Source organism: Anabrus simplex, chromosome 9 (assembly GCF_040414725.1).
Source record: "Anabrus simplex isolate iqAnaSimp1 chromosome 9, ASM4041472v1, whole genome shotgun sequence".
Classification (NCBI taxonomy): domain Eukaryota; kingdom Metazoa; phylum Arthropoda; class Insecta; order Orthoptera; family Tettigoniidae; genus Anabrus; species Anabrus simplex.
In genome coordinates this window covers 125,609,663-126,083,811 of record NC_090273.1, presented here as the reverse complement: position 1 = coordinate 126,083,811, position 474,149 = coordinate 125,609,663, and the positions used below count along the sequence as shown (strand labels likewise).

Genomic DNA, 474,149 nt, shown 5'->3' with positions numbered 1-474,149 from the left:
TGAATGAGTTAATTAATTCTAATTAAGAAATAATTTTATAATAAGATAGTAAGGTGCTGATGAGTTAATACGACATATTTCAATTATTTTTGCCGGGCTAAGTTGCTCAGACGATTGAGGCCCTGGCCGTCTGATACCAATATGGCAGGTTCGAATCCTGGCTCCGTCCGGGGGTATTTGATGGTGCTCAAATCGTCAGCCTAGTGTCGGTATATTTACATGATCATACAAGAATTCGTGTGGGACCAAATTACGGCACCTCGTCGTCTTCGAAAATAAAAAAGTAGTAAGTGGGACGTATAAGCAATAACATTATTTATTATTATTCAGTGAGGCTATGTGGCTTATGTGGCAGCGCGCCGGCCTGTTACCGCTGGTTTTCCGGCGTTCAAATCCCGGCCATTCCACGTGAGATTTGTGCTGCACAAAGCGGGGACGGGACAGGTTTCCTCCGGGTACTTCGATTTTCATTCCAGCAACACACTCAAATTACGTACCTTTCATCTGTCAGCCATTAATCATTGCCCAAAGCAGCATGACAGCCGTCGGCAGTCGGCACAATGTCTATCCTCGCCGCTGGATGGGGGCTTCATTCATTACATTCCTGACTCAGTCGAATAACTGGAAACAGGCTGAGGATTTTCATTTCCAGTATTATTCAATAATTTTAGGTTAAATAAGAAGATTTAAGGATAATGCTGTGCCTTCACTATGTTCATCGAGTTGCGCCGCCATCTAGGAAATAATCGCGAGAGCAAGATGATTTAGAAGTAGGAAAGCAGCCGTAAAACCGTGTGCGATGGTGTGCCCTTAATCACAGAGTGATCTATAATTTGACATTGGAGCACCATCAATTCCATATTTCCTAAAGACAAAACAATTCATCAGTTCCATATTTAAAATATTTATATGTATCTTATGACCTGAGGTATGGTCTTGAAACTCGTGCGCTGAAGGGAAATTCAATTCAGTATTGCTGGATGTAGCCTTTGGCACTACAGTAGTACCAATATCGTGCTTTGTGTGCACCTACTAACTGATATAAATATTACGCATGTTTTCAAACGACTATTTGCACTTAACGAAATTCAATATTAACAGAAACACTAAAAGAAAATTTTGCTACTTTTAGTTCTTCCCTTTCAGTCAACTTGCTTCTTACCGGATAATTTTCCGCTCTTTTCCTTCAATTTCGCTTACTAACCCGCAATCGTCATTGCACCTATATTAATTCCCGTCTCTTTCAAAATATCAAAATATCAGCAGAATATGGTAATTATATTTTCATGCATATAAAGTAACAGCTTCGTTTAGATTTTCATATAAGACGCATGTGGAACAATCAAGAAGCGGAAATCGCATTCCGTGTATTACCATTACGCTGCTGGCGGACAAGTTTTGCGTGATACATCCCTACTGGGTATGCTTGCGACATAGATACTCATCGACTTTTGCTATTGAATCGCTGTTTAAACTCCCTGGAGAAGAGTTTGAAATTACGAAATAATTCCAAAGAGCAGGTTGTGTTTGTGGTTGTGGGGTTAGTGATGGTTGTAGTTGTTGTTGTTGCGAAAGGCCAGTCACTTTAAGAACAGTTGTTTGTAGCGTGTGTTGGGGGAATACTGTTGCTTCACGTCCGTAGGTTAAACCTTAAAAAGCCCTACACGAGACCCCTGGGTGGTGCTAAGGAAGCAACAACATTGGCTGATGGACCTATCTTCTAAAGATATCCCAGCAAATATGCAAACTGTACAAAGTAATCCACTCAACGGCTCTTTTAAGGGCCAATTGACTCGAAAGCTTGGACATGGTATTAAAATTTGCCAACTGAATATTGAAGGTATCAGTAGATCTGAGTGTGATATTTTGTCAAAATTGCTACGTAATAATGACATTGATCTGGTAATCATTCAAGAAACACATGCTGCTGCAGAAGATGAGCTGAGCAAGAGAGGGAAGATTTATGGTTATAGTATTATTGGTGCTACCTTTGACAATTTATATGGTATTGGTACATCTGCCCGTAACAACTTGGAGCAGGTTGAATTCATATCATCTAGTACAATCAATAATATTCATACTGTAACAATAAAACTGCAAGATGTAACCATCGTAAATATCTACAAACCTCCAGCCATCTGCTGGCCAACCCCAGCTCTTCCAGATGCAAGTCATCCAACTATCTATGCTGGCGAATTCAACAGCCATCATGAAACTTGGAAATATGCAAGAAACTAGTATTGCGGCATAGCTTTAGTAGAAAGGTCAGAAGACCAAAATGTACATCTTATATTTGATGCAAAAGACAAAGGCAAGTTTATATCTGCTGCTTGGAAGTGAGAGTCCAACTCAGACCTCTGTTTCGTCACATGTGACTCTGTTGGCAACCCACGATGAGAGAAGTTTTGGGGTACTTCCCAAATAGTCACACAGACCAATCTTCCTTGAGATGGACATCTTTGTACCATTAATTAGATCTTTCCCACGCCCACGCAGGAACTTTAAAAATGCAAACTGGACGAAATTCTCTGAAGAGCTGGACAAATGCATCAGATGGTTTCCGGCAACCAACGTTAATTGTCAGAGATTTGTAGGGCTTGTGAAATCTGTAACCAAAAAGCACATCCCAAGAGGCTACAGGAAAGAATACGTTCCTGGATGGAGTGAACAGAGCGATGCCCTATACAAAAAATTTCTTCAAACAGCTGCCCATAGAACTGGCGAGGAGCTATTGCGGAGTCTGGATGAAAATCGTAAACAGAAATGGACAGAAACAATTAGTAACTTGGATTTCTCTCATTCCAGTAGAGAAGCCTGGAGCCTACTGAGAAAACTTGGAGGAAGCTCAACAGGAGGTAGAGAGAAGTCAACTATCTCACCAAACAAAATAGCCTCCCATATTGTTTTAACTTCAAGGGTTACTAAAGATAAAAAATACAGAAACGGTGAAAAAGAACCTAAGGATACTTAAATGTACCTCTCCAACCTCTTCCGAGTACTCTGAAGCCTTTACGATTGATGAGGTTGATACAGCATTAAAAGACATGAAAGTTGGTAAGGCACCAGGTTTTGATGGAATACATCCTGAATTTATCGTAAATATGGGACGGAATGCGAGAAGGTGGTCGACGTGCTTCTTTACCCACATACTTCAGACAGGTGTTCTTCCTAAGGAGTTTAAGATGACTAAAACCCTTGCCATATTGAAACCTGGCAAACCAAAAGATATACCACAAAGCTACAGACTAATCGCTCACCTCAATTGTTGCTATAATCTCCTTGAAAGACTACTATACAACAGAATTAGCATTGTAATTAATCAACATATTCATATTGACCAAGCTGGCTTTAGGCAGAATCGTAGCTGTTGTGACCAAGTCCTTGCACTCACAACACGCATTGAAGCAGGATTTCAGCAACAGTTGAAAACCTCTGCTGTTTTTCTGGATCCTTCTACTGCTTATGACACGGTTTGGAGAGAAGGGCTGCTGTATATAAACTTCTTCAGGTATTACCATGCAAAACCACGGTACAATTAATTGGAAACATGCTGAATAATAGACTCTTTCAGGTTGTTCTAGGGAATAGGACTAGGAAGCTGAGAAGATTGAACATTGGTCTCCCTCAAGGATCAGTCTTGGCTCCTCTCCTGTTCAATCTGTATTTATCAGATTTTCCACCAACGAAATCTAGATAATTTTGCTATGATGATGATATAGCTTTAGCTACAAGTCATAGTAACCTGAAAGAAACTGAGAACATTTTAACCGATGACCTTTCCATTCTTAGTGACTATTTTCGGAAATGGAGACTCCAACCAAACACCAGCAAAACTGAGGTGCCCTGCTTTCATCTAAATAACAAAATGGCAAACTGTACTCTCTAAGTGTCTTTTAACGGTAAGGTCCTCAGACACAATAATTACTCGAAGTACTTAGGTATAACATTAGAACGGACACTCTCCTTCAGGCATCATCTAGTAAATACACCAGCAAAGATTAGGAGGCGTAACAACATTCTGCAGAAGTTGTGTGGTACAACCTGGGGTGCTTCTGCAACTACCTTGAGATGTTCTGCCCTTGGTTTAGTTTTCTCTGCGGTAGAATATTGTGCTCCTGTGTGGATCAACAGCTGCCATGTGAAACTTGTGGTCACTCAACTCAACAACACAATGAGGATTATTTCAGGTGTAATAAGATCAACTCCTACCCACTGGCTTCCTGTCTTGACCAACATCATGCCTCCTTCATTCCGTAGAGCACAGCACTGTTGAGAGAATACTCCAAGATAAATGAGAACCCTGACTTGCTCATGCACTCCAATATTCCTGACCTTCAGAGGAACCGGTTGTAATCTAGACATGGCGGCATCAGAAGCCTGTCGCACTCTTATGTGGCAATGATTAATGAATGATAGATGAAATGAAAATATATTGGAGAGTGTTGCTGGAATGAAATATGAGAGGGAAAACCGGAGTAGCCGGTGGAAAACCTGTCCCGCCTCAGCTTTGTCCAGCACAAATCCCACAACGTGTATATAATATTGAACAAGCACAAGGAACATCCTCCGCCCGAAAAACACGGCACAAATTGAGCAAATACAAGTACAAGAAACAAATACTACATACATTTTCAGCAGTGCATTAAATAAACAAAATATGAAAGCACCCATTAAAGTAGAGATGAAAATAACCACAACTGACAAGCAACTTATGATACTCAGTGAACCAAATGATAAGACAAGACCATTGTAAGGTCGATGCAAAATATTTAATAAGTAATAAAAATTTGACTTACAATTAATCAAACTGGTAGATGTTTCAGATATTCATTGTGTTTAGCAAAGATTAAAGAATATTGATGGGTAACAGAAAACACTGTGGTTTATTGGTTTATTGAACATTACAGGGGATTCGCCCCGTTACATGTTCACACTGTAATAATTCTAAAATAATAATAATAATAATAATAATAATAATAGTAATAATAATAATAATAATAATAATAATAATCTCTGCAAATAACCTCAGCCTTTGTGGGTGAGGTTAACTTCCAAAAGTAACCAGGGGAATCCGACCACTACAGAGCGCGTCCCCAGGTGGCGGATAGGGAGCCGCTACAGTTTGTAGTGCCGGTTGAAATGCCCAATACAACCCGCGGACTAACTGGTAGCCCAATTCCTGGGGGCTTTAAAATACTGGGACACCCTCTCTCCAGGAATCATAAATGTGGAGGACCCTTAGCCTTGGTTGTAGGTGAAGTTCTCAAAGGCACATGCGGCGGAGAAGATGACTTTCGGTACGGTGGAGATGGCGGAAGGGACAAACATTGCCTAGAGTTACTAGGTGAAAACTGGTCAACGGTCTCGATGGCGGATGAAGAGAAGAATCTCCCAACGGTAGAGAGGGCGGATGAGCTACCTCCAAGATTTGAATCTTGGTTGAAGAACATAAAATTCATGTTTATCGTTCATGGGAAAGTGTAATGTGAAACAAATTACCTCAGGTGCACCATTGTGCACAAGCAGACATTCGGATTCTGGGGAGTCTGCAGCGTTACACAGAGACGAGTCGGAGCGTCTTGGAACCACAAACAAAATCAAATGCAAATACCCGAATTTCATAGCCTCCTTCAATGCTAATTCTCTCCTTAAAACTGGAAAGTTAACACACCTTACGGACACTCTCAGAAATCACCCAATGATCATAACGGCACTCCAGGAGACCAGATATATATATGAAAACAACTTCGACTCTGAAGGGTTCAGGATATGCAAAGGGAAAAGTTGGTCAAAGAGTCATAAAAAACATGCCACACCTAGAAACTGGTTTCATAATAAACAAGAATGTCCTGGATTCCATAGTCCTGTTTGAGTCCCAATATGAAGACTATCAACTTTGGAGCCCATGTCCCCATAAATGAGGACAACAGAAAGAGCAAGGGGAACGTGGAACTCTTTTGGGGTCAGTTGGACGATGTCATCCAAAGGTACCTGAAACACACAAAATCATACTAATGGTAGACTTCAACGCCCAGATAGGAAAGGAGAGAAAGTATCGACATGTAGTCGTGAAATACCCAGCGCATAACAGGACCAATCAAAATGGTGTCAGACTTATAGAGTTGTGCCAAGCCCACGGTTTGATACTGAAATCCACAGCTTTTAAAAAGCTTCCTAGAAAACAAAAAACGTGGATCTCACCAAATCCTAACTTGGGTGAATTTCAACTGGACCATATGACTATTAGACGGAAGTTCAATAGGGAAATACAAAATGTCAAAGTCCTCAGGGGAGCTAATTTAGACTCGGACCATTACATGTCGAAGATAAAGATCAAATTCATCCCCAGAAGGAAAGACAATGTCCTTAAACACACAAGCAAACGATATGACCCGAAGAAAATTTTAAATTCAAAAGAATACCATCTTGCGACAAAGGATATACACAAACAAAATTGGAATCAAACAAAACAGAACATTATCAAAACCTGAAAAATTTGCCCCTATAACAAAAGTTAAAAAACATGCTTGGTGGTCGGAAGAATGTAACGATCTATTGAAACAAAGGAAGGAAGCATGGCACAAATGGCAGTCGCAACGAACGGAAAGCATTAGACAAATTTTCTTGAATTTCAGAAAGATGGTAAATAAAAGCCGGCCCCGTGGTGTAGGGGTAGAGTACCTGCCTCTTACCCGGAGGCCCCGGGTTCGATTCCCGGCCAGGTCAGGGATTTTTACCTGGATCTGAGGGCTGGTTCGAGGTCCACTCAGCCTACGTGATTAGAATTGAGGAGCTATCTGACGGTGAGATAACGGCCCCGGTCTAGATAGCCAAGAATAATGGCCGAGAGGATTCGTCGTGCTGACCACACGACACCTCGTAATCTGCAGGCCTTCGGGCTGAGCAGCGGTCGCTTGGCAGGCCAAGGCCCTTCAAGGGCTGTAGTGCCATGGGGTTTGGTTTGGGTTTTTTGGTAAATAAAAATTCAAAACAATTAAAAAGGCTTACGAAAACCAGATGCTTATTCAAATAGATGACGACTTTACCAAAAACAAGACAAGAAGTTTCTACAAAATCTTTAAACAGAGAATAACTAAGTACAAGCCACCGACTCTACAGTTACAGGACAAGAATGTAAATATAGCACTTAACAACACTGATAACTGCAGGATACTAACCGACTACATTGAAAATGTCCTCAACTATGAAACGCCAGTAGAAAAACTGACATTTAATGTCCCAACAAATACCAATCCTGACTCACAGCCGCCAACCTTCGAGGAACTAGAAAAAATCATTTCGAGCCTTAAAAAGAACAAAGCATCGAGAGAAAACCAGATCACAGCCGAAATTTGGAAGAATGCCAACAGGGAAGCAATAGAATCCCTACAAAAAGTTTTTGAAGAAATCTGGAACAAAGAAAGAATTCGAGAAGTACGGAAGATGGCCCTCATCCACCCAATCCACAAGAAGGGGGATAAAATGAACCCTAACAACTATAGAGTCATATCACTTTTGGATATTACATATAAGATATTCTCAAAGGCCTTACTTAATAGGACAGAACCACAGTTATATCATCAATTGGGTGAATATCAAGCGGGATTCAGAAACGGGAGATCCGGTCCGGAACAAATACTGAACCTTGAAAAGTTCATAGCATACCAGAAACCTAGGGCTAAAACGTATGTCATCACATTTATTGACTTCCAAAAGGCGTATGACTTACTAGACCGGGAAAGTCTCCTTTCTGGACTCAGAGAATTCGATCTAGACAACAAAACAACAAACCTCATCAGGGAAACTCTCACTAATACATTTTCCAATGTCAAATTCATGGGAGAATTGTCGGCTCCTTTTGAGATCAAAACTGGTGTCCGACAGAGTGACGGACTGTCCCCCATACTGTTTAATTGTGCCTTGGAGAAGGTAGTCAGAGAATGGGATAACTAGTGGTGGAATTCGATTGGGATCGGTAAACAGGGGTATTAAGATCAAATGTTTAGTTTTCGCAGACGACATGGCCTTACTATCTGAGACGTGGGAGGAAGCCAAGGAGCAGTCCTTCGAACTGCTGAAGAAAGCAGAGAAGATAGGTCTCAAAATCGCCTTTGGAAAGACCAAAATTATAACCAACATTAAGAATCCTCCAAAATATTCGAAAGTGGGGGACCAAAAAATAGAGATCCTCACAGATTTAAAATACCTTGGTGAATGGATTAGTTGGAATGGTCTTGAGAAGAAAGCAATTGAATCTCGACGAACCAAAATAGAAACAGCTTTCCAGCTTAGGAAATACACTTATAACAAAAAAATCCCTCTCGTGGAATTGCAAGATCAGACATTATAATACAGTAGACAAGCCTGAAGCCCTTTATGCTGCAGAAACTCTATCTGTAACTACACATGGTCCAATGGAAAAGTTGGAGATAAAGGAAAGGAAAATACTACGAAAAATTCTAGGCCCCAAATTCCATAATAACAAACTTTCACACATCAGCAATTAAACCCTGTATAGGAAATCAGAAAGGATTTCCGACACAATAAGGAAAAGGGGAATTGACTTCTATGGCCACATCCTAAGAACGGATCCGAAAAGGATAACTAAAGGAATCTTCGACTATTTCAGTAATAAGAAAACCAAGCCGAACTGGTTTAAGGAAACTGAGAAGGACCTACGAGAATTCCAAATTACAGAAGAGATGCTTGTAGATGAATCTGAAAAGAAAATAACCAAAGACAAAATAAAGAGGTTTCAGGACAGGGTGAAGCCCAAACGACTATACAGATTTTCTGAAGAAGAGAGGAAGGCAAGATCTGAAAGAATGAAAAAGTACTGGGAGGGCAGGAAAACACGACTCACTAACCACTGATAGATCTATCGTACCCCAAAGAGGGTGAAACGGAAAAGTATAATAATAATAATAATAATAATAATAATAATAATAATAATAATAATAATAATAATAATAATAATAATAATAATAATAATAATAAACTAAAATTTAAAAAACAAGATAGAAATAACGATAATGATACTGTTACAACACAATAATTCTAATAATAATAATAATAATAATAATTATTATTATTATTATTATTATTATTATTATTATTATTATTATTATTATTATCGAATGCCCTACAATTTCAGTCAACAAATAAATAATCTAGCCCTTCTCTATCATCACTCTCATCTAATTCTACCTAAACTTTCTCATCTAAATCTTCCATAAATTATACACACAATAATTACAACAGTTCATTGCTACGAGATCTGCTGACTTCACAATTCATCATCCTCAGCACATGTGCTTGCCTGGTCAACAACGAGTTAGCATTTATTATCCACTCACCTACTACTAGATGTATTCCATTGCACTATTAACAAATACAGTAAAGACAATACGCGACACTTCCGGATTTAGCCTTGTTAAAATGGGAGACAAGTCGCAAGTGGCGCACCTAGTGGCTTGAACTGAAAATTTGCGCTATATTCAAATATCAACGGAAATGTATATACGGAAATGGATAGATAATTTACGTCTAGAAAGAAAGTGTTACTAAGATATTAACTTCAAAGTTGCTAAAGCAATTACGGATAAATGAATGAAGAATTATTTAACAGGTTATTATTTAAACACTGAAATTAGACATATAATCATGATGTGGAATGGACTGTTGTGAAAGGGCTTGATCTTTCATTTATGCATTACTTTATTAGCTTTAGAATTCCTGCCTGAATGTCACGGCTAGATTTTTATTTTTTCTCATTTAAAAGCATTGTATCATCATATTAAACCACTCGTCAACAAAAATATCGACACATTCCTTACACACATGATTTAATGAATTTACATTTAATAGCTGGGGATAATTTTCCTTTCAACTTGAAGCCTACTGACAGAAAGAAAATCTATAAATTTAGGCTCGAAAACATGCAAACTTTCCCTATAAGCAATACTTGCCATAATGCCATTACATTAGGGTAAAGCAATTTGCATCATCATATTGTTTCAACAAAATATGTTCATTTCTTAAATCACCCGTATTTTCTTCAGTGCTTGACAACGCATTACGGCATTCCAAATGGGGTAACTTGGAACACAACCAGGCACACACATATGCATATGTATTTTCCTGAATTAAATCAAACCCACAGATCACACCTACAACAACACAACGGTATTGGAGGTTAACTGCTGCACTATATAATAAAATATGCGTATTCTATTTTAAGCCAGTTAAAATATGTGTCGAGCAATTCAGAAGATTATGAAGTACTATAAAAAACTCTTTGTCACTGGAAGAATATATGCAAACACAATATTACTTACATTTTCTTGTCACGGAGGAAACTGAACAAAGACCGCGCATTCTTCTCTACTTCATAGTTACTGCAGCCAAACACAGCACATGCCTTTCCCCTTATGTTGAGAGCACCGCCGTCTCAATCCTATATACTGCCTGCTCTATGCTATGCGGTTAACATGCTTCTCAGCGTGAGCTCTTAGTGTCACAAACCTCCGCTAGGAGCGCCAGCTACCGCACCCAACTTATCTCCGTACCCACGTTGTGTTCCAAGTGCGTTTGCATCGAGCATTTATGTGTGTGTCTCTGGTTGTAAAATGATGAATTGTTGTGTTCCTCTCTGTATATCATAGCAAGAAGTCCGAATTATTCAGGTGTGAGGATTCCTGAAATCCCTCCAAGTAAAGAACTTTGGGAAAATTGGTTTAACGCTATCAAGGCAAGGATCAACCAAGGGTGGTAAATGGATTCAATCCGATTATTCTCGTGTTTGTAGCATGAATTTTACAGATGGAGATAAAAGACAAAACTAAAATTATCCCCATTACTTTCACACCAGAAAAATAGCTCCACGAAAGACCAGACAGCGACAAGATATTTCTTCGGAAGAAATCTATGATGAAACAAGCTCTTCAACCGCAGGAAATACGTTGGAGGACGAGTACGAAATTCATGTGAACAACGGTGTATCAATCCAAGTCAAAACTCAAACGAGTAAGAATGGCAGCAGTGATCAGAAAATCAGACATTAGAGGCTCCGGTCGAGAATTCTGAGACTGCGATAACAGCTGATGACTAACCATAATGAAGTTAAATGTCTGCAGAGGAAATTCGAAGACAACCCATAAAATGATCGTCTGAATAAATTAAAGGAAGCAGCTAAATATAATGAAAAAAGACCATTTATCTTTAAAATCAAATCCATTACTTTCGCAAGACAAAATCCGCGCGGTCAGAACAAAGTCACACGGTACTATGCGGCGTGAGGAATATTATCCCAAACGGTTATGAATATGGCAGGACTCCTAGTCTAGTATCATCACAATGTATTCTGGACAGGTAGCCTAAATGGAAAACGTTGATAGTGTTTGTCGGGATATCCAAATTAGTGAAGGGAAGACTTAGAGCTGAATGTAAAACTCTCAGATCAACAGAGTATAACAATAATTGCCAATTAAATGGCTAATTAGGTACGGCTCCTCTACAACCGAACCAGTGATAAGTTCGTTTGCGTGGTCGGTGTTGAATGTGTATGCGGCACAGATATTGAAAATCTCCTGCTCTGAAGAATAAACTGTTGTGTTTTCTTGTAAACGGACTTTCCTCGTTAAAGGCTTAGAAGTCTCCGATCTATCCCATTTAGTTCAGAAATTGTGAAGTGGAACTGGGAAACGATATATGTGCCAAAATCAAAAATCGTGGGAAATTAAAGAAAACTATATTACGTTGAAACTAATATGTTTTACTACATTTTGACAATTTCCAGGTATCATTTAGATTAAAAGAAAGATAATGATATAGAACACTGAAGTACAGTTTTGCTCACTGAGACATAGAAGTGCAACAAATGTACAGTTTTTGGGAAAGATGTAAGTGCCATGCAAAATGTCTTTAGAAAGTGATACAAGTGTGAGGAGCAGGGAGCATGATATCGACAATGACAATATTATTACGTTGAACGGCATATATTAAAGAACATACTATACTATGCAACTGATGACAAAAATATGAGACAGCAAAGTAGGTCTAATATCGTTCATTCATAACATTTCTTACACAAAGGTTCCCAGCATTTCTCACTTACAAAGTTCTTTATAAAAGTCATGATACTTTGGATCCATATATTCCAGCATTGCCAAAAGATCATTTTTTCTCTGCTGAAATTTTGCTGCCAGAATTGGAAGGGCTAAACTTCAAAGTTAAAATGTCTTGCACTTTCTTCCCTTTTTTTAGCTTTACACACTTTCTTACGTTTCTCGATCACACCGAAATCCCAATCACATGGCATATAACTGTGGCCACTGACAAGAAATTTCATATCTATGTACTCAAACTGCTTTTGTGTTGCTAGGTACACTAGTACCATTAAAATCATTCGATTTGTGTTTTGTCCGGCGCAGTTATCACACCACAGTGTCAGTCTCATCTTAGTAGTGTTATGGGATGTGAGAACACGGAAGAGACATGAAGCAATTTCGTTGCCTCCGCGACCTGCTATACCCTCGTGCCACATGCATATGTAGCTATCACCAGTATCGCCAATATTAACACACAAATTGGAATTTGAGAGCTGCCTTGAATAGAACATTGCACTATGTGTTAAGGTTGGTGTGAAAATAACTTGCTGCAGGTTCATGGATACACATAACATGTCACTTAAAGGCATCTGTGATGCATGTTTATCTTCGCTTAGTAAAGAAAGTGCTTTCTCAGCCTTACATTGATGTAATTCAAGTTGCTTTTCTATTGCAGTCTTTGTAGCTGGAGATGCTTTAAGTTGAATATGCATATGATCACAGGTACGGCATGTGTCAGTTTTAGGCTTACCAAATGACACATTCAGAAAATCGTTCTTTAAAACTCCTTGATAATACTTGTACTGAACATGGGATTCAGGATATTTAAGCTGGAATGCATGATACATGCGATTGACATTTAAATCAGCACTCAGATACAGCTTGCTACTAGCATTCCTTCCATAATGGCTCTCTTCTTTCGGAAATGACTCTGTGCTCGCGAACGAGCTTATGGTCTTCCTCAGTATACTTTACCTTATTAATGTGAGACAAAGGGTTTCTTCCTCTTTGATCATTGTAGGCACTGTTGCCCAATTTCTTCTTCATATTCAATGTTTGTAGCCTTCTGTTGGACACACCACACATTTCTTTAAATGTTTTCGCACATACCTGGACAAGACTATTTCCACTCGGAACTGAATAACACATAGTCGCTTGTCGCTTGCTTTCGCTGGGATCCGAATAAGTTTCATGTCGCCTTCTAGCAATGTTCACAATGTCTATGCGATTCATGAGGTACGTTCCCTGTTGCTCATTAGAAAGCTCGTAAAATTCTAAAAAGAGACGTTCTTTCTGCTCCTGCGACAGGTCTCGGCACTTGTATTTACATTTGCAGCTCGCCTGTAACAAGCAAATGAGGATTATAATCATGAAATCTTAATTTAGTTAAGTTGATCACGATAATCGAATTTAAATGGGAAAGAGGTTTAATAAAATTTAATTTATTTAGCAGTCGTGAATGTACACATAACCTACATGCATGGCTGCAGACGGAAAAATATATCATACATACCGTAGAGGGAGGCGGAAGTTTCCCTGGTTTCATTTCACCTTTGCCATTAACATAAGGACGTCCATGAATGCGACGTTCTCTGTTAACAATCCATTGTTTTGCTTTTATCCCACCATTCGCAGCTTGCATTTTGCTAACTTTCTGCAAGTAAACAACTCGTTGGCGCGCAAACAGTTCCACAGAGCTCGCTGGCACTTGTATCACTCCCTACAAAAATGCCGTTGGACTTGTATCAGGCTCCACCTATCGTAGAGAGTTTGAACTACAAAGGGAGGTTGGTTCAACTTATATCCTTTTCCATATTATTGGCGACGGCACATAGATCACTTTTAGCGAAAAAAACGCATTTTGCATTTTGTGGCACTTGTATCGTTTCCCAGTTCCACTTCACAATTATTAATGCCGTTGACTGACAATCATAGAACCAATGTTTAAACATTTCGGAGAGGGGAAAGTGAGAACTCATCCTTTCTATCCTAGCCGTAAACTTCTTTTCAGTTTTCACTATTACCATTTGATAAATGTGAGGTCCCGGTTCCTAGACAGTGAAATGACAGCAACGACATCATCACCTCCAAATATGTGAAAGAAGTTTCCGCCTCCAGAGAGACTTGACATCCAAGCCTGTTCGGTATTAGAATACACAGAGGAATTTGGAAAAGATGAATGTTCTGCTGTACAAATTGTTCCCCAGCAGTCACTGCTGCTATTCGCTTCATGAAAGAAAACCATGCTCGTTTATAAATACATGTTTAGAGTTTTCATATGCGGAATCGACGGTGCGCTTCATGGAATTAATGTGCAAATTTTTCACATTCCACGTCAGAACTCGGCACATTCGGCAAAACAATCCGGATTGTGTGCATTTCTATTCACCACCAGATAAAATACTTACAATTATGTATTTATTTATTTATTTATTTATTTATTTATTTATTTATTTATTTATTTATTTATTTATTTATTTATTTATTTATTTATTTATTTATTTATTTATTTATTTATTTATTTATTTATTTATTTATTTATTTATTTATTTATTTATTTGGGAAAACAGCGGGAAGCCGAATTACAGAGTTCCGCAAAGGAAAAATATATTTACAGTGGAGTAGCACAAGGCAAACATAAAAAAATAAGTGGAAGAACAATGAGGAAAAACATCTAATGATAAAAATAGAGGAAAAAATAAAAACTAACAAAATAACAGTAGAGACACAACAATTAACAACAAAACATAAAGGCAAAAGAAACAATGAGGAAAACTGAAGATTGAACGTAAAACGAAGAGAAGAACTTATAGCTAGGCAGTAATAAATAAATAAATAAATACGTTAAAATAATTCATTTGGAATCAAAATGTAAAAAACTGAAGTGTCTGATTAATGAGACGGCAGATGCTGTCTCGCTAACTGCGAAATCTATAGGGGAATGTGTGCCTTATCTGTTACGAAATCGGTTCTTGTATGTTCTCACTAGATGATTTTCTGCAGACGCAACAGAAGCTCTGTTACGTGCTGTGAGACTGGCTGGTGGATGTAATGACATGACGGACGCACGCACTGCATTATGTGCTATAAAACGTATCCTGAAATGTGGTCATGAACAAAGGGTCAGGGGAATAGTGATATAATTCTTTTTGAGTCCACTGCTGGTAAATAACTGTAAGAAATGGACTGAAAAGGTGCTCCGTTACTCGTGTCGAGAAAACTCTGAAAATGTTATGTACCATGCAGCAGTGGGATTATCCTAATATATCTACTGTAACTGGTAAGATTTTACACATTTTACGTATCTGTATCTTAAGCCAAGCTCAAATGTGAAAAGTTAGTTTCTGTATGTACATTATCTTCTCAATTAGTAACATGTTAAGCATTATTTTTCCTTTTTATTGGTGTTGCGGATGAACTCTCATTTAACCAGCATGTGCTCTGGGTGCGGTAAGTGCTGCCATCTGCAATGTCGCCGTAAACGCAATTCTCGCGGCACAGAGCAGGCAGTATATAGAGATTGAGACGGCGGTGGTTGAGAGCAAGGCCCCACACTGCTGGCTGCGCAGAAGCCTGTGACTGGGGAAGACATGTCCATGCGCGTACCGCCATGTTGCGGGCGCTCCTCAACTTGATGCAGAGATCGTATGGAATTCATGCTTTAACTTACATTTCGCACACATGAAAACATCCGCCTTATAAAATTAATGACAGCCTACACCGATTTACACAAATCCTTTGGATACCCTATAGGTGGCGCACCTAAAAGATTAGCAGACTGAATAAGAAGACTGAAAAATACACTACTGCAAACATACACTAGCGGTACCTCGAAAATGATCATGTAGCTCACTTTAATATAAGGGTCATGTTTGTAACTGATGTGTTTGAACATTGTACGTATGGCAAGAAGGCCAGACTCAAAGGGAGAGAATCACGTGGCAATCTATCTCTTGAGAAACCTAGGATTAACAATTATTTAGCTTTATTGTAAATATGAAGACATGTTCAAAAAGCGGTCTATAACTTAAGTTTGATTACATATCGTGAGATAAAAATTACCTGTCTCTCAGCAGGCTGGAGAACACATAAATTAAATATCTACAAACTCCTGTACCGATAACAATAATCTTCAATATCAACAAAAAAGGAAACCTGTGAAATAAAATCTTTCTATGAAAGGTAAATAGCTTATGATTCCTCTCAGATAAGTCATTACAGCAATACTATTTTTGCTAGTGGCTTTACTTCGCACCGACACAGATAGGTCTTACGGCGACGATGGGAGAGGAAAGGCCTAGGAGTTGGAAGGAAGTGGCCGTGGCCTTAATTAAGGTACAGCTCCAGCATTTGCCTGGTGTGAAAATGGGAAACCACAGAAAACCATCATCAGGGCTGGTGACACTGGGATTCGAACCCACTATCTCCCGGATGCAAGCTCACAGCCGCACGCCCCTTACCGCTCGGTCAAACGTATTCCAGCAATGTTTAATACATTATCTATCAACAACAACCTAGATCTCTTCGTAACGTTTCCTTCCTTCTGTCATGATATTTATCATATAACTTAATTTTCCTTCTTGTTCTTTCCCGTTCTGCTCCTGTATTTACTGTAAATGTATTTTTCTTTTTTAATAACGTTGTTTATGTAAATATGTATTATATATGATTGTACAGTTTTTATTGTGTATATTCGTGTCCTTTGTAAGTATTTATATATCTTTCATTTTAGATTCATATCTGTTGTACATAGCTCAGATCGTTGTAATTCGGCGTTATGCTGTTGCTGATCCTGAATAAATAAATAAATAAATAAATAAATTATCTGAACAGATTGTTTAAAAAGTACATGACTGCAGAAATCTTTCTAAAACAATCAGATTCATGTTTTATCATTTTCTGAATACGAAATTCCGGCTCTGCGGTCTAGGGGTAGCATGTCTACTTCTTACCCGGAGGCTCCGGGTTCAATCCCCGCCAGCTAAGAGATTTATACCTGGATCTGAGTGCTGGTTCGACGTCCACTCAGCGTACGTGATTACAATTGCGGAGCTATCTGACGGTGACATAACGGCCGAAAGGATTCGCCTTGCTGACCACATGACACCTCGTAATCTGGAGACCTTCAAGCTGAGCTGCGATCGCTTGGTAGGCCATGGCCTTTCGGGCCTGTTGTGCCATGGGGTTTAGTTTGGTTTGGATACGAAATAACCTAATTGGATGAGTAGAAGTTAAATCATCATGTTTGTGTGATTTGGATTTAGGTAAATGCTGCCTGACATTCGTTACACTGGTGCTAGTCTTCTATTTTATTATTATTTTATTATTATTTTATTATTATTATTGATATATACAGTCGTATCAGCACATACTTTATTAAAACATAACCGGTTCGAATCCCAGTGTCATCAGCACTGTCAAAATGGCTTTGATATTTTATAATGATTATAACTAGTCTTCTATTGTGTATTTCTTAAAATGAAATTATTGTATAGGTTATTTTGAGTTTCTCTGCGAGGTTTAGGCTTAAGTTTTATTTTTTACAATTTGCTTTTTGTCGCTCCGTCACAGATAAGTCTTATGGCGACGATGGGATAGTAAAGGCCTAAGAATGGGAAGGAAGAGCCTGTGGCCTTAATTAAAAGTACAGCCCAAGCATTTGCTTGGTATTAAAATGGAAAACCATCTTCAGGGCTGCCGACAGTGGTGTTCGAACCCACTATATCCCGGATGTAAGCTCAAATCTGCGCGGTCCTTACCGCACGGCCAACTCGCCCGGTTAGGCTTAAGTAAGAATATTATCATTTAAAGATATAAAACCCTCCTCATAATAATATCTTCTTCAATATTATTGCTTTTACAAACTCTTTCTGAATTAACGTTATCTAAGTACATAAAAATTGAAAGTGCGTTATAATTTTTCTCTAATATGAGCACCATGATTTACATCAGAAAGAAAATAAAATGAAATTGAATGTAAAGCACTTGCAAACAAAAAATTAATATCATAGTGAAAAGTTAATTTGATCACCGTTTTCTAATGTAGACTAGGATTGACAAGATTGTAATGAGCTTTGTTTATACTTTATATTTTCAGATTTTTCTGGAATAGCGTAATAACAATTTTATTGTATCCTTTTATTATAAAGCAAGTGGGAAAAATTGGAGAAAATAATACACACGATACTAATAAATAATTTTTCAAATAATTGATAATTTGAAGCAATACCTAACCCTAATATTAGAAGGTTTTATCAAGTTGTATCAATCATATCTTACGGATTCTATGCCCAGGTTTATCAAATTTGTAATACCGCTGCACAGTTTGTATGAAAAATATGTGGTCTTTTTCAGATCAGTTTTTTAGTTCTAAACAATTATCTCCGATGAATTGGAAAAATGAAAACAAGAAAAACAAGCCTAAAGATTCTAAATTTCATGTCCATTCATTCTCTGAATCAACCACCCTATAACCTGTTTAGTTCTCGATTATGGTAAATGAAAGTTATTTTTTAACAGTTCAATTTCTACTCACATGTGAAAAGAAAAACCAGACCTCTTCATATAGCAGCCTGTACAAATGAAGGCTGCACACGAATTCTCCCTCGTGAATATATTTCCATTCCAGGGGTAATGCCTAACTTTAGGCCTAATATAGCCGGTCAATTTAACTAGCGTAATGTATCAGTTCTCACATTCATTGAAAATATTTGCAAATATATTATCACTCCGTCACATATAATACCAAACCAGATCTACTAACAGGCATGATTCAAATCGAAAACATGCAAGGGTTCTGTAAACATTATTACATGCTAGCCATGCATTCGAAGCTGAAGCGCCCGCAACATGGTGATGCGCGAAAGTGTTTAATATTCCGCTTAGCATCAGCGCGCTCTGTGAGTCTAGATAAGTAATATTAAAGTCTTTGGTTCAGAGAAGATATCAAGGAATGACACACACTACTATTTAATTATGTCAACTCACTGAAAACGCACGAGTAACACAAAAACTTCACACCCAAGTACACGTGCTCTTATATCAGAATCAGTAGTTCTTAGGTCAATCCGCTAGAGAAAGCGCTAATAGCTGTCCCTCGATATCTCGCTGAGTGTCAAATATTGTCTCTACTGTATTTGCTATTAGTCAGCAGTTACATACTATCCTGCTCCATCACAATCGATAAGGCCACTTTCAATTACAAAATCTAATCAGATCCCTAATGTAATTACGTGACACTCACCTTCAATTTCTCAACGACTTACACACTCCTCTCCCTTTGCAGCCCAAACTTTCAGTTTTTTTTGCTAGGGGCTTTACGTCGCACCGACACAGATAGGTCTTATGGCGACGATTTCAGTTATTCATCCTATGCATCTTCCTGTCTCAACTTTCTTTCAAAGAATTTCCTAGTCGCACATAAATACCTGTTAAACTCTCCTCCATCTTCCCATTGCCTAATAATCCACCTTACAATTTTCTGCTCATCCCCTTTTCCTATTAAATCACGATGTTTGACACTCAATAAAATGTTTCTTATCGTACTCGTTTCTTTACACTTACCAATTAAGTGAAAATCGTAGCTTATTATCCCACATGATACACATACTGTCATCTCTACCCTTTAATCTACCCTTATTCTTGTGTAGTCTCACCAACCACCATACTACCCCACCCCTATTTAACCTATCCACATTTATCTAATATTTATCTCAGTCACTTCTATTACTTTATTCAAAACACTAAGCGAACTTCTTTGCCTACTTTCTTTTAATATTTTCTGCCTTTGAATATGTCTAATCCTCCTCGAAAGCACTCTCAGTCTTCTGGTTTCTTTCTTCGTCCAAACCTCTGCATAGATGTACCCCAAGCCCACCTTCTCCAAGTATCCTTTAATTTTTTCTAGCCAGCATCCCTTATACATGCTCTTCAATTGTTGCTTGTACACGGCTTGCAACGCTCTCCCGCATTCTTCCCTTTTCAAGATCATCCAGTATTTAACTACTCTTTTCACACACTCCACTTCTGTATCTTTCCCACTTATTAATTCCACCCCTGCATTCGCTGTGCACTGAGGGAACAACTACACAGACTTACCAAATTTACTAATAATTTGTCTTAATTCCACTCTCTTTTCCTCCACCCCCTATACTTCCACCCCATACATTACCGAATATACCGTTCTTAAAACTAACCTCACGGCTTTATAGCTAATACCAGGAAACTTAGCCAACAAGTTTTGACTGAGGCTAGGGCGGCCATCCCCTTACTTCTCCCTTTTCTAATTTGATCCTCTCATACACTTTTCTGTTAAAGATCACTCCTAGATATTCCAACTTGCTTACTTGTTCCAACCTATCTCCCTGCACCGTCCAAATCCAATCTTTCTTTCTTCCTATATGTGCCCCCGTGTCCATCCAAAATATCATTAATAAATAAAATTTACAATAACGAAGGTGATAGTGGTGAAGTACAGTGGGGACTTCGAAGGCCCTGAGACCGATGCGGTAGCTGTGAAGGCCCTTCAGGAACTCTGAAAAGTGGTGGCAAAAGGGGCTCTAGTTTCGACGCAACAGGTCGTTATGCTACTTAGGTTCCAGAATGGGTAAAACAAAAGTAAATAATAAAATGTAAATTTTAATCTTATACCAGTTGTATAGTATCATTTGAAGTAATTCCACATACTGTATATCAGTTGACTATATTTGTAAGTAGTACAGGAGATATTATAAGTAGAATTTTGTAAACAATATAAATTTATTAAGGATGAGCTGTGTGTTTAATAGAAAAAATTGTTTGCGTAAATTGTATAATATTGTATTATAGGAAAATGTTCTTCTCTTGTTAATTTAATATTTAGTGCTTGGCAATAATGTATTTTAGTGTACCATTTGCTACCGAGGTAGACACCTCATTTGCAAATAAAGATATTTTGATTTTTTGAACTTGGATCCTTGTTTTAATCACACCTTAGTCTCTATGCGTTTACTCAACCTGTCTTCTCCAAATTTTACACAACATCTGACCACCTTATATATCGCATCCACTGCACGTATCATCTTTTACGAAAACTCCAACCGACCCGATTTTTCTAATAAATCATCTCTATTTACCTTATCAAATGCCTTTTCAAAGTCAATTTCCGCTACACGCACCTTACCTCTTGTCAAGCTCACATATTTCTGTAAAACCGTCTTCATTATCATTATATTGTCTACTGTTTTTTCTTTTTTCTAATTCCCCCTTGGTAATGTGACAAAACTTCGTTTCTTTCGGCCCATTCACTTAACCTATTCCCTAACACCCTTGTATAAATTTTACTTAAGGAATCTAACAGAGATATACCCCTATAATTATTCATACTGTTTTTGCTACCTTTCTTCTCGTATATTGGACATACAATTCCTGCTTCCCACTCCTTAGGGTATTTCCCCCATCAAAAATCTTATTAAATAATATCACTATGCCCTCTATCATCGTCTCATTTTTGCTCATTTCTTTCCAAAACTTATTATTGATACCATTACATCCCCCCGCCGACCTACCCCTGATTCCTCTTGTCACTCCCAATGTTTCTTCTCTTGTGATTTCTTTGTCCAGTTCGTATATTGCAACTCTCATCTCTCTTCAAATTACTTCTTCCCCCATCTCACTCAACCATTCCTCCCCCTTCCTCCCGAGTAATTCACTAAAGTAGCTCACCCACTGTTCGTCCACAATACTTGTTTTCTCTAGTCTCCGTCCACCCTTATTTATTCTATTTATCCTTTCCCAAACTTTTCCATACTATTCATCCTACATTCTTTATTTATCGCTTGAGTTTGTTCTTTCAGCCATGACTTATTTATCTCACAAATTGTCTTTTTGTAGTCTGCTTAAATTACAGAAAGCCTCTCTTTCTACGCTCCCACCTTTTTTTCTATACTCTCCTAACGCTCCAAAAACCCTCTTTCGCATTCCCTCACACTCTTTATTAAACCATTCTCCCCGTTTCTCTTTTTCTCCTTCTACCTTTTTCAATCTGAGCTATCCTCTTGATTGGATGGAGAAGCAATTCCAAGGCTTTATCAATATTACTTTCCTCTAACGCAACCTCCTATCCATACTTAAGGAAATATAACTCATCTTTTAATACCATATCCCATTCCCGTTCCACTTTCTCTGTCCATTTATGTTTAATATACCATTTCCCTAGTTCATCCTTCTTAACCTCTTTATTTATTGTACCAGTAAAAGAGCCCGACTCTCAGATTAAATTTTAAAGTAGCATGAAATAGAGTTCTCAGGGCGAAAAACTGGATTAATTGTAGCTAGGGCTCGGTACAGGAGGTAGGGTCCTCTCTACAGAAAAACTTTGACTCTGATTGTATAAGAGTTTATTCAAATAAGTCATGAATTTGCACATCACCTCTAAGTGGAAATGGACTGTCTTCCTCCTATTCCAATAGTATGGCTCGGGTTCTCCAGCTCACCAAGCCAAGCTGGTTGAAGCACGTTCCAGAAGACTCCAGGGACTCCAGATACTCCAGACAGAGGCAGCTGGACTCTCTGGATTGACGGCAAGTAGAGATGTCTCGAACTCTGAGGCCCGGGTTGAACCCCGATGATCCAGGCGATGTTGTAGATAGTCATGTACTGCCTCAGCCCAATGAGACTGAGAGGATTGATGTTCCCAAGGTCACTAGTAGCACTGAGTCCATGAACACCTTGGATGATCAACTTATAAGCAGAGATCTTGATAATTGTACATCAAGAGTTCCAACGCTCCTAAAATGATATGAGTGGTATTACTAATTTTAGAGTTCATCACTAGGAAAATCTACGTCTCTGAATAACGTTTGGCAACGAAAAATACAAGTCCCTTCTTGTGAAATTATAGTTAAACTCAAAGTTCATTACTGGCGAAGGTGCAAGTCTTTGCCTAAACTCGAACGAAAAAACACAAGTCCATTCACTTGGAAGTCTGAATATATTTAAAGTTAATCACTGGTGAAATTCATAAAGTCTTTGAGTGACCACTGACGAAAACACAAGTCCTTCCACATAAATAAATTCACTGACGAAATTTATAAGTCCTTTAAACCAACACTGGCAAATGTACAAGTCTTTGAGTAAATGCAAGTGAAATCCTGACTTTGTTTAGAGCCGTTGGAAAGTTAAAGTTCATCACTAGCAATGTTAATCAATCACTGTCTATTAGAAGGATGGGATCCTCAACAGTCGCAAATATTCCACGTAAATAACACAAGTCCATTTTACGAACACTTAGAAAATTTCCAATCTCGAATACTCGTAAATAATACAAGTCCATTCAATGATCACGTAGAAAAGTTCTGATCTCGAACACATGAAAATAATACAAGTCCATTTAGTGAATACTTAGAAAAATTCCAGCTTCGAAGACACGTAAATAATACAAGTCCATTTAGTGAACACTTAGAAAAATTCCAGCTTCGAAGACGCGTAAATAATACACGTCCATTTAGTGAACACTTAGAAAAATTCCAGCTTCGAAGACACGTAAATAATGCAAGTCCATTCAGTGAACACTTAGAAAAGTTTCAGTCTCGACGGCACGTAAATAATACAAGTCCATTCATTTAACACTTAGAAAAATTCCAACTTCGATGACACGTAAATAATACAAGTCCATTCAATGAATACTTGTAAATATTCTAAGTTCAATTACGAAGACTTAGAAAAATTTCTACAACACTCGAAGTCTTATGAGTCCTCTTTATAAAACTTGGAAGAATCGTCCTCCCACACTTGTATAATGACAGAGTTCCACGATGATAGTAGCAGCAAGAGTGTCCCCGCTGACTACTCAGCTGAGACTGTGTGAATAGGCTACAGTAGGTCCCCCTTTTATTCAATCCGGGATGTCTACGTCATAATACGGTTTGATTGAATATCTCCCGAATCCCTCGATGGATTTGCTTGAAACTCGAGCATTGGGACGTTTAGGTGATCCCAAACAAGATGAAATATCGCTCGATTCGCTAGCACAGTTATTATAGAAATTTCCAAATTTTCTCCATCGAACTCTCTAGAACAAGTGACGTGGAATCCAGAAAATACCAGTCAAGGCTGGTAACACGTGTTGAGACGAGCGGGCGGTCTAGCTAGCCCCTGTGGCTACGTCACAACTCACAGTCGTCACACACTCGCTAGCTGGTCCTCGCTGCTGGTAAACAAACCAGACGCGCTCGGAACATTACGCGTGGTAAATAAACGTAACTTATGCTCAAAAATACTTATGTACAGGTCGTTCCACTTTCTCTGTCCATTTATGTTTAATATACCATTTCCCTAGTTCATCCTTCTTCTTAACCTCTTTATTTATATGCTTCTCCTCCCTATTTTTATTAACATCCACACTGAAAAATGGTGTGATTGAATCCAATCTTCTACTTCCATCCTTACAATTTCCTCTAACACTCCTTCCGAGCTTAATACTATGTCGATCACGCTACCTCTCTGCTCTGAAACATATGTCAATTTCCCAGTACTGTCGCCCTCCCATCCATTCAGAATATATAAATTCCCCGCTGCGCACATATCTAAGAGCTTCCCATCGTAGCTGTTTATGGTTTTGTCTTCACTTCTTCTACTTTTCAACGTAAGCCCCTCTTCTTCTCTACTATAAACTGGACTCTGTTCCCCTATTCTCGCGTTCCAATTTCCAAATAACAACATGTCTTCCTGTTCGGCAAACTTCTCTCTCATCATACTAATATCCACCAATAGCTCTTCAAAAATGCTTATTTGTATATATAGAACTCCTTGTATGGCAATATGCGAAAGCTAAACTTATTTTCTTCATCCTTCCCTCTACCCACCCGGTATTAAATCTCACTCAGAAAACTTCTTGCATGTCTGTCTCAATATCCTCTACTAGTCTATTAATTTCTTCCTTGATTAGAACTACTATTCCTCCTGGGGTGCGTCCCTTATTCCTCCCCTTTCTTTTGTATTTATATTTAACCACAAACCCCTTCCATGATATATCTTTCCCTGTTTCAAGCCGCGTCTCCAAAAGTGCCACAATATCAAAACTTTCTACCACTTGCTTAACCTTTTTATTTCCTAATTTGCTTAATAGCCCTTCAATATTCACACATCCTATTTTCCAATAGAGTTATAACTTATCCTCTCTCCCTTCCAAATTAGCTCCCCTATTCTAATTCTTTGTTACACAAGCCCCTCACTTTCTGTTTCCATTTCACCTTTTTTACCATTTTTTGTCGTTCTCTTCCCTCAGTGTCCTCCAGTCCTTTCCAAACTTTATCCCAGAAGTCTTTTTGACTATTACTTCTTCCTCTTTTCGTGACAGCTTTACCTTTCTGTTGGTCTCTCTTCTCACCTCCTTTATTTTTCTCTAGACCACTGCACACTGCACTTAACGATTCTTGCGATTCTCCCTCACTCATCAATTCACGGCTCAATTCTTCTACATCTGCACTGCACTGTCCAATTCCACCTGGGTTGATATCCACACTTACCTCCACTCTACCCCTATTTGTTTCTGCTTCCTTCCTTCCTTCCATCCATCTTGTACTGGCATCACTTCCACCTCGGTACTGACGTGTTCGTCTATCTTTTTCAGTTTTGAAACTGAGTACCCTTTAACCCATCTTCCATTTATCACCACTAGTCTCTATCCTCTTATGCGGTCTTTTAGCCCTTGCTGTCTTGCTCTCCAAGGATTCCTATTCAAAATTTTTATTATTTCACGACCTTCTTTCCCCATGTCTCTTTTCACCCATACTTTCTGTCCCTGTAAGTTGTTGCCGTTTCTTACCACTGTTTCTCCCATGAGGGTAGAGAGTAAATTTACACTAATTGTTCTACGTCCTTTAGCATTAGCCACTCTTTCAACATCGTCTATATCAGCTTCACTGAAATTTATCTTCATCTTATTCTGTATGACCTCTACCACCTTATAGATTATGTCAACATTGCCTTCCTTCTCACTTTCGTCCACAGCATACATAAATATAGATTTCTTCATTCTCTCCTGTCTGCACACTTCTGCTTCCTTCTTCACCTGCCCCACCTCCTCTTCTAGATATTTTACTTTCCCTTTTAACAACTCTATTTCTTTCTCATTGTTACGCGTTCGGTTAGTCGATTCTTCTGTTTTTGTTTCTATGCATTTCTTCACATTCCCTATCTCCTTTATCTGCTCTTTGATCATGTCGTTTATTTTTTGCACCTGCTCCCAATTTTCATGTATTACATCCCTCACTGACACCTTAAGTGCTGCCAAATCTTCCAAGCTGAAATTGCCACTGGTATTTGGGCCGGGGTTTAATTCCACGCACCCCCCTCCAATGAACCGAAGCACAGCTAACACTACTGCTACCACCTCTTTTTTTACCATCCCTTTCTTGACCTTCTTCCTCTGCTTCCATTGCCACCTCACAATCGCGGCCCAATCCTGCTCAATTCCAACCATATTCAACGCGACTTCACCCACGCTTGCTCAAGCTAGACTGGATAACAGAAACAATTCTCATATTATTCTCAAATACTGGCCAGTCATTAACATATTTATCCCAGCTCCTTTTGATAGTTACAATTAAATTAATTGGGTCCAATTGACAATGAATATTATATAGTGAATTTAATGAAAGTGGAAATTTGTTTTAACTTGATTAAACTTCGCATTTACATGGTTAAATTATAATCATAGTAACAAGTTGTAATTAAATTTGCGAATCAAATGCGACCTCAGTGGAATTTGAAATTACTTTCAAACTAAATATGTCTTCAAATTAAATGTGTATTGTATGCTGGGTATTCAGCCCAAAAGCTGGTTTGATCCTCTACAGCTCCACCAAACAGCTGTCATAGATAGCCTAGGTGTCACGGAAGTGGCATAGTAGGGAAATGAGGTAGTGTCCCGTTGCTTTCCTCACTGAGCCAGAAATTGCTATTACATATGAGTCTACCCTGCCCACTGACATGCATGCACCAACAGACCCTATGAGCGATATTTTTCCATTATTCATAACAGGGACTGGCTGCATAAGGAACGGTATTACTAGAATCGTTCATACCTCAGTCACTTTCATATTGTCAAAACCAAGGAAGAGACTGAGAGAGGTCAATGAAAGTAACAAATTTATTCTAGCCCATACCAGAAGACACAGTGCACTGTAAACACTACATCCTACCAGCAAAGGCATCAAATTAAATGATATAATATAAAATCATAGTAAATCATTCCCCGATGTAACCACAAAACGTTAAAGAATATGTGGGTTTTCCACAAAAACTGCAGAATAAAATCTCACATGAAAGGGAATGAAGCTGACCAAGCCAAGCTACTATTAACAAAAGGTAAGGCCTGCTTAACCAAAGCGTACTCAAAGAAACGCTAGTAATAATCAGACTGGTGAGTGGCTAAGAAAAGAAAAATTCAGAATTAGGAGAATCAAATTTCAACTCTCTACATTCCTCGTTGATGAAGATAAGAAATGAAATTAAAAGGGCGTATCACTTTTAATGCCTGGATCGCGAGGGCAAGTTCGGCTCCCTAGATGCAGGTCTTTTGATCTGAGGCCCGTATGCGACCTGCATGTCGTGATGAGAATGAAATGAAGGTGAAGACGACACACACACCCAGCCCTAGTGCCAGCGCAATTAACCAAATATGGTTAAATTCCTGATCCTGCCGGGAATCGAACCCAGGACCCATGTGAACAAAGGCGAGCACGCTGGCCATTTAGCCATGGAATCGGGCACGGTGATGATAAAAATTACATTCGATTGTATGATTTAAATTTTTTGCACCTATACATAACTTTAACAGAGCAATAAATCGTGGATATTGAATTTAATGTAAGGTGGCCTTGGAAGCGACATGATGGACTTATGAGGTAGATTGTAAACACCCAACATAAGAAGGAGAAGAAACAGGAGGACGTTCCCATTGCGAGGAAATACCAAACACAGGCAAAACCCACAATACAAATAGATTTCACATTACTAACATAGGAATAAATTAGGTAGCATATAATACACCATAATGAGAATGAGAAGGTAGATAACCCAAAAGAAAATGTTAAATCGAAGCAAGAATCCCGATTAAATAAAAATACTTATAGGATAACCTATACACTAACAGGCCCACATACCGCGATTCCAAATCATCTCATTTACCCATTAATATATTAATGGTATTAAACAAATTTATAATTTAATTTTATTAAATTTCTGAAAAGGGGATACGAATATTTTATCCACATAATAATTCTCGGAATTAATTTGAGTGGTATGAAATCAACAACCTTTTCTTCTTCCTATGGCGTCAATAGTAGCTTGAGTAAACACCATAACCTTTTTTGTTGAGTCAAACTTGAGGTAAAATGCTCCTGAAACAATCCACCGGGATGTAGAATAGGTTAGTCTATGAAAAATTTTAGAAATTACTTACATCAGCCGAGATGAAAATAAAGAAGTCGGTATCACTCTCACCAGGATCGGCACAAGACAGTTTGTAAATTTTAACACATCACCCTTCTATACACACCGCCCCCAAAAATGGTCAGAACTAGATTTATATATATGTAAATTAAGTTTGGTAGCTTAAATCAGTCTATCCTAAAGTATCAAACTCCATTCCGACGACCACAGGACGTGTCCCAACGGACACGTATAAATGCACTCCATCTTTGATGCCAGACACAAGGAGTTCATAGTTATGAATCAACATATTGCCAACATCATTTGGTTTTACCGTACAGTGACTAAAATGATATACCATAGTTTTAAATCGAATTAAGGAAAATATAATAAAAAGTATGAAATAACCCTAGTTTTGGCTTTAAAATATAGGATAAATAACTCATGCCAAAGTGTATTCCGCAGTAATTTTTCAAATAATTATTTATTAACGTGTAGTCATGCAAGGATTAACACTACTTAGCTGGATGGTCCACGTTGAGGCCTTCAGTGCACTGGTCGCGGATTCGATTCCCGGCGGAGTCGGGGATTTCAGTCTCTTCTGAGTAGTTATTCTGGCTCGGGAACTGGGTGTTTGTGTTTGTCTCAACAATCTCCTCTTCATATCCATATTCAGTCAACATACCACCCTGCCAATCACCACAGAAGCACGCAATAGTGATTACATGGGGATCCGGCCGTAAAACAGGGCCAAATCGACATGTTGCGAAGCACTTCGCACGCGCGACCCCACAAGTGTGGGAAAAGCGGTACAAGGAGAAGAAAGAGAAGTTTAATCCTTTAAGGAGTGGCGATATATCGAATATATACGTCTCCTAATTTGTAATCGTTCTTGAAAGAAAATAGAAGAGTATGTGATATACTGTGCGCGAAGAAAGAAAAAATACAGTACGTAGTATGAGAAGCTATACATGGTTATATGTATATCTTTGCTGATAGTATTTTACATTATTTTCGTTAAATCAGTTATGTTTACTACGCTGCATTATTGAATGAAAGTATCTGTTGTTTCAGCCCGGAGAGTGGAGCGAGAATCTTTCTGTATCACCAGTCGAAACAGAATATTCTGATGACATTTGTTGAGTGAAATATAAACTACGTGAACATGAATGAAGGTTCGTCTCATGCTCATCTGAAAAAATTCCAGTAGACTGCCGCGACTGAACGGAACTAATGTCTATCTCGTGAACTATCTCGTGCTACCTCGTTCCTTCAAATAAACACGGGAGTCATGAGTAGTCTGTAAAATGTAAAATAACACTATTGTGGGCTTTTTCACATTTCAAGATGGCGACTACTGTGTGTGAGTCTGTGATATCCGTAGTAGATAATGGTGTAAGATGCAGTGAAAAATGTGGCAAATGCAGAAGAGTAGTTAAAAATGGGATTCTGTGTCGTAAGTGTGATGAGAGGTACCATTTTCGTTGTGCAAATATTGTAAATAGGACTGATATTGATGAAAGTGAGTGGCTGTGTCCCGAGTGTAAACAAACTGATAGTGAGGCAGAACAACAAGAAAGAGAGACTTACGAAACTATAATTAAGATTTTAGGAGTGCTACAAGATGACTTATGCGCTCTGAAACATGAAAATGAATGCTTAAAGGACAGAATAAAGAATCTGGAAGATAAAGAAGACATTGGAGAAGAAAGATCGCCGTGGACGGAAGTGACGCGTGGCCATTTTAGGCCTAATGTTAAACATATGGGAGAAACTACGTACAACTTAAAACCGGGAAAAAACTCTTTGCAGTGCCAAAATAGATTTCAGTTATTGCAGCAAGTTCCAGAAGAAGACACACCAAGTTTTCCAAATAATTTTAAATCCAGTGGAGGTAAGAAAACCAAGCGAAAGTCAAGATCGCCAAAGATTCATCTCTACGCAGACAGTCAAGGGCGGGGTATGGCAGAAGGCATCAAGGATGAGCTGCAGAATCCAGAGACTGAGGTTTTAGGACTAATAAAACCAGGTGCCAAAACTGAAGACGTCCTTTCAAGTTGTGATCCTGTGTTAGAGAAGGACAATTATGTGGTGATTGTGAGTGGTACAAATGACATTGCTGCAAATGAAGGTGAGGAACTAATTACGACTCTCAGAGGTAAGATTTCCAAACTACCTGACTCAAAAGTAATTGTAGTAAATGTGCCACCCAGGTATGACCTTTTAGAGGACTCATGTGTGAACAAAGCTGTACATGATGTAAATATAAAAATCAAGAAATTATGTAAGAATTTTAGAAATGTCTATGTAGTAGATACTTTAGGTCTTGGCAGGCAAATGTTCACTAGACATGGGTTACATCTAAATGGTAATGGAAAAGCAACTCTCTGTAGACAAATTGCTACAATTATCAACAGAGATTTGCAAACTAATCGGTACTTAAGAAAACCCATACCACTAAACTGGCACATACAGGGAAACTTGCCAGAAAACCCAGACCCTTAAATCAAGATCTATGTACAAGGATCTGGGTTCCAGGGAAGTTCTCAACTCATGAGTCAAACGTTACCCAATTGCAACAGTCAAGTTTTAGGGAGGAAGGAGGTCTGAGATTGCTCTTGGTAAACTGTCAGAGTGTAGTAAATAAACAATTAAAATTCGGTACATTGATGGAATCTTATGAGACGGATGTGGTGATAGGAGTGGAATCGTGGTTGAGAGAAGGGGTGGGTAATACAGAAGTATTTCCAGAAGGGTGTACACTCTATCGTAGAGACCGAGGAGATAAAAAAGGAGGAGGGGTATTTATTCTGGTGAAGGAAACTTATTGTTCGCATGAATGGTTTACTGATGAAAGGGACGAAATATTAGGGATAAAATTAGTTTGTGATAATATGAAGGAGGTGGGAATTATAGGAACATATAGGCCTGGAAGAGAGGAAAGAGATATGGAAATATTTGAGAAAATAATAGATTATACTCATAAAAACAATAATGATACGGTAATAATTGGGGGAGATCTAAACTTGCCTGAAGTTGAATGGAATGGAGCTGCAAGTGAAGCCCATGAACAGAAACTGGCAAATAAGTTAATTTGGGAGGGACGATTTACACAAGTAGTAAAGAAGCAACTCGTCTAAATAACTTGCTAGATGTATTCTTGGTTAAACCATGGGAAATTGTTGATAAAACTGAGGTAATTGAAGGTATAGGTGACCATAAGGCTGTAATAATGGATGTAGGACTGGTACCAAAAAGGCTTAATAAGAGGGTCACAAAAGACAAGAAATTATACAGAAAAACTAAAGTTGATGAATTTGGGACTTACCTTAAATCACAATTCAGCTGTTGGATAAGTGAAGGGAATAATGTGGATACACTTTGGGCTAAATTTAAAGGAACAATTTGGGAAGGAGAGAAGAGATTTGTACCTGTTAAGAAGGGTCAAATGACCTCAGACCCTGTTTATTACACAAGGGAAATAAGAAAATTAAAAAGAAAATGTAGAATAGTAAACAGGAAAATCAAAGAAGGTAGGGAGAATAGAGAAACTAGAAAACAACTAATCAAGGAACTGAATAGAGTGAAAAAGGAAGCAAAAGAGAATTATATGAATGGCATTCTTCAAGAGGGTAATGACCACAAAGGGAAATTGAAAAAGCTGTATTCATATATTAGGAATCAAAAAGGAAAAGGAATCGAAATTCCTACAATGGTGGGAGAAGGGGGTGAACACTATTTAACAGATACTGAGAAAGCAAACCTCTTTAGTAGTGCCCCCGTTTTGCCGGGCAGCTCAGCCGGTAAGCAAAAGTCCCCAGAGGCGGAACGTTCGCTTACAGGCGACGCTAAATTATAGGGGTCAGGGACAATCTAAGGACTGACGACAAATGAAAACACTAGAAAGAAATGGGTTTTAACATTTATTAAATATAATATTAGCACTTTCCAGGTTCTAGAAATATTTTCAAAATCTTGAAATAAAATTAAATAATTCTTCCCTGCCGGAATTCTTCCGCAATTCTCCATTAATTTGAATTCTGTAAACAGACGAAATTAAGCCTTAATAAATCGTCCTAAGAAATTAAACAAATTATTATTTGAGAAAAACCTATCTCAAAATCTCAAAATATGAATTTTTCTCCCTTTTCTTGAATTATAATTTAAATTGACAATACTCTGCGATTCATTTAAATTGTAAGTCAAATTTCTACGTCACATGAAAAATCCAATGACTCCCTTCTATTAATTGAATTTTATTTCAATTAATTATTTAAGCTTCAAATTATATAACAAATTTATTTTGAGATCAAATATCCAACTCATTTGATTCTTATTCTTACGTCAATTGTCCTAGTGTTGTGCACAACTCACAATAAAGGCTTAAAATTTTCGCATTATAGCGTTAAACATTTTTCATTTTGTGAGCTTATTTCATTGACGCGATCCTTGCTTAAGTATTTTTTCTCGAAGCAAAGATCCTAATCTATCTTATTTCGTCATAAAATCACTTAAAGATTCATAATTGAGCTAAATATGCTCGCCACAAAACAACAAAATAAACGAAACTTTACGCGCTCAGCGTACACACAACATGACGAAATATAACCATGGAAATCACAATTATAAATAAAATCAATCATTCATCCATCTCACATTCAAGCTTTGGTCCACGTTAATATTATTAAATAAATTTATCGAATCCTATCTTCTGATTTTTATTTTTAAATTTTATCTGAAACATGAGAACTTCTCTCGATGACCATATCAGACAAGGGTTACCATTACAAACGTCTGACGTGTGATTGTGACAGGATTACCACTTTTCCAATGAAATAAGTTCCACAACGATGTTCCAGAATAATTTTGTAGTAGAAATCGTCACTAAAAATTCCATAGAACTGCCTACAGTCACAGATAAATAAACATTCGCGCATACGGTCTATGAGTCACGACTACGTTATTTTTAATCTCTCATTATCACAAATCATTGACCAACATGTGCTGCACAAGAAGAAATTATGTTTAAAAACACACTCTCTTCCTTAATTGACTCATGTAATGGACACACAAATAAAATCCTATCTTAAGATCCATTTACAAGTCTCAAAAATTACCAATAACAGTAAATGCAAAATCTGTGGACATTCAAGCCACGACCAATATTCCAGGTCACATCTACTTCAAAATAGCACACATTAATCACTTATAAGCATAGCAATAATTACACTCATGACCTTTAAATATTCTATTAGACCGTAATAATGTCAATTATTATTATTATTATTATTATTATTGTACCGGGCGGTACACATCTACACCGTTTATTTAAAAGTTGCGCCAGTTGAAACTCCTCTTCTGGAGGAAGGTTGAACCTTATCTATTCTATTAATTCTCTACTTTCTCAGAAGATGTCACCACGTGGAAAATTTTGAGTTTTTGAACTGTGTCACTTTTGATGTGTTTTTGTTTCGCTTGAAGTAAGAAGTGTGAACTTTCTCTTCTAGAGGACACTACTGAAGATCAACAATAGTGCGACCTAGTGCGGAGTCAAAGAACTATTTTGTTGGAGAAATTTTTATTTCAAGAGTTTGTTCTTTGTTAAATTTCCTTCTGTCATTGTTTAAGTTGGCTGTATACCCCTCTTTTTCCCCTTAGTTTGGATCTAGCCAATCCCGAATTTCTTTAATTAATTTTCCACCAATAATGTGTTTCTTTTTCCTCTATGTAGGGGTTTCTTTTCCCGAACCAATAAAGATTTTGTGGGAGGGTGTTTTCTTTCCCCTAACGCCTAGAATCTTCCGCGAGAGGATATAAACTGCTGATTTTAGGGTCTCCAGGCCACTTCTGTTCCATCTTTCAGTGTATTAAGTACATAGCAGGAGGCGGGAAGCGCCTCTTTCTTCTTCTGCCGTTCAACACCAGGTAATGGCCTATTAATAACTTCTTTTCTTGCTAGGTCGGCAGTTTAACACTCACGGCGGGTTCGAAGCATTTCCATCATGTAACCTTTTCCTAAAATGTAATTACTCTTTTCATCTTTTTCTTGTAAAGCTACATATTGGGATAGAGAGTGCTAACCCTCTCGAGCTCCCACTCACATTTGTTTTGAGGTGAACTTATTTTCTCAAACTACTCTTCGTTTATGTAATGTAAAGTGTTCTTCTCTAAGTCACCTCTGTAGTATGGGATTAGCCCTTGCGTTAGTGGCCCAGAGCCAGATTAGGTTTTAAAAACAAAGTGTATTAGGAGTGCAAGTTCGCCTCCTCTCAAATTGTTATTTTAGAGGTCATGTAATCAACCTTCTTTTCATGTAATAGACCTCCGTAGTTTGGGTATTTCACCCCTGTAAATACGTCCTTAGAGGAAAGCTTGAAGGTAGAGTTTGGTGTGGCCTTGTGATAGGCTTACAATTTTGAGAGCGGATCGCTCTTTGAAATTTGTTTCTGTATGCCTCGTGCAGGCTTTATGTGTAATGTTTGGAGCCAGTGCTCCTGGGCAGGAATGGGGTTTTCTGCCCCTTGGCTAAAATTTTCTTTGGGAGTAAGGCGGGGCTGATTGCCCAAGAGTTATGAAGTAAGGGCACTGAGCCCGAACCCAGTAATATTGTACCTACATTTTTGCTACTCTGTACCTGTTATTATTGTTATCTCTTGTCTTTGAAAAGAAAATATAACCTAGTTAAATTTTAAATTAATTTTACATTGCACGTTAATTTCGTAGCTTGAAACCCATTCACACCCGCACCTTCTTTCACCTCTACCTACCACGGATATCTCCGTAACAAGTGGTAGCAGAGCGTGGTTGAATGGGTCTCAATTTAGCCCCTTTTGACGGCTAAACATTGCTTTGATTCGAACTCTAACAATTTTCTCAGTTGCTGGAATTTTTTGAGTTTTTCAAAATTGTTCTGTCATCATGCCCGGCCCTCGCGATGTTCTCCTCCTTAACTACTTGCGCAAAGAGGAGTTGATATATGAGTTAACTATCAGAAACGTTCAATCTGGAGGCACGGTTGCAATAGACACTAACAAGCTTAGAGAGTCCCTTGATTTGCCCATTTCCATCCCCAATTTGGGAGAGAAAGAAATTGATGACTCTCTTTCCACGATTGTCTAGAATATTACTGGGCTAGCATCGGTAGTCAGCTTTTTTGATGAAAACGATCCATCTCCTAATCAAATTAAGCGTGTGCAAGGCAGGCTGTATCACTTTGCAAATAGAGTTAATGATCTATTGTCTCTAAAGGTGAATGACGTTCAGAGGAAGCAAGCTAATACGCTCCTTGAAACTATCTCTGAATTGTCTAATAAGGTCACTCAATTGCTAACCGGCGAAGCTCCTCCCAAAACTGATCAACCCGCCGCGGTGAATGTAGGTAACGAGGAAGAGCCTCCTCAGGGAGAAGTCAATAGGATAACCGTTGCTGCTCAAACTATCTCTGCCCCATTGAACAACGAATCTGAACGCCGTGCGTCATTGAGTAACATCCGCTCTGAATTAACTTCTTTGCCATTGAAACCTTTAACGACTATGTCACCTGGGTTCAGCAGCTTGCCTCATCCATTGGCAATGTTGCTTAGAGGTATCTCTAAGTTTTCCGTCAACACCACCAGTGACGTAACTTCATTTTTAAGATTTCTAGTGGAATTTCAGGATCATGCCCTTGTGTTTTCTCTTTCCCCATGTCAAATTTTGCAAATTATCTATCCTTATGCTATTGGTGTTCTATCTGACAAAATAGTTAGAGCCATTGCCGAGCAATCTTCTATTGAGGATTTCCATGCCCATTTGCTAGCTAACTTCATCCCGGCTAGGGCCAGGTCCTCCCTTATTCAGAAATACTATTATCGGGTACAGCGCTTGGATGAAAACCTGGCAGACTTCATCCAAGATATTAAGTTTTATACTAGGGTGTTTGCTCTCCACTTCCCTGAGGATCAGATCGTGCAAGCTATTGTCGAAGGGATTTCACCACCCTACAGGTCATATTTGTGTTTCGCGGCGTGCCCGCAAACCTTCTCTGAACTGGAAGCATTAGCCGTCTCTGCGGAAGGAGTTAGGTATGCCGATTCCTTGCGTGTGGCGAAAGAACCCCCGCCTTCCTTTAGTAACACTCGGCCTCCACCTCGCCGACCAGTCAATCCCCGTAAATGTTATGCTTGTGGGTCGCCTGACCATCTGCGGAATAAGTGTCCTCTGATCAAGTCAAGTGGGACAAGGAATGGAGCAGGGTCATCACAAGGCTGTTTTAAGTGTGGGGCCTTCTCACATATCGCCAAGAATTGCCCAAACTCAAATAGCACCCCCTCCTGCTCAACTTCTGGTGCAAATTCCAGCTATGCCAATAATAAAAAGTGACTAGTGGCGTCGGCTGAGCCGACTAATCCATCTTCCCGAGACTCAGCCCCTAGTAAACAGGTTGTAAATGCAGAGAACGACCAGCCTTCAAATTCATCTTTTGAATGCCCTAAAGAGTGTCTTAGGATTGCGGCTTATACCCCCGCACCTGTTCCTTTTCTTAAGATTGAGTTAAATAACGAGCCTATAACAGCTCTCTTAGATTCAGGCAGTGTTTGTTCCATTATTTCGGCTGATTGGTATTCTAAATTGAAATCTGTTTGTAAACTCCCTGACTATGTCTCTTCTCCTGTTCTATACGTTTCGGCTAATTCATCTCCATTAGAAATTCTAGGTTCCTTACTGGTCAAAATTCGTGTTTTTAAGTTTACATGGAAAGTTAAATTGTTTGTGGCCAAGCAATTGTCTTGCCCCATTATATTGGGAGCTGACTTTATTTCTCACACTGGTCTTGTGCTCGATCTCCAGAGTAGGTCGTGCACATTCAAATTTGCGTCCAATTGTAGAATTCCCTTGTTAAAGTGTAATTCTGTATCCTGTTCCTCTATTTCGCCTACCCAGGATGAGATGTTGTTAGACCTTAGACATCTACCTGAGGAGCAGGCTGATAGTATTCGCAAACTGTGTCAGTCGTTTCCCGAGGTGTTCTCTGATACTCTTGGTGTTACTGACCTTATTGAATACAAAATTGAGGTTACGGATTCGATTCCTGTCCGTTTTCCACCGTATAGGCTATCTCCACCTAAAATGAAGGCTCTGAAAGAAATCATCGATCAGATGTTGAAGGATGGTATTATTAGGCCCTCTAAGTCAGCGTATTCTTCGCCTATTTTTCTAGTCCCGAAACCCCAAGGAGGCTTCAGGCCTGTCATTGATTACAGGGCTCTCAATCGGAAGGTGGTGTTGCAATCTGTGCCCCTTCCCGACCTTCATTCTTGCTTTTCATGGTTTCGTAAGGCCAAGTTCTTCACCATCTTGGACTTGAATCAGGCCTATAATCAAATTCCCCTTGCCGAGGAGTCTAAACATCTTACAGCGTTTGCCACGGACTGGAACTTATACGAATACAACCGCGTGCCTTTCGGGCTCCCCACGGTGGCAGCTGTGCTCACTAGGCTACTAGATAGGGTCTTCTCCGACATCAAATTTGAGTACTTATATCACTACTTGGATGATGTCGTCGTATTTTCAGAGACTTTTGAAGAACATCTAGATAATCTGCGAGAAGTTCTGAATCGCCTTCGTAAGGCTGGGTTAACTGTCAAGTTGTCCAAGGTTGCCTTTGCTAAGCCCTCTATGTCATTCCTAGGGCATATTGTGTCACCCGATGGGGTAGCTGTCGATCATTCTAGAACACAGGCCATCCGTGATTTTAAACCTCCTAAGGACATCAAAGGTATCGCTAGATTCATTGGTATGGTGAATTTCTTCAGGAAGTTTATTCCTAACTTCGCTAATAGAGCGGCGCCCTTAAACCTTCTTCGTAGGAAAGGCATCAAATTCGAGTGGGGACCTTCTCAACAAGCCGCTTTCGAAGATCTTAAATTAGCTCTCTGTAATGCCCCTGTACTTGCTATGCCTGATTTCTCGAAGAAATTCATCGTCCAAACGGACGCGTCGTCGTCAGCTGTAGCTGCAGTCCTTCTTCAAGAGACTGAACTAGGGAGGCGTCCCATCGCCTATGCATCTAGGACTCTATCGGCTCAAGAAGCCAAGTATTCCATCTATGAGCTCGAAGGTTTGGCAGTCTTATTCGCCTTAGAAAAGTTCCGTCTCTATCTGGAACATGTCAAATTCGACCTGGAGACAGATAATCAAGCCTTAAGCTGGGTCTTAGGTAGGCCGCGTCGTACTGGTCGTATAGCCCGTTGGGCCATCCGTATTTCTGCCTTCCAATTTGATGTACGACATATCAGAGGTACCGAAAATGTTGTTGCTGATGGACTCAGCCGTATGTTTCATAACGACGTCGAGACCCACGAACCGGTCGATAGTTCATCACCTTCCGAGTCCATACTATCTGGTGTTAATGCCATCTTAACAGATGCTCCCATGCTTTTTAGGGATATTGAGAAATACCAACGTGAAGATCCGACGCTGGCTTCTATAATGGAAACCCTTTCTTCTGGGGAACATGCTGTCCCTTATGTTCTGAGGAATGGTGTTCTATGTTGCCCTTCGAGGCATGATAAGTTGATGAAAGTTGTTGTTCCAGCGGTTCTTGTACCTATGATCTTCAAGTATTATCATGAGACCCCATTGGGGGGGGGGCATCTTGGAATCTTTAAAACTCGTGAAAAGATTCGTGAAATGTTCATATGGAAAGGTATGGACGGTGAAATTCGGGAACTCGTAAAAGCTTGTAAATCTTGTTTGATCAGTAAACCCACCATGTCCACTAAAGTAGGCCTTTTGTCTTCTCATCAAGCGTCGCGCCCCATGGAACGCCTGTATATTGATTATGTGGGACCCTTCCCCCAGTCAAAGGGCAATGCCAACAAGTTCATCTTTGTGTGTGTAGATGGTTTTACAAGATTTTCCTGGTTATTTCCGACTAAGCTGGCTACCGCTCAGTCTACCATTACCTGCTTAAATTCTATTTTTGCTTCTTTTGGTCCGTGTCAATATATTGTATCTGATAATGCTAAGGCGTTCACATCAAATTTATTTCGTAAATTCTGTTTTGACTTGTCCATCTCTCATGTAACTACTTCTGCTTATTACCCTCAACCTTCTCTGGCTGAACGGGTTAACCGTAATCTCAGGTCCGCACTTATTGCCTATCATCATGAAGATCCTTCCAGGTGGGACACGTCCCTGCATTGGATAGCTTTTGCCTTGAATTCGGCGGTTCATGAATCTCACAAGTTTACTCCAGCTTCCTTGATGTTCAAGTTTGTTCCCAACTCGCCGCTCTCTAACCTCTGGTCTTTGAATGACATTCTACCCGAGACAATAGATCCGGATAACATTAAAGATCTTTGGAAGAAGGCTAAAGCCAATCTTAAAGTGTCTCATGAAAAGGTTAGGGAAAGGTATGATCGTGGACGGAGACCCACCACTTTGAAGGTAGGTGACCAGGTTATGGTCAAAAATTTTGTTCCCGCGGGCAAGCTTGCCCCCAGATTTCATGGACCTTGTATCATTCTCGATTTTCTTACGCCGGTTACCTTATTGCTAAGTAATCCAGCCACCGAGAGGATATTTAGAGTTCACCTGTCCCAGGTGAAACCGGTGTAATTTCTGTGTTAACTTGCTCCATATTATTTTGAAAGGATATGAAGGTTATATATTTTTTGAGTTTCACTTTTAAGGCATTCTGCCCCTTCTGTAATATTTTGGTTTTAGATGTAAGCCTTGTGTAAAACCTGCCCCGACCCGTTAAACTGCCATCCTGTTCTTGCCACGGCCATTACCACGCTCCCGTCTCCTGCTCCACCTTACACTGTGGCTTCATAATAGTAAATGCCATGGATATCTACACGCCGCTGGCCCCTCAACCTCTCCACAAGCCTGTACCCTCAAAGAAGATGGTAGTCCAACACAATTCTGCCGCCTAGCTTTAATGTTTCAGCGCCCCCGCAGCCGCGCAGCGCCGTGCAGATCTGGGGAGGGGGATGGGCCCCCTCCTCTCCAGCAAAGACGACGTGTGCACGGCGAACCGGAGCTCTCCTCCCGGCCAAGGCTGATGTGCGGCGCACGACCTACTACATGCCCGCAGCCTGTATCTGTTCACCGCGGGCGCGGCGTACTTCAACACCTCTGCTCCCCTCATAGTGCGGGCGAGCGGTATCTCAGGGTACTTGAGGGGTCCGAGCGGCCTCCGTTGGACGCAAGCTGCAACGGCCGGTCTGGCCATCCGACTCAATCTGCATCAACTACATGGACAGTCACCATAAGCAATAATTACACTTGGGAATTCAACAACAATATTTGGTGGACATAGCAAAACTTTTCTTCACTTTTAAGCATTAAAGGTTTATCTTCAGAAATTCAACTACTACAACAGAAAAACTTTACTGCACCTGCAACAACAAAATTTTGAAATTGCAACCAACCAAATTACTAAAATCTTATAAATGCTTCCGCAATTAATCTTAATATCAACATCAAAACTTGGACCTTATTTTGGAAACAAAGCTTATGTTCTTCTGTGTTACCCCTTGGAGGAACTTTTGGGGGGGGAGGTCTGTACCGGGCGGTACACATCTACACCGTTTATTTAAAAGTTGCGCCAGTTGAAACTCCTCTTCTGGAGGAAGGTTGAACCTTATCTATTCTATTAATTCTCTACTTTCTCAGAAGATGTCACCACGTGGAAAATTTTGAGTTTTTGAACTGTGTCACTTTTGATGTGTTTTTGTTTCGCTTGAAGTAAGAAGTGTGAACTTTCTCTTCTAGAGGACACTACTGAAGATCAACAATAGTGCGACCTAGTGCGGAGTCAAAGAACTATTTTGTTGGAGAAATTTTTATTTCAAGAGTTTGTTCTTTGTTAAATTTCCTTCTGTCATTGTTTAAGTTGGCTGTATACCCCTCTTTTTCCCCTTAGTTTGGATCTAGCCAATCCCGAATTTCTTTAATTAATTTTCCACCAATAATGTGTTTCTTTTTCCTCTATGTAGGGGTTTCTTTTCCCGAACCAATAAAGATTTTGTGGGAGGGTGTTTCCTTTCCCCTAACGCCTAGAATCTTCCGCGAGAGGATATAAACTGCTGATTTTATAGTCTCCAGGCCACTTCTGTTCCATCTTTCAGTGTATTAAGTACATAGCAGGAGGCGGGAAGCGCCTCTTTCTTCTTCTGCCGTTCAACACCAGGTAATGGCCTATTAATAACTTCTTTTCTTGCTAGGTCGGCAGTTTAACACTCACGGCGGGTTCGAAGCATTTCCATCATGTAACCTTTTCCTAAAATGTAATTACTCTTTTCATCTTTTTCTTGTAAAGCTACATATTGGGATAGAGAGTGCTAACCCTCTCGAGCTCCCACTCACATTTGTTTTGAGGTGAACTTATTTTCTCAAACTACTCTTCGTTTATGTAATGTAAAGTGTTCTTCTCTAAGTCACCTCTGTAGTATGGGATTAGCCCTTGCGTTAGTGGCCCAGAGCCAGATTAGGTTTTAAAAACAAAGTGTATTAGGAGTGCAAGTTCGCCTCCTCTCAAATTGTTATTTTAGAGGTCATGTAATCAACCTTCTTTTCATGTAATAGACCTCCGTAGTTTGGGTATTTCACCCCTGTAAATACGTCCTTAGAGGACAGCTTGAAGGTAGAGTTTGGTGTGGCCTTGTGATAGGCTTACAATTTTGAGAGCGGATCGCTCTTTGAAATTTGTTTCTGTATGCCTCGTGCAGGCTTTATGTGTAATGTTTGGAGCCAGTGCTCCTGGGCAGGAATGGGGTTTTCTGCCCCTTGGCTAAAATTTTCTTTGGGAGTAAGGCGGGGCTGATTGCCCAAGAGTTATGAAGTAAGGGCACTGAGCCCGAACCCAGTAATATTGTACCTACATTTTTGCTACTCTGTACCTGTTATTATTGTTATCTCTTGTCTTTGAAAAGAAAATATAACCTAGTTAAATTTTAAATTAATTTTACATTGCACGTTAATTTCGTAGCTTGAAACCCATTCACACCCGCACCTTCTTTCACCTCTACCTACCACGGATATCTCCGTAACAGTTATTATTATACGCGCGCGGTCGCGTCATCGCAGGCTATGGTTTAAGGAAATCATAGATGACTCTATTCTATTTCGGATCTATGGTAAACCACAAAACATCAAGGAAAAATCCTAAATTCACAGAACACGTCGATATTCTGTCCCAGATAAATCAAAAATTATTCCATCATTAATTTATAAATTGAAAATTATTATCGCGTGGGTCAAATATTTTTAACACTTCCCTAGACTTAACATGGGACAGTGAGAATATGTCACGAAGCACTCACTCACATAGAACAAATTATAGGTCCCAAATACACTCTCACACACATCAAATCTACCAACACCAGTGAAAGAAGAGTGAAAATCCTAACTACAAAGACTATTAGAAATGACTTTAAATATTCAAGCAAGGACTACGTCTACATAATTGTTACAACAGAGAAAAGAGAAAAGTATAATTTAAAATCTTAGCTGTAGTAGACTTGACTTCTGGACTCGGCTGATGATCAATGAATATTTAACCAAACTCCATCTCTGATGTTATTCTCTCCCGGGCTGAATTATGCCTCACATTTTAAAGATACATGGCTGCAGCAGGCGAGGACTCACGACAAATACATACTTCGTCGTAACGCTGAAGTTCCATTCTTCCAAACTATTTAAGGTTGCTGGGGATCTTGCGTCTTCTGGTTGAAGCTGAAACTAAAAGATATGTCTTAGAAAAAATACTCCACACACACTCGATTCTTCAAGATGGCACAGTTTTACCTACTTTATAAATTCTCTTCAGGTTTATAAGACTAAAGAAATCTGAACTGCGGCGTTTCCGACATTTTTTTGTCCCAAAATTTCCTCGGAAGCAGAAAATTTCTCGTCTTTCCTTAAATGAATACTGGTAAGATTCCACGTCGAATACGTCGTTTCCAGTAACACATGTGCTCGAACAATTCTTCCCGTAGACAACTGAGCAAAGACCAAATGAGCACTGAGCGAATGCAAATGAGCAAAGAAAGCAAAAGAGAGCAAAAGAGAGTGATTTCCTCAAGTACATGGGTATTTATTCCTTCAAGACGTAGGTGTGTCTGTTAATTAATTTTTATTGGCTAAGACTTTGCGATCAGGCTAACCTTGCGGTCCAATTGGTTGAATATCATGACGTCAAAATCTCAAAGTATTGATCGCTTTTAATCTGGTCGAGTTCCTGTCCACGTGCCACCTTCTGCTGTCTTCAACAAGGCACACAAAAAAAACCCAGACTCGTATGCACGGCACGGGAAAAACCTGTTCCCCTCGCTGGCTAGCAAACAGTGCAGAGTTGAAATCACCTTCCTGGACGATAAATTTATGCATGGTTCCACACTAGAAATAAAATATTCTTCCCAAATAAACTAATGACCAATTTTCAAGGGTGCATATTTTCCCGTGGCTGAAAAAATGATTTGATGGGCAGATTAAATCATTATTATCTGGAAATATAATTAACATGTCCCTTGAAAATTTTGAAATACAGTTATGTGTCACACTATTCCATAATTATTCCAGATGACGTTCCAGCACGTAGCCTACTATTGTCCAGTTCCAGCGCAGCACAAAGCAAGCGTAATTGGCTCATGGCGGAATTTTGTAACTCCTGACATTCTTTGCATACTTCTTCCGTCATATCGACCTGCGTTGAAGCATGAAGGTAGATCGGATCCTCATCTTCGTTCCATGACGTTTCCTCTTCAAAGATGACGTTTATTTGATTTACAGCAGATTGTTTAGGACAGTTATAGCTCTTCAAATTTGAACCATTATGAACTCCTTCATATGATTGATCAAGACTTTGTATGCGATAAGCATTGTTCCCATAGACTTTAATAATTTTGTACGGCCCAATAAATAACGGTGCAAACTTGGCATAAAATTTACTTGTGGTTTCTGAGGAAGCTGGTTTCTTGAGTAACACAAGCTCATGTAATTTTAATGGACGACGAAACTTCTTGTTTCTGACACGTCGTTGCCTTCTCTCAGCTTGTTCCTTTAGAGATTTAGCTGCCTTCTCAATATTCTCCTCCAGGGTAGGTTTTACATTTCCTGGGCATTGAATGATACTATCCCAAGGTCGGTAAGGTCGTCTGTCAAAATGAAGAACAACTGGAATCTGAGATGTTGCCTCGTGCACAGTGTTATTTAAGCATTCCATCATAATTGGTAACACATCTACCCATAACCAATGTGTATTTCCGCAGAAAATACGGCAGAATTTTGACAGTTCCTGCATTACTCTTTCAGCTGGATTGCTCGATGGATGGCGGACCGAGTTCAATATATGCTTAATGCCTAATTGTTCCATAGCTTGACGAAATTCAGCGGAGGTAAATTGTGATCCGTGATCAGTCAATATGGCTTTTGGCTTGCCCATGTGAGGTATCAGATTGCGGATTATCCGACGGATTACAGATTTTGAATTCGCCTTTTGGATAGGATACAAGGCAATATATTTAGAAAACACGTCGATAGTGACTATTACATGTCGGTTTCCCCTCCTAGAGATCGGGACTGGTCCAAATAGGTCCATTGCAAATAACTGTTTAGGCCCTGTAGGTAATATGGGAATAGGACTATGCTGAAGCAGATGAGAGCTGGGTTTTACTCGCTGACAAGTATCACATGTGCGGACCACATTACGAACAATGGTTCGAAGTTTCTCCCAAGTGAATTTCTCTTGAATAGTGGCGACCGTCTTGTCAATACCACCATGACCTGTTATTCTGTGCGTATGCCAGATAAGGGATTCCTGTAATTTTGGAGGCACCACAACTCTAAGTTCAGATTTTGCAGAATCAATGAATTTAAATAATATTCCATCCAAATATTGGTAACGTGAAGCTTTCCTCTTATATCTTCTGTAATTAGGTTCTCCAGGTTTGATTCTCTTCTCCAAAAAGTCTATGATGTTTCTTAAATCTTTGTCTCTCTTCTGGGCTTGCCGAATGTAACGTAATTTTCTTAAAAATTCGTGGTCCTCTGGAATTAATTCAATCTGATGGATTTCCTCAATATCGGCATTCGGGTTACGACTTAAACAGTCAGCTAACAAATTGCTTTTTCCCGTACAGTGCTCCAGTTTGATGTCAAATTGCTGGACAAACATCGTCCACCTGAATATTCGTTCAGATGCCATGGTAGTTTTCAACATGAACGTCAAAGCTTTGTGATCAGTCCTGATAATAATTTGATAACCATATATTATCTTCTGCCAGTATTTGAGAGCATATACTATTGACAACATCTCCAATTCAGTAACCGTGTAGTGCTTTTCGTGATTTCTCAATTTTCTGCTGACGAAGGCAAGATAAATTCTCCTTTCAGGGTCTTCCTTATTTTCTTGGAATAGTACAGCTCCAATTCCAATACCTGACGCGTCTGTTTGTAATATGAATGGTTTTCCAAAGTCTGGATATCCCAATTTGACGTTTTGTATCAGCATTTCCTTGGTCTTATTAAATGCTGTCTCACATTCATCATTCCATTTCCATCTGTTTCCCTTTTTTAGCATATCCTGTAAAGGTGCGACAGTCTGCGTAAAATTAGGGCAATGGTTGGCGAAAAAGTTGGCCATCCCTAGAAATTGCCTTACATGTTTCACTCTTAAGGGCCTTGAAAATTTACTTATGGCTTCAATCTTGACCGGGTTAGGTCTGATTCCCTCACCATCTATTATATGTCCTAAAAATAGAATTTCAGTCTGACAGAATTTTGACTTGGCTAGATTTATGTGGAATCCTGTTCTAGAAAGATTCTCCAGTAATTTCTCCAGTTTAGATAAGTGATCTTCGAAGGTTTCACTGGTCAACAGTAAATCGTCAATGTACTTAGTCGTGAAGCTCTTTACTTCCTCCGTAAGACACCGATCCAATGCTCGGATAAGAGCGCTTCCTGCATTAGATATGCCAAAGGGCAATTTTCGGAAGACGTAGGTCTGTTGATTAAACATGAATCCAGTTAGGAGTCTAGATTTTTCCTCCAGGAGAATGTGATAGTATGAGGAAGTGAAGTCGACTGACGTAAAGAGATTCATCCCTCGAAATTTCCTTAGAACTTCCTTAATAGCAGGTGCCTGGTCTCTTTCAGGGATCAACTTCCGGTTTATCTCACGAGCGTCTAAACACAAACGAAGGGATCCATCTGGCTTGCTTACGATGACCAAAGAACTAAGAAAGGGTGTACTGGCTTTCATTATGATCCCATCCTTTTCCATGCCTTCGATTAATTTTTCCACTCTAGAATGGAATTTCTCCGGGATCGGGTATGGCTTCTTCTTGAAAGGAGTCCAGTCAGTTACCACCAATGAATATTTAAAATCTGGAATTTGTCCCGGTTTGTCATCAAACAAGTTCTTATATTTTAATAATAGATTTCGTAGTTGTTCCTTTTCCTTGTCATTTCCCTGAGCTGAATTCACCTTCTGATTTATAAGATCCAAGGGATGCGTTCTATTTTCGCCCTCTTCAATTATGTCATCCAGAACCTGATGAATTTCTTCTAAGGCCTCATGGTCTTCTTTCTCCCTCGATGGTAAGGCGCAATTGATGTGGAACACCTCTTGGTCGGTTACATCAACAGGATTCATGACTGTAATTTCTGAAAATTCCTCCAGACGAAATACTATCTGGTTGGAGTCCAAACTAATGTTTGCGTGGTATGATGTAAGAAAATCCATTCCAAGAATGATATTAAATTTAATATTTGTCATGGCCAAAAATATATTAGGGAACTTGGTGTTTCCGATTTCCACATCGAGAAATGTCTGCTGCTTGCAAATCACAATCTTGTCAGGGATAATTCCTTTAATTTTAACATGTGAGACGGGAATGATGGGTATTTCATGCCTTTCTCTTAAGTCATTCATAAATGATGTTGATATTACACTAATAGTGGAGCCGGTGTCAACTAAGCATTTAACTCTCACGCCACAAATTCTAGCTAATATTATCGGTAATGTCCTTGCATCATTTCTACTAGTCTCAAGATTCTCTTCTAACAGATCATCAGATTTAGTAACCCATGAATCAATCTGAACTACAATCCATTCCTTCCGGACCTCTGAATTACAAGAGTTAGGATTCGAACTATCATTTTCTAGTTGGATGGATGTTTTTTTTTAATAGCCCCTTGGCTATAATCTACCTCTTCATAGCGCTGGCGATTTTCTTCTTGCTTAGCCCTTTGGTATTCTAAGCTTTCCGCTCCTACTATATCTGGGTTCACGTCCTGGTCCTGAATTGCATGACGCCACTTGGATTTCTCCTGATTTTCCTTGCGTAATTCCTGGATGTATTTCTCTCTCTCTTCTTGTCTCCAGTTTCTTTTTCTTCCTCCCGTATAGTTAGTCTCGCTATTTCTTCTCCACCTTCCTCGAATATTTTCATAGGGTCTGCGTCGTACATTCCTTCGGTAATAATCTCTCTCCTCGTCACTTCTGTGTCCTGACCTAGGAGAACGGTCTCTCGATGACATTTCCTTTGTAGTTCGACCGCTAGGTTTCCCTTGGTTGAACGAAGCTCCACTGTCGGCTCGGACGACTGTAGTTTGTAACACCTGTTGATCTTGACCTAGATTACGCCTTGGTTGCTCTCTCGAAGTTAGGTCGAGCTGTCGGAGCGCGGCTTCTGCCTGAATTGCGGTCTGCGCGTTCGAAGCAATCATTATACGTTGAATGTCCGCTGGAAGTTGCCTTATTATTACACGGACTACTTCAACTTCTGAGGGTGGCATATCAAGCTCCTTTAGTTTACGTAGCTGGGCTGAAAAATAATCGGCGTAGCGTGTGGGCGTAGAAGAAGCGTACCTCTTAGCGTAAAGTTCTGTTTTTAAATTATGCTGTAGGTCACTGTTCCAATATCTCTCCAGAAATGCCTTCTTGAACCCTTCAAAATCTTCAAATGAATATTTGAATGCTTCATACCATGTTAATACTGAATTCTCTAAATAGCGTTCAGTTACCCTTAGTTGGCGTTCAGGAGGTATCTTATTATCTCTGAAGTATTCCTGAAGTTCACGAATGAAGCTTTTAGGAGTAACGCCTTTAACGTTATTGAACTTCTTTGGTTGTTCCTCATGAAGTTTAATAATATTAACAATTTGAGTCTGACCTGAAACATTTGCCGAATTTATCCCACTACTGTCCTGATTTATGTAAGGATTGGTGTTATTTAAGGGATTAGCCATGTCCACCACTTTTGGAGTCGAAGACGGGACTTCACCAGACGTCCGCTTCTCTAATTGACCTTGCCTTTCCAATAATGTAGAAGTGACAATATTATGCCTCTCGCCCTGAAGTTTAATTATCTTAAGCTCTTCAACAAGCTCCTTAATTCCGTCCTGAAGTTCACGCTACGATGCTTCGGACTCAGCTTTTACTTCGCTAATTTCCTTGTCTATTTCCGTTTTTATTTCTTTGAGACCTGTCTGCGTCTCTTCGATAGTCTCATAGAAATATTCTAGCCTTTCTGACGTGGTTACTTGGGAAACTTTTATTTCTGCTATGACTCCCTTTTCCACTTGTTTCAAAGTTTCGTAAAGGCCGGTAAACTTCTTACTCCATGCTGCCTTAGTCGCTGTAAGGTCGTCTGCATTATCCACAATTTTCTCCTCGATATTCTGAAAGTTTTTCTCCACCTCATTTTTGTATTTATCAAGCCCCTGTAGTACATCTGTCTGGACTTTAGCGAGTCTCTCACTAACTTCGTTCGACATCTCAGCTAACGAACTTGTAATACCCGCCTGTATTTCACCTTTAAAGTCTGAGAAATTCTGTTTGACTGCTACCAGTTCACTCTGAATGGATGCTATTTTACCATTAAATAATTTCACGTCCATGTGCAGCTTATTAATGTTTTCGTCCGTCCTATTCTGTATTTCTTCCAATGCATTTTTAAGATCGGATTTAAATTTATCCTGTCCCTCGTTCAGTTCTAATTTCAGTTTTTCATTATTTTCACTAAGATCCTGTTTTAATTTATCATTGTTTTCACTTAATTCAGCGCTAAGTTCCTGCTTTAGTTTAGCACTACTTTCACTTAAATCCTGCTTCAAACTATCCTTCAAATTCCCTAACGCATTCTCCAAAAATGCACGCCATTCATCCATAATAACAATAAACTTTTCAAGAAACGGCAGTTCAGACCTCGGGGAGAATAATATCAGAGTATAAACCAGAGTCCAGTTCCACGTCTACTAATGAATTAAGCTCACCTCCTTAGGGGAAGATTTGTATATCATTTCAATAATACTTAACTATTAAAATCCGAAATGTTGCGCAAATGCAGTCGCATAAAAAAAAATGAAATTTTCCTAATCTCCAAGATTTTGTTTCAATCATTCAACATGGCCCTTCCTAACTTTAACTAAAGTGCTCTCTGCCACAGAGATCTGGGCTAATAAATGTTATCAAATAACCCAAAAATCCTATTGTCGCCGCATCTTGCTTATGTCCAAATTTTGGACTACAAGATCGAGTCCTTAGATTGGCGTCGTCAATTAAATTCGGGCCAAACACGTTACGGGCGCCAAATTTGTACTACCTGCCCCCGTTTTGCCGGGCAGCTCAGCCGGTAAGCAAAAGTTCCCAGAGGCGGAACGTTCGCTTACAGGCGACGCTAAATTATAGGGGTCAGGGACAATCTAAGGACTGACGACAAATGAAAACACTAGAAAGAAATGGGTTTTAACATTTATTAAATATAATATTAGCACTTTCCAGGTTCTAGAAATATTTTCAAAATCTTGAAATAAAATTAAATAATTCTTCCCTGCCGGAATTCTTCCGCAATTCTCCATTAATTTGAATTCTGTAAACAGACGAAATTAAGCCTTAATAAATCGTCCTAAGAAATTAAACAAATTATTATTTGAGAAAAACCTATCTCAAAATCTCAAAATATGAATTTTTCTCCCTTTTCTTGAATTATAATTTAAATTGACAATACTCTGCGATTCATTTAAATTGTAAGTCAAATTTCTACGTCACATGAAAAATCCAATGACTCCCTTCTATTAATTGAATTTTATTTCAATTAATTATTTAAGCTTCAAATTATATAACAAATTTATTTTGAGATCAAATATCCAACTCATTTGATTCTTATTCTTACGTCAATTGTCCTAGTGTTGTGCACAACTCACAATAAAGGCTTAAAATTTTCGCATTATAGCGTTAAACATTTTTCATTTTGTGAGCTTATTTCATTGACGCGATCCTTGCTTAAGTATTTTTTCTCGAAGCAAAGATCCTAATCTATCTTATTTCGTCATAAAATCACTTAAAGATTCATAATTGAGCTAAATATGCTCGCCACAAAACAACAAAATAAACGAAACTTTACGCGCTCAGCGTACACACAACATGACGAAATATAACCATGGAAATCACAATTATAAATAAAATCAATCATTCATCCATCTCACATTCAAGCTTTGGTCCACGTTAATATTATTAAATAAATTTATCGAATCCTATCTTCTGATTTTTATTTTTAAATTTTATCTGAAACATGAGAACTTCTCTCGATGACCATATCAGACAAGGGTTACCATTACAAACGTCTGACGTGTGATTGTGACAGGATTACCACTTTTCCAATGAAATAAGTTCCACAACGATGTTCCAGAATAATTTTGTAGTAGAAATCGTCACTAAAAATTCCATAGAACTGCCTACAGTCACAGATAAATAAACATTCGCGCATACGGTCTATGAGTCACGACTACGTTATTTTTAATCTCTCATTATCACAAATCATTGACCAACATGTGCTGCACAAGAAGAAATTATGTTTAAAAACACACTCTCTTCCTTAATTGACTCATGTAATGGACACACAAATAAAATCCTATCTTAAGATCCATTTACAAGTCTCAAAAATTACCAATAACAGTAAATGCAAAATCTGTGGACATTCAAGCCACGACCAATATTCCAGGTCACATCTACTTCAAAATAGCACACATTAATCACTTATAAGCATAGCAATAATTACACTCATGACCTTTAAATATTCTATTAGACCGTAATAATGTCAATTATTATTATTATTATTATTATTATTATTATTATTATACGCGCGCGGTCGCGTCATCGCAGGCTATGGTTTAAGGAAATCATAGATGACTCTATTCTATTTCGGATCTATGGTAAACCACAAAACATCAAGGAAAAATCCTAAATTCACAGAACACGTCGATATTCTGTCCCAGATAAATCAAAAATTATTCCATCATTAATTTATAAATTGAAAATTATTATCGCGTGGGTCAAATATTTTTAACACTTCCCTAGACTTAACATGGGACAGTGAGAATATGTCACGAAGCACTCACTCACATAGAACAAATTATAGGTCCCAAATACACTCTCACACACATCAAATCTACCAACACCAGTGAAAGAAGAGTGAAAATCCTAACTACAAAGACTATTAGAAATGACTTTAAATATTCAAGCAAGGACTACGTCTACATAATTGTTACAACAGAGAAAAGAGAAAAGTATAATTTAAAATCTTAGCTGTAGTAGACTTGACTTCTGGACTCGGCTGATGATCAATGAATATTTAACCAAACTCCATCTCTGATGTTATTCTCTCCCGGGCTGAATTATGCCTCACATTTTAAAGATACATGGCTGCAGCAGGCGAGGACTCACGACAAATACATACTTCGTCGTAACGCTGAAGTTCCATTCTTCCAAACTATTTAAGGTTGCTGGGGATCTTGCGTCTTCTGGTTGAAGCTGAAACTAAAAGATATGTCTTAGAAAAAATACTCCACACACACTCGATTCTTCAAGATGGCACAGTTTTACCTACTTTATAAATTCTCTTCAGGTTTATAAGACTAAAGAAATCTGAACTGCGGCGTTTCCGACATTTTTTTGTCCCAAAATTTCCTCGGAAGCAGAAAATTTCTCGTCTTTCCTTAAATGAATACTGGTAAGATTCCACGTCGAATACGTCGTTTCCAGTAACACATGTGCTCGAACAATTCTTCCCGTAGACAACTGAGCAAAGACCAAATGAGCACTGAGCGAATGCAAATGAGCAAAGAAAGCAAAAGAGAGCAAAAGAGAGTGATTTCCTCAAGTACATGGGTATTTATTCCTTCAAGACGTAGGTGTGTCTGTTAATTAATTTTTATTGGCTAAGACTTTGCGATCAGGCTAACCTTGCGGTCCAATTGGTTGAATATCATGACGTCAAAATCTCAAAGTATTGATCGCTTTTAATCTGGTCGAGTTCCTGTCCACGTGCCACCTTCTGCTGTCTTCAACAAGGCACACAAAAAAAAACCCAGACTCGTATGCACGGCACGGGAAAAACCTGTTCCCCTCGCTGGCTAGCAAACAGTGCAGAGTTGAAATCACCTTCCTGGACGATAAATTTATGCATGGTTCCACACTAGAAATAAAATATTCTTCCCAAATAAACTAATGACCAATTTTCAAGGGTGCAGTAGGGAATTCAGAGATTCAGTAGAAGATTGTCAGGACTTGGAAACCGTAACAGAAGATAGAGAGGGAGAGACACAGAGGGAAACAAGAAGCTTCTCATTCACAAATGAAGATATTTTCAGAGAAATCCAACTGCTTCAGCAAGGAAAAGCAGCAGGAAGTGATCAAATTACTGGGGAGGTATTAAAGACAATGGGGTGGTATATAGTGCCTTATTTAAAATTTCTCTTTGACTATGTCATAAATAATAGTGTGATACCAAAGGAATGGAAGGAATCTATAATAATACCAATTTATAAAGGAAAGGGTGATAAAAGGAAACCAGAGAACTACAGACCAATCAGCCTGACCAGTATAGTTTGTAAAATACTGGAGAGTTTAATAGCAAAGTACATCAGAGGGATATGTGATGATAAAAATTGGTTAATGAGGAGCCAGTATGGATTTAGAAAGAAATTTTCTTGCGAGGCTCAACTGGTGGGATTTCAGCAGGACATATCAGATCAGTTAGATTCAGGAGGCCAGTTAGATTGCATAGCCATAGATCTTTCCAAAGCCTTTGATAGAGTGGAACATGGAATATTATTAAAGAAATTGGAGGGAATAGGATTGGACGTAAGGATTATACGTTGGATAAGAACATTTCTAAATTCAAGGGTTCAGAAAGTCAAAGTAGGAAATAATGTATCACAGGAAGAGAAAGATTGGAAGGGAATTGCACAGGGTAGTATAATCGGTCCGTTACTTTTCTTAATATACGGTACGCAAATGATTTAGGGAACAATATAACATCGAAAATAAGATTGTATGACGATGACATAATTGTTTATAGGGAAATAAATAACATTGAGAATTGTTCAGAATTACAAAGGGATCTTGAGAGTATCCAAGAATGGGTTGAAGAAAATAATATGAAGATTAATGGAATCAAATCAACTGTTACAACATTTACAAACAGGAGCTTTAAAACTGAATTTGAATATACTTTGGATGAGGTAGTTATCCCAAAAGATGGCAAGTGCAAATACTTAGGTGTGAGATTTGAAAGTAATTTGCACTGGAAGGGTCATGTTGATGACGTTGTTGGGAAAGCATACAGATCGTTACATGTCATAATGAGGCTACTTAAAGGATGCAACAAAGAATTAAAAGAAAAAAGTTACTTAAGTATGTTTCGTCCGTTATTGGAATATGCAAACAGTGTTTGGGATCCTCACCAAGAATACCTAATAAAAGAACTAGATGGTGTGCAGAGGAAAGCAGCAAGGTTTGTAACAGGGGATTTCAGGAGAAAGAGTAGTGTATCAGAAATGTTAAAGGAACTTGGGTGGGAAACTTTAAGTAAGAGAAGGGAGAAAAGTAGACTTATAGGATTATATAGAGCCTATACAGGAGAAGAAGCATGGGGAGATATCCGTGAGAGGCTTCGGTTGGAAAATAATTATATTGGTAGAACTGACCACAAGTACAAAATTAGAAGGAATTTTTAGCAGAAGCGATTGGGGTAAATTTTCTTTCATTGGGAAGGGCGTGAAGGAGTGGAACAGTTTACCAGGGGTAGTGTTTGATCCTTTTCCAAAATCTGTACGGATATTCAAGAAGAGAATAAACAACAACAGAGATAATAAATGAAAAGTTAGAGGGCATTCGACCAGTGCAGTATATTGTAAATAATAAATGTGTGTGATTAAATTAATTCCATCCCCTGGTCTAAGGTGTTTGGAGAGCCCATGTAGGGGACTGCCTGTAGGGGTGAAGTACAGTGGGGACTTCGAGGGCCCTGGGACCGCTACGGTAGCTGTAAAGGCCCTTCAGGAACTCTGAAAAGTGGTGGCAAAAGGGGCTCTGGTTAAGACGCAGCAGGTCGTTATGCTACTTAGGTTCCAAAATGGGTAAAATATAAATATGTAAATAAATTCAATGTTAATTTTAATCTTATACCAGTTGTATAGTATTATTAGAAGTAATTTCACATACCGTACTGTATATGAGTTGACTATGTTTGTAAGATATTATAAGTAGAATTTTGTAAACAATATAAATTTATTAAGGATGATTTGTGTGTTTAATAGAAAAAATTATTAGCGTAAATTGTATAATATTGTATTCTAGGAACATTTTCTTCGTCTCCTGTTAATTTAAAATTTAGTGCTTGACAATAATGTATTTTAGTGTACAATTTGCCACCGAGGTAGACACCTCATTTGCAAATAAAGAGATTTTGATTTGATATTCACACGTCCGTTTACACCATCACTGCAGTTGGCTGTGTCACAGTCTGTTGTATGCATTCCAACTTGTATTACTCTCCACGTCGACGACGTACATATCTTGAACATCCTTCAGAAATGCTGAAATACCACTCGTCACTAAAACATACTGGGCCGATTGCAGAAACGATGAAGATGACAACGTGTACCTGAACAACGTCTAAAACGAGCACGATCTTCCATTGCATAAATAATGTTCAGCCGGTACTTAACTAGACATCGTTTAAAGTTTCAATATTGGTTTGAAAATGGACATAGACATATCTTTCATGCAACACTTTGCCTGTCATAACCAATGAAATTCGTTGGTGCTCGAGCCGAACGCCAATCAGCTGTTTGTCTTCCTACACATTACTCAAATATGGTTAAGCATGATCACGACTTGCCCACAGATATTGCTATACATGGTTATATGTATATCTTTGCTGATAGTATTTTACATTATTTTCGTTAAATCAGTTATGTTTACTACGCTGCATTATTGAATGAAAGTATCTGTTGTTTCAGCCCGGAGAATATTGCTTTCGGTGGAAGTTAAATCTCATAATATTATCGACACTAAAGCGACACGCCAACGTACGGGAAAGTGTAGCTTTTATTATAGCGTGTTATGGCGAGTGTAATATAGCCGTGAATAGCTTCGACGAAGGGAAGATGAAACAATAGTAATGTGAAACCCAATGTGTTGTACATGCCATATAGATGGAGTTCGTAGGTTCGAAACGCATCATCGGCAACCCTTGAGATTGTTATCCGCAGTTCTCCTATTTTTACACCAGGCAAATACGAGGGCTGTTATTGTGGCCACGACTGTTATTTCGCAGTCCTCCTCTTTAAACAGTAATCACCACCATCACCACCATCACCACCACTTGCCTATTCCTATCTCATAGTTTCCAAAAACGTATCTGAATTAACGCGACGCGACCACATACAATCTACTTTTTAGTTTTCACTATTATGTGTGCTTACTTGAAAGGAAACATAAGTGAATCACTCCTGGTTAATGTATGTGACAGCCCTCTGACGATTGGGACAAGTAATTCTGACAAATATATAGTCGAAGTTTCCTATAATTCCATGGAAATTACGTCATGTATAATAAAATATATCGGTTGCCAAAAATTGTATTCCAGTTGGCAGTTCCCGGACTATCTCTTTGTCAATCTCAAGAAAGAAGTCTCTTGAAAAGCGAAATCTTATTTTAAGCTATACCTCCCGGTACATTTCAAATGAATTGCTGCGATTTCGCAGCGGGCGACCCACAGAGAGGCTGTCGGACTAACCTTACTTCCCGGAATCGTCTCAACATGATAATACAAATTAAACGTGTCATGGTACATAACCTCTAATTGCGATTCACTCCTCTCATTTGAGGTTAAACAATGTTCTCGTTACTGTTTAAACATGGCCGGTTGAACAGCGGTTTTAGACAGTGTCTAAGTGATAAATAACGTCTCTGAAGTACGGCAGCAATATTTAGGCATTGTTTAAAGGTGGACATCGTCTAAACAGCGTTTCTGCAATCGGCCCACTTTTTCCCATTCGACCAGTGCTGAAGTCCTTTTGCCCATTCCAAACGTGAATGTGCCATTGTTGGAGCGATCTTCGCTTTCTTCATTGGTCTGCACGATTTGATGCCCTCACTACACAAGATCCTCCGGTCTCTTCCATGGGGGAACAACTGCTCCATAACCGGCCATTTTAATGCTCAAGTTCTTAGAAGTTCAGTTTCTGTTAATAAGAACATTTGTTAGTGTTCTAATGCCTCGTGGAGAAAGATTTGATTTTCGCCTAAACTTTCCCACTCTATTTTGATGAAAAGTTGTATTCTTCCTCAATTCTACACTAATTATACTCACTGATTTTTGACTTAAACACACTTTACTTGCAATATTACTGTGAATATCTACCTTCACTCACCAGAGTATTTACAACTGCAACTTTACGTGGGGAAATGCCTTTGCCTTTCCCCATTATCAAAACAATCCGATTATACGGTACACAGCACTAGAAGTTGGAAAGAAACAACAGATTGAATAAAATATGAGATCACTTCAAAATTAATGGTTGGATATAGCTACACTTCCCTAGCAACTGTACAATCCACCAACAGTGGCCATAACTACACTTTTTCACTGTTGTCTGAAGCAAGAATCCAACTACTACTTGCTGTCACAAAGCAGGCAATGATTCTCCCTCCAAAACAAAACAGCCGAAGGTCAAATCAGAGTAGCCAACAGCTTGACGCAATCATGAACTGTGTGGGAACTAGTAAGATAGCGGATTTAGAAGAGGAAGTAGGGAGCTTGAGAGGGAAGGTGGGTACATTGGAAGTGGAACTGGCAGTAATGAAGAAAGGAGCAAGGTTGGCGATGCAGGAATCATCAAGGAAGAATGTGTTTGTTTACGGAGTACCTGAGGATACAGAAGAATCGAAAGTGGAGTTAGTGCTGAAAGTGGTGGATGTGAATTCAAATAAGATGAAAATGAACTTCTCGGAAGTGGATATTGATGACGTAAACACAGTGGGAAGGAACAATCGGTATAGGCCGGTGAAAATGAGGTTGATATCACCCCTGATGACCGATATAATTTTAAGAAATGCCGGGAAATTGAAAGGATCAAACATATATTTGAAGGCAGAGACAGAAAAAGAGGAGAGGAGGCAAATTTAAATCTTAAAGCGGCACATATGGAGGGCAAGAGCGCAGGGAGTACGAGCCAAGATCGTAGGGTAGTGTTTGCTTACATCAGACAGGAAAAGGACACGATCTTAGACCCCAGAGGAACTGCTGAAGATGGAAAAATGCGAGGAGGGTGCGAGTTGCAGGATACGAGCGCAAGACGTGACCAGCGGATAAAAGGAAGGTAGAAGTGATAGCAGTGTCAGCAGCCAGCTGGTGGGGAATGCAGCGACCTTGGTGAGTCAAAGCTCCGCAGCTGTAAATGAAACAAGGAACGAGACACTAGTGAACCAGAGTGAAGTGTGGTCAGGGGGTGAAGAAGAGAGTAGAGACAATAGGGGACAGGGAAGTGAAACAACCTCCCTTGAAAGGGGAATACAGAGAGGAATGTTGAGAGGAAACAGGCATTGAATAAAGGAATATCGATAAGTCTAGAAGATTTATGGGAAGGGAGAAAAGGTTCCGGCACGGAGAAAGGGAAGGAGGATGTTATACGAAAAATAAGTTTGTGGAGAGAGAAGGGTAGGGCTCACAAAGAAGAATGACGAGAAGTAAGGATGGGAGCGGAGAAACACACAAGCAGATAGGGGGAGGGTGTGGAAATAAATCACTAAATATGTCGATAAGGGTGTTGAATATTGAGGTGTTTAAGGGGTAGCTGATGAACAGAGAAATTATGGAATTAGTAAAAGATTTTGAGGTAATTGCCACAGTGGAGTCGTGGCTAGGGAAAGGGGTAGACATTGAATGGGACGGATATAGAGTAGTAAATGTTATAAGGAAAGAAATAGAGAAGATGGGGAGAAACCTAGAGGGAATATTAGTTTTAATAAGAAATGGCGTACCCGGGAGGGTGGAGAGGTAGACGGGGTAGTATGGTTTAGAATAAGAAAGCGAAGAGGGGTTCAGGAGGCAATTTGTCTAGCCCTACAATATAACGATCCAAAAGACTCAGTATATGCAAATAAATATTTCTTTGAGGAATTGATTGAAAAATAAACATGATTAAAGGGTTGTGTGAAGGAGACGGAGTGATTTTAATGGAAGATTGGAATGCAAGAGTGAGCAATAGAGTACCGGATTATGGAAGAGATGACACAGAATTAAGAGGGTACCGAAGAAGCAGTAAAGATAAAGGGGTACATCGTTATTGGGAAAGGCTGTTAGAATTATGTACAATAGAAAATTTATATATTTTAAATGGGTGGATAAGGGGAGATAGTAATGGAGAACTTACATACGTTACAACGAATGGAGGGAGTATAGTGGATATAGGAATAAGTTCGAAGATAGCTTTAAAGAGAATGATAAGTTTTGAGGTGTTAGGATGTGGGGTAACAGAACACATGCCTATTAAGATAAAATTGAGGAGTGAGAGAGAGGTAAAGAGGGGAATGTGGGAAAAAGTAGGAAGGGGTGTAAGTCTGAGGGGTGGACGTATGTTTGGAATGATACTACGACAGAGAAACTGAGATTGCAGCTTAAGGAGAGGGGAGAAAGATTAAGGGTGGGAATAGGACGGGCGTTTGAAAGAAATGGCATGGAGAGGGTGTTAGAATTTATAGAACTCCCAGCATGGATCGTGGGGAGGAATGTGAAGAGAAAACGAGGTTGAAATAAAAACAGAGTAACTGAGTGATTTTATGAAGACTGTAGGGGGTTAACAGTGGTTGTAATTAGAGACCTCGCTGAGTTTAGGAAGGGAGGGGAACAAGAGAAGCGGGAGGAATACTGTAAGAAAAAGAAAATACAAGGGGGTATTGAATGAGAAAAAAAGGGGGTGGAAGGAGGCGGAAGCAGAAAGAATGACTGGATATTGTTGAGAAAATAGATTAGAGAAGATTCGGGATTCTATAAATAAGATAAGGAGAGCAGAAAGATGGGGAAAGAGACACAAGTGAGGGAAAATGAGTGGGTGGGATACTTCTAAAGGCGTTTAGGAGGGGAAGGAAACTGTTATAGGGAAATGGGCAAGACATATATAGTGAGAGAGTTCGAAGTATGGAATCAGATACTAGATGAGAAAACAAGGCAGGAAGTAATTAGGGTATTAAGTAATGCAAGATCCAAAGCCGCGGGGGTGTGTGAACGGTATTACTAACAGTGTGTGGAGGGATGTAGGTGTCAATGAAAAATTGTTGAGGGGAATGTTTAAATTCTTTAACAAGTTGTAGGAAGCGGCGAAATTTCCGAGTGAATGGATGAAGGGGTATTATGCCAAGTTTATAAGAGTAAAGGGGCTAGAAGCGATCCAAATAATGTTATAGAATGATAATACTCCTAGAGGCTTTGTCGAAGGTGTACACAGGGATCTTGGCGAAAAGGATAAAGAATTGGACGCAGCAGTACGGGAGGATATCGGAATTTCAGAATGGATTTAGGATAGGAAGGAACACGGTTGATAATGTGTGGTCCTTGGACACTTTGAATACGAAATGTGTGAGGATAGCTGGGCTCAGATTATATGTAGCAGTGATTCATTTAGAAAATGCTTTTGTTACGGTGAGCAGAAAAGCGTTATTCACGAGATTAAGGGAAGTGAGGTTGTAGAATAAAATGAGGGATGCCATTTAAATAATATATGGAATGTATTTGTGATGATTAAATTACAGGGTGGAGCAATGAGTGAGTGTGTTGAGTCGAAGAATGGGGTTAAACAAGGATGTAAGTTATCCCCGATATCATTTATATTATTTATAAATAATATTTTAGAGAGACATGGAGGAGAGAGATCTCAATGTCCATGGACAGAGAAGGGTGAGGTACCGGGGCTGCTATTTGCAGACGATCTAGTGATTTTCGCATTGAGGGCAAGAGGGTTACAAACAGGATTAGATGATATAGTTGAGAATACTAGGAGATGTTCACTCAGTGTAAATGTAAGGAAGTCACAGATTATGGTATGTAGACAAAGGAGAGTAAGGAAGGAAAAGAAAGTCTGGAAGGTAGATCAGGAGGGATTTATACCAGTGGAAGAAATAGATTATTTAGTAGTAATAATCAGTAGTAAGGGCACGTGGAAAGAACGGTGTAGAAGGTATGAATTAAAGGGAGGAGGAGCGCTTGCAGCAGTAGGGGTATTAGAAAATAAATTCCCGAATATAAAATATAAAATTCAGAAACTGGTGTTTCAATCACTGGTTAAGGGCAAAATGTTATTTGGAGAGGAAGTATGGGTATTGGAAGAGGATAGTGTACAATTAAACCAGGTAGTGGCGAAATTTAGCAAGATGATGATGAGCCTACCAAACTGCACTGAAGATGTGGGGGCTAGATTAGTGTGCAAAGAGTCTATGGAGGCTGAAATAGCGAAGAGGGCGATAAAATATTGGATAAGACTAGAGGAAGGGAAGGGAGAGAAATTATTACAGGAAGCGTATAGATTACAGAAAAGTATGGAGAATGAAGGGTATTGGGTAAATACGTGTAAAAAAGGTTCCAAAATATAGGTCTGCGGGAGTATGGGGGGGGGAGATGAAAGATGGATATGGAGAAGGATAAAGGGGAGAATATTAGATGTAGAAAAGCTCAATTATATAAGGGAATGTAGGGATAGACATTCTCTATCACTGTTTTAAATAAATCGGTAGAAGTAACTAACCGGAAAACGGTATTTGAGGGTAGAAGAGCTAAAATGGGATTGTATTGGCGGGTGTTAGTATTTCCGAGAAATAGGGGGTGGAAAGGAAGAGAAAATAAGTGTAGATGTATTTTATGATGGGAGGGTTGTTCGAATGTGCATACATTCAACCACTGCAGAGCTTTCGATGAGATAAAAAGGAAATTGTTAAATAAGAAGGAGTTGGAAATATTAGATAAAGGTTACAAGGTGACATTGTGTCTATGTAGATAGTTGTCCTGTAAATTTATTAGGATGTATTAAAATGTGATCGTATAAGTGGGCTAATGCGACAATTGGACATGAAATTAAACAAGTACAACAGTGTGTATAATATCTTTCTTTGCCAGTATTGGGTACATAAGAAATAAGTTAAAATCAAAGAGGGACGAAGGCATTACCCTCAGCAGATTAAAGAATTTAAAACGTTGAGTCAGCAAGTCTTAGTACGTTGAGGTAGGTTTCGACAAAGAGCAAACAGCCTTGTCGAGTAACAATGGATCATGATACAAGGACAAGGATTGTTGTGCTCTAGCGCGTGGCATGCGAGTATGGAATGATTAAGACTTGCTAATTCAACCAGGAGTGGAGAGGCAGAATTTAGTCTTTGTTTTGTGTTGCAGTGTTGTCGTTATTCTGTAAATCTGTGTTGTGTTCAGTATTATTTGGCTCTAGATACATAGGAGAAAAGGAGTGTGGTTAAGCAGTTGGTTTAGGTATATGTAGAGGTGGCTTCTTTCATGTGGAGCTGGCTATCCACCCACATGCGAGATGATACATAGTATATTTAGTATAAAATTTGTTATAATGGCGATATATTACATTGTTAAGGTATATGTGTAAATGGAATTTTATGAATGTTAAGAGATAAGTTTGAAGAAGCGAGGTGGTGGAGTGTATGGCGTAGCTGGGAGAGGGTGGGGTAATCATGACCTATCTTAAGAAAGTATTGATTAAGAACGTCTGCACGGGTATAGCAGTTGTCAATGTGACAGTGAAAGGTGCGCCGAGTCTTGGATTCCGTCTCGGCAGGAGAATAAAGCTGCGGCAGGCCACGTGTAGAGCTGGCTATCCGCTCACATTCGGACTGTTGCATAATTGAGTGGTGAGGAATTAACATTGACAACTTAACACGTTGAGTGCCAAGCAACCACATTTGGGTACGTGAGAGTAGTCAATTTTTTGAACTTCACGTCGCCGTATGAGGTCGTACGTTCGTTCTAAATCGAGAAGTGTGTGAAACCATTTGGGTGCGCAGTGAGTATGTGTTTCCAAGCGGTATAAAGTCTCTTCCTGCCATCTGCTGATCGTCTATTGAAGTAAAGTACGTGCATAGCCCACCTTCCATTCCTCAATTCCTGTTGTGGCGTGACCCCATATGGGTACGTCAGGAGTACTTTGTAGTGTGACAAAAAATTATTGTCTACCTCGCGCACGGATTGTTTATGTAATTGCAGTGCTGTGAGTTTCCTTTCCTTTTTTAAGTCGTTACGAGTAAATCGAGCAATAAAAGATAGTTCAGATAGTCTGGACGATATATCGAACAAATCGGACAATGATGATGTAGACGAATTATATAGTTACAGTGATTTTGAACTCAGTATAGATCAAAAAGCGATCTTGCACGCTCATCCACATTGATGAATTACAGTCTTCAGCATACAGTTCCCCACCGTACTCCGGGTCTCCATGCCAGCTTGCAACAATTATGACCTCTTCAACGATATAGTCCCTGGTTTCCTATGTTGCACTATCATTGCTGCTAGGTTCTCTTACTCAAATTAAAAGTTATACAAACAAAATTATATACTTATTCAGTAATCCGTAACTACTAATTCTTCTTATGATATTATGCTCTCACATTCTAATTTACCAAATTCACATGATTTTCACTACTTTATATTACTACATTTTATACGAAAATTCCGTAACCTAAAACCGGAAGATCGTCATTTACAAACATTTCCTGACTTAAAATCGGGGATCGTACTTTTTTTACGGCTCCAGTATGAACAAGCTAACACATCTCTCATAATCAACAGCTTATAACGCGCCCCTGCAAAGGAAAATGGTAAGTATGACCGAGCGTCGGAACAGTAACTACTGTATAAGTGTTACCCCGTATGGGTACGTGTACAATCCGTAATCACCAATTCGACTCCATATGGGGTCGCAGTATTTTACGTAATATACGTAATAACTTAACCTAATATATCATAAATACATCCTCATTTCAGTGATCTTTTCTTGGTTTAGCCTTTGAACGTTTTGGCACCAGGGAGAAACTCGATGTTATTAGCTCACGGCACTAGACGGTAATCCTATGAAATTCGGTCTGGAACTCAACATGTTAGGGGATCTGTGAGGTTTCGGTTTCCGGCCTCGCGAGACACGGCTGGTCGTGGCATCCCAGGTAAGGTTGGCATCAATTCCTCACCAGGGTAGGATGCCACGACCAGTCAGATTTAGAATATAATTAGTATAAATTTAATGCATTTAAGTAGTGAGTTTAGTTAGATGATGGGGCGGTGTCTTGCATGTGGAATTGGCTCTCCCCCAATGTGTGAGATGCCACATAGCAGATTTAGTAGGACATTAGTTATAAAGTTAAGGGAATTAAGTAGTTAGTCCTGTTAATGTTCAAATCTAAATTGGGTAGTTCATTTTGTATTTTATTTGTTTGTATTCTGTATGTGTTTATTTCTGCGTTTATTTTTGAATTCTGTATATTTTGAGCATTGTAATTGGGCGAAAGCCTGTTATGTTCATCATTCAATAAATCAATATTACAAACATGTTAAACTGTATATTTTATTTTTAAAAATGTCAGCCCTCATTTAATCCCTTTTTCCTGATTTCTCACAAATGGCTTATCATGCACATAGGTGGATTTGCATACGGACTACTCAATTTAAAACACCGTTTTTTTGCTATGTGGATTACTGACAGGTACATTATAGTCAATACTGGACACTTCCGTATTCTCCCGTACTAATCTGAGAGACATGTTGACAGTGGCGCACCTCGCGGCCCGACCTTAAACATCAGAGGGCAAGATTGTAACTAGAAAAGTTGAATGTTAAAATTGATAGACATAATGAAAGTAAATAACATTTTTTCTCTTCGTTCTACTACGAACGTTGAATGTTTATTATTGGCGTATGGCAACTAGTTAGATACATATATACAAGTACATAATATTTACAAGTATTCACAGACAAGAGACATGTTTCTTGGGAGCAATATTTAGTTATAGCTGTATGTCCAGTTGGGTGATCAACTGTATGGCTTCCACTGTTGGTTCCAAAATGTCACTCGGGCTACCTGTGTGGGAACGTCGTATACATTCACTTACAATTTGGGATATCGTATGCCGAGAGGCACCACAGTCGCACTCTGGTGATGGAATATATTTCCACTCATAAAGGGCATCCCTGCATCGTCCATGATTGTTCTCACCCGATACATAGTGGTCCAAAGCTTACGCGGTAGATCATGTCCACCAGGATGTTCACAAGGAAATATGTTGTGTAAGGAACTGTCTGTGTCAACTTTTCAGCGACTTCTCCATTCTTCTAAAGGCTAAAATTTCCGTAAGCCAATGTGACAGCATCACGCAAAGATGGATGTCGCAACTTGTGCCTCGTTATCTTGAGAACAGGAGTATCATCCAAAACAGGCAGTTGTGGGTTCATTTCTATCTTCTTGTACTCTCGAATGAGAGCGTTTGATCTTCTTTAATCAGACGGCGTTATACCTGACAGAATTGGGAGCCAATAAGGGGGTGTGGACTGGATAGTACCAGATCTTAACCGCATGTTAGCATTCAGTTGAGTAGCAATGAGTCTTGTATATGGGCTATTCATCCAAACTGGTGCACAGCACTCAGCATACGAGAAAACCAGTACCAAAGCAGAAGATCTTAAAGGCTTTGCCGAGGATCCCCAACTTGAGCCACACAATTTCTGAAGGATATTAATATGTGTTTTGAGCTTTTTGGACAGATTCGTAAGATGTCGTTAGTAAGACAGTATGCGATCAAGTAATGCCCAAAGATTTTCGATACCAGCTGTGCCGAAATTCACGATTACAGAAACGTATGTGAAAGTTAATGCCAGATTGGCGATTATTCATATGAAAACATGACACTTCTGTTTTGTTAGGGTTAGAATCAGTCGCCTTTTCTTGGAGTACGTTTCAAGTGAAATCAGGTCTCTTTTGTAGCACTTCTTCTGTCACTCTAAGTTCTAAGTTGATTGGCTAGTGTTATATCATCAGCATAACAGAAATTTCGTGATGATGTTTCTGGGAGATCGGAGACATACAAATTGAACAGTAGGGGAGACAGTTCTGATCCTTGAGGTAAACCCATTTTGAGCTCCTTTCTGTCTTTCTGTACTCATACCGTTTCCATACACACTTGAAACCTTCTGTCATTGAGCATATTATTTATAACCTGCACGATGGTCCTATAGGACACAATTCCGTGAAGCTTGTAAATTAATCCCTCTCTTCAGACTGTGTCAAATGCTGCTGTAAGATCAATGGATGCGGTTGAGGTCTTGAGTTATTTCTGGAAACCTGCTTCAATGTGGGATGTCAGTGATAGCACTTGATCGCAGCAGCTGCGATTTGGCCTGAATCCGGCTTGATCAACTGGCCTATGCCGAAAAATAGTTGCGTTGATTCTGTTGTAGATTAGACTCTCAAAAATATTATAACAGCATCTAAGAAGGGCAATAGGTCTATAACTGCTCGGGCCATTGGCAGGATTACCTGGTTTCAAGATGGAAATCACTTTCGTTCGTAATGGTAATACTGATATATATTGTACAGGGTTAAGTACATAATTCAAATAATGCCCTTAAATGGATATGGGCGGGGCAGAAGGCCTCCCCATATACTTTATAACCTGATTAAATAATTTGGTTACTGAACTGCAACCGAAAGAAATATAACTTAATCTTTGCTGCCATAACTTTGTGGCCCATACTGCAAAAGAAAATATTATACCAGTTTGATTTGCGAAATGTTGACCCTAAATATCCTCTCAGTTGCTGGGTTGCTGACCAGAATAGTGGCAGGAGTTAAAAAGTCCAAAATAATACATGACCCATTAAATCCGGGGTGGAGGGGAGCAAGCTTGCCTGCATGTAAGACATTCGTAACCATAACTTAATCTCCATACTTTAAATTGGTGGTCCTCCGTCCACGATCATATCTCTCGCGAACCTTTTTATGAGAAGCCTTAAGACTACCTCTAGCCTTCTTCCACAGGTCTGTAATATTATCAGGATCTATTGCCTCAGGTAATATGTCATTGAGTGACCAAAGTTTAGACAGCGGCGTGTTGGGAACAAAGTTAAACATGAGAGAGGCAGGGATGAACTCGTGGGGCTCATGAAAGCCGAATTTAAAGCAAAATATAACATCTCCGAAAACCATAAAAGCAGTTAGTGGGACGTAAAGCAAATAATATTTTTATTATTATTGAAATATAACCAATGCAGACAGGTATCCCACCTGGAATGATCTCCATGATGAAAAGGGATCAACGCCGATCGAACATTACTATTGACCCGTGCAGCCAGAGATGGTTGAGGGTAATACGCGAAAGTTGTTACATGGGATATGGACAGATCGAAACAGAATTTTCGGGGTAAGTTAGATGTGAAAGCCTTTGCATTATCAGAAACTATATATTGACACGGACCAAAAGAAGCAAAGATAGTACTGAGAAAAGGAATTTTAGACTTAGCGGTGGCCAGCTTAGTGGGAAGCAACCATAAAAATCTTGTGAAGCCGTCTACGCATATTTATTTATTTATTTATTTATTTATTTATTTATTTATTTATTTATTTATTTATTTATTATCCATGAAAAATCCCTACTTTGTCTAGCATTATAGGGCTGTAGGTTATTAGTTACCTCAAATAGTACAAACATATACTACAAATTTTTTGAAGTGAGTGATTACACACACAAATTAATTAAACTGGGAGAAAATGAAAACTATTCTTAATTTTTTCTAAAGTAAACTGCATAAACTTAAAAACTTAATTCGAACAACAGATCTTGTGAAATATCCTAAAAATAGGTTTGACTAACATTACAGTACACTAATTTAAGTGTTGTTCCAAAATATATCTTGCTTTGCTGAAGAATGGACAAGAATGAATTTATGCCCGTTCCTCTTTGATTGGTGGAAGGGTCCGACGTAGTCTATGTATACCCGCTCCATGGGGCGAGATGCCTGATGCGATGCCAATAGCCCTAGCTTAGTAGACAAGTTGGGCTTACTAAGCAAACACCCTTGCTACGATTTTGCCGTCTATACTCTTCCAAATAAACATCTATCCCCTTGTTTTGAGATGCCTAAATGCCCCCCTAATGGGATCTCTTGATAGTATTTGGAGATCATTGGCACAAGAACGGTAGGAACCACAACTTACATATTTTGATCATGCTTCGAAGGACAAAACGAAACCCCGTTCCTCATTACATAAGGGAAGGGCGTGAAGGAGTGGAACAGTTTACCAGGGGTAGTGTTTGATCCTTTTCCAAAATCTGTACAGATATCCAAGAAGAGAATAAACAACAACAGAGATAATAAATGAAATGTTAGAGGGCATTCGACCAGTGCAGGATATTGTAAATAAAAATTTGTGTGATTATATTAATTCCATCCCTTGGTCTAAGAAGTTTGGACAGCCCAAGTAGAGGACTGCCTGTAGGGGTGAAGTACAGTGGGGACTTCGAGGGCCCTGGGACCGCTACGGTAGCTGTGAAGGCCCTTCAGGAACTCTGAAAAGTGGTGGCAAAAGGGGCTCTGGTTAAGACGCAGCAGGTCGTTATGCTACTTATGTTCCAAAATGGGTAAAATATAAATATGTAAATAAATTCAATGTTAATTTTAATCTTATACCAGTTGTATATTATTATTAGAAGTAATTTCACATACTGTATATGAGTTGACTATGTTTGTAAGATATTATAAGTAGAATTTTGTAAACAATATAAATTTATTAAGGATGATGTGTGTGTTTAATAGAAAAAATATTAGCGTATGTTGATAAATGGGGTTAAAAGTCAGGTTGTGAGTTTCACAAATAGGAAAAGTCCTCTCAGTTTTAATTACTGCGTTGACGGGGTGAAAGTTCCTTTTGGGGATCATTGTAAGTATCTAGGTGTTAATATAAGGAAAGATCTTCATTGGGGTAATCACATAAATGGGATTGTAAATAAAGGGTACAGATCTCTGCACATGGTTATAAGGGTGTTTAGCGGTTGTAGTAAGGGTGTAAAGGAGAGGGCATATAAGTCTCTGGTAAGACCCCAACTAGAGCATGGTTCCAGTGTATGGGACCCTCACCAGGATTACCTGATTCAGGAACTGGAAAAAAAATCCAAAGAAAAGCTGCTCGATTTGTTCTGGATGATGTCCGACAAAAGCGTAGCGTTACAAAAATGTTGCAAAGTTTGAGATGGGAAGAATTGAGAGAAAGAAGAAGAGCTGCTCGACTAAGTGGTATGTTCCGAGCTGTCAGCGGAGAGATTGCTTGGAATGACATTGGTATACGAATAAGTTTGAATGGCGTTTATAAAAGTAGGAAAGATCACAATATGAAGATAAATTTGGAATTCAAGGATACAAATTGGGGCAAATATTCATTTATAAGAAGGGGAGTTAGGGATTGGTATAACTTACCAAGGGAGATGTTCAATAAAATTCCAATTTCTTTGAAATCATTTAGGATAATGTTCGGAAAACAACAGATAGGGAATCTGCTACCTGGGCGACTGCCCTAAATGCAGATCAGTATTGATTGATTGATATAATTTTACCATCCGATGTGAAGTGATGTACATCCTTAACCACTTTTTAATTAAAGAAGACATGGAACCTGGCACTTTCGGCATAATTCATAGTATATTTTGCGTTGGCAATCAATGTCTTGTCATATCTTGCAAAGTGGCACGTGTTCCATACAGTGTATTTGGTGCTGGAGGCGAGAAGGATTTCTTCTCCTTCACTATTGAGTGGAAAGAAGAATTTGATTTGTAAAAGTTTTGTTTTCATACTTTGTAAATTATAAATCGCTCTCGCATCTCGAAAACCGAGAGTGTGTCCTTGGCACTGAGCTCTAATATATACTGGAGGTAGCACTGCATGATGGAAAATCGTGACGGCAGAGTTAGCGGTCCACCATGACAGTGAACGTATGTCTGTCTCTCTCTTACTCGTGTCCTGTATATAGTCATGCAAACATTACTGGAATCATAGAAAAATATTGGCCTTTTTAAACCACTATTATGAACTAGCACTCCTACCAAGATGCATGGCTAATGCATGTAGTGGAGGTTATCTATTCAAGCTTTAATTCCTCCCCTACAGGGTTAAACAGGCCACCTAGTACGGGGGGGTTTAAGGTGATGTGTTAGATGTGGGGGAGGGTAAATAGAGACGATAGGAGTGGGAGAATGCATTGTTTGCATCGTAGCTAGGGAGTCTTGTGGTATACACATTGTTCTGTACGATAGTCTTTCTATTTTTCTCTCTCTCTTCTGGTTTGTTTATTTTTATTTTTACTGAATTAGTTTTGTTGTCTTCTACCATCTACATGTGAACAGAAGATTTTGCTTGATTACACATATCAAGAAACAATAATAAGATAATACAGGCTTATTTCTTTAACAGCAAAACCATAGAAACTTCACTATTTTCTGCAGTATTATTAATGAGAGTATTTAAATAAATAGGCCTGGTAAGCTTTCTGCCACATAATTATATACAAATACAAAATTAGTGTTATTAGTTATGAAACAAATGAATAAAGTCCACAACTTGCTAAGAAAATATTGAATGTTACAACGTACTTAAACATAACATACAATACAATTTGGAACTTGTACAGCTTGCCACATTTTAGCAATAGGCTACATCAGTTCTATACCTGGAACACATTGTGGGTTATAATTTTGAGTTCTTGACAACATAACCAATAGCAGCTTAGCTATTTTCGCCGACTAAATTAATAGACTTAGCCAGCGTTCTGATACGTAATGTTCAATATATGTAAAGATTGTTGAAGTATACAATAACTGAAATTAAATCAACTATATGCTATGAACGTAATGTATGAGTAAATAAATTGGTGAGAAAACATTGTTCTATATTAACTATATATACCGGTACCACAATTTTAGGAATATATACATCCGTACAGAATGTCACGTTTAGCAAGAACCTGGATTTGTCTCTATGGCGGGAACACATTGTAGGTTCGAATGCTTGCTAAGTGTATTTCATGGTCAATGGTGAGGTGGTCGATGTAGTGTCTTAGGAACTGGAATATTGAAAAGATGGACTAGGCAGCTAATAACGTGTGGAGAGTGTGTGGGGTACACAGTCGTCTCTACAGGGGTGGCCGGTCTGTGGGTTGGATGCGGATGTGGTAAAAGTGGAGCGGTGATAAGCTATGTCGAGGGGCCTTAAAGGGTAGTGACCAGAGTGGGGATGTGACGGAGTTGTTGGGAATCAGGGCTTTATCGAGGAATCTTTGGAACAGGAGGGGGACGTGGGTGTTTAGTTTGGGAATATGATATAGTAGTCTTTGGTGCTATAGAGAGGTTGGAGACGGAGAACAATGCAAACCAGGCGACGTTTCATAGATGGAAGAGGCTCGTAGAGGGTGGGATGGGTAGTGAAGACCACTGCGTAAGCTACTTGGAGCCACAGGCAGTGCTAATGCACTATGAGAGACTTGGTGTCTTTTACTAAAATTGATGCCTGCTAGGCCATTAAATTATTATCTTGCTAGTGGCTTTACGTCACATCGACATAGGTAGGTCTTATGGCGATGATAGGATAGGAAAGGCCTAGGAGTTGGAAGGAAGCATCTGCCTGGTGTGAAAATGAGAAACCATGGAAAACCATCTTCAGGGCTGCTGACAGTAGGATTCGAACCCACTATCTCCCATATGCAAGCACAGAGCCACGCGCCCCTAACCGCACGGCCAACTCGCCCGGTGGCCATTAGATGATACAAACTTTGCTTCTCATACGGAACTTGAAATATTTGTCCCAGATGAGTAGTCTAAATTCACAATTTCTCTATAGATGGTCCGTTATTGGAAATAATGAATTTCCCAGTAAATTCATTCTTGGTTACCAGTGTTTCGCCCCAGTGTGTTAATTTGGGCTCATCTGTTGGTAAGTAGCACACCTAACAAGACGCATGGCTAGTGCATGTAATGAATGCCATTGCTTATTTACCTGGAGCTACAAGAAGTGCCAATGCACTATGAGAGTCTTGATCTCTTACAAAAATTGATGCCTGCTAGGCCATCATATAATACAGATTTTGATTACCATGTAAGTATATTGAGTATTCAGCCCAAAGGCTGGTCCGATCCCGAACAGCTCCCCCATTAGCTGTCGTAGATGTTGCAGGAATCACTAAACAGGTATTCTACGGAAATGAGGAGTGAGGTCGTTTCCCGTTCTTTTTCTCACCGGGCCAAAAGTTGCTATTACATATTAGCCTGCCAAGACAACTGAAAAGCACGAAGCAACCAACTATATGAGTAACATGTTCACACCATTCATAGCAGGGACTAGCTGCATAAGGAATGGAATTACCAGCATCACTCATACCTCAGTCACTTTCATATTGTCAAAGTCAAGGATGAGATTGAGACAGATCAATGAAAGTAAAATTTGTTCTAGCCCATACCAGATGACATAGTGCACTGTAAATACTAGGTCTCACCAGCAAGAACATCAGTTCCCATCGGGAATCTGAAAGAATTGTCCTGAATGAGTAAATTCATATTTCAAATATAAATGTTCCATTATAGAAAAATATAAATTTTTCAGCTAATTCATTCTTGGTTGACATCATCTAATGGCCTACCAGGCATCAATTTTTATAAGAGGCAAATTCTCTCATAATCCATTGGCTTTGCCAGTGTCTCAAAAAAGCCTACGCAGTGGCCTCCACTAATTGCACTAGCCATGCGTCTTGGTAGGTGTGCTAGTTACCAACTAATGAGCCCAAATTGGCACACTGGACAGAAACGTTGGCAACCAAGAATGCGTTAGCTGGAGAATTTATAATTTCTAACAATGGACCACTTATATTAAAAGCACAGGAGAAGTTAAATAAAAATGAAAACTGCATAATACAAGAGCAAACAGTGGTGATAACAAGAGGAGAAAGAGAAGGAAAGGTATCGTTCATATCAGAGGACAAAATCTTGAGTTTTTTGAATGCTTCAAATATTTGAGAGGTGAAAGAATGCAAGATGCAAGGTTGGATACAGCAGAAGGGTACAAGTGGGAAATATGTTCTACCAGAATGTAAGGAACTTGGTATGGAACATTCCTATGAAATGTAAAGAGATAATGTACAAGGTGTATTAAACCCCTATATTAATGTATACATCAGAGACTTGGGTACTGGCAGAAAGAGATGAGAGTAAAATTCAGGCCAGTGAGATGAAGTTCCTGAGGAGTATGCTAGGGAAGACAAGGAGAGACAGAGTAAGAAATGTTGAGGTCAGAAAAGAAATACGTAGAAAAACAGAGAATGGAGATGAATAAATTGAGACATGTTATGAGGATGGAGGAGGGAAGAAATAATAATAATGTTATTGGCTTTACGTCCCACTAACTAACTTTATGGTTTTCAGAGATGCCAGGATGCTGGAATTTCATCCCACAGGTGTTCTTTTATGTGCAAGTAAATCTACCGACATGAGGCTGACTTATCTGAGCACCTTCAAATACCACCGAACTGAGCCAAGATCGAACCTGCCAAGTTGGGGCCAGAAGGCTTCGCCTCAACCGTCTGAGCGACTCAGCCCGGCTGGAGGAGGAGGGAAGGATACCAAAACAAGCGTTGGCGGCTAAGATAGAAGGTAGAAGGCAGGAGGGAGGCCCAAAGAAAGATAGACATAGTCTGTCAAGAACAATATATCAAAATGTAGACTGGAATGGAATACAATTACTGAAGAGAAATAGTGGAAGGAGAAGAAACGGTGGAGAAGTACCATCAACATCCCGACCTGGCACGAGCTAGACAAGGGAAAATGAAAATGATGAAGAATACAAGTTCACATTTTATACCATACCTATTGTACATTACTATAGCAAAAGTGAAAAATTTGACAAATATTTAGAATTTCAGAAAGAAAAATTACGTATTACAGGAGCAGCATACATTATTCAGCTGTAAACTACACACTGGAAAACAAGATGAGCTTTGGCATCTTTCGTCGTACAGTAGCATTTGTAGCACTGTTTGTTACTGCTCTTGAATGTGCTCTTAATCTAACTGAAATATACTGTATGTAGAGACAATGTCTTTCAATACCTTGGTCTCATGTCAGTCTTGAACATCAATAGCAGAATTAATTGTGTGGTTAATTTGAACAATATTTGGGCAATGAAGATTAAAATAGTGAGACACAGAATAAACAAAGTGAGCATGCATATGTGGCTTGCTCCAATCTTAAAACCTCATAAGAGAGCGGAACCACTTCTCTGAGTACTGTACTATTTTGAATATTGCTTCTGAAGCAAATTTAAGACCACCTCTGGAAACTTGCTGTGTAAAAGCAGTTGGATCTGATGTAGGAGTTTTAAAATAAGTATGATCTATGGTCTGGTTAATAGACACTGTCGACATTGCAGCACATTCACAGCATTGTATGTTTCTTTTGCAACTGGCTTTACGTCGCACCGACACAGGTATTATGGCGACGATGGGATAGGAAAGACTTAAGATTAGGAAGGAAGCGGCTGTGGCGTTAAGATATAGCCCCAGCATTTGCCTGGTGTGAAAATGGGAAACCACGGAAAACCATCTTCAGCGTTGCCGACAATGGGATTCGAAACCACTATCACCCGGATGCAAGCTCACAGCAGCGCCCCCCTAACCGCACGGCCAACTCTCCCGGTACTGTATGGTCTTCAACAATTTTTTAACAACAAAGCCAGCTATATAATAAACAATGTTGTTCACATAATCACACAGTTCTGCTGCATCCAGTGCATTACAATAAACTAAACATTCTGAATCCAAATAGTTATCATTATTTGACTCTGATTGCACCTTACGAGGCATGAACTGCGCAACAGAGAATTCACAGTTTGATTCTAAATTAATCACATTGGTATTTGAACTAGCTCAACAGTGATTCGAGAGCTGACTGAAACTCAGTGGCGTATACTGAGGGTTACCAAGGCTATCGGTGAAGCCCAAACCTCAAATGAGAACGATGGAAATCTAAAGCACATTATAATGTTAGCATCTGACACATTGTTCCATTGACAAAATATCAAAGCAACTGAAAAAAAAAGTTGCACGTATTTCTGAGAGCAAGGCATCGTAGGCAGATATTGCAGCCCAGGCTCTGCGTCCCTTTCCCCTGGACCCAACTCGCGCGGCTTGCTTATGTTTGCCCGATAGGTGCAGGGACCGGTGGGGGGAATAGCTGTGCTAGGCTTCAGTCCATCAGATCGTCACTGCTTACTAACAACCATGCTTTCCTAAAAAGAAATGCAATTTTCAGGGTTAGTGTTCTCTTTTTTTGGTTGGAATCGAACCCGTGATCATTGGTTGGATACCACCACTGAACTCCCGAGGAAGCTAATAAACCAGTGAATGATGTGTAAAATCTCTGGTAATGCTGTAAGATTCAACATTTGTATTTAATAATAATAATAATAATAATAATAATAATAATAATAATAATAATAATAATAATAATAATAATAATAATAATAATAATAATAATAATAATAACAATAATAATAATAATAATAATAATAATAATAATAATAATAGTCCATGGCATTTGTATAGGATTGGAGGTGACCTAATGAGGATGAAGTGAATGGCAAAGACTTCATAAAAACCCAGTCCCCAAGCCAGGGGAATTAACGGTACAAGGGGTTTGAATCTGAGAACTGATCCGGGGCCATTGGACCAAAGGCAAGCATTCTATCCATTTAGCCACAAAGCCGGACTTTAATTTGGTAAACATTAGGCTACCATCTCCAATGATCAGGCGTTGAGTATTGACAGTAGCAGAGGCCAGGACAGTAACTTGTGAAGGAGCCTAGACAACATAGTAGGCTACAGCTCAAAACTCTTAAAAGGCATGAAATTCACTAAATCAACCATCGAAAAGGGGTAACGTAAGTAGGGAGTGGTAGCCCATGTCTTGGACTCGGCATATGCTACTGCTGAAACTGTAGTGTGTCTGGATTATTATTCCAACTACCTCTAGCTAGAATACAGGAAAAAAACCAATTCAGTATGATGACGACAAATGACTAGAAGGAAGCGAACTACGAGCTGAGGCACGTCGTGACAAGGTTCGCGATCCACGGCTTTCACTTCAAAGTCTGTTGCACGGATCGATTCCATGAGCCATGTGAAGACTCTAGTTGTTCATTGTGTGGCAAGCTATGCGATTGATACCACGTGCAATTTTGTGAGAACCGGCGAATGTCGCTTAAGAAATTCTGCTCGGAAGTGTGTTAATACTGTGCAGACTGAGAATTATTTGATGAAATTGTAATTTATAATAATCTACTTTGTACAGTATGTAAGTTTCTCTATGGCCATTGGCTGCAATAAACGTTTTATTATTATGATCTTGTAATACCTTGTATGTCAAACAATATTTGAATGGATCACTCTCTCTGAAAAGAAATTCTGGTACCAACATGCCTATACTTTGCACACAGAACTGGAAACTCAATGCGAATGTTTTACGGGAGTGTAACAAAATAGGGACATCATCAATAGTCACTGACTTCAAGAAACTTTCCATTTCATCAAAATAATTTTGATAGAAGTTCACATTTTCTAACCATCCTACTTTGTTTGAATCCTTGACTGAAGACATTTCGAGAATTAAGAATGTCAAACAACCTATCTATTTTCCTTATGAAAAAAACTGTTGAAGCTGAACCTTGAAAATCAGGACGCTTATGCGCCTCAAGGAATTCAAGTGCATTTGCAACACTTGAACTCAAGGTCTGAGCAGCAAAGGACATATTAATTTTTGTTATGAGATTGAAAATGCTGTTTGATAATGAATTGTCAAACTTTAAGCAGTCACTCTCCTGTAATGAATGACGTTTGACAATATAGTCCCATTTCATATCTCCGTCCACAGTTTTAATTATTTTCTTATCTGCTAGAGTATTTCTTGCTAATTTCAGCATATGACATGGATCCAGTACGGTATTGCATAAACATTACAATCAGTTGTTGGGTGTTTAAAATGAGATATACAACACACTCACCTTCATAACAGCATCCCAAGTTTCTCTGAGCTTGAACATTAACAAAAGGACTATCACACGTAACAATACGTATCACAACTTCATACAATTTAATATGACAAGTTTTTATTAACTGTGTCAGTAGGTCAGCAGGAAACTTATTTACAAAAAGATAGGCCACTGGTCACTTAAACTTCTTCCAGTGTGTCATAATTTGAAAAACTAGAGCATCCCTAGCCAAATCATCTACCTCTGTTGAAACCATCTGACCAAAATTAACATAAGCTCTTTTAAATTTATTACTATCATCAAATAGTAACTGATTTCTAATCAACATACTGTCAAACACTAAAGCACATTGTTTTAAATGTGATAACTTATCACAGTTTTCTTTCAAAACTTCAAACACATCAGAAACAAATCCTGGTTCACAATTCAATGATGAAATCCATGACCAAATGCGGTTAGTGTGTAGCAATGGAAACAGTGTTCTCGCATATTTGTATGCTCTTGGGGAATGAACGTGCAATGTTAAATCAAATTGTTTCATGATATCACTGTACATTCTTGCTGATTTACCTACTTCAGAATTCTGAAACTGGTTCATTATGAAGTGCAACGGAAAGCCATTGAAATGAAATTTCAAAATCTTTCTAAGTCAGTACTTAGATGCCCCTTCTTTTCCATAACTGAAATTAATTCCGCCATGTTACTTATCTTCTTATTCCTGCTATAAACAATCATCTGAAGCCTTTTGATCTTCTTTATCAGTTCTGTTTTCACAGGAGATTGTGGGAGACTATCTGTTTGAATCTGATTGTCTATCAATCAATCAATCAATACTGATCTGCATTTAGGGCAGTCGCCCAGGTGGCAAATTCCCTATCTGTTGCTTTCCTAGCCTTTTCCGAAATGATTTCAAAGAAATTGGAAATTTATTGAACATCTCCCTTGGTAAGTTATTCCAATCCCTAACTCCCCTTCCTATAAATGAATATTTGCCCCAGTTTGTCCTCTTGAATTCCAAATTTATCTTCATATCGTGATCTTTCCTACTTTTATAAACGCCATTCAAACCTATTCGTCTACTAATGTCATTCCACGCCATCTCTCCGCTGACAGCTCGGAACATACCACTTAGTCGAGCAGCTCTTCTTCTTTCTCTCAATTCTTCCCAACCCAAACATTGCAACATTTTTGTAACGCTACTCTTTTGTCGGAAATCACCCAGAACAAATCGAGCTGCTTTTCTTTGGATTTTTTCCAGTTCTTGAATCAGGTAATCCTGGTGAGGGTCCCATACACTGGAACCATACTCTAGTTGGGGTCTTACCAGAGACTTATATGCACTCTCCTTTACATATTTACTACAACCCCTAAACACCCTCATAACCATGTGTAGTGATCGGTACCCTTTATTTACAATCCCATTTATGTGATTACCCCAGTGAAGATCTTTCCTTATATTAACACCTAGATACTTACAATGATCCCCAAAAGGAACTTTCACCCCATCAACGCAGTAATTAAAACTGAGAGGACTTTTCCTATTTGTGAAACTCACAACCTGACTTTTAGCCCCGTTTATCAACATACCATTGCCTGCTGTCCATCTCACAACATTTTCGAGGTCACGTTGCAGTTGCTCACAATCTTGTAACTTATTTATCACTCTATAGAGAATAACATCATCCGCAAACAGCCTTACCTCCGATTCCACTCCTTTACTCATATCATTTATATATATAAGAAAACATAAAGGTCCGATAACACTGCCCTGAGGAACTCCCCTCTCAACTATTACAGGGTCAGACAAAGCTTCACCTACTCTAACTCTCTGAGATCTATTTTCTAGAAATATAGCAACCCATTCAGTCACTCTTTTGTCTAGTCCAATTGCATTCATTTTTGCCAGTAGTCTCCCATGATCCACCCTATCAAATGCTTTAGACATGTCAATCGCGATACAGTCCATTTGACCTCCAGAATCCAAGATATCTGCTATATCTTGCTGGAATCCTACAAGTTGAGCTTCAGTGGAATAACCTTTCCTAAAACCGAATTGCCTTCTATCGAACCAGTTATTAATTTCACAAACATGTCTAATATAATCAGAAAGAATGCCTTCCCAAAGCTTACATACAATGCATGTCAAACTTACTGGCCTGTAATTTTCAGCTTTATGTCTATCACCCTTTCCTTTATACACAGGGGCTACTATAGCAACTCTCCATTCATCTGGTATAGCTCCTTCGACCAAACAATAATCAAATAAGTACTTCAGATATGGTACTACATTCCAACCCATTGTCTTTAGTATATCCCCAGAAATCTGATCAATTCCAGCCGCTTTTCTAGTTTTCAACTTTTGTATCTTATTGTAAATGTCATTGTTATCATATGTAAATTTTATTACTTCTTTGGCCTTAGTCTCTTCCTCTATCTCGACATTATCCTTGTAACCAACAATCTTTATATACTGCTGACTGAATACTTCTGCCTTTTGAAGATCCTCACATACACACTCCCCTTGTTCATTAATTATTCCTGGAATGTCCTACTTGGAACCTGTTTCTGCCTTAAAATATCTATACATACCCTTCCATTTTTCACTAAAATTTGTATGACTGCCAATTATGCTTGCCATCATGTTATCCTTAGCTGCCTTCTTTGCTAGATTCAATTTTCTAGTAAGTTCCTTCAATTTCTCCTTACTTCCACAGCCATTTCTAACTCTATTTCTTTCCAGTCTGCAACTCATTCTTAGTCTCTTTATTTCTCTATTATAATAAGGTGGGTCTTTACCATTCCTTACCACCCTTAAAGGTACAAACCTGTTTTCGCATTCCTCAACAATTTCTTTAAACCCATCCCAGAGTCTGTTTACATTTTTATTTACCGTTTTCCACCGATCATAGTTACTTTTTAGAAACTGCCTCATACCTGCTTTATCAGCCATATGGTACTGACTAAAAGTCCTACTTTTAAGACCTTCCTTTCTATCGCATTTATTTTTAACTACCACAAAAACAGCTTCATGGTCACTAATACCATCTATTACTTCAGTTTCCCTATAGAGCTCATCTGGTTTTATCAGCACCACATCCAGGATATTTTTCCCTCTGGTTGGTTCCATCACTTTCTGAATCAGCTGTCCTTCCCATATTAACTTATTTGCCATTTGTTGGTCATGCTTCCTGTCGTTCGCATTTCCTTCCCAATTTACATCTGGCAAATTCAGATCTCCTGCTACAATCACATTTCTTTCCATGTCGTTTCCCACATAGCTGACTATCCTATCAAATAATTCCGAATCCGTATCAGTGCTACCCTTTCCCGATCTGTACACTCCAAATATATCAAGTTGCCTATTATCTTTAGAAATGAGCCTTACACCTAGAATTTCATGAGTCTCATCTTTAACTTTTTCGTAGCTTACAAATTCTTCTTTCACCAGAATGAAAACTCCCCCTCCCACCTTTCCTATCCTATCTCTACGATACACACTCCAGTGCCGTGAGAAAATTTCTGCATCCATTATATCATTTCTCAGCCATGATTCAACTCCTATTACAATATCTGGTAAATATATATCTATTAAATTACTTAATTCTATTCCTTTCTTTACAATACTTCTACAGTTCAGCACTAACAATTTTATGTAATCCCTACTTGATTTCCAGTTCCCTGTTCCCTTATCACCGCTCCCTAGGCCATCCCGTTTCCCTGAATGTACCTCCCTATTACCCTTCCAAACAAATTTCCTAACTTATACGTACCACTGCGGTTTAAATGAAGGCCATCCGAGCGCAGATCCCTATCTCCTACCCACCCATTAGGATCTAGAAATTTCACTCCCAGTTTCCCACATACCCACTCCATAGTCTCATTTAAATCCCCAGTCACCCTCCAGTCAGTATCTCTCCTACACAGTATTCCACTAATAACAATCTCCGCTTTCTTAAACTTCACCCGTGCTGCATTTACCAGATCCCACACATCTCCAACTATGTTGGTACTTATATCAGCTTGCCTTACGTTGTTGGTACCAACATGAAACACTACCACCTTCTCCTTCCCCTCCTCCCTCTCTTCTACTTTCCTCAACATCTGCCTCAACCTAATTCCTGGATAACATTCTACCCTGGTTCCCTTTCCTCCACACACTTTCCCCACGTGTCTAACGATGGAATCCCCCATGACCAGAGCCTCAACCCTACCCACCTCATTTGATCCCCTCCCCTCCTGGTCAGCCCTATCTTTCCTGATAGCTGCAGAAGCTACTTCCTCCTCCCTTTTCTCCTTCCCATGACCCTGTTCCACCTGTCTTTTCCTATCCTCTACTCTACATTTCCCTTTCCTACCTTTTCCCTTCCTCCTACTTCCATGCATCTCAGCAACAGTTCCCTGTCCCTCATCTTCGCTCTGTTGTTCTACCTGGAGTGACTCGTACCGATTTCGCACAGACACCTGTCCTGAATTCTGATCCTGAATAGAGCCCTTGGCCTGCAATCTCCTTCCCCTTAGAACATTAGACCACCTGTCTTCTACAACTCCTCCCTTTCCTTCCCCTCCCTCTTGTACACCTACTGTAACCTGTACATTGTTTGAGGGAGTCCTATCTTCCTTCCTGTCTTCTGTGAGAATCCTAATTATCTCCCTCAAACTTTCCAACTCCTCCCTCATACCCCTCAATGCCTCACAACACCCACAATAAGTACACTCGCGCTCCTTAGCCATGCTTTACGGGAGAAAAATTATAAATTAAAAAAATAAAGTAACTTATTTGCAAAAAAAACTAAATGAGCGGAGGGATATATTGTCTGGGATAGTACACAACAATAAGGTAATTAATATACGACTACACTACAATACTACTTAGTCGTGCTCTATTTTTTTTTAATCCTACAACCCCTAACAGGATAAAAACTGCTGTTAATTACTGAATATCGAAAGTAATACACAAGAACTACACAATTCCAAACTGCAATTAAGCCTATCCTAATTTCAACTATATTTTAGTAAGAGTTTCTACGGATACCTCTACTACACCAGTACTACACAAATATTTTACAATAATAAAATAAGCACACTAAATTCTAATAGGATATTACTCGTATACTACTGTACAGTACACTACAGTAATTTTTAAACTACTTTCAGACGTATCCTAATTACGATACCGGTACCGTACCGTATGTCACTACTAAGCACAACGGAAATGAAATTTGCAAGAACTACTGTACTCAAAGATTACCAATGAAGCTAAATGCTTAGACAAATTATTATTAGTATTAGGGTCTAATAGATACACACGAAAGATAACACACGAATATAGCAGGCAATATACGGCACTATCTAAATGTACCGTACTGTATTTATACTACAATGTATCTACACTGCACTATACTGCGTTTGGTTAAATGCTTAAGTATCAAAAGGATTGCCGTACACGAAGAAAAACACGAATATAACTGGCAAGATACTATCTAATATATTATACCTTATCTTCACTACAATTCTACTGAAATGTGGTTATGTGATTATTACAGCTGGTGGATTACTATTATTTTCCCTACTCCACGGGACGGAGAAAAAAAAGTGTCCTTAATTAGGCCTACTGAAAAATACGAGGTTGTCTACAATAATTTCTCAAATATTTCTGTCAAAACTACTACTTCTACTATTACTCCAGGGACTTGAACTGCAATTAGTGGGATATATGAACTTTATTATTATTAGCTAACCGCTCATAAATACTGAAAGATCGAGGGAGCGAAATATAAATTACGGATACTAACTACTTACTCAGTACAAATGAATGGAATACAAGGTCAGCTGATTTTTATTTATATTTACTTGACTACACTACACCCTTTGTTCACGACTGTAGCCAACAATGCAATATTTGAATATGAGGAGCGACAATAATCAATAACAATACGACTGTTAACTATTACCGTGTAATCTCTTTAACTTCTTTTTAAATGGAAGTTTACAGGCGTATCGTGTTTTTTTAATGTAGTAAATTATTACCTTCGCGATAGTTTGAACGTATATCTATACGAAATACCGGAGAAGTTGCTGCAGAAGTTACGGTACTATTCCTTATGATAATCTGCCTTTGTAAGTACAACCAACGAACCTACAGATACCGGTATTTACAAATATTTTTAAAGTTAATATTGTTACCTAAAGTATTACCTAAACCTAAATTCGAAACAAGGTGCACCTAGCTAGCCTACTTAACCTAGAAAACGTAATTTACTGAAGACCAACTGAATTACTTGCTACAAAATTTAAATAATTATTACTACTCCCAATTTCTACCAACAAGCACTAAACACCACTATATAAACAGCACTAAATGAATCAGATATACACAAAATTAAGCTATTTCAATAGGTTTTCACTACTTTATCACTACAATAATGCAAGAGCTCTCTCAACAGCCAACCGTTCTCAAGCGCATCCAACAATGCATATTCAACAATGCAATTCATATTATCAGGAAACTCTTGATCTTGTACAGAAACACCTGCCACTTCCTCTTATTTCTGCAATGAAAATCATCAAACATCTACATGCATAAGAATAATACCTTTGCAAAATATATTTTTTATTTAAAATGTATAGGTCTCACACTAACCAGATTAAGGACTTATCCTTTGAGAACCAGCTGTCGTCTTGTAACAATATTTCTTTGAAGATGGCCAGGAAAATTGAAGATTGATGGCACAACATCTTCTTCCAGTAATTTTACAGGTGCGCAGTTCTTGACTGATAACCATTAGGTGTAAAATGCTTGCTGCATAATGTATTATTTTAAAAATACTGTATGCTATGGGTAACCAGTATTCTCTGCATATTGCTTGAACCAACTTCTTCAGAATATCAGGCCGAGGATATGGAAACCTGTATAAACAAGCAAATCATAAAAATGAATAAATACGTAAATAGTCTTGGCCATGTACCGCTTGAGGTTATGTCCGACATCAACCAGTTTCCTCCTTTGTTATGTACTAAAATAACTTACCTGTGAAACTGAACTCCACATCCTTTTCTCTGGAGCTCTTTACAACCATACGTCACGCAATATTTCACCATTTTATCATTCAAAAATGACGAAAACTCATCTAGAAATATATTTTCCAATAAGTTTTGTCTTGTCTTGAGGATACAAGAACCGACTCGTCTCAATAACTTACTAGATGTATTCTTGGTTAAACCATGGGAAATTGTTGATAAAACTGAGGTAATTGAAGGAATAGGTGACCATAAGGCTGTAATAATGGATGTAGGACTGGTACCAAAAAGGCTTAATAAGAGGGTCACACAAGACAAGAAATTATACAGAAAAACTAAAGTTGATGAATTTCGGACTTACCTTAAATCACAATTCAGTTTTTGGATAAGTGAAGGGAGTAATGTGGATACACTTTGGGCTAAATTTAAAGGAATTATTTGGGAAGGAGGGAAGAGATTTGTACCTGTTAAGAAGGGTAAAATGACCTCAGACCCTGTTTATTATACAAGGGAAATAAGAAAATTAAAAAGAAAATGTAGAATAGTAAACAGGAAAATCAAAGAGGGTAGGGAGAATAGAGAAACTAGAAAACAGCTAATGAGGGAACTGAATAGAGGGAAAAAGGAAGCAAAAGAGAATTATATGAATGGCATTCTTCAAGAGGGTAATGACCACAAAGGGAAATGGAAAAAACTGTATTCATATATTAGGAATCAAAAAGGAAAAGGAATCCAAATTCCTACAATGGTGGGAGAAGGGGGTGAACACTATTTAACAGATACTGAGAAAGCAAACCTCTTCAGTAGGGAATTCAGAGATTCAGTAGAAGATTGTCAGGACTTGGAAACCATAACAGAAGATAGAGAGGGAGAGACACATAGGGAAACAAGAAGCTTCTCATTCACAAATGAAGATATTTTCAGAGAAATCCAACTGCTTCAGCAAGGAAAAGCAGCAGGAAGTGATCAAATTACTGGGGAGGTATTAAAGACGATGGGGTGGTATATAGTGCCTTATTTAAAATTTCTCTTTGACTATGTCATAAATAATAGTGTATTACCAAAGGAATGGAAGGAATCTATAATAATACCAATTTATAAAGGAGAGGGTGATAAAAGGAAACCAGAGAACTACAGACCAATCAGCCTGACCAGTATAGTTTGTAAAATACTGGAGAGTTTAATAGCAAAGTACATCAGAGGGATATGTGATGATAAAAATTGGTTAATGAGGAGCCAGTATGGATTTAGAAAGAAATTTTCTTGCGAGGCACAACTCTTGGGATTTCAGCAGGACATATCAGATCAGTTGGATTCAGGAGGCCAGTTAGATTGCATAGCCGTAGATCTTTCCAAAGCCTTTGATAGAGTGGAACATGGAATATTATTAAAGAAATTGGAGGGAATAAGACTGGACGTAAGGGTTATACGTTGGATAAGAACATTTCTAAATTCAAGGGTTCGGAAAGTCAAAGTAGGAAATTATATAACACAGGAAGAGAAAGTTTGGAAGGGAATTGCTCAGGGTAGTATAATCGGTCCGTTACTCTTCTTAATATACGCAAATGATTTAGGGAACAATATAACATCGAAAATAAGATTGTATGAAGATGACATAATTGTTTATAGGGAAATAAATAACATTGAGGATTGCTCATAATTACAAAGGGACCTTGAGAGTATCCAAGAATGGGTTGAAGAAAATAATATGAAGATTAATGGAGGCAAATCAACTGTTACAACATTTACAAACAGGAGCTTTAAAACTGAATTTGAATATACTTTGGATGAGGTAGTTATCCCTAAAGATGGCAAGTGCAAATACTTAGGTGTGAGATTTGAAAGTAATTTGCACTGGAAGGGTCATGTTGATGACATTGTTGGGAAAGCATACAGATCGTTACATGTCATAATGAGGCTACTTAAAGGATGCAACAAAGAAATAAAAGAAAAAAGTTACTTAAGTATGGTTCGTCCATTATTGGAATATGCAAACAGTGTTTGGGATCCTCACCAAGAATACCTAATAAAAGAACTTGGTGTGCAGAGGAAAGCAGCAAGGTTTGTAACAGGGGATTTCAGGAGAAAGAGTAGTGTATCAGAAATGCTAAAGGAACTTGGTTGGGAACCTTTAAGTAAGAGAAGGGAGAAAAGTAGACTTATAGGATTATATAGAGCCTATACAGGAGAAGAAGCATGGAGAGATGTCCGTGAGAGGCTTCAGTTGGAAAATAATTATATTGGTAGAACTGACCACAAGTACAAAATTAGAAGGAATTTTAGCAGAAGCGATTGGGGTAAATTTTCATTCATTGGGAAGGGCGTGAAGGAGTGGAACAGTTTACCAGGGGTAGTGTTTGATCCTTTTCCAAAATATGTACAGATATTCAAGAAGAGAATAAACAACAACAGAGAAAATAAATGAAATGTTAGAGGGCATTTGACCAGTGCAGGATATTGTAAATAAAAATATGTGTGATTAAATTAATTCCATCCCCTGGTCTATGGAGTTTGGACAGCCCAATTAGGGGACTGCCTGTAGGGGTGAAGTACAGTGGGGTCTTCGAGGGCCCTGGGACCGCTACGGTAGCTGTGAAGGCCCTTCAGGAACTCTGAAAAGTGGTGGCAAAAGGGGCTCTGGTTAAGACGCAGCAGGTCGTTATGCTACTTATGTTCCAAAATGGGTAAAATATAAATATGTAAATAAATTCAATGTTAATTTTAATCTTATACCAGTTGTATATTATTATTAGAAGTAATTTCACATACTGTATATGAGTTGACTATGTTTGTAAGATATTATAAGTAGAATTTTGTAAACAATATATATTTATTAAGGATGATGTATGTGTTTAATAGAACAAATTATTAGCGTAAATTGTATAATATTGTATTCTAGGAAAATTTTCTTCGTCTCTTGTTAATTTAAAATTTAGTGCTTGACAATAATGTATTTTAGTGTCCCATTTGCCACCGAGGTAGACACCCCATTTGCAAATAAAGAGATTTTGATTTTGATTTTGATTTATATTTATTTGTTATTCAATATATTATCTCCCAGTCACAAGTCCAACGTAATATTTCACTTGTATCACATCAACACACATTTACATAATTAATTATCGTTTTAGACACAAATACACTTAGATAGGCAAACTGAAAAAGGTACTATTGTGTCTTTTGTGTGTAGATCCATGAAAGTATGACACTATACGCTGTTCGAATACACAGATATCTTATGGTTCTTTAGCAGCATAACGTAATACACTGTACAAGATTAGGACTAAGGAAAACTCGTGGGGCGAGATACACTCACCAGGAACGTATAGAAATGCCACTTCGCAAACATGTCGGAAAAAAAACTGAAAATCTAGAGCATAATTACAATTTGATATGAGTGTTATCAAGGTACTCGTTTAAAATAGCAATGATGATAGGTGAAGGTTGAGACAGCAAGACTGATAGTCGTGTAGGTAAAGGTACGTGTACTTTAATTAATTTCTGCATTAAAATTGCCTGGTAGTATGCATATTGGGGGCATTGGAAAAATAAATGTTCGCTGTCGCCAGAAGGTTCTCCACAGGAACAAGTTGGGTCATTCGTAATGTGAAATCGAGATAAGTATACAGGGGTTAATGAATTATTAAAGCGTAATCTAATTATATTAGTGATGTGACGTCGTGTGTACTTACCGTTTGCAAACCACGGGGGTGTGGGAATATTCGGTTCAATTTGGTAATAATATTGGCCTTTCGTACCAGCTGATATATGCCATTGTGTGTACCGTGCGTGTTGAGCTTCGTGTTTAATACATGGAAGGATATCTGAGACCGGGATTTCGATTTGTAATAAGTTCGTGGTATCTGCACTAGCCTCTTTGGCTGCTATATCGGCCATGTCGTTGCCTACGTGCTGACTATGTCCTTTAATCCATAATAACGTTATAACAAAGCCAGATGTGTCGAGTTGATAAAGGAGATGTTTAACTTCGTAGACATATGTATTTTGACTGTGGGAGAAAGATTGTAGAGCTTGTAGCACACTTTGAGAATCGCTAAATATATTTATTTTTCTGGAATGCAATTGTTGGACATATAATATGGCTGCTGTAAAGATAGTTAAATTATTAGGCAACGGATATTTAAAGCTAGTTTGTGTTTGTGGATAAAAAATGCTGCTCCAACTCCAGTACACGACTTTGACCCATCGGTAAAAATGTGATAATCTGGTGAAGTAATTAAACTTTTAAATTTCTTATGAGCGTATGGTATGAGGTTAGGTGCATGCATTGTTTGATTCGAAGAATCAAAATGTACAATGATAATTGATGGATGGAATGTTTGAATATCGTATCTATATGAGTACATATTTAAGCGTGATGTTCGTAATATAATCTCAGCAATATGGTGCATTTCAGCATATGCCATATATATGGCGGGGTACTGATGATTAGGAGGAGGTCGCTGTTGATAGTATTTATATAATAATTTTAATTTGGGGACGATAAGAGAGTTTGATCTGCTAATATGTTTAAGTAGAAATGTTTTCGAAATTTTTATCCTTCGAATGTGCTGCGGTTCTTCTGTAGTTTCCACTAATAAAGCGTTAGTAGGTGTTTTTCGGAGGGCACCCACGCTGATACGTAATGCAGAAAATTGTAAACGATCTAAGGCTAATGAACTGTTTTTATAGGCCAAATCGATAATATGTGCACTATAACCAAGTGTGGAACGGATAGTTGCACGATATAATTGTAATGCTGACAAGGTGTCAGCTCCCCATGTACGTTTCGTTACCGTTCGTAATATGGTGATATTGCGATCAGATTTCCTAATTAAATACTGTATTTGGGGTTGCCATGTATGTCTTTGGTCTATATAGACGCCTAAATATAAGTGTTGTGGGACAAAGGGGATGCTATAAGTATCAAAAGTAATAGGACTTCTATCAAAGGTTCGTTTATTAGTAAAAATCATCGCTGCACACTTAGATAAAGAAAGAGAAAGTCCGTGGATCGTTAACCATAGAAAAACTAAACTCAAAACATGAGATATTGTGGCTCTACAATTGTCAATGTTTGTGTGGGAATAATAAATGACATAGTTATCCGCAAAGGCTAGAATTCGAGCATGCGGTGTCACAATAGATTCTAGATCTTTCATATAAAGAGCAAACAAAATTCTCTTAGTATCGATCCCTGTGGTAATCCCTTTGATGTATATCGGCTTTCAATTGTGTGTTGAGTTGATTTGATGGTTAACCGACGGTTGGTGAATAGTTGAAATCTGATGGGGAATCCATAAATAATTAATTTCTCCCAGAGGATATGCAATAACACAGCATCATAGGCGCCTTTAGTATCTAAAAAACTGCAATGGTAGATTGTTTCCGCCATTTTGCTAATAAAATATCGAGTAGGAAAATAATGATAGGTTCCTGTGTACTATGACCACGTCTAAAAGCGAATTGATACTTAGGTAATAACGTGTGATGTTCTAATAACCACGCCATTCGTTTCATGAGGATTTTACAGGAAACTTTTCGTATACATGATCCCAATACAATGCCACGAAAATTTTCAGGTTCTGTATGTCGTTTTGTGGGTTTCAAAATAGGGGTTATGAAAAAAATCGTTCCATGTTATTGATACTTGTAACGACTCAAGAATACCATTGTAATATTGTAGTAAATAAAGTTGGACGTGAGGAGGAAGGGCCTTTAGCATAAGATAAGTAATGGCGTCAGGTCCTGGTGTTGAACTATGAACGGTGCATAATACAGATTGAAGTTCATTATATGTAATTAGGTTTAATAATGAAATTGACGAGAGTTGTCCATTGAGTTATGTAGAAAGGGAGGATTTACTGATACTGGGGCGAGGGTATATAGAAAGTCTTCTAAAACTTGTCGCGGATATGAAAAATGAGTTTGGTATTGGAATGTTCTAGTTATCATGCGGATAACGTTCCAGAATTTCGCGGCTGGTAAGTGTGGAGTTAGAGTAGAAATAAAGGATTGCCAAGCTTTTCGTTTTTTGGCATTAAAGACAAGCTTTGTTTTTGCTATATGATTTCGTAACTGGAAATAATGATGCTGGTTCATGGATTGGCGATATTGTTTAAATAATTGTTTTCTCTTATGAATGAGATCGTGGCTTTCTTTATCCCACCATTTTATTTCGTATTCCGTTGGGGGGTTTGTTACCTTAAGCGGTCTACACGGATGAAACATATTTAAATATTGTGTTAAATAAGGGAGTAATATTGAAAAGGTAATAGGTGACTCGTGTTCCTACTGTAGAATGTGATAGAGATATGATTGATAATTTAAAATATTGAAATTTTTATAGGATCGGACATTTCTTGTGAAGGAAGGTGGCGTATACTGGGAAGTTATTGGCCGATTCCCATATGTTATAACAATTGGGAAGTGGTCACTGGTGTAGGTGTGGGATAATGTGTGCCAGGTGGTTATAGGAACCATATTTGTACGGCATAATGTAAGGTCCACGCCACTGAGTGGTGATCCAGGCGGAGTTAAACGGGTTGGGGATCCAACATTTAAAATAAACAGATTCTGGTGATTGGAGGTAACAAGTAAATTGGAGCCTTTTTTCGTGCCATTGTACACTCCCACTCGGTATGGTGGCAATCGAAATCACCGAGAATAAAAAGGTGTTGGAATGGTGCGAATTGCTGGGAAAAATGCGTCCATTGATTTTGAGTAACGTAAATGCGAGGGGGGCAATAAATATTTATAAAACAAGTATTATGGTAAATGATCCCTACTGCATACGTGTGTGGAATAATATATTGCAAAGATAGTTGTGTTTAGTGTAGTGAGTCTTTTACACATGTGGCTACTCCATCAAAACCATTACTATCGTATCGGAATACTTGATAACCTCGTAATCTGAAAGATAATTGTGGTTGAAGCCACGTTTCTTGTAAGAAAATAATATTAGCTTGCGTTTCATTTATGTGAATTTGTAATTCATGTCGTTTAGAGGTGGCACTTCGACAATTCCATTGTAATAATTGAATCATACGAGAATGTTCATTATATGGTCTCTTAGTTTATATAGAACATGGTGTATCTGTGGCTCATGGCTCATACTTTGGAGTAACATTACCAGCAATTGCTGGATATCCTGATGAAGTCTTTGCTTCGTATGAGGATAGTTTATGCCTTGTGGGGCTGCAGAAAGTGGCTGCCCATTAGATTGTGACGAACTTGATGGGTATGGTAATTGCGTAGGTTGCTGCATTGTACTTGTTGATGGGATAGAATTGACTGGAACCAAATGCTCATTTCGCAGTATGGCCAAATATCCTTGCTTATCAAATCCGGGCTCAGGTTAGGAGGGGGAGATTGCATGATGACCTGAGTAAACTTACGTTTACGAGGATTAGATGTCTGGGGGGGGGGGGGGAGGATTCGATGGCAACGGAGTGAATTGATTTTCCTGTTGCTCAGAATGATAAATTGGAAGGGTGGTTCGAGCTTTAGCTTCTGGAAAAGACAGATATTCGGTGCTCATTAACCGTTTAATTTGAACCTGATACTTGTGTTCAGGACAGATCGAGGAACCCGTAACATGATTTTTCTTACAATAAACACATTGCGTGAATTACTCAGTACAACCATGTGTTTCATGCTGCTGAGTACATTTTCCACAACGTGCATTTTTGGCCTGACATTGTCGGATTACATGTCCATAGCGCTGGCATTTGCGACAGCGGATTGGTGAAAAAATATAGGGTTCAACTTCCATATAAACCTTATATAAGGCAACATGGGATGGAAGCGTTTGTGCCCCGAAAACTATTTTAATAGAACCCGTTGGGAGGTATTGGGTTTCTCCATCTTGAATTGCGCGACGATTAAGTCGTTGAACGCTTTTAACTGGTACTTCAGATTCCAAGTATTGTAGAATTTCTTCATTAGTTAAACCTTTTTCGACTCCCCGAATTATTCCTACTCGCAACACTTGCGAAGATGGAATATAGGCTTTAATTTTTAGGGTTTCAGGAATAGGGCTGCTCAAAAAGTCGTTGGCTTGAGAAGCCGTATGGAAAGTGACTTGAAGTCTATTTCGTCCCTTACGTTGGATTGATTTGACGTTTAACTTAGTTTCATAGAATCGACGACCAAGTGCCATAGGGTGGAAACTACCGATGTTTTGTTCGTTACTGGATTCCACGAATACATATGGTCCATGGCGAAAGCGATTATAATATTCCGGGGGGGGGGAACTACTTTTGACACCTCGGGTTGTTTGTTAAGTTGTTCTGTAGTATGACATACTGACACTTTCGTATTACGACGCTGTGAATCAGTCTCAGTTGACTAAGAGCCTTGCATCTGTCTCGTATTACTAGGTGAATCAGTTATGGATTCCTCATCCATGGGTATGACAATCTCACGTTCCACTCGTAATTTAGACCCGGACAATAACAACGTTCCTCCACTGTCGGTCTCCATGGTTCACCACTGCTTCACTACACATAAGCGAACACAATTGATTACCACTGCCGCGCACAACTGACCCGCACAAACAAGGTAGTATACCGCACGACGATTCATGTAGAACTGATTCTCTAATAAGAATAACGAATGACAAATTCACATTCAGTACGTACACTGTTGCCAACGTAACAAAAACGAACGTCACGATTTTTGCCATTCCAAAGCATAGCTGTTGTGTATCCTGTTTATATATTGAGATCACTGGTCCTTGTCTGTCGATATTGTTCCAGTCTCTTTAAATACAGAGCCACCCACAAGATGTAGATTTTCACCTATACCAGTGATCTTTGTACTAAAGTACTTTCTGAATAGTCCTACGGTTCATGATCATAAACAAGTGGTTCCCAAATTCCTCAGTTTTAACACCTTTGAGATAAAGTATTTATTAGTCACCATAACTAAATGTTTCTGAGTGTTCGAAAGTGTTTCATTTATATCGTATTGGAACTGGGTGTTAGTTAAATACAGAGCCCAACCATATATCAAGAAGAAGAAGAAGAAGAAGAAGAAGAAGAATTACAGAGCCCAACCTAGACCAACTACAATCCCAACCATTTATCAAGAAGAAGAAATACAGAGCCCAACCAAATATCTAGAAGAAGAAGAAGAAGAAGAAGAAGAAGAAGAAGAAGAAGAAAAGATTAAGAAGAAGAAGCAGAAGCAGAAGAAGTTCCAGTCTTTTAGGTTCTAGTTCCTTGCATGGTTCCTTGTTGTGGGTATTGGAAAAATGACTTCCCTGCTTCGTACGTCGAAATTTGTTCGTTATTTTGCAGGTTTCACTAGGAGCTTGGTTTTTAATCCCTCTAGAGGAGAAACTGATGGCTCTTTTGTGCAGAAAAGTCATTGTCTAACTACAAGTTTTACGAAGTAAGTATAAAGCAAACCGGCATTTCGTTGTAGGAGTTAAATGGGGAAAAGCTTTGGGTGTTTTAAGGCAATATTCAAGCAAAATGTTTCTTTTATGTCTTAATGCTTGACTTATCTTCGTAAGGGTAATGCAATATGAGGATGAGAAAACATTGAGTATTCCGAGTTACTGTTGATTGCACATAACCTTAAAATTAGGTGTATCTCCTGCCCTTGTTCCGTTTCTCCGTGGAGTCTGGTATGAAGTAAGATTAATCATCGTAGCGAGTTTTTACGGCCGGATGCCCTTTCTGTCGTCAACTTCCTCGGAGGAGTTTATGAGATGAAATGAATGACGTGATAGGCCTGTATGATAGTAGGAATGGGCAAAATTAAAAGAGCCCTTGACCATCAAGAAGAAGAAGAAGATAGTGGGGAGGCAAAGGATGAAACTCTGTGCCAGTATGTAGCCTACTCCTGTCAAATAGCACTAAGGGGTCTGCTCATCGCTATCCTATGAAGGAACTGTATCAACAGCATCGTATGCCCTCACCTCATATAAATACTGCAGATAGGTTTGGGATTTTATCCAGACATTTAGAACACAAAACTAATGATTAGAAATTGTATCGCGTCATCTTCCCTGCTGGCGAATATTCTGATGGGTTTGTTTTTTCCATCAACAGTACTCGCACTGGCTAACTGTGGTGTCAGATCATATGGACTTGACGTAGTAGCGATCTTATTACCAGGCGGACTGCTAACTGGACTTAAACATTGTGAGAAATGTGTTAAGGTCTGTGTTATCATGGATATGTGATATGCTGTCATTTAGGGCTCAGTAGTTTAATTTTGTGCCTGGACCTCCATGTAACCTTTTTTTTTTTTTTTTGTGTGTAGTGAATTTGGAATTCCTCATTGAATGTAGCATCTTACTATTTCTATAATCCGATAATGAACTATCTAACTTATGCGGTCTTTGCGGGCTTCTGTGGACGTAATTTTAATCTTTTGGGGGTAATTTTCATCTTAATGACATTGAAGTCCCAAACTTCCCCTACTCCTCCATACAGGCCCTCTATTGTATGGAGAGTTGTCAGAGCTATGGATAGTTGGCAGTACACTGCATGAGCCATGTGTTTCCTGGGTGGAGGAGTGGGGGTAGGAACAACTCAATTCTTGCACTTGCCTCGCTTCTGAAATTTAGTAAGTGCAGCATGAGTTTTATAGCATTGTAATTGATTTGAAATAGTTACAAATCTTATGTAGAATACGTTGTAGAGGAGAGATGTATTCACTGAGACAGCCAGGAACCCAACCGCCAGCCACCAGAAGTACATTTACTTTTGTAACCAATTATCATTCGCCATTCCTGAAGCACACACAAGCATTTCCATCGGCTGTGATGTAATCATTCCCAGCAATCAAGACAAATACATTCAGTTACCAACCCGTGCAAAATGAAAACACTACTACTAAATGCAACCAGTAATTGCCCTACAGAATGGTGGAGGCCTTAAGCTTCTTTGCGGCCCTAACCTGGGGGCTTACGTCTCTAGACCCCCTTGCTTTATCACACACGAGTTGAAACAGATATGGATAATTTAGAAACGTCATCTTAATATATGAAATATATTGTATTGAACAGGAGGATTCAATAAACATTTACTTTGTGAAAGTGAGAACGTCAATACGGAATGAAATTTATATTATGTAATGGGAAACCATGGTAAACTATCTTCAGGGCTGCTGACAGTGGTGTTTGAACTTACTATCTCCCCCACCACTTTCAGTGATCTCCCCAGAAATTTTCATCAGCCGGGTGGCAGGAATGAGTAGCCGGGTGGGGAAACTACGTAAAAAATGGATATGATAAAATTTCAATTTATTTCCCTCAGAATATTAACAGTAATATCAGACAAGTAAACATTAACTATAAAATTGAACTATTTTAGTGTTATCATCATCAACAAGACATAATGGAGTATTTAGAACTTCTAGTATTTTACTGCTCATTCATAATCGCGTAACTCTGGGATTGATCACTCAGTTGCTGCGGAATGCCATCCGGGTTTGTAATGTTGTGCGGAATCAAATGCTTGTATGTAATTCCATGCAAATACAGACACCGCTCACGCACGACACTACGCGATATTCAAGCTAAACCTTTAAACTCTGATATAATTTGCAATTATGCTGACAATAATGATTTATCATTTAAATAAACAGTTTTACAGTATTTATATTTTAGTTTGGAGCACCCAAGGACTTGAATATGTATTAATATTATATGTAACCAGCACATATCTAGGTTATGTTAGTTGGGCGGTCTGTAAAAACGGCAGGGCGGTGCGCCCTTTAAAAAGGTCCTAGGGAGAACGTCGACTTTCCTAGTGTTAACCCCTTCATATATCCATATCCCGGAAAACTACTTATGTTAGTGCAACGTTGAGATTCATTAAAAAAAAAAAAAAAAGAAAATCACACAGTCACTTTCTCTTTACAGTAATTAAATAAGGAGAGATTGTTATGAAACAGCTATCTTGAAGGTAAATTTGACATATGTAAATTATGACAAATATATTATTACTTTGTCATGCTCTGAGACTCTGGGAGAGAGCCATTGAAAGGAGAATGAAGGAGGAGACTAACATCACTGAAAACCAGTTCGGGTTCATGCCTGGGAGGTTTACTATGGAGTACTCGTGGAAAAGTACTGTATGCATGGGGAAGACCTGCAGATGTTCTTTATATACCTGGGAAAGGCCTATGATTGGATGCCATTGAGCACTTAAGAAGTAGGCTGTGTGTTACATCTGGACATCACGATCAACCAAGATCTATATTTATAATGAATGCCAAACATCTGCATACAGTTTGCAGCGTATTGGTTAGCATGATTAGCTGTGTTCCTTAGAGGTCTGGGTTGGATTTCTGGTACTGCCATGATTTAAAAATGGTAGGAGGGCTGATATGTGGTTAACATGGTACTTGTAGCTCACCTCTTATTGCGGGTGTGCCTAAAAACATCTGCACCACATCAGGATGAAGACACGAATTTACTTACCATGGAGTTGCTGGAAAATTTTCAGTTAAAGTAGGCCTGGATCAGGGCTCTGTTCTTGACCTCTATGTGTTTATAAGAATAATTGATGAGCTAATGAAGCATATCCAGGAAGAAGCCCCAGGGAGTACACTGTTGGTAACATCGTGTTTATGGCCAACAGTGTGGATGCACTTCAGGATAAGGTTAACAGGTGGAAGGATGGAGAAATGGGCTAAATGTTTGCAGAGGTTTTCAATGGAAGACCAGATAAGTAAAGGGATGAGTATCAATAGTGAGGTCATTCAAACAAGTTTCGTGGTTCAGTAGTAGGTGATGACGGCATCCATAAGGCTATATATATGTATAAAAAATAACATGTCCTGACTGACTGGCTTACTGATTCATCATCGCCGAGCCAAAACTCTGGACATAAAGAAATGGCATTTTGAGGTTACATTTATATTACAGTATAAGTGCTGACTAAGGGAGGATGTTTGATATTCCATCGCGAGGGAGGAGGGGGATTTTTAAAAAGAGTATATCTCTAAAACTTAACAGTTTAAAGATGTGAAAATTGTTATTTGGAATCTTCTTTAAGAATAAAGAAACACACATCTTTTTCTGAAATTCCACTTGTGGGCGGTGTGAAAAGGACTGAAAAAGGGTTGAATTCTTTAATGAGGAAAATTATATATATCACAGACATGGATATTGGTATTTGGAATCTCCTTTAAAAAATAAATAATGTTTTGTTTTTGGAAAATCCATTTAAGGGGGTGAAAAAGACTGAAAAAGGGGTTGAATTATTTTTATGAGGATACTTATATCTTAAAAACTGAAGATGTTACAGACGTGAAAATTGGTAGTTGGAATTTCCATAAAAAATAATGAAACCCGTACGTTTGTTGTAGGAAAATCCACTTAGGTGGGAACAGCCTAAAATTTGATAGATAGCTCATATAATGAAGGATCTGGAATCACAGATTTTCAAAGATAATGTCCAAGACAGGAGATATTAGAAGGGAGCTACCAGAAAAGTTGACCCCAGCTGATTGAGAAGGGGAAAAAGGAAATTATGTTCAAGTAAATATAAATACGCCCAGTTTTGATCAACTATGTATGAAACTTGCCGTTTTTTACATATTGTCAGTGTATTACAAACTCAACAAATTCTTTCTTATTTCTTTGTCTATGAATATAGCATTGGTGTCATATTCTGCATACTTTGTTTCAGGAGCCTTGCTACTCAGACAGTATCCACACCATCTCAACAGGAATCAAATCTTGACCGTAGCTTAAGGCGTTTAGATCAAGATGTACGACGGCTAGGAAGAATATCACGTAGAGAACTGGAAGATGTCTTGGAGGAATTACGTCATACTAGTAATCTTTTACATTTTATTGATTTATTCATTCCTTCAGATCTCTTGAGAAAATGCTCATTAATAGACTAGCACATAATTTGTCAATAAAATAACTAGTAGTTAGCTTGAATTAATATAGTTAATTTAGTTAATTAATTTTCATTTATTAATTATTTTGGTAGGGTTAAGTCCTGACTTGAAATGAGGTAGAATGTTTTTCTTTTTTTTATTTCTTAGTATATATATCTGTGAACTTCTCATTCTAGGATCTGCCACCGGTACCCAGTCACTGCTTATTATTCGTTGCTGTGGGAATTTAGTTCCTGAAGAGCCACCAGAGGTCAGGACACAGTTAGTGCAGGAAATATGGAAAACTCTGGAAAATCTTGGTATAGTATTTACATGAATGTGTATTATTTGTTTCTTGTTTCTGAATCTTGTGAATTTTTTAAAGAAAAAATAACCTCAAGTCAGTTTTATACCTAAGGATTGTTTTGTTTTTGGTATTTGTTGTTGTAAGAAATATTCATCATCATCATCATCATCATCATTTCCCTTTATCCAGTTGTAGCCAGGTAGGGGCAAATGTGGTTCCTCTCCACTTTCTTCGGTCTTTCCACCACTCCCCTCCAACACTGTGTTGCAGTCTAGGTTCCTTTCTATAATACTGCATTGGATTGTGTCCTTCCATTACAATCATGGCTGTCCATGGCCTCTCGTTCCTTGCATTTGCATTTCCAACACCTTTTTTTTGGCATTCTTTCATCACTCATTCGCTTTGTGCCCAAACCATCTTAGTCGGCTCTTCTCTATTCTATCATTCATTTTTTCCACTCCAATTTCTTTCTGGATTTTCTCATTCCTTATTTTGTCTCTTGTACTCTTCTGTATCATACTCTTCAAGAACTTCATTTCAGCTGCCTGTATTCGACTCTCATCCTTCTTTGTCATTGTCCAAATTTCTGCTCTGTAAGTTGTTATACCGGTAGGTATATAATACATCTTGTACATAGTTTCCTTTGCTTCCATTGGCACATCTTTGTCCCGTAACATGTTTCTTACACTATGATAGAAACAACTTCAAGGTTGAATCCTCTTACTAATCTCAGCATCCAGTCGAGCATTCTCCATTACTTCACTTCCCAGGTATTTGAACGTCTCCACTACTTCCAGGGGCTTCTCTGCAAGTCTAATCTGACCTTTCCCTTCTTTTTCCCCTCTAGTCATAACAAGAGTTTTACTCTTTTCTACACCTATTTTCAATCCACATTCTTCGATCTTCCCATTCATCACATCCAACTGTTCTTGAATCTTCATATCCTCTTCTCCTCAAATCACAATATCATCTGCAAATAACATGATGTTCATTTCTCTCCATGTGTTGTTTTTGCAGTTCTCATGATGTAAAGAGGATTGGTGATAGAACACTTCCCTGTCTCAGCCCACTAGTGATTTTGAACCAACTTGTCCTGCCAACTTATGTTTGCACGCAACAACATTCCTTGTACATTGCCATGATCATTTTTATTAATCCCTGTCCAATTTGTTTTTGCACCAGACTGTCCCAAACTTTAGTCCAGGGGACACTTGTCATATGCCTTGTCAATGAATTTGAAAGGTATAAACTGTGGTTAACTGCATGCAGTAACGGGCCTTAGAATATTTTGTAACGCAGCGAGGGTTGGTACTTCTGAATTGCGAATTGGCGGTTAATTCGAAATCACGTAATTCGAAGTCCGATTTTTTAGTCCCAACGACTTCGAATTAAGGAGGTTTTACTGTATTTTAGGTTCCCTATGGGAATCAACATCTACATCATTTGATGGCCAGGCAGGCATCAATTTTTGAAAATGAGACATAGCACTCATAGTGCATTGGCACTGCTGGTGGCTTCAAGTAGCCTATGCAGTGGCCTCCACAGTATGCACTAGCCTTGCGTCTTGGGTGGTGTGCTAAGTCCCAACTGACGAACCTAACTTAGCACACGAGGGCGAAACGCAGGCAACCAAGAATGAGTTAGCTGGAAAATTTATAATGTCCAATAACGGACCATTATATTGGTATTACCCAGAAGAGGAGGTAGAGGAATGTTACGACCAAATAGATGAGATTAGTGGAAGAGAAATTAAGAATGCATGTGTGGTGATAATGGGAGATTGGAATGCCGTTGTTGGAGAAGGACGTGAAGACAAAATAGTTGGGAAATATGGGCTCGGAGTTAGAAATGACAGAGGTTAGATGTTAGTTGACTTCTGTAAAAGAAACAACATTATTATTGGCAATACATTGTTTGAAAACAATAAAAGGCGGAGGTATACTTGGACATCTAGTATTAATAATGAAAGGTACCAAATAGACTATATTATGATACTACAGAGATATAGGAATGGCTTAAAAAATGCAAAATGTTATCCAGGAGCAAATATGTTCTGATTACATAGTTGTTGCAGAACTGTGCATTAAATTAAAAATAGTTAGGATAAGCAAGAGCAATGAAGTTATATGTCTTGAAAATTTGAAAGAAAACAAAAATGTAGTAGAGTTGGAAGAAGGCTTGTTGAAAGATTACAAACTGAGTATGAGGCTGTGTTAATGAAAAATGGGAGAGATTTAGAAACAATCTTAAAGAGACAGCAAAAGAAGTTCTGGGAACAAAACGGAGCAGAAAAATAAGAAAGGAATGGGTGACTGAAGAAATGTTGGACAAAATGGAAGAAAAGGGAAAGAAGAAAAACATAAACACTCAAGAAGGAAGAAATATGTATAGAGAATTAAATAATGAATTAATGAGGTTGACTGAACTTGCTAAAGAAAAGTGGATCAGAGAAACCTGCAGCAAAATAGAATGGTTGGAAAGTGAAGGTAAATATGACATGATGTACAAAGAAGCTATGGTATTAACATTCAAGGATAAAAGGAATGGAAGTGGAATGACAGATTAAAACATTGGATGGACAGTTAGTGAGCCTGAAAAAGTTAAGGAATGATGGAAAGAGAACATAGAATGGATATATGATTGAAACAGCAGACCAGATGAGAGTAGTATAAATTTGGAGAAGGAAAATGAAATAAATGAAGATCAGATTGGTTTCAGTATATTAGAAGAGGAAATGGAGGCAACTGAAGAATGGTAAGGCAGTTGGTGTAGATGAAATACCAATTGAACTAGTCAGAGTACTGCAGGGGAAAGGAAAGCATATATTTGTCAAGAAATTTACTTAAAAGTGAAATGGCCAAAAGATTTTCTGGGAAATATAATAATACCAATAGAAAAAAGGAAAAATAGTAAGAAATGTGAAGAACACAGGACACTTAAGTTTAATTTCTCATGCAGCTAAAATACTATTAAGAGCAATAAACAGAAGGATTTACAGACGAATGGAGAATTATATTGGTGAAGAACAGTATGGATTTAGGCATGGAGTAGGCACAAGGGATGCCATTGGTTTACTGAAAGTCATAGGAGAAAGGTACATAGAGAAGAATAGAAAAGTATACACAGTCTTTGTAGACCTAGAGAAGGCACTTGACAAAGTGAGTTGGGATAAGCTCTTGGAGATACTTAAAAAACATGGAGTGGAATGGAGAGAGAGAAGACTGATCAAGCAATTATATTACAACAAAACAGCAAGAGTGAGAATAAGAGGAGAATTAACAGAAGAAATCAGATTGGGGAAAGGTGTTAGACAGGGTTGCTGCTTATCACCAACTTTGTTTAATATATACTTGGCAGAAATTATTTGTGAATGCTTGGATGGAAAAAGAGGTGTCAACGTTGGAGGTAACAGAATTGAATGTATAAGATTTGCTGATGATATGGCAGTAAAAGCTGAAAATGTGAAGGACCTCCACAAAATGCTGAGAGAATTAAACAAAAAGTGTGAAGAGTATGGAATGAGCATAAACAAAAAGAAAACCAAATTCATGACACTTGGAAGTAAAGGTGAAAAGGCGACAATCAAGGTAGGGGGAGAAATTATTGAACGGCTGATTAAGTATCTTGGAAGTTTCCGAGAAAGCGTTCGATCTTCTACGCATTACATAACACCCTCCCTTGCCATACGTCCCCACTGCATTGCCCTCCAGAACCGCCCCCAACACCGCCGTAGGCGGTTCCTCTCCAAGCCCCTCCCTTCCCTTCCTCCCCTCTCCCATCTACCTCTACTCCCACAAACCAGCTCCAGTTGTTAACTCCTCTCCATAGAGTAAGCTTCTTCGCATGCTGCGGCAAGGTGAGTCTCACACTATAACTCTCTATACCTTTGTTTCATATGACTTGCCCTTTATAGAACACCATATTAAAATCAGCTCCCCCTTTTTCCCTAGGTTTCACATTCCACTTGAACTGAGGAACCTCGGTCCTACATATCATCCTAGGACCTACATGTACACTGAAAACCACCTTTCGACGTGCATAGTACAATTTTAAGATAAGAAGACTATGCCACCAACAGCGCTCAGATTATTTCTCAGTGTTGCATTTCACTATGAATAAGACAATTATCAAGATTTTAACGTGTTCATTTGCTTTATCATACCAAAGCCCAACTTTACAGAAAGTGCCTCAACTTATGTACCAAGACAATATAAGACTATTACGCTGCCAACGCGAAGCAATCCTCATCTATTTTATATAAACTATTTTAAAGGTGTGTTGTTATACAAATTTTACTTAGTGTGTGTATATTGTTGCTATATGTGAATTTAGTCTCTTGTTTGGTTTTATGAAAGGCTGATGATGACATTGAAAACATGTTGAAACCAGTACCTTCATAATAATAAAAATGTTGTAGTATAGCTTATGTACAACAGTTTTGTATGAATTGAAAAGGTGGATTTCCTTACATTAAAATTACTTGCATGATTCTCAGTTCAATACAGAACAACCTTGAAGTTTCTAACTTTAGATTAGTTCTCATGTTCAGCAACTTCTGAAAATACTCTCTCCATCTATATCTTATTTCTTCTGGCTTTGTTAGTGTTATATCGCCTTCATCCTTCACAAATCCGGTGTTTACTTGATCTCTCTTTTTGTTTCTTAAAATACCATACCGTAATTTCTTGCTGCCCTGCATATCATCTCTCAGTTTCTGTGTAAATAAGGCCCAGCTTTTCCTCTTTTCTTCCTCCACTACTTTCTTGGTCAAATTCTTTGCCTCCACAAATTTTCTTCTACTTTCTTCAGTCTCAAATGTTTTCCATGCTTTCCATGACATTTCCTTTTCCTTCACTTTAATCTTTACCCTATCATTCCACCAGTGTGTCTCTTTGTCTTTCACATTTCCTGATGTTCTACCACATACCTTTTTTGCACATTCAACCAGTGCTTCCTTAAATCTTTTCCATTCATCTTCAACATTTCCCATCTCCGTCCTGGGTACCAAGGGTATTATTTCCCTTTGAAATTCTTCTTGTATGCTTTTCTCCTTCAACTTCCATAATGTAATTCTTTTCTCTCTTCTTAATGAGGGTTTTTCAATCTTTCCCACTTTCAATTTTCCTATCAGAACTCTGTGATCTCCACCAGAGACTTCTTCAGGCTTAGCTGTAACATCTAAAAGGTTCTTCTGGTGTTCTCTCTCTATGATTATATAATCAATCATGGTTTTTGTTCATCTGTCTCCCCAACCATACCTTGTAATCTTCTGACTGTTCTGCTTCCTAAACCGGGTGTTTCCAACAATAATTTGGTTCCTCATGCAAAAATCCACCAACAACTCGCCTTCTGGATTTACATTACCATATCCAAAGGGCCCTACAACATCTTCCTTTCCTTGTCTTTCCATTCCAACTTATGCATGTAGATCTCCCATCAATAGCACTTCCTCATCTTCTATCTGTCTCTCCACTTTCTATAGAAAGTCCTCTAGATGTTCATCTATGCAACTCGTTTCTGGGGCATGCAACTGAAATAGATCTTTCATGCCATTTTCAAACTGGAGTCTCATCACCATCATCCTATTGCTGATGCATTTTGTATATCCCACATATTCTTGGATTTCTTTTCTAAGTATGGTGGCCACTCCATTTTTTGCCTGTATTCTTCTTTCAGAGGAATCTCTCCCGTACCCCTCTTCTTGGTCTCACACAGTTCAAGTATGGCTATATCTTTTTCTTTCATGAAGTCAACCAGTTCTTCTGTCTTTCCCGTCAGTGTCAGGACCTTTACTGTCGCAATCTTGATGTAGTTTGGTGCTGGTTGCCTATTTCTCACAGTTCCCCTGGCACCTGAAGAGCTGCGCATCGCTTTTAGCAGGGGACGCCCTAACCTTTTTCGAGGCACCATATCTGCTTTATCCAAATAGGCCAAATGGGCTAGTCACACCCAAAGGCATTTTATACCTACTGCCAGGTTCAAAATTAGGCCACCCGTAACATGGAGACAGGCGCCTTTCTTAGCCGCTCCTCTATAGTACAGACGCTACGGGTTTGCCCCTTCTGCCATCTCCACCATACCGAAGACCACCTTCTCTGCCATAGGTGCCGTTGAGGTCTTCACTCGTAACCCTGAGCTGGGACCTGTACCAGATGTTACACACCGGGTCAGTGTGCTCTGGGACTCACATAGGCAGGAGCGCCACTCCCTGGGTAGGGCTGCCTCCAAAGAGGTCCCTACCTGCTATTAAATCTTATTCGTATGATGACTTTGATACCAGATATAAATTTTATCTAGATGAAAAATCTAGTTTACATTGATACTATCATCTATTTTTTCATAAACTCTGTCGTAGGAGAAAGAGGATTAATTATAGTAGTAATACAGAACCTCATTAGCTTGAACTCGCTTAAGATATATACTTGGTTAAGGTTAACATGAACATTTTTTTTGTTGCAGTAGGGATGTATTATTTCTCATGAGAAATCATATCAGTTAACATGAAGTTTCGTTAACTTGAATTACGAACAGGTTTTTTTTTTGTCTCTTGTGCTGTTTGGTGTTAAGGCAAACTCTGTTCGTAATTGTCTTATATATTCTAAGTCAAATTCACCACATCGCTCGGAAAGCAAGCATGCCAAGGAAAATCAGGCAACATTGAAACGCCCACCTTTGATGGTCATGTCTTCACTGTCTGGGAAGAAACCTCTGTGTATGCTCAGTAATGTTAATCCCACTGGCTCATATGTGCTGTGTGCGTGCAAAAGTTTAATGGGCCTCATGTCTATGCGGTGTGGTTCTAAACAAAAAGCCAATGTACTGTAATTAGGTGGACAGTTGCAAATGACACTGCTTAAATATAGTTCTTAATCCACGTGTATTTCGGTGTTCATTTTCAGGAAAGTACAGTATTGTGAACCGACAGTTATGTTGTTGATACTACATGGAAGGTAAAAAAAACCTGTTTCTATGAATTTGTGGTTGGTCATAGACAGAATGTAACACTTGTTATTTGAATATTATCCCCCCTCCCCAAACCCCATAGCACTATAGCCCTTGAAGGGCCTTGTCCTACTAAGCGACCGCTGCGCAGCCCGAAGGTCTGCAGGGTATGAGGTGTTGTGTGGTCAGCACGACGAATCCTCTCGGCCGTTATTCTTGGCTTTTGAGACCGGGGCCGCTATCTCAGCGTCAGATAGCTCCTCAATTCTAATCACGTAGGCTGAGTACACCTCGAACCAGCCCTCAGGTCTAGGTAAAAATCCCTGATCTGGCTGGGAATCGAACCCGGGGCCTCTGGGTAAGAGGCAGGCATGCTACCCCTACACCACGGGGCCGGTGAATATTATCCAGAACAGTAAAATATTTACTCCTTTTAACCCAAACTCACGATTTTCTGGTCTCTTTTCATTCATGTTAACACGGTTTCGAGAAGAAGCTCAAAAGTGTTTCTGGATCTCTCAGCAGCTTATGACAGTCTGGAGAAGAGGATTTCTCCTCGAACTTATAAAAGCAATTCCTTGCCTTAAAATAGTCATACTGAACCCTTTAGGTCCATATTTAGGGATACCTACCTTTCTTACCTATCAGCAAAGTTCATGAGATCTGTCTCTTGGGTCGTATCGGGTTCTTCGTCACTTGCTGAGGTAAAGGTAGGGTTCAGTAATTCTAATCTATCTACTTTGAATGAAGGGTCTGTTTAAAAGATTCCAATTTATTCAGGAAATTCTGAAGCATTCTGGTATCTCAACGGTATTACTGAAATTACACGTGTCCACTGGACACCACAATCATTTTATACATATAAGGTTAGAACACTGGTGAGCCTTTGACGTGTCTGCCTGATGGGCATTCTTACTGGAAACCATTGTCTCATTTTTTATTAAAGAAAAGAAAGTCTGGAAATCCTTAAATTCGGCTTCCATGTGAGACCACACGTACCATCATAGTGATTCGTTATGGTCCAGCCCTCGTAACATGAACTCTGGACTCTGGGTATAATGAAGGCAGTCCAATCGGTGTGTGCCACACAGTGGTTATACAACATGGACCCTTAATTGAATCGATGTGACCTGCGTCTATGTCATGAACCGACATCTAAACTTCTAAGTTACTTTAAAGTCATTGTGGATGATGACCGCAAGGAAAATGATGCTACAGTGGCATATGGCCCTAATCTAAGTCACTGAGGTTGATGACCCCCTGACCATCCAAGTTTCTAAGCTGAAGGCTAAACACAATTAAGTTACATCGGTTGATGACCAAAGTTTCCACTTTACTATCCCCAGCACATTCACTGTTCAATCAATCAAAGTAAAATAATACAACAATGGCAATGCTTACAAACTTTGTGACAGAAAAATCCATTTCCTTCGGATATGTCCCCTTAATCGTTACGTTACCATTTACATATTCCCCAGAACACAAACTAAGATTTCCAGAATGCATCTCCAAGTTATTTGCTTGATTGAAAGTTATTTCAAAATGCGGTTTCACTGAATTTAATAATTAAATAAATTTAAATGATTTATTGAAATCTTAAAGAACAACAATTTCTGTCTCCGCGGACTCTGGTTTCTTCACAAATTTCTACGCAGCTGTGATGTGAATTCAATCCTGTGATGTTTATCTGGCTGGGAAAGAATTGTTACATAATTCATGTCCAGTTATATATCTTGTCTCATGATCTCACACTTTAAATCTAATTTAATCCTAGCCATTATTAACACTTGGATATCCTAATAATCTACGTACAAACCAAAAGCAACTCGCCATATAATTACGATGGCATATCTCATCATAACATTTTATAACGTTTGCGCACCCCTCACAGACAATCAATCATCACTACCACCGCTCTATATTTTGGACAACCCCGAATTTGGTTACTAGTACTCTTTATACTCTAAGTTTGTGGTTTCAAATGTTCATTACGTCTCCAATTAAACAAATTCACAGTAGGGTTGGGCAGACCAGAACATTCACTTGTTCCGCAACATTAGGAGCTTTAGGCGGAGTGTTTCGGTACAGAGTGACGGGACACAGGACGCAGGACTGTAACTGCATCCGAGAGAGAACTTCGAGAGGCAACAGGACATGCTCCGCTTCAGCTGGAATGTGCCTGAACCGAACGTGCTGTGCCAAGGCCGCACTAGATAGATTAGTTGGCCTTGGCTGTGTCTGCCTGTCGATACCGGCTGTGTGCCGCCCTGTGTTAGAGTGTCAACATTTTTTCACCCAGTTATATCTTTAATTCCAAAGCGATGACCCGTATTTTTCTTGGGCTTAAAAGTTTCCTTAAAGTCCAAATTAATTTTTAACATCAATCCCCGAGAAAGTGTTGAGGGAAATTTTCGAGATACTGAAGAAAGTAAATGAAGTTGAGAGGGAAGGAATTCGAAGTGCAGAGAGCATAACGGCATGAAAGTACAACAATGTATTCATCCAGTTATATCTTTAATTCCAAAGCGATGACCCGTATTTTTCTTGGGCTTAAAAGTTTCCTTAAAGTCCAAATTAATTTTTAACGTCAATCCCCGAGAAAGTGTTGAGGGAAATTTTCGAGATATTGAAGAAAGTAAATGAAGTTGAGAGGGAAGGAATTCGAAGTGCAGAGAGCATAATGGCACGAAAGTACAACAGTGTATTCATCCAGTTATATTTTTAATTCCAAAGCGACGACCCATATTTTTCTTGGACTTAAAAGTGTCCTTAAAGTCCAAATTAATTTTTAACTTCAATCCCCGAGAAAGTGTTGAGGGAAATTTTCGAGATATTGAAGAAAGTAAATGGAAGTTGAGATGAAAGGAATTCGAAGTGTAGAGAGCATAAGGCACATTGGGACACAGGCGAAGCAGCTAAAGCAGTGCAGCGCAGAGCAGATTTTTGTAATCCACACAAATCATTGCACCATCGCAAGTTGACAGACAGGGCAGGACAGAGCAGAGCAGGGCGGTTCTGCACCTACTTCCGCCTACCACGGGCAATCTTCGAAACACAGTTTCCTGCGCACGCAGTTAGTTAAGAAATGGAGGAGAAAATTACCACAGCCATTCAGTCTCACCATGTTTTGTAGGTACTATGTGAATCATGTCGACTGCAATGCAGTATGAACGTATATATGTATGTATGTTCGTGAGAAAATGGCTGAACAGATTTTAATGAAAATCGGTATGTAAATTCGGGGAATAAGGCACTACAGTGTAGGCTATAAATCATTTTAATCACGCTGCGTAACAAGGTAGTTTAGAGAAAGGCCGAAAATGTAATCCACCGAGCAAGTGGCCGTGCGGTTAGGGTCGCGCATCTGTGAGCTTGCATTCGGGAGATAGTGGATTCGAACCCCACTGTCGGCAGCCCTGAAGATGGCTTTCCGTGGTTTCCCATTTTCACACTAGGCAAATGCTGGGGCTGTACCTTAATTAAGGCCACGCCCGCTACCTTCCCAATCTTCCACCCTTCCGTCGCCGAAAACCTTCGATATGTTAGTGAGACGTTAAACAAACAGTAAACAAAAGAATGTAATCCTCATATATCTACGAAACAATCCGTGACCCAAGTTCTCGCAACATACAGAATTTAAGACAAAGATCTAATGCTGATTATGGAGAGCATCATCGCCGACTCCGTTGCCGTCATCCATCATCACATTTATGTGAAGAGATAAATTCGGAAAATCATTTATCATGTCTTGTCAAATATAAATGCAAACGCGTTCACAACAGATTGTCAGTGTTGATTGATTTTAGTATCTTGTGTCTTGTGACAACTAGATGAAAATCTAGCAGTACATTTGTAAATACGTATTTTTCCCTCTCCCCCACTGTGATCTTATTAATGAATTTACCATGCAAGTTGGCCGTGCGGTTAGGATCGCCTTGCTATGAACTTGCATTCGGGAGATAAGGGGTTCGAACCCCACTGTCGGCAACCGTGAAGATAGTTTTCCTTGCTTACCCATTTTCACACCAGGCTAATGCTGGGGGGGAGGGGGGGGTACGGTCGCTTCCTTCCCATTCCTAGCCCTTTCCTATTCCATCGTTGCCATAAGACCTATCTGTGTCGGTGCGACGTAAAAAATATGAAAAATAATCATGAATTAAATTCGTTGCTTAGTCCATATGAACGCCGAACATCGGTAACATAGAAATATTGTTCAGTCTTGTAAACTGGCGAAGGTGGTTGTTTTTATTGCGATTGTCTTAAGCTGAATAACCGCATTGCCATCAGCACAAGGGAAATTGTGAAGATGACTAACAAAATGAGAAAAATCGTGAATGCTTGAAGAAAAAGAAAAAAGAGCTTCTTTATACTGGATGCCCCGGTATCACAGAGTCTAAAGAAAACATGTTATTTCTGAAAACCGACGAGACCCTGCGTGACAATGTGCTCTCACGTCCACTTCGCAGTTCGTAAGCTTCGCGCTGTTCTGCTCAGCTCTTCCCTGCTCTGCGGCCAACTGCTTCTCAATATGCGCCCGGCCTAACAGCACGAAAGTACAACAATGTATTCATCCAGTTATATTTTTAATTCCAAAGCGACGTCCCATATTTTTCTTGGGCTTAAAAGTTTCCTTAAAGTCCAAATTAATGTTTAACGTCAATCCCCGAGAAAGTGTTGAGGGAAATTTTCGAGATATTAATTACTCACTAATTACTCACAATACAGGCCAATACATTCAACTGGTGAAAATATTCTTGAATTGGTTACTTTTAAACACCTGCACTGCCATTGTAACCATGTTATGTGTATTTTATATTGACCGGAAAAATCTTAACCTAAAAGCAGCCTTTAAACGTGATTAGTGGGTGCGAATTTCAGTGTTCCGACTGTTCGTTCACATTCCCTGCAGCTTTATGCTGGACCATGGCCATAACTACACACAGGCACACACCACACAGCACGTTCCGTACAGGCACATTCCCAGTTCCCACTGGCGCGGAGCATGTAATGTTGCCTCTCGAAGTTCTCTCTACACTGCACAGTTACAGTCCCGCGTCCCGTGCGCCCGCTGCACAGTTCAGCTAGTAGGCATAGTGCATAGTGGCGCTTCTGATGGGACAGCGAGTCAGTGTCTCCGGCTCACTTGAGAATGTTTTGGAACAATTGACACTCGGTGTTCTGGAACAGCGGAACATAACTGTGCACCGGCACATTGTGCCGAAATAGGGATATAGTGCCCAACCCTAATTCACAGTATCCAACAACTCGCATGTTATTCCTGGATGGACATTTCAACTAGATTCCATAATTATTTATCTCCGTCGCCACAAATGAAATCTCAATCCTACACGTAAACCACTACATGTCCCGTTACAACCCGTTTCCCTTTCGATCCGCTGGCGGTCTCAGCTACAAACGACCCTTCCCTGTCTGTCAATCTCGATATGGAACATCTGTTCATCATGCCTGACTGACCTCAAAGAATGAAACGTTTAACTTCACAAAAGACTAATTACAAAATACGATATTCCTGACCAATAAAATGCACATAGATTATACTTCAAGATGCCCACAATAATTATGTACGTCGCAAATTAATACCGCTATGGAATTCTATATATTGCTTTCCATTCCCAACATTATAAATATTCCTCGGGCTTCCATGTCCCGGCTTCAATGACAGGTCTCTAACCTGATCCACAAATCTCATTTTGACTCACACGACAACTAACCTCTGTTTCCCCACTCGCAACTACCACCGACAAAGAACTGGAATAAAATCCTTACTAGAATTCATGACGACTAATATGCACAATGCATTAATAATGAACAACTTCGCATAAAAGGATATCGTATTTTTAATAACTTCATTTTCACGAAAAATGACTGAAACATTCTACTAGATCTTTTTATTGCCAGTCAGACACAGTTTAAAATGGGCCTAGAAAAACTTTTCTCTCCGTGGCCAAATTCATCACACTAGATTCTCACCCGACAGCTCTCTTCCACTTGATTGAAAATGAGTAACCATGGATTTCTATATTATTTACGTCCAAATTTCAGACAGAAAAAAATTTACGTCGAATGAACATCTTAATTTGACATCACAAAATATAGGCCGTAAACACACGGAAATGACGATCTACATTGGACGTGATATCACTTCGAAACCCTATTCAATAACTTTTTACAATATCATACAGCACTCGCAAGACTTCAAAATTTTATCCAAGTGGAACTTAAAACAAATGACTCTTTTAGTCGTATCCTAACATTCACAAAAACCATATGGGGTGACCAAACTGCGTCGTATATACCCCATTCAAATACACAATTTTAGAGATCATGAAACAAGATATATAGTCCTCTCCGTGTAAGGACGTACCCTAAGGGTGCAACCTTACCCTTTCTCCCCTGTAATATTAAGGTATCGATTTATAGTTACTTTTCTTGCTGTTGGGTCTTTTTCAGTGTCGGTAACCATACAGTTTAGGGACCCTACTTGCCGATACGACGTCTTACATTTACCGTTAATCTGGCACGTTGGCAACGTTCAATCACTGTTCTAGCGTGAATTGCGTGTTGCCACCGCATTGCCGTTAAAGTCACTAGTGATACATTTGCGAGAATATTTAAAGCATATTTTCTTTTTCTGTGTGATTGTAAATCTATTTGGCTAATACCAGGTAAGTAAAATTGTGGCATGTTCGGATAATGCATTTAATAACATAGTTTGTGTGAAATGATGAAAGTGTTCAAATACGCCAGTCTCATGTCTAGATCTACCGGTACATGAAATACGAGTAACTCTTGCGGGACGAAATTTTGCCAGTAGAACTTATAACATTATTATTTTCAAATCTGCAGTGAACTTGAAAGCTGACCTAATTTCCGTTTACGGAGCTTGGCACATTAGTATACCTATATGTTTCCTGATAAGCTTGAACACGGTTTATGTAGCAGCAATAGATTTTGAGAAAGCTTTTGACAAGGTGAATAGAGAGGCCCTACTAGAGAAATTAGGTAGGTTAGGGATTTCGGAGAAGATGTTGAGGGCAGTGGAAGGAATATATAGGGACGTCAGGTTTTGTGTAAAATTGGGAGAAGGGAGACTGAGTGGACCATTAGAGTCCAAGGTGGGTTTAAAACAAGGATGCAAGTTATCGCCAATATTGTTTATTTTATTTATTAACGATATTTTAGAGGGGTTTGGGGCAGAAAATTGGGCTGTACCAGTAATTAATGGTATGGAAGTACCAGGACTGATATTTGCGGATGATGGAAATGGAAATGATGACGCTTACTTCAGGGGCGATGAATAGGGCCTTAGAGTCAGTGACGCTATTTGCGAGGAAATGGGGATTGAAAATTAATGGAAATAAGTCTAAAATATTGGTAGTACAGGTGGACAAAAGAAGAAAGATAGAAGGGAATTGGGTAATTCAGGGAGAAAGATTGGAACAGGTAAGGTAGTTGGAATATCTAGGAGTTATTTTTAATGATAAAGGAACTTGGAGTGACCAGATCAAAAGAGTGAAATATAGAGGATTGGAGCCTTAGCCTCAGTCAGAAATTTGCTACTCAAGTACCCGGGGATCAGTTATAAAACACTGAGACTCGTGTTCAGGTCGGTAATCGTTGGGAGGGTATTATACGGAGCAGAAGTTTGGGGGCTGGATGAGAAAAGAGAGGAACTAAGAAGGATTGTTAGTAGTTTTGCTAAGTTAGTGATGGGCTTACCGAGGTGTACAGCAAATGTAGGGGCGGAATTAATGTGTGGGGAGGATTTGGAATCAGAGGGTGTGAAAAGAATAGTTAGATACTGGATGAATTTAAAAAGACAGGAAGGTGGGAGAGTTTTACAGGCAGCATATGTACAGCAATTTAAGAGCATGTATAAGGGTGGATGGTTAGAAAAAATAAAGGGATATTTGGAGAGGATAGGATTAGGACACCTGTGGGGGGAGGTTTGGTCAAGGACAGAAGTGAGAGGGATGAATATACTGGAAAGGAGAATTAGAGATATCCATAGGCAGAAATTATTGGGGGAAAGCAGACTAAGAAATTCGCTGACTGTTTTGACGAAAATAGAGGAGATAGCAGGGTTGAATATTAGATACGTCGATAGGTCAAAACGATATGGGATGATGTGGTGGCTTTTAGGTTTGCCAAGGAATACAGGCTGGTTACAGGGGAGGGATAAGACAAGGTGTGTACTTTGTGGAGATGTAAATGATGAGTTTCACTTGCTAAGAGACTGTGAGGTAACGAGGGGGTTAAGACATGGATTATTGAGTGCCGAGCATCGGGAAATATTGGGGAGAGGGGATGAGAACGCAATACTGAGATGGATTATTAAACAATGGGAAAAAGGGGGTGAATTGAACAGGTATTTTTGTGCGACAAAAAAGGCCTGCGAGAGTAAAATGAAGGAGAGTGAGTTAGAGGGTGGGCAGGAGAATAGGGGGGTGGAATAGTTATCTGTATAAGGGAAGGGGATAGTATGTTAAAATTCTAATGTATTAGGGAATATAGGGACTGAGTACTTAGTTAGGTGGAGTTGGGTAAGAGGACAGGATTGCATGGTCTGTTTGTTTTAAAGTTAGCTGGTATGCAAGTGCTGAAATGCTGAGTGTTGTTGTTTGATTATGGATCAGGTGTAGGTCAGTAACAAGAATGTGACGCAAGTACAGAGCATAATAAGGACACTGGATGAACACTGAGTGAGTGAACTGCTTCAGCTAATGACTGCTAATTATTCTTATTATTATTATCATTATTATTATTATTATTATTATTATTATTATTATCCATTTTATTATTATTATTATTTATTATTCATTTTATCATTATTATTATTATTATTATTATTATTATTATTATTATTATTATTATTATTATTATTATTATTATTATTGCATGTGAACATGTATAGGGGCGAAGTCGCCTGTTATGTTCAATAAATGTATAAATGTATGAATGAATGAATGATAAGCTTGAAGATATAACCAGCCTGCAGGCTGAAAATATGCCCAATAATCTCTCTCCTTACTGGTTACCGGTACCGTATTGAAGAGAGAAGGAAATGTTCGCGCAAAAAAAGGTAAGTCATTGGATGTCTGGAACTTTCGAAAATCACACTGCAAAGACTTATTAAATAAATTACATCGTTTAACACGCCCCTCTTTTCAAGAATATGGTTAAAGTTCGCCTACTGTATATCAAAATAAAGACAGATATATTATGTGACATTAATTTGAGTGTGCAAGTGTGTTTATTTCCTTAATTGAGCTCATTGAGCGTGGAAATCGACTTAATTATGAATATCTTGATTTATTTTATCTTAACTTTTATCATTTACTAGGGTAGGGAAACATTCATTATCGGTGTTTACATTGAGGTTAGTTTGTTATGGTTATGTCTGGTGATTTTAATATGTAACCAGGCAGGTTGGCAGCAGTGATCAGCCATTACAAAAAAGAGAAAAGAAGAGCATCGGGCGGCGATATTTACTTTCTGGGGTATTACCTTACGTGGCGATTACTATAATAGGTAGTAAGATGGAAAGTCGCATACCTTATGTGGTTACACCAGTATTCATCGTAAGGCTCACCTGCGTCCCTGGCATTTTTATTTAGCCGTTTTTATATTTCTGGCTTTACAGATCATTTTATTTCTTCAGGTTTCCTGGAAATAAGGCATAAAAAAAATATCCTTCACTTGTTTCGTTGAGCGCACACGATGGACTGTAATTTCTTTCTGCACACGAATTACTTTCTTTACAAATTTATTCGGTACCTTAACTGTCCTATCTGATACAATTATTTCACTCAAGAAGACTATCTCCTCATGGAGTCAAGACCCCAGCCACAATGACTAAAATCTGTGGTTGAACTTAGTCTACTTTTGTTGTTTGATTTCACAGAGCAGCTCAACACTTTATTGTCCGCTTCGTACCATAAAATGCAGGAGAAGGAGACTTCGTCATGGCGTCCCTTCATATTTATACCAGTTACCCCTTTTCTTCGGGCATCTCCCTTTACCGCTAAGAAAAATTCTATAACTTTTCTGATTTAACTAAACTGTAATTACAAGAGTTTTGAAAGTGTCTACATACTCGCTACATTTCTGGCGGTAGTGTTCATGGACATTAAAAATTTATACGTGTTCGATTTGTGGGATAAATGACCTCCTTTGATAGGCACTATATTTTTGACTTGGCTTGGGGCACGCCATATACACGCGCTTTGAAATCGTTCACAAAACTGACTTAAGATTCTTTCGCCGTTGACACGTGCGACTGACGTCACGTATCCTAGAGCGTGGGACCGAAGGTAATCGCCCACTTGTCACGTGTCAAATCCATGCTATCAAGAATCAAACTTCTAATTAAATTGTCAATTTATGCATAATGTTCTTAGGGCACAAATGTCATGGGTTCAATACTGATTGATAATGTGCTGAGTAACAGGCTATTCCAAGTTCTAACTGAAAATGTTAGGAGCAGGTTCCGTACAATCAGTAAGGTTTACCGCAGGGATCTGTCCTATCCCCTCTGCTGTTCAACTTGTATACTCATGATCTACCCGAAACTCTATCTCGCAAATTCATCTATTTAGGTGATATAACTCTTACGGTTCAAGCTACCACCTTCGATAAGCTGGGGATATATTAAATGCAGATCTTGGGAAGATAGATGAGTACTTCATAAACTGGCAGCTCCAGCCAAGTGCCTCAAAATCTGAGGTTGCCACATTTCACCTTAGTTATCTTCAAGCAAACTATCGTCCTAGAGTGAAGTTTAGGAATCAATACCTAAAGTGCAATAGCTGTCCTAATTACTTAGGTGTGACATTGGACAGGACACTGACCTACCGTAATCATATTGGAAAAACGGCTGCAAAACTGAAAAGTTGTAATAACATTCTTAGTAGGTTAGCTGAAACATCATGGGGTGCCAACGCCAGTACACTCGGGACTACTGCTTTGGCTGTTGTATATTCCCCAGCTGAATATTGTGCAGGCATTTGGTTAAATAGCTCTCACTGCCATCTAGTGGATATTCAACTTCACCAAACAATGCGTATCATCTCTAGTACTCTATGTTGTATTCCCTCCCAGTGGTTGCTTGTACTATGTAACATTGCTCCACCCCATCTTAGGAGACAGCAAGCTCTTGTTCGCCTGTGGTGTAGGATCTTGGAAAATGATGCTCTTCCAATTCATCATGATGTCGAATGTCTTTCTAAACCGAGATTGAAATCAAGAAAGCCAGCTTGCGAGATGGCTGTAGATCTTACGTCAGTTAGGTTAAATCTCCGAAATGCCTGGAGGGATGAATGGTTAAACTCGACATCTCATGGCCTACTTTCAATCAGTGATCCCACTACAAGGCTCTACTTCGGACAATCTGGTCAAGGTTAAACAGGATTCGATGTGGTACTGGTTGAACTGGTGTAATGGGGTTGGATAAATTCTCCCCAATGTGATTGCGGTTTTGAATTGCAAACCATCAAGCATATTGTGCAGGAGTGCCCTCTACGTGCATATCCCGGCTCCTTGGATGAACTCCACTCAGCATCTCCAGAAGGAATTAGATGGATTGCAGACCTTTCTCTCCGTATTTGAAAAGTCGTCCTAATGCTGTAAATTGTATATATGTAACAATATAATTTAATGTAATTCTTATTGTCTTGTAAGCATCATATGCTAAGTAAATAAATAATACTGTAATAATAAACATCCTAAGGCCTTGACAACTGAGTTGCAGGCCTTCTGACGTGCATCGTCTTGGTGACCTAGCACCTATTTCAACATTTCGATTGTGCTGCTTTCTAGCAACAAAAGTGGAATTCTGCTGGATGATTCCTATGGCTGAGTTAATTTAATTTTGTTGGATTACAGAGTGCACCACCAGAGATGGTTAACATGCCAACAGTAATGACATGGAGTGCGAAGAATTTTGTCTGCCCTTCAAAATAGTGATCTTGGTTGGAATAGAACATGAGAGTTTCAGATTATGAGGCAGTTTGCTTGACCAGTGATAGCCTTTTAAAGTGAATCTGGATACTGTATCTGTCAGTGACTCGGTCTTAGATTGCAGGATGGCGTAAACTGCCTGGGCTCAAACACAGACTTCTCAGGAAGCACACACAAGTAAAGACAGGAACGTCTGTCAGGCAATCTTGACACCATCTCTTCTTGGTTCTAAAAAGCCCGATCTACTGTAGTCTGACACTAAGCGGCTAATGTTCTGCTCTTGTGACTTCACACAACAAAATGCCATGAATTGCTCTTGTCTGACACTCAACGGCTGATGTTCTGCTCTCGCAGACTTCCCACAGCCAAAAGCAAAGTAGTATTGGAGTATTTATACGTCCTTCCAACCTTTGAGACGTTTTGCTTGATTGCCAAATGATCACTCAGCTCCCATGCATCACTGATGTGTCGACATCTTGCTGGTCCATGAAAGTCTCCCACTCCTGATTTCCTTGCACACGGCTTTGAACTAGTGTTCCTGATCGTTAAAAGAAATTTCTCATAACAGAGTCGTTTCTCCTATGTCTCCACTTAAAGAGTCTATGTGACTCGCATCTCATCCCTCTGAAATTCATTCCTTTTGGTACCCTAAGTTTTTCATTTCTAGTGTGAAAACATGCGTCCACACAGATTTTGTTGTTGTGATATCTGAAGCCATCTCTTTCCAGTTTCGTCTCAGTTAATTTATAATTGTTAGGTTCTTTAGTCTGTTGAAACTAACTTTGAATAAATACATTTATAAATAAACTGAAAAAAGAAACATATGGTAATAGAATTCACCATTATCATCTTCATTTTCATTTCCCCTTGTCCAGCTCCTGCCAGATTGAGGTTTTGATGGTACTTCTCCACCGTTGTCTCTCCTTTTCTGAAGCTGATATTTACCATCACATTTTTGGGCTATTATTACGATGCGGTCGCCACTCCTAGAAGCATTTTAGAGCTACTGCCAGCGAGCACTATACTGTACCTGAAAAAGAAACAACTTATTCAGAACGAATTTCGGCAGTCTGAAGAACCTAACAGTTATAAATCCACACAGATTGCACTCGATAAATAGGGGAGGACAAGGCTGCGTGTGATAAACTATGTGTTACTGTCATTGAATATCATGCTCTTGCTCGAACAGTTCAACAGCAGCAGTAGTGGTGGTTTGTCACCAAAACGAGCAAGTTTTTTTTAAAAGTAAGTGCAGTAGAACCTTGATAATTCAAAATCGGTTAATTCAAAATCTTGCCTAATTCGAAGAAGCTCTCGTTCCCAGAAACATGAGGTACGGTTTTGCATGTTATTTAAATTGCTTAATTCGAAGAACAGTGTCGGTCCCATTACTGAAATTCAGATTTTAAAATCAAAACTGCCTTTACATTGAAAAAAGTAAGTGTTGTAGGGAGAAATTTAAATTTGAAATTTCTCCGCATCATGAAAGAACGCGTCTTCCGAAATGTGCAGGGGTAGCTTCCCGCAATTTCACTCACTTCGGTGTGTCTACAGAGTGCTTCATATTTGCTAAGTTTGAGTGAAATCTTAATTCTTTTGCATTCAGCGTTTTAAGGAACACCGCAATATCATGTAGCAGGCAGTGTGCGGAGAAGCAGAATCCGCGAATACTAGCGATGCTGACAGTTGACGAAAAAGCGTGACTAATACGTCGTATGCACTGAACAATATTGTCAATGCCGAGCCCAAACGTATGATTTTTTTTTTTTTTTGCTAGTTGCTTTACGTCACACCAACACAGTTAGGTCTTATGGCGACGATGGGACAGGAAAGGGCTAGGAGTGGGAAGGAAGCAGCTGTGGTCTTAATTAAGGTTCAGCCTGGTGTGAAAATGTGGAACCACGGAAAACCATTTTCAGGGCTGGCGACAGTGGGGTTCGAACCCACTATCTCCCGAATACTGGATACTGGTCGCACTTAAGTGACTGCAGCTATCGAGCTTGGTTTTATGGTTTTAAAGGAGAGAAGTGCCAGCCGGGAAATTGTACAAGGGTGGGGGTCACTGTACTGTGTAGAAAATTGCACTACACACGGAAGCGAGAGACTTCCTTCCCTCGTCATATGGAAGTTCGATTAGCCACGATGTTGTAAGGGCATTGGGCACTTTTCGTGCAAGTACAAGGCATCTAAAAATGCAAGCAATACAGTAATCCAAGCAGTAAAGCATTTCCACAGGGGAGTGAGCATAATTTGTCCTCGTCTTTGAATCTTGTTTTTTTTTGCCTTTCATTACGTGAGGTTATGTTTACCAGTCTTATCCAAGTGCATTATTTGAATAATGTAAATGCATCCTGCTGTTAAATACATTTTGGAAATAGTGTTTCCCATGGCATTTGAGGGGTTTAAACTGAGAATCAAGGTGACTGCATACATTAATGGGTCTTAGACTATTTTGTGACGTGTCGTGGGTTGGGATTTCTGAATTATGAGAGAAGAGAGAGTGCCGTGATGGGAAATTGTACAACGATAGTCACTGTACTGTGTTGTAATGCAGATGGAAGTGAGACAGTCTCCTCTCGTCATACGAAAGTTCGATAAGCCACGATGTTTTAAGGCATTGTGTACTTTCCGTGCAAGTACAAGGCATGTAAAATGCATACAGTACAGTAATCCAGTACTTGTACAGTATAGATTTCTCCTCGTCTTTGAATCGTTTTTCTTTCTTTGTTTCTTTTTTTTTTTATTTCATTGTATGAGATTGTTTGCCAGTGAGTTATCAAAGTGCATTATTTGAATACTGTAAATGCACCTTGTTGGATGGATACATTTTGGAAATAGTATTTTTTTTTCCATGGCATTTGAAAGGTTTAAACTGTGAATCAAGGTTAATTGCATGCAGTAATGGGTCGTAGAATATTTTGTGACGCCACAAGGGTTGGCATTTCTGAATTACGAGTTGGCGGTTAATTCAAAATTACGTAATTCGAAGTCTGATTTTTGGGTCCCACTGACTTCGAATTAAAGAGGTTTTACTGTACTATTTTTAAATCTGGCCACTGCAGAGCTTGTTTCGTCGTTCAGAGCATGCGAGCTCAGTACGTACATTTGTAGGCTGGCCACAGATGCCATTACAGAAGCATTCACCCGTATTTACATTTATTTGTGCGTATTGAAAATACCAAAGACAATGTTATAATTATTCCTGCAACATTGTATTTGTCTGGTATACATACAGTATGTGTATTTATGTTTTAGTTATCACATAATCTGCTTAATTTTATTTGGCTGAAGATGGCCATTAAGTGACTGAAACTAGTCCCAAGACTGATGTAATATTATTTACTTTATATATTGTTTTGAAAATTCATTGTCAATTTATTTCTTGTAATTGTACTTCAATGTGTTTGAGTCATCAGTCCATAGACTGGTTTGATGCAGCCCTCCATGCCACCCTATCCTGTGCTAACCTTTTCATTTCTACGTAACTATTGCTTCCTACATCTGCTCTAATCTGCTTGTCATATTCATACCTTGGTCTACCCCTACCGTTCTTACCACCTACACTTCCTTCAAAAACCAACTGAACAAGTCCTGGGTGTCTTACGATGTGTCCTATCATTCTCTCTCTTCTTCTCATCAAATTTAGCCAAATCTCAAGGTTTTAATTTCCTCTCCTTGGACTGTGATTCCCTTTCCAAAGTTCTCTTTGATTTCCTTTACTGCCTGTTCTATGTAAACATTGAAAAGCAGAGGGGACAAACTGCAGCCTTGCCTCACTCCTTTCTGGATTGCTGCTTCTTTTTCAAAGCCCTCGATTCTTATCACTGCAGACTGATTTTTATACAGATTGTAGATAATTCTTCGTTCTCGGTATCTGATCCCTATCATCTTCAGAATCATAAATAGCTTGGTCCAATCAACATTATCGAATGCCTTTTCTAGATCTACGAATGCCATGTACGTGGGCTTGTCCTTCTTGATTTGATCCTCTAAGATCAGACGTAAAGTCAGGATTGCTTCACGTGTTCCTACATTTATTCTGAAGCCAAATTGATCTCCCAACTGAGCTTCAACTTGTTTTTCCATTCTTCTGTAAATAATACGTGTTAAAATTTTGCAGGCATGAGATACTAAACTAATGGTGCGGTAGTTTTCACACCTGTCAGCACCGGCTTTCTTGGGAATAGGTATAACAACATTCTTCCGAAAATCGGATGGAACTTCTCCTTGTACTTCAATACGGAAGAAAAATGAAATTTATAGCTTATAATTTAGGAGATTAGTGCCATGACAATGATGACGACCTAAAAATGACTGCGCTGCAGTGGCTGACACATCAGGCAGCAGATTTCTATGAGGATGGAATTCAGAATCTAGTTTTATGATATGACAAGTGCCTTATTATGCTTGGAACTTACGTTGAGAAGTAGTTTAAGGTACAAACTTACATGTGGAAAAGGAATTGTTAAAAAAATTTCATTACTTTTTTCTATATCAAAATGGTACTTGCTTTAAAATTATATATATATTTTTTTTTTGCTAGTTGCTTTACGTCACACCAACACAGATAGGTCTTATGGCAATAAAAAAAAAAGGGGGGGGGGGGTTTCAAAGGTTCTTGTGCCTGAGGAAAGTTCACCGTAAAGGAATTGGACAGGAAGCCTGGTGTCACTCATATGGCACACATGCCCTGTCCACCAAAGATAATGGCAATGATAGAGATTACTACACTGTTTATGCCTGTAGCATAACAACCGAACACTGCAACAAATAAACTAATCATTAATACTACTAGTGAATTTTTTGACAGTCCCGGTACACAAGGGTACAAGAGTAAGGGAAGTCACAACACACACAGCAATGAGGCTAGGAAGCCTTGAAATCTGGACAGATTCAAGGTCATACAGGACCGAAAGGAGGGTGGATCAGGTAACAGACAACAAGGGCAAAGACAATTTATCTGAAAGAACAGGAGCATCCATGGCATTGTTTAAAGCCCAAGATAAATTTTAATGAACAAATGGTGGTGTTGGTGGTGGTGGTGGTGGAAAAAGTAAAATCATTGCAATGTTAAGCTTTGCAAATTTATAAAATGAGGAATTTAAAAAAAACGTGTAAATTGAAGACCATGTTAAATAAGAAAATCTTAAAATATGAAGTGTTCATAAATTATTTTAAAGAGAATTAAAATAAATACGTACATAATTACTTAATAAAAATAAATTCATTACTGAATATTTACCCACCAATGGAATGAATTTCACTACTCCCATATACCTTAAGAACTGGTGCACTATTTCACTATTGACGTTACTTTTGAAAAGGGGGAGGGTACACTCAATTAACAATATACCATATACTTCAAAAGAATCCTGAAGTACAATTAAAAAAGTCGAAAACCTTGGTAATAAAAATTATGAACTCATACTGCAAATAGGAAAACGAAAATCCCCAAAAAGGTGAAATCATATTATCTCATTGTGGAAGGAAACCGAGCAAGCTTAAAATAAACAAATATCACGCCCAAGATTGGCATAAACTCAAATTAAAATACAGTAATTACATTCTGTGAAGTTAACAGAAAAATTCAAATAGGTAAAAGAAAAACATTACAGTGACCAATGTTCCTTTAAAACACTAAAAACACACTGCAAGTTCGACCAATATATGGCTTCCGATTGAGATAGCTAGAAATAAAATTCAGCAAACTCAATCGTCAAAAGTTACCAGTGTTTCGCCCAGAGTGCGGCATGGGCTCATCAGTTGGATACTGCACGTTTTCCAAGACACTGGCCGGCTAGCACCCCGGTAGCGACACCACTGCAAGCCATACATGTAGTACGTCGGCACTGCAATGTGCTTATCACATGTATGGCTTGCAGTGGTGTCGCTACCGGCGTGCTAGCCGGCCAGTGTCTTGGAAAAGGTGCGGTATCCAACTGATGAGCCCATGCTGCACTCTGGGCGAAACACTGGTTGGTAACTTTTGACGATTAAGTTTCCTGAATTTTATTTCTAGCTATCTCAGTCGGAAGCCATATTTTGATCATGCTAGCCTGGGAGGGCAATGTAGCAAGTGGAGATGCAATTCTCCCCTAGTACGTCGGCATTGCATTGTGCTTATCACATGTATGGCTTGCAGTAGTGTCGCTACCGGCGTGCTAGCCGGCCACTGATGAGCCCATGCCGCACTCTGGGCGAAACACTGGTAACTTTTGACGATTGAGTTTCCTGAATTTTTTTTCTAGCTATCTCAATTGGAAGTCATATTTTGGTCATGCTAGCCCGGGAGGGCAATATAGCAAGTGGAGATGCAATTCTCCCCTAGTACGGCGGCACTGCATTGTGCTTATCACATGTATGGCTTGCAGTGGTGTCTTGGAAAAGGTGCGGTAGCCAACTGATGAGCCCATGCCGCACTCTGGGCGAAACACTGGTTACTTTTGACGATTGAGTTTCTGAATTTTATTTCTACACTGCAAGTTCAACCACTGCTGTTTAACAATAAGAAGCTTTCAATCACAAAGCGTCCATCTAGGATGAAGACCCATTAACAATTATGATCATAACGTATTACATAATGTTATCTTGTCAGTCCATCACAGGGAAAACAATGCAATGGTCTCAAAATATGACATAATAACAAATTCAAAGCCTGAAGGAAAGCTACATTGGAAATAATCTACCAGAAATTAAGTTTAAAATTCACACCAAATACAGTGCCCAATTGAAACTTAAGATTTTAAATCTACCCAAGGAACTAACAGGGGGAGGTCACGATGTCCGCATCACAGATTTTGTTCATACTTTGTAAGTTGGTAATACTACATCACAAAAACTCACTGGCAAAGTAGTAGCGTGCAACTCTCAAAAATTTCTGAAAAAAGTGATTTTGAAAATGTCAAAAAAGGTTACGAGAGGTTTAGCATGACAAGTACCCATCAAGTAAGAGACTGTGACGTGGTGGTCCAGTGGTTAACGTTCTCCACTTCAGTTATGAAGATGGAGAGTTTGAGTCACGCTGCTACCAGCTTTTTAACTCCTCCACTTTTTTTCATCTATTACAAATTTATTTTCTTGTATTACTGTCAAAATAGATTTACACATTTTCTTTCCCACTAATTCGGCCTCTTTTGTAATATCTACAGAATCGCCGAGATCCAGTAAGTGATTTATACAAAGAAGGTGCTCGACGTAAGCCATGGCCCTTTTCAACTGCTTATTTGTTGTTTGCTCTCCCGGGAACTCGTTTGCATTTTGCGTAACTTCACATTCAAAAACACTTTAATTCGAACATAATTTAACATGCGAGATCTCCATGCCGATTGAACTTACGACGAGCACGTCTGGTTACATCGCACACAACTGTTACATGACACAACAGTCAGACAGTGACTAACTGCTGCTCTCATTCGCAATATGAGGAAAAAGTGGATCAGGAAATGTCAGAAAAAAAAAGTTAATACGAGCGTCACTTGAACTCGCAATCTTCATATCTGAAATGGAGAACCTTAACCACTCGACCACCACGCAACGGTCTATCTCTTAATGGTACCTGGCATGCTAAACCTCTTGTAACTTTCTCGATATTTTCAAAATCACTTTTTGCAGAAATTTTTGAGACTTGCTAGTGTGTTTTTGTGATGTAGTACTACCAACCTACAAAGTTTGAACAAAATCTGTGATGCGGACATCGTGACTTCCCCTTGCAAGTTAATTTGTTTTTTCGATAGAATAAATGTGGTGTGGCCTCAGCGACAAAACATTTCTCGCTGATGGCCATGAAACGTTCGTGTTTATGCTTGGCGTAATTAGTTCTTTCACACACCAAACCATTATATGATGTAGGACTTTTCTCTACATAAATAGCCCTTTAAAACTCTATGACATGCAATTAAATTCATACACTGTAAGACATAGACATATTTTCCCAGTTCCAAATTTTTTGAAGTTTTATTTTTAAAAATTTTCAAGTTTTTTTTTTTTTTGAGGGAGGTAGCCTTTGATATACTTATGGAATTAAAATTCACCGATAAACTTGCAGTGCGGAACAGTCATATCCAATATATGAGTGGTTGAGATGGCTCAGTTGAAACTGAATAATATCAGGCGTTGTGCTGGATTACTTGTTGAAAATATAAACATTGTTCAAAGCCTCATTGTCACAGAATAAGGTAGAATTCCGACTTCAAGTCTTGAATGTTGGTTGATCACTTATAAATTTTTAGGTGTAATCCAATATAATGCTCACCTTATATCGAGCACGTAATAATTATGCATGATGAAGTACAAATTATTACAAGAAGATGATTTAGTTGGCACATAAGTATACTACAGGCAAACCACACGAAAAGAAATTAAGCAGCACAACACCATTGGCCAAATCACAATAACTAAAGCTTCAAAACATGTGTTAAAGCCAGTTATGGTGGTTTACAATCGTCTTTTGGGGCCATAATGGCCACCAAATAAGAGAGTGAGTTTGCTTCTGTCTTGCCTTTCCAACAGTTCAAGTGAACACACACAGGGTTACACAGTTCAACGCTAGAGGGCATGACAGAAACAGCTGCGGTAGCCAATGGGCTACTAGTCATTACTAGTACACCTTTAATTGGTTGAATAACAGGATAGCGGTACGCCGTAAATAGTTAATGACAGCCGATCGCTGGTCAACAATCGCTGACACATCATTATACTGTACTTCTAAATGGTGAGAGAACTCCCATGATGATGTTAATAATAAAAATAATAATAATAATAAATTTGCTTAAATTTATACCGCCACAGCACGCTTTCTTAAGAACTGCAAGACTGGAGTCATGGTTCACCCATTTGATATGTAAGATTCTTCTGGTGATGAAAACATTCAAATTTCTTGATATCATAGCATTGCAGGGTTCAGGCTTCACATCCATACAGTAACCATATGGTGATGATTGCTTTATATGCAGTGAGTTTGGTATGAACTGTTAGGTCTTCCTAAAGACCTGTTTGGATAGACAACCAAATGCCAAATTACAAAAACAGCAATTTTTTCAAAATTTGCCATCCTAAAATAAAGGGGTGTGGATTATTTGATGGTGGGGATTATTCACGTATGTACCGTATATTTTTACTGCCTCGAAATAGAGACTGAGCGAGTTGGCTGCACGGTTAGGATCACGTAGCTGTGATCTTGCATTCGGGAGATGGTAAGTTTGAATTCCACTGTCAACAGCCCTGAAGGTGGTTTTCTTGGGTTTCCCAAGGCCTTATGACCACCACCGCTACCTTCCTAACCCTAGCCCTTTCCCATCGTTGCGCTACCGAAAACCTTTGATGTGTTAGTAATGTTAAATAAAAACAGAGAAATTTAAACTTTAATGATTTCTCCTGAACTGCTAAGTTTTCTGTTATTAACACCTCTGCTACACAGTGATATCCTCTGTTAACGATAACACACTTCTTATTTCAGCTTATGAACTCAGATCTATCAGAAACTGAATTGTTTTAAAACAGTCTGTTTATCATTGCTGTTCACTGCATGCAAAAATTTATGTAGGGTAGGAAGGTAATAGAAAATTAAACTGATCACACAGAGAACTTCAGAAATTCATAACACTCCACTAACATTGGACAGACATGCTTTCTATTCCTACCTGCTGAAGCATCTCTGCTTTGTGGGGAGATTTTGATACAGTGGTTAGGTTGACGTCAATGATTACATGTTGACATTGTTTTTCAGACATTGTTGGAGCTTATGGGTCAAGTATTTGTTCATTCTTGTTATATTAGTTGCAGCATCTGATTTGTGTGGTGAGAGGAGGTTTTTGAACATTTCAACACATGACAATCTGCAAATAGCGGTAAATAATATTATAATGTGTATTATTTCCAACTGCTGTCAACTGTTTTATTCTCTAATGTCTTTAGGAGATAGTTACCAACCTTTTATTCCCAAGTCTAATTTCAGTTAGTCATTTGGGCTTCTTAAAGCTTGGTCCCCATTTGGAACTCATGGCAGGTACTATCTAAAAACAACCTTTTTGCATTGTTTTTCAGAGCCTTATGAGTCGTTATAAATCAGTCAATTGTCAGTGATCCTAATTTCAATGTTACTGATAACAGTATAGTTTCAGATTACATTTCATTCATACTTGCACTAGAGTTTTACACCGAGAGAAAAGTATTTTGAGAAAAAACTTGATAAGCTGTTCATTACACAGGCCTTACTGTCATAACAGTAATGGTTACTACTTGTCTGTGTTTAAGTGTTGAAGTTCAGATTGTCTTGAATAAAAACGTGTTGTGTGACTGTCATGTGGCAAATATGACGCCGCCTAAAGGATTATTCAATAAAATAAAGTTTAGGGGTTATAAATTCCTGAAAATAGAAACAGACTTTCAAGAAAGTGCTAATTGAAGTTATAATACAAACTTAGGTGTTTCAATTATCCTTGTGCTTGTAATGTGATTTCTGCTTCAGGCATATCTTCACTTTGTGCTAGTTCGTCTACATTGAGACTGACATTTGAAAATGTAATAGAAGAATAATTGATTTAAGAATTTTTGGAGTCAAGTCAAGTAATGCAGAAATGTGCTGGTGTCCTGGTATATTTTAGTGTTTGTTTTCCAGATAAAGTACCTTTTTTTCTTGTTTGTTTCAGGGGTGCCCATGGATGTGAGCCATTACAATGCTTTGTTACGAGTATATTTAGAAAATGAGCATCGCTTTTCACCCACCGAATTTTTGGCCAACTTAGAGCGGAAGGGAGTTGAGCCAAATAGGGTAACATATCAACGCTTGATTTCTCGTTACTGTCAAGATGGCGACATAGAAGGAGCTACGAGGATACTAGAGTTCATGCGAGAGAAGCAACTGCCAGTAAATGAGAATGTGTTCAATGCTCTTATCATGGGTCACTCTCAAGCAGAGTAAGTGGTAGAAAATGATTGACAGCTACTGTTAATAGTTTTGTAACACTGGGTACTTATTGGAATCATCAACATCTTGCACAGTTTACAACCACTGGCCAGGTCTCTCAGGAATATAAGCCCCTCCATCGTTCCCCGTCATTCCTCTGGCCCTCTGTCGACATTCTCTTCCAGTCTCCTACCCTCTTCTCAACTTCTTCTTCACCCCCCGTTATCTATTGCAGCCAAAACTGGTTAGGACGTTTTTGAGGGGACCGAAAAAAGTAATGTCATAAAGAAGGAACGTGCTAACATAATAAAAAACAATTAGCCTACACTCTTAAATTTATGGTTTGGTTTGAACATAAAAACAATTTTGGTGAAAACAAAGAAACAAGTGTTTACAATTATAATTAATGAAATAAATAACAAAATAATACATTTTAAGGACATCAACATAGTAAAATATCAAGGTAAAACATTCTTAGATACGCAAACTATGCATGTTGCTTATCAATCACTCAATCAGTCAATAATGATCTGCGTTTAGGGCAGTCGCCCAGGTGGCAGATTCCCTATCTGTTGTTTTCCTAGCCTTTTCTTAAATGATTTCAATGAGATTGGAAATTTATTGAACAAAATGCAGTGCTTTGGTTTTGGGTACGGTTAAGTCCTCGGTTCACCTTAAAACTTGGTCATAACAAACAGCAAACTATGTTTAATTCAATATCTGAGACTCAAACTGTCTCTAATGCTACCGGTATGGATAAAGAGGACAGCAAATAAACAATTATGTTCAAAGTTACCGTAGGAATGTCCAACATCTGGGTGATTTGCAGAAGTTTCATGTGTGGATTAGCACCCGCTTTCTCAATAAATTTTGATTCTTCATAATTTGTAAATTGTCTAGCTTTCTTCTTCTCCATAACTGAATGTCCTGCAAACCACTCTGTGTAAGTACAGTAGGCCTAATTTATGTACGTTGTTACACAATCCACTTACGAACATAAAGTTAAGCACCAACATATCAGCTGTATAGTACATACAGTAGGCCTAATTTATGTACGTTGTTATACAATGCACTTATGAAGGTAAAATTAACACCAACATGTGTAACTACAAAGGTGCACACACAAAATGCTGTCAATTGTGTACACGGTTTTTATTTACAAATTATATACACATTATACACACATATTAATGAACCACCATTTTGAACAAAACACTGCTACGGAAAAGAAGAAGAAGACTGCCACGTTAGCACGTCAACGCAACTATCAACACAACAAAATCACAACATGAGTTCACACACTCGACTAAGTACAGTATCCTTATATACGCTGCCTGGCCAAGCTTCTAGAAAAGTATGACATAACATGTTTTCTCGAATTTTCTAGAGGCTCCAATAATGTATTTACAAATGAATGGAACATTCTATACAGTCTAGTGACAAGATGCATTGTTCTGGACTATTACCCTGTGTTGCACATTACATTGGATTTTTACATCATATTTACACGTACTAATAAACTGAATACTATTAATTACGTATCCTTACATTAAATAAAGTCATATTAATGTACATACAGCAGACTGTTGTGACATAACCTCACATGTTTTGTTATACAAGACAGATCATACAACAACAAATAATACAACCACAATTTATAACAAATAAAGTCTGTACATAACTACGTAAATAATAATAATAATAATAATAATAATAATAATAATAATAATAATACAGTATAGAGCGTTCCAACCTTAAATTGCAGTACAGCAGTAATGGGATAATTCCGTCTCTTTCCTTCTCCCATGTTTTGCGGGTAGTGCTGTCCTACTCTAATGCAGCACGTTTGCCAAATATCCGTGAATCAGAATGTTATCGGTCAAAATGGGTGAATATCGTGTTATGTACAGAATTTCAAGGCGCATTTGATGCCGTTAACAAAAAAAAAATGTAAAAAAAATAATTTAGTGTGAAAATGGTAATATAATGGAAAGTTTCGTCAAATGCAAAATCTTCATTGCATAGAACTTATCATGCCATAACTCCCATTTTATATTCATTATTTTCCTAATTTTTTCACTGCTGGTAAAGAAACATTTCAGCTCAATGTAGATAAGTTTATTTTTAAATTTGAATGATAACAAAATGCAGTATATGAGTTTATTTTCAGTCATGTTCAGGGAATTTTATGTGCAGGCACGAAAAAGTCAGTCGCTGGCCAGAGTCTTTCCTATTGAATTTGCATGGGGGGTCAAAGCGAGGCAAATGGTCTTCAGATATGGAAGTTATTTTTAAAACAATCCCGAAGTTCTTATCTTGCTTAGTTATTAATTTGTGACTGGAAGAATATCTCCTTGAATTTTGGTTTCGCGCGTGACTCGGCTGGCTGGCTGAAGTACCGGTAGTGATCTCACAAACATGCGCTTTTAACATTTCCAGACAGTCGCATGTAGTGCAGTGCTCATTTCGTCAGTAGTATGTATAATAGTGATTAAATACATATCAGTGACATATGTACAATTCTTGAGGGAAAGTGTATTACGTTTGTGTGGTTCGTGAGTTCGTGCTTGTGCGTGGGGATCTAATTTCGAAGAAAATGTGCAGAAGGATCATGGTGTGGTTAAAGCAAAGACACGCTCTTCGAATATGGAAGTTATTTTTAAATCATACCTCAAGTTCCTATCTCGTTATGACAGGGAGAACGTCTCGTTTGTTTACGTTTCACGAGCGACTCGGCTGGCTGAGCTTTTAAATACTGACAGCCGTGTGCAGTGGTGTTCATTTAATCAGTATTATAAGATTGATTAAATAAAGATCAGTGGCCCCCGAAGAGGCCGACTGCAGGTCTTTCCAGTTGACGCCGCATAGGCGACCTGCGCGTCTATAAGAATGGGGCCCTACCTGTCATGAATTCTAATGCTGAAGATGGCTCTCACGCACACACACACCCAGCCCCCGAGCCATTGGAATTAACCAATGAGGTGTAAAATCCCCGACCCGGCCGGGAATCGAACCCGGGGCCCTCTGGACCAATGGCCAGCACGCTAACCATTTAGCCATGGAGCCGGACAAGATCAGTGATAAATGTATAGTTCTTGAGGACAAGTGGATTGTGTTTGTGTAGTCTGTGTAGTTGTCAGCTCGTGCTCGTGCGGGGGGGGTTCTTAGTTCAAAGAAAAAGTGCAGATGGATGTACAATGGATCGTCAAATTAAAAAGAAACGTTCCGTAGGTAAACTCAGGGGAAAAGAACGCAATATTTTAATGAGTATCGTGGATTATTTTTGAAAGACTATGAATGTGAGCAGCGCAGTCAGTGAAACAGCTAAAGCTACAGGTTGTTCCGAAAGAACAATCTATGCTATAAGGAAGGAACACACACATGATCCTTTGCGAACTCTCGCAAAAAAAAAAAAAAAAAAAAAAAAAAAAACCGGAAAAAAGACAAGGACGGCAGAAAAATTAAATATGATGAAATTGTTAGAAATGGAGTTCGCCGGGTGGCTCACTCTCTTTTATTTGCTAACATACCACCGACAATGAACGTGATTTTGAGTCGGGTAAATGGAGAAGATTCTTTGCCACGATTTTCCAAAACTGCGTTGTATCGCTTCTTACATGATATAGGCTTCCGTTATTTAAGACGGGGTAATAAAGCAACTTTCGCTGAAACCGATGAAATTATTAATTGGAGGCACAGATATCTCAGGGAGATAAAACGTTTGAGGGCACAAAATAAAGCTATAATTTACACAGATGAATCGTGGGTAAATATTGGGCAGACAGTGACAAAAGAATGGAAGGATACGACAGTGAAAAGTGCACGGCAGGCCGCCATTGAAGGGGTGAGTTCGGGACTTAAGTCACAGAAAATCCGAGGACCGTAATTTGCCTTAGTCCACGCGGGTAATGAACATGGTTTTGTTCCAAATGTTGAACTAACATTTTTATGCCATAAAAACATAAGACAATTGGGCAAATTACGTGAACGAAGTAAAGAAAAATGAAAGAGGTTTGTGGAAAGCAGATGAATTACAGGACGATGTCGACGATGAAAAGTTTTTAATACGACTTTCTTCATCGTCCGGTTCATCCTCAAGTTCATCTCCCGAACCCAGTTCATCCAAAGCGGGAACATCAGGCCTTGCAGAAATGATAGAAGGTGTACGTCCAATGTCTGAGAGCAACGCCAATGATTAAGGTATGTTGTATTTATTTTACCATCCTACAAATATTAATTTATGAATGAATGAACTTAAAATTACAAAATTACAAACGAAAAATGTGGAACTGTGACGCCCTGTTTGAGTCACACTCGAGCGTGATCTTTACGAGTCGATTTTGCAACAGCGCGCTCTATCTACGCTGTACTGCAATTTAAGGTTGGAACGCTCTATAGAACCTCGATTATACGTTCCCGGAAACAACATTTTCCCGTATTATCCATTCAAATTACGTGGTCCCGCAAGCATCTTAATTAAATCATGTTGAAAAAATCCCGCATTTTCCGTTCCTCGAAGAAACTATTTCCCTTATCAACCGTCCGGAAATTTCAGTCCCATCAATGCTAAATCTTCGATCACGCGTTTTTCAAGTAACTGTATCTCACAAAAGGACGGCTACGGCATACTTACGGATCTTGGTGTTAACGTCCAGTCATTGCGGTAATTTGAGAAAGTACTATACCGGAAAAGCGATCGGAGCATTCAGGTGGTATTGTTTTAGGGAATCGAAATCATAGTGTCTACAACAATTGGAAGGAGACAGAGCGCATTTCGACAGCTCTACTTGAAGACGGAATGAGTTTCGTCAAATGTTCGTACTTGCAAAACGTCTACATTATTGTCCAGGGTTACATGTTTATTTTTTCATTTTTTTCGAGTGTATCGCCGAACAGGTTTTCGGCACTTCCCTCAGGGCACTATATAGTCACTGAGCTTTCAGGCAGGAATCGAAACTGCTCCTTCTTAACACAAATTTAGTATTTTAATATTATTGTACGGTATACGATTATGTTATCGAGGCCAGAACAGATGTTGCGCCTTACATACATAAAGCCATAGGAGGTTTTGGGATTGCCTATTACTGTTTTGGTCCTATGATAAGACGGAGAATTTCATGTTTGTGTGTTAAAATGTTATAAAAACCGCAGTCGTTTTATTTGCGCACGTTACATTTAAAAACTTCGTATCATTTCGCACTCGTACCAAATACAGTCTACTGTATTTGCTCGTACTGACTTGTACAGCGAGCGCGCTTTCCAGCTGAGCTCAAGGTCGCGAATAACCGTAATTTCGGAAGTTTTGATGTTATTTTTTCTTTTTCCAATTTGATTGTGATTAGTGACAGGCAGAATTGAATATAATGCATTCCAGAACTTGAGAATCGATACTTACATCATTCAAAACCATATTCTCGAGTTCAACATAACCTTTAAAAGTCGATATAGGCGTAAATTACGCGGTATAAGATTTCCATAAAATGACTACGAACAATATACCGGTGACCAAATTACAATGGAAGATTTTAAAAAAAATGGGATTTTGCCATCATATTGGGTGCTTTTTTATCCAACGTGCTTTATTTCATTAGATTAGAGAATTAAAAGCAATTTGTGGTCGATTGTTGTTTGGCTTGGCAGATTAAAGTTGTTGAACTGAAAGAAGTTTTCAGAGGAAACTGACGAAGTTTCCCTGGTAAAACTGAATGTAAAGTTTCGAGATTTTTAAGTCACGTACCGGTAATTAACGTTTGAAGCCGGCCCCGCGGTCGAACTTTCCTGCCGCTCACCTAGAGGGTCTGGGTTCGATTGCCGGCCAGGACATGCATTTTTACCTGGATATGAGGGCTTTTTCCAGGTTCATTCATTCTACGATTACCTTTAATTGAGGAGCTATTTAATGGTGAGATGGCGACCCCGGTCTAGAGAGCCAGGAATAACGGCCGAGAGGATTCGTCACACTGACCATGTGTCACCTCGTAATCTGCAGGCCTTCGGACCGAGCAGCGGTCTCTTGGTGGGCAGAAGGGCCATTGGGGCTGTGGTTTGGTTTGGTTTAGGGGTGTTTGTAAGATTAAGTATACATTTTTTTTTTTTTTTTTGTGATGTTTAGCCAAATTGTTGACGATTCATTCGTTCCCGGATTTTCCGTTTTCCCGTGTGGTACGTTTTTCTTCCGTGGTCCTTCCAAAAATGGAGAATCGAGGTTCCACTGTAATAATAATAATAATAATAATAGACTTAAACAACTTCATAGCCGCACCTCACAAGTCATAACAATAATAGCACCTACTAATCGGGCTCGATATTTCACTATTTACCCATGGGTTTAGAGAATTGTTTCCAAGTTATACTAGTCCATTACACTTGCATCACATGTCTCATGAGCTACTGTTAACGCAATCCAAACAAACGCATGCCCACGTCAAAGGCTGGCTTGAGACCTACGCTCCCTGCAGCTGTAGGCCGAGACACTAGGGCCATGAAATTAAGTTCTCACCCAGGCCAGTCGTCGCTGGCGCAATGTGACCAGGAACACTAATTTAAATATTTTATTGTGGAAGTGACGTAAATGTGCTATCCAGGTTTCTTTAACATGTATTTAAGAGGACGTGAACTGGGACTTTGGAATAATGACGTAATAACCAGGAAAACGCGCTAGAGAGGGACGTCTTAACCAGTTTTGACTGTATTAGGGATTGGGTGCCATGACCATTCTCTTCCATCTTGTCCTATCTGTATTCTTTGGTCAGTCTTTTAACCAGTATGTCATTTTGTCAATGTCTCGCCATCCGATCCTTTAGGTTCCTCCAGATCTGGTACCCTGGAATTCTTCAGACCATGTGCTCTCTTGATTGGTGCTTTCATCTCAGACCGCACATTACATGACCATATCACCTCAGTCTTTACTGTTTCAGAATCTCTGTTATTTTCTCCAAATTCCCATCTTTCTGATTTTGCTGTTTCTTCTCCTTTCCTTCATACAAATTCAGATTGCTCACTGTAACATTCTCATTTCTATCCTATCCAACAACTCCTCTTTCTTCTTCCTTAAAGCCCGTGTTGCTGTCCCATGTATTATTACTGGAGGGATTACTGTCTTGTAAATGTTTAACTTTATTTGGACTTTCATGTAACTTAAAACTTTTCAGTCTGTCGAACATACAAGTTCAATACAAATATTACACTATAACATACCTGTAAAAAAAAACCCCACACTATTAAACAAGGAATAAAAATACACACTTCTTCTTCTTCTTCGTCGTTTAGGCCTACTGAGGACTACGGGGCTCGTATCTACTCTTCGGTAAAGTTGTTGCTTTCTTCTTCTTCCAATACTGCTTCATTTGCTGACTATGAGCCATCTTTCTCTCCTCGGTCCACTTAGTTCCTGTAGTCTTCTTACTTGTAAGGGACGTTGGGAAAACTCCGTGTCGGATGGCTTGACGGAACAGTAGTCGGTCATGAGTTTGTCCTGGTGGGATATCTAGTTGTTCCATATCTGACTTAACTGACGTGATCCATTTGTTCTTAGAAGCCTTGCCTCTTCCTGTTACTGTGAATATCCTGTTGGTGAGTCTTTTGGAATCCAGACGGGCCAAGTGTCCATGAAAGGTCAGGTGCCTTTTCATTATAGATGTCACGATGTCCTCCTGGTGTTCATACAGTTCATCATTATGGCGGATTCTCTAAGTGCCTCCTTCCTCTCTGATTGGTCCTAATATCCTCCTCAGGATCTTCCTCTCTTTTAACTCCAGCTTTCTGAGTGGGCCCTTCCTAGCCATTAAAAGGCACTCAGAAGGATACAGAAGAGATGGTTTGACTACCGAGTTGTAGTGTCTGAGTTTGAGGTTCTTGGAGAGGCACTTAGATGAATAGATACTACGACACGAGTGATAAGCCCTTTCAAACTTGGTACATCTGGCATCTATGGCTGGGTTCTCGCTCTGATTCGCAGAGATCCATTCTCCCAAGTACTTACCTGCGGGTACTTTTCGTTTGGTAGCGTCTGTGAGAGGAATTGTAGAAGGGGCCTCCTTGATATTGGTCATAAATTCAGTCTTCTGGATGCTGATTTTCAGACACAATAAAGACTCTGTAAGTTGTAGGTAGCCTCCTCTATATTGTTTGCCAGTAGAATGAGGTCATCGGCAAAGGCTAGGCATGGGACAATGAGGTTGTCTCTCTTGTACCCAAGTGGGAGCATTGTTCTCCATTCTCTAATGATCTTTTCCAGGACACAGTTGAAGAGAATGCAGGAGAGACCATCACCCTGTCTAACTCCTGTTCTGATTGGAAAGCTTTCAGATAGTTCACCTCTGAACCTGACCTTGGACGTCGTGTTCTTCAGATTTGCTTGAACCAATCGTAGGGTCTTCCCATCCAGACCAAGTTCCCATAGTGTGGAGAAAAGGGTGTCTTTGTCCACAGAGTCATAAGCTTTCTGAAAATCTACTAGGACGACCACCCAGGGATTGCCACCTTGGCTTTTGTAATTGAGAACTGTCTTAAGATTGTGTATCTGTTCTGGACAAGATCTAGTCTTACAGAAACCAGCTTGGTATTCACCTAACTGTGAGTCTAGCTGTGTGGTTACTCTATTGAGGAGGGCTACATAGAGGATTTTGTAGGTAATTTGTAACAAGGAAATACCTCTATAATTGTTGAAGTCTGTCTTACTTCCCTTCTTGTGGAGGGGATGAATCACGGCAGACGTCCGTCCTTTGGGTAGGGACTCTGTTGTCCATATGTCCTTTATGATTTGATGGATGCTCTTCAAAGACTGGTCATCTGCATGTTTCTACATCTCGGCAACTATGCCGTCTTCACCTGAAGTCTTGTTGTTCTCATGGTTTTCGATTCGGACAGTTATTAGTAGGCTGTGTACCTGATCTTGTTATATTTTGTTATGTTTGTTATATTTTATTATGAAAGTTTACGTTTGTTAAATAGTCTGTTGACAGTGCAAGTGAAATTTGCTCAGTGTAGCTGTATCTTGTGCTTCGTGAATAAATAAATAAATAGTACCTTGACGTTCTGTATGTCCATATGTTGCCGTGTTACAGCAACAGGGTCTAACTGGAATTCACCAAGCATAGGATTTGGACTCCTCCAGGTTTTGGCCTTTCTAGGTAGACGTTTGAAGGCTGTTGATTTCAGGACTAAGTTGTACTTGTCACAGAGTTCAATGAGACGTTCTCCATTTCTGTTTGTTCTCTTATGGGCTGGATAATGGCTTACTATCTTCTGGTACTTCCACTCCTTACCGACTTGTGCATTGAAGTCTCCCATGAGCATGATGGAATGGTGGGAAGGGATCTTATCTAGAGTTTCTTTTAAGGTGGCCCAGCATTGTTCTACATTTTCCAGGTTTGAACGGTTTGTGTCATTCGTGGGTAAGTGGAAATTTACGATTGTGTATGCTCTATTACGAGACCTGAAGGATAACGAGGAGGTCCTTCCGTTAGGTGAAGTGAAATTTAAAATATGGTCAACCATCTTGTGGTGTACTGCGAACCCAGTACCAAATTGTGGAAGTGTCTTGACAACTCTTTCACCAGGTTTCCCCTTGTAGATTCTGTACACTCCGGACTCTATTGTAAACACACTATTAAACAAAGAATGACATTTTTCATTCCTGAAGTAATAGCATCAGATTCTATCAAGTCACACTGAGTATTTGGAAATATTTATGTTTATTTCTATCCAAACACCTAGGAATTTGAAATTTGGAACTATCTTAATGCAGTTCTGCTTTGTCTCCACTCCAGCATAAAATGCAAGGTGTTTGAAAAACTGTTGCTCTTTCATTGGCCCCCTATCTGCCACCTGGGGACGCACTCTGTAGGGGCCAGGTTCCCCTGGTTACTTATTGGAAGTTAACCCCACCCATAAGGGATGAGGTTATTTGCAGAGACTTTTATTATTATTACTTTTTTAAATTAAGGAGTTCTTTTAAGATATTATTTTTTAGTGATAAATGTTAGTCAAAAAAATTGTCTCAGGTGGAGAAGGTGGTGTGCGAATTCAGAGAATTTACTACAGATGAGAATATCCTAACGCATATTCCAGACCTTTATGTCAGAGATTATGTCCTGTGAGATTCATTAAGCACTAATGCAAAAAGTGTAAATGTTTTCCAGATGTTAATTAAGTAGAGCAATATGGGGGAAATTTTTAAAAATTGTATGGTTATTTTTAAAAACATTGCAAGGGTTCTTAATGTGCATTTAATGGTCTGCCTATTATACTGGTAATTTTATATTTTATTTTCTGAAGCAGAGTTCTTGTAAGATGTTATTTTTAGCGATAAATGATAATCGAAAAGATTGTCTCGAGTGACAAACGATGGTTGTTCAGATGTTAAGTAGAGCGATTAGGGTAAATTTTTTAGAATTGTATTTTCTTTCAGGTTGGTTTCATTATCTTTTTTTTTTCCAATTGCTGCTTTAATGTTCAAAGATTTATTTTTATTCTCGATGTGGAAGATTTTTAGATCTTTATTGATGTCGTGGAATTTCAGAGAGATTTTTAAATCTTGACTTGATGACAATTTCCTTTTTGACTGACTCCCATGACATCTTAACCTATTCACAAACTAGTCCAACTAATGGTCTCTTCGTTTGACCTGCTGGTGTAGATTGTGATGAGGTGCAGCCATCCACTTTGTCCAGTATTCATGCATAGATGGTCTAGAGAAAGCATATGACAGGGTACCAAGGGAAAAGATGTTTGGCATATTAGGGGACTATGGAATTAAGGGTAGATTATTAAGATCAAAGGCATTTTTGTTGACAATTGGGCTGTAGTGAGAATTGATGGTAGAATGAGTTCTTGGTTCATGGTACTTACAGGGGTTAGACAAGGCTGTAATCTTTCACCTTTGCTGATCGTAGTTTACATGGATCATCTGCTGAAAGGTATAAAGTGGTAGGGAGGGATTCAGTTAGGTGGAAATGTAGTAAGCAGTCTGGTCTATGCTGAAGATTTGGTCTTAATGGCAGATTGTGCGAAAGCCTGCAGTCTAATATCTTGGAACTTGAAAATACATGCAATGAGTCTGGTATGAAAATTAGCCTTTCGAAGACTAAATTGATGTCAATAGGTAAGAAATTCAACAGAATCGAATGTTAGATTGGTAGAACAGGTAGATAATATTAAGTATTTAGGTTCTGTGTTCTTCCAGGATGGTAATATAGTAAGTGAGATTGAATCAAGGTGCAGTAAAGCTAATGCAGTGAGCTCGGAGTTGCGATCAACAGTGTTCTGTAAGAAGGAAGTCAGCTCCCGGACGAAACTATCTTTACATCGGTCTGTTTTCAGACCAACATTTCTTTACGGAAGCAAAAGCTGGTTGGAATCAGGATATCTTACTCGTAAGTTAGAAGTAACAGAGCACGCGGCTGTGAGCTTACATCCGGGAGATAGTATGTTCGAATCCCACTATCGGCAGCCCTGAAGATGGTTTTCCGTGGTTTCCCATTTTCACACCAGGCAAATGCTGGGGCTGTACCTTAATTAAGGCCACGGCCGCTTCCTTCCAACTCCTAGGCCTTTCCTATCCCATCGTCGCCATAAGACCTATCTGTGTCGGTGCGACGTAAAGCCCCTAGAAAAAAAAAAAGTAACAGACATGAAAGTAGCGAGAATGATTGCTGGTACAAAGTGGGAACAGTGGCAGGAGGGTACTCGGAATGAGGAGATAAAGGCTAATTTTGGAATGAACTCGATGGATGAAGCTGTACGCATAAACCGGCTTTGGTGGGGGGTCATGTGAGGCGGATGGGTTACCTAAAGAGAATAATGGACTCTGTTTTGGCGGGTAAGAGAACTAGAGGGAGACCAAGACGACGATGGTTAGACTCAGTTTCTAATGATTTAAAGATAAGAGGTATAGAACTAAATGAGGCCACAGCACTAGTTGCAAATAGAGGATTGTGGTGACGTTTAGTAAATTCACAGAGGCTTGCAGACTGAATGCTGAAATGCATAATGGTCTATTATGATAATGTATGTATATATGCGTGTAATCTGCTTTACTTTGCACCAATACAGATAGGTCTTATGGCGACAGTGGGATAGGAAAAGGCTAGGAGCAGGAAGGAAGCGGCCGTGGCACTTAATTAAGGTATATTCCCTGCATTTGCCTGGTGTGAAAATGGGAAAACACCAGGGCTACCAACAGTGGGGTTCGAACCCACTGTCTCCAGAATGCAACTTCACAAGTGTGCACCCCTATCTGTATGGCCAACTTGCTCGGTGTGTGTAGTATTTGAACTGCTCGAATACAAGAAGGGATTTTTATTTCAGGAGACCACCTGGACATTTAGCCCACACTTTCTCTAAACACTTCTATTTTCGTCCATCTTGGACATGAAGGACCAAACCTTGTAGAATTTCATCTTTAGGTATAGTTTTTCTCTTAGTAATTAGTTGGAGCCAGTTTTGTACCATCTGTACAGCAGTACAACATGGAGGTGTAATGTGACTTTTCATGACTGGATGTTTTTATTATATTCTTAGCTCCTTTATTGCCAGCAGTTCATTTTGATGGGACATCAAATGTTAGAGGCACTTTGTCCATATTACCAGCTTGACCAAGTTTGTTTTCGTGCATCGATCACAAATTCGTGAAATTCCACAATTTTGGATTCATATTCTGCTGGTATCTTTTGCAGAATCCCAATGTGAGTGTGCATCGATAGTCTGTCTCTCTTCATAAACCGGTAACACCAAGTAGGCGTTTCTGCGAAATCTACAGTATTGTGTGCAGCCGCCCATCTTCTCGCTTCGCAGATGATCATTTTGGTGGACACAGAGGTGCCATTATTTCTGAGGTTCTCACCCTTTCTTTCATTTCTGACTCTGGATGAGGCAATTTTTCAGCATGGATTCTAAAAGAGTGTTTATTTTTTCACAGGTTCAACAAGTGATTTTCTTGTTTTTGCCATTCGCAGATAATTTTTTAAGTTGGTGGAGATCCAAATTGTTTTTCTGCTACCCTATCACCCTGTAATTTTGTGTATTCCACAACTTTTAATTTAAATGCTATGTTGTAAGAAATCCTCTTTTGTACAACTGATATTGTGTACGGTAAATCGTCACTACCGGAATGTGCCACTACTAAAAGTTGTTATTGATTACAAAGTGAAAGATTTTTTCCTACGCTTCCTTGAAGGTTTTCTATTATGGTAGTCAAGGTCACAGCTCTTTGTGTTTGCCTGGTATGAAGGAGGTAGTTGGAGGCGAAGGAGTTGCGGGACATCTCGTTAGGAATTTCCTGGCAACTCGCATTCCTGTCAGAAAAATGCAGATAAACCATAGCTGCTGTTTCTTACCTGCAGTAATAAAAGGGGGTCAACTGCTGAGAGTATTGTAAGGAATTTTTTGAGCATTGGTGTAACAAATCACTTATATTCAATGTCTAAATATGATAGAATTTTGGATCATAAGACGCAGACATATTTTAGGTAGTATTTTTTGTAACAAAATCTGTATTTGATGGTCCGAAAAATATGGTACTTGTGGGTTAGGAAGATATAATCACCTCATATCCTTTAGTTATATTTCCAGTTCTTACATTGATATCACTTGTTAACGCTGTCCTTATCTTGTTGTTGATCTTTACTATGACATCACTTAGTGCTTCGTGAAATTTTCTACTTTATCCTTATCTGCTCCCTCACATGGTGAATGTCACGGTAACTAAACTACTCGGTAGGCTACTCAGGCAGTTGAAGCTCCCATTGGCTGGAGCACTATGACGTCACGCGATATGAACGATAGTGAGTAAGGTACACAGGCGCAGTACAGCAAGCCTGTCAGTTCTTGCGCCTGTGAAACATCTTCCCAATCTTTCATCAAATAATAGTCTGGTTTAGTCCAGTTCAATAAGTAACGGTACTTCCAGTAAATTTAAAAACGTTAAAATGCGTTAAATTCCGTCACATGCTGAGCAGGTAGAACATCAACTGTCAAATACATGACATATAATATAAGAAATAAAATATTGCCATGCAACTCAAAATAATGTATTTCCTGATGAAGTAAATATTTAGATCAAATGGCATAGGAAAATATGCATCATATTGACAACTTTATGGAATTATATTAAAGTATTAAAATGTACGTGTCAGGAGACTTAATTAGTTGATGCACCAGCCCAAAGCTTAGCCTTCTTATTGACATATTTTCTCAGTGCTAGCTCCTTACTCTTTGCATTTAAATGCTGTATCCTAATAAATGTCCTGGTCCTTACGTGCAGACAAATTATTTTGTCATGGAATCCTGGAAATTTTGACTTAAAAGAAATAAGAGTTTTCATTACATTTTTGCACCTGGATCCAGGCTTACCGTGAAACACACCAAATGTAATTTCGAACTGGGCTATGTTTTTCAACCACTCATGACTGGGATGTGTGAGGCCCCCTTTTGAAATAATGGAGATCCAGTAACAGGTCTCTTCTCGCACAACATTTTTGCCCCTTTCTTCGTATTTACTGTATATCGGATCACGGATACTGTATTATTTCACAAGCTTCGAAATATATTCAGAAATGTAAGTTTTAGCACATAATAATGTTATTGGATTTTACGTTCCACTAAGTGTGTATTTGAGCACCTTCGCCACCGGACTGAGACAGGATCGAACCTGCCAAGTTGGGCTAAGAAGGCCAGTGTTCTACCATTTGAGATTGGTCCGCCTCAGGCCTGCCTGCGAGCGAGTCCAATCTTAGGCTCGTTCGCTGGACGATCCGCTTCTGCTGCAGCCCGCGTTGGAGCGCACTTTTAGTACATTGTCGGCTGCCATGATCTTTGGTAGCCTTGTGCTGGGGCTCTGCGTAAGGGCCTTTACCCATCATAATATGCCTCCGTGATATTCATTGGATACGGGCTAAGGCCCTGATCTGTTTTATTTTTAAATTTTAATAATTTTTTCATTACCTGGAGTGGACGCTTTTTTTTCATACTGTGCCAGAAATATGTAAGTAACGATATTTCTACTGATGCCATGGAGTAGCTTTCTTCGCATGGACAAAAGTAAGTTTCGCTACAAGATTTTTATATTCTACCCTTTACCTTCTGGAGTTGGATTTCATCGTCTCTAAAATTCTAACTAAAATTGTGGATCTTCAAGTGTTCTGTGATTACCTTTTCTGGTCGATCTCCATTTGAAATGAACTTGAAATTTAACAACATATATTTAAAGAAAAGAGAAACCTTTTGGCTTCTTGACTGTACCTCTTAACCCATCTATGTGTGCAAGATAATTTATTTATCGTCGGCTGGTGTTTTTGGGCCTTACCGATTAATTTGTTTTGGGTTAAGTTAAAGAAGTTTGTAAAGTATTTAACTCGATATGTAATGGCATCTCTTACGAAGGTTTGAGATTGCGAGATTATCTCCGTGGATCGAAATCTGCTTCTGCTTTAATTTGATCTTTTCTGTTCTTTCTACGTTTGGTGAAATTTCCTTTTAATCTTATGCTTGGGTAACGCTTTTCTTGTTTACATTACCATGGGAACGATTGTTCGGGTAATTATTAATGTTTTTTGGGGATCGTTTGCAAATGGATTGAATTTGTGACAAGCGTGCCTCTACCTTGGGAGCTACTGTCTCCTTATTCATCTCATTTACTGATTCTTGATTTAATTGGCGGTTGATTTCCTTTGTGGATTGTGCTGCCTGGTGCTGTATGCCGACCTGGTTTAACGTGTGGTCACTTCTGTGATTTGAGCGGCTTGCTCTTGTAATATATGGTTTAATTCCAACGCTATCTTTTCCTCCCTTTTCTATGTGTGGCGTATGTTTGGGATTGATCCCCGTTTCGTGTCATTTAATTTTGGGAGCGCCTTTCGGTTTTTATGTATGCTTTCTATGCATGCTATTAATTATTGTTGGGCTGGCGTGATCCAATTCAGGAGAGTATCTCGCAACCTCACTGCAGCATATATTCACTTGATGTAAAAGTAATTATTCCTACTGAAAGAGTTTTCTTAAGATCTTTAATATACAACTAAAATCTTGTAAGCATAAAGGGGTTTACTCGAGCTCCTCTAGCAGGCAGTCAAATTAGTCCATGGACATTAGTACAAATAATTAACCTGTAACTCATCGTTTTCATGTTTTCATTTAATTAATTGTTCGTCTAGAGGGCGTCCCTCGTTTTAAAGGTATATTTGTTACTTTAATTTAGTTAATCAACTTTTTACTGTTATTCATTTTCAAAGTCTATTTTACTAACCAGTTTAGCACTTAGGTAATTAATATTTGTGGATTCACGAAGGTGCACCTTTTCATTTAATAAGTCTTTCTTAAATGTCATCTGTAAACATTGGTCTGAGTAATTAAACATTTAATTCTTTCAAGTAAAATCTTTGGGTTTTTCTTTCACGTTCTGTTTTTTACCACCGTGAAAACCGCTAGGTTATGATCCGAGTTGCCCCTGTTAAATGGTCCGGTTGTTGTATTTTGGTAAGTATTGGGCTTTCACTTTAATGTTTTTCTTTGATTTTGTTTATCTCATTTCCTTGTTTACTTGTGCCAGTAAATGCCGGTACGACTGATACAATTTTAATCATTACAATGGTTCTACTTCAGATACTGACAACACGAACACTGTTCATGTAGTGAACCACTATAAAATTATTATGTGCTAATAGCCGGGCTGAGTAGCAACTCGGATGGTAGAGCGCTGGCCTTCTTAGCCCGCGTTGGTAGGTTCGATCCTGTCTCAGTCCGGTAGTGAAGGTGCTCAAATTCATAGTTAGTGGGACGTAAAACCAATAACATTAACATTGTTATGTGCTAATAACTTATATTTCTGAATATATTTCGAGACTCGTGAAATAATACAGTATCCGTGATCCGATATACAGTAAATACTTAGAAAGAGACAAAAATGTCGGTCGGTCACTTGCTTTCTTGGCTTACGCTACATGAACCATCAATGATAGACCCCAAGTGTAAGTGTACGAATTGTAGAGCATAGAAACCTCTACAAAAAGTCTGCGATGGTATATACCTATTTCCAACCGGTTGCCCTTTAGAAGCGATATTATGCTATAGTCCGCGGTAAAAAAATATAACTTCTTAAAATTAAATAAATATTTCGATATTATCCTCAAATTCCTTTGAGACTCGTGAAATAATACAGTATCCGTGATCCGATATACAGTAAATACGTAGAAAGAGACAAAAATGTCGGTCGGTCACTTGCTTTCTTGGCTTACGCTACGTGAACCATCAATGATAGACCCCAAGTGTAGGTGTACGAATTGTAGAACATAGAAACCTCTACAAAAAGTCTGCGATGGTATATACCTATTTCCAACCGGTTGCCCTTTAGAAGCGATTTTATGCTATAGTCCGCGGTAAAAAAATATAACTTCTTAAAATTAAATATTTCGATATTATCCTCAAATTCCTCATTGAAATAAATTGTTCGACCTCCTCCATTATATTATGAGGATTACAATAACCTTGTCAGGACATTTTTTGCATGAATGGTTAAGAAGTTACGAGCATTTTAGACTGTAGTGGTAATACGTGTCAGCAGGACGGGCGAGTGCTGTCTTCATTTCACATGACATCACGCAGAAGGCGGCCAGGGAGAGAAATAAGTGAGTGTGATGCGGGAAGACACCCCCCCGCCCTCCATGGGTGAATGTACTGAGATGTTTTTCACCTTAATTCCTATAACTGCTAAATCTGTCCACATGAATTGTTCATTTACATGCCTAATAGAAACTGTGTTGCACGGTATTGTTTTCCTGATTAACATTCTCAGTCCACATTCTGCCTTTCCTTCTTTAACACCTTTTAAGAAACAAGTAATACAACCATACTTTTATTTTCTCATATCATTAATTACTTCAGAACAGTGGTACTCAGATATTAATTTGGTCTCATTAAATTACTTATCTAAAATATAAATAATATTGCCTTACAATCTTCCATCCCCTCTTCATTATCTCCCCTTCCAAATATCATTAACATCCAGACATATCCTGTTTGCTTACTTAACCAGTTTTACTTAATTTTTTTCTTCCTTCCTTCCTTCCTTCCTTCTTCCATATGCCCGATTAATATTGATAGATCAGATGTAAGGCTTTTCAGGCGTTTGTTCTATTAACCAGCATTTTGTCTCGGGTCTGACACTAGACACATCAGAGTGGGATGTGTCAGACCCTACCCACTGACAGAGCACTCCATCAAATGCCAGTATGTTCCCATTTTGTGTTCCATTTCCTCCATAAATTAATGATTTGCAGATGATGTGTGGCTTGAGATCTAATCTTGATGAAGGTGTTCAGGAAATTGGGGCAAGGACATTGCCTTGGTTGTAGTGAAGTATCACTTTTACATTTTTGGCAGTTTGTATATTGCTTACGTACCCTTATAGTGTCTGATTGCATTCATAAATTAATTAGAAAAAGTGTCTTGATATTCAAAACTCCTTGTTTTTTTAAAAAAGTTCCTTATGATAAAAGAGTCCTGTTCGAGGGTTTAAACATGAAACATGTGTGATGATTACATGGGACCTTGCCTAGTTTGGAATTGCCTCCACTTCTATGGGTTACTCTTCTTTTCGATTTTTTATGTCTGACCTTATTTGACTATTCATCCAAATAGTGAAGCTTTTCAAATCATTTCTCGATATCAGAAACTGTGTAGTCTTGTTGAGGGTATAGAAGTGGAGAGGAGCAGTTTGTCCTAACGAAGATGTATTGAGAGCACCCAGCATGCATTCATATGATTCAGTAAAGGTACAAATATTCTTGAAGATAATTATTTCACGTGGGATATAAATTAATGAGAAAATTTTGCTCTGAATTGATTTAGGAGCCTTTGATTGTCACTCATTCATTCAGTCCTTCATTCATCAATGATCTGCATTTAGGACTGTCGCTCAGGTGTCAGATTTCCTATCAGTTGTTTACCTAGCCTTTTCTCAAATGTTTTCAAAGAACTTGGAAATTTATTGAACATTTCTCTTGATAAATTATTACAATTTTTTACTCCTCGTCCTATTTGTCCTCTTAAATTCCAACTTTATTGTTATATTGTGATCTTTCTTACTTTTAAAAGATCCACTCAAGCTTATTCGTCTACTAATGTCATTACACGCCAACTCATCACTGACAGCTTAGACCATACACTGACTTAGCAAATGTCATGGGAGTCACCTAATAGCATGTGGAGCCTCCTCTGGCCCTGCGAACTGCAGTGATACGCCATGGAAGTGAGTCGACAAGTCCCTGGTAGTCCTCTGGACGCAGCTGACACCAAATCGTTTGCACAGCGGCCGCCAATGCTGGTCTGTTCGTGGGTGCAGGGTCCATGGCAACGAGCCTGTGTTCCAGGACATCCCAGATATGCTCGATAAGGTTCATATCGGGGCTCATGGGTGGCCATGGCAGTCGTTGGACCTCCGCTGCATGTTCCTGGAACCATTCCTGGGTGACGTGGGAGCGATGTGGCGGCGCGTTATCTTGAAACACCGCAGAACCGTCTGGGCGCTGGAAGGCCAAAAATGGGTGGAGATGGTTTTCGAGCAGCTCAACACACCGCGTAACATTTAAGGTCTCTTCCAGAACAACTAAGGGTCCGTTTCATACCAGGAAAATGCACCCCAGACCATAACAGAGACACCAACGCCCTGGACCACACCTTCGAGGCAGGTGTGATCCATCGCTTCATGCGGTCTGCGCCGTACATCCATCAGCATGGTGCAGTTGAAATCGTGATTTGTCCGACCATATCACGTTACGCCGTTGTTCCAGTGTCCGTCCCTGGTGACTGGCAACAAATGTGCGTCGTCGTGCCCGATGATGTTGGGTAACAGTGGCACCCGTGTGTGGCGCCGGCTCTTATACCCCATAGAACCCATGTTCCTACGGATTGTCCACTGGGAGATGTGTCTAGCACGGCCTGTGTTGAATTGAGCCGTGATTTGTTGCACGGTTGCCCGTCTGTCACTATTGACAATACGTCTCAGATGTCGCTGGTCACGGTCATCGAGGGTTGATCGTGTGAAGCCGAATTCTCGCATCACTTCTGAAATCGCACTTCCCATCCGTCGGGCACCGACCACCATACCCCGTTCGAACAGTGTCAGCTCACGACGACGTTCCATGTTACACCTGTCACATGCACAGCCACTGCTCACAAGGTCTCCTATACAACTGCCGCTGACACAGGGGGCGTGTGGTGCTCAGACGACACACCTGCACATCAGTGCTCTGCTATCCCATGACATTTGCTCAGTCAGTGTACCACTTAGTCTAGCAGATCATCTTCTTACTCCCAAGTCTTCCCAGCCCAAGGTTTGCAATATTTTTGTAACACTACTCTTGTCGGAAATCACCAAGAACAAATAGTGCTGCTTTGCTTTGGATAATTACTTTACAAGTATTTATTAGTTTAGAGACTATAGTAAATGAACATATTTGAATGACAAGAGTGTAACAAATTTTAATTTTAAATTTAATGATATTTCAGTGACATGGAAAGTGCTACAGGCATTATTCAAGTGATGAATCAAGCAGGACTTGAACCCAGTGCTGATACGTATGCCACTTTGTTGAATGGCTATGCCAAACGAGGGAATATGGAAGCGATCAATAATTTGTTAAAGGAATGCGATTCCAAAGAAATTTTTCTCTTGGATAAAGACTTCATGGATATCATCTACACTCTGACTGTTCATGGTTTTGCTGAGCATGTTGACCAGGTAATAGATCGATTTTTTTGAAGCTTTTTTACAATGTATTACATTACATTTAAATTTATTCTTCACTAATTTTGTTTTTTCTGATTATTACATTTATTATTATGTTTTTTTAAACTATGATTATTCTCTGAAAATGTGTTCTGTGAAATTAAGAAATGTAATATGTACAGTAGACTCTTGATTGGATGGTCTAGGAATATGTAAACATTCAAGACAAATTCCAAGGACTTGAAACTTACTGCACTTGACTGTAAATCACAGCACTGACTCACAGCCTCGTACCTCTCAAGTATTTTACATACAGAGCAATGACCTTGACTGTGCTGGAGCTGAGTTCAGTGCAGTTTAATAAGCGAGTGACTACAGTGTATAGTATGTCCAAAAAATGTAAATGCATGGTGTTAATGATACAGTAGAATCTGGAAATGGTGCGTAAACTTGAATTAGGCAGTTCTATACTGCTTCTGTCTATGACGTATATCTCAGTCTTCTGGCACATGTTTCTGTTTCCATATGTACTTTGTCTGTACACCCATTGTAGTCCAACGTGTCCAGCAGCCTTTATCATTTTCACGCTAATTTTATCCATCCCTGATGCGTTCCCCATTTTCATGTTATGGACTGCTAATTCCACATCTTCCCTATTACCACTGTAGTGAAGAAGCATAGACTTCAAGTGGTATGAACACATGAGAATGAAGAGCGAGAGACCTACCAGATAATACTTCAATCTTACTGTCCAAGGAAAGTGACCAAGGGGAAGGCCAAGGAAACTCTGGATAGAAACTGTGAAATCAGATGAAGAGAGAGGTCTCAAATGGGAAGATGTCCTGGAATAGAAGATGTGTGCAGACAGGAAGAGATGGCGAACGCTTGTACACCATACCCAGGAAACTGGAGTTGGAAAATGATGATGATGATGATGATGAAAAAGATGATTCCTCCTCTAACATTGTTATATCTTCTACTGTTGAGTCATTACACTGTATTACTACAGTCTCCCCTGCACAATTTCACACATTTAGCAGCTTATCAAAATACTCCTTCCATCTCCTTATTTCTTCTGGATGTCTTATCATCTCTCTACCTTCCTCTTTCATCAACTTTGTATTAACTCTTTTTTTTCCTATTACTTTGTATAATTCCCTACAACATTCTTACCGGGCGAGCTGGCCGTGTGCGTAGAGGCGCGCGGCTGTGAGCTTGCATCCGGGAGATAGTAGGTTCGAATCCTACTATCGGCAGCCCTGAAAATGGTTTTCCGTGGTTTCCCATTTTCACACCAGGCAAATGCTGGGGCTGTACCTTAATTAAGGCCACGGCCGCTTCCTTCCAACTCCTAGGCCTTTCCTATCCCACCGTCGCCATAAGACCTATCTGTGTCGGTGCGACGTAAAGCTCGTAGCAAATACAACATTCTTGTACTGCCAGCTCCATTTGTTTCCGTCTTTTGTGCAAATTCTTCCCAACTTTTCTTCTCTTACTAATTTCTTACATTTCCTTTTATTATCAAGATACTGGTATTTCCTTTTGCTTTCTTCCTTTTTAACTCCCTTCCATTCTTGCCAGGCTTTCTCCTGTTTTCTATCACTGCTTCTTACACCTTCTCATTCATTTTTGTCATATTCTACCACAGGCACTCTCTGCCCTGCTTACAAATACCCTTTAAAAGTTATACAATTCAACGTCCATATTTACTACTTAAGTAACTGGAATTTTTTGTTTCATTCTCTCCAAAAATTCTTCCTGAACTTCCTTTTAATTTCCACACTTCTATTTTACTGTCTCTTATCTCCTTTAATTTTTCCAGTTTTCCCACTCTGTTTTACTATCACAACTCTATGATCTCCTAATATTCTTTAGATTACCATAACAGTGATTTATTGTTGAACTGTATCTTCCTTATTCAATACCTTATGGTTAATGTGTATTTCAAAAACTTAAAATTTCACATTCGTCACAACTATTCAGGTTTCAATCCTTCTTAATGAGAACATTTTTTTTTTTTTTTTTTGCTAGGGGCTTTACGTCGCTCCGACACAGATAGGTCTTATGGCGACGATGGGATGGGAAAGGCCTAGGAGTTGGAAGGAAGCGGCCGTGGCCTTAATTAAGGTACAGCCCCAGCATTTGCCTGGTGTGAAAATGGGAAACCACGGAAAACCATCTTCAGGGCTGCCGATAGTGGGATTCGAACCTACTATCTCCCGGATGCAATGAGAACATTTTAACATTCATAATATTATCATATTATTATTATTATTATTATTATTATTATTATTATTATTATTATTATTATTATTATTATTATTATTGTTGTTGTTGTTGTTGTTGTTGTTCACGAGTGTCTCATGTCAGATTTTCCTCAATCCCTCGCACAGATTGGGAGTGAAACAATGCAGATGGTAATAGCATTGTATCAAAATTGCAAAAGCTGTGTTAGAACCAAAGTGGGTCAAACTGAATGGTTCAGAGTTGAGACAGGCTTAAGACAGGGAAGTGTATTGTCTCCCTTACTCTTCGTTTTCTACATAATATCAACAAGAAGATGATGGGCGAGCAAGTAAAGTCTATGCTCTTTGCTGATGACATTGTAGTTTGGGGAGATAATGAAGAGGAAGTACAGATACAAGTTAATTTATGGAATGAGGAGATAAGAAATTTTGGAATGAAGATTAGTACTGCAAAAAGTAAGACAGAAAATCCAGGGGAGTGATAAAAATAGGAAATGAACCTCTTGAAGTAGTGAAAATTTTTTAATATTTGGGCAGCGTGATATCACAAGATGGAAATTTGGATGGAGAAATTGATTTAAGAATACAGCAGTCTGCAAGTTTCTACCAGTGTGTGAGAGACATTGTACGGAACAAAGATGTGCCAATGACGTGCAAGAAGGTTTTATACTCGTCCTATTATAAACCTATACTGATCTATGCTTCAGCAGCCTGGACGTTAACTAAGTGGAACCAAAGTAAGAGACAAGCAGCTGAAATGAGGTTCTTGAGGAGCATACAGGGAAAGGCAAGACGAGATAGAATACGAAATGAGGAAATAAGGAGAAGCGTGGGAGTATGAAAACTTCAAGAAGAGATTGATATAGTAAAGCTAAAATGGTTTGGACACATGATGAGAATGCCAGGAGAGAGAATACCAAAGAGAACCTTCATGGATACAGAGACTAGAAAGAGGCCGTGGGGACGTTCTAGAATGAGATGGAGGAGCTCTGTTGTGGACTGTATTGCAAATAGAGGAGTCGATAGCAATCAAGTACTAGAAGAGGAATGGTGGAAAGATCGATTAGGTGGAGGGCTTTGGTACACTATCCTACCCAGAGAGAATCTGGGAAAGGGAATTGAAGAAGAAGTAGTATATTATCCTCGCTTCAGTTTTAAATGTTTTTAACTACAATATATAATGTCTATTTTAACATTCTACTGAAGATGATCCAATTAGGATCGAAACGTGTATAGTTGTAACAAATGTGAAATTTAAGTATTTTAAATTGCGTGTCCCAATGATGCAGATAGCCGAGCCGCAGGTGCAACCATATCAGATGAGTATCTGTTGAGAGACCAGACTAACGAATGGTTCATCGAAAGGGGGGAAGCAGCCTTTCGGTAGTTGCACGGGCGGCAGTCTAGATGATTGACTGATACGGCCTTGTAATAATACTCAACATGGCTTAGCTGTGTTGATACTGCTACACGGCTGAAAGCAACGGGAAACTACAGCCGAAAATAACTCCCGAGGACATGCAGCTCTCTCTGTATGAATGGTGTACTGATGGTGGCTTCCTCCCGGGTAAAATATTCGGGAGGTAAACTAGTCCCCATTCGGATCTCCGGGTGGGGACTACACGAGAGGGGGCGATCATCAGGAAGATGGATACTGACATTCTGCGAGTCGGAGCGGGGAATGTTAGAAGTTTGAATCGTTGTGGTAGGTTAGAGAATCTGAAAAGGGAGATGAAAAGCCTAAAGTTAGATGTAGTTGGTATAAGTGAAGTACGTTGGCAGGAAGAACAAGATTTTTGGTCAGGCGACTACCGAATTATCAACACAAAATCAAACGGGAAATGCAGGAGTTGGTTTAATAATGAATAAGAAAATAGGGCAGCGGGAAAGCTACTACGACCAGCATAGTGAAAGAATTATTGTCGTCAAGATAGACACCAAACCAATGCCCACCACAATAGTGCAGGTCTATATGCCTACTAGTTCAGTGGATGATGAAGAAATTGAAAGAATATATGAGGAGATAGAAGATTTAATACAATATGTAAAAGGTGACGAGAATCTAATTGTGATGGGAGACTGAAATGCAGTGGTAGGCCAAGAAAGAGAAGGTAATACAGTAGGAAAATTCGGATTGGGACAAAGGAACGAAAGAGGAAGATGGCTGGTTGAATTCTGCACTGATCATAATTTAGTCCTTGCTAATACTTGGTTCAAACACCACAAACGACGACTGTATATGTGGACGAGACTGAAGACACTGGAAAGTATCAAATAGACTTCATTATGGTTAGGCAGAGATTCAGAAACCAGGTGTTGGATTGCAAAACTTTCCTAGGAGCAGACATGGACTCTGACCACAACTTGTTGGTCATGAAATGCCATCTGAAGTTGAAGAAATTGAAGAAAGGAAAGAAAGCAAAAAGATGGGATCTAGACAAGTTGAAAGAAAAGAGTGTGAGGGATTGTTTCAAGGAACATGTTGCACAAGGACTAAATGAAAAGGCTGAAGGAAACACTATAGAGGAAGAGTGGAGAGTCATGAAAAATAGTCAGTAGGGCTGCTGAAGAAATGTTAGGAAGGAAGAAAAGATCAACTAAGAATCAGTGGATAACTCAGGAGATACTACATCTGATTGATGAACGACGAAAATACAAGAATGCTAGAAATGAAGAGGGCAGAAAAGAATACAGGCGATTAAAGAATGAAGTGGATAGAAAGTGCAAGGTAGCTAAGGAAGAATGGCTGAAGGAGAAGTGCAAGGATGTCGAAGGCTGTATGGTCCTGGGAAAGGTAGATGCTGCATACAGGAAAATCAAGGAAACCTTTGGAGAAAGGAAATCTTGGTGTATGAATATTAAGAGCTCAGATGGAAAGCCACTTGACAAAGCAGAAAGGTGGCAGGAGCATATCCAACAGTTGTATGAAGGTAAAGATGTAGATAATTTGGTTCTGGAACATGAAGAGGCTGTTAATGCTGATGAAATGGGAGACCCAATTTTGAGGTCAGAGTTCGACAGAGCGGTGAGTGACCTCAATAGGAACAAGGCACCTGGAATTGATGACATTCCCTCTGAATTACTGACTGCCTTAGGAGAAACCAGCATGGCAAGGTTATTTCATTTAGGGCCTGTACTACGACTGTCAGATAAACAGCCAGATACGTAGGCTGCAGTTTTGCATACTAGAAGTTAAATATTTTCTTGCGTACTACCAACGGATTTTAACTACGGTATTGTAATGCGGAAGATGTAGTAACATTTTTATTGGGTTGGTAATAAGGTTACTGAAAATATAGTGAAATTTAGCGCGGTGGTGTTTTCGTTTGTTTAGCTCTATTCCTTTTGAAATTGTATTACTAGAATCGAATATCAGACTCTTATTAAGCTATAATGTGGAAGTCCAGGTCAAAAACAGAATTAGGACTGAAATATACTCATACGAAGAAATGTTAAAATTAATAAACTGTATAACGAAACTGAAACTGTTATAGAAAATAAAAAAGACTGAAAATGTAACCTGGACGCAAAAGTTAAGATTCAGGTTATGTATCTTTTTGTCTAGTACTATTTACGAGGTTGCGCGTTACGACGAAAGTAAAGTTTATATTCATAATTAATGCCACTGATGCAGTGTGGGATCATTAATTTTATTATTAATTCAAAAATTGTTTGCTCATTGAATAAATAGTTAGTTTCTTTCTTTTCAATACAACGTGAGAATAGTAACTGGCAAGCATTTATCTCACTTTAGCGTAAATTTTTTTGTAGCAATTTGTTATGAAGTAAAGGAAATATAACCTCCTTAACATCCTGATTCGACGGACGAATCCCCATGAACAACGTCGTATACCTTTACTCCATATGTGCGTCGCGGATAGATTTGGAATAGCACCCACACTTTTGACACGCATTTTAATGATTAGGAAATGTGTGCTATCACCTCTAGTACCCTACTGACTACCATTTACAAGGCAAAAAACTGTTAGACTATTGGGACTCGAACCCACGAAAAACTGCGTATTAGCAAACTTTGCTGCCTTAACGACCACGGCTACCCATGAAGCTTGCGGTTGACTGCTTGTGTACTACTGATATACTCAGTAGCAACAACTTGCTAGCTTGGGAAATCTTTAAGAATTCTGTGATAGCTGGACAGGAAGCATGACATATTTCATAAATATATACATAAATGACATTGTAACAACTTAATTTCGCACAGCATCATGCAGATGTAGATTCATCTCCATGAGTAGCCATCTTGATTCTTTACGGTAGCATCCCCGATAAGAGCTAAGTCCCAGATATGAGCGTTAACAGCCTCTCCAACTTCGGCATAGCTATACTTGAGAATATTTTCCCAGATTGCACATAAACGAAAGTCGTAGTACGGGGTTTCAACCGAACTTCCAGATAAATGTCCAAACTGCCAAATAAATTTATACCGCACTTTTATCTGGCTGTCGTAGTACAGGCCCTTAGTGTGCAAGATGTATGAGACAGAAGAAGTCCCATCCGATTTTTGGAAGAATGTTGTTATACCTATTCCCAAGAAAGCCGGTGTGAAAACTACCACACCATTAGTTTAGTATCTCATGCCTGCAAAATTTTAACACGTATTATTTACAGAAGAATGGAAAAACAAGTTGAAGCTCAGTTGGGAGAAGATCAATTCGGCTTCAGAATAAATGTAGGAACATGTGAAGCAATCCTGACTTTACGTCTGATCTTAGAGGATCGAATCAAGGACAAGCCCACGTACATGGCATTCGTAGATCTAGAAAAGGCATTCGATAATGTTGATTGGACCAAGCTATTTATGATTCTGAAGATGATACGGATCAGATACCGAGAACGAAGAATTATCTACAATCTGTATAAAAATCAGTCTGCAGTGATAAGAATCGAGGGCTTTGAAAAATCCATAAAGGAGTGAGGCAAGGCCGCAGTTTTTCCCCTCTCCTTTTCAGTGTTTACATAGAACAGGCAGTAAAGGAAATCAAAGAGAAATTTGGAAAGGAAATCACAGTCCAAGGAGAGGAAATCAAAACCTTGAGATTTGCCGATGATATTGTTATTTTATCTGAGACTGCAGAAGATCTCGAGAAGTTACTGAATGGTATGGATGAAGTCTTGGGTAAGGAGTACAAGATGAAAATAAATAAGTCCAAAACAAAAGTAATGGAGTGCAGTTGAACGAAGGCAGGTGATGCAGGAAATATTAGATCAGGAAATGAAGTCTTAAAGGAAGTAGATGAATATTGTTACTCGAGTAGTAAAATAACTAACGATGGCAGAAGGAGAACATAAAATGCAGACTAGCACAAGCAAGGAAGAGCTTTCTTAAGAAAAGAAATTTGCTCACTTCAGACATTGATATCGGAATTAGAAAGATGTTTTTGAAGACTTTCGTGTGGAGTGTGGCATTATATGGAAGTGAAACATGGACGATAACTAGCTCAGAAAGAAAGAGAATAGAAGCTTTTGAAATGTGGTGTTACAGAAGAATGCTGAAGGTGAGATGGATAGATCGAATCACGAATTAAGAGATACTGAATCGAATTGAGAGGAGATCGATTTGGCTAAATTTGACGAGAAGAAGAGATAGAATGATAGGACACATCTTAAGACACCCAGGACCTGTTCAGTTGGTTTTTGAAGGAAGTGTAGGTGGTAAGAACAATAGGGGTAGACCGAGGTATGAATATGACAAGCAGATTAGAGCAGATGTAGGATGTAATAGTTAGTAGAAATGAAAAGGGTAGCACAAGATAGGGTGGCATGGAGAGCTGCATCAAACCAGTCTATGGACTTATGACTCAAACAACAACAACACCGTATTAAATAAGGAGGATATCATTCAAGAATAAATCATTGTTATAGGACCGGTTTCATCAACGTGAGTTAAACCCGACCCCGAGTTATACAGTTTTAATTCTGAATTTCACTATTCATTCCGTTTCTTCAAAAAGGGTTATTTTTAACTCTAGGTTAAGACCGGTGTTAGGTTAACCCCTCCTTTCATCTGGGTTAAACTGCTTATTCGAGGTTAAAAGCAAAATGGCCACCGTAAATCATGCGTGTGATGGAGAGTTGCTTTATTTTGATTTATTAAACGGTGTTCCTAACAGAAATAGGTTTATAATAAGAAGGAAAGACTTTGAAAATCTGAGGAAGAATTTCTGAAGAGATGTAGACTGTCAAAAACTGTCATCGGTAAATTCGTCGAAGTTCGTGAGAGGTTAGAATACACAGCTGATCAAAACAAACTTGGGCTCGCGAAGTAAACTAGAAAATATGTTGACCATAATAGTAGCAACAGCGGTATTACACAATATTGCTGTGGAGACCCGAGATGAACTTCCCCCACAGGACTTGACTCTGCATCAGTATCTCACAGGAAGGAGAAAGAACAGGAATGTTGGAATTGAGAATGACATTCTTCACATTGATAACGACAGCACTCCAGTAGCATATAGAAATGCAGTTGCACAATACCACTTCATTAGTACAACACATTATACTGTGTATTACGTAATGGTTATACAGAAATGCACTTTGAAACTAAACTATGTATTTACTTTTGTGTGTGTTATTGCTTTGAAGGTGTGCCAACTTTCAGAAAGCAACTCTTGGCACAGAGCAGCTAAAATTTTTATAGAACTGTTTTCGTTGTTTCATAGATCGCACTGTAACATGGGCAATACTATTAAATTCCCCTGTTATTCTTTCCTTTGGGTCCTCCTCTTTTTTTAAATTTTACACCATCAATCTTCTTGCATTCTATAATGCTTCGGTACTCAGTGGCTAATTCAATAAGTAATGCTTTTACTAAAGCAGAAAAATTTGTGCCACTATTTCTCTTCTGCACTTCTTCCATTTTTCGATCACTATCACAAAAGAATAATATGTACCACGGACCTGAAGAAGAAAACTAAATACCACGCAAGAAATGAACAAAAGAACCATGCAAGAAGTGTGTTCATGATCTCTGATTTTTAGTCACTGCCTCCTTAATTAATACGGCAGCTGTTTCCAGCGAGGGTTAATGCGATGTTAGTTAATCCTCTGCCAAAACAGCTTGGTGAAACGCCTGACTCGTAAGAATGAGTTAAAATATTAACCCTAAGTAAACAAAACCATTGTTAGAGTATATTTAACCCACGTTGATTAAACCGGGCCATAGTGATTTAAAGAATATTATTTTAGTTGTCAATACGGAAACATGAAAATAATATTTAGTGGTGTCTATGATATCCATTGACTGCTTCTCCTGGTAAAGATGTTACATGCATCACCTGTCTGCAATTTGTCCTTTCCACCAGAAAATAATCAATTACTGATTTTATTATTCTATCAGCCCAACATATCTTGTAATTTTCCTGCTGTTTTTCTTCCAAAACCATGTGTTGCCCACAATCATTCCATTCCTCTCACGAAACTTAACTAGCTTCTCTCCTTCATTCATTTTCCCATATCCATATGGTCCAGTTACTTCTTCCTTTCCTTGTCTTTCATTTCCCACCAGTGCTTTTAAGTCTCCATTAAGTCTTAAGTCTCCATCTTTTTGTCTCCTGGCCACCACTCCAGTATAGTGTATATCATTTCCTCATTCTCTTCTTTCCTTCCCTGTTCCATTTAACTTTACTCAGCCACATCATTTCTATACCATCTTCCTCCAAATCCACCATTTCTTCTGCCTTTCCTGTCAGGATGATAAGGTTGATTATACCCGCCTTCATAATGTTGGCTACAGCTCGCTCATTTTTCACAGTATCCCCAGCACCCAATGAACTGTGCATCGCTTGCAAGGTACACCCTAATCTTTTTCGAGGCAAGTGTACAAGTACCATACTCGTATTTAGTCTATTATTATGGTGGGGTTGCCACTACCAGAGGCATTTTATACCTACTGCCAGGTGTAACTTTAGGCCGCTCCTCAGGAGTACAGATGCCTTTTGCATTGCTGTCAGGATAAAGTTATTATGTTTCATCTGCTATTGAGACTGGGGTCCTTTTCTGCCATATAAACCATTGACCATGTTCTCCTTTCTGGTGAATCTATGTGACATTTCCTACACAAAGACTTCACCAGGCCTGCAAAGGGAGGACTACTTTGCCTGTAGCTGTTGGTTCCCCATTTGGGAGCCAAGTTTGGCAGTAGCCACTGACCCTTGGCTATTCAGCCGCAGGTAGTAATGTCTGCTGTCACAGATGGTCGCAGGTTGATCCTGACCTGAGATCTGAAAGCTGTTTTAAATATGACAACAAAAATATGTTATTTGTGTTTATTTGTGGTTTTTTCACAATACACCACCAATTTCTGCTCTTAAAGCTTTTTCTTAATTTATTCCACCCTTTCATTCATCATTGCTGGAATATACTTCTTATAACCTTGGCATAAGGAATATCTCTGCTCCTGCAATGCATTGTTTTTTAAAAACACTTCCCAAAGTTTTTTAAAATGTTGCTTGGTAAATGTTTGATGACAGCTAACACTACACTGATTACCTGTATGTAGAAATGTAACCTTTACAAGTTGAAAATGAAAGCAAATTTTATGAAAATCTCATGTTCTTATTAAACAGTGAATTTATGTATATTAACTTACGGTAAACAAAATTAAATACTATCTTACTTCGTTTGAATTTGCACATGAACGATTTCACATATTCATTTTTCAGCTTTGAAACTTGCATGTTTGCTTTTAAAATTGTCTTCGCTACACATTTACCAAGATATTTCACTGGTTTTCTTTTTGTTCTGCACACTGTTAAAACACGTGGCAATTGATGTCTGAATGCAAGATGTTTCACCTTCTTTGCAAGAATTGAATGCCAAGTCATGTGTTATTGGATAGAATCTTTTCTTTACATGACACCTGACAGTTACAAAACTTGCATATTTCGCTACTCTTATCTGTACAATAAAATCCATGCATTTCATACTCTCTGTCCCCTGTAGATGTTTGATGGATTGTAGAATTTGCATTAGTTTGGAATGTTCGACACAAATCCTCGGGCATAATCACTGAAGTCAAATATAGCTTTCTTAAGGACTTTGGAACATGTAAGGTCTTGTTCTGTCTAATGACTCTTTGTTATAATTGCAGACTCCAGTCTAAAGACGTGTGTATACATATATATGCTTCAATGATTATGCCTGTGCATTTGATAGTGTCAAACATTTCCAAACTCCTGTGAATTCTGAACACAATAGGATAGATAGTGAAGATCCTACATTTGTCAAAAAGCTGTATGAACATCAAGAATCTTCTGTGAGAATTGTAAACCCCAAGACTCGCTCTACGAGAGTCAAACCGGGAGTATGGTAAGGATGCATATTATTTCCCTTCCTGTTTAATCTGAACTCCGAACAGTTGTTCCAAGCTGCTCTTCGAGAAGCAGAAGATGGAGTAAAATTTAACTGCAAGCTGATCAACAGTCTGAGGTACGCAGATGACACTTACCACGTCACAGATTTTTCACTATTACCGCTTGGTATGATCATATTTTTCTAGCCCTCAAAATGTTCTTTGTCATTCATTGTGAAAGGAACATGATTTCCTACACAGATTAGAGCCTTCGCCCCAGGAGGCACATCAGAGAAAGTTGTGCAAAAACTGGAAATGGCCTTGATTTCTTGAACATTACGGGGTAAAGTACACCTTCGTGAAGCAAGCTGTTAGCATTAGGAAAGTTCAGTTTTGCACGCTGGTCTTTATTGATATTGCTGAATAACTTAGTAAGCCTGTTTGTGCTTGTATTTCATATTGCATTCAGAAGTTATATTTGTTTTGTGATAGCCAACATACGGATTAGGAAGTTGACTACCGTGGTGCATATTTGTCTTGTGGTATATAATGGATACTGAAAAAATCATGAAATTGCTGAATAAATAATGAAGACAAAATTAAAATCCAGGAAGTGGACAGGCATGTGTATTTTTCAACGGTGGCATGTATGTTGAAACTCGCACCTTTGAGTTTCGACTAGAGTCGATTGAAGATGACGTTCAATCATTCTCTCGCACTTGGCCGAGTTTAATCTCCAAATAATTCATAGCCGAAATGTGTGACCAGAAAAAGATGTTTAATAACATACTGGTCCGAAATATAAGGCTTCAGCTGACATTTATTTCAGAAAGGATGTGTCATCTATAATAATGCACTGATACTTTTATGGACCCCAGTGCAAATGTCTTTATATTTGTTGTCTGGTGTTTTTCGCACCTTTTAATACACTTGTTATTAAACAATCCCCATTGGAAATTATTTTTATATTGGTTTTGTCGCCCCTTCCATTTTGTTCTGTCCATGAACCATTCTTCGTTCACAATCCGCTCCCAATCCTGACCTCTCTCCTCTACATCCTTCTTCACTAAGTCTGTCCATTTATCTCTATGTCTGCCCACTGATCTCTTTCCCCTGATTTCCCTTTCATACTCCTTTCTTGCAGACCTGTTGGCACTCATTCTTTTCACATGACCAAACCACTTCAGTCTTGCCGTTTGGATCTTCTGGAGTAAGGAATCTTCCAGTCCTACGTCTTCTCTGACTTTTTCATTCCTGATTTTATCCATCCTGGTCTTCTGGATCATTGTGCGTAGGAACTGCATTTCTGCTGCTTGGAGTTTCGAGTTGTCCTTTCTTGTTAATGTAACGGTTTCCAGGCTGTACGTGAGGATAGGGGTGAAGTATGATTTATACAGTGTCATCTTGGTTTCGAGTGGTACTTGTGTATCCCATAGTAGCTGTCTTACTTGGAGGTAAAAATGTATTGCTTTGCTGATTCAGCTGTTTACTTCATATTTAGCTAAGTTATCCTTGGACATTTTACTATCCAAGTACTTAAATTCTGCGACACTGTCCAGCTTAGTGCCATTTAGCATGATTTCTGGCTGATTGTCACCTTTCTGTACCTTCAACACCACCATTAGAGCCTTGTTGATGTTTAATCCATATCTCTCAAACTCCTGACTCCACCCCTGCAGTCTCTCTTCTACATCTTTCTCTGAGTTACCCCAAATTACTAAGTCATCTGCAAATGCAAATGCTTTTAAGTCTTGTTGCCCCTTTTCTTTTAGCACCTTTAATATAGTATCCATTACAATGATAATTAATAGAGGCAACAAAGCACTACCTTGTTGTACTCCCCTTTTTGTCTCAAACCAGTCTGACAGTCCTGAACCGACTTGTACACAGCTTCTGGTTTTCTCGTAAAGCACCTTAACTTTTGAAATTAGCCTGTCTCGAACTTTGAGCTTTCTCAGGCACTCCCAAATAAGCCCCCTTGGTTGCTGTCATAGGCCTTTTCGATATCAAGGAACAGTAGATATAAAGGCTTCTCTTTTTCCCAATGTTTTTCCGTCAGCATCCTGACAGCAAATATAAGATCTGTTGTTGATCTTCCAGGCCTAAAGCCATATTGTTCCTCTTCTAAAAGTGGTTCTACAATTTCTCGTAGTCTATTCTCTATAATTTTTTCCAGAATTTTTAGTCCATGAGAGAGTAGAGTGATGCGACGGTAGTTGGTACAATTCCGTCTGCTGCCTTTCTTGAATATAGGTACAATTATACCTTTCTTCCAGTCTTCTGGGATGGTATTTTTTTTGCCATACTACATTTGGGAGTGTATATAGCCATTGGATTGCTAGGGTTCCTCCTGCTCTTAACATGTCCACGCTTAACTCATCTATTCCTGCAGCTTTCCCTTTCTTCATACTTTTAAGGCTCTTCTCTATCTCCACCCATGTGATTGGTGGCTCCATATTTTTACTGGGCTCTTCACTTTTTCCAGATTCTTCTCTGTTTGGAATTACATTTGATGCCTCTACATTCAGGAGCTTGTCAAAGTAGGTCTTGAATTCTCTCCCGATTCCATCTTCCTCTCGTACTACTGATCCACTGTCCTGCTCTATTACCTTGATGTCTTCTAGGTTATTTTGCTTGTTTTTAATTACTCTGTAAAGAAGTTTCTTGTTTCCTCTGCTGTCCTCTTCCAACTTTTCCATGAACTCATTCAATTTTTTCTCTTTCTCTTCTCTTACTATCCTCTTAGCTGTAAGTTTTTTTTGCCCTCTAGAGTTCCTGTCGTTTAGTTATTTCTTGGCCACCTGGATCTTGTGCATCTCTTTGCTTTTCCTTGTCTAGCATCTTTTTTGCCCAATTTCTCTCTTTTATAGCCAATCTGACTCTGTCATTCCACCAAGGTGTCTCTTTTTCTTTCATGGTCGATCCTGTTATTCCACACAGTTCTTTCTTTAGCTTCACCCTCCAAAGTATCCTTAAAAATTTTCCATTCTTCTTCTACTGTATTCATTTCCCCTTTTGGTAAGTCTCTCTGTATCCTTATTTTACATTCTTCCTTCAGCTTGGCTTCTTATCTTATCGTTGGATGGTAGCTCATATCTTTCAGTGTACTCGAAAATACATGACGTAAAATGCATGCGTATCACGGGGGAAAAAAAGAAAACATATCAAGTGTTTACATATAACTAATGGACAGTTTTTATGTGTGTATTCAATAGTGCGTTTTCTTGCTTAACATATTCTCTTCCCTTGTCATCTACAGAAATATCTTTACGAGATTTTCATAAAATCTTGTTTTCTTATTAAACAGTGAATTTATGTATATTAACTTACAGTAAACGAAATTAAATACTATCTTACTTTGTTTGACTTTGCACATGAATGATTCACTTTTCAGCTTTGAAACTTGTATGTTTGCTTTTAAAACTGTCTTTGCTACAGATTTGCCAAAATATCACTGGTTTTCTTTTTGTTCTGCACACTGTTAAAACATGTGTCATGTGATAATTAAGTATTTAATAGGTATACTGTATACTTACTGGATATTGTAATAAGAGTTGAATCCTGGCTGAGAAATGATATAATGGATGCAGAAATATTCTCACGGAACTGGAGTGTGTGTCGTAGAGATAGGATAGGAATGGTAGGATGGGGAGTATTCATTCTGGTGAAAGAAGAATTTGTAAGCTACGAAAAAGTTAAAGATGACAAACATGAAATTGTAGGTGTAAGGCTTATATCTAAAGATAATGGGCAACTTGATGTCTTTGGAGTGTACAGAACAGGAAAGGGGTAGTGCTGACACTGATTCAGAATTATTTGATAAGATATTCAGCTATGTGGGAAACGATAAGGAAAGGAACGTGATAGTAGTGGGTGATTTCAATTTACCAAATGTCAATTGGGAAGGTAATGCGAACGACAGGAAGCACGACCAACAAATGGCAAATAAGTTAATATGGGAAGGGCAGCTGATTCAGAAAGTGATGGAACCAACTAGAGGGAAGAGTATTCTGGTTGTGGTGCTGGTAAAACCAGATGAGCTCTAAACCAAAGTAATAGATGGCATTAGTGATCACGAAGCTGTTTTTGTCGTAGTTAAAAATAAATGTGAAAGAAAGGAAGGTATTACAGTTAGGACTGTTAGGCAGTACCATAGGGTTGATTCAACAGACACGGGGGAGTTTTTAAAAATTAACTCTATTATCGGTGGAAAACTGTAAATAAAAATGTAAACAGACTCTGGGATGAGTTTAAAACAGTTGTTGAGGAATGTGAAAATAGGTTGGTACCTTTAAAGGTGGTAAGGAATGGTAAAGATACACTATATTATAACAGGGAAATAAAGATATTAAAAAGGAGATGCAAGTTGGAAAGAAATAGAGTTAGAAATAGCTGTGGAAGTAAGGAGAAATTGAAGGAACTTGCTAGGAAATTGAATCTACCAAAGAAGTCGGCTAAGGACATGATGGCAAGCATAATGGGCAGTCATACAAATTTTAGTGAAAATTGGATGAGTATGTATAGGTACTTTAAGGCAGAAACAGGTTTCAAGAAGGACATTCCAGGAATCATTAATGAACAAGGGGAGTGTGTATGCAAGGATCTTCAAAAAACAGAAGTATTTTGTCAGCAGTATGTAAAGATTGTTGGTTACAGGGTAATGTCCAGATAGAGGCCAGTCATTACCTATGATAATGACATTTACAGTAAGATACAAAAGTTGAATATTAGAAAAGCAGCTGAAATTGATAAGATTTGTGGGGATATACTAAAGACAACGGGTTGGGATATAGTATCATATCTGAAGTACTTATATGATTATTGTTTGCATGTAGGAGCTGTACCAAGTGAATGGAGAGTTGCTATAGTAGCCCCTGTGTATAAAGGAAAGGGTGATAGACATAAAGTTGAAAATTACAGGCCATATAGACATAAAGCTGAAAATTACGGGCCAGTCAGTTTGACATGCATTTCATGTAAGCTTTGGGAAAGCATTCTTTCTGAATATTGTCCCCTTCATTCCTGGCATGTTCAGCTGAAGAGCCAGAGTCCCAAGGGTGGACCGTTCGCTGTCTGGCTTCACTTATTTTTGAAGGCAGGGAAATAGACAAGGACTGGCGACAATAATACAAAAAGATTTAAACAACAGGTTTTTGACATTTATTAACACTAGCACACAATAGCAATTAACAAATTAACATTAAATAAATCTTGATGGTAATTAAAATTAAAATTCTTCTCAGCAAGTTCCCTTCGATTCAGTATTTAATTCCTCCGACCCCTTGGAAGTCAAAATGTGCTGCAAGTATACAGATTTATATTAGCCTACTTCTGGCTATAAAAAAAAAAAAAAATCATATAGGGAGGACCTCCTCTTAGTAATGCCGTAATTATTTACAAGTTGAAAACAAAACAAATCTCAATGAGCTATCTGACTCATAACTGGTCTTAAGCATTTAAATTATCAGATCCATTCATGTCAGGATTCATCACTTCACAAGGAAATTTAAATTCTTTGAGTAGCTGAAATAAGTTACGGCGTCAAGATTTTACAAGGAAGAAAAAATTAATCACGTTGCTCTACTTGTGGATAATCTTACATTACATCATCTCATTCATCAAATGTGAGATCCATTGAACTGGACAAAAAAAAAAAAAAAAAAAAAAAATATTCGGAAAACATTACTTAAATATGTCTCTGTCATACTTATTTGCATCAAATTGTTCCCGTACAATAATTATTTCCACGAAACTTCCTTTAATATTTGACTGAACAACACGTGAAGTTAATCTTTAACATCTGACACCTTGAGAAAAATTAACATTACAAGCTTTACAATAACAATGAACTTTGTCCAGACGAATGAAATAATCCCTTCTTATTCATTGGTGTCTAATACTTTGACCTTATCTCAACTTAATTTTAAAATAAAATTTACTAAAGATTTAACTTTCAATAAGTCAGATCAACTCGAACAACGGCGCTGATAACCTGGGTCCAACATGATGAACACGTAGCTGGGTCAAAACCACATTAAAAAAAAAAAAAATAACAAGTTACTGAAATTGCTACAGCACACACACATCATTCACACAGAGACACACGAGAATTATTTACATTATTTACAACGAATTCTATATTTTATTTTTACCCTAGGCACGTGAAATATCACGACGGTATCGGTTAAAAAAATCCATTTACGACTCTCAGAAATGTGATGAAATCTGAGTGATCTCTTAGTCAAAGATGATGAAAATTTCACAAACTTGGTCATAATAACATCAGTGGTTGATATCTGGAAGAATTGTCGTCTATAGATATGCACATAGTACAGGTCAAACATTAGCATTCGCATTCATGGTTCATGAATCACTACATTATTATTACCTAACTCTACGTTTATCAATCAATGTGTGCTCCACACTTGAAGAAATTACGTTTTACCACACACGTACTCTTCAAATAAAATTCAGTAACTGAATTCAATAATTCAATAAACAGTAAACGATCCGTCGGGATTCTGCCATATTCCGGGCTCATATTCATCCTAATTGGGGACACATTTATATCTTACAACAAGATCAAGCAATATTTAAACTCATGACCCTTACTCATTCATTTAACCCAAGGTGGAATTTTTATTATTATTATTATTATTATTATTATTATTAACCGAACAAAGTTTAGGTCAGTGATCGACAGATTTCAGGGATTCCATGACGAACCAAAACTTAACCGTGGGTGGACGGACGAAAGAAGACAGGCTGCCAGAGAGAGGATGCTGAAGTTCTGGGCTGTGAGGAAGGCTTCCAGAAACATGTAATTGTTATCTAACGTGGTCTCTAATGGCCGTAAACGAATATATATATATATATTATTATTATTATTATTAAATGTGCTAGATATTAAATTTACATAAACCAGAGTTCAACAATAAGCCAGATGACACTAACGCACGTTAAATCCATGAAGAAAATTTACATTGAAATTCGGCTTAACAAACATGCCGTAAATCTGTCCCACTTGGCTTCCACATTGAAAATAATTTCAAAATTAAATTATTATTTATCGATGAGGACAATGATTTTTAAATAACGCTGGACTACTAATTGGGACATTTGGAGTAATCATAGAGACGCGCGCACATCCTAGCTACTCTAATAGAATCTAATAATCACTCACACACAACGTGACACTACCATTTCCCATGTGAAAGAAGGCTGAAAATATTAACTACTACTGCATATCTAAAAGAAATACTACCAGTTATGAATAAGTAAGCATTATTTCTACAAAGATGAACAGATAAAACATTAGAAAAGGTTACTTAAATGTATGATGAAACTGGATCTCTGCTGATGATCTGGAATTACTGGATCACATGTTGTTGGTTATCTGCTTCCGTCGTTATCTCCCCATCTTAGATGTTGCCTACATTTTAGTACACCATCGCAGCAGTGAAGTCCAATGCAGAAATACTGTAAGTCTCCTCTTCAGATCGTTGAAACATCTCGACGAACTCCAATGACCACGTGGCGATCCTCTTCTGTTTTCTAGTACGGTGAAGGCTGAAACAAATATTTAGAAGATATTCCACACACAATTACGTCGAGTTTTAGAGATGAATAACACGTAACTTAGCCTGCAAAAATCTGCCAGACTCGTTGACTAATGTACTGTAAGAAGGTAGTTGATTTGTACTGCCGTCAAGTAGAAATATTGCCGAGTCCAGTGACAGAGTGTCTGCGTCTTAAAATCCCAGAAGAATGCAAGTACGACCCAGTAGAACACATACGTAGAGCGTGAATAATTAAGAGTAAGAGAGCGTTTCTTCCGAAAACTTGGGTATTTAAGCATTTCTCAAGGTGGGTGTGTCTCTACATTGGCTCTTAATTGGCCATGGTCTCACACCTGATAGGTCATTACAATTCTCGAAAGTACTCTCACTCGAAGATTCTGGCACGCATAATTTACATTGCGGTGACCTTGGACGTTTCCAGTGGGTCATGTGACACAGCTGACCGGTCGATTAAAAATCAATACTTTGCTCTCGGCTGGTGAGAACCAGTTCCGTACATGCGAGCATGTCTCTATAACCCAGGACTGGAAATATATCAGCGGTACTAAAGAAATAATAGCCTCTTACTTGAATACACAATAAAATGTTTATTGTAGGCCAAATTTGAAGGAGACATAATCTCCCTTGGTTGGAAATGATTTAGTTGGTAAATTAAATCATTAGCACACAGAAATATAATGTCAGAATGTACCCTGAAAATTTGTATTTTACAGTCCTGAAGTCACACGGTCTCCTATTGTATCTGGTAAGCCATCTCAGCACGTATCCTATTGTCAACTTCAAGAGCAGCACCTAACAAGCAAAGTTGTCCCAATACGGTGCTCTCCAGATCCTGACATTCCCTGCATATCTCCTCCAGCATATTCACCTGCGTTGATACATGTTGGTGCGCTGGATCCTCAATTTTATCCCACGATGAATCTTCTGCTGTGATAACGTTAATCTGACCAGTTGTTGCCTGCTTGGGAAAATAGTAACTCCTTAATTTAGCGGCGTTGTGGGTGCCTTCATAAGTCTTGTCTAAGATCTGAATTCTATATACGTTGTTCCCAAAGACTTTCATGATTTTATATGGTCCAGCTCTCTGAGTTTCCGTAATTGACTAGCGAAAAACTCAGAAAACCGTGTCAGAGTAGACGAGGCATATTTCTTGGCATAAAGTTCAGTCTTTAAATTATTCTGAACGTCTGAATTTTTTGAGGAAGGCTCGCTTAAATCCCTCAAAGTCGTAAAATGCACATCTGAATGCCGCAAACCACATAAGAACAGAGTTTTCCAGGTGTCGTTCCGTGACACGCAACTGGCACTCTCGCGGAATTTTTGTGTCCCTGAAAAAGTCTTGGAGCTCATTAATAAAACTTTTAGGAGTAACTCCCTTCACGTTATTAAATTTCTTCGGTTGGTCTTCGTGCAGTCTAATGATATTTACGACCTACAAAAGTACCCTTCACTTTATAACTAGACATTTGCATTTTAAAGTGTACTTTTACCTTGTGTTTTATTTGGTATACTATATGTAGTTTATGCTTAATAGGTCATTTAACATAAGTTTTAGGTTACCTGACATACCATTATTATGAGCGTAATACTATTCACTTGAAAAATGTCAATTCAGCTTCTGACACACTTTCTTTCATCTGACAAAGTATAAAGCCTAGATGCAATACATTACAAGAGCATAATAAAGCTGAACTCGAGCACATTATCTTTTTATATCATACGAATCATAATAACGAAAGATGACAAAGTTGTTTTAAGAAAATGTTTTACCCGTAAAACGTGGACGGTAATAGAATATATGTACATAGAAATATTTTTTATCCTGTATTGAGATCTTTTTAATGTGTTTAAATAGTTATCATTTTAATATGTGTATTAAGTCTTCAAACTAACTTAGTATGTAAACATTGGACTAACCACTCTGAACAAATACAATCTTTTTAATTGGCAAGGCGCAACACTTAAGAATATGTAATCTAATGTAAATGTACAAGACAGCTGAAGATGACTTTGTGAGGAGTCGAAACCGGTTCTGTTATTAAGAAATTTAATAAGTATTGATCAGGTGGATCTTTCTTTTCTTTCTATGATATAACGTATGACAAATCGGTGAAAATTTACAATCTTGTCCGTGTAATCAGCAGGCAACTTTTGGCTTAGTGTTGTTCTCCTTCGCACCAACAGATTATGTCGTCGCATGAACCCCTTAATCCACCCACGACTCGCCTTAAACTGAGTTATGTTGTGTTTGCGCGCTACCTTCCGTCCCTTAATTTGTAACATTTCATATGATACACTGCAGCCATTGCTACGTATTTCATTGACGTACATAGACACTTCTTCTTCAATTATAGGAAACTTCCCTGTTTTAGGACCTCTAAACGCGCGTCTAGAAGGGTTTGTGCTTTTTAGCTTGTGTTTTTCATTTCCGCCAGTCACGCACCAACTTTTCACTCACTGAAAGTTTTCTTTCTGCAGCTCTGTTCCCGTGCTGTTCAGCGAAGGCAATTACACTTAGCTTAAAGCCCGCAGAATAGTTTCTATATTTACCCATAATCGCTTATAAATGCTTCACACGTTAATCTTTTGCAATATACATGACTTTCCGTAATTGTTAAATATTAAAACAAATTATTTCTACAAACACCCCAAACACAAATTAAAAACTTAAATTCTCACGCACACATGTCTACAGTAATCACGTCAGTCGCAAACAAATAAATCCATCTGTGATCTGTCCATTCCAGAGCAGCCAATACTGTTAGGCAGCAAGGAAGCATGCAGCAATTTATCAGTTGAGCTCGTTGGTTGCAACACACTAGTGCGCTTGCGCAAAGCTCGCAAACCGGAGCACGGACGTCTTCATACATCGCTCTAGCTAGCACGGTGTAGATCTACTGTAGTTGACCGTGTTCTGAGACGTCAGTAACAAACATTCATTTTTTCAATTTCTTTTAAACATACAGTAATTAGGTTAATATTTCTTCCCAGTTATTGATGATTTTATATTACATTACTGACGAGTTTATAAAATAAAACTTTAATACCATTGGATAATAATTATCTTGACTGCTTGGGTAAAAGTTTTCATCCCATACCCGAACACTTATGACGTAGTAGTAATATAAGAGTCTAGCGATGCCAACTGAGACATCGTAAATAATTCGGCTGACCGTGAGGTGAATAATTCCGTGGAAATCTGCGTTATCGTCTTGGATTTCACTTTGTGTGCAAACGCAGGAGCCGGCCCCATGGTGTAGGGGTAGCGTGCCTGCCTCTTACACGGAGGCCCCGAGTTCAATTCACGGCCGGGTCAGGGAATTTTACCTGTATCTGAGGGCTGGTTCGAGGTCCACTCAACCTACGTGATTACAATTAAGGAGCTATCTGACGGTGAGATGGCGGCCCCGGTCTAGAGAGCTAAGAATAACGGCCGTGAGGATTCGTTGTGCTGACCACACGACACCTCATAATCTGCAGGCCTTCAGGCTGAGCAGCGGTCGCTTGCTAGGCCAAGGTCCTTCGCAACTTTTGCGCCGGGGGGCGGGTGTTTGTAATAACGCAGAATTATATCAGACCTCTTTTCTACTAGAAGACAAGTGTGTGTTGGTACCGGTATTTCCTGGCGACGTTGCTGATAAGCGATAACTTACAGCCTTACGTATTTCAAATGAGAACTCATAATATGTAGGTGGTGAATAAATTGTACACTGTCTCGCGACCACGTTGTCAGACTGTTGATAGCCTACCGGTAAGCCATGCGTCATACATGTACCGGTATTATTTATTTATACGTTGTGCAACATCTCGCAAATGTGACCGTGTTGCCAAATTGCCCATAAGCCATACACGTATTTAAATTGCGCATTCATGTGCAACTTACGTTGCAGTTCCATTTACCTTTTAACCAGATTGGTGAACAAAATTTGGACGTGCGATGATTCATCATCATCATCATCATCATCAGTTTTCCACTCCAGTTGCCCGGGTGTGGTTTACGAGCTCTCTCCACTTCTGTCTGTCCATGTACCACTCTTCTCTCAGGACGATATCCCAGCCGACTCCTCTTGTTCCTATGTCCTCTTTCACTTGGTCCAGCCATCTCTTCCTAGGTCTTCCTACCGGTCGTTTTCTGGCCACGACTGTGTGTAGCCATTGTTTTGCTGTCCTTCCATCGTCCATTCGTTTGACATGGCCAAACCATTTCAAACGGGCCCTTGTCGCTTTTTCATTCAGGGATGGGTACACACCAGCTTCCTCCCGTATTCTTTCATTCCTTACCCTGTCCCTTTTTGTCTTCTGTACCATAGTTCGTAGGAACATGTGATGATTATGCGATTAAATGTTTAAAGTCCGATTTTTAAATTGAAAATAAAGGATGCGACGATTATGCCTGGAAATACGGTATTTATCCAGCCCTTGCAAAATGCCTGCCTGCACATTTGCCCGTCTTTCACTAAACTCGTTCGACATGGTCGACATGGATTTGGTAATACCTTCTTGAATCTCGCCTTTAAGGTTTGAAAACTTTTGTTTGACGGATACTAGTTCACTCTGAACTGAGGCAAGTTTCCCGTTAAATAATTTCACATCCGTGTGAAGTTTTTCTATATTCTCATCAGTCCGAGTCTGAACTTCCTCTAAAGCACTTTTGAGGTCCTGTTTCAGCTTAGCCTGATTTTCACTAAGTGTCTCGGTCATGTCCAGTTTTAACTTGGCCTAAGTTTCATTATGTTCCTGTCTTAAACTGTCTTTTAATTCCTGCTTTAAACTATTTTGATTTTCATTAAGTTCCTGCTTTAAACTAGCTTTGGTTTCACTAAGTTTTCCTTCTAAGCTGGCCTGTAGATTCGCCATTGCCTCATGGCTTCGGCATTCCATGTCCGCCAAAAAATTCCGTAAATCCTCCATAATCACTATATCATACAAATGGCAGTTCTAACAATGGGGAAATAGCGAACAGAATGCAGATTTTCAGAGATCCAGTTCATCAAATAAGTGTGGAAAAAGTTCGCAACCTTAGGAGAAGATCTAAATTAAATTGCAATGGTACTCGACTGTCTAATTTTAACTTTAGCGCAATATCGCTGCAAATAAAATTTCCTTATTCTTCATCAATTCAAAATTAAATTCTTCTCAGCCAGTTCCCTTAGATTCAGCATTTAATTCCTCCGACCCCTTGGAAGTCAAAATATGCTGCAAGAATACAGATTTATATTAGCCTACTTCTGGCTCAACGAAACAAGCAAAAAAAAAAAAAAAAAAAAAAAAAAAAAAAAAACCTGCATATGGTTAGGACCTCCTCTTAGTAATGCGGTAATTATTTACAAGTTGAAAACAAAACAAATCTCAATGAGCTATCTGACTCATAACTGGCCTTAAGCATTTAAATGATCAGATCCATTCATGTCAACATCCATCACTTCAAAAGAAAACTGAAATAAGTTATGGCATCAAATTTTACAAGAAAAAAAAAAATTAATCATGTTGTTCTACTTGTGGATAATCTTACATTACAGTGTCTCATTAATCAAATGTGAGATCCATTGAACTGGACGAAAAAAAAAAAAAGGAAAAAAAATTATTTCGTAAACATTACTTAAAGATGTCTCTCAGACTTATTTGCATCAAATTGTACTCGTACAGTAATTATTTCCACGAAACTTCCTTTAATATTTGACTGAACAACACGTGAAGTTAATCTTTAACATATGAGGCCTTGAGAAAAATTAACATACCAATATAATGGTCCGTTATTGGACATTACAAATTTTCCAGCTAACTCATTCTTGGTTGCCTGCGTTTCGCCCTCGTGTGCTAAGTTAGGCTCGTCAGTTGGGACTTAGCACACTACCCAAGACGCAAGGCTAGTGCACACCGTGGAGGCCACTGCATAGGCTATTTGAAGCCACCAGCAGTGCCAATGCACTGTGAGAGCTATGTCTCATTTCCAAATATAGATGCCTGCCTGGCCATCAAATGATGTAGATGTTGATTCCCATAGGGAACCTAAAATATTTGTCCTGAATGAGTAAATTTATAATACCAATATAATGGTCCGTTATTGGACATTACAAATTTTCCAGCTAACTCATTCTTGGTGGCTTCAAATAACCTATGCAGTGGCCTCCACGGTGTGCACTAGCCTTGCGTCTTGGGTGGTGTGCTAAGTCCCAGCTGACGAGCCTAACTTAGCACACGAGGGCGAAACGCAGGCAACCAAGAATGAGTTAGCTGGAAAATTTGTAATGTCCAATAACGGACCATTATATTGGTATTATAAATTTACTCATTCAGGACAAATATTTTAGGTTCCCTATGGGAATCAACATCTACATCAGAAATTAACATTACAAGCTTTACAATAACAGTGAACTTTGTCCAGACGCATGAAATAATCCCTTCTTATTCATTGGTGTTTGATACTTTGACCTTATCTCAACTTAATTTTAAAATAAAATTTACTAAAGATTTAACTTTCAACAAGTCGGATCAACTCAAACAACGATGTTGATAACCTGGATCCAACATGATGAACACATGGCCGGGTAAAAAAACACATTAAATAAAATATCACAAGTCACTGAAATTGCTACAGCACACACATATCATTCACACAGACACACGAGAATTATTTACATTATTTACAACGAATTCTAGACTTTGAATTTTATATTTTATTTTTACCCTAGGCACATGAAATATCACAACGGTATCGGTTTAAAAAAATCCATTTACGACTCTCAGAAATGTGAGTGATCACTTAGTCAAAGATGATGAAAATTTCACACCGTTGGTCATGATAACATCAGCGGTTGATATCTGAAAGAATTGTCGTCTACAGATACGCACATAGTACAGGTCAAACATTAGCATTCGCATTCATGGTTCATGAGTCACAACATTATTATTAACCTAAGTCTACATTTATCAATCAACGCGTGCTCCACACTTGAAGAAATTATGTTTTATCACACATGTACTCTTCAAATAAAATTCAATAATTCAATAAACACAGTAAAAGGTCCGTCGGGATTCTGCCATATTCCAGGCTCATATTCATCCTAATTGAGCACAAATTTACTTCTTACAACAAGATCAGGCAATATTTAAACTCATGACCCTTACTCATTCATTTAACCCAAGGTGGAATTTTTATTATTATTATTATTATTATTATTATTATTATTATTATTATTATTATTATTATTATTAGATGTGCTAGATATTAAATTTACATAAACCAGAGTTCAACAATAAGCCAGATGACACTAATGTACGTTAAATCCATGAAGAAAATTTACATTGAAATTCGGCTTAACAAACATGCCGTAAATCTGTCCCACGTGGCTTCCACATTGAAAATAATTTCAAAATTAAATTATTATTTATCGATGAGGACAATGATTTTTAAATAACGCTGGACTACTAATTGGGACATTTGGAGTAATCATAGAAGACGCGCGCACATCCTAGCTACTCTAATAGAATCCAATAATCACTCACACACAACGTGACACTTCCATTTCCCATGTGAAAGAAGGCTGAAAATATTAACTACTACTGCATATCTAAAAGAAATACTACCAGTTATAAATAAGTAAGCATTATTTCTACAAAGATGAACAGATAAAACATTAGAAAAGGTTACTTAAATGTATGATGAAACTGGATCTCTGCCGATGATCTGGAATTACTGGATCACATGTTGTTGGTTATCTGCTTCCGTCGTTATCTCCCTATGTTAGAGGTCACCTACATTTTAGTACACCATCGCAGCAGTCGAAAGGAAAATATTACAAGAAGCTTCAACCACGTGTACCAGCTAATTATAAATATAGCTACGTTTTCTGATGAGAAACTGTCCTCGCTCCTAAGTGCTTCAAGAAATTTGTGGTCTCATCTTTTCATTTAAGATCAACAACTTCAACAGACAAACAACTTTGGATTTTACCTCATCTTTAACAAAATTGACATAACAACTGTCAAAGAGACATAACACCACAAGCTCTACTCAACCTTGCACATTCTCCTTTCTACTTTTAATACAAGAAGCTACAACCACGTCTACTAGGTAATTATAAAAATAGCTGCGTTTTCTGATGAATACCGTACTTGTCCTCACTCCTAAGTGCTTCAAGAAGTTTGTCGTATTATCTTTTCATATAAAATTAACAACTTCAACTTTGAATTTAAATTTTAACTACCACTAAGAGTGACTTTTATCCTAAATATTAAGCTATTATAAGCACCTTATGCCATCTGCAGAATAAGGCACTATATTTACCAATTTTTTTTTCAACCCAGCAATTTACGTATTCTTTTTGAACTTTTAACTTACATTTAAAAAACAAGACATTCATAAAGATCTACAATAAGGATTGATTATAAGACTTTGTCATAAGAGTACTTATAACTACACTATTCTACTTGCTAGTCATTTTATACACATTTGTGTCTAAAACAGTCTCTTATTTATGTATAAGAACAATCAGGATCCTGATCTATCTTTCTTTCAGGTATGAGATTTTTAGGCTGATGATGCCCTCATTATGGGTGAAACATCTCCCTATATTTAATATGTTAAGAACAATTTCCTAAATTTAAATAAAATAATTCTTATGTATTGAACAGGTGGAATTTATAATCTAATATTATTATTTGACTTTAAGTGGTATGTTCCGACCTATCAGTGAAGAGATGGCATGGAATGACATCAGTAGAACGAATAAGTTTGAGTGGTGTCTTTAAAAGTAGGAAAGATCACAGTATGAAGATAAAGTTGGAATTCAAGAGGACAGATTGGGGTAAATATCCGTTAATAGGAAGGGGTGGCGATGTATATCGGCTCTCATTGGAACGAGATATCATGTGACACCAAGGGAGGAAGTGGGAATATGAAGAGGATTTATATAGACTTACACGGCGTAATGAAGATCATTCTTTGCAATCATTTAAGAAAAGGCTAGGAAAACAACAGATACGGAATCTGCCACCTGGGCTACTGCCCTAAATGCAGATCAGTAGTGATTGATTGATTGATTGATTGATTGATTGATTGATTGATTGATTGATTGATTGATTGATTGATTGATTGATTGATTGATTGATTGATTGATGTTACTGAATGAACTAACCTCTGAAATCAGTCATCCACTCTGCTCCATATTTTGAGGTGTATCACATTCTTAATTAATTACAAACATAACATTAAAATTAAGGGATAGTTTACTTCAGCTTATATTTCTAACAAATTAACTACTGCTATTGGCCACGTTATTTATGCATTTATTATGGAAAAATGTTCTGTTTCATTTCGAATTGTGTTTACAGAACATCAGTTGACAAGTATTAGTAATCGACTCAGACATCACCTTCGAGTTTGATTGTCGACGAGAGAGCTCGCTAGTGCACATAACGAGAAAACTATACCGAAGTTGATCAATCGCCTTCAATATAATCTCTGGAGTATACAAATATCGATAACAGAAATATAACGCACGCTTAATCGCTCGTTGTTGGGTTTTCGCAATAACCGAAGAATGGCAAACAGTTTAATATAGGAATTTTCAAGGGATGGAAAAATACTGTTGTTACAACAGAGTTCTCGCTATATGCCGTACTCGCTATAGCGGACTTCTACTGTAGTTCACATAAAATAAATACTAGCTAGAATAAGAATCCTCCAGTGACTATACACATGGGTCCAAAATATTTGGCTGCAGCCTTCTTCACTCGAGGATAAAGAGAGTAACTGAAAATTTTGGACCCATGTGTTTCTTTTATCCGTACTCCATCCATATATGATGCTCCCCATGCGTTTCCTGTTATTTATATTGAGCCGTTGGGTGCCTTTCCTCCTGTTGTGTTTATCCTATGATTGAAGTCTTTTAATGCCTGTATTCATGTTTATCTCTTGTCTCTTCCCTTTTCCTGTGTTTATCCATCTCTTTTTTTACCCACACTTCCCACATCAAGACTGAAGATGTGTCAAGAAGGCTCCTCAATGAGTGTGGAAATCTGCCTTCCTGGTGAAGCTAGGAAGCAGAAACAAGCTCATCGGTGGGGGGGCTTAGAAGAATTGGGGTTAATGAGGAGAAAGTGTGTCTATTTGAAGATGGCAGTATATGAAGATTTGGAGATCGTCCTAGTCTCCTTTTCTATTGCTCAGTCTTCTAGTGCTGATCTGTTGTTGTGTTCCTATTTATGTTTCTTTCTTGATTTGTCACTTTGTTAGTTCCTATCCATTACATGAAACTGCAAATCATTTATAGAAATATAGGAACAAAAGAAACACACAGCAGGAAAAACACGACAAGTCAGTGTAGGAAGAGGGAGGAGAAATAGAAAAAAACACAACAAGACAAGGACAATGCTCTCTCCACATCAATCCCAGTTCTTCCTCATCTATTTCTTCTCAGCCCCTGACGAGCTTGTTTCTACTTTCCAGCTTCATTGGGGTTGGGGGGCTTCATCACTCGTGACGGAGACATCTTGACAGATTTTCATTCTTGATGTGGGAAGTGTAGGATGAGAAGAAACCCAGATAAACAAAGGAAAAAGGAAAGGGCAAAAAGATAAAAGATTAGCACAGGTGGTAAAACAATAGGAACAAATAGGAACACAAGACAAACACAAAAGGAGGAAAGAAATTGTCAATATAAATAAGTTTCTTGTTCCTTTACATTACCTACTTACATGAAACCACATCAATTTTATATCTTCCATGACATTTTCTTTCCCTTTTTTCAAAAGTGCTATGATTTTTGTTGTGTTTGTAGGTCATGGGCAGAATGAGACAGACAGCAGGTTACAATCAAGATGCTGTGAATCTAATTTTACGACTTGTGAATAGTGGTAATGAAGACGTAGCCATGAAAATCTTGTCAACTATGCCTCGAGCCATTAGAAGTGATGGGCAGTCCTTACCTTCTGGCTCTTTTCTTATACGTCAACTTGTTCGTGCAAACAGAGTAAGTATTTTGATTTCAAAATGAAGGCATGCTTGCAGAAATGGTCTAACCCTCATTTTGCTTGAAAGGAGAAGATTTAAGTTTTGAAAATGGAACAAACAGCAACAACAACAACAAAAATACTGTAATAATTTTACCTGGTGTATTGCAAATCAAATCAAGGTATATATTCAGGAGAATCTTTTTATAGCAATTTTAATTGTTTTATTTCAGACTAGCTATGCAATAGCTCAATGAACTTAAGGGAAGTTGTATACTCAGTATGCATGTGTTAATTTTATAACATAAATAAATGGAAAGGAAATACACATAATTCTGACAATATATAATATGTATAAAGAAAGTGTTGTTACAAACAAATAACACATACTTCATTAATGAATGCAATAATCAGGTTGGCCTACAGATACTTAATCCTGTACCATAACCTAATCATAATCAGGAATATCAAACAAAATCCTGTACCATAATCTAATCATAATCAGGAGTATCAAAAAGTGGATTATCTTTTTCTTACGTGGGACTACATGCATTGGAAGCAAGATTTCTGTAGTATGCATGTCCAGCTCCATGGCTAAATAGTTAGCTTGCTGGCCTTTGGTCACAGGAGTTCCGGGTTAGATTCCCAGCAGGGTCGGGTATTTTAACCATAAGTGGTTCATTTCGCTGGCATGGGGACTGGGTGTATGCGTCGTCTTCATCATAATTTCATCCTCATCATGACATGCAGGGCGTCAAATCGAAAGCTGCATCTGGTGAGCCGAACTTGTCCTTGGACACTCCCGGCACTAAAAGCCATACGCCATTTCATTTTTTGTATGCACGATACACAGGGGGTATGTAATCTAATAAGTCTAAGATATCCTTGACTTTGGCTGGAAGTACAGGCCTAGGTCTGTCGTACTTACATGGTAGGTGTTAAATACTGAATGATGGTCTGCCAGGTACTTTCTTTCTGAGATCTACAGAATCATACTCTTCAATATAAGAGTATGGGTACTTGAAAAGTAACCTAAAAGGGTCCTCTTGTCTGATTTTACAACATGTAATCTTGCTTAATAGCTTTTGCTTTGAATCAGAGACTGTTCTTTTAGTTATCTTATTCAGTAAAGGCGAAGAAGTGATAAACATGCCACATGTCATCTTTACCACTGCAAAAGGCATCTTAACCCTAGTCTTCCTAACAAGTTCCATCCATTGATCTGGAATGTAAATTGATGACACTTGTCTTATTTTCTTCTCTCTAAGGTCAAAGTCTCTGTCACATGGCAAATACACGTGACCTGGAACAAAATATTTATGTTCTATTATATTAAATCTTCCAGTCTGTACTAAAAACATCCAAAAACTAACTAGTGAAAAGTTCTTGTTTTGACAAAAACAGGAATCAGAATATACTATCAGGTGGTTAAGTTATCAGGAATGGAAGTCATTACATAATGCCGAAGGCATGAAATTATATCATCAGCCCCCCTTCCCTTCTACATCCTCAGACCACATAAACATTGTTGCAGCATTATTTTCAACATTGCGAATATCAAAATTCAAAGTCCAAAGCTGAGTTTATAGTCAATTGGGGAATGGGGAGACATTGCTGCATATCAAGAGCAATCACATGAACAGTGCTGTCTTCCTTAGCTAATTGGGTATCTGCTTTTAACTGTTCATAGGCAACTCTCCTTTTCGTTTATGGAGTTCTAACGTACATTCTAGATCTATTTTTTTTTCTTTTCAGAGGATCATTCTCTGCTGAAATGTTAATGTTTAAACTGTCACATATTTTACGTGTATCACTACGAGGTGCTTGGAAAGACAAACTGTTATATTTCTAGAAAATCTTTCTGTAAATGGCAAGGCTAACTTGTGTCCTATTTTCCTGGGTGCACTTGTCGTTATACAAATTGTACATAACACTGATATTGAGTTCTCCACTCAATTACTTCATGTTAGGATACTTTTTCCAAAAATAATGACTCGACTGAGTGGGGAAACTGTCATTGTGCTACCTTACATCTGCGCCTTCTCTTTTTTTGGGACTGTTGCCATGCTGACCCCTCTGATCCAACTAAAACAGAATAAAACTTTGTTCTCTTACAACCTTGTTTTATTATCTTGAAGCACAACTAACTTAAGTAGGGAACTGCAAGTGAAAAGTGATAAGAAGCACAGTGAATGCTTACCTTGAAGGTACCTGAAGTTTTCTTCCCTTGAATATTATTTGAGAAAGTCGTCCATTACTTATTTTAAATATAGACATTATGGCCTTTTTACAATTTTGAACCTCTTTTGCATCTGTCATAACCTTGAAAACACACGAGCATTGTCTTCTACTGCTACCAGAATAATATACATATCTTTGTTTCACTGTGCAAATCTGTACACAACCCGACATGTATGCATTTTGTTGATCACCCAAATTCCAGAAATTGAGAAAAAGTCTTCCGCGATAACCTTCTGTCATCTTTTCAAAACATGCGAACAACGGCAGTAATTAACATGCTCCTCAACACTGTTCCTTTCTTTTTCTGAATTTCCCGACACCACTTTACAGGATTACTTTTCCTTTTACAATAATTTTCGCACATTGCTTCAGCTCCCTCAGCAAAATCGCTCTGTTTCACCCAAGCAAAAGCCAGGGTCACCAACATTGATGCAATGAACATTCTGGAGTAGGTACATATTCACATATCATTCGAAACATAATATTTCCAGGAATGATTTTTTTAAATGATAAGTTACATTAAAGTTCGTATGTAATGTTCATAATGTTCGCTGCTCTCAGCAAATGCGTTATTTCGATCATCAGTTCACCACCACACCACACTATAATGTTGGTGCTAAGCCTGCAATGTTTTATACACTTATTTAATTTTTGCTCTATAGGGATTAGCCCAGTTTTGCATACTGACCAAGGTTCTCAGGTAAAAACATTAAAATTTCCACCCACTGTATATCCTCTAAATGGTCCCTGTTGATATTAGCGCACATAGGATTAGTCACTATTCATATTGCTCAGCAAATCTCAGCACCTCACTTTTTAAAATTTTGAGTGTGAGACCGTTTTTGCAAGCATGTCTTCATTGCACTTAAGTATACTAGTACCTGTTGTTCATGTGAGTCGCAGAAAATGGCCTTAAAGAGCCATTAGCTAACAATTAGTATTCTTGAAAGAATACTGTACTTCCCTTGAATTTAAGCAAATAAGGTATTCTATCAAAGACCAACACACACACAAGGTGAGATTCACTATAATCAGTTAAAGGTTTTGCTATATGGTGTGTTGTCTGTTCAGATGGAAACAGGCTACAAGGTGGGCGAGAAATCACCGTACCCCTATACCTTACCTTATACATCTAGTGTAGCTGTATGGGCCCCCTTGATGCTTTAAACACGAACTGATACTGTATGTCCTATGTGACGTGCACATTTGTGGGCCCTCTGTAACTGATCGTTGGTATTGTAGTAGCATGATGGCACGTTTCTTGATGATACCCCTCAATGAGTTGCCTGGGGTGGTAAGATCTGAACTGTGTGGTGGCCATGTTAAGAGTGCTGATGATGTCAGTGAACCACAGCCAAACCAGCGACCGGGAAAATGTTCATTCAAGGCGAAGTGTGATGGTACCCCAGCGTATTACTGAGATCATTATTCATTAGGCCTTTGTCACTCAACCATGTCGCCAACATTCTTGAACACCATATTTACTCATGTGTTAGACCCCCCCTGCTCCGGCTTTTCGAGAGAAAGAAAATTAAAAAATAAATCTCACATACAAGATCCCCCCCCCAACATAATTTGTCAGAGAAGAACAATGATTCCGTTTTGAAGCTGGTATAAGCCTTACTGCAGCTGCAGTGAAATTACACAAATTTGTGAATAGTTTCATCTGTATAACCCGTGCAATGAAAACACGCATCAAAGTCATGCGCTACATCTGTGTTTTGTAGTTAAGAAATGTTCGTCTCTGTAGCGTAGGCCTACTGCAGCTGTGATGACATTGCACAAATAGGTGAATAGTTTTGTGTCCGACCCATGCATTGCAAGCACGCGTGAGTCATGCTATATATCTATGTTTTGTAGTTAAGAATGTCTACCAACGTAATGGTTAGCACAATTAGCTGCCATTCTTGGGAGCATGAGTTTGATTCCCGGTACTGTACTGCCAGAGATTTAAGAATGGCAGGAAGGTTGATATGCAGTAGAAATAGTACATGCTGCTTCCCTCCATTAGGGGTGTGCCTAAAAGGAGTTGCACCACATAGAGATGAGGAGATGAGTTTACTTTAGTTAAGAAATATTCACGGTTGTTGCTATTAATATAGCAGGCGAGATCATTAACAAGGTGATTGTTTAATATCTTATAACTTGGGCCAATATAGGTAATTTTTGGAGAGAAGTAGGTTTAAAATGTGATAAAAACAATCCAATCATAACAATTGTTTTACTCACCAACGTACCTAACAAATAATAATAATAATAATGTTACTGATTTCACATCACCACTTCCTTTAACGATATTTGGAGACAGCTAATTATAGATACTGCCTTGAAAAATTAATTCATGACTACATTCTCTAAATCATCCACAACATATCTACTTTAGTGGTTTTACTTGTACTGTACTGTGTGTCCCTGCTATTTAATGTGGTATTGCAGTTAGACAAATGTATAAGGACTGACTGAAAATGATACAGAGGTGGATCAAATATAAACTGAAATTTTCACCTAGCAAATGAAGTGCAGAATGGACCGGTTTGTGGCCGTGAGTGGAGAATGGTGGGGATGGTTAAAGACAATTCCTCATCTGATACGCACGTTTTCCTCTCGTTGGTAACAAAATGAGTGTGTAAGAAGTACATCTGTCCTTTATGCAACGTGCTATCATGAAGTTTCTTCTCAAAGAAGGCATCAGATATGCCGAAATTCTGAGGAGACTGCAAACTGAATTCAGCGCGCAAACCCTTTCAAAGATGCATGTGTTTATTGTGACAAGAGGCTTGGGAAATGAACTACAGCAGCAGCGGTCCGACACAAGTATCGCAGAATAAAAAGTTTGAGAGGTTTGTGACCTTATCTAAATAGATGATGTCATAAAGGTTCCTGAAATTTCATCAGCTGTAAGAATAAGTTATGAGAGTGCTCAATCCTTCACCAGTGATGACCTTGATTACCGTACCTATCCGAGCAACAAATACGTGCTTGTCTGAGAATTTTACCAGAAGCTCCCGACTTGCTACAAGGTAGGAAGAGAGGATTTTTGTGCTGTATCTTCACCTTTATGAAGCTTCAGGCCATCAAAAGTATTCCTACTGCTGAATCCAAATAAGGAAGCATGGAGTGGCAGAAGAGAGGGGAAACAGCAGCAGTAAAGGCCAAAAGATGTTTGTCAGCTGAAAAAGTCTGAACAAAGTGTCTTTTAGGCACTCCATAGGCATTTCGTTAGTTGAGTTCCTCCATGAATGAAGATCAGTGAATTTTGGCTACTACTGCCAACTTCTGCACAATGCAATAACTGCTTCATAAGCTATAAATTTCATTTTTGTTCCGTATTGAAGTGCAACTTTTTCAATACAATATATGAAGTAAATGATATTACATCAGTTTTAGGACTAATTTCAGCCACTTAGTGATCATCTTTAGCCAAATAAAAATTAAACAGATTATGTGATAACTAGAACATATGTATACTAAAGACAATGTTACAGGAATAATTATAACATTAAACTACATACACTGCCGAGAGAGAGAGAGAAAAAAAGCGCAACACCTCAAGATATTTGAGAAACTTTGATAAGATATAAATTGAACATTCCTCGTACCCTCCTATGAAACTTTTTACTATGTACTGGATCTTAGAAAATGTTATCAAAGATTGTTGAATGGAATGAACTCAACAATAAGCAATAATAGCAAACAGTAGACCATCCCAAAGGTATAGTGCTGTGCAGGTGAAAGTTACTGCCTATCACAAGAATGCACATCTTTGTTACCATGCCTTCATTGTTACCTCCAAGTGTGATGGAGGGAATTCTCTGACCTTCTAATCAGTATTAGACAGCACTTACGCTACTTACAGCAGAGCGCTACTGGGTGAAGATGCCGCTGAGCTCAGAAGATGCTGCTAGGGCCGTACCGTTAGTAGAGGATGGGTGCAGCTTGCGTTATGTGGCTGCGTTGTTACACTGCGCTCCATCAACCATTTCACGTACTATTCAGAGGTATCGGGAAGTGGGTTCATACACTCGCAGGCCAGGATCTGGTAGGAGAAGGTCAACTTCTGCAAGGGATGACCAGTTCTTGCGCCTTCAATTTCTGCATGACTGACGTAGTACTGCGGTTCAAGCCACAAGTAGGCTTGAACAGGTACAAGGTGTGAATGTCAGTGAGTGGACAGTGAGGAGGAGGTTACGTGATGCTTAACTCTACTCCAGAAGGCCTGCTGGTGGCCCAGATCTTACTCGTCAGCATCGACAGAATCGCTTACGTTTCACGAGAGATAATCGGGATTGGGTTGATGAACAGTGGGGAACAGTTCTCTTCATGGACGAATTTCGGTTTAGCCTCAGATCCCCAGATGGACGAGAAAGGGTGTGGAGGAGACGTGGAGAAACTTATTCCCAATGCAACTTTTCTTCACGGATTCCTTTCAATGGTGGTTCTGAAATGGTGTGGAGAGGCATCTCTTTGGCTGCTCTAACAGAACTCATCTTCGTGGAAGTCGGGTCACTTACGGCCTGTCGTTACATTGAAGAAATCCTCAAAGAACATTTTGTTTCTTTTCCACCTTTAATTGGTGACGATTTCGTGCTAATGCAGGACAGTGCACGCCCTCATGTTGCAAGATGTGTCTTTCAGTACCTTGAGGAAGTAGGGATCCAACTGATGCAATGGCCTACACGCAGTCTGGATCTCAACCCGATTGAGCATCTATGGGATGTTTTGGGAAGAAAAGTACGTAGTCATTGTCCAGAGACTATTCAGGAGCTGCTGGAAGTCCTTCAAGAAGAATGGGAGCTCATTCCTCAAGAGGACATTGCGGCACTCATCAGGAGTATGCCTCATAGGATGATAGCTGTGATTCATACCAGAGGTGGCAACACACCTTTCTGAAAGTGTATGTTATAGTGCAGAAATGCAGTGCAATAATAACCGTAACTTTTGAGTGAAAGGAAATTAAAATTAACTGTCCTTACACAGTATTAAATTTTGATACATCAAGGGTGATTTTAGCAATTTCTGTGTCCTTGTGAATAATTTGCTGTAAAATCTCATTTCTCTCAATGAAAATTGCTCTGGATATCACATTTGTAGTGTGTTAAATGACAGTGATAAAGATAACAACCCACACAAGTTAGTAATTGATTTTAATAAAATAAATCACCATTTTTGAAAATTCTGATGTGTTGCTTTTTTCTTTTTTTTTGCTTGGCAGTGTATAATGACCATGGCTGATGTAATGTCATTTACTTGATATATTGTGTTGAAAAGATGGACCCTCTTGTCAGTTTATTTGTTAAAATAACTGCTTATCACAACAAACTATGTTGGCATTCAATCTGAAATAAGTGAATTTTGCCTGCTACTGCCAAATGTCGGCAGCCAATCTGAGATTTCATTATTCTGCTTCATGATAATGCAAACCCCAACTGCTGTTTTAACGTGTGATAAACTGGAAAAAATTTACTGGACACAACTGGAACCTTCTCCTTACTGCCCAGATTTATCGCCCTGTGATTATCATTCACTGGGACTGCTCAAGGAGGTGCTGAGGGGACAACAATTCAATTTATGCATGGGTAGAGGAGTTAGTGTGCAACTGGCTGCAGACATGTCCCCATTCTTTCTTTCAGGATGTAATAAAAGTGCCAATACGACGGGACAAATACGTTTCTACATTAGGAGATTATGTAGAAAAGTGAGTTGTTGCCTTTTCACCTCTCGAGTGAATCATTAAACTTTAAATTTAAATTTCGGTTTATATTTGATCTGCCTTCATATGGGAATTATATGAATTATTTTGAATTCAGCTTTTTATTCTTCATTATTTGTCATTCTTTTAGTATGTGTCTGGAAACTTGTGTTGAAATTTGTTATGGAGTAATTCTTCATGAACATGTTTATTGAAATAAAATAGTGGCACCGGGCAAGTTGGCCGTGCGGTTAGGGCCGCGCAGCTGTGAGCTTGCATCCGGGAGATAGTGGGTTCGAACCCCACTGTCGGCAGCCCTGAAGATGGTTTTCTGTGGTTTCCCATTTTCACACGAGAGACATGCTGGCTGGGGCTGTACCTTAATTAAGGCCACAGCCGCTTCCTTCCCACTCCTAGACCTTTCCTATACCATCGTCGCTACAAGACCTATCTGTGCCGGTGCGACGTAAAGTCAGTTGTAAAAAAGAAAAAGAATAGTGTCAGCAGTGTCAGGATGATGCTACAGCATTGCAGGTTTACTAGCAGCGGTGAAGATCATCAGTTGGAACTTGTGTCATTGGTGCAGATGGTGCTGCGAGTGGTGGGGTCTTCACAAGCAGTTGAAGTGGGCAGCGTGTTCTGTATCACCGTAACTCATGCGTACAAAGCTAAAACAGTGATTGTGGATGAAAATACAGGCTGCGTGGCAAAACTGCACGGGAATGTCATCAAGGTTTACATGAATCCTGTGGCGGTGATGCATTGCCTTTTCAGACTGTTGCACACTGGGTAAGTAAGTTTTGTGGGAGTCAAGATGGATCCATGGATTTATTCCGCGTAGGTCAGCTGTCAATTTCTGATGACCTGGTAGAGTTAGTGTGAGGCCTCACTTCCCTAGACAACTGATGGTCTGTCCGAGAATTATCTTCAGGTATTGGGATTAGCGATCATCCAGTGTGGTATATGCTGAAGAAAATTCTCAACGTGAGGAAAATAGCATCCTGTTTGGTTCCCACCACCTCAAAGATGTAGCTGGTGCCATTTTGACAGATACTGCAAGAAGGGGGATGCATTTCTAAGGTGTGTTCTGGCCATTGATAAAACATGAGCACGGGCAAGATGAGCCCAAACTAAAGTGACAGTTGGATGAAAGGCGTCACCCTGGTTCGCCACGTCCAAAGAAAATTCTACAGAAACCTAGTAGGGTGAGAGTCATGTGGATACGGGCTTACAATTCCAAAGATGTCATCATTCGTTACGCTGTGCCTTAAGGTGGAACTATCAGTTCAGCAGGCTATCGCCGTTTCCTTGACCATCATGGAAGTGGTCCGGCTATTTGACGGGAACGTCCACATTTCTTGTGGGACAAGCCACCTTGCATCTTGTATTGCCATATGACTGAAGCGGTCACTACCATGTTGCACAGGTGGTATTTGGAAGTCTTGGAATACCTTTCATAATAACCTGTGTCCTTGCGACTTTGATTTGTACCGGGCGAGTTGGCCGTGCGCGCAGAGGCGCGCGGCTGTGAGCTTGCATCCGGGAGATAGTAGGTTCGAATCCCACTATCGGCAGCCCTGAAGATGGTTTTCCGTGGTTTCCCATTTTCACACCAGGCAAATGCTGGGGCTGTACCTTAATTAAGGCCACGGCCGCTTCCTTCCAACTCATAGGCCTTTCCTATCCCATCGTCGCCATAAGACCTATCTGTGTCGGTGCGACGTAAAGCCCCTAGCAAAAACTTTGATTTGTACCTTTGATTGAAGCAATCCAAGCAGTAGGGCGCCACGAGACTGCCTTGCTGACAGCATCCTACCTGCCTCACATTAGGTAGGGGGTCCATAACTTCACCGTGATTGTATTGAATAGATGTAATGGAATTTTGTTGACTGTGTTGCCACTATTTTATTTACAACCCTCGTATGAAGAATAATCATAATCCTTTCAAAATACTTGTTTTCTCTCACTATGAATTTCAGTGTTGGGTTTATATTTGGTATTTTACAGTGAAAATAATTAAATTATTGTGTTGCTAGCCCATTGACAAGATTGTGGCAGTGTGTTTACAAATGGAGCGTGATGAAATACATCCACGTGCTTTGTGCCTGGCGACAGAGACCAGCTTACTACTAGGCAACATTGAGCAGTCTTGTGCACTTTTGGCTGCTATGAAGCAGGAAGGACATCCTATACGTCATCATTATTTCTGGCCTCTTTTGGTTGCAAGTGGCAAGAAAGAAGACAAGAAAGGTGAGTTTTATGCAGAAAAACCTCTCAGCCATGTAACCAATTGGAATATAATCAAATAAGAAGCAATTGCTTATGAAGTTAACTATTTCATTTTTTAAATTTTGTTGAGTGAGGAGTTTACAACTGCTTCTTTGGGGGTAGAGTTCAACCTGCTTTCCTCATCGATGAAATCTGTGACTTCCCAGCTTTTCGTTAAGGAACCATTCACCGGTAGCCAGGCCTGTGTTGTAAGTTGGGATTTTTCACTGGTTTCGCTCAAAACTCGTGCAGGAAATTCTTTGTTTTCATCACAGTTCTTGCCCGTATTTTTTAAACATTCTCAGGAGAATAATCATTTGAGAAGACTTTGATTGCTGAATGCACCCTTAATTCTTGGCTGTACTCTTTAATACAACTTAAGTCACTTATGATTTTGATATTTTGTACTTGGTGGCTTGTGGTGTGGGCGACTGTAGTCACGTCCTAGTTGGTGAACTATGGGCAACGGCTGAGTGGCCTAGTAAGTGGTCTTGAGAGTCGAGATACCAGTTGCATACCTGCCAACTTTTACGGTTTATCTGTAAAATTGATGGAAATTGCAGCATTTATGGTTTTATGGATGGACAGTGTCATTTTATGACTTCGCGGACAAAAATTTGAAACTTTAAAATTTGAAAATCACCCCACTTCTCTACAATCGATTGTTTGCATGGGTTGAAGGCAGGTCCACGATACTCGATGACTCATTCTTTGATATGATTGTTATTTTTAACTGTGTGATGTTTTTCTCCTAATTGAAGTTGAATTAAAGCCAAGATAACAGTTCTTCCATGTGAATCTTAGGTGTCGACAGGCTCTACTCCGCAAATTCATTGTTCCGCTCGGTTTAACCCATATTCTTTGACCACGTGAGTGTTGTTTGTTGTTCATGAAGTTGGCGTTCCTTGAATGTTTTGGCCTTTTAAGGTTATGACATATTCTAATGAAGTGTTCGAGATTCTGTGTTATAACTTTGTGCTTCACAGTTTCCTGTGTTCCTGGGGACTAATTACATTCATTCCACGTGTGTTGTGTTGTTTTTTACCATGTGCATATTATTTGTTCATGAGGTTGGTGTCCTGTTTATTTAATGTTTTAAGACTTTGTGTGCTTTGACATGTTTTAATGAAGTGTTTGACTGCCGTGAGTGTTTGTTATAATTTCATGTGGCGTTCAGCGATCCAGTTTCCTTTCGATGTTTCAGTAGATATTGACATGTTTTTGGACATTTTCATACGCTGTATTCCTATTGTAGGATTTATGAATAAATCCAACAAGAAACATTTAAAGAATCATATTCTGTTAATTTTCCGTACATACTAAAATCAAGAAAGGGAGAAAAATTTGCCTTTTGCACGGTATGTCGGTGTGATATTAATATTGCACTTGGTGGAAGAAACGATTTCTGTAATCGTGTGAAGTGCGGTAAACATGTAAGTTATGTTAAATCGAAGGAAGATAACAAGAAAATCAACACCTTCTTTTGCCAAGTCTGGAAACGTTGACAGTGACGTAATTAGAGCTGAGTGTCTGTTTATTTCTGGAGTGTGGCTGATCATGCTGGCGCTTTATTTAAGAGAATATTTCCCACATCAGAAGTTGCAAAGAAATATAGCTGTGGTCGCATGAAAACGACATGTATTGTAAATAAAATGGCAAAAAATGCATCATCTGAAGTTGATAAGTGCCTTCAGAACGAACCATTTTCTTTGGTAACGGATGGAAGCAATGATACGAATGCCAAGTTGTATCCTATTGTTGTTACATTCTATGATATTCCACGGGAAAAAGTAGTGAGCACTGTGCTATACGTACCAGCGTTAGACGGGGACTCAACAGGGCGAAACATAGGTAACCTGATGTTATCACAGCTGAATTCTCATAAAATACCAATTAAAAACTGTGTGGCTTTCTGCTCCAACAATGATCCTGTTATGATAGGACACAAAAATGGAGTTTCAGCAGTTCTGAAGGAAGTTCAACCAGGTATTGCCATCATAGGTTGCATGTGCCATCTGATTAATCTAGCAGCTGAAAAAGGTGCTGGAAGATTACCACTTAAAGTGGATGAGATCCTTGTTGATATATTGTATTCTTTAGAGAAGAGTGTCAAAAGGAAAGAACGTCTTCAGAAATTTCAGAACTTGAAAGAGGCAAAGAAAATTCTGAAACGTGTACGTACTAGGTTGTTATCTTTGGGCAGATGTTTGGATAGACTAGTGGACCAGTGGGATCCACTTCTTTCTTTCTTCAAGGAGGAAGTAATATTATGTACCTAAAACATTTCCATAGGCTTGACATGTTTCAGAATACCTAGAGTTGAACAAAGTGGATCCAAAGAGTATCAGAAGAAGAGAATTCTTGATTCTGCTACTACACATGCCCCCAAAAGAATAGCATATTCTCCCATATGTGACAAATCCATCCTAAAAAGTAAGACTTCTGCTACAACATGTAAGGAAAAATTGTTTATGTTCCTGTCCTCGAATAAGGCCTTTTTTACTTTCCTTCATGTGACTATTCCTGTATTTGGCAAATTCAATGTTGCCCTTCAGACTTCTTCCCCACAAGTTCACTTTTTATTAGAACTTCTAATGGAATTGCTAAAGCAGTTATTCACCAAGTTTGTTAAGCCCAAAATTGTCAAAAGCTCCTCATTGCTTGAAGTTGAGTAAGTGATTCAGTATCAAGGAAGTGATGATGAGTTAGTTATTGGCATTCAGACTCGAATATAGTGAATGATCTCCAGGATACACAAAAATCCCTTTTCTTTTCATCAGTGAGAAACTACTTTTGTACTGTTTGTGACTACATCATCAAGAAGTTTCCACTCAAGGATGATGTGTTAAAGCATGCTCAAGTTGCTAGGTTAGACAAAATTGAAGATAAACAGTTTTCTTCTATACATCTTTTTTTGGAAAAGTTTCCTATCGTGTTATGCAAGGAAGAGAATGAAACTACAGATGAGGTGATGATTGAGCTTCAGAGGCAGTCTACAGCTCTTCAAGTAGATGACACTTTGGCTGCAAATCAAGATGCTGCAAGTGATTCCAGTTGGACACAAATATCAAGAATTCATGGAGCCGATGGACTTCTTAAGTATAAACAAATTTCTAGAGTAATGCTATTATCACAGAGGTGCCAACTATTACGGATTATCAGTAATTATTATGGGGTTCTCCTCACATTTATGGTATTACAATCGAAGGGGAAATTATTACGGAAAAGCGACATTGTCACGAGAAAATAATTTCAATGGGGAAAAGGAAAAAAAAATTGTTTTGAGGATTACTGCTCAATCCTCCTCGTTTCAATGCTTGTGAGTTGGCAACAATACTTCAGTCATCACTTCAGTTTGCTACCTGTGAGCGTTGTGAAATTAATTATAAATGCTCTTCTCCACTATAAAATGTAATGTTGTATTATTGTAGTACTAAGTGTACCTGACAGTAACTCTCCCATGGAATGAGTTTTCAGTGTTAATAAGAAAAAAACTAAAGGAATAAAGGCATACATTAAGAACATCTACACTGAAATAGCTTATTGTTCAGAAGACTATAATGTCATCACAGGGGGAAGGATGCATCTAGAAAACCCACATTGAAGAGTAGCTGCTGTTTAAAAACAAAAAAACAAAAAAAAACCTACTATAAAGAATGTTTTCTGACAGAACTGACTGAAAATGTGCAACTTTTATTGTATAATATGATATAATTTAGAATAAATTTCTGTCGGGAAGGGAAGAAGGGGTGTAATTATCGAGGAATGATTTGGATTTGACTCGAAAACTTTCGGATGGGAGGTAGGGATTACTGAAAAGCCATCTCTGTTATCACCATATCCCACAGCAGTGCAGAATGTGAACGTGTTACCAGCCTAGTGAAGAAAAATAGAACAGAGTTCAGATCATCCATTTTCAGTGAATCTCTGGAGTCTATTTCTATTTTGAAGACCAGGAGTTTTGGTCCCTGTTATGACAAAACATATTCTCAAGACTTTTTGCAGGAAGCTAAAAAGGCCACAACCATGACTTTAACGTTGAACTAGCATGTGATTTTCTGTGTGTATTATATCTTGCCTGTCTTATGTTAAACAAGTTTTATTGTGTAAAGTCTTTTTCAGTTATCACATATCTGCTTAATTTATCAAGGAAGTCCTGTTATGTATGCTCTAAACCAGTATTCACCACGCCTGCTGTCCGGCTCCATGACTAAATGGTTAGCGTGCTGGCCTTTGGTCACAGGGGTCCCGGGTTCGATTCCCGGCAGGGTCGGGAATTTTAACATTAATTGGTTAAGTTCACTGGCACGAGGGCTGGGTGCATGTGTCGTCTTCATCATCATTTCATCCTCATAACGATGCGCAAGTCGCCTATGGGCGTCACATCAAAAGACCTGCATGTGGCGAGCCGAACTTGTCCTTGGACACTCCCAGCACTAAAAGCCATACGCCATTTCATTTTCACCACGCCTGCTGCTGTTTAACATGGATTTGTTCTTGATTGTTTTGTTCATATACAAATCATTGGCCTATGATGTAAGTACAGTATATATGATTTCATTGAAGTATCCTGTTTAAAGCATGAATTATTGTATTTTGTAGCCCAGAAGTATTATTTTCGTCAAGCCACGGTATAGTACCAATATAGTTGGTCGGTTATTGGACATTATAAATTTTCCAGCTAACTCATTCCTAGTTGCCAGCGTTTTATCCCAATGTGCTAAGTTGGGCTCATCAGTTGGTAAATAGCACGCCTACTAAGATGCATGGCTAGTGCATACCGTGGAGGCCACTGCGTAGGCTACTTGGAGCCACCGGCAGTACCAATGCACTATGAGAGACTTTGTCTCATTTTCAAAAATTGATGTCTGCCTGGCCATTCCCTACGGGAATCAACATCTTTATCAAGCCACATTAGGTCGAAAATCGTTAGAAATTTTGTCGCGCGTGAGTTTTACTGATAGCCCATTTCAAAAGTTGGCAGGTATGCAGTTGCTGTGGAATGGGAGTGGACATCTCGGACATAGTCTGAGTTCAGCCCTCCTTGTGCTCAGGCGGCTAGAACTGTACAATCCACCAGTGGTCCCTAACCCATTAAAGAGGAGAAATCCCCATTGGGACTACGTGTAAGTAAGGGTAGCATCCTGTTTCACAAAATTTTCACTAAATACGTTCAGAATGTTTTAAGCAAGCCTCAGATTGTTGGGAGTAACTGAATCCCGCTTCCATTTGACGGGCGTGGGACTGCTTGGAAACAACTTGGTGAACAAAATGGAATTTAATGGGGAGCTGTCAATATTAATGGGGCTTATGCAAGAAAGATACTGGAACTGGCTGAGTCAGCAAAGAGGATGCATCTGTATATGTTAGGAGGTAATGATATTTGGATAATGGGGGATAGATTATGAAGTGTACACGGGTGCTATAAAGGGAAGCACAGTGTGTGGGGAAGGTTTGTTAATCAGAAATTCTATGGCATGCAATATATTTTTCTGTTAGGCACGTCAATGAGCGAATAATATAGGTAGATTATGGCAGCTGGAGGAATTAGGACGAGAATTGTCGCTGTGTATTCAACATGTGAGGGTGCAGATAATGTAGACAAGTTTTATGAAGTATTGAGTGATATCATAGTCAGGGTTAACAACAGGGGTAGGATCGTGTTAATGGTCAGTTCAATGCGGAAGTTGGTAATAGAACTGAAGGATAAAAAGGAGTGATTGGTAAATATGGAGAATATATGCAAGCTAATAGGAATGGGAATTGTTTGCTGGACTTCTGTGCTAGTATGGGATTAGCAGTTACAAATACATTCTTCAAACATAGGCTATTCACCGCTACACATGGGAGGGTAGGGACACTTGATCCATAATAGATTAAATCTTAACCAACTTTGAATTCAGGAAATCTGTTAGGAATGTGAGGGTTTTCTGGGGATTTTTCGATGATTCAGTCCACTATATGATCCGTAGTGAACTAAGTATCTCTAGGCCTAGGATATTCACTCATTCATTCATTCATTTTTTTAGCTTCCATAAACTGTACAATTACATATTTTGAAAAATGCCAACAGTATAGGAGTTGTCGAGTGATTTCTTAATACTAACATTAATATATGCACAATAATGAACATTTCGAAAAAGAAAAAGAAAAAAACAGAAACACCAAATACCTCAACATTAGCACAGCACATCTTAATTTTTTTAAATAATAAGTAATATTAATAACCAATATTTACAAGAAAAAATAAAAATCTATGAGTGTGGTGTTAATAATACCTACATAATCAATCTGACATTAACATGTTTCTAAGGCTATGTACTAGATATAAGAACGTTTACAATGTTGTAAGTAATAGCATCATTACGAGCACTTTATCATGTATTCTTCTGTACTATAGAAGCAGTTACTCAGCAGGTGATTTTTTAAAGCTGTGGTAAATGAACTGATGCGACTAATATCTTTAATCTTATTTGGAAGCTTCTTATACAGCCTGATTCCAACAGAGTCTACATGTCTCAAGTCAATGGTTTTACTTTTGTGCTCGATAAAAATATTATTTCTTGTTCGCGTCTGGTAATTGTGATTGCCAAAGTTCTTTCTGAAGTGATCAATTTATTATTATTTTTTTTTCACGTGTAGAATGCATTGCATGATATATATGCTTGGTACTGGGAGTATCCTTAGTCTCTTAAATAATGGTTTGCAGTGATTTAACCTGTTACGTCTCGATATAATTCTGATAGCTCGTTTCTGTATTCGAAAAATAACATCAAAGATTTGATTTGTAGCAGCCCCAGAGACCAATAGCATAAGTGATGACTGAATGGAAGTATCCAAAATATGCTATTCTAACATATTCTTCACTAAAACTATTTGATAAAATCCTTAAGGCAAAACAAACAGAACTCAGAGGCTTCCCAATTTTTTTAATATGACAATCCCATCTTAATTTTTCATCTCTCGTAAAACGGGGTAACTTCGGCCACTTTTTCATATATTTTTAAAATTGAAATATGAAATATTCCCTCTAATTTTCTGAAAAATACAAGTCCTGCCATGTTTGTTCTTCATTTCTAAATATGAACATACGGTGCGATGTAAAGCAGCTAGCGGGGGGGAAAATATGAGCATAATTCTAATTATTATTCAGTAATGAATTATGATTATCGAAAGAGTGGCCGGAGTTACCCCATGTTTTGGGGTAACTTCGGCCACCATAAAAATAACTCAAGAAACAAAGTTTTCTTCGATGTAGTACTACTTCGGCTACTGTGAACGTTTTTTAAAAACCTGATAAATGCCCAGTATCAACAATCACAAACAAATTAAAACGATTTGTGGTGAAACAGAAGTATAGTGATCAAATTCACATTTTCCACAAAGAAGAGACTATTTTATTTAGCCTAAGTGTACAAGCATTGTATGATCTTACAAATTACATATTGCATTGCATAAATATTTGTAATAGTACAAAATATAATAAATAAAAGGTATGAAAATCATAAGGCCCAATTGTATGGAGAGAAAAGGAGATCGAAAAGAAGCAATCTTGTAGACTGTCCTCATAATACACTGTCTTCTAAATTAGAAAATATCTGGGACATTAATCAAGTTCTTAAATGTGCATCATCCATGTCAACTGATATCCATCTATTTATCATTGAAAATGGGAACTGTCTTTCCCTTCCCTGTCGGGATAAACTTCCTCATTTATTGTTATTGTGGCTTTATTAATCTCTTCTAAAGCATTCTTGAAGTAAACAGGATTGTATCTACAATACCCGCGGCTGCGTAATGTTTTCCTGTATGTTCTTGGCGTGGCCGAAGCTACCCCGGAAGAAGACAACTTTTTATCACAAAACTAATCCCTGAAAAACCTATTTGAATAAAATGCATCAAATTGGGTTGATCAGTTACCAGACGTACTTACATTTTGACCCCATAAACCACTGGAATTGAGAATCAAATGCTGGGGCTAGAGAACAGTTTGTTTTCTGCTGTTGCCAGACAAGACAATAGTCGGGGCTGCAAAAGAAATTTATTGACTAAAAACTGAGCCCGCCAATGTTCTTTGGACTACCAAGTGTTGATAGAGCATTCTTTTGTACGTGCATTTCAGTTGTTATCTTTTTCAGTATAGGAGGCAGGAGAAAATAAGTGTTGCTATTCGTCAGTGGCCAAAGTTACCCTGTATTGCCGAAGTTACCCCACTTTACGGTATATGGGCACCTAAAAATTTTGTGGTCAACATATTTTCAATTGCATTTGCATTTAATAAAAGTTTTTTTTTTTTTTTTTTGTCAGTTTTGTCATGGTAGTTAGATGCCTTGAATTCCATGTATTGGGTCTTTTTTTTTAGGTTCAATGTTAATTTGTTTTTCCTGAATCATGATTCTAACCTAGACAGGACTGTATTTGTTGCAGTTTGTATACACATAGGGTCAGGATAATTATTAATTATGTTTGTTTCATCAGCATACAGAACTGCAGTTTATATTTGATTATTGTGAGGATCATCATTTACATATTGTAGATCAAGAAAAAACAGGCCCCAAAATACTACCCTGCGGAATACCTAAATCCATGTTTTTTACCTGAGAGTGATATGTCTCTTTATGCCCTTTACTGTTACAATGTGTAATTTCAACAAACTGGGATCGTTTATCCAGGTATGATCTAAACCAGTCGTTAAAAATTCCTTTAACTCCAGTCTGATATAATTTGTGCAACAATATTTCATGATCAACAGTATCAAATGTGTTTAAAAGGTCAAGAAATAGTCCTATCACAGTTTCATCATTATCAAGAGCATTTATGACCAACTGTGTAAAATGTGATAAAGCAGACAAAGTACTTCTGCCAGCTCTGAACCCGTGTTGTGCATTTTTTAACAAGTTATATTTGATTTAAAATTTAGTAAGCCGATATTTCATAGCACATTCAAATATTTTTGAAATAACAGTAAGTATTGATATTAGTCCGTAATTATGTAAATCATGCAAGTTTCCACTTTTAAAGGCTGGGGTAACTTTAGCTATTTTTAGGAGATTAGGAAACTGACCACTAGAAAATGATTCATTGATAAGTTAAAGGCTGTACCAGATAAGGAGCACATTTTTTAATGAGTTTTGTGGAAATTTCATCTATACCTGTGGGAGTTTTATTCTTCAAAGACTGTATGATTTTATGAACTTCCAATTCTGTTACTGGAGGTAATTGCATAGAGTTTTGCACAAAGGTTGGGAGTTCTGGTAATACATCTGATTTATTTGCATTTTCAAGTTTGTATGTGCACCCTACGGGTCAGGGTAACCACAGTAATTCCCAACTAGTCAGTTAAATATATCTCAGGGTATCCATGCCTCCAGAAAAATGGTTAATTTTTCTATGTTTGGTTTTACGTGTGTCCGAAGAGAAATAACGGTACCATACGCAGTTCAGAGAAAGTAACGATGCCATACGCGGTTCCGAGAAAGTAACGATACCATACGCTCAGTAGTTGTTTCGTGAACGCAAACTTCAGTCATCCTTTAAAAAAAAAAATATATATGTGCACAATGAGAACCTTACACACTAAGTAAAACTATTAACTACCAATATAAATGAAAACTCACTTCATTATATAAGAAACTAATCAAGAAATACATTTATTAAATTGTCAAGTATCGCAAAAGAAATGGTTAATATCAGGTTTGACTCATAAGCTTCAATTATCAACTTAATAAATAAATATTATAATCAGTGAATCAAATATGTCAGGTCAGCGCTGCCTATATCCTAAACTAAGCTTTCATCTTAATACATTGAGTAACGTATTCCTGAAATGAATTATCTTTCCTTTAAAAATTACATTTGGTCATTTAAATATATTAAATCACAGTCTTTTGGCCACGGACGAAATTCGTTATATCAACAAATTATTCCATCGGTCACGGTATAATTATATACCTCATTGAAAATACAACCATCACGTTGTTCAAGTTTCTGCGAAAATGAATTGAATTTGAATAATATATCCTGAATACAAATATCAGTGACCTAAGTTATGATGAAAAGTATCTGAGTTCGTTGGTGCAGGTTAGCGTGAAGAAAATGAAATATTGAATGACGCACTAAGTTCCTCGGTCCTATTGCCATAAATTACGGCTCCTAACTAAGTATTCACTCTAATAATATTCCATATTAACAAAAACATCGATGATATCCTACGTAAATGTCAAATAAATTCCCTATTCTAGCTAAATAATTTCTTATGTATCGTATTCCAGCTCGATATACATACAGCCAGTAAGCATTTATCATATATAGGTGTGCTAATGCCAACACAAAGATATTTCAATACTACATTACGTTACTACTTGCATACAAGCTTATTCTTTCATGCAACAACATTCATTCAGAATATGACATAATTATGTATTCATTTACTCATCACCGGTTGTTATTACTGTCAAACCACTTTCACACATCTTTAAAATATACGTAATATTATTGTTCGTACCTTGCTGTAGTTCCTCGCTGGGGCATACTTTTATTCTGTAATCGCACTACGTGTGCTCCAACGTCACATATTAAACATATCAAATACGCTTTACTTCCTATTATTCTGCGCAATATATCATTTCAAATACTATACACACTTCCATTATCTCACTACAAACCTTCAATATTAACCCATATTTAATTCATTTAGCATTCACAATTAGCGCGTTTAACCTCCAATATTTAATTACACAACGATATGTATCTCATCAACAGCGCAGAATTCGTTCCTCAGAACGCATTTTTAATCTTGCAATTCCGTATATAACCCCAAACTCAGTATCTTTCCTTTCAATAAAATCATACAGCAAAGAGTATGGTAACTAGTCTTAACCAATTCAACGTGCGTCCCTCTGTGACGTAACCGGGTTTGACTATTACTACATCACACATGGACCTTCCTAACTAACCGGGATTCTTTGAAAACAGCTGTTGCACTATGTCGTACTTTTAAATGGTATTCCTTTATCCTTGGATAAAATAATGTAGTAACACGCTATCACTCCGTAACGAGATGTCAACTTAAATATTTCACACTGCACTTTCTTATATTCGTAAGCACACTTAATTATCTCATGCTTAGGCTATTCAGATCTACTGTATATACTGGTAATACTCCACATAAGAAATTATATTACTTAATACTATTACTTAGCTCGCCATTCAATATCTCGGGCCTTAGTTGCTCCTCGGTGTGATTGTAGTCCTTGGATCAGGAACTGGGCAGGATTTCCACCAGTGGTATGTCAAGTAGAATGACCTCCTCCACACGGGTCGGGTGGTTTTAACGGCCAGGACGACATCTCCCTCCAGGTTGGTCTATGCCGATTTAGCAAGCCATCATCTGCTCAGCAAGACAGTAGACAAAATGCGATGATTCTGAAAAATATAAGCTCATCATAGTTCTGCGTAGAATATATTTTTATGGTGATTGCTTCCTTATTTGGTTTTCCTAATGATAATTTTCACTAAGAGTGACTTAATCTCGAGCTCTCTCGTTTCAATCAAGTTCCTATTTTCAAACGGCTTTGCGTCTGAGTATCTGGACGTATTATTCAAAGCTTCAGGATTTTACTTGCTCTTTCCAGTATTTTAACGCTTATTTATTCAATTCGCTCAGTACTTCCTTCTTCTCAGCGTAATACTTCTCGCTAAATGTTGCCAATATTGCTTATTTTAGAGTGCGAAGTTCGGAACGTCTTGTTCTCACCACGTCAATTTTTCAAGTCAGTTTTTTTAATAATCTGTTTTATCCTTCTTATTTTTTTAAAAAACAATTCTATCGATTCTGCACCATTGTACACCGCCTTCATAGTGGTAGGTTTAAGTTAGTCATGGCCTCCTTGCATACATCAATATCGATATCTTGTTATACATTTCTTTGCCTTGGCTGGCCTCTACCTTCAGTAGGCGCCATTTTGAATACGTCCAGTAAATGCATCGGGTACATATGGTAGGGATAGAAAGAAATCATTTATATAATTAGCCAAATGATGGTCATTCATTTGTATTCCCTTATCATTTTGTATGCCAGCAACTTTATTTCCAACTGCGAGTCTGTTGGTTTCTCCCTTGATTGCATTCTATATGGTTTGTGATTTATTGGACGACTCTTTGACTTTCTTAGCCGCCCTAAGAACCCTTCGATAGACTGATTTGTAGCTTTTAACATACTTACAAAAAAACAGGTCACAACTCTGCTATGCTAATCTACTTAGTAATTTACATTTTTTACTTGAAATCCGTATACTCTTCCTGATCCATGGCTGTTTTGAAGTTTCATTAATTACTGCAAGTGTTTTTGGAAAATCTAATTCAAATTGCATTTTAAAAATGTTTAAAAAGGGTCTATACTTTTGGTCAATGCTATGACCAAATGTTATTGGAGCTCAGGTCTGAAGTTTAAGACTTTCAATGAAACTGCCACATGTAGCTACAGAGAAAGAACAAGTTAATTGTGTTTGCTTCATTTTAGTTGAATGCTTGTTAGCATTCTCAATTTCTAGTTGCAAAATTTGAGCATGATGATCTGATAATCCAGAATTTATATTGGACACTTGCATTTTAGATCAATGGAAAGTAATGCAAATATTGTCTATTGTTCTAGCTGAGGTGGCAGTTACCCAGGTGGGTGTAAAAATTTAAGTGTTTTAGATTACAGATTTGAAGAACATGCAGTAGTTGTGATGTTGACAGAAGATTTTCTTTAGCAAAATCTGTTAAAATCACCACAAAGTATTACTTCTGCGCTGCTATTTCTACCAAAAATGTCATGAAGGACTTGATCTTATTTTCCTAAGAAAATCTCCACATCAGCATCCGGTGAACGGTACACGGTTAACAGAATTACCCTTTTACCATAGGGAAGCTTAAATTCCACTGAAGTTAGTTCAAATTCTAATTCAGAATTATGCACTTTAAGATCCTTCCTTTTTTTTACATTCAATTCCTGACTTAGCAAAAATACAAACTCCCCAATGCTCTGTATTAACCCGGCTGTAATTACTTGCCAGATAATAACCTTCAGTATGAATCAGTTCATGTTTATCATTATTATACCTGTGTTCATCCAAACAGATAAACATAACATCCTCCGTTGAATTTAAAATTACTTGTACAGTAGAGTCTCGATTATCCGACGTAAACGGGACCTGGAGTACGTCGGATCACTGAAAATGTCGGATAATACAGAATAACTTTGAAAATGAACTGAAACAAACAGGAAGGCTAAAATAATGACATGTTTTTACGGTGCTCTATTTATTGAATTACCAATTCAATTGTACAGTGCATGCAGTATTAAACGAAAACATTCCAGATGTCTTACGAAAAGAAACTTTTCTCCACAGATATTAAGCTACCTAATACCGTACCGTTTTTGCCACCGATCGCGCCACCCAGCACTGGCAGGAAAATTAGGATCCCCTTCATTAAACTCCTTCTGGAAATACACAGCCTTTTCCTGCAGAATGGTGCCAGATATTGGCAGGCCCTTTTCCCGGTGTTGAGATACCAGAGAAATAGTGCTTCACTTACTTTGTCGTATTGACATTTCTTCATTGTTTTTCTCTGCTTTGGTAGAGCACAACTTTTCAATTTCTTCCCTCTGTTTTTTTCAGTCTCCCACTGTAACACGTCCAACACCATAATCTGAAGCCATGTTTTGAAGAATTTCCCCTTTGTCCAGTCTCTTTAATGCACTCAATTTGTGTTCCATAGAAACAGTCACTTTCTTCCATTTACTCGCCATACTCGCAGAGGATATGCAAACTATAACATCCGCACCCAACCAATACTACAATGACTAAAGACTCACTGCACCTGTTCTTGAGAAAACCCCAGTCCTACCGCCAGCGTTCAGGCCAGTGCTTGTCCCATGGTCGCACCCTCCACAGCGGGTGTGCCTGAATTTAGTCTCCACCAAAAGTTGAAATTAAGTCTAACAGTGTCGGATAAGCAAAGGTCGGATGAGCGAGACTCTTCTGTAATTCTAAAATTTTATTTTTAAGACATTGAATGTTCTTATTTAAAGATAAAAATTTCATTGTTCCGTATTGATAAGTATCACAGTTAAATTGAAATAATAAATATGGTAGTTCAACCTATTCAATACAAGTAAATAAGAGATGTAGAGATTACATTCTTATTTAATTAAAAGTGGAAGTGGTTATGCAAGTTATGCAAGTTATGCATTGTTTTTCGAGTTATAATCGGCTGATGATGACCCAGACTGGGATCGAAACCGGTACCATTTCCACTTGTATTGAATAGGTTGAACTACCATATTTATTATTTCAATTTAACTATTGAATGTTCTGACGAAATATTTTGAACTGCCTATTCTCACCCTCCAAGTCGTTACTGGTATTTAATTCTGGACACACATTCTGGATTGAAATGTTTAAGACATGTTTCCCGGACTAGGTAGTTCTAGGACAGTCTTTTCCTGATCTTTACTTGTTACTTATTAACTTGCTGACATATTGCTTCCCCAGTCTATTCAGTTGCATGCCATGCCTCGTATGAGAAGTTCAGTTTAATTTACTGATGTCTAATCTTGTAACATTTTTTAAATGACTACATATTTTGCCTGAATTTCTCATTTGTGTCCTTGACAGCTTTATTCACAATTGACCAGTCAGTTAAATCATGTCTAGGGAGCACGTATGTCACTATCACATTTGTATGAGTCAGCTTACCTAGAGTCCTTTTCAGAATACTTGCGGCCTGATGGCCTTCATTTCTCACTATGTCGTTGGTTCTGCCGACAATAACTATGACATCGTTTGACGAGAGTTTATCAGCATTCCTCAAGAGGGGTTTCACAACTTCTGAAGAAGAGGCACCTGGTTGAATAAAACCTGTCACTGCACTGTCAGGTCGCAGTTTGGCTAGATTTGCTGAAAGGCCTCGACTGTGACTATCACAAAACAGTTTCACTTTCTTCTCCTTCCTTACTTTCTTGATCACGTTATCAGTGTGAATTCGGCGTTTTCTTCGTCGGAGAACTTGCATCTTGGGAGAAAGAAGTGCTTCCTTGCTTGTAATATATTTAGTTAAGTGTTCATTTTATTAAATGTAACTTTGCGAGTACGTACAGCTATGATATTGTATTTCCAGCGCTGTATACGTCATAGTCATGTGGTTATAATAAAGCACCGCATTGGCTACTCCCCTCCAGCCCACCCCTGCCGCAGCCTTCCCTCTACCTCCCGTCAGTCCTGACAGTCAGTCTTGCATTAGCAGTCATGCATACACTGTCATGCACAGCAGCATAAGCAGTCTAGTATTGTCAGTCGTAAGTCGTGCACCTCAGTCCGTTCCTTAGCCAATGTGGCATTTTAAATTAAGTGTGTCTCTACTGATTGCCTACCCCAAGGTGTTCCAGATGTAAAAATTGGCGACGAGGTAAATGATAAAAGTCATCACGTTCCAGCGCTTCCTCATGGCGACAGAACATTCTGGTATGTTCCACACTACATGACTCAACATAGTGCACTCCGTTCTCTCGAACATTCTTCTCACGATGTAATATTGGGTATGTCTTTCACTCCATGCCTTTGAACGACAGTTTTTTCGCTGCCTTTTCGACTTTAGCTCACTTCTATCACGCCATGTCCTTAATTGGTAACATTGGACCATTTGACAGTTCGGAAGAAACTTGGTCAACCTACGTGGAACGCTTTGAACTTTACGTCCAGTGCAATGACATTACAGATGCTAAAAAGTTAGCACATTTCTGACGGTGGTCGGTGTTAAAACCTACAATTTGTTGAAAGATTTAATCACACCTGATAAACCTTCTCAAAAATCCTTTGAAACCATAGTTTAAATTATCCAGGACCATCTCCATCCTAAACCTTCCTTTATTGTGGAAAGATATAAATTCAGCAGACGAGATCAATTGGAACATGAGACTGTATCCGAATATATTGTTCAACTTAAGCAATTATCCAAGTATTGCGAGTTCGAGGACAAGCTTCCTGATTATCTCCGGGACAGATTAGTCAGTGGTGTCCGTAATGAATCTATCAAGAAACGACTACTGTCGGAGGAGAATCTCACATTCCAGAAGGCGGAACAGCTGGCGTTATCGTTGGAAGCGACCGACAAGGATGCAGTATCCTTGGCCTACCACCCCACACCCCGACTGCAGCAGTTTTCAACACGACATTCTCCGAGCTCCAATGTACCTCATGTGTCATCGCGTGTTGTGAAAGTGCCTCAGTGTTTTTGTTGTGGTTATAAAGGTGGTCATACTACTGCCAAGTGCCGTTATCGGGAATATGTTTGTAATTTTTGTCGGAAGAAGGGTCACTTAGAGAGGGTGTGCAAGTCAAAACATAAGAGCAAGTCTCAATTTCACGTAAAACCAAACATGTCTACAAACAATTCTTCATTTTCTAAGGGTAGTAAGAATCTGCAGGGAAACAAACTTAAACCTAACCAGCATTATATAGACTTACATGAACCTATTGTTAGTCACGAAAAATTGTGTGCTGAGGTGTATGATATTTCTAACATTTTTCAGTGTGATGAAAATGATCAAATCAATCAACCTCAGTTAGGTAACATAACAGAAGTTGAGCCTATTAGAGTAAATTTGATTGTTGAAGGAAAGCTAGTTAATTTTGAAGTAGACTCTGGTGCTTGTGTATCTGTTGTTTCTGAAAATTTTTACAAGGCTAACTTAAGTCATGTACAATTGATTCCCACAGCCTTAGTTTTAAATTCTTACACCCACGAGAAAATCAAGCCTGTAGGGAAGTTAGAAGTAAATGTTCAATATCAGTCCCTGGAAAAGAGTTTAGAATTGTATGTTATTAGTAATGGATCTAATCCTCTTATGGGGCGTGATTGTATTAAGGAGCTCCAAGTTGTTATAAGCATTCCCAGCAGTGTAAATAATGTAAACTTATCGAATGTAAAAACCAATGCAGAGTCTAAATTAGTACAAGACTTATTTAAGGAATTTCCAGAGGTATTTACTAGTAAATTAGGCTGTTTTAAAGGAGATCCAGTAAAATTAAACCTCAAGCCAGATGCATTACCTAAGTACCACAAACCTAGGTCAATACCTTATTCTTTCAGAGAAAAGGTTGAGCAAGAATTGCAAAGTTTAGTGGATGAGGAAATTCTTTCGCCAGTATCCTCAAGTGAATGGGCCACTCCGATTGTGCCGGTATTAAAAAAGAATGGTAAAATCCGTATTTGCGGAGATTTTAAGATCACTTTAAACCCCTTTCTAGAAGTAGATAGACACCCACTGCCTAGAATTGAAGACATCTTTGTTGTCTTACAAAAAGGGGATAAGTTTTCAAAAATGGATCTGTCATCAGCTTACATGCAGTTGTTGTTAGCAGAAGAAAGTAAAAAACTATGTACTATAAGTACACATAAAGGATTATTTGCTTACAACCGTCTTTGTTATGGAATCTCGTCAGCACCGGGTATTTTTCAAAGAGTTATTGAACAAATACTACACGGTATACCTGGTGTGGCCTCATTTCTTGATGATATTATTGTGACAGGAGCAAATACAGCAGAACATTTGTCAAGGTTACGGGAAGTGTGTATACGCCTAAGTAGTCATGGTTTGACTGTTGGTAAAGATAAGTACAAGTTTTTCTGTGACAGTCTAGAATATTCAGGCTATGTCATAAGTAAAGATGGTTTAGCTACGGTCAAAGCAGTTGTTGAAGCTCCAGTTCCTAAAGATGTTACACAGCTTAAAGGATTTCTCGGTCTTGTGAACTACTATGCTAAATTTATTCCTAATGTAGCTACTATTCTTACACCTTTATACCAGCTACTTAGAAAAGATACAGATTTTCACTGGAATTCAGCTTGTCAAAAATCTTTTGAATTAGTCAAAGAAAAATTAGTTTCAGCTCAGGTACTAGCACATTACAACCCTAACTTACCACTCAAGTTGTCATGCGACGCATCACCTTATGGCATTGCAAGTGTCTTAAGTATAATAGAAAAAGATGGTACTGAGAGACCACTTTCTTTTGCCAGTAGAGTCTTAAACTCAGCTGAAAGAAACTACTCCCAAATTGATAAAGAAGCCTTGAGCATTGTGTATGGTGTAAAGAAGTTTAGTCAGTATTTATGGGGAGGACATTTTACTCTGTGTACAGATCATAAACCACTTCTAACAATTTTTGGTCCTAAAAAAGGTTTACCAGCCTTTGCAGCAGGTAGATTACAACGCTATGCATTGTTTCTATCAGGTTATGACTATGACATTCAGTATGTCAAATCTCAATGCCATGGCAATGCAGATGGCTTATCTAGGCTACCTGTATCAGCCAATCAGATCGAGGACGATGATGTTAGTATGGAGTACATAGGTAGTTATTTACAATGCATAATGTAATCTGATGTTCCCATTAACTTTAATGATATACGTATTGAAACTCAAAAAGATCAGGAGTTAAACAAAATCCTTGGTTATGTGTTGTATGGATGGCCTAATACGCCAGATCCAACTTTAAGCCACTTTGTTAAAAGGCAAGCTGAACTAACTGTAGAACAAGGAATTTTGATGTGGGGCTACAGAGTTGTAATTCCAAGGTCCTTGAGAAAGTCCTTGTTAAATGAATTACACAGTGGACACCTTGGAGTAGTTAAAATTAAATCATTAGCTAGATCGTACTTATGGTGGCCTTCAATTGATCAGGACATCGAAGCCATAGCTAGCAGTTGCTCAGCGTGTCTTGCCCAGAGCGACAGTCCTACTAGAAGTTCACTCCATGTATGGGAATTTCCACCTAATGTATGGCAAAGACTTCATGTAGATTTCTTAGGTCCTTTTAAAGGCAAACTGTATTTGATTGTGATGGACGCTCATAGCAAATGGTTGGAAATTGAAACTGTTAACTCAACTTCAGCTAAGCAAGTTATTGAGAAATTACGTCCTATGTTTTGTAGATTTGGTCTTCCTGAACTCATTGTCAGTGATAATGGCCCTCCCTTTTCTTCTGATGAATTTTCTCGATTTTTGAAAGAAAACAGGATAAGGCAAACCTTGATAGCACCATATCATCCAGCTTCTAATGGACAGGCTGAGAATGCAGTTAAAATTGTGAAAAAAACTCTTAAAATGTGCAATCTTTGAACATGAAGATGTAAATTTAGCTTTAAGTAGATTTTTAATAGCTTATCGTAACACTGTACATAGCACTACTAATGAAACTCCTGCTAAACTTATGTTTAATTGTCCTTTGAGAACTAGATTGGATTTAATCAGACCTAATTTGCAGAAAACTGTAGTAAATAAACAGGACAAACAAATAACTAATGCAAGAGGTAGTCACACTAGGCAGTTAACTATAGGACAACCTGTGTTAGCTAAAGACTACAGAGGAAGAGATAAATGGGTAGAAGGTAGAATCATGCATAGACTAGGCCCAGTTACATATTTGATTCAACTCGAGTCTGGAATGACTTGGAAAAGACATATAGACCAGCTAGTAGGATTACAGTCCGGCCCTGTTGTTGTTAGCTCTGAGCGAGGAACGTCACAGTTAGTTGACCTTCCCTCACGATCCGCTCCTCTGCTTTCACCAGCCTCTGAGTGTCAACAAAGATCCCCTTCACAACCTGTCTCATCACCGCGTCAAAGCCCAGTAGCAGCTAGCAGACGATCTCTGCAACCCGCACAGCTAACTGTTACGTCACCTGCCGCAACGAGACGTTATCCACTTCGAGATAGGAAACCTGTTGTAAGATTCAATCCAGAGTAGAGTGACCTACTCATTCTTTTGTATTTTTGTATAGTACTGTAGAGCAAGGTATATGTTAATTTGAGTTTTCAATTGTAATTGTATGTTCCATTATATAATCACTTTTTGTATGTGGCTTATATGGGTGTGTTTTGTGTCCTCCAATCAAGTGTATGGCATTACCTATGTTTTGTTGTTATTGAAAAGCTTAAGGAGGAAGGAATGTAATATATTTAGTTAAGTGTTCATTTTATTTAATGTAACTTTGCGAGTACGCACAGCTATGATATTGTATTTCCAGCGCTGTATACGTCATAGTCATGTGGTTATAATAAAGCACCGCATTGGCTACTCCCCTCCAGCCCACCCCTGCCGCAGCCTTCCCTCTACCTCCCGTTGGATGTTAGTTTTGCTACATGGTAAAACCTCATTAATTCGAAGTTGGGACGCAAAAATTGGATTTTGAATTAACCGCCAACTCGTACTTCAGAAATGCCAACCCTTGCCACGTCAAAAATATTCTTAGATTCGTTACTGCATACAGTTAACATTGATTCACAGTTTAAACCTTTCAAATGCAATGGAAAAGAACTATTTCCAAAATGTATCCAACAATGAACTTGATAACTCCCTGACAAACATTACTTCACACAACGAAAAAATAAAGGAAAAAAAAAAAGGAAAAATCAAAGACGAGAAGTCTATGCTGGCTCCCCTGTGCAAGTATTTTATTCATTGGATTACCGTACTCTATGCAATTTTAGATGTGTTGTATTTGCATGGAAAGTACCCGATGCCCTTAAAACATCGTGGCTTATCAAACTTTCCTATGATGAGGGGAGGATTTCTTTCGCTTCTGTCTGCATTGCAACATAGTACAGTGACCCCATCTCCTTTTAAAAAATCCATTTGCTCTAGGCATTAAAGAAAAACAGTGCGGTTCATTGGCATTGACAATATTGTTCTTTTCATACAAATTGATTATGAGCTACGCTTTTTCACCAACTGTCGGCATCACCAAAGAGATTCGCCAGTGTTCGCGGATTCTGCTTCTTTGCACACTGCCTGTTACGTGATAATGTGGCGTTCCATGAAACGTTGAATACAAAAGAATTATGATTTCACTCGAACTTAGCAGCTATAAAACAAACTGTCAACACACTGAAAAGACTAAAAGTGCAGAAAGCTAGCCCTGCACGTTGCGGAAGACGCATTCTGTCCTGACACGGAGAAATTTAAAATTTATATTACTGTGTAAAATACTATTTTTTAAAATGTACAGACAGTTTTTAAATTAAAAGTTGTTTTTCATTTAAATATGACATGGGGGCAGTTTTCTTCCATCTGCAATCACACAAAGCTTTACTGTACACCCAATATCGAAAACTAGGTGAGCCAGGAACGTGTTGCCAACATTGACGCAAATAAAACCCGCTCCCCAATTTCGTGCCTCAATTAAAAAAATGTGGGGATTATTCGCGTAAATATGGTAATGGGAAGGTAAGGATGAAATGGCTTCATAGAGTAATAAGATTAGCATGGAGTGGTAGTAAGGTATCTTTTGATTGGACAAAAGCGGTAAGGGAACAAGCAAGGGAACAGGAAGGATTGCGACAACTATCAAGGTTGCAAGAGACTATCCTCATTTTTCCATATTGAAAGTCTGTTAAAGGAGAACAATAAAACTTTGATTTCAACCTATTCAATACATTAAAAACAATTATAAAATTAGGATCTCATCCTTATTTTATTGCTAAATTATTAAAAACATAGGACAAGTTTCGTTCAAATTTTGAACATCTTCAGCTATAAACATTCTTAACAAGGTTAAAAACGGTAACATTATTCTAGAAACTTACACTTATTGTTTACTGTTAACAAACTTCACTATAATAAACTATTAAAATTCTCTTAAATACAGAGGATTGGAAAGTGGCTCTAATACACCCATTACACAAGAAGGGTAACAAGCAGGATGTCAACAACTACAGAGGTATATCTCTCTTGCCAGTTGCTTACAAGATATTCTCAACAATACTACTAAATAGAGTAAAATCGACACTGGACAGTCAATTGGGTGAATATCAAGGTGGATTTAGAGAAGGAAGATCTTGCTCCGAACAGATTTTCAACCTGAAATCTATAATTCGACACAGATTAATAAACTCCAAAGACATAGTTCTAACATTTATTGACTTTAAAAAAGCTTTTGACTCTGTTGATAGGGAAACCCTAGATAAAGTAATCCGTGAATTTGGAGTTAAAACTAAATTGTCAAACCTAATTCGTGAAACACTTACAGCAAATACAGTAGAGACAATACACGACACTGAGCGAGATATCGAGGGACAGCTATTGGAGCTCACTCTAGCGGATAGACCTGAACGGTACTGATTCTGTCATAAGAGCACGTGTATTTTGTGTGAAGTTTTTGGTGTTATTTATGCGTTTTCAATGAGTTGACATAATTAAATAGTAGTGTGTGTCATTCCTTGATATCTCCTCTCAACGTGAGGGGAAAGGTATGTGCTGTGTTTGGCTGCAGTAATTACGAAGTAGAGAAAAATGCGCGGTCGTTCTTCAGGTTCCCTCGTGACAAGAACATGTAAGTAATATTGTGTTTGCATATATATTCTTCCAGTGACAGAGATTTATATAGTACTTCATAATCTTCTGACCTGCTCGACCCATGTTTTAACGGGCTTAAAATATAATATGCATATTTTATTGTATAGTGCAGCAGTTAACCTTCAATACCGATGTGTTGTTGTAGGTGTGATCTGTGGGTTTTGAAATGTCACAGAAGCGATTTGGATAAAGTGTACAAGAAAGAAGGGACGTTACGCTTGTATAAGAATGATAAGATCTGTTCAGATCATTTCCAGGCCAGCGACATTAAAAATCCTCGACTATACAGCCAAGGGTATGTTACATTTTTACTCTAATTGTACGTAAATATTCCTCAAAGCATCACTATCCACAACATTTTCAAACTTTTCTTTCTTTTATCCCTCTTCTCAGATTAAAGCCGGGATTTTATAGATTTTCTTTCTGTTAGTAGGCTTCATGTTAAGAGGAAAATTGTCCAGCTATTAAATGTTAATTCATTGCATCATATGTGTAAGGAATGTGCCGATATTTTTATTGACAAATGTCTTAATGTGATGATACAATGTTTTTAAATGAGGAAAAAAGACAAATCCAACCGTAAGATTTCAGGCAGGTATGCTAAAGCTAAAAAAGTAATGCATAAATGAAAGATCAAGCCATTTCACAGCAGTCAATTTCACACCTTGTTTATATGTCTAATTTCAGTCTTTGAATAATAACCTTTTAAATAATTCTTCATTCATTTATCCAGAATTGCTTTAGCAACTTCGAAGTTAACATCTCAATACCACTTTCTTTTCAGACGTAATTTATTTATCCATTTCCGTATATACATTTCCATTGATATTTGAATTTAGCGCGATTTGTTCAGGTCAAGTCACTAGGAGCGCCACCTTCGAATTGTCTCCCATTTTTAGCAAGGCGAAATCTGTAAGTGTCGTGTATTGTCTCTACTGTATTTGCTTACAGACACCATCTCGAAAGCAAAATTTATGGGTGAAGTATCTCGACCTTTCAAAATAAATACAGGTGTCAGGCAGGGCGATGGTCTATCTCTACTCCTTTTCAACCGTGTCATGGAGAAAATTGTAAAAATTTGGAATGAAAAACTGAAAGAATCTAAAATATTGCCACTCATGCTGGGGAAGAAGAACAAAGGTGTTGCAATAAATTGCCTAGCATTTGCAGATGACTTTGCCATACTTTCAGAAAGCCTTACAGATGCAGCAATGCAAGTCATTCTCCTTGAAAAGACAGCCAACACGACAGGCTTGAGAATCTCTGCCGAGAAAACAAAATTTTTGACGAATATAAAAAGTGCCCCAAAGTTTTTAGCAACGGATATTGGTCGAATAGCAAAGGTAAAGAAATTCAAATATTTGGGTGAGACAATTCAAGAAAATGGTTTAGAAAAATCTGCTATAGAGGAGAGGATACAAAAGATGGAAAGAGCGTACGGTATAACTAAGAATACTTACAACAAAAAGTGCTTATCAAGAAAACTTAAAATAAAGCACTACAACACAGTAGTGAAACCAGAATGCCTTTATGCCAGCGAATGTCTAGCTCTGAACTACAAGCTTGATAAATTAGAAATATTAGAAAGAAGAATTATAAGGAAAATATTAGGTCCTCCAAGAATTGCAGAGTTTTGGAAATTAAGAAGTAACAATGAAATTTACCAGAACGTAGAAAACATATCAGAAACAATAAGAAAAAGGGGATTGCTATTTCTTGGACACATTTACAGAATGGATGATAATAGACTAACTAAACGAATCTTCAAGTACCTTTGGGAAAAGAAATCAACTACCACCTGGATTCAAGAAGTCAAGAAAGACCTGGAAAGGAACAACATACGAGAAGAAGAATTATTGGAAAGAAAGATTTTTAGGAAGAAAGTCTTACAAATGGAAGGATTCCAAGGGAGGAAGGAAAAGAAAACAGGCACAAAGTGGACTGAAGACAGGAAAAAGAAACACAGTGAAATAATGAAAGAATACTGGAAGAAAAAGAAAGAACAACTAAGGAGGAACAATTGAAATTGTAACGTGGTCCTTAGAAGGCCGGAACGCAAGAAGAAAGCTTTATATATTAAGTCGTCTTATTAAAAACATAACTATTTGTTGTGTTTGAAACTTTAAAACCTTGTTCTAATATTTGAAATACAATGTCACTAGTTAGTCTCATGTATAAATACATTTACAATCTGTTAAAACTGTTGAATGTCTTAGTTATTTGTTGGAATACACATTAAAATCATTTTGTTGCTATTGGCGTGAGCTTTTCCACATGTTGTACCTTATGGAAATGAAATCTTAGTGCACTCTCAAAACAGCTGAGTTTAGGCGTGACTAATATTAATTTAGTCTGTAAAATGACAAACTGAAGCACACTGTTGATTATAGGTTATAAATTTGTTGTACTTTAGATAACGTCCAATTTTTCAAATTCACAAATTGATTGTAGACTTTACCAGTGTAGGGCAATTCTACAGACATTAGCAAGGACTCAGTCAAATGGTGACAGTGAAGTTTTGATGATAAGCAAGTGGTAACTTATCAAATTTTATGTAAGTAAGTCTGTTGACAACTCCCTTCTAATTCTGCCTGTATTTATGTTAGTGCACTCAGCACTCAACACAACAAATAGTTATATTGTTTGTAATAAGACGACGTAATATATAAAGCTTTATATTTAAGAGATTTTTAATAGTTTATTATGGTTAAGTTTGTTAACAGTAAACAATATGGGCCGATTGCAGAAACGATAACTAGTTTTAAGTCTTAGACATTGTCTACCTAAACAACGTCTAAATCATTCACGATCTTCCATTTCATAAACAATGTTCAGTCGATGTTAAACTAGACATCCCTTAAAGTTTCAATTTTGGTTTGAAAATGATGGAGACAGAAGTATCTTTCATGCAACTCTTTGCTTGTCGCAACCAATGAAATTCGTCGGTGCGCGCGCCGAACGCCAGTCAGCTGTTTGTCTTCCTACACATTACTCAAATATGGCTGAGCATGACTTGCCCGCAGATAAGAGTATCACTTTCGGTGCAAATTAAATCTCATAATATTATCGACACTAAAGCGACACGCCACCGTACGGAGAAGTGTAGCTTTCATTATAGCGTTGTTACAGTGAGTGTAATTTATTCACAAATACAGTAGCTTCGACGAAGAGAAGATGAAGCAATAGTAATGTGTAACTGAGTGTGTTGTACGGGCCATATAGATGTAGCTTGCATTCTGGAGATCGTAGATTCGAAACGCATCATCGGCAGCCGTGAAGATTGTTTTCCGTAGTTTCCCTATTTTTACACCAGGCAAATACTAGGGCTGTTATTATGGCCACAGCTCTTCTTCCCCAGTCCTCTTTAAACGATAATCACCACCACTTGCCTTTTCCTATCTGACAGTTGCTGAAAACCTATGCGATTATATATATAAAAATCCCATACAACCTACTTTTTAGTTTTCACTATTACCGGTATGTGTGTTTACTTGGCAGTAAATATAAGTGAATCTCTCCCGGTTGATGTAACTTATGTGACATCCCTCAGACGATCGGGACACGTAATTCTGATACGTATGTAGTCGAAGTGACCTATAATTCCATGGAAATTACCCCATGTATATAATAAAATATATCAATTGCCAAGAATTGTATTCAAGTTGACAGTTACCGGACTGTCACTTTGTCAGTCTCAAGAAACAAGTCTCTCGTAAAGCGAAACCTTATTTTATGATTATCTCCCCGTGCATGTTAAACGAGTTGCTGCGATTTATCAGCGGGCGACCCACAGAGAGGCCATCGGACTAACCTTTCTTCCCAAAATCGTCTCAACATGATAATACAAATTACATATTTCACGGTACATAACCTCTGACTGTGATTAACTCCTGTCATTTGAGGTTAAACAGTGCTCTCGGCAGTGTTTAAATACGACCGGTTGAACATCGGTTTTAGACAGTGTCTAAGTGATAAATAACGTCGCTGCAATGCGGCAGCCATACTTAAGCATTGTTTAACCGTAGACATCGTCTAAATGCCGTTTCTGCAATCGGCCCTAAGTGTAAGTTTCTAGAATAATGTTACCGGTTTTAACCTTGTTAAGAATGTTTATAGCTGAAGATGTTCAAAATTTGAATGAAACATGTCCTATTACAAGATATTAGAATCATTCCGTATTCACGGTTTTCACTTTACAATGGCGAAAAATGAAAGTATCCTCCTATTCAATACATCATATATTCCGTCATTAGACGGAGTAAACAAGTTCAGACATGTTTCGGCTCGTTTGAGCCATCTTCAGTGAAAAAATTAGGGGGGTTGGAATAATTTACATAATATGAGTTGAAAAAATGCTAAAAAACATAATGAAAGCACAAATGAAAAAACAAACAAAAGAGAGCCTAGACGGAAACAAAATAGCACAAATATACAATATTTACATCAATATGCAGAGCAAAAAACAACTTATTGCGACAAAATTCAGTGAAACAGGTGTTAATTTGAAATAATAATTGATACTAAAAACTGCGTTAACCTAAGAAACAAGGGAATGAGAAAACAAATGATGTAGATGGAAATGAATAATAGTAGCACATGGTGAGGTTGTGGACCTGATAGTTTACAAATTATTAGTTTATAAAAACGACAAACAGTTTGAAATCGCTGTCAAAATCCTAGTGGAAACCCATCACATAAAATTGGTCAGAAGGAGAGCGGGAGCAAACATTTTGAGAGAAACCAAGCCTGAATTAACCTGCAGGCGAAAAGCCTGTGATAAGGAGAAAAAACACCTTAAATTTAAGGCTTCAGAAATAGCAGCATTCTTAATATCTTCTCAATCTAGCGGTCCCTTTCTTCATTATTGTTTCATAATGTTGGCTGGTGTTTTGCCTTATTATAGAGGGGTCGGAAGGGCCGCATATAAAAATATGAGAAGCTGTGTTAGGTAGAAGACAGATGCATAGTAAATTGTAGTAATCTAGTGGAAACCGTCAATGAAGTTCTAATCTGTAATGGAAAAAATGAGGTTGTATGAGAAACATGGGTTGATAAGTAAAAAGTGTGGAATGGTTGTGAAGAAAGCTTAAACTTACGGTGTGCAGTAGGTGGTTGTCCTCTCTAGTGGCCTGGCTTTCTCAAAGTAACGGTCTCGTTCGCGTGATCGAGTCTATTGTTGGTTCAGCTGTGTCTGCTAGGATGGAAGGAGCGGAGGGGGAAGGGGAGGTACAAGGCTGGTTTGAGGAAGGGAGGGGTGTTGAGTTGGAGAGATGGAGGTGGGTTTGTTTGGCAAATATAAAGAATGAATGTTTCAAGAGGATGTTAGTTTACTCGCTGACTTCTAAAGCTCGAATGGTGTGGCCTTCTTAAAGTGACGGTCTCGGTCGCGTGATCGAGTTTATTGTTGGTTGGCTGTGTTTGTTAGGTTGGAAGGAGCGGAGGGGGAAGGGAGGTGCAGGGCTGGTTTGAGGAAGGGAGGGGATGTTGAGTTGGAGAGATGGAGGTGGGTTTGTTTGGCAAATATAAGGAATGAATGTTTCAAGAGGATGTTAGTTTACTCGCTGACTTCTAAAACTCGAATGGTGTGGCCTTCTTAAAGTGACGGTCTCGGTCGCGTGATCGAGTCTATTGTTGGTTGGCTGTGTTTGCTAGGTTGGAAGGAGCGGAGGGGGAGGGTTGGTGTGAGGAGGGGGGGGGGGGTGGGGAGAGAGAGGTGGTGAGTCGGGGAGATGGAGGTGGGGTTTGTTTGTGTTATGGAAATTCTGACAAATGTATGGAATGAATGTTTCAAGTAGAATGTTCTTTTTCTCACTGACTTCATTTAAATTGTGAGTGGGGTTCATAAACTGATCTAAATCGATGTGGATGCTCTCGAGAATGTTGAGCAAGGTGCCTTTTTGCTCATAATGCAAGATCTTCAGGTCTTTGTCTATTGAAGTGTATTCGTGGCTGGATGTTTTTTGGTGTTCGCTCATAGTTGAAAAACGATTATATTTGAGAGCGTTGCGATGTTCGGCGTATCTTATGACAAAATTGCGGCCTGTTTGACCTATGTAGCTGGAATTACAGGATTGGCTCTTTAATTTGTAAACTCCGGAGTTCAAATATTTGTTGTTGATGTTGCTATTGTTATTGTTGACAGTGTGTGGATTGAAAATGAGTTTGGAGTTGGTGTGGGAGGTTCTGTAAGCTATTTTGATGCTGTGTTTCTTGAAAATATTAGAAATTTGGTAAATGCTACTATTATTGAAAGTGAATGTGGAAAATTTTTCTTTTGGAGCAGAATCTTTTACTAGGGTAGTCTTGGGTCTGCTTTTGTATCTATTGATGATTCTGCTGATGAAGGTTCTATTGTAACCATTGTGTTCTGCAATGTTGTAGATGGTATTAATTTCTTTTTTGAAATTCTTGCGAGATAAAGGGATAGTTAATGCTCTGAGGACCATGCTATTGTAAGCTGCTTTTTTATGTATGTCTGGGTGCACAGAGGTCTGATGGATGGTATTGATGGTGTGGGTGGGTTTCCTGTATATATTGAAGGATAAAGCGTTGTTGCTGTTGCGCATAATGGTTAAGTCCAGGTAATTAAGGGCTTTATTGTTTTCTGACTCTATGGTGAATTTTATATGTGGGTCAATAGAGTTGAGAAATCCAAGTACTGTGTTGCTGTTGGTAACGTGGGAGTCTAAAATAACAAAGGTGTCATCTACAAAGCGTGTCCAGTGTTGAATGCCATTGATCTTGCCAATGATGTGAGAATGTTCTAAATGATCAATGTAGATGTCTGCAAGGATTCCTGAAGCTGGTGACCCCATGGGAAGACCTATCTGTTGGTAAATGACATTATTGAAAGTGAAGAAATTGTTGTTCAAAGTAAATTCCAGAATTTGAATAAATTCATCTATTACGCCTATACTTAAATTGCTGAATTTGGAGAGATTGTTTTTGATCAATTGTACGGTGCTGTTAACGGGAACATTAGCGTACATGTTAGTAATATCAAAAGAATGAAGAGTGTGGTGTTTGGATAAATTAAAGTGTTTGATCTTATTGCAGAATTCTAAGGAGTTCTTTACTGATGTGTTAGCTTGAAAACGATAGTGTGACTTGAGGAATTTGTGAATGAAACGAGATACTTCATAGGTCGGACTGTTTCTGAAATTGATAATGGGTCTTATGGGGATGTCTGTTTTATGGATCTTGGGTAGCGCCAAATACTTTAATACACCAATACCGGACAGGTCTATCTCAACAGCATTGAGTCGAGTGCGAACAGCGATGGTGGTGACATCTAGCGTGTTGGTGTGAACTGCATACTCGTCTATGCTACAGTTGAGAGGAATGCACTACACTCATTGGAAATATTTTTGTTAAAATAATAAATTGAATAATCATAATAATTAAGAATGACATTTTAAAATATGAAATGCCTCTTTCATAAACCTCTAAACGAGCATTATGTTAGCCGTGCCTTTCGTTATACCTTGAAAATTAAAAGCAGCATTTGTTTGAGGATCCAACCATCCTCTGGGGGAAATATTTAACAACTACCTACTCTCTCCAGTTTTTTCTAGCCTGGCGAAGGACGTTGTATGGACTTAGCCTTGTTTTGTGGCCGGATGCCTTTCCTACCACCAATCGTATGTGGAGGGATATATATTCACTACCTCGTGTTTCTGTGGTTGTTTCTCGTGTGATGTGTTGTATATATTTGAAGATGCGTATGAATACGAACACAAACCCGTAGTCCCCGATCTACAGGAATTAACAGACGCGAATAAAATCTCCGACTCAGTCGGGAATCGTACCAGGGTCCTCTGAACCGAAGGCCAGTACGCTGACCTTTTCGTGGTGGTGATTATTTTTAAGAGGAAGTACAACTGGCCAGCCATCCTCTATTAACACTTATCAGTAGGGAAATGGAAGAGATCCAACACTCAGAAGAATGAAGGCATCATAAAAACGGGGGGCACGTAGCGCTAACCATTCAGCCAAAGCGCCAGAGCGGGCAGATAACTTAACAACATCCATGATTTATTACAATTTTTGGAAAGAGAAGCTGTAATAAAGGAACAGGAGTTTTGATCCATTCTTTTGAAGTCTTCTTCTTCTTCTTCTTCTTCTTCTTCTTCTTCTTCTTCTTCGATACGGCCGATCTTCCCGAATGCTACAGGAGAACTCAGCTCACGCTGCTCTCTCGTTTTTGCTGTACTTTGAATTTTCTGTTTTACCTCTGAAGACAGAAATACATAATATGTATAATACATTGGGGTTACGGTGGTGAACTAGGATGTTCTTGACAAGGAAGAAGTGTTCAGAATTTCCTAAAGTCTCTTTCACGAATTTATGCATGAAGCATTACCATACACACGTATTAAATTAGTTGGACTAGTACTCAAGCCTATGCCTGTAATACACTGAAATAATTGTCTTGCCCGCTTCTGTGGTGTAGTGGTTCATGTCATTAGCTAATACCCCCGGAGGCCCGGGTTCGATTCCAGGCTCTGCCACGAAAATGAAAAGTGGTACGAGGGCTGGAACGGGGTCCTCTCAGCCTCGGGAGATCAACTGAATAGAGGTGGGTTCGATTCCCACCTCAGCCATCCTGGAAGTGGCCATCCTTCTCCAGGCAAATGCCGGGATGGTACCTAACTTAAGGCCACGGCCGCTTCCTTCCCTCTTCCTTGTCTATCCGTTCCAATCTTACTATGCCCCCGCAAGGCCCCTGTTCAGCATAGCAGGTGTGGCCGCCTGGGCGAGGTACTGGTCATCCTCCCCAGTTATATCCCCCGACCCAGATTCTGAAGCTCCAGGACACTGCCCTTGAGGCGGTAGAGGTGGGATCCATGGCTGAGTCCGAGGGAAAAACCGACCCTGGAGGGTAAACAGATAAAGAAGAAGAATTTTCTTACGCCGGGCTGAGTGGCTCAGACGGTTGATGCGATGGCCTTCTGATCCAATTTTGGCAGGTTCGATCCTGGCTCAGTCCGGTGGTATTTGAAGGTGCTCAGATACGTCAGCCTCGTGTAGGTAGATTTACTGGCATGTAAAAGAATCCCTGGGGGACTATATTCCGGCACCTCGGCGTCTCCGAAAACCGTAAAAGTACTTAGTGGGACGTAAAGAAAATTATTATTATTATTATTATTATTATTATTATTATTATTATTATTATTATTATTACTATTATTTTCTTATAGTAAAAAAATGACTGGATTCGAAACTCATGGCCTTCAATTTTCAATTTCAAGACTACCGCGATAACCATTACGCTACAGGCCCACAAGTTATCGTTTGTGAAATTTATGGTACTGTTTAACAATGTGGACCCTCAAGTTTGAATATACTAGAGTTCCGTATATGTTAATATTATTGTTTTTACGTCCCACTAACATTTCAGTAGATTATTTGATTGATTTTCTTAATATAAGGCTCATAGAATGTAACCTCAACACAGATGCGAGGTCATAACTTTTTTTAATACTTGCTGTCCTTATCAGTTCCCATGCCCATTAGCTTGTGGGTAATTTGTTCAGCGCATAACACTTTTCTTGGAATATAACTACAATATAAGATTATTTAGTGACAAACACAGATACATTATAAACAACACTGGAGTGCGTCAAGAATCATACAGATGACAATATGTTATTGAAGAGTTGGTCACACCAAGCCATGTAGGTAGCAGCACTATCGACTTTCTCACTGAAAACAGCAAGCTGTCCGGTATTATCATATTAAAGTATTTGGTAGCGCTTTGGCTGTGGGAAGTTTCGGATTCATGATAATCATTTTGGATTTTTCAAGGTCATTAAACAGAAATGAAATGTTCTTGATGATGGTTTTTAGGTCTCTTTGTATTTTATTAGTTGGATCTTTTTTAGAGGTTATGAAGTTGTTGTCTGCAAAAAACGTGTGTGCTTTATTAACATAGTCACTTTTGTCCATGATTACGGTAGCATTTCCTTTGTCGGCTTTTGTTATAATTAAGTCGTTTTGTTTCACTTTTTTCTTAAGTTTGTTTACTTTAGCTACGTGCACTCATTTAGAAGTTTCCACTCTCCTTTGCCCCCTCGAATGGACGTCCTTTCAATTCCACGTCTCCAACAAACTTAACCTCACTTTGTTAAAGAAACAAAACACACTTGACAAGAAATGGAATGCTCTTTCAAAAACAAAAACAATACTTAGCAAACATAACAACTCAAATAACACAAGGTCTAATGATTTTCACCAACCTGTAGTAAACTTAAGTAAAATCATTCTTGATGCCGATGATCTTGATGTGCTGAGCAAGGGACCTAAACATAATTGGGGTAATCCTTCTAACCGTGATAATTTAATTTCCACCATGGCTGAATCTGAATTGGCCATTAATAAATTACCAATTAATATACAAGAAGAGGTCCGATATGAAGTCAAACACAAGCTATCTTCCATCCTCAATCAACAACAAACCATTAAACCCAACACAGTGCACGTAGCTAAAGTAAACAAACTTAAGAAAAAAGTGAAACAAAACGACTTAATTATAACAAAAGCCGACAAAGGAAATGCTACCGTAATCATGGACAAAAGTGACTATGTTAATAAAGCACACACGTTTTTTGCAGACAACAACTTCATAACCTCTAAAAAAGATCCAACTAATAAAATACAAAGAGACCTAAAAACCATCATCAAGAACATTTCATTTCTGTTTAATGACCTTGAAAAATCCAAAATGATTATCATGAATCCGAAACTTCCCACAGCCAAAGCGCTACCCAAGATCCATAAAACAGACATCCCCATAAGACCCATTATCAATTTCAGAAACAGTCCGACCTATGAAGTATCTCGTTTCATTCACAAATTCCTCAAGTCACACTATCGTTTTCAAGCCAACACATCAGTAAAGAACTCCTTAGAATTCTGCAATAAGATCAAACACTTTAATTTATCCAAACACCACACTCTTCATTCTTTTGATATTACTAACATGTACGCTAATGTTCCCGTTAACAGCACCGTACAATTGATCAAAAACAATCTCTCCAAATTCAGCAATTTAAGTATAGGCGTAATAGATGAATTTATTCAAATTCTGGAATTTACTTTGAACAACAATTTCTTCACTTTCAATAATGTCATTTACCAACAGATAGGTCTTCCCATGGGGTCACCAGCTTCAGGAATCCTTGCAGACATCTACATTGATCATTTAGAACATTCTCACATCATTGGCAAGATCAATGGCATTCAACACTGGACACGCTTTGTAGATGACACCTTTGTTATTTTAGACTCCCACGTTACCAACAGCAACACAGTACTTGGATTTCTCAACTCTATTGACCCACATATAAAATTCACCATAGAGTCAGAAAACAATAAAGCCCTTAATTACCTGGACTTAACCATTATGCGCAACAGCAACAACACTTTATCCTTCAATATATACAGGAAACCCACCCACACCATCAATACCATCCATCAGACCTCTGTGCACCCAGACATACATAAAAAAGCAGCTTACAATAGCATGGTCCTCAGAGCATTAACTATCCCTTTATCTCGCAAGAATTTCAAAAAAGAAATTAATACCATCTACAACATTGCAGAACACAATGGTTACAATAGAACCTTCATCAGCAGAATCATCAATAAATACAAAAGCAGACCCAAGACTACCCTAGTAAAAGATTCTGCTCCAAAAGAAAAATTTTCCACATTCACTTTCAATAATAGTAGCATTTACCAAATTTCTAATATTTTCAAGAAACACAGCATCAAAATAGCTTACAGAACCTCCCACACCAACTCCAAACTCATTTTCAATCCACACACTGTCAACAATAACAATAGCAACATCAACAACAAATATTTGAACTCCGGAGTTTACAAATTAAAGTGCCAATCCTGTAATTCCAGCTACATAGGTCAAACAGGCCGCAATTTTGTCATAAGATACGCCGAACATCGCAACGCTCTCAAATATAATCGTTTTTCAACTATGAGCGAACACCAAAAAACATCCAGCCACGAATACACTTCAATAGACAAAGACCTGAAGATCTTGCATTATGAGCAAAAAGGCACCTTGCTCAACATTCTCGAGAGCATCCACATCGATTTAGATCAGTTTATGAACCCCACTCACAATTTAAATGAAGTCAGTGAGAAAAAGAACATTCTACTTGAAACATTCATTCCATACATTTGTCAGAATTTCCATAACACAAACAAACCCCACCTCCATCTCCCCGACTCACCACCTCTCTCTCCCCACCCCCCCCTCCTCACACCAACCCTCCCCCTCCGCTCCTTCCAACCTAGCAAACACAGCCAACCAACAATAGACTCGATCACGCGACCGAGACCGTCACTTTAAGAAGGCCACACCATTCGAGTTTTAGAAGTCAGCGACTAAACTAACATCCTCTTGAAACATTCATTCCTTATATTTGCCAAACAAACCCACCTCCATCTCTCCAACTCAACACCCCTCCCTTCCTCAAACCAGCCTTGTACCTCCCCTTCCCCCTCCGCTCCTTCCATCCTAGCAGACACAGCCGAACCAACAATAGACTCGATCACGCGAACGAGACCGTTACTTTGAGAAAGCCAGGCCACTAGAGAGGACAACCACCTACTGCACACCGTAAGTTTAAGCTTTCTTCACAACCATTCCACACTTTTTACTTATCAACCCATGTTTCTCATACAACCTCATTTTTTCCATTACAGATTAGAACTTCATTGACGGTTTCCACTAGATTACTACAATTTACTATGCATCTGTCTTTTACCTAACACAGCTTCTCATATTTTTATATGCGGCCCTTCCGACCCCTCTATAATAAGGCAAAACACCAGCCAACATTATGAAACAATAATGAAGAAAGGGACCGCTAGATTGAGAAGATATTAAGAATGCTGCTATTTCTGAAGCCTTAAATTTAAGGTGTTTTTTCTCCTTATCACAGGCTTTTCGCCTGCAGGTTAATTCAGGCTTGGTTTCTCTCAAAATGTTTGCTCCCGCTCTCCTCCTGACCAATTTTATGTGATGGGTTTCCACTAGGATTTTGACAGCGATTTCAAACTGTTTGTCGTTTTTATAAACTAATAATTTGTAAACTATGAGGTCCACAACCTCACCATGTGCTACTATTGTTCATTTCCATCTGCATCATTTGTTTTCTCATTCCCTTGTTTCTTAGGTTAACGCAGTTTTTAGTATCAATTATTATTTCAAATTAACACCTGTTTCACTGAATTTTGTCGCAATAAGTTGTTTTTTGCTCTGCATATTGATGTAAATATTGTATATTTGTGCTATTTTGTTTCCGTCTAGGCTCTCTTTTGTTTGTTTTTTCATTTGTGCTTTCATTATGTTTTTTAGCATTTTTTCAACTCATATTATGTAAATTATTCCAACCCCCCTAATTTTTTCACTGAAGATGGCTCAAACGAGCCGAAACATGTCTGAACTTGTTTACTCCGTCTAATGACGGAATATATGATGTATTGAATAGGAGGATACTTTCATTTTTCGCCATTGTAAAGTGTAAACATGTCCTATGTTTTTAATAATTTAGCAATAAAATAAGGATGAGATCCTAATTTTATAATTGCTTTTAATGTATTGAATAGGTTGAAATCAAAGTTTTATTGTTCTCCTTTAACTATCAAGGTATCTCATCGATCAGTATACCAGGCAAGGTGTTTACTGGAATTTTGTAAGAGCGATTGCGATCAGTGGTTGAGAATAAGTTGGATGAAAACCAATGTGATTTTAAACCACCGAGGGGCTGTCAGGTTCGGACTTTCACTATGCACCAGGTAATTGAAAGATGCTACGTGAGGAATAGAGTAGACCGAGAAGGCATATGACAGAGTACTGAGGGAAAAGCTGTTTGCCGTACTGGGCGTATACTTAATTAAGGTAGATTATTGAAATCAATCAAAGGCATTTATGTTGACAACAGGCTGCAGTGTGAATTGATGGTCGAATGAGTTCTTGGTTCAGTGTACTTCCAGGGGTTAGACAAGACTGTCGTCTTTCACCTTTGTTGTTCATAGTTTATGTGGATCATCTGTTGAAAGGTATTTGGTGACAGGGAGGGGTGGAGGGTACCCGTCGCGGCTTCGGCCCGGCGGGAAGGTTTTAAATGAACGCCACGCCCATGCTCGAAACACTTCTTAGCTCTGTGACGAGAAACCCATGAAAATGATTGCTTCTCCTCCACTCACTGTGGAGAGAACGATCGAAAAATGAAAAAAAGGGTTTCAGTTAGATTAAAATATTGTAAGCAGTTTAGAGTATGCTGATGACTTGGTCTTAATGGCAGATTACTGAAAGCCTGCAGTCTAATATTTTGGAACTTGAAAATAGGTGCATAGAGTATGGTATGAAAATTAGCCTATCCAAGACTAAATTGATATCAGTATGTAAGAAATCTAGGGAGTTAAATGTCGGATTGGGGATACAAAGCTGGAACAGGTAGATAATTTCAAGTATTTAGGATGTATACTCTTCCAGGGTGGTAGTATCACAGTCTAATATATACAGTCGCGAAGCTCTAATAAGAGGAAGGTTCATCCACTTGACAGCTGGAGCAACACTAGCACCTCTAGCGGTTAGGTAGAGGCAACTTGCTAGCAGACAACAGGGAACGAATTACCACTACAGTCTAAAATGGCAGAGCGCTGGCCTTCTTAGCCTAACTTGGCAGGTTCGATGTCGGTCGGTCACTTGCTTGCTTGGCTTACGCTGCCTGAACCGTCAACGATAGACCCCAAGTGTAAGCATTCGAATTGTAGAGCATAGAAACCTTTACAAAAAAGTCTGCGATGGTATATACCTATTTTGAACCGGTTGCCCTCTAGAGGTGATTTTATGTTATAGTCCGCGGTAAAGAAAAGTAACTCCTTAAGATTAAATAAATATTTCGAAATAAATATCCTCCAACTCCTCATTGAAATAAATTATTCGACCTCCTCCACTATTTCATAAGGATTACAATAACCTTGTCAGGACATTATTTGCATGAATGGTTCAGAAGTTATGACCATTTTAGACTGTAATGGTAATTTGTTCCCTTTCGTCTGCTAGCAACTAGCCTCTACCTCGCCGCTTGGAGTGCTGTAGTCGCCTTGGATGAAAAATATAATCAGAGCTTCACGACTGTGTGTGGTAGTATTATAAGTGAGGTTGAATCAAGATGCAGCTGAACTAATGCAGTGAGCTTGCAGTTGTCATCAACAGTATTCTGTAAGAAGGAAGTCAACTCCTGGACAAAACCATCTGTACATCGGTCTATTTTTAGACCAACTTTGCTTTATGGGAGTGAAAGCTGAGTGGACTCGGCATATCTTATTCATAAGTTAGAAGGAAGTTGAAGTTTGTATGGTCCTAGGAAAGATAGATGCTGCATACAGGAAAATCAAGGAAACCTTTGGAGAAAGGAAATCTAGGTGTATGAATATTAAAAGCTTGGATGGAAAAACACTTCTAGGGAAAGAAGACAAGGCAGAAAGATGATAGGAACATATCCAACAGTTGTATCAAGGAAAGGACGTAGATGATATGGTTCTGGAACAAGAACAGGCTGTTAATTCTGATGAAATTGGAGAGCCAATATTAAAGTCAGAATTCGGCAGAGCTTTGAGAGACCTAAATAGGAACAAAGCACCTGGAGTTGATGACATTCCTTCTGAATTACTGACTGCCTTAGGAGAAACCAGCATGGCAAGGTTATTCCATTTAGTGTGTAAGATGTATGAGACAGGACAAGTGCCATCCGATTTTTGGCAGAATGTTGTCATTCCTATTCCCAAGAAAGCTGGTGCTGACAAGTGTGAAAACTACCGCATCATTAGTTTAGTATCTCATGCATGCAAAATTTTAACACGTATTATTTACAGGAGAATGGAAAGACAAGTTGAGCCTGAGTTGGGAGAAGATCAGTTTGGCTTCAGAAGAAATATAGGAACACTTGAAGCAATCCTGACTTTACATCTGATCTTGGAGGATCGAATTAAGTAGGACAAGCCCACAAACATGGCATTCGTAGATCTAGAAAAGGCATTCGATAATGTTGATTGGACCAAGCTATTTGAGATTGTGATGGTGATTGGGATCAGATACCACAAAAGAAGAATTATCTACCATCTGTATAAAAATCAGTCTGCAGTGATAAGAATCGAAAGCTATGAAAAAGAAGCAGTAATCCAGAAAGGAGTGAGGTGAGGCTGCAGTTTGTTTCCCCTCCTTTTCATTGTTTATATAGAACAGGCAGTAAAGGAAATCAAAGAGGAATTTGGAAAAGGAATCATAATCCAAGGAGAGGAAATCAAAACCCTGAGATTTGTCAATGATATTTTATCTGAGACTGCAGAAGATCTGGAGAAATTGCTGAATGGTATGGACGGAGTCTTGGGTAAGGAGTACAAGATGAAAATAAATAAGTCCAAAACAAAAGTAATGGAGTGCAGTTGAATGAAGTCAGGTGATACAGGTACATTAGATTAGATTGTAAAATAACTAACGATGGCAGAAGTATCGAGGACATAAAATGCAGACTAGCACAAGCAAGGGAGAGCCTTCCTAAGAAAAGAAATTTGCTCCTTTTGAATATTGATATAGGAATTAGAAAGATGTTTCTGAAGACTTTCATCTGGAGTGTGGTATTGCATGGAAATGAAAATGGATGATAACTAGCTCGGAAAGAAAGAGAATAGAAGCTTTTGAAATGTAGTGTTACAGAAGAATGCTGAAGGCGAGATGGATAGATCGAAATAACAAATCATGATTGAAGAGATACTGAATTGAATTGGTGAGACTAGATCGATTTGGCTAAATTTAACTAGAAGAAGCGATAGAATGATTGGACACATACACCCAGGACTTATTCAGTTGGTTTGTGAGGGAAGTGTAGGTGGTAAGAATGGTAGAGGTAGACCAAGGTATGAATATGATTAGCAGGATGCAGTAGTTACATTGAAATGAAAAGTTTAGCTCAGGATAGACTGGCATGGAGAGCTGCATCAAACCAGTCTGTGGACTGATGACTTAAACAACAGAGCTGACAGACATGAAAGTAGCAAGAATGATTGCTGGTACAAACAGGTGCAAACAGTGGCAGGAGGGTACTCAGAATGAGGGGATATAGAATAAGCTAGGAATGAACTCGATGGATGAAGCTGTACGCATAAAGCGGCTTCGATGGTGAGGTCATGCAAGGTTAATGGAGGAGGATAGGTTACCTAGGGGACTAATGGACTCTGTTATGAAGGATAAGAGAAGTAGAAGGAGACTAAGAAGACGGTGGTTAAGAGTCCTTTACTAATGGTTTAAAGATGTCAGGTCTAGAGGTAATGAAGCCACATAAGTAGTTACAAGAAGAGAATTGTCCCAATGGTTCGTAAATTCACAGAGGCTTGCAGACTGAATGCTGAAATGCATAGCAGTCCATTATGAAGATGTATGTATGAGTGTGTTTGTAAAATGTAAATACATGTCCTTGTCTCAGAGTGTTGCAGCTGTTTTCAGGCACATCCCTGATGGAAGTGAGTTGCATGTACCTTTTTTAACCACATACCGGCCTTCCTACCAATCTTAAATTTTTGACAACTGCAGAGGTGGGCGTGACACTTGGTGAAGGGATAAATATTTTGTTTTTCCTCTTAAATCAATTACTACTAACCATCATCAAGTGTTCTCGTTCTTGAAACATTCCACTGTTTATGGGTGTCACTCTTCTGTCTGCTTCTGCTTTTTTTTTTTTTTTTTTTTACGAGTTATATTTGTAGGAACTCATTGAATTTATTTATTTATTTATTTCGTATGGCATGAGGATACATTGTTACAATTTGGTTATTAACTATATTTATATATTTGAGCTCATCAATATCTGCATTGCTACTAAAGCTGAATGTCCAGTTTTGTTAGCCAACTCACAGCTTCATCACTAGCCTCGTGGATATCCTTTATTGTCCCACTGAATCTTCGGAGTGGGCACTCTGTGACGATATGTTGAACGGTCTGAGGCACATCAGAGCAGTCGCAATAAGGATCGCTGGTAATCTTCCACTTGTGTTTCCAGAAGTTGCATCTGCCATGTTGAGTTCTGATCCGATTAAGTGATGACCAGATTTTTCTGGGTAAGTTGAAACCAGGAGGTTGCATAACTGGATCCGAAATTAGACCTAATCTGTCAGAGTTTGAAGCTGCCCACCCATAGCGCCAGGCAGTGTTAGTATGAAATTCATCTTGGACTAGCCTCTTTCCTAGTAACCAAGAAGGTTTCCTAGATTTCAGCCTGAGATCTTCACGTAGGCAGTCTTGATGTATTGGTAGAAGAGGATTGTCACAGCATTTAACCCATTCTTTCTTCAGTGCCATTTGTCTTCGGAGATGAGGAGGTGGAATATTTGAAAGAACTGGTAACCACTCCAAAGGTGTGGATTGGATGGTTCCTGATATAGCCCTCATTGTATCGTTTAACTGAGTGTCTATCATCTTTGTATGGGCACTGTTGAGCCATACTGGGCAGCAGTATTCGGCTACTGGGTATACTAACGCAAGTGCTGTAGTTCGGAGGGTGGATGCAGATGGGCCCCAGCTTGTTCCTGTGAGTTTGTGCAGGATGTTATTGCGGGTTTTGATCTTGGCAGATGTTTTGCGTACATGTTCGCTGTAAGTCAAAGATCGATCCAAGGTAACGCCTAGATATTTTGGATGAGGATTGAACTTCAGTATATGACCTCTGAATTGAACCTGAGGGGCATAATTAGCTTGTCTGTTGCTCAAATGAAAGCAGCTGACCTCTGTTTTTGTTATGTTTGGTTTCAGTCGCCAGGTTTTAAAATAATTATCAATTCTGCAGAGATCTTTAGTGAGTGTGGTTTCTGCTCCAGCAAAATCACTAGACTGGGCTGCCAAACAGATGTCGTCAGCGTATATAAACTTCCTAGCATTAGTTGAAGGTAGATCTGCTGTATATACGTTGAAGAGCAATGGGGCTAGTACCGATCCCTGTGGTAATCCGTCACTCAGTTTGTAAGTTTTACTTATGTTGCCATGTAGGTGTACTTCCATCATTCTATTAGCCAACATATTATTCAGCAGGGTGGCAAGCGTCTTACAAGGGATTAATTTCAGGAATTTGAGAATCATTCCTTTTCGCCAGACTGTGTCATATGCTGATGACAGATCTACGAACACTGCTACGGTCTTCTTTCGATCTTGAAATCCCCTCTCAATATGGGTGGTTAGGGCTAACACCTGGTCGGTACAGCTGCGGCTTGGTCTGAAGCCAGCTTGTTCAAGTGGTATGTGCTCTAGGATTTTGGCTGAGATTCTATTGTATATTACTCTCTCCAGTAGTTTGTAGCAGACACTTAAAAGGGCTATGGGTCTGTAATCTTCAAAGTTCTGTAACAAATAAATATTCCACATTTTCCAATAATCCATGTTAGTAATGGAACATGTTTGTGACACAAAATCTTGTATCTTTCTAAACATTACAGTCCGTAGTAGGTGTCTGCCTGTTGTTTATGCAGGTTAATCTCAAAAACAACCTGACAGATTTTGATAGATAGGTAGCTTTGTAAAGCTTGTGTTGAGAAAGGTTTAGGTGTTTGAAATGTTAATCTAATATGACAAATGGGAGCCCAACATTGGCACTCTAACACTTTGAAGACGAGCGACGTACGCCGTGCTTCATTTGTAATGTTCGGTGGAAGACGAGCGACATACAGGCGCTGAGTTCCAGTGCATATATATCCGTGTATTACAAATGTTAGTGGAGTGCTGGAATACATTCTGCAGTGCTTGTAGTTCATTAGAAAAATACCAGGTAGCAGCACATCATCGGAACCTAATTCTATTATAATACTAAGTTGGTAGTACTGAGGCAGCTTCATAGTGGCATGGTCTCCTGCGGCAGATGACTAGAGCCAGTTTCCACACTTGTACTTTTTCCATTTTTCAGTGATTAGTATGTATGTAGTGTTTCATAAATATATCACGGTGTGTGCGACACATAACTTTTCATGTTTTTAATATGCAGTCTTCTTCTTCTTCTTCTACCGCTTTTCCCACACCTGTGGGGTCGCGGGTGCGAACTGTGGCGCACATGTGGATTTGGACCTGTTTTACGGCTAGATGCCCTTCCTTACACCAACCTTATATGGAAGGATACAATCACTATTGCGTGTTTCTATGGTGGGTGGTAGTGTAGTGTGTTGTCTGAATATGATGAGGAAAGTGTTGGAACTAACACAAACACCCAGTCACCGAGCCTAAAGAATTAATCACACACAATTAAAATCCCCGACCCGGCCGGGAATCGAACCCAGGACCCTCTGATCCGAAAGCCTCAACGCTGACCATTCAGCCAATGAGTCAGACTTTTAATATGCATTGTGAAGATTTAAAAAATTGAAAGTAGAAAAAAGAGGTTTTTAATTTATTTATAAATGTTAGTGACTTTGCTCCAATTTTGAAAAACAAGGTATGCATGCGTAGCTCAAACGTTGCTGAATCTAAAATAGGTTTGTGTCTGTAAGTAAGGTTATCAGTTATTTTTGTATAAAAATGTGAAAATGCACTAAAATGCTCAGTCCACAGTGTAAGATATAACTTCAGCTGCTTAGTCTTCAATGGGTTGAGGGAAGGAAGTTAAATAAACAACCATGTGAGTGCTTTTATGGCTTATGCTGCCTAAACTGTCAATGCTAGGCACCAAGTTTGTGAATGGATAACTATAAAAAAGTCCAAGATGGTATATACTACCTGTCTGTAAAATATCACCTTCAGTAAGTATTTTTATGTTAAAATTTGCAGTGAAATATAATCTATAAAGTTAAAAATTATATTTTGAGATTAATCAAGTAATCCTTATCAAAATAATTTTCTTATTAATTAAAAATACCTGTTTCAGTATGTAATTTGCATGTATGGTTTAGGCTTAATGTAATTTTAGTGAAAGTACAGGAATAGTTTAAATATCACCTGGGGACAAAGAAGCAAGCTAACAGCCAGGCGGCCAGAAGGACTTGGGAAAAATATCATAAATGATCTACTAAGTTCGTATCAGGAGGCAAAACAAATGATGTCATCTACAAGAAAATCTTATAAGGCCAATCGCCATAAATTTGCCTGCCTTTTTTCTATGTTCATTAAGGCATCAAGTCTTTATGGTCTGATACCGTGGTCAGACAGTTCAAGACTCATTGGTGGAAAACATTTTCACCATCGGAATATTGACCAACTGTATAGAAAAGGTATGCAATTTCTAAACTCCAGTTAGTGTGCCAAAAGCCTGCGTTCAATTCCAAACCTCTCCGTGTTCTTATGGAGTGAGGGCATATGACGCTGCTGATGATTCGTCTGTTGGATTTAGATGTTAAGCCTTGTGCAGATCGCTTGGTGCTATTCGACAGGAATAGGCTATGTGCCAGCACCAGGTTTCACCCTTTCCCTGCCTCATAATTAACATGCGTGCGTACGTACACACATACGTTCAGATCACCCTTAGGTGTCAACTGAAAAGATTTTCATAGACCTCACTGGAAGTCACATGACATCACATCTCTATAAATTCAGAATTGTTCCTGTGCAGAGTTGGGTCAAGTCAAGAGTTTCTCCATATTAAAAGAACTGAAATTGGACACAGTGAAGTAATGAAGTGTGTTATAAAAATTGGTTTAAGAATTAGCTGTTACTCTCCTTAGAGGTTTGTTTGGTCATTCTGCTTGACTGTTCTTCATAAATATCAGAAAAAGAAAAGAAATGCAAGCTACAAAGCAGAAGAAACATTCATGGACTTGTTTGTATGCAATAAATATCACAATATTATAAAGCAGATTTTTCTTGTTCAGGTCACTGAGAGAGAAGTATTGACATTACATCTGAATTTGAAAAATGTTTCGTTTCTCTCTTAACTACTTTGATCAACTCTTGTTCTTCTTTTCTGACATACATACATACATACATACATACATACATACATACATACATACATACATACATACATACATACATACATACATTATCATTATAGGCTGTTACGCCTTTAAGCGTTCAGTCTGCAAGGCTCTGTGAATTTACTAAACATCGTCACAATCCTCGATTTGCACCTAGTGTTGTGGCCTCATTTAGTTTTATACCTCTTATCTTTAAATCGTTAGAAACTGAGCCTAACCATTGTCGTCTTGGTCTACCTCTACTTCTCTTACCCTCCATAAGAGAGTCCATTATTCTCCTAGGTAATCTATCCTCCTCCATTTGCCTCACATGACCCCACCACCAATGCCGGTTTATGCGTACAGCTTCATCCATCGAGTTCATTCCTAAATTAGCCTTTATCTCCTTATTACGAGTACCTTCCTGCCATTGTTCCCACCTGTTTGTACCAGCAGTCATTCTTGCTACTTTCATGTCTGTTACTTCTAACTTATGAATAAGATATCCTGAGTCCACCCAGCTTTCGGTCCCATAAAGCAAAGTTGGTCTGAAAACAGACCGATGTAAAGATAGTTTCGTCTGGGAGCTGACTTCCTTCTTACAGAATACTGTTGATCGCAGCTGCGAGCTCACTGCACCTATTTTCAAGTTCCAAGATATTAGACTGCAGGCTTTCGGCACAATCTGCCATTAAGACCAAGTCGTCAGCATAGGCCAGACTGCTTACTAGATTTCCACCTAAGTGAATCCCTCCCTGCCATTTTATACCTTTCAGCAGATGATCCATGTAAACTATGAACAGCAAAGGATTACAGCCTTGTCCAACCCCCGTAAGTACCCTGAACCATGAACTCATTCTACCATCAATTCTCACTGAAGCCCAATTGTCAACATAAATGCCTTTGATTTTAATGATCTACCTTTAATTCTATAGTCCCCCAGTATAGCGAACATCTTTTCCCTTGGTACCCTGTCATATGCTTTCTCTAGATCTACGAAACATAAACACAACTGCCTATTCCTCTCGTAGCATTTTTCAGTTACCTGGTGCATAGTGAAAATCTGATCCTGGTGGTCTGAAACCACACTGGTTTTCATCCAATTTCCTCTCAACGACTGATCGCACCCTCCCTTCCAAGATACCAGTGAATACTTCGCCTGGTATACTAATCAATGAGATACCTTGATAGTTGTTGCAATCCTTCCTGTCCCCTTGCTTATAGATAGGTGCAATTGCTGCTTTTGTCCAATCTGAAGGTACCTTTCTAACACTCCATGCTAATTTTACTACTCTATGACGCCATTTCATCCCTGCCTTCCCACTATACTTCACCATTTCAGGTCTAATTTCATCTATTCCTGCTGCTGTATGGTAATGGAGTTTATTTACCATCCTTTCCACTTCCTGAAGCGTAATTTCACCAACATCATTTTCCTCCTCCCCATGAGCTTGGCTGTTCGCAACACCACCAAGATGATTTCCTTTTACATTGAGAAGATGTTCAAACTATTTCCTCCACCTCTCCAGTGATTCCCTGGGATCTATTATGAGTTCACCTGAATTACTCAATACACTGTTCATTTCCTTTTTCCCTCCCTTCCTAAGATTCTTTATTACTGTCCAGAAAGGTTTCCCTGTTGCTTGACCTAGCCTTTCCAGGTTATTACCAAAATTTTCCCACGACTTCTTTATGGATTCACCAACTATTTGTTTCAGTCTGTTTCTTTCACTTACGTATAAATCTCTGTTTGCCTCAGCCCTTGTTTGGAGCCATTTCTGATAAGCCTTCTTTTTACGTTTACAAGCTGCTCTCACTTCATCATTCCACCAAGATGTTCGCCTTTTCCCATCTTTACACACAGTCGTTCCTAGGCATTCCTTTGCTGTGTCTACTACAGCATTTCTGTATGCCACCCATTCTCTTTGTATATCCTGGGCCTGCTTACTGTCCACTGTTCGAAACTTTTCACTAATCATATCCATGTACTTCTAATTTCCTCGTCCTGGAGATTTTCTACCCTTATCGTTTGCAGACAGATTTCACTTTCTCTACCCTAGGCCTAGAGATACTTAGTTCACTACAGATCAGATAGTGGTCTGTATCATCAAAATATCCCCGGAAAACTCGTACATTCCTAACAGATTTCCTGAATTCGAAGTCAGTTAAGATATAGTCTATTATGGATCTGGTACCCCTAGCCTCCCATGTGTAGTGGTGAATAGCCTTATGCTTGAAGAATGTATTCGTAACTGCTAAACCCATACTAGCACAGAAGTCCAGCAAACGCTTCCCATTCCCATTAGCTTCCATATCTTCCCCACATTTACCAATCACCCTTTCGTATCCTTCAGTTCTATTCCCAACTCTCGCATTGAAATCGCCCATTAGCACTATTCTATCCTTGCTGTTAACCCTGACCACAATGTTACTCAATGCTTCATAAAACTTGTCAACTACATCCTCATCTGCACCCTCACATGGTGAATACACGGAGACAATTGTAGTCCTAATTCCTCCAGCTGACAAATCTACTCACATCATTTGCTCATTTACATGCCTAACAGAAACTATGTTGCGTTCAATGGTATTCCTGATAAAGAGCCCTACTCCAGACTCTGCCCTTCGCTTTCTAACACCCGTCAAGTACACTTTATAATCTCCTATCTCTTCCTCGTTGTCCGCCTCCATGGCTAAATGGTTAGCGTGCTGGCCTTTGGCCCCAGGGGCCCGGGTTCGATTCCCGGCAGGGTCGGGAATTTTAACCGTCATTGGTTAATTTCTCTGCACGGGGGCTGGGTGTATGTGTTGTCTTCATCATCATTTCATCCTCATCATGACGCGCAGGTCGCCTACGGGAGTCAAATCGAAAGACCTGCACCTGGCGAGCCGAACATGTCCTCGGACACTCCCGGGACTAAAAGCCATACGCCATTTCATTTTTTCTTCCTCGTTATCTCCCCTTACCCGAATATCACTTACTCCTAGCACATCCAGATGCATCCTCTTTGCTGACTCAGCCAGTTCTATTTTCTTTCTTCCATAAGCCCCATTAATATTGATAGCTCCCCATCGAATTCCATTTCGTTCGCCAAGTTGTTTCCAAGGAGTCCCTCGCCTGTCAATTGGGAGTGGGACTCTGTTACTCCCATAGGTCCGAGGCTTGCTTAAAATGTTCTGAGCTTGGTAAATTCATGAAGCAGGATGCTACCCTACTTGCACATAGTCCAAGTGGGGATCTCTCCTCTTAATGGGTTATGGACCACCGGTGAATTGTATAGTCCTAGCCGCCTGAGGACAAGGAGGTCCATGACTCGGAATATGTCCGAGATGCCCACTCCCATTCCATAGCAACTGGTATCCCGACTCTCAGGACCACTTACTAGGCCACTCAGCCGTTGCCCATGGTTCACGAACTAGGACGTGACTACAATAACCCACACCATGAACCATTTTCTGATTCTGATAATATTAGTTTTCCAAATCTTAAAGAACCTGAATTTCTAAACCATTTCCCCCCCCCCCACACACACACACACACACCACGCACACTTTTTTTTTTTTTTTTAATTCAGGGGATCGCGTCTCTTTGTAATTTGATTAGTGATATGAATAAATTATCCTGTGGTTTGACCTCGCAAACCAGCAATTGTTTCCACATATATATTTCGGGAAACTACTTTATCACTTTCTGATTTTACAAATTGGTATCACTGTTCAGACTCCAGTCTTTCAATATGTCTTTTGAGTTCTTCAATAAATGCTTCGAGGGGTTACATGTAATATGTCATAATTAGCCCATATTGTCAACTCTGAACTGTTTTATGATATTTTGGAACCGAAAGAACTAGATGGTTTAAGTTAACAAATGGTGTAAAGCAAGGAAGTGCCCTCTCACCTCTGCTATTTATAGTGGTGATGGGTGATATAATACAGAAAGTAGTACAGACCATTTGAGAGAGAAGAATGAAAGCGATGTTCTTCGCAGATGATCTATTAATATGGGGAAAGTGTGAGAGTGAAGTGCAGGAACAGCTCAGTGTATGAGAGGAAGTTTTGTTATCTTATAGAATGAAGTTCTCAGCACAAAAGTGTGAAGTGCTGGTAGCGACACGAAACAAGAACCGAGTGTATAACGGCATGTCATTACGAGGGGAGCAATTGAAAAGAGCTGAATGCTTTAAATACCTCGGAAGCAGGGGTAGAAGAAAATAGAAATAATTCAGTAGTCAGCCCCTTTTCATCAGGAGCCAGCACATTTTTCGCAAATATACATTATGAACACCACAGGTTAGACTAGGATAAAGCTACGTATTATTTTTGAAGTGTGACCTTAAGTAGTATAGTCTCAGTTCATATAAGAATGGAAATTTATATTTTAAGAGATACTAACCCAAATAATCACCAGTCACCTTCAAGGCCAGCTTCTTTTAAAATTACACTACATGTGCCTGTTTGATTTCCCACCAGTAACATTCAACTTGCTTAACAATGCAAACAAACCTTCAAAATCAGTGAAGGTTCCCTTTTTTTTCTTTTTTTGCAGTATGATAAGATGCCATGAACAATGCATTCATATGCTGTAACATATTAGCATTCATTTTCTTGACGCACCTCGCTAAAAGTGCACATTCGGGATTTTTCATGAAACTTTCAGCCTCCTGCCGGCCCCGCTGTGTAGTGGTAGGGTGCCTGCCTCTTACCCGGAGGCCTCGGGTTCTATTCCCGGCCAGGTTACGGATTTTGTCCTGGATCTGACGGGTGATTTGAGGTCCACTCAGCCTACATGATTACAATTGAGTAGCTATCTGACGGTGAGATGGCGGCCCCGATCAAGAAAGCCAAGGATAACGGCCAAGATGATTCGTTGTGCTGACCGCACGACACCTCATAATCTGCAGGCCTCCGGGTTGAGCAGCAGTCGCTTGGTAGGCCAAGGCCCTTTGGGGCTGTTACGCCATTTTTTCAGCCTCCTGACACTTCGAGTGAGGATAGGATTTTTCAAATGTTTTAAACGTTTCCGGTTTAAGTGGTCCTGAAAATCCGGATACACCTTTAGAATGTTTGTCTGGAATACTACGAAAATTACTGCATAATTTACACTTCGCAATTCCTTCTTCATAGCACAGCCACGGTAGTCATTCAAGCTACAATTCTCATACTTTTCTGAATCAGTAATATTCAGCTTGCTTAACAATGAAGCCAAACCTTCAAAATCAGTGTAGGGTCTGTTATTTTTTTTCAATATGATAAGATGCCATAATAATAAGTTCGTGTGGCTATTTGTAGCCGATTGCAGCCCTTGTAAGGCAGACCCTCCGATGAGGGTGGGCGGCATCTGCCATGTGTAGGTAACTGCGTGTTATTGTGGTGGAGGATAGTGTTATGTGTGGTGTGTGAGTTGCAGGAATGTTGTGGACAGCACAAACACCCAGCCCCCGGGACGTTGGAATTAACCAATGAAGGTTAAAATCCCCGACCCGGCCGGGAATCAAACCCGGGACCCTCTGAACCGAAGGCCAGTACGCTGACCATTCAGCCAACGAGTCGGACATAAGATGCCATGAACAAAGCATTCATATGCTGTGACATACTAGCATTCATTTTCTTTACACACTTCGCTCAAAGTGCTGAAATTATTTCTGTTTGCCTGAAAATTGAAATTTCGACGTATTTTTATGTTTGACGTATTATTGTCTTGAACACTATAAATTTCACGCTGGTCATTGTCGTCCTGAACTCTACAGTCGGCACTTCCATCACGTGTTTTCTCACATTTTCTCCCTTCTGTATCACTTTGTGTTACATTTACGGGCCGTACTTACGAAGAAATCTGAAAGAGTACACTGTTTGTTACTCGCATCAGTCAATTTGTGCGGTTTTGTTCGTTTCAGTTTGCCGATTTTCTCAAGTATAGCATAGAAACATGAAATACACCAGCGTTAAATGGCTTCCGAGTTCGCGGGCTTCGATGTCTGATGCTACATTGCCAATTTTCCATAAACGCACAGGAATAAAAACAACCGTATTTATAAAGTGCAAACCGTTCAATACCAAGATGCTGTAATTAAATTAAAAGTATAAATATTGTTCGGTGAAAATACAAGAACTGATAAACACCTCATTCCGTATGTTATAAATTCAAAGAATGAATTCCACGGGAATTTACAGTATCAGTACCGATCAGCACTGCTTTGGCGGCAATAGTTGAGGAACGGCTAGTCACGGGAAGGATGGCGGTAATGTAGTGTTTGTGGAATTATTTAACGTAGTAGTTCTCTGCATTTCTCCACAACTCTGGTCTGATCTTTGTACTCGGCTACCGATGGCTGATCATCTGTAATAGAACTGGATGTGTCACGATATGTCCATATGAAAGGATACTTGTTTGACGGGTTACAACGATAGCTAGGCAGCTCCCGCGCAGAACTGAAACGTCCAGTTCCAAGGTACGAAGAGCAATTACAGAATTCAAAACGCCACCAAAAGCACAGAAAATGTTTATTGCACATATTTGAATATATGAGCTACAGAAAAAACGTGAAACACCACACGACTTGTTACTTTGTAAAGTGATGGGAGAGTACATATAAGGGAACTCCGGATTTCAAACAATAAATTTTCAAAACCGAATATGAAAATTCAGGCGCCAGGTAAAAATTTTCAGGCGTCATGGCGACTGGGCGCCCGGTATTTTTCGACCCCTGCTCGGAAGTGTAATTGAAGAAAATGGAGAAAACAGGATGGAAATCAATGAAAGAGTAAGGTGTGCGAATGGATTCTTTAAGGGTATGGGGGAATTGATATGGAACACGGATGTACCACCGAGATGTAAAGGTGTTATCTACAAGACTTATTTTGTGCCAATTCTGACTTATGGATCAGAAACGTGGGTGATGGAGAGGGATAAAAGTAGAATGCAAGCAGTGGAAATGAAGTTTCAAAGGTGTCGAGTAGGTTTAACAAGAGTGGACAGAATAAAAAATGAGAGAGTTCGGGAGATGGTAAATGAGGTACCCTTAAGGAAAAGATAGAAAAATCAAGGCTGCAGTGGTATGGACATGTTAAAGAGAATGAGAGAGGAAAGGATATCAAGAAAGATGTTAGAAATGGAGTTGAAGTGAAGGAGATATAAAGGAAGACCTAGATACAGATGGCTGAAAGGTGTAAAGAAGAGCATCGAGGCAAGAGGAGGGAACTGGACTAGAGAAGAGAAGTGGCGGATGGACAGAAAACGATGTAGAGGCTTATATTCCAAGCAGACCCAGCCTGTGGTTGGAAACTGCTCCAGATGATGATGATGATGATCAATAAAAGTTCCACCTTTACAGTACTCAAAAAGTTTATATTTAAAACAAAGTTAAAGGAACATGTTTTGTTCTTGGGGACATCTTCAGCCTTGCAAAGAACTCAAATTAAATGGTAAAGATAAAAGCATTTAAAAGAGGGGCCCAACATGTTCCTTTAACTTTGTTTTAAAGATTAAACTTTTTCAGTATTGTAAAGATGGAACATTTTATTGATAATATCATAAAACTGCTACTGGGGATTCGAGCATTGTGTTCTGCTGCTTCTTTCCCCACACTAGTGGAGTCATGCGTGCAAATTGTGTTTCGTATATGGAGGTGATCCAGTTTTAGAGCTGGATGCCTTCCTTTATGGAGGAATATGTTCACTGTTGCATGTTTCTCTGGTTGTGTGCATGAAAGAGGAGGTGTGTTCTGAGACAAACAAATACACAATCCCCAAGCTAGAGGAATTAACCAGATGGCTAAAATTGTCAGCATAACTGGGAAAAGAATCCAGGACATTCTGAATCAAAGGCTGCTTCACTAATCATTCAGCTAAGGAAACAGGCATTAGTTCAAGCAATCTGGTGAGAACAATTGCATCCAAGATACTATGATCTTTGTCATGCTAGTTGTGTCTGCAAATTGCTGATGGTGATTCATGCAAGGGTAGACATAAAATACAGATGGGGTATATTTAATGTACAATTGTTTAGAAACCATATCATACTATTTGATCAGTGTGGTCTGCAGCCACTTAAAAAGAGACTCCGATGAAAATAACAGGCCTGGCTTAGTCTGGTGCTATTTGAAGGTATCCAAATATATGTCTTGTGTTGGTAGATTTATAAGCATTTTAAAGAACTCTTGTGGGACAAAATTCCAGCACCACTGCATCTCTGAAAACTGTACAAGTAGTTAGTGGGAAGTCAAGACCAGTAACAGATAATGAAATTTGTCCAGTCTTTATTGTAGGGGGTCTTGCTCAATTTTTATGGTTATCAAAACATTTGAAGACTAAATAAAGCAGTTCAATGGAAAATGCTGTTTTGCACAAGGTGATCAATGGTAATAGAAAAATCAACTTATGTTATTTGTGAGTTTTATTTGTGATGGAGCGGAAGAAAAACTGAAATGGATTCTTCTCTGAATGACATCACTGCAGTCTTTGTTAGAAAGGCAAAAGAAGTGAAGAAGAGGACTTAACATAATGATCTTTGGCTATGAGGCATAACTCTGTGAGCAAAGATTGTGTGCATAAATAAAAATGAAAATTATTTTCTACCCGGCATCACAGCCAATGGGCTTTTTCTAAGTGCAGGCATTAAAACATACCCACAGTTGTTAGTTTCATATCACTTTTGAACTTGTAATATATTCATGTTGCATTGGTTTAAAGATCATAACGTTTTACCACTTCAAGTTTTCAAACTTTACCAGCCCAATATATTTTGTGACACACACACTATTACACCCTTATCTATATTAGAAATTCATTGCAAAACATAAATGGTGTAGAGGGAAAGGTAATGTGTACTCTATTTTATGATTAATTTATTTTCTTATGTGTTTAAGATTTGTTGGAGATCGTGAAAACCATGAACTTAGAGTTTGGTCTGTCTGTTGGGGGTGAGACTGTTCGTGATTATGTTGTGCCCCATTTGATTGATCCTGGACAACTGAATTCCACTTCCGCTGATGTTGTAATCAACCAGCTACGATCTGCTAATGTATCGCTAGCTTCAGCCAGTTCTGCTGTTGTATGTAACCTTCTGACACTCCACAAGCTGTCTGATGCTGCTCAAGTTGGTATGTATTAATAAACAAATCTAATAAATACTTTTTTGAGTGATAAACTTTGTGAACAATGGTAAATTCGTTTACTGTGCCACATTTGCATCTTTCATTTATATTGGACACAAGAACTGAACAGACTGTTGTATGGGAGAATTGGTATAAAATTTTGTTTATGACATCCTGTGCTATGGTCTTTTGGAATAAAATAAGTCTTGACTTAATCTTTAAAATACATTAGTCCAATACACACTTTGCCATTAAACTTGAGTAGGTATTATAAAAGCAGTAGTCAGAATTAGCCGGCAGTAGCTACTAAAGCACAGCAAGAATCTGCAAAGTTGGCTGTGCGGTTAGGGGCGTGCAGCTTTGAACTTGCATCCAGGAGGTAGTGGGTTTGAGCCCTACTGTCGGCAGCCCTGAAGATGGTTTTCTGTGGTTTCCCATTTTCACACCAAGCACATGCTTGGGGCTGTACCTTAATTAAGGCTACAGATGCTTCCTTCCCACTCCTAAGCCTTTCGTATCCCATCGTCGTCGTAAGACCTATCTGTTACATAAAATCAGCTTCATGGTCCGTATCGCACTTCAATAGATTCACAATGAAGTATTTATTTATTTTCCACCTAGTCGACACAATGATTGCCTAAGGCAATTTTTATTGGTCAAAAGTGGTACATGTTTCGTATATTATCAACATCTTCAGCCCTCTTGAATGGTTTCAACAATAACATGATTGATAAAATAATTAATAAATTTTCGGAGAAGCAACAATCTAAATTAGCAGTCGAACCTAGTAAAACTGAAAAATATATCAAGTTCACATATAATAATCCAAACATTCATGTAATAACAAATTTATTTAAAAGAAAAAATTTCAAAATTGCATTTTCCACCAATAACAACATGAAACATAGTATTTTCAACCATGATACAATAAATCTCTCGGAAAAAGATAAATTTTTTGATTCCGGTATATATAAACTCACATGCTTTGAATGTAAGAACACATACATAGGACAATCTGGCCGCAATTTTAAAGTTAGATATTTGGAACATGTGAATGCTGAAAAACATAGAAGATTCTCAGCAATGGGATCACACATGACTGCCACAGGTCATAAATTTACAAACATAGAACAAGACCTGACCATCATAAAAAAGTTAAAAAAGGGCAGCTTAATGAACACATATGAAGACCTGTACATTCATCTAGACCAACTTGTAAAGAAAAATGATAACCTTAATGAGGCTGTAGAATATAAGAATCCATTATATTATCAAATTCTAGTATATTTGAAAATGCTTGAGAAGGATCAAGAAAAAAGAATTGGAATTTCTCCACCTACAGATAGCCCTACAACTTGTTCCTCCTCAGTTGAAGCTATAGGTGACAGCAAGGAAGTTCTTGACACACCTATATCCCCCGCTCCTCCTCCTCCTCCTCAGGTGCAAGAACAAGGAAGAACGCATCATCAGTATTACACCCGGCGCAAAACTGTGAAAGAATGACAGGAGTTACTGTTCCAAAGGAAAGCAGGCTTAATAAGATTTGACAACTAGGAATTAGTTATATTTTCATCTACATTAATAATAAGAGCCGCACTGTGATATCAGGATTTCTTCATTTCGATAATTACTTATAAAATGTATAATTTTTAATTTATAAATTGATCTTTTTTCATGGATTATTAAGAAAAGAATATTTATTAGGACAATTTCTCTATGGAATATTGTACAAGTGTTTCCTTGACGACTGCTTTCTATTGTAGAAATAATTTATATATTTTCTCTTGAGTTATTTGTTTGTTTTAATCTTGTCAATCTTATGTTAATTTCAAGGACACTTCCTCTAAAGCATTACTTTGTCAATTTTATATTTTTCATCTAAACTGTGTTATGTGGCTGAAGATGTTGATAATATACGAAACATGTACCACTTTTGACCAATAAAAATTGCCTTAGGCAATCATTGTATCGACTAGGTGGAAAATAAATAAATACTTCATTGTAGACCTATCTGTGTCGGCGTGACGTAAAACAACATGTAAAAAAAAAAAAAAAAAAAAATCTGCAAGACCGTTGTCCAAGGTTAGTTAATATCACCAGGATTCTTTAGTGTCTTTGCTGATGCAATCCTAAATGAGGCCTTGAGAAGAACAACTGTAGGTCTAAAGATAGCTGATCGAGTTGTGCACACACTGAAATTGGCAGATCAAGCGGTTCTAACAGGTAGCCTTAGTACTCTCAATAAGATGAGGCTATGCAAAGTGTCTGAAAAAATACAGTATAAGGATCTACACAGCAAAGATAAAATGGATATAGTTTAGTATATCGAGGAAATATTTTAAAAATTTCCATTCAAGGAGGGATTTTGGAACAAGCATATGTTTTTAAATACCTGGATAGCTGGTTAGTCAACAAGATGTCCTGGTGCAACTGGGTATAATGTTCAATAGTAGTGGGCTCATTGGTCTCTTTGCAACACACTGTTTGCCCCATCTGCTACAGTACTGCAACTCTGTTGTCAAATTTTGTTAAATTGCATACCAGGTTGTTTTCTATCAGTTAGGCTAGTGGCCGCATTTTGTGAAATATTTTTAAAATTTTTATTTATTAGCATTTCCTTATTTATTATGTCGATTGCTTTCTTGTAGTCAAGACCGTAAAATTTTGCTCTGGGTTTCATTACTGTGTGTTCTATTTCTTTCAGTAGGCATTCTAAAGTCTGAATTTCTCTCTTTAGAGAATCTAAATTGACATTCTAGTATCATTTTATCAGCTTCTTTTTCATGTGTGTGTGATACCGTGTAATCTCGAATACCACCGATTAAGACCCGCCCCTTATTTTGAAAGGAAATTAAAAAAAAAAAAAGTGAAGTCAAATTATTTACAGTCTTTACTAACACACATCAAATGATTAGAAAATACAAATAAAAGTAAACAAACATTTCCAGAACGATATCCAACGAGTTCATTATTATTATTATTATTATTATTATTATTATTATTATTATTATTAAAGCGTCTTTATTGTGGCGAAGTTAGGGCTCCCGGCCCTTTCTTACACTTAACCACTTCATGTATATACAATGTATATTTTACATAAAATTTAAACATATGAAATCTTTACAACCTAAAGTATAACTAAAGCAACTAAAGTATCACTGACTAAACTAAGGTGAGTAAAGTATAACTAAATTATATACAGGAACACATTGCAATAAACAACCATATTCACTCTCATTCATGCATCCCATTCACACTCAAGAAAGACTGGAAGTGCTTAAAAGATGACGCTGGCAAAGGATTTTAAATTTTGTCTTAGATTTAGCTTCCCTGATGTCATTGGGGAGTTCATTCCACCAGCTCGTGGCGGTGATAGTGAAGGATCTGTTGTAGGTTGCGGTTCGATGCACAGGAATTTCTAGCGTACAGCCTGACCGGGTATTGAACAGGTGCAGGGAACTAAGGTAGCGAAATCTGGTGGATAGGTAAGGTGTTTTCAGAAAGCACTTGATACACCAAAGTAGTTGCGTGGAATCTACGTCTGTCATTCAGTCGTAACCAAGATAATTGTGTATAGAATGGGGATACATGGGCGTATGGTTGTATGTCGAATGCATACCTGATGCATGCATTTTGGGCACGTTGCAGTCTCATGCTTTGCTCATTATTGATATCAATAAAAACTGTATCACAGTATTCGAGAATTGGAAACAAGAGTGATTGAATGAGCTTTATTTTCAAGGACCGAGGAAATATATTTTTAAACCGCTTCAGAGGATGCAGGCTTTGATATACCTTTTGGCACACTTTCATCACATGTTGCGACCAGTTCAATGTTTCGCTTATAGCCACACCAAGATTCATAACTGTTTCACAAAATGGAATAATGGTATTGTTTAGTGCTACAGGAGGAATTTCGTATTGTTTTAAGACGTGTAACTTTTTTGAAGTACCAATGATTATTGCTTGCGTTTTAAGAGGATTAATTTTGAGATTGTTACTCAATGCAAAATTACTTATGAGACTTAAATCAGCATTAACTTTTTCTACAGTACTCTGAATTTTATCAGTTCTTTAGTGGTAGTAGATCTGCAGATCATCAGCATAAAGATGATACTTGCAATGTGTAATCGATTTGGCAACATCGTGTAAGTAAATTGCAAACAGCAATGGTCCAAGTACAGACCCTTGGGGGACACCGAGGGGTTTGTTAAGCCACTCAGATCTGCTGTTATTTACTTTGACACACTGACGGCGATTTTTGAGGTACGAACTGAAAAAGTTTATTGCCGTCTTGCTGAAATTTAATGAATCCAATTTTGAAAGTAGCAATTGAGGAACAACAGTATCAAAAGCACTAGAAAAATCAAGTAGAACCAGTACAGTCACTTGTCGAGTGTCCATTGCCTGTCGGATATCATCAGTTACTTTCAGTAGGGCAGTCGTTGTGCTGTGTCCTTTCTTGAAACCAGATTGGTAAGGGTCAAGCAGTGAGAAGTTAGTCAAGTAAGTGAGGACTTGTTCGTGTACCAAGCGTTCTAGTACTTTGGAAAGGGGTGGGAGAATTGATATAGGGCGATAATCTGATGGTAAACTAGGAGAATTCTTCTTAGGAATAGGAATGACGATACCGTGCTTCCACACAGTTGGGAATACTCCCTGTACAAGGCAATGATTAAATATATGCGTCAGAATAGGTAATATGGCACCAATAATATTTTTTATGAAAGATAATGGTATGTCGTCATTACCCGGAGCATCAGACTTGAGGGAGTAAATTACATGCTTCACATCGTTCGCCCCAACTTTTTTGAAAGTGAATTTTACTTGATTTACTCGGGAATGAGCATTTATGGCGTTAATATCATCATCAGTTAGGTCATCAACTGGTTGATGATGATTATTATTATTATTATTATCATTATTAGGATAGTTAGCATCATAGTCATTATTGTCAGTAATATCATTATTAGTGTATGCTGCTTTCATAAAATGAGAATTTAGATCATCAAGTGGTATACTGGGTGTCTGCATGGTCAGGCTGCGACCTATACCCATCTGATGCAAATGTCTCCATATTAGTGCTGAATTTCGTCTGTTTGTTATCTCTTGAATATATTTATACTTGCTGTTACGAATTAATTTCTTAACTTGATTTCGGAGAATACGGTAATTTTCAAAATCACTAGTGCTTTCAGTTCGCCTAAATCGCCTATACCAAGCATCACGATTTGCCATGACCGACTTAATTTCATTTGTTAGCCAAGGAGACGAAGGGTGAGAAACTCGAATTTGCTTCTTCGGAGCGTGTTTGTCATACAGTCCTAATATTAAAGAGTTCAGTCTGTCAACCTTATCATCAATGTCATTAGTCAGTAGAATGTCATTCCACGGCAATTGATATGCTTCATTTCGTATTATCTCAGTATTAAAATGCTTGAAGTCTCTTCGCATTATGTACCTGGTTTTGTACTTTGGTGCCTTGAGAGAGTAACATAGGTATATGAGATCGTGGGTCGAAATACCTGGTACAGCAACCTGTCCATGTTTTACCACTTTCTGCGGATTGTTTGTAATAATAAGGTCAATCAGTGTGTGAGACGTGTGGTTTATTCTGTGAACATGGTTAGTCGCGTCTAGTGTCAGTATATTGTAATCCATGCCATGGAATACGTTTTGTAAGTATATTGATTCGTTACTTGTAACTAGGAGATTAGTATTGAAGTCACCAAGAATGATTATGTTTTCGTACAGCGGAGTTAACTTCGATAATGCCACTTCTAGGTCAGATATATGTCGTATGTCCGGCGCCTTGTATACCACTCTGATCAGTAGTTTTTGATTATTAACCAAGAGTTCAACAAACATGAATTCAGGTCGAAATGGAGTCTTAGATCTGAGGTCATAATTATTTTACTTTTTAAGTCGCTACGGCATTATATAGCGCAACCGCCCCCTACACGATTTAAGCGATCTAGGCGATGTAACGTCATGTTATTCAGCTTTACGAGATCAGATTTGAGTGACTGCTGTAACCATGTCTCTGTTACACAAATACAATGCAAGTTACTGTTACTAAAAAGAGCCTGTATTTCGTCAAAGTGACAAAGAAGCGATTGTGCATTGATATGACAACACTGAAAATATTGTTGGTGGGGAGCTAACATTTCCTTAAGAATGTCTCCTGCCACAGCTGGTGAAGGGGAAGGTAAGGGTGAAGGCGGACGACAATGAAGAGGGATAGGGTCACATCATCATCATCGGTACCAACTTTGGAACTTTCATCACCATCACCATCCCACAAAATGTTATCATCGCTGCCATCCATAGCATTAGAAATGCTACATTTCCTGAAGCTCTTCCGTATGAGGTCTCCAGGGATACGATTCCATGCCGTCAAAACTGTACACTCAGTCCACGAAAAGCTCTACGATCACCACTACATGTTAATAGCACATTTTTCTTCTTTCTCCGATCGTGAATACACGACTCGTCAATATCGTATTTCCTACCAGCAGCACGATTTCCAATAATTTCAGCTTCCTGAACTACTTTCAGTTTCTCACTCACAGTAAAAGATGGCAAACGCTTTGTGGAATTCATGTTGATACTCCGAGAATGTGCGTGAGACTGACGCCAAGTGCGGAAGTAGCGTATACTGAGAGCGGAGAGAGCATTGTTGCCAAGCTGCGCCAGCGGTGATAAATTTCCCAAAATTTTAAATAAGACCCGCACCCAATTTTGGAAGCGATATTTTCAAAAAAACAGTGTGGTTGGTATTCAAGATTATACGGTATTTTAAATATGTTGTTTTTAAAGGCTACTCCGTACGTCTGTTAGACCATCCATATATGTATTGAGCTTTCTGTGTGTTCAGTGTGTATCTGATCTGGCCCGGGTCCGGGTGCTTTCTTATTCTTCATTCTTCTTATTGTGTCATTCATTTTCTTTTGTGTTGTAGGTCTTTACCTTTCACTTAGAAACAAATTTATCTCTCTCTTCCAAAACCTGGATCACCATTTATTGTGATTGACAATTTGGCTTATCTCTTTTGCAGTTGATATCCCTTGTACCTCTAATATTCTCTTCTTTTGATAAGTGTTGAAAATAAGATTTTCAGTAATATCTTCTGTGGAGTCTGCGTGTATAGGCAGAGTAATTCGATTTCTGATGTTTTTTTCAGTCACCATGTATTCTTTCGTGGTAAGTTCCTTTATCTTCCCTTGTGTAGCTCTGAAGAAGCATGATCTGCCTCTTCTGGTCTTCCTTTTGTACGCTTTCCTTAACCCAAGACCCGCAGACTGTCTGTCTGACAGACGGAGAGACTGTTTCTCAATTGCTATAGTCTGTCTGACAGTCAGCCGGGAAAATTGTTGTAGTTCGTATAAATCTCGAAAGATGGCAGGAGTAGTTTGTTTAGCTGTTAGTTAGAAGGTTTATCTTTCTTTTAAATGTATTTGTGAATCACCAATAGCATTTATTTGGAAGGCAGACACTATTTTATACAGTATGTACACTTCAAGGTATTGTCAGGAAAGCAACATGGCACTTGTTTAAGTTGACGATAATGAAATTGAAAGACTTATTTGATGATGCATATAGTGATGGTGATTATTGTGTGGAGGATAATGTGAAGAGTTCGTCGGATGATGAAATTCAAAATGAAAGTGTGAGTGAAGCGGGTACATTATCACAGGGTTTCCCAAAGTCCAGTCGCTCGTATGTTGGTGAGCTCCTAGGTTCTACAACAGGTATTCAGGCAACTGGTAATTTAAGTATTGGGGATGTTAGTGTGAATTGGTGTGATATTGTACCTCCAGAAATTAATTTTCCCAAAAAAAGTGTCCCATTTACCATTCGCCACCCGGGACCGAGAAATATACCACCCCGTAATGAAGCCCCAATCTTGTACGTAGGTGGTTTGAAAAGTTCTCGGAATGTACTAGAATTAAGTATCTTACCTCGGTGGAACTGCTTTTATTTTTCAACATAGTCTCCCTGTAGACTAATGCATTTGGTCCAGCAATGTTCCAATGCCTTGATCCCATTTCGAAAATGAGATTCCTCCAGGCCTGCAAAATACCTCTCCAATTCAGCTGTCATTTCATCCTTTGTAGAAAATCTCCGTCCACCGAGGAAAATTTTCAGCTTGGGGAATAGATGAAAGTCTGATGGTGGCAAATCAGGTGAATAAGGTGGATGTGGCAACAATTCGTACCCCAGTTCATGAAGTTTTGCCATGGCAATAACACTTGTGTGCGGCAGAGCATTGTCCTGATGAAAGATGACCTTTTTCCTTGCCAAACCAGGCCTTGTTTCATGTATCTTTTCCTGAAGCTGGTCTAGGAGGTTTGCATACTATTGCCCCATAATTGTTTGGCCAGTAGGAAGATAATCTATCAGCAGAATGCCTTTTGCATCCCAGAAAACTGAGGCCATAACCTTCCGGCCGAACGCACTGCCTTTGCTTTCTTTGGTGGTGGTGAATCAGCATGTTTCCACTGCTTTGACTGCTGTTTTGTCTCTGGGGTATAGTAATGGACCCAAGTTTCATCTGTAGTCACAAACCGGCGCAAAAAATCTTGTTGGTTGCACTGAAAACGGGCCAGACTTTGTTCAGACATTTCCAATCTGGTGCGTTTATTGTCCAATGTCAAGAGCCGCAGCACCCATGTTGCGGATAATTTTTTCATACCCAATTCTTCGGTTAAAATATAATATACCCGTTCAGAAGACATCCCTACAGCTTCAGCAATCTTCTGCACTTTCAGTCGACGATCCTCCATGACCATTTTATGCACTTTTGGCCTTCCACTACGCGGATCATCATCCAAGCTCTCCCGACCAAATTTAAACTCGCTGGTCCACTTGGCAACAGTTGAAAATGAAGGAGCAGAGTCCCCCAGTGTGTTCTGAAAGTCAGCATGAATTTCCCTTGCTTTCATACCTTTCTTTACAAAGAATTTAATCACTGCTCAAATCTCAGTTTTTTCCATTGTCACAAATCACAACGTGGGAACAACAACAAAGAGTCGTCACTACCCCACTCCTGCGGCTAGAGCACTGACGCGCCATGTGTTCACTCACAAAGGATGTGCGATTATTGCGGGGGAACTTCGTTGCTCTAGCACTGACATCTAGCGGTGATTCCGAGAACTTTTCAAACCGTCCTCGTACTTTTCTGTTTTCTTATACTTGGGTTCTGGAAAGGAACTAATGCCCTAAAGTAAATGTATGGATCTCAAACACAAGCTTATACTGCACAAATTACATAATTATAATGTTTTCAGTCACAGCACTAAATCATTTCAGCCACTTTTAGGCCAGGATTGTTTTTTTTTAAATTGTTTATATTTGTTTAAATATTTTTCACAATATTACCCTTTATTATTAATTTAATCGTTTTGTTTCTTGCGTCACTGTTGAGTTTTATTTTTGTACTTTAAAATTATATGCAATACACAAGAAACTCGTTTATCCAGATTAAGTGGGACCGGAACTGATCCGGATTATCGAAAATTTGGATAATCCGGAAAAAACTAAATAACAAATACAGTACACGTTATATAATCTATTAACATAAGTTGTACAGTAATACCTTTTTTCAGTTATACAAAAAAATATAACTCTTTTTGTACATTTACGACTGTTTTATGCATTAAAATAATTGTGTGAGTTTTTTCTGTTCTAGATTTGTATAGTGTTTGCACGCAGCACGATCACTAAGATGTTTTACTAACAGTTCTGCCGGTGTGATTTCAGTCAAGGATTCTAAATAGGCCATCAGTTTGTCTAGCTACATTGTTGCCTCTCCATGAGCCATTGTTTCTTCTGATGGAACACCGGTTTCATTTACGAATTCACCATCAGTGAATTAATAGTGCGTTGCATTCAGAAGAGCGTGGGTTCGAATCCCACCTCAGCTGTCCCGGACGGAACGGTACCTTTGATAGACCGTGGCCAAATTACTTCCAATTCCTGTCCTTAACTGTCCTTGGTGGAAAAGACATTCAAGAAGAGTCGACGTCTTAAAAGAAATACTGTAGTGTAGGCCTACGAGTAAAAATAAATTTTTGTTATTTTCGATCTGGATAAACCGGAGATCCGGATTAATGAGGGCCGGATAAACAAGGTACTTGTGTACATGTATATTATGATTTCTTTGTGGCTCTCAAAAAAATTTAATGTGTCTGTAAACCAGTAATTGTACCCTCAGTATTTGAAATAAAATCCTTCAGCAGAACTAGGGTTAAGGGTTGATTCTGTAGAAATCGGGCAGTTTTAAGGAGATTGCGTAGGAATGTTTCTGTACTATGACGGTCAGTTTTATCTGATGTCTTTGGTTCGATGTTGGGTAGAGCGTTTTGCTTTTTCGGTATTCCATAGCAAAATCATATATTTTTAGTCTAGGGATCCTGCTTGCTACTGTCTTTGGGTTTGAATCCCATTGTTGGCAACCCTGAAGATGGTTTTCCGTGGTTTCCTATTTTCACACCAGGCTTTAATTAAGGCCACGGCCGCTTCCTTACCAACCGAGCTCGATAGCTGCAGTCGCTTAAGTGCGGCCAGTATCCAGTAATCAGGAGACAGTGGGTTCGAGCCCCACTGTCGGCAGCCCTGAATATGGTTTTCCGTGGTTTCCCATTTTCACACCAGGCAAATGCCGGGGCTGTACCTTAATTAAGGCCACGACCGCTTCCTTCCACTTCCTAGGCCTTTCCTGTCCCATCGTCTCCATAAGACATATCTGTGTCGGCGCGACGTAAAGCAAGTAGCAAAAAAAAAAAAAGCTTCCTTACCACTCCCATTCCTTTCCTATCCCGTCGTCCGTAACTGTCTTTGGGGGTATCCTCAGGAGAAATGAATTCTTCTGAAAAGCACTCTACTTAGCCAAAAACTTCAGCTATCCATCATTTTGATATATTGAAAGAGTATCCCCATCTTGAAAACCTTCACCTTGTTGATGCCTCTGCTGTTGAGTTCTTTGTATGGTATATCTCCTTCTACTTTATTTCTGTGTAGGAATTTTATTATTGTATCTCCTGTCTGTAGATCTTGGTCCTCTTTTGTCTCAATGACTATTGTTGGTCTTGGTACCCATTGTATGGTCTGTCCAATACTGTCCTCCTAGGTACAGTGTTTACCTCATCCTCTTCTACTCTGCCACTTCTTTTGGATTGCTTTCCTCTCCTATTTCTTGAATTCCTTTTTGAACAGGTGGGAACTCCTAATTTTAAGCATGGGGTTTGTCTTTTTGAAGCAATGGACTTGTCCATCTCCTGTCATCGTTCTCCGCCTTGTTTTGTAGCCATTGGTCTTATCGGGTTCATCTCTTTTTAATTGTTTCTTTAGTCTTCTCTTGTATTAATTTTGATATGGATTCATTGATGAGGTCTGTTATAAAATTCATGATTACTTAAGGGAGTAAAAGTTTTTTGTATAGACAAAAGCATTATTGTGTTCTAAATTATTATTGGTGAGTGAGGCACATCTAACGCTGCAGGGGATTTGCGGGCTGGAGCCGATCCCGTTTAACCGATCGTCTATCTTCCTGTGTAAGTGAAAGGTACTATATCCAGTTACTAGGCCACATTTTTAGGAGAGAAGGGCAGAATTTGAAAAGATCTTTTTGCAAGGCAAATTTGAAGGCAATTAACCACGAGGAAGAGCAACAGGTAGATGACTAGATCAAGCAAAGAAGATCACTGGCCTGCCTTTTCGGATTATGTCTGAAGACCGCTCTGGGTAGATACATCTTGTTAGGAATGCAATACTAAAATGATCAAAAATGAGGTCATGATGCTCAGATGTGTGCAGAACGACTGGTGATGATCATAGAATACTGAAGATTTTGTGTTACATGTACTTCTTAGCAGCTGTTGAAAATGTTTGCCATTTGTATCCAAGCACAACTCTTACTGGCACAGAAAGTTCTGGAAATTTTCAGTGTTCCAATTTAGTGTAACTGAACATTCACATATGGGCTAAGATGAGACCAAGCTTCATAACTTATTAAAGGAAGTGTGGGTTCCTTAATTCAATCAATCAATACTGATCTGCATTTAGTGCAGTTGCCAAGGTGGCAGATTCCCTATCTGTTGTTTTCCTAGCCTCTTTTTAAATAATTTCAAAGAAATTGGAAATTTATTGAACATCTCCCTTGGTAAGTTATTCCAATCCTTAACCCCCCTTCCTATAAATGAATATTTGCCCCAATCTGTCCTCTTGAATTCCAACTTTATCTTCATATTGTGATCTTTCCTACTTTTAAAGACACCACTCAAACTTATTCATGTACTAATGTCATTCCACGCCATCTCTCTGCTGACAGCTTGGAACATACCACCTATTGCAGGTTATAAATTTCATTTTTTGACCGTATTGAAGATCTACTTGTGATACAAATTCTTATAATTTTGTTAAATACCACCTATTGAATACATTAATATATTATTAATTATTATGTTAAATACCACCTATTATTCAATACAATAATATGTCAGAAATTACCCAGAAGAAATCGAGCTACTTTTCTTTGGATTTTTTCCAGTTCTTGAATCAGGTAATCCTGGTGAGGGTCCCATACACTGGAACCATACTCTAGTTGGGGTCTTACCAGAAACTTATTAGCCTTCTCCTTTACATCCTTACTACAACCCCTAAACACTCTCATAACCATGTGCAGAGATCTGTACCCTTTATTTACAATCCCTTTTATGTGTTTGCCCCAATGAAAATCTTTCCTTATATTAACACCTAGATACTTACAATGATCCCCAAAAGGAACTTTCACCACATCAACACAGTAATTAAAACTGAGAGGACTTTTCTTATTTGGGAAACTCACAACCTGACTTTCAACCCCGTTTATCAACATACCATTGCCTTCTGTCCATCTCACAACATTATCGAGGTCACGTTACAGTTGTTCACAATCTTGTAACTTATTTATTACTCTATACAAAATAACATCATCCTCAAAAAGCCTTACCTCTGATTCCTCTTGTTTACTCATATCATTTATATATATGAGAAAACATAAAGTTCCAATAATACTGCCCTGAGGAATTCCCCTCTTAATTATTACAGGGTTCGCCTACTCTAATTCTCTGAGATCTATTTTCTAGAAATATAGCAACCCATTCAGTCACTATTTTGTCTAGTGCAATTGCACTCATTTTTGCTGCCAGTAATCTCCCATGATCTACCCTATCAAATGCTTTAGACAGGTCAGTCGCAGTACAGCCCATTTGACCTCCTGAATCCAAGATATCTGCTATATCTTGCTGGAATCCCACAAGGTGAGCTTCAGTGGAATAACCTTTCCTAAAACCAAACTGCCTTCTATCGAACCAGTTATTAATTTTGCAAACATGTCTAATATAATCAGAAAGAATGTCTTCCCAAAGCTTACATGCAATGTATGTCATACTTACTGGTCTCTAATTTTTAGCTTTATGTCTATCACCCTTTCCTTTATACACAGGGACTACTAAAGCAACTCGCCATTCATGTGGTATAGCTCCTTCAAGCAAACAACAATCAAATAAGAACTTAAGATATGGTACTATATTCCAACCCTTTGTCTTTAGTATATTCCCAAGATATGGTACTATATTCCAACCCTTTGTCTTTAGTATATTCCCAGAAATCTTATCAATTCCAGCCACTTTTCTAGTTTTCAACTTTTGTATCTTATTGTAAATGTCATTGTTATAATATGTAAATGTTAATATTTCTATAGCATTAGTCTCCTCCTCTATCTGGACATTATCCTTGTAACCAACAATCTTTACATACTGCTGACTTAATACTTCTGCCTTTTGAAGATCCTCACATACACACTCCCCTTGTTCATTAATTATTCCTTGAATGTCCTTCTTGGAACCTGTTTCTGCCTTAAAATACCTAAACATACCCTTCCATTTTCACTAAAATTTGTATGACTGCCAATTATGCTTGCCATCATGTTATCCTTAGCTGCCTTCTTTGCTAGATTCAATTTCCTATTAAGTTCCTTCAATTTCTCCTTACTTTCCAGCCATTTCTAACTCTATTTCTTTCCAATCTGCATCTCCTTCTTAGTCTCTTTATTTCTCTATTCTAATAAGGTGGGTCTTTTCCATTTCTTGGGCCAATGACCTCGATGTTAGGCCCCTTTAAACAGCAAGCATCATCATCATCATTTCCATTTCTTACCAACTTTAAAGGTACAAACCTGTTTTCACATTCCTCAAAAATTGCTTTAAACCCATCCCAGAGTCTGTTTACATTTAAATTTACCGTTTTCCACTGATCATAGTTACGTTTTAAAAACTGCCTCATGCCTGCTTTATCAGCCATATGATACTGCCTATATGTCCTACTTTTAAGACCTTCCTTTCTAACACATTTATTTTTAATTACGACAAAAACAGCTTCATGATCACTAATGCCATCTATTATTTCGGTTTCTCTATAGAGCTCATCTGGTTTTACCAGCACCACATCCAGGATATTTTTCCCTCTAGTTGGTTCCATCACTTTCTGAATCAGCTGTCCTTCCCATGTTAGCTTATTTGCCATTTGTTGGTCATGCTTCCTGTCGTTCGCATTTCCTTCCCAATTGACATTTGGTAAATTCAGATCCCCTGCTACAATCACATTCCTTTCCATGTCGTTTCCTCATAGCTGATTATCTTATCAAATAATTCTAAATCCGTGGCAGCGCTACTCTTTCCCGATCTGTACACTCCAAAGACATCAAGTTGCCTATTATCTTTAGAAATGAGCCTTACACCTAGAATTTCATGTTTCTGATCTTTAACTTGCATGCAATTCACGATTGTAAAATCCACCTACAAAAAAAAAAAAAAAAAAAAAAAAAAAAAAAAAAAAAAAAAATGAGTAGGGCTGGATTATTTTAGCTGCTGACAGTTTATTTGGATGAAACTTGTTTTAGACCTCACAACAGAATCTTGAAAGGTGTTCCATTCTTGTGCAAGCCACCAAGTGTGCTTTACTGGATTCAATTTCATTCTGACTCGAATGTCTTATAGCGTCTCGTGTATTCAGAGTTTGCTTCAAACATAACATTTCTTAAATGGAAATGAATCCTATTCTCACCACTTCATAAACAATCACACTGTTGTACTTTTTGATAGCTAAGTTGTCTCTGGATAGTGTCTGTGAAAATCATGTAAGCATTTTTGATGCAGCTTTTACTTTAAAAGATATGTCTTGATGAGAAATATTTGTTGTTACTTAGCCTCAACTAGGTGATGAGAAGGAAGTTCCTCTCACTATATCTCAGGGAAGTTCCTATACCTGTCCTGTAGAGCCCCAGCCCCTGGCCATTGTATGGAAGCTCCTTCAGTCTACGAATTCCCTGGTGCATTAGGGGTGCCTCACCCAGTACTATATAGTAATAGTATGTTAAGAAGAATACTTATACATCACTGATATGATTATTTTAGCTTCTCGCTATCGTGCACACTACTCCTTGGCTTTGTTTCGGAAGCCTCTTGTACAAGCATTTCAACAGACCCATGATGTCCAAGCGTATGTGAGCATGGTGCACCAGATCTATGATGGTGCAGACCGGTTAGCAGATGTGGTCTCTACAACAGGAGAAGAAGAGAGTCAAGCTCCAGTTCTGGACCGTACAGAGGTTATAGGACAGCTGGTACTCGATATAGTGAACAATTTCCGGAAGGATAAAGCTGAAGTTGTTCATAAAGTGCTAGAAGTAAGTATTGCAAATTTAGTGTAAGAAAAATATTATAACCATCATTGAAAGGGTGTTTATTTAAATGTATTTCAAATTTAAACGGCCCCAATAAATTTGGAAAAAGACCAAAAAGAATAATAGACGTCAGCAAGCACCGTCAATCAATCAATCAATCAATCAATCAGTCATCATTGACCTGCATTTAGGACTGTTACCCAGGTGGCAGATCTCCTCGCAATTGTTTACCTAGCCTTTCCTTCAATTATTTCAAAGAACTTGGAAATTTATTGTACATTTCTCTTGATAAATTATTCCATTCCCTAATTCCTCTTCTTACAAATGAATATTTGCCCCAAATTTTCCCCTCGAATTCCAAATGTTTCTTCCTTTAAAATCTCCACTCCACCTTTTCTCCTTTGATAGCTCGGGAACATCCCGCTTAGTCGAGCAGCTCGTCTTCTTACACCCAAGTCTTCCCAGGGACCATTTCCAGTTCTTGTATCAAGTAATCCTAATGTAGATCCTCTACCTGGCAACCATACTCTAATTGGGGTGTTGCCAGAGACTAATATGCCATCTGCTTTGCATATTTACGACAGTCCTTAAATACTCTCATAACCATATGAAGAGATCTGCAACCCTTATTTACAATCCTGTTAATTTGATTACCGCAATGAAGATCGATGATGATGCTTGTTGTTTAAAGGGACCTAACATCTAGGTCATCGGACCCACAATGAAGATCTTTCCTTACATTAAAACCTAAGCGGATAATTCTGAAGGAATGTCATCAATTCCAGGTGCCTTGTTCCTATTTAAGTCTCTCAAAGCGCTGTTGAATTCTGTTGTGAAAATTGGGTGTCTCTTTTCATCAGCATCAACAGCCTCTTCTTGTTCCACAACTTTATTATCTACTTCTTTCCCTGGGTACAATTGTTTTATATGTTCCTGCCATCTTACTGCCTTGTCTTCTTTCCCTAGAAGTGGTTTTCCATCTGAGTTCTTTTATTCATACACCAAGTTTTCTGTCTTCCAAAAGTTTCCTGGATTTTCCTGCAAGCAACGTCTACCTTTCCTACAACCATGCATCCTTCAATATTCATGCATTTCTTTTCCAGCCATTCTTCCTTAGCTGACCTGCACTTTCTATGTACTTCATTCTTTAATCGCCTGTATTCTTTTTGTCCTCATTTTTTCGCATTCGTGTATTTTTGCCGTTCGTCAGTCAGGTCTGATATCTCCCGAGTTATCCACTGATGGCTACTTGATCTTACGTTTCTTTCTAACTTTTCTTCAGCAAGCCCTACTGATCTCATTCTTCACGACTGTCCACTCTTCATCTATTGCGTTTCCTTTAACCTTTTCATTTAATCCTTGTGCAACATGTTCTTGGAAACAATCCCTCACACTCTTTTCTTTCTGCTTATATAGATACCATCTTCTTGCATTCCTTCTTTTCTTTCTTCAATTTCTTCAACATCAAATGACATTTTATGACTAACAAGTTGTGGTCAGAGTCCATGTCTGGTCCTGAGAACTTCTGAACCTCTGGGTAATCATAATGAAGTCTATTCGATACTTTCTTGTGTCTCGGGGTCTTGTCCACTTATACAGCCATCATTTGTGGTGTTTGAACTAAGTATTAGCAAGGACTAAATTATTATCAGTGCAGAATTCAACTATCCAACTTCCTCTTTCATTCTTTTGTCCCAATCTGAATTTTCCTCCGGCATTACCTTCTCTTTCTTGGCCTACCACTGCATTCTAGTCTTCCATCCAATTAGATACATGTCTCCTTTTACATATTGTATGAAATCTTCTCTCTCTTCATATATTCTTTCAATATCACCACCTGCTGAATTAGTAGGCGTATAGACCTGCGCTGTTGTGGTGGGCATTGATTTGATGTCTATCTGGCAGAATAATTTGTTCACTATGCTAGTCGTAGTAGCTTACCTGCTTCGGCTATTTTCTTATGCATTATTAAACCAACTCCTGCATTTCCCGTGTTTGATTTTGTGTTGATAATTCTGTAGTTGCCTGATCAAAAAACCTTCTCTTCCTCCCAGCATACTTCACTTATACCAACTACATCTAATTTTAGCCTATGCACCTTCAGATTCTGTAAAGTACCATAACTGTTCAGACTTCTAACATTCCATGCTCTGACTCGCATAATGTCAGTATTCACCTTCCTGATGATTGCCCCCTCCCGGTAAGTAAAATAAGCTTTACTGTTTATCAGTCACAGCCATCCTAACTACACGTGACAAAGAAAATTCATTAAATCAGAATTAACAGGACTCCATTCTAATAATGGCATAACATGGTCTGAGGGTTTCAAGAGTGTGTGTCAGTTATCAGACTGTGCTTTAATGTATAGTCAAGCAGGGCATGGTAATACGTGGTGAAACAAGTTATAGGCGGAGCAAGCCCTTTGCTTTGGAAGTAGCGTAGTTTTAATGAAATCACTGAATCTCATTGACTGTCATTGTGTCCGGCTGTAGAAAAATTCACACATTAATATAAATTTTGTTACTCAGGGTGATTTGGCATTTTTTTTTTTTACAAAACTTCTTTGGAATTGTTTCTGTGGCACTTCTTTCCTTTTCTCCGTGTCTCTACTTTAAAGGGTGATTGAACTATGTCCTGGCAGACTGCTAAATACAGTAGTAACAAATTCCTTACAGACGAATTAGCCTTTAATGACCAATGTTCCTCTCACATTACAAAAGGATACAGTAATTAAGCAGTGATTAACTGAACTACACAAACCGAAACTAAGCTTAACCGAAACGAGGGTAAGATAAATAAGTGGTTAATTTGCTGGATCGGTGTTCAAATTCGAGCTGGCAACGTTGCTTGCAGCTAGCGACATAATTCTCTTACCCCACCCACATTCCAGTACTCTGTATACCTTCAACTTTCCCCTACTGCTGCACATTCCATTCATTATTTGCTGTCACAAGTGTTCCAATAACTGCTTCACTGTGTGTTGACCAGGAGATCCTCTTACATACCATGTACAGTACAGTAGAACCTCGATAATTCAAAATCGGTTAATTCAAAATCCTGCCTAATTTGAAGAAACTCTCGTTCCCGGAAACATGAGATACAGTTTTGCATGTTATTTCAATTGTTTAATTCGAAATACGGATAATTTGTAATTCGAAGTACAATGTCGGCCCCATTACCGAAATTGAGACTTTTAATTCGAAACTGCCTTTACATTTTAAAACAGTAGTATGTTACAGAGTAATTTCAACTCGAAATTTATCCGCGTCATAATAGAATGCGTGTTGCGGAACGTGGAGGGGTAGCTTTCCGCACTTACACTCACTTCGTTGGGTCTACAGTGCGCTTCATGATTGCTAAGTTGAATGAAATCGGAATTCAACCTTTTAAGGAACGCCGTAATATCACGCAACAGGCAGTGTGCGGGAAAAAATAATCCGCGAACACTGGCGATACCGACAGTTGACGAACAAACGTGGCTCATATAATAAATTCGTAGGCACCGAACAATATTGTCATTGCCGGTGAAACTGCATTGCTTTATTTTAATGCGAGCCCAAACGGTCTTATGGTTTTAAAGAAGAAATTGCCAGCCGGGAAATCGTACAAGTGTGAGGTATGGGGGTCATAGTAGTGCGTTGCAATGCACATGGGCGCAAGATACTTTATCCCCTCGTCATAGGAAAGTTCGATAAGCCACAATGTTTTAAGAGCGTCAGGCACTTTCCACGCCAGTACAAAGCATCTATAATAAAAATGCAAACAGTACAGAAATCAAAAAATAATGCATTTGCACAGGGGAATCGGCATAATTTATCCTCGTCTTTGAATTGTGCAATTTTTTTCTTTCGTTGCTTGAGGTTATGTTTGTCAGTGATTTATCCAAGTGCGTTATTTGAACATTGTAAATGCACCTTGTTGGATACATTTCGGAAATAGTTTTTTTCCATGGCATTTGGAAGGTTTAAACTGTGAATCGAGGTGATTGCATGTATTAATGGATCTTACAATACTTTGTGACGCGGCAAGTGTTTACATTTCTGAAGTATGAGAAAAGTGCCATGGCGGGAAATCGTACAAGGATAGTGTCATAGAAAAGTTCGATTTTAAGGGCATCGGTTACTTTCTGTGTAAATACAAGGCACCTAAATGCATACAGTATAGAAATCCAATTAATAAAGCACTTGCACATGGGAGACAGCATAGATTTGTCCTCGTCGTTGAATCGTGCTTTTTTTTCCTTTCTTTCGTTACGTGAGGTTATGTTTAGCAGTCAGATATCCGAGTGCATTATTTGAATACTGTAAATGCACCTTCTTGGATACATTTTGGAAATAGTTCTTTTTTCATGGTATTTGAAAGGTATAAACTGTGAATCAAGGTTAACTGCATGCAGTAACGGGCCTTAGAATATTTTGTAACGCGGCAAGGGTTGGTACTTCTGAATTGCGAATTGGCGGTTAATTCGAAATCACGTAATTCGAAGTCCGATTTTTGAGTCCCAGCGACTTCGAATTAACGAGGTTTTACTGTATTTTACTTTTGATGCTGATCAATGTAAGTGCTTTTAAGTGTGCTGTTTTTAGATGTTAGCGAAAACAAAACGTGTTGTGATAATTTAAGCAACTAGACAGATAGAAAATGGGAGGCCGTTTTGAAACAGCAGATTATGTTGTCAGCATCTCTATTGTATCTGACTGGGTAAAACCAAAGCCAAAATTTCAGGAACTCTTGTCAAAAATTTCAAAATGCAAAACCATGAAATAAAAGCAGAATATAAGAAATTAAACGAAGCCCTATTTCAGTCGTTTACTCAGTAATTGTTAAGGAATGCCGTTATCTGAGCCTGTACTTAATGTTTTGTCGAACAAAGCTGCGAGTCCACACCGCCTGATACAATTCTCATCAGACAACAGCGCGATATAACTGCTCAAAAGTGTTGCGTGAAGAAAGTTCAAATAAATTTCAAATTTTATGGACGTTATGAAATAATGTGTCTTAAATAATGTAGGCCTGCTTTATATTTAATTTTACTTTGAATTAAACAATATTGCATGTGCACATAAGAGTAGAATATTTGTCCCTTTCCCTCTAACAATAGCTCCCATCGTTTATCTGAAAAGTTGTGTTGTCCGAAAAGGCTCTGACCTCTTTAGTTCAATTAAGCAGGTTTTATTCTGTTTCATAGAAGTAATAACATTTATTAATCTGAGGGTAGGACCTGTAATAATATTTACAGTTTGGCATTGGCTTTTTATGGTTGTACAGCTGTTTGGTGAATAAACTACACAGTAGTCCTGGCCTTAGGGACTGTAGCGAGAGAGATTAGTAAGGTGTTGCCTTGGGCGATTAAAATGTTCTGTGATCGAGGGCCCAATATATACTATATAATATTTTACATTTTATTTATTTACATGTGACTTACTTATTTACAAACTGATTTTTCTGACAATGTGAATTCTGACTTTTAGGGTTTGGTAAACCTGGGTTTGAGTATCAGCAATAGCGCAGCTGAGCGTCTGCAGGAGAAGTTAGGTGCTGAGCTTACAAGTGAAATATCCAGCTTGCTGTCCAAACTGACCAGCGGTGAACTAGTGCCACAAGTATTAACTAGAAGTGCAGTTCCACCTCTTAACATTTTGGTAAGTCCTCTCAGTATACAGGTATCTTAAAGATAAATATTTCCAACTAGCATTTCCCGCTACGTCATTGGTGTTGAAGTTGGACTTTATTAGATAAAAAAAGCAAAGCAAAGTCATCTCCGTACAGGCCATGAAGGCCCTTGGAGGGGTGGAAGGTAAAGGCTTATATTATCCATAAACCTCGGCACTTGATGGGGTGGAGAGGTTAGCTCTACACCCGGTCGCCTTTGGCCCCAGGAATTAACCTGGTACTCATTTTTGGTGTAGGCTGAGTGAACCTCAGGGCCATGTACACCTCTGGAAGTAGAAATCTTGTTTCGTAAATTTTTCGACTTCCTGACGGGGATTTGAACCCACGTCCTTCCGGGTGAACCGAGCACGCCTTTACCGCTTCGGCCAGGCAGCCTCTGGACTTTATTAGATACTAGACGTTAAACCTGTCTTCGACAGTCAAATTTAATATCTATGAAGTAATTGGGAATTCTAAATGGACTATTAAGAAACAAGACAGCCATAAAATAACCAGATACAGCTGGGATGGAAGAACTAAAACAGTCATTGATTATGTAATAACAGATAGAAAAAGTGGAGAAGGCGTTAGAGATGTAAAAGTTATTCCTATTGAATGTTTAGACAGTGATCACAGGCTACTAATACCTGACTTGAACTATAAGGTTGTGCGAACACCAAGTACACAAAATACCAAGAATAAAAGATTGGATATTGAAAGATGAGGCAAATATAAAAAGCTTTTCGAGAGTTAGTAATAAAAAGGTACCGAAGAATGAAACACAAAGTGCACAGGAGGAATGGAACCTGTTTAAAACTACGTTAGTGAGTTGTGCAGCAGATGTATGTGGCAAAACAAGAGGAGGAAGAAAGAAGAAAGAGACCAGTTGGTGGAGTGAAAAAATAAAGGGAGCTATTAAAGACAGAAATATGGCAAAGAAGCATAAAGATGTTGAGTAGCAAAAACAAATGCAAGGTGTTTTACCACAAGATAATAAAAAAGAACAGCCAACTTTGAACAAATATATAGAGATAAGAAATTATTAGTGAAGAGAATTGTGAAGGAAGCGAAGGATAAGAGTTGGGAGATGTTTACACAAAAACTAGAGGAGGATTCAAAAGGGAATCAAAAGATGTTGTATGAAATATTGAAGAGCGGGAGATTAGACAAAGAGGATATTAAAGCAATTGAAACAGAGGATGGAATCCTAATCCAGAATACAGAAAATATCAGAGAAGAAATGGAAAACTATTTCGACAAGTTGTTAAATGGTAATGAAGAAGAGAAGCACGAAAACAATGAACCTATCAGACATGGAGAAGAAGAAAGACCAATTATGTGGTCAGAAACAGAAAATGCCCTGAAACTTATGAAAGGAGGAAAATCACCAGGAGTAGATGGATTATCTGCAGATATAATCAAAGCAGCAGGCATACAAGGTCTTCAGTGGCTACTCCGAACACTAGGAGTAATCTGGAGAGAAAATAAGATACCAGATGAATGGAAAAAGAATTGATCATACCAGTATTCAAGAAAGGAGGCAGAAGAAAGTGTACAAACTACGGAGGAATTACCCTGCTACCACACTGCCTCAAGATATTGGAAAAGATCATAGCGAAGAGATTAAGAACAAGGATAGAACATCGGTTTGAAGAAGAACGACACGGCTTCAGAGGCAGCAGAGGAACAATAGACCTGATTTATGCCGTTAGACAACTAATGGAAAAGTACTGAGAAAAAGGGAAAGAATTGATAGTAGTGTTCCTAGATATGGAAAAAGCCTATGATAGTGTTCCAAGGAGCAGAATATGGGAATGTCAGTATAAACTAGGGGCTTCAAGTTCTCCAATTTGTAAGATCCAATTGCTATATGAAAACTGTGAAAGTAGTGTACAAACAGGGAATAGTAGATCTGAATGTTTCCAAGCAAAGGGAGGTGTACAACAAGCCAGTGCATTATCTCCACTACTTTTCCTTGCACTCATGGATGTAATCATTAAAGAAATTAAAGCTGCAGAACCTGGAGATTTGAATGCATTAGTGTTTGCAGATGATGATGCCATCTGGGGAGAAACAGAGCAAGAAATCCAAAGGAAATTAGATTGCTGGGTCAACAAATTTAAGAAATGTAAGTTAACTGTGAGTAAGAAAACAGTAGCAATGAAATTGAATAGAACACCCAACGAATGTGACCTCAAACTTCATGGAGAGAGAATTGAATGTGTAGAAAGCTTCAGCTATCTTGAAAGTATTGCATCGATCCAGAGGAGTGCTAAATTGGAAATCCAGAATAGAGTGACAAAAGGTTCCACGTTCTTCTGTCAGGTCCGAAATCTAGTGTGGGGAAAAAAGCAGTTCCCTTAAAAGCCAAACAAACAGTGTTCAAATCTTACCTCTTGCCAATCATGACATACAGGTTGGAGACCTGTGTTATTGAAAAGAGACATCAACAAACTGTAAGCATGTGAAATGAAATTTTTACGATCTGCTATGCAAAAAACAAGAAGAGACAGAATTAGAAATGAGTGCATTGGAATGACATGCAAGTGACCTGTACGATGGAAGAAAGACTACGCATTGCAGGGTTGAAATGGTTTGGGCATGTGCAAATGATGGAAGAGACTAGAACTCCTAGACAATACTTGGAAATGGCAGTGCCTGGAAGGAGACCTGTTGTACATCCCAGGAGAAGGTGGCTGGACCAAATAAATGCAGACATTATCGAGAAAGGAACAACATTGCAGGATATGAAAGGAGGGAAACTCTATCATGACAGGAACTGATGGAGGCATATTGTCCACAAAAGTCCTACCCAGCCCACTAGAAGGATACCCAGATGAATTTATGTTCAGGAATAATTTTAATATTTTTGGTTATGATCACCTAGTCATCTCCGTACAGGCCATGAAGGCCCTTGAAGGGGTGGAAGGTAAAGGCTTCCACCATTCGTAACCTCGGCACGTGATGGGGTAGAGTGGTTAGCTCTACGCCCGGCCGCCTTTGCCCCCAGGGATTAACCTGGTACTCATTTTCGGTGTAGGCTGAGTGAACCTCAGGGTCATATGCACCTATGGAAGTGGAAAATCTTGTTTCTTAAATTTTACGACTTCTTGACGGGGATTCGAACCCACGTCCTTCCGGGCGAACCAAGCATGCCTTTACCGCCTCGGCCAGGCAGCCCGTGGTTATTGTCAAAATTCAGGATCCAAGGAATCCATCACAGTGTAATGAAACATTTACTAGTAAATACACTGTTGTGTGAGAGTCTGGGGATAGCATTGTGTAAAGTGGCGCCACCATATCATTCCGTCTTGGAAGTGCCCAGATCTTTATAGGTTGTTACTGAACATCTCAAGAGTGAGTGTATACACTGTTTGTGTTGGTCACGGCAAGGTAATGTGAATTAACTTTCAACTGGGGCATGATATTGAAGGCTAGATGAATGGGACAGTCCATTGCTGAAGTTGTGCATACATTTAATATTCCTCACTCGATGTTGTGTTGTGTATATCGGGAATACCTTGTGGAAGTCATTACCACCCACAGTTTACAGCACAGTGACCTCCCGTAAATACTCAGTGATCGTCATCAGCGATGTCTGGCTGGGTGGTAACTGGTTCAAATCACATCCACATTCATTGCAGGAGTCCTAGACAAATTATGTATATCCAGCAGGTCAGTGCAGTGTTTCTTTGCCATCCATGTAATATGGGAGCAGCGACCCACCAGAGTGCCGTTGTTAACATCACAACACTGGGCACAACGTTTCACGTGAGTGTGTGACATTGCTAATTGGACCCTGAAGGACTAGTGACATGATAGGAGTGGAATCGTGGTTGAAAGAAGGGGTGGGTAATAGAGAAGTATTTCCAGAAGGGTACACAGTCTATCGTAGAGACCCGAGGAGATAAAAAGGGAGGGGGGTGTTTATTCTAGTGAAGGAAACTTACTGTTCACATGAATGGTTTACCGATGAAAGGGATGAAATAATAGGGATAAAATTAGTTTGTGATAATATGAAGGAGGTGGGAATTATAGGAACATACAGGCCTGGAAGAGAGGAAAGAGACATGGAAATCTTTGAGAAAATAATAGATTATACTCGTAAAAACAATAATAATGATATGGTAATAATTGGGGGAGATCTAAATTTGCCTGAAGTTGAATGGAAAGGAGCTGCAAGTGAAGCCCATGAACAGAAACTGGCAAATAAGTTAATTTGGGAGGGAGGATTTACACAAGTAGTACAAGAACCGACTCGTCTCAATAACTTACTAGATGTATTCTTGGTTAAACCATGGGAAATTGTTGATAAAACTGAGGTAATTGAAGGAATAGGAGACCATAAGGCTGTAATAATGGATGTAGGACTCGTACCAAAAAGGCTTAATAAGAGGATCACAAAAGACAAGAAATTATACAGAAAAACTGAAGTTGATGAATTTGGGACCTACCTTAAATCACAATTCAGTTGTTGGATAAGTGAAGGGAATAATGTGGATACACTTTGGGCTAAATTTAAAGGAATCATTTGGGAAGGAGAGAAGAGATTTGTACCTGTTAAGAAGGGTAAAATGACCTCAGACCCTGTTTATTATACAAGGGAAATAAGAAAATTAAAAAGAAAATGTAGAATAGTAAACAGGAAAATCAAAGAGAGTAGGGAGAGTAGAGAAACTAGAAAACAGCTAATGAGGGAACTGAATAGAGTGAAAAAGGAAGCAAAAGAGAATTATATGAATGGCATACTTCAAGAGGGTAATGACCACAAAGGGAAATGGAAAAAGCTGTATTCATTTATCAGGAATCAAAAAGGAAAAGGAATCCAAATTCCTGCAATGGTGGGAGAAGGGGGTGAACACTATTTAACAGATACTGAGAAAGCAAACCTATTTAGTAGGGAATTTAGAGATTCAGTAGATGATTGTCAAGAGTTGGAAACCGAAACAGAAGATAGAGAGGGAGAGAGACAGAGGGAAACAAGAAGCTTCTCATTCACAAACGAAGATATTTTCAGAGAAATCCAACTGCTTCAGCAAGGAAAAGCAGCAGGAAGTGATCAAATTACTGGCGAGGTATTAAAGACAATGGGGTGGTACATAGTGCCTTATTTAAAATTTCTCTTTGACTATGTCATAAATAATAGTGTAATACCAAAGGAATGGAAGGAATCTATAATAATACCAATATATAAAGGAAAGGGTGATAAAAGGAAACCAGAGAACTACAGACCAATCAACCTGACCAGTATAGTTTGTAAAATACTGGAGAGTTTAATATTGAAGTACATCAGAGGGATATGTGATGATAAAAATTGGTTCATGAAGAGCCAGTATGGATTTAGAAAGAAATTTTCTTGTGAGGCACAACTCGTGGGATTTCAGCAGGACATATCAGATCAGTTGGATTCAGGAGGTCAGTTAGATTGCATAGCCATAGATCTTTCCAAAGCCTTTGATAGAGTGGAACATGGAATATTATTAAAGAAATTGGAGGGAATAAGATTGGACGTAAGGGTTACACGTTGGATAAAAACATTTCTAAATTCAAGGGTTCAGAAAGTCAAAGTAGGAAATAATGTATCTCAGGAAGAGAAAGTTTGGAAGGGAATTGCACAGGGTAGTATAATCGGTCCGTTACTTTTCTTAATATACGCAAATGATTTAGGGAACAATATAACATCAAAAATAAGATTGTATGCAGATGACATAATTGTATATAGGGAAATAAACAACATTGAGGATTGTTCAGAATTACAAAGGGACCTTGAAAGTATCCAACAATGGGTTGAAGAAAATAATATGAAGGTTAATTGAGGCAAATCAACTGTTACAACTTTTACAAACAGGAGCTTTAAAACTAAATTTGAATATACTTTGGATGAGGTAGTTATCCCAAAAGATGGCAAGTGCGAATACTTAGGTGTGAGATTTGAAAGTAATTTGCACTGGAAGGGTCATATTGATGACATTGTTGGGAAAGCATACAGATCGTTACATGTCATAATGAGGCTACTTACAGGATGCAACAAAGAATTAAAAGAAAAAAGTTACTTGAGTATGGTTCGTCCATTATTGGAATATGCAAACAGTGTTTGGGATCCTCACCAAGAATACCTAATAAAAGAAATAGATAGTGTGCAGAGGAAAGCAGCAAGATTTGTAACAGGGGATTTCAGGAGAAAGAGTAGTGTATCAGAAATGTTAAAGGAACTTGGGTGGGAAACTTTATGTAAGAGAAGGGAGAAAACTAGACTTACAGGATTATATAGAGCCTATACAGGAGAAGAAGCATGGGGAGATACCCATGAGAGGCTTCAGTTGGAAAATAATTATATCGGCAGGACTGACCACAAATATAAAATTAGAAGGAATTTTAGCAGAAGCGATTGGGGTAAATTTTCATTCATTGGGAAGGGTGTGAAGGAGTGGAACAGTTTACCAGGGGTAGTGTTTGATCCTTTTCCAAAATCTGGATATTCAAGATGAGAATAAACAGCAACAGAGAAAATAAATGAAGTGTTAGAGGGCATTCGACCAGTGCAGGTTATTGTAAATAAAAAATTAAAAAAATGTGTGTGAATAAATTAATTCCATCCCCTAGTCTAAGGAGTTTGGACAGCCAAAGTAGGGGACTGCCTGTAGGGGTGAAGTACAGTGGCGACTTCGAGGGCCCTGGGACCGCTACGGTAGCTGTGAAGGCCCTTCAGGAACTCTGAAAAGTGGTGGCAAAAGAGGCTCTGGTTAAGACGCAGCAGGTCGTTATGCTACTTAGGATCCAGAACGGGTAAAAAAAAAAATAGTAAATAAATAAATGCAATGTAAATATTAATCTTATACCAGTTGTATAGTATCATTTGAAGTAATTCCACATACTGTATATCAGTTGACTATATTTGTAAGTAGTACAGGAGATATTATAAGTAGAATTTGGTAAACAATATAAATTTATTAAGAATGAGCTGTGTTTAATAGAAAACATTGTTAGCGTAAATTGTATAATATTGTATTATAGGAAAATTTTCTCCTCTTGTTAATTTAATATTAGTGCTTGACAATAATGTATTTTAGTGTACCATTTGCCACCGAGGTAGACACCTCATTTGCAAATAAAGAGATTTTTTATTTGATTTTTTGATGTGGCTTGGTCATACAAGTCACGGTTCCAGCTAATGGTAGGGTTCGGGTTGCCACTGGCCCCGTGAAGCCATGGACCCCAGTTGTTAACAAGGCACCATACAGGCTGGTGGTAGTTCCGTAATGTTGTGGGGTGTAGTTCACATGGCATGGGCTGGATCCGTTGGTCCACTTGAACAGCTTGGTGACTATTTGTAGCCTTTCAGAGACTTTACATACCTCACAACAATGAGGTATTGCAGCAAATAAGTGCACCATTTCTTCAGCTCCAGATTTTCCAGAATTTGTTTCAGGAGCCTTCTGGAGAGTTTCAATGACTGCTGGGGCCCCTCATTTGCCTGAAATGAATCTGATTGAGCATTTATAGGATTTGGTGGAGAGGTCCATTTGCACCCAAGATCCTGCACCTACGAATGGCAGGGAGCTGTGGGTAGCTATTCAGATGGCATGGACCAGTATTTCTCCACAGGTGTTTCGTTCACTTGTGGAATTGATGCCATGACAAGTTGCTGCACTTCTCTGGGCTAGAGGAGGGCCAACACGTTACTAGACCCTTATCCCGTGACTTATTGCATGTCTGTGTGAATTAGGAAATTTGGGTTGTTTTTCTTGATTTAATAAAACATTTCAACAGATGTTACTGTCATTTAGAATGCAGTGTCATTATACCAGGTGTATACATAAGTTTTTGCCAGTTTTTGTGGTAAAGAACTCACATAATTTTCAAGGGAAATTAATTTTTTGTTTATTAAAAAAATTGGCCATCGGCTTCTACACTCTTCGCCCATCTTTCAGGTAAGTTATGAATACCATGCCAGAAGAACTGCTTGTCTTTTGCGGCAAACCATTTGTCGAGCCATTTTCCAACTTCCTCGAAATTGCTGAAGTGCTGCTCTGCAAGCGCATGCCCCATTGATGTGAAGAGATGTTAGTCAGATGGCGACAGGCTGGGGGAGTGCGGCGGGTGTGGAAGGATGTCCCATCCAAGTGATTTCAAGGTGTCTTTCACTGGTTTTGCTGTGTGAGGCAGTGCATTGTTGTGTAACAAAATCACTTTGCCACGTCTTCTAGTCCATTCCGGTCATCTTTCGATCAATGCATGATTTAAATTAATCATTTGTTGGTGATAGCATTGTGCATTAACAGTTTTGCCAGGCTTCAAGAATCTTCACACTTTTGTAGTCTATCAGAGCGCGTATTGTCTTTCACATTGAAATCACCACGTTTAAATTGTCAAAACCATGTCTCACATGTTCTAATTGATGGAGAGTGTTCGCCATATGTTTCTACCAGCAAACGATGACTTTCCACAGCCTTTTTCTTTTGATAATATAAGAAAAGCATTGCATGATGCAAATGTTCTTTTTCAGGCACAAACGTTGACCATACTTTGTTTCACCACCTCTGGCTTTCACAAGGGCTTTAACTGCTCAAGCTGGATCGATGTGTACGTGTACGGACCTGCAAAACATAAGCCAGGAGCGGTTTGACGTATACCTGTACGGACTAGGCTAGCAATATTTTAGATGTACACCTGCATGCCGTCTGTTGGTTGTCAGCGTGAACTTTTAGCACGGCTCGCAGCACAGGGTATCATTTTATGCAGGGGAGTATCTTCTACTGTAATGCGGCATTGTGTTGGCATAAAAAGAATTTGTTTCATCAACGTTGATTTTTGTAAACAACATGGCGGTATCCTCGCATGGTCTGTATTTATCTAATGCAGCTCTCGAACGCATATTAGGTGAAAGTAGTGATGAAAATAATCCGAGTGATAATGAAACTGTTAGTGATGATGATTATGCACAGCAGGAAGTTACGTGTTAGTTATGATAGTTATATTAGTGAATGCTCACCCAAGTGGTCATGGACACCTGTTGATTCAAATTTTATTCCAACAAGAAGGAAATTAGGCATTTTTTTGTTTTTAATGCCACTTTTTTGTATGTAGATACATGATATGAACTACGTATCCACTGATTTTGAACAAAATCAGACAAGTCGTTTAGAAGTTTAATATCCTTATTCTGATATTTTTATTATACAGAATAATAACTTACTTCACAGAATACAATAATCACAAGTTACAAAACTGCAGCTATATTGTCAGTTAAAGTTCAAACATCAATAAGAACTAACATTTGTTGTTAAAATTGCTTAGTAACTAAAATGTGTATTTTGAATCATTAAAAACCCTGACATGTTCATGTAAGTCATCAGATAGTATTTATGAGTGATAAACTGTCCCACCAAGCAAACAGTGTGACAAACTGAAAAATTCATAATTTAATGACAGGTAGATAGATGGTGCCTGTAAATAAATGCTCATATATATATATAAAATAAAAAAAAGAATCTCTGTTGGAAGCCCTTGTTGCATGTTTTGAAGAATGATCTTGATTACTTTCGATAGTGATTTGTCGATGCGTGTGTTTTTTCCAAGAGTTTGGAATGATATCACAGGGCTGTCAGATGAAGTATGCATGCGACTGCATGCACTCACACATTCGCTCATTCTCATACAGTATGCATCGTTGACTGCAATGTCTCCTAAATCCTTAGTAAAACTTTCATTAAAACTAAATCAAACAGGTATTTATTGAAGTTCTAAGGCTAAAGTTTTTGACAAGATGATTATGTGCACAGTGTGTCATGGTCCATAGTTATTGTTGAAGTTGACAGTTGTATTTCTTTTCTCCTTCCAGGATGAAAATGTGCTGAAAGCCCAAATCAGTGCATTGGAAGCAAAAGGGGAGGCAGCACGTGGAGTCAAAAGGCAGTTGCTTATATTATACTGCCGCAATCGTGATATGGAGAAAGCAGAATCTCTCATGAAGGTAGATGGCAGTTAGACTTCTTCTAAAGTAGCCTGAAGTACAGGGAAACATTTCAGTCAGGTGGCACCTTAAGATGTATCTTGATTAATGCTCATCATTCCAAAATGTTTGGTGACGGTCATTGAGTAATTATTCCTCTTTTTTACTTTCTGTATCAAGGTTTCCATATCGTGGATGTCGAACCACTGTCGGAGGTTCCATGCTTATGATAATATTCTCCATCCACACCCTTAATTCCACTTATATTGAGCATGTACAATTAACAAAACATCCTACAACAAGAAAATATCAGAGCCAAGGAGCTATTCCAATAATTGTGTTGGTCACTTTTGAAACTTCTGTTAACCCTGCAACAATTTCCTCCATTCATTTCACTGTTTTTATGCAATAATAAAAAATTGTTTTCAGTCAAAACCTAGGCCAGATTCTACCACACTCACTCCATACACCAAATAACTTCAAACAGACTGGTGTATATAGAATCACCTGTAAAAACTGTGAATGTTTACATTAGACAAATTGGAAAAGGATTTGACTTCAGATTTCAAGAACACCTGGTGACACTTCGGCTACATAAGCATGAAAAATCAGCAGTTGCTGCACATTTACATGCTCAGGAATGAAGTATCAAATACAGTGAAACTCGGTTAAGAAGTTCCCGCATAAGAAGTTTTCCTTCCTAAGAAGTGTGATATTCTTGGTCCCTTGATCAGTTGCATTAAGATATATGTATATTTTTCCTGTTTAAAGTGTTCTGTTGTAATTATATTTCCCAGTTAAATAGTTAAGATTTTAGAGCCCCTTGAGATAGAGAACGTCCGCTCAAAGCAGCCCATGGTTAGAACCTTCCAGTTTCCGCGCGGTTGCACCCTGTGTTAGACCGTTCACGCGCTCGCGGTGTGTCTCTGGTGTTACGGAACCTATGCGGGCTTGCCAAGGCCATACGACGTCACGCTATGACATCTAGCGAAATAGAATCAAACGGGATTCTATGTGGGGAAACACAAAGCACGAAATTAATGCAGTAATTTGCGGGCCGCGACAGGGTGAAGTCATTAATCGAGGTGGCCTAAACATTAATTAAAAACCGTAAAGTGTATTTGTCCACAACATTACTGTTAATCTACCACAAAATTGAATATTCTAACCTGTTTGATTTTTCATTCCCTTGCTTATTTCCTTCCAGGTATTCTCTCTTACGTTGTTGTTGCAATAATACTTATGGTTCTTGTCATAGAGGAAATTACGTTTTTGAACTAAACTGATAAGATTTTCCGTGTCCATTATTAGTGAGGTGAACAAAAACAACTTCCCGACTCTATGCAGGAAACAGCCGACTTGCCAGCAGTCAGCTGATACACATGCCGCCAAACAGCCGGGCGAAAGATCCCGATCATTTACGAAGTTGAACGAATGTTGATAGCTAACTGGGTGTTGGTGTGAGGCACACAGGGGCATTGCAATACCACGTGTTGGCATAAAATTGAAAGTTATTTTTAATTTTACCTTTATACGAGCTAAACATTGTATTATCGTGTCACTCGTAATTATTAGATCGCATTATTAGAACGTAGCACAAGGATGAGAAGACATGAAATAAAATTCTTGCGGGGAAAGAAACTGTTTACGTTTAGTTGCTACTGCGCCTTTGTCACTCCCACGTAATACCCCAGATACTTTTCCATGCACTCATTTCTGCAACTTCGAACCTGTGTTTCTTTTCTTCATTACCTATAGCATGAAGAGCATTGAAGCAGGAAAATAAACTCAATACTGGCTTGGCCATGCGGTACTTATGAAACAGCCAGAAACTACGCCCGTTGCCGTGACAACCCATAGGAATGCAGGAGCAATTTAGGCCTGGGTTCTAAGAATCTCTAAGAATAAGTTGCCAGATTTCCCATTTGCTGCCGTTATCCTTGAAGCAGGTGTCGGGGGGTGTGAGGAAGATAGCACATGCTAACAAACTGTAGTACACGTCTTGTCTTTACGTCTTGTAAACCTAAGCTATGGATTGCCAAGCATAGTGTAGCGTCGTAATTAGTATGAATAGGAGTCGGTGAAGTTAGCTGTACTTGTAATATCAACGTATTACAAACGTTTTAAGTGAAAATGAGCGGAACTCAGAGGAAAGAGATCAAGCGAAAGGCACCAACAATAAAAGACAAAGTGGAGATTATAAAGAAAGTGGAGTCCTCTACACTTTCTCGTGTTGCTTTGGCAAAGGAGCTGGGGATGCCGCCGTCTACTTTGAACGGCATTATAGCGAAGAAAGAAGAGATCTTTGCTTCTGCAGGGAATACTTCAGCAAATTGTAAGGAAGTTAAATCTGAAAAGTATGATGAAATAGAACAAGCTCTGCTAATATCGTATAAACAGCAGCGAAGTTTAAACATACCTTTCAGTGGGACTATTGTGCAGGAGAAAGCCGCATGCAAATTAAGAGTACCTTTTACCGCGTCTAACAGGTGGCTGGACTGCTTTAAAAATTGAGCCGGCATCGTTTACAAAACAATTTGTGGCGAAGCAGAGAGTGTAAGTGCGGAGGAAAGGGAAGCATGGAAGGAAATGGTTCTGCCTGCTAAAATAAGCAAACCTTGCAACGTTTTTATATAATATGTTCCCATCTCTTATCAAATATATTTATAATACGGTATGTTCAATTATTTTACTTTATCTCTAAAAATATTGTCATGATAATCAAATTTTTATATTGTGGCTTTCTGTTAGCAGCTCTTATATATCATCCTATTTCGGTATTGTTCACAAACAAGGAAATCTGTTGGCTGTGTGTTTAACATTTATTTCGAAGTACAGAATATAAGTTTTTGGGCATTACCCCTTTTAAGAAGTGTCCTGCTTAAGAAGTTTTTTTTTGCAGTCCCTTGAAAAAATTCTTAACAGAGTTTCACTATAGAATTCCATCACAGTTTTACACACACACATCCAAAAGGGATAATACAGAACATTTCAGAAACTATAGAAATGTATTGAGATCAATTAATAGATCCTCAACAGATGCTCAAGGGTAAAATTGAAAATGAATATTTAAAAACAATATTAAGCTTTTTCAGCAACTGTGTATTTCTGAGAGAGAGACATGCACAACATAGATGTAATAAATTCAAAAGCCGGGCTGAGTGGCTCAGACGATTAAGGCGCTGGCCTTCTGACCCCAACTTGGCAGGTTCGATCCTGGCTCAGTCCGGTGGTATTTGAAGGTGCTCAAATATGTCAGCCTCGTGTCGGTAGATTTACTGGCACGTAAAAGAACTCCTGCGGGACTAAATTCCGGCACTTCGGCGTCTCCAAAAACCGTAAAAGAGTAGTTAGTGGGACGTAAAACAAGTAACATTATTATTATAAATTCAAAATGCATAATGAAATACAGGGTCTCCGATATGTGTACTCTACGCTGCGGCAGCTGCCTCAGCAGAACTTAGTCATGCACGGCCGCCTGCTTTAAGCGTGTATACAATCTTATATGAAATCTTACCTTATAAAAGATGCTGGAAGTGTCGTCCTTCCTGGGTTATACAGACATCGAAACTGGAAACCACATTCTGGCTGACGCAAGTGAGTTCTGCCACTGTAATGTTTCAGATTTCATTTGTAATTTTTTCTTTCAGTTTCTCCAACGTGTGAGGATTTGTTCATCACTTTTTTTTTTTTTTTTCCATAAGTAAAAATCACACCCTGTTAGATCTGGAGAGTGAGGGGGGAAATAAACCAGCACTGATCACTCTGTCTGCAAACACTTCCGAGACTCTACAAAGGAAATCTTTTTCTGAATGAGCAGGGGCTGAATCTTGTTGAAATCACCCACGCGATTTTTCTTCTTCCGCTAACTGATGGAAGAACGGCATCAAAATGTCATCTTTGTACCTCTCTGCACTTACTGTCGTCTCCAAAAAAAAAAAAAAAGGCCCAGTTATTCATCTTGCACTAACAGCACACCAACTTCTTAAACACCATTAGGATTTTCTGCACACCAATAGCAAGAGTTATGACTGTTCATATGACCATTAAAATGAAACCAGAACTTATACATACGAAAATACGGTGTTGCAATAATAACTGTCTCACCATGTAACCAAGTAACAGTATTCATCTACTTCCTGTAAGACTTAATTTTCTCATTGAATATTTCCTGCATCACCCGACTTCGTTCTACTGCACTCCATTACTTTTGATTTGGACTTATTTATTTTCATCTTGTACTCCTTACCCAAGACTTCATCCATACCATTCAGTAACTTCTCGAGATCTTCTGCAGTCTCAGATAAAATAACAATATCATCAGCAAATCACAGCATTTTCTATTTCTTCTCCTTGGATTGCGATTCCCTTTCCAAATTCCTCTTGGATTTCCTTTACCGCCTGTCCTGCAGTCTTGCCTCACTCCTTTCTGGATTGCTGCTTTCGTTTTTCAAAGATTCTTATCACTGCAGACTGATTTTTATACAGATTGTAGATAATTTCTTTTTCTCAGTATCTGATTCCGATCGCCTTCAGAATCTCAAATAGCTTGGTCCAATCAACATTATTGAATGCCTTTTATGGCCCATGTACGTGGGCTTTTCCTTCTTAATTCGGTCTTCTAAGATCAGATGTAAAGTCTGGATTGCTTCACATGTTCTTATATTTGTTCTGAAGCTAAATTGATCTTCTCCCAATTCAGTTTCAACTTGTCTTTCCATTCTTCTGTAAATAATAGGTGTTAAAATTTTGCAGGCATGAGATTCTAAACTAATGATATGGTAGTTTTCACACTTGTCAGTACTGACTTTCTTGGGAAAATTGGATGGCACTTCTCTTGTATCATACATCTTACGTACTAAATGGAATAACCTCACCGTGCTAGTTTCTCCTAAGGTATTCAGTAAGTCAGAGGGATTGTCATCAATTCCAGGTGCCTTGTTCCTATTCAGGTTGGCCGATGACCTTCGATGTTAGGCCCCTTAACACATTGCTGACCGGATGCTTGAGCTTGTCACATACCCTGTGGACCGGACATTTTTCTACTAAGCATACTAGGGTGCACTTGATTATAAAAATGTACATAAATATTAAACCAGTCAATATTTTATCTTTAAAGTTGGTATGGGCACTCTCCAATGCCTCTAGTAGTAGTGGATTTGCCTTTACAAAACCATCTTCAGCGTCAATTCCTAATATATCATTAATGTGTACATCGTTGTTGTCGTCAGAATCATTTGAATAAATAAGTTCACTAGGTAAATTATGGCCTGTAGAAGCTTGAATATCACTTCCACTATCACTCCCACATTCAGGTTCCTCTAATTCATTAGACTATTTTCATTTGAACGATCATCGGCATATAATTCTTCTAAAATATTGTCGTCAGCAAACACCGCATTCCGTGGGCGCTCCATCTTGTCATTGACTGAACCGGTAGAAAGAAAGTCGACATTTCGAAACTAAATCAAAGAATAAAAGAGACCGTGGGTAAAAGAAAAGTGGCAGATATACATCTACGATTTATTCTACTCAATGTGCACGTCCAAAATAGTTCAAGATATGGTCAAGAGATGTCACAGGAAGACCGAAAACAATGTCGTGAATAAAACCGAGATTTCTCGGGGCCCGTCACCTACCGCTGGCGAGCGTACTACGAGATTTCTCGGGGCCCGTCACCCATGTGTTAAAACAACAAGCAGCAACCTATTCAGGTCTTTCAAAGCTCTGCCGAATTGTGACGTCAGAATTGGTTCTCCCATTTCATCTGCATCAGCAGCCTCCTCTTGTTCCAGAACCATATCATGTATGTCTTTACCTTGATACAACTGTTGGATATGTTTCTGCCATCCTTCTGTCTTGTCTTCTTTCCCGAGAAGTGGTTTTCCGTTTGAGCTCTTGATATTAATACACCTAGTTTTCCTTCCAAATGGTAAAGCTCATGAATTGTGAGAAAATGAGAGAAACTTACACAAGTTAATGCAATGCATTAAACACACGCTCTCTTTGATTAGTAATTGTGCTGCACCTGCCTTGAAAATTATTTATACCTTCTAAATATAATACTATAATCATTATCATCCAGCTGTGGTGTACACATAGTATGCCTGTCTCATTTTTCAAGGCCCTGGGCTCATTTTCTGCCCATTTCAAGGATTGTAATTCTAGAATATGTGGATACACTGGACTGAGGAGTAGAACAGTGTTCACTTGATATGAGATTTTCTCAAGCTCTTAGTTACAGGAAGAAAACAATAATAGCAGATCCTGACAAAATCGTTCATTGATTGGAGTGTTTGGACAGGACCGTGATTATGTAGTCTAGGAACTCTTAGTGACATAGGCTGTTTTGCTCAAGGATAAGCTGCACAGTAACATGTGTGTTGCACATATGCTATATGCTCAGATCTAGTGATTAGTTCTTATTCATAGGTTGATAAATTCGGTGCTGCAACTTTCGAAAGTAGAAGTTATTTTATTGTTGTATTATTGATTGAAGGCTTATTACTGAGTAATATATTTGGTGGTGCATTAAAATTGTAATAGTGTCATTAACTACTGTATCTTCTTTTGTAAACACTAATACAGTATAACCTCAACAATTCAAAATCGGTTAATTCAAAATCTCGCCTAATTTGAAGCAGCTCTCGTTCCCCGAAACATGAGGTACAATTTTGCATGTTATTTAAATCCTTTAATTCGAAATACGGATAATTCGTAATTCGAAGAACAATGTTGGTCTCGTTACTGAAATTCAAACTTTTAATTCGAAACTGCCTTTACATTTTGAAAAAGATTGTATTTTGCAGAGTAATTTAAATTCAAAATTTCTCCGCATCATGAAAGAACGCGTCTTCCGGAACATGCAGGGGTAACTTTGTGCACTTTCACCTACTTTGGCGTGTCTACAGTGTGCTTCATATCGGCTATGTTCGAGCGGAATTGTCATTATTTTTTATTTGGTGTTTTAAGGAATGCCACAATATCACGTAGCAGGCAGTGTGCGGAGAGGTAGAATCCGCCAAAACTGGCGATGCCGACAGTTGGCGAAAAAACATGGCTTATAGACTATAATCAGTTCATATGCACCAAAAATTATTGTCAATGCCGATGAAACTGCATTGTTTGTTTTATTTTTTTAAATGCTGCGACCAAACAGACTTATGGTTTTAAAGGAGAGAATTGCCAGCCGGGAAATGTACTGTGTTGCTCTGTGGTTTAAATATACCACTATAACGTGACACACAAATGATCTCGGTAGCTTGAGGGATCTCCTGTCCAGCTAGGGTCAAGGAATGTGTGTTTTATGACCTCTTTCTGTGGTTCTATTATGGGGACATTTTTTTAAAATGGGTACATATTCTGTTGCTCTATTATAATTATAAATATTCTACAGGTATCTCTGTTTCTCCATAACAAAAATGTTTAAAATAATCTCCATATTGCACTGTCAAGATCTCCTCAAGTATTCAAAATATAGCAACTTTCTTTCCAATGATCATAAACAAAACATTCAGTTACTTCAAAACAAGGAGTGGTATTTTAATGACAATTTCAAGAAATGTTCCTCTAAATATGTACTAATTCCCTGTGGAAAATTGTACTCCTGAGACTAAAACTTTAAGGACAGGAATCATATTCATGAAATGCACAGGTGTCCTTAAAATTTTGGTAGGACCTGTATCTGAACCTCAAAACCAAAATTAGCAGAATCTTGAAAGACATCAAATTCTTAAAAGAATGTGTGAATCTTGGTTTAATTCCAAAATTCCTAAAACATGTACAAAGGAAAAAAACGTTTCAAACCAGAAGTCTAATGACATTCAAAATAAGATCAATAATATCTGGCTCAGAAATGAAATCAAGTTGTTATATAAGAAAACATTTTTAAACCTACAACTTTACAGAGTGCATTTGACCATCTTACAACATATATCATCTCTCGAATAGAATTCCTATCTTACATACACTGATTTTAGATTTAGACTATACTTGATAAAAAACAGAAAACTTTGGACCATAAGTTAACATGTCTCAAGGAAGCCAAACTTAAATCATTCAATCAGAACGGAAGTAAAAAGACACCCACCTTTTCTGCAATCAACACCCCAATGACAGTCTTTTCAACACTACATTTGCAGGTCTAAAACACAACTGGCCTAACCCACATAAGGCAGACTATATTATCACTACAGTAGCAGAAATTGAGTCGAATATAGACAAACAAGTTTCCTTTGAAAAACAAAACGATGTTGGATACGAAGTAAAAAAGAGATTACCCTTCCTTGTTAAAGAAATAGCTAAAAATAATAATTCCACCATTTTAAAACAGACACTAGATTTGAGAACCAAAATAAACAAGAACAATGTCATAGTAACAAAAGCTGGCAAAGGCAATACCATTATTCTAATAAATAAACAAGATTATATTCTAAAAACAGAAGAATTCTTTGCAGACAGTACCTATACCACGATTGCCAAAGACCCCATACTGAAAACCCAATGCAGTTTAAAAACACTTCTTAAAAATTCAACTTTTTTATTTAAAGAACTAGAATATCAGAAGCTCATCATTATGAATTCCGAATTATCTACTGTAGATCTCTGCCAAAGATACATAAAAAAAGATGTCCCTATTTGTCCTATTATCAACAGCAGAAATAGTCCGACTTATAAAACATCGCAATTTCTTCATAATTAAAAAAAAACCACTATAAATTCCACAATGACCCAATAAAAAACTCAATCGATCTCTGTGAAACCTTAAATAAATTCAATCTGCAACCTCATCACAAAATGATTTCCTTTGTCATTATCAGTTTCGAACATACCAGTCAAAAAAAACTATTGAAATTATAAAAAATAATCTGTCTAGCCATAGCACCTTCAGTAGAAATTGAGGAATTCATAAATTTACTAAGTTTTGTTTTGTGCAACAACTATTTTACATTCAATAACAAAATTTACAAACAAGAAGGTCTAGCTATGGGTGACCCTATATCAGGGATACTCGCGAACATATACATGGATAACCTTGAGCATAACAGAATAATTAAAAAATATTAATGGTGTGTGTCTTTAGCTTTGCTATGTCGATGACACATTGGCAATAATCAATAGTGATTGCAACAATAGTGATAACATCCTAACATATTTAAACAGTTTAGATAGTAGCATCAAATTTACTAAGGAAGACGAAAACAATTCAGTCAACTTAACAGATATCACAATCACCAGAGTAGCAGACAAATTTGATTTTCAAATCTTTAGAAAACCTTCCTTTACCCCTACAACCATAAAACATTGTTCGTTGCATCCGCAGTCACATAAGCAAGCATCATTTTACAGCTTGGTTTATAGAGCATTGAAAATTCCCCTTTCGGTGGCCAATCTAAAGAAGGAATTAAACATCATAAAGGAAATTGCAAGCTTCAGTGGATACAATCCATTGATCATTAACAAAATAATCAGTAAGGTGAAATTGAAGTTAGCCACTATCTTTCTCCAATAAAAACTAACAAATCACAATATGCAACCTTCACTTATACTGACCCAATCATACATCAAGTAACCAATCCCATAAAAAAACAAGTAATCAGAATATTTTCAAGACTCGGAACTCAAATCAAAATTTGGTTTTCAATCATAACACAATCAATTCCATAAACAATAAATATTCTGGCTCGGGCATTTATAAGCTTGATTGTACTGAGTGTGATTTTTCTTACATGGGACAAACTGGGAGAAGTTTTTTAACTAGATACGCTGAGCATTTCAACACTCGAAAACATAACAGATTCTCGGCTATGAGTAATCATTTGAGACTCAGGCCATAGCTTTACTACGATTGAACACGATCTCCAGATTTTAAAAAGAATAGGTAAAGGCAGACTCATGACCGAGTTCGAGAAACTTTATATTTTTTAAAATCGGAAATATAACTTAAATAAAAACTTTAACGATCCAGTAGACATAAAAAGTCCTCTTTATGAACAATTACCAATCCTGTTCCCTCAGTTAAATCTCCAACCACGGGAAGTGTTGCCTCCCGGTCACATCGAGGACTGGTTGACATGGAGGTAGAACCAGAGCGAATCGGCAAAAATGGAACTTTCCCATTGATACAGCCTTTTGTGACTGTGGTGAACTTCCGACAACCGAACACCTGCTATGCTGCCCCCCGTGTCCATCAAACTGCACAATGGAAGACTTGGTGCTGGCTAATCCAAATGCCCTTGAAGTGGCCAAATTTTGGGCCGAATTGGTGTGACATCTGTATGGCATATATTGTTTGTTTGTTTATTTATTTATTTATTTATTTATTTATTTATTTATTTATTTATTTATTTATTTATTTATTTATTTATTTATTTATTTATTTAATTCTTTCTTTCTTTCTTTCTTTCTTTCTTTCTTTCTTTCATGTGGCAAAGTTAGGGCACCCAGCTCTCTCTTACACTCAACCACAATACAACAAATAATATTAAGGCTGCCTATTACTACTTATACTAATTATACTACTTATACTATTTCCTAATTAAGCTTAAGTTACAACACACCCACACAATATGCAGCTTATTAGCTCGTTAATTCAGTCCTCTTTTCTCTCTCACATAGACACTTAAACATACACTTATCAACCACCCTTACATTTACATTATATAAAATGAACAGTACCATTTTTAATTTTTCAATTACCAATCACACGCACATATACACGCTTCAATCGGTTACTCTCAACAGGAAGTCTCGGCAAGTTATTTTAAATTTGAGGAAAGTGTCAATGCCCCTGACACTTACTTACAGTATCCAGTATTCGGGAGATAGTAGGTTCGAACCCCACTATCGGCAGCCCTGAAAATGGTTTTCCGTGGTTTCCCATTTTCACACCAGGCAAATGCTGGGGCTGTACCTTAATTAAGGCCACGGCCGATTCCTTCCCACTCCTAGCCCTATCCTGTCCCATCGTCGCCATAAGACCTATCTGAGTCGGTGCGACGTAAAGCAACTAGCAAAAAAAAAAAAAAACAGACACTTACTGGCAGGGAATTCCAAAGCCTGAAACCGGTTACAATAAAAGAATTATTATACACAAAAGAGTGGTGAAGAGGAATAGCTAGAGTGGTGCCTGAGCGAGTGTTACGGTTATGGAAGGAAGAGATGAAGCGAAGTTTAGATGAAGTATACTGGGGGGAGTTACTATGCAGAAGTTTGTGTATATGATATTCACGTCTCTTATCCGGTTTTAACCAGTTCAGTGCTTGATAGTAAGGAGTAATATGCACATCATACCTTAGATTAAAAATTAATCTAAGGCAACAATTCATAATACGCTGCAGATTCCTAGTTTGTTCTTTAGTAGCGTCTACGAAGATTACATCACAGTAGTCAAGGATAGGAAGAATTAGGGTCTGTGTAAGTCTTTGCCGCATATTTAATGGTATAATGTCTTAATTGAATTTCAGTGGGTGTAGAGTAGCAAACACCTTCTGACCTACATTTTTGATATGTTCTGTCCAATTTAGAGTTTCAGTCATAGTCACCCCAAGATTTCTCGCTGTTTTACTGTACAGGATTGTGCTATTATTTATTTGTAGAGGAGGAATGATCGAATCGTTGATCTTGTGTAGGAGCTTCTGGGAACCGATAATGCTAGCTTGCGATTTTGATGGATTTATGAGAAGTCTTGTTTGCGAGAGCATATTAACTGAGTTTCATGTCATCATTTATACATTTTACTGCGTTCGGTAATTCGCCTAAACTGCAATGGTAATATATTTGGAGATCATCGGCAAATAGGTAATAATTACACGTTTTTAGAGAAGATGAAATGCCATTGATATACAACGTAAAAAGCAACGGTCCTAAAATACTACCTTGTGGCGTGCCCACTTTCCTTGTACGCCATCCTGAATTTCTTTCACGAGTTATCACCCGCTGCCTCCGATCTTTCAAGTATGACGTAAAAAACTTCAGTACTAAAGGGTCAAACAAGTACGATTCCATTTTCTTAATTAATAGCTGTAAGTCTATTGTATCAAATGCACCACTGAAATCCAGTAGCATTAGTACTGTAACTTGTTGTTCCATAGCTAGTCTGATGTCTTCTGTCACTTTAACGAGAGCCGTGGCAGCTTTCTTAAAGCCCGATTGTAATGGGTCAAGGAGAGAATAGTTATTTAAATATTTCAGTACTTGATCATACACCAGTCTTTCCAAAGCCTTAGAAAGTGCTGGAAGAATAGAAACTGGGCCATAGTCAGAGGTCAGTTTAGGATCGTTTATACACCGGGCGAGTTGGCCGTGCATGTAGAGGCGCGCGGCTGTGAGCTTGCATCCGGGAGATAGTAGGTTTGAATCCCACTATCGGCAGCCCTGAAAATGGTTTTCCGTGGTTTCCTATTTTCACACCAGGCAAATGCTGGGGCTGTACCTTAATTAAGGCCACGGCCGCTTCCTTCCAACTCCTAGGCCTTTCCTATCCCATCGTCGCCATAAGACCTATCTGTGTCGGTGCGACGTAAAGCCCCTAGCAAAAAAAAGGATCGTTTATCTTACGCACTGGGATGACATTAGCTAGTTTCCAGAGTGCAGGGAAAGTTCCATTCCTGAGACAGTAATTGAATATATGTGTGATAATCGGGAGGATAGCGCCTATTATATTATGTATGAAATGCATGGGGATGTCATCTACCCCTACTGCTCTAGATTTAAGGGCACGTGTCTGTGAAGACCATAGTAAAATAGTGTAAAATCACTATATTTGCCATCATATTTTGAACAGATACAAGATTGCATAATCACTCCAAGCTGTCGGAAGGGTACACTCGGAAACTACTTGTGTTATATGAATGATATTTTTAGAGATGCTACCCACAGCATGTAGCTACAAAGTAGACTACAATCATGATATGCAGTAAAATGGTTCTTTTGTGGGAAAAGTTCGAAAATTGTTATTAAAATTTTCATAAATTTTGTTGAATATATTAGGGTCTATTTTTCATAAATGAAGAGCTACGTTCATGATTGTAGTCTACTTTTCAGACAATCATCATCAGTTTTCCACTCCAGTTGCCCGGGTGTGGTTTACGAGCACTCTCCACTTCTGTCTGTCCATGTACCACTCTTCTTTCAAGACGACTTCCCAGCTGATTCCTGTTGTTCCTATGTCCTCTTTCACTTGGTCCAGCCACCTCTTCCTAGGTCTTCCTACCGGTCGTTTTCCGGCCATGACTGTGTGCAGCCATTGTTTTGCTGTCGTTCCATCGTCCATTCGTTTGACATGGCCAAACCATTTCAAACGGGCCCTTGTCACTTTTTCATTCAGGGATGGGTACACACCAGCTTGCTCCCTTATTCTTTCATTCCTTACCCTGTCCCTTTTTGTCTTCTGTACCATAGTTCGTAGGAACTTCATTTCTGCGGCTTGTAGTTTGCTGTCCACTTGTTGGGTTGTTGTGCAGGTTTCTAGGCCATATGTTATTATGGGGGTGAAGTATGATTGGAATAGAATCTGCTTTGATCTTAAGGGAACTTGTTCGTTCCAGAGGAGGTTCCGAACTTGATGGTAAAACTGAGCTGATTTTTGAATGCGGTTATTAATCTCATGCTGTATTCTGTTATCACTTGAAATGATGCACCCAAGATATTTATATTGGTCTACTGTTTCCAGTTGTGTACCTTCCAACATTATTTTTCCTTTCTTCTTCTACCTGTTGACATAGTAACAGTTTTCGATTTATTTATTGTTAATCCGTGTGCTTTCAAATGTTCATTCCAGGTGTTCATACTCTCTTGGACTTCCTTCTCTGTATTTCCCCAAATTACTACATCATCTGCAAATGCATTGATGTCCATATTGTTCTTGTGCTTAATTTCTTTCATAACTTCATCCATGACAGTGATAAAAAGTAATGGTGAAAGTGTACTGCCTTGTTGCACTCCTTTAGTGGTTTGGAACCAATCAGAATTACCGTTTCCTATCTGTACGCAACTGCAGCAGTCTTCATAAAGCATTTTAACTTTCTGGATAAGCCCTTTGGGTACATTCTTCTTTCTTAAACATTCCCATATAGTCTTCCTTGGAACACTATCAAATGCTTTTTTGAGATCCAAAAACACTAGTGTTAAGTCTTTGCCCTTCTCCCAATGCTTTTCTAACAGTATTCTAAGTGCAAATATGAGATCGGTAGTTGATCGGTGTTCTCTGAATCCATATTGTTCTTCCTGTAGTTGTGGTTCTATTATTTTCCTTAGCCTTTTCCTTAGACAATAGCACACTAAAACTGTGTTCCAAATTTCAGTGTTCTATCATTAACGGTTACTGAGATAGTAAAATAAATATTCTTAAAAAATACAATTTTTCAGGAGAGCCAATGAAAGTAAAAATTTAAGTTTGTGACCAACCCTCACAGTTTCGATGCATTCCAGCTCCATATTCCTCATGATTTAGGACACTCTCATCATCTTGCTGTATTTTCCTATTTCTACTATTTGTTCTGGCTTCTTTAGAGCTTTCAAATACCGCCCTCTCAGCGTCAGTTACCTTACGACGATCAATTGCAGCTAATGCTGAGGCCATATTTTCCCCTGGAGATATTCCTAAAGACTCCATTACTTTACATATGGATGCAGCACCTGCATTGAAGTAGATAACTGCATCCAATACACCCATTTTTAGGGTAGGAAGACCTACAAATACATTTTTTGGCACACGTTCCCAAATGCAATGATGGACTCTTTAATTAGGGCTCTGTGTTCGTCCATTTAAACATTTTTCCAAGAGATTTTTGGCACTAAGATCTATATAAATAGGTTTTATGGCTTCAATAACAACATAAGGTAATGAATGTTTATGACAATAATCTTTTACCCTCTGTCTTTGCTATCTGGTACCCGCACCAGAAGTCTGCACCTGGAGGACATAACACGTGTTGTGGGTGGTCAACAGTTGATGCTTTGTGAATTAAACTAGCCCATACAGATTTTCTCATAGCTTCCATCCTCATAGCTAAGCCATAGTACAGTTTTAATAAGCCCTGAAGGAGGTTTTCTGTGGTTTCCCATATTCACTCTAGGCCAGGGCCATCCAAACAGCGCTCCCCGAGCGCTTTGGGGAAGGTAGTGGTGGGAGAAGCTTCTGGCTGAATGAGCGGTCTACCCACTGCGCCGAAGAGAGCAGTCGATCTATCAGTCGTAGTCTAGTCCAGTGCGCTGTGTTAACAACGTGTAACTAAATAACTAAATCAGTTTCGCAGTTGTCAAGGCTAAACACCATACAAAAAAAAGAAAAAAGGAGTGGTGAAGCAGCAGCCTTCAAAGCAGAATGGGAAATTTCATTTTTCTGTACAGCTTATAAAGGGCATGTCAAATTTTTAGTGTGCCACCGAAATTTAATGTGTTTTAAAAAAGCACAATTTGGAACGGCACTACAGTGCCAACCACAGGGATGATTACGGTGATCTGACAGACGTCAGTCGCCAATCGAAGTTGGAAGAATTGAAAGAAAATTTCAAGCAGCACTGTTCTGTAAATATTATTGTTTTAATTTTTAAATGCTTGTTTACAAACGGGAATGAAGAAATGATTGAATTATCTGAAGAACACTAAAGTTGTGACTTGCCGTATTTTTGTATGACGGATGATTGAGGAGAGCGAGGTTGGTGGACCCATTTTACGAACAAGCTACAAATGTTCGCCGCGAATTGCCAAAGCTGGGAAACCCTTCACGGAAGGGAATGTAACCAAGGAGTGCCTAATGGATGCGGCGGCATGTATTTGTCCGATGGAGCTAGTTGAGAAATTTGATAAAATCTCTCTTTCTCCACAAACTGTGGCTCGCAGAATAGACGACATGGCCGTTGATATGGAACAGCAATTAATGGAGAAGGCAGCAAATTTTGTATCATTTTCCATCGCCCTCGACGAATCAACCGACATTGCGGACAAAGCTCAGCTTGTTATTTTCATTTGAGGGGTGGATGGCGATCTTCGGATTACCGAGGATTTCCTAGACTTACTAGCTCTCAAAGACACCACTATCGGTTTCGATATTTTCCAAGCAATGGAGGGTGTTTTTGAGTCAATGGGATTAAAATGGGAGCGGTTGACGAGTGTAACAACGGATGGAGCTCCTGCTTTACATGGTCTACACACGGGGTTCCTCAGCTATGTAAAATTAAACATGGCTGAGAGCAGTAGTACCCTAATGGCGGCGATCCAGTGCTTTATACACCAGGAGGCAATCTGTGCAAAAGTCGCCAAACTTAAAGACATAATGGGAACAGTTGTGCGAATGGTAAATTTTCTTCGCTCCCATAAACTCACGTACCGTCAATTCAAAGAGTACTGGGCGAGTTGGCCGTGCGGTTAGGAGGACGCAGCTCTGAGCTCACAATCGCGAGACAATGGGGTTCGAACCCCACTGTCGGCAGCCCTGAAGATGTTTTTTTGTGGTTTCCCGTTTTCACACCAGGCAAATGCTGGGGTTGTACCTTAATTATACCTTAATTAAGGCCACGGCCGCTTCCATCCCATTCCTGGGCCTTTCTTGTCCCATCGTCGCCATAAGACCTATCCGTGTCGGTGCAACGTAAAGCAAGTAACAAAAGAAAAAAATCAGAGTTCTTGGGTGACATCGAAGCGGAGTATCCGGATATCCCGTACCATGCAGAAGTAAGATGGCTGAGCCACGCGAAGTGCTTAATCAAGCTTTGTGTTTGAGGAATGCAATAGATACCTTTTATGACATGAAAGGGTGGCCCGAAGTTTTTTTGCGTGATCCTAAGTGGGTGGCAGACTTGGCCCCTTTAAGTGACTTTACTGCCAATCTGAATACTTTGAACACTTCGCTTCAGGGCGACAAGCACATTATCTCCGATTTGGTGGAAAAAATTCAAGCGTTCGAAAGAAAATTGATTTTGTGGGAAAACCAGTTGCGTGCAAGGAACACAGGACATTTTCCATTGCTTGAAACAGTGAAATACGCTGTCGACTTTGATGAGTATTTGCAGGTAATTTGCCAATTACAAAAAGAGTTTGAAAAGAGATTTTCAGAATACAGAACTCCAAGCGGCGTTAGATGTATTTTTTCGACCATTTTCTCTTAGTGAGACAGTGCTCCACAGCTATTTCAATTAGAGTTGCTTAAACTGCAGTGCAATGTTCGTCTTAAAGACGGATTTGTAATGTCACGAAGTTTAAAAGAATTTTGCAGCGGCTTTCCGCAAGAAGAATACCCCCTTTTGTATATTTTTTTTCTAGTTGTTTTACGTTGCACCGACACAGATAGGTCTTACGGCGACGATGGGACAGGAAAGGGCTAGGAGTGGGATGGAAGCGGCCATGGCCTTAATAAAGGTATAGCCCCAGCATTTGCCTGGTGTGAAAATGGGAAACCACGGAAAACCATTTTCAGGGCTGCCGACAGTGGGGTTCGAACCTACTATCTCCCGAATAGTGGATACTGGCCGCACTTAAGCGACTGCAGCTATCGAGCTCGGTCCCTTTTGTATAAACATGCATGTAAAGTTCTGTCAATGTTCGGCTCAACGTGCATTTTTTAGTGTTCCTTTCGGTTTTTAAGTTTACCAAAAGTAAACATCGTGCAACGATAAGCGATAGAAACTTGCGCAATTGTTTAAGAATAGCTGTGTCCAGATAATATATTGTAGGCCTACTCAGTTTGGAGATGATTGTTTGCTCCAAAAGTAAAAGCTCGTGAAAACAACTGACCAAAAGTCACTCAATGTCTGTACTATCTGTTCATATCGGTATAACGTTGTTGAATTTTCCTCTCAGATGTGTTCAAATTTCAGTTTTGAATAAATCACATTACTGTATTCTTTACTTAGCACTTGATTTCGTTTCCTGCATATTCCATACGTCGGAGTACCTTTCGATTTGTAGATGCGGTATATTTTTACGGCAAAATAGCCCAATCAATATGTCAACAAACCCACAAAAGCCGTCGGACGCAAGACTGTACGTACGTATCTGGTCAGCGCGGTCCAAACATCGTCTGTCTCAGGTATCCTCGCTGCCACACTGTAGTGGTGGTAGGGGAAGGAGCGCTAGTCTGACTGCCCAGTGCTCTAGGCAAATGCTGGATGTTTACAAATAGAGAATTCCATGCATGCTACTATACAATACAATACTGGCTTCTGTTTACAACCTAGCACGTTGCGGCTGGCAGGTCTAAGAGCAATCAATTCTTACGCAGGGCAGCTTTCGATAAAATACTACTTACCTCTTTCCGATATCTTTACTGGTGGAAAAGTTATGCCACTTTCAAATGTTTGACATTTAAAGGGGCTTGGTTACTTAGCGCAGACATTCTTAAAAACAACATTTAGGACAAAATATGCTTGCTAACATATATAAACTATATATATTCTGAAAGAGAGAACTCCAAAGAATAATAATACATGAAAATAAAAAATTCAATTTTTTTGAAAATAATTCACGTACACGTGCCCTTAATAGAGTATAGTACATTTTTAATTTGGTTGCTAGTGACCTCTTGGAAAGAAAATTGAGGACGTTTAAGTGGAGGGATGGCTGATTGATTCGTATTTAATTCTGCCTGATTGATTGGTTTAAACACGATTCGTTCTTCAGAGAAATAAGTAATAAGCTCCTCTAGGGAAACAGTTGGTTCTCGTTGCTGTTGTTGGCCCTTTACAATACCAAGTGAACGTAGTTCTTTCCAGGAATTCCTTGCATTCAGTTTACCTGAAAGACAGTTTAAGTATATAAATTTCTGATTTCTTGCTTAATTCTGTTCCTGAGTACCCGATAGTTTTCAAAATCGGATTCATTACGGGTACGTTTATACCGTCAGAACCATGAATCACGGCGAGCCATTAAATTCTTAATTTCATCATTTAACCATCGGTGGGAGGGACTCACTTTCACTTGTCATTTGGGAGCATGTTTGTCATATAGGCTAATAGTGAGGGAATTTAGTTTATCTATTTTTGCGTCAATATCGTCTAGTAGTAGAATATCATCCCAGGGTAGGTTGTTGGTGTCATACTTCAGGTGATCTAGATTAATATCTCTTATATTCCTACAAGTGGTGAACTTAGGTTTGTATTTGGGTATGCGAAGAGAATAGGATAAATAGACTAGATCGTGTGTTGAGATCGATGGAACAGGAATTTGACCGTGATTTAAAACTTTCTGTGGACTGTTAGTTATGAAGACCTTGTTGAAGACCTTTTACTTATATATGTCTGTGTATATAGTTTGTTTCTTTTAAATGTAGTATTATTCTATTGTACTTCTGATTTGAAGAAAGAAAGTTAAATCTCCAAGATAGTATTTTCTGTAAGGTTTTAAAAACAAAAACAATAAACACTCCCATCAGGCCGATAAACACATCACCTCCCTCTTCCCCACCAGACACGAGCACTCCACCTCATGCGCAATCTGCAAGCCAATAGGTCCGCCTTCGCAAGGCCACTCCCCTCCACCAGGACGACACACATACAATGTGTGTAGCAGAACATCGGCGACCACCAGTACTCACACATCAAGGTAACATTCAAGTGGGCAAACAAGTAAGCATCAACACAGCAATACTTATAATTTTTCTGGTTACCCTCTCCCATTTTTTTCTTACATTTTTAATTTGGTTAATTCTAACTTCTACCCTTACAGAGCTTATATACACCCAACATCGTGACATCACAACTTTCCCACAGCCTGTTCTCTTTTTGATCAACAAGCTAACATTAGAATGCCACAACATCGAAGCAGCATGCCAAAACCACAATATTAGTGTATACGAAAGAAGATAGTTATGACACTATTACATTTTTAATGCACCAGCAAATACAGGGCCTCTTTTTTAGCACATTCGGTAGCACCACTCAGAGCACGGCACGGCTGGCACAATGACACTCGGTCGCTAGCCGTTATAATGCACGCTGTTCCTCCCCACTACTCACGGCAATTCACACTTATATAGAAATCCATTTCTAGTGAAACTATTGGTCTAAAACCTACCTGGCATTACATTTGATGTTCAAAATGTTGTCCCTCAGCTGTCAAACACGCCTGACACCTCGTAAATAGGTTTGCAGACACTCGACGTATCTCAGCTCCTGTGATGTTCGAAATAACTTGTGTAATGTTCTCTTGTAGTTCTTTTCCTGTGTGAGGATTGTTCACATACACTTTTCCCTACAGCATCCTCCACAGGTAATAATGACAGGGATTTAAATCAGGAGATCTAGGGGGATAATTAACCACACGATCTTGGAAAACTTCCCGGATTACAACTCCATAGACCGATTAGCAGTGTGTGCCGTCGCATTATCTTGCATAAAGTAACCATTACTCCTTTCTTCTTCCGTCAGCTCTTGAAAGAATGGTCTGAGAATGAGGTCTATATATCGATCAGCATTTATTGTTTCGCGGAAAAATATAGGCCCCATAATTCTGCGAGCACTTATTGCGCACCAAACTCGTATTTTTACATCATGAAGTGGACGGACATGCAGCTGGTGGGGATTTTCTGCACACCAGTAGCGATTGTTTCAACTATTTACATAGCCACTTATGTGTAGCCGTGGTTCTTCACTATAAAATACAAGTTCTGGGTCAACGTACCCATCGTGAACTGACTGAAGCAACCAGTTACAGTACCGAACCCTAGCAAAACTGTCAGGTCCTCTTAAATATTGGGCAGGGGTGGGTTTGTACGGTTTTGCTTTTAACAGTTTTGTTGCGTTGTGGGCAGAAGATAATGACACATTAGCTTGTACGGCGAGATGCGTCAGGGATTTTGTTGGAGTTCTTTCCAAGAGAGCTCCTATTTCGTCAAGCTTTTCCTCTGTTAAAACAGTTCCACTCCTGCGTGATTTCTTGTTAAGAATGGACCCGGTGGTGCGAAACTTCTTTACTAATCTACATACCGTACTCCTATGGGGAGGGAGGATTCCAGGAAATTTGCGAATGAATCGAAAGCAGCATTCTGTATAAGAAGAATGCTTCGCATAACACAACACAATGAATACACGCTGTTCTACTGTATACACCACTTGTTAAACACACAGTTAGTATTCCTACAGAAACTACGCTATTTTAAAGCAAACACATTGAACACACTACCAATGCCGCAGATGAACTGAACTATTGCTATGTGTGAAGCAATGGTTATCGCTACCGTACTGCATTAAATCATCTTAGCCGGTCATGAAGCAATATATCTCTTGGCAAATGAGTCACCCGGCCGTGCTATCGCCTTCTGTGTGAGTTCTCCTGACACACGGAGCAGGCCATAAAAAAGACCCTTTATATTACTCAATAATAAGCCTTCAATCAAGAATACAACAATAAAATAACTTCAACCTTCGAAAGTTGCAGCACCAAATTTATCAACCTTTGAATGAGAACTAATCACTAGATCTAAGCATATAGTTAAATAATATGTCAAAACTTTACATGTTGGAAAGTATTTCCTTTTTAAATCTTCTTTAAAATATGTTTTAATTCATTTCAACTTTACCAATGTCTATTGTACCATATATGTTAATCACTTTTTACTTTTGACCTTTAGCATATTAATTATTTTCATGTCTAATCAAGTTCCTTAAATAATGACTATCCATCATACTAATGTTTTAAATTATAAGAATTTTTGCATTATATCATAGCTAAACAGGTACCTGTTTTGGTATTGTGGCGATAAGGCTGATGATGCCCTTTAAAAGGGGCGAATTGGTAGGGCAACCGATGCGAAGTCGGGAGGTTGTGGGTTTGGATCCCACTGGTGTCTGGTTAGCCATTTTTGTTCTGTTCTTAACATCTCTTCAACAAGTATTAAATGTACGTAACACGACCTAATAGGTTGAAAGTCGGTTTCGATTACATTGCGGTCGTGAAAATTCAATGTTCATTGACTTGGCCCTCAACGGGCAACTTAAACGCACTCTACAGTGTGATGGTAGTAGTACCAGACCTGTAGCTCTGATCCTTTCCAACAGAACAAAGATGGCCTGGGCCACCATAGCTCAATTGGTAGAGCAACCGACGCAAAATTGGGAGGTTGTGGGTTCGGATCCCACTGGTGTCTGGTTGGCCATTTTTGTTCTGTACTTAACATCTCTTCAACACGTACTAAATGTACGTAACACGACCTAATAGGTTGAAAGTCGGTTTCGATCCCCATTATTGTTTATCACCATCATGGATGACATAATGAACATCAAGGAAACCTCTGGTGAACTAAATGCAATGGTCTTTGCTGATAATGTTATGATCTGGGGAGAAACTGAGGAACAAGTACAGTGGAGACTCAATGAATGGAAGGTTAAGTTCCAGGAGTTCAATCTCAAGATAAGCGAACTCAAAACAGTAGTGATGGCAATAAACAGAGAGGGACGACCAGCAAACATCATGCTAGGAAACCATTCACTAGAAAGTGTGGAAAGCTTTACATACCTTGGCAGTGTAATATCTCAAGATACACTAGCCACAAAGGATGTGGCAAATAGAGTGCAGAAGAGCTCTCACTTTTACCAGCAAGTACGAACACTCCTCTGGGATCCCAAAGTACCAACAAAATCAAAGCTGGTGATGTTTAATCAGTACCTCATACCAATCTTAATGTATGGTACTGAAACCTGCATCCTCACTAAGAAAGACTCATCAAGGTTGCAGGCATCAGAAATGAAGTTCCTTAGGTCCACAATTCAAAAAAAAAAAAAAAAAAAAACTGAACAAGTTGAGGAATGATGTGGTTAGGAAGGAAGCTGTTACTTCATTGTTAGATCGGATCAGCATATCCAGACTGAGGTGGTTTGGGCATGTAATGAGCATGGAGCCAACAAGGACAGCATATGTTAACTTGGAGCGACATGTGGCAGGGAAATGGATGGTGGGAAGACCAAGAACCCACTGGATGGACATCATAAAGATGGACATTGCAGATCAGGTAAGGACACTGGAGGACGTCATTAACAACAGAATGGAAGAGGTTCGCCAACAGTACCCGGGAACTGGAACTGTAAAATGATAATAATGATGATGATGATGATGAATGTAATAATTGAACTTCTGCTGAGGATGGCCTTTAGATTAGGCTGAAACGTGCGCCGTCCCGCGTCCAGGTAGGGTCGCATGAGATCCAGGCTAGCCCAAAGACAATGTCAGTTTCCAAAATGTAACGAAAATTTGTGGGCTATGAGTCCCGAAACTAGAGAAAACACTGTCATGGTAAACCATCGGATGGACAAACCTACGCAAACGGACGTCTCCAAATCGCGAAACCGCTTCGTATCCAAATGAAGTAGCACAATTCTTAATCTATGTTTACTTACAAACTAAGTCCATAATCTAGTAAGTCATTGAAAGAATTAGCAGTTTTAAACAATACTATTTATTAAAAAAGAATGAATAAAATCTTAAAAAAGAACTTCAAGTGCGTTGAAATACCATTAAAGAAATGAATAATAATTCATCAGTGTTGCATCTCATCAAATGCTTTCAAAGTATTTTTAAATTTGGAGGTCTCCAAGTAATTAACAGGAAAGAAAAATCAAACATTACACCTTTGATTGGGAGTAGTTTGAAAATGTCCGACGCAAGATTTTTTTTACATAAAATCAGGATCACGTTTACAACTTTCTTCCAACATTACATAATCTGTTGCTACAAACTTTCACTTGATTTAATTATTTCCCAACTTAATTCGCAGTATGATAAACTCATTTTGCTAATAATTATCACATTCAGTTATCAGGGATATCAATTATCAGAGAAAACATTCTTTCCAAGTGTTCCAAGCATTTCACCTGTCTAACTTTCCTGAGTTTTCGATACAGTATCTCGTAGGCATTGAGGAAAAGATAACTCTCTAAATCATTCTTCTATTTAAATACCGGTAACCAAAATATTATAATTATTAATTAGGTTGCTCATTAAAGAAATACTAATTTCAAAAGAATATCTCCTTAAGTGCCAGTTCAGAAGTTGTGTGTCCTAATATTCAAACTATCACTCACATCTAATAAGCATCTAAACTAATTCAATTAAATATTAGGCATTTGGGTTTGTGAGAAGACTAATTGTTATCATCAACCTTTAATTATGAATGTCACCAGTGATATCATATGATGTAAGTAAATAAACTTCTGAGCTTAGTTTACCAGAGTAAATCTATGGTTAGGAAATTCTACAGACATAAGTTGCATTCCTAATATCATCTATGTGTGGAATCATTTTCGATGATCATATAAGTAGTTGCTAAGTTAGATACGGTATTTGGATTGTAATTGACATTGTATAAAACTTCCTGAAAGATTAACATGTTTGAGAACCAATTATTATTATTATTTATCTCGAATAGCATCAATTGACTTCATTTCATTTCTAGAAACTATCTTATCTCTTCATTTGCAATGTAATAAGAATAATAATAATAATCATCATCATCATTACTCCTACCATATTACTATTCTTCCTATACAATTCATTTATTTCATATAACACGCCTCATGTCTCATTGTAATACTGTAACATCACAGTTCACTTTAACTTGACGCACATTACCTCCTCGCCATTATTCATCCATCAAATATTCTATTTTATTCTCAAACTTTCTTTGAATTCCATAAATTATCTCGTTATGTCTTCCAACGATGTTATAACAACCTTTCCATGATCATATCTTACCTCAGCTTGATTGTACATGCATTATCATAGACCTGATGTTAAACACAATATGGCTTAATATCGCATGTACATGAACTAACCTCCTTTCCTTCACCAAGGGCAACATTACGAACGCAAAAAGAAAAAAAAGTTGTCACTGGATAATCACTTCCTATATCAATGGATTTGCCTTGCATGTTAGAAGATTACCTACTAACCTCTGATACTGTGAATTCAGATAACCATTCACGTAACATCACTCTTATGGGACACTTAAAATTAGCACTTTTGAGTAAAGAATGCAAATATAAATGGCACTTTCCAAATAACAAATATCTAAACTACTTAACTAGAAGAATGTCAAGACTTATCTTTTCCTCCCGGTCTCGTTGCTGCTGTCACATATCCAATTGATCAGGACATGTGGTCTCTGGGTTCACGGCATCACATTAGCCTTACATACAATTTATAAAATATACATTTAATGTTAACCTAGTCAATACTTACAATACCACATATTGTGTTTAAATAAGTATAAAAAATAGAAAGGTTGTGAACATGTTTCGCCCTTCTTAATGGGCATCATCAGCACAATGGATAACCTTAAAACAAATAATTACAATTAAGAATGTTTACAATTATTAGTCATATAAAATTGGAATGAGATGTTGTGATGTTAAAAGTTATTCTTGATATCATGATTAGAAAGTTTGATGCGAATGTTACAAACACAAGTTAAAACTATTGTAGTACAATTTTACAATATTGTCTAAAAAATATCTATATCGGCATTCGTCTGGAATTGAAATGGATCCTCTTCTTTTAATTTTTTGTGAAAGTCAATGTTATTGTCATGTTCACCACCAAGTAGATTTGAAGAATAAGATATGTATAAAACATATGTTCCTATTGTATTAAATTAGGTCAGGAATGAACAATTGGTGTTATTTCTTGAGTTAAATTGGTTAAAACCCTTTCAGCTGAAAATACGTTGAAATGGAATATACGTTGAAAATTTATCCGATGTACAAGTTGGAATGGTTGACGCTATAACAGTAGTCTTCCAGATTGTTGTCTAAATCTCAATGGTTAGAATCGAATGCCGTGGAGTGTCTATCTTGTTCTGTTATTAGCGTGTTATTAACCATTGAGATTTACACAACAATCTGGAAGACTACTGTTATAGCGTTAACCATTCCAACTTGTACATCGGATAAATTTTCAACGTATATTCCATTTCAACGTATTTTCAGCTGAAAGGGTTTTAACCAAATTAACTCAAGAAATTACACCAATTGTTCATTCCTGACCTAATTTCTACAATACGAACATATGTTTTATATATATCTTATTCTTCAAATCCACTTGGTGGTGAACATGACAATAACATTGACTTTCACCAAAAATTAAAAGAAGAGGATCCATTTCAATTCCAGACGAATGCCGATACATATTTTTTAGACAATATTGTAAAATTGTACTACAATAGTTTTAACTTGTGTTTGTAACATTCGCGTCAAACTTTCTAATCATGATATCAAAAATAACTTTTAACATCACATCTCATTCCAATTTTATATGACCAATAATTGTAAACATTCTTAATTGTAATTATTTGTTTTAAGGTTATCCATTGTGCTGATGATGCTCATTAAGAAGGGCGAAACATGTTCACAACCTTTCTATTTTTTATACTTATTTAACCACAATATGTGGTATTGTAAGTATTGACTAGGTTAACATTAAATGTATATTTTATAAATTATATGTAATCACTATCGTCAATACGGACCAAAAATGAGATTAATGACTTGTAATCACATTAGCCTGTCGGGAACGTTTGGGATGGTCTTCGCTCGTCTCCGACTCTTGTGGGCTGGACTTGTCGATTGTGATACCATCATCTAGGTAGCCTCTGCCTCTGTACGTCTAGCACATGACATAGCCGGTTTCTTGTGTGGTGAACATGGAAAAACAGATCAACATGGTCAATTTCGTCATCTGCTGGGAAAAAGCCTATTATGAGCTACTTAGTAGTCTGATTGCTGCTTCTTATTATGTGGCTTGTGATATTTTCGAGTCTTTCTCTACGTCTGTTAAAGCTTCAATTAAACCGCAATATAATTCTTTCTATTTCTTGCGCAACAATTATTATGCTTCTGCGACTTCTTAATGTTGAATTCCTTTTGTTGTATACAAGTTCTTGCTGGTCTCCCGTGACGTAGTAATACGGTACCCTGGCAATTAAATCGTGTAGCTTTATATTAAGAAATGTTACAATTGTGAAGATGTTTGTTATTATATTGATCTACAACTCTTTATCTATTTTCCTCTTCTCAATCAGTCTTCCTCCAAAAGCTCTGTGTATTCCTCAGCTAGTATGTCCAGTAAAACCGAAGTTTTTTCTTTCAATAAGCATATATCAACAATATATCGATGTCATCTTTCTTTCACCGCCTTCTGTAATTTCTTCCCTTCTTTTACCTGACGGGAGTATCATTTTCTTATCATTCAAGCACTCGTTGACGTTCGCTGTCTGGCGTTCGTACGACATAGCCGCCATTTTTGCTCCGGATAAACCTTTGTACACAGCGAAATGGCACACATGCATAGATATCGTCCCATCTAATATAGATGGTTGTTTTGTATTGAAAAGGAGGATCATATAGTACTTTTTATTTGTAAAGTGATAACCGTCAATACGGAATGAGATTCATAATGTGCAACAATCCGTTATAGCGAGTAAATTTTTTGCCATTATGAATTCTCACTATAACGAACTTCTACTGTATTTGTTAGTGTTTCTTCGTGGCTAGTCAGCACTCCATCCTGATCAATGCCAATAGGTGAATATCAGTCTTAACAGAATTTTGATTTCAGGAAGAGTGACATCTTATGATCAAACAAGACTACTGTGACTTGGTGCCGCTTTATTGAGACGTTGTTTTCTTGTATTCCTCTACTTGTCTTCATATAAATAATTCTGTAGCCATTTCCACCCTACGTATGCTGCTAATGCACTCCTTTTATACTAGATGCATGTAACTTCTTGTCTACCCATTCCCTTTTTTTCTCTCCGGATTTTCTAATCTAACTCAACTGTTCCGATTTCTAGCTTGCAGAATGTTGGTATTGAATTTTTAATAAATACCTGAAGTTTGGGAAGGGCAGTTATCCCCATTCAGTGAACCGTTCATTGGTCTTGTCTCTTGACAAATACCCATTCAATAAGATTTTTTTTTTTTTTTTTTTTTTTTTTAATATGCTGCACTTAGGAATGCCGACTTTCTCACTATGGTAACGTCTCGTAGTTCACAGGGATGGGAATTTAGATTTACTAATATAGTTGTAAAGATGATTTAATATCACTTAATTATCTTATTTACCTGTGTACTTTCACTGCCTCATTCAGTATCATGTAAGCACTATATAATTTATAAGCCAGTGTTTGTTAATCCATGAAGTTTGTGTGAATGTTTTCAGGAGTTGGAAGCTGATGGTTTTGTGTTTTCAAGTGGTGTGTATGCTCAGTTGATAGAATTGTACACTCATCATGAGAAAGTTGAGGAAGCTCTCAATATTTTGAAAAAATTACGGGCCAGAGATCCTGATTTTGCTCTTGATGATACTAAAACCATCAAACTGGCCTCTCTTCTTGTCAACCAAGACAGGTTCCAAGGTAAATAATATGTTAAATGTGACCTCTTTTTTTTTTACTGACTTTGCATGCAAAATGGTTTATCGTTTCTTTAACAAATCTTTAGGGTCTCTCTTCCTTTAGCTGTTATATTAGTGAGTAGAGTGAAGTTGTAAACAATATTTCCTTAGTAGAAATAGAATTGGTGACAATGGGTTTTGCTTTCTGAATGAGGCACAATATCAGAAAAATAAGAAATATTAATTGTAGCGAAGGATTTAGGAAATGGTTCAGAATGAATCTTTTCCCTTAGTATTCAGTTTGACCAAAGATTATGTGAACAGTTCAGGTGAAGTATCGGTAACATGGCTTGATTGTCCAAGTATGGTAATTATATAATCACAATTCTAGTTTCTGTTTCCACATAACCCACATGTACAGTGAAACCTTAATTCTCCATTTTTGGAGGGACCACAGAAAGAAAAAAAAAAAACTTGCAATGTGGGAAAACAGAAAATCCGGGAACAAATTAAAACCATCAACAATCTGGCTAAACATCGTAAAAATGAAATGTATAATTGTAATCATACAAACATCCCTAAACCAAATCAAACCAAACTACAGCCGTAATGGGCCTTCACCTACCAAGCGCAACCACTGGTCAGCCTGAGGTCTGCAGATTATGAGGTGACGCATGGTCAGTGTGACGAATCCTCTCGGCCGTTATTCCTGACTCTCTAGACTGGGATAGTCATCTCACCATTAGATAGCTCCTCAATTAACAGTAATCATGTAGGCTGAGAGGCTGAGTGGACCTGGAACCAGCCCTCATATCCAGGTAAAAATGCCTGACCTGGGGCCTCCAGGTGAGTGGCAGGCAAGCTAGACTGCAGGCCTGGCTTCAGACATTAATGACATGAGTTAAAAATTCCGGTACTTTACATTCAGCATTACCCGGGAAACTTTGTCAGTTTCCCGTGAAAACTCATTTCAGGTCAGCAACTTTGATCAGCCAAACTCATCGAAAAAATAACAACACCAAGCTAAACAGCAGTTAACTACAGCTACTTTTTAATTTTCTAATCTAGTAAAATAAAGCACATTAGATACAAAAGCACCCAACATGATGGCAAAATCCCTTCTTTTCATGTTTGTGGGTTACTGTAGTCACGTCCTAGTTCGTGAACCATGGGCAACGGCTGAGTGGCCTAGTAAGTGGTCCTGAGAGTCGGGGTACCAGTTGCTATGGAATGGGAGTGGGCATCTCGGACATATTCTGAGCCGTGGCCCTCCTTGTGCTCAGGCGGCTAGGACTATACAATTCACCGGTGGTCCATAACCCGTTAGAGGAGAGATCCTCACTTGCACTATGTGCAAGTAGGGCAGCATCCTGCTTCATGAATTTACCGAGCTCAGAACACTTTAAGCAAGCCTCGGACCTATGGGAGTAATGGACTCCCACTCTCATTTGAAAGGCGAGGGACTCCTTGGAAACAACTTGGCGAACGAAATGGAATTCGATGGGGAGCTATCAATATTAATGGGGCTTATGGAAGAAAGAAGGTAGAACTGGCTGAGTCAGCAAAGAGGATGCATCTGGATGTGCTAGGAGTAAGTGATATTCGGGTAAGGGGAGATAACGAGGAAGATATAGGAGATTATAAAGTGTACTTGACGGGTGTTAGAAAGGGAAGGGCAGAGTCTGGGGTAGGGCTCCTTATCAGGAATACCATTGCACAGAATATAGTTTCTGTTAGGCACGTAAATGAGCGAATGATGTGGGTAGATTTGTCAGTTAGAGGAATTAGGACTAGAATTGTGCCCGTGTATTCACCATGTGAGGGTGCGAATGAGGATGAAGTGGACAAGTTTTATGAAGCATTGAGTGACATCGTGGTCAGGGTCAACAGCAAGGATAGAATAGTGCTAATGGGCGATTTCAATGCGAGAGTTGGGAATAGAACTGAAGGATACGAAAGGGTGATTGGTAAATGTGGGGAAGATATGGAAGCTAATGAGAATGGGAAGCGTTTGCTGGACTTCTGTGCTAGTATGGGTTTAGCTGTTACGAATACATTCTTCAAGCATAAGGCTATTCACCGCTACACATGGGAGGCTAAAGGTACCAGATCCATAATAGACTATATCTTAACAGACTTCGAATTTAGGAAATCTGTTAGGAATGTACGAGTTTTCCGCGGATTTTTCGATGATACAGACCACTATCTGATCTGTAGTGAACTAAGTATCTCTAGGCCTAGGGTAGAGAAAGTGAAATCTGTCTGCAAACGAATAAGGGAAGAAAATCTCCAGGACGAGCAAATTAGACGGAAGTACATGGATATGATTAGTGAGAAGTTTCGAACAGTAGACAGTAAGCAGGTTCAGGATATAGAAAGTGAATGGGTGGCATACAGGGATGCTGTAGTAGAAACAGCAAGGGAATGCCTAGGAACAACTGTGTGTAAAGATGGGAAAAGGCGAACATCTTGGTGGAATGATGAAGTGAGAGCAGCTTGTAAACGTAAAAAGAAGGCTTATCAAAAATGGCTCCAAACAAGGGCCAAGGCAGACAGGGATTTGTATGTAGATGAAAGAAACAGAGCGAATCAAATAGTTGTTGAATCCAAAAAGAAATCATGGGAAGATTTTGGTAATAACCTGGAAAGGCTAGGTCAAGCAGCAGGGAAACCTTTCTGGACAGTAATAAAGAATCTTAGGAAGGGAGGGAAAAAGGAAATGAACAGTGTTTTGAGTAATTCAGGTGAACTCATAATGGATCCCAGGGAATCACTGGAGAGGTGGAGGGAATATTTAAAACATCTTCTCAATGTAAAAGGAAATCATAATGGTGGTGTTGCAAACAGCCAAGCTCATGGGGAGGAGGAAAATGATGTTGGTGAAATTATGCTTGAGGAAGTGGAAAGGATAGTAAATAAACTCCATTGTCATAAGGCAGCAGGAATAGATGAAATTAGACCTGAAATGGTGAAGTATACTGGGAAGGCAGGGATGAAATGGCTTCATAGAGTAGTAAAATTAGCGTGGAGTGTTGGTAAGGTACCTTCAGATTGGACAAAAGCAGTAATTGCACCTATCTATAAGCAAGGGAACAGGAAGGATTGCAACAACTATCGAGGTATCTCATTGATTAGTATACCAGGCAAAGTATTCACTGGCATCTTGGAAGGGAGGGTGCGATCAGTCGTTGAGAGGAAGTTGGATGAAAACCAGTGTGGTTTCAGGCCACAGAGAGGCTGTCAGGATCAGATTTTCAGTATGCGCTAGGTAATTGAAAAATGCTACGAGAGGAATAGGCAGTTGTGTTTATGTTTCGTAGATCTAGAGAAAGCATATGACAGGGTACCGAGGGAAAAGATGTTCGCCATACTGGGCGACTATGGAATTAAAGGTAGATTATTAAAATCAATCAAAGGCATTTATGTTGACAATTGGGCTTCAGTGAGAATTGGTGGTAGAATGAGTTCTTGGTTCAGGGTACTTACAGGAGTTAGACAAGGCTGTAATCTTTCACCTTTGCTGTTCGTAGTTTGCATGGATCATCTGCTGAAAGGTATAAAATGGCAGGGAGGGATTCAGTTAGGTGGAAATGTAGTAAGCAGTTTGGCCTATGCGGACGACTTGGTCTTAATGGCAGACTGTGCTGAAAGCCTGCAGTCTAATATCTTGGAACTTGAAAATAGGTGCAATGAGTATGGTATGAAAATTAGCCTCTCGAAGACTAAATTGATGTCAGTAGGTAAGAAATTCAACAGAATTGAATGTCAGATTGGTGATACAAAGCTAGAACAGGTTGATAATTTCAAGTATTTAGGTTGTGTGTTCTCCCAGGATGGTAATATAGTAAGTGAGATTGAATCAAGGTGTAGTAAAGCTAATGCAGTGAGCTCACAGTTGCGATCAGCAGTATTCTGTAAGAAGAAAGTCAGCTCCCAGGCGAAACTATCTTTACATCGGTCTGTTTTCAGACCAACTTTGCTTTACGGGAGCGAAAGCTGGGTGGACTCAGGATATCTTATTCATAAGTTAGAAGTAACAGATATGAAAGTAGTGAGAATGATTGCTGGTACAAACGGTGGGAACAATGGCAGGAGGGTACTCGGAATGAGGAGATAAAGGCTAATTTAGGAATGAACTCGATGGATGAAGCTGTACGCATAAACCGGCTTCGGTGATGGGGTCATGTGAGGCGAATGGAGGAGGATAGGTTACCTAGGAGAATAATGGACTCTGTTATGGAGGGTAAGAGAAGCAGAGGGAGACCAAGACGACGATGGTTAGACTCTGTTTCTAACGATTTAAAGATAAGAGGTATAGAACTAAATGAGGCCACAACACTAGTTGCAAATCGAGGATTGTGGCGACGTTTAGTAAATTCTCAGAGGCTTGCAGACTGAACGCTGAAAGGCATAACAGTCTATAATGATAATGTATGTATGTATGTATGTATGTATGTATGTATATATGTATGTATGTATGTATATTTTTTATCTTCCATTGTAATTTGGTCACCAGTATTCTGTTCGTAGTAAGTTTCTGGAAATCTTTTGCATCATAAATTAGGCCTACATCGACTTTTAAAGGTTATGTTGAACTCGAGAATATGGTTTTCAGTGTAACTATCAATTCTGAAAAATTGAATGCATTATATTCAGTTTTGTCAGTCACTAATTATAAAGAGGAAAATATCATCATAACTCCATAAATTTTGGTTATTCGCAACCTTGAGCTCAGCTGGAAAGCACACACTCTGCAGAAGCCAGTACGAGTGGGAAATTATACGGTACAAAATTTTCAAATGTTACATAGTGCATATAAAATGACTGTGGTTTTTATAAGGACATTTTAACTGAAAAGCTTAAAAGTAAAATTCCCAGTCTTATATTAGGACCAAAAGAGTAATAGGCAATCCCAGGACCTCCCATGGCTTTATGTATGTAAGGTGCAACATCTGTCCTGGTCTCGAGAACACAATTGTGTCTGATCATATCAAAATACTAGATTCGTGCAAAGAGGAATCAATTTTGATTTCTCTCTGAAGGCCCAGTCACTATATATACTACCCTGGGAGAAGTGCTGTAAACCTGTTCGGCAATACAGTTGAAAATTCTCAAAAATAAACATCTAACCTGGATGTAACGTAGATGTTAAGTACAAACATTTGACAGAACTACTGTGTAGAGATGAGAAGAATGCAAGAATGAGGAATGTGGCCTGCAAGCACGAACTTCCTGTTCTGCCCAGACAGATCGGCTCTTATCTGCTCGTATCTGCTACACGAAAACATTGACTGACACTTTGCAGTTTGCTGGATTACAACTGACAAGAGCGAAGAGCTGCCAGTAGAAGACAGTATAAAGTCGCCTTGATAGTAGCGGAGTTGCTATGGTAACCATTGCGTCACTGGCTCTGCTGGTGAAAACCCCTTCGTCCCGTGCCTCACCGGGCACGTGCATTCTTCTGATCTCCCAACAGTAGTTCTGTATTCAAGTAGAGCTGTTGAAATGCGCTCTGTCTTCTGTCAATCGTCTTGGCCACTTTCTCCTTTATGATTTCCGAGGATTTTCTAATCAGTTCTAGCTGAATGCGAAGCTGAGATGGTCCCTTATGCAAATTTACTGCCAGTCGCTTTTCCATTACAGCACTTAGTCTAATTATCGCAATGATAGGACATTAACGCCGAAATCCATAGGTGTTCTGCACCCGTCCTTTTGTGAAATGCCGTTTCTTGATAAATGCTTGAGCAAGGATGGTACTGAATTTCTTGATCTGGGAAATCGTTTCTTTGAGGAACGGATAATGCTGGATTTTTACAACAAGATTTAATTAGGATGGTTGCAGGACTATGCAATTTCAATAAATAACCCAGGAAAAAAGTATTTTCCGGGAATAGATAATCGAGGTTCCATTGTTCACTGTCTGTACATTTCCTAAATGAAATATATAATAATAGCAGACACTTGAACACAAGTAGGTTTGTCTTCCAACTTCATCTGTGGGTGTTGGAGATGGTTGCATAGCCCTATGCAAGTAGCACACGATACAATACAACAGATTTATTTTGTCTGGCAAGATTAAGGCCATTAGGCCCCCTCTTCCATCTAACCAGAAAATACAGTTTTTACATGTGCAAAATTGAAATAAACAAGCTTACGATTGAAAGATCTTGCAACTACTAAACAATACAATATTATGATAAAAAACAAAAAATAAAAGTAGGAGAATGATGATGATGATGGAGAAGATGATTATTTACACAATTATGACATGAATAGCTAATTTCTATTATCCTTGGTAATAACAGTGGGATTATATAAAGTCTATAGTTTGAGGAAGGCTAAATCTACAATATTTCCATAACATTACTTAGTAGGTAATGGTGACAAAATTGGCTGAAACTAGCAGGTGAGGCTCGTCTGACAGGCGGGTAGTGCATTCCATTGTCGTGCCGAAGAAATAACAAGTGAGTTTGTGTATCGTGTGGTGCGGTGAGGTGGAATAGATAAGAGTGTATCAGATTTTGACTGTGTTCCAAAACTGTGATTGGATGAGAGGTGGTGAAATTGACTGTACAAGTAGGGAGGTGAGCAAGAGGAGAGTATTCGACGAAGAAGGCATAAACTTTAAGATTATGGCGCTGTTTGAGTTTTAGCCAACCGAGTTCATCGTAGGCAGGTGTAACATGGTCAAAGTAACGTAGGTCACATATGTAGCGAACACAGGCGTTTTGTGCACATTGTAGTTTGTCATTAAGAGTAGTAGTCAGGTCATTGTACACGGCATCACAGTAGTCGAAATGAGGTAATACCAGAGTGCAAATGAGGCGTTCTTTTCATTCTCAAGAAAATATGTTGCGGAATCTTCTAAGTGAGTTAAGTGTTGCAAATACTTTCCTGGAGATGCTGGTAACCTGCTGCTTCCAAGAAAGATGTTCGTCTATCATAACGCCGAGATCTTTGACAGATTCACTGAAATCAGTGGGTGAATTTTGTAGGTAGAGTTTTGGTAAAGTGAATTTGCATATAGTTTTTGAACAAAGCCGAGGATGTGAAATTATTATAGCTTGAGATTTTACGTTATTTAATCTAAGTCCATGCATGTCAGTCCAGTTACAGATTGCTTGTAAGTCTCTATTGAAATTTTTAATTTCATCGGTTAGTCTTTCCGGTTCACAGTGCAAGTATAATTGTATATCGTCAGCGCACATGTGGTGTCTGCAGCTGTTTACCGACGACATAATATCATTGATATACACAGAAAATAGAAGCGGTCTTAGGACAGACCCCTGTGGAACACCAACCTCTACGGATTGCCAGGATGAATATTCATTATTGTTATTTCTTACACACTGCAGACAACCACGGAGGTATGAATTCATCCACTGAAGACTGTTTGTCGAGAACTGGAATTTAAATAGCTTGGAAAGTAGTATGTCTATGTCAACAGAGTCAAAAGCTTTAGAGAAGTCAAGAAGAGCTAGTATGGTAACTTGTCTTTTGTCCATCGCATTGCGAATGTCGTCTGTAACCCTAAGTAGTGCAGTACTAGTGCTGTGGTTACGTTGAAAACCAGACTGGTGTTTGTCAAGAATATCGTGTATTTGCAAGTACCGGTAGTTGGAGACTTGTTGGTGTACAATGAATTCTAGGGCTTTTGAAAGGACCGATAATATGCTCACAGGTCTATAGTCAGTTACGTCTTCAGGCGGTGATTTTTTAGCGAGCAGGACGACAACAGCAGCTTTCCATAAGGAGGGATACGTGCCAGTCATTAGTGAATGGTTAAATATGTGAGTTATAGTAGGTAAAATTATGTCAATTATTGTCTTAATAAGTTCTATTTCCATGTTGTCTATCCCTTTGGACTTTGATTTTATTCTAAATATGGCTTGTTTAACTTGCGAGGGTGTCACATGTGAAAAGTCGAATTTTTCTCTGTCAGGTGCAGGAGAGTTGTAATTGCTGTATAGTGTTCTATGTTTCCTCTCTCTGTCAATGGTATGTCCGGGAGTGGTAAAATACGTATTGAGGGAGTCCAGGGATATGTCAATAGGATTATCGTCTCTTTGTTTACCTATTCCCACGTGTCTTAGTTCTTTCCAAGCCATAGCAGGTCTAGTATTTTGTTTTAGCAGGGTATGTGCATGTCTAATTCTAGCGTTGCATACTGCCTGCGATGTTTTATTTCGTAGCCGTTTAAATGTGTCAAAATTGTCTTGTGTCGGTTGTCGCTTAAACTTTCTATGTGCGGCATCTCATCTTGCCATTAACTCCTTTAGCTCTAAGTTTAGCCACGGCACTAGGGCTCGCGTTACCCGTACTGTTTTCGGTGGGGCGTGTCGATCATAGAGCGCTGTCAGATATTCGTTAAATATGTTTACTTTAATGTCAATGTCATCAACTGTCAGTATATGGTGCCATGGAACAGCTAGTGCGTCTTCAGTGAACATACTGTAGTCAATTTTAGAGAGTTCTCTGAATGTAATAGTCCTTGGTGTTGTCTTTCGGGTCTTTAAGGAGTAGGATATGTATATTAGGTCATGAGCTGAAATTCCTGGTACAGATGTCTGTCGGTGTTGTAGTACTTTGTCTGTATTCTTGACAATCATTAAGTCAATTGTCGTGTGTGACGTGGTGGTGTGGTGAGTAGGGAGTGTTTGCAAAATGCTCATATCGCAAGATGTAGTCATGCTTAAAAGCTGCCGACATTCGGCATTGTTGTTTCCGATTTCTGTGTTAAAGTCGCCCATGACAATTACATGTTCATATTGCAGGAGTACGCGTAACAATGCATTCTCTACGTCCTCCAAATGTCCAATTGCAGGTGGCTTGTACACCACACAGACAGCACATTTCTGATGGGCTACGATTATTTCTAAGAGCAGGAACTCCGGTCGTCTATTGTATTCGCTATCTGAACATGCAATTATCCTAGGCTTTAAACTGGTTTTGACTATCGCTGCTACACCTCCTCCCCTCTTTCCAGCTCTGTCATTCCGTAGTAAACAGTAGCCAGGTATGTTGAAAGTCTTCGAAGGGATCAGATCATGAAGCCAGGTTTCAGTGAGAAGGCAAACATCAAATACGTCTGGGACAAGTTCTTTAAGTTCGTGGAAATGGGCAGACAATGAATGTACATTCAGATGAGCTATATGGAGACCTTTAGGGAAAGAGGAAACTTAGCTAGGAGCAGGTCTCTAGTTGAGTGAGAAGGAAGGGGGGTAATTCCAGAAGGGGTCAGTGGACAGTTGTCACAAGGTCGTGTTCTGTTTGTGGAGAGTGGAGGGGTGAGTGAGGCCTTGAAAGGGATTGTGGCTGGGAAGGAATGTCCGGCACTGTCAGAGGAGAGTAACCCATTAGTTCTCGTTGCCACCTTATGAAAAATTAATAATTATGTTAATGAGATAATCTAACTAAAGTGAGCTAATCTAATTACCTTATGAAAAATTAATAATTATGTGAATGAAATAATCCAACGACAGTGAGCTAATCTAATTAAATTACACTAAGGTGGTATTTAAATAAAATGAAATATAATAAATAGAGATCAGAACAGTCAAGTGAATTGTCAGTTTAGTTGCTATCTCTATCCTCCGGTAAGTCACAATCTCCCGCAATGAGCACAGATGTAATTGGGATATTGTGTGGGAAACTTTCCGTTGCTTGTGAGAACTTCCTTTTCTTTCCTTCGTTGTCTCATGTCAGTCTCACTATGTCACCAACTTTCTGCAGAAGGGAGCGTACCATTACGTAACAATGCCCTTCAAGATGTGCGGTCCGCGACTGATGTCTTCCGGTTATTAATATCAATGTTGCACCTCATGATATTTTCTTTAATCAAATCTTTAAAGCCTTTCGTTGGAACTCCAGTACAGTGTTTAGCAGTGACAGCTCATTATAGCATTTCCGTGGTAAGGCAATTGTTAGGCATGCGGACTGCATGTCCCGTCTAGCGTAATTGCCATTGGACAATCGTAGCTTCAGTACTTCAGGACTTAGCCTCATCTAAGACACAGATATTTTTATGCCTGTCTTCATATGTTTTCCAACTATCCTCCTCAGACATTGCTTGTGATACTGTACTAGCCTTTTCAAATGTCTTCTGTAGGTTGTCCAACATTCCTACCTGTACAATTAGGCGGGAATTACAATTGAATTGTACACAAGAATTTTGGTTGCAGCATTGATATCATGGTTGTCGAAGCCTCTTGCTCTCAAGCTGCCAAAAGATGTACCTGCACAGTTATTCTGTTTTGAACTTCACAGCCCATAGTTCATAATTCTCAGAAGGTTTCCCTTTACACACCCCAATTATAGATGCACTCATTGTAGCAAATTGTGTGCTTCCCACATTGCGTACACAGCATTCTGCCTACATAAGAAAAGGTATTTACAACTTGAAGACCTTCTCCATTGATGTTGACATTGGGTCTTGCTTGTTTCTATTGCTCCCTCTTCCTGGTCTGGTCTTGTCACTGTGGTCATCCTGTTATGTATTCCTTTATATGTTCCAGTCTTTACAACTTTATTTGACACTTGTTTGTTCCTTTCTAGTGCTTCTTGAAAACCAAAAGTAACTAGCTTGAAACATGAGTTTTTTCTACAAGTTTAACACTTAAGACAGAATTTACAGCATTATTTAATTGTACATAACCTGTATCAAGGGACATTTTAGAGACTTTCTGGTATATTGACAGAGTTGTTGATATTACTGTTGTTTAGTTTAAGGATCAAGCTAACAAATTTTGCTGAAATAAAAATAGATATTTTTAACATGTTTTTTCCCTCATCCTGTATACTCATGCCGCATGGCTTGAGGTAGGCTTTCGTCGTGAACATCACAAATACTGTAGTTCGTTGGATATTTATTTGATTTTCATTTTGGAACAATGTAAAAAAAATCTACATCCACTACTCTACCTCTTCATCACTTCAGTCGATACAGCTCTCAGTTACCTGTGGATCATGCGTCACCATTCAACTCTATTCCGGGCAGTTTCATTCAGTTTGGTGATCATCATACCAGTATCTTCTTTGACATGATCTAATCAGTGCAGTCTTGTTCTTCTAGTTCCTCTTTTGCCAACCACTATTCTGAGCATGACAGCCGTCTCCAGGGAGGTACTTTTCATTGTGTGGCTGAAGTAAGATACAGGGTGATTAATTTAAAAGTTCAGAGCGGAGTACCGAGGATTAGGTGCGCTGGGAAGCAGAAACAGTGAGCGCAGTGCCTGCCATGACAAGTAGGCATAGTCGGCTCAAAGAAGCGGCATGATTACGCCTATAGAAACTAAGTCGCTGGTGTTGAGTTAACGTGTACTGATATGGATGCAGTTTTTCGTCGTGCAACACGTCAACAACCAGTGTTTGAGATACCTGGAACTGCCTTGCAATATCACGGGTACTTCGCCGATGTGATTGGTGAACGGCTTCAAGAATGTCGTCCTCTGTTTGTGGAGTACGTCTAGTCCTTGGACGACCTCTGTCCACTACTTGTGGACGAAGATTACCGGTTTCCCTCAGGCGTTGCTCAAGGCGACAAAAAACATTCTTATCGGGATGGCGCCTTTGAGGGTACCGTGCTGCATACTCACGAGCAACAGCAGAAGCTTGGTGATCAGATGTACCCAACACTAAAAGCATATCAACATATTCGCCATTTGTGTACTCCATCAGGAAGCCGCCCTACATGCACTTGACAAGACCAGTTATGGTTGTGCACTGCGTGGTTAGTAGACTCATGCATTCAGTTGAATGGATCACACTGTCATGTGTTTGACTATTGTCATGTGACAACAGGATGTCATGCTTATAAACGCTGTTACATGACAGGAACTAGGGACACACACACACAAGAGAGAAAAAACCCAACCTGGCGTAGATTTGAGCCGTAGCTCCATGGTGCATGTGGGTTTGATAACCCAGCCGTCTACTCAGTGAGCTGCGATGGTGGGTACGGTAGAGCGGAATGATGCACACTTCTCTATTACATTCTGATGCACAGCAGGATGTGATAGTGTTGCCAGCTTCTCGTTTTCGACTTGTTTTCCAACAGCACCAGATCCGATTTGGCTATAGAAACTTTTGTCTTGCAAATCTGGTCTATCGTGCAGAGTTGACAAAAAGTGTACAGGCTTTTTGTCAATCCATTTTACGGCTAGGATTTTGTTTGCTGAAGCGAAAGCAAGTTCACCCTTTTTCAGCTGTTTCTTTGAACTTAGGAGGCTCCAAGTGCAGCATTTTTTGTTCACCGGGAAGGATTATGAGGGAGGATCTCCCTACAATGATTTACTAGTTAGTGAGAGGATTGTTATTGACATGTGTAAGGATCTTTTGGGTGTCTGGAAAACTTCGTACATGGATAGCTGGTACAGTTCACCATCTTTGTACAAGATTCTCCTGGAACATAACACACATGCTATTGGCACGGTTAGGGCGAACTGGAAACATAAGCCTCAATAAGTTCAAAGAAACAGCTGAAGAAGGGTGAACTTGCTTTCGCTTCAGCAAACAAAATCCTAGCCGTAAAATGGATTGACAAAAAGCCTGTACACTTTTTGTCAACTCTGCACGATAGACCAGATTTTGTTACAGTCCAATCAAAACGAGTGAAGAAGAACCTAGCGGTCGATTATAGTGGTGGAATGGGTGGGGTCGACTCTCATGATCAGCGACTGGCGTCTTTCCCACTCATGAGAAAGTATGTGAAATTTAAAGATAAAAATTTCATAATGTTCCGTATTGAACTGTATCACAATTAAATTGAATTAAAGTGGTTCAACTATTCAATACAATTAAATAAGAAATGTAGTGTTACATTCTTATTTGATTAAAAGTAGTACCGTTTCGACCACCAATCTGGATCATCATCAACCAATTAAAAATACAAAGACAATGCATAGGAAAGCAAGAAATTAAAGGATAAGTCTTTCAAAAGCAATTGAAGAGGCAATATAAGATATTAAGGATTAGCACTGTGGGATTTTAAATCATAAAAACCAGAAAAGTTAAAGATCAGTCCCTTACATGAAGCACGACGCAAGCCCTTGAAGAGTAGCACAACACACGCATTGTCCAGCACTGTGCCTCAAAATTTTATGAGAAGAGGTGAGCAGTTCAGTCAGCCAGCCTGCATACACTGTCTGGCGCGAAGTCACAACACAATTTAATAAATATGAAGTCGCAAAAATGTGTAGAAGTCGAAGACAAGTCGTTTAATTGAAGTGAGATGCTAGCTCCTGAAGATCAGCGCAACATAGGCCTACTCAATGTCCGGCACTGTGCTTTTAAATGCCGATGAAACTCGGTGAATAGCTTAATGATCAAGGCTTTTAATGTTTCAGTCGCGAAAATATATATTATACAATTTAATATAATTTATGTATGTATCAATGTTAATAGGATCTTGTAGATTCTTAAAAGATGCGGAACAGTTGACGTAGAAAACAATTGTGAAGAGAAAAATGGTAAAAAGTGCAATATTGGAAACAAATGAAAAATGCATATGCATAGCATGTTATTTCTTGAAGATAGACATTCGGGTCGTACTTGAGGTAGCGTAAGGTATGAGTAAGGTAAAATTTGAATGTTGTAATGATCTGAACTGTAGGTGGTAATATAGTATACAGTTCAATTCAGGAAAATAGATTTTTTTTTTTTTTTTCCGAGAGGAGAGGTGAAGTATGTGAAAGGCTATAAAAAGATGTACTTCTACCTCCTTGATATGGCATTATTGAATTCCTTTCTCATTTGGCAAATTCTCAGCCCAGCAATGAAGAATAAACACTTCACAGCATTCCGCATCAGCTTTGCAGAACAGTACTTAGAAGGTGCTCAAATACCCCAGTACCCCAGCAGAGACCGTCCCCATACTTGTACCACCCCATTGACACTTCAGTGTCAACATTCTGGGCACTTTCCATCCGAATTGTCCCCATAGAGAAGAAATTAGTGCCATCCACGCGATGCAAGGTGTGTTACGCGCAGGTTCTACGGAAGGAAACCTCTTTTCAATGCGTCAAATGCATGTATGCCCTCCATGTTGATACCTGTTTCTTGGTGTACCATACAAAAACTGATTTCCCCAAACCATAAAAACATGATAAATATTGAAAAAAAAATTATAGTGTGTGTCTTCAAAAGTCCTTATGTGATTAGTCAAATTTATGTTAAAGTGACTGAAAAATAAATGGTATGTAAGCGAATATTTCCTTTCACAAGCAGGCCAAAGGGTTAAGTCCTATCGTCACCAATTTTTATGTGAAAAAAAAATAGAAATCTACATTTTAGGAGGTAATACAGTACATAAGCCCACCAAATAGTACTACTGTGTCATTGACACTTTTGTCCTGTGACCACGTGAGGATGATAAGCTACTTGAGTTTCTTCAACATCTCAACAGCATCCAAGCAAAAATGTAGTCCTCGATGGAGAGAGAAGTCGAAGAATTCCCATTTATGAACATGCGTGTGAAGAGAGAAGGCCACCATCTAGCCCACACAGTGAACAGGAAGCATACATATACTGAGCGCTATCTCAATAAGGACTCCAACCATCGTTTGAACAGAAACAGGCGATGATGTGGTCGTTGTTTGCACGAGCCAGGAGATTGTGTTAGCCAGATCTGTAGCAGAACGAAGTGAAGCTTCTCTTCTCAGCTTTACAAGTTAATGGATGCAGCAAGACCGAGAACAAGAGGGCTGTTGAGTCTCCTCCACAATCTGGGAGAAATGCAAAGAGTCATGTGAGAGAAAGGCATTTCTTCTTTATATCCCAGTGATTACGGATAGAATTCACAAGGTTTTAAAACATCACAACATCATGATTGTCTTTAGCACTATGGAGTAAAACATCCCATTAGTTATGCTCAGGTAAGGACCCCTGGGACCCTCTCTCCATTGCTGGTGTGTACCCTATTTCCTCTTTGCGCAGGAAGATTTATATCCGTACCACCAGACGTAGCATTTTAACACCAGGTTGAAGAAACATGAACATCATTGTAGACTCATCCAACCCAAAAAAATCTGCAATGGCAGTCATACGCTCTTTCATTGATCATGAGGTGAAATTTGACAAAACCAAGGTTCTGGTTGCCACCAGTTTGTATCATTCTTGTCTCTACTGAAAAACATGGAAATAATGAAGGATAACTGTTTCAACATGAAAGAAGAGGGGCCTACAGATTACCAAAGTTTGGAGACTATTATTCACTGTCAGGCAACAGAAGTTTGAACCCGCTGGGACACTGTGAGGGCTTTAGTAAGAACAATACAAGAGAGAGAGAGCTGCAACATCATTACACTTAAAAATGTCTACACAGCCTAAAATCTTGATAAACCAGATCCAAGCTTGTAGATTGGTATCGGTCCTGAAAGCCTGTACCAGTATAAATCACAATAGTGTCTATAAACTGGAAGAAAGTTATTGTTCATACATAACAAGGGACAGAAATTATTTTAAGCAAAACACAAAAGTAGGAAAAGTGCTTTTTTGCTAGGAAGACAGGACTTTTCACAAAAAAGTCTTCTGTCAGGAAATTACTTGTTCCCCAGCCTTTGAATATATCCAAGTGTGCCCTTCGCTTCATAGCTGATGTTTATATGCCTCCTACTGTAAAGTTCTTTTGATCTTGCACATTCTCTATCATTTCCAGACTCTCCTCTTAAATGGGTAATCGGGTGAGTTGGCCGTGCGGTTAGGGTTGCGCAGCTGTGAGCTTGCATCCGGGAGATAGTGGGTTCGAACCCCAGTGTCGGCAGCCCTGAAGATGGTTTTCCATGGTTTCCCATTTTCACTCCAGGCAAATGTACCTTAATTAAGGCCACGGCCGCTTCCTTCCCATTCCTAGGACTTTCCTACCCCATTGTCAACATAAGACCTATCTGTGTCAGTGCAATGTAAAGCAAAAAGCAAAAAAAAAAAATTAAATTGGTAATCACTACCATCACCACCACAATTCCAGTCAATTAGACCAGAGATAATGATGTTGCAGGAATATCTTGGATGCTTCTCGTTGTTTCAAATATTTTAATTTTTTTTAAAAATTAACCTTGACAGCCATATGTAAAAATTACAGAAAATGAGCAAAAAGAAAGGAGATATGGCATAGAAGGACGAAGCAAGAGATGTACGTTGACATTTACAGACTTTTTTCAAGTAGTGGAAATAATTTTTTTTTAATTTCTCCAGAACTCAAGAGGAGCATATATTATCTCTCTCTCTCTCTCTCTCTCTCTCTCTCTCTCTCTCATCATTCCCTCAGTTCTTAGGAGCATGATCTCCGAGGAGGCTATTATTCAGTCTTCTCCATCTCTTGCAGTCCTTGGCAAGATGTGCTGCATCAGAGAGGTTCAGCCTGGTTGTATTCTTAATAATGTTCGACCATCCAGTGGAAACTCATACATGACCTGTCTTGCCGGGAACATTTCCAAGAATGATACATTTTTCTATGCTGTCATTCCCACGTTGCATAGTGTGTCCAAATAATTGTAAAACTCTTTGTTTACATATAGATAATAATTTGATTCTGAGCTTTAGCTGGCTAAGAATGGAATCATAGGTGCAAAACGTTCCCCAAGGTATGCGCAACATTCTTCGTCAGCACCACGTTTCAAAAGAAATTTTCTTCAGGTCTGTAGCACAGAGTCCACATCTCAGCCCCATAGGGGGAAATTGAAAATACCAGAAAGAATAACGAAAAAGAAATAAATTTGAATATGCTGTCTCTTGACTGCCCCCTTAAGAAATGAAGAGACCCAGCAAGTGTCCATGCGGTTAGGGTCGCACAGCTGTGAATGTGCATTCAGGAGATAGTGGGTTCGAACCCCACTGTTGGCAGCCCTGAAGATGGTTTTCCGTTGTTTCCCATTTTCACTGTACCTTAATTAAGGCCATGGCCGCCTCCTTCCCACTCCTAGCCCTTTCCTATCCCATCGTCACCATAAGACTTATCTGTGTCGATGCTACGTAAAGCAAATTGTAAAAAAAGCAAATGAAATTTTTTTTTAACTAAGAAGGAAAACAACAGACTGCCTGCTGTCAAACTTGGATTGGTGCTGTTCTCACATTTGCAACTTGTATACTTTAAAATATAACTGTAAATTATCTGCATGAATGGGCCCAACTGATTCGTCAGTCAGCGTAGAAGAAGCCTTTTACCGTAAAGGAAATGAACTGGGAAGTTTTTCTGGATTTCACAGTGCTTCTGAGAAGTACTTTGCATCTCGGAAAGGGAACAGTAATAGTTGTGTTCTAAATTGGAGAATGGTTGCATTTTGACAGAAGTAACATGGACATCCTTTTCAGGAGGAGTAAGTGTGTCAGGCTGAACCCACCTGCAGCTTACAGTGTGCTAGTTCTCATCTCTGAAGAAAAAAAAAAAAAAAAAAAAAAGGATTTCATGGATCTTCTCCAGTTCATCTTACCAGTTTTCTATAACTTCATCTAGAAGCCTCCCTCAGCGAATACGGTGCAAGATGTGCACCCTGATACCCTCGATGATGGCAACAATGAAGAACACTTGTGAAAAAACACTGATGATGAATAAAATGTACTCTTTTTTATGAGTATTTGATCAAACAATGGGATTTGAATTATGTGTGGGTTACATAAATAAGTCTATATTAATATTGGAGGTGGGTAGGAAAATTAAAGAAAAGAGACTGGGGAGGTTTAGTCATGTGGAACAAAGACCTGAAAATTGCATGGGAAACGGAGTGCAGGCGCTGAAAGTGCCAGGCAGGTAGATAGGCACACCCAAGCTAAGATAGACAAATAGAATAGCTGAAGATCTGAGAGAAAGAGGCTAGACAAAAGAAGAAGCCATAAACAGAGGAGTGGCGGAAAAGATGAAAATGTTGGCCCCACATAGAAGTTGTAAAAGGATTGGTTTAAAGAAGACATTTTATTCACATCCATAATACTGTATATGTTTGCATTGTAATCAAGAGTGTGGGTGTGTTAAGTGTGTTACATAATAATTTATGCAATACCACCTGTTGCTTGACTCCATTCCTACCCGAATATACATGGAATTTATTAGGACAAGTTCTTGAAGATATATACTTTAAATTACTCATCTTCCTTGATTCAGTTTTGGTTTTCTAATTAAACTTTAAAAAGTGACTTTTTCAAAACTGTGATAACACATTTTACACACATCCACAAATCGTGTTTCATTGGAAATGACCCCTTGGTCCAATGCTTAATTATTTTCAGATTTTGTTGATTACTAGGAACTTTCCTTTCACACTTCAGTTCTGACTTTTTCACTGTTGATAACACACACTTGTGTACACCACAAAGTTCTACAACAGACTAGGTATAAGATGACTAGAACAGATGCAGCGTTATGTCACGTCGCTTATAGTGGAGGGCAGAGTTTATGGAGTTGAAACTCAGTTCACAAGTATACAAAACCTCACATGGAAAGGAAAAGTTCTTCAGTTAACGTGTAAACTGATTAATCTGCACCTGGATATTAGAGAGTTGACTGTGTTGGGTTTAGCAGAAGATCTTAACATTATTGACTTGTGAAAGCAGCCTCTATTTTAATGAGTGATTAACTAGTTATCTAATTAGTTTTTAAGATCCCTTTTGGATGTATATTCATAGTTGTTGCTTGTAATTTATTCAGATATTTTCTGCTTGTGTTCATTGTTACATTATATGTGTGTGTATTGTTACAGATGCTATACAACTTATAAAGACCCAGCCCCGGGAGAACAAACTTGAGGATCGTACTTTTGTGTACAATTCCCTCTGCTGGAGACTACTCAACTCCTTAGCAGAGCAAGGACGTGTTGATGAAGTGAAGGAGATGTTCCAAGCCCTTACAGAGAATCAATTTATTGATGTTAATAATGTTTTGCTAGGACCTCTCATCAAGGTACATCTGGTCAAGTGAGTAACTCCCTTGTTTCCTTTTGTGAAAGTATTGATATATTGCAAACTATACAGATATTGCATCTTTCAGAGTCATTCTACTATTAAGACCCTGTTACATGATGTTGTCATATATCAGAAAATATACATTATTTTGAGTACTATATTTACCAGGTATACCGTACAAGTCCTTACTGCTCTGATGAGGGTGCTAAAGGGCAGCAGTTCCCAGGTGAAGGTCCTGGGCTATTTGTTATATTCTGAACGCTCTACTAAATATACTTATCCAGTACTTAACATTATTTTATTAGGATATCCATTTGTTGCACAGCATGGCATAACTATTCATTACAATGAAAGTTCCAATGAGAAGAACAGCTGTTCTCTCCACAGAGTATACATCTCTGTTGTTACTAGCGCACTCACTGTATTATTTTTTTTAAATACAGTACAGTCTCCCCCACTTAGAAATGTGTTATACACAGAATTTTAAATAAACACTTTGAAGCTGTGAACTTATCAGATAATATAGATGAATTAAAAAAGAGGGAGAACAGATAATCTATGGAATTTTGAAAAAGGTACTTCACTTCTCGGAGAGAACAGTCGAGCTGAGTTGGTTCACAAAACAAAATCACGGAACGGCACAGGCAGTCGAGTATCTCTTGATGATCTACGGACACGTACATTTGTTGGAACATCGGGATTCTGTCATGGTGTCACTGCCGTATTGGGAGCTGATGGATTTTCTACTGGAACAGCTGGATCTTGGCATGGTGATACTGTTAAATCAGAATTAACCGAGACATGGCAATCTGGAGCTCTAGGTACGTCATATGACTGGGCTGGTTCAAATGTAACTGATTTAGGTTGAATCAGTGTCCCACGCATTTGGTCAATATGGCGTTTCAGTGTTCTTCCTGATTCGTCCCAAATAACTAGGTAGTGTCGCTGACCATACTTCTTTACAACCTTTCCAAATTTCCAAGTGTACTTATTATTGCAGAAGAAGCGCACCTGGACTCTCTCCCCCACTTGAAACAATCGTCCTGGTTTGGCTACAGGTAATGAAGGTTGAGGTCGGATAGGGAAGAAAGCATCTAGGCGAATCCTCATTTTTCGGTTCAGGTATAGCTCTGCTGGTGACTTTCCTCATGCAAGGGGTGTAGCACGGTATCGAAACAGAATCTTTTGTATTTTCTCGTATATTGGGACATTATCATCTAAGGCTGAATGGAGACGATTCTTCAATATTTGAACATGTCGTTCTGCTAAGCCATTAATGGCTGGGTGACCAGGTGCAATGAATTTTTGAAAAATTCCATTTGTTGAACAAAAGGTGCTAAATTCATTGCTTTGAAAAAAGTCTGCATTATCTGAGACAATGCTTGCTGGAAATCCATGAGAAGCAACTATACGGTTTAGCAACACGATTGTGGAGGTACTTGTTGGTGTATCTCGTAAAATTTGCACTTCTGCCCATTTTGATTTGGCATTGACACAAATCAGAAAGTTGCAGTTCTCAAAAGGTCCTACATAATCAGTATGCACTCTTTCCCAGTTCTCTTTTGGTTCGTCCCATGGATGCACTGGTGATTTTGGTGGATTTGCTCTTGTCAGTGCACATGTTTGACATCCTTGTACTAGGCGTTCAATGTCTCGATCAATTCCAGGCCAATAGACGTAGTGATGGGCCAGCTGTTTCATCTTCATGATGCCCAAATGAGTTTCGTGAAGTTCATTTAAAACCTCATCTGTTAGTCTGGAAGGGATAACAACTCTATCTTGTCTAAACAGCACACCCTCATTCCGAGTATATTCTGAAACATCTGTTCATTCTGTAAATCAAAAACAAGTTTACTCAGTTCATGATCTTTTCGTGTTTCATCCTGGATGGTAAGAAATGTGATTCGTTTGCTTGAAATTTGAAAAATTAGGTGGGTAAATAACTGGTTAACGTCATCTCCAATGGAGATATCTGTCGAAGAATGGACTTACTGTAGGGAAGCCCGCGATGAACAGTCAACATTTCGGTTCTCTGCACCCTTCTTAAATTGAACTGTGTAATCGAATCCCGACAAGAACGAAGCAAATCATAGTAGACGAGCAGATGTCATCTGTGATAGAGCTTTGTTTTGCTGAAAAATATGAGTTAGCGGTTCATTGTCAGTCACTAGTGTGAAGTGCCTGCCAAAACATAGTCGTAAAAGTGGTTGACAGCAGACATAATTGCCAAAGCCTCCCTGTCTAGTTGGCTATAGTTCTGTTCTGATAGTCAGTGATCGTGATGCATATGCACTCGGCCTTTCTTCTCCGTCAATTAGATGGCTAAGGACAGCTGCAACACCTGTTCGACTTGCATCTGACATCAGAACTATTGGTAATTTTGGATCATAGGGCATTAAGACCCTGTCGCTACACAACTCTGATTTAACTTGAGGAATGCAGCTTCACATTCCGAAGTCCAAATGTAACGTTGGCCTTTGCAGAGCAGGTGCCGTAATGGATATTACATGGTGGAGAAATCTGGTATAAACCTGGAGTAGTATGTGATTAGTAGGGAGCGGATTTTTATGTAATTACATTTTTTTTTTGGCGTAAGTTTTAACACAAGTTACGAAGTTCATTATTCCTATTGTGCATCCCCAAGTGTAAAAACTGAATCTTATTTCACATAAAAACACATATTTTCACATTGTTTAAATGTAAATACATATTTTAAGAAAATCTATAATAAGCACATAAATCGCCGATATTTGTTGATCAATAAAATTTAAAATGCTTCTGTGATATAAAACAATACTCATATTTTCATTTTTCGATTACGGTATTGTTTTTAACAGTGTATTTAACATAATGTATCTGAATGTTTCGGCTAGTTATGGACTTCCCTCCATAAGTTCTAAAACTTGCTGGTCACCGGCTATGTCGTTACATTTAGACAGCGATTTGATTTGCTGCACAAGACGTTTCCTTGCATGATGTCATTCCAACTCTTTATGAGTCAGCCCTCTCGGATTTTGTTTATAGAATATCAGTGAAAGGCAATCACGGAGAGATAAGGTGACGTAATTCCGTTACGACATGGGAGACTCGGAAGAATATTGCCCCACCATTAGGTAGTGGAATTTCATCACTCCTAAGAGTAAGGTTAGCTGTTCGGGTCCATATATCATTCCCGTGGTCGTGTGATCAGTGTCCGCTGCTATTTTTTTATTGATACAGTGATTCACCGTAAATGCGTGTGTCGTAATCTGCAAAATAATGCCAAAAGAGAAGTCGAGTACAAGGTCGCGTCTTCAACAATATGTAGTGGAATTTAAAAGCATTTTCACTACCGATGGAATAGTATTATTTTGCCAACCGTGTGGCAAAACAGTACGTGCAGATCAACGTTCTCAGGTAATCCAGCATTTGTCTGGAAATAAGCATACTGCGGCTGCTTCGCGTGTGCGTTCGCGACAATTACTAATAGCTGAACCAGCTACTTCAAATGCAGGCCCATCTAAATATTCCCAGTATTATTTAGATGTGTGCAGAGCATTTGTTTGCACCGACATTCCTCTTGGTAAAATAAATAATCTGGGACTGAGAAATTTCCTAACAAAGTACATTAATTTTGAGCCTCCAGATGAATCCACATCAAGGAAAAACTATCTCCCAAAATGTTACGAAGAAACTTTACAGAGAATTCGGGCAGTATGTGATAGCGAAAAACTGTGAGTGAGCATTGACGAAACCACTGATTCAAGTGGCAGAAAAGTAGGAAATGTTGTAGTTGGTGTGTTGAAGAATGACAAAACTGCTTGCGAACATTCTTATTTGCTAGCGTGTAGAGAAATGCTTGCTGCAAACCATGTCACTGTAGCTAGGTTATTCAATGAAGCCATGCACTTACTTTGGCCAAAAGGTATAAAATACGACCATGTATTGCTTTTCCTTACTGACAGTGCAGCTTACATGAAAAAGGCAGCCGAAGGCCTTTCTGTGAGCTTTCCGAAAATGATACACGTAACTTGCGTTGTTCATGCTCTACACAGGTTATGTGAAACTGTGCGGGCTCAGTATCCTCAAGTGGATAAATTAGTGTCTAATGGCAAAAAAATCTTCGTAAAAGGACCCCACAAGAATCGATCTCTTTAAAGAGAAAAACCCGGATCTTGCGCTTCCTCCTCTGCCTATTGTTACACGATGGGGTACCTGGCTTAGCACTGTGGTACACTACGCAGACAATTTTGAAAGTTTTGCATCTGTTGTGAACGTGCTAGATAAAAACGACGCGTCGTCAATTGAGATTCTTCAAGAGATACTAAAAGACAGCTCTTTGAAAAATGATTTGGCGTTTATATCTGCCAATCTAAGCTTCTTGTGTAAAACTATAGACATACTTGAAAAATCCACTAACCTGTTGTCCGAAACAGTGAAGGAAGTGCGCGCTGTTGAAAATAAATTATATTCACTCCCGGCTTCGCAGGTACAGGGGCTGTTAAAGATCAAATATCAAAATTTGTTCAGGAAAAACAGAGGATTTCAAACAATGTGCCAAATTTCTAATGTATTAGAGGGTGCTCATGTTGGCGAAATTGATGGCGTTATTGTTGGTGACATTCCTCTCTTTAACTATGTTCGTCTGACTTCCTGTGATGTGGAGTGATCGTTTTCGCAGTATAAGGCGTTCTTTAGAGATAATCGGCATACGTTTGTGATGGACAATTTGGAGATGACCTTTGTTGTTCACTGCAATTCTGAGACTACTTCTAGCAACTAATATTCCAGCGTGTGATGGGTGAGTACGAACTGGTACTATTTTTTCAAAGATGATAGGTTGCTTTTGCCATATTTAAACAAATCATTACCTTTAAAAAATAACCATTCATAATATCTACTCTGGAATATCAAAAATTAATATACCATACAGCACGTTTCCATACACAGACATCATTTTGCCTTAAGGAGCACGTTTGGTAGCACCATATTCTAATACAAAACATTATACTTATTTACTTCTTGAGCGCGAGTAGTTACGTGATATTTAAAGGAAAATAATTTCAATTTTTTATCACATATTTTAAAGTTTTTCAGCACATAAAAAATTATTATTTTTCACATTTTTAGCACATAAAAATCCGCTCCCTAGTGATTAGTCTCAAAAATCTGCGTAGTTCATCAACGTTTGTAGGATGAGGCATGTCAGTAACAGCTCTAACTTTTTCTGGGGACTTACTAATGGTATTATGCTGGATAACATGTCCCAAATATTCAATTCTCTCTTCAAAGAAAGAACACTTAGCTCGGTTGATATGCAGATCAAAATCAGATAATATCTTCAGACATAACCGCAAATTGTGTGTGCACTCCTCCAGAGTTGATCCGTGTACAATTAAGTAGTCAAAATAGGCTTCTGTTTTTGGAAGTCCTCTGAGAATTTGTGAAATGAGTCGGTTAAATTTGGATGGCGCTGTTTTAATTCCGAAACTTAAACGATTCATTCTATATGTTCCATGATGTATGGATATAGTCTGGATTGTAGCACTTTCATAATAAACTGCCAAGTGTAGAAATGCTTTGAACAAGTCCAATTTACAAAAATATTTGGAATCACGTAGGCTGTTCGACGCATTATCAATTCGCCTTATGGGGTAATTTGCAGCAACAAGTTTCTCATTTACACCACATTTGTAATCAACACATAATCAAACTCCTCCATCTGGCTTGGGAATGACGACCAACTGTGACCCCCAATCACTTGATGATACAGGAGATATGACCCCAGCTGCTTCTAGTGAGTCCAGCTCTCTTTCAACTTGTTCATGAAGTGCATATGGAACATCTCGTTCTCGTGTAAATACTGGCTTTGCTCCTTCACGTAACTGTAACTTTACTTCAAATTTTGGAACACGTCCTGTTACCGCTACTACAGTGGTTACACAAAACAAAGCACTAAACACAATAAAGGGGGAAAGTAAGAGCAACTACACAATATCAGAAACCACTACACAGTCAGTGAAACATCAGCTGGACTACACGGGTCTCCGCCGACAACATACGTAAAACAGTAGGGCCAACTAGTGGATAAAAAACCAGGAAGGTGGAAGGAGCTAGGACTTTACCGAGGGCATGGACATGGCTTAGTTTGCAGACTCCGAAATGATCAAATGTGATCCTTAAGTTTAAAAAGATTATTTACAAATACATTCCGAACAAAATCCGTCAACTTGCAACTTACGAACTATATTCTCTGTGATACACATACTTAGAGGTTCTTTGATAATACCAAATACAAGTTCAAAATTTCAAACCAACTATACATCTAGTTACCAAATCCAGTTGTACAATGCAATTTACAGTGAAGTAAACGTACTCTCCAAAAACTCTAGCATACATCAAGTGACACTGAACTACCAGAGGCAAACCCCAAGGTAAATATATTAAACTACAATCTACATATTTAGTGAAACAAGAAATGAGAATGCCTCGAAAACAAACAGGCAAGCCCAGCTGAAAAGCTAAGGTGTCATAAATAATTAATTTGGCGAATCTAGGTTAGGCTAGGGCAGACTCCTATACGAAATAGCAACCGAACATTACGGAAATTTTACCCGGAATGGAATGTAAGAGTGCTTACCCGAAGGTGGGGCATCCCGGAAGCGAGGCGTCGCACACAACGTAAAACTTCAGACAGACAAACGCAGACTAAGGCAGACCAGGCCAAGACAAGACATGACAAGACCGAATGATCACGAACGCTGCCTCGCTCTCGATATATAGGTAAACCCTGGCCTTGGAGTAGCCAATCAGAATGCATGAGACCGCCTAGCCCTCCTAGGTTCACCAATCACAATTCTTACCACAGTCGCGAACTTTAAATAACATTCTCGAATACACACGTTCACGAATCTTCCATTTCCAGAATAGTTAGAATATTCCTTCTAGAACACACAACCAACAAAATACAACACACCCTGCTCAAAAATTCATGTAACATTTCTGGATACTTCCATTAAGTACAGAAATGAAATCTACTATTTACAAATACCATATGTTACAAATATTACACGGTACAGGTTAGGTCGTTACAAATTAAACATATTACCACACTTTACAAATAAAGTCTTCAATAAACATTTACCTCTTCCACTACATTGTTCACCTGTGACATCTTCCTCCCCCCGAAAGTCGAGCCACGCTCGACCATTAACATAGTTTCACTGGGGAGAAAGCGATAAAATGTTCTCACACAGTACAGGTAGTAAAGAAACATTACTCTAACACACACAATTTCTTGAAGTAGACTTTCTGATAACAAACAAAACAAACTGTCAGCACACCACAGGTCCTTTTAGTAGCCAAGATTTTACGATTCACCAATAATTTTCAAAAATAATAAAGGTGTCCATAGATCCACCTATTCAATAAATATCACAAAATCTACATGGATAGTCACATTACACTTCAAAATGCCTTCTGACCCTTTCATAGTTGTTTAGACAATTTGTACTCTGTCCACCAAAGGATGTACATTCTTTCTTTCTGCCAAATCTTAGTCATCCAGAAACTTCTCACTTTGTTGCTAAACAGCGTTCAAAGCCTCCTATTAGGCGAGTTATGGACTAAGTATTTTGCACCACTTTTCCACACCAGTCACAGTACAGCTAGGCCACAGGTTCTCACTGATGATGCGGCTGCTGACACTGCCGTTTGCCGCCAGCCTCCATTCAACTTCAGTCCGACCTAGGTAGCTATGTAATTGTAGTTCAGTGGTATCTTGCACCAGATAAGCAGCAGGGTGAGACACCATCCAGTCAGACTGTTACCATTAGGACGTTCGTCACAGGAACGTGGTGCTGGATGGTAGCGCCCAAGGCGCAGAGTGTGCCTCCCAACTTGGTACTTCAGGTTGCCGTCAAGAGAAGCTGGTCACTGCAGCCACTGTAACATAAACAAACTGCAGCAGACAGGGGAATACTTGAGGTAAAGTATGATGCTGGGCTCAAAGACCTTGCGTAGAGTCACCCAATGGGTGGCTTAATGAGTACGCAGTAGGGACTCTCCCTCGCTCACCAGGGATATTAGGACACTAGTCCTGGGGTAAGCACTGCTATCTATAATTCATTTGACAGGATTGTGGTGGGGGTGAAAGGAACCTATAGGAGTTTGCCCTAAACCTGAAAGTAAGGGGAATAAATTCCAAGGAGTGACCCTAACTAAAACCTACCTAACTTATAATACTAAATCTATTACACTAGGGAATACCTAAAGTATTCACCTACACAATTACTTACAACTAACTTACAATAAAACTTATTATCTTATAACTGAAACGTTATAAACACCTTACAATAAACTTATCATTATCTTATAGCTAAACACCAATAGCTTACAACTAAATCTACGTGGTCACCAACAATGGTATTTACCCTTCCTTACCAGACTTAAGGTACCTTGATCTGGGAGAGGTGGACTCTGCTGATCCTTTTCCTTTCGGGATCGCTCACCAATAATGTCAGCGGGGTGAGGAACTTTAAGATGGTGCAGGGACCTTGAAATCTGGGGGCCAACTTACTGATAACATGGTCCGCAGCACTACTGACGGGGTGTGTTTTAATAAACACCTGGTCACCCACAGACAGATCGTGCGGTCTTCGCCCGTGGTTGTAATTACACTGGACCTTAGCGTAATAAACCTTCAAGTTCTTTCGTGCACGGTGCCAATTAGCTCGGATCTTTTCTGGGCTGGCATCGTCGGACAGAAGATCATTAATTGACCATAGGTTAGATAGAGGGGTTTGTTTGTGGCTTTCATGGACAGCAGTGTTAAATGCAAATGACAACCAATTTAATGAGGAATCCCACTTGGAGTTGTCTGAGGAGTGATAAGCGATGAGGGCAGTTCGCACGTTACGATTCACTCTCTCAGCATAATTTGGCTTCGGGTAATACAGGGTAGTGGTTACATGAGCAATGGATAGATCAAAACAGAAATTCCGGAACTGGGAAGAAGTAAAGGTTTTTGCGTTATCACTTACCAAAAATTGAGAGGGGTCCAAATGAGGCGAACATCTGTTTCAAGCACGAGATGGTGGTGTTGGCGTTAGCCATCCGAGTGGGGAATAGCCATGTAAAACGTGAAAAGGCGTCAACACACACAAGTATGAAACGATGACCCGTACAAGATCTCGGGAAGGGCCCGATATAGTCTATGAACAGTCTTTCCATTGGGCGAGAAGCTTGCTCAGAAGACAAGAGACCTAGACGAGTATTCGGGGCGGGTTTGCTGATGTTACAAATCTTACAGGGTACAGATCTCACTATCCATGGATTTCCAAATGAAGTGGTTACGAATCTTCTCTCTTGTTTTGAAAACGCCCAGATGACCGCCCACTGGGGATTCATGAAAATATTTGAAGAGAGTTGGGACCAGGTTAGTTGGGACTAATTTTGGGATCTCTCTGACCGCGAGCAGGACAACACAGGACACCATTCTTAAGAATGTAGGGCTTAACATGCTCACCAGATTTAATCCTGTCGATAATAGCTTTTAACTCAGGATCGTTCTCTTGATGTTTGGTTATATCCTTGAAAAGGAAGGGAGAGTCAGTGAGAACTACATTCACAAAAGCCGATACTTCTTTGGGAGATGTGTCTGCTGGCTCTGATTGAGGGTCAGAGCTGCCTGGATAGAACATCCTGCTGAGGCCATCAGCCACAACGTTTTCGGTGCCACAAATGTGGCGGGCTTCAAATTGGAAGGCTGAGATGCGCACTGCCCAACGTGCTAGACGACCGGTCTTTCGCGGCTTGGCCAGTACCCAACTCAATGCCTGATTGTCAGTTTCCAGATCGAAAGGAAGATGTTCCAGGTACATTCTGAAGCATTCTAACGAGAAGACAACAGCCAAAGCTTCCAACTCGTAAATTGAATAATTTCGCTCATCAGGATTCAGGGCACGTGAAGCATAAGAAATAGGATGACGCCCTTCTTGAAATTTCTGAAGAACAACACTGGATGTGCCTGAGGAAGAGGCGCCCGTCTGAAGGATGAAGCATTTAGGAAAGTCTGGCATAGCCAGTACAGGAGCGTTACATAAGGCAGATTTCAAGTCCATGAAGGCTTCACGTTGGACATCACCCCACACAAATTTGGCATCCTTTCTTCTCAAGTCATTTAATGGAGCTGCACGTTCAGCAAAATTGGGAATGAATTTGCAAAAAAAAATTAACCATTCCAATGAATCTGGCTACAGCATTGACGTCCTTTGGAGGGGGAAAATTCTGGATGGCGGCAGTACAAGACTGATCGATTGAGACACCCCTCCCCGACACAATATGTCCTAAGACGGACATCTGGGGTTGTGCGAAGGAAACCTTGGATGCCTTGAGGGTTAGACCTGCTTTACGTAGTCTTTGGAGCACTTCGTTGAGATGGAGTAGGTGTTCCTCGAAGGTTTCACTAAAAATGACGAGATCAACAAGGTAATTATGAACGAACTTGAACTTAATGTACGATAAGACATAATCTAGTAACCGTGTAAGGATGGCCGCTCCAGTCGCGAAGCCAAAAGGGACGCGCTCAAATTCATTTAGGTTCCAATCGGTTGCAAATGCAGTGAGATGCTTGGATTCTTCGGCAAGAGGTATCTGGTAATAAGCCTGATTTAAATCGAAGGTGGTGAAAATTTTTGCATTAGCGAACCAAGAAAAACAAGAGTGCAAATCAGAAAGGGGGACAGATTGGAGGACTACCTTACGGTTCAACATCCGATAGTCAACTACAGGCCGATAACCACCTTGCGGTTTAGGGACCAGAAACATGGGAGAAGAATAGGCTGATTTGGACCGGCGTATCACTCCGTCAATGAGCATTTGATCAATGATAGCCTTCAGGGCTTTCATTTTGGGAGGTGACAATCTATAGGGAGGAGAGCGAACAGGTATGTTATCCGTAACCTCAATTTTGTATTCTAAGACATAGGTGACATCTAACCTGTCGGTGAAGACATCAGGGAACTTATCGCAGAGTTTCCTAAGTTGATTGGCCTGCTCTGCTCTTCAGGAACAGCGTTAACGTGACAAGGCAGGATAGGGGAGCGATCACACAGCTCAAAGGTTTGTGCACAAAATTTAAAATGGAATCTGTTGAACTGGAGGTCCAAAATCATGCCTGTTTTAACAATAAAATTGGCACCCAATATGAATTGGCAGGATAAATCTTTTGCCACTAGTACTGGCATTTTCCAGGTGAAATCACGTACTCTAATCTTGACCTCTAGTAATCCTACAATGTTCAACGAATTAGAATTAGCAGTATGGCAGGTTAAGGACACGGGTTCTAATGTAGGTAACTTGAAAACAGTTTTCATAGAATCGTACCAGGTCTCACTCATCAAGTTGACACTACTCCCAGAGTCTAGTAACGCACAGACAGGTTCATTATTTACCTCTATGCATAAATATGGTAGTTTGCAAGAAGGTATGGCAGAAATCCTACAAGATTGCAAGAAATGAACACCAGAGTTAGACTGGGAGCAATCGTTAGCCTCAGAATTAAGTAAACTGTCCAAGATACAGTCATGATTGACAAGACAAGAAGCCTTGTTTTGGGGTTTACCATCAGAACTGGTGGTCAGTCATCTACCACTACTATGGCCTGGGGGTCCAGAGCCAGAAGTGTTACATGGGCACTGCCTAGAGAAGTGCCTAGTTGATCCACAGTTATGGCAAGAAGTATTGGTGGAAGAGCCTCTACCATGGCAGGTTTTACATTGCCTAAGGACAGTCGCTCTTGAAATGAGCAGAGGAGCCACAATTGAAACATGAATGAGGGTTACGTGAGTTGGAAGCAGGTGAAGGGGCGGTTTTAGAATGCTGAGGAAAGGGCATGCTCATACGAGGGGGGAATAATGCAAGGTGTAACTGGTCGGCATATCAAACACCTTGTGCAGAAACCGTGACAACTTCCAACTGTTAAAAATTAAATAATTGAAAAGGATGTTCAACCTATTCAATACTTAAAAGAAAGAAATGCAGTAATCACATTCCTATTTAAATGGGACCGGTTTCGACCTTAGTCCAGGTCATCATCAGCCGTAAAAACATGTACAATGTTTATGAATATTGGAGGTCAGTTTCACACTCTGATAGGCACAAAGACACGACACCACATTCTGTCATGCACAAAGTCACAACACTATCAACTAATATACGAAGATCAAAAATAACTTGAAGTCGCAGACGAATAGATTTGTAGTAGAAAGCCGCCAGCTCCTGGTGATCAGCGCGGCACATTCAAGGTCATGCGGTGCGGTCGAACGCCAAAGTAGAGTGGAGAATGTTTTGAAGGTCCAGAATTTGTCACGGTTGCGGGAAGTTAAGTACGTATATAAAAATATACGACGCAAATCAGTATAATTGAATGAGTACTTGTACTCCTGCTAAGTTCTTGGAAAACAGTTGACTTGAAAAAACAATTGTAGAGAGAAGAAAAAATGTAGTATAAAGCGCAATATCGGAAAACAAATGAAAACTTATATGCACAGTGCACTATTTTGAAATGAAAAATTTTTAGGTTATGATTGAAGTAGTCGAAGTTGGCGCAAGACAAGAGTTAAAATTTGAAAGAGGAGAACCGAAATGAAGGTCGTGGTTTTTTTTTTTTTTTTTTTTTTTTTTTTTTAATAGAGAAGGGAGAATAAATTAAACGAAGAGTGATAGTGAAATAAGAGAAAGAATAAAAGAAATTGAAGTTAGATGGTAATGAGGAAGGATAAGATAGGGAAATGAAGGAGGGGTAGTTTAGGGTGGGTTAGGAGGGTGGGTTATTGGAGGTAGAAAATGTGGGTGGGAACTATGTAAGGCATGGAAAATAGAATTGGGGTTTTGGAATTTGGAATTTTTGAGAAGAAGAATTAGGAAGTCAAAAAGGATATTGGGTTTTTCAGAAATGTCGTTTAAATTGAAATTAGGGTTGAAGTACTGGTCAAGGTGGATAAAGCAATTTTCAGTAATGTTTAAGAGGGGGGCCTTTGTTATTAATGATTTTAAGTATATTTATGTCATTGTCAATACTGGTGAAACTATGCTTGGAGTCTTGTATGTGCTGTCCTATGGCAAAGAATCTGTTGTATTTAATGGCGTTGACATGTTCAGAGTACCTGATACTGAAGTTGCGGCCAGTTTGTCCGACGTAGGAGGAATTGCAGTTGTTGCATTTAAATCTGTATACACCAGATTTAGAAAAAGCATTAGACTTATTTAGAGATTTAGAGTTGTGTAAGATATCAAGACTTCTATTGTTAGTTCTAAAAGAAATTTTCATATTATGTTTTCTAAATATATTAGTTATTTTATAAGCATCCTGAGTGAAAGTGAAGGTGGAAAAAGCAGTTGGTTTAATTGTGTCTTTAGATAAAGTGGTTTTTGGACGGTGTTTGAATTTGTTGATGATGCGGTTAATGAAGGAGTTGTTAAAGCCATTAAATTTAGCAATGTTGCGGATGGTGTTTAATTCATTATTTAAATCTTTTTTGGACATAGGGGTGTTGAAAGCACGAAAAATTAAGCTGTTATAAGTAGCACGTTTATGAGCTTGGGGGTGCGAAGAATCTTGTCTTATTGTAGTTGCTGTTTGGGTTGGTTTTCTGAAAATTTTGTAAGAAGAAGGATGTCTAGTAATAGTTAGGTCTAGAAAATTAAGAGTTTGGTTGTGTTCTGATTCAAGGGTGAATTTAATGTTAGAGTCTAAGTTGTTGAGATGAAGAAGTGTAGAGGCTGCATTGGTTGATTCCTCATTTAATATTACTAATGTGTCATCGACATATCTCGCCCAAAAGAGGATGTTGGAGAAATTATTATTATTATTAATTCTTGTGTTTTCTAAGAAGTCGAGGTAAATTTCAGCAAGAATGCCAGAAGCAGGTGAGCCCATAGCCAAGCCATCTTGTTGATAAATGGTGTTGTCAAAGGTAAAATAATTATTGTTGAGAACTAATTTTAAAATAGACATGAAGTCTTGAATTTCAAGTTTACTTAGGTTACTGAATTTGTTTAGGTTGTTGTTTATAATGGGGAATAATTTTGGAATTGGAATACTAGGGTACATGTTGACAATGTCAAAAGAATGGAGAGAAAAATTTGGTTGGATTTCAAAATTCTTTAATTTGTTGATTAGATCAGAAGTGTTTTTGATAGATTTGTTGGATAAAAATCGATAATTTTTTAGTAAAAATGTTTGGATGAATTTAGAAGTGTTGTATAGGGGACTGGGTCTGTAATTGATAATTGGACGGATAGGAATGTTAGTTTTGTGAATTTTAGGGAGGGCTTTGGCAGTGGGTAGTCCAGGGTTCATGTTTATTAGTTTAGTTTTTTCTTGATCTGTGAGGAGAAAGGAAGCGTTTTTTAAAGTATGTTTGAGTAGGCGTTGGATTTTTGTGGTTGGGTCTTTTTTTATTATAGAAAAAGAAGGGTCACTGAAAAAGTTTTTGGTTTTATCTAAGTAGTCAGTTTTATCCATTATGACAGTAGTGTTGCCTTTATCAGATTTGGTGATAATGAGATTATTGTCATTGATTTTCTTTTTAAGATCTGAAATGGTTTTATTATCTTTAATTAAATTATTATTATTATTATTATTATTATTATTATTATTATTATTATTATTATTATTATTATTATTAATAAGAGAAGTGTTTTTGTTATTGTTAATGAAGATTTTTTCAAGTTTCCTTTTTACTTCATATCTGATTTCATCTTGTTCATCTGTTGGCATTTTGTTAATGGCTATTTCAGATTCAATAATTAAATTGGTGGCTACATTGAAAGTGTTGAGATTGGGCCAATTGTGTTTGAAGCCCTTCGAAAGAATTGAGTTTTCATCATCACTCAGAGTTGTTTTAGATAGATTTACGATGGGAGGATGGAATTGTTCAATAGTTTTGGAGGGTGTGTTACGGTTCTTAAACTGGAATTTATGTGAAGAAGAGTTGTTCTTAAGAATTTTGAGTTTTTTCTCTAGGGTTTGTTGTTTGATTGACAGTACATGAAATAATTTATTGTTTACTTGAGTTAGGAAGAGGTTCCATTGTGCACTCGGGAGAAGATTAGCAATTTCTAGATGTGTTTCGTATAATCTGTTGTTTAAAAATGATTTTTTCTTGTATAAGAAACGAATTTCGTTTTTTAACCAAATTTTGTTGGTTATTTTTTGGGTTTTTAACATGTGAGGAGAAATGTTTTTTCTGGTACAACTTTGAAGAAATTTGGGGGTAAGATTGTAGGATATGCATTGTTTCAGGAAGTCGATGTCTTTTCCTAATTTAGCGATCTTGATCTTAAGGCCCATGTAAGAGAAGGCTTTTTTTTTTTTTAGCTTGGTTAGCTTGTGCATTTAAAGATAAAAATTTTTTTGTTCCGTATTGAAATTATTGATGTTAAAAATTAAATAATTGAAAAGGAGGTTCAACCTATTCAATACTTAAAAGAAAGAAATGCAGTAATCACATTCCTATTTAAATGGGACCGGTTTCGACCTTAGTCCAGGTCATCATCAGCCGTAAAAACATGTACAATGTTTATGAATATTGGAGGTCAGTTTCACACTCTGATAGGCACAAAGACACGACACCACATTCTGTCATGCACAAAGTCACAACACTATCAACTAATATACGAAGATCAAAAATAACTTGAAGTCGCAGACGAATAGATTTGTAGTAGAAAGCCGCCAGCTCCTGGTGATCAGCGCGGCACATTCAAGGTCATGCGGTGCGGTCGAACGCCAAAGTAGAGTGGAGAATGTTTTGAAGGTCCAGAATTTGTCACGGTTGTGGGAAGTTAGTATATAAAAATATACTACGCAAATCAGTATAATTGAATGAGTACTTGTACTCCTGCTAAGTTCTTGGAAAACAGTTGACTTGAAAAAACAATTGTAGAGAGAAGAAAAAATGTAGTAAAAAGCGCAATATCGGAAAACAAATGAAAACTTATATGCACAGTGCGCTATTTTTTAAATGAAAAATTTTTAGGTTATGATTGAAGTAGTCGAAGTTGGCGCAAGACAAGAGTTAAAATTTGAAAGAGGGAGTACAAGTACTCATTCAATTATACTGATTTGCGTCGTATATTTTTATATACGTACTTAACTTCCCGCAACCGTGACAAATTCTGGACCTTCAAAACATTCTCCACTCTACTTTGGCGTTCGACCGCAGCGCATGACCTTGAATGTTGATATAGATGTTGATTCCCATAGGGAATCTGAAATATTTGTCCTGAATGAGTAAATTTATAATACCAATATAAATGGTCCGTTATTGGACATTATAAATTTTCCAGCTAACTCATTCTTGGTTGCCAGCGTTTCGCCCTCGTGTGCTAGGGTGGGCTCATCAGTTGGTACCTAGCACACCTACCAATACGCTGGCTAGTGCATACCGTGGAGGCCACTGCGTAGGCTAACTGGAGCCACCGGCAGTGCCAATGCACTAAGAGACTTTGTCTCATCACTAAAAAATGATGCCTGCTTGGCCATCAGATGATATAGATGTTGATTCCCATAGGGAATCTGAAATATTTGTCCTGAATGAGTAAATTTATAATACCAATATAAATGGTCCGTTATTGGACATTATAAATTTTCCAGCTAACTCATTCTTGGTTGCCAGCGTTTCGCCCTCGTGTGCTAGGGTGGGCTCATCAGTTGGTACCTAGCACACCTACCAATACGCTGGCTAGTGCATACCGTGGAGGCCACTGCGTAGGCTAACTGGAGCCACCGGCAGTGCCAATGCACTAAGAGACTTTGTCTCATCACTAAAAAATGATGCCTGCTTGGCCATCAGATGATATAGATGTTGATTCCCATAGGGAATCTGAAATATTTGTCCTGAATGAGTAAATTTATAATACCAATATAAATGGTCCGTTATTGGACATTATAAATTTTCCAGCTAACTCATTCTTGGTTGCCAGCGTTTCGCCCTCGTGTGCTAGGGTGGGCTCATCAGTTGGTACCTAGCACACCTACCAATACGCTGGCTAGTGCATACCGTGGAGGCCACTGCGTAGGCTAACTGGAGCCACCGGCAGTGCCAATGCACTAAGAGACTTTGTCTCATCACTAAAAAATGATGCCTGCTTGGCCATCAGATGATATAGATGTTGATTCCCATAGGGAATCTGAAATATTTGTCCTGAATGAGTAAATTTATAATACCAATATAAATGGTCCGTTATTGGACATTATACATTTTCCAGCTAACTCATTCTTGGTTGCCAGCGTTTCGCCCTCGTGTGCTAGGGTGGGCTCATCAGTTGGTACCTAGCACACCTACCAATACGCTGGCTAGTGCATACCGTGGAGGCCACTGCGTAGGCTAACTGGAGCCACCGGCAGTGCCAATGCACTAAGAGACTTTGTCTCTTCACTAAAAAATGATGCCTGCTTGGCCATCAGATGATATAGATGTTGATTCCCATAGGGAATCTGAAATATTTGTCCTGAATGAGTAAATTTATAATACCAATATAAATGGTCCGTTATTGGACATTATAAATTTTCCAGCTAACTCATTCTTGGTTGCCAGCGTTTCGCCCTCGTGTGCTAGGGTGGGCTCATCAGTTGGTACCTAGCACACCTACCAATACGCTGGCTAGTGCATACCGTGGAGGCCACTGCGTAGGCTAACTGGAGCCACCGGCAGTGCCAATGCACTAAGAGACTTTGTCTCATCACTAAAAAATGATGCCTGCTTGGCCATCAGATGATATAGATGTTGATTCCCATAGGGAATCTGAAATATTTGTCCTGAATGAGTAAATTTATAATACCAATATAAATGGTCCGTTATTGGACATTATAAATTTTCCAGCTAACTCATTCTTGGTTGCCAGCGTTTCGCCCTCGTGTGCTAGGGTGGGCTCATCAGTTGGTACCTAGCACACCTACCAATACGCTGGCTAGTGCATACCGTGGAGGCCACTGCGTAGGCTAACTGGAGCCACCGGCAGTGCCAATGCACTAAGAGACTTTGTCTCATCACTAAAAAATGATGCCTGCTTGGCCATCAGATGATATAGATGTTGATTCCCATAGGGAATCTGAAATATTTGTCCTGAATGAGTAAATTTATAATACCAATATAAATGGTCCGTTATTGGACATTATAAATTTTCCAGCTAACTCATTCTTGGTTGCCAGCGTTTCGCCCTCGTGTGCTAGGGTGGGCTCATCAGTTGGTACCTAGCACACCTACCAATATTTCAGATTCCCTATGGGAATCAACATCTATATCATCTGATGGCCAAGCAGGCATCATTTTTTAGTGATGAGACAAAGTCTCTTAGTGCATTGGCACTGCCGGTGGCTCCAGTTAGCCTACGCAGTGGCCTCCACGGTATGCACTAGCCAGCGTATTGGTAGGTGTGCTAGGTACCAACTGATGAGCCCACCCTAGCACACGAGGGCGAAACGCTGGCAACCAAGAATGAGTTAGCTGGAAAATTTATAATGTCCAATAACGGACCATTTATATTGGTATTATAAATTTACTCATTCAGGACAAATATTTCAGATTCCCTATGGGAATCAACATCTATATCATCTGATGGCCAAGCAGGCATCATTTTTTAGTGATGAGACAAAGTCTCTTAGTGCATTGGCACTGCCGGTGGCTCCAGTTAGCCTACGCAGTGGCCTCCACGGTATGCACTAGCCAGCGTATTGGTAGGTGTGCTAGGTACCAACTGATGAGCCCACCCTAGCACACGAGGGCGAAACGCTGGCAACCAAGAATGAGTTAGCTGGAAAATTTATAATGTCCAATAACGGACCATTTATATTGGTATTATAAATTTACTCATTCAGGACAAATATTTCAGATTCCCTATGGGAATCAACATCTATATCATCTGATGGCCAAGCAGGCATCATTTTTTAGTGATGAGACAAAGTCTCTTAGTGCATTGGCACTGCCGGTGGCTCCAGTTAGCCTACGCAGTGGCCTCCACGGTATGCACTAGCCAGCGTATTGGTAGGTGTGCTAGGTACCAACTGATGAGCCCACCCTAGCACACGAGGGCGAAACGCTGGCAACCAAGAATGAGTTAGCTGGAAAATTTATAATGTCCAATAACGGACCATTTATATTGGTATTATAAATTTACTCATTCAGGACAAATATTTCAGATTCCCTATGGGAATCAACATCTATATCATCTGATGGCCAAGCAGGCATCATTTTTTAGTGATGAGACAAAGTCTCTTAGTGCATTGGCACTGCCGGTGGCTCCAGTTAGCCTACGCAGTGGCCTCCACGGTATGCACTAGCCAGCGTATTGGTAGGTGTGCTAGGTACCAACTGATGAGCCCACCCTAGCACACGAGGGCGAAACGCTGGCAACCAAGAATGAGTTAGCTGGAAAATTTATAATGTCCAATAACGGACCATTTATATTGGTATTATAAATTTACTCATTCAGGACAAATATTTCAGATTCCCTATGGGAATCAACATCTATATCATCTGATGGCCAAGCAGGCATCATTTTTTAGTGATGAGACAAAGTCTCTTAGTGCATTGGCACTGCCGGTGGCTCCAGTTAGCCTACGCAGTGGCCTCCACGGTATGCACTAGCCAGCGTATTGGTAGGTGTGCTAGGTACCAACTGATGAGCCCACCCTAGCACACGAGGGCGAAACGCTGGCAACCAAGAATGAGTTAGCTGGAAAATTTATAATGTCCAATAACGGACCATTTATATTGGTATTATAAATTTACTCATTCAGGACAAATATTTCAGATTCCCTATGGGAATCAACATCTATATCATCTGATGGCCAAGCAGGCATCATTTTTTAGTGATGAGACAAAGTCTCTTAGTGCATTGGCACTGCCGGTGGCTCCAGTTAGCCTACGCAGTGGCCTCCACGGTATGCACTAGCCAGCGTATTGGTAGGTGTGCTAGGTACCAACTGATGAGCCCACCCTAGCACACGAGGGCGAAACGCTGGCAACCAAGAATGAGTTAGCTGGAAAATTTATAATGTCCAATAACGGACCATTTATATTGGTATTATAAATTTACTCATTCAGGACAAATATTTCAGATTCCCTATGGGAATCAACATCTATATCATCTGATGGCCAAGCAGGCATCATTTTTTAGTGATGAGACAAAGTCTCTTAGTGCATTGGCACTGCCGGTGGCTCCAGTTAGCCTACGCAGTGGCCTCCACGGTATGCACTAGCCAGCGTATTGGTAGGTGTGCTAGGTACCAACTGATGAGCCCACCCTAGCACACGAGGGCGAAACGCTGGCAACCAAGAATGAGTTAGCTGGAAAATTTATAATGTCCAATAACGGACCATTTATATTGGTATTATAAATTTACTCATTCAGGACAAATATTTCAGATTCCCTATGGGAATCAACATCTATATCATCTGATGGCCAAGCAGGCATCATTTTTTAGTGATGAGACAAAGTCTCTTAGTGCATTGGCACTGCCGGTGGCTCCAGTTAGCCTACGCAGTGGCCTCCACGGTATGCACTAGCCAGCGTATTGGTAGGTGTGCTAGGTACCAACTGATGAGCCCACCCTAGCACACGAGGGCGAAACGCTGGCAACCAAGAATGAGTTAGCTGGAAAATTTATAATGTCCAATAACGGACCATTTATATTGGTATTATAAATTTACTCATTCAGGACAAATATTTCAGATTCCCTATGGGAATCAACATCTATATCATCTGATGGCCAAGCAGGCATCATTTTTTAGTGATGAGACAAAGTCTCTTAGTGCATTGGCACTGCCGGTGGCTCCAGTTAGCCTACGCAGTGGCCTCCACGGTATGCACTAGCCAGCGTATTGGTAGGTGTGCTAGGTACCAACTGATGAGCCCACCCTAGCACACGAGGGCGAAACGCTGGCAACCAAGAATGAGTTAGCTGGAAAATTTATAATGTCCAATAACGGACCATTTATATTGGTATTATAAATTTACTCATTCAGGACAAATATTTCAGATTCCCTATGGGAATCAACATCTATATCATCTGATGGCCAAGCAGGCATCATTTTTTAGTGATGAGACAAAGTCTCTTAGTGCATTGGCACTGCCGGTGGCTCCAGTTAGCCTACGCAGTGGCCTCCACGGTATGCACTAGCCAGCGTATTGGTAGGTGTGCTAGGTACCAACTGATGAGCCCACCCTAGCACACGAGGGCGAAACGCTGGCAACCAAGAATGAGTTAGCTGGAAAATTTATAATGTCCAATAACGGACCATTTATATTGGTATGACCTTGAATGTGCCGCGCTGATCCCCAGGAGCTGGCAGCTTTCTACTACAAATCTATTCGTCTGCGACTTCAAGTTATTTTTGATCTTCGTATATTAGTTGATAGTGTTGTGACTTTGTGCATGACAGAATGTGGTGTCGTGTCTTTGTGCCTATCAGAGTGTGAAACTGACCTCCAATATTCATAAACATTGTACATGTTTTTACGGCTGATGATGACCTGGACTAAGGTCGAAACCGGTCCCATTAAATAGGAATGTGATTACTGCATTTCTTTCTTTTAAGTATTGAATAGGTTGAACCTCCTTTTCAATTATTTAATTTTTAACATCAATAATTTCAATACGGAACAATGAAATTTTTATCTTTAAACTTCCAACTGAGCGAATGTTGCTGGTCGTGGTGAAAGAGCCAGGTATGATCTGTAGTTTGGGGCAAGACCTTCAATAATGTTGGCAACCATTTGGGCCTCGAAATAGTGGAGCCGGAAAATCCTAGCCTGGAGCTTAATATCTCGAACATATTCAGATAATGACTCGTTGAAATGCTGCACCCTGAAATAGTGCTTCTGCACTAATGAAGACAAGGCATGAGACGGAATGAAAAATTCGAGCATGTGTAAAATTGATCTACAGTCCGTCTTTTGGAAATGGCCCTGACGATATGCTCAGAAAGAGCTCCAGTTACATGCGGGTATAGGATTTGAAACACGTGGTCGTTACTGAGATTGTACACTATTGCCTGATCCTTGAACTCAGTTAAGAACCGAAGCCAAGAAATAATCTCATCAACGGAGTTAGCCGAAAATTTAGAGACTCCCTTAAACACAGTAGTCAACGGGTGTGGTAGGTTAGAGAAAATCTGGGGAAAGCGGGTGTAGGAGGTGCCTGGTGAGGGTTAGAGTGGTCCTGAGGGGTTACAGAGGCATTGTACCTGTGATTCGGGCGCTCTTGCAAAAACGATGGAGTACAGAAGGTTAGGTTAGAGCTACCGTTAGCTTGCAACGTAACGGGCTTAGATAATCTCATCTGTGAAAGGTTCTCGCTAATCTGAGAGACCATTGGGGCATTAACCACTTGTGTAGGGGTAATGCAACCTAAAAGGGCACTTGATAACAGTGGGGGATGGTTTTGCACCATTGCATAAGAACCAGGTTGTGTAATAATAGAGGGCAGACGCACAGCCACGGCAGAATTACCAGTTACCGCAAGAAAATTAGTAGAGGTACCGACATGCAAAGAAGATACATTATATGAATCACTTACAGGTGTCCTACTCTTGACAACGAAGCAGAAGATCCCAGGCGAGCATTACTCACTTCAGGCTCCTGAATAAAACTAGCATTAGTTGCTATAGTACACACTCGAGAAGCTGCAGAGTTAACACTTTCATACGATCCAGAGAGGGTAGACACTTGAACCTCAGACCTTGTGTTAGTCAACTCATTCCCTTCAAACAAGCCAATGATTTTGTCCGATATTCTTGAAAACTGTACTAGCGAGGATTCACACACCTGCCGCTGATTTGCCGGCAATTTGAGAGACAACAAATCCCTAATTCTGTCCAGGTAATGTAATAACTGTGCCTTAACCCGCATGAATTGGCCATGCGAGGGCTCAGAAGCACCAAAAGACACAAGAATGGCCTTAAATTCTACCAATTTTTCTTTAACCACAGCCAAAGACTCGCGCAACTCGTCCGTAGTTAAGTCAGGAAGGGTTACAGGTAAATCAAGGGACTGTTTCAATAGGCTAGTGTCATATCTGACATTGCCTGTAGAATTCAGTTTGCGGATACAAAGTTCGTAAATTAGTTCTGACTTTCTCAAATGAAAAGGATTAGGAACAGCACGAGGCTTTCGCTTTCTTAGGTTAAGTACGATCACCGTTCACTTTTCTTTCATCTGCAATTAATCATTTGCTCGGCTACCAATATGTAACTGGTCTTTCAGCGGTTACAAGTAACTTGCTTTCAGCGGTTGCATGATACACAGTTAAAAGGGAGGAATATAAATCAAATTACACGGTACCTTAAGCCTTAGACACGCAATAAACATCAAATGAACTGCGCCTAATACACACAAACAGATATCAGGTTGGGCAACTTGACAACTATAAACAAGGAACGTCGACGGGGCTGGGAATGCTACCAAAGGCCGTAGAGATGCGAAGGTTACGGGTTTCCAGAAAAATCAACGGTGATCTCTTGTTTTCAAAATATTATTTTCCGAAATCAACATTACAAGGTAACTTCCGAACATATTCATCTATCTCCACAATCCAGACACACAATTTACGAATACAAGATTTGATGTTGTTTGACAAGAGCTTTGCTATTAGACCAAGAAGTTAACCAAATATATCTTAACATAAAACAAGTTCTACAATATGATTTTGGGTGGATAAGAGGACATGCAAGATACAAGTACAAGCTTAAAAGAAAGTTACCGCACCTTCTAAAGCATCTGAGGAATAGAGTGGCGAGTAGGGCAAACTCCTATGTGATAACACCAGCGAAACATTAATTGTAAATTAAAGGGGAACAGAAATCAACCGTGCTTACCCCAAGGTAGCCCATCCTGGGAGCAAGGATACGCCGATGTGCGTCAAAATGGCAGGACTGACGAGAGAACCCAAGACGACGAAATCCTACCTCGCTCACTTGAAAAGGGAAGTCTGGCGCAGGTACGACACCGAGTGACCAATCAGAGCACAGGAGCTTGCCTATCACCACCCAGATTCACCAGTCACAACTCTTTATCTAGTTGCGACGTTTATACAATATTCCCGAACATATACAGACACCAATCGCTAACTTTCCATTTTCCAGAATTAGTAAGGGCATATTTCTAGAATCCACAACCGACAGGAGCCAACACACTTTGTTCTAAAAATCAGCGTCACAACCTTTTCTGGACTATTCTAGTAGTTACTTAAATAGATAAAGGGAATACAAATAAAACATACAACAAAATATTTTACACCATACAGGTTAGGTAGCTAAATGGAATGCGAATAAAATATTCTACCACAACACTCCACATCATACAGTAAGTATACCCAAAAAAAATGGTTTACAAATAAAATATTCTACAAACAGTTTCCACATCATAGAGATTCTATACAGGTCTCAATTTCAATCGCTGGGCTGAATGCCTCAGACGGTTGAGGCGCTGGCCTTCTGACCCCAACTTGGCAGGTTCGATCCTGGCTCAGTCCGATGGTATTTGAAGGTGCTCAAATACGTCAGCCTCGTGTCAGTAGATTTACTGGCACGTAAAAGAACTGTTGCGGGACTAAATTCCGGCACCTCGGCGTCTCTGAAAACCGTAAAAGTAGTTAGTGGGACGTAAAGCCAATAACATTTATTCATCATCATCAGTGTCCCACTCCAGTCGCCCGGGTGTGGTTAACAAGCCTCTTCCATTCCTTTCTTATTATTGATTATTTCAATCATGGTGGAAGTAGTGTGACAAGTTTGTTAGAAAAACTTGAGTGTGAGATGCTGGGGACTAGAAAGAAAAGAACACAGTTATGCACTATGTACAGTGCTTATGCAAATAAGCCAGCTTGGGGAGAGTTGAACAGTCAGCTAGAAAAATAAATCATTGAATTGATAATTAGAATGCATTAGAGCCTTTTCCCAAAAATGTAAGATGCTTCAAGAATAGGCTTCAGTATCCTTTAAATTCTGTGTACATTTCTGTGAGATGGCATCCTATTTAAATGTTAAACTTAATTTACTATAAACCGTATTGTCAAGGCATTGGAAATATTTCAATTGGGTATGAATTTAAATGTGATTGTATTGTAACTAATATTGTGGTACATTACTCATAATGCAATATTTCGTAAATTTTGTGTGAATTTTTAAGAGTCTATATTGTAATTAAGTTATGCTATATGCGAGGGAATATTTAAAGCTATCTGCTAATTTCATATTAATTTTTTGACGATTGCTTTTAATTATTATGTTACACTAATCTTGTATACCTTCTATGTTATACTAGCTGTGGTACCCGTTGTTGACGGGACAATCACTTAGCATGTGCAGGATGACGTTTTTTGTCCACTCCTAATATTATTTCGCAGTTTCTAAGGCACATAAGTGGGCAAGCCTCTCCCTGTCAGTCAGTCAGTCAGTCATTCGCTACTGATCTGCATTTAGGGCAGTCGCCCAGGTAGCAGCGGCTTGTCGTGGTGTAGTCTCTTCCTTGCTCTCTGCGGCCCTTAGCGGTTCCATATTTTTTGCATTATTGCTGACCTTGATTTGATCCCTTGCATCCGATATAAAAGAAAGATGTGTATCAGGTTAATATTTAAAAATACTGGCAGGTGTACGAATCCTTCAAAACGTTGCTAGAACAATTTCCATCGTAACTCTCTTTACAATCAAAGCTAGTTACTGGCTCGTGGACTTAGCCTTTCACACGACCGCCACTGATATTTCCCTTATTTTTCACTGTATCAGTAAAAGGTACAGATCATACATACAGATATGGAAAATTGAAATTGCATTTCCTTCTTACTTTGAACACAACCGATACAAAAGTACAATTCTTTTTTAAATTCTGAGCAATGTACAGACAAAACTCTTATTTTATATATGCTGTATTTACTCGTGTATTAGACCCCCTCGCATATTAGACCCCCCCCTGGCTTTTTGAGACAAAGAAAATGAAAAAAAATATCTTGCGTACAAGACCCCACAGCGTAATTTGTCAGAGAACAACAACAATTCCACTTCGACGCGGGTACAAGCCTTGCTGCAGCTCTGATGACATCACCCAAATTTGTGAATAGTATCGTCCGTACGACCCGCGCAATGAAAACACTTGTCGAAGTCATGCGGTATATCTGTGGTTCGTATTTAAGAATTGTCACCTCTGTAGCGTAGGCCTTCTGCAGCTCTGATGACGTCTCACAAATAGGTGAATAGTTTTGTGTTCAACCTGCGCATTGCAAGCACGCATCATTTATGTATATGTGTCTGTGTTTTGTAGTTAAGAATGTCCGCCAGCGCAATGGTTAGCACAATTAGCTGCCATTCTTGGGAGCCTGAGTTCGATTTCCGGTACCGTATTGCCAGAGATTTACAAATGGCAGGAAGGTTGATATGCGGTAAGAATGGTACATGCAAGCCCCTTCCATTGGGGGCTGCACCACCTCGGAATGAGGAAACTAGTTTACTTTAGTTTAGTTTAGAAATGTTCACAGTTGTTGCTATTAATGTAGCAGGCAAGTAATTGTTTAATATCTCGTAACTAGGGCCAATGTAGGTAGTTTTTTTTTTTTAATAAGTAGTTTTAAAATGTGATAAAAACATGATGTATCTACAAACCTACAAAGATGCACACAAAGTGCTGCCATTTAGTACACTTATTTATTTCACCTTAACTTCACATAAATATACACATAACCTAATCAACTGTTGTCACAAACAAAATGCACACATCAACAAACTGCCATCTTTGAAAAATGCCTACCACTGAGCACATGCCACACGGAGATCACAACCTTAAAACAATTGACTGCTGACTAGCAGGTCTGCCTAAACACAGCACAAGTTCACAAGTATACTCCTGTTAAACCATAACTCTCACTAAACAACAACTAGTCTCTACCATCAAGACCACCTCTTTATATATGTGCCTGGCCAGGCTTCTAGAAAGATACATTTCTCTTAAATTCTAGAGTGCTTAAGGCCCAGATATAACTTACAGAATATGCTACAGAGTTTTCGTCACAAAGTGCCATTCTGGATGTCACAGTGTGTTTCACAATTCTGTACTGGATTACAAATCATATATACAGGTAATAATAAATTACATACAGGTTCTTACATTAAATAAACTCATATAAATATCTATATACAACAAATGTTCATGACATAACCTCACAAATAATCCGATCGTAAACTAATAGATACTAATAAGTGGATGTACATCACAAGTCATAATAATAATCATCATAATCGTAAAATAATAATAATAATAATTCAAGCTCGATACTTGCATTATTTACCCATGGGTGAGGGTATATTGTTTTCACGTTATATCAGTTTATCACACTTGCGCAAAACAATCCAATCATAACTATTGTTTTACTCATCAACATACCTCACAGATAATAATAATTATTATTATTAATTTACGTTCCCACTTAACAATTTTTGGAGACGCTAAACAAAACATACTGTGCATTAATAAAAAAAAGAGACAACGATCGTACAAAATTAAATATCATGATAATGAAACGCATTACCGCCACACCTTTAATCTTCCCATCTTTAAACGTCTGGCACTACGTAGGCACTAGATAGCATACCTAAGATAAACAGTGCCATCTCTCTTATCTCATTTACAGCTGTTTAGGTAAATCCTGATATGATAAATGAGAACGAGCATGAAATATACTTCAATTAAGGGTTTGGCTTTCAATAGCCGCAGTTGTGCAGAAAAACTCTTCCAGTCACTACGTATTACATTCGGAAGTACAACTCGTAATGTACGCTAGTTATCAGCTGGTACTTTGGCACGCTTTCTACAGCATGTCTATATTCGAAAGGCGTGGCTTCTGCTACACATATACAAAATCTCCAGAAGCCATTTGGGAATAGATTCTCACTGTTTGGACTCTATAGTCAGGAATGAAACTATTTTTAAAAGTTTCAAAAAGATGGGACCTTGAATGCTCTTGATGCATGGCTGTTGAGATGGCAGTGAAGATGACGTCATGCTGATAGCAGGGAAGTTGGCAACACAAGATGATAATTCAAATGAAAGCAGTGATTAGATTTACTCAGGTTTAGTGTGTGGTAGGCCTATTGCTCAACTGACAGAGACATATGATTGGGCATTCAGTTCTTTTCTGTCAGTATTGCATAATATGGTAATATGATACTCTTATACCTTTTCTCTACAGGGTCGAGTATGAAATGAGACGAATTTTCGTAGCGAGTTTTTACGATCGTATGCCCTTCCTGACGTCAGCCTAATCAGAGGAATTAATGAGATGAAACGAATGACGTGATATGAGTAACTAAAACTGACTTTATTTACTTTATATGTAGGCCTAAAAGTCGTGTTCACAGAGCTTGATAGCTGCAGCCGCTTAGGTCCGGCCAGTATCCAGCATTTGGGAGATAGTGGGTCGAACCTCACTGTCGGCAGTCCTGAAGATGGTTTTCCGTGGTTTCCCATTTTCACACCAGGTAAATGCTGGGGCTGTACCTTAATTAAGGCCATGGCTGCTTCCTTCCTATTCCTGGCCGTGGCCCTTTCCTGTACCACCGTCACCATAAGATCTATCTGTGTCGGTGTGACGTAAAGCAACTTGCAAAAAAAAAAAAAAAAGTCATGTTCGCCATTTATTGTCTTCTTTAAATTTAGAAATACTGCCGTCCAACGAAAATAGCCAGTATAACTCGTATACATTCATAGGTTTTTTTAAGGAATGGTGTAGAATTTCAAAAATGGCTTTCACGGCCGCAGATCTCACAATCCTGTGATCGTAATAGTGTAGAGTGTTTACATGTTTAATTTATAGCTCCTTGTGGCCTAGAAGCCATGTGTTCACTGCACAAAATAATATTTGGTTTTTCATGAAATTGTTTGTAGTACTTTGTTGTTGTTGATGTTGTTGTTGTTGTTGTTGTTGTTGTTGTTGTTGTTGTTGTTGTTGTTGTTGTGTGATTCCTGTTTTAATTTTACCTTGCTCTCTTATTATGGTAAGCAAGCATTGCCATTGAGATATCGCCAAATTGAAATGTATTTGATGATGATGCCTTTGCATAATAGATGCACTTTTTTCAATTTTTATTTTAAAAAATCCAGGGCGAGTCTTGAACAAAAGGAGAAGTTTGTATCGAAAAAATTAGAGACATGCATCAGATTGAATGTGAAATAATCAATAGCATCAGTAGCGATACAGTAAACCTGTGCGACAGCAAATTCCGTGTTGGTAGTATCGTAACAAACAAGTTTATGAATAATCGATAATTAGCACCAACTGTTTAAGTAATGAAACACAGGTGGCATACAGTATACTGTAACTTAAAATTGGGATTAAAGTAGAGCACCAATTCATTTGTAAAAATAAAACATTGCCAATATTTTTCTCCTACTCTTTTGGTAAAACTTGTGCAGGCAACTGTTCGTCAACATAACCAACTACTGCAAACGTTCCAGCAATACCAAATCATTAGATGTTGCATTTATTTTGCGGGTGTTATTGTTTGTTTGTTTGTTTGTTTGTTTGTTTGTTTGTTTATTTATTTATTTATTTATTTATTTATTTATTTATTTATTTATTTATTTATTTATTTATTTATTTATTTATTTATTTATTTATTTATTTATTTATTTGTTTATTACAATTGATGGTAAAAAATTAGTATTCAAATTATAGTTAAAACAAAATAAGTTGATTATAACAAGTATTGGAGATAATTAACAATTATGTTTAAATGTGGCAGTAATAATTAATGCATTTCTGTATAGTTTTTTAATAAATATCTAAAAACAGACATCTTAAGTACGGAAAAATTTTTAATATTCCTTAGTTGGCAATTTGTTGTTACGCTGAGGCAGAATATGTTTTACTTTTTATTCCATAGCTTGAAGAAGATACATGACCAGTGTATTTCTGATCTACCGATCTACTGTAGTTTGATAGTTATGAATGCTTTTCTGTACCAAACTTAATTTTACTTCATTTCTGTGTTTAGGGAGATCATACCAATTTTAAATTTGTACATGAGTAGTGCTTCAGAGTATGTCTTATGTATTCTGACAGGTTCTAGGTAGATCACATCATTTTCAACTTTATAAATTGGTGAGAAAAAAAGGGGATAAACAATCATAAAACTTTCTCTTTGGAGTCAACTTTTAATGATTTATTGTGTATAATGATAGCCAATATTCCACAACATGTGTTAAGGGGATAACAATGTGCAGTATTTTTAGTGTGTGCAGTAGTATTTATTGAAGCTGCAGCTTTTGCTCACTAGGTGGTACTATGGGAAAAAAAAGTAGTAGTAGTAGAGCAGAGAATGGACGAGTGGAACAGATAGTTCTAAACATTTGACCTAAAAAATAAGTACATCAGAAACCGTAGTTATGTCAATTGTCAGGCAAAATCTCTCGCTTAATATTTTTCAGGATGAAAACAACCTGGTACAAATGGAAAGTTTCAAGTACCTTGCCAGTATGCCTTTCTTTGGTTGGTGCCTTCATATTTCGAAGTGTCGAACCTCTTCCATATTTCCCTCTGATTAGTGTTAATAGAGGATGGTTGCCTAGTTGTACTTCCTCTTAAAACATTGAAGACGGCCATATTTGAATATGCTACCCTCCAGAAATTGCAGGATTGTTAATGGTTTTTGAAATTTTTCAATGCTAGGGTACCGGTAAGCCATAATTATAACAACTTTTGCAATATTTAGAAAGATCACACTTTCTTCTACACAAAAAGGAGTTTTAATTATCATAATAGTGCAGCAATTTTCAAATATAAATTTCTGAAGATAATAACTTTTACAAATGAAAAATAATCTGATGCAGCTGTGGATGCCAGTTCGGTTAATATTTCGAAATGTCTAATTTTGTGGACACATCTACTCAAACACACTAATACAGATTCTAACCTAATTGGTCAATTGGCACCGGTATCCTTGTTTATAACTGATAATTTGCTTTCCCACTGCTCGTTTTTTGATGACGGGGTTGCATAGAGTTGCTGCAGGTTGTCATCTGTAGACGGGAAATAACTACATTTTTAGGAAGCGGTATAAAACAGTATTATAGAACCCACTTCAGGAGTAGTATAAAACTATGTTACACTTCAGACCAATTTGAAATTAGCTCATTATCTACATTTACTAGCCTGAAGCGCCAGATTATCATGTTTATTCAGTGTGTAATTGTTATCCTCATCCTCATTTTCTTCCATAAGAACATCCATTATTGAATTAGACATGCTAAATATTTACAAGAATTACACAAACAGCCTGCCCCTCGAACACACACTCTCCCTGTCCGCATGTACCGTACATACTTTCCCGCCCATTTCACAGCTGAGAGGCAACGATGAGGCAGCCCTAGGATATGTAGGAACGTGGCTATGTTATCATTGCCTTGAAAGAAGAGCTCCCGACTTACGTTCATAACCAGTACATTTTGTGCTTATAGAAGCATTCAACAGTATCCTAGTGAAGTCACAGCTCGCTTAAACGATAGCTACTATCTTAGCTACAGTGCAAACGTGCCCATAGATTCTCCATGCTCCATCAGCAGCAATGAAATAGCGCGCCCGTAGTTTTTACGAGCAGCGTCTCCAATGTGTTAAAACAATAATCACCACCACTACTCTCTGAGAACAACATTTTGGAGAGTAATAATTAATAGAATAAAAAAGGGGGGCAGAGTCTTATCACCAAGTAAGGAGCCTCCTCTGCGATAACAAAGTACAGCTAAACATATCATTCCTCTTTTTGAAAACATCACTCAAACTTATTTGTCTACTAATGTCATTCCATGCCATCTCTTTTCTGACAGCTCCGAACGTACCGTACTACTCAGTCGAGCAGTTTGTCTCCTTGCTCCCTTCCCAGTCCATAACGTGTGCATTTAATGGTTTCAGGACATTAGTAGTATTCAGTGGGGGGAACCCCATATTTATGTTATGAAGGAATGCAAGATCCTTTGGATGGGCAGCACACTTGATCATGAACAGGATTATCTTCCTCTCCTGCGTATCCAAGGAAGCATCCAGCCCACGAAGAAATCCTAAGAAAATGATGGGCGGTCGCCCAGTCTTTGGTGTTGGCAAATATTACACTGTTAACTTCAGAATGTTTTTGAAACACCTGGGTTTCTGAAACATTCCTGTAACAATTGCACAGGTTTATCAGATCCATCAATGTTACAGTACAAAAGAATAGTCATGCGATCTTTCGCTCTTTTCCCACCTTAACATGACTCTCCTTTGATGGTTAGTGTATGGTTAGAATGGCAATTTTAAGAGAAACCCGTTTCATCTGCATTGGAAATGTCTCTGGGTTCATATCCCTCGAGCAGCACTGACAAGTTTTCCAACCGCAGTTCTGTAACTGAGCTATCTACAGCAGTACTCTCACCTTATAGCTTCTTATACACTAGTCCATGGTGTTGTTTGAAGCTGTTTACAGGAATGCTTGATGCTTGGGCTTGTTGATTTCATGCAAAGAGTACAACCTCCAGCTTGATGTTTGTAGATACTTTCCCAATCTTTATTTTCTTCGCGGATGTTCCATGTTTTTCTGTTTAGTTACGAATTTTGCGTTTCATTCTTGCATTGGAATTTAATGTTGATGGTGCTAAACTTGGTTATTTAGTACTGTTGATCTTCTTTTCAGAAGTTTTTTTTGCTGGGCTGATTGGCTGACCACAACTTGGCAGGTTCGATCATGGCTCAGTCCAGTGTTATTTCAAGGTGCTCAAATACGTCAGCCTCATGTCAATAGATTTACTGGCACGTAAAAGAACTCGTGCTGGACAAAATTCTGGCACCTCGGCATCTCCGAAAACTTTTAGAAGTAGTTTGTGGGACATAAACACAATAACATTGTGAGGATTTTTCTCAACTTCCTCAATAATTTGAAGTCTTTCTTCCAATATTCTGACTTGCTGAAAAGGTTTCAGTTGTGGTTGGAAAACTTGTCAGTGCTGCACGAGGGATACGAACCCCAAGACATTTAAAATTTTGAATTTTGAATTATGCATAAAATATACAAAATACGACAATTTATTAATAACCATACATAACAAATTCACACTCAAAGTGAAGTACTGTACTGTACTGTAAGAATGTAGACTACATCCCTGGCCTCGTTTGCCTTAGGTACTGCAGCTCAAAACTCAAAATTTACACTCGACCTTAGGTTCTGACAGCAAAGTAAGCTGAAAGTTTCCGGAGAGCACATTGCGGCTTTAGACTGTGAATATGAACTGAACACTCGGCTTACTCCGTATACATTTGGAACTTGAAGCCATAGTATGCCATCGACTGAATTTTACAGTAGTTAATAGAACATCATGCCTGATTTCCCAGAAGGCAATACAATATGTAAATTAATTAGTAAATATTCAAGATAAACTTAGTTATAATATTTAAGTTTATCTTGAATATTTACTAATTGATTATAGTCAATACAGGATTAGTATTACTTGAAATAAAGCTGTTAAAGCTTATCACTTGTAAAATGCAATATGTATTGAGTAACTTTTCAATATCCATTAGAAATCCACTCTTGCTGGATGAGAGAACTCCGTGCCTGGATATTGGCCTACCAATACATCAGACAGCGCGAGAGGGAGACAGAACAAGCAAGTTTGTACATTGATATGATGATTGATTGCCGTTTAGAGTTTCTTGGGACTGAAATTAATGAACAATAGATCCAGGGGAAACGATACATTGAGTAACGAGAGAGCAAGTTGTTTTTTTTTTAAACCCAGATTGCACTGGATATGTTCTCGGGACTGAAAATTTTGAAGGATGGATGCGGGGAAACAATAGTCCCGGGAACTATCAGTTGAGGTTCCACTAAAAGATTATATTATTCACAATATATTACTCTTTTCAGGGAAGATCTTTCTGCTGCAGTGTCTCAGTTTGAAGAATGTGTCCGAAAATATCGAGCTACACCTTGGAAGAACGAGCTTGCTTCTAAGTTGATACAAGCAGAGGATGCTGCTGCATTACAACATCTCACTGACCTCAGCACACAAGTGCATGGTGAAATCAACAGTTTGTATGATCTCGTGTTTTCCTTTGTGGAATGTGGACGTATTCGGCAAGCACGCAAGATATTAGAGGTAAGACTGACATGGATTTATTTTCCTTTTTCTTTGTTACTGTAATTAATTATTTATTTAAATGGCCGCATAACATGAACATTTTTTTCATAATTATAGAACAGTTATTAAATGCAATGGAGGAGTGTTCTAGTTACGGAAAAAAATCTACGATTGATTACACAACCCAGCATGATTTTCGCAGCCTCCTGATATCAGAAATGTCATTACTTGTTCTCTAACACATCTAGTTTTTGTGTTAATTGTCATTTACTGTCTGAAAATGTGTCAGTGCAGCTCAGTGCTGCTTTGTGATAACAGTGTATCGGCTGTTCTTAGTGTGGCCATTGTTTGCTTTGTTATTGATGCGTTTGTTTGTCAATCCAAACCTCCTCCACCGACTTTGTCCTCTCCTTGAATTCATCTGATAACAGAGTCTATTTTTAGTTTGTGGTAGCGGCAGTGAAGTCCTGTGACAGTCAATTGCAATGTAAGTGTGGCAGAAATCTGACCTTTTTTTATCTTGTGTTGTGAAAACGACAAGTGTGTCAGGAATTAGATGATGATGTGTGAATAAGCCAGACTCATTCTGTTACATGTGTGGGTGTTATATTATGAAAAGACAGAGTAGGTCACTAATTGCATCGGTGTAATACAGTAGACCCTCGATTCTCCGTTTTTGGAGGGACCCCAAAAAAAAAAGCGTACAACACGGGAAAACTGAATATCCGGGAACGAATGGACATCAACAATTTGGCTAAACATCACAAAAAAAAAAATTTATGCTACTTATAATCTTACAAACACCCCTAAACCAAACCAAACCAAACTACAGCCCCAGTGGGCCTTCCGCCTACCAAGCGACCGCTACTCGGCCTGAAGGCCTGCAGATTACGTGATACATGGTCAGTGTGATGAATCCTCTCGGCCGTTATTCCTGGCTCTCTAGACGGGGGTCACCATCTCACAATTAAATAGTGCCTCAATTAAAGGTAATCGTAGAATGAGTGAACCTGGAACCAGCCCTCATATCCAGATAAAAATGCCTGACCTGGCCAGGAATCGAACCCGGGCCCTATGGGTGAGAGGCAGGCAAGTTCGACCGTGGGGCCGGCTTCAAACATTAATTACCGGTACACGACTTAAACATTTCAAAACTTTACATTCAGTTTTACCCGGAAAACTTCATCAGTTTTCTCTGAAAACTTCTTTGAGTTCAGCAACTTTGATCAGTCAAACTGTTTGAAAAAACCTAATAGCACCCAGCCAAACAACAATCGACCCCAAGTAGTTTTTAATTCTTTAATCTAATAAAATAAAACACATTGGATACAAAAGCGCCCAACATGGTGATAAAATCCCTTTTTTTTTTTTTTTTCCCCTTCCATTGTAATTTGGCCACCAGCATACTGTTCGTAGTCAGTTTATGGAAATCTTGTACTGCGTAAATTAGGCCTACATCGACTTTTAAAGGTTATGTTGAACTCGAGAATATTGTTTTGAATGCAAGTATCGATTCTCAAGTTCTCGAATGCATTATATTCAGTTTTGCCCGTCACTAATCACAACCAAATTGGAAAGGAAAAAAATATCAAAACTTCTGAAATTACGGTTATTCGTGACTTGAGCTCAGCTGGAAAGCGCGCTCGCTGTGCGAGTCGGTACGAGTATAAAATGATACAAAGTTTTTAAAATGTGACGTGTGCAGATAAAACAACTGCAGTTTTTATAACAGTTTACAACAAGAACGTAAAATTCCCAGTCTTATATTAGGACCAAAACAGTAATAGCCAATCCCAAAACTTCCCATGGCTTTAAGTATGTAAGGTGCAACATCTGTTCTGGTCTCAATAACATAATCGTACTTAATTTACAAAAGGTATACATTTATTATTCAATCTATTCAATACATACAGTACCATGTTATGTGGTTAATTAGACATAAGAGATCTGAATATTATGGACATGTTTCACCCTTCTTATTGGGCATCATCAGCATATTAACTAATCTTAAAACAAACATTTTTAAAGTTTATATATAGTTTATAAGAATTGAGCTAAGATTTGTTATGATATTAAAATTTATGGAACAGTGGTTAAAAAATACGATATTGATAAGTACAAGCACATGTTAAAATTATTGTAGACTAATTTAAAATCTCGTCTAAAAAAGTATTTTTATCGATATAAAGTTCTAAAAACGGTGTGTGTCTGGAACTGAAATGGATCCTCCTCGTTGTGAAAGTCAGCATATATTTGCTATGGTAGCTGCTAACATAGGTCAGAGGATGAATTTTGTTTATATTATACGTTCCAACATTAAAAGGTAGGTTAAGAAAAGGCGAATCTTATGATGTATCTTCAGTAAGTTGGTTGGTTTAAGATACTCTCTGATATAACCGTTGTGAAAGTATACTGGATGGAGCTGCTATGAGGAGAGATTATATCAGTATATAAAGGTTATATTTGATTTTCACATAAAAGTGTAGTCTTCTAGAAGATGTTGGAACCTCGATGAATAGTGTGTCATTAAACTGCAAAGGAACAAAAAGACGTATTTGACGTGTGTGCTTAAAACGTATGTAAATGTCCAGTATTGTGTGTTATGTAAAGTGGGTACTTACTCAAACGCCGTATGTGGATCTATCTTGTTGTGTTAGCAGCGTTGGTCTGTCTGGAGTTCCTACTTCGCGTGTTGTAAGGATGTGACGGAGGGACGGGGGCTTGCTGAGGGGGAGCGGAATTGGGCGGAGCATTACATGTCGGTGTCAATGTGGGAGGGGGACTGTTTGGAGGGGCAAGTGCAGGTTTAGTATTCGGGGGGGATAAGTGGAGTTGTTGATATGACGAATTTAAATATTCGTGGGATCTAGTTTTGCTTTGGATTGACTGTTTCTAATAACTTAGGCGTTAACATATATAAGGGACTGTTAACTTCTGTATTATCGTTAAGGTTGCGATCTTTATTAAATGTTTTGTCCAGAAAAATATATATATTCTGTAATTCATTTAGAAGTTTACCCTTATTAGTATTCCTGATTATTGAGAGATCCTTTTCTATTGAAGTAAAATGGTGACCTGTTTCCTTCATGTGCGTGCTCATTTTAAACACACACGTCAAATCCGTCTTTTTGTTCTTTTGCAGTTTAATGACACTATTCATCGAGGTTCCTACATCTTATAGAAGACTACACTTTTATGTGAAAATCAAGTATAACCTTCATATACTGATATAATCTCTCCTCATAGCAGCTCCAACCAGTACACTTTCGCAACGGTTATATCAGAGAGTATCTTAAACCAACCAACTTACTGAAGATACATCATAACATTCACCTTTTCTTAACCTACCTTGTAATGTTGGAACGTATAATATAAACAAAATTCACCCTCTGACCTACGTTAGCAGCTACCGCAGAAAATATATGCTGACTTTCACAACGAAGAGGATCCATTTCAGTTCCAGACACACGCCGTTTTTAGGATTTTATATCGATACAAATTTTTTTTAGACAAGATTTTAAATTAGTCTACAATAACTTTAACATGTGCTTGTACTTTCCAATATCATATTTTTTAACCACTGTTCCATAAATTTTAATATCATAACAAATCTTAGCTCAATTCTTATAAACTATAAATAAACTTTAAAAATGTTTGTTTTAAGATTAGTTAATATGCTGATGATGCCCGATAAGAAGGGCGAAACATGTCCATAATATTCAGATCTTTTATGTCTAATTAACCACATAACGTGGTACTGTATGTATTGAATAGATTGAATAATAAATGTATACCTTTTGTAAATTAAGTGAGATCGCTATTTTCAATACGGACTGAAAATGATGACTTGTAACATAACCGTATACGATAATATTAAAATACTAAATTTGTGTTACTTAAGAAGGAGCAGTTTCAATTCCCGCCTGAAATCTCAGGGACTATATAGTGCCCTGAGGGAAGTGCGGAAAACCTGTTCGGCAATACACTCGAAAAAAGTAAATCTAACCCTGGACATAATGTAGGCATTTTGCAAGTACGAACATTTGACTAAACTCGTTCCGTCTTCAAGCAGAGCTGTCAAAATGCACTCTGTCTCCTTCCAATTATTGTGGACGCACACTGCTTTATGATTTTGATTCTCTAAACATTACCACCCGAATGCAATGCTAAGATGGTCCCTTATCCAAGTTCACCGCCCATCACTTCTCCAGTATAGTACTTCCTCAAATTAGCGCAATGACGGGACGTTAAGACCAAGGCTTCTATTTGTCTACTATCATGAATTTTGTTTTCTTTATATTTATTTTTAGTTTTAAAATGTTTCTAAGGATTTGTTGAATGTTCTTAGCATCTTACTCATATCCTTTTCTGAAGTGGCTAAGAGAGCAATATCATCTGCAAAGCGGATACTGTGCACCTGAATACCATTAAAATTCACCCCTTTAGTGTGCTCTTTTATTTCTGTAACTGCATTTTCTATAAATAGGTTAAAGGGATATGGTGACAGCGGGCAGCCTTGTCGCACTCCTCTTCTAATTTTTGCTTCTCTTGTAGTACCGTGGTTTGAGCTTTATATAGATTCAGAATAAGGCACCTGTCTTTGCAGTCAAGACCCATATTCGTTATTACTTGAAAAAGCAATTTCCACTCAACATTATCAAAGGCTTTTTCCTAGTCAATGAATGCTACAAAATTTTTCCTGTTATATCCTTCTTTCCAGAATTTGGCGTAATGCTAATATAGCCTCCCTAGTTCCTTTCTGTGTTCTAAAGGCATATTGATCATTATTCAATTGTTGTTATATTTTCCTTCTAATTCTGTCTTTAATGGTGATGAGTAAAATCTTAGAAACGTGAGAAAGGATCGCTAATGTTCTGTAATTCGAACAATCACATGCATATCCTTTTTTGGGGACTGTAATTGTTCTACTTTTAATAAAATCAGTTGGTAAGGTTCCTTGTTCATAGCATTCAGTAATCACTTCAAACAGACCCTTTTTCATGGTATCATCGCAGTTTTTCAAGAGTTCTGCTGGAATGGCATCCACACCAGTGGCTTTGTTCTGTTTTAGTTTAGAGCGTGCTGCATCGAACTCTGGTGTAGTATGGGTGGTCCTCTGTCGACAGTTTGAACTGATTCCACATCCTCCAAATATTCTTCAATATTGACATCTTCTCCTTATTTGACCCACAGAAAAGTATTTTGCCACCGCTACACATCAAACTGAGGATCACGAAAGCATTTTGTTAAGGCTTTAGACAAAAGTAGCCCTTGTTTCAAGTACATTACAAGCTATTTTCCACTTTTGTCAGATGTAAAGGTCAAGGAAGGCATTTTTAATGGACCACAAATTAGAAAGCTTCTGAAAGACAGAAACTTTGAACTGATAGCGAATGCTGTGCACTTGCTGCATGTTTTTCATTGAGACACATCATGACAAAGTACTTAGGAAATGTAATGAATGAACCGTATGAAACAATAGTGAAAACGATGTTGGATCACATAAAAGAGTTGGGAGTGTACAATGAGTCTAATACTGCACTTTCGTCATTCTCATCTCGATCACCTTCTAGAAAATCGTGGGGCTGTTAGTGAAGAGATGGGAGAGAGGTTCCACCAGGACATCAAGGAGGCAGAAAGAAGATACCAGGGGAGGTGGGATGTACCAATGAGGGCTGACTATTATTGGTGTTTGAAACGAGAAGTCAGTCAGAAGCTGGGCAGCCAAGCATTCATTACAAGGGGGCATCTAGGATTGTTGTCCGACTCGTTGGCTGAACGGTCAGCATACTGGCCTTAAGTTAAGACGGTCCCTGGTTCGATTCCCGGCCGGGTCGGGGATTTTAACCTTAATTGGTTAATTCCTACGGCACGGGGGCTGGGTGTGTGTGTTGTCTTCATCATCATTTCATCCTCATCATGACGCGCAGGTCGCCTACGGGAGTCAAATAGAAAGACCTGCACCTGGGGAGCCGAACCCGTCCTGGGATATCCCGGCATTAAAAGCCATACGACATTTCACCTAGGATTGTTAATTTTTTTTGTTCTCATTTATGAATTCATAGAGATACTGAATGGAAGTCATATTTTTCACTTTAAATCACACTGAATTGTCAAAATAAATTGCAGAACTGTCATTGCTTCAGTGTGTGTGTGTGTGTGTGTGTGTGTGTGTGTGTGTGTGTGTGTGTGTGTGTGTGTGTGTGTGTGTGTGTGTGTGCGCGCGCGCACGCGTGTGTGCGTGCGTGTGTGTGTGTTTTTTTTTACAAAAAATTGTAAATACTGTATTTTATTGTAGTTTTGTACTCAATAATTATTCATTGTTTATAATAATTCAAGACAGTATACAACTGTTTAAAAATATAATTAATATTAGAAATATTTCCAAAATTATCAAGTTTTGTCAGTACTTTTATATGCAATATTCAGGTCTATCTCTTATTTTGATATAGCTATTGTGAGAAAATGTGACATGATATGTAGAAACGGATAACAGATTCGTGTTCAGCGACCCAAAATTAGTTGAGATCACCTATCACATCTCTTGCTTCAAAGAAAAAAAAAATTTTAAATGCTGGGTTGTGTTATATGATCTTTACCTTACTACTCCTTGGTGACTATTGTCAACCGAGCGAGTTGGCCGTGCGGTTAGGGGCACGCAGCTGTGAACTTGCATCGGGAGATAGTGGGTTCGAACCCCACTGTCGGCAGCCCTGAAGATGGTTTTCTGTGATTCCCTATTTTCACACCAGGCAAATGCTGGGGTTATACCTTAATTAAGGCCATGGATGCTTCCTTCCCACTTCTAGGCTTTTCCCATCCCATCGTCACCATAAGACCTATATGTGTCGGTGTGACGTAAAACAAATTGAAAAAAAATAGAAGAAAAGAAGAAAATTGTCAAACAGGTTTTTTCTAAACCCAGATTGTATTAGATATGTTTTTGGGACTTCCATCTACATTTATATATATTTTTGTGATGATGAAAAAATAAAATTTAAGGAAATGGCTGGTGAATTTCTGTTGTCTAAAGGCCATGACACTGACCACTCAGGCAGGAGCCAGACATTGCCTATAATATTATGGTATTATGAGGTTTCTTACACTTAATTTCTTTCTGTGAATTTATCTACAATTGTTCCTCCAAATACTTTTCTTCTCCTGAAAATCTAACACAGGTTAGTAGTGGTAGTAGGTTATGGAAATGCTCTGTGGATACTATAGCCATACAGTTTATCAAAACTTCTCATATTGGCTTGCCATTTGCACACCAGGCAAATGCTGGGGCTGTACCTTAATGAAGGTGATGGCCGCTACCTTCCCAATCCTAGCCCTTACCCATCCTTGCTTCAGTGAAAACATTTGATGTGTTAGTGTGCTGTTAAACCACTAGGCAAAAAAAAAATCTCATATGCTCTAAGTACATGGGTCTCTAGACCATTATGTTGCTGATTGTAACATGAAGCAGCGGCAGTAACAAGCACAGAAGTGAAATACATATGTATAGTTATGAATAAAAGGAAAGATCATACACTAAAGATAAAGTTGGAATTCGGAGGGAAGAATTGGAGGAAGAGGAATTAGGGATTGGAGCAGTTTTTCAAGGGAGATAAATTTTTAACTACTTTGAAATCATTTAAGAAAATACTGTGTAAACAACTGATAGGGAATGTACCACCTGGGCAACAGCCGATCGATGGTGATTGACTGAACAATCGAGATGGCTAAACAAGTGTTTCAGGCTACACATAAGGGAATGAGAAGAAAGCGACGTCTATGGATGGAATGGGATCTATATGGTCAATGAAATTGCAAATTACCAAAAAAGAAATCAGAATGAAGTGAGACAGCTGGCATGGGTTAGAAGCAATTGTTGTAGTTGATTGCAAGTTCCAACACCAAGTGGCAAAAGGCAACGATGAAGGAAAGAAAGAAAGATACAGGAGGGGAAGAAGGTAGTGGTTTGGAGGCATGCTTGTGACTTAGAAATGCTGAAAATAATAGAGAGGAGGGATTGAGAAGAAGTGTTGAATGTTTTTTTTTTTTTTTTTTTTGAAGGGATAGTGGGAGATATGTCAGGAGGAAAGAATTATTAGCATTTACTTGCACTATGGCTTACCTTCTAGTTTGGCTGGTTATGAAATTTTTCTGCTGCTGCTGCTACTACTACTACTACTACTACTACTACTACTACTACTACTACTACTACTACTACTACTAATACTTGCTCTGTACTTAACTCTTGACATGTACTATATGCACTCTACGTGACCTGCTAAGGTGAAAACCGAGCGAGTTGGCCGTGCGGTTAGGGATGTGCAGCTGTGAGCTTACATTAGGAAGATAGTGGGTCTGAACCCTGCTGTCAGTAGCCCTGAAGGTAGTTTACCATGGTTTCCTATGGTTTCCTTTTTTCACACCAAGGAAATGCTGGGGCTGTACCTCAATTAAAGCCACGGCCGCTTCCTCCCACTCCTCACCTTTTCCTATTCCATTGTCACCATAAGACCTATCTGTGTCGGTGCAGCGTAAAGCAAATTTTAAATAAACAGTTTTTTTAATTTATTTTTTTATTGCACTTATTAAAAATGTTGCTGTTAAGATCTTGAAGAAATATATATATGTACATTATGCTTTTCCATTTGCTTCCGACATGCTCTAATCGTGTCTTGAATTGTAAAGTCCAAATGCATGCTTATATTTGTCTGGTTTCTTTCAGACTCCAGGATTACGCAGCCGCCCTCAGAGGATTAATTCTGCTTGTGAGCGCTATAGGCAGGAAGGGAAGGTGACAACATTGGAGGGCTTGGTAGAAGCGACTCGAGATCTCTCACATATTGACCGAACGGATCTTTTTCATCACTTACTACTGTCGTATTGTAAGTTCGTTACTTCATCAAGTAATGCTGCTTCTAATAACTTATTTTTTCACTCTATCTCATTCCCCATCTTCCATTGTAGCAGCAGGTTGGCCACCTGCTGTTGGTAGGAGTACATGTGGGATAGTAGTTATTGGGGACTTTTTCTTGAAATAAGAGGCTATGCAAACAAATTCCTTCATACTAATAATGTTGGAGAAAATATGTTACTTTGGCCTCCTTATGTTTTCATTGGCCCAGATGAATATACTTTAGTTTATTTTCAGTTTTGCATGAAATATGGTGAATGAGAATTTCAATTATTGGATACAGAACTGTTTTGATACCTGTGTCCCAGTATCTCTCTCTCTCTTTTTTTTTTTTTTTTTTTTTTTTTTTTTTTTACAGTTAAGTTTTGCATCCTGTCCTTATTACTCATTACTTATCCTTTGTCTAGATTCTTTTTTAACAGGCTCAATTTTAAAATAACTGAAAATTGAGAAGGAGTTGTTCACTTTCTTTGGCCACATTGCACATAGAGGAGGAGAATCTCTGGAGAATATGGGGGTATTAAGACTAGATACCTAGTTGAAGACTACTTGGGAGAGCACCACTACATTGGTTGCATAAAATTATAAAGTAGTGTTGGTCCTACTGTTGTTACTGCATACAAGAAACCTGGAGAACTCTCACAAAAAATCCCAGAAGATCATGATCCTCGGCAAAGAGAGAACAGAGAGAAAGCGGGGAGCCTGGCCCACATTCCTTTGACAGATTGGGAATTATGGTGAAGTGGATAAAATCCATAATCAAATGCTTAAACATAGAAGAGACATGTCTCAATGATATCCTCACCTTGTCTGCTAGATTACCAGCCCAGAGGCAAGTTGGATCTTCAAATAGTACAACCAAAGGTTATGTGGTTATAGAGAAACTGGGAGGAAAAGAAAAAAAAAGAAGCAGCACCAAAATGAGGCATACTAGGCAAGGTGAGGAATGAGGTAGTTTGCCATTGCTTTCCCCACATGACCAGAAAGCGTTATTGAAGCACAATTGATCTTTCGTAACTTATAATGCTCTGAATTTCATCACAGCACCACCCATACCCTAGCAGCTTCCATATTTTTAAAACCATAGATGAGACTGGGACTTCAGTGGAAGCTATACTTTGCTCTGGCTTTTGCCAAGAGGCAGATGCTAAAGTAATGAGTCCATCACATTATTCACTAGAATATAGAATGAGGGAGAGTTCCCATTTCAATGATGTGAGGGAGTTTGTAATATCAGTTCTGACGCCAAGTAAGGATCCAGAGCTTCTGGATAGCTATAGGCCAATATGCGTAATGAAAGGGTTCTTCTTCTTCTTCTTCTTTTATGATCACATAGGATCACTTTAGTCAGTCCGTCGTTCAGGTCTCTTTGAAGGGATTGTTCGGGCTTTGCGGTCCTCCCAGTACTTCTTCAGACGCTCCGATCTTCATGCCCTTTCCTCAGTTGAAAATGTGCGTGTTGTTGGTTTGTTTTGTGTAAGGGTAAAGCGGAGGTTTGTATTCTTGAGTTTTGTATTCAATTTTATCTTATTTATGATGTCTTGTGTTGTAAGGCCTATTTCCTTCAGATCCTCTCTTACTTCTCTGATCCATTTACATCCTGTTGTGGTATTTTTTGAGACGAGATTGTGTTGTACTAGTTGTTTTAGAAGTCTCGAATCCTGCATCCTCATGATATGTCCAAAGAATCCCAGTCTCCTCTTACGCATAGTATCTGTAATGGGTTCTAGCTCTTTGTACACGACTTTGTTAGGTATTAACCGCCACTGTCCATCTTTCTGGTATTTTTTGTTGATGCAGGTTCTTAATCCTCCTTTCAATTTTCTGAAGTCTGTCAGTCTTTGATTGTTTATTCATGTGAAAGTGTGTTTCTGCTGCATATGTAGCTTCCGGTTTTATAACTGTGTTGTAGTGTTTTATTTTTGTATTGATAGACATTTCTTTTTGTAGATATCCCATGTTAATTTTTGTGCTTTAGCTAATCTATTCAGTCTTGTTTGGATTGAGATTTTTTCATTTAGGTTATGTGTTATTACTTCTCCAAGATAATTAAATTGAGTTACTATTTTGATTTTATTACCATTTATGGTGACTTCTTTTAGCTGTGTTGGTTTTTGCGGCATAATTTCTGTTTTTTCAAATGATATTTTGAGGCCAATTTTATTTGCAATGTTTTGAAGTTCTGTTATCTGGGTTTTTGCTTCTTTCATGTCCACTGCTAGTAATGCTAAATCGTCAACAAAACCTAGGCAATTTGTTTTGATTTATCGGCCAATCTTTATTTTGGGGGGACATTTCCTAAACCATTCCCTCATTACCATTTCTAGAGCACAGTTAAATAATAGTGCTGAGAGCCCATCTCCCTGCCGTAGCCCAGTTTTAATTTCAAATGTCTCTGATGTTTCACCCCTAAACTTCACTTTTGATTTGGTGTTTGTGAGAGTCAATTTTATCATGTTTATTAATTTGGGGTGTAGTCCAAGGTGTCTTAAAATTTTAAACAGAGATTCTCTGTGGATGCAATCATAAGCTTTCTTGAAATCTACAAATGTCATCGCCATATCTCTGTTTCTTCTCCTGTTATAGTCCATTATCAACTTAAGACTCCTGATCTGATCAGGGCAGCTCCTCCAGGGTCTGAAACCTCCTTGATATTCTCCTAGTTCTTTCTCAAGTTGTAAACTTATCCTATTAAGGATGATTATTGAAAATATTTTGTATGTTATGTCTAGGATCGAGATTCCCTTATAGTTATTAGGGTCGGTTTTATCTCCTTTTTTTGTGCAGTGGATGAATGAGGGCTGTTGTCCAGTGTTCTGGTAGTTCTTCTTTAATCCACATAGAGACAAGTTGTTGATGGAGGGCAACCTTTGCTGATGTTCCTGCATATTTTCAGATTTCCGCAAAGGTCTGATCTTCTCCTGGCGCTTTGTAGCTTTTTAATTTATTCAGAGCTTGGTAGACTTCCTTTATTGTGGGGGGATTGATGTTCTGTGGTGATGTTTTTATCGGAGTGTTGGTGTCCATATGAAGGAGTTCTGTAGGTTCCTCACAATTTAAAAGCTTGTTGAAATGTTTAGCCAGAATCTCTGCATTGTCTATATTGTTATGGGCCAGCTTACCATCTTCATCCTTCATTAGTAGGGTCGGGGGTTCATATTTTTGGAGCTGCTTTCTGAAGGTTTTGTAGTAGTCCCTTGATTGAGTTTTATTGAATTGTTCTTCAATTAACTGCAGGGTGTCCTTATCATGTTGTCTTTTTATTCTTCTTAAGACTTGGGTAGTTTCTTTTCTCTGTTTTACCAGCTTTTGATAGGATATTTCTGTTTTTTGGGACTGATGTAATAGCCATGCCTGATGTCTTTTCTCCACTGTTTCGTCACATTCACTGTTTCACCATTGGTGTTTTTTACGTGGTTTAATTGGAGCCAGGTCTTCTGCAATTTGTTTAAGGTCGTGTACTAAGTCTTCAAGTTTATCTGTGATTTTTATTTTTTCAGTAGCTTTCTGGTAATTTTTGTTGTTGATTAGCTGGGTAGGATCTAGTTTTCTTTTAGTTTTAAGGGCTTGTTTTTGTTGCCTCCTCTGGGGAGTGAGTTTAATTTTAATTTTAACTACGTAGTGATCTGAACCTCTGTCTATTCCTCGGAGGACTTTGACATTATAGATCTCTTTGTGGTGGTATTTGTCCATGCAGACGTGATCCAGTTGTCATTCTCCTTTAGTGTAGTCAGGGTGTTTCCATGTTTTAAGTTTTTGAGGTTTCCTCTTAAAACATGTAGATTTTGAGATTAAATTATGGTTTCTACACAGGTCAGCAAGTCTCTCTCCATTTTTATTTGTTTTCTTGTGTGCTGGCCATTTTCCGATGATGTCACGGTATTTTCTTTCTCTGCCTAGTTGAGCGTTGAAGTCGCCTATTAATAATTTTATATGGTGTTTGGGGATGTTATCTATGGTCTGGTCCAATAGGTCCCAAAATTCTCCTGTTCCTTCCTGGTCTTTTGAGGAGTTGTTTTTATCATTAGTGGGAGCATGGGCATTTATTATAGTATAGATTTTATTAGATGTCTTTAAGGTGAGCGTTGAGAGTCGTGGAGACTGTGATCTGAATTCTTGAACTGAGTTTGTTATTTTAAGGCTGACCAAAAATCCTGTTCCGAATTGTGGGACATTCTTCATCACTCTCTTCCCGTGTATACCTTTATAAAGTCTGTACACTTGAGATTCTATAAATAATACAAAAGGACAATGACTGACGACTTACATGCAACATCGAAGAGAGAGGTCTCATGGATAATTACCAGTGCAGTTTTCACTCTCATTGGTGATCTGGGAAGATCAGAGAGCACTGTTAGCTCTTTCTTTGGAAAGAGCCATGTTTTTTTACCTTCCTCAGAAGACAAGGTGATGTATTCAGTGGTATTCAATGTATTAAACAGTGATATTCAATAGTTTTTTTTTCACTTGTGAAGTGGTGTATTGATTAGGTGGACACTTTAAATAAAATGAAGTTCTTGATGAACTGTTTGTCGGATTTAGAGGAAAATACCAATTTAATATGTACATTCCCCCAAAAGCTAACAAATATGGGATCAGGATTGTAATCCTCTGTGACTGTAGAACCAAGTAGTTGCTGGATGCTAGAGTATACAAGGGAACATTGCCAGGAATGAGTGACTGCCGCTGATTATTTAGTTTTGGGATTAGTAGAAGTAAATAGATTGACGCAATCAAAATATAAGATTCGATAACTGGTTTACCAGCATCCTCCTAATTCAATGTCTTCTGAAGGACCTTAAATTGATAGTTGTGGCCACTAGGAAGACATATGTAAACTGCCACTAGAAGCTACTGAAATAAAATGTGAGTCAAGAGAGATTGGATCTTGTATATACAGAGAAACCGCGTTAGTGCGTTCCTGATTAACAAATCTTCCCGCTTAGCACATCGTATATTCGAAGTCCCGTTTCTCATCTTATTAATTGTATATAAAAATACCTCACTTATCGCATCACAAATTTTTGCTATTACCGCTTAGTACGATTGAATTCCTCCCCTGCGAACCATGTGACCCTGTCGCAGTGGGGAGGCTTGCACGTCCCAATGAAGCAGATGGCCGAGCCACAGGTGCAACCGTATTGGATGGGTATCTGTTGAGAGACCAGACTAATGAATGGCTCATTGAAAGTGGGGTAGCAGCCTTTCGGACGTTGCAAGGGCAGTAGTCTAGATGATTGACTGATATGGCCTTGTAATAATACTCAACATCGCTTAGCTGTGTTTATACTGCTACACAGCTGAAAGAAACTGGAAACTACAGCCATAACTAACTCCCAAGGTCATGCAGCTCTCTCTGCATGAATGATATTTATTTATTTACTGTGCACTACAGGATTTCTAATCGCAATTACAGTGGCAAATGTTTACATGTGTTTTTTAATGCTTCAGTCAGTCTAATATCATAATATCTAAACTATTCCAATATTATATTTTTGTTGAGAAATAAATAATATTACATATCTAATCCTTACAAGAAACAAGTATATAAAACATAATTTCGTATCTAAACTAGTCTAATAACCTAATACCTAAACTATTCTAATATTATATTTACAGTGAGAAAGGAACAGTATTTCATATCTAAACTATTATTTTTTCTAGTTCTAACACTTATAATTACATTTATGGGATAGGGCTTATTGTAGAATGTTTATAATACATTTTTTGGTTCAAATCAGCATTACAGAGTTTTCACAGAGATGGTGAATTGTTGTAAAAACAGGTCTAGAGGTACACAGAAGTCTAAAGAATTATTTTTCTGAACTGCACTGTTGTGGACATTGCATAGCCTGTAGAGTGGGGAATTTTTGTGAGCGGTTGTTCTGACCTTTTTATTATGAAAAGTTACATTTGTCCTCGCATTAAAGCGGGGCACATGGAAGCTCAAGAGGCATAAAAAGTCAGGATTGTCAATAATAGAGTACTGATCATGGCTTCCTCCTGGGTAAAATATTCTGGAGGTAAACAGATCCCCCATTTGGATCTCCGGGTGGGGACTACACGAGAGGAGACGATCATCAGGAAGATGGATACTGACATTCTGTGAGTTGGAGTATGGAATGTTAGAAGTTTGAATCGTTGTGGTAGGTTAGAGAATTTGAAATGGGAGATGGATAGACTAACGTTAGATGTACCGGGCGAGTTGGCCATGCGGTTAGGGTCACGCAGCTGTGAGCTTGCATCCGAGAGATAGTGGGTTCGAACCCCACTGTCAGCAGCCCTGAAGATGGTTTTCCATGGTTTCCCATTTCCAAACCAGGCAAATGCTGGGGCTGTACCTTAATTAAGGCCATGGCTGCTTTCTTCCCACTCCTAGGCCTTTCCTGTTCCGTTGTCACCATAAGACCTATCTGTGTCGGTGCAACGCGAAGCAAATAGCAAAAGCGACTACAGAATTATCAACACAAAATCAAACAGGGGAAATGCAGGAGTTGGTTTAATAATGAATAAGAAAATAGGGCAGCAGGTAAGCTTCAACGACCAGCATAGTGAAAGAATTATTGTCATCAAGATAGACACAAAACTAATACCCACCATAATAGTGCAGGTCTATATGCCTACTAGTTCAGTGGATGATGAGGAAATCAAAAAAATATATGAAGAGATAGAAGATTTAATACAATATGTAAAAGGTGACGACAATCTAATTGTGATGGGAGATTGAAATGCATTGGTAGGCCAAGAAAGAGAAGGTAATACAGTAGGAAAATTCGGATTGGGACAAAGGAACGAAAGAGGAAGACAGCTGGTTGAATTCTGCACTGATCATAATTTAGTCCTTGCTAATACTTGGTTCAAACACCACAAACGACGACTGTATATGTGGACGAGACTGAAGACACTGGAAGGTATCAAATAGACTTCATTATGATTAGGCAGAGATTCAGAAACCAGGTGTTGGATTGCAAAACTTTCCCAGGAACAGATGTGGACTCTGCCCACAACCTGTTGGTCATGAAATGCCATCTGAAGTTGAAGAAATTGAAGAATGGATGGAATGCAAGGAGATGGGATCTAGACAAGTTGAAAGAAAATAGTGTGAAGGATTGTTTCAAGGAAAATGTTGCCCAAGGACTAAACAAAAAGGCTGAAGGAAACACAATAGAGGAAGAGAGAATAGTCATGAAAAATGAAGTTGGTAGGGCTGCTGAAGAAATGTTAGGAAGGAAGAAAAGATCAACTAAGAATCAGTGGATAACTCAGGAGATATTAAACCTGATTGATGAGTGATGAAAATACAAGAATGCTAGAAATGAAGAGGGCAGAAAAGAATACAGGCGATTAAAGAATGAAGCGGATAGAAAGTGCAAGGTAGCTAAGGAAGACTGGCTGAAGGAGAAGTGCAAGGATGTCGAAGGTTGTATGGCTTAGGAAAGGTAGATGCTGCATACAGGAAAATCACGGAAACCTTTGGAGAAAGGAAATCTAGGTGTATGAATATAAAGAGCTCAGATAGAAAGCGACTTCTAGGGAAAGAAGACAAAGCAGAAAGATGGCAGAATCATATCCAACAGTTGTATCAAGGTAAAGATGTAGATGATTTGGTTCTGGAACAAGAAGGGGCTGTTGATGCTGGTGAAATGGGAGACCCAATTTTGAGGTCAGAGATTGATACAGCTGTGAGAGACGTAAATAGAAACAAGGCACCTGGAATTGATTACATTCCCTTCTGAATTACTGACTGCGTTAGGAAAAAACCAGCATGGCAAGGTTATTCCATTTAGTGTGTAAGATGTATGAGACAGGAGAAGTCCCATCCGATTTTCGGCAGAATGTTGTTATATCTATTCCCAAGAAAGCTGGTACTGACAAGTGTGAAAAGTACCGCATCATTAGTTTAGCATCTTATGCCTGCAAAATTTTTAACACGTGTTATTTACAGCAGAATGGAAAGACAAGTTGAACCTGAGTTGGGAGGAGATCAATTTGGTTTCAGAAGAAATGTTGGAACACGTGAAGCAATCCTGACTTTACGTCTGATCTTAGAAGATTGAATCAAGAAGGACAAGCCCACGTACATGGTGTTCGTAGATCTAGAAAAAGTATTCAATAATATTCATTGGGCCAAGCTATTTAAGATTCTGAAGGTGATTCGAATCAGATACTGAAATGAAAAATTATCTACAATCTGTATAAAAATCAGTCTGCAGTGATGAGAATCGAGGGCTTTTAAAAAGAAACAGCAATCCAGAAAGGAGTGCGTCAAGGCTGCAGTCTGTCCCCTCCTCCTTTTCAGTATTTACATAGAACAGGCAGTAAAGGAAATCAAAAGGGAATCGCAATCCAAGGAGAGGAAATCAAAACCTTGAGAATTGCCGATGATATTATTTTATCTGAGACTGCAGAAGATCTCGAAGTGGCTGAATGGTATGGACGAAGTCTTGGGTAAAGAGTACAAAATGAAAATAAATAAGTCCAAAACAAAAGTAATGGAGTGCAGTCGAACGAAGGCAGGTGATGCAGGAAATATTAAATTAAGAAATGAAGTCTTGAACGAAGTAAATGAATATTGTTACTTGGGTAGTAAAATAACTAATGATGGCATAAGTAAGTTGGACATAAAATGCAGACTAGCACAAGCAAGAAAGAGCTTTCTTAAGAAAAGAAATTTGCTTACTTCAAACATTGATGTAGGAATTTAAAAAATGTTTCTGAAGACTTTCATCTGGAGCGTGGCTTTGTATGGAAGTGAAACATGGACAATATCCAGCTTAGAAAGCTTTTGAAATCTGGTGTTACAGAAGAATGCTGAAGGTGAGATAATAGATCGAATCACAAATGAAGACATGATGAATCGAATTGGTGAGAGGTAATCGATTTGGCTAAATTTGACGAGAAGAAGAGGTAGAATGATAGGACACATCTTGATTCCATTGTTGGATGTGCTAGCGAGTGCTTGGCTGTTCCGAGAGAGAGAGAGAGAGAGAGAGAGAGAGAGAGAGTGAGAGAGAGAGATACATTTAGTTCCACAAATATTTGTGTTTAGTGTTTGTTTGTAGTAACTGCGATTAGTGGTATTTATTTACAATTTTCACATTATGTAGTTCCATAGGTGTTCACTAGATTACAAGGTGTAATTTAGGACTGCGTGAAAGAAGAAATATCTCCTTTTAATGTTATTATTAAAATATCAGTAGGTTTGTTGATAAGATACTTACAAGGACAGGATATTAAAAAGAGTCGTAACTTCGGCAGCGGTTATATTAGTGCAGGCAATTGGCAGGGTATTTTAAATAGCAGTTCAACTGTTCCACCTACCATGAAGGTAATAACTTCTTTAAATAGCGCGATACTGTTGTAAATTTTGTTTAAAGAAAGGATTTCAACAGAATATACAGTATTTCACTGGCGAAATAGTTAACAGTCGTCGTATTGTTAATGATTATTGTCGTTCTTCATATTCAAATATTGCATTGCTGGCTACAGTCGTGAACAAAGGGTGTAGTGTATCAAGAAAATATAAATAATAATCAGTTGATTCTTGTATTCTGATCATTTGTAGTTTTGAGTTGATAGTTAAAGTGTCCGTAATTTATATTTCACTCCCTCGATCTTTCAGTATTTATGAGCGGTTAGCTAATAATAATCAAGTTCCAATATCCCAATAATTGCAATTCAAGTCCCTGGCATAGTTTTGACTTTTTTTTTTTGAGAAATTATTGTAAACAACCTCATATTTTTCAGCATTTAAGGACACTTTTATTCTCCGTCCTACGGAGTAGGGAAAACAATAGTAATCCACCATCTGTAATAATCACATAATCACATTTCAGTGTCCTCCAAGGCGATCCACTCAGCCCTATCCTGTTTAATGTTCTCACGAACGATGTCACCAAAGGAATGACAGGAACAAGCACATACGTATACGCTGATGACATGGCCATCGCAGCGACAGATATAGATAAACCACAAGTATCGCTAAACACACTATGTGAATGGGCAGAGAAAAACGACATCCAGATAAACGAAGAGAAGACGGAATTGGTAGTATTTAGGAAAGGAGGAAGACTCACTGAAGCAGAGAACATCAAATGCAATGGCAAACTACTCAAGAGGGCTAACAATTTTAAATATCTAGGTATCACAATTCAAACAACAGGAAAGAGTTTCAGTTTACATATAAGATCTAGAGCAGTGGCGGCCACTAGGGCTATGAATGAAATCAGGAACATCACACAACTATCGATCAGCACAGCTATGGACTTGTTTAGGTGAAAGATACTACCTGTTCTGACGTATGGCCTAGAATTAGTGGCAGAATACCTCACGAACAAACAGCTGGAAGAATTGGAGCGCGTAAAGGCTAGATACCTGAAGACAATTTTAGGAGTCCCGCAGAATGCAAGATCGAGGCTAGTGTATGAGCTTACCAGGGAGACCTTCGTAATAGAGGATCTGAGATGCGAGCTCATACTTCAAGCTAGTACCAGCTTCAAACAGCTTATACAAGATCTGCATGAGAAGAAAAACAACATACCAGAGGACTTCTATGTAACATCTGCTATGCAAGACAGGACCTGGATGGAAGCTAATCATGATATGCGACACGTGACGACGAGATTGGCGATCCATGGTTTCCACCACAAGGTGTGCTGCAACAAATTATTTCACGAACCAAATGACGAATGTGTGTGTGAGTTGTGCTTGGAATTCTGTGATAGATACCATATTGTAAAATGCAGGAATAGACAGAAATCCATCGCAGCTTATAGCAAAGAAAAGTAATGTGTATGTAATGTAAATGTAATGTAATGGTATTCTGCACGGCATGTGCGCATTTTTCAATAATAAATAATAATCACATTTCAGTTGAGATTTGTAGTGTAGATACAGTATATTAGATAGTATCTTGCCTGTTATATTTGTGTGTATCTTTGTGTACCGTAACCCTTTGGATACTTTAGCATTTAGCCAAACGGCAGGTTTCATTTCTATTACAGCATAGTAGGATAATGTAGTACTAATATTAATCTGTCTCGGCGTTGAACTTTATTGGTAATCCTTGAGTAGTTCTTGCGAATTTTTAACTTTAGGCCTAATTGGAATTTTCATTTCTATTTGTGCTTAGTAACAACCAATTGTGATCAGTATATGTCTGAACGTAGTTTAAAAATTATTGTAGTGTATTGTAGTGACTTATTAGAAATTAGAGTGCTTACTCTATTATTTTTATTCATCTTGAATTTCAAACTTTAATTGTATTTTCCATTTCTGTCTGTGCTTAGTATTAACCTGCTGTAGTTAGGATATGTCTGATCGTAGTTTAAAATTACTGTAGTGTATTGTAGTATCTGAACATAGTCTGAACGCAGTTTAAAATTATTGTAGTCTATTATAGTATCTTATTAGAAATTAGTGTGTTTATTCTATTACTTTGAAATATTTGTGTAGTATCTGCAGTATCTCTGGTATCTGTAGCAACTCTCTTACTAGAATTCTTTGTAGTAATCAGGGTGGACTTAACTGCAGTTTAGAATTGTGTAATTCTTGTGTATTATGTTCTGTTTTTAGTAATTAACAGCAATTTTCATCCTGTTAGGGTGTTGTAGGAAAAAACGTACAACTAAGTAGTATTGTAGTGTAGTGAAAATGACAATCCACAGCCTGTTTCCAGTCATTCGACCGGGTCAGGAATGGAATGAAGCCCCCATCTAGCAGCAAGGATAGGGATTGTGCCGGCTGCTGAAGCCTGTCGCACTCCTCTTGGGCAGTGATTAATGCATGACAGAGGAAATGAAATGATATTGGAGAGTGTTGCTGGAATGAAATATGACAGGGAAAACCGGAGCCCCCGGAGAAAAACCTGTCCCACCTGCACTTTGTCCAGCACAAAGCTCACATGGAGTGACTGGGATATGAACCGTGGAACCCAGCGGTGAAAGGCCGGCGCGCTGCCACCTTAGCCGCGGAGGGTCTTATTGTAGTGTAATAGTAAGTAGCCTATATTAATTACCTGATTGTCGTATGATCTTTGTAAACTATCCTAGACAATATTTCATTTCATTTTTATTTTGCACAGAATAAGTTATCTTATTTTCCTTTTCTTTTCATTATTCCATAAAGAATGGCTAAGGAGTGCAAGTGTAGAAACTGTGGGTGTGGCCAGGCATAAAGGAGTATGAGGGAGGAGTTTGAGAGTTTGAGGGAGATAATTAGGATTCTCTCAGTGGACAGGAAGGAAAGTATGCCTCCCTCAAACAATGTACAGGATACAGTAGGTGTAAAAGACGGATAGGAAGGAAAGGGGGGTATTGTAGAAGAAAGGTGGTCTAATGTTTGAAGGGGATGGAGATTGCAGGCTAAAGGCTCCATTCAGGATCAGAATTCAGAACAGGTGTCTGTGAGAAATCAGTTCAAGTCACTGCAGGTAGAACAACAGAGGGAAGATGAAGAACAGGCAACTGTTGCTGAGAAGTGTGGAAGTAGGAGGAAGGGAGAAGGTAGGAAAGGGAAATGTGGAGTAGTGGATAGAAAAAGACATGTGGAACAGGGTCATGGGATGGAGAAAAGGGAGGAGGAAGTAGCTTCTGCAGCTGTCAGGTAAGATAAGACAGACCATCAGGGGAGGGGATCAAATGAGGGGGTAGGGTTGAGACTCTGGTCATGGGGGATTCCATTGTTAAACATATGGGGAAAGTGTGTGGAGGAAAGGGAACCAGGGTAGAGTGTTATCCAGGAATTAGGTTAAGGCAGATGTTGAGGGAAGTAGAAGAGAAGGAGGAGGGAAAGGAGAAGGTGGTAGTGTTTCACATTGGTACTAACAGCGCAAGACAAGCAGATATAAGTACCAACATATTTGGGGATGTGTGGGGTCTGGTAAATGCAGCACGGTGAAGTTTAAGGAAGCAGAAATTATCAGTGGAATACTGTGTAGAAGGGATAATGACTGGAAGGTGATTGGGGATTTAAATGAGACTATGGAGTGGGAATGTGGGGAAACTAGGAGTGAGATTTCTAGATCCTACTGGGTGCTCAGGAGATAGGGATCTGCACTCAGATGACTTTCACTTAAACTGGAGTGGTGCATATAAGCTAGGACATTTGTTTAGAATGGTTATAGGGAGGTACATTCAGGGAAACGAGGTGGCCTAGGGGCGGTGATAAGGTAACAGAGAACTGGAAGTCAAGTAGGGATGACATAGAAATGTTTGTCCTGAACTGTAGAAGTATTGTAAAGAAAGGAATTGAATTAAGTAATTTAATAGATATATACTTACCAGATATTGTAATAGGAGTTGAATCATGGCTGAGAAATGATATAATGGATGCAGAAATGTTCTTACGGAACTGGAGTGTGTATTGTAGTGATACGATAGGAATGGTAGGAGGTGGGTTATTAATTCTGGTGTAAGAAGAATTCGTAAGCTACAAAAAGTTAAAGATGAGAAACATGAAATTCTAGGTGTAAGGCTCATTTCTAAAGATAATAGGTAACTTGATGTCTTTGGAGTGTACAGACCAGGAAAGGGTAGCACTGACACGGATTCAGAATTATTTGATAAGATAATCAACTATGTGGGAAACGACATGGAAAGGAATGTGATTGTAGCGGGCAATTTCAATTTACCAAATGTCAATTGGGAAGGTAATGCGAACGACAGGAAGCATGACCAACAAATGGCAAATAAGTTAATAAAGGAAGAGCATCTAATTCAGGAAGTGATGGAACCAACTAGAGGGAAGAATATTCTGGATGTGGTGCTGGTAAAACCAGATGAGTTCGATAGAGAAACCGAAGTATTAGATGGTATTAGTGATTACGAAGTTGTTTTTGTGGTAGTTAAAAATAAATGGGAAAGAAAGGAAGGTACTATAATTAGGACTATTAGCGTGTACCATATGGCTGATAAAACAGGCATGAGGGAGTTTTTAAAAAGTAACTATGATCGATGGAAAACGGTAAATAAAAATGTAAACAGACTCTGGGATGGGTTTAAAGCAATTGTTGAGTAATGTGAAAATAGGTTTGTACCTTTAAAGGTGGTAAGGAATGGTAAAGACCCACTATGTTATAACAGAGAAGTAAAGAGACTAAGAAGGAGGTGCAGGTTGTAAAGAAATAGAGTTACAAGTGGCTGTGGAAGTGAGGAGAAATTGAAGGAACTTATAAGGAAATTGATCTAGCAAAGACGTCAGCTAAAGATAACATGATGGCAAGCATAATTGGCGGTCATACAAATTTTAGTGAAACATGGAAGAGTATGTATAGGTACTTTACGGCAGAAACAGGTTCCAAGATGGACATTCCAGGAATCATTAATGAACAAGGGGAGTGTGTATGCGAGGATCTTCAAAAGGCAGAAGTATTCAGTCAGCAGTTTGTAAAGATTGTTGGTTATAAGTATAATATCAAGATAAAGAAGGTAAATGAAATGGCATATGTCTTTTAGTGCCGGGATGTGTCCGAGGACTTCAGCTCGCCAGGTGCAGGCCTTTTGATTTGACTCCCGTAGGTGACCTGCGCGTCGTGATGAGGACGAAATGATATTGAAGACGACACATACACTCAGTCCCGTGCCAGGGGAATTAACCAATTATGGTTAAAATTCCCAACCTTGCCGGGAATCGAACCCAGGACCCCTGTGACCAAAAGCCAGCACGCTAACCATTTAGCCATGGAGCTGGACATACCGGAGGTTGACTAGTATAAAGAAGTACTAAAATTTTTCTATGACAACAATGACATTTACAGTAAGATATAAAATTTGAAAACTAGAAAAGCAGCTGGAATGATAAGGTTTTGGGGGATATACTAAAGACAGTGGGTTGGGATATAGTACCATATCTGAAGTACTTATTTGATTATTGTTTGCATGAAGGGGCTATACCAAATGAATGGAGACTTGCTATAGTAGCCCCTGTGTATAAAGAAAAGGGCAATAGACCTAAAGCTGAAAATTACAGGCCAGTTAGTTTGACATGCATTGCATGTAAGCTTTGGGAAAGCACTCTTTCTAATTATATTAGGCATGTTTGCAAAATTAATAACTGGTTTGATAGAAGGCAGTTTGGGTTTAGGAAAGGTTATTCCACTGAAGGATTCCAGCAAGATATAGCAGATATCCTGGATTCAGGAGGTCAAATGGACTGTATCGCGTTTGACATATCTAAGGCATTTTATAGGGTAGATCATGAGAGACTAATGGCAAAAATGTGCAGTTGGACTTGACATAAGAGTGACTAAATGGGTGGCTATGTTTCTAGGAAATAGAACTCAGAGAAATAGAGTAGGCAAAGCTTTATCTGTCCCTGTAATAATTAAGAGAGGAATTCCTCAAGGCATTATTATTATTATTATTATTATTATTATTATTATTATTATTATTATTATTATTATTATATTTTAATGATATGTGTAAAGAAATGGAATCAGAGATAAGGCATTTTGCAGACGATGTTATTCTGTACAGTAATAAATTATAAGATTGTGAACAACTACAAAATGACCTCGATAATGTTGTGAGATGGACAGTAGGCAATGGTATGATGATAAACAGGGTTCAGAGTCAGGTTGTGAGTTTCACAAATAGGAAAAGTCCTCTCAGCTTTAATTACTGCGTTGATGGGGTGAAAGTTCCTTTTGGTGATCATCGTAAGTACCTAGGTGTTAAAGTAAGGAAAGATCTTCATTGGGGTAATCACATAAATATGATTGTAAACAAAGGGTACAGATATAAAGAAATAAATGAACTGGATTAAAGCCACTATATATATGTATTTATTTAATAATAAAGCCAAGCTTCCAGCTTCCTTTGGAGAATTTCTTTGCTCACTGTCAGAGGCAAAACTTCACATGTCCTGATGAAGGCCAATGCAATTTGGCTGAAAGCTTGGCTTTATTATTAAATAAATATATATAGTGGCTTTAATCCAGTTCATTTATTTCTTCATGTTAATACAATGAGCCACAAAAACCTATGTTCATTAAAGGGTACAGATCTCTGCACATGGTTATGAAGATATTTAGGGGTTGGAGTAAGGATGTAAAGAAGTGGGCATATAAGTCTCTGGTAAGACCCCAAATAGAGTATGATTCCAGTAAAAAATGAAATGGCGTATGGCTTTTAGTGCCAGGAGTGTCGGAGGACATGTTCGGCTTGCCAGGTGCAGGTCTTTTGATTTGACGCCCGTAGGCGATCTGTGCGTCGTGATGAGGATGAAAGGACGATGAAGATGACACATACACCAGTCCGCATGCCAGCAAAATTAACCAATTATGGTTAAAATTACCGACCCTGCCAGGAATCGAACCCGGGACCCCTGTGACCAAAGACCAGCATGCTAAGTATTTAGCCATGGAAACGAACATGGTTCCAATGTATGGGACCCTCACCAGGATTACTTGATTCAAGAACTGGAAAAAATCCAAAGAAAAGCAACTTGATTTGTTCTGGGTGATTTCCGGCAAAAGAATAGCGTTACAAAAATGTTGCAAAGTTTGGGCTGGGAATATCTGGGAGAAAGGAGACGAACTGCTCGACTAAGTTGTATGTTTACAAGTAATTAATCTCATTATTGTGACCGTATTGAAACTTAGTATGTTAAAAAAGATTGATTGATTGATTGATTGATTGATTGATTGATTGATTGATTGATTGATTGATTGATTGATTGATTGATTGATTGATTGATTGATTGATTGATTGAAGACAACCAGGACTTGTTCAGTTGGTTTTTGAAGGAAGTGTAAGCGGTAAGAATGGTAGGGATAGACCAAGGTATTGTACCAGGAACTGTTCCAGCCCTGTACATTGTTTTATAATTGCCCAAATATATGGAAAAGGGACGGCGATAATGTGTTCGCATGCCCGACATCTTGTGTGGGCGCGATACAAAGATCCTCGTGGCAAGCTGGACACGTTACGAGCAATGAACCTGCAGTGACATCACTGCCACATGTTATACGCCTTTCTCTCGAATGTACTGGAAGGAAAATGTCTTAACTTTTTAGCCGATAAAGTTACGGAAATGAGACATACATCATCGTGTAGCTCATGTTCTGAACGTAAACATACGTCAGTTTCAATAAAATCCATCACTGCATTCAAGAGATACAGGCGAGAAAGGAATCACACTTCCCCCAGTGACGTGGCAAGCAACCTTGGGTCGTATGGAATATAAGCAGCGGACCAGACCATAGCAATTCAGTTCGCATTCTTCACAGCTGGCTCGCATGTCATGCTGCACGTGACGAGTCGAACTCGGTATTCATACTGCCGGACATCGTAATACTTACATAATTTCGACGGCAAGTTGAAACTTAGTTTCTGTGAATACCAGCGAATAACTTATAAATTGTGGGACTTGCAATTCGTCAGACATTCAAACTTAGGAAATTAACGTGTGTACAATTTTGGAGTCATCAGACTTGTAATATTTTGCCAACATTTGGACTTAACAAATACCTCCATTTTCGTGTGAATAACTATAACAAGCTTGAAGTTGGCACAGCTACTTTAAATTGTAATGATCTTGAACTATTTCTGCTTAGAATACCGTGAGTGTAGGTCGCAACACATTGGCTATTTTTGAGTATTATCAGAGCCTAGAACACTTCAATTTGTGCCGAAAGACTGTTCGCGTATCGTCATAACAGACTGTACCATTTTAAACAACCCGTGTGGATAGACTGTATAATGAACTTCGTAATTCAGTGATATTGTGAAGTGTAGGACTCATACATGAATACTTGTAGAACTGTGATAGTGAGAAAGAACATTACAAGATATTACGAGAGAGAGCCATTTATTTATTTTTTTGTTGTGAAATTGAGCCATAACAAACTGTTCTTCGAATGAAAGTTATTTTTGACAATACAAACAGTGTGCAGTAAGTGTCAAGATGAACTGTGCAGGGAAGTGTATTTTCTCATCATAGTGATATACGATAATAAACAGTGCTCCGACGTATTTCTCATCCAGTGAATGGTGATTATTTATGAGACAGTGATAATCAGTTCTAACAGTGCAAAATCAAATGGTGCACATTTCAACCTAGTCAGTTGGACTTTCTCATGTTAAAGCCACTCTTTTAGTAACATGAGAAATCCTGACTCGAGATGACAGAGATCACATAAAATCAGCTTCATGGTCCGTATCGCACTTCAATAGATTCACAATTAAGTATTTATTTATTTTCCACCTAGTCGATACAATGATTGCTTAAGGCAATTTTTAATGGTCAAAAGTGGTACATGTTTCGTTTTTTTTGTTTTGTTTTAATGTTGTCAATCTTATGTTAATTTTAAGGACACTTCCTCTAAAGCATTACTTTGTCAATTTATATATTTTTCATCTAAACAGTGTTATGTGGCTGTAATATACAAAACATGTACCACTTTTGACCATTAAAAATTTCCTTAAGCAATCGTATCGACTAGGTGGAAAATAAATAAATACTTATTGTGAACGACAGAGATCGACGGAGATTTGATGCAGATCAACGTGGACTTGGTACTACGAGGGACAGTTCCAGGGACGTGGTACTATGGAACATCGTGGTGTTTGCTGATAGTTGAGTTCCAGATTGCTGCTTGCAGAGCAGTATTCAACTGTTCGAGTTCAACAAGATGGCGGATGTCAGGTGATATCAGTGCTTTTTCCATTCAAAAACATAATTCTAACTTTGAACAGAACTTTTATAAACAGTGTCATTACTGACAAAGAACATTAAAGGCTCACTTACTTAATATTTTTACTTGGAAAATTAACGCTTTACAACTCTTAAAGTAAAGACAGACTTTCAAATAACTGTGTGCTCTCGTAATGTCGTATTTTCTCACTTGTTGGAACTTTAAAATATCAGTTGAGTGCTTCATTCATAGTGGAAGTGTATCATAAACTCTCAGTTTACAATATTTACTTAAAGTGTACAATAATTTACAAAAAAAATACAATAATCGGAACTTTATGCTAGAGATCAAATTTAATTTCAAGTGTTTCATATTTGAGTCTGATGTGTTTACAAGAAGGAATTACCAAATTTACTTTATTTAATTTATGTACAAAGCGTAATCTGAAATCGCAAGTGCCAGTAGAAAAGACTAGGATTTCTTATTTACTTACAACATGCTTTATTATTAATTTATGCCATGGAAGTTATAATGGACATAACTGATTGAGAAAGACATTATTCAGTCGACTTTTACTTGATTAACTTGATTTTACGATATTCTGACCAAATCTGATCCATCCACCTTCTCATTCTTCCAACTGGTCTCTGTCAACTTCTCTTTCTAATTCCCTCCTTGCTAGCCGTTCCTTTCCCATTCTTTTTACATGTCCGAATTGTCTCGGTCTTGCTTTCTGTATGTTCTGTACTAACGATTCTATATTTAGTTCTTCTCTGATTTTAATATTTTGAATTCTATCTCTTCTTGTCTTTTTAACCGATGATCTTAAAAATTTCATTTCTACTGCTTGGATCTTCCTATCTTGTCTCTTATTACTTACCAGCGTTTCTAGTCCATATGTTACAATTGGTATGAAATATTATATATATAATGTTAATTTCGTTCTCTTGGGTATTTTGTCACCCCATAAAAGCTCTCTGACTTGATGATAAAATGTTGGACCTTTACTTAGTCTGTTTTTAATTTCAGAGTTGATTTCATTACTTCCATTAATAATGCTACCCAGATATGTAAACTGTTCTGCATTCTCTAACCGTTCTCCGTCTATATTCACTTGGCTTTCTCTTTTTCTCTTTTCCACAGTGCATGACTACGGTTTTCTTTTTACTAATTACCAGGGGTAGAAAAAAATAGAAATAATTCAGTAGCCAGCCCCTTTTTATCAGGAGCCAGCACATTTTTTTTTTTTTTCAAATATACATCATAAAAACCACAGGTTAGTCTAGGATAAAGTTACGTATTGTTTTAGAAATGTGTCCGTAAGTAGTCTAGTCTTAATTCATAGCAGAATGGAATAGAAACAATTTATATTTTAAGAAATACTAACCCAAATACTCACCAATCACCTTCAAGGTCAGCGTCTTTTGAAATTACACTACATGTGCGTGTTTGATTCCCCACCAAAATACCAAAGATCATTACATTTTGTTGCATCAAAGTCCTTTAAAGATGGTCCATTCAAAAGATTTCATCAAGAGATCACTTAAGTTCTTCACGGCAAGTTTGCTTCGCAGTTTGTGTTTAATAATATTCATTGTGCTCAACCCTCTCTCACATGATGAGGTCGATACAGAAATTTTTGCCACTATACTGAGGAGCTTTCCTAAAATCTGAAATAGTCCTTTCACAGTCCGCGACTTTTCAAGTAGATCACTCGGTGGAAGACCTTTCCCGACTACTTTGAACTCATACCACTCGCTCAGTATGTCTTCTACGTTGTTCTCAATTTGAAAGTGTTTTGAAAAATGAGTGGTAAAAAACTGTATTTCACTGTTGTCATTGTTTTCCTAATGGCAAGGAATATGTGTGAAAAACACCAGCGGCACATTGAATATCTTCATTTTGAAGAAATGTCTTTCAGAAAGTTAATTCCACTTGCCAAAATATGTTCCTTGTCGCTCGTGAAATTCTTATCTGACACACCTGATAACTCTATTCCACTGAAAACTTGTGAAAGTGTTGTAGCAGAAACAAACATTTCTTCCATTGGGCACTTGGTGTTCTGAAGTTGCTGCAATGAATTAATTGCATTACTTACATGCACTCTTATCTGACTTAAAATCAGATAATGCCTCTGAAATACAAGTGAAAGTCTTTTGAATATACTCAGATAATCATACAAGAAATGAATTGTGATGACAAATTTGAAGTTCTTGATCTTTAGCAGACCTTTATCCGTGATTCCTTCTTCACCTTTCATAAATATTCTCGAAATGCACCACTAGGCATTCCCAGTCTTTGACAACTGCATGCATAGCATTTAGTTTGCCAGATATTTTTGTTACCAAACCATTACGAACACCAATCATACATGGTGCTCCATCAGTCCGTATACCTATTAGTTTTGTACTCATGAAGAGTTCTTCAAGCCCTAACTGAAGCAATTCTGTTTCTAGAGCTTCCATATAGCCATCACTTGTTGCATCCTCGAATGTCACAATAGAAAGAATGTCTCCTTCAACTTATTATCTTTTAAAAACGAATGTAAAGTATGAGCTCCTCATCATCAGATTTATCTTTTCATCCGTCGACTAAGATACTGACATATGAACTTTCCTTAATTTCACATATCGAATCTTCACGAAGATCTGAGGCAATGTATGAAATAAATTCTCTGCATTGTTTATCATGTTCACACACTTCTCTGAATCAGTAACATTCAACTTGCTTAACAATGCAACTAAAACCAAACCCATGGCACAACAGCACCAAAGGACCGTGGCCTACCAAGCAACCGCTGTCCAGCCCGAAGGCTTACAGATTACGAAGTGTCGTGTGGTCAGCACAACGGATCCTCTCGGCCGTTATTATTGGCTTTCTAGACCAGGGCCGCTATTTCACCGTCAGATAGCTCCTCAACTGTAATCACTTAGGCTGAGTGGACCTCGAACCAGCCCTCAGGTGCAGGTAAAAATCCCTGACCTGGCCGGGAATCGAACCCGGGGCCTCCGGGTAAGACGTAGGCACGCTACCCTACACCGCTGGGCCAGCTTAACAATGCAACCAAATCTTCAGAATCAGTGCAGGGTCTGTTATTTTTGCAATCTGATAAGATGCCATGAACAATGCATTCGTATGCTGTAACATGTTAGCATCCATTTTCTTTACGCACTTAGCTAAAGGTGCACATTCGGGATTTTTCATGAAACTTTCAGCTTCCTGACATTTCAAGTGAGAATAGGATTTTTTGCGTTTTTTTAAGTTTCCAGTTTAAATGGTCCTGAAAATCCAGATACAACTTTAGAATTTTAGTCGGAAATACTAGGAAATTTACTGCACAATTCACACTTCGCAATTCCTTCTTCATAGCACAGCCACAGCAATAATTCAAGCCACGATTGCTGAAATTTCCGTTTGCCTGACAACTGAAATTTCGACGTATTTTTAATGTTTGATTTATCATTGTCTTGAACACCATAAATTTCACACTGGTCATTGTAGTCCTGAACACTACAATCGGCACTTCCACCAAGTGTTTCCCCACATTCACTCGCTTCTGCATCACTTTGTGTTACATTTACGGCCTACTTACGAAGAAATCTGAAAGAGTACACTGTTTTTACTCTTATCAGTCAATTTGTGCGGCTTTGTTCATTTCATTTTACCAATTTTCTCAAGTATAACACAGAAACATAAAACACGTAATGGACTACAAAAAATCACCAGCTTTAAATGGCTTCCGAGTTTGCGGACCTCGTTGTCTGATGCAAGGTTGCCAGTTTCTAAAGTGCAAGCGGTTCAATACAAAGATGTATGTAGGTGCTGTAATTAAATTAAAAGTACCGAGCTCGATAGTTCCAGTACCGGGCGAGTTTGCCGTGCGCGTAGAGGCGCGCAGCTGTGAGCTTGCATCCGGGAGGTAGTAGGTTCGAATCCCACTATCGGCAGCCCTGAAAATGGTTTTCCGTGCTTTCCCATTTTCACACCAGGCAAATGCTGGGGCTGTACCTTAATTAAGGCCACGGCCGCTTCCTTCCAACTACTAGGCCTTTCGTATCCCATCGTCGCCATAAGACCTATCTGTGTCGGTGCGACTAAAGCCCCTAGCCAAAAAAAAGATAGTTCCAGTCGCTTAAGTGTGGCCAGTATTCGGGAGATAGTGGGTTCGAACCCCACTGTCGGCAGCCCTGAAGATGGTTTTCCATTTTCACCAGGCAAATGCTGGGGCTGTACCTTAATTAAAGCCACGGTCACTTCCCTCCCAATCCTAGGCCTTTCCTGTCCCATCGTCGCCATGAAACCTATCTGTATCGGTGCAACGAAAAGCAATTTGTAAAAAAAAAAATACAAATGATGTTCAGTGAAAATACAAGAATTGATAAACTGTCATTCCGTACGTTTTAAATGAAAAGAATTCATTCCACGGGAATTTATCAGCACTGCTTTGGCGGCAATAGTCACTTTTGTTCTGGCGCCTGACATCAGGAGCCGTCATCATCATGGCAGGATATTTAGACACACCCTCCCTCTGCTTGAGCCTTTCAAAACTAAAGATTTTCACTTTCCTTGAGCTCAGTGTATTGCGGAGTATTGTGAACAGGATTATAGGCTCAGTGATAAAATTGAACGCTCACAATGCTACTGCGTGCCCAGTTTATAATCTGTTCTAATACTACTTCGTACACATGCATTTTTTCTGACATCCTAAAGAGAAAATAAGTGGCTAATATTATTATAAAAGGCATATATCTACCTGCAAATATTCACATTATCATAGGAAGCCAATATAATATTTTGGATGCAGAAGTCACATGTACATATCACTGCTTCACTTGAATGTTTCATCTTAAAATGATTCAGTTTTCATGTAAAACACAATGAGCACACCAAGTTATTTATGACTACTTTAGAAGTAAATAGTACACTAGCTTCATTAATAATTTCACTCATCAATTCTAAAAAGTAAACAAATAAAGTCCTCTTTTTAAGAAACGTCATCTGACTACCACAAGTTACAGATTGAGAAGAAGCATATTTTTTGCGCGGGATCTTCGGGAAAGCATACACTACAAGAAAGAAAAGGACTTGTCTATAATATTAAAGGATGTACCAGTAGAACATACTGGGCACACGAAGTTATTCAAGACTCTTTTATAATTCAATTATACAGTAACTTAATTATCATTTCATTCCCAGATTCTCAAAGAATCAAAGGTGAGCGGAACTTCTGACGACACGATGAGTTCGGCTCTATGAGCCGAGTAACAACGAATATAGCCGATAACGGCTCATGAGTGTCAGTCGCTAGACATCCTCTTTGCGCTAGACGGAATTCCGCTAGTCACGGGAATGAAGGCGGTAGTGTGGAATTTCTGGAATTATTTAACGTTGTATTACTCTGCATTTCTCCACAACTTTGGTTTGATTCTTGTACTCGGCTATCGATAACTGATCATCTGTAATATAACTCGATTTGTTATATGTCCACATGAAAGGCTATTTGTTTGACGGGTAACAACGTCTCATAACCGCGAGGCAGCTCTCGCGCAGAACTGAAACGTCAAGTTCCAAGGTACGAAGCGCCATTTACAGAATTCCAAGACTGCCAAAAGCGGTGAAAATGTTTATTGCAGATATTAGAATATATGAGGTACAGTAAACATGCGGAACACCATAAGTTACGACTTGCGACTTTACCACATAAGGGAACACTGGATTTTGGAAAATAAATTTTCAAGACCGAATTTGAATTCGGTCACCAAATAAAATTTTTTAGGTGCCATGGCGACTGGGCGCCTGGTATTTTTCAACGCCTACTAATTACCATTCCAAACTCCTTCAGATTTTCATTCCAAATGTCCAGTCTCTTTTGTACTTCCTTTTCTCCTTTTCCCCAAATCACCATATCATCTGCAAATACCAAAGCATTCACTTCATTACTACTGATACTCTGTTTTACACATTGTATGATTTCATCCATCAATATAATAAACAATAATGGCGACAGTGTACTTCCTTGCTTGATACCTTTTTTGGTATAAAATATTTCAGTCACCACTCCGGTGCCAAACACGGTTTTTATATTGTGCTTGTGAAGGACCTTGTTTGACATCCGAGGTTGAAATTTCACATGATTATAGCGGGGCCACGAACCTACTACACTGGCGTAGCCGGGAGAGATATGATACTCCCACGTGGCGCATCCCAGGTGGCGGATAGGGGGGTCCTAACCGGCATGCCGGCGGACTTGAGGGAAATAAAATACCTCTTGCGGACCAAACACACTACCCCCTACAGGTGGGGGACGCACATGTAGAATACACCCACGGTATCCCCTGCCTGTCATAAGAGGCGACTAAAAGGGGCGACCAAGGGATGATTAAATTAGAACCATGAAACTACTTGTAATTAGTACCATCACGTAGGGAACAGCATGGGTCGCATTTACTTGCAAGTAGTACCACTATGTTAGGTACGCAATAGGTTTGTGATTATTAGCGACATTGTGTGAATCAGGATGAGGATCTTACAGTACCTGTGATTTGTACCCTATATGAGCAACACCATGGTTCTGCCTTGCCTATGCTTAGTTTCCACTGTGTGAGGAATACCACGGGATAGTTCGGGTCCCTGTGGTTAGTCCACTTAATGTGAGGAGCGCTATAGGTTTGTGTTGCCTGTAAATAGTGCCGCAATGTGCAAAACACCATAGGTCTGTATTACATGTGCACATTACACTAGCTGTGAATAGTACCATAATGTGTGGAATACCGCGAGTCTATGCTACTTTTGATTAGTACCGCCAAATGAAAAATAGCATGGTTCTACTTTCCTCGCGATGTCCCATTATGAGGGGCTGATGACCTGGATTTTGGACCCGTTTCGACTACAGGCATAATCGATTCAGCATCGTGCTATAGAAGCAGTCCCTTGGTCAGTAATACTATTGTTTTGTGCCAGCTTCTGTGCATGTGAGGCACTGTGGTTCGGTTCCACTGATCGTTAAATTCATATCCGTCGTCCATCGTCCTCATGCTTTGAATTCTGGTCAGTGGAGGATTTTGGACTTTTAATTTGTCATACCATTTCGTCTCATTTTGTACCATTAAGGGCCGATGACCTCAATGTTAGGCCCCTTTAAACAACAAGCATCATCATCATAATCATCATCACATGTTTTAGATATTCAATAAAAAGTTGTTTAAAACAGTATATCCCAAAGGGGTTTTGACTGGGATGGGGTGGGGGTAGGGGGTAAAGCCTCGTGACAAAAATATTCATTTCTCTGAAACCCTGTTCTCCAACTTGTATCAACAACAGCTAAATATTTAAAAGGTTAAGGCAAAGTTTATGGAGAGGCACACAGATAACAGCTTAGGGAATAGTATTAATTTCCTTAATACACACCCAGTATTTATTTCCTTTTCTTAATTTCATAATTGAATGTGTTCCACTTCATAAATAATATTTCTACACAATTTGGGTTTTGTTAAATGTTTGTATGAATGTATTAATGAAACTTATGATACTTTTGTATTCTTATTCTCTCATTGTTTATACAAATAGGCTTTTATTTTCTTCTCCTTTTCAGGTAAAGCAAAGGATGTAGATAAGGCACTGGGATTGTGGACAAGAATGCAGGAAGAAGATGTTCAACCTACAGATCAATTTCTAATAGAACTTGGTAACCTCCTGCAAAAGGAAGGTAGAGAAGTGCCCTTTGTAATACCTAGCATTTCAAAACCACCAAGTCCACCTTCAAAACCAATGGAATCTGTACCTACTGCTTCACCACCATCCTCAGAAACTCAGCAGTTGAAACAAGCCTTAAGAAAGGAGAATTATCAGAAAGCATTGGAGATAAAACAGAGGTGAATATATGGTTGAAATAGGATTTTACTTACATAAAATTATGAACACAACCTAATGTAACATAGTAATTCAGTGTGGCATCAATACAATATTTTAATTACTTTTCCAAGGAGGTATTTTGCTTAAAATGATCAAACTTATATAACTTCATTAAAAGATGAGAACGTTATTGAAAAATGCTTTAAGCTACCTATGTCTACCTAAGAGTCTTAGCTGAAAGGATCTTGGAAGTCATTTTTGGTGTTGACTCATTCCTGAGTATTGTGAATCCCGTGCTCATATTATGTTCTTAAAATCAATTAATTTCCTTTGACCTGTTCATTGAAAAGAAAGTAGTCAATGTGGGTCGCTCTGTCTCCACTGTAGTGTGTGATAAGTTGCCTCTGTGGTGGAGGAATATTCGACTCATGATCTCAAGTTTGACTGTTCGATTCTTGAAGTTGATTTTTAAAGGGCGGTCAAAATCTTGGCACCTCATGCATTGTATTGGTATGTTAAAGATCTCTGGTGGTGCAGTCAGTGTTACCTGTCTAGATAAAAGTAACTTCTCGATAGAATCTTCCTCCTCATCAAGTTTGTTGACATAAATCCCCTTTCTAATATTGTAACTGAACTAGCTCTTGCCATGCAGATATACTTGAACTCTGCGTTACAAGTTATTGGGCTAGATTTGATAATGGTCATAAGAATGGGCTTAATGCAGTACCAACCCCAAATAATTAGGAAAAGCCCACAAAGTAGGTATGGATAATGCATGCCTAAAATATAAGTTGTGCGCTATGTATTTTTGCTGTAATTGTATCATAACTTAATTTACAATGATGTATAGCAGCCAAGTCATGAAGTATATGAATATCAGTCATCAAAGACAGGAGGAGATTAACTGTTGAAATGAGACACGATGACAAACACAAAATGACAAGAATGAATCCTATATCACACTGCTACCATCACAGAAGGCCTCTCTCCTTGTTGGTCTTAGAGGATTCGATCCTGGGATCCCGACCGCCTTTCAATCCCGTCGATTTCGGGATTACGTTTTCGGGATCCTGGGATTTTTGGGATTGACATCATTTTTAAAAATTTGCAAAATAGACTGCGTGAAGGGAAACTCTCAGTGCGTTATTTATGCGTCTTTTCGGCGTGTAAATGCCTGTTCTCGTTCAGCGCATGAGTTCATCCCCTATGTGAGTGAAAGTCTCACTACAATTGCATGCGTTAGTACATTACCTCTCCCATGTGAGTGAGATGAGTGAGTGCCTTCTTGAAGTTTAGCGTCAAAAAGGCGCTTACAGCTTTGAATAATCCAGTGCAGTTGGAAGAGTCTGATTTCGAGCTCATCGATGAAATTATTAAAGTCTTGGCTCCAGTCAAATTAACTGTAGAAGCACTCTGTCGCACTGATGTGTATTTATGCACAACTGGTGCTGCCCTAGAGTTTCTTTTTAAGCAGTTAAATGACAATAGCTCCAAGTTGGCTTCTAAATTCAAGATACATTTACAAAAGCGCATGAAAGATCGCCGAAGAAATGAGTTGAGTGGCGTATTATGCTACCTACAAAATTCTCATAGTGACAATGTGGCGTTGGTGTTCGATGATGAAATAAAGCGTACATTTTCAAGTCTGAGCAAAGTCCTGATAAAATACACATTGACATTGTTTCTTTAATTGAGAGATTAAATGGTAAAAAAAGACGAAGAGGAAGAACAAAATATGCAAGTCGAGCCTTCAAATACAGAAAAAAGTGATTTGACGCTCAAAGAAAAAACTTCAGCTGGAAATAGAAAACAGCATGAAAATTATGTCTCGTGAAGCATTAAATGAAAATGAATTTTTCAGAATTGTTAAGAAAGAAATGAACCTATACGAGTCTTCAAATTCTACTCGGAGCTATAACCTAGAACAGGCTTACAGGTATTTACTAATGATTCCTCCAACTTCCATCGAACCTGAACGTGCTTTCTCAGCAGCTGCATATATGTGCAGCAAATTGAGAAGCAGGTTTGGTGATGAGACACTGGACGCATTGTTATTTCTCAGATCATATTTTTGCAGTTCAAACTAGAATGTTGCTATTAAATTAGTTTTCTTTATATTTACGAGAAATGTGAAATGTGACTGGTTAATGTTATTTTTAAATACTTTTTGCTAAGAAACTTACTACAGTACCTACTTATTATGTTGTTACATGAAAATCGTCTATTTAGTCTATGTTCAGAGAGATTGTTATTAATTTCGAAAGTTTATTTGCATAGTTTGTTACATAAGGGTTTTTTAACTTTATGCAAGTTTAAAGAGATCTCACTGATTCTTGAAAAGGAATAATTTTAACCTAGAGACTGAGTGATTTTAAATTTGGTTAGTCTGACTCTAAGTCTGATTAGTTAGAGTGATTAGATTAGCTAGGTGTATACCGTAAAATGTTTATTTTGTCTAAATTTTCATTTTCTGATTAAACAGCTGATTTCTGTGAGAATTTCTTATTTTTTTATTTGTAACTTTCAATCCCGGGATCTCGGGACTGACCAAGTGTAATCCCGAAATCCCGGGATTAGAAATAAGGGTCGGGATCGAATTCCCTAGTCTCAGATCTTTCAGAACAGTATTACCCTGCTTTTATGTTCCCATATTCAACGTTTTCCTGCTATTTACAGCATTTTTTGTTAGTACCCTCAAATTTCCTATGCTCGCAATGTATTAAAATCCTCAAGTTTAATTTTGCGACATATTATGCTTCCTGCTATTTACGCCATGTCAGACTGTTCAAGAGGTGAGATAATCAATGTAAAATGATGTTGCAACTAACCTAAAACGCTTTGAATAACCACGGCATGATGACCAAGTCAAACAACCCTGATCTATCTCATAGCACGGAACTACCACTTTCCCTCAGAGTTGGGCATGTGGTGACACTTGACCCACGCATGTTCATTCTTTGAGAAGCTACATTGGTGTACAGTCATGAAGTCGTCATGTGATTCAGTGTTCGTCTTGCCTGAGTTCATCACGTTTTATGCTTGCTTTTGTTGCTGTTGAAGTTGTTAAAGTTATTGTTGCTGATTAGTCTCTTTCACTTCTGTTATTTGTTACGTATTTTGTTCCTGTTATCTGAGGCAAAGTCGCTAGAGTCATTTGCCGGAGTTTTCTTGTTGTGTTGTTTGTTTATGTTCGCACATATACTTTTTTAATCCTCCTTTGTTATTGCTTTATTGTTAGTGTTTGCTTTTCTGGCTAATAATGGTGAAAATAGAAGGAAAGGGAAACTTTCACTATGGAAAAGAAGATTCGAATCTTGGAAAGAGTTGATTAGTTCTGCTGAACACGTATTGCATTGATACACTTTCTGTATATACGTTAAATACAATGGTGAGAGGAAATATGGAGAGAGAGAAAAAAAAAGGAAAAAGAAATATGCATCATATTCCTAATACGAGGAATTAGAAAAAATAGTAAAAAGTTGGTTTGAAACTTTTAGAGCCATGTGCTCTTAAGGGAAAAGGCGCGTAAAGTGGCAAATATTGTATATGCTATGGCATTATCACCACAGGACAGTGTAATTATTCTACCAGATCAGTTGATGTTACCGACTGTTGGTGAATGAAATGAAATTGCAAGTTCCATATATTGATTAGGGTTGAAACCGTCATCTCCTGAATGCGAGCTTACAGCTATATGACCCATACCCCAGTCAACTCACTTGACGTTGCATTCACCTCATCTCAGCGGCACAGTCAGTTAGTACTTGTTTTTCTTTTCTGAAGATACAGAGTTAGATCCTGATGGAAATCTGTGGTAAATGAGGGTCTTTAACACATTCTAGTTGGGGCGTTTGAAATCTGTGCCAATCTTTCAGGTCTGGGGTTTCTGGAGTCTTTTCTTCTTTCCTCTGCAATCATTATAATTATTTGTGAGCTTGTTTTTGCATGAGATTGGCATGATTTTCTACATTAGTTCGGCATATAAATATCAAATACTGCTTGCAGAGATTATTTTCCTTTCAAAAGGTAATGACTATATTTTCATTAAAGCAAAAAGTCAACCCATGGGTGTTATACATCTTTTCTTCCAGGAACAAATAAAAAATGTAAATGGGGCAGACATGGTATTTTAGTTCAGAACTATCATCACATAAAAGACCCAAAATTACAATTGTGTCTCGCAGATCTCCACGTATCTCCAGAGTATTAATGGAGATAGATTTCTAAGATGGAAACACTCTGAAAATATCACACATCATCGACTTTGGCAATAGTATTGCCATCTAGCATGATGTAACTAACAAAAGCTTCATGGAATCTTATACTTCACTGAACGGCATGCATAGTTTGTTTTTTAATATCGTGTCAAAGCCTACTGCTCGACCAGAACATAATTTCTGCTGCTGTTGCTAGCTGTGTTTGCAATTGGACCCAAATATGTTAAATGTGACATCTCAGTGTTATTGCCTTCTGGCATTCTAAGAACTCTTTCAGGTCAAAATAGCAGTAAAAAGATGTTCCCCTTATTTCGTCGTATGTCATAACCGATCCCTTTGTATTTCTTTTTCTATTCAACTGAATTTTTTTACAGGCTGGTGTCCGAGGGTAAGGATAATTTGTCAGTCACAGACAATTCAGCACTCATTGAGGGTTTGGTAAGGGAGAACCAATTAGGTGAAGCTTCAAACTTGGTTGTGGATATGCTGGGAGCTAACAGTCATCCATTACCTCGTGTTTTTCGCTTCTTGCTTAACCGGCTAGCATTTGCTGGTGAGGTTGATGCCCTCGTTGCTATTGGCAAGTTATTAGACCCGGTAAGTAAACATTCCATAGTTACATTTTCCTTCAAGACTGAGTAAAATTTCAGCCTCTTTTCTTGTACTGTATTTATTTTCAAAGTGGATATTGCCTACCTCAAAAAATTTATGTCATGTTAACACTCTGATTTTTAATATATACAGATTACAACAGAAGTCTGTTATAGCGAAAATTCATAACAGCTATACTTGCTATAATGGATTGTCATTATATCCAATTTTTGTAAAAGGGCAGAAAAGATACCAAAAAAGAAATTGGTTTGAAATGGCAATCAGTTCATTCAAAACATGTGTTTTCACGGATGATTTCCATACTGTACCTTACTCATCAGCTATTTTCTCATTCCAATATGATGCTGTGTGAACGTGCATGTTCAGTTTGATTCTTAAAAATTGTAATATCACTCCAGAAGCTTCTGTGACAAACGTTTCTTATTCATGCGAGTTAACAACTGCTAAAGAAAAATATATAATTAGTCCACCTTAGTCAATACAACAAAATGTGCTTAAAGGAAACTAAGAAAAATCACATAGCAAATACATAACTCAAAATTTTTTATAAACTTTATATTTTATATTTAAGGCTAAGAAGGCCCACTGGGGCTGAAACATGTACCTGCTATGTGATTTTCCTTAAAGGTTCTGTTAAGACTCATTTTGTTGTATTGAATAAGATGGACTAATTATGAATTTTTCTTTACTGTACAGTCAGTATGAAACAGTCCAAATATGAGATTTTTGTGTTAACAACTCCTGTCGGCTACGTTATTTACACACATATTACATAACCATGCTCTGCTCTTTTGTTTCAAATTTGAATATATGTTTACACACGTCAATGGGTATTACCGATTGCCTTCAACTGCACCTTCGAATGTTGGCGAGAGATCTCACTAGTGGATGTAGTGCGAAATCGATACGGAAGATGATTGATCGTACTGTAATGTAAAAGCTGGAGTGTATTAAAAAAATAACGCACACTAAATCACTCCCACTTGTAATACTGGATTAATCAGTGAAAGGGTTCTCGTAACCATAGGATATTGTTGTTGTAACGTATGGCTTTATTTGGAAGTAACTCCAATACAAAATTGATATCTCTAGACAACAGTAATATACAAATAACATTAATAAAGTACAGAAGTATTAGGGAACAGAGTTTTGTTTCATCTTGTTTCTGGCTGTCCAGGATAGAGCTGGTAAATTGTCTTGTTTTGGTTGGGTTGGGTTGGGTTAAGTCATATGCACTGAAGTAGGTGTTTGGAGTCCATCACTGATCCAGTAATTTTGCAGATGCTACACTTTTCCGTTTGGTATATTTTTATTCTAGCTAGATGTGCAAGCTAAGCAGTCATGTCCTGTTTCCAATCTGAAGATCGCCACTGCTTCTTTCCTCCCATAGGTCATTTATTTTTTTCCATTTCTTCATTGTAGTAAGTTGGGGAGTTTTTCATCCATTTTTCAAGGGTTTTATTTGTGATTATCTTCTTGATTGAGTTAGCTGCCAGAGGTTTAATTCTCACTTAGATATCAGTGCCTTTTTTTGCTGGTTTAGCTGCCAATTCATTGCCTTCTACTCCTACATGTGCAGGGATCAATGTGTAAAGTGATGTTTCTCTTTATTAAAGTTTTAAATTTTGTTAATAGATGTTTAACACATTGAACGGTGGCATATGTGCAGACAGACCGCCATCTTTTGAACGTTTTTAAGAAATTGTAGAAAATAGTAAGTAGGTTGCAATTGTAACACATTTGCATCATCAACAAATAAGAGTGTCTGTTATACAGATTAAAAAGTTGCATTAAGATCTGCTGAATTCTTTTCACATTTACAACAACAACAACAAAAATGTCTGACAACAAAGTCTTGCACATAATGAGCTTGAGTGTGGAATAGTTTGAAGCATTCAGGTATACAAAGTGCTACAGAACTCACTGGACACCACCAGCATGTCTCTTTTCTTGTTACTTTCCCATTTTCTGCTTTTCCTTTATCTGCACAGACCTTGCAAGTGCACCTTGGTTGTGCTTTCTTTTCTGTTGGAGGAATCCTCTAAAAAAAATGCCATCCTAGCAATCTGTTGGAGGCTGTACTTGATCCTGGTTGCTGATGGACATCTGTTCCAGATTTTACTACAAGAGCTCTTCACCTAACTCAACCGTGAACTGTTACAGATGGCATTTTTTCTGGTACCTGCATCCCACATAAGACAAATGCATTTGGGATTGTCATAACATGAAGTTGGAAATCAGGGTCTGGATCTGAATCATCTACCTCTTCTTCTGAATCACTATCATCAAAAATCTCTTCTAACATCTCTACAATTCCACTTTCATTCAATGATCCACTCATGATAGCAGCAGAAATCACAAATTACAGACTAAACACTTCGCACAATGCAAACAAAATGGTGAAAGCACGCTCCTTGAGCAGCTGGAAGCATGGGGTTTGGAAGCGAACATGTGCAAAAATAAGCTGCTATAAGTTCGAGAAAATGACAGAGGACCCGAGTGCACGGTATAGCTGTTATAAAAGTTCTACAAAGTGGTATATATAGTTTCCGCCCAATTCTCGTTTGGGCTGTGTTGACAATCTAATAAATACGTGGGCTCTAGTTAGCCTCGGGCGCGGTCAGTCTGCCTTGTTATCTCACCCTGATATACACTTGGGCTCGGACTCCAATGTGTTAATGTCATGAATTGTTGATGAATGGGGTTTGGTATTTGAGGATACTGCTTGTATGGCAACTAGTGAATCTGTGATTAGGACTGCTTTTTCAAATGAATTGACTCTATAAATCAGATTTTGTAGGGCAAGATAAATGGCTTCTATTTCTCCATCAAAGTTGTTATGATATCTACCTACTGGACCATATTGTGAGAATAATTGGCAGGAAACTCCAGCGCCTGCTCCTCTGTTATCTATTTGTGCGCCACCTGTGAAGACTCTTAACCACTGATCTTCAGGATATTCTTGGTTTAGCATACTAAGTGCTGAGCTTCTCAGCATTACTGGGTTACTTTTTTTGTATTGAGGTGTAGTCCAATGGACTTTTTATTTCAGGTGTGGTTTTCCTATTTTGAATGGTCTACTTAGTGTTTTAAAATATCTCTGTTAGCAGTTACAGTTGTTTCTTGGGTTTTTAGTTGTTCATTGTGTCTTATTCTGGATATCCAGTTTGCTCTTTGTGATTCTTCCATAGGATATTACATAGGAATTTTCGAGGGGCATAAAGAAACTGCTGTTACAACGGGGGTTCATATCAGGTTGGAAAAGGAGGAAGCACTGTCTTGTTGGAGATTGTAAGCATTATATACTGTCCAATTGTGGATATTATTGTATTTTCAGCATATCCTGATTGGTAGAAAATGTCATTGCTGCTTGCAAAGAAATAGACCCATACTTTTTCTGATGTAAGACAGCATAAAGGTTGTTTAATCCAATAGTACCTGTGTGGTAAGCATGCCCCTCAGTTTCTGTGTGTGCTCAAATGAAAAACCATTTACTGTAATCATTGATAATGTAAACCAAGAAACCATCCTCTTTTCATATTTCCATCCATGTAATGGGAAATATCCTTTCTACCTTATGTGTTTCTTTCAGGACATGCAGCAAATGTAGCTTGTATGGTTTTTTTGTTAATTAGCTTGAGTAGGAACTTCCACATCATTTTTGCCACTTCCAACTGTCTGCTTCCTGTGATGAATGACTCAGACTCTGATATGCCTCACTCGCCATATCAATGCAAGCATCATACATGCTTGGATGGCCCAAACTTATGCCTTTACCCAGATATATGATTCTTATAAACTGCCTGTATCAGCTGCACTCTACCAAGGGATTCCATAGAAACAATAATGTGGACCACATGAATGAGATATTTAGACATTTGAGTGTTAAATTATAGATGCTTTACATACTATTTCTGAGAGTTGGGTGGACTTACATGTCTGTAGAAGCCTTACATTATTTTGTGAATATCTTGTATGTAGTTAATGAAGTATAGTTTCTAAAACTTTCGATACTTGATATAGATACATTATTGTGAGGAATGTGAAAGAAAAAATAAAAGAAAGGAGGGCTCATCAGGGGTATCAATATCGAGGAGTGCATTTCAGAAAATTTCTGAAGTTAGCATACTATATCAATTATTACATAATAATAATAATAATAATAATAATAATAATAATTTGCCCCAAGTTAAGGACATTATATTCCAAGCTTTGTGACAATATGCTTCACACATTAGTCATAATCCCAGTTATTCTAAAATTAACTAAACTAAATTCTCAAACCCTTTGGTGCCTCTGTTATAGACTCTATATTCAAAATAGCTGATATAAAATAAACACATTTCAAGTATATTGAACTGAAGAATGCAGATTCCTAGTCTTTAATATAAGCAAGAACAACCTTCAAAGAATAAGTAAGAACTTTGATAAACTGCGAGCTTTGTTGCATGTGTAATGTAGCAGAAGAATTCGTAAGTCAGTCTTTCTTATATTTTGTAAAATGACTTTGAACTTTTTAGAGTTAGATAAATCAAGTGGATTCTAGGTGTGAAAGTTACCAAAACAATCCGAGCTGAAGTGTGGTTTTCTGTCACAATCCACAGTAAGTAAACACTCTACTGTATTTTTGTCATAGTGGCTTTTATTTTTTTCTGGTTACATAATTTACAATACTTCCTCACTTTATGCATTGTACCTTTACATATCGTGAAGAAGTAAAGTGTGTATTTAGAGATTTGCCTTTTCTGGAGGCAGATAGCTGAGAATATTCGAGGGGTTTCAGCAAGCTCTTCATGGGAAAGCATCAGTTTCTCGATTATTCTTTCCCTGAATTCATTAACAATGATCAAAGATTGATTTGCTCTTTTATAAATGAGGAGGTGCTTGCTATGAGTTCAGTTGCAATTTTCAAAGTTGCAGCTTGTCATGTGATCTGACAAATCAACAGAACATTACCCAATGTTATAGGCAGTAACAGCTACAAGCTTCTCAACTGATCCTGTCAGTCTGTTTCCAGTTATTGCTTGGTCTATATATTGAGAACAGCCATGGCAGTCTTCCATTTGAGAATGCGAATTCTATGCTCATTTTACTTGATATTTCACCCTGTTTAATTTATTATGAATAACTTCTTGTGGATTCCCTCTACTCTTATTGTCCTTAGTAGATAGATTCTATTGGCAAGTAAATTTCTAGCCAGTTCCAAGCTTGTGTAGTAATTGTCAGTTTCATTAGACCTTCCTCATTTAGTACTTTATCAGACAACTTTATTACAACATTTCTAGGCACGGGGCTACCAGCTTCTTTCTCTTTTCCTGCATATAACTTCAAATTCCAGATGTAACCAACATCACATCAAAGTCTGGGTAGTTTTACACCATACTTATAGGGCCTTCTGTGGAACATACTTCTTGAAGAGAATACTCCTGAAAAGCACTAATGATTCATCTACGCAACATGCATTGCCAGGAATGTAAACATCTTGAAATTTGTTTACCAACATGTCCACAAAAGGCTGGAACAGGTGAATGTTCAGGACTGGATTCATGTCAAAATTTCAGTAACAGTTCAAAATAGTTTTTGCTCATTACTTTGGATACAGTGTTCTCTGAAAAACTTTCTTGTAGATTAGGCGTATTCACCATCTCAATTTATATGCTACTATACCCAAGAACTTCTTCACGTCATTACTATCTGTATGTTACCAGGAATAGAGTTGTGAAAAACTACCTCGTATAGACTGTCACAAACCTTTGGCTTGGGCTGTAGAACCAGTTTTCCATGTAGTAAGCAGCCATTATGCTGGAAGTTAGTCCTGAGCCGTATGTGTTCAACAGTGAAAGAGAAAAAGAAGTAATGGAAAGGAACAAACAAGTGCAAATCAGTTCATGTAATTATAGAATGATAAGAATGTTGAAAAGATAACACAACAGGTAAAACACAATGACAGGTAAGTGTCGAAAGAGGGAGAAATAAAAAGAAACACAAAAAGATGAGGACAATCTCCACATCTTCATACACTGTCATCTACAATCACCATTGACCTGCATTTAGGGCTGTCGCCCAGGTGGAAGATTCCCTATCAGTTGTTTAACTAGTCTTTTCTTAAATGATTTCAATGTAGTTGGAAATTTATCAAGCATCTCCCTTGTTAAATTATTCCAGTCCATAATTCACTTTTCTTTCTTGCTGTGTTCCTTCGTTTTTTTTGTCTCTCACTTCTTCCTTTGTTCATCAGCCCGCCTGTTGGTGGCCATGATCTTTACAGTATTGAGGTCTAAATGGTCTGACGTCGTGGTTAGCCGGTTCGAGTCCGTCATTTGAAAAAAAATTTCACTATCAGAATGTTGGCTGGCAGGGGGAGGTGGTGGAATACAATTTCTAATCACCAGATCCATAACTCTTTGGAGTGAGAGCATATGATGCTGTGATTCATCCGTTGGACAGCGACGTTAAGCCTTGAGCAGACCCCTTAACGCTACTCGACAGGAGTAGGCTATGTACTGGCACCGGGTTTCACCCTCTCCCTTCCTACTATCATATATCACATCATTCGTTTCATCTCATTAACTCCTCTGATGAGGTTGACATCAGGAAGGGCACCCGGTCATGAAAACCTGCCACGACAGATTCATCTCACCTCATACCCTACCCTGTATAGAAAACAGCACAAGGGTTGGACAAATAAACAACAACTTTTTCCTTTGTTCATCTAGTTTTCTTCTTATCCTACAATTCTTACTTTAAGAAAGACTGAAGATCTGTCAAGATGGCCACCCGATAAGTGTTGAAACCAGAACTCTTGATGGAACTGGGAAACAGAAGAGAGCTTGTTGAGAGCTGAGAAGAAATAGCTGTAGAGTGTATGAAGCTGTGAAGATTGTTCTTGTCCTTTTATATTTTCTTTCTATTTCTCCTTCTTCCCTTACTGAATTCTCATTGTGTCTTTCCTGTAAACATTCCTGTCTATATATGAAGTGAAAGAGTGGATCTTCTTTCTTGGCTTAAGCATGGAGTGGGGCAAATATGAAAACAGGGTCGGGAAGTCATCTATCGAGACTTTCCAAACCCTGAAACACCTGAAAGTCGGTAAAAGGTTCATCTGTCGGACAGTCCAGCAATTTACAGAGACAGAGATCACACAAGGGTTGGTCAGGCTTGTAGCGTGAGAACATTGTTGGCCTGATCCGGCAAAATTCTGTCTGGAAGCACTAACTACTTTAAACGGTTTTTGGAGACGTCGAGGTATCAGAATTTAGTCCTACAGGAATTCTTTTACGTGTCAGTAAATCTACCGACACGAGGCTGACGTATTTAAGAGCCTTCAAATACCACTGACTGAGCTAGGATCGAACCTGCCAGGTTGGGGTCTGAAGGCCAGCGCCTCAACCGTCTGAGCCACTCAACCTGGTTATGACTAGACTAGGTAGACACATCACCCCCTGAAGTTAGAGTTTGTGAAGCATATACATTTTTCTGAAGGATAATTAGGTCCAGTATATTGTGATTAATAAATAATGAAAAAATAAATTGTATGATTCTTCTTCAATTAGTAAGAGTAGCTAATGCAGGAGCAATGCCAACAGGACCAGTATATTAAAAATCTAAGTTATTCTGTTTGCAATCCTTCTCCATCATATACTAGGAGTTTAGTCTGTTCTACTTGAATTTTCTGTATGAGGCATTTCTTCTCCCCTCCCCCAAGTACATTTTGTGTAGAATTATTTTCAGGTAAATCATGTTGTAAATAATTATCACCAATTGTCTCAAAAACATAAGCAAACACTAGAGTTTTTAATTATTCCTTGTCCATGTTCATCACTACTAATTTCATGTGTCACTTACATGAAAATAAGGGTCTTAAACGGAATATGTAGATAAGAAATCTTCTTCCTTGCCTGTTTCAGATAGATCTCGATCTAAAAAGAGAATGAATGACTGAATGAAATAACACACAAAAATAAGTTTTTTGTATTTGAATTTTGAATGTTTATTGTACTTAGTAGTGATCTGTTCACCTTCTAGCTTGACCAGTATCCTTTTCAAACATTCCCTAATTTTTAACTCGTACAGTAATGCTTCCAATCTCTAAGTAATGAAATGTGGTAAATGCAGGCCTGTTAGTATTAGAATAATACAGTTATCCACTATAGATAAAATTACCTTCAGCGGCCACAACAGTGGTGGCGATTTTCCAAACCATGTTGGAATGTGCTGATAACCAGATGGTGTAGGTGACAATCACCATCTTCACACATGTTTTTGAATTATCTGTGTTTATGATCAAAGAGAAAGAAAAAAACATAGTAATCCCCAAGCGCAGGTACAGAATCTACAGTATGGACTGCTGGTCCAGTGGTAAAATTTCTTAGCTGGGACTGCGGAGGTCCCTAGGTACCACCAGAAGTTTTTTATAAAATACTATTGATCAATGCTTTTAAATTGCAGACTGTTACAAAAAACATTGTTTTAGATATTTATTCACTGAAACTAAATAAATTTTGGGGTGTTCCATAATTTATTTTCAGAACATTTCGAGCACTCTGTGTTACCAATACTCCGAATGTGTGTTAAGAATGAAGCAGTGGTTTAAGATACTCGAAGTACTAGAATATCAGAAAAAAAGAAAATTGTATGAGATGCAAAGCCTCTGAATGCTATACTTACATTTTTACCACTGTTTTTTTTTTTTTTTTAGGAAACTAAGAAGATGGTGTCTTTCGACAACCGCTTGTGTCATGCTAATGTGGTGGCAGGACGTGGCTCTCAGTATCTGGACTCTCTCGAGGAAGAAATAAATGGAGCGACAAAGGAAAACCTTGAAGAAATTGCTGCGAAGTTCCCTCGGGGAGGAGCTATTGGTCTTCTGGAAAACCAACCTGAGTTATATGCTCACTGTAAGTTCTATGAGGATAGAAAGTCCCTTCTGTGTAGTGTATTTGGGCTTGCTAACATATTATTTTGCTGTAATAGTTTCTTCTGCTTCTGATGTCTTTTATCACAGTGTCTGTTAATTTTGTGTTAGCTCGAGTTTGTGGTTGACACTTTGAATGGTGAAAGGCAAGTTTTAAGGATGGATGCCTTTTCTGATGCCAACCTTACGCGGAGGGATTTATTTACTACCTACCTCTTTTCTCCGACCACTTTTATCTTTAATGGAATGAAATTCTTAATATTAATATTGTGCTTCTTAAAAATTGCTTATAAAACTAATGCCAATTTATTTTTCAATGCTTATACTGTCAATACTTCTAAAATGTTCTTAAACTCAGGAGTTTACAAACTCTAATGTACTAAATATGATGCGAGCTATATTGGCCAGAATGGAAGAAGCTTTCTAATCAGGTATCAAGAACATTTTAATGCCCGGAAGCATCACAGATTTTCAGGAATGAGCCAACATATGGCTGACTATGAACATTCCTTTCAGTCAACAAAGGAGGACACGATAATTTTGCATCGAGCTAATAAGAGTAAACTGTTAAATTAATGCAAGAATTTATATATCAACATAGGTCATAAAAATAACCCCGCACATAATTTGAATGAAATATCGCAAAGATTAAATATCTTATTAGAAGTTTATAAATATAATTTCAAACCACCCATATCCTAACACACTCACCTTTTCCTCCCTCCTCCCCCACCCTCACATTCCCTACAGCATAAAGCCCTCCCTCTTACCACCTCATTTCCCTCCCTCCCCCTGACACAGGAGTATGCTTTGCGCTCCAACTTCTACTCACTAGTGGGCCATTACTCATCAACATCTTACGCACCACTCCACCAGACCATGAGGTGAGAAAACTTCATTCTTTTCGATAATTCCCACGTCAATTACAGACTTTTTCAAAATTTAATACTACTTTCTTTTTATAGTTAGGTATCGCCTGACAAACAATGGCTCTCAATGCTTTTAGAAGATTAGCTATCACATAGCTATAGTCCGCATTTGACAGTACCATCAAAAGATAAAAATTTCATTGTTCCGTATTGAAATTATTGATGTTAAAAATTAAATAACTGGAAAGGAGGTTCAACCTATTCAATACTCAAAAGAAAGAAACGTAGCAATCACATTTCTATTTAAATGGGACCGGTTTCGACCTTAGTGTAGGTCATCATCAGCCATAAAAAACATGTAAAATGTTTATGAATGTTGGAGGTCAGTTTCACTCTCTGTTGGGCACAAAGACACAACACCACATTCTGTCCTGCACAAAGTCACAACACTACCAATCCACATGCGAAGATCAAAAAGGCTTGAATTCGCATGTGGATTGGTAGTGTTGTGACTTTGTGCAGGACAGAATGTGGTGTTGTGTCTTTGTGCCCAACAGAGAGTGAAACTGACCTCCAACATTCATAAACATTTTACATGTTTTTTATGGCTGATGATGACCTACACTAAGGTCGAAACCGGTCCCATTTAAATAAAAATGTGATTGCTACGTTTCTTTCTTTTGAGTATTGAATAGGTTGAACCTCCTTTCCAGTTATTTAATTTTGAACATTAGTACCATCAAGAACAGTAGCCACACAAAGAACATCAACTTCCACCATCAGATTCCAATAATATTCATCACCGAGCTCAATAGCTGCAGCCGCTTAAGTGCGGCCAGTATCCAGTATTCGGGAGATAGTGGGTTCGAACCCCACTATCGACAGCCCTATAGATGGTTTTCCATTTTCACACCAGGTAAATGCTGGGGTTGTACCTTAATTAAGGTCACAGTTACTTCCTTCCCACTCCTAGCCCTTTCCTATTCTATCTTCACCATAAGACCTATCTGCGTCGGTGTGACATAAAGCACCTTGTAAAAAAATATATATATCATACGAAAGAACACCACTCTCAAGTTTTATGACTTAATTAATGAATGATTTAAAATTCATCCAATGAATTTTAACAAGAGAAAAGCAAGAACTTTTACAACAGAAGATTATAGTGACAAACTATAATTCTCTAAGGAGATTTTTTTAACTAAGTTTAGCATTTTTTTTTTTTTTTTTTGCCTTATTAGTTAAGTATTACCGAGCTCGATAGCTGCAGTCGCTTAAGCGCGGCCAATATCCAGTAATCAGGAGATAGTGGGTTCGAGCCCCACTGTTGGCAGCCCTGAAGATGGTTTTCCATGGTTTCCCATTTTCACACCAGGCAAATGCCGAGGCTGAACCGTAATTAAGGCCACGGCCGCTTCCTTCCAATTCCTAGGCCTTTTTTATCCCATCGTCGCCGTAAGATATATCTGTGTCGTGCAACGTAAAGCAAATAGCAAAAAAAAAAAAAAAAATAGTTGGTATTGATGATGACCCAAACTAGTTGAAACATGTATACTATTAGATAATATTTTGTATCAATCCTAAAGATTGAATAGTAGTGTATTGAACTGAGTGGAATAAAATCTACTTTTTAATTGTCCTATACACTACCGTAATAAATATGTGAGGCAGAATGTTTGTCTGTTCTTCAGTGTCCACACATTTAGTTCCCACCTTGTACTTTCATCTGTATGTGTTGCATTTTCCAACTGGGCTGGTATCTGTATGAAAAGAAAATGGTTGCAATGGCTTTTGCCCCAACTCTTGTATAAAGATTTTCATCAGAATTTTAACTGATTCTCTTTTTTATTTATTGGTTTTGAAACTTGGATTCCTTTAATATATTTCCAAAGTCAGTATGTTAAGATTCAATTTCAATAATTCATACTATATTATTGTCCTCTTATTGTCTGTTTTTGCAGTTGAAAAGGTAGCTCGGAAATATGCTGAGCATGGTATACTAGCTCCCATCAATGTCTTATGGATTCATGCGATGGTGACTGGCCAGGAAGCTGCTGCAGAGAAGCTGTGGGAAGAGTTCCTAGACCAGACTCCACGGGTCATGTTCCAGCATATTGCACAAGCAGCCAGGGAGAAAAATAATGCTGACCTTGCTCGTAAGATGGTCGACAAATTAAGGAAATCAAAGGTGTCAGAAGGAGCACTAGGAGTTGCATATAGCTGTCTTATAGATGTGTTAGGTGAGTACATTTTTATCCCCTACTTCTTAAGCTGAAATTTATTTTAAAGAATTAATTGAATATTTAGGTTAAGCCCGTATGATGGCCATGATCTTTAAGGCATCAGGTCTATATGGTCTTACAGTGTGGTTAGCCAGTTTGAGTCCTGTTCGTCGAAACAAATTTCATCATCAGACTGTTGGCCGGCAGGGTATGAGGATGATATATGACTATCATATATCATGTCATTCATTTCATCTCATTAACTCTTGTGATGAGGTCAATATCAGGAAGGACACCCAGTTGTACAAACTCTGTGCGAAGATTCATCTTGCATCATATACAATTTCTAATCACTAGATTGCATGCCGAAAGCCTGAATTCAGTTCCAAACCTGTCTGCAGTGTTCGTATGGAGTGAAGGCATGTGATGCTGTTGATGAGACACACCCGTTGGTGCTATTTGACAAGAGTAAGCTATGTGCCGGCACCATATTTCACCCTCTCCCTTCCTACTATCATATATCATGTCATTAATTTCATCTCATTAACTCTTGTGATGATGAGGTCATTGTCAGGAAGGACACCCAGTTGTACAAACTCTGTACGAAGATTCATCTTGCATCATACCTGACTCCATAGAGAAATGGGACAAGGGCTGGACAGTAAACAAACATTTGAATGTTTAGGATGGTAAGGAAGAAAAATATGAACATGAATCATTCTCTAACTGTGTCTCCCAAGTACCTTTCCTATACACGTGCTCTCCAATACAGTGGAACCTCGATTATCCATTACTCGAAACTACATTTTCCCGGATTACTCATTCAAATCGTGTGTTCCCTCGAACATCCTAAATAAATCATGTTGTGAAAATCTTGCATTATCCATTCCTCAAAGAAATGATTCCCCGGATTAACCATCCAGAAATGTCAGTCCCGTCAACATTAAATCATCGATCAAGTGTTTTACAAGGAACAGTATCTCATGCAAGGACGGCTACGGCATACCTATGGATCTTGGCGTTAATGTCTTGTCACTATGATAATTAGACTAATTACTGTAAAAGCAATCGGTGGTGAACTTGTATAAGGAACCATCTTCGCACTGCATTCAGCTGGTATTGGATGGTCCCCATATGCAAGTTCACCGCCAATGGCTTTTCCTGTACAGTACTTGCTCTAATTATCTCAATTAAGGGGCGTAAGTATGTCGTAGCCATCCTTTTGTGAGTTACAGTTTCTTGAAAAACACTTGATCGAGGATTTAGCGTTGAAGGGTCCGAAATTTCTAGACGGTTGATCGGGAAATTGTTTCTTCGAGGAATGGATAATGCAGGATTTTTACATGATTTACCGTATTTACCCGAATAATCCCCGCCGTCGAATAATGCCCGCACCCTCATTTTAAGAAGGCTCATTTTGAAAAAAATGAAATGGACTAAAATTCCTTCCATCAAAAGAGTAACGTAGGCATAAACAAATATTTCGTATCACTCCGCGAGGTCCACGTGGTCTTTACGAAAATATCACTGCTATGAAATATATTTTCCATACTTGCGTGACAGGTATTTCTGAACTTGCAATAGGCTCGATTCCCTCGAGATGTGAAGATTCGTTGTCTCTTGCATCACTAGAATCCTCTCCTAAATTACTTACGAGTTCATGTAGTTGGCTTTTAGTTTAATGCTACGTAATCCAAGATAACAGTTAAGTTTGTATTCACCAACAACATTATCTCGGATAACGAGTATTATCTCGGTTTAAAATTTTACCGGAGATTGGTTGGCGATAAAATGGGAAATCTAAGATGGATACTCCTAGACGGCTGGAATGTCTAATTGCTAGAGAAAATAACAGCAACAAGTAATATGATCAAGATTATGCAATTAACAAACGTCTTAGATAGATGAAAGTACGAGTGGCATATTTTGAGGACTACGACGACCAGACACATTTTAGGTTATCCAAAGCTTCGACACTGTCAGTATGATGGTTATGAATTTCATGTTTTTGGTCCGTATTGAACTGAGAATAATATATAAGTAATAATAATAACAACGTAAACGTTTCCACCTTTTCAATACTACAATATATTAACAAAATTACAAATTACACGGTACTAGTTTCAACCCATCTAGGGGTCATCATCAGCCGTATTGGAGCAAAGATCATTTGTGGCGAAATCCTAAGAAAATGTTATTTTAAAGAATAACAAGTGAAATGAGATGTTATGGTAATAGTTAATAATACAAGGAATATACATACTAAGAGGTTTTTAACAAAGAATAAAGTATAAATGGGGTGTTGTAAAAATTATAATCATGGAAATCAGTAAGTTCTTGTATTGAAATGAAATATGGCTTAGGAAGAGGGCTTAAGGTGGGGCTGAAGGGTGCGGGAGAAAGTGTAACTGTCTTGGAAAAGTACCTTTGATTAAATTTAGGATTGAGTTTAGGTTGGCTGCATTATTGTTTCTGAGGAAAGTGATAAATAGATCGAAGAGTATGTTGGGTTTCTCTGAGATTTCATTGAGATTGTGACTGGCATTAAAGTATTGGTCTAGGTGTATGTAGTAATTTTCCATTATGTTGAGTAAAGGGCCCTTGTTTGCTAATACGAGGATGTCCATGTCTTGTTCAATATTGGTGAAATTATGGTTATAATCTTGCATGTGTTGGCCGATGGCTGAAAACCTGTTGTATTTTATTGCGTTAGTGTGCTCGTGGTATCTGATAATGAAGTTTCTCCCGGTTTGCCCGATGTAGGTTTTTTTACAGGTGGTACATTTGATCCTATAAACTCCTGATTTTAAAAAACTGCTGGTCTTGTTGATGTGTGAAGTATTGTATAAAACGTTCATGTTCTTATTGTTGGTTTTGAAGGCTATTTTAACGCCTTGTTTTTTAAAGATGTTGGTTAACTTGTAGATATCATTGTTGAACGTGAAGGTGGAAAATGTTAGAGGTTTGGTTATTTCTTTTTTGAGGGTAGTTTTTGGGCGATGTTTGTGTTTATTGATTATCCTTTCTATAAAATGATTGCTGAAGCCGTTGAATTTTGCGATTCCGCGGATTGTGTTGAGTTCGTTTTTTAGATCTTTATTGGACATAGGTATGCTGAAGGCTCGATGAACTAGGCTGTTGTATGTGGCTCGTTTGTGGGACTGGGGGTGCACTGAATCGTGGCGAATGGTGGAGGCTGTTTGAGTGGGTTTTCTGAAAATTTTATAACTGAAAGAATCTGAGTTTCTAGTGATGGTTAAATCTAGAAAGTTGATTTTTTGATTTGATTCGGATTCTAGTGTGAATTTGATATGAGGATCAATATTGTTGAGTCTTAAGAGGGTGGTGGGTGTGTTAATTGATTTCTCATTCATGATTACAAAGACATCGTCGACATATCTGGCCCAAAAGAGAATGTTTTCGAATTCGTTGTCAATTTTGGTGTATTCGAGGAAGTCCAGGTATATTTCTGCTAAGATACCTGAGGCCGGTGACCCCATTGCCAAACCATTTTGTTGATATATGACATTGTCAAAAGTGAAGAAGTTATTGTCGATGATAAGTTTTAATATTGTGATAAAGTCTTGTATCTCTAGTTTGCTTAAGTGGCTGTTTTTGTTTAAATTGTTTATAATTATCGGAATTAATTTTGATACTTGTATGCTTGGGTACATGTTTACAATATCGAAAGAGTGGATGGAGTGATCCGGTTGCAAATTGAACTTGTTTAGTTTTTCTACTAGCTCAGATGTGTTTTTAATAGACTTTTTGGATAAGAATTGATAATTTTTTCTTAAGAAACATTGGATGAATTGTGATATTTTGTATAAGGGGCTCGGTCTATAATTGATAATTGGCCGGATGGGAATTCCGGTTTTGTGAATTTTGGGAAGAGCTTTAGCAGTGGGGAGTCCTGGGTTCATATGTATGAGTTTGGATTTTTCCTGTTCGGTAAATAAAAATGAAGTGTTTTTAAGAGTTTGTTTAAGTAGTTTTTGAATTTTTTGGGTGGGGTCTTTTTTGATTATGGAAAATGAGCTGTCTGTGAAAAAGTTTTTTGTTTTTTCAATATATACTTTTTTATCCATGATAACTGTTGCATTGCCTTTGTCAGCTTTGGTTACGATGAGTTCGTTGTCTTTAATTTTCTTCTTGAGGGCGTATATGCGCTTTTGTTCAGCAATTTTTTCTTTATTATTGAGGTTATTTGCGGGGTTGGTTAAATTGGGGAGGATATCAGTCAGTTTCCTTTTAACATCGGTTCTAACCTCATTTTGCGTGTCTTCCGGCATTTTGCTGATGGCTAGCTCTGATTCTGTGATCATAGTAGCGGCTATGTTGAGGCTGTTCAAGTTTGGCCAGTTGTGTTTCGGTCCTTTGGATAAAGTTAAGTGTTCACTTTCACTTAAGGGCGTGTTAGATAGATTTACAACAGCTGGATGAAACTGCGTACGATCGAACGTGTTACTATTGGAGTTTCTAGTTTGTTGGTTATGTAGTTGGCAGTTTTTTAGCCTGTTGAGTTTATTCTCCAAATTTGACTGTTTTTTGGCTAGTTCGTAGAATAATTTGTTCTCTACTTCTTGATAGAATAGTGTCCATTGTGCGTTTGAAAGTAGTTTAGTCGCTGCGAGGTGAGTGTCGTATAATTTCTGATTCAAAAAATATTTCTTCCCGTACAAGAATTTAATTTCGTCTCTTAACCATATTTTGTTTGTTTTGTTTTGAGTTTTGATGGTTTGAGGTGAAGTCCGATGTTTCTTTTTATTGCTTCTTAGAAAATTAGGTGTCAAGTTAAGTGATATACATTGCTTTAGGAAATCGATGTCTTTGCGTAATTTGGCTATCTTTAATTTTAGGCCTAGATATTGAAAGGCTTTCTGTTTTGCCTGGTAAGCTACATCATTGATGGTTATGAATTTCATGTTTTTGGTCCGTATTGAACTGAGAATAATATATAAGTAATAATAATAACAACGTAAACGTTTCCACCTTTTCAATACTACAATATATTAACAAAATTACAAATTACACGGTACTAGTTTCAACCCATCTAGGGGTCATCATCAGCCGTATTGGAGCAAAGATCATTTGTGGCGAAATCCTAAGAAAATGTTATTTTAAAGAATAACAAGTGAAATGAGATGTTATGGTAATAGTTAATAATACAAGGAATATACATACTAAGAGGTTTTTAACAAAGAATAAAGTTCAATCTATTAAAAACACATCTGAGCTAGTAGAAAAACTAAACAAGTTCAATTTGCAACCGGATCACTCCATCCACTCTTTCGATATTGTAAACATGTACCCAAGCATACAAGTATCAAAATTAATTCCGATAATTATAAACAATTTAAACAAAAACAGCCACTTAAGCAAACTAGAGATACAAGACTTTATCACAATATTAAAACTTATCATCGACAATAACTTCTTCACTTTTGACAATGTCATATATCAACAAAATGGTTTGGCAATGGGGTCACCGGCCTCAGGTATCTTAGCAGAAATATACCTGGACTTCCTCGAATACACCAAAATTGACAACGAATTCGAAAACATTCTCTTTTGGGCCAGATATGTCGACGATGTCTTTGTAATCATGAATGAGAAATCAATTAACGCACCCACCACCCTCTTAAGACTCAACAATATTGATCCTCATATCAAATTCACACTAGAATCCGAATCAAATCAAAAAATCAACTTTCTAGATTTAACCATCACTAGAAACTCAGATTCTTTCAGTTATAAAATTTTCAGAAAACCCACTCAAACAGCCTCCACCATTCGCCAAGATTCAGTGCACCCCCAGTCCCACAAACGAGCCACATACAACAGCCTAGTTCATCGAGCCTTCAGCATACCTATGTCCAATAAAGATCTAAAAAACGAACTCAACACAATCCGCGGAATCGCAAAATTCAACGGCTTCAGCAATCATTTTATAGAAAGGATAATCAATAAACACAAACATCGCCCAAAAACTACCCTCAAAAAAGAAATAACCAAACCTCTAACATTTTCCACCTTCACGTTCAACAATGATATCTACAAGTTAACCAACATCTTTAAAAAACAAGGCGTTAAAATAGCCTTCAAAACCAACAATAAGAACATGAACGTTTTATACAATACTTCACACATCAACAAGACCAGCAGTTTTTTAAAATCAGGAGTTTATAGGATCAAATGTACCACCTGTAAAAAAACCTACATCGGGCAAACCGGGAGAAACTTCATTATCAGATACCACGAGCACACTAACGCAATAAAATACAACAGGTTTTCAGCCATCGGCCAACACATGCAAGATTATAACCATAATTTCACCAATATTGAACAAGACATGGACATCCTCGTATTAGCAAACAAGGGCCCTTTACTCAACATAATGGAAAATTACTACATACACCTAGACCAATACTTTAATGCCAGTCACAATCTCAATGAAATCTCAGAGAAACCCAACATACTCTTCGATCTATTTATCACTTTCCTCAGAAACAATAATGCAGCCAACCTAAACTCAATCCTAAATTTAATCAAAGGTACTTTTCCAAGACAGTTACACTTTCTCCTGCACCCTTCAGCCCCACCTTAAGCCCTCTTCCTAAGCCATATTTCATTTCAATACAAGAACTTACTGATTTCCATGATTATAATTTTTACAACACCCCATTTATACTTTATTCTTTGTTAAAAACCTCTTAGTATGTATATTCCTTGTATTATTAACTATTACCATAACATCTCATTTCATTTTCTTAGGATTTCGCCACAAATGATCTTTGCTCCAATACGGCTGATGATGACCCCTAGATGGGTTGAAACTAGTACCGTGTAATTTGTAATTTTGTTAATATAATGTAGTATTGAAAAGGTGGAAACGTTTACGTTGTTATTATTATTACTTATATATTACTGTCAGTATGATCGAACATAAGCTGGAATTCCCAACACAGATAAGCTTAAAATGAAGCCTCGATTATATCTTGTACGGTACGCGACTGGGTGACTTTTAAATAAAGAACGAAGAAATACTGCCTTATAATTTGAGTGAAATATACAATGGGTAGGCCATAATTTATTTCTTATTATCTTTGTTAATGCTTTCTGCCACCAGATTTAATAACAATCACGCTCTCGGAAAGTCATGTTAGGCTTCTTTCTTCGTTTCTGCACAATAGCCGATATAATTTATGCGAATCATTTGCAAACCCCGAATGGAATCATAAACTTGGTTTACACTTCGATAGCGGCGGCAGCACGTAGTCATTTGTTTTCCGTGCGGGCATGCATTAGTATGAAAAATTTGCGGTTCAAACTCAGATTGAAACGAAAACTTAGTTTTGGTAAACCGAGATAATAAATTCTGTGGTGAATACGGAAGTGAGTGTTATCCAAGATAATGACATTATCCAAGTTTTGAAAATCTAAGATAACACCAAAAGTAACTGACGTTGGTAAATATGGGCCTAAAACACTTCTCACACGTGGTCTCTTTTTATTGGACAGTAACACGACCGGTGGTGGATAATTCTTTTCGTGCAATGTAAACACTTGAAATAGACACACCGGCAAAATCTGGTGTTAGTTTTGCGATACAGTAAAACCTTGTTAATTCGAAGTCTTTGTAATCCAGAAATCGGACTTCCAATTACGTGATTTCGAATTAACAACCATCTTGTAATTCAGAAATGCCAGTTTTCGCGGATTCTGCTCTTCCGCGTTGTGTCTGCTACGTGATATTTTGGCGTTCCTTAAAACGCTGAATACAAAAGAATTAAGATTTCACTCTATTTTCAACTATGAAACATACTATAGAAACACCGAAGTGAGTGAAAGTGCGGAAAGCTACCCCTGCAAATTCCGGAAGATGCTTTCTATCGTGACGCGGAAAATTTTGAATTTAAATTACTCTGTAAAATACGGTACTATTTAAAAAAATGTAAACAGTTTAGAATTAAAAGTCTGAATTGTTTTCCATTTACATATGACATATGGAGACAGTTTTCTTCCATCTACGGTTGCACAAAGCATAACTGTACACTCAGCATCGAAAACTAGGTGAGCCAGGAGCATGTTGGCAACCTTGACGCAAATAAAACCTGCAGCCCAATTTCGTGCCTCAAATTTTTTAAAAAAATATGCGGGGATTACTCGCGTAAATATGGTAATTAGGATGCTCGCAAAACCACGTAATTTGAACTAATAACCTGGGAAAGTGTAGTTTCTGGGAACTGATAATCGAGGTTCCACTGTACACATTTCATTCTTTGGCATTTAGCCAAATTTTTTATGGTTTTAATTCGTTCTCAGAATTTTTGTTTTCCCGTGTTGTTCTTTTCTTTTTTTTTTTCTTTTTTCATGGACCCTCTGAAAATGGAGAATCAAGGTTCCACTGTAGTCCATTAGTCTCCTAGGTAAATATGTGTAAGGACCTTCTGAGTGGGTGGAGAACATTGTATATGGATAATTGTTACAGATCACCAGCTTTGTACAAAACAACACTCATGCTTTTGGCACAGCTAGAGTGAACAGAAAACATATTGCCCCTCATTTCCCGGGCAAGCTCAGCTTGTGCACGAGAGATCCTGAGGTGGATCGTTCGTTAATGGGCTGTCTTTATTTTAGAGACATTTAAAGGAACGAGGACTGACGACAAGGAAAAAAACAAATTTAAAACCACAGACTTGACATTTATTGGGCATTAAATTAATCACAAACAAAATATTCTTGCTGTTTTCAAAACACAAATCTCATGGAGTTAATGACTTGGATTGAATTACAAAATTTAAATTATTGAGATCTTCACTCACATTGACAAGGGTTTGTTCTGTAGAAATAAAATAAAAACCTAAATTAGCCCTCCATTGGCTTAAAAATTGAAAATAAAGGAGGATGAACTCAATCTTGACTTTACACAACATTTGAAAGCAGAACCTTACTTAATTCATCCTTAACAAAATTTAAATTTAAACTTTTCCACTAAATTACGTGGCTGATAAACATAGTTTCCCTTTTCTATTGTAACTTTACATTATTAACTCTTTGCATCGGCACTTACATTCTGTACGAAAAATGCCAGGATGCCGATTCGATTGGCACCCTCTTATAAGTCGTGTGGTTATGCAGTAAGGCGCTAGATTGCGACACAAATCAAGTAGAAAGAAGGTAGAATGTTTGTATTTCCTTCTTATTTCATTAGATGGCTCTGACGTAGCTTCATTTTTGCTAGTTTACTCTTCGATTGTGAGTGTATAATCTGTGAACGCTTGACGTCTATGATCCAATATGGCAGCTTCCTTGTTTGTTTATGTCCGCGGGTTGTGATTTGTTTTCAATGATTTTATGTTCTAATTAACGCATTAGAGTTATTTATCGTAATATATTAAGTTTATTATTATTTCTACTGTAGTTATATTTAGCAATTTATTTAGGTCGTAGTAAAGTTGTAAATACAGTTGAACCTGCTTTATACGTAACTCTGTTGTACGTAATTCGTATTTGTACATAATTTCCTTTAGGTCCCGGCAAAATATAATTTAAAAGCGTGCTATTTAAACCTTATTTATACGTAATCCATTTATACGTAATTCGCTGTTATACGTATTAAGTGCCAGTGAAATGTAACCGAGTTCTGCGTAACTGTAATGAGAATGTGCTTTTTTTAAAAAGAAACTACTGTATTTACGAAGTTTCCTGTTTGTCGGCGTAGGTGGAAGTAGAGCGATCGGGTTTCGGTGCTGGAACAGAACACAGAGTTTTGCCGAGTGACGTTGTTGACCCTTACTTACTGGCGGAATAACAAAGGCGATTCTCCTTCGCTCCTCCTCTACCTTCGTCGTTTTTGTTAAGATACATTATAAGCAAAGTGGGCGGTTTCGGTGCGAAAACAAAAGAAAATACAGTAATTTCTTTTTAAATATGAGAATTTTTTTCGTGGGAACTTCGGAGAGGTAACATGTCCACGATGCCGGTATCTGGTGTTTACTGTTGAACAGTAGTTTTGTCATTCAGTTGCTTTTGATTAGCCACGGAGAACAGAAAAATGAAAAGTTATACGAGAAGTGGACGCTAATCCACACAAAACAAAAACTGAAATCTCTTCAGACTTAGGGATTGCTTATAGCACGCTATCTACAGTCATCAGTAAAAGAAACTCTATTTTGGATGAGTTCTTAAAACTGGGTTCAAAATCAGCATATTGCAGCCGTCAGCAAAGAAGGATTTGGAGAAAGCACTTTTCACATGGTTCCAGCAAAACGGGGTGCAGCTCTACCAGTTAGTGGAGACATGCTGAAGGCAAAGGCTATAAATTTAGCTAAAATTATGAATATCACTGCTGCTTTCAAGGCTTCATCAAGATGGTTGCAAGGATTTAAAGATCTTAATGGAATCACATGAAGAACAATTTGCGGTGACTCAAAATCTGCAGACGACGTCACGGTTCATCACTAGAAAGAAGAGGTTCTGCCGGGTATAGTAAGCTATCATCAGCCTCCAAACATCTACAACTGTGATGAGACCGGCCTCTTCTACAATCTCCTTCCTAATAAAACATTAGCTGAAAAAGGTGACTAATGCCATGGAGGGAAGAAAAGCAAAATCCGTGTAACAGTACTTCTCGCCACCAATGCAGATGGATCTGACAAACTTCCTCCACTTGTGATAGAAAAATCGAAGAATCCGAGGTGTTTTAAGGGTGCGAAAACAAAACCTAAGGAATATGAATCCAATGGAACAGTGGTTGAAAAAGCTGGACATTAAAATGAAAAAGAAACAGAAGATCTTATGGATCATTGTGCAGCACATCCACCTTAAATCGTTCTGGAGAATGTCTGAATGGAATGTTTCCCTCCTAACTGTACCGGTGTTCTACAACCGCTTGATTTGGGCATCATTGCAAATTTCAAAGTGCATTATATAAAAAAGCTGGTTCAACATTTAATAACACTGAGTGATGCAAGAAATGAACCTCTCTCCATTAATTTGCTACAAGCCATGGACTTTATTTCGGCTGCCTGGAAGCAAGTGTCATCCTCCACAATCAGCAGCTCTTTTCGCAAAGCTGGTGTCTTACCAGAAGAGGGTGCCTTTAATGATGATTATGGGGACGAAGTTTTGTCTGGCAATGAGCTAACGCTTCCGTAGGGTGTAGAATTCGATACTTTTGTGCATTTCGATGACAATCTGGTTGTATGTGGAGAACTACCGGTTGAAGATATTATTGCTGATGTATGCTAACAACGCGGCGGTGATTGACAAGCTACAGGCGATAGTGACATTGGAGATGGAGATAACGACTTGAATCTTGACACCTGAACTGACCGAAGTGTTAAGTGCAATCGAAGTGTGTAGGCATTACATCAGTGCGAAAAGTTGTAGTGAAAATGCTTCGAACTCATTACTAAGTTTGTTAAAGGAGGTTTATACGTTTATACTCTTAATGCAAGAAAAGTGAAACAAACCAAACTATCTGATTTCTTTAAGGCTGGGCCAAGTTCAAAATAATACTTTCTGACTTAATGTATTTATTATTTGCAAGGATTTACACATGTAATTCTATTCCATTGGTGTTTCAGTAAATATGTGATGTATTGTGTAACTCTGATTTCTAAGTAATTCTGAGTTACAAGTAGTTTTTTCTCTTCCCCTTGATATACGTATAAGTCAGGTTCAACTGTAATACATTTATCACAAGGCATGTCGTCACATAGGTCGAATTCGGGAGAAGAAATTGAGGAACTTCTGGGTTCCTTTGGAAATGTAAGCGACTCTAATTTTAGCGAAAGTGATGATTATGATGTTTTTGGGGTCTTCAGATAGCGCACCAGAGAATGATGGAGCTGTGTCATTGGCTAATGGGCTTACAACATTTCATGCAATGTCAAAGAGTTATAGTGACAGTGCTGATGAAAACGACAGTGACAGTGCTAAAGAAAATGACAGTGAATTAGATTATTCTTGGACTGAATGCATATTCCCGGAAAGTAATGTTGTCCATCCCACCATTTTTATCAAATCCCAGGGCCAAAACCTGTAGGCCTACCTCAACCTGATGTTTCACCCATAGACCCATAAGACCTATCTGTGTCGGTGCGACGTAAAGCCCCTAACAAAAAAAAAAAAAAAAAAGAATATTTCAATCTGTTCTTTACACTTTCATTCCTGACACTATTAGTTGTATGTTGTTCTGATCTTCTGAACTATTCTGTAGTAACAAATACTGCTACTAGACACAGTTCTCTCAAATGATTACTATTACTCTCCCAAAATACATAAAATATCCAATCATTGACAGGTTACACTGTTGGTGTCTTTCTCTCCACATGTTCAATGTTTTTGGAAATTAGTTTATAAATTGGAAAGTAGGCCTACTTTAACAATATAAATTGGTATATATGATCCCAGATAAGAGTTAAGATTAAATATCATCACTTAGTCACTTTGGATTTAGTGTAAAATGTGCAAATTAATTTTAAATTGTTTTTCCCTTTTTTTAATAAAAAATAGTAATATTTTTGTGTACATTATTCCACAAAATTTTGTTTATTGAAATGCAAGTCACATGTTTATGTTCCTTGGAGTATATCAAACTCACATACCAAATTTTACCTCCATATCTTTTAAAATGGGACGTAAATAAAAAAAATGTATACAGTGATGCAAAATCCATTGAAACATGCTCAGCATTCTATGCATATGATGACCTATTATGGGTCGGCATCCAAAGGGTTAATGCACTTCACATTATCTTTACTTTCTTAATCGGTGAAAATCTGATACTACTCTGATAGTATTAAATTAATTAATTGAATGATTTAAGCTCTCAAAAATAATTATTTTGCTCAATTTGTGTTGGTTATGTTATCATATGGCTTTAGCATTAGTGTTAAATTTCAAAACAATATTTACTGGCTTGAGTGCCAGCCCCGCGGTGTAGGGGTAGCGTGACTGTCTCTTACGCAGAGGCCCCGGGTTCAATTCCCGGCCAGGTTAGGTATTTTTACCTGCACCTGAGGGCTGGTTAGAGGTCCACTCAGCCTACTTGATTACAATTAAGGAGTTATCTGACAGTGAGATGGCAGCCCCTGTCTAGGAAGCCAAGAATAACGGCCGAGAGGATCCGTCGTGCTAACCACACAACACCTCGTAATCTGCAGACCTTCGGGTTGAGCATCGCTCGCTTGGTAGGCCATGGTCCTTCAGAGCTGTTGTGCCATGGGGTTTGGTTTTTATTTACTGGCTTGGAAATTATTAAATGATTGAATTGTTTAAAAAAAATCATTCGTGGCATCATTCGCTTTTACGTTATAGTTATTTCAAAATTTACAATCCTTCCTCAAATTTAACAATCGTTGCTTTTGCCGTGAAACTATATGATCTTATTTGCTTTTAGATTTAAGTTATTGAAAAATTAAACCTATCATTACATTTATCAAAAATTCACTATGCACATCAAAGAAATTGACCAACAAAAGCAACGCCGAAATAATCTGGGTCACCGTGGTGAACACGTGGTCAGATTAAAACACATGAATCACAAAATATCACATCAAAAGATTACTAACTACTGCACTCATACCACCCACCCACACCCCTACCTAATTTATGTACACTATTTACACACGAATCCTAGGTTCATTATTATTATTATTATTATTATTATTATTATTATTATTATTATTATTATTATTATTTTAGGATATTTATCATAAGTAGAGTCGGTTGGATCGAATAGATGAGCCTATATTAATTAAGCGTACTTGCCACAGTATGAGGCCAGTAATTGAATTTGAGTAATCACTTTAAAGAATATTGTAATTCTTGCATCGCAACGACGATCTAGTAAAATTTAATATTTTGATCAGAAGATCTGGTAGAAAATAATCATCACGAACATCACAAGGGTTACAGTTGAAAGTCACCAGACACGTAGTCGATGGACACTGATAAATTTATTATTATTCTCAAATACTTGAAATGTGACTCAAAACTTGCTCCATAATTATCTCAGAGGGCTGTGTTCCCATGACACACGCTTCCCAAATTCCGTTAAATATCCCGCAGGACTACCATTGTTCTAGGCAAATACATCAAAATTAGAGCACTCCATAAATAATCCACAAGAACTATCTGCTCTTATTTATTGCTTATGACCTTTAAATTCACATATAACCCAATCTCATAATTTATTGTTATTATCAGTGATTATTAGATCTACCATCAAAATCTGGATTAATCTGAGATCAGATGACACAATCCCAAATAATCATCGAATAATGCATCAGATGAAACTCAACCACAATTTGATAAAGTGAGACATTACCCAAATCATCTCCCACAATGTTTCATGAAGTCAAAATCATTAATTAAATCCATTTTCATCTGAGAGGTCAAATATTATTTAATCACATTTTAGATAATGGCATAAGAAGGGAAAAATACTCGGATAACAAGCTACAATTAGCTACTCTAATAGAATCCCAACTCACAATCACACATGTAACAAGTCTACCATGATCCCAATGAAATGGAAGATGTAAAATATGGCTAAATAATGCAAATCTAATAGAAATACTTGCTAAAAGAAGAAGATCATTTAGTTTCTACATAGATAAACAGATAGATTACATAAAATTGTACTCAAATTTTATGATGGAACTCGATCCTTAGGAGACGCGTTCACTCTCCCATGCTGAAGCTCATCCTTCTCGCTCTCCCTCTTGATGCTAGAATTGCCTACATGATTAGCAATTAATGGTGACAGAAAAATCCAGGTCCCACACTGAATTCATTGCTCCTTTTGATGGTAGAAAACACATCTCTAAGTAGACGACGATATCCCGTGGGCTGTGGTCCTCTTCGCGTTCAAGTTGAAAATAGCTGCAACTGACACAAGAAGATTTTAGAATATGCTCGAGCCAGTCCAAACTTCACTAATTTGTCGAAGACAAAATGTAACGTTGAGCTCACGCTGACACGATGATAGCAGAAGTACGATAAGATCATTCAAGTAGATAAGTAAGTAAGTGAGTGATTTAATACCATATTTACCTGAATAATCCCCGCCGTCGAATAATGCCCGCACCCTCATTTTACGAAGGCTCATTTTGAAAAAAAATGAAATGAACTAAAATTCCTTCCATCGAAAGAGTAACTTAGGCATAAACAAATATCTCGTATCACTCCGCAACGTCCACGTGGTCTTTATGCAAATATCACTGCTATGAAATATATTTTCCATGAAAATGAGCAAGTAGGCCTACTTACATGACAGGTATTTCATTAATCTGAACTTGCAATAGGCTCGATTCCCTGTAGATGGGACGATTCGTTGTCTCTTGCATCACTAGAATCCTCTCCTAAATTACTTACACGTTCATCACATTCCACCTCTGAATGAAAGATAAAATCACAGCGATGAGTAATGTGATCAAGATTATGCAATCAATAAACATCCTAGATGGATAAAAGAACATGCAACATATTTCCAGGACTACAATGACTCTGATTTTCAGACACATTTTAGGTTATCTAAAGCTTCCGAACATAACCTGGAATTCCCAACACATAGGTAGGCCTAAAATGAATTCTCGATGATAATATCTTGTACGGTACACGACTGGGTGACTTTTAATGAAGAATTAAGGAATACTGCCTTATTTTTTGAGTGACGTACAATGTGTAGGCTATAATTGGTTTTCTTATTCCCTTTGTTAATGCTTTCTGCCACCAAGTTCAATAACAATTCACTCTCTTGGAAAGTCATATTAGGCTTCTTTCTTCGTTTCTGCTCAATAGCGGACATAATTTATGCAAATTATTTGCAAACCCCGATTGGAATCGAAAACTTGTTTACAATTCGATAGTGGCGGCAGCACATAGTCGTATGTTTTCCGTACGTCAGTGTAAAAAATTTGTGGTTCAAACTGAGATTGAAACGAAAACTTAGTTTTAGTAAACCGAGATAATAAATTCTGTGGTGAATGCGGAAGTGAGCGTTATCCGAGATAATGACATATCCGAGTTTTGGAAATCTAAGATAACAGCAAAAGTTACTGACGTTGGTGAATATGGGCCTAAAACACTTCTCACACGCGGTCTCTTTTTACTGGACAGAAACATGACCAGTGGTGGGTAATTCTTTTCGTGCAATGTAAACACTTGAAATAGACACGCCGGCGAAATCTGATGTTAGTTTTGCGATACAGTAAAACCTTGTTAATTTGAAGTCTTTGGAATACAGAATTCGGACTTCCAGTTGAGTGATTTCGAATTAACAGCCATCTTGTAATTCAGAAATGCCGACGCTTGCCACTTTTTGCGGATTCTGATTTTCCGCGTAGTGCCTGCTACACGATATTGTGGTGTTCCTTAAAACGCTGAATACGAAAGACGATTTCACTCTATTTTCAACTATGAAACACACTATAGACACACCGAAGTGAGTGAAATTGTGGAAAGCTACCCCAGCACGTTCCGGAAGATGCAATCTATCGTGACATGGAGAAATTTTGAATTTAAATTGCTCTGTAAAATATGGTACTATTTAAAAATGTAAAGTCAGTTTAGAATTAAAAGTCTGAGTTGTTTTCTGTTTAAATATGACATATGGGGACAGTTTTCTTCCATCTACGGTTGCACAAAACTGTACACTCAGCATCGAAAACTAGGTGAGCCAGGAGTGTGTTGGCAACCTTGACGCAAATAAAACCTGCACCCCAATTTCGTGCCTCAAAATTTTTTAAAAATATCCGGGGATTATTCGCGTAAATATGGTAATTGCTGAGGTTTTTATAGCCTTCAGTTCAGGGGTGTGTCCCTTGCATTAAATGACTATTCATACTGTACACATTCATAGGTCGAGAGAATTCTGGAATCACTTGGCGGCTAGCAGTCGGACACACGAGGTGGTCCTTAACCTTGAAGAGTCCAGTCCAGTCACGTGACTGCCACATGTTATCGATGTAAGGGACGGCAGAATAATCAATACTTTACCCCCGCTGAGAACTTGTCAAATCACTTGTTGAATGTTAACACAGCTTGCTAGCAATAAAACTTAGCCATTCTCACACAATGAAATAAATTATGCTGCTTGTTGCAGGCATGTAACTAAATGCTTATTATACGCCAAAATTAACGCGGACAATATGCCTCTTATCGTTTAAAAAAAAAAAACTGAAAAAAAGATAACTTACATTTGCTTCAGCAAATAAAGTCCTACTGTAAAGTAGGTTGTTAAAAAGCCTGTGCACATGTTGTCAACCCAATATGACAGACTGGATTGTGTTATTGTCAAAACAAAAAGAGGAAAAGAAAAACTGAAGCCAAATCTGGTGGTACATTACAATGAGGGAATGGGTGGTGTCGATTCTCATGATCACCATCTGGCATCCTTTCCACTTATGAGGAAATATGTCAAGGGCTAAAAAAAAAATTTAATTTTACATGCTAGATATGGCCTTGCTAAATTATTATCTTATTTGGCAAGTTCTCAACCCAGAAAAGAAGATGCATTTCACTTCACTCCACATCAGAGCTGCTGAGCAACTCCTAGAAAGCTTCCAGCTGCCTCAGTACCCCAGCAGAGACCCACCTCACAGTGGTAATATTCCTACTAGACTTTAGGGTCGATATATTGGCCACTACCCAACAAAAATGGATCCATTTGAGAAGAAATCCATGTCATTCAAGCGATGCAGAGTGTGTGCAGCACGGGGACTATGCAACGAAAATTCGTTTGAGTTTCTCAAATACAAGGTTGCTTTGCATGTGGATACCTTTTTTCTAGTGTTTCATACAGAAACACATGTATGGTTGAAATCATAAAAAGTTTTTTATGTGTGGAACATCCCTGTATATATCTATTCATTAGCATTTTCTTAAAAATAACTATAAAATAATTAGTATATAAGTGCACATTTTTTTAAAAAAAGTCGAAGGGTTAATTTTATGATATGTATTCATTTATTGATGTATTGCTGTTTTTAATTGTGTGGTTAATTGAACTTTCGTGTAGAGTCTAAATTCATTTGAAATTTCTCAGTGGTTTTAAGAGTTACTTTTTATTATGATGAAAAGGTATGAAAACAATTATGGTAAATGTTAATTCTAATGCTTTTTCTCTTCACAGTTAAGTGTTTAATTAGGTTATTAATAAAATTTCATGTTTTATCTATCATAAAAACAAATTGTTCAGTTCTATTTTAAACTTTACTTTTTTCCTACTTGGGTGGACTATTCTCCGGAATCAGTCATTAGCAACACCTTGTTTGATGTCTATTCAAATTCCCATTTGCATAACAGTTTTCTTGCTCCAATCTTATGAATGATGCTATAGTAGTTGTAAGAGATCAAACTGTACCTAAACTTGCTATTGAAGATTCTCTTTTATAATGAAAACAATCTGCACTCTGTTGTCAAGTTAGATTTGGAAAATATACAGAATAAAGGCTTGTTACCTTGGTAAGGATTCAAGAGACCAACATGTAGTAGATAGTAACAGCATAGGAATCTATGTTATTCGTATCTAGCTTGATTAACTGCCTGTATCCTGCATTTGTCTGAAGATAATTTTGGTTTAATTGATTTGTTTTGTAGTGAATTCGGGCCAGCCAGAGGAGGGACTGAAAATATTAGAGACTGCTGTCAAGGATGTATGTCTTGAGAACTTCAACAGGACAGCATTACAGAGGCTCCAAAGTGCTGTGACATTGCAAGGGAAAACATTTCCGTACAAGATTCCAGAAAAGGTAATAGATAAAATGTATTTGTTTATAGAGAACAGGCGCAATAGTGAATTACATCCCTTCATATAGGATTGGCAGCAGTAAAGTATTTATTTTATTAAAAAATTTAATGTCTTATCTATCATAAAAACAACAGTGAATAAGGCCAGGAAATTTTGAGAAAGTGTTATTTTTACAAGGGTAAATCTAAAAGTAAGTTTCTTTAATTCTTTGTAGATGGACAAAGATACGTTGGTTCATAAAGAGCAGTGTTTTATTTTAGTACTGCTCTTATTTTTACATAATCATCAAGGTTATTGAAATTCTTATCTTGATGTAAAATGAGTTTCTCTATTCCCCCATGATGGAAAGTGATGTTTTTCTCATTGAACAATTTTTTCCACTTCATCGTCCCTGGGAAGTTATCTGCCCCACTGATCTTCATCAATAGCAGGAACGAATGTGACTGTTCTTGGTGGAGAGTCAATCCTCTCATCCGTCACAGCCGTTCAACTTCCACAAATTCATGGTGCCATTCTCACAATTGTTGGACAAATATCACTTTCTCCTAGGATACTCACACAATCCTCTACCAAACGCTGACAGGTTCTGTATAATAATGAATAATAATGTTATTGGCTTTACGTCCCACTAACTACTTTTACGATTTTCGGAGACGCCGAGATGTCGGAATTTAATCCCGTAGGAGTTCTTTTATGTGCCAGTAAATCTACCAACATGAGGCTGACGTATTTGAGCACCTTCAAATACCACCAGGATCGAACCTGCCAAGTTGCAGTCAGAAGGTCAGCGCCTCAACCGTCTGAGCCCCTCAGCCTGGCCCGTATTTTCTGCCTACAGGAAATAGATCTCTGAGTACAGCTTCTACTGTGACCGTCCATTCAGTACCTTCACCGTTTTGCAACTGTTGAACTAAGGTTCTTTTTTTCACAGACTTATGCACTTGTGTGCCTTCATTCATTGGAACTACTGTATGCTGGAAAACAAACTACACTTAAATGTTATTTAATCACGTTGGTACAGTGTGTGTTCAATTTTTTTTCTGAATATTATTGAACATATTGATGAACAAAGGTTGCTGTAAGGACACAAAAAAAATGGCACCTTCTAGCTTAATTCAGGAATATTTGTATTTGGGTCGTCTGTCTTGAAAACTGATTCTTTCAACAAGCCCCATATGTAGATATCTGGGACCATGAGGTGTGGGCCGTAGGAAGGGTATGGAGTTCCATGAAAAATTAGGCGAAAGTGTCATTGCAGAAGGGTAAGTGACTCTGTCGCGGTGTGGGATGTAGCACCATCTTGGCTGCAGCTGTTGTCTATGGAGAGGAAAGTTTCCAGCGCAACAAAAATTGTGCCAACCCCACACAAATGGGATAATAATGAGGTCCTTGTAGATCACCTGATCCACTGTTTTTGGATTCTGTGCAGCAGCTTTGACAAAATAAGGGCCCGATATTCCATGACCAGACACAGTACACCAGTCGTAACCCACACACTGTGTAGTGGTTTCCGTATAACAGCATCAGACCATCCAAACCCTAAAAAGAAAGAGTTGTATGTCGGTTGATGTGGACATGAAGGTGAGTGTGTCTTTCATCTGATAACCAAATGTTGCAGAAGAAATCTTATACGTCATAGATAACACTTCACAGAAATCCTGTAATTAGACTCGCTCATCCCTCATCCCTCATCCCTTTTTGTTTGACGCTGAGCATCTTCAATGCGGTATGCAATTCAACCCAGCTCTTCAAACATCCGCCGAACAGTGATGTTCATCATAAACTATGCTTTGGAGACTGCAACACCTGTTGGACAAGTCACCCATAATTATTGATTGTGGTAATGGTTCTTGTTCGCTCGGATGTCCCTTTTGTTAACATAAGACATCCTATATGATGGAACTCGTCAGTGACAGCAACATTTTTCTGTTATTTAGTTCGTCCTAATTAGATCACTCCTCCTACTGTTCTTACTCATATTTTACAGAATTTTCTGTACTCTAGAAGTGAAAATATTCCCATGTTTTAATATTAGGAGGTACATCACAAGCACACATTTCACATTTCAAAATACATGCTAACAAACTATTACTATACATTTACTATATGGTAAATGAAACATATTCTAAAGTTCTATTTATCTTTTGAAATGGAAAGGTGTAGTTCTTGACAGAAGTGGTTAAAAGTGCATAACGAACACCATTCAGTAAAAGTTTCTACCACCACAGCACTTCTTTTCTATAAATGTAAGCAAACATCTTAACTACTGTTTCAGAAAAGTAAGCTGCAAACGGAGGAATGTTATTTGTTTGAAATTTAGCATCACATTGATATTACAGACTATGAATCTCATGTGCAAAGTTTCATCTTAATTGGATGTAAAATATTATGGTATTGACTAGGAGGATATCAAAATAATTTTGTACAATTTTGTAAGAAAAATCACATTGGTACGCAAACTTTTAATGCAAACACATTTAATGTACATTTGTTTTTGGGCTAGTGGCACACATGTATGTGTCTTACCCACCCAACACCTTTGACATTTTATTCTAGCCCAACGTTCTCTTTGTTTTCACCTTCTTTGCTCGGGATGTCTTTCTGCCACTAAACTAGCCCGTTGAATGCGCAGTTGTCCATGGTGTGTGGTTAGTGAAGTAATGTGAGGGATTGAGAGTGTATCAGAGAGCAGCATCGGTTAACTGTGTTAGCATACATACATACATACATACATTAGCATTATAGACTGTTATGCCTTTCAGCGTTCAGTCTGCAAGCCTCTGAGAATTTACTAAACGTCGCCACAATCCTCGATTTGCAACTAGTGTTGTGGCCTCATTTAGTTCTATACCTCTTAGCTTTAAATCGTTAGAAACTGAGTCTAACCATCGTCGTCTTGGTCTACGTCTACTTCTCTTACCCTCCATAACAGAGTATTATTCTCCTAGGTAACCTATCCTCCTCCATTCGCCTCACATGACCCCACCACCGAAGCCGGTTTATGCGTACAGCTTCATCCATCGAGTTCATTCCTAAATTAGCCTTTTATCTCCTCATTCCGAGTACCATCCTGCCATTGTTCCCACCTGTTTGTACCAGCAATCATTCTTGCTACTTTCATGTCTGTTACTTCTAACTTATGAATAAGATATCCTGAGTCCACCCAGCTTTCGCTTCCGTAAAGCAAAGTTGGTCTGAAAACAGACCGATGTAAAGATAGTTTCGTCAGGGAGCTGACTTCCTGCTTACAGAATACTGCTGATCGCAACTGCGAGCTCACTGCATTAGCTTTACTACACCTTGATTCAATCTCGCTTACTAATAATGTTATTTGTTTTTACGTCCCACTAACTACTCTTTTACGGTTTTCTGAGACGCCGAGGTGCAGGAATTTAATCCCACAGGAGTTCTTTTACGTGCCAGTAAATCTACCGACACGAGGCTGACATATTTGAGCACCTTCAAATACCACCGGACTGAGCCAGAATCGAACCTGCCATGTTGGGGTCAGAAGACCAGCGCCTCAACCGTCTGAGCCACTCAGCCCGGCAATCTCACTTACTATATTACCATCCTGGGAGAACACACAACCTAAATACATGAAATGATCGACTTGTTCTAGCTTTGTATCACCAATCTGACATTCAATTCTGTTGAATTTCTTACCTACTGACATCAATTTAGTCTTCGAGAGGCTAATTTTCATACCATACTCATTGCACCTATTTTCAAGTTCCAAGATACTAGACTGCAGGCTTTCGGCACAGTCTGCCATTAAGACCAAGTCGTCAGCATAGGCCAAACTGCTTACTACATTTCCACCTAACTTAATCCCTCCCTGCCATTTTATACCTTTCAGCAGATGATCTATGTAAACTACGAACAGCAAAGGTGAAAGATTGCAGCCTTGTCTAACCCCTGTAAGTACCCTGAACCAAGAACTCATTCTACCATCAATTCTCACTGAAGCCCAATTGTCAACATAAATGCCTTTGATTGATTTTAATAATTTACCTTTAATTCCATAGTCCCCCAGTATGGCGAACAGCTTTTCCCTCGGTACCCTGTCATATGCTTTCTCTAGATCTACAAAACATAAACACAACTGCCTATTCCTCTTGTAGCATTTTTCAATTACCTGGCGTATACTGAAAATCTGATCCTGACAGCCTCTCTGTGGCCTGAAACCACACTGGTTTTCATCCAACTTCCTCTCAACGACTGATCGCACCCTCCCTTCCAAGATGCCAGTGAATACTTTGCCTGGTATACTAATCAATGAGATACCTCGATAGTTGTTGCAATCCTTCCTGTTCCCTTGCTTATAGATAGGTGCAATTAATGCTTTTGTCCAATCTGAAGGTACCTTACCAACACTCCACGCTAATTTTACTACTCTATGAAGCCATTTCATCCCTGCCTTCCCACTATACTTCACCATTTCAGGTCTAATTTCATCTATTCCTGCTGCCTTATGACAATGGAGTTTATTTACTATCCTTTCCACTTCCTCAAGCATAATTTCACCATCATCATTTTCCTCCTCCCCATGAGCTTGGCTGTTTGCAACACCACCATGATGATTTCCTTTTACATTGAGAAGATGTTCAAAATATTCCCTCCTCCTCTCCAGTGATTCCCTGGGATCTATTATGAGTTCACCTGAATTACTCAAAACACTGTTCGTTTCCTTTTTCCCTCCCTTCCTAAGATTCTTTATTACTGTCCAGAAAGGTTTTCCTGCTGCTTGACCTAGCCATTCCAGGTTATTACCAAAATCTTCCCATGACTTCTTTTTGGATTCAACAACTATTTGATTCGCTCTGTTTCTTTCATCTACGTACAAATCCCTGTCTGCCTCGGCCCTTGTTTGGAGCCATTTCTGATAAGCCGTCTTTTTACGTTTACAGGCTGCTCTCACTTCATCATTCCACCAAGATGTTCGCCTTTTCCCATCTTTACACACAGTTGTTCGTAGGTATTCCCTTGCTGTTTCCACTACAGCATCACTGTATGCCACCCATTCACTTTCTATATATCCTGAACCTGCTTACTGTCTACTGTTCGAAACTTCTCACTAATCATATCCATGTACTTCTGTCTAATTTCCTCGTCCTGGAGATTTTCTACCCTTATTTGTTTGCAGACAGATTTCACTTTCTCTACCCTAGGCCTAGAGATACTTAGTTCACTACAGATCAGATAGTGGTCTGTATCATCGAAAAATCCGCGAAAAACTCGTACATTCCTAACAGATTTCCTGAGTTCGAATTCGGTTAAGATATAGTCTATTATGGATCGGGTACCCCTAGCCTCCCATGTGTAGCGGTGAATAGCCTTATGCTTGCAGAATGTATTCGTAACAGCTAAACCCATACTAGCACAGAAGTCCAGCAAACGCTTCCCATTCCCATTAGCTTCCATATCTTCCCCACATTTACCAATCACCCTTTCGTATCCTTCAGTTCTATTCCCAACTCTCACATTGAAATCGCCCATTAGCACTATTCTATCCTTGCTGTTGACCCTGACCACGATGTCACTCAGTGCTTCATAAAACTTGTCAACTTCATCCTCATCTGCACCCTCACATGGTGAATACACGGACACAATTCTTGCCCTAATTCCTCCCACTGACAAATCTACCCTCATCATTCGCTCATTTACGTGCCTAACAGAAACTATGTTGCGTGCAATGGTATTCCTGATAAAGAGCCCTACCCCAGACTCTGCCCTTCCCTTTCTAACACCCGTCAAGTACACTTTATAATCTCCTATCTCTTCCTCATTATCTCCCCTTACCCGAATATCACTTACTCCTAGCACATCCAGATGCATCCTCTTTGCTGACTCAGCTGGTTCTACCTTCTTTCTTCCATAAGCCCCATTAATATTGATAGCTCCCCATCGAATTCCATTTCGTTCGCCAAGTTGTTTCCAAGGAGTCCCTCGCCTGTCAAATGGGAGTGGGACTCCATTACTCCCATAGGTCCGAGGCTTGCTTAAAGTGTTCTGAGCTCGGTAAATTCATGTAGCAGGATGCTACCCTACTTGCACATAGTCCAAGTGAGGATCTCTCCTCTAACGGGTTATGGACCACCGGTGAATTGTATAGTCCTAGCCGCCTGAGCACAAGGAGGACCACGACTCAGAATATGTCCGAGATGCCCACTCCCATTCCATAGCAACTGGTATCCCGACTCTCAGGACCACTTACTAGGCCACTCAGCCGTTGCCCATGGTTCACGAACTAGGACGTGACTACAGTAACCCACAAACATGAACCATACACTGTTAGCAATTAAATTAAAAATTAAGAGTGAAATATTTCCACCTTTTCAATACAAAATCAAGTAATGGAAATAATTTACTCTTAATTTTTAATTTAATTGTAATCACAGTTCAATACGGACCATTCAAAATTAAATTCATATCTCTTAATAACTGTGTTTGTACACGCGTTGGCTAAAATGCCACACATCTACACTAATGAAGATTATGCAGATATGGTGTAGGTTTATGGCTTCTGCAGTGGTAGTACTCATGCTGCTGTCGAGGAACACCATCTGCGCTTTCCGACACATCGAATCGAATTCCTGACCATAGAATGTTTACCAAACTTTTCAGCACATTGCATGAAACAGGTATTCTTCCAAGTTCCCATTTTTCTTCTGAAAGTGTAGTTCAACAATCTGTGCAGAACCAGCACGCATAACAATGTCCCATGAACACTTCTATGGTGAACATTATATGTGGAAAACATGTGCCCCTTTCAAAATGTCAAAGAGGTTGTGTGGGTGGGACACACAATGCTTGCCACTAGCCCTAAAACACATGTACATTAAATGTGTTCCATTTTGGAAACCATTCTGAATAGGACATATGTTCATCTAATTTTGTTGTTAATTGAGCTTCTACAGGTGGTCTAAGTATATCTCTGCTAGAATGCCTGAAGCAGGAGCACCCAGAGGAAGTCCTTCTTGTAGATATATAGCATTATTCAATTTGAAATAGTTATTAATCAAAACAAACTTCAGTAAGTCTATGAATTCTTCTATTTCACATTGGCTAAGCTTATGTTTACTTAAATTGTTTTTAATTATATTAATGGTCTGACCTGGGCGGTCCTGTGTTGAACAAATTTTTAACTTGAAGACGATATTAAAATATAGAGCAACCCGAAGCTCTCCGATTATTTGTAGTTTCGTCGACTTCAAGAAAGCGTACGATTCGGTCGATCGACAGTCTCTCTTTAACATCTTAGAAGAATAAGGGCTTCACCCAAAGACATCAAGACTCATCAACACTCACGGACACGAAGTCAAAAGTGAAATTCATAGGTGAAGTATCGGAGCCCTTTGTCATTAAGACCGGCGTGCAACAGGGTGACGGGATTGTCACCATTGCTTTTCAACCTTGTTCTAGACAAAGTCATTCGAGAATGGGAGAAGGAATTGAAAGTTCAGAAGCACTGGAAACCCATGCAACTTGGCCGAAAGAACGATGACATAAAGGTCAGTTGTTTAGCTTTCGCAGACGACCTAGCGATACTAACAGACAGTGATATTTCAGCGATCAAACAGATTGAAGTCGTGGACTGGACTACAAATCTCATTCGAAAAGATCAAGTTTATTTGCACTAAATTCGACATTCAGGAATTACAAACAAAATCTAGGCAGATCAAACGAGTTCAGTACTTTAAATATCTCGGTGAGATCCTAGAACCAACAGGGTTGGAAAAGGAAGCACAGAAAGATTACATAAACTCAAAAGAGCATATTGGAGAATCCGTGACATCTACAACAAGAAATGCATGTCCATACATACAGAAATCAAACATGGTGATTAAACCTGAAGTGCTGTAAGCAAGTGAAATATTGGTACTTAATAATTGTACCGGGCGGTACACCTCCACGCGGATAATTTAAAAGTTGCGCCTGTTGAAACTCCTCTGCTGGAGGAAGTCTGAACTTTATTGATGGTATTAATTTTCAAGTTTCTCAGAAGATGTCACTACCTGGAAATTTTGGAGTTTTTGAACTGTGTCATTTTCGACGTATTTTTGTTTTGCTTGTAGTAAGAAGTGTGAACTTTCTCTTCTAGAGGACACTACTGAAGATCAACAATAGTGCACCCTAGTGCGGAGTGAAAGAACTGGTTTTTTTTTTTTGGAGAAATTTTATTTCAAAAGTTTGTTTGTTGTTAAATTTCCTTCTGTTATTGTTTAAGTTGGCTGTATACCCCTCTCTTTCTCCTTGTTTTGTATTCAACCAATCCCGAATTTCTTTTATTAATTTCTGACCAATCCGAGGTATCTTCCCCCAACTTGAATATGTTGCTGTATCCTACCCAATAAAGAGTTTGTGGGAGGGTGTTTTCATTCCCCTAACGCCTCGAACCTTCCGCGAGAGGATATAAACTGCTGATTTTAGGGTCTCCGGGCCACTTCTGTTCCATCTTTCAGTGTGTAAAGTACATAGCAGGGGGCGGGTAGCGCCTCTTTCTCCGGCAGCGGTCAACAACCAGGTAATGGCCGATTAATTACTTCTTTTCTTGCTTGCTCAGCAGTTTAACTCTCGGGGCGGGTCCGAAGTTTTTCCGTTATGTAACCTTCCTTAAAAATGTAAAGAAACTGGTATCTATTCTATCTTTTAAACTACGTATTGGGATAGAGAGTGTTTAACCCTCTCGAGTTCCCACTCATATTGTTTTGAGGTGAACTTATTTTCTCAACCTATTCTTCCTTAACATTATGTAAATTTGTTTCTTTTCTAAAGTCACCTCCGTAGTATGGGATTAGCCCTTGCATCAGTGGCCTAGAGCCAAATTAGGTTTTAAAAACAAAGTGTATTAGGAGTGCAGATCGCCTCCTCTCTAATTGTTATTTTTGGAGGTCATGTAATTACCCCTTTTCATTTAATAGACCTCAGTAGGTTGGGTATTTTACCCCTGTGTCTATGTCCAGTGAGGACAACTTGAAGGTGGAGTTTGGTGTGGCCTTTGAGAGGCTTAGAGTTGAGAGCGAGTGGCTCTCTTTTTTTTTGAAAATTGAGTGTTGTATGCCTCGTGGAGGCTTTTCAGTGTAATTTGGAGCAAATGTTCCTGAACATGAATGGGGTTTTCTGCCCCTCTGGTAAAACTTATTTTGAAGTAAGGTTGGGCTGATTGCCTACGAATGGTGAAGCAAGGGCGCTGAGCCCAAATCTAGTAAATATTGTACCTACATTTTGTTGACTTGCTACTCTGTACCTGCAATGCTTGTTATGTCGTCATTTTAAAAAGAAAATATAACCTTGTTAAATTTTACATTAACTTTGATTCCGTAGTTTGAGACCCGTTCACGCCCGCACCTTCTTTCACCTCTACCTACCACTAAAACACGGTAACAAGTGGTAGCAGAGCGTGGTTGAATGGGTCTCAATTTAGCCCCTTTTGACGGCTAAACATTGTTTTGTTCCGAACTCTAACAATTTTCTCAGTTGCTGGAATTTTTTTTGATTTTTTCAAAATTGTTCTGTTATCATGCCCGGCCCTCGCGATGTTCTCCATCTTAACTATTTGCGCAAAGAGGAGTTAATCTATGAATTAACTATTAGAAATGTGCAATCTGGAGGCACGGTTGCAGTAGACACAAATAAGCTAAGAGAGTCCCTTGAGTTGCCTATTTCCATCCCCACCTTTGGAGAGAAAGAAGTTGACGACTCTCTTTCCACGATCGTCGAAAATATTACTGGGCTAGCTTCTGTAGTTAGTTTTTTTGATGAAAATGACCCTTCTCCTAATCAAATTAAGCGGGTGCAAGCCAGGCTATATCACTTCTCAAATAGAGTTAACGATCTGTTGTCTCTGAAGTTGAATGACGTTCAGAGGAAGGAAGCTAGTACGCTGCTTGAAAATATTTCTGAATTGTCTAGCAAGGTCACTCAATTGTTAACGGGGGAGGTTCCTCCCAAAAGCGATCTACCCACCACAGTGAATGTAGGTAGTGAGGATGAGCCTCCTAAGGGAGAAGCAAATAGGAAAACCATTGCTGCTCAAACAACCTCTGCCCCATTGGACGAGTCTGAACGCCGTAACTCATTAAATAATGTACGTTCTGAATTAACTTCCTTGCCATTGAAACCTTTACCTACTATGTCACCCGGGTTTAGTAGCTTGCCTCATCCATTGGCAATGTTGCTCAGAGGTATCTCTAAGTTTTCCGTTAATACCACCAGTGACGTAATTTCATTTTTAAGATTTCTAGTTGAATTTCAGGATCATGCCCTTGTGTTTTCTCTTTCTCCATGTCAAATTTTGCAAATTATCTATCCTTATGCAATTGGTATTCTCTCTGACAAAATAGTAAGAGCCATAGCTGAACAGTCATCTATTGAAGATTTTCATGCACACTTGCTTGCAAATTTTATTCCTGCTCGCGCGAGGTCATCTCTGATTCAGAAGTACTATTATCGTGTACAGCGCTTGGATGAAAACTTGGCTGATTTCATACAGGACATTAAGTTTTATACTAGGGTGTTTGCCCTTCATTTTCCTGAAGATCAGATTGTACAGGCTATTGTAGAGGGAATTTCACCTCCCTATAGGTCATATTCGTGTTTCGCGGCGTGCCCGCAAACTTTCTCTGAACTTGAAGCATTGGCCGTCTCAGCGGAAGGAGCGAGATACGCAGATTCCTTGCGTGTCGCGAAAGAACCCCCACCTTCTTTTAGTAATACTCGGCCTCCACCGCGCCGACCTGTCAATTCCCATAAATGTTATGCTTGCGGGTCGCCTGACCATCTTCGCAATAAGTGTCCACTGATCAAGTCGAGTGGGACAAGGAATGGGACTGGTTCATCACAAGGCTGTTTTAAATGTGGGGCTTTCTCACATATCGCCAAGAATTGCCCAAACTCAAATAGCACCCCCTCCTGCTCAACTTCTGGTGCAAATTCCACCAATGCCAATAATAAAATGTGACTAGCGGCTTCGGCTGAGTCGACTAATTCTGCTTCCCAAGGCTCAGCCCCTGGCAAAAAGGTTGTGAATTCAGGGAACGATCAGTCTTCAAATTCATCTTTTGAATGCCCTAAAGAATGTCTTAGGATTGCGGCGGATACCCCCGCACCTATTCCTTTTCTTAAGATTGAGTTAAATAACGAGCCTATAACCGCTCTATTAGATTCAGGTAGTGTTTGTTCAATTATTTCGGACCAATGGTATTCAAAATTTAAGTCTGTTTGTAAATTACCTGACTATGATTCATCTCCTGTTCAATATGTTTCGGCTAATTCATCCCCATTAGAAATTCTAGGTTCTGTAAATGCCAAAATTCGTATTTTTAAATTTACATGGAAAATCAAACTGTTTGTGGCTAAGCACTTGTCTTGCCCCATCATACTGGGAGCGGACTTCATTTCTCACACTGGTCTTGTGCTCGATCTCCAGAGTAAGTCGTGCACATTCAAGTTTGCGTCCAATTATAAAATTCCCTTGCTAACGTGTAATTCTGTATCATGTTCTTCTATTTCGCCTACCCAGGATGAGATGTTGTTAGACCTTAGACATCTACCTGAGGAGCAGGCTGATAGTATTCGTAAATTATGTCAGTCTTTTCCAGAGGTGTTCTCTGATACTCTTGGTGTTACTGACCTTATTGAATACAAAATTGAGGTCACGGATTCGATTCCTGTCCGTTTTCCACCATATAGGCTATCTCCACCTAAAATGAAGGCATTGAAAGAAATCATCGATCAAATGTTGAAGGATGGTATTATTAGGCCATCTAAGTCAGCGTATTCGTCGCCTATTTTTCTAGTCCCGAAACCCCAAGGAGGCTTCAGGCCTGTCATTGATTATAGGGCTCTCAATCGGAAGGTGGTGTTACAATCTGTGCCCCTTCCTGACCTTCATTCTTGTTTTTCATGGTTTCGTAAGGCCAAGTTCTTTACTATCTTGGACTTGAATCAGGCCTATAATCAAATTCCCCTTGCCGAAGAGTCTAAACACCTTACAGCGTTTGCCACGGACTGGAACTTATACGAATACAACCGCGTGCCTTTCGGGCTCCCCACGGGAGCAGCTGTACTCACTAGGCTACTAGATAGGGTCTTCTCCGACATCAAATTTGAGTACTTATATCACTACTTGGATGATGTCGTATTTTCAGAGACTTTTGAAGAACATCTAGATCATCTGCGAGAAGTCCTCGATCGCCTTCGTAAGGCTGGGTTAACTGTCAAGTTGTCCAAGGTTGCCTTTGCTAAGCCCTCTATGTCATTCCTAGGGCATATTGTGTCACCTGATGGTGTAGCAGTCGATCATTCTAGAACACAGGCCATCCGTGATTTTAAACCTCCCAAGGACATTAAAGGTATCGCCAGGTTCATTGGTATGGTGAATTTCTTCAGGAAGTTTATTCCTAACTTCGCTAATAGAGCGGCGCCCTTAAACCTTCTTCGTAGGAAAGGCATCAAATTTGAGTGGGGACCTTCTCAACAAGCCGCTTTTGAAGATCTTAAATTAGCTCTCTGTAATGCCCCTGTACTTGCTATGCCTGATTTCTCGAAGAAATTCATCGTCCAAACCGACGCGTCGTCGTCAGCAGTAGCTGCAGTCCTTCTTCAAGAGACTGAACTAGGGAGGCGACCCATCGCCTATGCATCTAGGACCTTGTCGGATCAAGAAGCCAAGTATTCTATCTATGAGCTCGAAGGGTTGGCAGTCTTATTTGCCTTAGAGAAGTTCCGTCTCTATCTGGAACATGTCAAATTCGACCTGGAGACAGATAATCAAGCCTTAAGCTGGGTCTTAGGTAGGCCGCGTCGTACTGGTCGTATAGCCCGTTGGGCCATCCGTATTTCTGCCTTCCAATTCGATGTCAGGCATATCAGAGGTACCGAAAATATTGTTGCTGATGGACTCAGCCGTATGTTTTCCAACGACGTCGAGACCCACGAACCGGTCGACAGTTCATCACCCCCCGAGTCCATACTATCTGGTGTTAATGCCATCTTAACTGATGCTCCCATGCTCTTTAGGGATATCGAGAAATACCAACGTGAAGATCCGACGCTGGCTCCGATAATGGAAACCCTTTCTTCTGGGGAACATGTTGTCCCTTATGTTCTGAGGAATGGTGTTTTATGTTGCCCATCGAGGCATGATAAGATGATGAAAGTTGTCGTTCCAGCTGTTCTTGTACCTATGATCTTCAAGTATTATCATGAGACCCCATTAGGAGGGCATCTTGGAATCTTTAAAACTCGTGAGAAGATTCGTGAAATGTTCATCTGGAAAGGTATGGACGGTGAAATCCGTGAACTAGTGAAGGCTTGCAAACCCTGTTTGCTTAGTAAACCAACCATGTCCACCAAGGTAGGCCTTTTGTCTTCTCATCAAGCGTCGCGCCCCATGGAACGCCTGTATATTGATTATGTAGGACCCTTCCCCCAGTCTAAGGGAAATGCTAACAAGTTTATCTTTGTATGCGTAGATGGCTTTACTAGATTTTCCTGGTTATTTCCGACTAAGCTGGCTACCGCTCAGTCTACCATTACTTGCTTAAATTCTATTTTTGCCTCTTTTGGTCCGTGCCAATATATTGTGTCTGATAATGCTAAGGCGTTCACATCTAATCTTTTTCATAAATTCTGTTTCGACTTGTCCATCTCTCATGTAACTACTTCTGCTTATTACCCTCAACCATCTCTGGCTGAACGGGTTAACCGTAATCTCAGGTCCGCGCTTATTGCCTATCATCATGAAGATCATTCCAGGTGGGATACGTCCCTGCATTGGTTAGCTTTTGCTTTGAATTCGGCGGTTCATGAATCACATAAATTTACTCTAGCCTCTTTGATGTTCAAGTTTGTTCCCAACACGCCGCTCTCTAACCTCTGGTCTCTGAGCGACATTCTACCCGAGACAATAGATCCGGACAACATTAAAGATCTTTGGAAGAAGGCTAAAGCCAATCTTAAAGTGTCTCATGAAAAGGTTAGGGAAAGGTATGATCGTAGACGGAGACCCACCCCTTTGAAGGTAGGTGACCAAGTTATGGTCAAAAACTTTGTTCCCGCGGGCAAGCTTGCCCCCAGATTTCATGGGCCTTGTATCATTCTCGATTTTCTTACGCCGGTTACGTTGTTATTAAGTAATCCAGCCACCGAGAGGATATTTAGGGTTCACCTGTCACAGGTGAAACCAGTGTAAATTTTGTGCCAACTTGCTTCATATAATCGTGAAAGGAATATGAAGGTTATATTTTTTTTGAGTTTTCACTTTTAAGGCATTCTGCCCCTTCTATAATGTTTTGTTTCATATGTAAGTTTTTGTAAACCTTCCCCGCGCGGTTAAACTGCCATTCTGTCCTTACCACGGCCATTACCACGCTCCCGTCTCCTGCTATACACACTGTGGCTTGCTTATATTAAACTCCATGGATATCTGCACGCCGCTGGCCCCTCAACCTCTCCACCAAGCCTGTGCCCTCAAAAAAATGATGATGGTCCAACAATTCTGCCGCCTAGTTTTAATGTTTCAGTGCCCCCGCAGCCGCGTGGCGCCGTGCCGCGACTGGGCTTGAGGAAGGGCCCCCTCGACCCCAGCGAGGACGACATGTGCACGGCGAACTGGAGCTCTCCTCCCGGCCAAGGCTGATGTGCGGCGCACGACCTGCTACTTGCCCGCAGCCTGTATATGTTCACCGCGGGCGCGGCGTGTTTCAACACCACTGCTCCCCTCATAGTGCGGGCGAGCGGTATCTCAGGGTACTTGAGGGGTCCGAGCGGCCTCCTTTGGACGCAAGCTGCAACGGTCGGTTTGTCCATCCCACTTAATTACCATCAACTACATGGACAGTTACTATAAGCGATGACTACACTTGGGAATTCAACAACAAAATCTGGTGGACTTAGAAAATTTTTCCTCGATTTTAAAACTAAAGTTTTCCTTCTCAATTCAACTTCTACAAACATAAAAACTTTACTTCTCCAGTCACAACAAAATTTTGAAACTGAATCAAACCACATTAAGAAAATCTTATAAATTTTTCGGCAATTAATCTCCATATCTACATCAAAACTTGGACCTTGTTTTCAAACAAATTTCATGTGTCACCCCTGGAGGAACTTTTGGGGGGGGAGGTCTGTACCGGGCGGTACACCTCCACGCCGCTAATTTAAAAGTTGCGCCTGTTGAAACTCCTCTGCTGGAGGAAGTCTGAACTTTATTGATGGTATTAATTTTCAAGTTTCTCAGAAGATGTCACTACCTGGAAATTTTGGAGTTTTTGAACTGTGTCATTTTCGACGTATTTTTGTTTTGCTTGTAGTAAGAAGTGTGAACTTTCTCTTCTAGAGGACACTACTGAAGATCAACAATAGTGCACCCTAGTGCGGAGTGAAAGAACTGGTTTGTTTTTTGAGAAATTTTATTTCAAAAGTTTGTTTGTTGTTAAATTTCCTTCTGTTATTGTTTAAGTTGGCTGTATACCCCTCTCTTTCTCCTTGTTTTGTATTCAACCAATCCCGAATTTCTTTTATTAATTTCTGACCAATCCGAGGTATCTTCCCCCAACTTGAATATGTTGCTGTATCCTACCCAATAAAGAGTTTGTGGGAGGGTGTTTTCATTCCCCTAACGCCTCGAACCTTCCGCGAGAGGATATAAACTGCTGATTTTAGGGTCTCCGGGCCACTTCTGTTCCATCTTTCAGTGTGTAAAGTACATAGCAGGGGGCGGGTAGCGCCTCTTTCTCCGGCAGCGGTCAACAACCAGGTAATGGCCGATTAATTACTTCTTTTCTTGCTTGCTCAGCAGTTTAACTCTCGGGGCGGGTCCGAAGTTTTTCCGTTATGTAACCTTCCTTAAAAATGTAAAGAAACTGGTATCTATTCTATCTTTTAAACTACGTATTGGGATAGAGAGTGTTTAACCCTCTCGAGTTCCCACTCATATTGTTTTGAGGTGAACTTATTTTCTCAACCTATTCTTCCTTAACATTATGTAAATTTGTTTCTTTTCAAAGTCACCTCCGTAGTATGGGATTAGCCCTTGCATCAGTGGCCTAGAGCCAAATTAGGTTTTAAAAACAAAGTGTATTAGGAGTGCAGATCGCCTCCTCTCTAATTGTTATTTTTGGAGGTCATGTAATTATCCCTTTTCATTTAATAGACCTCAGTAGGTTGGGTATTTTACCCCTGTGTCTATGTCCAGTGAGGACAACTTGAAGGTGGAGTTTGGTGTGGCCTTTGAGAGGCTTAGAGTTGAGAGCGAGTGGCTCTCTTTTTTTTTGAAAATTGAGTGTTGTATGCCTCGTGGAGGCTTTTCAGTGTAATTTGGAGCAAATGTTCCTGAACATGAATGGGGTTTTCTGCCCCTCTGGTAAAACTTATTTTGAAGTAAGGTTGGGCTGATTGCCCACGAATGGTGAAGCAAGGGCGCTGAGCCCAAATCTAGTAAATATTGTACCTACATTTTGTTGACTTACTACTCTGTACCTGCAATGCTTGTTATGTCGTCATTTTAAAAAGAAAATATAACCTTGTTAAATTTTACATTAACTTTGATTCCGTAGTTTGAGACCCGTTCACGCCCGCACCTTCTTTCACCTCTACCTACCACTAAAACACGGTAACAATAATAAAGGTGATCTAGAAAACATCTTGAAGGAGGAAAGGAAGATCTGGAGGAAAATTCTTGGCCCAGAAAAAAAAGAAGGGTACGGACTCAAATCATGCAAAGCTACGGAAAGACTGTCCAACCTTGCCGTAGACGTCAGGAAACGAAGACTGAAATTCTATGGACACTTTCACAGACTATCGTCATCAAGGCTTGCCCACAAGATTTTGACATATACTGAAAAACTGAAAAACGTACCATGGATACAAGATGTTAAAAATTATCTGGAAGAGGCCCAGATAGAAACATCAGAAATACTGGACAGAAACATTTACCGCCACAAGATAAATAGATGGGTAGTAAAGCCAGAGAATGAAAGCAGTATGGTCTGTTAGAAAGGCAAATCATAAATGTAATGTGTGATCCAATAGGGTCCATACACAAATAATAATAATAATAATAATGGTCTTTGTTACCAGAATTTTTGCATACATATTTTAAATGTCAAATGAATTAAGTGTATGTTGAGGTTATAAAATTAGATCTCTGGTAATTTTGAAAAAATTCACGAACAATATTGTTATATAAGAAAGGCGATCTGAAGGCCATGTCAAACTGGCGACCCATCACTATCTGTTCAATCATTAGGAGAGTAATAAAAAGAGTATTCGAGAGTATTCGACAGTTACCTACGTGAGTAATCCACTATAATGAACACCAGCGAGGATTCTGTTGAACTCCAGGCACCATTATAAATACTTCCATTCTTGGCGCATTGTTAAAATCTGCTAAACAGCTTCTGTTCCTCTCAGTACCTTTTCCTCAAACTGCTGGCTAGTGGTGGAGGAAGTTTTAGCTTGGCAACAATCATGTCGTCAGTGTGAGCGTGCTTTTTGTGTACGCCTGGAGCCTTCGTCCGTGTGCGATCTCACATGTTTCTCAGCAAGCCGAAGTATTCATCCGTGTGCCACCTCTTATGTTACGGAAATTAATCAAACATTTATGCTCAGTGTGGAAATGTTTCAGTAGTGAAGTACTTTCTGACATTTTGTATTGACATGGAAGAAGAAAATGAAAGAATTCGAAGAGTGTTGGACAGTGATGGAACGTGAGGAGCGGCAAGAACTGCCAAAATGCAAATTTTCATAGTTGCAAGGGATAGAAATAAATTTACCCGGTTGGTTGCCAAGGTAGAGGGACGTGAAATGGCACAAGAAGCAGCAAGCTCGATACAGTTCCAATCATCGAGTAGACTTAAGACCAGCTGATACAATAATTCCATTTTCTCTTAAAGAGGCGTCAGTTTCCAATCCACGTAGCACATTTTTATAATATGATACAATCAATAAACTCAAGAGGAAACAGTGGAACTTGTAGATCTACATTTACCTGAGCCAGTTTTGAGCCATGACCAATTATATGTTGCAGTGATAAGTATGATCTCATTACCCTTTAGGTTACAAAATTACCAAAAAATAAACTTCCAGAGGAATGTTGTATGTAAGGTAATCCTCCACTAAATATTTTCTCTTCTGACCTTGCTTGTTTTTTGACAGATTTCTGCTAATAAAGAATAATTGTGTGCATACTCTGTATCGTTTTTTTATGTTGTTAATTTTCTTTGCAGGGTACAAAGCTAAGTAGTACGAGTTCGAGTTCCAGCGATGACGAGAGTAAACCAGTTTCAGCACAGAAAGTATAGAATATAAATGATGTTATTGCATTTAATTTCATGTGCATGTAAATCTTTGTTTGTAGATTGTTTATTCATTCACTAGTCATAAGTATTTGCTATCCATTTTTGTAAATAATAATAATAGTGAAATATATTAAATTTTTTTGTCTTTTTATTCCTCATGTTCCTACTCAGACAAGATACTGTAAGTTCTGCATTGCAAAAATTGATTTTCAGAATATATGATTAATATGATATGTTAGGGTGAGCAAAAACTGAGTTTATGAACAGTGTGCCATGAACAATCTATAACTTTATTAGAGTAAAGATACTAGTGTTGAACATTTTTAAATACCTTGGCTCTGCCGTGAATAACAGTCTTGAACATTATATCTTGAGCAGATTTCAGTCTTACTGGAATGCTCGGTGAAGGGTTTTCAACATGTTGTATGAACAGAGGATTCCAGCCAGACTGAAATGGACAATACACAAGGTAGTTGCCCTTGGTTGTGGCATCATAGACAACCAGTAACCCGGCTCAAGGGAGATAGGGTCACCTCCCCTATCCTTCACTTGAGTAATTCTTGTCTGGCGCATCCACGTTGCGGGGGAGGATATCCTCCACATCAGTATAGGCCGGTGTGAAGGAGAGCTAATTTCAGGCAGGGATCCAGTCTCACGGGGTATAACGTGGAACCCATGCCCAGAGTTATGAGTGAAGACAGCATCTTAGGCAGAGAAGGAGACCTTCGGAATGGCGAAGATGGCGAATGAGGCAACCCATCCTCGCTGGGGAAAATTAGAAGAGGAATCCACTGCCTTGTGGAGAAGAGGGAGTAAACCCCGAAAGAAAATCCTCAGATGCGTTAGGCTTACCAGGTCAGCAGATGAGTAAATTTGTATTTGCTTTCAACTATAATAAAAGGCTCGGATGAAAATGGAACTGACAAGTCTCTGACTACAGTTGCACAGTATGATGGTAATACTGATGTTCGTGCAATTGTTAGATCAGAGAACAAAACCCGATTTGGAACAATAAATATTTCAACAATGAATGGAAAGGAAAATGAATTGATTGATCTAATGGAGAGACGAAAACTCGACATCCTGGGATTATCGTAGGTTATGATTTTCATTTCCGTGTTGACGTATAACTAATTTGATAGAGTTTGAGGGATGTTCCATCATTCAACACATTGTAAAATATATTAAATTTATTGGGCAAAGACCGGTTTCGACTCCCTTGGAGTTGAATATCAAATCAAGGGGAATCTGATAACAATCATCATTAGGGTTGTCTACATACAGCTCGATTGGTTGACATAAGACATCATAATAAAAAAATTATATACATAATGGCGATTGCCTGAAAACACATCAATGGTTGCAAAACATACACCTTGAATTGTAACGTACACATGGTAAGCAATACTTGGAACTGAAAAAGTTCTTAGTTCTGGCTTAAACTGTCGTGTGTTCGTGTAACACGGAACACTGGAAACATACGCAAATCGACATGAAACACATACAGTATTACCCCTCTTTTACACTTTTCAAGGGACCAAGGAATATTGGTGTAAAAGAGGGGAAATTGTAAATTGTGGGGGAAAACTTGTACAGGTACATATAAAAATGCTCTGGAAAAGGACATACAGTAGAACCTCGATAATTCGAAATCGGTTAATTCAAAATCTCGCCTAATTCGAAGCAGCTCTCGTTCCCGCAAACATGAGGTATGGTTTTGCATGTTATTTAAAGCGTTTAATTCGAAATACGGATAATTCGTAATTCGAAGCATAATGTCAGTCCCGTTACCAAAATGCAGACTTTTAATTCGAAACTGCCTTTACATTTTGAACAAAATAGTATTTTACAGAGTAGTTTAAATTCAAAATTTCTACACGTCATAAAAGAATGCGTCTTCCGGAACGTGAAGGGGTAACTTTGCGCACTTTCACCTACTTCGGCATGTCTACAGTGTGTTTCATATCTGCTTTGTTCGAGCGGAATCGTAATTATTTTGTATTCGGCGTTTTTAGGAACGCCACAATATCACCACAGTCATGTCACGTAGCAGGCAGTGTGCGGAGAGGTAGAATCCGCGAACACTGGCGATGCGTGGCTTATAGCCTGTACGCACCAAACAATGTTGTCAATGCCGATGAAACTGCATTTGTTTTTTTGTTTTTAGTTTTTTTAATGCTGAGGCCAAACAGACTTATAGTTTTAAAGGAGATAATTGCCATCCGGAAAATGTTCTGTGTTGCTATGCAGTGCACACTGCACATGGAAGCGGAGACTTCCTTCCCTTGTCATAGGAAAGTTCGAAAAGCTGTGATGTTTTAAGGGTGTCGGGCACTTTCCATGCCAGTAGAGTCATCTAAAAATGCAGACAGTACAGTAATCCAAAAGATAAAGCATTTGCACAGGGGAGATGTTTGTCATTGTTTTCTACAAGTGCATTATTTGAATAATGTAAATGCACCTTGTTGGATAAATTTCTGAAATAGTATTTTCCATGGCATTTGAAAAGTTTAAACTGAGAATCAAGGTGATTGCATGCATTAATGGGTCTTAGAGAAGTGCCTTGGCGGGAAATCGTACATTATAGTCACTGTACTGTTGTAATGTGGACGGAAGTGAGAGAATTTCTCCCCTCGTCATAGGAAAGTTCGATAAGCCGCTGTGTTTTAAGGGCATAGAGTACATTCCGTGCAAGCACAAGGCATCTAAAATGCATACAGTACAGTAATCCAATGAATAATGCACTTGCACAGGGGAGCCAGTATAGATTTCTCCTCATCTTTGAATCATGTTTTCATTCTTTTGATTTCATTGCGTGAGGTTATGTTTGCCGGTGAGTTATCCAAGTACATTATTTGAATACTGTAAATACACCTTGTTGGGCACATTTTGAAAATCATTTTTTCCGTGACATTTGAGAGCTTTAAACTGTGAATCAAGGTTAATTGCATGCAATAACGGGTCTTGGAATATATTGTGACGCAGCAAGGTTGGCATTTCCGTAGTACGTGTTGGCGGTTAATTCAAAATCACGTAATTCGAAGTCCGATTTTTACGTCCCAACGACTTCGAATTAATGAGGTTTTACTGTAAATGTTATACAAATGCATATTATTAATTTATAGAGTATTTCAATCTCAATCGATTTACTGTACTTACCTCCGTTTACGTTAATTACTGTACTCTATTAACTGTTGACTACACTGCCTTTGTAATTCTGCTCATCCTTTGCCCAGGAGATGGTTACCGGTGGGTGGTTAGAAATTTTATTACAGTCGTTACTTTCTTAGAATGGCTATAGAATTATCTAAGATGCAATATTTTCTCTTAATGAAAAATTTAATTGCTACTATTGTACCTGTATTTACAACATTAACACAAATTTATTCCAGATGGAAAACTACACAATCACTGCTTCCTACCAAAATAGTCCCGAATCGATCTCTGTTTACACTTATTTCTTATGACCTCTATTTGTTTTTCAAGTGCATAAAGGTTATGAAAATTCTTTTCAGCCCCCTCTACAGATGACAGATACCTGTGTAAAACATCCTCTGCTGCACTTGCATCAGAACTGGTAGGCATCACTTTACTGTCTTCCTCTGCTTCATCACTGTCACTGGTGGGAGACTCGGCTGCTGTTTGCTTAGCAACCAACTCCTCCACACTTCTTTCCTCTGCAGTGATCACAGAATCATCTACCTGAAGAAAATCTTCAGTAGTGCAGTCTGAATGCAACATTCTCCATACAACAGCAGGTCTTCTTCTTCTTCTTCTGGCAGCTGAGATTCAGCATGATTCTTGAAACATCCTACTTTCAAGAAACAATTTGAGATGATAGTCTGCTTCACGGCTTTCGAAGACTTTGCAATGAAGTGAAGCACATCCAGGATAGAAACTTTAAATGATGATGGATCCTTTCCAGCATCTATAAGGAATAAAATTCGCTGCACCAAGTTCTTCCTATAAAGTGACTTAAAGGAATGAATAACCCCTAAATCCATAGGTTGTAGCATACTTGTGCAGTTAGCAGGTAGAAATTCTAACTGCACACTCCTCAAATTGACATCTGCAGGATGTGCAGGACAATGGTCGATGAAAAGAAGGGTCTTCCTATTTTGCGCACCCATTTTTGAATCCAGAGCAACTAACTGCTGTCGGAAAAGATCTGAGGTCATCCAAGCTTTATGGTTAGCATCATAGGCAGTAGGTAGTGATCACACATTCTTGAAGCAATGAGGCTTTTTAGATTTCCCTATCACATAGGGGTGGAGCTTCTCAGAGCCATCAGCATTTATCTTCTTTGGAATGCCAAAATCTTGCTGGGCAACACACTGAAAAACAGTCCAGTTTCATCTAGGTTAAAAATGTTCCTGGGTTCGTAATCCTTGGTCAGCTCCTGTAATCTTCTATCGATCCATTCTTCCACAGTTTCATCACTAACTGCATTAGATTCCCCACAAACAGTTTTATAGATTAGGTTATACCTTTTCCTAAAAGTATTGGACGTGCTGAAATTTTCTATGCCAAGAATGTTTGCAACTTTAAGTGCCTTTTCCCTTAAGAGTACACCATCAGTTGGAATGCCTGCAGCTCTTGAAGTTTCAAACCAACTTTTTACCATTTTTTCCATTTTCTCGTATTGACACATACTTCCTTTTCTTGGAGTTTGGTCCGCATTCTGAAGCTTCCTCTGTTTTTCACAATTGTATTCAGCGTGGATACAGGAGGCTGCAATTCGCGTGCCAATGAAACACGTGTTCCGCGGTATGAATCAACCTTTTCTAATATTCCAACTTTCTCATCCATAATGAAAGTTTATCTTTTCTTTTTTTTTTTCCATTATTAGCAGGAAAACAATAAGGCGATAACAAAGAAGGATCAACAAATACACACAACGGGTAAGGAAGATCACGGCAATTCACTCTGACCACTCGACTCACATAACAAGAACAAAAACGTAACAAAAATCAAAAATACAATAAATGTGATGAATCAGCAACAATAACTTTAAGAACTCCAACAACAAACGCAAATGTAAAACAATAACCGTGAAATAACGAACTCGGGCAGGTCAAACACTGAATCACTTGATAACGTCTCCTTGTGGCTTATACTGTACTTAGCAATAGAGCAAACATCTTATATCTCCTTCTTCTCCTTTGCGGTTTTGTTAATTCAACTCGTCGGATTTCTTCTTCTTCTTGAAAGATTAATGGGCACTTTATCGTTGTCGGATTTGAAAATAAGGTTTAGGACGTTGTGAAAAACACCTGATATCAAAGAATGCGCTGCATTGGTTATGCGGAAGTTCAATACTGAGAGTTCTAAGAGTTATTATAGATCATGGTGGTTTGATTTGGTCGTCATGCCATGGTAACTCAAAGCGTTTTAGGTTAGTTGCGACACCCTTTTACCTCGAATTTTTTCCTCTCGAACGGCCAGTTGTGGCGTAAATGGCAGGAAACATAAAATGTCACAAACGTAAATTTGAGGATTTTAATACATTGTGAGCATAGGAAATCTCGGGGTGCCATCAAAAATGTTGTAAAAGATAGAAAAATGTAAAAGCCGAGAACGTATATGCGGGGTAATACTGTATAATGATATGAAACACGTGGCGCTTTAAGAATGTTCTTGGACTTGATAGTCTTGTTTCTATCTAATTAAACTGGATGAAATGTATGTACATTTAAATGAAATGTGCAAAGACATAAACTACTAAAAAAGTTCTTGGTTTTGGTTTTTAAAAAACTGTCGTATGTTCGTGGAACACAGAATAGACTTGTGGGTCTTGTTTCAATCTATTGGAAACAAATGCACTTAGTGCACACAACGTTTTAAACCAAAATCAAGAACTTTTTAAGTGCCAAGTAGTTTATGTCTTTGTACATTTCATTTCAATATATATATGTGTATATATATATTTCATCCAGTTTAATTAGACAGAAACAAGACTATCAAGTCCAAGAACATTCTTAAAGCGCCATGTGTTTCATATCATTATGTGTTTCGTGTCGATTTGTGTGTATATTTTCAACCCGTGCATATGTTTCCAGTGTTCCGTGTTCCATGAACACACGAGTGTTTAAGCCAGAACTAAGAACTTTTTTAAGTTCCAAGTATTGCTTACCCTGTGTACGTTACAATTCAAGGTGTATGTTTTGCAACCCATTGATGTGTTTTCAGGTAATCGCCATTATGTGCATAATTTTTTATTATGATGTCGTACGTCAACCAGTTGAGCTGTACGTAGGCAACCCTAATGGTGATTGTTATCAGATTCCCCTTGATTTGATATTCAATAAGAACTGATGATGACTCCACAGGAGTCAAAACCGGTCTTTGCCCAATAAATTTAATATATTTTACAATGTGTTGAATGATGGAACATCCCTCAAACTCTATCATATCCTGGGATTAAGTGAAGTAAAATGGAAAGGGCAAGGAATGAAGAAACTAAGAAAAGGTTACACCTTGTACTGGATTGGTAACAGTAAAGAGAAAAGAAATGAACTGGGATTGATAGTGAATCAGAATGTTGAACCAATAGCTGAAGTTGAGTATGTAAACCAAAGAATTATAATAATGCACATACATAAGGAACTACTGAATATAGTACAGGTGTATGCTCCACAGACAGGATGTAAGCGTGGAAGAAAAAGATTATTTCCTCAATGAACTGGAAACGCACATTGTTGGAGAGTGGTGGTGGTGATTATTGTTTTAAGAGGAAGTATAACTGGGCAACCATCCCCTATATGACACTAATCAGAGAGAAAAAATGGAAGGGGTCCAACACTTCGAAAAATGAAGGTATCGGCCAAAGGAAGACGAGGGCCACGAAGGGCATGAAAATGAAAGACCCCCTAGGCATCAGAAAAGAACAAGCGTTGACCAACGGAGGTCGGATAGGAGCCAGGCAAAAGTAAGTGAAAGCAATGCCAGGACTCAGCTCAGGGTCCCATGGTCTCCAAATCAACCTCCATAGTTCAGAGCCCCTGGGGCCCCTTTTAGTCGCCTCTTACGATGGGCAGGGGATACCGCGGGTGTTATTCTACCGCCCCCACCCACAGGCTAATATTGTTGGAGATGGGATCGTGATAATGGGAGATCTGAATGCTCATGTGGGAACTGATAGAATGAGATATGAGAATGTTATGGGCCCACATGGGAATGGCAATAGAAATGAAGATGGAGAGAAACTGTTTGATTTTTTTAAATCAGAAATAACCTGGATAATAAAGAACACAAGGTTTATGAAAGAGGAATAGCCATAAGATCAGCCGATATAGTTGGGATTGACAGTATGGAACACTAATCAATTTTATAATAACACACTGAGAATGGGGAAGATACGTCATAAATACAAAGATAATCCCCAGTGAAAATATGGAAGGTGATCATAGATAATTGTGGAATTAAAACAAGTAAAAATCCCTAAAATTGTATTGAAGAAGAAACCAAAGATCAGGATTTGGGAACTGGAGGAGGATGATGATAAAAGAATGACATTCCAAGATTGGATAAAAAGGAAGTTGCCTAACACGGAAATACGAAGTTGAGAAGAAGAGTGGGACAATTTAAGACAGACATTTGTGAAAGCAGCAACTGAAGTACGCAGGAAACAAAAAAGGAGACACGGTGGTGAACAGAAAAAATTAAAAAAAGAAATAGAAGAAAGGAACAAGGCGAAGAAAGAAATGGATAAGGAAAAGAAAAATTGTATCAGAGGGATGAGAATAAGATAGAAAGGTTACATCTGGAATACAAAAGATTGAAACTACAAGTAAGGAGGAGTATCAAGGAAGAAAAGGAGAAATGTTGGGGAGAGTTTAACAACAAAATTGAGCAAGATAGTCAAGAAAATCAGAAACTATTATACAAAGTAATAAAATTGAAAAGAATAAATCAAGAAAAAATTAGAGAAGATGGATCCATAGGACATGACAAAAAGGGTCTTCAGAAGGTGATGGCAAAATATTTTGAAAAACTTTATAGAGGATGACTGCTCGGAGGAAGGAGGAGATAAGAAAATGGGAATAACAGATGGAGAAAAACAAGAGAACCCGATAACATGGTTGGAACTTGAAAGGGCAGTGAAAGCAATGACCAAAGGTAAAGCAAGTGGAAAAGACAAATTCAATGCTGATATGATTAAGGCAGCAGGAAGCATTGGACTACAGTGGCTATACCGAGCCCTCAATGCCATATGGAAGGATGAAAGGATACCTGAAGATTGGCAACAAGGAAGCATTGTACCATTGTTCAAAAAAGGAAATAGGAAGAAATATGAAAATTATAGAGGTAAAACACTATTGTCACATGGGCTAAAAATAATTAACAAAGTCATAGACAAAAGACTGAGGGATATAATAGAAACACAGTTAGAGGAAGAACAATATGGCTTTAGACCAAATAGATAAACCATAGACTTGATATTTGCAGTGCAAACGATAATGGAAAAACATCTGAAAAGGAACAAGGAAATCATCTTCATATTTTTGGATTTGGAAAAAGCTTATCATACAGTTAAGAGAAAACGTGTATGGGAATGCCTACTGAAAAGGAATGTACCAAAATCATTAATTAACAAGATAAAAATGTTGTATCATGAGAGTAAATGCAGTGTACAAGTGGGGAGTGGTAACTGAAATATTTTATACAAAAAAAAGGTCTCAAGCAAGGAAGTGCACTGTCGCCATTATTATTGTTTATTATATTGATGAATGAAATCATAAAACGTGTAAAACAGAGTATCAGTAGTGATGAAGTGAATGCTTTGGTATTTGCAGATGATGTGGTGATTTGGGGAAAGGGAAAAAAGGAAGTACAAAGGAGACTGGACATTTGGAATGAAAATCTGAAGGAGTTTGGAACTGTAATTAGTAAAAAGAAAACTAGTCATGCACTGTGGAAAAGAGAAAAAGAGAAGCCAAGTGAACATAGATGGAGAACGGTTAGAGAATGTAAAACAGTTTACATATCTGGGGAGCATTATTAATGGAAAAAATGAAATTAACCCTGAAATTAATAACAGACTAAGTAAAGATACAGCATTTTTATCAAAAAGTCAGAGAGCTTTTATGGGATGATAAAGTATCCAAGAGAATGAATATGACATTTTATAAACAGTATTTCATACCAATTGTAACATACGGACTAGAAACACTGGTAACTAATAAGAGACAAGATAGTAAGATCCAAGCAGTAGAAATATTTTTAAGAACATCGGTTAAAAAAGACAAGAAGAGATAGAATTCAAAATATTAAAATCAGAGAAGTGCTAAACATAGAACCATTAGTACAGAAGATACAGAAAGCAAGACTGAGATGGTTTGGACATGTAAAAAGAATGGGAAAGGAACGGGTAGCAAGAAAGGAATCGGAAAGAGAAGTTAAGCAAAAGAGACTAGTTGGAAGACCGAGAAGAATGTGGATGGATCAGATTTGGAAGGAGTTTAGAGAAGCTGGATTGGATGTGGCGGAAGTAATGGAACAGGAAAAGTGGAAGGACAGAAAGGAGTGGAGGAGGCTTGTTAACCACACCCGGGCGATTGGAGTGGGACATTAATGAAGATGTGTTGTGAGACCAGCACTTGTATATGGAACGGAAACTTGGTCTGTTACTAGAGGACTGCTGCAAAATAACCACGTTGCAGAGATGCTGATATATTCTTGTGGACTGACAAGGAGAGAGAGAGTAAGGAATGAAACAATCGATGTAACTTTAGGCATGAGCGAAGGAAGCAGAAAAGTTAAAGAAGCAAGATTGAGGTGCTTCATTCATGTTAAGGGGAGTATCAAAGGCCTATCCTGATAATGTTAAATTTAACAGATTTACATCCTGGTTTCTTTGGAACTGTCCAAAGTAATAAAACTAAATTTTGCTAGGATGTAGATTCATATCTAATACATTTACTTTTTTTTTAAATCAAGTTCATACATATTTAAATCTATTTATTTTTTTAAAATATTTATGAACAAACTGTGTTGTATCTCTACCATTATCCGTATAAAAACAATAATGCTGTTAATGAGAGAGAGAAAAAGTGTCAAAGCTCTATCTTAAGTAGTTTCTGAGAAACTGGAAAAATTTGCAAATAAATGTAGTTTATCAGGAATCAAACTTGAAAGTGTAATGCCACTTTAAAAACGTGGATGGTAACATGTTTCTTACCACATAAACACCAGATTTGAAGTAATATTATAGCAACCAATAAGGCCAACTTATGTTGCAGGATGTTTACAAATAAATCAACATAAATTACCACCTTCTAGAGCAAATAGTTCTCAAGATATATTGTCTTAACTGAACAAGTGCTTACAAAATCTGGAGAAATGGCTTGGGCAGGAACATATTATTTTTAGATTTATAAATAGTTAGTCATCCAAAAATCAATGAAACCATACACCAAATTAAAGAGTACACTCCAAATAATAATTTTCCATAAAAAAACTAAAAATATACTTCTTTTTATACCAATACTGCCTTTTGTACTCCCCTTAAGAGGAAGGCAAAGGATTATGTAGGAAGAAGGGTTATGGAGATGGCTATGCCTAGTATAAAGAGGAGAAAGAGAAGAGTGAAAATAAGAGGGTTGAACTGTATGAAGGGCCGCATAGACTTGCCTCTGGGAGGTAAGTCAGGGTTGCTTATATCCACAAAGATTTAATGATTTACTGAAAAGCAACCAAAGATATTTGGATAATTGCTCAACTGTTTATAATTATGCACTTTGGATACTGAATTGAAATTAATTAGGTTGTCAATATGGAAGACAAGTTGTTACTTGGACTTGCTGTTGCACTCTGCAAGTTTTTGGATTTCGGGTTCCCCTTCGTACATTAAGATGTTTTAATTTTCTTTCACCAGTCTGAGAGAGCACCTTCGTTGCAAAGCCTCCAGCTGAATTCAAGCAGCGCCAGAATGTCAGAAACTTGCCTGCGGAACTTTTGTCAGCAACTTCATGGCCAAACATGCAGCGGCATGTCTGAAGAGACTAACGTCTGACTATAGTTGTAATATTTAAAGATAAAAACTTCATTATTCCGTATTGAAATTATTAATGTTAAAAATTAAATAACTGGAAAGGAGGTTCAACCTATTCAATACTCAAAAGAAAGAAACGTAGCAATCACATTTCTATTTAAATGGGACCGGTTTTGACCTTAGTCTAGGTCATCATCAGCCATAAAAAACATGTAAAATGTTTATGAATGTTGGAGGTCAGTTTCACACTCTGTTAGGCACAAAGACACGACACTACATTCTGTCCTGCACAAAGTCACAACACTACCAATCAACATGCGAAGATCAAAAAGGCTTGAATTCGCAGACGAACAGATCTGTAGTAGAAAGCCGCCAGCTCCCGGTGACCAGCGCGGCACACTCAAGGTCACACGCTGCGGCCAAACACCAAAGTAGAGTGGAGAACGTTTCGAAGGTCCAGAACCTGTCACGGCTGCGGGAAGCCAAGTACGTATATAAAAATATACGACGCCAATTAGTACAACCGAATGAGCACCCGTACTCCAGTTAAGTTCTTGGTAAACAGTTGACTTGAAAAAACAATTGTAGAGAGAAGAAAAAAATGTAGTAAAAAGCGCAATATCGGAAAACAAATGAAAACTTATATGCACAGTGCGCTATTTTTAAAAAAAAATTTAGGTTATGATTGAAGTAGTCGAAGTTGGCGCAAGACAAAAATTTTTGAAAGAGGAGAATAAATTAAACGAGGAAGAGTGATAGTGAAATAAGAGAAAGAATAAAAGAAATTGAAGTTAGATGGTAATGAGGAAAGATAAGATAGGGAAATGAAGGAGGGGTAGTTTAAGGTGGGTTAGGAGGGTGGGTTATTGGAGGTAGAAAATGTGGGTGGGAACTATGTAAGACCAGTACTTCAACCCTAATTTCAATTTAAACGACATTTCTGAAAAACCCAATATCCTTTTTGACTTCCTAATTCTTCTTCTCAAAAATTCCAAATTCCAAAACCCCAATTCTATTTTCCATGTCTTACATAGTTCCCACCCACATTTTCTACCTCCAATAACCCACCCTCCTAACCCACCTTAAACTACCCCTCCTTCATTTCCCTATCTTATCTTTCCTCATTACCATCTAACTTCAATTTCTTTTATTCTTTCTCTTATTTCACTATCACTCTTCCTCGTTTAATTTATTCTCCTCTTTCAAAAATTTTTGTCTTGCGCCAACTTCGACTACTTCAATCATAACCTAAATTTTTTTTTTTTTAAATAGCGCACTGTGCATATAAGTTTTCATTTGTTTTCCGATATTGCGCTTTTTACTACATTTTTTTCTTCTCTCTACAATTGTTTTTTCAAGTCAACTGTTTACCAAGAACTTAACTGGAGTACGGGTGCTCATTCGGTTGTACTAATTGGCGTCGTATATTTTTGTATACGTACTTGGCTTCCCGCAGCCGTGACAGGTTCTGGACCTTCGAAACGTTCTCCACTCTACTTTGGTGTTTGGCCGCAGCGCGTGACCTTGAGTGTGCCGCGCTGGTCACCGGGAGCTGGCAGCTTTCTACTACAGATCTGTTCGTCTGCGAATTCAAGCCTTTTTGATCTTCACATGTTGATTGGTAGTGTTGTGACTTTGTGCAGGACAGAATGTAGTGTCGTGTCTTTGTGCCTAACAGAGTGTGAAACTGACCTCCAACATTCATAAACATTTTACATGTTTTTTATGGCTGATGATGACCTAGACTAAGGTCGAAACCGGTCCCATTTAAATAGAAATGTGATTGCTACGTTTCTTTCTTTTGAGTATTGAATAGGTTGAACCTCCTTTCCAGTTATTTAATTTTTAACATATAGTTGTAATATTAATGGAAACGTTCTGACGGGCAAGCAAGGTAGAGTCTGTTGATTGCCTGCCTGGGCAGAATGTGGTACGGGTATGGTTACCTTCAGCAGTGCTATACATAATTGTCACCAACCATATCTTAAATGAAATATGTGAAGACGTTGTTGCCTGGCAGTTTGGATTCAGTCTGGTACCCGGTTGGAACCCCTGACAGTCCTTGTTGGTTTTACCAGTGACACCACTATCGTTGGTAAAGACAAAGCATCAGCAATTGAATTGACGCAATTGGTTATTCAGAATTCTGAGGAGATAGGCCTGACACTGAATCCAAGAAAATATGTCTCAATAAATGTTGCTAAAGGACACAACATTACCGACGAACTTGATATCTATTTGGATTTTATCATCACACCCATCTTGCCAAACAACAATAAAATATCTTGGCATCAGTTTTGTCGATACCATCATTTTCAGTCCCCAATAAATCCTCCTTGATCTTCAGAAGAGACTAAGCATGCTAACTACTTCCCCACTGCTCTACCCAGATCAGAAATTATCCACATCAAATGCCTCTATTATTTGTCCATCCCGTATATTTATGTTCCAAACAATGCCACTAAAAAATTCTCGAAGATGCAGATAGGACGATTCGAAGCCTTCTCATAGAAATTCCATGTTTACCAGCCGATATGTCGCATAAAATTCAAAGGTCTTGGTGCCCCCCCCCCCCCAAGCAATGTTCAGCAGATTAATGGACTTAAATGTTTACATAGACTGAGGAGTCCATATATCCTGAACACACACCAACTCCGCAATGTAAGCGTTCAATACCTCTTGAGAACTCATGAGAACTCAATCTAACAGTGGATGGTAGTCTGATACTTTTGAAAGATAATTTCTTGGTCTGTAGATAGATCCGAGATGTTCTGAGAAATAGGGAGTTTTGACAAGTGGTTCGTCCTTCCACAAAAAGCCTTACGCAAGGAGTACACTCCCGCTAACAGATGGGTCAGACACCACCAAGGCCTCTCCTGTAACATAATAAAGAATTATCCTGGGTAGGCACTAACCGTTGTAGGTGATGCCACAAGGAGATTGAAACTCTCCCACATGTCTCTGGTTCCAGTCGATTCAATGATACTCTGAGGAATGCTAGATATCACAACAGTTGCAGTATTATAGCTACCTGCTTGGGAGATCTTTGTTTGATGCTGTACGAAGTAGTTCATGGAGTGTCTGACAGAGGCAGTACTTGTTGCATCAGTCAATAGCATTTGATCCCAATAAGAAATCTGGAGCCAGGCTGAGTGGCTCAGACGGTTAAGGAGCTGGCCTTCTAATCCCAACTTGGCAGTTTCGATCCTGGCTCAGTCCGGTGGTATTTGAAGGTGCTCAAATACGACAGCCCCGTGTCCGTAGATTTACTGGCACGTAAAAGAACTCCTGCGGGACTAAATTCTGGCACCTCGGCGTCTCCGAAGACCTTAAATAGTAGTTATTCGGACGTAAAGCAAATAACATTATTATTATTAGAAATCTGGATACGTCAGTGACGTAACTGTCAAGATTCGAGACACACATCTGCCAACCCTTTGAATTCTGTCTGGAGAAGAAATCCATTTACCAACCAATAATCCCATACTATATTGAACCTTATTGATCTTGTTGTTGGATTGTTGGTTGGGGCAAGAGGCAGAATGTCCTTTCTTGAAAAAAATTTCAGGAAATTCAAGATCCCTGAAACAATGCTCAATTATATTGCAATCTCTGCTCTCAGATGTTCTATAGGAAAACGAGACATACCCTATTATGTTATATTTTCTTTCTTGTCCTCCCCTATCATATATTTGCTATTGCCTTCTAGACCTCAGCTAAAGAAGCCTTTTCAGATGTAATTTGTAGTTGAATGTTCAAATTGTTAAGATGCATGCTTTGACCTTTGTTTTGAGAAGCCTAAATTAAATAATACAATATTATTGTGTTTCAATACTTATTTCAAACATGATTAATACATGTTGAGGGAAAGGGAGCCCTTGATTTGACCAGTTTCCTTAACAGAATAAGCAGAAATTTACAGGTGCTGGAAGCGTTGCTCCACACCAGTAAAGCAACTCTCTTATTTTCTTGTTGCCCCAAGCTGCCTCGTCTAGTTTTGATGCCAATGGTTTTTTTTTTTTTTTTGGGGGGGGGGGGGGCAGTTGTAGTTTAGCCCAGTTTCATCTGCATTGTATATCTGAACAGAGCTTAATTTTTCATCATTAACACATCCCCTGTACTCACAAAAGGCAGCACTGAGATGTCTTCCTACATTTGTGAACCACATGTGGCTCACAGGACACAACTCCTAAGGTTAATACTTCCATGGAACTCGCTAGGATAGTATAGTTTTTAGTGAAGACTTGCTTGGACGGTAATGAACTACAAAAATAAAGTGGGACATGCGGAAAAATGTTTTTAAGTCTTACGTAAATTACAAATTAAAAATGTTTACATACAGTACATCTATTGTGTTTTACATATGTTTCGTTTGAAACCAAGACAGACTTTTTTTGCACATAATACCTTCAGGTCAATTTATTTTCCCGACTTTCACAATTATTTTCTTAGGTTGTCATAGCACCTGGAGCAACATTTTCTCACAATTTTACAGTCTTCTTTCCACTTGATTTTAGTCAGAAAATGCTGTGTTCAAACCGATGTAGATGGTCTTGGAGCCAATGTGCCTGCACCACTTTCAATCTTGATTTCCTCCTTTCGGTTGGATGTAATTGTTGATATAGCAATGTGGCATTTGTTATCGATGCACATATCAATCACCACATCAAGTGCTACATTTTTTATATCACGTTACAGACTTTTTTGGATCATAATAGCTTGAAAGTTGATGCCTTTCTTACAGCCAATGAAGTCTAGCACAGCCTTTGGTTTACTGTAGGTCTTGGCTGATAACCAGCTGACATCTGCATCTCAGCCCCATGGCAAGTTGAAATCATAACATCCCACTTGTCTTTCCATTTCAGTACAGTTATATTTTCTTTCTGACGTGGAGGAACTTCACCTTTTTGGGGGGCCATCTTCTTTACTTTTATAGCCCATGGAAGATCTATTCATACGCAGTGTGCTACGCAAATCTGTCTTTCACTGTAGTAGATATTTAGCTAATCCAACACTACTGTTATCACACACTATAATCTGTCCAGCTTCCAGCAAATCATTGCATAAAAGAACTACTAACTTCTTGGCTTATTAAAATTGTCAATTACAGGGTCACATCCTATATACGAAGGTCGATCAAATACAAACGGGATTTTTGTTCCTGAACATCAACAGTTGGTAGGACTGGCCCCGCGCTTCTGCTGTGCTTAGGCGGGACCATTAGGAGTGAGGAAAGCATGCTGTTAGATATTTCCCGTTAGTAACGCTCACGATGTCGGAGCAACAGGTGCACCCCTCCACTGTGCAACGCATAATTATAAGATTTCTTGCTCATAAAGGAGTTACAGCGGCGAAAATTTGCCAGAGGTTTACTGCACAGTTCAGTGATCAAACATTGTTAAGGACGCGTGTGTGTAAGGAGTGATGGAGGAAAAGGGAGGCAGCACCAAAGAAAACAAAGACTCGACTGAAGCTGGCAAGGTTCTTGCAACAGTTTTTTTTTTGATAGCCGAGACATTTTGCAGATTGATTTTCTGCAGGAGCAACGCACAATTATTGCTGCTTACTACTACGAGCTGTTGAGCAAGGCAAAGGTTGCATATCGCCACAAAAGACGAGACCAACCAATTCGACAATGCGCGGTCCCATCCTGCAGCTCTGTCTCCAAGCTACAGGAAATGCACTGGTCTACACTTGTTCATCCTCCTTACAGCCCAGACTTATCGCCCTGCGATTTCTATTTGTTCCGACCGCTTAAAGAAGCTCTAGGAGGGCAACGATTTGAAGATGACGAGAGTGTGGAAGACTCTGTGAGCAACTGGCTGGTGACACAATCCTGTTCTTTTTACGATGAGGGCATCAAAAAAGCTGCCCATACGCTGGGACAAAAGCATTTCAAAAGCAGGAAACTATGTGGAAGAATAAATTGTAATTGCCTTGTGTTTTTCAATAAATGAATTTAAATAAAAAATAAAATTCCGTTTATATTTGACCCCCCCCATTGTAGATACTATAGTTCCATACACATCCATCTTGTGTGCACACTTTCTAGATCTTGAGACCATATCCGTGGGAGTTTGATAGGTTATACTGGTGGAAGCATATTCTGCCCCTAAAAGGCATCATAGATTCATCAATGACAATGCACTCTCCAGGTGTCAATAGACTCTTCCAGTTGTTGACAGCAATGTCTAGTAGTGGCTTTATTCTTTACAGGCTATCAGTTCGATCTCTGGGAAGTTTATTGTCGGCAAAGTGCCAACAATGTAGTATCGACACAGTCTAATACACACAGTCGCGAAGCTCCTTTGTGATGAAATGGCATCCTGTTAACGAGCGGAACGACACCAGCGCTCGCAGCGGCCAGCAAGCTGGTACTGTTCTCTACCCAACAGCTGATTGTACCTCCACATAAATTATAAATATTCCAACCATCTGAACAACTATTTTAATAGTAAATTTAACAGAACACACTGATAGGCTAGACTATTTATTGCTACAGCATGGAAAGCCTTGTTATAAGACCTTTTATTGAACTGAATTTGGTTAAGATCTCATCAACCTAAATGACTGAATTTTAGGTACTTCGTGTTTTTTCTATAGCACTGAAAACTTTCATTGCAAAATTTGATGATGTAATTTAATCTCAGTTTCACAAATAATTTCAATAGCAACAGCTTAGTAGCTTCACAGCATTCCTGTGGAAAATGCTCAACACTTATTCCATCCTGAGGACAATATAATAATGGCTGCCTGAACTTGCTAAAAACCCCATTTATCATCATAACAAATGCACTATTTGCTACTTTTGGTATACGTTCATCACCTAAATATTCAAACCCAATGATACTGTCACTAGAAGGATCATATGCCATGTTGCACGTTAATGACATGTCATCCATTGAAATATTCACTAATCTCATGTTCTGGAAAAGATTTTACTTTTTCTTTCTGTAGTTGAAAAATTCCTTCATTTAATCCACATTTAAGCCGAATATCCTCCATGTATTTCTTCAGTGTTCGTACTGAGGGGAGATCAAGTACTGACACAAAGTACAGACAAGTACAGACTACAGTATAAGATGTTTAGAGTGAATAACTTAATTTCCTCATTCCATCTAACTCCACACTTATTTTTTAGTGTTGATTTCCTAATTTGATGTAACAATACATTAAGTGCCTCCTTTGTCAGGTATTTTGAACCTATACATTTCAGTTTTTCTCTGTCCGAGAGAACATTTTTCCTAGCTACTTTATGCTTTCTACCTTGACATTTACATGTACATATACACCTCCTTAGCTTCCTACACTTCTGCCACAAACGAACCACTTCAGCTGACTTATATTTGCACTTCTTCTTCAGGCTATCAATAATTTCATTCAATTTATGTATTTCTTCTGCCGTTGACAGTTCCACTGGAGTACTCGATACAGACGGTACGATGTCTGAAGCAGTCTCTGTCCTAGCAGCAGCTCCTGTTCTCTCTACACCTCTTGACTGCCTACAAGATAATTTCTTCTTCTTTGACATGGATCCATCATCTCTAATCAATAACGTTCGCTTTAAGGAAATCCGTGGAGGTTTATTTGGAATGTCAAATTCAGTTGGAACTGCATTTCACACCAATTTCTTCCTTTCAACTGACATAAACTGGCTGTCTTCAAAATGATTCGAGCATGACTGTATGTTATTGTACAAATAGTTCACATCTTTCTTCATTAAATCAGCCCTCCTACTATTTACAAGCCATTTTCTACACCTGAAAATTAAAATTTCGCTACGTGTTAGAGGAAAAGATTGGGTTAAAACGTTATTTAATTTAATAATTGGGTGGGTTTCCCCCACTGAGTTATACTTCTGGATAATTGACGAACCAAAAACCTACTTATTTGAACTTCTCTTTATCACTAGAACCGCCAGGGCGGTCAAAATGACCGCTACAGATTTTCAAAGCCTTATTTTGACCGCATTTTCTGTCATATTGCTAAGAGCTTCAGTGACTTTTCCTGATTACCACTCAGAATCATCCGTATTAAAATTAATTAATTTTGCGTCATTGGTTAGGATGTAGGTAACGAGTATACCTAGAACCGCCGGATGACTGCTGTATTGATTATCATAATAAAATGTGTTAGAACATGTGCTTATTCCTCTGGTTGAGATAACATTTGTTTATAATTATTCTCCCTGCAATAATGTAAGCACAACTATGAAACTCTAATAGTCTATCTACGGCCATTATTCATTGTCTTCTTTATTCATTTTTCTAAAGGCGGCTACGAGAGCTAATGGGGCCACTCTCCTCAGAGTAGCAAACATTCTTCCGCTGTCACAATTGCCTAATGATATATGTTGTTTTGATGTCAACATTTCAACTTTGGTACTGAAATTCAGCATTTAGACTGCAATTATGTCTGGTATAGGCCGAGAACTGAAAGTTTTCAATTGTTCTATTCCAGCTGTAGCAAATGTAATATCAAAAGCTGGAAATAAGAGGGGTCACATCAACACAATCCTCCCAGGACCTAGTAATACGTTACTAGGTAGAGAAGTCATCAGGGAGTGGACTGTAGGAGAGTTTGTTAAGACTATACCTGGCAGGATGTCTTGTCACAACATCTTGAAAGAAAATCCAGAACCTACCCCAGATTCATGTTTCTGATGAGAGTGTAGCGTCTGCATGGCATCTTTTTGCTGATGAATCTATAGTGAATCACATCAAACACTGTACGGAAACTGAAGCAAAACGTGTTCTAGGAGATAAGTTATGGAGTGTAAGTTTAGAGAAACTGGAGTCATTCATTGTCACAGTGTATGCTCGTGGTGTTCTTGGAGCCTGTAGCACTGAACTTGATGAACTCTGGTCTAAAAAGTGGGGGCCACCATTCTTCAGTGAAACAATAGGGAGGAACTGTTTTCGAGAAATCCAAAGTTTTTTGTGTTTAGACGTCAGAACTAAAAGATTAGAACGTTTGAAGACTGATGAATTTGCGTTAGTATCAAAAGTAGAAAGAAATGCATTGAAAATTGTCAATTGACTTATATTCCAGGCAAAAATCTGCCTGCTGATGAGTAGCTTTTTCCAAACAAAACAAGGTGGACATTCTTACAGTACATGCCCAACAAACCAGACAAATCTGGAATTAACTTTTGGCTTCTTGTGGACGTTGACTCAAAGTTTCCATGCAATGGGTTTCCTTACCTAGGAAAAGACAACCTCAGACCACGTGACGAGACTCTTCCCGAAAGTGTAGTCATGAAGTTGATGGAGAAGAAGATCAGTCGCCGAATTATATCCTGAAGCTACCTGAGGAGCTTCGTATGGGGTACCTGAGAATGAAACCTAAGTCTGTGGATACAGAACCCGAATTTATGGAGCCTGTGGAAGGAAATGTACAGAAAAGACAATGCCAAATGAAGAAATGCAGGAATAAGACAAGTTTTACCTGCAGAAAGTGCAAACAGCGAGAATGTGGTTATTGCTCAAAGGATATAACTAAGGTCGTGGTACATAGTTCCTGCTTCTTAAGACGCAGAATTGCATCAGCGTGTGCAATTACACTGAAGGAAAAGAAAAACACAAATATGTTATGATACATGGATTTGGAAAACATGTTTCAGGTCATAAATTGCACTAAATAAATTGTTACAGTAATTTTCTTATCTGATAATGAGTAATAACTATTTTACTGTTTAGACTAAAAGAATTTGAAGTAAAAACAACGTTCGTTTATTAGATAAGTGTGCTTTATAGAAACGTTTTTGTGTTTGCAATACACGAGGAAAATATTACATTTGCAATACTGTTAATAATTTGTTTCCTTTCCGTGTTAAATCCCACAATTAATGTTTTATAAACTTAGTAATACATATTTGAAATGATGATAATGAGTTACTGTACGTATTGAGAATAAAAATAATAATTCCAATACAGCGGTCAAGATGACCGCATCGGCAGTTCTAGGTACAGAGTATGTTCCGGCGGTCCTAGTGTTATACACCTTCACAATATTGGTCTATTATGCGAAAATGTAAACCGTAGCAAATAATCCTTGCCTTACCTTTCAGCATCTTTAAGAAACCTAAAAAATGATAGTTCTGGTGTCTTCTTCTTGTTATTGGAGCAGTTAACTGCACTACACACATCTCCTTTCGTGAACACCATCTTAATTTAATAGAAAATGTATCACTTGTAATGGAACTACCTCACACTAACCTTGCAAATTATATACAACTTACACATCTCAGTAGACCAGAAGCTTGCTGGCCACGTGGAGCACTGGAGTCGCATAGATGAAAAAAATTAGCCAAGCTTTGCGACTGTGTATATTAGACTGTGGTATCGATGATAAAGTAGTATGACATGTTTACATTATGAAATATTGGATGATAATATATCAGATCTACCTTCCAGTGTGATTCTAATGTGGGAATCTGCACAATGCCCATCAACATATACAAGCATATAAATTTCAGTAGTTCCTTTCGTGACACATCCGTCCACATATTCATGCGGCTATACCTAGCCGTCCACCTTTTGCTTCAGTTGGACCGCCAGTCTGCATTACCATAATGTCGAGTAATTCATCACTCAAAATTTGGTGATAAATACCGTAGACAACAGTGTGTTCACCTTGGATATGAAGAATTGGCCTTTTATCACATTGTTTACGCAAAAATGGTAATATTACATCAATCTACCCATTTTCTTTATCCTATTTATTTCTTCATGGGATAGACACATTACTTCTATGGTGTCCACTTTTTGGTACCAGCAGACCATGTGGACGGATCTTCGGGACTACTCGTACCTACCGTAGGTTCTGTTGCAGATGGTTCCACAACATACGACGCATTACTATCTGAATCTGAAATTTCACCAGCATTGAAATCAGGATCGGCGATATCATCACACACAAGAATACTTGCTTCTTGGATGTTACTGCCATTTTCACCTGAAACAGACTCATTGTCACTGAACTCAGAGTCACTCTCCTCCAACATCTGGTGGTTCACGGAAGCAATAGCAACGTATCACCTACAAATTTACCTTTTCTTTTTCCCTTAACTGCGATTATGGCACTATGAAAGGACCTTTATTAGTAAAAAGTCATTTGGACTTACTGGGATTTTCATGTTCATTTGGGACAAGGAACATGTTAATAACCTTTTCAGACTATACTACTTAAACTCTTCCAAATCATCCACAGCACCCGAAAGACTATCCTCAGTTACCAGCAGCTGACGCACCCCACTAGTTCCCAAAAATTAAACATAAGTTACGAGTAAGCAGGGCAACAGGAAATAGACCACAAATCGCACGACTTATGCACCTACCAACCTTACGTGTTCGCTCTGTATAGGAAAGGAGTGTTCCCTGCTTTGACTAGCTGCGTAACCGCAAGGTAAACACAGCCAGTGCCTGCAACCCATATTCCCTCAGTCATGTTTGCCCTGTTATAGTGTGCGGAGTGTATCCTCATGGTGAACGTGACAACGTAATGGCACAACAACGCCATTTGGACCCCGTTTTGCAGGGTAGAATAATCAACCGCCTGGAAGCAGACCAGACACAGGCCGAAGTTGAAGTATCCTTGAATGTGCCACAAAGTGTCATTTCCATGCTTTGGAGACGATTTAGAGACACAAGAGATGATAGTCGTAGGCCAGTACCAGGTCGACCAAGGGTAACCCCCCCACAGCAGGACCAGTATCTGGCCTTAACCGCCCGACGAAATCAGAGTGCACTTGCAAGACAACTGTCGGCAGAGCTTGCAGCTGTCTCACGAGTTGCTGTTTCCCAGCAAACTGTGTACCAGAGGCTCAGAACAGCAGGGCTGTTTGCCCGACATCTAGCGGTGTGCGTCCCGCTCACTCCAGCACAGAGACGAGCCCGTTTACTGTGGAGCTGTCAACTTCGAAGTGGACCATGAATGAATGGAGGCACGTGCTCTTCACAGATGAATCCCGCTTCACTTTGCAGAACGATTCCCGTTGCACATTAATCTGGAGAGAACCAGATAATACCAATATAAATGGTCCATTATTGGACATTATAAATTTTCCAGCTAGCCGATACAACCACAGGAACATCGTGGAACAGGACCAGTATGGCGGCGGTGGCGTCGTGCTGAGGGGCAGCATCATGTTGAATAGCCGTACGGACCTGCACATCTTCGTGGGTGGTCCGAGGAACACTGTTAACGCTCGGAGATACAGGGATGAGGTACTGAGACCACATGTTCAACTCTTCAGAAGTGCAGTTGGTCCAGACTTCTTCTTAATGCACAATAATGCCCGACCGCACCGCGCTGCTCTGCTGGATGAATTTCTGGCTGGGGAAAACATTCATCGCATGGACTGACCAGCGAGGTCTGCATATCTGAATCCTATAGAACATGCCTGGGATGCATTGCGGAGGCGAATTGCATCCCATCAGCCTCCACCAAGGACCCTCCAAGACCTTCGCATTGCCCTTTCGGAGAAATGGGATCGACTGCCACAAGAGCTCTTGGACCATCTGATAGAGAGCATGCCACGTCGCTGCGAAGCATGTGTGGCTGTTAGGGGTAGCCATACACCCTATTTACAGCATATTTTGTTGTGGAAGACATTGCCAAGTTTTGTTACTTGTTGTCAAAGGTGTACCTTAGCTATCAGAACCTTTCTGACACTGGTTTGGAAAAGTTGTGTGACATATGGTGTGCGAGTCAGCTTCCGTTTGTTCAGCAATCTGTCTGACATTCCTGTCAGGCAGTATGGCCTTGTTTAGTGATTGTGTAACTTTTGGACACTAGTGTATTTAGCCAGTGTTCTCCCTAGGACCTTTTTAGTGGGCACACTGCCCGGCTAACAAAACCTGGATATGTACTAGTTACATAACATTAATACATACTCTATTTGAATCACTGGGTAGTCCAAATTAAAATATAAATACTGTAAAACAGTTTATTTAAATGGTAAATCTTCATTATTGTCAGCATAATTGCATACTTTACATCAGTTTTAAATGTTTAGCTTCACTATCACATACCGTGTGCGAGTGGTGTTTGGATTGGCGTGAAATCGCATGCAAGCACTTGATTCCATGGAATGTCACAAATCCGTATGGCACTCCACAGCAACTGAATGGTAAGCCCCAGTGTTATATGATTATTAACGAGCAGCAGAACACTAGGAGTTCCGAATACTCTGTTATGTCTTGTTCGTGATAACACTAAAATAGTTCAATTTTGCAGTTAAAGTTTACCTATCTGATATTGTTAATGCCCTGAGGGGAATAAATTGAAATTTTTATCATTTGTTTCTTTTGCATTATCACCATTTGCCATACAGTACTGTAATCACTGCCTATCACCAATAGAAGATTCACTCATTAAAAACAAATCTGACCTTTACTAAGATATAAGCTGCATTGAACTTCTATACAAATCTCAACTGGCAGGTGTGTCTTGATCTTGACAGGGTACAGCACGGTATGCGTGCTTAAAATACATGGAATGTACAGCTAACGCACTGTACCAATAGCACTGCCATGAACAGCTGGCCTTACCAAGAATGAACTTACTCTTGGATTAATAATAGTTAGACCTAAACAAATACAGTACTGTACATTGTTGTTGGTGTATAGGTATTTAAATAAAAAGGGGGAAAACACAACTTTTATCTTTTGCAGTAGTGTATGATGAAAATCATTCAAAGAATAAGTTTTAGCAATTTGGTTAAAAAGTGTGCCACATGCATTTCAACAGACTAACTGAAAATTTGTTTTTTCTAAATCAGCTCAAGTCCCGTGCAGCATTATTCACTTTGACTCAAGAGGGGTTATGAGGTTCTCGAGATTTAGGCTTTGAGACCAAAGTTGTTACCCTTTTTTAAAAAATGATCTTTTATTGCTACATAAATTTTATATGTAGTAATAGCATTTTTAAATACAACCTGTGACAATAAAGTTCGATGAATAGTCCTATACTATCAACATAAATGAACAATGCATGACAGTGACCTTACTGTCCCTCAAAATAGTCCCCTCCCGTAACTATGCACTGCTGAGTTCGGCAATACATGTCCTGGAAACTTTGCAAGAAGGCTTCTTTGGGATGGTGTTCAAAAGCCTAGTCACGTTTCGTTGGAATTCAGGAATATCATCAAATCTCCTTCCTTTCAAAGCGAGTTTGAGTTGTGGGAATAGGAAGAAATCTGGAGGATTGAGATCTTGCGAGCATGGGGGATGTTCAAGTTGCACCACCCCCTTTTTCGCCATGAATTGTTCGACGATATTGGCTGTGTGTGGGCGAGCGTTGTCATGGACAAAAAAAAAACATGAACCTTGTGTGTACTGGGGTCGTACCCTGCGTAGATGTTTCATGAAACGGGTCAAAATTTCAATGTATCGTTCAGCATTCAACATCGTCCCCTCAGGTAGAAATTCCTTGTGGATAATGCCTTGACTATCAAAAAAGGTGATGAGCATCGTTTTGATGCGTGACTTTTCGGCTCTGACCTTTTTCCAACGAGGGGATCTCTGAGAATGCCATTCCATGCTTTGCCATTTTGTTTCAGGGTCGTACCTGAGACACCAGGTTTCATCCTCGGTGACAGTACAGTTCAAGAAATTTGGTGTCGCATCTGCAGTTTCAACAAAGCCTGTGAAGCCTCTAAACGTGCCTACTTCTGATTGTCTGTCAAGTGATGTGGCACAAGACGAGAACACGTTTTCCTCTTCCCTAACTTCTGGGTAACGATTTGTCGCATTGATTCACGGTTAATCTGCAGTTAATCCGCTATTATGCGCACAGTTAAGCGCCGATCGTTCATGATTAATGTCCTCGCCTTCTCAATGTTTCCGTCACTGACAGTGGTCACCGGTCTTCGAATACGGGGGTTGTCAGAAACACTTTCCCGGCCTCCTCGAAAATGGGTGAACCACTAGTACACACACTTCAAGGACAGTGCCAGATCTTCATAAAAACATACCAGCATCGCATGCATTTCTTTCGGTGTCTTGCCAAGCTTAAAACAAAACTGTACATTGATCTTTTGGTTGTTCATGTTCCTGTTCGCCGTTCAGAACTAATGCACTAAACACACTGTGTCAAACAGGTCTTACACGGCACACACATGATGCTCAACTGAACAACAGTGGGAGCAGATGGTCAAAACCTGCTGCTACGCAGGTTCAGCGCTGTGTGTCGCCAGTGTTGCCGGATCGACCATTCTGACTTCATTCACCGAACTTTATTGTCGCAGGTTGTATTTCAAGATTTCTATTGCGTTCACACTCGCCCTTACCTGACATACAAGGGACAAGTATACTGTTGAGATAGATGAGTTGGAAAAGTTGCGTCATTTGGGAGATAACTTTATAGAACGTTAGATTTTTTGGAAAGTAAAATACTTTGTATGTGTATTCTCCTAGAATAGTATCATATTAAGTGAAAATGTATCAAGGTGTAGCTGTAATTACAAATATCCTGTAAGAAAGAAGTGGGCACCTGGATGTAACTATCTTTACAGACCGACTTTGCTGCACGAAGCGAAAGCCAAGTGGACTCGAGGTATCTTATTCATAAGTTCGAAGTAACAGATGATCCGTTCCAAGTCAAATCAACTCGCTTTCAACCTCACCTTAGATCATGAAATTTGGCACACAGGTAACCTCCACATATATCAGAAAAATACAGATTTTCATTCAATTATACCTACACATTTTGGAAACACAGGTATGTAAGATTTACAAAAACCACCTAAAATCTCAAGATTTGAGCAGACCATTTAGAGTTTTTCTACAGGAGTAGGCTATGTAGTGACACCGGGTTTCATCCTCAATTACCTCATTATAGTCACCACACACCAAGATGCACAGATCACCGGTTGCGTCAACTACAATATACAGACAATAGTTAGTGAGTGAGGCTGCTGTATGACTAGTGTGGAGACAGCACTGTGCACCACAAGATGTACTGTCACTGTCAATAAATATATATTTTTTTATAAGTTGCTTTATATCGCTTTAACACAGATAGGTATTTTAATGATGCTTCTTCGCAAGTTATGTGGTACCAGCTGGGGAATGCAAGCTCAAACAATGAGAACTACTGCTTTAGCACTGAGCTACTCTGCAGCAGAATATGCATGCCCTGTTTGCTATAGATCATGTCATGCCAAACAGGTGGATATTGTTTTAAATGAAACTTGCCGGTTTATAACCGGTTGCCTAAGATCTACACCTTGTGATAAGGTATATTGTAGTGATGGGCAACGCTCTCGCGAGAATCTCGAGACCGATCCTCCTGTAGTGCAAGCTGGGCGACATACCAGTAACTACGAGTGTAAACTTGATAGTAAGCCCTATATCATTGGCAGTTATTGCGTGAAATAACGTTCTCATATGAAAACGTGTAAGTCAATACATTTTGTCAAAAGCCAGGAAAAGTACCGCATGTTCCACTATGAACCCCACATTAACGAACGTGAAAACAGAATGCCAGTATCTGAAAATGTTCCGGGGTGGACATCTCAGCTGAATAATTTGTGAATAACTGTTGATAGGATGTACACCTACTTGAATACTAGCGGCGTGCATTATTCGAACCTGAGACGGGGAAGATGTGCTTTGCTACATATGCAACCCCCATTACGCATGAGTGGAACGTGTAATCTAAAATGCCCGACTTCGCTCCAGGGGTGATGGGCAACGCTCTCGAGACCGATTCTCGTATGCTGCGAGCTGTGCGACGTCCCAGTAACTACGAGTGTAAGCTTGATAGTTATCATCAGCAGTTCTCATATGGAAACGAGTGTGACGATAAATTTTGTCAAAAGCCTAGGAAAGCACTGCATGTTGAACTATGAGCTCCTTAGTACCATTAACGAAAGTGAAGACAGAATGCCAGTATCTTTGTTCACGAGTTATATCAGGTGGACTTCTTAGCTGCATAACCCGTATAATTTGTTAATAACTGTTATTAGGATGTAAACCTACCGGGATGCCTCACAATCCTTGTCGGCAGGGTAACTTCTTGTGATTCAGACCGGGCCGAAGGTGTTCTGTGACGATTCCTCTTCATTGATATTATGCGTTTGTAAGCGCCGGATCATCCCAGAAGTATTTCTGCCGATGTATTTTACTTATTTTGAATTAGAAACACACTGGGCTGTGCTACATGACATCTCTTAAAAGTAACCGACATCCACGACTTACGTTGCGTTTCGGACGTCGTCTTCAAGTTGTCGCGTACAACTAGTACAGTTTCTCATTGCACCGTCATGTATCGAAGTACCTAATTATGGCCCGAATACTCTATAACATTGCAAGGAATTATTTCCTTCGTCACCAAAATATCGGTAAACACAAGCAGTGGTCATATGTTATTGAATGCGGGGTCTGATAACGATGTCCACCTACCTGTCGAAAGAACTGGAGCAAACGGAAGCATTTTAGATTACACATTCCATTCATGCGTAATGGTGGTTGCATATGCAGCAAGGCGCATCTTGCCTCTTCTCAAGTTCGAATAATGCACGCATCTAGTATCGAGGTACGTGAACCTACAGTAGCCGTCAGCTTCTGTACTTAAACCACTCATTCGTGTACCTATCAGTGCGTACAATGCCAGAATGCGTATCCTTTATATAATTATGTTATACTGCGTCAAAATAGACCTGGATAGAAATGAACGTCCTAGTCGCTTGTTAACACGTATTTACGAGATTGAGAAGGCCTGTGGTTGGCTATTCGCATACTTCGCACAAACAACATTCAGCTCCGACTACCTGTAGGCCTACGACACGCTGCTCAATGCGGACACAACGCTCTCGAGATCTCTCGAAATTTCTCGCGAAAAATAGTGCCTGCGCTAGTCTCGAGACCTCGTCTCAGACTGCCCATCACTACTGTTCACGACTTATTTGGGGTGGACATATTAGCTGAATAATCATGCTTAATTTGTGAATAACTGTAGATAGGATGTAGCCTACACCTACTTGGATACTAGAGGCGTGCATTATTCGAACCTGAGACGGGGAAGATGTACATTACTACATATGCAACCCCCTTTACACACGAGTGGAACGTGTGATCTAAAATGCCAGACTTTACTCCAATTCCTTCAGCATGGGTGATGGGCAACGCTCCCGAGACCGATTCTCCTGTGCTGCGAGCTGTGCGACGTCTCAGTAACTACGAATGTAAACTTGATAGTTATCATAAGTTCTCATATGGAAACGTGTGTGACGATAAATTTTGTCAAAAGCCTAGGAAAGCACTGCATGTTGAACTATGAGCTCTTTAATACCATTAACGAAAGTGAATACAGAATGCCAGTAACTTAACTGTTATGTCAGGTGGACTTCTTAGCTGAATAACCCGTATAATTTTTTAATAATTGTTGTTAGGATGTAAACTTATCTGGATGCCTCACAGTCGTCGTCGGCCGGGAAGTTTCTTGTGATTCAAACTGGGCCGGAGTTGTTCTGTGACCATTCTTCTTTATATTGTGTGTTTTCATGTGCCGGATCATCCCAGATGTATTTCTGCCGACGTATTTTACTTCTTTTGAATAAGCAACACAGCTGGCTGTGCTATGTGACATCCCTTCAAAATAACCGACATCCACGACTTACGTTGGGTTTCGGACATCGTCTTCAAGTTGTCGCGTACAACTAGACACAATTTCACATTACACCGTCATATATCGAAGTACCTAATTATGACGAGAATACTCTATTAACATTGTAAGGAATTATTTCCTTCGTTGCCAAAATATCAGTAAACACAAACAGTGGTCATATGTTATTGA

General features: G+C 38.7%; 1 protein-coding gene across 1 annotated transcript; it reads left to right on the top strand.

Annotated features, from left to right (window-relative positions):
• Positions 1-93,147: 93,147 nt before the first annotated feature.
• bsf (bicoid stability factor) lies at positions 93,148-444,490 on the top strand. The gene is made up of 21 exons (XM_067153608.2): positions 93,148-93,343; positions 97,603-97,751; positions 97,999-98,121; positions 127,676-127,943; positions 148,435-148,666; positions 178,575-178,766; positions 188,713-188,926; positions 242,166-242,399; positions 257,849-258,120; positions 263,589-263,759; positions 273,611-273,742; positions 301,865-302,060; positions 320,725-320,938; positions 354,847-355,078; positions 363,780-363,939; positions 390,194-390,473; positions 395,045-395,267; positions 403,981-404,179; positions 407,027-407,305; positions 425,900-426,051; positions 444,284-444,490. The coding sequence occupies exons 1-21, from the start codon at positions 93,204-93,206 to the stop codon at positions 444,356-444,358; spliced, it is 4,137 nt and encodes a 1,378-aa protein (XP_067009709.2). The 5' UTR covers positions 93,148-93,203; the 3' UTR covers positions 444,359-444,490.
• The last annotated feature ends 29,659 nt before the right edge of the window (positions 444,491-474,149 follow it).

What these genes read in the sequence shown, in the direction of transcription:
- bsf (XM_067153608.2), top strand. Translation starts at nt 93,204, where the DNA reads ATGACTTCCCTGCTTCGTACGTCGAAATTTGTTCGTTATTTTGCAGGT. An exon ending in TTGTTCATAAAGTGCTAGAA is followed by an intron (nt 258,121 to 263,588) that starts GTAAGTATTGCA and finishes TCTGACTTTTAG; the next exon opens with GGTTTGGTAAACCTGGGTTT. An exon ending in CAACCAAGACAGGTTCCAAG is followed by an intron (nt 302,061 to 320,724) that starts GTAAATAATATG and finishes GTATTGTTACAG; the next exon opens with ATGCTATACAACTTATAAAG.